Here is a 576,716-nt window from a genome sequence, read left to right as displayed (position 1 = left end):
AGAATCATGTGGAAAGTTAACTTAAAATGTTTCCATTAGGTTTGCCCTCAGTTCTTTTGTGGAAAACTGAAATGTATACTATTGCTTTTGTCAAAGCATTGTAGGCACTGAGAAAACCACTTTTTTGTCTTGCTGAGCAGAGCCATGAAACTAGTTTTATACCACTCAGAATCATGTGGAAAGTTAACTTTAGATGTTTCAATTAGGTTTGCAATCAGTACTTTCATGGAAAACTGAAAGGTATACTGTTGGGAATGTCAAAGCATTGTATGCACTGAGAAAACCACTTTGCTGTCTTGCTGAGCAGAGGCATGAAACAAGTTTTAGACAACTCAGAATTATGGAGAAAGTTAATTTAAAATGTTTCCATTAGGTTTGCAGTCAGTACTTTGTTGGAAAACTGAAATGTATACTATTGCTATTCTCAAAGCATTTTACGCACTGAAAAAACCACTTTGTTGTCTTTCTGAGCAGATGCATGAAACTAGTTTTATACAGCTCAGAATCATGTGGAAAGTTAAGTTTAGATGTTTCCATTAGGTTTGCACTCAGTACTTTGGTGGAAAACTGTAATGTATACTATTGCTATTGTCAAAGCATTGTAAGCACTGAGAAAAACCACTTTTTTGGCTTGCTGCGCAGAGGCATGAAAGAAGTTTTAAACAACTCAGAATCATGTGGAAAGTTAACTTAAAATGTTTCCATTAGGTTTGCACTCAGTACTTTGGTGGAAAACTGAAATATATACTATTGCTATTGTCAAGGCATTGTAGGCACTGAGACAACCACTTCTTTGTCTTGCTGAGCAGAGCCATGAAACAGGTTGTAAACAACTCAGAATCATGTGGAAAGTAATCTTTAGATGTTTCCATTAGGTTTGCACTCACTACTTTGATGGAAAACTGAATTATATACTGCTGGTAAGGTCAAAACACTGAGTGCGCTGATAAAACCACTTTTTTGTCTTGCAGAGTAGAGGCATGAAACAAGTTTTACACAACTCAGAGTCATGTGGAAAGTTAATTTAAGATGTTTCCATTTGGTTTCCACTCAGTATTTTGATGGAAAACTGAATTGTATACTGTTGGTAATGTCAAAGCATTGTACGCACTGAGAAAACCACTTTGTTGTCTTGTTGAGCAGAGGCATGAAACAAGTTGTAAACAACTCAGAATCATGTAGAACGTTAATTTAAAATATATCCATTAGGTTTGCAATCAATACTTTGGTGGAAAACCTAAATGTATACTGCTGGTAAAGTCAAACACTGAGTGCACTGAAAAAACCACTTTTTTGTCTTGCAGAGTAGAGGCATGAAACAAGTTTAACACAACTCAGAGTCATGTGGAAAGTTAATTTAAGATGTTTCCATTTGGTTTCCACTCAGTACTTTGATGGAAAACTGAAATGTATACTGTTGATAATGTCAAAGCAGTGTATGCTCTGAGTAAACCACTTTGCTGTCTTGCTGAGCAGAGGCATGAAACAAGTTTTAGACAACTCAGAATCATGTAGAAAGTTAATTTAAAATGCTTCCATTAGGTTATTACTCAGTACTTTGATGGAAAACTGAAATGTATACAATTGCTATTGTCAAAGCATTCATTGTATGCAATGAGACAACCACTTTTTTGTCTTGCTGAGCAGAGACATGAAACTAGTTTTATACAACTCAGAATCATGTGGAAAGTTGACTTAAAATGTTTCCATTAGGTTTGCACTCAGTTCTTTTGTGGAAAACTGAAATGTATACGATTGCTTTTGTGCAAGCATTGTAGGCACTGAGAAAAACACTTTTTTGTCTTGCTGAGCATAGCCATGAAACTAGTTTTATACAACTCAGAATCATGTGGGAAGTTAACTTTAGATGCTTCCATTAGGTTTGCACTCAGTACTTGCTGGAAAACTGAAATGTATACTATTGCTATTGTCAAAGCATTCTTTGTGAGCAATGAGACAACAACTTTTTTGTCTTGCTGAGCAGAGACATGAAACTAGTTTTATACAACACAGAATCATGTGGAAAGTTAACTTTAGATGTTTCCATTAGGTTTGCACTCAGTACTTTGGTGGAAAACTGTAATGTATACTATTGCTATTGTCAAAGCATTGTATGCACTGAGAAAATCACTTTTTTGTCTTGCTGAGCAGAGGCATGAAACAAGTTTTAAACAACTCAGAATCATGCAGAAAGTTAATTTAAAATGCTTCCATTAGGTTTGCAATCAGTACTTTGGTGGAAAACTGAAATGTATGGTATTGGTACTGTCAAAGCATTCTATGCACTGAGACATCCGCTTTTTTGTCTTGCTGAGCAGAGCCATGAAACAGGTTTTAAACAAGTCAGAATCATGTGGAAAGTTAACTTTAGATGTTTCCTTGAGGTTTGCACACAGCACTTTGATGGAAAACCGAAATATATCCTGCTGGTAATGTCAAACACTGAGTGCACTGAGAAAACCACTTTTTGTCTTGCAGAGTAGAGGCATGAAACAAGTGTAACACAACTCAGAGTCATGTGGAAAGTTAATTTAAGATGTTTCCATTTGGTTTCCACTCAGAACTTTGATGGACAACTGAAATGTATACTGTTGATAATGTCAAAGCAGTTTATGCACTGAGAAAACCACTTTGTTGTCTTGCTGAGCAGAGGCATGAAACAAATTTTAGACAACTCAGAATCATGTAGAAAGTTAATTTAAAATTTTCCATTAGGTTTGCACTCAGCACTTTGGTGGAAAACTGAAATGTATACTATTGGTACTGTCAAAGCATTCTATGCACTGAGACATCCACTTTTTTGTCTTGCTGAGCAGAGCCATGAAAAAAGTTTTAAACAACTCAGAATCATGTGGAAAGTTAACTTAAAATCTTTCCATTAGGTTTGCACTCAGTTCTTTTGTCAAAAACTGAAATGTATACGATTGCTTTTGTCAAAGCTTTGTAGGCACTGAGAAAACCACTTTTTTGTCTTGCTGAGCAGAGCCATGAAACTAGTTTTATACAACTCAGAATCATGAGGAAAGTTAACTTTAGTTGTTTACATTAGATTTGCACTAACTACTTTGCTGGAAAACTGAAATGTATACTATTACTATTGACAAAGAGTTGTCTGCAATGAGACAACAACTTTTTTGTCTTGCTGAGCAGAGCCATGAAACTAGTTTTATACAACTCAGAATCATTTGGAAAGGTAACTTTAGATGTTTCTATTCGGTTTGCAATCAGTACTTTGATGGAAAACTGAAATGTATACTGTTGGTAATGTCAAAGCATTTTATGCACTGAGAAAACCACTTTTTTGTCTTGCTGAGCAGAGGCATGAAACAAGTTTTAAACAACTCAGAATCATGTGGAAAGTTAACTTAAAATGTTTCCATTAGGTTTGCACTCAGTACTTTGGTGGAAAACTGAAATGCATACTATTGCTGCTGTCAAAGCATTGTAGGCACTGAGACAACCACTTCTTTGTCTTGCTGAGCAGAGCCATGAAACAGGTTGTAAACAACTCAGAATCATGTGGAAAGTAATCTTTAGATGTTTCCATTAGGTTTGCACTCACTACTTTGATGGAAAACTGAATTATATACTGCTGGTAATGTCAATACATTAAGTGCGCTGAGAAAACCACTTTCTTGTCTTGCAGAGTAGAGGCATGAAACAAGTTTTACACAACTCAGAATCATGTGGAAAGTTTATTTAAGATGTTTCCATTCGGTTTCCACTGAGTATTTTGATGGAAAACTGAAATGTATACTGTTGGTAATGCCAAGCATTGTAAGCACTGAGAAAACCACTTTGATGTCTTGCTGAGCAGAGGCATGAAACAAGTTTTAAACAACTCAGAATCATGCAGAAAGTTAATTTAAAATGTTTCCATTAGGTGTGCACTCAGTACTTTGGTGGAAAACTGAAATGTATACTACTGCTATTGTCAAAGCATTGTATGCACTGAGAAAACCACTTTTTTGTCTTGCTGAGCAGAGGCATGAAACTAGGTTTATACAACTTAGAATCATGTGGAAAGTTAACTTTATTTGTTTCCATTAGGTTTGCGCTAAGTACTTTGCTGGAAAACTGAAATGTATACTATTGCTATTGACAAAGAATTGTATGCAATGCGACAACCACTTTTTTGTCTTGCTGAGCAGAGGCATGAAGGAAGTTTTAAACAACTCAGAATCATGTGGAAAGTTAACTTAAAATGTTTCCATTAGGTTTGCACTCAGTTCTTTTGTGGAAAACTGAAATGTATACGATTGCTTTTGTCAAAGCATTGTAGGCACTGAGAAAACCACGTTTTTGTCTTGCTGAGCAGAGCCATGAAACTAGTTTTAGACAACTCAGAATCATGTGGAAAGTTAGCTTTAGATGTTTCCATTAGGTTTGCACTCAGTACTTTGCTGGAAAACTGTAATGTATACTATTGCTATTGTCAAAGCATTGTATGCACTGAGAAAAACACTTTTTTGTCTAGCTGAGCAGAGGCATGAAACTAGTTTTCTACAACTCAGAATCATGTGGAAAGTTAACTTTAGATGTTTCCATTAGGTTTGCAATCAGTACTTTGATGCAAAAACTAAAATATATACTGTTGGTAATATCAAAGAATTTTCTGCACTGAGAAAGCCACTTTTTTGTCTTGCTGAGCAGAGCCATGAAACAAGTTTTAAACAACTCAGAATCATGTGGAAAGTTAACTTTAGATGTTTCCACTAGGTTTGCACTCAGTACTTTGCTGGAAAACTGAAATGTATACTATTGCTATTGACAAGGCATTGTATGCAATGAGACAACTACTTATTTGTCTTGCTGAGCAAAGGCATGAAAGAAGTTTGAAACAACTCAGAATCATGTGGAAAGTTAACTTAAAATGTTTCCATCAGGTTTGCACTCAGTTCTTTTGTGGAAAACTGAAATTTATACGATTGCTTTTGTCAAAGCATTGTAGACACTGAGAAAACCACTTTCTTGTCTTGCTGAGCAGATGCATGAACCTAGTGTTATACAACTCAGAATCATGTGGAAAGTTAACTTTAGATGTTTCCATTAGGCTTGCGCTCAGTACTTTGCTGGAAAACTGAAATGTATACTATTGCTATTGACAAAGCATTGTATGCACTGAGAAAACCACTTTTTTGTCTTGCTGAGCAGAGCCATGAAACAAGTTTTATACAACTCAGAATGATGTGGAAAGTTAACGTTAGATGTTTCCGTTAGGTTTGCACTCAGTACTTTGGTGGAAAACTGAAATGTATACTATTGCTATTGACAAAGCATTGTATGCAATGCAACAACCACTTTTTTGTCTTGCTGAGCAGAGGCATGAAACAAGTTTTATACAACTCAGAATCATGTGGAAAGTTAACTTAAAATGTTTCCATTAGGTTTGCAATCAGTATTTTGGTGGAAAACTGAAATGTATACTATTGCTACTGTTATAGCATTGTAGGCACTGAGAAAACCACTTTTTTGTCTTGCTGAGCAGAGCCATGAAACTAGTTTTATACCACTCAGAATCATGTGGAAAGTTAACTTTAGATGTTTGCATTAGGTTTGCAATCAGTACTTTGATGGAAAACTGAAAGGTATACTGTTGGGAATGTCAAAGCATTGTAGGCACTGAGAAAACCACTTTGCTGTCTTGCTGAGCAGAGGCATGAAACAAGTTTTAGACAACTCAGAATCATGGAGAAAGTTAATTTAAAATGTTTCCATTAGGTTTGCACTCAGTACTTTGGTGGAAAACTGAAATGTATACTATTGCAATTGTCAAAGAATTTTATGCACTGAGAAAACCACTTTTTTGTCTTGCTGAGCAGAGCAATTAAACAGGTTTTATACAACTCAGATTCATGTGGAAAGTTAAGTTAAGGTGTTTCCATTAGGTTTGCACTCAGTACTTTGGTGGAAAACCTAAATGTATACTGTTGGTAATGGCAAAGCATTGTATGCACTGAGAAAACCACTTTTTTGTCTTGCTGAGCAGAGACATGAAATAAGTTTTATACAAGTCAGAATCATGTGGAATGTTAACTTAAGATGTTTCCGTCAGGTTTGCACTCAGTTCTTTTGTGGAAAACTGAAATGTGTACGATTGCTATTGTCAAAGCATTTTATGCACTGAGAAAACCGCTTTGCTGTCTTGATGAGCAGAGGCATGAAACAAGTTTTAGACAACTCAGAATCATCGAGAAAGTTAATTTGAAATGTTTCCATTAGGTTTGCACTCAGTACTTTGCTGGAAAACTGAAATGTATACTATTGCTATTGTCAAAGCATTCATTGAATGCAATGAGACAACCACTTTTTTGTCTTTCTGAGCAGAGGCATGAAACTATTTTTATACAACTCAGAATCATGTGGAAAGTTAAGTTTAGATGTTTCCATTAGGTTTGCACTCAGTACTTTGGTGGAAAACTGTAATGTATACTATTGTTATTGTCAAAGCATTGTATGCTCTGAGAAAACCACTTTTTTGTCTTGCTGAGCAGAGGCATGAAACAAGTTTTAAACAGCTCAGAATCATGTGGAAAGTAATCTTTAGATGTTTCCATTAGGTTTGCACTCACTACTTTGATGGAAAACTGAATTATATACTGCTGGTAATGTCAAAACATTGAGTGCGCAGATAAAACCACATTTTGCCTTGCAGAGTAGAGGCATGAAACAAGTTTTACGCAACTCAGAGTCATGTGGAAAGTTAATTTAAGATGTTTCCATTTGGTTTCCACTCAGTATTTTGATGGAAAACTGAAATGTATACTGTTGGTAATGTCAAAGCATTGTACGCACTGAGAAACCACTTTGTTGACTTGCTGAGCAGAGGCATGAAACAAGTTGTAAACAACTCAGAATCATGTAGAAAGTTAATTTAAAATATATCCAATAGCTTTGCAATCAATACTTTGGTGGAAAACCTAAATGTATACTGCTGGTATTGTCAAACACTGAGTGCCCTGAAAAAACCACTTTTTTCTCTTGCAGAGTAGAGGCATGAAACAAGTTTTAGACAACGCAGAATCATGTAGAAAGTTAATTTAAAATGTTTCCATTAGATTTGCACTCAGTACTTTGGTGGAAAACTGTAATGTATACTATTGCTATTAACAAAGCATTGTATGCAATGAGACAACCACTTTTTTGTCTTGCTGAGCAGAGCCATGAAACTAGTTTTCTACAAGTCAGAATCATGTGGAAAGTTAACTTTAGATGTTTCCATTAGGTTTGCAATCAGTACTTTGATGCAAAAACTAAAATATATACTGTTGGTAATATCAAAGCATTTTATGCACTGAGAAAACCACTTTTTTGTCTTGCTGAGCAGATGCATGAAACTAGTTTTATACAACTCAGAATCATGTGGAAAGTTAACTTTAGATGTTTCCATTAGGTTTGCACTCAGTACTTTGGTGGAAAACTGAAATGTATACTATTGCTATTGACAAAGCATTGCATGCAATGAGACAACCACTTTTTTGTCTTGCTGAGCAGAGGCATGAAACAAGTTTTATACAACTCAGAATCATGTGGAAAGTTAACTTAAAATGTTTCCATTAGGTTTGCACTCAGTACTTTGGTGGAATACTGAAATGTATAGTATTGCCACTGTCAAAGCATTTTATGCCCTGAGAAAACCACTTTTTTGTCTTGCTGAACAGAGGCATGGAACAAGTTTTAAACCACTCAGAATCATGTGGAAAGTTAACTTAAAATGTTTCCATTAGGTTTGCAATCAGTACTTTTGTGGAAAACAGAAATGTATCGTATTGCTATTGTCAAAGCATTTCATGCACTGAGAAAACCACATTTTTGTCTTGCTGAGCAGAGGCATGAAACAAGTTTTAAACCACTCAGAATCATGTGGAAAGTTAACTTAAAATGTTTCCATTAGGTTTGCACTCAGTACTTTGGTGGAAAACTGAAATGTATACCATTGCTATTGTCATAGCATTGTAGGCACTGAGAAAACCACTTTTTTGTCTTGCTGAGCAGAGCCATGAAACTAGTTTTATACAACTCAGAATCATGTGGACAGTTGAGTTGAGATGTTTCCATTAGGTTTGCAATCAGTACTTTGATGGAAAACTGAAATGTATACTGTTGGGAATATCAAAGCATTGTATGCACTGAGAAAACCACTTTGCTGTCTTGCTGAGCAGAGGTATGAAACAAGTTTTAGACAACTCAGAATCATGGAGAAAGTTAATTTAAAATGTTTCCATTAGGTTTGCACTCAGTACTTTGGTGGAAAACTGAAATGTATACTATTGCTATTGTCAAAACATTTTATGCACTGAGAAAACCACTTTTTTGTCTTGCTGAGCAGAGCCATGAACCAAGTTTTAAACAATTCAGAATCATGTGGAAAGTTAACTTAAAATGTTTCCATTAGGTTTGCCCTCAGTTCTTTTGTGGAAAACTGAAATGTATACTATTGCTTTTGTCAAAGCATTGTAGGCACTGAGAGAACCACTTTTTTGTCTTGCTGAGCAGAGCCATGAAACTAGTTTTATACCACTCAGAATCATGTGGAAAGTTAACTTTAGATGTTTCAATTAGGTTTGCAATCAGTACTTTAATGGAAAACTGAAAGGTATACTGTTGGGAATGTCAAAGCATTGTATGCACTGAGAAAACCACTTTGCTGTCTTGCTGAGCAGAGGCATGAAACAAGTTTTAGACAACTCAGAATTATGGAGAAAGTTAATTTAAAATGTTTCCATTAGGTTTGCACTCAGTCCTTTGTTGGAAAACTGAAATGTATACTATTGCTATTCTCAAAGCATTTTACGCACTGAAAAAACCACTTTGTTGTCTTGCTGAGCAGATGCATGAAACTAGTTTTATACAACTCAGAATCATGTGGAAAGTTAAGTTTAGATGTTTCCATTAGGTTTGCACTCAGTACTTTGGTGGAAAACTGTAATGTATATTATTGCTATTGTCAAAGCATTGTAAGCACTGAGAAAACCACTTTTTTGTCTTTCTGAGCAGAGGCATGAAACTATTTTTATACAACTCAGAATCATGTGGAAAGTTAACTTTAGATGTTTCCATTACGTTTGCACTCAGTACTTTCATGGAAAACTGAAATGTATACTGTTGGTAATGTCAAAGCATTGTAGGCACTGAGAAAACCACTTTGTTGTCTTGTTGAGCAGAGGCATGAAACCAGTTTTAGACAGCTCAGAATCATGTAGAAAGTTAACTTTAGATGTTTCCATGAGGTTTGCACTCAGTACTTTGCTGGAAAACTGAAATTTATACTATTGCTATTGTCAAAGCATTCATTGAATGCAATGAGACAACCACTTTTTTGTCTTTCTGAGCAGAGGCATGAAACTATTTTTATACAACTCAGAATCATGTGGAAAGTTAAGTTTAGATGTTTCCATTAGGTTTGCACTCAGTACTTTGGTGGAAAACTGTAATGTATACTATTGTTATTGTCAAAGCATTGTATGCTCTGAGAAAACCACTTTTTTGTCTTGCTGAGCAGAGGCATGAAACAAGTTTTAAACAGCTCAGAATCATGTGGAAAGTAATCTTTAGATGTTTCCATTAGGTTTGCACTCACTACTTTGATGGAAAACTGAATTATATACTGCTGGTAATGTCAAAACATTGAGTGCGCAGATAAAACCACATTTTGCCTTGCAGAGTAGAGGCATGAAACAAGTTTTACGCAACTCAGAGTCATGTGGAAAGTTAATTTAAGATGTTTCCATTTGGTTTCCACTCAGTATTTTGATGGAAAACTGAAATGTATACTGTTGGTAATGTCAAAGCATTGTACGCACTGAGAAACCACTTTGTTGACTTGCTGAGCAGAGGCATGAAACAAGTTGTAAACAACTCAGAATCATGTAGAAAGTTAATTTAAAATATATCCAATAGCTTTGCAATCAATACTTTGGTGGAAAACCTAAATGTATACTGCTGGTATTGTCAAACACTGAGTGCCCTGAAAAAACCACTTTTTTCTCTTGCAGAGTAGAGGCATGAAACAAGTTTTAGACAACGCAGAATCGTGTAGAAAGTTAATTTAAAATGTTTCCATTAGGTTTGCACTCAGTACTTTGGTGGAAAACTGTAATGTATACTATTGCTATTAACAAAGCATTGTATGCAATGAGACAACCACTTTTTTGTCTTGCTGAGCAGAGGCATGAAACAAATATTAAACAACTCAGAATCATGTGGAAAGTTAACTTAAAATGTTTCCATTAGGTTTGCACTCATTTCTTTTGTGGAAAACTGAAATGAAAACGATTGCTTTTGTCAAAGCATTGCAGGGACTGAGAAAACCACTTTTTTGTCTTGCTGAGCAGAGCCATGAAACTAGTTTTCTACAAGTCAGAATCATGTGGAAAGTTAACTTTAGATGTTTCCATTAGGTTTGCAATCAGTACTTTGATGCAAAAACTAAAATATATACTGTTGGTAATATCAAAGCATTTTATGCACTGAGAAAACCACTTTTTTGTCTTGCTGAGCAGATGCATGAAACTAGTTTTATACAACTCAGAATCATGTGGAAAGTTAACTTTAGATGTTTCCATTAGGTTTGCACTCAGTACTTTGGTGGAAAACTGAAATGTATACTATTGCTATTGACAAAGCATTGCATGCAATGAGACAACCACTTTTTTGTCTTGCTGAGCAGAGGCATGAAACAAGTTTTATACAACTCAGAATCATGTGGAAAGTTAACTTAAAATGTTTCCATTAGGTTTGCACTCAGTACTTTGGTGGAATACTGAAATGTATAGTATTGCCACTGTCAAAGCATTTTATGCCCTGAGAAAACCACTTTTTTGTCTTGCTGAACAGAGGCATGGAACAAGTTTTAAACCACTCAGAATCATGTGGAAAGTTAACTTAAAATGTTTCCATTAGGTTTGCAATCAGTACTTTTGTGGAAAACAGAAATGTATCGTATTGCTATTGTCAAAGCATTTCATGCACTGAGAAAACCACATTTTTGTCTTGCTGAGCAGAGGCATGAAACAAGTTTTAAACCACTCAGAATCATGTGGAAAGTTAACTTAAAATGTTTCCATTACGTTTGCACTCAGTACTTTGGTGGAAAACTGAAATGTATACCATTGCTATTGTCATAGCATTGTAGGCACTGAGAAAACCACTTTTTTGTCTAGCTCAGCAGAGCCATGAAACTAGTTTTATACAACTCAGAATCATGTGGACAGTTGAGTTGAGATGTTTCCATTAGGTTTGCAATCAGTACTTTGATGGAAAACTGAAATGTATACTGTTGGGAATATCAAAGCATTGTATGCACTGAGAAAACCACTTTGCTGTCTTGCTGAGCAGAGGTATGAAACAAGTTTTAGACAACTCAGAATCATGGAGAAAGTTAATTTAAAATGTTTCCATTAGGTTTGCACTCAGTACTTTGGTGGAAAACTGAAATGTATACTATTGCTATTGTCAAAACATTTTATGCACTGAGAAAACCACTTTTTTGTCTTGCTGAGCAGAGCCATGAACCAGGTTTTAAACAATTCAGAATCATGTGGAAAGTTAACTTAAAATGTTTCCATTAGGTTTGCCCTCATTTCTTTTGTGGAAAACTGAAATGTATACTATTGCTTTTGTCAAAGCATTGTAGGCACTGAGAGAACCACTTTTTTGTCTTGCTGAGCAGAGCCATGAAACTAGTTTTATACCACTCAGAATCATGTGGAAAGTTAACTTTAGATGTTTCAATTAGGTTTGCAATCAGTACTTTAATGGAAAACTGAAAGGTATACTGTTGGGAATGTCAAAGCATTGTATGCACTGAGAAAACCACTTTGCTGTCTTGCTGAGCAGAGGCATGAAACAAGTTTTAGACAACTCAGAATTATGGAGAAAGTTAATTTAAAATGTTTCCATTAGGTTTGCACTCAGTCCTTTGTTGGAAAACTGAAATGTATACTATTGCTATTCTCAAAGCATTTTACGCACTGAAAAAACCACTTTGTTGTCTTGCTGAGCAGATGCATGAAACTAGTTTTATACAACTCAGAATCATGTGGAAAGTTAAGTTTAGATGTTTCCATTAGGTTTGCACTCAGTACTTTGGTGGAAAACTGTAATGTATATTATTGCTATTGTCAAAGCATTGTAAGCACTGAGAAAACCACTTTTTTGGCTTGCTGCGCAGAGGCATGAAAGAAGTTTTAAACAACTCAGAATCATGTGGAAAGTTAACTTAAAATGTTTCCATTAGGTTTGCACTCAGTACTTTGGTGGAAAACTGAAATATATACTATTGCTATTGTCAAGGCATTGTAGACACTGAGACAACCACTTCTTTGTCTTGCTGAGCAGAGCCATGAAACAGGTTGTAAACAACTCAGAATCATGTGGAAAGTAATCTTTAGACTTTTCCATTAGGTTTGCACTCACTACTTTGATGGAAAACTGAATTATATACTGCTGGTAAGGTCAAAACACTGAGAGCGCTGATAAAACCACTTCTTGTCTTGCAGAGTAGAGGCATGAAACAAGTTTTACACAACTCAGTGTCATGTGGAAAGTTAATTTAAGATGTTTCCATTTGGTTTCCACTCAGTATTTTGATGGAAAACTGAAATGTATACTGTTGGTAATGTCAAAGCATTGTACGCACTGAGAAAACCACTTTGTTGTCTTGCTGAGCAGAGGCATGAAACAAGTTGTAAACAACTCAGAATCATGTAGAACGTTAATTTAAAATATATCCATTAGGTTTGCAATCAATACTTTGGTGGAAAACCTAAATGTATACTGCTGGTAAAGTCAAACACTGAGTGCACTTAAAAAACCACTTTTTTGTCTTGCAGAGTAGATTCATGAAACAAGTTTAACACAACTCAGAGTCATGTGGAAAGTTAATTTAAGATGTTTCCATTTGGTTTCCACTCAGTACTTTGATGGAAAACTGAAATGTATACTGTTGATAATGTCAAAGCAGTGTATGCACTGAGAAAACCACTTTGCTGTCTTGCTGAGCAGAGGCATGAAACAAGTTTTAGACAACTCAGAATCATGTAGAAAGTTAATTTAAAATGTTTCCATTAGGTTATTACTCAGTACTTTGATGGAAAACTGAAATGTATACAATTGCTATTGTCAAAGCATTCATTGTATGCAATGAGACAACCACTTTTTTGTCTTGCTGAGCAGAGACATGAAACTAGTTTTATACAACTCAGAATCATGTGGAAAGTTGACTTAAAATGTTTCCATTAGGTTTGCACTCAGTTCTTTTGTGGAAAACTGAAATGTATACGATTGCTTTTGTGAAAGCATTGTAGGCACTGAGAAAAACACTTTTTTGTCTTGCTGAGCATAGCCATGAAACTAGTTTTATACAACTCAGAATCATGTGGGAAGTTAGCTTTAGATGCTTCCATTAGGTTTGCACTCAGTACTTGCTGGAAAACTGAAATGTATACTATTGCTATTGTCAAAGCATTCTTTGTGAGCAATGAGACAACAACTTTTTTGTCTTGCTGAGCAGAGACATGAAACTAGTTTTATACAACACAGAATCATGTGGAAAGTTAACTTTAGATGTTTCCATTAGGTTTGCACTCAGTACTTTGGTGGAAAACTGTAATGTATACTATTGCTATTGTCAAAGCTTTGCATGCACTGAGAAAATCACTTTTTTGTCTTGCTGAGCAGAGGCATGAAACAAGTTTTAAACAACTCAGAATCATGCAGAAAGTTAATTTAAAATGCTTCCATTAGGTTTGCAATCAGTACTTTGGTGGAAAACTGAAATGTATGCTATTGGTACTGTCAAAGCATTCTATGCACTGAGACATCCGCTTTTTTGTCTTGCTGAGCAGAGCCATGAAACAGGTTTTAAACAAGTCAGAATCATGTGGAAAGTTAACTTTAGATGTTTCCTTGAGGTTTGCACACAGTACTTTGATGGAAAACCTAAATATATCCTGCTGGTAATGTCAAACACTGAGTGCACTGAGAAAACCACTTTTTGTCTTGCAGAGTAGAGGCATGAAACAAGTGTAACACAACTCAGAGTCATGTGGAAAGTTAATTTAAGATGTTTCCATTTGGTTTCCACTCAGAACTTTGATGGAAAACTGAAATGTATACTGTTGATAATGTCAAAGCAGTTTATGCACTGAGAAAACCACTTTGTTGTCTTGCTGAGCAGAGGCATAAAACAAATTTTAGACAACTCAGAATCATGTAGAAAGTTAATTTAAAATGTTTCCATTAGGTTTGCACTCAGCACTTTGGTGGAAAACTGAAATGTATACTATTGGTACTGTCAAAGCATTCTATGCACTGAGACATCCACTTTTTTGTCTTGCTGAGCAGAGCCATGAAAAAAGTTTTAAACAACTCAGAATCATGTGGAAAGTTAACTTAAAATCTTTCCATTAGGTTTGCACTCAGTTCTTTTGTCAAAAACTGAAATGTATACGATTGCTTTTGTCAAAGCTTTGTAGGCACTGAGAAAACCACTTTTTTGTCTTGCTGAGCAGAGCCATGAAACTAGTTTTATACAACTCAGAATCATGAGGAAAGTTAACTTTAGTTGTTTACATTAGATTTGCACTAACTACTTTGCTGGAAAACTGAAATGTATACTATTACTATTGACAAAGAGTTGTCTGCAATGAGACAACAACTTTTTTGTCTTGCTGAGCAGAGCCATGAAACTAGTTTTATACAACTCAGAATCATTTGGAAAGGTAACTTTAGATGTTTCTATTCGGTTTGCAATCAGTACTTTGATGGAAAACTGAAATGTATACTGTTGGTAATGTCAAAGCATTTTCTGCACTGAGAAAACCACTTTTTTGTCTTGCTGAGCAGAGGCATGAAACAAGTTTTAAACAACTCAGAATCATGTGGAAAGTTAACTTAAAATTTTCCATTAGGTTTGCACTCAGTACTTTGGTGGAAAACTGAAATGCATACTATTGCTGCTGTCAAAGCTTTGTAGGCACGGAGACAACCACTTCTTTGTCTTGCTGAGCAGAGCCATGAAACAGGTTGTGAACAACTCAGAATCATGTGGAAAGTAATCTTTAGATGTTTCCATTAGGTTTGCACTCACTACTTTGATGGAAAACTGAATTATATACTGCTGATAATGTCAAAACATTGAGTGCGCTGATAAAACCACTTTTTTGTCTTGCAGAGTAGAGGCATGAAACAAGTTTTACACAACTCAGAGTCATGTGGAAAGTTAAATTAAGATGTTTCCATCTGGTTTCCACTCAGTATTTTGATGGAAAACTGAAATGTATACTGTTGATAAGGTCAAAGCAGTGTATGCACTGAGAAAACCACTTTGCTGTCTTGCTGAGCAGAGGCATGAAACAAGTTTTAGACAACTCAGAATCATGTAGAAAGTTAATTTAAAATGTTTCCATTAGGTTTGCACTCAGTACTTTGATGGAAAAGTGAAATGTATACTATTGCTATTGTCAAAGCATTCATTGTATGCAATGAGACAACCACTTTTTTGTCTTGCTGAGCAGAGGCATGAAACAAGTTTTAAACAACTCAGAATCATGTGGAAAGTTAACTTAAAATGTGTCCATTAGGTTTGCACTCAGTCCTTTTGTGGAAAACTGAAATGTATACGATTGCTTTTGTCAAAGCATTGGAGGCACTGAGAAAACCACTTTTTTGTCCTGCTGAGCAGAGCCATGAAACTAGTTTTAGACAACTCAGAATCATGTGGAAAGTTAGCTTTAGATGTTTCCATTAGGTTTGCACTCACTACTTTGATGGAAAACTGAATTATATACTGCTGGTAATGTCAATACATTAAGTGCGCTGAGAAAACCACTTTTTTGTCTTGCAGAGTAGAGGCATGAAACAAGTTTTACACAACTCAGAATCATGTGGAAAGTTAATTTAAGATGTTTCCATTCGGTTTCCACTGAGTATTTTGATGGAAAACTGAAATGTATACTGTTGGTAATGCCAAGCATTGTACGCACTGAGAAAACCACTTTGATGTCTTGCTGAGCAGAGGCATGAAACAAGTTTTAAACAACTCAGAATCATGCAGAAAGTTAATTTAAAATGTTTCCATTAGGTGTGCACTCAGTAGTTTGGTGGAAAACTGAAATGTATACTACTGCTATTGTCAAAGCATTGTATGCACTGAGAAAACCACTTTTTTGTCTTGCTGAGCAGAGGCATGAAACTAGCTTTATACAACTTAGAATCATGTGGAAAGTTAACTTTATTTGTTTCCATTAGGTTTGCACTAAGTACTTTGCTGGAAAACTGAAATGTATACTATTGCTATTGACAAAGAATTGTATGCAATGCGACAACCGCTTTTTTGTCTTGCTGAGCAGAGGCATGAAGGAAGTTTTAAACAACTCAGAATCATGTGGAAAGTTGACTTAAAATCTTTCCATTAGGTTTGCACTCAGTTCTTTTGTCAAAAACTGAAATGTATACGATTGCTTTTGTCAAAGCTTTGTAGGCACTGAGAAAACCACTTTTTTGTCTTGCTGAGCAGAGCCATGAAACTAGTTTTATACAACTCAGAATCATTTGGAAAGGTAACTTTAGATGTTTCTATTCGGTTTGCAATCACTACTTTGATGGAAAACTGAAATGTATACTGTTGGTAATGTCAAAGCATTTTATGCACTGAGAAAACCACTTTTTTGTCTTGCTGAGCAGAGGCATGAAACAAGTTTTAAACAACTCAGAATCATGTGGAAAGTTAATTTAAAATGTTTCCATTAGGTTATTACTCAGTACTTTGATGGAAAACTGAAATGTATACAATTGCTATTGTCAAAGCATTCATTGTATGCAATGAGACAACCACTTTTTTGTCTTGCTGAGCAGAGACGTGAAACTAGTTTTATACAACTCAGAATCATGTGGAAAGTTGACTTAAAATGTTTCCATTAGGTTTGCACTCAGTTCTTTTGTGGAAAACTGAAATGTATACGATTGCTTTTGTGAAAGCATTGTAGGCACTGAGAAAAACACTTTTTTGTCTTGCTGAGCATAGCCATGAAACTAGTTTTATACAACTCAGAATCATGTGGGAAGTTAGCTTTAGATGCTTCCATTAGGTTTGCACTCAGTACTTGCTGGAAAACTGAAATGTATACTATTGCTATTGTCAAAGCATTCTTTGTGAGCAATGAGACAACAACTTTTTTGTCTTGCTGAGCAGAGACATGAAACTAGTTTTATACAACACAGAATCATGTGGAAAGTTAACTTTAGATGTTTCCATTAGGTTTGCACTCAGTACTTTGGTGGAAAACTGTAATGTATACTATTGCTATTGTCAAAGCTTTGCATGCACTGAGAAAATCACTTTTTTGTCTTGCTGAGCAGAGGCATGAAACAAGTTTTAAACAACTCAGAATCATGCAGAAAGTTAATTTAAAATGCTTCCATTAGGTTTGCAATCAGTACTTTGGTGGAAAACTGAAATGTATGCTATTGGTACTGTCAAAGCATTCTATGCACTGAGACATCCGCTTTTTTGTCTTGCTGAGCAGAGCCATGAAACAGGTTTTAAACAAGTCAGAATCATGTGGAAAGTTAACTTTAGATGTTTCCTTGAGGTTTGCACACAGTACTTTGATGGAAAACCTAAATATATCCTGCTGGTAATGTCAAACACTGAGTGCACTGAGAAAACCACTTTTTGTCTTGCAGAGTAGAGGCATGAAACAAGTGTAACACAACTCAGAGTCATGTGGAAAGTTAATTTAAGATGTTTCCATTTGGTTTCCACTCAGAACTTTGATGCAAAACTGAAATGTATACTGTTGATAATGTCAAAGCAGTTTATGCACTGAGAAAACCACTTTGTTGTCTTGCTGAGCAGAGGCATAAAACAAATTTTAGACAACTCAGAATCATGTAGAAAGTTAATTTAAAATGTTTCCATTAGGTTTGCACTCAGCACTTTGGTGGAAAACTGAAATGTATACTATTGGTACTGTCAAAGCATTCTATGCACTGAGACATCCACTTTTTTGTCTTGCTGAGCAGAGCCATGAAAAAAGTTTTAAACAACTCAGAATCATGTGGAAAGTTAACTTAAAATCTTTCCATTAGGTTTGCACTCAGTTCTTTTGTCAAAAACTGAAATGTATACGATTGCTTTTGTCAAAGCTTTGTAGGCACTGAGAAAACCACTTTTTTGTCTTGCTGAGCAGAGCCATGAAACTAGTTTTATACAACTCAGAATCATGAGGAAAGTTAACTTTAGTTGTTTACATTAGATTTGCACTAACTACTTTGCTGGAAAACTGAAATGTATACTATTACTATTGACAAAGAGTTGTCTGCAATGAGACAACAACTTTTTTGTCTTGCTGAGCAGAGCCATGAAACTAGTTTTATACAACTCAGAATCATTTGGAAAGGTAACTTTAGATGTTTCTATTCGGTTTGCAATCAGTACTTTGATGGAAAACTGAAATGTATACTGTTGGTAATGTCAAAGCATTTTATGCACTGAGAAAACCACTTTTTTGTCTTGCTGAGCAGAGGCATGAAACAAGTTTTAAACAACTCAGAATCATGTGGAAAGTTAACTTAAAATTTTCCATTAGGTTTGCACTCAGTACTTTGGTGGAAAACTGAAATGCATACTATTGCTGCTGTCAAAGCTTTGTAGGCACGGAGACAACCACTTCTTTGTCTTGCTGAGCAGAGCCATGAAACAGGTTGTGAACAACTCAGAATCATGTGGAAAGTAATCTTTAGATGTTTCCATTAGGTTTGCACTCACTACTTTGATGGAAAACTGAATTATATACTGCTGATAATGTCAAAACATTGAGTGCGCTGATAAAACCACTTTTTTGTCTTGCAGAGTAGAGGCATGAAACAAGTTTTACACAACTCAGAGTCATGTGGAAAGTTAAATTAAGATGTTTCCATTTGGTTTCCACTCAGTATTTTGATGGAAAACTGAAATGTATACTGTTGATAAGGTCAAAGCAGTGTATGCACTGAGAAAACCACTTTGCTGTCTTGCCGAGCAGAGGCATGAAACAAGTTTTAGACAACTCAGAATCATGTAGAAAGTTAATTTAAAATGTTTCCATTAGGTTTGCACTCAGTACTTTGATGGAAAAGTGAAATGTATACTATTGCTATTGTCAAAGCATTCATTGTATGCAATGAGACAACCACTTTTTTGTCTTGCTGAGCAGAGGCATGAAACAAGTTTTAAACAACTCAGAATCATGTGGAAAGTTAACTTAAAATGTGTCCATTAGGTTTGCACTCAGTCCTTTTGTGGAAAACTGAAATGTATACGATTGCTTTTGTCAAAGCATTGGAGGCACTGAGAAAACCACTTTTTTGTCCTGCTGAGCAGAGCCATGAAACTAGTTTTAGACAACTCAGAATCATGTGGAAAGTTAGCTTTAGATGTTTCCATTAGGTTTGCACTCACTACTTTGATGGAAAACTGAATTATATACTGCTGGTAATGTCAATACATTAAGTGCGCTGAGAAAACCACTTTTTTGTCTTGCAGAGTAGAGGCATGAAACAAGTTTTACACAACTCAGAATCATGTCGAAAGTTAATTTAAGATGTTTCCATTCGGTTTCCACTGAGTATTTTGATGGAAAACTGAAATGTATACTGTTGGTAATGCCAAGCATTGTACGCACTGAGAAAACCACTTTGATGTCTTGCTGAGCAGAGGCATGAAACAAGTTTTAAAAAACTCAGAATCATGCAGAAAGTTAATTTAAAATGTTTCCATTAGGTGTGCACTCAGTAGTTTGGTGGAAAACTGAAATGTATACTACTGCTATTGTCAAAGCATTGTATGCACTGAGAAAACCACTTTTTTGTCTTGCTGAGCAGAGGCATGAAACTAGCTTTATACAACTTAGAATCATGTGGAAAGTTAACTTTATTTGTTTCCATTAGGTTTGCACTAAGTACTTTGCTGGAAAACTGAAATGTATACTATTGCTATTGACAAAGAATTGTATGCAATGCGACAACCGCTTTTTTGTCTTGCTGAGCAGAGGCATGAAGGAAGTTTTAAACAACTCAGAATCATGTGGAAAGTTGACTTAAAATCTTTCCATTAGGTTTGCACTCAGTTCTTTTGTCAAAAACTGAAATGTATACGATTGCTTTTGTCAAAGCTTTGTACGCACTGAGAAAACCACTTTTTTGTCTTGCTGAGCAGAGCCATGAAACTAGTTTTATACAACTCAGAATCATGAGGAAAGTTAACTTTAGTTGTTTACATTAGATTTGCACTAACTACTTTGCTGGAAAACTGAAATGTATACTATTACTATTGACAAAGAGTTGTCTGCAATGAGACAACAACTTTTTTGTCTTGCTGAGCAGAGCCATGAAACTAGTTTTATACAACTCAGAATCATTTGGAAAGGTAACTTTAGATGTTTCTATTCGGTTTGCAATCACTACTTTGATGGAAAACTGAAATGTATACTGTTGGTAATGTCAAAGCATTTTATGCACTGAGAAAACCACTTTTTTGTCTTGCTGAGCAGAGTCATGAAACAAGTTTTAAACAACTCAGAATCATGTGGAAAGTTAACTTAAAATGTTTCCATTAGGTTTGCACTCAGTACTTTGGTGGAAAACTGAAATGCATACTATTGCTGCTGTCAAAGCATTGTAGGCACTGAGACAACCACTTCTTTGTCTTGCTGAGCAGAGCCATGAAACAGGTTGTAAACAACTCAGAATCATGTGGAAAGTAATCTTTAGATGTTTCCATTAGGTTTGCACTCAGTACTTTGCTGGAAAACTGTAATGTATACTATTGCTATTGTCAAAGCATTGTATGCACTGAGAAAAACACTTTTTTGTCTAGCTGAGCAGAGGCATGAAACTAGTTTTATACAACTCAGAATCATGTGGAAAGTTAACTTTAGATGTTTCCATTAGGTTTGCAGTCAGTACTTTGCTGGAAAACTGAAATGTATACAATTGCTATTGACAAAGAATTGTATGCAATGAGACAACTTCTTTTTTGTCTTGCTGAGCAAAGGCATGAAACAGGTTGTAAACAACTCAGAATCATGTGGAAAGTAATCTTTAGATGTTTCCATTAGGTTTGCACTCACCACTTTGATGGAAAACTGAATTATATACTGCTGGTAATGTCAATACATTAAGTGCGCTGAGAAAACCACTTTTTGTCTTTCTGAGCAGAGCCATGAAACTAGTTTTATACAACTGAGAATCATGTGGAAAGTTAACTTTAGATGTTTCCATTAGGTTTGCACTAAGTGCTTTGCTGGAAAACTGAAATGGATACTATTGCTATTGACAAAGAATTGTATGCAATGCGACAACCACTTTTTCGTCTTGCTGAGCAGAGGCATGAAACAAGTTTTAAACAACTCAGAATCATGTGGAAAGTTAATTTAAGATGTTTCCATTCAGTTTCCAGTCAGTATTTTGATGGAAAACTGAAATGTATACTGTTGGTAATGCCAAGCATTGTACGCACTGAGAAAACCACTTTGATGTCTTGCTGAGCAGAGGCATGAAACAAGTTTTAAACAACTCAGAATCATGCAGAAAGTTAATTTAAAATGTTTCCATTAGGTTTGCACTCAGTACTTTGGTGGAAAACTGAAATGTATACTACTGCTATTGTGAAAGCATTCTATGAACTGAGAAAACCACTTTTTTGTCTTGCTGAGCAGAGGCATGAAACTACTTTTATACAACTTAGAATCATGTGGAAAGTTAACTTTATTTGTTTCCATTAGGTTTGCACTCAGTTCTTTTGTGGAAAACTGAAATGTATACGATTGCTTTTGTCAAAGCATTGAAGGCACTGACAAAACCACTTTTTTGTCTTTCTGAGCAGAGCCATGAAACCAGTTTTATACAACTCAGAATCATGTGGAAAGTTATGTTTAGATGTTTCCATTAGGTTTGCACTCAGTACTTTGATGGAAAACTGAAATGTATACTATTGCTATTGTCAAAGCATTCATTGTAAGCAATGAGAGAACAACTTTTTTGTCTTGCTGAGTACAGACATGAAACAAGTTTTATACAACTCAGAATCATGTGGAAAGTTAACTTTAGATGTTTCCATTAGGTTTGCACTCAGTACTTTGGTGGAAAACTGTAATGTACACTATTGCTATTGTCAAAGCATTGTATGCACTGAGAAAACCACTTTTTTGTCTTGCTGAGAAGAGCCATGAAACAGGTTGTAAACAACTCAGAATCATGTGGAAAGTAATCTTTAGATTTTTCCATTTGGTTTGCACTCACTACTTTGATGGAAAACTGAATTATATACAGCTGGTAATGTCAAAACATTGAGTGCGCTGAGAAAACCACTTTTTTGTCTTGCAGAGTAGTGGCATGAAACAAGTTTTACACAACTCAGAGTCATGTGGAAAGTTAATTTAAGATGTTTCCATTTGGTTTCCACTCAGTATTTTGATGGAAAACTGAAATGTATACTGTTGGTAATGTCAAAGCAGTGCATGCACTGAGAAAAGCACTTCGTTGTCTTGCTGAGCAGAGGCATGAAACAAGTTTTAAACAACTCAGAATCATGTAGAAAGTTCATTTAAAATGTTTCCATTAGGCTTGCACTCAGCACTTTGGTGGAAAACTGAAATGTATACTATTGGTACTGTCAAAGCATTCTATGCACTGAGACATCCACTTTTTTGTCTTACTGAGCAGAGCCATGAAAAAAGTTTTAAACAACTCAGGATCATGTGGAATGTTAACTTAAAATGTTTCCATTAGGTTTGCACTCAGTTCGTTTGTCAAAAACTGAAATGTATACGATTGCTTTTGTCAAAGCTTTGTCGGCACTGAGAAAACCACTTTTTTGTCTTGCTGAGCAGAGCCATGAAACAGGTTGTAAACAACTCAGAATCATGTGGAAAGTAATCTTTAGATGTTTCCAATAGGTTTGCACTCACTACTTTGATGGAGAACTGAATTATATACTGCTGGTAATGTCAAAACATTGAGTGCGCTCATAAAACCACTTTTTTGTCTTGCAGAGTAGAGGCATGAAACAAGTTTAACACAACTCAGAGTCATGTGGAAAGTTAATTTCAGATGTTTCCATTAGGTTTGCACTCAGTACTTTGATGGAAAACTGAAATGTATACGATTGCTATTGTCAAAGCATTGTATGCAATGAGACAACCACTTTTTTGTCTTGCTGAGCAGAGGCATGAAACAAGTTTTAGACAACTCAGAATCATGTGGAAAGTTAACTTTAGATGTTTCCATTAGGTTTGCAATCAGTACTTTGCTGGAAAAGTGAAATGTATACTATTGCTATTGTCAAAGCATTCATTGTAAGCAATGAGACAACCACTTTTTTGTCTTGCTGAGCAGAGGCATGAAACAAGTTTTAAACAACTCAGAATCATGTGGAAACTTTACTTAAAATGTTTCCATTAGGTTTGCACTCAATACTTTGGTGGAAAACTGAAATGTATACTGTTGCTATTGTCAAAGCATTGTATGCACTGAGAAAACCACTTTGCTGTCTTGCTGAGCAGAGGCATGAAACAAGTTTTAGACAACTCAGAATTATGGAGAAAGTTAATTTAAAATGTTTCCATTAGGTTTGCACTCAGTACTTTGTTGGAAAACTGAAATGTACTATTGCTATTCTCAAAGCATTTTACGCACTGAAAAAACCACTTTGTTGTCTTGCTGAGCAGATGCATGAAACTAGTTTTATACAACTCAGAATCATGTGGAAAGTTAAGTTTAGATGTTTCCATTAGGTTTGCACTCAGTACTTTGGTGGAAAACTGTAATGTATATTATTGCTATTGTCAAAGCATTGTAAGCACTGAGAAAACCATTTTTTTGGCTTGCTGCGCAGAGGCATGAAACAAGTTGTAAACAACTCAGAATCATGTAGAACGTTAATTTAAAATATATCCATTAGGTTTGCAATCAATACTTTGGTGGAAAACCTAAATGTATACTGCTGGTAAAGTCAAACACTGAGTGCACTGAAAAAACCACTTTTTTGTCTTGCAGAGTAGAGGCATGAAACAAGTTTAACACAACTCAGAGTCATGTGGAAAGTTAATTTAAGATGTTTCCATTTGGTTTCCACTCAGTACTTTGATGGAAAACTGAAATGTATACTGTTGATAATGTCAAAGCAGTGTATGCACTGAGAAAACCACTTTGCTGTCTTGCTGAGCAGAGGCATGAAACAAGTTTTAGACAACTCAGAATCATGTAGAAAGTTAATTTAAAATGTTTCCATTAGGTTATTACTCAGTACTTTGATGGAAAACTGAAATGTATACAATTGCTATTGTCAAAGCATTCATTGTATGCAATGAGACAACCACTTTTTTGTCTTGCTGAGCAGAGACATGAAACTAGTGTTATACAACTCAGAATCATGTGGAAAGTTGACTTAAAATGTTTCCATTAGGTTTGCACTCAGTTCTTTTGTGGAAAACTGAAATGTATACGATTGCTTTTGTGAAAGCATTGTAGGCACTGAGAAAAACACTTTTTTGTCTTGCTGAGCATAGCCATGAAACTAGTTTTATACAACTCAGAATCATGTGGGAAGTTAACTTTAGATGCTTCCATTAGGTTTGCACTCAGTACTTGCTGGAAAACTGAAATGTATACTATTGCTATTGTCAAAGCATTCTTTGTGAGCAATGAGACAACAACTTTTTTGTCTTGCTGAGCAGAGACATGAAACTAGTTTTATACAACACAGAATCATGTGGAAAGTTAACTTTAGATGTTTCCATTAGGTTTGCATTCAGTACTTTGGTGGAAAACTGTAATGTATACTATTGCCATTGTCAAAGCATTGTATGCACTGAGAAAATCACTTTTTTGTCTTGCTGAGCAGAGGCATGAAACAAGTTTTAAACAACTCAGAATCATGCAGAAAGTTAATTTAAAATGCTTCCATTAGGTTTGCAATCAGTACTTTGGTGGAAAACTGAAATGTATGCTATTGGTACTGTCAAAGCATTCTATGCACTGAGACATCCGCTTTTTTGTCTTGCTGAGCAGAGCCATGAAACAGGTTTTAAACAAGTCAGAATCATGTGGAAAGTTAACTTTAGATGTTTCCTTGAGGTTTGCACACAGTACTTTGATGGAAAACCTAAATATATCCTGCTGGTAATGTCAATCACTGAGTGCACTGAGAAAACCACTTTTTGTCTTGCAGAGTAGAGGCATGAAACAAGTGTAACACAACTCAGAGTCATGTGGAAAGTTAATTTAAGATGTTTCCATTTGGTTTCCACTCAGAACTTTGATGGAAAACTGAAATGTATACTGTTGATAATGTCAAAGCAGTTTATGCACTGAGAAAACCACTTTGTTGTCTTGCTGAGCAGAGGCATGAAACATATTTTAGACAACTCAGAATCATGTAGAAAGTTAATTTAAAATGTCTCCATTAGGTTTGCACTCAGCACTTTGGTGGAAAACTGAAATGTATGCTATTGGTACTGTCAAAGCATTCTATGCACTGAGACATCCACTTTTTTGTCTTGCTGAGCAGAGCCATGAAAAAAGTTTTAAACAACTCAGAATCATGTGGAAAGTTAACTTAAAATCTTTCCATTAGGTTTGCACTCAGTTCTTTTGTCAAAAACTGAAATGTATACGATTGCTTTTGTCAAAGCTTTGTAGGCACTGAGAAAACCACTTTTTTGTCTTGCTGAGCAGAGCCATGAAACTAGTTTTATACAACTCAGAATCATGAGGAAAGTTAACTTTAGTTGTTTACATTAGATTTGCACTAACTACTTTGCTGGAAAACTGAAATGTATACTATTACTATTGACAAAGAGTTCTCTGCAATGAGACAACAACTTTTTTGTCTTGCTGAGCAGAGCCATGAAACTAGTTTTATACAACTCAGAATCATTTGGAAAGGTAACTTTAGATGTTTCTATTCGGTTTGCAATCAGTACTTTGATGGAAAACTGAAATGCATACTGTTGGTAATGTCAAAGCATTTTATGCACTGAGAAAACCACTTTTTTGTCTTGCTGAGCAGAGGCATGAAACAAGTTTTAAACAACTCAGAATCATGTGGAAAGTTAACTTAAAATGTTTCCATTAGGTTTGCACTCAGTACTTTGGTGGAAAACTGAAATGCATACTATTGCTGCTGTCAAAGCATTGTAGGCACGGAGACAACCACTTCTTTGTCTTGCTGAGCAGAGCCATGAAACAGGTTGTAAACAACTCAGAATCATGTGGAAAGTAATCTTTAGATGTTTCCATTAGGTTTGCACTCACTACTTTGATGGAAAACTGAAATGTATACTGTTGATAAGGTCAAAGCAGTGTATGCACTGAGAAAACCACTTTGCTGTCTTGCTGAGCAGAGGCATGAAACAAGTTTTAGACAACTCAGAATCATGTAGAAAGTTAATTTAAAATGTTTCCATTAGGTTTGCACTCAGTACTTTGATGGAAAAGTGAAATGTATACTATTGCTATTGTCAAAGCATTCATTGTATGCAATGAGACAACCACTTTTTTGTCTTGCTGAGCAGAGGCATGAAACAAGTTTTAAACAACTCAGAATCATGTGGAAAGTTAACTTAAAATGTTTCCATTAGGTTTGCACTCAGTCCTTTTGTGGAAAACTGAAATGTATACGATTGCTTTTGTCAAAGCATTGTAGGCACTGAGAAAACCACTTTTTTGTCCTGCTGAGCAGAGCCATGAAACTAGTTTTAGACAACTCAGAATCATGTGGAAAGTTAGCTTTAGATGTTTCCATTAGGTTTGCACTCACTACTTTGATGGAAAACTGAATTATATACTGCTGGTAATGTCAATACATTAAGTGCGCTGAGAAAACCACTTTTTTGTCTTGCAGAGTAGAGGCATGAAACAAGTTTTACACAACTCAGAATCATGTGAAAAGTTAATTTAAGATGTTTCCATTCGGTTTCCACTGAGTATTTTGATGGAAAACTGAAATGTATACTGTTGGTAATGGCAAGCATTGTACGCACTGAGAAAACCACTTTGATGTCTTGCTGAGCAGAGGCATGAAACAAGTTTTAAACAACTCAGAATCATGCAGAAAGCTAATTTAAAATGTTTCCATTAGGTGTGCACTCAGTACTTTGGTGGAAAACTGAAATGTATACTACTGCTATTGTCAAAGCATTGTATGCACTGAGAAAACCACTTTTTTGTCTTGCTGAGCAGAGGCATGAAACTAGCTTTATACAACTTAGAATCATGTGGAAAGTTAACTTTATTTGTTTCCATTAGGTTTGCACTAAGTACTTTGCTGGAAAACTGAAATGTATACTATTGCTATTGACAAAGAATTGCATGCAATGCGACATCCACTTTTTTGTCTTGCTGAGCAGAGGCATGAAGGAAGTTTTAAACAACTCAGAATCATGTGGAAAGTTGACTTAAAATCTTTCCATTAGGTTTGCACTCAGTTCTTTTGTCAAAAACTGAAATGTATACGATTGCTTTTGTCAAAGCTTTGTAGGCACTGAGAAAACCACTTTTTTGTCTTGCTGAGCAGAGCCATGAAACTAGTTTTATACAACTCAGAATCATGAGGAAAGTTAACTTTAGTTGTTTACATTAGATTTGCACTAACTACTTTGCTGGAAAACTGAAATGTATACTATTACTATTGACAAAGAGTTGTCTGCAATGAGACAACAACTTTTTTCTCTTGCTGAGCAGAGCCATGAAACTAGTTTTATACAACTCAGAATCATTTGGAAAGGTAACTTTAGATGTTTCTATTCGGTTTGCAATCAGTACTTTGATGGAAAACTGAAATGTATACTGTTGGTAATGTCAAAGCATTTTATGCACTGAGAAAACCACTTTTTTGTCTTGCTGAGCAGAGGCATGAAACAAGTTTTAAACTACTCAGAATCATGTGGAAAGTTAACTTAAAATGTTTCCATTAGGTTTGCACTCAGTACTTTGGTGGAAAACTGAAATGCATACTATTGCTGCTGTCAAAGCATTGTAGGCACTGAGACAACCACTTCTTTGTCTTGCTGAGCAGAGCCATGAAACAGGTTGTAAACAACTCAGAATCATGTGGAAAGTAATCTTTAGATGTTTCCATTAGGTTTGCACTCACTACTTTGATGGAAAACTGAATTATATACTGCTGATAATGTCACAACATTGAGAGCGCTGATAAAACCACTTTTTTGTCTTGCAGAGTAGAGGCATGAAACAAGTTTTACACAACTCAGAGTCATGTGTAAACTTAAATTAAGATGTTTCAATTTGGTTTCCACTCAGTATTTTGATGGAAAACTGAAATGTATACTGTTGATAAGGTCAAAGCAGTGTATGCACTGAGAAAATCACTTTGCTGTCTTGCTGAGCAGAGGCATGAAACAAGTTTTAGACAACTCAGAATCATGTAGAAAGTTAATTTAAAATGTTTCCATTAGGTTTGCACTCAGTACTTTGATGGAAATGTGAAATGTATACTATTGCTATTGTCAAAGCATTCATTGTATGCAATGAGACAACCACTTTTTTGTCTTGCTGAGCAGAGGCATGAAACAAGTTTTAAACAACTCAGAATCATGTGGAAAGTTAACTTAAAATGTTTCCATTAGGTTTGCACTCAGTCCTTTTGTGGAAAACTGAAATGTATACTGTTGGTAATGCCAAGCATTGTACGCACTGAGAAAACCACTTTGATGTCTTGCTGAGCAGAGGCATGAAACAAGTTTTAAACAACTCAGAATCATGCAGAAAGTTAATTTAAAATGTTTCCATTAGGTGTGCACTCAGTACTTTGGTGGAAAACTGAAATGTATACTACTGCTATTGTCTAAGCATTGTATGCACTGAGAAAACCACTTTTTTGTCTTGCTGAGCAGAGGCATGAAACTAGCTTTATACAACTTAGAATCATGTGGAAAGTTAACTTTATTTGTTTCCATTAGGTTTGCACTAAGTACTTTGCTGGAAAACTGAAATGTATACTATTGCTATTGACAAAGAATTGTATGCAATGCGACAACCACTTTTTTGTCTTGCTGAGCAGAGGCATGAAGGAAGTTTTAAACAACTCAGAATCATGTGGAAAGTTAACTTAAAATGTTTCCATTAGGTTTGCACTCAGTACTTTGGTGGAAAACTGAAATGCATACTATTGCTGCTGTCAAAGCATTGTAGGCACTGAGACAACCACTTCTTTGTCTTGCTGAGCAGAGCCATGAAACAGGTTGTAAACAACTCAGAATCATGTGGAAAGTAATCTTTAGATGTTTCCATTAGGTTTGCACTCACTACTTTGATGGAAAACTGAATTATATACTGCTGATAATGTCACAACATTGAGAGCGCTGATAAAACCACTTTTTTGTCTTGCAGAGTAGAGGCATGAAACAAGTTTTACACAACTCAGAGTCATGTGTAAACTTAAATTAAGATGTTTCAATTTGGTTTCCACTCAGTATTTTGATGGAAAACTGAAATGTATACTGTTGATAAGGTCAAAGCAGTGTATGCACTGAGAAAATCACTTTGCTGTCTTGCTGAGCAGAGGCATGAAACAAGTTTTAGACAACTCAGAATCATGTAGAAAGTTAATTTAAAATGTTTCCATTAGGTTTGCACTCAGTACTTTGATGGAAATGTGAAATGTATACTATTGCTATTGTCAAAGCATTCATTGTATGCAATGAGACAACCACTTTTTTGTCTTGCTGAGCAGAGGCATGAAACAAGTTTTAAACAACTCAGAATCATGTGGAAAGTTAACTTTATTTGTTTCCATTAGGTTTGCACTAAGTACTTTGCTGGAAAACTGAAATGTATACTATTGCTATTGACAAAGAATTGTATGCAATGCGACAACCACTTTTTTGTCTTGCTGAGCAGAGGCATGAAGGAAGTTTTAAACAACTCAGAATCATGTGGAAAGTTAACTTAAAATGTTTCCATTAGGTTTGCACTCAGTTCTTTTGTGGAAAACTGAAATGTATACGATTGCTTTTGTCAAAGCATTGTAGGCACTGAGAAAACCACGTTTTTGTCTTGCTGAGCAGAGCCATGAAACTAGTTTTAGACAACTCAGAATCATGTGGAAAGTTAGCTTTAGATGTTTCCATTAGGTTTGCACTCAGTACTTTGCTGGAAAACTGTAATGTATACTATTGCTATTGTCAAAGCATTGTATGCACTGAGAAAAACACTTTTTTGTCTAGCTGAGCAGAGGCATGAAACTAGTTTTATACAACTCAGAATCATGTGGAAAGTTAACTTTAGATGTTTCCATTAGGTTTGCAGTCAGTACTTTGCTGGAAAACTGAAATGTATACAATTGCTATTGACAAAGAATTGTATGCAATGAGACAACTTCTTTTTTGTCTTGCTGAGCAAAGGCATGAAACAGGTTGTAAACAACTCAGAATCATGTGGAAAGTAATCTTTAGATGTTTCCATTAGGTTTGCACTCACTACTTTGATGGAAAACTGAATTATATACTGCTGGTAATGTCAATACATTAAGTGCGCTGAGAAAACCACTTTTTGTCTTGCAGAGTTGAGGCATGAAACAAGTTTTACACAACTCAGAATCATGTGGAAAGTTAATTTAAGATGTTTCCATTCGGTTTCCACTGAGAATTTTGATGGAAAACTGAAATGTATACTGTTGGTAATGCCAAGCATTGTACGCACTGAGAAAACCACTTTGATGTCTTGCTGAGCAGAGGCATGAAAGAAGTTTTAAACAACTCAGAATCATGTGGAAAGTTAACTTAAAATGTTTCCATTAGGTTTGCACTCAGTTCTTTTGTGGAAAACTGAAATGTATACGATTGCTTTTGTCAAAGCATTGAAGGCACTGACAAAACCACTTTTTTGTCTTTCTGAGCAGAGCCATGAAACCAGTTTTATACAACTCAGAATCATGTGGAAAGTTATGTTTAGATGTTTCCATTAGGTTTGCACTCAGTACTTTGATGGAAAACTGAAATGTATACTATTGCTATTGTCAAAGCATTCATTGTAAGCAATGAGAGAACAACTTTTTTGTCTTGCTGAGCACAGACATGAAACAAGTTTTATACAACTCAGAATCATGTGGAAAGTTAACTTTAGATGTTTCCATTAGGTTTGCACTCAGTACTTTGGTGGAAAACTGTAATGTACACTATTGCTATTGTCAAAGCATTGTATGTACTGAGAAAACCACTTTTTTGTCTTGCTGAGAAGAGCTATGAAACAGGTTGTAAACAACTCAGAATCATGTGGAAAGTAATCTTTAGATGTTTCCATTTGGTTTGCACTCACTACTTTGATGGAAAACTGAATTATATACAGCTGGTAATGTCAAAACATTGAGTGCGCTGAGAAAACCACTTTTTTGTCTTGCAGAGTAGTGGCATGAAAAAAGTTTTACACAACTCAGAGTCATGTGGAAAGTTAATTTAAGATGTTTCCATTTGGTTTGCACTCAGTATTTTGATGGAAAACTGAAATGTATACTGTTGGTAATGTCAAAGCAGTGCATGCACTGAGAAAACCACTTCGTTGTCTTGCTGAGCAGAGGCATGAAACAAGTTTTAGACAACTCAGAATCATGTAGAAAGTTCATTTAAAATGTTTCCATTAGGCTTGCACTCAGCACTTTGGTGGAAAACTGAAATGTATACTATTGGTACTGTCAAAGCATTCTATGCACTGAGACATCCACTTTTTTGTCTTACTGAGCAGAGCCATGAAAAAAGTTTTAAACAACTCAGGATCATGTGGAATGTTAACTTAAAATGTTTCCATTAGGTTTGCACTCAGTTCGTTTGTCAAAAACTGAAATGTATACGATTGCTTTTGTCAAAGCTTTGTCGGCACTGAGAAAACCACTTTTTTGTCTTGCTGAGCAGAGGCATGAAACTAGTTTTATTGAACTCAGAATCATGAGGAAAGTTAACTTTAGATGTTTACATTAGGTTTGCACTCAGTACTTTGCTGGAAAACTGAAATGTATACTATTGCTATTGACAAAGAATTGTCTGGAATGAGACAACCACTTTTTTGTCTTGCTGAGCAGAGGCATGAAACAAGTTTTAAACAACTCAGAATCATTTGGAAAGTTAACTTACAATGTTTCCATTAGGTTTGCACTCAGTTCTTTTGTGGAAAACTGAAATGTATACGATTGCTTTTGTCAAAGCATTGTAGGCACTGAGAAAACCACTTTTTTGTCTTTCTGAGCAGAGCCATGAAACCAGTTTTATACAACTCAGAATCATGTGGAAAGTTAACTTAAAATGTTTCCATTAGGTTTGCAGTCAGTTCTTTTGTCAAAAACTGAAATGTATACGATTGCTTTTGTCAAAGCTTTGTCGGCACTGAGAAAACCACTTTTTTGTCTTGCTGAGCAGAGCCATGAAACTAGTTTTATACAACTCAGAATCATGTGGAAAGTTAACTTTAGATGTTTCCATTAGGTTTGCACTCAGTACTTTGGTGGAAAACTGTAATGTATACTATTGCTATTGTCAAAGCATTGTATGCACTGAGAAAACCACTTTTTTGTCTTGCTGAGCAGAGCCATGAAACAGGTTGTAAACAACTCAGAATCATGTGGAAAGTAATCTTTAGATGTTTCCATTAGGTTTGCACTCACTACTTTGATGGAAAACTGAATTATATACTGCTGGTAATGTCAAAACATTGAGTGCGCTGATAAAACCACTTTTTTGTCTTGCAGAGTAGTGGCATGAAACAAGTTTTACACAACTCAGAGTCATGTGGAAAGTTAATTTAAGATGTTTCCATTTGGTTTCCACTCAGTATTTTGATGGAAAACTGAAATGTATACTGTTGGTAATGTCAAAGCATTGCATGCATTGAGAAAACCACTTTGCTGTCTTGCTGAGCAGAGGCATGAAACAAGTTTTAGACAACTCAGAATCATGTAGAAAGTTCATTTAAAATGTTTCCATTAGGTTTGCACTCAGCACTTTGGTGGAAAACTGAAATGTATACTATTGGTACTGTCAAAGCATTCTATGCACTGAGACATCCACTTTTTTGTCTTACTGAGCAGAGCCATGAAAAAAGTTTTAAACAACTCAGGATCATGTGGAAAGTTAATTTAAAATGTTTCCATTAGGTTTGCACTCAGTTCGTTTGTCAAAAACTGAAATGTATACGATTGCTTTTGTCAAAGCATTGTATGCACTGAGAAAAACACTTTTTTGTCTTGCTGAGCAGAGGCATGAAACAAGTCTTAAACAACTCAGAATCATGTGGAAAGTTAACTTAAAATGTTTCCATTAGGTTTGCACTCAGTTCTTTTGTGGAAAACTGAAATGTATACGATTGCTTTTGTCAAAGCATTGTAGGCACTGAGAAAACCACTTTTTTGTCTTTCTGAGCAGAGCCATGAAACCAGTTTTATACAACTCAGAATCATGTGGAAAGTTATGTTTAGTTGTTTCCATTAGGTTTGCTCTCAGTACTTTGATGGAAATCTGAAATGTATACTATTGCTATTGTCAAAGCATTCATTGTAAGCAATGAGACAACAACTTTTTTGTCTTGCTGAGCACAGACATGAAACAAGTTTTATACAACTCAGAATCATGTGGAAAGTTAACTTTAGATGTTTCCATTAGGTTTGCACTCAGTACTTTGGTGGAAAACTGTAATGTATACTATTGCTATTGTCAAAGCATTGTATGCACTGAGAAAACCACTTTTTTGTCTTGCTGAGCAGAGCCATGAAACAGGTTGTAAACAACTCAGAATCATGTGGAAAGTAATCTTTAGATGTTTCCAATAGGTTTGCACTCACTACTTTGATGGAGAACTGAATTATATACTGCTGGTAATGTCAAAACATTGAGTGCGCTCATAAAACCACTTTTTTGTCTTGCAGAGTAGAGGCATGAAACAAGTTTAACACAACTCAGAGTCATGTGGAAAGTTAATTTCAGATGTTTCCATTAGGTTTTCACTCAGTACTTTGATGGAAAACTGAAATGTATACGATTGCTATTGTCAAAGCATTGTATGCAATGAGACAACCACTTTTTTGTCTTCCTGAGCAGAGGCATGAAACAAGTTTTAGACAACTCAGAATCATGTGGAAAGTTAACTTTAGATGTTTCCATTAGGTTTGCAATCAGTACTTTGCTGGAAAAGTGAAATGTATACTATTGCTCTTGTCAAAGCCTTCATTGTATGCAATGAGACAACCACTTTTTTGTCTTGCTGAGCAGAGGCATGAAACAAGTTTTAAACAACTCAGAATCATGTGGAAACTTTACTTAAAATGTTTCCATTAGGTTTGCACTCAATACTTTGGTGGAAAACTGAAATGTATACAATTGCTATTGACAAAGAATTGTATGCAATGAGACAACCACTTTTTTGTCTTGCTGAGCAAAGGCATGAAACAGATTGTAAACAACTCAGAATCATGTGGAAAGTAATCTTTGGATGTTTCCATTAGGTTTGCACTCACTACTTTGATGGAAAACTGAATTATATACTGCTGGTAATGTCAATACATTAAGTGCGCTGAGAAAAACACTTTTTTGTCTTGCAGAGTAGAGGCATGAAACAAGTTTTACACAACTCAGAATCATGTGGAAAGTTAATTTAAGATGTTTCCATTTGGTTTCCACTCAGTATTTTGATGGAAAACTGAAATGTATACTGTTGGTAATGCCAAGCAGTGTACGCACTGAGAAAACCACTTTTTTGTCTTTCTGAGCAGAGCCATGAAACCAGTTTTATACAACTCAGAATCATGTGGAAAGTTAGCTTTAGATGTTTCCATTAGGTTTGCACTCAGTACTTTGATGGAAAACTGAAATGTATGCTATTGCTATTGTCAAAGCATTCATTGTAAGCAATGAGACAACAACTTTTTTGTCTTGCTGAGCACAGACATGAAACAAGTTTTATATAACTCAGAATCATGTGGAAAGTTAACTTTAGATGTTTCCATTAGGTTTGCACTCAGTACTTTGGTGGAAAACTGTAATGTATACTATTGCTATTGTCAAAGCATTCTATGCACTCAGACATCCACTTTTTTGTCTTGCTGAGCAGAGCCATGAAAAAAGTTTTAAACAACTCAGAATCATGCAGAAAGTTAACTTAAAATGTTTCCATTAGGTTTGCACTCAGTACTTTGCTGGAAAACTGAAATGTATACGATTGCTTTTGTCAAAGCATTGTAGGCACTGAGAAAACCACTTTTTTGTCTTTCTGAGCAGAGCCATGAAACCAGTTGTATACAACTCAGAATCATGTGTAAAGTTAACTTTATTTGTTTCCATTAGGTTTGCACTCAGTACTTTGATGGAAAACTGAAATGTATACTATTGCTATTGTCAAAGCATTCATTGTAAGCAATGAGACAACAACTTTTTTGTCTTGCAGAGCACAGACATGAAACAAGTTTTATATAACTCAGAATCATGTGGAAAGTTAACTTTAGATGTTTCCATTAGGTTTGCTCTCAGTACTTTGGTGGAAAACTGTAATGTATACTATTGCTAATGTCAAAGCATTGTATGCACTGAGAAAACCACTTTTTTGTCTTTCTGAGGAGAGCCATGAAACCAGTTTTATACAACTCAGAATCCTGTGGAAAGTTATGTTTAGTTGTTTCCATTAGGTTTGCTCTCAGTACTTTGATGGAAAACTGAAATGTATACTATTGCTATTGTCAAAGCATTCATTGTAAGCAATGAGACAACAACTTTTTTGTCTTGCTGAGCACAGACATGAAACAAGTTTTATACAACTTAGAATCATGTGGAAAGTTAACTTTAGATGTTTCCATTAGGTTTGCACTCAGTACTTTGGTGGAAAACTGTAATGTATACTATTGCTATTGTCAAAGCATTGTATGCACTGAGAAAACCACTTTTTTGTCTTGCTGAGCAGAGCCATGAAACAGGTTGTAAACAACTCAGAATCATGTGGAAAGTAATCTTTAGATGTTTCCAATAGGTTTGCACTCACTACTTTGATGGAGAACTGAATTATATACTGCTGGTAATATCAAAACATTGAGTGCGCTCATAAAACCACTTTTTTGTCTTGCAGAGTAGAGGCATGAAACAAGTTTAACACAACTCAGAGTCATGTGGAAAGTTAATTTCAGATGTTTCCATTAGGTTTTCACTCAGTACTTTGATGGAAAACTGAAATGTATACGATTGCTATTGTCAAAGCATTGTATGCAATGAGACAACCACTTTTTTGTCTTGCTGAGCAGAGGCATGAAACAAGTTTTAGACAACTCAGAATCATGTGGAAAGTTAACTTTAGATGTTTCCATTAGGTTTGCAATCAGTACTTTGCTGGAAAAGTGAAATGTATACTCTTGCTATTGTCAAAGCATTCATTGTATGCAATGAGACAACCACTTTTTTGTCTTGCTGAGCAGAGGCATGAAACAAGTTTTAAACAACTCAGAATCATGTGGAAACTTTACTTAAAATGTTTCCATTAGGTTTGCACTCAATACTTTGGTGGAAAACTGAAATGTATACTATTGCTATTGTCAAAGCATTGGAGGCACTGAGAAAACCACTTTTTTCTCTTGCTGAGCAGAGGCATGAAACTAGTTTTATACAACTCAGAATCATGTGGAAAGTTAACTTTAGATGTTTCCATTAGGTTTGCACTCAGTACTTTGCTGGAAAACTGAAATGTATACAATTGCTATTGACAAAGAATTGTATGCAATGAGACAACCACTTTTTTGTCTTGCTGAGCAAAGGCATGAAACAGATTGTAAACAACTCAGAATCATGTGGAAAGTAATCTTTAGATGTTTCCATTAGGTTTGCACTCACTACTTTGATGGAAAACTGAATTATATACTGCTGGTAATGTCAACACATTAAGTGCGCTGAGAAAAACACTTTTTTGTCTTGCAGAGTAGAGGCATGAAACAAGTTTTACACAACTCAGAATCATGTGGAAAGTTAATTTAACATGTTTCCATTTGGTTTCCACTCAGTATTTTGATGGAAAACTGAAATGTATACTGTTGGTAATGCCAAGCAGTGTACGCACTGAGAAAACCACTTTTTTGTCTTTCTGAGCAGAGCCATGAAACCAGTTTTATACAACTCAGAATCATGTGGAAAGTTAACTTTAGATGTTTCCATTAGGTTTGCACTCAGTACTTTGATGGAAAACTGAAATGTATGCTATTGCTATTGTCAAAGCATTCATTGTAAGCAATGAGACAACAACTTTTTTGTCTTGCTGAGCACAGACATGAAACAAGTTTTATATAACTCAGAATCATGTGGAAAGTTAACTTTAGATGTTTCCATTAGGTTTTCACTCAGTACTTTGGTGGAAAACTGTAATGTATACTATTGCTATTGTCAAAGCATTCTATGCACTCAGACATCCACTTTTTTGTCTTGCTGAGCAGAGCCATGAAAAAAGTTTTAAACAACTCAGAATCATGCAGAAAGTTAACTTAAAATGTTTCCATTAGGTTTGCACTCAGTACTTTGCTGGAAAACTGAAATGTATACGATTGCTTTTGTCAAAGCATTGTAGGCACTGAGAAAACCACTTTTTTGTCTTTCTGAGCAGAGCCATGAAACCAGTTGTATACAACTCAGAATCATGTGTAAAGTTAACTTTATTTGTTTCCATTAGGTTTGCACTCAGTACTTTGATGGAAAACTGAAATGTATACTATTGCTATTGTCAAAGCATTCATTGTAAGCAATGAGACAACAACTTTTTTGTCTTGCAGAGCACAGACATGAAACAAGTTTTATATAACTCAGAATCATGTGGAAAGTTAACTTTAGATGTTTCCATTAGGTTTGCTCTCAGTACTTTGGTGGAAAACTGTAATGTATACTATTGCTATTGTCAAAGCATTGTATGCACTGAGAAAACCACTTTTTTGTCTTTCTGAGGAGAGCCATGAAACCAGTTTTATACAACTCAGAATCCTGTGGAAAGTTATGTTTAGTTGTTTCCATTAGGTTTGCTCTCAGTACTTTGATGGAAAACTGAAATGTATACTATTGCTTTTGTCAAAGCATTCATTGTAAGCAATGAGACAACAACTTTTTTGTCTTGCTGAGCACAGACATGAAACAAGTTTTATACAACTTAGAATCATGTGGAAAGTTAACTTTAGATGTTTCCATTAGGTTTGCACTCAGTACTTTGGTGGAAAACTGTAATGTATACTATTGCTATTGTCAAAGCATTGTATGCTCTGAGAAAACCACTTTTTTGTCTTGCTGAGCAGAGCCATGAAACAGGTTGTAAACAACTCAGAATCATGTGGAAAGTAATCTTTAGATGTTTCCAATAGGTTTGCACTCACTACTTTGATGGAGAACTGAATTATATACTGCTGGTAATGTCAAAACATTGAGTGCGCTCATAAAACCACTTTTTTGTCTTGCAGAGTAGAGGCATGAAACAAGTTTAACACAACTCAGAGTCATGTGGAAAGTTAATTTCAGATGTTTCCATTAGGTTTTCACTCAGTACTTTGATGGAAAATTGAAATGTATACGATTGCTATTGTCAAAGCATTGTATGCAATGAGACAACCACTTTTTTGTCTTGCTGAGCAGAGGCATGAAACAAGTTTTAGACAACTCAGAATCATGTGGAAAGTTAACTTTAGATGTTTCCATTAGGTTTGCAATCAGTACTTTGCTGGAAAAGTGAAATGTATACTCTTGCTATTGTCAAAGCATTCATTGTATGCAATGAGACAACCACTTTTTTGTCTTGCTGAGCAGAGGCATGAAACAAGTTTTAAACAACTCAGAATCATGTGGAAACTTTACTTAAAATGTTTCCATTAGGTTTGCACTCAATACTTTGGTGGAAAACTGAAATGTATACTATTGCTATTGTCAAAGCATTGGAGGCACTGAGAAAACCACTTTTTTCTCTTGCTGAGCAGAGGCATGAAACTAGTTTTATACAACTCAGAATCATGTGGAAAGTTAACTTTAGATGTTTCCATTAGGTTTGCACTCAGTACTTTGCTGGAAAACTGAAATGTATACAATTGCTATTGACAAAGAATTGTATGCAATGAGACAACCACTTTTTTGTCTTGCTGAGCAAAGGCATGAAACAGATTGTAAACAACTCAGAATCATGTGGAAAGTAATCTTTAGATGTTTCCATTAGGTTTGCACTCACTACTTTGATGGAAAACTGAATTATATACTGCCGGTAATGTCAATACATTAAGTGCGCTGAGAAAAACACTTTTTTGTCTTGCAGAGTAGAGGCATGAAACAAGTTTTACACAACTCAGAATCATGTGGAAAGTTAATTTAACATGTTTCCATTTGGTTTCCACTCAGTATTTTGATGGAAAACTGAAATGTATACTGTTGGTAATGCCAAGCAGTGTACGCACTGAGAAAACCACTTTTTTGTCTTTCTGAGCAGAGCCATGAAACCAGTTTTATACAACTCAGAATCATGTGGAAAGTTAACTTTAGATGTTTCCATTAGGTTTGCACTCAGTACTTTGATGGAAAACTGAAATGTATGCTATTGCTATTGTCAAAGCATTCATTGTAAGCAATGAGACAACAACTTTTTTGTCTTGCTGAGCACAGACATGAAACAAGTTTTATATAACTCAGAATCATGTGGAAAGTTAACTTTAGATGTTTCCATTAGGTTTGCACTCAGTACTTTGGTGGAAAACTGTAATGTATACTATTGCTATTGTCAAAGCATTCTATGCACTCAGACATCCACTTTTTTGTCTTGCTGAGCAGAGCCATGAAAAAAGTTTTAAACAACTCAGAATCATGCAGAAAGTTAACTTAAAATGTTTCCATTAGGTTTGCACTCAGTACTTTGCTGGAAAACTGAAATGTATACGATTGCTTTTGTCAAAGCATTGTAGGCACTGAGAAAACCACTTTTTTGTCTTTCTGAGCAGAGCCATGAAACCAGTTGTATACAACTCAGAATCATGTGGAAAGTTAACTTTATTTGTTTCCATTAGGTTTGCACTCAGTACTTTGATGGAAAACTGAAATGTATACTATTGCTATTGTCAAAGCATTCATTGTAAGCAATGAGACAACAACTTTTTTGTCTTGCAGAGCACAGACATGAAACAAGTTTTATATGACTCAGAATCATGTGGAAAGTTAACTTTAGATGTTTCCATTAGGTTTGCTCTCAGTACTTTGGTGGAAAACTGTAATGTATACTATTGCTATTGTCAAAGCATTCTATGCACTCAGACATCCAGTTTTTTGTCTTGCTGAGCAGAGCCATGAAAAAAGTTTTAAACAACTCAGAATCATGTGGAAAGTCAACTTAAAATGTTTCCATTAGGTTTGCACTCAGTTCTTTTGTCAAAAACTGAAATGTATACGATTGCTTTTGTCAAAGCTTTGTCGGCACTGAGAAAACCACTTTTTTCTCTTGCTGAGCAGAGCCATGAAACTAGATTTATACAACTCAGAATCATGTAGAAAGTTAATTTATAATGTTTCCGTTAGGTTTGCACTCAGTACTTTGGTGGAAAACTGAAATGTATACTATTGCTATTGTCAAAGCATTGTATGCACTGAGAAAACCACTTTTTTGTCTTGCTGAGCAGAGGCATGAAATTAGTTTTATACAACTCAGAATCATGTGGAAAGTTAACTTTAGTTGTTTCCATTAGGTTGGCACTCAGTACTTTGCTGGAAAACTGAAATGTATAGTATTGCTATTGACAAAGAATTGTATGCAATGCGACAACCACTTTGTTTTCTTGCTGAGCAGAGGCATGAAACAAGTTTTAAACTACTCAGAATCATGTGGAAAGTTAACTTAAAATGTTTCCATTAGGTTTGCACTCAGTACTTTGCTGGAAAACTGAAATGTATACGATTGCTTTTGTCAAAGCATTGTAGGCACTGAGAAAACCACTTTTTTGTCTTTCTGAGCAGAGCCATGAAACCAGTTTTATACAACTCAGAATCATGTGGAAAGTTAACTTTAGATGTTTCCATTAGGTTTGCACTCAGTACTTTGATGGAAAACTGAAATGTATACTATTGCTATTGTCAAAGCATTCATTGTAAGCAATGAGACAACAACTTTTTTGTCTTGCTGAGCACAGACATGAAACAAGTTTTATACAACTCAGAATCATGTGGAAAGTTAACTTTAGATGTTTCCATTAGGTTTGCACTCAGTACTTTGGTGGAAAACTGTAATGTATACTATTGCTATTGTCAAAGCATTCTATGCACTCAGACATCCACTTTTTTGTCTTGCTGAGCAGAGCCATGAAAAAAGTTTTAAACAACTCAGAATCATGTGGAAAGTCAACTTAAAATATTTCCATTAGGTTTGCACTCAGTTCTTTTGTCAAAAACTGAAATGTATACGATTGCTTTTCTCAAAGCTTTGTCGGCACTGAGAAAACCACTTTTTTGTTTTGCTGAGCAGAGCCATGAAACTAGATTTATACAACTCAGAATCATGTAGAAAGTTAATTTATAATGTTTCCGTTAGGTTTGCACTCAGTACTTTGGTGGAAAACTGAAATGTATACTATTGCTATTGTCAAAGCATTGTATGCACTGAGAAAACCACTTTTTTGTCTTGCTGAGCAGAGGCATGAAACTAGTTTTATACAACTCAGAATCATGTGGAAAGTTAACTTTAGTTGTTTCCATTAGGTTTGCACTCAGTACTTTGCTGGAAAACTGAAATGTATACTATTGCTGTTGTCAAAGCATTCATTGTAAGCAATGAGACAACAACTTTTTTGTCTTGCTGAGCACAGACATGACACAAGTTTTATACAACTCAGAATCATGTGGAAAGTTAACTTAAAATGTTTCCATTAGGTTTGCACTCAGTTCGTTTGTCAAAAACTGAAATGTATACGATTGCTTTTCTCAAAGCTTTGTCGGCTCTGAGAAAACCACTTTTTTGTCTTGCTGAGCAGAGCCATGAAACTAGATTTATACAACTCAGAATCATGAGGAAAGTTAACTTTAGATGTTTACATTAGGTTTGCACTAACTACTTTGCTGGAAAACAGAAATGTATACTATTTCTATTGACAAAGAATTGTCTGCAATGAGACAACCACTTTTTTGTCTTGCTGAGCAGAGGCATGAAACAAGTATTAAACAACTCAGAATCATGTGGAAAGTTAACTTACAATGTTTCCATTAGGTTTGCACTCAGTTCTTTTGTGGAAAACTGAAATGTATACGATTGTTTTTGTCAAAGCATTGTAGGCACTGAGAAAACCACTTTTTTGTCTTGCTGAGCAGAGCCATGAAACTAGTTTTATACAACTCAGAATCATGTGGAAAGGTAACTTTAGTTGTTTCTATTACGTTTGCAATCAGTACTTTGATGGAAAACTGAAATGTATACTATTGCTATTGTCAAAGCATTGTCTGCAGTGAGAAAACCACTTTTCTGTCTTGCTGAGCAGAGGCATGAAACAAGTTTTAAACAACTCAGAGTCATGTGGAAAGTTAATTTAAGATGTTTCCATTTGGTTTCCACTCAGTATTTTGATGGAAAACTGAAATGTATACTGTTGGTAATGTCAAAGCATTGTACGCACTGAGAAAACCACTTTGTTGTCTTGCTGAGCAGAGGCATGAAACTAGTTTTATACAACTTAGAATCATGTGGAAAGTTAACTTTATTTGTTTCCTTTAGGTTTGCACTAAGTACTTTGCTGGAAAACTGAAATGTATGCTGTTGCTATTGACAAAGAATTGTATGCAATGCGACAACCACTTTTTTGTCTTGCTGAGCAGAGTCATGAAAGAAGTTTTAAACAACTCAGAATCATGTGGAAAGTTAACTTAAAATGTTTCCATTAGGTTTGCACTCAGTTCTTTTGTGGAAAACTGAAATGTATACGATTGCTTTTGTCAAAGCATTGTAGGCACTGAGAAAACCACTTTTTTGTCTTTCTGAGCAGAGCCATGAAACCAGTTTTATACAACTCAGAATCATGTGGAAAGTTAACTTAAAATGTTTCCATTAGGTTTGCACTCAGTACTTTGGTGGAAAACTGAAATGTATACTATTGCTATTGTCTAAGCTTTGTCGGCACAGAGACAACCACTTCTTTGTCTTGCTAAGCAGAGCCATGAAACAGGTTGTAAACAACTCAGAATCATGTGGAAAGTAATCTTTAGATGTTTCCATTAGGTTTGCACTCACTACTTTGCTGGAAAACTGAAATGTAGACTGTTGGTAATGTCAAAGCATTGTGGGCACCGAGAAAACCACTTTTTTGTATTGCTGAGCAGAGGCATGAAAGCAGTTTTAAACAACTCAGAATCATGTGGAAAGTTAATTTAAAATGTCTCCATTAGATTTGCACTCAGTACTTAGGGGTAAAACTGAAATGTATACTATTGGTACTGTCAAAGCATTCCATGCACTGAGAAAACCAGTTTTTTGTCTTGCTGAGCAGAGGCATGAAACAAGTTTTATACAACTCAGAAACATGTGGAAAGTTAATTTAAAATGTTTCCATTAGGTTTGCACTCAATAATTTGATGGTAAACTTAATTGTATACTGCTGGTAATGTCAAGCATTGTAAGCACTGAGAAAACCACTTATTTGTCTTGCTGAGCGGAGGCATGAAACAAGTCTTAAGGAACTCAGAATCATGTTGACAGTTAATTTAAACTGTTTCCATTAGGTTTGCACTCAGAACTTTGGTGGAAAAATGAAATGTATGCCATTGGTAATGTCAACACATTGTGTGCACTAGGAAAACCACTTTTTTGTCTTGCTGAGCAGAGGGATGAAAGAAGTTTTATACAACTCAGAATCATGTGGAAAGTTAATTTAAAATGCTTCCCTTAGGTTTGCACTCAGTACTTTGGTGTGAAATTGAAATGTATACTATTGGTAATGTCAAAGCCTGTATGCACTGAGATAACCACTTTTTTGTCTTGCTGATTCGAGGTATGGAACAAGTCTTAAAGAACTCAGAATCATGTGGAAAGTTAATTTAAACTGTTTCCATTAGGTTTGCACTCCGTACTTTGGTGGAAAACTGAAATGTATACTATTGCTACTGTTAAAGCATTCTATGCACTAAGAAAACCACTTTGTTGTCTTGCTGAGCAGAGGCATGAAACAAGTGTTATACAGCTCAGAATCATGTCCAAAGTTAACTTTAGATATTTCCATTAGGTTTACGCTCAGTACTTTGATGGAAAACTGAAATGTATACTGCTGGTAATGTCAAAACTTTGAGATCACTGAGAAAACCACTTTTTTGTCTTGCTGAGTAGAGACATAAAACAAGTTTGAAACAACTCAGAATCATGTGGAAAGTTAACTTAAAATGTTTCCATTAGGCTTGCACTCAGTACTTTGGTGGAAAAATGAAAGGTATACTATTGCTATTGTCAAAGCATTGTATCCACTGAGAAAACCACTTTTTAGTCTTGCTGAGCAGAGGCATGAAACAATTTTTAAACAACTCAGAATCATGTGGAAAGTTAACTTTACATGTTTCCATTATGTTTACACTCAGTACTTTGATGGAAATCTGAAATGTATACTATTGCTATTGTCTAAGCATTGTAGGCACAGAGACAACCACTTCTTTGTCTTGCTAAGCAGAGCCATGAAACAGGTTGTAAACAACTCAGAATCATGTGGAAAGTAATCTTTAGATGTTTCCATTAGGTTTGCACTCACTACTTTGCTGGAAAACTGAAATGTAGACTGTTGGTAATGTCAAAGCATTGTGGGCACCGAGAAAACCACTTTTTTGTATTGCTGAGCAGAGGCATGAAAGAAGTTTTAAACAACTCAGAATCATGTGGAAAGTTAATTTAAAATGTTTCCATTAGGTTTGCACTCAATAATTTGATGGTAAACTTAATTGTATACTGCTGGTAATGTCAAGCATTGTAAGCACTGAGAAAACCACTTATTTGTCTTGCTGAGCGGAGGCATGAAACAAGTCTTAAGGAACTCAGAATCATGTTGACAGTTAATTTAAACTGTTTCCATTAGGTTTGCACTCAGAACTTTGGTGGAAAAATGAAATGTATGCCATTGGTAATGTCAACACATTGTGTGCACTAGGAAAACCACTTTTTTGTCTTGCTGAGCAGGGGGATGAAAGAAGTTTTATACAACTCAGAATCATGTGGAAAGTTAACTTTAGATGTTTGCATTAGGTTTGCACTCAGTACTTTAGTGGAAAACTGAAATGTATGCTATTGGTAATGTCAAAACTTTGAGTGCGCTGAGTAAATCACTGTTTGTCTTGCAGAGCAGAGGCATGAAACAAGTTTTACACAACTCAGGGTCATGCGGAAAGTTAATTTAAGATGTTTCCATTACGTTTCCACTCAGTACTTTGATGGAAAACTGAAATGTATACTGTTGGTAATGTCAAAGCATTGTATGCACTGAGAAAACCACTTTGTTGTCTTGCAGAGCAGAGGCATGAAACAAGTTTTATATTACTCAGAATCATGTGGAAAGTTAACTTTAGATGTTTCCAGTAGGTTTGCACTCAGAACTTTGATGGAAAACTGAAATTTATACTGCTGGTAATGTCAAAACGTAGAGTACACTGAGAAAAACACTTTTTCTCTTGTTGAGCAGAGGCATGATACAAGTCTTAAACAACTCAGAATCATGTGGAAAGTTAATTTAAAATGTTTCCATTAGGTTTGCACTCAGTACTTTCATGGAAAACTGAAATATATATTGCTTGTAATGTCAAAGCATTGTATGCACTGAGAAAATCTCTTTTTTGTCTTGCTGAGCAGAGGCATAAATCAAGTCTTAAAGAACTCACAATCACGTGGAAAGTTAATTTGAAATGTTTCCATTTGGTTTGAAGTCAGTACTTTGGTGGAAAACTGAAATGCATACGATCGGTAATGTTAAAGCATTCTATGCACCGAGAAAACCACTTCTTTCTGTTGCTGAGCAGAGGCATGAAACAAGTTTTAAACAACTCAGAATCATGTGGAAAGTTAATTTAAAATGCTTCCCTTAGGTTTGCACTCAGTACTTTGGTGTGAAATTGAAATGTATACTATTGGTAATGTCAAAGCCTGTATGCACTGAGATAACCACTTTTTTGTCTTGCTGAGCAGAGGCATGGAACAAGTCTTAAAGAACTCAGAATCGTGTGGAAAGTTAATTTAAACTGTTTCCATTAGGTTTGCACTCCGTACTTTGGTGGAAAACTGAAATGTATACTATTGCTACTGTTAAAGCATTCTATGCACTAAGAAAACCACTTTGTTGTCTTTCTGAGCAGAGGCATGAAACAAGTGTTATACAGCTCAGAATCATGTGCAAAGTTAACTTTAGATATTTCCATTAGGTTTACGCTCAGTACTTTGATGGAAAACTGAAATGTATACTGCTGGTAATGTCAAAACTTTGAGTTCACTGAGAAAACCACTTTTTTTTTCTTGCTGAGCAGAGACATAAAACAAGTTTGAAACAACTCAGAATCATGTGGAAAGTTAACTTAAAATGTTTCCATTAGGCTTGCACTCAGTACTTTGGTGGAAAAATGAAAGGTATACTATTGCTATTGTCAAAGCATTGTATCCACTGAGAAAACCACTTTTTAGTCTTGCTGAGCAGAGGCATGAAACAATTTTTAAACAACTCAGAATCATGTGGAAAGTTAACTTTACATGTTTCCATTAGGTTTGCACTCAGTACTTTGATGGAAAACTGAAATGTAAACTATTGGTAATGTCAAAGCATTGTCTGCACTGAGAAAACTACTTTATTGGCTTGCTGAGAAGAGGCATGAAACAAGTATTATACAACTCAGCATCATGTGGAAATTTAATTTAAGGTGTTTCCATTAGGTTTCCACTCAGTGCTTTGGTGTAAAATTGAAATGTAAACTATTGGTAATGTCAAAGCCTGCATGCACTGAGAAAACCACTTTTTTGTCTTGCTGAGCAGAGGCATGAAACAAGTCTTAAAGAACTCAGAATCGTCTGGAAAGTTAATTTAAACTGTTTCCATTAGGTTTGCACTCCGTACTTTGGTGGAAAACTGAAATGTATACTATTGCTACTGTTAAAGCATTCTACGCACTGAGAAAACCACTGTTTTGTCTTGCTGAGCAGAGGCATGAAACAAGTTTTAAACAACTCAGAATCATGTGGAAAGTTAACTTTAGATGTTTCCATTAGGTTTGCACTCAGTAGTTTGATGGAAAACTGAAATATATACTGCTGGTAATGTCAAGACATTGAGTAAACTGAGAAAACCACTTTTTTGTCTTGCTGAGCAGAGGCATGAAACAAGTCTTAAAGAACTCAGAATCATGTGCAAAGTTAACTTTAGATGTTTCCATTAGGTTTGCACTCAGTACTTTGATGGAAAACTGAAATGTATACTGCTGGTAATGTCAAAACTTTGAGATCACGGAGAAAACCATTTTTTTGTCTTGCTGAGCAGAGGCATGAAACAAGTTTTAAACAACTCAGAATCATGTTGAAAGTTAACTTAAAATGTTTCCATTCGGTTTGCACTCAGTACTTTGATGGAAAACTGAAATATATACTGCTGGTAATGTCAAGACATTGAGTGCACTGAGAAAATGACTTTTTTGTCTTGCTTAGCAGAGGCATGAAACAAGTTTTAAACAATTCAGAATCATGTAGAAAGTTAATTTAATATGTTTTCATTAGGTTTCCACTCAGTACTTTGGTAGAAAAATGAAATGTATACTATTGCTATTGTCAAAGCATTGTATGCTCTCAGAAAACCACTTTGTGTCTTGCTGAGCAGAGGCATGAAACAAGTTTTATACAACTCAGAATCATGTGGAAAGTTAACTTTAAATGTTTCCATTAGGTTTGCACTCAGTACTTTGATGGAAAACTGAAATGTATACTATTGTTATTGTCAAAGCATTGCATGCTCTCAGAAAACAACTTTTTTGTCTTGCTGAGCAGAGTCATGAAACAAGTTTTAAACAACTCAGAATCATGTAGAAATTTAAGTTAAGATGTTTCCATTAGGTTTCCACTCAGTACTTTGGTGGAAAACTGAAATGTATGCTATTGGTAAAGTCAAAACTTAGAGGGCACTGAGAAAACCACTTTCTTGCCTTGCAGAGTAGAGGCATGAAACAAGTTTTACACAACTCAGGGTCATGTGGAAAGGTAATTTAAGATGTTTCCGTTAGGTTTCCACTCATTACTTTGATGGAAAACTGAAATGTATAATATTGTTATTGTCAAAAAATTGTATGCACTGAGAAAACGACTTTTTTGTCTTGCTGAGCAGAGCCATGAAACAGGTTTTATACAACTCAGAGTCATGTGGAAATTAATTTAAGATGTTTCCATTAGGTTTCCACTCGGTACTTTGGTGGAAAACTGAAATGTATGCTATTGGTTATGTCAAAACTTTGAGTGCGCTGAGGAAACAGCTTTTTTGTCTTGTAGAGCAGAGGCATGAAACAAGTATTATACAACTCAGCATCATGTGGAAATTTAATTTAAGATGTTTCCATTAGGTTTCCACTCAGTACTTTGGTGTAAAATTGAAATGTAAACTATTGGTAATGTCAAAGCCTGTATGCACTGAGAAAACCACTTTTTTGTCTTGCTGAGCATAGGCATGAAACAAGTCTTAAAGAACTCAGAATCATGTGCAAAGTTAAGTTTAGATGTTTCCATTAGGTTTGCACTCAGTACTTTGATGGAAAACTGAAATGTATACTGCTGGTAATGTCAAAACTTTGAGATCACGGAGAAAACCACTTTTTTGTCTTGCTGAGCAGGGGGATGAAAGAAGTTTTATACAACTCAGAATCATGTTGAAAGTTAACTTAAAATGTTTCCATTCGGTTTGCACTCAGTACTTTGATGGAAAACTGAAATATATACTGCTGGTAATGTCAAGACATTGAGTGCACTGAGAAAATGACTTTTTTGTCTTGCTTAGCAGAGGCATGAAACAAGTTTTAAACAATTCAGAATCATGTAGAAAGTTAATTTAATATGTTTTCATTAGGTTTCCACTCAGTACTTTGGTAGAAAAATGAAATGTATACTATTGCTATTGTCAAAGCATTGTATGCTCTCAGAAAACCACTTTGTGTCTTGCTGAGCAGAGGCATGAAACAAGTTTTATACAACTCAGAATCATGTGGAAAGTTAACTTTAAATGTTTCCATTAGGTTTGCACTCAGTACTTTGATGGAAAACTGAAATGTATACTATTGTTATTGTCAAAGCATTGCATGCTCTCAGAAAACAACTTTTTTGTCTTGCTGAGCAGAGTCATGAAACAAGTTTTAAACAACTCAGAATCATGTAGAAATTTAAGTTAAGATGTTTCCATTAGGTTTCCACTCAGTACTTTGGTGGAAAACTGAAATGTATGCTATTGGTAAAGTCAAAACTTAGAGGGCACTGAGAAAACCACTTTCTTGCCTTGCAGAGTAGAGGCATGAAACAAGTTTTACACAACTCAGGGTCATGTGGAAAGGTAATTTAAGATGTTTCCATTAGGTTTCCACTCATTACTTTGATGGAAAACTGAAATGTATAATATTGTTATTGTCAAAAAATTGTATGCACTGAGAAAACCACTTTTTTGTCTTGCTGAGCAGAGCCATGAAACAGGTTTTATACAACTCAGAGTCATGTGGAAATTAATTTAAGATGTTTCCATTAGGTTTCCACTCGGTACTTTGGTGGAAAACTGAAATGTATGCTATTGGTTATGTCAAAACTTTGAGTGCGCTGAGGAAACAGCTTTTTTGTCTTGTAGAGCAGAGGCATGAAACAAGTATTATACAACTCAGCATCATGTGGAAATTTAATTTAAGATGTTTCCATTAGGTTTCCACTCAGTAGTTTGGTGTAAAATTGAAATGTAAACTATTGGTAATGTCAAAGCCTGTATGCACTGAGAAAACCACTTTTTTGTCTTGCTGAGCAGAGGCATGAAACAAGTCTTAAAGAACTCAGAATCGTCTGGAAAGGTAATTTAAACTGTTTCCATTAGGTTTGCGCTCCGTACTTTGGTGGAAAACTGAAATGTATACTACTGCTAATGTCAAAGCATTGTACGCACTGAGAAAACCACTTTTTTGACTTGCTGAGCAGAGGCATGAAACAAGATTTATACAACTCAGAATCATGTGGAAAGTTAACTTTAAATGTTTCCATTAGGTTTGCACTCAGTACTTTGATGGAAAACCAAAATATATACTGCTGGTAATGTCAAGACATTGAGTGCACTGAGAAAACCACTTTTTTTGTCTTGCAGAGCAGAGGCATGAAACAAGTTATACACAACTCAGAATCATGTGGAAAGTTAATTTAAGATGTTTCCATTTGGTTTCCACTCAGTACTTTGGTGTAAAATTTTAATGTAATCTATTGGTAATGTCAAAGCATTGTACGCACTGAGAAAACCACTTTTTTGTCTTGCTGAGCAGAGGCATGAAACAAGATTTATACAACTCAGAATCATGTGGAAAGTTAACTTTAAATGTTTCCGTTACGTTTGCACTCAGTACTTTGATGGAAAACTGAAATGTATACTATTGCTATTGTCAAAGCATTGTATGCTCTCTGAAAACCACTTTTTTGTCTTGCTGAGCAGAGCCATGAAACAAGTTTTAAACAACTCAGAATCATGTAGAAATTTAAGTTAAGATGTTTCCATTAGGTTTCCACTCAGTACTTTGGTGGAAAACTGAAATGTATGCTATTGGTAAAGTCAAAACTTAGAGGGCACTGAGAAAACCAGTTTCTTGTCTTGCAGAGTAGAGGCATGAAACAAGTTTTACACAACTCAGGGTCATGTGGAAAGTTAATTCAAGATGTTTCCATTAGGTTTCCACTCATTACTTTGATGGGAAACTGAAATGTATGATATTGTTATTGTCAAAGCATTGTATGCACTGAGAAAACCACTTTTATATCTTGCTGAGCAGAGGCATGAAACAGGTTTTAAACAACTCAGAGTCATGTGGAAATTAATTTAAGATGTTTCCATTAGGTTTGCACTCAGTACTTTGATGGAAAACTGAAATGTATACTGCTGGTAATGTCAAAACTTTGAGATCACGGAGAAAACCATTTTTTTGTCTTGCTGAGCAGAGGCATGAAACAAGTCTTAAAGAACTCAGAATCATGTGCAAAGTTAAGTTTAGATGTTTCCATTAGGTTTGCACTCAGTACTTTGATGGAAAACTGAAATGTATACTGCTGGTAATGTCAAAACTTTGAGATCACGGAGAAAACCATTTTTTTGTCTTGCTGAGCAGAGGCATGAAACAAGTTTTAAACAACTCAGAATCATGTTGAAAGTTAACTTAAAATGTTTCCATTCGGTTTGCACTCAGTACTTTGATGGAAAACTGAAATATATACTGCTGGTAATGTCAAGACATTGAGTGCACTGAGAAAACGACTTTTTTGTCTTGCTTAGCAGAGGCATGAAACAAGTTTTAAACAATTCAGAATCATGTAGAAAGTTAATTTAAAATGTTTTCATTAGGTTTCCACTCAGTACTTTGGTAGAAAAATGAAATGTATACTATTGCTATTGTCAAAGCATTGTATGCTCTCAGAAAACCACTTTTTGTCTTGCTGAGCAGAGGCATGAAACAAGTTTTATACAACTCAGAATCATGTGGAAAGTTAACTTTAAATGTTCCATTAGGTTTGCACTCAGTACTTTGATGGAAAACTGAAATGTATACTATTGTTATTGTCAAAGCATTGTATGCTCTCAGAAAACAACTTTTTTGTCTTGCTGAGCTGAGTCATGAAACAAGTTTTAAACAACTCAGAATCATGTAGAAATTTAAGTTAAGATGTTTCCATTAGGTTTCCACTCAGTACTTTGGTGGAAAACTGAAATGTATGCTATTGGTAAAGTCAAAACTTAGAGGGCACTGAGAAAACCACTTTCTTGCCTTGCAGAGTAGAGGCATGAAACAAGTTTTACACAACTCAGGGTCATGTGGAAAGGTAATTTAAGATGTTTCCATTAGGTTTCCACTCATTACTTTGATGGAAAACTGAAATGTATAATATTGTTATCGTCAAAAAATTGTATGCACTGAGAAAACCACTTTTTTGTCTTGCTGAGCAGAGCCATGAAACAGGTTTTATACAACTCAGAGTCATGTAGAAAGTTAATTTAAAATGTTTCCATTAGGTTTCCACTCAGTACTTTGGTAGAAAAATGAAATGTATGCTATTGCTATTGTCAGAGCATTGTATGCTCTCAGAAAACAACTTTTTTGTCTTGCAGAGTAGAGGCATGAAACAAGTTTTACACAACTCAGGGTCATGTGGAAAATTAATTTAAGATATGTCCATTAGGTTTCCACTCATTACTTTGATGGAAAAATGAAATGTATAATATTGCTATTGTCAAAGCATTGTATGCACTGAGAAAACCACTTTTTTGTCTTGCTGAGCAGAGGCATGAAACAGGTTTTATACAACTCAGAATCATGTGGAAAGTTAACTTTAGATGTTTCCATTATGTTTGCACTCAGTACTTTGATGGAAAATTGAAATGTATACTGCTGGTAAAGTCAAAACATTGCGTGCGCTGAGAAAACAGCTTTTTTGTCTTGCAGAGCAGAGGCATGAAAGAAGTTGTACACAACTCAGAGTCATGTGGAAAGTTCAATTAAGATGTTTCCATTTGGTTTCCACTCAGTACTTTTGTGTAAAATTTTAATGTAAACTATTGGTAATGTCAAAGCATTGTATGTTTTGAGAAAACCACTTTTTTGTCTTGCTGAGCAGAGGCACGAAACAAGTTTTATGCAACTCAGAATCATGTGGAAAGTTAATTTAAAATGTTTCCATTAGGTTTGCACTCAGTACTTCGGTGGAAAAATGAAATGTAAACTATTGGTAATGTCAAACCAATGTATGCACTGAGAATACCACTTTTTTGTCTTCTGAGCAGAGGCATGAAACAAGTTTTATACAACTCAGAATCATGTGGAAAGTTAAATTTACATGTTTCCATTATGTTTGCACTCAGTACTTTGATGGAAAACTGAAATGTATACTGTTGGTAATGTCAAAGCATTGTATGCTCTGAGAAACCCACTTTATTGTCTTGCTGAGCGGAGTCATGAAACAATTTTTAAAGAACTTAGAATCATGTGGAAAGCTAATATAAAATATTTCCATTAGGTTTAAACTCAGAACTTTCGTGGAAAACTGGAATGTATACTATTGCTACTGTTAAATCATTCTATGCACTGAGAAAACCACTTTTTTGTCTTGCTGAAGAGAGGGATGAAACAAATTTTACACAACTCAGAAGCATGTGGAAAGTTAACTTTAGATGTTTCCATTAGGTTTGCACTCAGTACTTTGATGGAAAACTGAAATGTTTACTGCCGGTAATGTCAAAACTTTGAATGCACTGAGAAAACCACTTTTTTGTCTTTCTGAGCAGAGGCATGAACTAAGTTTTAAACAACTCAGAATCATGTGGAAAGTTAATTTAAGATGTTTCCATTAGGTTTCCACTCAGTACTTCCGTGGAAAAATGAAATGTATGCTATTGGTAATGTCAAAACATTGAGTGCACTGAGAAAACAGCTGTTTTGTCTTGCAGAGCGGAGGCATGAAACAAGTTTTAAACAACTCAGAATCATGTAGAAAGTTAATTTAAAATGTTTCCATTAGGTTTTCACTCTGTACTTCGGTGGAAAAATGATATGTAAACTATTGGCAATGTCAAAGCATTGTATGCACTGAGAAAACCACTTTTTTGTCTTGCTGAGCAGAGGCATGAAACAAGTTTTATGCCACTCAGAACGATGTGGGAAGTTAACTTTACATGTTTCCATTAGGTTTGCACTCAGTACTTTGATGGAAAACTGAAATGTATACTGTTGGTAATGTCAAAGCATTGTATGCTCTGAGAAAACCACTTTTTTGTCTTGCTGAGCAGAGGCATGAAACAAGTTTTAAACAACTCAGAATCATGTGGAAAGTTAATTTAAAATGCTTCCCTTAGGTTTGCACTCAGTACTTTGGTGTGAAATTGAAATGTATACTATTGGTAATGTCAAAGCCTGTATGCACTGAGATAACCACTTTTTTGTCTTGCTGAGCAGAGGCATGGAACAAGTCTTAAAGAACTCAGAATCGTGTGGAAAGTTAATTTAAACTGTTTCCATTAGGTTTGCACTCCGTACTTTGGTGGAAAACTGAAATGTATACTATTGCTACTGTTAAAGCATTCTATGCACTAAGAAAACCACTTTGTTGTCTTTCTGAGCAGAGGCATGAAACAAGTGTTATACAGCTCAGAATCATGTGCAAAGTTAACTTTAGATATTTCCATTAGGTTTACGCTCAGTACTTTGATGGAAAACTGAAATGTATACTGCTGGTAATGTCAAAACTTTGAGTTCACTGAGAAAACCACTTTTTTTTTCTTGCTGAGCAGAGACATAAAACAAGTTTGAAACAACTCAGAATCATGTGGAAAGTTAACTTAAAATGTTTCCATTAGGCTTGCACTCAGTACTTTGGTGGAAAAATGAAAGGTATACTATTGCTATTGTCAAAGCATTGTATCCACTGAGAAAACCACTTTTTAGTCTTGCTGAGCAGAGGCATGAAACAATTTTTAAACAACTCAGAATCATGTGGAAAGTTAACTTTACATGTTTCCATTAGGTTTGCACTCAGTACTTTGATGGAAAACTGAAATGTAAACTATTGGTAATGTCAAAGCATTGTCTGCACTGAGAAAACTACTTTATTGGCTTGCTGAGAAGAGGCATGAAACAAGTATTATACAACTCAGCATCATGTGGAAATTTAATTTAAGGTGTTTCCATTAGGTTTCCACTCAGTGCTTTGGTGTAAAATTGAAATGTAAACTATTGGTAATGTCAAAGCCTGCATGCACTGAGAAAACCACTTTTTTGTCTTGCTGAGCAGAGGCATGAAACAAGTCTTAAAGAACTCAGAATCGTCTGGAAAGTTAATTTAAACTGTTTCCATTAGGTTTGCACTCCGTACTTTGGTGGAAAACTGAAATGTATACTATTGCTACTGTTAAAGCATTCTACGCACTGAGAAAACCACTGTTTTGTCTTGCTGAGCAGAGGCATGAAACAAGTTTTAAACAACTCAGAATCATGTGGAAAGTTAACTTTAGATGTTTCCATTAGGTTTGCACTCAGTAGTTTGATGGAAAACTGAAATATATACTGCTGGTAATGTCAAGACATTGAGTAAACTGAGAAAACCACTTTTTTGTCTTGCTGAGCAGAGGCATGAAACAAGTCTTAAAGAACTCAGAATCATGTGCAAAGTTAACTTTAGATGTTTCCATTAGGTTTGCACTCAGTACTTTGATGGAAAACTGAAATGTATACTGCTGGTAATGTCAAAACTTTGAGATCACGGAGAAAACCATTTTTTTGTCTTGCTGAGCAGAGGCATGAAACAAGTTTTAAACAACTCAGAATCATGTTGAAAGTTAACTTAAAATGTTTCCATTCGGTTTGCACTCAGTACTTTGATGGAAAACTGAAATATATACTGCTGGTAATGTCAAGACATTGAGTGCACTGAGAAAATGACTTTTTTGTCTTGCTTAGCAGAGGCATGAAACAAGTTTTAAACAATTCAGAATCATGTAGAAAGTTAATTTAATATGTTTTCATTAGGTTTCCACTCAGTACTTTGGTAGAAAAATGAAATGTATACTATTGCTATTGTCAAAGCATTGTATGCTCTCAGAAAACCACTTTGTGTCTTGCTGAGCAGAGGCATGAAACAAGTTTTATACAACTCAGAATCATGTGGAAAGTTAACTTTAAATGTTTCCATTAGGTTTGCACTCAGTACTTTGATGGAAAACTGAAATGTATACTATTGTTATTGTCAAAGCATTGCATGCTCTCAGAAAACAACTTTTTTGTCTTGCTGAGCAGAGTCATGAAACAAGTTTTAAACAACTCAGAATCATGTAGAAATTTAAGTTAAGATGTTTCCATTAGGTTTCCACTCAGTACTTTGGTGGAAAACTGAAATGTATGCTATTGGTAAAGTCAAAACTTAGAGGGCACTGAGAAAACCACTTTCTTGCCTTGCAGAGTAGAGGCATGAAACAAGTTTTACACAACTCAGGGTCATGTGGAAAGGTAATTTAAGATGTTTCCGTTAGGTTTCCACTCATTACTTTGATGGAAAACTGAAATGTATAATATTGTTATTGTCAAAAAATTGTATGCACTGAGAAAACGACTTTTTTGTCTTGCTGAGCAGAGCCATGAAACAGGTTTTATACAACTCAGAGTCATGTGGAAATTAATTTAAGATGTTTCCATTAGGTTTCCACTCGGTACTTTGGTGGAAAACTGAAATGTATGCTATTGGTTATGTCAAAACTTTGAGTGCGCTGAGGAAACAGCTTTTTTGTCTTGTAGAGCAGAGGCATGAAACAAGTATTATACAACTCAGCATCATGTGGAAATTTAATTTAAGATGTTTCCATTAGGTTTCCACTCAGTACTTTGGTGTAAAATTGAAATGTAAACTATTGGTAATGTCAAAGCCTGTATGCACTGAGAAAACCACTTTTTTGTCTTGCTGAGCATAGGCATGAAACAAGTCTTAAAGAACTCAGAATCATGTGCAAAGTTAAGTTTAGATGTTTCCATTAGGTTTGCACTCAGTACTTTGATGGAAAACTGAAATGTATACTGCTGGTAATGTCAAAACTTTGAGATCACGGAGAAAACCACTTTTTTGTCTTGCTGAGCAGGGGGATGAAAGAAGTTTTATACAACTCAGAATCATGTTGAAAGTTAACTTAAAATGTTTCCATTCGGTTTGCACTCAGTACTTTGATGGAAAACTGAAATATATACTGCTGGTAATGTCAAGACATTGAGTGCACTGAGAAAATGACTTTTTTGTCTTGCTTAGCAGAGGCATGAAACAAGTTTTAAACAATTCAGAATCATGTAGAAAGTTAATTTAATATGTTTTCATTAGGTTTCCACTCAGTACTTTGGTAGAAAAATGAAATGTATACTATTGCTATTGTCAAAGCATTGTATGCTCTCAGAAAACCACTTTGTGTCTTGCTGAGCAGAGGCATGAAACAAGTTTTATACAACTCAGAATCATGTGGAAAGTTAACTTTAAATGTTTCCATTAGGTTTGCACTCAGTACTTTGATGGAAAACTGAAATGTATACTATTGTTATTGTCAAAGCATTGCATGCTCTCAGAAAACAACTTTTTTGTCTTGCTGAGCAGAGTCATGAAACAAGTTTTAAACAACTCAGAATCATGTAGAAATTTAAGTTAAGATGTTTCCATTAGGTTTCCACTCAGTACTTTGGTGGAAAACTGAAATGTATGCTATTGGTAAAGTCAAAACTTAGAGGGCACTGAGAAAACCACTTTCTTGCCTTGCAGAGTAGAGGCATGAAACAAGTTTTACACAACTCAGGGTCATGTGGAAAGGTAATTTAAGATGTTTCCATTAGGTTTCCACTCATTACTTTGATGGAAAACTGAAATGTATAATATTGTTATTGTCAAAAAATTGTATGCACTGAGAAAACCACTTTTTTGTCTTGCTGAGCAGAGCCATGAAACAGGTTTTATACAACTCAGAGTCATGTGGAAATTAATTTAAGATGTTTCCATTAGGTTTCCACTCGGTACTTTGGTGGAAAACTGAAATGTATGCTATTGGTTATGTCAAAACTTTGAGTGCGCTGAGGAAACAGCTTTTTTGTCTTGTAGAGCAGAGGCATGAAACAAGTATTATACAACTCAGCATCATGTGGAAATTTAATTTAAGATGTTTCCATTAGGTTTCCACTCAGTAGTTTGGTGTAAAATTGAAATGTAAACTATTGGTAATGTCAAAGCCTGTATGCACTGAGAAAACCACTTTTTTGTCTTGCTGAGCAGAGGCATGAAACAAGTCTTAAAGAACTCAGAATCGTCTGGAAAGGTAATTTAAACTGTTTCCATTAGGTTTGCGCTCCGTACTTTGGTGGAAAACTGAAATGTATACTACTGCTAATGTCAAAGCATTGTACGCACTGAGAAAACCACTTTTTTGACTTGCTGAGCAGAGGCATGAAACAAGATTTATACAACTCAGAATCATGTGGAAAGTTAACTTTAAATGTTTCCATTAGGTTTGCACTCAGTACTTTGATGGAAAACCAAAATATATACTGCTGGTAATGTCAAGACATTGAGTGCACTGAGAAAACCACTTTTTTTGTCTTGCAGAGCAGAGGCATGAAACAAGTTATACACAACTCAGAATCATGTGGAAAGTTAATTTAAGATGTTTCCATTTGGTTTCCACTCAGTACTTTGGTGTAAAATTTTAATGTAATCTATTGGTAATGTCAAAGCATTGTATGCACTGAGAAAACCACTTTTTTGTCTTGCTGAGCAGAGGCATGAAACAAGATTTATACAACTCAGAATCATGTGGAAAGTTAACTTTAAATGTTTCCGTTACGTTTGCACTCAGTACTTTGATGGAAAACTGAAATGTATACTATTGCTATTGTCAAAGCATTGTATGCTCTCTGAAAACCACTTTTTTGTCTTGCTGAGCAGAGCCATGAAACAAGTTTTAAACAACTCAGAATCATGTAGAAATTTAAGTTAAGATGTTTCCATTAGGTTTCCACTCAGTACTTTGGTGGAAAACTGAAATGTATGCTATTGGTAAAGTCAAAACTTAGAGGGCACTGAGAAAACCAGTTTCTTGTCTTGCAGAGTAGAGGCATGAAACAAGTTTTACACAACTCAGGGTCATGTGGAAAGTTAATTCAAGATGTTTCCATTAGGTTTCCACTCATTACTTTGATGGGAAACTGAAATGTATGATATTGTTATTGTCAAAGCATTGTATGCACTGAGAAAACCACTTTTATATCTTGCTGAGCAGAGGCATGAAACAGGTTTTAAACAACTCAGAGTCATGTGGAAATTAATTTAAGATGTTTCCATTAGGTTTCCACTCGGTACTTTGGTGGAAAACTGAAATGTATGCTATTGGTTATGTCAAAACTTTGAGTGCGCTGAGAAAACAGCTTTTTTGTCTTGCAGAGCAGAGGCATGAAACAAGTATTATACAACTCAGCATCATGTGGAAATTTAATTTAAGATGTTTCCATTAGGTTTCCACTCAGTACTTTGGTGTAAAATTGAAATGTAAACTATTGGTAATGTCAAAGCCTGTATGCACTGAGAAAACCACTTTTTTGTCTTGCTGAGCATAGGCATGAAACAAGTCTTAAAGAACTCAGAATCATGTGCAAAGTTAAGTTTAGATGTTTCCATTAGGTTTGCACTCAGTACTTTGATGGAAAACTGAAATGTATACTGCTGGTAATGTCAAAACTTTGAGATCACGGAGAAAACCATTTTTTTGTCTTGCTGAGCAGAGGCATGAAACAAGTCTTAAAGAACTCAGAATCATGTGCAAAGTTAAGTTTAGATGTTTCCATTAGGTTTGCACTCAGTACTTTGATGGAAAACTGAAATGTATACTGCTGGTAATGTCAAAACTTTGAGATCACGGAGAAAACCATTTTTTTGTCTTGCTGAGCAGAGGCATGAAACAAGTTTTAAACAACTCAGAATCATGTTGAAAGTTAACTTAAAATGTTTCCATTCGGTTTGCACTCAGTACTTTGATGGAAAACTGAAATATATACTGCTGGTAATGTCAAGACATTGAGTGCACTGAGAAAACGACTTTTTTGTCTTGCTTAGCAGAGGCATGAAACAAGTTTTAAACAATTCAGAATCATGTAGAAAGTTAATTTAAAATGTTTTCATTAGGTTTCCACTCAGTACTTTGGTAGAAAAATGAAATGTATACTATTGCTATTGTCAAAGCATTGTATGCTCTCAGAAAACCACTTTTTGTCTTGCTGAGCAGAGGCATGAAACAAGTTTTATACAACTCAGAATCATGTGGAAAGTTAACTTTAAATGTTCCATTAGGTTTGCACTCAGTACTTTGATGGAAAACTGAAATGTATACTATTGTTATTGTCAAAGCATTGTATGCTCTCAGAAAACAACTTTTTTGTCTTGCTGAGCTGAGTCATGAAACAAGTTTTAAACAACTCAGAATCATGTAGAAATTTAAGTTAAGATGTTTCCATTAGGTTTCCACTCAGTACTTTGGTGGAAAACTGAAATGTATGCTATTGGTAAAGTCAAAACTTAGAGGGCACTGAGAAAACCACTTTCTTGCCTTGCAGAGTAGAGGCATGAAACAAGTTTTACACAACTCAGGGTCATGTGGAAAGGTAATTTAAGATGTTTCCATTAGGTTTCCACTCAGTACTTTGGTGGAAAACTGAAATGTATGCTATTGGTAAAGTCAAAACTTAGAGGGCACTGAGAAAACCACTTTCTTGCCTTGCAGAGTAGAGGCATGAAACAAGTTTTACACAACTCAGGGTCATGTGGAAAGGTAATTTAAGATGTTTCCATTAGGTTTCCACTCATTACTTTGATGGAAAACTGAAATGTATAATATTGTTATCGTCAAAAAATTGTATGCACTGAGAAAACCACTTTTTTGTCTTGCTGAGCAGAGCCATGAAACAGGTTTTATACAACTCAGAGTCATGTAGAAAGTTAATTTAAAATGTTTCCATTAGGTTTCCACTCAGTACTTTGGTAGAAAAATGAAATGTATGCTATTGCTATTGTCAGAGCATTGTATGCTCTCAGAAAACAACTTTTTTGTCTTGCAGAGTAGAGGCATGAAACAAGTTTTACACAACTCAGGGTCATGTGGAAAATTAATTTAAGATATGTCCATTAGGTTTCCACTCATTACTTTGATGGAAAAATGAAATGTATAATATTGCTATTGTCAAAGCATTGTATGCACTGAGAAAACCACTTTTTTGTCTTGCTGAGCAGAGGCATGAAACAGGTTTTATACAACTCAGAATCATGTGGAAAGTTAACTTTAGATGTTTCCATTATGTTTGCACTCAGTACTTTGATGGAAAATTGAAATGTATACTGCTGGTAAAGTCAAAACATTGCGTGCGCTGAGAAAACAGCTTTTTTGTCTTGCAGAGCAGAGGCATGAAAGAAGTTGTACACAACTCAGAGTCATGTGGAAAGTTCAATTAAGATGTTTCCATTTGGTTTCCACTCAGTACTTTTGTGTAAAATTTTAATGTAAACTATTGGTAATGTCAAAGCATTGTATGTTTTGAGAAAACCACTTTTTTGTCTTGCTGAGCAGAGGCACGAAACAAGTTTTATGCAACTCAGAATCATGTGGAAAGTTAATTTAAAATGTTTCCATTAGGTTTGCACTCAGTACTTCGGTGGAAAAATGAAATGTAAACTATTGGTAATGTCAAACCAATGTATGCACTGAGAATACCACTTTTTTGTCTTCTGAGCAGAGGCATGAAACAAGTTTTATACAACTCAGAATCATGTGGAAAGTTAAATTTACATGTTTCCATTATGTTTGCACTCAGTACTTTGATGGAAAACTGAAATGTATACTGTTGGTAATGTCAAAGCATTGTATGCTCTGAGAAACCCAGTTTATTGTCTTGCTGAGCAGAGTCATGAAACAATTTTTAAAGAACTTAGAATCATGTGGAAAGCTAATATAAAATATTTCCATTAGGTTTAAACTCAGAACTTTCGTGGAAAACTGGAATGTATACTATTGCTACTGTTAAATCATTCTATGCACTGAGAAAACCACTTTTTTGTCTTGCTGAAGAGAGGGATGAAACAAATTTTACACAACTCAGAAGCATGTGGAAAGTTAACTTTAGATGTTTCCATTAGGTTTGCACTCAGTACTTTGATGGAAAACTGAAATGTTTACTGCCGGTAATGTCAAAACTTTGAATGCACTGAGAAAACCACTTTTTTGTCTTTCTGAGCAGAGGCATGAACTAAGTTTTAAACAACTCAGAATCATGTGGAAAGTTAATTTAAGATGTTTCCATTAGGTTTCCACTCAGTACTTCCGTGGAAAAATGAAATGTATGCTATTGGTAATGTCAAAACATTGAGTGCACTGAGAAAACAGCTGTTTTGTCTTGCAGAGCGGAGGCATGAAACAAGTTTTAAACAACTCAGAATCATGTAGAAAGTTAATTTAAAATGTTTCCATTAGGTTTTCACTCTGTACTTCGGTGGAAAAATGATATGTAAACTATTGGCAATGTCAAAGCATTGTATGCACTGAGAAAACCACTTTTTTGTCTTGCTGAGCAGAGGCATGAAACAAGTTTTATACCACTCAGAACGATGTGGGAAGTTAACTTTACATGTTTCCATTAGGTTTGCACTCAGTACTTTGATGGAAAACTGAAATGTATACTGTTGGTAATGTCAAAGCATTGTATGCTCTGAGAAAACCACTTTTTTGTCTTGCTGAGCAGAGGCATGAAACAAGTATTATACAACTCAGCATCATGTGGAAATTTAATTTAAGATGTTTCCATTAGGTTTCCACTCAGTACTTTGGTGTAAAATTTTAATGTAATCTATTGGTAATGTCAAAGCATTGTATGCACTGAGAAAACCACCTTTTTGTCTTGCTGAGCAGAGGCATGAAACAAGATTTATACAACTCAGAATCATGTGGAAAGTTAACTTTAAATGTTTCCATTACGTTTGCACTCAGTACTTTGATGGAAAACTGAAATGTATACTATTGCTATTGACAAAATTGTATGCAATGCGACAACCACTTTTTTGTCTTGCTGAGCAGAGGCATGAAAGAAGTTTTAAACAACTCAGAATCATGTGGAAAGTTAACTTAAAATGTTTCCATTAGGTTTGCACTCAGTTCTTTTGTGGAAAACTGAAATGTATACGATTGCTTTTGTCAAAGCATTGTAGGCACTGAGAAAACCACTTTTTTGTCTTTCTGAGCAGAGCCATGAAACCAGTTTTATACAACTCAGAATCATGTGAAAAGTTAACTTTAGATGTTTCCATTAGGTTTGCACCCAGTACTTTGCTGGAAAAGTGAAATGTATACTATTGCTATTGTCAAAGCATTGTATGCACTGAGAAAACCACTTTTTTGTCTTGCTGAGCAGAGGAATGAAACAAATTTTAAACAACTCAGAATCATGTGGAAAGCTAACTTTAGATGTTTTCATTAGGTTTGCACTCAGTACTTTGGTGGAAAACTGAAATGTATACTATTGCTATTGTCTAAGCATTGTAGGCACAGAGACAACCACTTCTTTGTCTTGCTAAGCAGAGCCATGAAACAGGTTGTAAACAACTCAGAATCATGTGGAAAGTAATCTTTAGATGTTTCCATTAGGTTTGCACTCACTACTTTGCTGGAAAACGGAAATGTAGACTGTTGGTAATGTCAAAGCATTGTGGGCACCGAGAAAACCACTTTTTTGTATTGCTGAGCAGAGGCATGAAAGAAGTTTTAAACAACTCAGAATCATGTGGAAAGTTAATTTAAAATGTTTCCATTAGGTTTGCACTCAATAATTTGATGGTAAACTTAATTGTATACTGCTGGTAATGTCAAGCATTGTAAGCACTGAGAAAACCACTTATTTGTCTTGCTGAGCGGAGGCATGAAACAAGTCTTAAGGAACTCAGAATCATGTTGACAGTTAATTTAAACTGTTTCCATTAGGTTTGCACTCAGAACTTTGGTGGAAAAATGAAATGTATGCCATTGGTAATGTCAACACATTGTGTGCACTAGGAAAACCACTTTTTTGTCTTGCTGAGCAGGGGGATGAAAGAAGTTTTATACAACTCAGAATCATGTGGAAAGTTAACTTTAGATGTTTGCATTAGGTTTGCACTCAGTACTTTAGTGGAAAACTGAAATGTATGCTATTGGTAATGTCAAAACTTTGAGTGCGCTGAGTAAATCACTGTTTGTCTTGCAGAGCAGAGGCATGAAACAAGTTTTACACAACTCAGGGTCATGCGGAAAGTTAATTTAAGATGTTTCCATTACGTTTCCACTCAGTACTTTGATGGAAAACTGAAATGCATACGATCGGTAATGTTAAAGCATTCTATGCACCGAGAAAACCACTTCTTTCTGTTGCTGAGCAGAGGCATGAAACAAGTTTTAAACAACTCAGAATCATGTGGAAAGTTAATTTAAAATGCTTCCCTTAGGTTTGCACTCAGTACTTTGGTGTGAAATTGAAATGTATACTATTGGTAATGTCAAAGCCTGTATGCACTGAGATAACCACTTTTTTGTCTTGCTGAGCAGAGGCATGGAACAAGTCTTAAAGAACTCAGAATCGTGTGGAAAGTTAATTTAAACTGTTTCCATTAGGTTTGCACTCCGTACTTTGGTGGAAAACTGAAATGTATACTATTGCTACTGTTAAAGCATTCTATGCACTAAGAAAACCACTTTGTTGTCTTTCTGAGCAGAGGCATGAAACAAGTGTTATACAGCTCAGAATCATGTGCAAAGTTAACTTTAGATATTTCCATTAGGTTTACGCTCAGTACTTTGATGGAAAACTGAAATGTATACTGCTGGTAATGTCAAAACTTTGAGTTCACTGAGAAAACCACTTTTTTTTTCTTGCTGAGCAGAGACATAAAACAAGTTTGAAACAACTCAGAATCATGTGGAAAGTTAACTTAAAATGTTTCCATTAGGCTTGCACTCAGTACTTTGGTGGAAAAATGAAAGGTATACTATTGCTATTGTCAAAGCATTGTATCCACTGAGAAAACCACTTTTTAGTCTTGCTGAGCAGAGGCATGAAACAATTTTTAAACAACTCAGAATCATGTGGAAAGTTAACTTTACATGTTTCCATTAGGTTTGCACTCAGTACTTTGATGGAAAACTGAAATGTAAACTATTGGTAATGTCAAAGCATTGTCTGCACTGAGAAAACTACTTTATTGGCTTGCTGAGAAGAGGCATGAAACAAGTATTATACAACTCAGCATCATGTGGAAATTTAATTTAAGGTGTTTCCATTAGGTTTCCACTCAGTGCTTTGGTGTAAAATTGAAATGTAAACTATTGGTAATGTCAAAGCCTGCATGCACTGAGAAAACCACTTTTTTGTCTTGCTGAGCAGAGGCATGAAACAAGTCTTAAAGAACTCAGAATCGTCTGGAAAGTTAATTTAAACTGTTTCCATTAGGTTTGCACTCCGTACTTTGGTGGAAAACTGAAATGTATACTATTGCTACTGTTAAAGCATTCTACGCACTGAGAAAACCACTGTTTTGTCTTGCTGAGCAGAGGCATGAAACAAGTTTTAAACAACTCAGAATCATGTGGAAAGTTAACTTTAGATGTTTCCATTAGGTTTGCACTCAGTAGTTTGATGGAAAACTGAAATATATACTGCTGGTAATGTCAAGACATTGAGTAAACTGAGAAAACCACTTTTTTGTCTTGCTGAGCAGAGGCATGAAACAAGTCTTAAAGAACTCAGAATCATGTGCAAAGTTAACTTTAGATGTTTCCATTAGGTTTGCACTCAGTACTTTGATGGAAAACTGAAATGTATACTGCTGGTAATGTCAAAACTTTGAGATCACGGAGAAAACCATTTTTTTGTCTTGCTGAGCAGAGGCATGAAACAAGTTTTAAACAACTCAGAATCATGTTGAAAGTTAACTTAAAATGTTTCCATTCGGTTTGCACTCAGTACTTTGATGGAAAACTGAAATATATACTGCTGGTAATGTCAAGACATTGAGTGCACTGAGAAAATGACTTTTTTGTCTTGCTTAGCAGAGGCATGAAACAAGTTTTAAACAATTCAGAATCATGTAGAAAGTTAATTTAATATGTTTTCATTAGGTTTCCACTCAGTACTTTGGTAGAAAAATGAAATGTATACTATTGCTATTGTCAAAGCATTGTATGCTCTCAGAAAACCACTTTGTGTCTTGCTGAGCAGAGGCATGAAACAAGTTTTATACAACTCAGAATCATGTGGAAAGTTAACTTTAAATGTTTCCATTAGGTTTGCACTCAGTACTTTGATGGAAAACTGAAATGTATACTATTGTTATTGTCAAAGCATTGCATGCTCTCAGAAAACAACTTTTTTGTCTTGCTGAGCAGAGTCATGAAACAAGTTTTAAACAACTCAGAATCATGTAGAAATTTAAGTTAAGATGTTTCCATTAGGTTTCCACTCAGTACTTTGGTGGAAAACTGAAATGTATGCTATTGGTAAAGTCAAAACTTAGAGGGCACTGAGAAAACCACTTTCTTGCCTTGCAGAGTAGAGGCATGAAACAAGTTTTACACAACTCAGGGTCATGTGGAAAGGTAATTTAAGATGTTTCCATTAGGTTTCCACTCATTACTTTGATGGAAAACTGAAATGTATAATATTGTTATTGTCAAAAAATTGTATGCACTGAGAAAACCACTTTTTTGTCTTGCTGAGCAGAGCCATGAAACAGGTTTTATACAACTCAGAGTCATGTGGAAATTAATTTAAGATGTTTCCATTAGGTTTCCACTCGGTACTTTGGTGGAAAACTGAAATGTATGCTATTGGTTATGTCAAAACTTTGAGTGCGCTGAGGAAACAGCTTTTTTGTCTTGTAGAGCAGAGGCATGAAACAAGTATTATACAACTCAGCATCATGTGGAAATTTAATTTAAGATGTTTCCATTAGGTTTCCACTCAGTAGTTTGGTGTAAAATTGAAATGTAAACTATTGGTAATGTCAAAGCCTGTATGCACTGAGAAAACCACTTTTTTGACTTGCTGAGCAGAGGCATGAAACAAGATTTATACAACTCAGAATCATGTGGAAAGTTAACTTTAAATGTTTCCATTAGGTTTGCACTCAGTACTTTGATGGAAAACCAAAATATATACTGCTGGTAATGTCAAGACATTGAGTGCACTGAGAAAACCACTTTTTTTGTCTTGCAGAGCAGAGGCATGAAACAAGTTATACACAACTCAGAATCATGTGGAAAGTTAATTTAAGATGTTTCCATTTGGTTTCCACTCAGTACTTTGGTGTAAAATTTTAATGTAATCTATTGGTAATGTCAAAGCATTGTATGCACTGAGAAAACCACTTTTTTGTCTTGCTGAGCAGAGGCATGAAACAAGATTTATACAACTCAGAATCATGTGGAAAGTTAACTTTAAATGTTTCCGTTACGTTTGCACTCAGTACTTTGATGGAAAACTGAAATGTATACTATTGCTATTGTCAAAGCATTGTATGCTCTCTGAAAACCACTTTTTTGTCTTGCTGAGCAGAGCCATGAAACAAGTTTTAAACAACTCAGAATCATGTAGAAATTTAAGTTAAGATGTTTCCATTAGGTTTCCACTCAGTACTTTGGTGGAAAACTGAAATGTATGCTATTGGTAAAGTCAAAACTTAGAGGGCACTGAGAAAACCAGTTTCTTGTCTTGCAGAGTAGAGGCATGAAACAAGTTTTACACAACTCAGGGTCATGTGGAAAGTTAATTCAAGATGTTTCCATTAGGTTTCCACTCATTACTTTGATGGGAAACTGAAATGTATGATATTGTTATTGTCAAAGCATTGTATGCACTGAGAAAACCACTTTTATATCTTGCTGAGCAGAGGCATGAAACAGGTTTTAAACAACTCAGAGTCATGTGGAAATTAATTTAAGATGTTTCCATTAGGTTTCCACTCGGTACTTTGGTGGAAAACTGAAATGTATGCTATTGGTTATGTCAAAACTTTGAGTGCGCTGAGAAAACAGCTTTTTTGTCTTGCAGAGCAGAGGCATGAAACAAGTATTATACAACTCAGCATCATGTGGAAATTTAATTTAAGATGTTTCCATTAGGTTTCCACTCAGTACTTTGGTGTAAAATTGAAATGTAAACTATTGGTAATGTCAAAGCCTGTATGCACTGAGAAAACCACTTTTTTGTCTTGCTGAGCATAGGCATGAAACAAGTCTTAAAGAACTCAGAATCATGTGCAAAGTTAAGTTTAGATGTTTCCATTAGGTTTGCACTCAGTACTTTGATGGAAAACTGAAATGTATACTGCTGGTAATGTCAAAACTTTGAGATCACGGAGAAAACCATTTTTTTGTCTTGCTGAGCAGAGGCATGAAACAAGTCTTAAAGAACTCAGAATCATGTGCAAAGTTAAGTTTAGATGTTGCCATTAGGTTTGCACTCAGTACTTTGATGGAAAACTGAAATGTATACTGCTGGTAATGTCAAAACTTTGAGATCACGGAGAAAACCATTTTTTTGTCTTGCTGAGCAGAGGCATGAAACAAGTTTTAAACAACTCAGAATCATGTTGAAAGTTAACTTAAAATGTTTCCATTCGGTTTGCACTCAGTACTTTGATGGAAAACTGAAATATATACTGCTGGTAATGTCAAGACATTGAGTGCACTGAGAAAACGACTTTTTTGTCTTGCTTAGCAGAGGCATGAAACAAGTTTTAAACAATTCAGAATCATGTAGAAAGTTAATTTAAAATGTTTTCATTAGGTTTCCACTCAGTACTTTGGTAGAAAAATGAAATGTATACTATTGCTATTGTCAAAGCATTGTATGCTCTCAGAAAACCACTTTTTGTCTTGCTGAGCAGAGGCATGAAACAAGTTTTATACAACTCAGAATCATGTGGAAAGTTAACTTTAAATGTTCCATTAGGTTTGCACTCAGTACTTTGATGGAAAACTGAAATGTATACTATTGTTATTGTCAAAGCATTGTATGCTCTCAGAAAACAACTTTTTTGTCTTGCTGAGCTGAGTCATGAAACAAGTTTTAAACAACTCAGAATCATGTAGAAATTTAAGTTAAGATGTTTCCATTAGGTTTCCACTCAGTACTTTGGTGGAAAACTGAAATGTATGCTATTGGTAAAGTCAAAACTTAGAGGGCACTGAGAAAACCACTTTCTTGCCTTGCAGAGTAGAGGCATGAAACAAGTTTTACACAACTCAGGGTCATGTGGAAAGGTAATTTAAGATGTTTCCATTAGGTTTCCACTCATTACTTTGATGGAAAACTGAAATGTATAATATTGTTATTGTCAAAAAATTGTATGCACTGAGAAAACCACTTTTTTGTCTTGCTGAGCAGAGCCATGAAACAGGTTTTATACAACTCAGAGTCATGTAGAAAGTTAATTTAAAATGTTTCCATTAGGTTTCCACTCAGTACTTTGGTAGAAAAATGAAATGTATGCTATTGCTATTGTCAGAGCATTGTATGCTCTCAGAAAACAACTTTTTTGTCTTGCAGAGTAGAGGCATGAAACAAGTTTTACACAACTCAGGGTCATGTGGAAAATTAATTTAAGATATGTCCATTAGGTTTCCACTCATTACTTTGATGGAAAAATGAAATGTATAATATTGCTATTGTCAAAGCATTGTATGCACTGAGAAAACCACTTTTTTGTCTTGCTGAGCAGAGGCATGAAACAGGTTTTATACAACTCAGAATCATGTGGAAAGTTAACTTTAGATGTTTCCATTATGTTTGCACTCAGTACTTTGATGGAAAATTGAAATGTATACTGCTGGTAAAGTCAAAACATTGCGTGCGCTGAGAAAACAGCTTTTTTGTCTTGCAGAGCAGAGGCATGAAAGAAGTTGTACACAACTCAGAGTCATGTGGAAAGTTCAATTAAGATGTTTCCATTTGGTTTCCACTCAGTACTTTTGTGTAAAATTTTAATGTAAACTATTGGTAATGTCAAAGCATTGTATGTTTTGAGAAAACCACTTTTTTGTCTTGCTGAGCAGAGGCACGAAACAAGTTTTATGCAACTCAGAATCATGTGGAAAGTTAATTTAAAATGTTTCCATTAGGTTTGCACTCAGTACTTCGGTGGAAAAATGAAATGTAAACTATTGGTAATGTCAAACCAATGTATGCACTGAGAATACCACTTTTTTGTCTTCTGAGCAGAGGCATGAAACAAGTTTTATACAACTCAGAATCATGTGGAAAGTTAAATTTACATGTTTCCATTATGTTTGCACTCAGTACTTTGATGGAAAACTGAAATGTATACTGTTGGTAATGTCAAAGCATTGTATGCTCTGAGAAACCCACTTTATTGTCTTGCTGAGCAGAGTCATGAAACAATTTTTAAAGAACTTAGAATCATGTGGAAAGCTAATATAAAATATTTCCATTAGGTTTAAACTCAGAACTTTCATGGAAAACTGGAATGTATACTATTGCTACTGTTAAATCATTCTATGCACTGAGAAAACCACTTTTTTGTCTTGCTGAAGAGAGGGATGAAACAAATTTTACACAACTCAGAAGCATGTGGAAAGTTAACTTTAGATGTTTCCATTAGGTTTGCACTCAGTACTTTGATGGAAAACTGAAATGTTTACTGCCGGTAATGTCAAAACTTTGAATGCACTGAGAAAACCACTTTTTTGTCTTTCTGAGCAGAGGCATGAACTAAGTTTTAAACAACTCAGAATCATGTGGAAAGTTAATTTAAGATGTTTCCATTAGGTTTCCACTCAGTACTTCCGTGGAAAAATGAAATGTATGCTATTGGTAATGTCAAAACATTGAGTGCACTGAGAAAACAGCTGTTTTGTCTTGCAGAGCGGAGGCATGAAACAAGTTTTAAACAACTCAGAATCATGTAGAAAGTTAATTTAAAATGTTTCCATTAGGTTTTCACTCTGTACTTCGGTGGAAAAATGATATGTAAACTATTGGCAATGTCAAAGCATTGTATGCACTGAGAAAACCACTTTTTTGTCTTGCTGAGCAGAGGCATGAAACAAGTTTTATACCACTCAGAACGATGTGGGAAGTTAACTTTACATGTTTCCATTAGGTTTGCACTCAGTACTTTGATGGAAAACTGAAATGTATACTGTTGGTAATGTCAAAGCATTGTATGCTCTGAGAAAACCACTTTTTTGTCTTGCTGAGCAGAGGCATGAAACAAGTATTATACAACTCAGCATCATGTGGAAATTTAATTTAAGATGTTTCCATTAGGTTTCCACTCAGTACTTTGGTGTAAAATTTTAATGTAATCTATTGGTAATGTCAAAGCATTGTATGCACTGAGAAAACCACCTTTTTGTCTTGCTGAGCAGAGGCATGAAACAAGATTTATACAACTCAGAATCATGTGGAAAGTTAACTTTAAATGTTTCCATTACGTTTGCACTCAGTACTTTGATGGAAAACTGAAATGTATACTATTGCTATTGACAAAATTGTATGCAATGCGACAACCACTTTTTTGTCTTGCTGAGCAGAGGCATGAAAGAAGTTTTAAACAACTCAGAATCATGTGGAAAGTTAACTTAAAATGTTTCCATTAGGTTTGCACTCAGTTCTTTTGTGGAAAACTGAAATGTATACGATTGCTTTTGTCAAAGCATTGTAGGCACTGAGAAAACCACTTTTTTGTCTTTCTGAGCAGAGCCATGAAACCAGTTTTATACAACTCAGAATCATGTGAAAAGTTAACTTTAGATGTTTCCATTAGGTTTGCACCCAGTACTTTGCTGGAAAAGTGAAATGTATACTATTGCTATTGTCAAAGCATTGTATGCACTGAGAAAACCACTTTTTTGTCTTGCTGAGCAGAGGAATGAAACAAATTTTAAACAACTCAGAATCATGTGGAAAGTTAACTTTAGATGTTTTCATTAGGTTTGCACTCAGTACTTTGGTGGAAAACTGAAATGTATACTATTGCTATTGTCTAAGCATTGTAGGCACAGAGACAACCACTTCTTTGTCTTGCTAAGCAGAGCCATGAAACAGGTTGTAAACAACTCAGAATCATGTGGAAAGTAATCTTTAGATGTTTCCATTAGGTTTGCACTCACTACTTTGCTGGAAAACTGAAATGTAGACTGTTGGTAATGTCAAAGCATTGTGGGCACCGAGAAAACCACTTTTTTGTATTGCTGAGCAGAGGCATGAAAGAAGTTTTAAACAACTCAGAATCATGTGGAAAGTTAATTTAAAATGTTTCCATTAGGTTTGCACTCAATAATTTGATGGTAAACTTAATTGTATACTGCTGGTAATGTCAAGCATTGTAAGCACTGAGAAAACCACTTATTTGTCTTGCTGAGCGGAGGCATGAAACAAGTCTTAAGGAACTCAGAATCATGTTGACAGTTAATTTAAACTGTTTCCATTAGGTTTGCACTCAGAACTTTGGTGGAAAAATGAAATGTATGCCATTGGTAATGTCAACACATTGTGTGCACTAGGAAAACCACTTTTTTGTCTTGCTGAGCAGGGGGATGAAAGAAGTTTTATACAACTCAGAATCATGTGGAAAGTTAACTTTAGATGTTTGCATTAGGTTTGCACTCAGTACTTTAGTGGAAAACTGAAATGTATGCTATTGGTAATGTCAAAACTTTGAGTGCGCTGAGTAAATCACTGTTTGTCTTGCAGAGCAGAGGCATGAAACAAGTTTTACACAACTCAGGGTCATGCGGAAAGTTAATTTAAGATGTTTCCATTACGTTTCCACTCAGTACTTTGATGGAAAACTGAAATGTATACTGTTGGTAATGTCAAAGCATTGTATGCACTGAGAAAACCACTTTGTTGTCTTGCAGAGCAGAGGCATGAAACAAGTTTTATATTACTCAGAATCATGTGGAAAGTTAACTTTAGATGTTTCCAGTAGGTTTGCACTCAGAACTTTGATGGAAAACTGAAATTTATACTGCTGGTAATGTCAAAACGTAGAGTACACTGAGAAAAACACTTTTTCTCTTGTTGAGCAGAGGCATGATACAAGTCTTAAACAACTCAGAATCATGTGGAAAGTTAATTTAAAATGTTTCCATTAGGTTTGCACTCAGTACTTTCATGGAAAACTGAAATATATATTGCTTGTAATGTCAAAGCATTGTATGCACTGAGAAAATCTCTTTTTTGTCTTGCTGAGCAGAGGCATAAATCAAGTCTTAAAGAACTCACAATCACGTGGAAAGTTAATTTGAAATGTTTCCATTTGGTTTGAAGTCAGTACTTTGGTGGAAAACTGAAATGCATACGATCGGTAATGTTAAAGCATTCTATGCACCGAGAAAACCACTTCTTTCTGTTGCTGAGCAGAGGCATGAAACAAGTTTTAAACAACTCAGAATCATGTGGAAAGTTAATTTAAAATGCTTCCCTTAGGTTTGCACTCAGTACTTTGGTGTGAAATTGAAATGTATACTATTGGTAATGTCAAAGCCTGTATGCACTGAGATAACCACTTTTTTGTCTTGCTGAGCAGAGGCATGGAACAAGTCTTAAAGAACTCAGAATCGTGTGGAAAGTTAATTTAAACTGTTTCCATTAGGTTTGCACTCCGTACTTTGGTGGAAAACTGAAATGTATACTATTGCTACTGTTAAAGCATTCTATGCACTAAGAAAACCACTTTGTTGTCTTTCTGAGCAGAGGCATGAAACAAGTGTTATACAGCTCAGAATCATGTGCAAAGTTAACTTTAGATATTTCCATTAGGTTTACGCTCAGTACTTTGATGGAAAACTGAAATGTATACTGCTGGTAATGTCAAAACTTTGAGATCACTGAGAAAACCACTTTTTTTTTCTTGCTGAGCAGAGACATAAAACAAGTTTGAAACAACTCAGAATCATGTGGAAAGTTAACTTAAAATGTTTCCATTAGGCTTGCACTCAGTACTTCGGTGGAAAAATGAAAGGTATACTATTGCTATTGTCAAAGCATTGTATCCACTGAGAAAACCACTTTTTAGTCTTGCTGAGCAGAGGCATGAAACAATTTTTAAACAACTCAGAATCATGTGGAAAGTTAACTTTACATGTTTCCATTAGGTTTGCACTCAGTACTTTGATGGAAAACTGAAATGTAAACTATTGGTAATGTCAAAGCATTGTCTGCACTGAGAAAACTACTTTATTGGCTTGCTGAGAAGAGGCATGAAACAAGTATTATACAACTCAGCATCATGTGGAAATTTAATTTAAGGTGTTTCCATTAGGTTTCCACTCAGTGCTTTGGTGTAAAATTGAAATGTAAACTATTGGTAATGTCAAAGCCTGCATGCACTGAGAAAACCACTTTTTTGTCTTGCTGAGCAGAGGCATGAAACAAGTCTTAAAGAACTCAGAATCGTCTGGAAAGTTAATTTAAACTGTTTCCATTAGGTTGGCACTCCGTACTTTGGTGGAAAACTGAAATGTATACCATTGCTACTGTTAAAGCATTCTACGCACTGAGAAAACCACTGTTTTGTCTTGCTGAGCAGAGGCATGAAACAAGTTTTAAACAACTCAGAATCATGTGGAAAGTTAACTTTAGATGTTTCCATTAGGTTTGCACTCAGTAGTTTGATGGAAAACTGAAATATATACTGCTGGTAATGTCAAGACATTGAGTAAACTGAGAAAACCACTTTTTTGTCTTGCTGAGCAGAGGCATGAAACAAGTCTTAAAGAACTCAGAATCATGTGCAAAGTTAACTTTAGATGTTTCCATTAGGTTTGCACTCAGTACTTTGATGGAAAACTGAAATGTACACTGCTGGTAATGTCAAAACTTTGAGATCACGGAGAAAACCATTTTTTTGTCTTGCTGAGCAGAGGCATGAAACAAGTTTTAAACAACTCAGAATCATGTTGAAAGTTAACTTAAAATGTTTCCATTCGGTTTGCACTCAGTACTTTGATGGAAAACTGAAATATATACTGCTGGTAATGTCAAGATATTGAGTGCACTGAGAAAATGACTTTTTTGTCTTGCTTAGCAGAGGCATGAAACAAGTTTTAAACAATTCAGAATCATGTAGAAAGTTAATTTAATATGTTTTCATTAGGTTTCCACTCAGTACTTTGGTAGAAAAATGAAATGTATACTATTGCTATTGTCAAAGCATTGTATGCTCTCAGAAAACCACTTTGTGTCTTGCTGAGCAGAGGCATGAAACAAGTTTTATACAACTCAGAATCATGTGGAAAGTTAACTTTAAATGTTTCCATTAGGTTTGCACTCAGTACTTTGATGGAAAACTGAAATGTATACTATTGTTATTGTCAAAGCATTGCATGCTCTCAGAAAACAACTTTTTTGTCTTGCTGAGCAGAGTCATGAAACAAGTTTTAAACAACTCAGAATCATGTAGAAATTTAAGTTAAGATGTTTCCATTAGGTTTCCACTCAGTACTTTGGTGGAAAACTGAAATGTATGCTATTGGTAAAGTCAAAACTTAGAGGGCACTGAGAAAACCACTTTCTTGCCTTGCAGAGTAGAGGCATGAAACAAGTTTTACACAACTCAGGGTCATGTGGAAAGGTAATTTAAGATGTTTCCATTAGGTTTCCACTCATTACTTTGATGGAAAACTGAAATGTATAATATTGTTATTGTCAAAAAATTGTATGCACTGAGAAAACGACTTTTTTGTCTTGCTGAGCAGAGCCATGAAACAGGTTTTATACAACTCAGAGTCATGTGGAAATTAATTTAAGATGTTTCCATTAGGTTTCCACTCGGTACTTTGGTGGAAAACTGAAATGTATGCTATTGGTTATGTCAAAACTTTGAGTGCGCTGAGGAAACAGCTTTTTTGTCTTGTAGAGCAGAGGCATGAAACAAGTATTATACAACTCAGCATCATGTGGAAATTTAATTTAAGATGTTTCCATTAGGTTTCCACTCAGTACTTTGGTGTAAAATTGAAATGTAAACTATTGGTAATGTCAAAGCCTGTATGCACTGAGAAAACCACTTTTTTGTCTTGCTGAGCAGAGGCATGAAACAAGTCTTAAAGAACTCAGAATCGTCTGGAAAGGTAATTTAAACTGTTTCCATTAGGTTTGCGCTCCGTACTTTGGTGGAAAACTGAAATGTATACTATTGCTAATGTCAAAGCATTGTACGCACTGAGAAAACCACTTTTTTGACTTGCTGAGCAGAGGCATGAACCAAGATTTATACAACTCAGAATCATGTGGAAAGTTAACTTTAAATGTTTCCATTAGGTTTGCACTCAGTACTTTGATGGAAAACCAAAATATATACTGCTGGTAATGTCAAGACATTGAGTGCACTGAGAAAACCACTTTTTTGTCTTGCTGAGCAGAGGAATGAAACAAATTTTAAACAACTCAGAATCATGTGGAAAGTTAACTTTAGATGTTTTCATTAGGTTTGCACTCAGTACTTTGGTGGAAAACTGAAATGTATGCTATTGGTAAAGTCAAAACTTAGAGGGCACTGAGAAAACCAGTTTCTTGTCTTGCAGAGTAGAGGCATGAAACAAGTTTTACACAACTCAGGGTCATGTGGAAAGTTAATTCAAGATGTTTCCATTAGGTTTCCACTCATTACTTTGATGGGAAACTGAAATGTATGATATTGTTATTGTCAAAGCATTGTATGCACTGAGAAAACCACTTTTATATTTTGCTGAGCAGAGGCATGAAACAGGTTTTAAACAACTCAGAGTCATGTGGAAATTAATTTAAGATGTTTCCATTAGGTTTCCACTCGGTACTTTGGTGGAAAACTGAAATGTATGCTATTGGTTATGTCAAAACTTTGAGTGCGCTGAGAAAACAGCTTTTTTGTCTTGCAGAGCAGAGGCATGAAACAAGTATTATACAACTCAGCATCATGTGGAAATTTAATTTAAGATGTTTCCATTAGGTTTCCACTCAGTACTTTGGTGTAAAATTGAAATGTAAACTATTGGTAATGTCAAAGCCTGTATGCACTGAGAAAACCACTTTTTTGTCTTGCTGAGCATAGGCATGAAACAAGTCTTAAAGAACTCAGAATCATGTGCAAAGTTAAGTTTAGATGTTTCCATTAGGTTTGCACTCAGTACTTTGATGGAAAACTGAAATGTATACTGCTGGTAATGTCAAAACTTTGAGATCACGGAGAAAACCATTTTTTTGTCTTGCTGAGCAGAGGCATGAAACAAGTCTTAAAGAACTCAGAATCATGTGCAAAGTTAAGTTTAGATGTTTCCATTAGGTTTGCACTCAGTACTTTGATGGAAAACTGAAATGTATACTGCTGGTAATGTCAAAACTTTGAGATCACGGAGAAAACCATTTTTTTGTCTTGCTGAGCAGAGGCATGAAACAAGTTTTAAACAACTCAGAATCATGTTGAAAGTTAACTTAAAATGTTTCCATTCGGTTTGCACTCAGTACTTTGATGGAAAACTGAAATATATACTGCTGGTAATGTCAAGACATTGAGTGCACTGAGAAAACGACTTTTTTGTCTTGCTTAGCAGAGGCATGAAACAAGTTTTAAACAATTCAGAATCATGTAGAAAGTTAATTTAATATGTTTTCATTAGGTTTCCACTCAGTACTTTGGTAGAAAAATGAAATGTATACTATTGCTATTGTCAAAGCATTGTATGCTCTCAGAAAACCACTTTTTGTCTTGCTGAGCAGAGGCATGAAACAAGTTTTATACAACTCAGAATCATGTGGAAAGTTAACTTTAAATGTTCCATTAGGTTTGCACTCAGTACTTTGATGGAAAACTGAAATGTATACTATTGTTATTGTCAAAGCATTGTATGCTCTCAGAAAACAACTTTTTTGTCTTGCTGAGCTGAGTCATGAAACAAGTTTTAAACAACTCAGAATCATGTAGAAATTTAAGTTAAGATGTTTCCATTAGGTTTCCACTCAGTACTTTGGTGGAAAACTGAAATGTATGCTATTGGTAAAGTCAAAACTTAGAGGGCACTGAGAAAACCACTTTCTTGCCTTGCAGAGTAGAGGCATGAAACAAGTTTTACACAACTCAGGGTCATGTGGAAAGGTAATTTAAGATGTTTCCATTAGGTTTCCACTCATTACTTTGATGGAAAACTGAAATGTATAATATTGTTATTGTCAAAAAATTGTATGCACTGAGAAAACCACTTTTTTGTCTTGCTGAGCAGAGCCATGAAACAGGTTTTATACAACTCAGAGTCATGTAGAAAGTTAATTTAAAATGTTTCCATTAGGTTTCCACTCAGTACTTTGGTAGAAAAATGAAATGTATGCTATTGCTATTGTCAGAGCATTGTATGCTCTCAGAAAACAACTTTTTTGTCTTGCAGAGTAGAGGCATGAAACAAGTTTTACACAACTCAGGGTCATGTGGAAAATTAATTTAAGATATGTCCATTAGGTTTCCACTCATTACTTTGATGGAAAAATGAAATGTATAATATTGCTATTGTCAAAGCATTGTATGCACTGAGAAAACCACTTTTTTGTCTTGCTGAGCAGAGGCATGAAACAGGTTTTATACAACTCAGAATCATGTGGAAAGTTAACTTTAGATGTTTCCATTATGTTTGCACTCAGTACTTTGATGGAAAATTGAAATGTATACTGCTGGTAAAGTCAAAACATTGCGTGCGCTGAGAAAACAGCTTTTTTGTCTTGCAGAGCAGAGGCATGAAAGAAGTTGTACACAACTCAGAGTCATGTGGAAAGTTCAATTAAGATGTTTCCATTTGGTTTCCACTCAGTACTTTTGTGTAAAATTTTAATGTAAACTATTGGTAATGTCAAAGCATTGTATGTTTTGAGAAAACCACTTTTTTGTCTTGCTGAGCAGAGGCACGAAACAAGTTTTATGCAACTCAGAATCATGTGGAAAGTTAATTTAAAATGTTTCCATTAGGTTTGCACTCAGTACTTCGGTGGAAAAATGAAATGTAAACTATTGGTAATGTCAAACCAATGTATGCACTGAGAATACCACTTTTTTGTCTTCTGAGCAGAGGCATGAAACAAGTTTTATACAACTCAGAATCATGTGGAAAGTTAAATTTACATGTTTCCATTATGTTTGCACTCAGTACTTTGATGGAAAACTGAAATGTATACTGTTGGTAATGTCAAAGCATTGTATGCTCTGAGAAACCCACTTTATTGTCTTGCTGAGCAGAGTCATGAAACAATTTTTAAAGAACTTAGAATCATGTGGAAAGCTAATATAAAATATTTCCATTAGGTTTAAACTCAGAACTTTCGTGGAAAACTGGAATGTATACTATTGCTACTGTTAAATCATTCTATGCACTGAGAAAACCACTTTTTTGTCTTGCTGAAGAGAGGGATGAAACAAATTTTACACAACTCAGAAGCATGTGGAAAGTTAACTTTAGATGTTTCCATTAGGTTTGCACTCAGTACTTTGATGGAAAACTGAAATGTTTACTGCCGGTAATGTCAAAACTTTGAATGCACTGAGAAAACCACTTTTTTGTCTTTCTGAGCAGAGGCATGAACTAAGTTTTAAACAACTCAGAATCATGTGGAAAGTTAATTTAAGATGTTTCCATTAGGTTTCCGGTCAGTACTTCCGTGGAAAAATGAAATGCATGCTATTGGTAATGTCAAAACATTCAGTGCACTGAGAAAACAGCTGTTTTGTCTTGCAGAGCGGAGGCATGAAACAAGTTTTAAACAACTCAGAATCATGTAGAAAGTTAATTTAAAATGTTTCCATTAGGTTTTCACTCTGTACTTCGGTGGAAAAATGATATGTAAACTATTGGCAATGTCAAAGCATTGTATGCACTGAGAAAACCACTTTTTTGTCTTGCTGAGCAGAGGCATGAAACAAGTTTTATACCACTCAGTACGATGTGGGAAGTTAACTTTACATGTTTCCATTAGGTTTGCACTCAGTACTTTGATGGAAAACTGAAATGTATACTGTTGGTAATGTCAAAGCATTGTATGCTCTGAGAAAACCACTTTTTTGTCTTGCTGAGCAGAGTCATGAAACAATTTTTAAAGAACTCAGAATCATGTGGAAAGCTATTATAAAATATTTCCATTAGATTTAAACTCAGTACTTTTTGCAAAACTGGAATGTACACTATTGCCACTGTTAAATCATTCTATGCACTGAGAAAAGCACTTTTTTGTCTTGCTGAACAGACGGATGAAACAAATTTTACACAACTCAGAATCATGTGGAAAGTTAACTTTAGATGTTTCCATTAGGTTTGCACTCAGTACTTTGACGGAAAACTGAAATGTATACTACCGGCAATGTCAAAACATTGAGTGCACTGAGAAAACCACTTTTTGTCTTGCTGAGCAGAGGCATGTAACAAGTTTTAAACAACTCAGAATCATGTGGAAAGTTAATTTAAGATGTTTCCATTAGGTTTCCACTCAGTACTTCCGTGGAAAAATGAAATGTATGCTATTGGTAATGTCAAAACATTGAGTGCACTGAGAAAACAGCTGTTTTGTCTTGCAGAGTAGAGGCATGCAACAAATTTTATGCAACTCAGAGTCATGTGGAAAGTTAACTTTAGATGTTTCCATTAGGTTTGCACTCAGTACTTTGGTGTAAAATTTTAATATAAACTATTGGTAAGCAGCGGGATGAAGCAAGTTTTATACAACTCAGAAACATGTGGAAAGTTAACTTTAAATGTTTCCATTAGGTTTGCACTCAGTACTTTGATGGAAAACTGAAATGTATACTGTTGGTAATGTCAAAGCATTGTATCCACTGAGAAAACCACTTTTTTGTCTTGCTGAACAGAGCCATGAAACAATTTTTAAACAACTCAGAATCATGTGGAAAGTTAACTTTAGATGTTTCCATTAGGTTTGCACTCAGTACTTTGATGGAAAACTGAAATGTATACTGCTGGTAATGTCAAAACATTGAGTGCACTGAGAAAAGACCTTTTTTGTCTTGCTGAGCAGAGGCATGAAACAAGTCTTAAACAACTCAGAATCATGTGGAAAGTCAACTTAAGATGTTTCCATTAGGTTTCCACTCGGTACTTTGATGGAATACTGAAATGTATGCTGTTGGTAATGTCAAAACATTCTATGCACTGAGAAAACCACTTTTTTGTCTTGCTGAGCAGAGGCATGAAACAAGTCTTATATTACTCAGAATCATGTGGAAAGTTAACTTTAGATGTTTCCATTAGGTTTGCACTCAGTACTTTGATGGAAAACTGAAATGTATACTGCCGGTAATGTCAAAACATTGAGTGCACTGAGAAAACACTTTTTGTCTTGCTGAGCAGAGGCATGAAACAAGTCTTAAACAACTCATAATCATGTGGAAAGTTAACTTAAGATGTTTCCATTAGGTTTCCACTCAGTACTTTGGTGGAAAACTGAAATGTATACTATTGGTAATGTCAAAACTTTGAGTGCACTGAGAAAGACACTGTTTGTCTTGCAGAGCAGAGGCATGAAACAAATTTTACACAACTCAGGGTCATGCGGAAAGTTAATTTAAGATGTTTCGACTAGGTTTCCACTCAGTACTTTGATGGAAAACTGAAATGTATACTATTGGTAATGTCAAAGCATTCTATGCACTGAGAAAACCACTTTTTTGTCTTGCTGAGCAGAGGCATGAAACAAGTTTTATATTACTCATAATCATGTGGAAAGTTAATTTAAAATATTTCCATTAGGTTTGCACTCAGTACTTTCATGGAAAACTTAAATGTATACTGCTGGTAATGTCAAAGCATTGTAGGCACTGAGAAAACCACTTTTTTGTCTTGCTGAGCAGAGGCAAGAAACAAGTCTTAAAGAACTCAGCATCATGTGGAAATTTAATTTAAGATGTTTCCATTTGGTTTCCGCTCAGTACTTTGATGGAAATCTGAAATGTATACTGCTGGATATCTCAAAACATTGAGAACACTGAGAAAACCACTTATTTGTCTTGCAGAGTAGAGGCATGAAGCAAGCTTTACACAACTCAGAATCATATTGAAAGTTAACTTTAGATGTTTCCATTAGGTTTGCACTCAGTACTTTGATGGAAATCTGAAATGTATACTGCTGGTAATGTCAAAACATTCAGTGCACTGAGAAAACCACTTTTTTTGTCTTGCAGAGAAAAGGGATGACACAAGTTATACACAACTCAGAATCATGTGGAAAGTTAATTTAAGATGTTTCCATTTTGTTTTCGCTCAGTACTTTGGTGTAAAATTTTAATGTAAACTATTGGTAAGCAGCGGGATGAAGCAAGTTTTATACAACTCAGAAACATGTGGAAAGTTAACTTTAAATGTTTCCATTAGGTTTGCACTCAGTACTTTGATGGAAAACTGAAATGTATACTGTAGGTAATGTCAAAGCATTGTATCCACTGAGAAAACCACTTTTTTCTCTTGCTGAACAGAGCCATGAAACAATTTTTAAACAACTCAGAATCATGTGGAAAGTTAACTTTAGATGTTTCCATTAGGTTTGCACTCAGTACTTTGATGGAAAACTGAAATGTATACTGCTGGTAATGTCAAAACATTGAGTGCACTGAGAAAACAGCTTTTTTGTCTTGCTGAGCAGAGGCATGAAACAAGTCTTAAACAACTCAGAATTATGTGGAAAGTCAACTTAAGATGTTTCCATTAGGTTTCCACTCGGTACTTTGATGGAATACTGAAATGTATGCTGTTGGTAATGTCAAAACATTGAGTGCACTGAGAAAACCACTTTTTTGTCTTGCTGAGCAGAGGCATGAAACAACTCTTATATTACTCAGAATCATGTGGAAAGTCAACTTAAGATGTTTCCATTAGGTTTCCACTCAGTACTTTGATGGAAAACTGAAATGTATACTGTTGGTAATGTCAAAGCATTCTATGCACTGAGAAAACCACTTTTTTGTCTTACTGAGCAGAGGCATGAAACAAGTTTTATATTACTCAGAATCATGTGGAAAGTTAACTTTAGATGTTTCCATTTGGTTTGCACGCAGTACTTTGATGGAAAACTGAAATGTATACTGCTGTTAATGTCAAAACATTGAGTGCACTGAGAAAACACTTTTTGTCTTGCTGAGCAGAGGCATGAAACAAGTCTTAAACAACTCATAATCATGTGGAAAGTTAATTTAAGATGTTTCCATTAGGTTTCCACTCAGTACTTTGGTGGAAAACTGAAATGTATACTATTGGCAATGTCAAAACTTTGAGTGCACTGAAAAAACACTGTTTGTCTTGCAGAGCAGAGGCATGAAACAAGTTTTACACAACTCAGGGTCATGCAGAAAGTTAATTTAAGATGTTTCGACTAGGTTTCCACTCAGTACTTTGATGGAAAACTGAAATGTATACTATTGGTAATCTCAAAGCATTCTATGCACTGAGAAAACCACTTTTTTGTCTTGCTGAGCAGAGGCATGAAACAAGTTTTATATTACTCAGAATCATGTGGAAAGTCAACTTTAGATGTTTCCATTAGGTTTGCAATCAGTACTTTGATGGAAATCTGAAATGTATGCTGTTGGTAATGTCAAAGCATTCTATGCACTGAGAAAACCACTTTTTTGTCTTGCTGAGCAGAGGCATGAAACAAGTTTTATATTACTCAGAATCATGTGGAAAGTTAACTTTAGATGTTTCCATTAGGTTTGCACTCAGTACTTTGATGGAAAACTGAAATGTATACTGCTGTTAATGTCAAAACATTGAGTGCACTGAGAAAACACTTTTTGTCTTGCTGAGCAGAGGCATGATACAAGTCTTAAACAACTCAGAATCATGTGGAAAGTTAATTTAAAACGTTTCCATTAGGTTTGTACTCAGTACTTTTGTGGAAAAATGAAATGTATGCTATTGGTAATGTCACAACTTTCAGTGCACTGAGAAAACAGCTTTTTTGTCTTCCTGAGCAGAGGCATGAAACAAGTTTTAAACAGCTCAGAATCATGTAGAACGTTAATTTAAAATGTTTCCATTAGGTTTGCAGTAAGTACTTCAGTGGAAAAATGAAATGTAAACTATTGGTAATCAAAGCATTGTATGCACTGAGAAAACCACTTTTTTGTCTTGCTGAGCAGATGCATGAAACAAGTTTTAAACAATTCAGAATCATGTAGAAAGTTAATTTGGAATGTTTCCATTAGGTTTGCACTCAGTACTTTGGTAGAAAAATGAAATGTATACTATTGCTATTGTCAAAGCATTGTATGCACTCAGAAAACAACTTTTTTGTCTTGCTGAGCAAAGCCATGAGACAAGTTTTAAACAACTCAGAATTATGTGGAAAGTTACGTTAAGATGTTTCCATTAGATTTCCACTGAGTACTTTGGTGGAAAACTGAAATGTATGTTATTGGTAAAGTCAAAACTTAGAGGGCACTGAGAAAACCACTTTCTTGTCTTGCAGAGTAGAGGCATGAAACAAGTTTTACACATCTCAGGGTCATGTGGAAAGTTAATTTAAGATGTTTCCATTAGGTTTCCACTCATTACTTTGATGGAAAACTGAAATGTATAGTATTGCTATTGTCAAAGCATTGTATGCACTGAGAAAACCACTTTTTTGTCTTGCTGAGCAGAGGCATGAAACAAGTTTTATACAACTCAGCATCATGTGGAAAGATAATTTAAGATGTTTCCATTTGGTTTGCACTCAGAACTTTGGTGAAAAAATGAAATGTATGCCATTGGTAATGTCAACACATTGTGTGAACTAGGAAAACCACTTTTTTGTCTTGCTGAGCAGAGGCATGAAACAATTTTATACAACTCAAAATCATGCAGAAAGTTAATTTAAGATGTTTCCATTAGGTTTGCACTCAGTACTTTCGTGGAAAAATGAAATGTATGCTATTGGTAATGTCAAAACATTGAGTGCACTGAGAAAACAGCTGTTTTGTCTTGCAGAGCGGAGGCATGAAACAAATTTTAAGCAGCTCAGAGTCATGTGGAAAGTTAAATTTAGATGTTTCCATTAGGTTTGCACTCAGTACTTTGATGGAAAACTGAAAAGTATACTGCCAGTAATGTCAAAACTTTGAGTGCACTGAGAAAACCACTTTTTGTCTTGCAGAGCAGAGGCATGAAACAAGTTTTACACAATTCAGGTTCATGCAGAAAGTTAATTTAACATGTTTCGATTAGGTTTCCATTCAGTACTTTGATGGAAAACTGAAATGTATGCTGTTGGTAATGTCAAAGCATTCTATGCACTGAGAAAACCACTTTTTTGTCTTGCTGAGCAGAGGCATGAAACAAGTTTTATATTACTCAAAATCATGTGGAAAGTTAACTTTAGATGTTTCCATTAGGTTTGCAATCAGTACTTTGATGGAAAACTGAAATGTATACTGCTGGTAATGTCAAAACATTGAGTGCACTGAGAAAACAGCTTTTTTGTCTTGCTGAGCAGAGGCATGAAACAAGTCTTAAACAACTCAGAATCATGTGAAAAGTCAACTTAAGATGTTTCCATTAGGTTTCCTCTCAGTACTTTGATGGAATACTGAAATGTATGCTGCTGGTAATGTCAAAGCATTGTATGCACTGAGAAAACCACTTCTTTGTCTTGTTGAGCAGAGGCATGAAACAAGTTTTATGCAACTCAGAGTCATGTGGACAGTTAACTTTAGATGTTTCCATTAGGTTTGCACTCAGTACTTTGATGGAAAACTGAAACGTATAGTGCTGGATTTCTCAAAACATTGAGAACACTGAGAAAACCACTTTTTTGTCTTGCAGAGAAGAGGCATGAAACAAGTTTTACACAACTCAGAATCATGTGGAAAGTTAATTTAAGATGTTTCCATTTGGTTTCCACTCAGTACTTTGGTGTAAAATTTTAATGTAAACTATTGGTAATGTCAAAGCATTGTATGCACTGAGAAAACCACTTTTTTGTCTTGCTGAGCAGAGGCATGAAACAAGTTTTATATTACTCAGAATCATGTGGGAAGTCATCTTAAGATGTCTCCATTAGGTTTCCACTCAGTACTTTGATGGAAATCTGAAATGTATGCTGTTGGTAATGTCAAAGCATTCTATGCACTGAGAAAACCACTTTTTTGTCTTGCTGAGCAGAGGCATGAAACAAGTTTTATATTACTCAGAATCATGTGGAAAGTTAACTTTAGATGTTTCCATTAGGTTTGCAATCAGTACTTTGATGGAAAACTTGAATGTATACTGCTGTTAATGTCAAAACATTGAGTGCACTGAGAAAACACTTTTTGTCTTGCTGAGCAGAGGCATGATACAAGTCTTAAACAACTCAGAATCATGTGGAAAGTTAATTTAAAACGTTTCCATTAGGTTTGCACTCAGTACTTTTGTGGAAAAATGTAAGGTATGCTATTGGTAATGTCACAACTTTGAGTGCACTGAGAAAACAGCTTTTTTGTCTTCCTGAGCAGAGGCATGAAACAAGTTTTAAACAACTCAGAATTATGTGGAAAGTTACGTTAAGAACTTTCCATTGGATTTCCACTGAGTACTTTGGTGGAAAACTGAAATGTATGCTATTGGTAAAGTCAAAACTTAGAGGGCACTGAGAAAACCACTTTCTTGTTTTGCAGAGTAGAGGCATGAAACAAGTTTTACACATCTCAGGGTCATGTGGAAAGTTAATTTAAGATGTTTCGATTAGGTTTCCACTCATTACTTTGATGGAAAACTGAAATGTATAATATTGCTATTGTGAAAGCATTGTATGCACTGAGAAAACCACTTTTTTGTCTTGCTGAGCAGAGGCATGAAACAAGTTTTATATTACTCAGAATCATGTGGAAAGTTAACTTTAGATGTTTCCATTAGGTTTGCACTCAGTACTTTGATGGAAAACTGAAATGTATACTGCTGTTAATGTCAAAACATTGAGTGCACTGAGAAAACACTTTTTGTCTTGCTGAGCAGAGGCATGATACAAGTCTTAAACAACTCAGAATCATGTGGAAAGTTAATTTAAAACGTTTCCATTAGGTTTGCGCTCAGTACTTTTGTGGAAAAATGAAATGTATGCTGTTGGTAATGTCACAACTTTCAGTGCACTGAGAAAACAGCTTTTTTGTCTTCCTGAGCAGAGGCATGAAACAAGTTTTAAACAGCTCAGAATCATGTAGAACGTTAATTTAAAATGTTTCCATTAGGTTTGCAGTAAGTACTTCAGTGGAAAAATGAAATGTAAACTATTGGTAATCAAAGCATTGTATGCACTGAGAAAACCACTTTTTTGTCTTGCTGAGCAGATGTATGAAACAAGTTTTAAACAATTCAGAATCATGTAGAAAGTTAATTTGGAATGTTTCCATTAGGTTTGCACTCAGTACTTTGGTAGAAAAATGAAATGCATACTATTGCTATTGTCAAAGCATTGTATGCACTCAGAAAACAACTTTTTTGTCTTGCTGAGCAAAGCCATGAAACAAGTTTTAAACAACTCAGAATTATGTGGAAAGTTACGTTAAGATGTTTCCATTAGATTTCCACTGAGTACTTTGGTGGAAAACTGAAATGTATGTTATTGGTAAAGTCAAAACTTAGAGGGCACTGAGAAAACCACTTTCTTGTCTTGCAGAGTAGAGGCATGAAACAAGTTTTACACATCTCAGGGTTATGTGGAAAGTTAATTTAAGATGTTTCCATTAGGTTTCCACTCATTACTTTGATGGAAAACTGAAATGTATAATATTGCTATTGTCAAAGCATTGTATGCACTGAGAAAACCACTTTTTTGTCTTGCTGAGCAGAGGCATGAAACAACTTTTATACAACTCAGCATCATGTGGAAAGATAATTTAAGATGTTTCCATTTGGTTTGCACTCAGAACTTTGGTGAAAAAATGAAATGTATGCCATTGGTAATGTCAACACATTGTGTGAACTAGGACAACCACTTTTTTGTCTTGCTGAGCAGAGGCATGAAACAATTTTATACAACTCAAAATCATGCGGAAAGTTAATTTAAGATGTTTCCATTAGGTTTGCACTCAGTACTTTCGTGGAAAAATGAAATGTATGCTATTGGTAATGTCAAAACATTGAGTGCACTGAGAAAACAGCTGTTTTGTCTTGCAGAGCGGAGGCATGAAACAAATTTTAAGCAGCTCAGAGTCATGTGGAAAGTTAAATTTAGATGTTTCCATTAGGTTTGCACTCAGTACTTTGATGGAAAACTGAAATGTATACTGCTGTTAATGTCAAAACATTGAGTGCACTGAGAAAACACTTTTTGTCTTGCTGAGCAGAGGCATGATACAAGTCTTAAACAACTCAGAATCATGTGGAAAGTTAATTTAAAACGTTTCCATTAGGTTTGTACTCAGTACTTTTGTGGAAAAATGAAATGTATGCTATTGGTAATGTCACAACTTTCAGTGCACTGAGAAAACAGCTTTTTTGTCTTCCTGAGCAGAGGCATGAAACAAGTTTTAAACAGCTCAGAATCATGTAGAACGTTAATTTAAAATGTTTCCATTAGGTTTGCAGTAAGTACTTCAGTGGAAAAATGAAATGTAAACTATTGGTAATCAAAGCATTGTATGCACTGAGAAAACCACTTTTTTGTCTTGCTGAGCAGATGCATGAAACAAGTTTTAAACAATTCAGAATCATGTAGAAAGTTAATTTGGAATGTTTCCATTAGGTTTGCACTCAGTACTTTGGTAGAAAAATGAAATGTATACTATTGCTATTGTCAAAGCATTGTATGCACTCAGAAAACAACTTTTTTGTCTTGCTGAGCAAAGCCATGAGACAAGTTTTAAACAACTCAGAATTATGTGGAAAGTTACGTTAAGATGTTTCCATTAGATTTCCACTGAGTACTTTGGTGGAAAACTGAAATGTATGTTATTGGTAAAGTCAAAACTTAGAGGGCACTGAGAAAACCACTTTCTTGTCTTGCAGAGTAGAGGCATGAAACAAGTTTTACACATCTCAGGGTCATGTGGAAAGTTAATTTAAGATGTTTCCATTAGGTTTCCACTCATTACTTTGATGGAAAACTGAAATGTATAGTATTGCTATTGTCAAAGCATTGTATGCACTGAGAAAACCACTTTTTTGTCTTGCTGAGCAGAGGCATGAAACAAGTTTTATACAACTCAGCATCATGTGGAAAGATAATTTAAGATGTTTCCATTTGGTTTGCACTCAGAACTTTGGTGAAAAAATGAAATGTATGCCATTGGTAATGTCAACACATTGTGTGAACTAGGAAAACCACTTTTTTGTCTTGCTGAGCAGAGGCATGAAACAATTTTATACAACTCAAAATCATGCGGAAAGTTAATTTAAGATGTTTCCATTAGGTTTGCACTCAGTACTTCCGTGGAAAAATGAAATGTATGCTATTGGTAATGTCAAAACATTGAGTGCACTGAGAAAACAGCTGTTTTGTCTTGCAGAGCGGAGGCATGAAACAAATTTTAAGCAGCTCAGAGTCATGTGGAAAGTTAAATTTAGATGTTTCCATTAGGTTTGCACTCAGTACTTTGATGGAAAACTGAAAAGTATACTGCCAGTAATGTCAAAACTTTGAGTGCACTGAGAAAACCACTTTTTGTCTTGCAGAGCAGAGGCATGAAACAAGTTTTACACAATTCAGGTTCATGCAGAAAGTTAATTTAACATGTTTCGATTAGGTTTCCATTCAGTACTTTGATGGAAAACTGAAATGTATGCTGTTGGTAATGTCAAAGCATTCTATGCACTGAGAAAACCACTTTTTTGTCTTGCTGAGCAGAGGCATGAAACAAGTTTTATATTACTCAAAATCATGTGGAAAGTTAGCTTTAGATGTTTCCATTAGGTTTGCAATCAGTACTTTGATGGAAAACTGAAATGTATACTGCTGGTAATGTCAAAACATTGAGTGCACTGAGAAAACAGCTTTTTTGTCTTGCTGAGCAGAGGCATGAAACAAGTCTTAAACAACTCAGAATCATGTGAAAAGTCAACTTAAGATGTTTCCATTAGGTTTCCTCTCAGTACTTTGATGGAATACTGAAATGTATGCTGCTGGTAATGTCAAAGCATTGTATGCACTGAGAAAACCACTTCTTTGTCTTGTTGAGCAGAGGCATGAAACAAGTTTTATGCAACTCAGAGTCATGTGGACAGTTAACTTTAGATGTTTCCATTAGGTTTGCACTCAGTACTTTGATGGAAAACTGAAACGTATAGTGCTGGATTTCTCAAAACATTGAGAACACTGAGAAAACCACTTTTTTGTCTTGCAGAGAAGAGGCATGAAACAAGTTTTACACAACTCAGAATCATGTGGAAAGTTAATTTAAGATGTTTCCATTTGGTTTCCACTCAGTACTTTGGTGTAAAATTTTAATGTAAACTATTGGTAATGTCAAAGCATTGTATGCACTGAGAAAACCACTTTTTTGTCTTGCTGAGCAGAGGCATGAAACAAGTTTTATATTACTCAGAATCATGTGGGAAGTCATCTTAAGATGTCTCCATTAGGTTTCCACTCAGTACTTTGATGGAAATCTGAAATGTATGCTGTTGGTAATGTCAAAACATTGAGTGCACTGAGAAAACCACTTTTTTGTCTTGCTGAGCAGAGGCATGAAACAACTCTTATATTACTCAGAATCATGTGGAAAGTCAACTTAAGATGTTTCCATTAGGTTTCCACTCAGTACTTTGATGGAAAACTGAAATGTATACTGTTGGTAATGTCAAAGCATTCTATGCACTGAGAAAACCACTTTTTTGTCTTACTGAGCAGAGGCATGAAACAAGTTTTATATTACTCAGAATCATGTGGAAAGTTAACTTTAGATGTTTCCATTTGGTTTGCACGCAGTACTTTGATGGAAAACTGAAATGTATACTGCTGTTAATGTCAAAACATTGAGTGCACTGAGAAAACACTTTTTGTCTTGCTGAGCAGAGGCATGAAACAAGTCTTAAACAACTCATAATCATGTGGAAAGTTAATTTAAGATGTTTCCATTAGGTTTCCACTCAGTACTTTGGTGGAAAACTGAAATGTATACTATTGGCAATGTCAAAACTTTGAGTGCACTGAAAAAACACTGTTTGTCTTGCAGAGCAGAGGCATGAAACAAGTTTTACACAACTCAGGGTCATGCAGAAAGTTAATTTAAGATGTTTCGACTAGGTTTCCACTCAGTACTTTGATGGAAAACTGAAATGTATACTATTGGTAATCTCAAAGCATTCTATGCACTGAGAAAACCACTTTTTTGTCTTGCTGAGCAGAGGCATGAAACAAGTTTTATATTACTCAGAATCATGTGGAAAGTCAACTTTAGATGTTTCCATTAGGTTTGCAATCAGTACTTTGATGGAAATCTGAAATGTATGCTGTTGGTAATGTCAAAGCATTCTATGCACTGAGAAAACCACTTTTTTGTCTTGCTGAGCAGAGGCATGAAACAAGTTTTATATTACTCAGAATCATGTGGAAAGTTAACTTTAGATGTTTCCATTAGGTTTGCACTCAGTACTTTGATGGAAAACTGAAATGTATACTGCTGTTAATGTCAAAACATTGAGTGCACTGAGAAAACACTTTTTGTCTTGCTGAGCAGAGGCATGATACAAGTCTTAAACAACTCAGAATCATGTGGAAAGTTAATTTAAAACGTTTCCATTAGGTTTGTACTCAGTACTTTTGTGGAAAAATGAAATGTATGCTATTGGTAATGTCACAACTTTCAGTGCACTGAGAAAACAGCTTTTTTGTCTTCCTGAGCAGAGGCATGAAACAAGTTTTAAACAGCTCAGAATCATGTAGAACGTTAATTTAAAATGTTTCCATTAGGTTTGCAGTAAGTACTTCAGTGGAAAAATGAAATGTAAACTATTGGTAATCAAAGCATTGTATGCACTGAGAAAACCACTTTTTTGTCTTGCTGAGCAGATGCATGAAACAAGTTTTAAACAATTCAGAATCATGTAGAAAGTTAATTTGGAATGTTTCCATTAGGTTTGCACTCAGTACTTTGGTAGAAAAATGAAATGTATACTATTGCTATTGTCAAAGCATTGTATGCACTCAGAAAACAACTTTTTTGTCTTGCTGAGCAAAGCCATGAGACAAGTTTTAAACAACTCAGAATTATGTGGAAAGTTACGTTAAGATGTTTCCATTAGATTTCCACTGAGTACTTTGGTGGAAAACTGAAATGTATGTTATTGGTAAAGTCAAAACTTAGAGGGCACTGAGAAAACCACTTTCTTGTCTTGCAGAGTAGAGGCATGAAACAAGTTTTACACATCTCAGGGTCATGTGGAAAGTTAATTTAAGATGTTTCCATTAGGTTTCCACTCATTACTTTGATGGAAAACTGAAATGTATAGTATTGCTATTGTCAAAGCATTGTATGCACTGAGAAAACCACTTTTTTGTCTTGCTGAGCAGAGGCATGAAACAAGTTTTATACAACTCAGCATCATGTGGAAAGATAATTTAAGATGTTTCCATTTGGTTTGCACTCAGAACTTTGGTGAAAAAATGAAATGTATGCCATTGGTAATGTCAACACATTGTGTGAACTAGGAAAACCACTTTTTTGTCTTGCTGAGCAGAGGCATGAAACAATTTTATACAACTCAAAATCATGCGGAAAGTTAATTTAAGATGTTTCCATTAGGTTTTCACTCAGTACTTTCGTGGAAAAATGAAATGTATGCTATTGGTAATGTCAAAACATTGAGTGCACTGAGAAAACAGCTGTTTTGTCTTGCAGAGCGGAGGCATGAAACAAATTTTAAGCAGCTCAGAGTCATGTGGAAAGTTAAATTTAGATGTTTCCATTAGGTTTGCACTCAGCACTTTGATGGAAAACTGAAATGTATACTGCCAGTAATGTCAAAACTTTGAGTGCACTGAGAAAACCACTGTTTGTCTTGCAGAGCAGAGGCATGAAACAAGTTTTACACAATTCAGGTTCATGCAGAAAGTTAATTTAACATGTTTCGATTAGGTTTCCATTCAGTACTTTGATGGAAAACTGAAATGTATGCTGTTGGTAATGTCAAAGCATTCTATGCACTGAGAAAACCACTTTTTTGTCTTGCTGAGCAGAGGCATGAAACAAGTTTTATATTACTCAAAATCATGTGGAAAGTTAACTTTAGATGTTTCCATTAGGTTTGCAATCAGTACTTTGATGGAAAACTGAAATGTATACTGCTGGTAATGTCAAAACATTGAGTGCACTGAGAAAACAGCTTTTTTGTCTTGCTGAGCAGAGGCATGAAACAAGTCTTAAACAACTCAGAATCATGTGAAAAGTCAACTTAAGATGTTTCCATTAGGTTTCCTCTCAGTACTTTGATGGAATACTGAAATGCATGCTGCTGGTAATGTCAAAGCATTGTATGCACTGAGAAAACCACTTCTTTGTCTTGTTGAGCAGAGGCATGAAACAAGTTTTATGCAACTCAGAGTCATGTGGACAGTTAACTTTAGATGTTTCCATTAGGTTTGCACTCAGTACTTTGATGGAAAACTGAAACGTATAGTGCTGGATTTCTCAAAACATTGAGAACACTGAGAAAACCACTTTTTTGTCTTGCAGAGAAGAGGCATGAAACAAGTTTTACACAACTCAGAATCATGTGGAAAGTTAATTTAAGATGTTTCCATTTGGTTTCCACTCAGTACTTTGGTGTAAAATTTTAATGTAAACTATTGGTAATGGCAAAGCATTGTATGCACTGAGAAAACCACTTTTTTGTCTTGCTGAGCAGAAGCATGAAACAAGTTTTATATTACTCAGAATCATGTGGGAAGTCAACTTAAGATGTCTCCATTAGGTTTCCACTCAGTACTTTGATGGAAATCTGAAATGTATGCTGTTGGTAATGTCAAAGCATTCTATGCACTGAGAAAACCACTTTTTTGTCTTGCTGAGCAGAGGCATGAAACAAGTTTTATATTACTCAGAATCATGTGGAAAGTTAACTTTAGATGTTTCCATTAGGTTTGCAATCAGTACTTTGATGGAAAACTGAAATGTATACTGCTGTTAATGTCAAAACATTGAGTGCACTGAGAAAACACTTTTTGTCTTGCTGAGCAGAGGCATGATACAAGTCTTAAACAACTCAGAATCATGTGGAAAGTTAATTTAAAACGTTTCCATTAGGTTTGCACTCAGTACTTTTGTGGAAAAATGAAAGGTATGCTATTGGTAATGTCACAACTTTGAGTGCACTGAGAAAACAGCTTTATGTCTTCCTGAGCAGAGGCATGAAACAAGTTTTAAACAATTCAGAATCATGTCGAAAGTTAATTTGGAATGTTTCCATTAGGTTTGCACTCAGTACTTTGGTAGAAAAATGAAGTGTATACTATTGCTATTGTCAAAGCATTGTATGCACTCAGGAAACAACTTTTTTGTCTTGCTGAGCAGAACCATGAAACAAGTTTTAAACAACTCAGAATTATGTGGAAAGTTACGTTAAGAACTTTCCATTAGATTTCCACTGAGTACTTTGGTGGAAAACTGAAATGTATGCTATTGGTAAAGTCAAAACTTAGAGGGCACTGAGAAAACCACTTTCTTGTTTTGCAGAGTAGAGGCATGAAACAAGTCTTACACATCTCAGGGTCATGTGGAAAGTTAATTTAAGATGTTTCGATTAGGTTTCCACTCATTACTTTGATGGAAAACTGAAATGTATAATATTGCTATTGTGAAAGCATTGTATGCACTGAGAAAACCACTTTTTTGTCTTGCTGAGCAGAGGCATGAAACAAGTTTTATACAACTCAGCATCATGTGGAAAGGTAATTTAAGATGTTTCCATTAGGTTTGCACTCAGAACTTTGGTGAAAAAATGAAATGTATGCCATTGGTAATGTCAACACATTGTGTGAACTAGGAAAACCACTTTTTTGTCTTGCTGAGCAGAGGCATGAAACAATTTTATACAACTCAGAATCCTGCGGAAAGTTAATTTAAGATGTTTCCATTAGGTTTGCACTCAGTACTTTCGTGGAAAAATGAAATGTATGCTATTGGTAATGTCAAAACATTGAGTGCACTGAGAAAACAGCTGTTTTGTCTTGCAGAGCGGAGGCATGAAACAAATTTTAAGCAGCTCAGAGTCATGTGGAAAGTTAAATTTAGATGTTTCCATTAGGTTTGCACTCAGTACTTTGATGGAAAACTGAAATTTATACTGCCAGTAATGTCAAAACTTTGCGTGCACTGAGAAAACCACTGTTTGTCTAGCAGAGCAGAGGCATGAAACAAGTTTTACACAACTCAGGGGCATGCAGAAAGTTAATTTAACATGTTTCGATTAGGTTTCCATTCAGTACTTTGATGGAAAACTGAAATGTATGCTGTTGGTAATGTCAAAGCATTCTATGCACTGAGAAAACCACTTTTTTGTCTTGCTGAGCAGAGGCATGAAACAAGTTTTATATTACTCAGAATCATGTGGAAAGTTAACTTTAGATGTTTCCATTAGGTTTGCACTCAGTACTTTGATGGAAAACTGAAATGTATACTGCAGTTAATGTCAAAACATTGAGTGCACTGAGAAAACACTTTTTGTCTTGCTGAGCAGAGGCATGATACAAGTCTTAAACAACTCAGAATCATGTGGAAAGTTAATTTAAAACGTTTCCATTAGGTTTGCACTCAGTACTTTTGTGGAAAAATGAAATGTATGCTATTGGTAATGTCACAACTTTCAGTGCACTGAGAAAACAGCTTTTTTGTCTTCCTGAGCAGAGGCATGAAACAAGTTTTAAACAGCTCAGAATCATGTAGAACGTTAATTTAAAATGTTTCCATTAGGTTTGCAGTAAGTACTTCAGTGGAAAAATGAAATGTAAACTATTGGTAATCAAAGCATTGTATGCACTGAGAAAACCACTTTTTTGTCTTGCTGAGCAGATGCATGAAACAAGTTTTAAACAATTCAGAATCATGTAGAAAGTTAATTTGGAATGTTTCCATTAGGTTTGCACTCAGTACTTTGGTAGAAAAATGAAATGTATACTATTGCTATTGTCAAAGCATTGTATGCACTCAGAAAACAACTTTTTTGTCTTGCTGAGCAGAGCCATGAAACAAGTTTTAAACAACTCAGAATTATGTGGAAAGTTACGTTAAGATGTTTCCATTAGATTTCCACTGAGTACTTTGGTGGAAAACTGAAATGTATGTTATTGGTAAAGTCAAAACTTAGAGGGCACTGAGAAAACCACTTTCTTGTCTTGCAGAGTAGAGGCATGAAACAAGTTTTACACATCTCAGGGTCATGTGGAAAGTTAATTTAAGATGTTTCCATTAGGTTTCCACTCATTACTTTGATGGAAAACTGAAATGTATAATATTGCTATTGTCAAAGCATTGTATGCACTGAGAAAACCACTTTTTTGTCTTGCTGAGCAGAGGCATGAAACAAGTTTTATACAACTCAGCATCATGTGGAAAGATAATTTAAGATGTTTCCATTTGGTTTGCACTCAGAAATTTGGTGAAAAAATGCAATGTATGCCATTGGTTATGTCAACACATTGTGTGAACTAGGAAAACCACTTTTTTGTCTTGCTGAGCAGAGGCATGAAACAATTTTATACAACTCAAAATCATGCGGAAAGTTAATTTAAGATGTTTCCATTAGGTTTGCACTCAGTACTTTCGTGGAAAAATGAAATGTATGCTATTGGTAATGTCAAAACATTGAGTGCACTGAGAAAACAGCTGTTTTGTCTTGCAGAGCGGAGGCATGAAACAAATTTTAAGCAGCTCAGAGTCATGTGGAAAGTTAAATTTAGATGTTTCCATTAGGTTTGCACTCAGTACTTTGATGGAAAACTGAAATGTATACTGCCAGTAATGTCAAAACTTTGAGTGCACTGAGAAAACCACTGTTTGTCTTGCAGAGCAGAGGCATGAAACAAGTTTTACACAATTCAGGTTCATGCAGAAAGTTAATTTAACATGTTTCGATTAGGTTTCCATTCAGTACTTTGATGGAAAACTGAAATGTATGCTGTTGGTAATGTCAAAGCATTCTATGCACTGAGAAAACCACTTTTTTGTCTTGCTGAGCAGAGGCATGAAACAAGTTTTATATTACTCAAAATCATGTGGAAAGTTAACTTTAGATGTTTCCATTAGGTTTGCAATCAGTACTTTGATGGAAAACTGAAATGTATACTGCTGGTAATGTCAAAACATTGAGTGCACTGAGAAAACAGCTTTTTTGTCTTGCTGAGCAGAGGCATGAAACAAGTCTTAAACAACTCAGAATCATGTGAAAAGTCAACTTAAGATGTTTCCATTAGGTTTCCTCTCAGTACTTTGATGGAATACTGAAATGTATGCTGCTGGTAATGTCAAAGCATTGTATGCACTGAGAAAACCACTTCTTTGTCTTGTTGAGCAGAGGCATGAAACAAGTTTTATGCAACTCAGAGTCATGTGGACAGTTAACTTTAGATGTTTCCATTAGGTTTGCACTCAGTACTTTGATGGAAAACTGAAACGTATAGTGCTGGATTTCTCAAAACATTGAGAACACTGAGAAAACCACTTTTTTGTCTTGCAGAGAAGAGGCATGAAACAAGTTTTACACAACTCAGAATCATGTGGAAAGTTAATTTAAGATGTTTCCATTTGGTTTCCACTCAGTACTTTGGTGTAAAATTTTAATGTAAACTATTGGTAATGTCAAAGCATTGTATGCACTGAGAAAACCACTTTTTTGTCTTGCTGAGCAGAGGCATGAAACAAGTTTTATATTACTCAGAATCATGTGGGAAGTCAACTTAAGATGTCTCCATTAGGTTTCCACTCAGTACTTTGATGGAAATCTGAAATGTATGCTGTTGGTAATGTCAAAGCATTCTATGCACTGAGAAAACCACTTTTTTGTCTTGCTGAGCAGAGGCATGAAACAAGTTTTATATTACTCAGAATCATGTGGAAAGTTAACTTTAGATGTTTCCATTAGGTTTGCAATCAGTACTTTGATGGAAAACTGAAATGTATACTGCTGTTAATGTCAAAACATTGAGTGCACTGAGAAAACACTTTTTGTCTTGCTGAGCAGAGGCATGATACAAGTCTTAAACAACTCAGAATCATGTGGAAAGTTAATTTAAAACGTTTCCATTAGGTTTGCACTCAGTACTTTTGTGGAAAAATGAAAGGTATGCTATTGGTAATGTCACAACTTTGAGTGCACTGAGAAAACAGCTTTTTTGTCTTCCTGAGCAGAGGCATGAAACAAGTTTTAAACAATTCAGAATCATGTCGAAAGTTAATTTGGAATGTTTCCATTAGGTTTGCACTCAGTACTTTGGTAGAAAAATGAAATGTATACTATTGCTATTGTCAAAGCATTGTATGCACTCAGAAAACAACTTTTTTGTCTTGCTGAGCAGAACCATGAAACAAGTTTTAAACAACTCAGAATTATGTGGAAAGTTACGTTAAGAACTTTCCATTAGATTTCCACTGAGTACTTTGGTGGAAAACTGAAATGTATGCTATTGGTAAAGTCAAAACTTAGAGGGCACTGAGAAAACCACTTTCTTGTTTTGCAGAGTAGAGGCATGAAACAAGTTTTACACATCTCAGGGTCATGTGGAAAGTTAATTTAAGATGTTTCGATTAGGTTTCCACTCATTACTTTGATGGAAAACTGAAATGTATAATATTGCTATTGTGAAAGCATTGTATGCACTGAGAAAACCACTTTTTTGTCTTGCTGAGCAGAGGCATGAAACAAGTTTTATATAACTCAGCATCATGTGGAAAGGTAATTTAAGATGTTTCCATTAGGTTTGCACTCAGAACTTTGGTGAAAAAATGAAATGTATGCCATTGGTAATGTCAACACATTGTGTGAACTAGGAAAACCACTTTTTTGTCTTGCTGAGCAGAGGCATGAAACAATTTTATACAACTCAGAATCCTGCGGAAAGTTAATTTAAGATGTTTCCATTAGGTTTGCACTCAGTACTTTCGTGGAAAAATGAAATGTATGCTATTGGTAATGTCAAAACATTGAGTGCACTGAGAAAACAGCTGTTTTGTCTTGCAGAGCGGAGGCATGAAACAAATTTTAAGCAGCTCAGAGTCATGTGGAAAGTTAAATTTAGATGTTTCCATTAGGTTTGCACTCAGTACTTTGATGGAAAACTGAAATTTATACTGCCAGTAATGTCAAAACTTTGCGTGCACTGAGAAAACCACTGTTTGTCTTGCAGAGCAGAGGCATGAAACAAGTTTTACACAACTCAGGGGCATGCAGAAAGTTAATTTAACATGTTTCGATTAGGTTTCCATTCAGTACTTTGATGGAAAACTGAAATGTATGCTGTTGGTAATGTCAAAGCATTCTATGCACTGAGAAAACCACTTTTTTGTCTTGCTGAGCAGAGGCATGAAACAAGTTTTATATTACTCAGAATCATGTGGAAAGTTAACTTTAGATGTTTCCATTAGGTTTGCACTCAGTACTTTGATGGAAAACTGAAATGTATACTGCTGTTAATGTCAAAACATTGAGTGCATTGAGAAAACACTTATTGTCTTGCTGAGCAGAGGCATGAAACAAGTCTTAAACAAGTCATAATCATGTGGAAAGTTAATTTAAAATATTTCCATTAGGTTTGCACTCAGTACTTTCATGGAAAACTTAAATGTATACTACCGGTAATGTCAAAGCATTGTAGGCACTGAGAAAACTACTTTTTTGTCTTGCTGAGCAGAGGCATGAAACTAGTTTTATACAACTCAGAATCATGTGGAAAGTTAATTTAAAACGTTTCCATTAGGTTTGCACTCAGTACTTTTGTGGAAAACTGAGATGTATGCTATTCGTTATGTCAAAACTTTGAGTGCGCTGAGAAAACAGCTTTTTTGTCTTGCAGACCAGAGGCATGAAAAAAGTATTATACAACTCAGCATCATGTGGAAATTTAATTTAAGATGTTTCCATTAGGTTTCCACTCAGTACTTTGGTGTAAAATTGAAATGTAAACTATTGGTAATGTCAAAGCCTGTATGCACTGAGAAAACCACTTTTTTGTCTTGCTGAGCAGAGGGATGACACAAGTCTTAAAGAACTCAGAATCATGTGGAAAGTTAACTTAAAATGTTTCCATTAGGTTTGCACTCAGTATTTTGGTGGAAAAATGAAATTTATACTATTGCTATTGTCAAAGCATTGTATGCACTGAGAAAACCACTTTGTTGTCTTGCTGAGCAGAGGCAAGAAACAAGTTTTATACAACTCAGCATCATGTGGAAAGTTAATTTAAGATGTTTCCATTTGGTTCCCGCTCAGTACTTTGGTGTAAAATTGAAATGTAAACTATTGGTAATATCAAAGCATTCTATGCACTGAGAAAACTACTTTTTTGTCTTGCTGAGCAGAGGCATGAAACAAGTTTTATGCAAGTCAGAATCATGTGGAAAGTAAACTTTAGATGTTTCCATTAGGTTTGCACTAAGTACTTGATGGAAAACTGAAATGTATACTGCTGGATAACTCAAAACATTGAGAACCCTGAGAAAACCACTTTTTTGTCTTGCAGAGTAGAGGCATGAAGCAAGCTTTACACAACTCTGAATCATATTGAAAGTTAACTTTAGATGTTTCCATTAGGTTTGCACTCAGTACTTTGATGGAAATCTGAAATGTATACTGCTGGTAATGTCAAAACATTGAGTGCACTGAGAAAACCACTTTTTTTGTCTTGCAGAGAAGAGGGATGAAACAAGTTATACACAACTCAGAATCATGTGGAAAGTTAATTTAAGATGTTTCCATTTGGTTTTCACTCAGTACTTTGGTGTAAAATTTTAATGTAAACTATTGGTAAGCAGAGGGATGAAACAAGTTTTATACAACTCAGAAACATATGGAAAGTTAACTTTAAATGTTTCCATTAGGTTTGCACTCAGTACTTTGATGGAAAACTGAAATATATACTGCTGGTAATGTCAAGACATTGAGTGCACTGAGAAAACCACTTTTTTGTCTTGCTGAGCAGAGGCATGAAACAAGTTTTAAACAATTCAGAATCATGTAGAAAGTTAATTTAAGATGTTTCCATTAGGTTTCCACTCATTACTTTGATGGAAAACTGAAATGTATAATATTGCTATTGTGAAAGCATTGTATGCACTGAGAAAACCACTTTTTTATCTTGCTGAGCAGAGGCATGAAACAAGTTTTATACAACTCAGCATCACGTAGAAAGGTAATTTAAGATGTTTCCATTAGGGATCCGCTCAGTACTTTAGTGTAAAATTGAAGTGTAAACTATTGGTAATGTCAAAGCATTGTATGCACTGAGAAAACCACTTTTTTGTATTGCTGAGCAGAGGCATGAAACAATTTTTAAACAACTCAGAATCATGTGGAAAGTTAATTTAAAATGTTTCCATTAGGTTTGCACTCAGTACTTTGGGGGAAAACTGAAATATATACTATTGGTACTGTCAAAGCATTCTATGCACTGAGAAAACCACTTTTTTGTCTTGCTGAGCACAGCCATGAAACAATTTTTAAAGAACTCAGAATCATGTGGAAAGTTAATATAAAATATTTCCATTACGTTTAAACTCAGTACTTTCGTGGAAAACTGGAATGTATACTATTGCTACTGTGAAAGCATTCTATGCACTGAGAAAACCACTTTTTTGTCTTGCTGAACAGAGGGATCAAACAAGTTTTATATTACTCAAAATCATGTGGAAAGTTAACTTTAGATGTTTCCATTAGGTTTGCACACAGTACTTTGATGGAAAACAGAAATGTGTACTGCCAGTAATGTCAAAACTTTGAGTGCACTGAGAAAACCACTTTTTGTCTTTCTGAGCAGAGGTTTGAAACAAGTTTTAAACAACTCAGAATCATGTGGAAAGTTAATTTAAGATGTTTCCATTAGGTTTCCACTCAGTACTTTGGTGGAAAACTGAAATGTATACTATTGGTAATGTCAAAACTTTGAGTGCACTGAGAAAAACACTGTTTGTCTTGCAGAGCAGAGGCATGAAACAAGTTTTACACAACTCAGGGTCATGCGGAAAGTTAATTTAAGATGTTTCGATTAGGTTTCCACTGAGTACTTTGATGGAAAACTGAAATGTATACTGTTGGTAATGTCAAAGCATTCTATGCACTGATAAAACCACTTTTTTGTCTTGCTGAGCAGAGGCATGAAACAAGTTTTATATTACTCAAATTCATGTGGAAAGTTAACTTTCGGTGTTTCCATTAGGTTTGCACTCAGTACTTTGATGGAATACTGAAATGTATGCTGTTGGTAATGTGAACACATTGTATGCTCTGAGAAAACCACTTTTTTGTCTTGCTGAGCAGAGGCATGAAACAAGTCTTAAACAACTCAGGATCATGTGGAAATTTAATTTAAGATATTTCCATTAGGTTTCCGCTCATTACTTTGGTGTAAAATTGAAATGTAAACTATTCGTAATGTCAAAGCATTGTATGCAGTGAGAAAATTAGTTTTTTGTCTTGCAGAGCAGAGGTATGAAACTAGTTTTACACAACTCAGAATCATGTGGAAAGTTAACTTAAGATGTTTCCATTAGGTTTCCACTCAGTACTTTGGTGGAAAACTGAAATGTTTACTATTGGTAATGTCAAATCTTTGAGTGCACTGAGAAAACCACTTTTTTGTCTTGCTGAGCGGAGGCATGAACCAAGTTTTAAACAACTCAGAATCATGTGGAAAGTTAACTTTAGATGTTTCCATTAGGTTTGCACTCAGTACTTTGATGGAAATCTGAAATGTATACTGCTGGTAATGTCAAAACATTGAGTGCACTGAGAAAACCACTTTTTGTCTGGCTGAGTAGAAGCATGAATCAAGTCCTAAAGAACTCAGAATCATGTGGAAAGTTAACTTAAAATGTCTCCATTAGGTTTGCACTCAGTAGTTTGGTGGAAAACTGAAATGTATACTATTGGCAATGTGAACACATTGTGTGCACTGAGAAAACCACTTTTTTGTCTTGCTGAGAAGAGGCATAAAACAAGTTTTAAAGAACTCAGAATCATGTGGAAAGTTAATTTAAGATGTTTCCATTAGGTTTCCGCTCAGTACTTTGGTGTAAAATTGAAATATAATCTATTGGTAATGTTAAAGCATTGTATGCACAGAGAAAACAACTTTTTTGTCCGGATGAGCAAAGGCATGAATCAAGTCTTAAACAACTTAGAAGCATGTGGAAAGTTAACTTAAGATGTTTCCATTATGTTCCCACTCAGTAGTTTGGTGTAAAATTGAAATGTATACCATTGCTTATGTCAAAGCTTTGTATGCATTGAGAAAACCACTTTCTTGTCTTGCTGAGCAGAGGCATGAAACAAGTTTTATACAACTCAGAATCATGTGGAAAGTTACGTTAAGATGTTTCCATTAGATTTCCACTGAGTACTTTGGTGGAAAACTGAAATGTATGTTATTGGTAAAGTCAAAACTTAGAGGGCACTGAGAAAACCACTTTCTTGTCTTGCAGAGTAGAGGCATGAAACAAGTTTTACACATCTCAGGGTCATGTGGAAAGTTAATTTAAGATGTTTCCATTAGGTTTCCACTCATTACTTTGATGGAAAACTGAAATGTATAATATTGCTATTGTCAAAGCATTGTATGCACTGAGAAAACCACTTTTTTGTCTTGCTGAGCAGAGGCATGAAACAAGTTTTATACAACTCAGCATCATGTGGAAAGATAATTTAAGATGTTTCCATTTGGTTTGCACTCAGAACTTTGGTGAAAAAATGAAATGTATGCCATTGGTAATGTCAACACATTGTGTGAACTAGGAAAACCACTTTTTTGTCTTGCTGAGCAGAGGCATGAAACAATTTTATACAACTCAAAATCATGCGGAAACATAATTTAAGATGTTTCCATTAGGTTTGCACTCAGTACTTTCGTGGAAAAATGAAATGTATGCTATTGGTAATTTCAAAACATTGAGTGCACTGAGAAAACAGCTGTTTTGTCTTGCAGAGCGGAGGCATGAAACAAATTTTAAGCAGCTCAGAGTCATGTGGAAAGTTAAATTTAGATGTTTCCATTAGGTTTGCACTCAGTACTTTGATGGAAAACTGAAATGTATACTGCCAGTAATGTCAAAACTTTGAGTGCACTGAGAAAACCACTGTTTGTCTTGCAGAGCAGAGGCATGAAACAAGTTTTACACAATTCAGGGTCATGCAGAAAGTTAATTTAACATGTTTCGATTAGGTTTCCATTCAGTACTTTGATGGAAAACTGAAATGTATGCTGTTGGTAATGTCAAAGCATTCTATGCACTGAGAAAACCACTTTTTTGTCTTGCTGAGCAGAGGCATGAAACAAGTTTTATATTACTCAAAATCATGTGGAAAGTTAACTTTAGATGTTTCCATTAGGTTTGCAATCAGTACTTTGATGGAAAACTGAAATGTATACTGCTGGTAATGTCAAAACATTGAGTGCACTGAGAAAACAGCTTTTTTGTCTTGCTGAGCAGAGGCATGAAACAAGTCTTAAACAACTCAGAATCATGTGAAAAGTCAACTTAAGATGTTTCCATTAGGTTTCCTCTCAGTACTTTGATGGAATACTGAAATGTATGCTGCTGGTAATGTCAAAGCATTGTATGCACTGAGAAAACCACTTCTTTGTCTTGTTGTGCAGAGGCATGAAACAAGTTTTATGCAACTCAGAGTCATGTGGACAGTTAACTTTAGATGTTTCCATTAGGTTTGCACTCAGTACTTTGATGGAAAACTGAAACGTATAGTGCTGGATTTCTCAAAACATTGAGAACACTGAGAAAACCACTTTTTTGTCTTGCAGAGAAGAGGCATGAAACAAGTTTTACACAACTCAGAATCATGTGGAAAGTTAATTTAAGATGTTTCCATTTGGTTTCCACTCAGTACTTTGGTGTAAAATTTTAATGTAAACTATTGGTAATGTCAAAGCATTGTATGCACTGAGAAAACCACTTTTTTGTCTTGCTGAGCAGAGGCATGAAACAAGTTTTATATTACTCAGAATCATGTGGGAAGTCAACTTAAGATGTCTCCATTAGGTTTCCGCTCATTACTTTGGTGTAAAATTGAAATTTAAACTATTCGTAATGTCAAAGCATTGTATGCAGTGAGAAAATTAGTTTTTTGTCTTGCAGAGCAGAGGTATGAAACTAGTTTTACACAACTCAGAATCATGTGGAAAGTTAACTTAAGATGTTTCCATTAGGTTTCCACTCAGTACTTTGGTGGAAAACTGAAATGTTTACTATTGGTAATGTCAAATCTTTGAGTGCACTGAGAAAACCACTTTTTTGTCTTGCTGAGCGGAGGCATGAACCAAGTTTTAAACAACTCAGAATCATGTGGAAAGTTAACTTTAGATGTTTCCATTAGGTTTGCACTCAGTACTTTGATGGAAATCTGAAATGTATACTGCTGGTAATGTCAAAACATTGAGTGCACTGAGAAAACCACTTTTTGTCTGGCTGAGTAGAAGCATGAATCAAGTCCTAAAGAACTCAGAATCATGTGGAAAGTTAACTTAAAATGTCTCCATTAGGTTTGCACTCAGTAGTTTGGTGGAAAACTGAAATGTATACTATTGGCAATGTGAACACATTGTGTGCACTGAGAAAACCACTTTTTTGTCTTGCTGAGAAGAGGCATAAAACAAGTTTTAAAGAACTCAGAATCATGTGGAAAGTTAATTTAAGATGTTTCCATTAGGTTTCCGCTCAGTACTTTGGTGTAAAATTGAAATATAATCTATTGGTAATGTTAAAGCATTGTATGCACAGAGAAAACAACTTTTTTGTCCGGATGAGCAAAGGCATGAATCAAGTCTTAAACAACTTAGAAGCATGTGGAAAGTTAACTTAAGATGTTTCCATTATGTTCCCACTCAGTAGTTTGGTGTAAAATTGAAATGTATACCATTGCTTATGTCAAAGCTTTGTATGCACTGAGAAAACCACTTTCTTGTCTTGCTGAGCAGAGCCATGAAACAAGTTTTATACAACTCAGAATCATGTGGAAAGTTACGTTAAGATGTTTCCATTAGATTTCCACTGAGTACTTTGGTGGAAAACTGAAATGTATGTTATTGGTAAAGTCAAAACTTAGAGGGCACTGAGAAAACCACTTTCTTGTCTTGCAGAGTAGAGGCATGAAACAAGTTTTACACATCTCAGGGTCATGTGGAAAGTTAATTTAAGATGTTTCCATTAGGTTTCCACTCATTACTTTGATGGAAAACTGAAATGTATAATATTGCTATTGTCAAAGCATTGTATGCACTGAGAAAACCACTTTTTTGTCTTGCTGAGCAGAGGCATGAAACAAGTTTTATACAACTCAGCATCATGTGGAAAGATAATTTAAGATGTTTCCATTTGGTTTGCACTCAGAACTTTGGTGAAAAAATGAAATGTATGCCATTGGTAATGTCAACACATTGTGTGAACTAGGAAAACCACTTTTTTGTCTTGCTGAGCAGAGGCATGAAACAATTTTATACAACTCAAAATCATGCGGAAACATAATTTAAGATGTTTCCATTAGGTTTGCACTCAGTACTTTCGTGGAAAAATGAAATGTATGCTATTGGTAATTTCAAAACATTGAGTGCACTGAGAAAACAGCTGTTTTGTCTTGCAGAGCGGAGGCATGAAACAAATTTTAAGCAGCTCAGAGTCATGTGGAAAGTTAAATTTAGATGTTTCCATTAGGTTTGCACTCAGTACTTTGATGGAAAACTGAAATGTATACTGCCAGTAATGTCAAAACTTTGAGTGCACTGAGAAAACCACTGTTTGTCTTGCAGAGCAGAGGCATGAAACAAGTTTTACACAATTCAGGGTCATGCAGAAAGTTAATTTAACATGTTTCGATTAGGTTTCCATTCAGTACTTTGATGGAAAACTGAAATGTATGCTGTTGGTAATGTCAAAGCATTCTATGCACTGAGAAAACCACTTTTTTGTCTTGCTGAGCAGAGGCATGAAACAAGTTTTATATTACTCAAAATCATGTGGAAAGTTAACTTTAGATGTTTCCATTAGGTTTGCAATCAGTACTTTGATGGAAAACTGAAATGTATACTGCTGGTAATGTCAAAACATTGAGTGCACTGAGAAAACAGCTTTTTTGTCTTGCTGAGCAGAGGCATGAAACAAGTCTTAAACAACTCAGAATCATGTGAAAAGTCAACTTAAGATGTTTCCATTAGGTTTCCTCTCAGTACTTTGATGGAATACTGAAATGTATGCTGCTGGTAATGTCAAAGCATTGTATGCACTGAGAAAACCACTTCTTTGTCTTGTTGTGCAGAGGCATGAAACAAGTTTTATGCAACTCAGAGTCATGTGGACAGTTAACTTTAGATGTTTCCATTAGGTTTGCACTCAGTACTTTGATGGAAAACTGAAACGTATAGTGCTGGATTTCTCAAAACATTGAGAACACTGAGAAAACCACTTTTTTGTCTTGCAGAGAAGAGGCATGAAACAAGTTTTACACAACTCAGAATCATGTGGAAAGTTAATTTAAGATGTTTCCATTTGGTTTCCACTCAGTACTTTGGTGTAAAATTTTAATGTAAACTATTGGTAATGTCAAAGCATTGTATGCACTGAGAAAACCACTTTTTTGTCTTGCTGAGCAGAGGCATGAAACAAGTTTTATATTACTCAGAATCATGTGGGAAGTCAACTTAAGATGTCTCCATTAGGTTTCCACTCAGTACTTTGATGGAAATCTGAAATGTATGCTGTTGGTAATGTCAAAGCATTCTATGCACTGAGAAAACCACTTTTTTGTCTTGCTGAGCAGAGGCATGAAACAAGTTTTATATTACTCAGAATCATGTGGAAAGTTAACTTTAGATGTTTCCATTAGGTTTGCAATCAGTACTTTGATGGAAAACTGAAATGTATACTGCTGTTAATGTCAAAACATGGAGTGCACTGAGAAAACACTTTTTGTCTTGCTGAGCAGAGGCATGATACAAGTCTTAAGCAACTCAGAATCATGTGGAAAGTTAATTTAAAACGTTTCCATTAGGTTTGCACTCAGTACTTTTGTGGAAAAATGAAAGGTATGCTATTGGTAATGTCACAACTTTGAGTGCACTGAGAAAACAGCTTTTTTGTCTTCCTGAGCAGAGGCATGAAACAAGTTTTAAACAATTCGGAATCATGTAGAAAGTTAATTTGGAATGTTTCCATTAGGTTTGCACTCAGTACTTTCGTAGAAAAATGAAATGTATACTATTGCTATTGTCAAAGTATTGCATGCACTCAGAAAACAACTTTTTTGTCTTGCTGAGCAGAACCATGAAACAAGTTTTAAACAACTCAGAATTATGTGGAAAGTTACGTTAAGATGTTTCCATTAGATTTCCACTGAGTACTTTGGTGGAAAACTGAAATGTATGTTATTGATAAAGTCAAAACTTAGAGGGCACTGAGAAAACCACTTTCTTGTTTTGCAGAGTAGAGGCTTGAAACAAGTTTTACACATCTCAGGGTCATGTGGAAAGTTAATTTAAGATGTTTCGATTAGGTTTCCACTCATTACTTTGATGGAAAACTGAAATGTATAATATTGCTATTGTGAAAGCATTGTATGCACTGAGAAAACCACTTTTTTGTCTTGCTGAGCAGAGGCATGAAACAAGTTTTATACAACTCAGCATCATGTGGAAAGGTAATTTAAGATGTTTCCATTAGGTTTGCACTCTGAACTTTGGTGAAAAAATGAAATGTATGCCATTGGTAATGTCAACACATTGTGTGAACTAGGAAAACCACTTTTTTGTCTTGCTGAGCAGAGGCATGAAACAATTTTCTACAACTCAGAATCCTGCGGAAAGTTAATTTAAGATGTTTCCATTAGGTTTGCACTCAGTACTTTCGTGGAAAAATGAAATATATGCTATTGGTAATGTCAAAACATTGAGTGCACTGAGAAAACAGCTGTTTTGTCTTGCAGAGCGGAGGCATGAAACAAATTTTAAGCAGCTCAGAGTCATGTGGAAAGTTAAATTTAGATGTTTCCATTAGGTTTGCACTCAGTACTTTGATGGAAAACTGAAATGTATACTGCCAGTAATGTCAAAACTTTGAGTGCACTGAGAAAACCACTGTTTGTCTTGCAGAGCAGAGGCATGAAACAAGTTTTACACAACTCAGGGTCATGCAGAAAGTTAATTTAACATGTTTCGATTAGGTTTCCATTCAGTACTTTGATGGAAAACTGAAATGTATGCTGTTGGTAATGTCAAAGCATTCTATGCACTGAGAAAACCACTTTTTTGTCTTGCTGAGCAGAGGCATGAAACAAGTTTTATATTAGTCAGAATCATGTGGAAAGTTAACTTTAAATGTTTCCATTAGGTTTGCACTCAGTTCTTTGATGGAAAACTGAAATGTATACTGCTGTTAATGTCAAAACATTGAGTGCATTGAGAAAACACTTATTGTCTTGCTGAGCAGAGGCATGAAACAAGTCTTAAACAAGTCATAATCATGTGGAAAGTTAATTTAAAATATTTCCATTAGGTTTGCACTCAGTACTTTCATGGAAAAATTAAATGTATACTGCCGGTAATGTCAAAGCATTGTAGGCACTGAGAAAACTACTTTTTTGTCTTGCTGAGCAGAGGCATGAAACTAGTTTTATACAACTCAGAATCATGTGGAAAGTTAATTTAAAATGTTTCCATTAGGTTTGCACTCAGTACTTTTGTGGAAAACTGAAATGTAAACTATTGGTAATGTCAAAGCCTGTATGCACTGAGAAAACCACTTTTTTGTCTTGCTGAGCAGAGGGATGAAACAAGTCTTAAAGAACTCAGAATCATGTGGAAAGTTAACTTAAAATGTTTCCATTAGGTTTGCACTCAGTATTTTGGTGGAAAAATGAAATTTATACTATTGCTATTGTCAAAGCATTGTATGCACTGAGAAAACCACTTTGTTGTCTTGCTGAGCAGAGGCAAGAAACAAGTTTTATACAACTCAGCATCATGTGGAAAGTTAAATTAAGATGTTTCCATTTGGTTTCCGCTCAGTACTTTGGTGTAAAATTGAAATGTAAACTATTGGTAATATCAAAGCATTCTATGCACTGAGAAAACTACTTTTTTGTCTTGCTGAGCAGAGGCATGAAACAAGTTTTATGCAACTCAGAATCATGTGGAAAGTAAACTTTAGATGTTTCCATTAGGTTTGCACTAAGTACTTGATGGAAAACTGAAATGTATACTGCTGGATAACTCAAAACATTGAGAACACTGAGAAAACCACTTTTTTGTCTTGCAGAGTAGAGTCATGAAGCAAGCTTTACACAACTCTGAATCATATTGAAAGTTAACTTTAGATGTTTCCATTAGGTTTGCACTCAGTACTTTGATGGAAATCTGAAATGTATACTGCTGGTAATGTCAAAACATTGAGTGCACTAAGAAAACCACTTTTTTTGTCTTGCAGAGAAGAGGGATGAAACAAGTTATACACAACTCAGAATCATGTGGAAAGTTAATTTAAGATGTTTCCATTTGGTTTTCACTCAGTACTTTGGTGTAAAATTTTAATGTAAACTATTGGTAAGCAGAGGGATGAAACAAGTTTTATACAACTCAGAAACATATGGAAAGTTAACTTTAAATGTTTCCATTAGGTTTGCACTCAGTACTTTGATGGAAAACTGAAATGTATAATATTGCTATTGTGAAAGCATTGTATGCACTGAGAAAACCACTTTTTTGTCTTGCTGAGCAGAGGCATGAAACAAGTTTTATACAACTCAGCATCACGTAGAAAGGTAATTTAAGATGTTTCCATTAGGGATCCGCTCAGTACTTTAGTGTAAAATTGAAGTGTAAACTATTGGTAATGTCAAAGCATTGTATGCACTGAGAAAACCACTTTTTTGTATTGCTGAGCAGAGGCATGAAACAATTTTTAAACAACTCAGAATCATGTGGAAAGTTAATTTAAAATGTTTCCATTAGGTTTGCACTCAGTACTTTGGGGGAAAACTGAAATATATACTATTGGTACTGTCAAAGCATTCTATGCACTGAGAAAACCACTTTTTTGTCTTGCTGAGCACAGCCATGAAACAATTTTTAAAGAACTCAGAATCATGTGGAAGGTTAATATAAAATATTTCCATTAGGTTTAAACTCAGTACTTTCGTGGAAAACTGGAATGTATACTATTGCTACTGTGAAAGCATTCTATGCACTGAGAAAACCACTTTTTTGTCTTGCTGAACAGAGGGATCAAACAAGTTTTATATTACTCAAAATCATGTGGAAAGTTAACTTTAGATGTTTCCATTAGGTTTGCACTCAGTACTTTGATGGAAAACAGAAATGTGTACTGCCAGTAATGTCAAAACTTTGAGTGCACTGAGAAAACCACTTTTTGTCTTTCTGAGCAGAGGTTTGAAAGAAGTTTTAAACAACTCAGAATCATGTGGAAAGTTAATTTAAGATGTTTCCATTAGGTTTCCACTCATTACTTTGATGGAAAACTGAAATGTATAATATTGCTATTGTCAAAGCATTGTATGCACTGAGAAAACCACTTTTTTGTCTTGCTGAGCAGAGGCATGAAACAAGTTTTATACAACTCAGCATCATGTGGAAAGATAATTTAAGATGTTTCCATTTGGTTTGCACTCAGAACTTTGGTGAAAAAATGAAATGTATGCCATTGGTAATGTCAACACATTGTGTGAACTAGGAAAACCACTTTTTTGTCTTGCTGAGCAGAGGCATGAAACAATTTTATACAACTCAAAATCATGCGGAAACATAATTTAAGATGTTTCCATTAGGTTTGCACTCAGTACTTTCGTGGAAAAATGAAATGTATGCTATTGGTAATTTCAAAACATTGAGTGCACTGAGAAAACAGCTGTTTTGTCTTGCAGAGCGGAGGCATGAAACAAATTTTAAGCAGCTCAGAGTCATGTGGAAAGTTAAATTTAGATGTTTCCATTAGGTTTGCACTCAGTACTTTGATGGAAAACTGAAATGTATACTGCCAGTAATGTCAAAACTTTGAGTGCACTGAGAAAACCACTGTTTGTCTTGCAGAGCAGAGGCATGAAACAAGTTTTACACAATTCAGGGTCATGCAGAAAGTTAATATAACATGTTTCGATTAGGTTTCCATTCAGTACTTTGATGGAAAACTGAAATGTATGCTGTTGGTAATGTCAAAGCATTCTATGCACTGAGAAAACCACTTTTTTGTCTTGCAGAGAAGAGGCATGAAACAAGTTTTACACAACTCAGAATCATGTGGAAAGTTAATTTAAGATGTTTCCATTTGGTTTCCACTCAGTACTTTGGTGTAAAATTTTAATGTAAACTATTGGTAATGTCAAAGCATTGTATGCACTGAGAAAACCACTTTTTTGTCTTGCTGAGCAGAGGCATGAAACAAGTTTTATATTACTCAGAATCATGTGGGAAGTCAACTTAAGATGTCTCCATTAGGTTTCCACTCAGTACTTTGATGGAAATCTGAAATGTATGCTGTTGGTAATGTCAAAGCATTCTATGCACTGAGAAAACCACTTTTTTGTCTTGCTGAGCAGAGGCATGAAACAAGTTTTATATTACTCAGAATCATGTGGAAAGTTAACTTTAGATGTTTCCATTAGGTTTGCAATCAGTACTTTGATGGAAAACTGAAATGTATACTGCTGTTAATGTCAAAACATGGAGTGCACTGAGAAAACACTTTTTGTCTTGCTGAGCAGAGGCATGATACAAGTCTTAAGCAACTCAGAATCATGTGGAAAGTTAATTTAAAACGTTTCCATTAGGTTTGCACTCAGTACTTTTGTGGAAAAATGAAAGGTATGCTATTGGTAATGTCACAACTTTGAGTGCACTGAGAAAACAGCTTTTTTGTCTTCCTGAGCAGAGGCATGAAACAAGTTTTAAACAATTCGGAATCATGTAGAAAGTTAATTTGGAATGTTTCCATTAGGTTTGCACTCAGTACTTTTGTAGAAAAATGAAATGTATACTATTGCTATTGTCAAAGTATTGCATGCACTCAGAAAACAACTTTTTTGTCTTGCTGAGCAGAACCATGAAACAAGTTTTAAACAACTCAGAATTATGTGGAAAGTTACGTTAAGATGTTTCCATTAGATTTCCACTGAGTACTTTGGTGGAAAACTGAAATGTATGTTATTGATAAAGTCAAAACTTAGAGGGCACTGAGAAAACCACTTTCTTGTTTTGCAGAGTAGAGGCTTGAAACAAGTTTTACACATCTCAGGGTCATGTGGAAAGTTAATTTAAGATGTTTCGATTAGGTTTCCACTCATTACTTTGATGGAAAACTGAAATGTATAATATTGCTATTGTGAAAGCATTGTATGCACTGAGAAAACCACTTTTTTGTCTTGCTGAGCAGAGGCATGAAACTAGTTTTATACAACTCAGCATCATGTGGAAAGGTAATTTAAGATGTTTCCATTAGGTTTGCACTCTGAACTTTGGTGAAAAAATGAAATGTATGCCATTGGTAATGTCAACACATTGTGTGAACTAGGAAAACCACTTTTTTGTCTTGCTGAGCAGAGGCATGAAACAATTTTCTACAACTCAGAATCCTGCGGAAAGTTAATTTAAGATGTTTCCATTAGGTTTGCACTCAGTACTTTCGTGGAAAAATGAAATATATGCTATTGGTAATGTCAAAACATTGAGTGCACTGAGAAAACAGCTGTTTTGTCTTGCAGAGCGGAGGCATGAAACAAATTTTAAGCAGCTCAGAGTCATGTGGAAAGTTAAATTTAGATGTTTCCATTAGGTTTGCACTCAGTACTTTGATGGAAAACTGAAATGTATACTGCCAGTAATGTCAAAACTTTGAGTGCACTGAGAAAACCACTGTTTGTCTTGCAGAGCAGAGGCATGAAACAAGTTTTACACAATTCAGGGTCATGCAGAAAGTTAATTTAACATGTTTCGATTAGGTTTCCATTCAGTACTTTGATGGAAAACTGAAATGTATGCTGTTGGTAATGTCAAAGCATTCTATGCACTGAGAAAACCACTTTTTTGTCTTGCTGAGCAGAGGCATGAAACAAGTTTTATATTAGTCAGAATCATGTGGAAAGTTAACTTTAAATGTTTCCATTAGGTTTGCACTCAGTTCTTTGATGGAAAACTGAAATGTATACTGCTGTTAATGTCAAAACATTGAGTGCATTGAGAAAACACTTATTGTCTTGCTGAGCAGAGGCATGAAACAAGTCTTAAACAAGTCATAATCATGTGGAAAGTTAATTTAAAATATTTCCATTAGGTTTGCACTCAGTACTTTCATGGAAAAATTAAATGTATACTGCCGGTAATGTCAAAGCATTGTAGGCACTGAGAAAACTACTTTTTTGTCTTGCTGAGCAGAGGCATGAAACTAGTTTTATACAACTCAGAATCATGTGGAAAGTTAATTTAAAATGTTTCCATTAGGTTTGCACTCAGTACTTTTGTGGAAAACTGAAATGTAAACTATTGGTAATGTCAAAGCCTGTATGCACTGAGAAAACCACTTTTTTGTCTTGCTGAGCAGAGGGATGAAACAAGTCTTAAAGAACTCAGAATCATGTGGAAAGTTAACTTAAAATGTTTCCATTAGGTTTGCACTCAGTATTTTGGTGGAAAAATGAAATTTATACTATTGCTATTGTCAAAGCATTGTATGCACTGAGAAAACCACTTTGTTGTCTTGCTGAGCAGAGGCAAGAAACAAGTTTTATACAACTCAGCATCATGTGGAAAGTTAATTTAAGATGTTTCCATTTGGTTTCCGCTCAGTACTTTGGTGTAAAATTGAAATGTAAACTATTGGTAATATCAAAGCATTCTATGCACTGAGAAAACTACTTTTTTGTCTTGCTGAGCAGAGGCATGAAACAAGTTTTATGCAACTCAGAATCATGTGGAAAGTAAACTTTAGATGTTTCCATTAGGTTTGCACTAAGTACTTGATGGAAAACTGAAATGTATACTGCTGGATAACTCAAAACATTGAGAACACTGAGAAAACCACTTTTTTGTCTTGCAGAGTAGAGTCATGAAGCAAGCTTTACACAACTCTGAATCATATTGAAAGTTAACTTGAGATGTTTCCAATAGGTTTGCACTCAGTACTTTGATGGAAATCTGAAATGTATACTGCTGGTAATGTCAAAACATTGAGTGCACTGAGAAAACCACTTTTTTTGCCTTGCAGAGAAGAGGGATGAAACAAGTTATACACAACTCAGAATCATGTGGAAAGTTAATTTAAGATGTTTCCATTTGGTTTTCACTCAGTACTTTGGTGTAAAATTTTAATGTAAACTATTGGTAAGCAGAGGGATGAAACAAGTTTTATACAACTCAGAAACATATGGAAAGTTAACTTTAAATGTTTCCATTAGGTTTGCACTCAGTACTTTGATGGAAAACTGAAATGTATAATATTGCTATTGTGAAAGCATTGTATGCACTGAGAAAACCACTTTTTTGTCTTGCTGAGCAGAGGCATGAAACAAGTTTTATACAACTCAGCATCACGTAGAAAGGTAATTTAAGATGTTTCCATTAGGGATCCGCTCAGTACTTTAGTGTAAAATTGAAGTGTAAACTATTGGTAATGTCAAAGCATTGTATGCACTGAGAAAACCACTTTTTTGTATTGCTGAGCAGAGGCATGAAACAATTTTTAAACAACTCAGAATCATGTGGAAAGTTAATTTAAAATGTTTCCATTAGGTTTGCACTCAGTACTTTGGGGGAAAACTGAAATATATACTATTGGTACTGTCAAAGCATTCTATGCACTGAGAAAACCACTTTTTTGTCTTGCTGAGCACAGCCATGAAACAATTTTTAAAGAACTCAGAATCATGTGGAAGGTTAATATAAAATATTTCCATTAGGTTTAAACTCAGTACTTTCGTGGAAAACTGGAATGTATACTATTGCTACTGTGAAAGCATTCTATGCACTGAGAAAACCACTTTTTTGTCTTGCTGAACAGAGGGATCAAACAAGTTTTATATTACTCAAAATCATGTGGAAAGTTAACTTTAGATGTTTCCATTAGGTTTGCACTCAGTACTTTGATGGAAAACAGAAATGTGTACTGCCAGTAATGTCAAAACTTTGAGTGCACTGAGAAAACCACTTTTTGTCTTTCTGAGCAGAGGTTTGAAAGAAGTTTTAAACAACTCAGAATCATGTGGAAAGTTAATTTAAGATGTTTCCATTAGGTTTCCACTCAGTACTTTGATGGAATACTGAAATGTATGCTGTTGGTAATGTGAACACATCGTATGCTCTAAGAAAACCACTTTTTTGTCTTGCTGAGCAGAGGCATGAAACAAGTCTTAAAGAACTCAGGATCATGTGGAAATTTAATTTAAGATATTTCCATTAGGTTTCCGCTCATTACTTTGGTGTAAAATTGAAATGTAAACTATTCGTAATGTCAAAGCATTGTATGCAGTGAGAAAACCACTTTTTTGTCTTGCTGAGAAGAGCCATGAAACTAGTTTTACACAACTCAGAATCATGTGGAAAGTTAACTTAAGATGTTTCCATTAGGTTTCCACTCAGTACTTTGGTGGAAAACTGAAATGTTTACTATTGGTAATGTCAAATCTTTGAGTGCACTGAGAAAACCACTTTTTTGTCTTGCTGAGCGGAGGCATGAACCAAGTTTTAAACAACTCAGAATCATGTGGAAAGTTAATTTAAGATGTTTCCATTAGGTTTCCGCTCAGTACTTTGGTGTAAAATTGAAATATAATCTATTGGTAATGTTAAAGCATTGTATGCACAGAGAAAACAACTTTTTTGTCCGGATGAGCAAAGGCATGAATCAAGTCTTAAACAACTTAGAAGCATGTGGAAAGTTAACTTAAGATGTTTCCATTATGTTCCCACTCAGTAGTTTGGTGTAAAATTGAAATGTATACCATTGCTTATGTCAAAGCTTTGTATGCATTGAGAAAACCACTTTCTTGTCTTGCTGAGCAGAGGCATGAAACAAGTTTTATACAACTCAGAATCATGTGGAAAGTTAACTTTAGATGTTTCCATTATGTTTGCACTCAGTACTTTGATGGAAAACTGAAATGTATACTGCTGGTAAAGTCAAAACATTGTTTGCACTGAGAAAACCACTTTTTTGTCTTGCTGAGCAGAGGCATGAAACAAGTTTTCCACAACTCAGAATCATGTCCAAAGTTAATTTAAAATGTTTCCATTAGGTTTGCACTCCGTACTTTGGTGGAAAACTGAAACGTATACTATTGCTACTGTTAAAGCATTCTATGCACTGAGAAAACCACTTTTCTGTCTTGCTGAGCAGAGGCATGAAACAAGTCTTAAACAACTCAGAATCATGTGGAAATTTAATTTAAGATGTTTCCATTAGGTTTCCGCTCATTACTTTGGTGTAAAATTGAAATGTAAACTGTTGGTAATGTCAAAGCATTGTATGCACTGAGAAAACCACTTTTTTGTCTTGCTGAGCAGAGGCATGAAACAAGTTTTCCACAACTCAGAATCATGTCCAAAGTTAATTTAAAATGTTTCCATTAGGTTTGCACTCCGTACTTTGGTGGAAAACTGAAACGTATACTATTGCTACTGTTAAAGCATTCTATGCACTGAGAAAACCACTTTTCTGTCTTGCTGAGCAGAGGCATGAAACAAGTCTTAAACAACTCAGCATCATGTGGAAACGTAATTTAAAATGTTTCCATTAGGTTTCCACTCATTACTTTGGTGTAAAATTGAAATGTAAACTATTGGTAATGTCAAAGCATTGTATGCACTGAGAAAATAAGTTTTTTGTCTTGCTGAGAAGAGGCATGAAACAAGTTTAAAGCAACTCAGAATCATGTGTAAATTAATTTAAGATGTTTCCAGTAGGATTCCACTCAGTACTATGGTGGAAAACTGAAATGTATGCTATTGGTTATGTCAAATCTTTGAGTGCCCTGAGAAAACCACTTTTTTGTCTTGCTGAGCGGAGGCATGAAACAAGTTTTAAACAACTCAGAATCATGTGGAAAGTTAACTTTAGATGCTTCCATTAGGTTTACACTCAGTACTTTGATGGAAAACTGAAATGTATACTGCTGGTAATGTCAAAACATTGAGTGCACTGAGTAAACCACTTTTTGTCTGGCTGAGTAGAGGCATGAATCAAGTCTTAAAGAACTCAGAATCATGTGGAAAGTTAACTTAAAATGTCTCCATTCGGTTTGCACTCAGTACTTTGCTGGAAAACTGGAATGTATACTATTGGCAATGTGAAGATATTGTGTGCACTGAGAAAACCACTTTTTTGCCTTGCTGAGCAGAGGCATAAAACAAGTTTTAAGGAACTCAGAATCATGTGGAAAGTTAATTTAAGATGTTTCCATTAGGTTTCTGCTCAGTACTTTGGTGTAAAATTGAAATATAATCTATTGGTAATGTCAAAGCATTGTATGCACTGAGAAAACAACTTTTTTGTCCTGATGAGTAAAGGCATGAATCAAGTCTTAAACAACTCAGAAGCATGTGGAAAGTTAACTTAAGATGTTTCCATTATGTTGCCACTCAGTAGTTTGGTGTAAAATTGAAATGTATACTATTGCTTATGTCAAAGCATTGTATGCACTGAGAAAACAACTTTTTTGTCTTGCTGAGCAGAGGAATGAAACAAGTTTTAAATAACTCCGAATCATGTGGGAAGTTAACTTAAAATGTTTCCATTAGGTTTGCAGTGAGTACTTTGGTGGAAAACTGAAATATGTTCTATTGGTAATGTCAAAACTTTGAGAGCACTGAGAAAACAGCTTTTTTGTCTTGCAGAGCAGAGGATTGAAACAAGTTTTACGCAACTCAGAGTCATGTGGAAAGTTAATTTAATATGTTTCCATTAGGATTCCACTTATTACTTTGGTGGAAAACTGAAATGTATACTATTGCTATTGTCAAAGCATTGTATGCACTGAGAAAACAACTTTTTTGTCTTGTTGAGTAGAGACATGAAACAAGTCTTAAACAACTCAGAATCATGTGGAAATTTAATTTAAAATGTTTCCATTAACTTTGCACTCAGTACTTTGGTGGAAAACTGAAATGTATGCTACTGGTAATGTCAACACATTGTGTGCACTGAGAAAACCACTTTTTTGTCTTGATGAGCAAAGGCATAAAACAAGTTTTAAACAACTCAGAATCATGTGGAAAGTTAATTTAAGATGTTTCCATTCGGTTTCCACTCAGTACTTTTGTGTAAAATTGAAATGTATAGTATTCGTCATGTCAAAGAATTCTATGCACTGAGAGAACAACTTTTTTATCCTGATGAGCAGAGGCATGAAGCAAGTTTTAAACAACTCAGAATCATGTGGAAAGTTAATTAAAGATGTTTCAATTAGGCTTGCACTCAGCAGTCTGGTGTAAATTTGGAATGTATACTATTGGTAATGTCAAAACATTGCATGCACTGAGAAATCATCTTTGTTTATCCTGATGAGCAGAGGCATGAAACAAGTTATAAACAACTCAGAATCATGGGGAATTTTAATTAAAGATGTTTCAATTAGTTTTGCACTGAGCACTCTGGTGTAAATTTGAAATGTATACTATTGGTTATATTAAAGCATTGTATGCTCTGAGAAAGCATCTTTTTTGTCCTGATGAACAGCGGCATGAAACAAGTTTTAAACAACTCAGAATCATGTGGAAAGTTACTTTAACATCTTTCCATTAGGTTTCCACTCAGTACTTTGGTGTAAAATTGAAATGTATGCTATTGGTAATGTCAAAGCATTGTATCCACTGAGAAAACAACTTTTTTGTCCTGATGAGCAGAGGCATGAAAGAAGTTTCAAACAGCTCAGAAGCATGTGGTACGTTCACTTAAAATGTTTCCATTAAGTTTGCAGTCAGTACTTTGGTGTAAAGTTGAAATGTATTTTAGTTTTATTGTCAAAGGATTGTATACACTGAGAAAACAACTTTTTTGTCATGATGAGCAAATTCATGAAACAAGTTTCAAACTACTCAGTATCATGTGGGAAGTTAACTTAAGATGTTTCCATTAGGTTTCCAGTGAGTACTTTGGTGTAAAATTGAAATGTATACTTCTTGTAATGTCAAAGCATTCAATCCACTGAGAAAACAACTTTATTTTCTTCTTGAGCAGAGGCATGAAACAAGTTTCAAATCACTCAGAAACATATGGGAAGTTAACTTAAGATGTTTCCATTAGGTTTGCTGTCAGTACCTTTGTGTGAAGTTGAAATATACTCTAGTTTTATTGTCAAAGCTTTGACTGCACAGTGAAAACAACTTTTTCGTCTTGATTAGCAGAGTCATCAAACAAGTTTCAAACAGCTCAGAATCATGTGGGAAGTTAACTTAAGATGTTTCCATTAGCTTTCCAGTGAGTACTTTGGTGTAAAATTGAAATGTGTACTACTTGTAATGTCAAAGCATTGTATGCACTGAGAAAACAACTGTTTTGTCTTGATGACCAGAGGCATGAAACAAGTTCAAGCAACTAAGAATGATGTGGGAAGTTAACTTCAGATGTTTCCATTAGGTTTGCAGTCTGAACTTTCATGTAAAATTGAAATGTATACTACAGAAATGTCAAAACATTGTAAACACTGAGAAAACAACTTTTTGTCTTGATGAGCCGAGGCATGAAACAAGTTTCAAACAACTCAGAATCATGTGGGAAGTTAACTTAGGATGTTTCCATTAGGTTTGCAGTCAGCACTTTGGCGTAAAATTGAAAGGTATACTACTTTTAATGTCAAAGCATTGAATGCACTGAGAAAGCAACTTTTTTGTCTTCAGTGTTGCTGGTGAACGCAGCAGGCCAGCAGTATCTCTAGGAAGAGGTGCAGTCGACATTTCAGGCCAAGACCCTGAAGAGGTTTCCATCTGGTTTGCAGTCAATATGTTTGAGTAAAATTGAAATGTATACTTCTTTTAATCTTATTGCATTGTATGCACTGAGAAAACAAGTTTTTTTTATCTTAATTAGCACAGGGATAAACAGCTGCCAAACAACTCAGAATGATGTGGGAAGTTCAGTTGAGATGTTTCCATCTGGTCTACAGTCAGTACTTTATAGTAAAATTGAAATGTATACTTCCTTTAATGTCAATGCATTTTATGCACTGAGAAAACAAGTTTTTTTTATCTTGAAGAATAGAGGCATGAAACAGGTTTCAAACAACTCAGAATTATGTGGAAAGATAAGTTAAGATGTTTCCATCTGGTTTGCAGTCAGCACCTTTGAATAAAATTGAAATGCATACACCTTTGAATGTGAATGCATTGTATAAACTGAGAAAACAAGCTTTTTATCTTGAAGAAACAGGCATGAAACAGGTTTCAAACAACTCAGAATTATATGGGAAGTTAAGATATTTGCAGTGGGATTTAAGTCTGTAGTTTTGAGTAAAATTGAAATGTATACTTCGCTTAATGTCAAGGCATTGTCTGCACTGAGAAAACAACTTTTTTTATCTTGAAGAGCACAGTCATAAAGCATGTTTTAAACAACTCAGAATCATACGGGAAATTAAGCTAAGAGGTTTCCATCAGGTTTGCAGTCGGTACCTTTGAGTAAAATTGAATTGTATACTTCTTTGAATGTGAAAGCAGTGTATGCATTGAGATAACAACTTTTTTATCTTGAAGAACACAGGCATTAAACAGGTTTCAAACAGCTCAGGATCATATGAGAAGTTAAGTTACCATGTTTGCATTAGGTTTGCAGTGAGTACTTTTGAGTAAAATAGAAATATTTACTTCTTTTAATGTCAAGGCATTGTATGCACTGAGAAAACAACTTTTTTGTCTTGATGAGCAGAGGGATGAAATAAGTTTCAGATGACTCAGAATCATGTGGGAAGTTAACATAAGATGTTTCCAATATGTTTGCAGTCAGTACTTTTCTGTAAAATTGAAATGTATACTACTTTATATTGTCAAAGCATTGAATGCACTGAGAAAACAACTTTTTTGTCTCAATGAGCAGAGGCATGAAACAAATATCAAACAACCTAGAATCATGTGGGAAGTTCACTTAGGATGTTTCCATTAGTTGTGCAGTCAGTACTTTTGTGTAAAATTGAAAGGTATAGTACTTTTATTGTCAAAGCATTGTATTCACTGAGAAAACAAGTTGTTTTATCTTGAAGAGCACAGGCATGACACAGGTTTCAAACAACTCCGAATCTTATGGGAAGTGAAGTTACGATGTTTCCATCTGGTTTGCAGGCAGTACTTTTGAGTAAAATTGAAATTTATACTTCTTTTCATGTCAATGCTTTGTAAGCACTGAGAAAACAAATTTTTTTATCTTAATTAGCACAGGGATAAACAGGTGCGAATCAACTCAGAATCATATGGGAAGTTAAGTTAAAATGTTTCCATCTGGTCTGCAGTCAGTACTTTTTAGTAAAATTGAAATGTATGCTTCTTTGAAAGTGAATGTATTGTATGGAGTGAGAAATCAAGTTTTTTATCTTGAAGAGCACAGGCATGAAACAGGTTTCAAAGAACTAAGATTCATATGGGAATTTAAGTTAAGATGTTTCCATATGGTTTGCAGTCAGTACTTTTGAGTAAAATTGAAATGCATACTTCTTTTAATGTCGAGGCATTGTATGCACTGACTAAACAACTTTCTTTACCTTAATGAGCACAGGCATAAATCGGGTTTCAAACAACTCAAAATCATATGGGAGGATAAGTTATGATGGTTGCATCAGGTTTGCAGTCAGTACTTTCGAGTAAAATTGAATTGTATACTTCTTTTAATGTGAATGCATTGCATGCACTGAGAAAACAACTTTTGAATCTTGATGAGCACACACATAAAACAGGTTGCAAACAACACAGATGCATATGGGAAGCTAAGTTAAGGTGTTTCCATCTCGTTTGCAGTCAGCACTTTTGAGTAAAATTGAAATGTATACGTCCTTTAATGTCAATGTATTTTACGCACTGAGAAAACAAGTTTTTTTATCTTGAAGCGCAGAGGCATGAAACAGGTTTCAAACAACTCATAATCATGTGGGAAGTTAACTTAAGATATTTCCATAAGGTTTGCCATCAGTAATTGGTATAAAATTGAAATGTATACCACTTCTATTGTCGAAGCATTGTGTGCACTGAGAAAACAACTTTTTTGTCTTGTTGAGCAGAGGCATGAAACAAGTTTCAACCAACTCAGAATCATGTGGGAAGTTAACTTAAGATGCTTCCATTAGGTTTGCAGTCAGTACTTTGGTGTAAAATTGAAATGTAGACTGCTGTTAATGTCAAAGCATTCTTTGCACTGTAAACACAATGTTTTTTTCTTGATGAGCAGAGGCATGAAACAAGTTTCAAACAACTCCGAATCATGTGGGAAGTTCACTTAATATGTTTCTATCAGGTTTGCAGTCAGTAGTTTGGTTTAAAATTGAAATGTATACTGCTTTTAATGTCAAAGTATTGCTTGCACTGAGAAAGCAACTTCTTTGTCTTCAAAGTTGCTGGTGAACGCAGCAGGCCAGGCAGCATCTCTAGGAAGAGGTACAGTCAACTTTTCAGACCGAGACCCTGAAGAGGTTTCCATCAGGTTTGCAGTCAGTACATTTGAGTAAAATTGAAATGTATACTTCGTTTAATCTCATTGCATTCTATGCACTGAGAAAACAAGTTTTATATCTTGAAGAACACAGGCATGACACAGGGTTCAAACAACTCCGAATCTTATGGGAATTGAAGTTACGATGTTTCCATCTGTTTTGCAGTCAGTACTTTTCAGTCAAATTGGAATTTATACTTCTTTTCATGTCAATGCATTGTAAGCACTGAGAAAACAACTTTTTTATCTTAATTAACACAGGGATAAATAGGTGCCAAACATCTCAGAATCATACGGAAAGTTCAGTTAAGATGTTTCCATCTGGTCTGCAGTCAGTACTTTTTAGTAAAATTGAAATGTAGTCTTCTTTGAATGTGAATGTATTGTATGGAGTGAGAAATCAAGTTTTTTATCTTGAAGAGCACAGGCATGAAACAGGTTTCAAAGAACTAAGATTCATATGGGAATTTAAGTTAAGATGTTTCCATATGGTTTGCAGTCAGTACTTTTGAGTAAAATTGAAATGCATACTTCTTTTAATGTCGAGGCATTGTATGCACTGAGAAAACAACTTTCTTTACCTTAATGAGCACAGGCATAAATCCGGTTTCAAACAACTCAAAATCATATGGGAAGTTAAGTTACGATGGTTGCATTAGGTTTGCAGTCAGTACTTTTGAGTAAAATTGAATTGTATACTTCTTTTAATGTGAATGCATGGCATGCACTGAGAAAACAACTTTTGAATCTTGACGAGCACGCGCATAAAACAGGTTGCAAACAACACAGATGCATATGGGAAGCTAAGTTAAGAGGTTTCCATCAGGTTTGCCGGCAAACGTTTGAGTAAAATTGAAATGTATAAGTCCTTTAATGTCAATGTATTTTATGCACTGAGAAAACAAGTTTTTTTATCTTGAAGAGCAGAGGCATGAAACAGGTTTCAAACAACTCAGAATTATATGGGAAGATAAGATATTTGCATTAGGCTTTAAGTCTGTAGTTTTAAGTAAAATTGAAATGTATACTTCGCTTAATATCAATGCATTGTATGCACTGAGAATACAACTTCTTTTATCTTGAAGAGCACAGGCAAAAAGCATGTCTGAAACAACCAGAATCATAAGGGAAATTAAGCTAGGAGGTTTCCATCAGGTTTGCAGTCAGTACTTTTGAGTAAAATTGAAATGTTTTCTTCTTTGAATGTGAAAGCAGTGATAAAAACTTTTTTGTCTTGATGAGCAGAGGCATGAAGCAAGTTTCAAACAACTCAGAATCATGTGGGAAGTTAACTTAAAATGTTTCCATTAGGTTTGCAGTCAGTATTTTGGTGTAAAATTGAAATGTAGACTGCTGGTAATGTCAAAGCATTCTTTGCACTGTGAACACAATGTTTTTGTCTTGATGAGCAGAGGCATGAAACAAGTTTCAAACAAATCAGAATCATGTGGGAAGTTAACCTAAGATGTTTCCATTAGATTTGCAGTCAGTACTTTTGTGTAAAATTGAAATGTATACTACTTATAATGTCAAAGCATTGTATGCACTGAGAAAACAACTTTTGTGTCTTGATGAGTAGAGGCATGAAACAAGTTTCAACCAACTCAGAATCATGTGGGAAGTTAACTTAAGATGTTTCCATTAGGTTTGCAGTCAGCACTTTGGTGTAAAATTGAAATTTATACTACTTTTTATCGTCAAAGCATTGTATGCACTGAGAAAACAATTTTTTTTCTTGATGAGAAGAGGCATGAAACAAGTTTCAAACAACTCCGAATCATGTGAGAAGTTCACTTAAGATGTTTCTATTAGGTTTGCAGTCAGTACTTTGGTGTAAAATTGAAAGGTATACTACTGTTAATGTCAAAGCATTGTATGCACTGGGAAAACAACTTTTTTGTCTTGATGAGTAGAGGCATGAAACAAGTTTCAAACAACTCAGAATTATGTGGGAAGTTCACTTAAGATGTTTCCATTAGGTTTGCAGTCAGTACTTTAGTTTAAAATTGAAATGTATACCACTTTTGTTGTCAAAGCATTGTATGCACTGAGAAAACAAACTTTTTGTCTTGTTGAGCAAAGGCATCAAGCAAGTTTCAAACAATCAGAATCATGTGGAAAGTTAGTTTAAAATGATTTCATTAGGTTTGCAGTCAGTACTTTCATGTAAAATTGAAATGTATACTACTTTTCTTGCTAAAGCATTGTATGCACTGAGAAAACAACTGTTTTGTCTTGATGACCAGAGGCATGAAACAAGTTTCAAACAAATCAGAATCCTATGGGAGGCTAACTTAAGATGTTTCCATAATGGTTTGCAGTCAGTACTTTGGTGTAAAATAGAAATGTACACTACTTTTTTTGTCAAGGCATTGTATGCTCTGAGAAATCAACTCTTTTCTGTTGATGAGCAGAGGCATGAAACAAGTTTCCAACAACTTAGAATCATGTGGGAAGTTAACGTGAGATGTTTCCATTAGGTTTGCAGCCAGTACTTTGCTGTAAAATTGAAATTGAAATGTATACTACTTATAATGTCAAAGCATTGTATGCACTGAGAAAACAACTTTTGTGTCTTGATGAGCTGAGGCATAAAACAAGTTTCAAACAACTCAGAATCATGTGGGAAGATAACTTAAGATATTTCCATGAGGTTTGCCGTCAGTACTTGGTATAAAATTGAAATGTATACCACTTTTATTGTCAAAGCATCGTATGTACTGAGAAAACAACTTTTTTGTGTTGTTGAGCAGAGGCATGAAACAAGTTTCAACCAACTCAGAATCATGTGGGAAGTTCACTTAAAATGTTTCTATTAGGTTTGCAGTCAGTACGATTGTGTAAAATTGAAATGTAGACTGTTGTTAATGTCAAAGCATTCTTTGCACTGTGAACACAATGTCTTTGTCTTGATGAGCAGAGGCATGAAACAAGTTTCAAACAAGTCAAAATCCTGTGGGACGTTAAATTAAGATGTTTACATAATGGTTTGCAGTCAGTACTTTGGTGTAAAATAGAAATGTAAACTACTTTTATTGTCAAGTCATTGTATGCTCTGAGAAAACAACTCATTTGTGTTGATGAGCAGAGGCATGAAACAAGTTTTGAACAACTCAGAATCATGTGGGAAGTTAACTTACGATGTTTCCATAAGGTTTGCAGCAAGAACTATGGTGTAAAATAGAAATGTATACTACTTTTATTGACAAAGCATTGTATGCCCTGAGAAAGCTACTTTTTTGTCTTGATGAGCAGACGCATGAAACAAGTTTCAAACAACTCAGAATCATGTGGGAAGTTAACTTAAGATGTTTCCATTAGGTTTGCAGTCAGTACGTTTGTGTAAAATTGAAATGTATACTACTTTTAATGTCAAAGCATTGAATGCACTGAGAAAACAACTTTTTTGTCATGATGAGCAGAGGCATGAAACAAGTTTCAAACCACTCAGAATCATGTGGGAAGTTAACTTAAGATGTTTGCAATAGTTTTTCAGTCAGCACTTTTGTGTAATATTGAAATGTATACTACTTTTTATTGTCAAAGCATTGTATGCACTGAGAAAACAACCTTTTTTTCTTGATGAGCAGAGGCATGAAACAAGTTTCAAACAACTCAGAATCCTGTGGGAAGTTAACTTAAGATGTTTCCATAACGGTTTGCACTCAGTACTTTGGTATAAAATAGAAATGTATACTTCTTTTATTGTCAAGGCATTGTATGCTCTGAGAAAACAACTATTTTGTGTTGATGAGCAGAGGCATGAAACAAGTTTCAAAAAACTCCGAATCATGTGGGAAGTTCACTTAAGATGTTTCTATTAGGTTTGCAGTCAGTAGTTTGGTTTAAAATTGAAATGTATACTGCTTTTAATGTCAAAGTATTGTTTGCACTGAGAAAGCAACTTTTTTGTCTTCAAAGTTGCTGGTGAACGCAGCAGGCCAGGCAGCATCTCTAGGAAGAGGTATAGTCACTTTTCAGACCGAGACCCTGAAGAGTTTTCCATCAGGTTTGCAGTCAGTACGTTTGAGTAAAATTGAAATGTATACTTCTTTTAATCTCATTGCATTGTATGCACTGAGAAAACAAGTTTTTTTATCTTGAAGAACACAGGCATGACACAGGGTTCAAACAACTCCGAATCTTATGGGAAGTGAAGTTACGATGTTTCCATTTGTTTTGCAGTCAGTACTTTTGAGCCAAATTGGAATTTATACTTCTTTTCATGTCAATGCATTGTAAGCACTGAGAAAACAACTTTTTTATCTTAATTAGCACAGGGATAAACAGGTGCCAAACATCTCAGAATCATACAGAAAGTTCAGTTAAGATGTTTCCATCTGGTCTGCAGTCAGTACTTTTTAGTCTTCTTTGAATGTGAATATATTGTGTGGAGTGAGAAATCAAGTTTTTTATTTTGAAGAGCACAGGCATGAAACAGGTTTCAAAGAACTAAGATTCATATGGGAATTTAAGTTAAGATGTTTCCATATGGTTTGCAGTCAGTACTTTTGAGTAAAATTGAAATGCATACTTCTTTTAATGTCGAGGCATTGTATGCACTGAGAAAACAACTTTCTTTACCTTAATGAGCACAGGCATAAATCCGATTTCAAACAACTCAAAATCATATGGGAAGTTAAGTTACGATGGTTGCATCAGGTTTGCAGTCAGTACTTTCGAGTAAAATTGAATTGTATACTTCTTTTAATGTGAATGCATTGTATGCACTGAGAAAACAACTTTTGAATCTTGATGAGCACGCGCATAAAACAGGTTGCAAACAACACAGATGCATATGGGAAACTAAGTTAAGAGGTTTCCATCAGGTTTGCCGGCAGTACGTTTGATTAAAATTGAAATGTATAAGTCCTTTAATGTCAATGTATTTTATGCACTGAGAAAACAAGTTTTTTTATTTTGAAGTGCACAGGCATGAAACAGGTTTCAAACAACTCAGAATTATATGGAAAGATAAGTTAAGATGTTTCCATCTGGTTTGCAGTCAGTACTTCTGTGTAAAATTGAAATGCGTACATGTTTGAATGTGAATGCATTGTATGGACTGAGAAAACAAGTTTTTTATCTTGAAGAGCACAGGCATGAAACAGGTTTCAAACAACTCAGAATCATGTGGGAAGTTAAGTTATGATGTTTCCATAAGGTCTGCAGTAAGAACATTGGTGTAAAATTGAAATGTATACAACTTTTATTGACCAAGCATTGTATGCCCTGAGAAAACTACTTTTTTGTCGTGATGAGAAGACGCATGAAATAAGTTTCAAACAACTCCGAATCATGTGGAAAGTTCACTTAAGATGTTTCTATTAGGTTTGCAGTCAGTACTTTGGTGTAAAATTGAAAGATATACTACTTTTAATGTCAAAGCATTGTATGCACTGGGAAAACAACTTTTTTGTCTTGATGAGCAAAGGCATGAAACAAGTTTCAAACAAATCTGAATCCTGTGGGAAGTTCACTTAAGATGTTTCCATAATGGTTTGCACTCAGTACTTTGGTGTAAAATAGAAATGTATACTACTTTTATTGTTAAAGCATTGTATGCACTGAGAAAACAACTTTTTTGTCTTGATGAGCAGAGGCATGAAACAAGTTTCAAACATCTCAGAATCATGTGAGAAGTTAACTTAATATATTTCCATTAGGTTTCCAGTCAGTACATTGGTGTAAAATTGAAATGTATACTATTGGTTATGTCAAAGCATTACATGCACTGAGAAAACAACCTTTTTGTCCTGATGTGCAGAGGCATGAAAGAAGTTTCAAACAGCTCAGAAGCATGTGGGACGTTAACTTAAAATGTTTCCATTAGGTTTGCAGTGGGTACTTTGGTGTAAAGTTGAAATGTATTTTAGTTTTATTGTCAAAGGATTGTATACACTGAGAAAACAACTTTGTTGTCTTGATGAGAAAAGGCATGAAACAAGTTTCAAACAACTCAGAATCATGTGGGAGGTTAACTTAAGATGTTTCCATTAGGCTTCCAGTGAGTACTTTGGTGTAAAATAGAAATGTATACTTCTTGTAATGTCAAAGCATTCAATCCACTGAGAATACAACTTTTTTTCTTCATGAGCAGAGGCATGAAACAAGTTTCAAATTGCTCAGAAACATGTGGGAAGTTAACTTAAGATGTTTGCATAAGTTTTTCTGTCAGTACCTTTGTGTAAAGTTGAAATGTACTCTAGTTTTATTGTCAAAGCTTTGACTGCACAGAGAAAACAACTTTTTTGTCTTGATTAGCAGAGTCATCAAACAAGTTTCAAACAGCTCAGAATCATGTGGGAAGTTAACTTAGGATGTTTCCATTAGCTTTCCAGTGAATACTTTGGTGTAAAATTGAAATGTGTACTACTTGTAATGTCAAAGCATTGTATGCACTGAGAAAACAACTGTTTTGTCTTGATGACCAGAGGCATGAAACAAGTTTCAAACAACTCAGAATCATGTGGAAAGTTAACTTTGGATGTTTCCATTCGGTTGCAGTCTGAACTTTTGTGTAAAATTGAAATGTATACTCCATAAATGTCAAAGCATTGTATGCATTGAGAAAACAACTTTTTTGTCTTGATGAGCAGAGGCATGAAACAAGTTTCAAACAACTCAGAATCATGTGGGAAGTTCACTTAAGATGTTTCCTTTAAGTTTGCAGTCAGTAGTTTGGTGTAAAATTGAAATGTATACTGCTTTTAATGTCAAAGTATTGTTTGCACTGTGAAAGCAACTTTTTTGTCTTCAAAGTTGCTGGTGAGCGCAGCAGGCCAGCAGTATCTCTAGGAAGAGGTACAGTCGACGTTTCAGGCCAAGACCCTGAAGAGGTTTCCATCTGGTTTGCAGTCAGTACGTTTGAGTAATATTGAAATGTATACTTCTTTTAATCTCATTGCATTGTATGCACTGAGAAAACAAGTGTTTTTTATCTTAATTAGCACAGGGATAAACAGCTGCCAAACAACTCAGAATCATGTGGGAAGTTCAGTTAAGATGTTTCCATCTGGTCTGTAGTCAGTACTTTTGAGTCAAATTGAAATTTATACTTCTTTTCATGTCAATGCTTTGTTAGCACTGAGAAAACAACTTTTTTTATCTTAATTAGCACAGGGATAAACAGGTGCCAAACAACTCAGAATGATATGGGAAGTTCAGTTAAGTTGTTTCCATCTGATCTACAGTCAGTACTTTTTAGTAAAATTGAAATGTATACTTCCTATAATGTCAATGCATTTTACGCACTGAGAAAACAAGTTTTTTTTATCTTGAAGAACACAGGCATTAAACAGGTTTCGAACAGCTCAGGATCATATGAGAAGTTAAGTTACGATGTTTGCATTAGGTTTGCAGTGAGTACTTTTGAGTAAAATAGAAATATTTACTTCTTTTAATGTCAAGGCATTGTATGCACTGAGAAAACAACTTTTTTGTCTTGATGAGTAGAGGCATGAAACAAGTTTCAAACAATTCAGAATCATGTGGGCAGTTAACTTAAGATGTTTCCATTAGGTTTGCAGTCAGTACGTTGGTGTAAAATAGAAATGTCTACTACTTTTATTATCAAAGTACTGTATGCACTGAGAAAACAACTTTTTTCTCTTGATGAGCTGAGGCAAGAAACAAGTTTCAAACAACTCAGAATCATGTGGGAAGTTAACTTCAGATGTTTCCATTAGGTTTGCAGCCTGAACTTTTGTGTAAAATTGAAATGTATACTACTTTAATGTCAAAGCATTGCATGCTCTGAGAAAACAACTTTTTTGTCTTGATGAGCAGAGGCAGGAAACAAGTTTCAAACAACTCAGAATCATGTGGGAAGTTAACTTCAGATGTTTCCATTAGGTTTGCAGCCTGAACTTTTGTGTAAAATTGAAATGTATACTACATAAATGTCAAAGCATTGTATGCACTGAGAAAACAACTTTTTTGTCTTGATGAGTAGAGGCATGAAACAAGTTTCAAACAACTCAGAATCATGAGGAAAGCTAATTTAAGATGTTTTCATTAGGTTTGCAGTCAGAACTTTGGTGTAAATTTGAAATGTATACTATGTAAATGTCAAAGCTTTGAATGCACTGAGAAAACAACTTTTTTGTCTTGATGAGCTGAGGCATGAAACAAGTTTCAAACAACTCAGAATCATGCAGGAAGTTAACTTATGATGTTTCCATAAGGTTTGCAGCAAGAACTTTGGTGTAAAATTGAAATATATTCTACTTTTATTGACAAAACATTGTATGCCCTGAGAAAACTACTTTTTTGTCTTGATGAGCAGAGGCATGAAATAAGTTTCAAACAACTCTGACTCATGTGGAAAGTTCACTTAAGCTGTTTCCATTAGGTTTGCAGTCAGTAGTTTGGTGTAAAATTGAAATGTATACTGCTTTTAATATCAAAGTATTGTTTGCACTGAGAAAGCAACTCTTTTGTCTTCAAAGTTGCTGCTGAATGCAGCAGGCCAGGCAGCATCTCTAGGAAGAGGTACAGTTGATGTTTCAGGCTGAAACCCTAAAGAGTTTTCCATCAGGTTTGCAGCCAGTACGTTTGAGTATAATTGAAATGTATACTTCTTTTAATCTCATTGCATTGTATGCACTGAGAAAACATGTTTTTTTATCTTGAAAAGCACAGCCATGACACAGGTTTCAAACAACTTCGAATCTTATGGGAAGTGAAGTTACGATGTTTCCATCTGGTATGCAGTCAGTACTTTTGAGTAAAATTGAAATTTATACTTCTTTTCATGTCAATGCTTTGTAAGCACTGAGAAAACAATTTTTTTAATCTTAATTAGCACAGGGATAAACAGGTGCCAAACAACTCAGAATCATATGGGAAGTTAAGTTACGATGGTTGCTTTAGGTTTTCAGTCAGTACTTTCGAGTGAAATTGAATTGAATACTTCTTTTAATGTGAATGCATTGTATGCACTGAGAAAACAACTTTTCATTCTTGAAAAGCACACGCCTAAAACAGGTTGTAAACAACACAGATTCAATGGGAAGCTAAGTTAAGAGGTTTCCATCAGGTTTGCCGGCAGTACGTTTGAGTAAAATTGAAATGTATACTTCCTTTAATGTCAATACATTTTACGCACTGAGAAAATAAGTTTTTTTTATCTTGAAGAGCAGAGGCATGAAACAGGTTTCAAAAAACTCAGAATTATGTGGAAAGGTAAATTAAGATGTTTCCATCTGGTTTGCAGTCAGCACTTTTGAGTAAAATTGAAATGCATACATCTTTGAATGTGAATGCATTGTATGGACTGAGAAAACAAGTTTTTTTAATCTTGAAGAGCACAGGCATGAAACAGGTTTCAAACAAGTCAGAATTATATGGGAAGTTAAGATATTTGCATTAGGATTTAAGTCTGTAGTTTTGAGTAAAATTGAAATGTATACTTCGCTTGATGTCAAGGCATTGAATGCACTGAGAAAACAACTTTTTTTATCTTGAAGAGCACAGGCATAAAGCATGTTTTAAACAACCCAGATCATATGGGAAATTAAGCTAAGAGGTTTCCATCAGGTATGCAGTCGGTACTTTTGAGTAAAATTGAAATGTATACTTCTTTGAATATGAAAGCAGTCTATGCATTGAGATAACAACTTTTTTATCTTGAAGAACACAGGCATTAAACAGGTGTCAAACAACTCAGGATCATATGGGAATTTAAAGTTACGATGTTTGCATTAGGTTTGCAGTGAGTACTTTTGAGTAAAATTGAAATATATACTTCTTTTAATGTCAAGGCATTGTATGCACTGAGAAAACAACTTTTTTGTCTTGATGAGTGGAGGCATGAAATAAATTTCAAACAACTCAGAATCATGTGCGAAGTTAACTTAAGATGTTTCCATTAGCTTTGCAGTCAGTACTTTAGTGTAAAATTGAAATGTAGACTGCTTTTAATGTCAAAGCATTGTTTGCACTGTGAAAACAACTTTTTTGTCTTGATGAGCAGAGGCATGAAATAAGTTTCAGACGACTCAGAATCATGTGGGAAGTTAACTTAAAATGTTTCCAATATGTTTGCAGTCAGTACTTTTCTGTAAAATTGAAATGTATACTACTTTTTATTGTCAAAGCATTGAATGCATTGAGAAAACAACTTTTTTGTCTTGATGAGCGGAGGCATGAAAAAAATTTCAAACAATTTAGAATCATGTGGGAAGTTCACTTAAGATGTTTCCATTAGGTTTGCAGTCAGCAGTTTGGTGTAAAATTGAAATATATACTGCTTTTAATGTCAAAGTATTGTTTGCAGTGAGAAAACAACTTTTTTGTCTTCAAGTTTGCTGGTGAACGCAGCAGGCCAGGCAGCATCTCTAGGAAGAGGTACAGTCGACTTTTCAGGCCGAGACCCTGAAGAGGTTTCCATCAGGTTTGCAGTCAGTACGTTTGAGTAAAATTGAAATTTATACTTCCTTTCATGTCAATGCTTTGTAAACACTGAGAAAACAACTTTTTTGTCTTGATGAGCTGAGGCATGAAACAAGTCTCAAACATCTCAGAATCATGTGGGAAGTTATCTTAAGACGTTTCCATTAGTTGTGCAGTCAGTACTTTTGTGTAAAATTGAAAGGTATAGTACTTTTATTGTCAAAGCATTGTATGCACTGAGAAAACAAGTTGTTTTATCTTGAAGAGCACAGGCATGACACAGGTTTCAAAAAACTCCGAATCTTATGGGAAGTGAAGTTACGATGTTTCCATCTGGTTTGCAGTCAGTACTTTTGAGTAAAATTGAAATTTATACTTCCTTTGTAAGCACTGAGAAAACAACTTTTTTTAATCTTAATTAGCAGAGGGATAAACAGGCGCGAATCAACTCAGAATCATACGGAAAGTTCAGTTAAGATGTTTCCATCTGGTCTGCAGTCAGTACTTTTTAGTCTTCTTTGAATGTGAATGTATTGTATGGAGTGAGAAATCAAGTCTTCTTTGAATGTGAATGTATTGCATGGAGTGAGAAATCAAGTTTTTTATCTTGAAGAGCACAGGCATAAAACAGGTTTCAAAGAACTAAGATTCATATGGGAATTTAAGTTAAGATGTTTCCATATGGTTTGCAGTCAGTACTTTTGAGTAAAATTGAAATGCATACTTCTTTTAATGTCAAGGCATTGTATGCACTGAGAAAACAACTTTCTTTACCTTAATGAGCACAGGCATAAATCCGGTTTCAAACAACTCAAAATCATATGGGAAGTTAAGTTATGATGGTTGCATCAGGTTTGCAGTCAGTATTTTCGAGTAAAATTGAATTGTATACTTCTTTTAATGTGAATGCATTGTATGCACTGAGAAAACAACTTTTGAATCTTGATGAGCACGCGCATAAAACAGGTTGCAAACAACACAGATGCATATGGGAAGCTAAGTTACGAGGTTTCCATCAGGGTTGCCGGCAGTACGTTTGAGTAAAATTGAAATGTATACGTCCTTTAATGTCAATGTATTTTATGCACTGAGAAAACAAGTTTTTTTATCTTGAAGAATAGAGGCATGAAACAGGTTTCAAACAACTCAGAATTATGTGGAAAGATAAGTTAAGATGTTTCCATCAGGTTTGCAGTCAGCACTTTTGAGTAAAATTGAAATGCATACATCTTTGAATGTGAATGCATTGTATGGACTGAGAAAACAAGTTTTTTATCTTGAAGAGCACAGGCATGAAACAGGTTTCAAACAACTCAGAATTATATGGGAAGATAAGATATTTGCATTAGGCTTTAAGTCTGTAGTTTTAAGTAAAATTGAAATGTATACTTCGCTTAATGTCAATGCATTGTATACACTGAGAATACAACTTTTTTTATCTTGAAGAGCACAGGTATAAACATGTCTGAAACAACCAGAATCATAAGGGACATTAAGCTAGGAGGTTTCCATCAGGTTTGCAGTCGGTACTTTTGAGTAAAATTGAAATGTTTTCTTCTTTGAATGTGAAAGCAGTGATAACAACTTTTTTGTCTTAATGAGCAGAGGCACGAAGCAAGTTTCAAACAACTCAGAATCATGTGGGAAGTTAACTTAAGATGTTTCCATTAGGTTTGCAGTCAGTACTTTTGTGTAAAATTGAAATGTAGACTATTGCTATTGTCAAAGCATTTTATGCACTGAGAAAACTACTTTTTTTCTTGATGAGCAAAGGCATGAAACAAGTTTCAAACAACTCAGAATCATGTGGGAAGTTAACTTAAGATATTTCCATTAGGTTTGCAGTCAGTACTTTAGTTTAAAATTGAAATTTATACCACTTTTATTGTCAAAGCATTGTATGCACTGAGAAAACAAACTTTTTTTCTCCTGTTGAGCAGAGGCATGAAGCAAGTTCCAAACAATCAGAATCATGTGCGGTTAGCTTAAGATGTTTTCATTAGGTTTGCAGTCAGTACTTTCATGTAAAATTGAAATGTACACTACTTCTCTTGTTAAAGCATTGTATGCACTGAGAAAACAAATTTTTTGTCTTGATGAGCAGAGGCATGAAACAAGTTTCAAACAACTCAGAATTATGTTGGAAGTTCTCTTAAGATGTTTCCATTAGGTTTGCAGTCAGTACTTTGGTGTAAAACTGAAAGGTAAACTATTTTTAATGTCAAAGCATTGTATGCACTGGGAAAACAACTTTTTTGTCTTGATGAGAAAAGGCATGAAACAAGTTTCAAACAACTCAGAATTATGTGGGAAGTTCACTTAAGATGTTTCCATTAGGTTTGCAGTCAGTACTTTTGTGTAAAATTGAAATGTAGACTGCTGTTAATGTCAAAGCATTCTTTGCACTGTGAACACAATGTTTTTGTCTTGATGAGCAGAGGCATGAAACAAGTTTCAAACAAATCAGAATCTTGTGGGAAGTTAACTTAAGATGTTTCCATAATGGTTTGCAGTCAGTACTTTGGTGTAAAATAGAAATGTATACTACTTTTATTGTCAAGGCATTGTATGCTCTGAGAAAACAACTCTTTTGTGTTGTTGAGAGAGGCATGAAACAAGTTTCAAACAACTCAGAATCATGTGGGAAGTTAACCTAAGATGTTTCCATTGGATTTGCAGTCAGTACTTTTGTGTAAAATTGAAATGTATACTACTTATAATGTCAAAGCATTGTATGCACTGAGAAAACAACTTTTTTTTTCTTGATGAGCAGATACATGAAACAAGTTTCAAACAACTCAGAATCATGTGGGAAGTTCACTTAAGATGTTTCTATTAGGTTTGCAGTCAGTAGTTTGGTTTAAAATTGAAATGTATACTGCTTTTAATGTCAAAGTATTGTTTGCACTGAGAAAGCAACTTTTTTGTCTTCAAAGTTGCTGGTGAACGCAGCACGCCAGGCAGCATCTCTAGGAAGAGGTACAGTCAACCTTTCAGACCGAGACCCTGAAGAGGTTTCCATCACGTTTGCAGTCAGTACGTTTGAGTAAAATTGAAATGTATACTTCTTTTAATCTCATTGCATTGTATGCACTGAGAGAACAAGTTTTTTTATCTTGAAGAACACAGGCACGACACAGGGTTCAAACAACTCCGAATCTTATGGAAAGTGAAGTTATGATGTTTCCATCTGTTTTGCAGTCAGTACTTTTGAGTCAAATTGGAATTTATACTTCTTTTTATGTCAATGCTTTGTAAACACTGAGAAAACAACTTTTTTATCTTAATTAGCACAGGGATAAACAGGTGCCAAACATCTCAGAATCATACGGAAAGTTCAGTTAAGATGTTTCCATCTGGTCTGCAGTCAGTACTTTTTAGTAAAATTGAAATGTATACTTCTTTGAATGTGAATGTTTTGTATGGAGTGAGAAATCAAGTTTTTTATTTTGAAGAGCACAGGCATGAAACAGGTTTCAAAGAACTAAGATTCATATGGGAATTTTTAGTTAAGATGTTTCCATATGGTTTTCAGTCAGTACTTTTGAGTAAAATTGAAATGCATACATCTTTGAATGTGAATGCATTGTATGGACTGAAAAAACAAGTTTTTTATCTTGAAGAGCACAGGCATGAAACAGGTTTCAAACAACTCAGAAGTATATGGGAATTATATTAGGTTTGTAGTCAGTACTTTTGTGTAAAATTGAAATGTAGACTGCTTTTAATGTCAAAGCCTTCTTTGCACTGTGAACACAATGTTTTTGTCTTGATGAGCGGAGGCATGAAACAAGTTTCAAACAAATCAGAATCCTGTGGGAAGTTAACTTAAGATGTTTCCATAATGGTTTGCAGTCAGCACTTTGGTGTAAAATAGAAATGTATACTACTTTTATTGTCAAGGCATTGTATGCACTGAGAAATCAACTCTTTTGTGTTGATGAGCAGAGGCATGAAACAAGTTTCAAACAACTCAGAATCATGTGATTCCCCTCCCCTCCTTCTTCCCTCCCCTTCTCTCCACCTTCTCCCCTATTCTGTCTGTCACTAGTGACATTTTCCATGTCTAGTAACGTCATACATCCCTCTTTATTATGTCTAAAGCAATGGAATCTGAATCTTTGAGCAAAACCCAGAGGATGGGCAAGGGGCATAGTCAGAGGGACAGTGGGAGAAAAAGGAGAGTGAGAGAAAGAATGTGTGTATAAAAATAAATAACGGATGGGGTATGAGGGGGAGGTGGGACATTAGCGGAAGTTAGAGAAGTCAATGCTCGTGCCATCAGGTTGGAGTCTACCTGAAGCACCTTCAATAACCCCAAAAGACGTAGGTTTGGTAAAATACTGAAAGGCTTTTATTCGCTGTACAATACGACCTTCACGGTGAGTGTTTGCCCCGGACTGAGGGGGAGGGGCAAGGCGAACACCTTTATACAGGACTCTGTGGGAGGAGCCACAGGAGCAGTCAGCAGAGGGGCGTGTCCAGACAGTTAACCCAGTTACAACATATATATATATGGTTTACCACATTCACCCCTCCTTTTTTAAAAAAGAGTCCCGTGGGGTGAAGTGACTGACAATATTTACAACAAGTATATTTACAGGTTAAGTCTTCAGGCAGTCGAGTCTGTCGCTGTGTTCTATGTAGTACCAGTGTTGATTGCGTCGGCGATGGCGGTTGTGCTGGCTCCGGCCTGACTTGAGGTGCCAACACTTTAGGCATTGTTAATCCCTCGTGCGTGTGTGTTGTGTCCCGTATGGGAGAGTCGTGTGGTGTCTGGGTAGGGTTTGGAGTGTGCAGTGTCTCGTGGGTACATACATCGGTGGGTACGGGGTCAATAGGCACCACAGAGTGTTCAGGGTAGGGGCCTGGTGCTCCTGCGGGCGCCAGGTCGCGGTTGGAGACCGTGTCCTCCCGCCCATCAGGTAAAACCACGTAGGCATACTGAGGGTTCGCATGAAGTAGGTGAACCCTCTCGACCATCGGGGAGTATTTATTGCTCCTCGCATGTTCCCAGGAACTTCAGCCAAGTTGGCAGGGTGGTTCCAGTGGTCGACTTTCTGGGAAAAGAAAAGAGCTGCTCATGAGGGTTGGGATTGGTGGCCATGCATAACAGGGAGTGGATGGAGTTGAGTGCCTCGGGAAGGACCTCCTGTCAGCGGGAGACCAGCAGTCCCTTTGACCTGAGGGCTAAGAGTGTGGCTTTCCACACTGTGCCATTCTCCTTCTCTACCTGTCCATTCCCCTGGGGATTATAGCTCGTGGACCTACTAGTTGCAATTCCCCTAGCCAGTAGATATTGGCGCAGCTCGTCACTCATAAACGAGGACCCTCTGTCACTGTGGATATAGCATGGGTATCCGAACAGAGTGAAGATCTTGCGCAGGGCTTTTATAACTGAAGTGGTAGTGGTGTCGGGGCAGGGGATGGCGAAGGGGAACCGCGAGTACTCGTCGATAACGTTAAAAAAGTACACATTGCGGTCGGTAGAGGGAAGGGGGCCCTTAAAGTCAACACTCAGTCGCTCAAAAGGGCGGGTGGCCTTGATGAGTTGTGCCTTTTCGGGTTGATAGAAGTGTGGTTTGCACTCTGCGCAGACTTGGCAGTCTCTGGTCATCATCCTGATCTCCTCAAGGGAGTAAGGCAGGTTCCGGGCTTTCATGAAGTGGAAAAGCCGGGTGACCTCCGGGTGGCAAAGGTCTACATGTAGAGCATATAGCCGGTCGATCTGCGCGCTGGCGCACGTTCCCCGGGATAGGGCATCGGAGGGCTCGTTGAGCTTCCCAGGCCTGTACATGATGTCATAGTTGTAGGTGGAGAGTTCCATTCTCCACCTCAGAATTTTATCATTTTTGATTTTGCTCCGCTGCTGATTATTAAATATGAATGCAACTGAGCGCTGATCAGGTAGCAGGGTGAACCTTTTGCTGGCGAGATAGTGCCTCCAGTGCCTAATAGCTTCCACTATGGCCTGGGCCTCTTTCTCTACCGCAGAGTGCCGAATTTCAGGGCCTTGAAGGGTACGGGAGAAGAACGCCACTGGTCTTCCCACCTGGTTGAGGGTAGCAGCCAGCGCAAAGTCGGAGGCATCATTCTCTACTTGGAAGGAAGTGGCCTCATCCACCGCATGCATTGCTGCTTTGGCAATGTCCCCTTTTATGCAGTTGAAGGCTGCACGGGCCTAGGCAGACAGGGGGAATGTGGTGGACTTGACGAGGGGGTGGGCCTTGTCTGCATAGTTAGAGACCCATTGGGCGTAATATGAAAAGGAGCCCAGGCACCTTTTGAGGGCTCTGAGGGTGTTGGGAAGAGGGAGTTCCAACAGGGGGCTCATACGGTCAGGGTCAGTGCCAATGATTCCATTCTCCACGACACACCCAAGAATAGCAAGTCGGGTGGTCACAAACAGACACTTGTCCTTGTTATAGGTGAGGTTGAAAGCTTTGGCCGCTTGAAGAAATTTTTGGAGATTGTTGTCGTGATCCTGCCAGTCGTGACCGCAGATGGTGATGTTATCCAGATATGGGAACGTGGCCTTCAGTTGGCACTGGTCCACCATCTGGTCCATTGCCCTCTGGAAGACAGATATACCATTCGTGACACCGAAGGGGACGCGCAGGAATTGATAAAGCCTGCCGTCCGCCTCGAAGGCGGTGTAAGGGCGGTCCTCCCAGCGGGTGAGGAGCTGATGGTGAGCGGATTTTAGGTCTATGGTCGAGTACACCTTGTACTGTGCTATCTGATTGACCATATCCGCGATGCGAGGTAGAGGGTACGCGTTGAGCTGCGTGAACCTATTGATGGTCTGGCTATAGTCCACGACCATCCTATTCTTCTCCCCGTTCCGAACAACCACCACCTACGCCCTCCAAGGACTCATGCTTGCCTCAATGACCCCCTCCCTGAGCAGCTGCTGCACCTCCGACTTAATGAAAGCTCTGTCCCCCGCGCTGTACCTCCTGCTTTTAGTTGCCACAGGTTTACAGTCAGGGGTCAGGTTGGCGAACAGCGGTGGGGGAGGGATCCTGAGGGTGGAGAGGCCGCAAGTGGCGTCAGTAGTGCGGCAGTTGGCATGGTGTTGGGTGGGATGTGCGGGTCGGTGTGAGTGTGTGGTCAGTAGTGGGGTAGGTGACATATCTCTACAAAACTGGGGATTTACGACAGTAATTGGCGGGAGGGGCCCATCATACTTCATTGTCACTCTCTTCAGGTGGCTCTGGAAGCCGAGCCCCAATAGCACAGGGGCACACAGTTCAGGCAAGACCAGTAACGTAAAGTCCCGATATTCTGTGCCCTGCACCACTAGTGTCGCTACACAACCCCCCCCCCCCAGGTGTCTGTTGTATGCGACCTGGAGGCCATGGTGACCCTCTGACTTACTGGCTGTATCATGAGTCCACAATGCTGCACCGTGTTCGGGTGGATAAAACTCTCCGTGCTGCCTGTGTCAAACAGGCAGCTTGTCCTGTGCCCCTCCATCAGGATGTCCATCATTGACCTTGTGAGCTGGTGGGGAGCACTTTGGTCGAGGGTCACGGAAGCCAGGGTGGGGTCGCTGTCTTGGTCCGGCGCAGCGGGGTGCCCCGTGAGCACCCGTTGGTCGTAGGCGGTGGGAGATGGCGCCAACCAAGATGGCCGCCCTCATGTCTCGCACATGGTGGCGGCGTGCAGGGAAGATGGCGGCCCCCATGTCTCGCAAGCAGTGGTGGCGTGCAGGGAAGATGGCGGCAGGCAAGATGGCGACCCCCACGTCTCGCAAGCGGTGCTGCTCGATCCCGCTCGCGGTTTTGACTTACAGACCTTGGCGAAGTGGCCCTTCTTTCTGCAGCTGGAACAGGTAGCTTGTCAGGCCAGGCAGCATTTCCAGGGGTGCTTCTCCAGTCCGCAGAAGTAGCACTTCGCGGACTCATGACTGGCGGCAGCCGACGTCAATTCGCCAGCGGGTTGCGAGGTTTGCGGCGCCCACGAGGCCATCAGGGAATCGCGTGCCTGGAGAGCCTCAGAGTTGCGCAGAGCAGCCTCCAACGTATCAGGCAGCTCGATCGCCGAACGTAGGGTAAGATCGGCTTTTTCCAGCAGCCGCTGGCACAGGTACACTGATCTGGTCCCCGTGACATAGGTGTCTCTCACTAGGAGCTCTACATGCTGTGCCGCCATCAGCTCCTGGCAATTGTAGGCTCGCACAAGCGTCTGTAGTGTCTGGATAAACTCCGCACTCAATTCCCCAGGCCGCTGGTGCCGAGTCGCTAAGCGGTGCTGAGCATAGACGCTGTTTATCGGCCGCAGGTATTGTCTTTTGAGTGCGTTCATCGTGCCGTCGTAGCTCGGCTGGTCTCTGATGAGTGAATATACCTGTGGACTCCCTGGAGAGTAGAACTCTGCACTTCGCTACGGGGTCGGTCGCTTTAATCTCCACTAGGTACACTTCGAAGCAGGCCAGCCAGAGTTCAAAAGCGTTTCCAGCTTCGGGTGTTTGCGGATCGATGTCTAATTTGTCTGGTCTCAGTGCATGTTCCATGCTTTAAAATGTACAGTGAATAAAATTGAAGCACCTTCAATAACTCCAAAAGACTGAGGTTTGGTAAAATACTGAAAGGCTTTTATTCGCTGTACAATACGACCTCCACGGTGAGCGTCTGCCCCAGACTGAGGAGGAGGGGCAAGGCGAACACATTTATACAGGACTCTGTGGGAGGAGCCACAGGGGCAGTCAGCAGAGGGGCGTTTCCAGACAGTTAACCCAGTTACAACATATATATATGGTTTACCACACTACCCAGACGGAATATAAGGTGTTGTTCCTCCAACCTGAGTGTGGCTTCATCTTTACAGTAGAGGAGGCCGTGGATAGACTTGTCAGAATGGGAATGGGATGTGGAATTAAAATGTGTGCCACTGGGAGATCCCTGTGGGTTTCCCCTCCCCCCCCTTCCTTCTCCCTGGACCTCCTGTCCCATGATCCTCTCATATCCCTTTTGCCAATCACCTGTCCAGCTCTTGGCTCCATCCCTCCCCCTCATGTCTTCTCCTACCATTTTGGATCTCCCCTTCCCCCTCCCACTTTCAAATCTCTTACTAACTCTTCCTTCAGTTAGTCCTGACGAAGGGTCTCAGCCTGAAACGTCGACTGTACCTCTTCCTGGAGATGCTGCCTGGCCTGCTGCGTTCACCAGCAACTTTGATGTGTGTTGCTTGAATTTCCAGCATCTGCAGAATTCCTCGTGTTTGCTTTTTCCACTGGTTGGGTCATGGGTTAAGGGTGAAAGGTGAAAAGTTCAAAGGAAACATGAGGGGGGATCTTCTTCACAGAGTGGAGTGAGAGTGTGGAATGAGCTGCTAGTGCAAGTAGTGGATGCAGGTTCAATTTCAACACTTAAGAGAACTTTGAATGAGTACATGAATGAGACGGGTTTGACGGGCTATGGTCTGGGTGTGGTTGATAGGACTAGGCAAATTAGTATTTCAGCATGGACTAGATGGGCCAAAGAGCCTGTGTCTGTGTTGTAATGTCCAATGAGTTGAGGACCCTATAAATAAGTGGTGATTTTGATTATGGGTTTCAATGATCATTAAAGTCATTAATGATTGTGCTCTTTGTGTTGTGTTCATTCTCTCCTTTATGTTGGAAATAGTTTATTTCATCATCAGTGAAACCTAAACAAATGATACCAGTGTTTGTAGCTACTTTGGGAGGGGGGGATTTAGTTAAAAACTATTATTGCGATACAGATATGGTTTAGGTTGCCTATTTCTGTGTTCATATTGAGTGGTTTAAGTACATAGAGTCCCTAATGCTCATGTTAATAAAGTAGAAAAATCACCTATTCTGGATTAAGGAATTTTGTTTATCTTATACCAAGTTTCATAAACACTGACTCTCTGCTTTTAATGATATGCCTCTGCCAAAAGAACATATTTATAATCTCCGCTTTAGCGGAAGGTATATTTTTGCACAAAAGTTGATGCAAACTAGGCGCTGCGACAAAGTTGATAATCTTCCTTTGAAAATGGTATATAATATCTTTGTTCAATTGAGTATACGGAAACTGGTCAATGCAGTCAGTCTATCAACTGATTAAACATTGTCTATAGATTACACTTTAACCAACTCATTAAGTTGCAAAAGCAACTACGATAAGCTTCAGTGCAAATCGATTCCACAGCACTGTTAACCAACATTGTGCTACCTTTTCTTCCATTTCATACTTACCTTATTTGGGATTTTTTAATTTGGCTGCATTCATTTTAGGTACATTCAAAAGAATCTAATCTCAAATTCCAAAATTTGGAAATTTGTTTGTTGTCCCACCAATCTCAATAACAAGATGTGTGAAAAAACAATTGCAGATTCCTCACACAAGCATCATGATGAGAATGCAATGCAAACATGTGGAGTGTCATGTATTCCTATAATTATTTGCATAACGTGCTTGAACCTTTGCATTTTGACAACAAAAATATAAGGAAAGAATGGTTTCAAGGTCCAATACATCTGAATCTGGTAGTGGTAAAACGAATATGGAGCTTTTGGAGCAAGCACCAATTAATCTCAGCCATATGGCATGTAATGTCATTCCCAATGTGTTGGAGAAGTAGACAGAAATGTGGGCTATTCAATATTGATCGCTATGGTAATGCTATGGTAAATTATGAGTTTGCTCAGTGAACACACAAGTTGAACCGCCTTGCAATTCACGGTTCAAAAACTGGAAAATGAAAAATTAATACAGCCACTGGAAATAGAGTAATACTCATTTTTAGCAGATCTGAAAAAGATTTAAAAAACAGTAACATCAGGAAATCATTTGTTTTAAGGCTAACGCGACGTTTCCCCCGACGTTACTGCACAGTAGTTTCCAGCTTTTATTTTAAAACCTGGACCTGAAAATTGTCCTGCTGGTCAAGAGTAATTTATATTTGGGTCACCACGTGATCTAGATCTAACCAACCACGAACAAGCTTGTATAAAATCTGGTTTAAGCCGGTTTGAACGATTAAATGGTTTTTATGAATTTCCAAAGAAATGTTATTGGGCACTTCTAGGTGCATTGCGCCAGAAAACAGTGCATTTTCATGCGTTGTTGCAGCATGGGACCCGATTCGGGCAGCCAGTACACCGGTGCAGCAGCCGAGTAACATTATCTTGTTTTCGGCAATTTGGCTAGCACCCCAGGGCCCGCCCTCTGCGCCTCCCATTGGCCCGAGCCCGACGGGGGGCGTTGCCCGCCTGCAGATCTGCCGTTGGATCGGGCGCCGTCAATTGGCGTAGGCTGGTGTCAGTCAGTGCAATTCGTAGCAGTGTTGGTTGCGTGTTGCTGGTCGTTGTGAGTGGCCATTGGCGTTACTAGCGTGTGAAGGGAAGAAAAAACACCAGCGCTTTTTATATTAACCGTTCGTTCAAAAAAGAATAGCCCGCTCCTCACAACTCCGGGCCCCACTACATTTTTTTTGTAAATTGTGTCGGTCAACCAAGTCGCCATGCCTAAGAGAAAGGTAGGTTACGGAGTGCAGAGGCGTTCATGCTGAAAACAGGGTCGACTCGGTGAGCTACCGATATCGGGGCCGCCTCCTATCCTCCAGACCTAGCCCAAACGAACGGCGGCTTTCCTTGACCGCGTACGCGGTGGGCCGGGGTGAGGTCGAAGGCAACAGGACAGCGGCCGCGCTCTTCTTTGTTCTTGGGGCCCTGGGTAGGCGCAGTGCCGCCTCCGGTCGTTAGTTGGCGTACGTGAGGGAGAGGGCTCGCAGCTCCCTCCAACGCCGCGCTTTCGCCGGGGCCCCGTTTTTTTAAACCGAGTTTTCGACTTGTTCTGCCCCTTGCTCAAACGTTCTCTCTTGTCCGGCTACGCCGTGCGAAAGACAGCGAGAATATTGAATGGGCGTCTGGGCATCCGTAGTGACGTCAGCGGCTGTGGACGCGCCTGAAGGAGATGGCGCCGGCCGGTGCCAGGATGCCGGTAGTGTGTTTATCACAGTGCCCAAACGTACAGGGTTCAACTCTGCTTTAGCCTTGTTTGGAAATGTGGTACCAGACCCAGCCAGTGTGCGGCACATTGGTTGCCGTGTGTGTGATGGTTGACTCCTGGTACTTTCTTATGCATGTGAAAGTAATGATACATTTTAGAAACCTTCAAAGTAATGGACCGAACATTTGGATAATTGTTTAGTATTTGCTTTCAGAACTTTTTTTGAATGATTTTAGCTTTTGTTATCCAAATGACAAGTGTAATCAATGAAAGTTTATTCTGTGTTTGCAGAGTGATACAGATGCAAAGGATGAGGTTGGTACCTTATTTAATCTGTTGTTTTTCATAAATCCTGTAAGCTTTTGGACCCAATACAGTTTTTAAACTGCTGAGATTTCTTTGTTCATCAATTTATCTTCATGTTTTGATGTACACCTGACTGATAAATGTAATCTACTCTAAATAATTGTACTTTTAAATCTTTTTAAAGCCAAGGAGGTCACCAAGACTATCAGCGGTACGTAACTATTTTGTGTAAAATAAAATATTTTTTTGGGGGGTGGGCAATTGAGCAGTTTAGATGTTTCTGTTTTTATTGCAGAAACCTGCAGTTTCCAAACCAGAGCCAAAACAAAAGAAAGCACCTGCTAAAGTAAGTTTAATTTAACTGTTATAAATCTTCACATTATTATTATTTCCTAAATAAGCAGTAGCTAAGAATTGTCTAGGAATATTTAGAATAAAGCACAAAGTAGGCTGTGCTTGGCCTGCCGCTAGATGAGTTTCCTTTTATGGTACCAAACTGTATCAGACTCTGCTGTTCCTTTGATTTCATCAGATGCATGGGGGGGGGGGGAGCTTGCTACATGTGCAACAGCTTGCTCTCCATATTGTACTGCCTGGATTTGCATATATAGACAGCTAGGATGCAATATCCATGGTCAAATCTAACTGACAGAGACCTCAGATTCATAAAATTTCAAGTGTACGCCTTCTGTCTGTTTGAAAGCTGACAGTTAACACTACCCTATCAGGCATTCCATGTCTCTGCTATTTGGATATTTTTGTTGCAACTGAGAGATTATGGCCTGATCCGTGGGTATCAGTTACTCCAGAACTAGGGCACACCTTATTGGTGAGATTGTGGTTGGCCTGACTAGCAATGCACAAAATAACTGGAAATGCAGTGGGATATCTAGTCCTATCCAGCTGAACAATGTATTGAGGATAAGGAGAGCATTTTTCTGTGCCAGCTTGGTTCCATTAATCTTCAAAAGAAAGTAGGTGTGATAGGTGAAACTTTGGTAATTTTAGGAGACTAACTGAGGTGATAGTAAGATTTGTCGAAAGTATTAGTAGTGTATAGGTGTATAAGATGAGAGGCATTGATCGTGTGGATAGTCAGAGGCTTTTTCCCAGGGCTGAAATGGTTACCACAAGAGGACACAGGTTTAAGGTACTGGAGACTATGTACAGAGGAGATGTCAGGGTGGAGAGTGCGTGGAATGGGCTGCCGGCAACGGTGGTGGAGGCGGATACGATAGGGTATTTTAAGAGACTTTTGGATAGGTACATGGAGCTTAGAAAAATAGAGAGCTATAGGTAAGCCTATAAGGTTTCTTAGGTAGGGACATGTTTGGCACAACTTTGTGGGCCGAAGGGCCTGTATTGTGCTGTAGGTTTTCTAAGTTTCTGTATAGTTTTGTTGCTTACCTGGTGCAAAGTTGAGATGATTCTTTTGAACTGATAAAGGATGTCTAATTATTGTCCATATTGGAGCCAACAAAAGAATAATAGTCATTCAGTAATTTGGGTCACAAATAAATATAACCATATAACAATTACAGCATGGAAACAGGCCATCTCGGCCCTTCTAGTCCGTGCTGAACTCCTACTCTCACCTAGTCCCACTGACCTGCACTTGGTCCATAACCCTCCATGCCATTTCTGTCCATATATCTATCCCATTTAACTTTAAACGACAACATCGAACCTGCCTCAACCACTTCTGCTGGAAGCTCGTTCCACACAGCCACCACTCTGAGTAAAGAAGTTCCCCCTCATGTTACCCCTAAACTTTTGCCCTTTAACTCTCAACTCATGTCCTCTTGTTTGAATCTCCCCCACTCTCAATGGAAAAAGCCTATCCACGTCAACTCTATCAATACCCCTCATAATTTTAAATACCTCTATCAAGTCCCCTCTCAACCTTCTATGCTCCAAAGAATAAAGACCTAACTTGTTCAACCTTTCTCTGTAACTTAGGAGATGAAACCCAGGCAACATTTTGGTGAACTTGCTCTGTACTCTCAATTTTATTGACATCTTTCCTATAATTCAGTAACCAGAACTGTACACAGTACTCCAAATTTGGCCTTACCAATGCCTTATACAATTTCAACATTACATCCCAACTCCTATACTCAATGCTCTGATTAATAAAGGCCAGCATATCAAAAGGTTTCTTCACCATCCTATCTACATGAGATTCCACCTTCAGGGAACTACACACCATTATTACTAGATCTCTCTATTCTACAGCATTCTTCAGTGCTCTACCATTTACCATGTATGTCCTATTTTGATTAGTCCTACCAAAATGTAGCACCTCACATTTTTCAGCATTAAACTCCATCTGCCATCTTTCAGCCCACTCTTCTAACTGGCCTAAATCTCTCTGCAAGCTTTGAAAACCTACTTCATTATCCATAATGCCACCTATCTTAATATCATCTGCATACTTACTAATCCAATTTACCACCCTATCATCCAGATCATTAATATATATGACAAACAACATTGGACCCGGTACAGATCCCTGAGGCACACCGCTACACACCGTCCTCCAATCTGACACACAGTTATCCACCACTGCTCTCTGGCGTCTCCCATCCAGCCACTGCTGAATCCATTTTACTACTTTGATATTAATGCCTAACGATTGAACCTTCCCAACTAACTTTCCGTGTGGAACCTTCTCAAAGGCCTTACTGAAGTCCATATAGAAACATCCACTGCTTTACTCTCATCAACTTTCATAGTAACCTCATCAAAAAATTCAATAAGATTTGTCAAACATGACCTTCCACGCACAAATCCATGTTGACTGTTCCTAATCAGACCCTGTCTATCCAGATGATAATATATACCATCTCTAAGAATACTTTCCATCAATTTACCCACCACTGACGTCAAACTCACAGGCCAATAATTGCTAGGTTTACTCTTAGAACCCTTTTTAAACAATGGAACCACATGAGCAATACGCCAATCCTCCGGCACCATCCCTGTTTCTAATGACATTTGAAATATTTCTGTCAGGGCTCCTGCTATTTCCACACTAACTTCCCTCAAGGTCCTAGGGAATATCTTGTCTGGACCTGGAGACTTATCCATATAGTTCTGTTGACTTGAGTAAACATTAAAAGGAGCTGAGTATCCTGAAGCACACTACTAGACTGATGGCAGTTTTTGAGTTCAAATGTGGTTGTGTGCTATTTTCTAGGATTTATTTTGGTTTATAATTTGTTTGGAATTTATCAAACATTGTGAACAAGTGAGGGAAATAAACTACTTTTCCACAAGTTAGTAGGAACTTGAAGCACTTATAAATTTGACAACTGCCATTTCAAATACTGAATAGGAACTACTACACAAGGTTCTAATTCCATGCATCTGCTAGCTATGCATTCTTCAGTAATGCACTTTCCACGTAAAAGTTGCTAAGTTATGTCAGTGTTTTGCTTGAGTGCATGCAGTTCCAGCAGTAATCAGGAAACTATAAAACATTTTGTTGGCTGATAGTGTTGTCCAATTGTTAAGACCCTCACATTGTTTAAACACGATAGTAATTTAGACCCTTTCATATGACAAAAAATGTGCAATTGTCTCCATAAGTTCTCTTGCACCTTATTTCATTCTCATAACATCATTCTGTTTCCTTTATACCTTGAGAATTTGTCTAGCTTTTTGTTTGCAGTTAAACATTACGATGTGTCTGAACAAAATTGATTTAATTGTATTTTGTGAAGATTGTGTTAAGGAATGCAATTATTTTTGGGATTATATCAGTATTTTCTAAATTCAAATCAATGGTGGCCTTTATTTTGTCCGTTTTTTTGAGTATAATAAAATTAAGAGTTTAGATGTTAGATTATGAAGTCACGTAGTCTCCTTTTATTATCATTTAGTAATGCATGCATTAAGAAATGATACATTATTTCCTCCAGTGTGATATCACAAAACACAGGACAAACCAAGACTGAAAAAACTGACAAAACCACATAATTATACATATAGTTACAAACAGTGTAACAATACCATAACTTGATGAAGAAAGTCAGTGAGCACAGTAATGTTCAAAGTTTCTCAAATATCCCACATCTCACACAGACGGGAGAAGGAAGAAAAACTCTCCCTGCCATGCCGACCACAATCCGACTCTGAGTCATCGGAAAACTTTGAACTCTGATCGGCTCTCCGACACCGAGTACTGAGCGGCATCTCTGCCGAACGATTGGACCTCCTCTCGGTCGCCAAAAACAGGCAAGGCCGGGGATTTTGAGGCCTACCCTCTGAAAAGATTCCTGGCCACAGTAACAACAGCAGCGGACAGGCGTTTCAGAAATTTCTCCAGATGTACCTCTGTGCTTTCACGTCCATTCTCCATCAGATCAGAATTGTCCACGGCCCCTATTTAACAGATACAACATCATTTTTCACCGGAGAGCTGCGCATGCGCAGCGCGCTGCCATCTTCTCCTCCCGCCGAGGATGCCCAGAAATAACTTTCTTCATTAATAAAATTACATTGTGAATTGCAACACAGACCATTCACAGTGAATGAACAGGTTCTGTTAGTACAGGTGTCTGGGTCATAAAATTACACATAAATCAGAAGCGCCTAAAGCTGTTAAGAACAGTTGTTAAAAGTCGATCGAGGGGAAATTAGTCCTGTGATCTGCAGGGGGTCTCAACCTGAAACATTGACTGTTTATTCATATCAGATGCTGCTGTGTGTGTATTGCTCTGGATTTCCAGCATCTACAGAATCTGCTGTGATTATGAGAACTTTCTCACATGTACAGGGTGTCTATAAGTCAAGTTTGTAATGGGCACAGCCTGAATTAGATCGGTCAAATTTATTATCGCTAACTTTTTTGTCATGGAATGTTGTTCTGCAGCATTAGTACAGTGGAAAGACATAAAATTGAAACATTGTGCAAAAAAAACGACGAACAAAAATAACGTTGGTTCATGATCTTATGGTGGATTCCTTTGGCCATGATCAATTAAATCATCAGGGACTTGTGTCTTTTTCCCCAAAATTTAGAGTCAAATTATTTTTCTTGCTTAATTTGTGTGGAAAGCATCTTTGATACTTTTAACTTGTGTTCCTACTATGCTGGAATTTGTGGGGGAGCAATATTTATATGCAAGTAGGTTTAATCATCATACTTTTATATACAGCAGCAGTCCCCAACCACCGGGCCACAAAGCATGTGCTACCGGGCTGCAAGGAAACGATATGAGTCAGCTGCACCCTTCCTCATTCCCTGTCACGCACTGTTGGACTTGAACATAGGGTCGTATTTGCCAGGACATCCTGTATATTGGGCTAAATTGGTTTGTCCAATACGGGACCACCCTTGTCCCGTATTTCCCCCGCTAAGGTAGAGCGTTCCTATGAAACCTTTCGTGCTGAAATGGCTTAAAGCACAGAAGCAACTACCATTAATTGAAATGGGAAAAATTTTTGAGCTTGCCCAGACCCAAAAAAAAACCTATCAAATCATATCAAATAACACATAAAACTGAAAATAACACTAACATAGAGTAAAAGCAGGAATTATATGATAAGTACACAGTCTATATAAAGTAGAAATAATGTATGTACAGTGTAGTCGGGAAGATAAGCCAAAACCGATTTGTGGAAAAAAACGCAAATACGAGGAAATCTGCAGATGCTGGAATTTCAAGCAACAGACATAAAAGTTGCTGGTGAACGCAGCAGGCCAGGCAGCATCTCTAGGAAGAGGTGCAGTCGACGGATCGGGCCGAGATTCTTTGTCAGGACTAACTGAAAGAAGAGCTAGTAAGAGATTTGAAAGTGGGGGGGGGAGGGGAGATCCAGAATGATAGGAGAAGACAGGAGGGGGAGGGATGGAGCCAAGAGCTGGACAGTTGATTGGCAAAAGGGATATGAGAGAATCATGGGACAGGAGGCCCATGGGAAAATAATCGGCACGTATGCGCATGCGCACACAGGTGCACGCGCAAGGCTTCATGGTCATGGTAGTCTTTCCTGGGGTAAACACAAGTGTTGTCGGGATTTGACTGCTACTTTTGTCCCTTTATTTGGGAGTGAGAAAGTTGGCAACCCTAACTGTAAAAGACATGTTGAGGTGAGTTTAACCCTACTTGAGCACCCCCGCCCCCAGTTGGCCCATCCGCAAGAATATTGTCAATATTAAACTGGTCCATGGTGCAAAAAAAGGTTGGGGACCCCTGATATACAGGACCAGCATTTGTTCAAATCCCAACATTAGCACGTACTTGGGGACAAGATTTGTTCTAAACAGTAAAAATTAGGTTGTAGATTATCAGAAGTTTAATTTTTAGCCGTTATGTCTCCTGTCAATGCAAGTAGTTGGAAGTTATATTCAAAAATCACCTTGTTCTTTAAAGTATTTAACCAACTGCTGCAATTTGTGCCATACTTTAATAGAAGGAGAAGGCTGCTAATGACAAGAAGGATGAAAAGAAAGCACCAGCAAAAGGCAAAAAAGGAACTAAAGGCAAAGAAGAGACCAACCAAGAGGATGCAAAAGAAGAAACTCCCTCTGAAAATGGAGAAGCCAAAAATGATGAGGTGAGAAATGAAAATCTGAAATCCATTCACCAAGGTTGTATGTCTATTTTGTTATGTAATTGTGTCAATCCACGTTTGTTGTCAATGGAAAACACACTTGCAGTAACATCATGGCTCTACTAGCCTTGTATTCCGACCTTTCTTAGTGCCATAAGATACTTGGATGTATATGGCTTTATAGCTCATTTCAGTTTACAGAGATGCAAATAATTTCCAGTATGAACCTTTGTAGATACTACTCAGTTGCATCCAGGCATAGTCATACAGCACCACAACAGGCCTTTCAGCTCAACCTGTCCATGGTTGATAATGATACCCATCTAAACTGGTCCCTTTTGCCTGTGTTTGGCCCATATTTGTCAAAGCTTTTTTCTATTCATGTATCTGTCCAAGCATATTAACAATCTTTAAAAAGCACTTGTTTCAACCACTGCCTCTGGCAACTCCTTTCTTATATTGACCAACCTCTGTACGTTATCCCTACTGTGTAATACCAAACTACTGGAGGTACTTAGCATCAGGTAATATCTAAGCATCTGCGCAGTGTGTTTTATGTTGCTGACCTTTCGTCAAAAAAAATTGAGCATCTACTCCCTGCTACTGAATAACAATCCAAAATAAATAACTTATTTTCTATTCCACAAGTTTTAGCTTAACGGACATCTTAAGTATCTGTACTCTCAGGCCTTTCAAGTACAAACGTACATGGAGGTATTTCCATGAACATTACATTAGACTGGTAGTTAAACAAGATTTAAATATCTATAATGGCTTATTCCTTATGACTTGGTCTATTTTAAACATGCTTGATTGTTCATTATATTAAACAGCTCCATGCCATTATCTCCATCGTTATTTCTATGTCTGTTACATACTTTACATATCTCATTGTCAAAGAAACAAAATACTTTCCAGCATCTGTCCTTGTCTTACTACTGTGAATTTTTCTGTATCTGGTATTACTGATTTTAATTTGAAGGGTTCTGGTATTGACATTTTCTACTTTTGTTGTCATCTTTCATATTGTTCCATTTTAAGAGAAAACTCAAAGTAGCCAATAGCTGATAAGTAAACTCAGATCTTGGATGTGCACTGAATTAATTGAAATGTTTTGACTAGTACTTGAGCACTTTCCCTAGTTCAGTGATAGGATGTTTCTTAGTCACAGCTGGATAGATTCATCTTAACTGTTTTAATATGGTGGGTCAGCTGCCTCATTTTCTAGCATTGATGCCATGACAAACCTTTTATTTATTCAATATTGGATACCTGTTCTGTGAGTCCTGTTCAACTAGCAAAATACAACAGCTGTCTAGAGCTACTAGAATGCCTATGAAAGCTCAGGAAGACATTAAAACTCCTGGTTTCTGTCTCCAGCTGTCTAAAACTGAAGAAATTCCTCCTCGTCTTCTTTCCAGAACAAATATTGCGTCTTTGTTCTGGAAAGAAGCCCAATAGTTCTAGTTACCCTCCTGTTCGGAGGAAAGGATATTTCCTCTTAACATCTTGCATCATTTAACTTTCTCTCACAACTTAAAAGTTGCTCCACCTGCTTCTTTCTTTGTATCTCAACCCCTTAATTGCAAGATTCAATCTTTGCTCTAATTTCAACGTCTTTTTTTTTTTAAAGAGGTCAAAACTTCCTGGTACTTTCTAGTGGTCTCTCAGTGCCCTCCAAAGTAGTATTGAAAGTTCCTTTATTTTGCTTCCTAGCTCTTGTAATAAAAGCCAACATTCTATCAGCATTTTTAATACTGCATTGTAACTTTTGCACTTCATACATTAGAATCCAAAATCCCTTTGATTTGTAACCATTTTATCATCTCATTCTATTTAAATCCGTGTTTTATTATTGGAGTGCATAGTCTCATTTATCTATAATGTATTCTGTCAATTGTTTCTTGCCCATTCATTTAACTCTTACGTATTCCTTTGCGGGCATTCTGTCTTCACCTAGCATCAAATTTGGTGACTGTACTCAAGTTCATTGCAGTTGAGGCCCGAGCACTGATTCCTTTTTTGGTAATAATGGGCCAATCTCAGGATTATTCATCCTGATGTCAGATAGTTCCTCGCTTGTTCATGCTTGCTCTTCTCTCCCCCCCCCCCCCGCCCCCACCACCCCCATCCTATTCTATGCAATACGTTGATGCTGGGTGGGGGGAGGGCACATGAAATTGAAGGCAGCATGGATACATGCCTATGTACCCTATTATTTCCACTGAGTATCCCTTTTCTCTTGGTCCCTGCATAAGAAAAGCTTTATTTTTGTGAGCATACTAGCTATATTAAGTAACATTTTATTTCTTCAGTAAGTGTATTAACTGAAAGTAATCTGATTCTATTTTATTTATTTCACAGGCATTGAGTAGCAAACATAGCCCAGTTACTCTCTGGTACACAAGGCATGGTATGAAACTATTAACTTAGTTCCTTGCAGTGAAGAAATTGTTGGAGGAATATAGTAGGTCAGACAGTATATAAATAGTTGGATGTTTGCTTGACATTTACATCTTTGTAGATTTCTGAATTTTCAGCATGGCTATTTAAAACAATGATTTTGCAGAGAATTGTGAGCTCAACTATCAATTTCTACAATTTATTTTCATTTTCAGTTGGTTACGTTTAAATGCAATATTTGTGTTGTGCAATTTGTATCAATTATTTCTTTTACATTTCAGGCACAGTCCACTGAAAGCTGTGAAGAAAAAGAAGCCAAGTCAGAGTAACTGCATCTGCCCGTCATCTCCATCAATGGCATCCATACCTCCATACTGTATTGTTAACAGAGAGGAATATTTTTATCAACTATTTTATAAATACAAGGTTTTTTTAGCATGAATTTAATTATGGAAACACCCACATCTCAAGATTATTTGGGGGTTCGGAACCCTAAAGAATCATTGTTTTAAATTGTGATTGTTGTAGTTGGTGTGATATGTGGGACAAGTAAATGGTGGTAGTTATTGACTTCTGTCAATGTTTGTCTTGTGTCATACTCAAAAAAAAAAAAAAAAAAAAAAAAAAAAAAAGTCTGATTTTAATTCACCAGGTATTTGTGGTGTTAGGTTATTACAAGTGGGTAAGAGTAAGGAGAAAGTTGTTCATGTCAAAACATTCCAGTGGTTTTGTGGGTTAGTTTTGTAACTGGGTAAAATATTTTGGTGAAAAAAAAAAATAGAAAATGTGGGGCCTGGAAATCTAATGTGAAAAATATATTAATTTTAAATTTGTCATTTTTGTAAAGAAAAACCTTTGCAATCATGTAAAACTAGTTTCTAATTGAAAGTAACATCTTTTAAAAGGGCAGATGGCTGTATGTATCCACTTCCTGTTAGAATTTTTGCTGGATAATTTACCTTAATAAAAAAAAACACCCCAGTGTTTCTCTACATAATGCTTTGCTGCCATTTAATTATACTTTGAAGAATTGAACAGTACTGTAGCACAGTATGTCACTTTGATATTTGAATATATTTTGTCTACACTATTGTAGCACTATTATGAATTATTTTTTATGAAGGCACTTGGCTTTGCTGCTTGCTGCAAACTACCTGTATAATCAACTTTTGTCTAAAGCTGTCTATTGAGAAAATATTTTGATGTGAGAAGCAGTTCTTTTAATATTCGATAGGACATTTGAGGTACTTGTATGAAATTGTTGCACTATATAATAGATCTCATCTTCCACGGATGTCAGGTAAATATTTTCTTGAATATTTAGTTTCAATGTAATGTGGACATGACTGGCAATGCTGGTGTGTCTCTGCCCTTACTTGCTGCAGCACTGAGGTAGCAGCCAAGGCTTAACTACATTGATCAGAACATGGAGCAGATCAGGTGAGGATGACAAACTGTCTTGCCTTAATGGGTGTTAAGGAATCCGATGATCTTTAACAACAACTTTATTGTTACCATTGTAGTAAGTATTTTTGGTTCACTTGAACTTGAGTGCTTCATGCTCTGTGCTGGGTTTTGTGGACTCAAGTTATTCAACTTGAGGTCGAACTCTTGAGTTAACAATTTAATCATTGCAACCTCAAGCCTTTCTATCTTGCAACCAAATAATTTAGTTGCAAAAGCTAAATACAGTATAACTCCCTCATTCGACTGTTCAGAAATTGCAGTGTTTCAGCTTCTGGCTTGACCAGGCAAGCACTATTGGCCAAGTGTTGCGGATGGGGTTATTAAGCACGAGTGCCCTCTAGTCAGGATGTGATGGGCCAAATTGCCTGTTTCCATGCGATATGTTTAAGGCTTTCCTGTGGTCTTTTTCCACCTATGGGGCTCTGGTTTATACGATACTTTTCTATTCATTGGTTCCCTAAAGATTAAAGGCCTCCATTAGTCTTGCAAGACCATGGATCTGCACCTGGAAAGTCTTCACTCTCCTGGGCAAGGTTGTATGGAAGACCGGCAGTTGCCCATGCTGCAAGTCTCCCCTCTCCATGACAGCAATGTTGTCCAAGGGCAAGGGCCGATACAGCTTGGCACCAGTGTCGTCGCAGAGTACTGTGATTAGGTGCCTTGCTCAAGGACACAACACACTGTCGCGACTGGGGCTCAAACTCACGACCTTCAGATCGCTAGTCGAATGCCTTAACCACTTGGTCACGTGCCCACAAGATTATTGTATTAGTAACATCAATGTTGACGTTAGAAATAATGTGGTAGGTGGGAAAATTTACCAGTCCGGCACCAATGAAGTCCTTAGCATATTGGATTGAGTTATATGTTATTAAAATCAAATGCTGTAATGCTAATGGTGAGAAACAGGAAATGTGCAGATTTCATCAGAAATGATAGGGATTTTAAGATGCAGGGGAAGGTGAGGGAGGAGATTATGTGAAAAGCAAGAGACAATGCAAGATGATAGGAAATCAAAGTGCATTTTCATTGAAATATGAAAAAATATTGTAAGAAAGACTTGGGATTTTGTCAATTACATTCTAGATTTCAATTTTACTGATGCTTTCCAAAATCCTTGGTAATTTTATCGAATCTTGAGGCTGTCATCTGTGTTGTCAGAAATGGGTGATGTTCTTTAAGGTTGTTTTGAGCCTCACTGCAATAGAGTAAGAAGTCAAAGAGTGGACAGAGGGAGTGAAGCGAAAGAATTAACTTCAAAGGAAGCTCTGGTTAAGTTTGCTGTGGAAAGTGTTGCACTTGTTCTCTGCAGAGGATGCCATGTTGTGAAAGTGAATATACTGCATTAATTTAAAGTTCAAATAGTGTACTGTTGCATGTAGGTCCTTGTGGGCCATCTTGGCAGGAAGAGGACATCCTTTTGAGGAAGTAGGCAATGGAAGAACAGGAGTTGCAGTAGAAAATGTAAATACTGGTGCAAATTAGGGCTTTGTTTGAAAAGGTGAAACAAACTTTACAAGACTTGTTTTTTTATTTTTTGCTCACGCTTTAGCTATAAAGGCGTGTGTGAAGCAGGTACAGAATAAGGTCATTCAGCTCTTTGCTTTTATGTCTTGCCCAAAAAAAGTTACTTGGGTTATTTCCAAATCTCAAGCTAGTCTCATGAAATTTACTACTGTCATATGTACTGAGAAGTACTGAAAAGCTTGTCCTGTATACTGTTCGTACAGATCAAATGTCACACAATGCATTAAGGAGGACTAAGGTAAAGCTAGAAGAATGTGGAATAAAATATAACAGGTACAGAGTGTAGTGCAGGTAAACAGAAAGGTGTAAGCAGATCATAACAACGTACATTGTGAGGTAAGAGTCCATTTTTTTTCCGTTCTGGGGAACCATTTGATAGTCTTGTAACAAGAATTCTTCCAGTTGCCAATTAAATCAGGCCTTTCAGGACCTTGTTTTATAAATTCCCCAACTCCCTTGAAATATTCTCTGACTACTAATTTCTGTCCATTGTCTTAAGGTATGTCTTTTCCTAAACTTACTTGCAATCTATATACCACCAACAAATTTAGCAGGTATGTTTTTCATTCTTCACCCAAGCCAAGAAAATAATAAAGTGGTAATGGTTAGGTTGAGATGGAAAATGATGGCATTCAGTCATTCACTTGAATGCAAAACCTTTTTTTCCCTATATATTACATAAGTTCTTGCAATTCTTGAGTAATCCAAGAATTATTATGATGGGTCTTTATTTTTTTTTTGGAATCTTTATTGAGCTCTGACCCATCTTTAGAAATATAGAAATTTTTCTCCAGCACATAAACTAAAAAGCTGTAAATAAAGTATTTTGCTACATATTGTTTAACCTCTAGCACATTTCGAAATGCAATATAGACCTAACCTTGCTCGGGTTTCAGGTTGGCTATCCAATGCTCATTAAGTTTGGTTGAATCGACCATCAGATGGTTTACCTAAAATTTAAAAATAATCAGCTGTGTGGTACTTGTTATTTCGGAGCTGTGTTGTGATTCTTCGACAAAAATATTGCAGTATCTTGGTCTTATGAAGTTGATAGCCCCTCTGAGTGTTGAATTATTTTTGATTAAATTTACCGAGATCCAGCCTCCTGAGGTCATTTGCTGGTGCCATATGGAAAAGTTGCAAAGTGATGGAGAATCGCTACAACTACCCAATTCTAGATTGATACCTTAATATTGAAGCAAAGCACAAACAATCAGTGTATTGTCGTTAGTCATTCTAGTGGTCTGGATCTCTTTGCAATTACCATGTTGCTGTTGTAAGAATGAGATAAATAAGGTCCTTTCTAACAATCAATTTGTGTTATTTTTTCTCCCCCATTCAGGTGGCATGAGGGTTATTGGCTAAGGGAACTTAATTACCCATTAATGAGTTGCTTGCTGGGCTATTTCAGAGGAATGAGCTACATTACTTTGGGTTTGAAGTGAGCTATGGAGCAGAACAGGTAAGGGCAGCTGAGTTTCTTTGGCAACATACATCAATGAATGGACTTTTACCATTAATGTAGTTTTTTTGCTAGATTTCTGGACTTAAATTTACAATAAAACTCTATTCACTTTCCCATTTGGGATATCCCACTGATGTCTTCTTGTCTCCCAGCCCTGTTTCCCATGCGTTCTTTAAATTTTGTAGGACACTGTTGCCTGTGCTTCCTTTGAACTCAGCAAGGCCCCATGTTTCACACTCCCTTTAAATGTATTCTTCCTGTATTTCCCCTACATTTCCTGCATTTCATTTAAACTTGCTGACACCCTGTTTCCCATGATCCTTTTAAGCATATTGGGTTCGCTGGAAAACTCGTTATACTACTATGAAATGCTTTAAAAAGTGAATTACAACTGTGATTGATAGTAACATCCGAAAACCTGTCAGTCTGGCAAATCCAAAATCTGAGTGTTATTGGAGTTCTGGAAATTGCCCAGCTGATATAGGGCAAATTTAACTTGTCTTTGGATCACTTATTGAAGTACATGGATGGGGTTTGAATTTTTTTGTTGACGTTTTTAATTCAATTCAGAGGTAAAACTGATTAATTTCAGCAATTAAAAAATTTTCAATGGATGCATTCATTCATTTCTACTCTATAGATTGCAATAGTGCTGTATGAAAATAAGAAATAAAAGCAGGAACAGGCCTTCTAGTACTTCATGCCTGCACGCCTATTCAATAAGATGATTGCTGAAGTACTAGTTTGCAGCACTAATCCCACATACTTTGGTTCTCTTAATTTCCAACAATCTCGATCTTGAATATGTTCAGCATATTGATTAGTGAATTCCAAACATGTATTACTACCTGTGGCTAAGACCCTTTATTTTGAAATCATCCTGCCTGATTCTAGACAGCTAGTCAAGGGAAATATCACCTCTGCATCTACATTGTCAAGGCTAATTATTTATGTTCAATGTGTTGACTTTTTTCGAAGTAGTGTTGCTAGAAGTTCAAACTTGTAATTTTCATGTTGGCTAGTATGGTATTCCATCCAGTTTCATTCTTGTAATAGAATGTGAACAGGCCTGGAATAGTTTTCTCAGGACTTGTATGACTACATGTTCTATTGCTCCTGATCTTCAAAAACCTCTGGCAAATACACTTTAGTCTCATCTGACCACAACCTTTTTTCACATCTTTACAGTATCTTCTAAGTAATGCTTTGCAAAGTCTTTACAAGCAAGGATATGCTTTATTTTAAGCAGTATGTATGGTGTAAATCAATACTGTGCATCAGCCTGGTAACGTCAACACTACTGTAAAGTGATGAAGTAGCATAATGTTATTGGTTGATTTTCAGCAGCAGGGACTGGAAATCTGGTCAAAATTGATGGGGAGATATTTCTAAATATAGATCCTGGATAAAGAACATAAGAAATAGGAGCAGGAATAGGCCATCTGGCGCTTTGAGCCTGCTGCACCAATCAATAAGATCATGGCTGATCTTGCCATGGACTCGCTTCCACTTACTTACCTTTTTCCCATAGCCCTTAGTTTCCTGCTAGCCTCTGCCAGAAATCCTAAACTGGGGCGGAAGTTTTCTCAGCAGGCCAGAAGCCCACAGCACACAGCACACTGCCAGAGCAACCATAGAGTGGTTTCAAGAGAAGAAAATTGATGTCTTTGAGTGGCCCAGTCAGTGTCCTGACCTTAACCTGATCAGACATCTTTGGGAAAACCTCAAGGTCCGTCGCCTCTCCCCAACTCACCTGGCAGAGCTGGAGCAATTTTGCGAAGATGAATGGGCAAATCTTGCTCCATTAAATTTGCAAAACTAATAGTCTTATCCAAATATACATCTGGCTGTATTAGTTGCAAGTGGTGGTTCAACTGAGTAAAGGGAATGAATGCCTTTGAACTGACTTTTTAGTTGTTCATGCTTTACAATTTTCCCTGTGTGTTTTTTTTTGGGTTCTACTGTGGGGGGGAAAAAAAGCAGCATGTGAATTACAGATAAAATTTCTTTCTTACTTACATTGATCAAGGTCCCTGGTTGTAGTACTCATTTATGTAATCAAAGCGTTGGGAGCTGAATACTTTCACAAGGCACTGTATAAATTTATGCTACATTGTGTTAGTCTCTTAATCTTACTTTCCTACTAAATGATTGTACAGCATAATTCCACTAACACTGGCCTAATAGCTCACTGAACCTTAACAGATAAATGGTTCACCACAATAATCTGCTTTTTGATTTATTTTTCGGAAATCTTGATCACCAGCTCATGTTTCTTGCACTTCTTTAGGTGAGCAGGAGAAAGGGAGTAGGGATCGCCCAGGAAATTATAGACCAGTGAGCCTTACCTCAGTGGTTGGTAAGTTGATGGAGAAGATCCTGAGAGGCAGGGTTTATGAATATTTGGAGAGGATAGAGGATTAGGAGTAGTCAGCATGGCTTTGTCAAGGGCAAGTCGTGCCTTATGAGCCTGATTGTATTTTTTGAGGATGTGACTAAACACATTGGTGACGGAAGAGCAGTAGATGTAGTGTATATGGATTTCAGCAAGGCATTTGATAAGGTACCCCATGCAAGGCTTGTTGAGAAAGTAAAGAAGCATGGGATCCAAGAGGACATTGCTTTGTGGATCCAGAACTGGCTTGCCCACAGAAGGCAAAGAGTGGTTGTAGACAGGTCATATTCTGCATGGAGGTCGGTCACCAGTGGGGTGCCTCAGGGATCTGTTCTGTGACCCTTACTCTTCGTGATTTTTATAAATGACCTGGATGAGGAAGTGGAGGGATGGGTTAGTAAGTTTGCTGATGACACAAAGGTTGGAGGTGTTGTGGATAGTGTGGAGGGCTGTCAGAAGTTACTGCGAGACATTGATAGGATGCAAAACTGGGCTGAGAAGTGGCAGATGGAGTTCAACCCAGATAAGTGTGAAGTGGTTCATTTTGGTAGGTGAAATATGATGGCAGGATATAGTATTAATGGCAAGACTCTTGGCAGTGTGGAGGATCGGAGGATCTTGGGGTCCGAGTCCACTGGACACTCAAAGCAGCTGCGCAGTTTGACTCTGTGGTTAAGAAGGCGTACGGTGTATTGGCCTTCATTAATCGTGGAATTGAATTTAGGAGCGGAGAGGTAATGTTGGAGCTATATAGGACCCTGGTCAGACCCCACTTGGAGTACTGTGTTCAGTTCTGGTCGCCTCACTACAGGAAGAATGTGGAAGCCATAGAAAGGGTGCAGAGGAGATTTACAAGGATGTTGCCTGGATTGGGGAGCATGCCTTATAGGTTGAGTGAACTCGGCCTTTTCTCCTTGGAGCGACGGGGGATGAGAGGTGACCTGATAGAGGTGTACAAGATGATGAGAGGCATTGATCGTGTGGATAGTCAGAGGCTTTTTCCCAGGGCTGAAATGGTTGCCACAAGAGGACACAGGTTTAAGGTGCCAGGGAGTAGGTACAGAGGAGATGTCAGGGGTAAGTTTTTTTTACTCAGAGAGTGGTGAGTGCGTGGAATGGGCTGCTGGCAATGGTGGTGGAGGCGGATACGATAGGGTCTTTTAAGAGACTTTTAGATAAATTCATGGAGCTTAGTAAAATAGAAGGCTATAGTAAGCCTAGTAATTTCTAAGGTAAGGACATGTTCAGCACAACTTTGTGGGCCGAAGGGCCTGTATTGTGCTGTAGGTTTTCTATGTTTTAAACTCAGCAAGGTCCTTTTCTCATGATCCTTTTCGATATCTTTGGTGGGGGGGTGACATTCCCATGCTGCCTTTAAACTTGCTGGGGTCTCATTGCCATTCTCCCTTTAAACACAATTAAAATAATACCACTGTGTAACATTTTTTTAGAAGTGGAAAATTGATTGGTGGATTAATTGGAACTGCTTGCCATTGAGCCATTCCAGCACTGCTAAAAGTTCCAAGCATGACAGGTTATTGGAGTTATTCTGCTTAATTAGGATTTTACATGCATCTTCAATAAAATCTGATATGAAATATCCTTCAGTATAGGACAGATAAGCAAATCATTGGTCAATGAGATGGATCTCTCAGATCTTAAAGGAGGAAGAAAAGGTTAAAGATTAAAATCTGTACTTTAGAGCATATGCACTGGTGATATACCCAGCAAAACTGAAAATTGGGATGCCCAAGATGCAGAACTCCCAAGTATGTGAACCTTGAAATATTGAAGAATTAACTAATGTTAGGCAGATCAGTTGGATTTTTAATTCAGGATTTTGTAAGACTAGAAGCCAAGGTCAAAGGAAAAGTGCAGGGATGATGGGGGCTGTCAGTCAGACACGCTCACAATGCAGTCAGCAGGGTTTTGGACACATTGAATGTGTGGACGAATGAGAAGCTGAAATAGCCCAGACTACAGATGACAAGGCATGAATGGGAATCTTGTCTGGAAATCTTATCTCCTGAAGTGTATTCAGTTACTTTGGCGAACCTGTAGAATTTTCTACTCTGCCATCTGTGAAGTATTTATCATTTCAGTCCTAAATCTCTTATTCTAAATACAAATGCTTGATCTCCCACACAGAGGGAATATCCTCCCTGCTTCCAGTCTTTATGTTAATTTTAATAGTCTTTATGTACATTTCCATGAAATATTTTAATTTTTCTGAACTCTAGTTGACCAGGCCTGTTTTCATCAACTCTCATGCAATGGTCCTTGCCATCCTAGAAATCAGCTTGGTGAACCTTCATCACACTGTCCCTGACAAGTATATCCTTTGCTAGGTAAGGTGACCAAAACTGTACACGATACACCAGGTGTGGTCTCACTCATCTAATCGTACCTCCTTTTCCTGAATCAAAATAATGTTATCCGATGATACAGAAGTGATTCCTTCAGTTACTGGAATTTGGATTTTTAAATTATCCCCAGCAAACATGAAAGAACACCATTCTTATTTTTGTATTAAATATGTTTGGAATGCATGATCAGTAAACAATACTAATAAAGCAGTACTTGGGGATTGAAAACTGAAGGGGGTAGTTAAATCGTGTGTTCAGCCAGATAGAGTTAAGAAGCTTCAATATGTGTCTAGCATATTTATATATCACATATTTGGAACTTCTGTCTTGACTTTCCATGCTCGCATTACTGTACCATTCTTTCTTGTTGCAGGTTAAACACTTCCTCTTTTTACATCAGCTCTCATCTGTTAGGTGGGACTGATCTTTTTGATATCTAATGCTGATAGTATTGTTAGAGAAGAAATAGAATGTTGCCTTCTCAGAGATGTACGGTGAGTGACAGAAAGCAGTGTTATCAAATTAAATGGATCTTTCAAAGAACTGGCACTATTGAAAAAGGCATATCAGCCACAATCGGACTGAGATTTAATGAAAGTATTGTGGAGTGCACATGCAGCCAAAACAGAGAATCAGAATCAGGTTTATTATCACCGGCATGTGACGTGAAATTTGTTAACTTAGCAGCAGCAGTTCAATGCAATACATAATCTAGCAGAGAGAGAAAGATAACAATAAATAAAACATAATAAATAAACAAGTAAATCAATTGTGTATATTGAACAGATTTTTTAAAATGTACAAAAACAGAAATACTGTATATTAAAAATAGTGAGGTAGTGTCCAAAGCTTTAATGTCCGATGAGAATCACTTCTCATTGCAGATACCCAGGAAAGTTTTATTGGAAACACAAAATACTCTGCAGATGCTGGGGTCAAAGCAACACTCACAACACGCTGGAGGAACTCAGCAGATCAGGCAGCATCCCTGGAAGCAATCAGTCAACGTTTCGGGCCGGAACCCTTTCTCAAGACTAATGAGGGAAGGGGCAGAGGCCCTGTAAAGAAGGTGGGGGGAGGATGGGAGGGAGAAGGCTGGTGGGTTCCTATAAAGGGGTGGGGGAGGGGATAGGCAGGAAAGATGAAGAAGGAATAGGGGGAAGCACAATTAGTAGTAGAAGGAGGCAGAAGGGAAGTAGTAGGCAGCTGGGGGAGAGGGCAGGGTGAAACTGGGATAGGGGAGGGAATTACTGGAAGTTGGAGAATTCAATATTCATACCAAGGGGCTGGAGACTACCTGGACAGTATATGAGGTGTTGCTCCTCCAACCTGAGAGCCTCATCATGGCAGTAGAGGAGGCCATGTATGGACATATCTGGGAATGTGATGCAGAGTTGAAGTGGGTGGCAACCGGGAGATCCTGTCTATTATGACAGACGGAGCGGAGGTGCTCGACGAAGCAGTCCCCTAATCTGCGTGGGGTTTCACCGATGTAGAGGAGGCCGCACCGGGAGCATCGGATGCAATAGATGACCCCAACAGACTCACAAGTGAAGTGTTGCCTCACCTGGAAGGACTGTTTGGGCCCCTGAATGGTGGCAAGAGAGCAGGTGTGGTATTTACGCTTACAGTGATAAGTGCCGGTTAGGAGATCCGTGGGGAGGGATGTGTGGACCAGGGAGTTGCAGAGGGAACGATCACTGCAGAGAGGGAAAGATGTGCTTAGTGGTGGGGTCCTGTTGAAGGTGGTGGAAGATAATGTACTGGATCCAGAGGCTGGTGGGGTGGTAGGTGAGGACAAGGGGAACTCTGTCTCTGTTGTGGCGGGAGGATGGGGTGAGGACCGAAGTGCGGGAAATGGAGGAGATGCGGGTGAGGGCATCATTGATGACGGCAGAAGGGAAACCATGATCCTTAAAGAAAGGACATTTGAGATGTCCTGGCACTGAAAGTCTCATCCTGGGAGCAGATGCAGCAGAGACAGAGGAACCGGGAATAGGGAATGGCATTTTTGCATGTAGCAGGGTGGGAAGAGGTATAGTCGAGGTAGTTATGAGAGTTGGTGGGCTTGTAGAAGATGTCAGTGGATAGTCTGTCTCTAGAGATGGAGATCGAGAAAGGTGAGAGAAGTGTCCGAGATAGACCAAGTGAATTTGAGGGCTGGGTGGAAGTTTGAAGTAAAGTTGATGAAATTGACGAGCTCAGCATGGGTGCAGGAAGCAGCACCAATGTAGTCATCAATGTAGCGAAGGAAAAGTTGCCTCTTCCCTCTTCAGTCTTGACGAAGGGTTCCTACCTGAAACGTTGACTGATCATTTCCACGGATGCTGCCCTACCTGCTCAGTTTGTCCAGCGTGTTGTGAAAGTTTTATTGGAACAGCAATGGATAAGTCAGTCAAAATAGAGTTTATTCTAATGTGCACTTGAAAACATTACTTTCAGCAGCATTACAAGCGCAAAGCATTTTACTCAAGAATGAGCATAAATTATACACAATATTATGACAAATAATGCAATTAGAATAAAAGAAGCACAAAGTTCATTTTAGTGCAATATATCCAAAATGGTCAGTGTTGCTAACAACATTGTTGTCTTCAACTTCATTAATATCAGGGGTGATTGATAAGTTAGTATCCTAAGGTAGAAGGAGTCAATTTTAGAAAACCTCGGCACATTTATTTTTCCTACATTTGCACACTTAGTCCAGCAGTCATGGAGCATATGGATCCCTTCTTTGTAGATTTGGTGTCTTGGACCTCCAGAAGTGGTCCACAGCAGGGGTCATTGATAAGTTTGTGGCCTAAGGTAGAAGGAGATGAGTTATTAACTTCAAACTTTCTGCATTTTCACTCAGAGTTGAACTGCACGTGCATGTAATGAGAGCTATATAACTCATCTCCTTCTACCTTAGGCCACCAACTTATCAATCACCCCTGGTGTGGACCACCTGGAGGTCCAAGACTTGTTACGTGCACGTGCGGTTCAACTCTTTGATAATGCAGAAAGTTTGCAGTTAATAACGCATCTCCTACCTTAGGCCACGAACTTATCAATTACCCCTGCTGTGGACCACTTCTACAAAGAAGGGATCTGTATGTTCCACGACCGCTGGACTAAGTGTGTACTTGTAGGAGGGGACTATGTTGAAAAATAAATGTGCTAGGTTTTCTAAAATTGACTCCTCCTACCTTAGGCCACGAACTAATCAATCACCCCTAGTATTGATAGGAGTGCAAGAGGTTAAGGACAGAATTTATCAGTTGCATCGAGGACGGTTTCTCAAGTCAATATGTAGCAAGTCCAATTAGTGGAGAAGCCATACTTGACCTGGCATTGGGCAATAAGCCTGACCAGGTGACAGACATTTCATTGGTAGGATATATTTAGGGAACAGTGATCACAACTCCTTGTGCTTTAAAATTGCTGTAAGGATAAGTATGGAACTTGAGGGAGAGCAACACAATACAGGCCCTTTGGCCCACAATACTGCGCCGAACATGCATGTACTTCAGAAATTACCTAGGGTTACCCATAGCTCTCTATTTTTCTAAACTCTGTACCTCTCCAAGGGTCTCTTAAAAGGCCCTATCATATCTGCCTCCACCACTATCACTGGCAGCCCATTCCATGCACTCACCACTGTGTTTTTTAAAAAAAAAACAACTTATCCCTGACATCTTGGCTGTACCGACTTCCAAGCACCTTAAAACTGTGCCCTCTCATGATAGCCATTTTAGCCCTGGGAAAAGGCCTCTGAATATCCACACAATCCATGCCTCTCATCATTTTATACACATCTATCAGGTCACTTCTCATCCTCCGTCACTCCAAGGAGAAAAGGCCAAATCCACTCATCCGATTTTCATAAGCCATGCTCCCCAATCCAGGCAACATCCTTGTAAACACCAGAAAATCTGCAGATGCTGGAAATTCAAGCAACACACACAAAGTGCTGGTAGAACGCAGCATCTATAGAAAGAAGTACTGTCGACGTTTCGGGTGGAGACCCTTTGTCAGGACTAACAGAAAAAAGAGATAGTAAGAGATTTGAAAGTGGGAGGGGGAGGGATGAAGCCAAGAGCTGAGAAGTTGATTGGTAAAAGGGAGAGTATCATGGGATGGAAGGCCTTGGAAGGAAGAAAGGGGGAGGGGAACACCAGAGGAAGATGGAGAACAAGCAAGGAGTTATTGTGAGAGGAAAAGAGAGAAAAAAAATAGTAAATTAGGGATGGGGTAAGAAGGGGAGGAGGAGAATATTACATTGATTTCTCTAACTTCCGTTAATGCCCCAATCCAAACAACATGCTTGTAAATCTCTGCATCCTTTCTATAGTTTCCACATCCTTCCTGTAATAAGGTGACCAGAACTGAGCACAGTATTCCAAGTGGGGTTTGACCAGGGTCCTAAATAGCTGGAACATTACCTCTCGGCTCAAGTCCCACGGTTGATGAAGGGTTGATGAAGGGCAGCTGAACCACATGCCTTCTTAACCAAAGTCAACCTGCACAGCAGCTTTGAGTGTTGTGTGGACTTGGACCCCAAGATCCTACTGATCCTCCAAACTGCCAAGAGTCTTATCATTAATACTATATCGTGCCATCATATTTGACCTACCAAAATGAACGACTTCGCACTTATCTGGGTTGAAAGCCATCCGCCATTTCTCAACCCAGTTTTGCAACCTATCAATGTCCCACTGTATTATGCCTCTCCAAATGTTCATAAATCCTGCTTCTCAGGATCTTCTCCATCAACTTACCAACCACTGAAGTAAGACTCTCCGGTCTATAATTTCCTGGGCTATCCCTACTCCCTTTCTTGAATAAGGGAACAACATCAGCAACCCTCCAATCCTCCGGAACCTCTCCCATCCTCATTGGTGATGCAAAGATCATCGCCAGAGACTCAGCAATCTCCTCCCTTGCTTCCCACAGTAGCCTGGGGTACATCCCCTCTGGACCCGGTGACTTATCCAACATAATGCTTTCCAAAAGCTCCAGCACATTCTCTTCCTTAATATCTACATTCTCAAGCTTTTCAGTCCACTGCAAGTCATCCCTACAATCGCCAAGATCCTTTTCCGTAGTGAATACTGAAGCAAAGTATTCATTATGTACCTCTGCCATCTCCGGTTCCATACACGCTTTTCCACTGTCACAATTGATTGGCCCCATTCTCTCACATGTTATCCTCTTGCTCTTCACATACTTGTAGAATTCCTTGAGGTTTTCCTTAATCCTGTCTGCCAAGGCCTTCTCATGGCCCCTTCTGGCTCTCCTAATTTCATTCTTAAGCTCCTTCCTGCTAGCTTTATTATCTTCTAGATCTCTATCAGTACCTTTTTTTTTTGAACCTTTCGTAAGCTTTCCTGCTTGACTAGATTTTCAAGTCTTTGTACACCACGGTTCCTGTACCCTACCATCCTTTCCCTGTCTCATTGCAACGTACTTATGCAGAACGCCACGAAAGTATCCCCTGAACATTTGCCACATTTCTACTGCACATTTCCCTGAGAACATCTGTTCCCAATTTATGCTTCCAAGTTTCTGCCTGATAGCCTCATATTTCCCCTTACTCCAAAGCTGTGGTAAAGATAGATAGATATACTTTATTAATCCCGAGGGAAATTTGGTTTTGTTAGGAACCAGGAGATGGAATTGTGATCACTATCTCCAGAATACTCTCCCACTGAGAGACTTGACACCTGACCGGGTTTATTTCCCAATACCATATCAGGTACAGCCTCACCTCTTGTAGACTTATCTACATATTGTGTCAAGTAACCTTCCTGAATACACCTAACAAACTCGACCCCATCTAAACCCCTTGCTGTGGAGAGATGCCAATCAATATTTGGGAAATTAAAATCTCCCACCATGACAACCCTGTTATCATTACTTTTCCAGAATGTCTCCCTATATCTGCTCCTTGATGTCCCTGTTACTATTGTGTGGTCTATATATAAAAAAAAACCAGTTGAGTTATTGACTCCTTTCTGTTTCTAACTTCCACCCACAGAGACTCAGTAGACATCCCTCCCTGACTCCTCCTTTTCTGCGGACGTAACACTATCTCTGATCAGCAGTGCCACGCCCCCACCTCTTTTTGCCTCCCTCCCTGTCCTTTCTGAATCATCAAAAGCCTGGCACTGTAAGTAACCATTCCTGCCCTTGAACCATCCAAGTCTCTAATGGTCATAATTTCATAGCTTCAAGTACTGATTCACGCTCTAGGCTTATCTGCTTTGTTCATGATGCTTCTTGCATTAATATAAACACATTCCAAACCATCGGTCTGAGCACATACCTTCTCTATCACCTGCCTATCCTCCGTCTCTTCAGTCCCGTTCCCACTGCCCAGCAACTTTAGTTTAAACTCTTCCCCAATAGCCTTAGCAAACCTCCCTGCCAGGATATTGGTGACCCTTGGATTCAAGTGCGACCTGTCCTTTTTGTACAGGTCACGCCTGCCCCCAAAGATGTCCTTGTGATCCAGAAATCTGAATCCCTGCCCCTTGCTCCAATCCCTCACCCACGCATTTATTTTCCACCTGATTCTTTTCCTGTACTCACTGTCGCGTGGCACAAGCAGTAATCCCGAAATTACTACCTTCGAGTCCTGCTTTTCAACTTCCTTCCTAACTCTGTCGTCTGTTTTCAGGACTTCCTCCTTTTTTCTAGCTGTGTCGTTGGTACCAATAAGTACCACGACCTCTGGCTGTTCACCTTCCCACTTATGAATATATTGGGCACGATCTCGGAATCTGGCACCTGGGAGGCAAGCTACTATCCGTGCTGCTTTCCTGCGTCCACAGAATCGCCTGTCTGACCCCCTAATTATAGAGTCCCCTATCACTGCTGCCATCCTGTTGTTTCCCTCAGGTAGGCTGTCCCCTCCAACAGTACTCAAACAGAAGGACTTATTGCTAAGGGGGACAGCCACAGGAGTACTCTATCCTACTCCTGCCCTTCCTTCTCCTGACTGTTACCCACTTACCTGTCTCCCGAGGCCCCTGTGTGACTACTCCCCTCTGCAAGACAGTGCTCACCATTAGCCTGCCATTCTTTCCTCTGCAATACAGCACTCACCAATTATCGGCCTGCCATTCTCTCCTCTGTGCAATGCAGCGCTCACCAATTATCTACTGCCTCCCCTATCTCATTTTAAAAACTGAGAATGGACTTAACCAAATAAATGTAGTCCTACTACACAATAATCATGATGTCTCATGGAACCCCAGTTGAGAAACCCTGATGTAACTGGTTAGAACTGTGCATTAATTAATAGAAGTTGCCGACTCCCTCTACCTTTGCATCCCTAATGAGCTTCTTCCTGCAGTTGGTAAATCAGGTCTTTGGTTTTGCTGGTGTTAGTGAGCGGTTATTGACACACCACTCGATCAGGTTTTCAATATTCCTCTTGTACGCCAATTCATCACTAATTTAAAATGTGTTACCTAATTTAATATTGTCCAGAGAAAGAAGTGCAAGTACCTTTTAATTCCAGTCACCATTCCCATTCCAACATGTTGATCCATGGGTTCCTCTTCTACAATAATGAGGCCACTCTTAGGTTGGAGGAGCAACACCTTATCTCTGTAGCCCTTAATCCTGATGGAAAGAGCATCAATATCTCCAACCTCTAATAATTCTTACCCCTTTCCTCCTCTTCACTTTGGTCCCCACTTACCTCTTCTCACCTGCCTGTCACTCACCTCTGCCCCCCACCTTCCTTTTTTTTTCCCCATGGTTCAAACTCCTATCAGATTCCTTGATTCCTTCTCCAGCTTTTTACCTTTTCAATCTTATCACCCTCCAGTTTCTTAATTTATCAGCCCTCCCCCCCCCCCCCCACCACCACCGCCACCCATCTGGTTGCTACCTTGTACTCCTTCCCCTGATATCTTCCCTCTTCCTTTCTAGTCTCATGCGGGGTTTTAGCCCAAAATGTCAATTATTCATTTCCGTAGATGCTGCCTGATCTGCTGAGTTCCTCCAGCATTCTGTGTATGTTGCTGTGGATTTCCAGTATTTGCAGAATCTTTTGTGTTTGTTCAAAAGAAAATGCCTCTCAGTTCTGCTAAGGTGCAGTGTGAATGCACCTGAATCACCACTCACTGATCTTGGGTCCCCTTCATACTACAAGACACCAATTCTGCAAGATTGTATATATGCCAAAGTCATTTATTATCTTCTCAAATTTCTCCCGAGCTAGAGCAGCACTTAACATGGAAATGAATGACATTAATCCTCTTTTAGGTCACTAGATAGGGATCTTTACTATAGCTAGAAAGTCCATCCTGGGGAGACAGGAAATGTAATCTTTGCTAAGGGCCTACAGTTGTCTGTTTAGTAAGTTCAGGATCCTAAGCTGCTTTCCTCGATACCACACTGACCCTCTCCAAAGATACTTTGTTATGGGTAGAGATCACTACATAGCTATTTCTGGCAAAAAAAAGATTGTTTTGGTGTAATGTGATGGGATATATTGTCCTGATTTATGAAATCAGAAATTTATGTTTCTATGCGCATTGTTACTGCAGGAAGGCATATTTGACGTAATGAGACAAATATGACACTCCTCACAATTCACTTGGGTGCCCATATGGGGGAAACTTCAGTAGCAAATAAGGGTAAACCTATCTATTGCAGGAAATTATTCTCTTACATAAAAGCTTTGTAAGACTGCCAGGAACCTGAAACATCCCACACCATTGCATCTGACTAATGACCTCCAACTTCCAGTTCAAATTATCTGATGATCACTAAAATCTCTCTTGTCTAGGTGTAACAAGGTTTGGTTGAATAGATGTGATAATGCCTGCAAATATGAAACAAAATAATAGATCCAGCAAACCTGCAAGAAAATGGATGGGAGGAATCTATCTTGTTATTAAGGAAGGGCTTAGATGGAACAGAAACTTTTCCCAATAGTAGAACTGTGTAAAATAATCAGATCTTTGGACATAGGTTTACAGTAAAGGGAGAGAGTTTTATAGGGGATCTGAGGACAACTTGTTTCAGCTAGAAACTAATGCATCACCTGAAGGGGTTAAGAATATCTCAAGGGTTAGGAACAGATGAGCACTTGAATGGCCAAGTGCTGTTAACTAAGGTTAGTAAGGTGGATGCTTGCAGGATATGGTGGGGTGAAGAGCCTGTTTCAGTTCGGTGTGATTTCATGACACTAAATACCATGATCACTGTAAGCTAGATGTCTGTTTACTGCATTGTAGATAACTAGCTTGAATCCACTTGTAAGCTATTTAAAATTTTAAGAATAAATATTTTTAAACCATTACATCATTGCCACTCGTACCCCTACTTCCCACTGGTGTGCTACATATTTCAATATTCAAGGGCTTCCCTCCTGACTCAGCCTCTCCATCCTGTAGTGGAAGGACCCTATACTGTGGCCCTTCTCCACAGAGCCTTTGTATTGATTGCACTAAACCTCAGTGCATCCTGCAAACTGGAATGTGCCAGTCAGCAGCATTCCCTTACAAAGATCTTGCTGTGCTGGAAGATCAACAAATTTTGGGAAAGAGTATCTTTCACTGAGCTGATGTTCCAGCAGCACATGTTATCAGTCTTGGTGCGTGCCTCTGGGGATGGCTTGGTAGATTAGAAAGCCCTCTGCTACACAGCATTTTATTTATTTTGTGTGGAACGGGCCCTTCCAACCCACAGAACTGTACTGACCAGTGAACTGAGACAAGGACCCTTGCATCCTTCTCCACAGTTTGCTTGAGTATTCCATGCTGACCATTGCCTCATAGACATGATGAAGGTGTTTGCTTTGAGGAACTTTTCTATTAAGGGCAAGTAGTGAAATTTGTTGACCACTTTCCTTGGTTCCATACAACCTGATGCATTACATGTGAAGGTGCTCATTACTGGTAAGAAATGTTTCAGTGTGTATGTTCTCCGTACATCTAAGCTGAAGTTGCTGCAGCCATACCACCCACACCAATGTGGTGTAAGTCACTCTATAAACATAAATGGATGATTGTGTTCCAGATCATCCACTGGCAACCACAAAAACCAAACAGATTCTGTAAAACTGAAGATTACAGTTAGTGTACTCATTGCATTTTGTATAATTTGCTTTCAAAGGAAAGTGAGAGGCTAAGTCAGGGGCTGAATGCAACAGTGTTAAATGTGAACAACGTTTGTACCATTATCCTTGATTGATAAAGGCACAGTGTGTCAAAGAGTCAGAGTCATGGAGATAAAGGCCCTTCTATGCCGACTGTAGGAGCCATGTATCTATCTTCTGTTGTTTGGGTGCAAGTATCTATTTTCTATCACATGGGTTGGGGCATGGTCAAAGCAAATGAGTATAGTTACATATTCTCGTTTCGTTAGTTATTTAGTGGAGAGGAGTTGAGTCCCAGAGAATTATATTTTTTGTTGACCACTAGTAGTACACTTAAACATGCTAACTTTGCTAATTAGACCGTCAGACAAAGGAGCAGAATTAGGCCATTCAGCCCATCGAGTCTGGCCATTCAGTCATGGCTGATCGTGGATCCCACTCAACCCCATACACCTGCCTTCTCACCATATCCTTTGGTGCCTTGACCGATCAGGAAACTGTCAATTTCTGCTTTAAATATATGCACAGAATTGGCCTCCACCACAGTCTGTGGCAGAGCATTCTGCAAATTCACTACTCTACCTTATATATATATATAAAAAAAAAAAATAATCCTTACCTCTGTTCTGAAAGGTCATCCCTCAATGTTGAGGCTGTGCCCTCTAGTTCTGGATACCTCCACCAGAGGAAACATCCACCTTATCTAGTCCTTTCAACATACGGTAGGTTTCAGTGAGATCCCCCCCACATTCTTCTAATTGGAATGGGCTAATTAGATTGCTAACATTGCTTAAGTACCTTAATTGACTGCCAGCCATTACTTAGCTAATTTGAACGCTATATCACAAATTTAGTTTTGTTAGTTTTTTGTTGCTACAAGATTGTTTGTCATTGCTGGTTTTTATGATTTAGAACTTGGTATTTTGGAATACAGTGCCAGTCCATCTTTAATATCTCTTTTTCCCTTTTAGGGTTCTTTTGAAGACCCTGACCTGGAGATGCACGCTGACTTCGGTTCTTTGCGGGAATGGGACCCACTCTTGTTTTTTTTTTTGGCACACCAAGGGCTTGGCCTAAGAGCTTCGCTCGCCTTCAGAGATCTCTTGGCTCTGGAGACAGCCTAATCGAAGGTCGGTGTCTGGGCAAGAGATTGGTGTGCTGTGGGAGATGGAAGATCCAAGGCTGTGTACCCAGAGACCTGAGGTTGTATAAGGCATTGGTGAGGCCGAATCTGGAGTATTGTGTTCAGTTTTGGTCACCAAATTACAGGAAGGATATAAATAAAGTTGAAAGAGTGCGGAGAAGGTTTACAAGGATGTTGCTGGGACTTGAGAAACTCAGTTACAGAGAAAGGTTGAATAGGTTAGGACTTTATTCCCTGGAGCGTAGAGAATGAGGGGAGATTTGATAGAGGTATATAAAATTATGATGGGTACAGATAGAGTGAATGCAAGCAGGCTTTTTCCACTGAGGCAAGGGGAGAAAAAAACCAGAGGACATGGGTTAAGGGTGAGGGGGGAAAAGTTTAAAGGGAACATTAGGGGAGGCTCCTTCACACAGAGCGTGGTGGGAGTATGGAATGAGCTGCCAGACGAGGTGGTAAATGTGGGTTCTTTTTTTAACATTTAAGAATAAATTGGATAGATACATGGATGGGAGGAGTATGGAGGGATATGGTCCGTGTGCAGGTCAGTGGGACTAGGCAGAAAATGGTTCGGCACAGCCAAGAAGGCCCAAAAGGCCTGTTTCTGTGCTGTAGTTTTTCTATGGAAAAAAGTGACTCAACGGACTTCTAACATCGTAAACCAGCGCGTTGTTTATGTCTCCCCATTCGCTATGAAATGGAGACACCTCTTTCTCCCTTATTAGGGAGAGAGAGAGCCGGTGTTATGTCAAATATCAGGTGAACAAGTAGTCTTTGGGGTACTGCAAGTCTGTGTCTGCTATTGCCTTGCTCACGCTTTAGTGCCTCGGTGGTGCATGCCAGTGCTTTTATTTGCCGGTGGGGGAGGGGGAATCGCAGCTGCCACGTACGCGCGGGAGGGAGGAGTGTTAGTATTCACCATGGAAAAGGACCTTGGTGATTGTAGTGATGACTTGCAGCAGTCTGAAAAGCTTGAGCATGTAGATATTAAGAAAGACGATGTGCTGGAGCTTTTGGAAAGCATCAAGTTGGATAACTCGCTGGGACCAGATGAGTTGTACCCCAGGCTACTGTGGGAGGCGAGGGAGGAGATTGCTGAGCCTCTGGCGATGATCTTTGCATCATCAATGGGGACAAGAGAGGTTCCGGAAGATTGGAGGGTTGTGGATGTTGTTCCTTTATTCAAGAAAGAGAGTAGAGATGGCCCAGGAAATTATAGACTGGTGAGTTGGTAAGTTGACAGTGGTGGTAAGTTGATGGAGAAGATCCTGAGAGGCAGGATTTACGAACATTTGGAGAGGTATAATATGATTAGGAATAGTCAGCATGGCTTTGTCAAGGGCAGGTTGTGCTTTATGAGCCTAATTGAAATTTTGAGGATGTGACTAAACACATTGATGAAGGAAGAACAGTAGATGTAGTGTATATGGACTTCAGCAAGGCATTTGATAAGGTACCCCATGCAAGGCTTATAGAGAAAGTAAGGAGACATGGGATCCAAGGAGACATTGCTTTGTGGATCCAGAACTGCTTGCCCACAGAACGCAAAGAGTGGTTGTAGACGGGTCGTGTTCTGCATTGAGGTCGGTCACCAGTGGTGTGCCTCAGGGATCTGTTCTGGGACCCTTACTCTTCGTGATTTTTATAAATGACCTGGATGAGGAATTGGAGGGATGGGTTAGTAATTTTTCTGATGACACAAAGGTTGGAGGTGTTGTGGATAGTGTGGAAGGCTGTCAGAGGTTTCAGTGGGACATTGATAGCATGCAAAACTGGGCTGAGAAGTGGCAGATGGAGTTCAACCCAGTTAAGTGTGAAGTGGTTCATTTTGGTAGGTCAAATATGATGGCAGAATATAGTATTAATGGTAAGACTCTTGGCAGTGTGGAGGATCAGAGGGATCTTGGGGTCCGAGTCCATAAGACACTCAAAGCAGCTGCGCAGTTTGACTCTGTGGTTAAGAAGGCGTATGGTGTATTGGCCTTCATCAATCATGGAATTGAATTTAGGAGCCGAGAGGTATTGTTGCAGCTATATAGGAACCTGGTCAGACCCCAAGTAGCTCAGAACTGTGCTCAGTTCTGGTCGCCTCACTACAGGAAGGATGAGGAAGGCATAGAAAGGGTGCAGAAAAGAATTACAAGGATGTTGCCTGGATTGGGGAGCATGCCTTATGAGAATAGGTTGAGTGAACTTGGCCTTTTCTCTTTGGAGTGACGGAGGATGAGAGGTGACCTGATAGAGGTGTATAAGATGATGAGAGGCATTGATCGCGTGGATAGTCAGTGGCTTTTTCCCAGGGCTGAAATGGTTGCCACAAGGTAACACAGGTTTAAGGTGCTGGGGAGTAGGTACAGAGGAGATGTCAGGGCTAAGTTTTTTACTCAGAGAGTGGTGAGTGCATGGAATGGGCTGCTGGCAATAGTGGTGGAGGCAGATATGATAGGGTCTTTTAAGAGACTTTTGGATGGGTACATGGAGCTTAGAAAAATAGAGGGCTATAGGTAAATTTAGTAATTTCTAGGTAGGGACATGTTCAGCACAACTTTGTGGGCCGAAGTTTTTTCTATGTTTCTATGTAATTGGGAGAAATGTACATAATTCATATTCATTTGGGGTTTGCTTTAAAAGGCTAGTCTGATGTCATAATGTTATCACGTAAGAGGTTAGGCTGATCTGGCGTGATGATGTTATTACGAAAAAGGTTTTTAGCATGCTTTTTTCTGTAGGGTTTGGAGTTCAATAAAATGTGTTGTGGATTTCGTTAAACATAAAATACCTCACTTGGTTTTATTTGCAAAAACCTACATAAGTATTATTTTTGTCTCTGTCTTGAGAAAGTTACAAAACTGTTCTAGTTTCCAACTGAAGTCCCTCAGCCAGAAAGGTAACAGCCTCAATAGGCAACACTCCAAATTATCATTAATATTAACTGGGCTCAACTGACACCCTACAACTAATTTAATAGGACTGGATGTATGAGTGTCTTGCTTCTCCATAAAACTGCAGTAGACAATAGTCCAAATCGATACTTAAAAGGAACAAGTTATTTGCATTGTTCATGAGCTCAGACACCCTCATTACACTGAAACATTGAAGGCTTGTGACACATTCTGTCAGATGCGGGAATCCTGGGATTCTTCCAGTCTCCCAGATGGCCACATCTGCGCCAGGTGCACTGAAATGCAGCTTCTGAGAGACTGTGTTGGAGATCTGGAGCTGCGGCTTGATGACCTACAGCTTATAAGGGAAAGTGAGCAGGAGATAGATGGGAGCTACAAGGAGTTAGTCACCCTGAGGCTGCAGGAGTTAGGTAAATGGGTGAGTCAGGGAAGGGAAGAGCTCAGATAGCCATACCCCCTGTGGCCATACCCTTAGTAATCGTTATCACATTTTGGATGTTGTTGAGGGGGGTGACTTGACAGAAGATGACCACGGCGACTGGGTCTCTGGCACTGAGCCTGGTTCCTTGGTGCAGAAGGGAGAAGGAAAAAATGAGGAATGTGGTAGTCATAGGGGATATCATAGTGAGGGGAACAGACAGGGGGTTCTGCCAGCCTGATAGAGACACCTGCATGGAGTGTTGCCTCCCAGGTGCCAGGGTACGGGATGTCTCGGATCGGTTTCTAGAGAAATAGAGTATAGGAGCAGGGATGTGATGTTGAGGCTCTATAAGGCGCTGGTGAGACCTCACTTGGAGTACTGTGGGCAGTTTTGGTCTCCTTATTTAAGAAAGGATGTGCTGATGTTGGAGAGGGTACAGAGAAGATTCACTAGAATGATTCCTGGAATGAGAGGGTTAACATGAACTTTTGTCAGCTCTTGGACTGTATTCCTTGGAGTTTAGAAGAATGAGGGGAGACCTCATAGAAACATTTTTAATGTTAAAAGGCATGGACAGAGTGGATGTGGCAAAGTTGTTTCCCATGATGGGGCAGTCTAGTACGAGAGGGCATCACTTCAGGATTGAAGGGCGCCCTTTCAGAACAGAAATGCGAAGAAATTTTTTTAGTCAGAGGGTGGTGAATCTATGGAATTTGTTGCCACGGGCAGCAGTGGAGGCCAAGTCATTGGGTGTATTTAAGGCAGAGATTAATAGGTATCTGAGTAGCCAGGGCATCAAAGGTTATGGTGAGAAGGAGGGGCAGTGGGACTAAATAGGATAAAATGGATCAGCTCATGATAAAATGGCGGAGCAGACTTGATGGGCTGAATGGCCTACTTCTGCTCCTTTGTCTTATGGGTGCAGAGTATTCTGAAGGGAGAAGGTGAACAGCCAGAAGTCTTGGTACACGTTGGTACTAATGACTTAGGTAGAAAAAGGGAGGAGAGAGAATTCAGGGAGTTGGGTAGGAAGCTGAAAAGCAAGACCTCCAGGGTAGTCATCTCAGGATTGTTGCCTGTGCCACGTGCTAACAAGCGCAAGAATAGCATGATCAGGCATATTAATGCATGGCTGAGAGACTGGTCTAGGGGGCAGGGCTTTGGGTTCCCGGATCATTGGGGCCTCTTCTGGGGGAGGAACAACCTGTACAAAAAGGAGGGGTTACACCTGAACCCAAAGGGGTCCAATATCTTAGCAGGCAGGTTTAATAGAGCTGTTAGGGAGGATTTAAACTAATTTGGCAGGGGGATGGGAACTGGAGTGATAGGGCTGAGGAAGGGGAAAACAGAAATAAATCAAAGAAAGCGGGCAACAGAGCTGCTAGAAAGGACAGGCAAGAGATGAGACTTAATCACAGTTAGTGGGATGAGTTTCAGGGCAATAGAAGCATAGCGCAGTTAAAACAGAAAGCAACAATTATCGAACTGAGAGTGTTATATTTGAACGCACGCAGCATAAGAAATAAAATGGATGATCTTGAAACTCAGCTACAGATTGGCAAGTATGACATTGTGGCCGTCTCTGAAACTTGGCTAAAGGATGGCTGCCATTGGGAGCTGAATATCCAAGGATATACGGTGTATCGGAAAGATAGGTTAGTAGGCAGAGGGGGTAGTGTGGCCCTGTTATAAGAAATAATATTGAATCATTAGAAAGGGATGACATATGATTGGAAGCTGCAGAGTCTCTATGGGTTGAGTTAAGAAATGGCAAGGGTAAAAAGGACCCTAATGGTAGTTGTATACAGGCCTCCAAACAGCAGCCAGGATGTGGATTACTAATTACAGCAGGAGATAGAAAAAGCATGTCAGAAGGGCGAAGTCATGAGAATCGTTGGGGATTTTAACATGAAAGTGGATTGGGAAAACCAGGCCAGAACTGGACCTCAAGAGAGAGAATTTGTAGGATGTCTAAGATGGCTTTTTAGAGCAAACACAAAATAATCTGCAGGTGCTGGGATCAAAGCAACACTCACAACACGCTGGAGGAACTCAGCAGGTCGGGCAGCATCTGTGGAAACGCTGAGACATCAACCGTCTCAACTTCACCACTCCTCTCTCCTGTTCCAACCTCACTCCCTCTGAACGCACTGCCCTGTACTCTCTCCGCACTAATCCCAACCTCACCATCAAACCTGCTGACAAAGGTAGTGCCGTGGTAGTCTGGCAGACTGACCTCTACCTCACTGAGGCCAAACGGCAGCTCTTTGACACCTCCTCTTACTTACCCCTGGAACAGGACCCCACCAAAAAACATCAAACCATTGTCTCCCGCACCATCACTGCCCTTATCAACTTCGGAGACCTTCAGCTGCTAAACTCATTATTCCCACACTCCGTACCGCTCGGTTTTACCTCCTCCCCAAGATACACAAGCCTGACTGTCCCGGTAGACCCATAGTTTCTGCCTGCTCCTGTTCCACCGAACTTGTATCTGCCTACCTGGACTCCATTTTGTCACCCATAGTTCAATCCCTCGGCACCTACATCCAGGATACATCCCATGCCCTCCACCTTTTCAATAACTTCCAGTTCCCCAGTCCCAACCGCTTCATTTTTACTTTGGATGTCCAATCTTATACACCTCCATTCTCCATCAAGGCTTCAAAGCCCTCTGCTACTTCCTGGATAATAAACCTCACCAGTTCCCCACCACAACTAACCCTCCTCTGGTTGGCGGAACTGGTTCTCACACTTAATAACTTCTCTTTTGGCTCTTCCCACTTTCTTCAGACTAAGGGAGTAGCTATGGGAACTCACATGGGCCCCAGCTATGCCTGCCTCTTCGTTGGTTATGTGGAACAGTCTGTGCTCCAAACCTATTCTGGTATTGCTCCCCAACTTTTTCTTCGGTACATTGACGACTACATTGGTGCTGCTTCCTGCACCCATGCTGAGTTCGTCAATTTCATCAACTTTACTTCAAACTTCCACCCAGCCCTCAAATTCACTTGGTCTATCTTGGACACTTCTCTCCCCTTTCTCGATCTCTCGGTCTCCATCTCTGGAGACAGACTGTCCACTGACATCTTCTACGAGCCCACTAACTTTCATAACTACCTCGACTATATCTCTTCCTACCCCGCCACATGCAAAAATACCATTCCCTATTCCCAGTTCCTCCGTCTCCACCGCATCTGCTCCCAGGATGAGACTTTCTGTTCCTGGACATCTCCAATGTCTTCTTTCTTTAAGGATCATGGTTTCCTTTCTACCGTCATAATGATGCCCTCACCTGCATCTCCTCCATTTCCTGCACTTCGGCCCTCACCCCACCCTCCCGCCACTACAACAGGGACAGAGTTCCCCTTGACCTCACCTACCACCCCACCAGCCTCCGGATCCAGCACATTATCCTCCGCAACTTCCGCCACCTTCAACAGGACCCCACCACTAAGCACATCTTTCCCTCTCTGCTTTCCGCAGGGATTGGTCCCTCTGCGACTCCCTTATCCACACGTCCCTCCGCACGGATCTCTGTGAGCGTATCCCTGTAAGCTTATCCCTGTAAGCGTAAATGCTACACCTGTCCCTACACCTCCTCTCTTGCCACCATTCAGGGCCCCAAACAGTCCTTCCAAGTGAGGCAACACTTCACTTGTGAGTCTGTTGGGGTCATCTATTGCATCCGGTGCTCCCGGTGCGGCCTCCTCTACATTGGTGAAACCCGACGCAGATTGGGGGACCACTTCGTCGAGCACCTCTGCTCCGTCCGCCACAACAGACAGGATTTCCCAGTAGCCACCCACTTCAGCTCTGCTTCCCATTCCCATTCAGATATGTCCACACATGGCCTCCTCTACTGCCATGATGAGGCTAAACCCAGGTTGGAGGAGCAACACCTCATATACCGTCTAGGCAGTCTCCAGCCCCTTGGTATGAACATAGAATTCTCCAACTTCTGGTAATTCCCTCCCCTTCCCTTCCTCTATTCCTATTTCACTCTGCCCCCTCCCCCAGCTGCCTATCACCTCCCTCATGGTTCTGCCTCCTTCTACTACCCATTGTTTTCCTGCCTATCAGCTCTGTGCTTCCCCTCTCCCACCCCTTTGTCTTTCAATTACTGGTTTTTCAACTGAACCTACCAGCCTTTTCCTTCCAACCCTCCCCCACCTTCTTTATAGGGCTTCTGCCCCTTCCCTCTTCAGTCCTGATGAAGGGTTCCGGCCCGAAACGTCGACTCATTGTTTCCACAGATGCTGCCCGACCTGCTGAGTTCCTCCAGCGTGTGGTAAGTGTGGCTTTTTAGAGCAGCTTGTTTTTGAGCCTACGAAGGGATCGGCTGTGCTGGATTGGTATTGTGCAATGATCCGGAGGTAATAAGAGAACTTAAGGTTAGGGAACCCTTAGGGAACAGTGCTCACAATATGATCAAGTTCACTTTGAAATTTGAGAAGGAGAAGTTAAGTTCTAATGTGTCAGCATTTCACTGGAATAAAGGAAATTACAATGGCATGAGAAGGGAACTGGCCAAGGCTGACGAGAAAGGGACAATAACAGGAAGGACAACAGAGCAGAAATGGCTCGAGTTTCTGCGAAAAATGAGGGAAGTGCAAGACAGATATATTCCAAATAAGAAGAAATTTTTGAATGGAAGAAAGACACTACCGTGGCTGACAAGTGAAGTCAGGGCCAAAGTAAAAGCGAAAGAGAAGGCATACAATGAAGCCAAAGCTAGTGGCAAGATAGAGGATTGGGAAGCTTTTAAAAACTTGCAAAAGGAAACTAAGAAGGTCATTAGGAAGGAAAAGATGGATTATGAAAGGAAGCTGGTGACTAATATCAAAGAAGATACTAAAAGCTTTTTTAAATATATAAAGGGTAAAATAGAGTTGAGGGTAGATACAGGACCAATACAAAGTGACGCTGGAGATATTGTAATGGGAGATGCAAAGATGGCAGAGGAACTGAATACGTATTTTGCATCAGTTTTCACAATGGAAGACATCTGTAATATACCAGACATTCAAGATTGTCAGGGGAAGTGAAGTATGTGCAGTGAAAATTACGACTGAGAAGGTGCTCAGAAAGCTTAATGGTCTGAGGGTGAATAAATCTCCTGGACCTGATAGAATGCACCCTCGGGTTCTGAAGGAAGTAGCTGGAGAGACTGTGGAAGCATTAACAATGATCTTTCAAGAATCAATAGATTCTAGTATTGTACCAGTTGACTGGAAAATTGCAAATGTTACTCTGCTATTTAAGAAGGGTGGGATACAGCAGAAAGGAAACTATAGACCTGTTAGCCTGACATCAGTGATTGGAAAGTTGTTGGAATCAATAGTTAGGGATGAGATTATGGAGTACCTGGAGGCACATGAAAAGATAGGCCAAAGCCAGCATCGTGTCCTGAAAGGAAAATCCTGCATGACTAACCTACTGCAATTATTTTGAGGAAATTACAAGCAGGGTAGACAAAGGAGATGCAGTGGATGTGATGTACTTGGATTTTCAAAAGGCCTTTGACAAGGTGCCACACATGAGGCTGCTTAGCAAGATAAGAGCCCATGGGATTTCAGGGAAGATACTAGCATGGGTGGAGCATTGGTTGATTGGCAGAAAGCAGAAAATGGGAACAAAGGGGTCCTATTCTGGCTGGCTGCCATTTACCAGTGGAGTTCTACAGGGGTCGGCTTTTTACGATGTAGATCAGTGATTTGGACAATGGGATTAATGGATTTGTGGCTAAATTTGCCAATGATACAAAGATAGGTGGAGGAGCGGGTAGTGTTGAGGAAACAGAAAGCCTGCAGAGAAACTTAGATAGTTTAGGGGAATGGGCAAAGAAGTGGCATATGAAATACAATGTTGGAAAGTGTATGGTCATGCACTTTGGTGGAAGAAATAAACTGGCAGACTATTATTTAGATGGAGAGAGAATTCAAAATGCAGAGAAGCAAAGGGACTTGGGAGTCCTTGTGCAGGATACCCTAAAGGTAAATCTCCAGGTTGAGTTGGTGGTGAAGAAAGCAAATGCAATGTTGGCATTCATTTCTAAAGGTATAGAATATAAGAGCAGGGATGTGATGTTGAGGCTCTATAAGGGACTCATGAGGCCACACTTGGAGCATTGTGTGCAGTTTTTGGACTCCTTATTTTAGAAAGTATATAATGACATTGGAGAGGGTTCAGGGAAGATTCACGAGAATGATTCCAGGAGTGAAAGGGTTACCGTATCAGGAAAGTCTGGCAGCTCTTGGGCTGTATTCCCTGGAGTTCAGGAGAATGAGGGGGAATCTCATAGAAATATTCTGAATGTTAAAAGCCCTGAACAGATTAGATATGGCAAAGTTATTTCCCACGGTAGGGGAGTCTAAGACAAGAGCGCATGACTTCAGGATTGAAGGACGTCCATTTAGAACAGAGATGCAGAAAAATTACTTTAGCCGGAGGGTGGTTAATCTGTGGAATTTGTTGCCATGAGCAGCTGTGGAGGCCAAATCAATGGTGCATTTAAGGCAGAGATAGATAGGTTCTTGATTAGCCAGGGCAACAATGGGTATGGGGAGAATGCAAGGGAGTTGGGATGACTGGAAGAATTGGATCAGCCATGATTGAACGGTGGAGCAGAGTCAATGGGCTGAATGGCCTACCTCTGGTCCTATATCTTATGGTCTAATGGTTTTATTCTTTCAGAAAAATGATTGGCCTGCAATTTTGCAATCAATAGTGAAGAAATGACTTAGCTGACCAATGACTTTGTGCAAACTTCCCATAGGAAGTTTTTATCATAGGACTCTAGAGGTTCATTTTCCTGACATCAGTTTGAACTTGGTACCTTCTCAATGACTTTCAGTGACACTGCAGTCTGCAATTAGATTAACAGTAGTAGTGAGGTTGGGGATGGCATTAAACAAGAAATTAGAAATGTAAGCAATAAAGGAACAGCAGTTATAATGGGCGACTTCAATCTACATATAGATTGGGTGAACCAAATTGGTAAGGGTGCTGAGGAAGAGGATTTCTTGGAACGTATGTGGGATAGTTTTCTGAACCAACATGTCGAAGAACCAACCAGAGAGCAGGCCATTCTGGACTGGGTATTGAGCAATGAGGAAGGGTTAGTTAGCAATCTTGTTGTGCGAGGTCCTTTGGGTAAGAGTGACCATAATATGGTGGAATTCTTCATTAAGATGGAGAGTGACATAGTTAATTCAGTAACAAAGGTTCTGAACTTAAAGAAGGGTAACTTTGAAGGTATGAGACGTGAATTAGCTAAGATAGACTGGCAAATGATACTTGCAGTGGATATACAATGGCAAGCATTTAAAAGATCACGTGGATGAACTGCAATAATTGTTCATCCCAGTTTGGCAAAAGAATAAACTAGGGAAGGTAGTGCACCTGTGGCTGACAAGGGAAATTAGGGATAGTATCAATTCCAAAAAAGAAACATACAAATTAGCCAGAAAAAGCCGCAAACCTGAGGACTGGGAGAAATTCAGAATCCAGCAGAGGAGGACAAAGGGCTTAAATAGGAGAGGGAAAAAAGATTATGAGAGAAAGCTGGCAGGGAACATAAAAAATGACTGTAAAAGCTTTTATAGATATGTGAAAAGAAAAAGATTGGTTAAGATAAATGTAGGTCCCTTACAGTCAGAAACAGGTGAATTGATCATCATGGCAGACCAATTGAATAACTACTTTGGTTCTGTCTTCACTAAGGAGGCCATAAATAATCTTCCGGAAATAGTAGGGGACCGAGGGTCTACTGAGATGGAGGAACTGAGGGAAATACATGTTAATGAGGAAGTGGTGTTAGGTAAATTGAAGGGATTGAAGGCAGATAAATCCCCAGGGCCAGATGGTCTGCATCCCAGAGTGCTTAAGGAAGTAGCACAAGAAATAGTGGATGCATGAGTGATAGTTTTTCAAAACTCTTTAGATTCTGGATCAGTTCCTGAGGATTGGAGGGTGGCTAATGTAACCCTGCTTTTTAAAAAAGGGAGAGAGAAACCGGGGAATTATAGACCGGTAAGCCTGACACTGGTGGTGGGGAAAATGCTAGAGTCAGTAATCAAAGATGTGATAACAGCAGATTTGGAAAGCAATGAAATCATCGGACAAACTCAGCATGGATTTGTGAAAGGAAAATCATGTCTGACGAATCTCATAGAATTTTTTGAGGATGTAACTAGTAGTGTGGATAGGGGAGAACCAGTGGATGTGGTATATTTGGATTTTCAAAAGGCTTTTGACAAGGTCCCACACAGGAGATTAGTGTGCAAACTTAAAGCACACGGTATTGGGGGTATGGTATTGACGTGGATAGAGAATTGGTTGGCAGACAGGAAGCAAAGAGTGGGAATAAACAGACCGTTTCAGAATGGCAGGCAGTGACGAGTGGGGTACCGCAAGGCTCAGTGCTGGGATCCCAGTTGTTTACAATACATATTAACGACTTAGACGAGGGAATTAAATGCAGCATCTCCAAGTTTGCGGATGACACAAAGTTGGGCGGCAGTATTAGCTGTGAGGAGGATGCAGGGTGACTTGGATAGGTTAGGTGAGTGGGCAAATTCATGGCAGATGCATTTAATGTGGATAAATGTGAGGTTATCCACTTTGGTGGCAAGAACAGGAAAACATTATTATCTGAATGGTGGCCGATTAGGAAAAGGGGAGGTGCAACGAGACCTGGGTGTCATTGTACACCAGTCATTGAAAGTGGGCATGCAGGTACAGCAGGCGGTGAAAAAAGCGAATGGTATGCTGGCATTCATAGCAAGAGCATTCGAGTACAGGAGCAGGGAGGTACTACTGCAGTTGTACAAGGCCTTGGTGAGACCACACCTAGAGTATTGTGTGCAGTTTTGGTCCCCTGATCTGAGGAAAGACATTCATATAAAATTCTAAAGGGATTGGACAGGCTAGATGTAGGAAGATTGTTCCCGATGTTGGGGATGTCAAGAATGAGGGGTCACAGTCTGAGGATAAAGGGGAAGCCTTTTAGGACCGAGATGAGGAAAAACTTCTTCACACAGAGAGTGGTGAATCTGTGGAATTCTCTGCCACAGGAAACAGTTGAGGCCAGTTCATTGGCTATATTTAAGAGGGAGTTAGATAAGGCCCTTGTGGCTAAAGGGATCAGGGGGTATGGAGAGAAGGCAGGTACAGGGTTCTGAGTTGGATAGTCAGCCATGATCGTACTGAATGGCGGTGCAGGCTCGAAGGGCCAAATGGCCTACTCCTGCACCTACTTTCTATGTTTCTAGATTGATTTATCAATCTGAAACATTCTCACAGTCTGCAAAGCAGAAGGCATAATTCCGATTTCAATTAGTTTATAGTTAAGAAAATAGTAATTGAGGCATACAGGTTTCCCCAGCCATCCGAAGGTAGAGCGTTCCTATGAAACGATTTGTAAGCCGGAATGTTGTAAAGCGAAGAAGCAATTACCATTTGTTTATATGGGAAAATTTTGTGAGCGTTCGCAGACCCAAAAATGACATACCAAATCATGCCAAATAACACATAAAACCTAAAATAACAGTAACATATAGTAAAAGCAGGAATGATATGATACACAGCAGATATAAAGTAGAAATACTTTTCCACAATCATTGCCTGAACTGTTATCTGTAGCGAAAATCTCATGCAAGCGCCATCGGCAAAAACACAGCGCAAGCGCTCTCCGGTAACCTTTAAGCTATGAAACTGCCAAATCATACCAAATAACACGTAAAAATACACAGCCAATATAAAGTAGAAATAATGTATGTACAGTGTAGTATCGCTTATCAGAATTGGGAAAGTGTGGAGCACACTGATGATGGTGTGTTAGACTTGTCGGAGTTTGGGTGGTGCAGTGGCCCCCACCCCCCGGGCCGCCAAGCAATACATTGCCGCAAAGCATGCAGTGGTACAGCGGTAGCCGAGACGCATCCAGCACATCTTTAAGAAAAAAACCAAAATAAACATGCTAATTAATTAGGTGCCACCCGATACGTAATTGTCGGCCCTGATCAGTGCCGATTGCCGATTGCGTCGCCTGAATGTTGGGGTGGTGGGACACTGGGGTGTCATTTCATCGTCTATTTCCATTAGAGCAGGCAGCTCATCTTCTCCTATGACTGCCTGCCTCGATGTCGAAGGTCGAGGTTCGTCGTCTGCCGTGGCTGATGTGGAAGGCTTGCTTGACTGCTGAGCCTCGCGCATTTTTAGATAAGTCCTCTGTAGGCACTTAAACCATCATGCAAATATCCCCTAAACCGACATACCCTTTCAAAATTAAAGTCGTAATTTATCATTACTCATTCGGTTTTGATTGTTACCCCTTCCTCTTCCAATTGCATCAGCTCTTCATCTATCAGTTCTTGGTCATGGGATGCGAAAACCTCTTCAACATCATCTTCGTCAGCTTCTACAAGCCAAACTCACTTAGTCCCTACTTTGTTCACCACGATCGAAACGCTTAATTATGTCTAGTTTTACGCTAAGTGTAACACCCTTACCAGCTATTTCAGGCTTTTCCAATGCCATAGAACCTGTCTTGCAAGCGGCTGCTCACAGGCACGTGTTTAAGCAATGCCCGCGAGAATGCTGTTCTGATTCCGGGGGAGAGCGGCTGCTCGGGGCGTGCGCTGCCTTTTATCACGTGCTGATTTTTTTTGCGCGCTGATTTTTTTCGCTCGCTGCTTTTTTCCTAACAGTGAAAACACCTTCTGTTAGCGAAAACAGGATACTAATGTAGGTCTTTCGTAACAGTGAGGTTTCAAAAAGCGGGGGACACCTGTTAACATTGGCAACTGTTAACTAGGAAAGCATAACTTTAAAATAAATATACTTGCCTTTATTGAATTGCAAAATTCATATTTAATTTTTCAGGCTAAAACAGGCTAAAACCTGATACATCATGAAATAACTCATTTTCAGCTGAATGAACTATACTTATTTTTAAAATCAGTCTTTAGAGCAGTAGCTATACAGAATATTCAGTAGCAGTCAGTTCTAAATTTATTCCATCTGTGGACTCCAATATTAGTAATATCAGTAGACATAATATTAACACCCACTACACATAACAACTACCCCTCTCTTCCCATTTGCTATATCCAGAATATCAGATTGTTTATCAGATCTCCAATAGCAAATAACTATTAGTTTCCTCCAATTAAATAACAAGAAGGTTAAAACTACTGTCTTTAGACCTATAACAAATTTTATATTCTTATCAACAGCTCCACCTCGATCCAGGTAATTGTCTGCTACTAAACCAGACATGTTTTTACATTTGACACAAGACACATTTCATACAATATTTCTTTGTTTTCCATGAATATTTTCATTAGCAGAGTATTACCTGATTCCAATCCTACCTCATCTTTTCTGCAATAGATGGCCTAATGGGAACTTGGACCTGGCTTACATTCCTGTCCAGCTGTCAAGACTGGTGTTCTTTCCACTGTCCTATACAGTATTACACCATGTGCCATTTATCAATCACTGCTATGTTGGCTGTTAGTTTAGTAATGATGAGACTTTAAAACCTTAATTTTTATTGTCAAATGCATCAATTGCCTTGTCCCTCCATAGTTCAATAATCTCCTTCATAATCTTCTGAATCAGGGGAGAGTGAGAAAAGATGACACCAGAGGCTTTTGTAGATGCGGACAACTTCTTTCAGCTGCGGGCGAAAGAAGGCCCCGCTACTTGAGCAATCCTCTCTCTCTCTCTTTTGATGGTGAGTGAGAGGCTGTTGGTCCTTGAGTCAGGGGTATTGGAGAAGTAACGCATAAGATTGCAACATTGAAACAGCGAGCTGCTGGTCTCCCACTCATGCTGTTGCAAGAGTGATCTCTCTCTCCCTCATCAATCTGAGATACCAAAGTGTTGGGATAGACTGTGGTTGTTGATGGACTCCAGATCAAGGTCTCTTTGGGGGTTTTGCATGGTGGAGGGGGGTGGACGGTGCTTCGGCTGCTGTTTGTGTGTGGCAGTGGACAGGGCTTTGGGATTCTGATGTTTCTGTCATTCATTCTTTGGGTTTTTTTGTTTTGTGGATATCTGTGAGGAGTATGAATTTCAGATTTTTACTGTCTACATTCTCTGATATTAAATTGAACCATTTGGACCATTTGAGATAAAAGTATACCTCGAGTTTCCATCCTAAGTTCTCCCCGGAAGTAAGCTGTTCCACTTTTGGCACTTGTGTCTTTAGTTAGCAAAAAGTAAACTTTTTGCATTAGCGTGTAATTAGCTAGTGTTACAGGAAATGAGCCAGGATCTTCACTGTTTAATGTATAAGGACCATAAGACATAGGAGCGGAATTAGGCCATTTCACTTGAGTCTGCTTCGCTAGTCAACCATGGCAGATCCTGTTTTTCTCTCCTCAGCCCCGCACTCCAGCCTTCTTCCCATAAACTTTGATCTTATGTCTAATCATGAATCTGTCAAGCTCTGCCTTAAATACACCCAAACACTTGACCTCCTCAGCTGCCTGTGGTAATAAATTTCACAAATTCACCACCCTCTGGCTACAGAAATTTCTCCATATCTCTGTTTTAAATGGATGTTCCCCTATCCTGAGGCTGTGCCCACTTTTCCCAAACTCCTCCACCATGGGAAACATCCCTTCTACATCTACTCTGTCTAGGCCATTCAACATTGTTATAACCAGCAACAATGGAGATGAATTTGAGTCAAGTTTTTAATAAAATAAATAACATTTATTAACCTCTACTCAAAAACATGGAACAGTAAATGAACGATTAACTTCAAACGGATAGTAACAGCGTTATGCATCTGTTGTGATCAAACAGTCAAACTTAAAGACAATTCTTAACAGATCTTATTAAAGCACTTAAGGTGGTAATTTCATAAGTCCGAACAATTCCTGCAAATAGTCAAGAGGAGAGACTTCCCAAACCAACTTTCAAACAATCCCCAAAGTAAAGACGTTACTGCTGACACAGCTCCCAGCCGAAATGCCTTGTCTGAAGTTATGATGCAGAATACGATTTCTCAAAGTAAATGACCTTTCAACAAAGTGATCATCGCACAACCGTTACCGTTTTAGGGTTAACAAAACGTGCGTGCCACGTACAAACGATTCCAAATGTCAGTCACATCCATAATGTGCCAAATGCCGCTGGTTAACCCCAAATACTTTTAGAGTTCATTCGGAGCTGGAGATTCTTCACTCTCACTCTCTTCTTCTCTGATGGCGTAACTACCAACGGTAGTTACCAAATGGCGTAGTTACCAAAACGAACTACGCAACAACTGCGGTTTCCCCTTTTATACTAGTTGAAACATGCCATCACGTGACATCACATCACCCCCACTATCACAAGACTATTACATCATTCCAATGGCACGAGACCATTACATCATTCCAATAGAATAAGCCAATTATATCATTTCAATAGCATACTCACGGGATATGTAATAACATTGAAAAGGTTTCAATGAGATTCCCCCCGCATCCTTCTAAATTCCAATGAGTACAGACCCAGAGCCATCAAACATTCCTCGCATGATAGAAACATAGAAACATAGAAAACCTACGCACAATATAGGCCCTTCAGCCCACAAAGTTGTGCCAAACATGTCCCTACTTTAGAAATTACAAGGGTAACCCGTAGCTCTCTATTTTTCTAAGCTCCATTTACCTATCCAAAAGTCTCTTAAAAGACCCTATCGTATCCGCCTCCATCACTGTTGCTGGAGGCCCATTCCACGCACTCACCACTCTCTACATAAAAAAGTTAACCCCTGACATCTCCTCTGTACCTACTCCCCACCACCTTAAACCTGTGCCCTCTTGTGGCAGCCATTTCAGCCCTGGGAAAAAGCCTCTGACTATCCACATGATCGATGCCTCTCATTATCTTATACACCTCTATCAGGTCACCTCTCATCCTCCGTTGCTCCAAGGAGAAAAGGCCAAGTTCACTCAACTTGTTTTCATGAGGCATGCGCCCCAATACAGGCAACATCCTTGTAAATTTCCTCTGCACCCTTTCTATGGTTTTCACATCCTTCCTGTAGTGAGGCAAGCAGAACTGAGCACAGTACTCCAAGTGGGGTCTGACTAGGATCCTATATAGCTGCAACATTACCTCTCAGCTCCTAAATTCAATTCCACGATTAATGAAGGCCAATACACCGTACGCCTTCCTAACAACAGAGTCAACCTGCGCAGCTGGTTTGAGTGTCCTATGGACTCGGACCCCAAGATCCCTCTGATCCTCCATACTGCCAAGTGTCTTATCATTAATACTATATTCTGCCATTATGTTTGACCTACCAAAATGAACCACTTCACATTTATCTGGGTTGAACTCCATCTTCCACTTCTCAGCCCAGTTTTGCATCCTATCAATGTCCTGATGTAACTTCTGACAGTCTTCCATACTATCTACAACAGGGGTCCCCAACCTTTCTTGCACCGCAGACTGGTTTAATATTGACAATATTCTTGCAGATGGCTGACAGGGGGGTTAGGTGTTCAAGTAGGGTTAAATTCACCTCAACATGTCTTTTACAGTTAGGATTGCCAACTTTCTCACTCCCAAATAAGGGACAAAAGTAGCAGTCAAATCCTTACAAAGGGTCCCGGCCCGAAACGTCGACTGTACCTCTTCCTATAGATGCTGCCTGGCCTGCTGCGTTCACCAGCACTTTTTGTGTGTGTTGATGGGACACTTGTGTTTACCCCAAGAAAGATTACCATGACCATGAAGCCTTGTGCGGGCACCTGTGTGCGCATGCGTGACGTGCGCATATGTGACGTGCGCATGTGCATGCGTGCCAATTTTTTTTCCCACAAATCAGTTTTGGCTTAATCTTCCCAACTACGCTGTACATACATGATATCTACTTTATATAGGCTGTGTATTTATCATATCATTCCTGCTTTTACTATATGTTAGTGTTATTTTAGGTTTTATGTGTTATTTGGTATGATTTGGTAGTTTATGTTTTGGGTCTGGGAATGCTCAAACATTTTTCCCATATAAATTAATGGTAATTGCTTCTTCGCTTTACGGCATTTCGGCACGAAAGATTTCATAGGAACACTCTACCTTAGAGGGGAAATACGGGACAAGGGCGGTCCCATATGGGACAAACCAATTTAGCCCAAGTTACGAGATGTCCTAACAAATACGGGACAGTTGGCACCTGTATGTTCAAGTTCAACAGTGCATGACAGGGAATGAGGAAAGGTGTAGCTGACTCATATCGTTTCCTCATGGCCCTGTAGCACATGCTTTGCAGCCCGGTAGTTGGGGACCACTGATCTACAACACCCACAACCTTTGTGTCATCAGCAAACTTACTAACCCATCCCTCCACTTCCTCATCCAGGTCATTTATAAAAATCACGAAGAGTAAGGGTCCCAGAACAGATCCCTGAGGCACACCACTGGTCACCGACCTCCATGCAGAATATAACCCGTCTACACAAAATAATCTGCAGATGCTGGGGTCAAAGCAACACTCACAACATGCTGGAGGAACTCAGCAAGTCGGGCAGCATCCGTGGAAAAGATCGGTCGAAGTTTCGGGCCGGAACCCTTCATCAGGACTGTAGAAAGGGGCAGAGGCCCTATAAAGAAGGTGGGGGGAGGGTGGGAAGGAGAAGGCTGGTAGGTTCCAGGTGAAAAACCAGTAAGGGGAAAGATAAATGGGTGGGGGAGGGGAGGCAGGGAGGTGATGGGCAGGAAAGGTGAAAAAAGAATAGGGGAAAACACAATGGGTAGTAGAAGGAGGCGGAACCATGAGGGAGGTGATAGGCAGCTGGGGGAGGGGGCAGAGTGACATAGGGATAGGGGAACGGTGGAGGAGGGAATTACCGGAAGTTGGAGAATTCTATGTTCATACCAAGGGGCTGGAGACTACCTAGACGGTATATGAGGTGTTGCTTCTCCAACCTGAGTTTAGTCTCATCATGGCAGTAGAGGAGGCCATGTATGGACATATCTGAATGGGAGTGGGAAGCAGAGTTGAAGTGGGTCTCCCACATGGCACTTACCCCTGTAAGCACAAGTGCTACACCTGTCCCTGCACCTCCTCACTTGCCACCATTCAGGGCCCCAAACAGTCCTTCCAAGTGAGGCAACACTTCACTTGTGAGTCTGTTGGGGTCACTTATTGCATCCGGTGCTCCCGGTGCGGCCTTCTCTACATCGGTGAAACCCGACGCAGATTCGGGGACTGCTTCGTTAAGCACCTCTGCTCTGTCCACTTAAACAGACAGGATCTCCCAGTAGCCTACCTTCAACAGGACCCCACCACTAAGCACAGCTTTCCCTCTCCACCCCTCTCCGCTTTCCGCAGGGATCGGTCCCTCCGCGATTCCCTTATCCACACGTCCCTCCCCACGGATTTCCCATCTGGCACTTATCCCTGTAAGCGTGAGAGCTGCACCGGTCCCTACACCTCCTCTCTCGCCACCATTCAGGGCCCCAAACAGTCCTTCCAAGTGAGGCAACACTTCACTTGTGAGTCTGTTGGGGTCATCTATTGCATCCGGTGCTCCCGGTGCGGCCTCCTCTACATTGGTGAAACCCGACGCAGATTGGGGGACCGCATCGTCGAGCACCTCCACTCTGTCCGCCAAAACAGACAGGATCTCCCAGTAGCCACCCACTTCAACTGTGCTTCCCATTCCCATTCAAATATGTCCATACATGGCCTCCTCTACTGCCATGATGAGGCTAAACTCAGGTTGGAGAAGCAACACCTCATATACTGTCTAGGTAGTCTCCAGGCCCTTGGTAGGAACATAGAATTCTCCAACTTCCAGTAATTCCCTCCCCTTCCCTTCCTCTATCCCTATTTCACTCTGCCCCCTCCCCCAGCTGCCTATCACCTCCCTCATGGTTCCGCCTCCTTCTATTACCCATTGTGTTTTCCCCTATTCTTTCTTTACCTTTCCTGCCTATCACCTCCATGCCTCCCTTCCCCCACCCCTTTATCTTTCCCCTTACTGGTTTTTCACCTGGAACCTACCAGCCTTCTCCTTCCCACCCTCCCCCCACCTTCTTTATAGGGCCTCTGCCCCTTCCCTCTACAGTCCTGACGAAGCGTTGACCGATCTTTTCCACGGATGCTGCCTGACTTGCTGAGTTCCTCAAGCGTGTTGTAACCCATCTACAACCACTCTTTGCCTTATGTGGGCAAGCCAGTTCTAGCTCCAGAAAGCAATTGTCTCCTTGGATCCCATGCCTCCCTACTTTCTCTATAAGCCTTGCATGGGGTACCTTATCAAATACCTTGCTGAAATCCATATACACTACATCTACTGCTCTTCCTTCATCAATGTGTATAGTCACATCCTCAAAAAATTCAATCAAGCTCGTGAGGCACAACCTGCCCCTGACAAAGCCATGCTGACTATTCCTAATCATATTATACCTCTCCAAATGTTCATAAATCCTGTCTCTCAAGATCTTCTCTATCAACTTACCAACCACTGAAGTAAGACTCACTGGCCTGTAATTTCCTGGGCTATCTCTACTCCCTTTCTTGAATAAGGGAAAAACATCCGCAACCCTTCAATCCTCCGGAACCTCTCCCGCCCCCATTGATAATGCAAAGATCATCACCAGAGGCTCAGCAATCTCCTCTCTTGCCTCCCACAGTAGCCTGGGGTATATCTCATCCAGTCCCAGTGACTTATTCAATTTGATGCTTTCCAAAAGCTCCAGCACATCCTCTTCCTTAATATCTACATGCTCAAGCTTTTCAGTCCGCTGCAGGTCATCACTACAATCACCAAGATCCTTTTCCATAGTAAATACTGAAGTAAAGTATTCATTAAGTACCTCTGCTATTTCCTCCGGTTCCATACACACTTTCCCACTGTCATACTTGTTAGGTCCTATTCTAACACATCTTATCCTCTTGCTCTTCACATACTTGTAGAATGCCTTGGAGTTTTCTTTAATCCTGCCCGCCAAGGCCTTCTCATGGCTCCTTCTGGCTCTCCTAATTTCCTTCTTAAGCTCCTTCCTGTTAGCCTTGTAATCTTCTAGATCTCTAACATTATCTAGCTCTCTGAACCTTTTGTAAGCTTTTCTTCTTGACTAGATTTATTACAGCCTTTGTACACCAGGGTTTCTGTACCTACCATAACTTCCCTGTCTCATTGGAATGTGCCTGTGCAGAACTCCACACAAATATCCCTTGATCATTTGCCACATTTCTTCCGTACCTTTCTCTGAGAACATCTGTTCCCAATTTAGGCTTCCAAGTTCCTGTCTGATAGCCTCATATTTCCCCTTACTCCAATTAACCGCTTTTCTAACTTGTCTATTCCTATCTCTCTCTAATGCTATTGTAAATGAGATAGAATTATGATCACTATCTCCAAAATGCTCTCTCACTGAGAGATCTCACACCTGACCAGGTTCATTTCCCAATACCAAATCAAGTGCAGTCTCTCCTCTTGTAGAATATCTACATATTGTGTCAAGAAGCCTTCAGACTTAACAGACTCCATCCCATCTAAACCCCTTGCTCTAGGGAAATGCCAATCGACATCCCTGTTACTATTAGACGGCCTGTAAAAAACACCCAGTAAAGTTATTGACGACTTCCTGTTCCTAACCTCCACCCACAGAGTCTCCGTAGACAATCCCCCCATGGGCATCCACCTTTTCTGCAGCCGCGACACTATCTCTGATCAACATTGCCACACCCCCAACTCTTTTGCCTCCCTCCCTGTTCTTTCTGAAACATCTAAAACCTGGCAATTGAAGTAACCATTCCTGTCCCCGAGTCATCCAAGTCTCTGTAATGGCCACTACATTATAGTTCCAAGTACTGATCCACGCTCTAAGCTCATCCGCTTTGTTCATAATACTCCTTTCATTAAAATATAGACACATCTCAAACCGTTGGTCTGAGCTCGCCCCTTCTCTATGACCTGCCTATCCTCCCTTACATACTGTCTCCAAGCTTTCTCTATTTGTGAGCCAACTGCCTCTTCCCCAGTCTCTTCAGTTCGGTTCCCACCCCACAACATTTTGAGTTTAAACTCTCCCCAGTAGCCTTAGCAAACCTCCCCACCAGGATATTGGTCCCCCTGGGATTTAAGTGCAACCCGTCTTTTTTGTACAGGTCACACCTGCCCCAAAAGCGGTCCCAATGATCCAGAAACCTGAATCCCTGCCTCCTGCTCCAATCCCTCAGCCACGCATTTATCCGCCATCTCATTCTATTCCTATACTCACTGTCACGTGACACAGGCAGTAATCCTGAGGTTTCTACCTTTGTGAACCTGCTTTTCAACTTCCTTGCTAACTCCTTGTAGTCTGTTTTCAGGACCACCTCCGTTTTCCTACCTGTGTCGTTGGTACCAATATGTACCACGACCTCTGTTCTCCCTTCCACTGCAGGATATCGTGGACGCGATCTGAAACACCTTGGCACCTGGGAGGCAAACTACCATCCGAGTTTCTTTCCTGCATCCACAGAATCGCCTGTCTGACCCCCTAACTATAGAGTTCTCTATCACTACTGCCTTTCTCTTCCTTTCCCTACCCTTCTGAGCCACAGGGCCGGATTCTGTTCCAGAGTCGCGGCCAGTGTTGCTTCCCCCAGGTAGGTTGTCTCCCCCAACAGTACTCAAACAGGAGTACTTATTGTTCAGGGAGACAACCACAGGGGTACTCTCTAGTATCTGACTCTTCCCCTTCCCTCTACTGACTGTTACCCACTTGTCTGTCTACATTGGGCCCAGTGTGACCACCTGCTTATAATTCCTTTCCATCACCTCCTTGCTCTCCCTGACCAGATGAAGGTCATCAAGCTGCAACTCCAGTTCCCTAATTCCTGCAATTCCTGCAATCATCCTCGTGACCCTCCTCTGAACCCTCTCCAATACCAACACATCTCTTCTTGGATGAGGAGCCCAAAACTGTACATAATACTCATGGTGGGACCTCACCAGTTCCTTATAAAGCCTCAGCATCACATCTCTCCTCTTGCATTCTGGACTTCTTGAAATGAACGCTAACATTGCATTTGCCTTCCTCATCACCGACTCTACCTGGAAGTTAACCTTTAGGGTGTTCTGCACAAGGACTCCCAAGTCACTCTGCATCTCAGATTTTTGGATTTTCCTCCCATTTAGAAAATAGTCTGCATATTTATTTCTACTACCAAATTGCAAGACCATGCATTTTCCAACTTGGTATTTCATTTCTTTTGCACATTCTCCTAATCTGTCTTTCTGTAGTCTACCTCTTTCCTCAATACTACTTGCCCCTACACAAATCTTCTTATCATCTGGCATAAAAACCACCTATTCCATCATCTAAATCATTGAGATACAGCATAAAAAGAAGTGGTCCCAACAATGACCCCGTGGAACACCACTTGTCATCGACAGCCAAGCAGAAAAGAATCCTTTTATTCCCACTTGCTGCCTCCTACCAATCAGCCAATGCTCTAAGCATGCCAGTAAGCTTCCTGTAATGCCATGGGCTCATTAACTTGATAAGCAACCTCATGTGTGGCACATTGTCAAAGACCTTCAGAAAGTCCAACTATACAATATCCACTGCATCCCTTTTATCTATCCTACACACAATCGCCTCAAAGTATTCCAACAGGTTTATCAAGCAAGAAGTTTCCTTTAAGGAAACTATACTGCCTTTGTCCTATGTTGTCCTGTGTCACCAACTACTCCATAACCCCATCCCTAACAATTGACTCCAACATCTTCCCAATTAATGAGGTCAATAATTTCCTTTCTGCTGCCTTCCTCCTTTCTTAAAGACTGGAGTGACATTTGCAATTTTGCAGTCCTCTGGCACCATGCCGGAATCCAGTGATTTTTGAAAGGTCATACTATTGCCTCCAGAATCTCTAACACTACCTCTTTTAGAATCCTAAAGTGCAGCTCATCTGGCCCGGGTGACCTACTGAATGTACTCTACGGTCTTCCAGCTTTTGAGCACCTTCTCCCTTGTAAATGCGCTCTCTTCTCTTCCCTCACACCTTTCAACATCTGGCACACTGCTAGAGTCTTCCACAATGAAGACTGATGCAAAATACTCATTTAGTTCATCTGCCATCTCCTTAGCCCCCATTATTGTTTCTCTGGCCTCATTTTCTAGCGGTCCTATATCCACTCTCATCTATCTTTTATTAGTTACATACTTGAAAAAGCTTTTGCTAACTTGCTTACATATTTCATCTTTTCTTTCCTAATGATTCTTTTAGTTGCTCTCTGTAGGGGTTTAAAAGCTTCCCATTCATTTTTGTTTTGTTGTATGTACTCTCTTCTGTTTTTACATTAGCTTTGACTTCCCCTGTCAGCCACGGTTGTACTATTTTGCCATTAAAGTATCTCTTCATTTTTGGAATATATCCATCCTGCACTTTCCTCATTTTTCCCAGAAACTCAAGCCACTGCTGCTCTGCTGTCATCCCTTCCAACTCAAAGGTCTTAAGGTGCATAAGTCACTTCGGCCAGATGGACTACATCCCAGAGTCCTGAAAGAGGTTACTGAAGAGATAACTGCTAACGGATGCTTAGAACAATAGAGGGCTAGGGAAATTCTAGGCAGTATCTAGAGTAGGTTACGTGATTGGCACAACATTGTGGGTCGAAGGGCCTGTAACATGCTGTAAATTTCCGTGTTCTATACCTTGGTCATGATCTTTCAAGAATCACTTGATTCCGGCACAGTCCCAGGGGACTGGAAGAGTGCTAATGTCACTCTATTCTTTAAGAAGGCAGGAAAGCAAAAGAAAAGGAATTATAGGGGAGATGATTCAAACATCAGAGGTGCAGAGCAACTTGGGAGTCCTTGCCCAAGACTCCCAGAATGTCAATTTACAGATTGAGTCTGTGATAAAGAAGGCAAATGCAATGTTGGTAATTTTTTTAGATTTAGATTCAACTTTATTGTCATTGTGCCGAGTACAGATACAAAACTAATGAAATGCAACTAGCATCTAACTGGAAATGCAAAGAGTAGTGTTATTTACAAAATAACTGCAAATAAAAAGTAAATGCTACAGCACACAAATATAAAAGTACTGAGACAATACAATATGAGTGCAATACTGCTTAGCACTGTGATGTGAGGTTTAGCAGGGTCACAGCCTCAGGGAAGAAGCTCTTCCTGTGCCTGCTGGTGTGGGAGTGGAGGCTCCTGTAGCACCTACCGGATGAGAGGAGAGTAAAAAGTCTATGGTTAGGGTGAGACGCATCCTTGATAATGCTTTTCGCCTTGCCCAGGCAGCGTTTATGGTAGATGTTCTCAATGGTGGGCAATTGGATGCCGATAATCCGCTGGGCAGTTTTCACCACACGCTGGAGTGCTTTGCGGTCCGATATGGGAAAATTGCCATACCACACTGAGATGCAGTTGGTGAGTATGCTTTCAATGGTACAGCGGTAAAAGTCCGTCAGTATCCTGGAACAGAGGTGAGCTTTCTTGATGCTCTGCAGGAAATAAAGGCCCTGTTGCGCCTTTTTGATCAGGATGGAGGACTTCAGGGACCAGGTGAGATCCTCAGAAATGTGGACACCAAGGAATTTGAAGCTTAACACCCGCTCCACTACAGCTCCACTGATGTAGATGTGAACGTGAGTGTGACTCCTAGCATGCCTGAAGTCCACAATGATCTCGTTGGTCTTCTGGGTGTCAAGGGCCAGGTTGTTGTCAGCACACCATGCGGCCAGATGCTGGACGTCATCCCTGTAGGCCATCTCATCATGCCCTCTGATCAGGCCAACCACTGTGGTGTTATCTGCGAACTTGATTATGGAGATAGAACCATGTACAGGAATGCAGTCATAGGTGAAAAGGGAGTACAGAAAAGGGCTCAGCACACAGCCTTGAGGCACGCCGGTGTTAAGGGTGAGAGTGGAGGAGGAGAGGTTGTCTAACTTAACTGATTGGGGTCCGTTAGTCAGAAAGTCCAAGGTCCAATTGCAGAGGTGTGAGCTGACACTAAGCTGGTGAAGTTTGGCGATCAGCTTGGAAGGGATCACACTATTGAATGCCGAACTAAAGTCAATGAACAGCATTCTGACATAAGATCTGGGGCTGTCCAGGTGGGTCAGGGCAGAGTGAAGTGCTGTGGAGATGGCATCCTCTGTTGACCTGTTGGTGCGATAGGCAAATTGATGGGGTTCCAGGGTAGTGGGCAGACAGGATTTCAGATGTGATAGAACCAGTCTCTCAAAGCACTTTGCAATGATGGGAATGAGTGCAACTGGGCAGAAGTCATTCAGGCCCGTGGCAGTAGTATGCTTCGGCACTGGCATGATGGTGGCAATCTTGAAGCTTGTGGGAATAGAATGTAAAAGCAGGAGAGAGTTCCGAGAAGGTTCATGAGGATGATTCCAGGAATGAAAGGGTTAACATAAGAGGACCGTTTGACAGCTTTGGGCCTGTTCTCACTGGAATTTAGAAAAATGTAGATCTTGTTGAAACCTACTGAACGTTGAAAGGACTAGATAGGGTGGATGTGGAAAGGATGTTTCCTATGATGGGGGTATCCAGAATTAGAGGGCACAGCCTTAAAATTGAAGGGTGACCCTTTAAAACAGAGGTAAGGAGAAATTTCTTTTTAGCCAGAGAGTAGTAAACCTGTGGAGTGGTCTTCACAAACTGCAGTGGAGGCCAAGTCCGTGCATATATTTAAGGTGGAAGTTGATTGTTTCCTGATCAGTCAGAGCATCAAAGGATATGGCAAGAAGGCAGGTGTATGGGGTTGAGTGGGATCAGCCATGATGGAATGGCGGAGTAGACTCAATGGGCTGAATGGCCTAATGCTACTCCCATGTCTTATATTTTTATAGTCTTATGGTCAGCCTAGTATCAATGGTGGTGAGGTTACTGGAGGGAATTCTAAGGGAGAGTGTCTACCAGCATTTGGATAGACGGAATTTGATTAGGAGGAGTCAACATTGCTTTGCATGTAGGAACTTGGGTTTAATAAATCTTTTAGAGAGTTACGGTAATCAAATGGATGGATGAAATAGGATTGCGAATATTTTCTACTTGGACTTTTATCGAGGATTTTAACAAGGTAGGCTTGTCTGGAAGATTAGATCCCATGGAATCCAGGGAAAGTTAGTCAGGTGGATTCAAATAGGCTCAGAGAAAGGAAGCAGAGTGGTTGAAGGTTGTTTCTCAGAATGGAGGCCAGTAATTAGTCACTGGGGCCAGAGTTGGGACCTTTGTTATTTATATAGATAATTTGAATGTGAATGTACAGGGTTTGATCAGCACGCTTGCAGATTGAAATTAGGAGGTGTTGATAGTATCACAGATTACAGGGGAATATCGATCGGTTAGGAAAAGGGGCTGAGGGGTTGCAAATGGATTCTATTATAGACATGTGTGAGGTAATGCATTTTGGAAAGTCAAACCAGTGCAGGACATACTGAGAATGGTAGGGCACTTATGAGTGCAATGGAGCAGAAGGACCTAAGCACCTACCAATACTTAGTTTGTTGAATGTGGCATCACAGATAGGGTGGTGAATAATGCATTTTTCATGCTGGCCTTCATCAGTCAGGGCTCTGAGTATATGGGATATTATGTTGTAGTGTGTAAGTTATTGCTTGGGCCCCATCTGGAGTACACTGTAGTTTTGTTGACCCTGTTATGGGAAAGTTATGATTAAACTGAAAAGAGTGCAGAGAAGATTTTTGAGGAATTTGTCAGGTTTAGAGGGCGAGTTAGGGAGAGATGTTATAGATAATGAAGTCTGCATGGACTCTATGTTGTATTGCTCTATGACCCTATGACAAAACTCAAAACAGAAGATCTGCTCTGGAGTCTATGACTGGACTACCTAAATTTCTTCATAAATTCCATCAAATTTACTGGAACAGCCAGCAAACCAATACCTATATGCTCTTCCAAGCTCAATATTGTTCAGTAAACAGCAACAAGGTTTAGTTTGTTACACTTTGCCAGCAACCTTGGGCAGTCCACATTGTTTGCACCTACTTCTAACTTTGATATTGGCCTGGTCTGTTATTTGGGTCAGAGAAAGGTAACCTGCAATGCATTTAGGTAATGTTGCTATCTTGTTGAGGCTGGAGTTGTGAGCTAGTGGTGAGAGATCTATGTGAAGATTGTATCAGATGTGGGGATTATTAAGGATATGTGGATTATTGTTGGTAGGGTTTAACACTGAATAATATCATGCTGATCATATAGCTGCTGGGATCTAGCACGCAATGAAACACTTTCTGACCCCTACAACATATTGAACATGATTGATGATTAAACATTTTTGTAGTTCGTCAATAGCTTGGCTCCTGGCATTGACCACTCTGACTCCAAAGACTTCTCAGCCTTTGTCTGTAGGACATTCGCTTCCTTGTTGTTCCATACCTTGTAGATCAGAGTCAGTTCTGGATGATACATGTCAACACATAGTACCTTGGCATTTAGAGGCTCATGTGTCAGATAGTGCAAGCAGGAATTACATGTTGACATTGGTCCCCTACTGTGGCTTACAAGCAATGAACAATGTGCAGGGTCATGCAAATAAGTGGGCAGTCCATAGCTGACATGCTCCCTGCATTAGACCTAAGTGGCGCAGAAGCAATGGCACATCTTCCAGTTTTTGGAGGATCCCAACTGGGCCTTCAATGCCTGTGTCCCAAATTTAACACTGCCTAAAAAAATCCATGTAAACTGCTTAATGTTATTTAAGGATAATGACTGGAATGATGCTTATTGACAAACACCTGAACAAATGCAAAACACATTCTGTGAAATGGGTTTAAAATGCTGATTATAATCTTAGGAAAATTACATGCGTCAATTCTGTAATGCAACTATGATTTCAACTGTAGCTTGTCACTCCCTGTTATAAAATGGCTCCATATGATGTGCAGGCCAATTAAATGAGCTTCAAACAATCATTATTTGTAATTATACATTGATGTTGAAGCTTCATTTATGAGCTCTTCCCAATGAGAGGTGGTTTAATGCAAAGCATAAAAAAATAAGATGTGACAGCTTCATGCACAATAGATCAATTGAGATTGTGGAGACTCTTAACTGAGTTAAAGTTAACCACACAGGAGCGATGAATATTTAATTGTCACCCCTTGATGTGAAGCATTGACCTTTGCACTGTGATCTGTAGTACAAACAATGCTTAAATCACACTCTGTTATCACAGTCTCCTGTTTTTGTCAAATACATTCCTATCAAAGTTCCTCACAAAAGACCATGAGTTAAGCTCAAAATTCTAAAGGGTAGAAAAACAATGGGAATACATTACAGAAATTATATTGGGTTGGAGGTGAACTACTGAGAAAAATATCTCCAAGTAATATTCTTGGGAGCAGCTTGTTTAATTGATTCCAATAATTTGTACTCAGAAACCCAAAACAATCTGACCTGATTTGAGAGCCATACCAAACCAGGAGAGGCAGATATGAAACAGAACATCTTGGAAGCACTCAGCAGTTCAAGCTGCATCTGTGGAAAGAGAAAGAGATAATATTTCGGGTTGACCATATGATTGATACATGGGATTGACTGCCAAATTGAATTGAATTGAATGATCTTTATCGTCATTATTCATAGGTACAATGAAACTCTGTTTGGTTTCCTCTCAGGCAATTAAATAAAGCGGTAGATAAAAACAAGACAATAATAGAAAAACAGTGTTAAAAAGATAAGTAGCAGAAAATAAGTTGCAGCAATTATCTGCAGCTTAATGTGAAAAAGACTAAGGAGCTGGTGGTAGACCTGAGGAGAGCTAAGGTACCAGTGACCCCTGTTTCCATCCAGGGGGTCAGTGTGGACATGGTGGAGGATTACAAATACCTGGGGATATGAATTGACAATAAACTGGACTGGTCAAAGAACACTGAGGCTGTCTACAAGAAGGGTCAGAGCCGTCTCTATTTCCTGAGGAGACTGAGGTCGTTTAACATCTGCCGGACGATGTCTGTGGTGGCCAGTGCTATCATGTTTGCTGATGTGTGCGGGCTGAGGGTAGCAGACACCAACAGAATCAACAAACTCATTCGTAAGGCCAGTGATGTTGTGGGGATGGAACTGGACTCTCTCACAGTGGTGTCTGAAAAGAGGATGCTGTCTAAGTTGCATGCCATCTTGGTCAATGTCTCCCATCCACTACATAATGTACTGGGTGGGCACAGGAGTACATTCAGCCAGAGACTCATTCCACCGAGATGCAGCACAGAGCGTCATAGGAAGTCATTCCTGCCTGTGGCCATCAAACTTTACAACTCCTCCCTTGGAGGGTCAGACACCCTGAGCCAATAGGCTGGCCCTGGACTTATTTCATAATTTACTGGCATAATTTACATATTACTATTTAACCATTTATGGTTATTATTTATTATTTATGGTGCAACTGTAATGAAAACATTATTGATCCTGGGGGAAATTGAAGTATGACTATGACTATGACTAAGAAAGATCATAAAATTAAATATGCATCTTACCATTCTATAAAAATGATAGTAACTATATTCCACTAAATTAGGAAAGAATTATGCAGCAAAAGATTGTATCAGTGTGAGTTAATCAGTCTGATGGCATGGTGGAAGAAGCCTATTGGTCCTGGCTTTATGCTGTGGTACTCTTTTCCAGATGGTAGCAACTGGAACAGTTTGTAGCTGGGGTGACTCAGGTCCCCAATGATCCTTTGGGCAGCTGTAAGTGTCTTGAATAGTGGAAAGTTCACATTCATAGATGCGCTGGGCTGTCCGCACCACTCTCTACAGAGTCCTACGATTGAGGGAAGTACGGTTCCCATACCAGGTAGTAATACAGTCAGTCAGGATGCTCTCAATTGAGTCCCTGTAGAAAGTCCTTTGGATCTGGGGACTCCTGCTGAACTTATTCAACCATCTGAGGTGAAAGAGATGCTGCTGTGCTTTTTTCACCACACAGCTGGTATGTACAGATACGGGAGATCTTTGGTGACGTGTATGCCGAGGAACTTAAAGCTGTTCACCCTCTCAACCGCAGATCCATTGATGTCAATAGGGGCTAGTCTGTCTTCATTCCTCCTGTAGTCCACAACCAGCTCATTTGTTTTTGCAACATTGAGGGAGATGTTGTTTTCTTGACACCACTGTGTCAGGGTGATGACTTCTCTGTAAGCTGCCTTATTATTATTTGTGATAAGGCCGATCAATGTAGTGTCGTACGCAAATTCAATTAGCAGATTGGAGCTGTGGATGGCAACACAGTCTTGGGTATACAGAGAGTATAGGAGGGGGCTTAGGGCACTGCCCTGAGGGGCTCCTGTCAGAAAGGCAGAGGTGCAGGAGCCCATTCTTACCACCTGGTGGCGATCTGACAGGAAGTCCAGATTCCAGCTGCACAAGGCAGGGTCAAGGCTGGTAAAAGGTCTGAAGATGCAAAACATAAACTAAAGAAGAAACTCAATGTGTGTTGAGGACTGGTTGAAGTTTCAGGTTAAGACCATACATCAGGATAGTGGCCAGCATCTGCAATCACTTGTGTTTCTATTTTTAAAGTTATTTTTGTAGTATTTAAGTCTAGTTTAAGTACTTAAGTGCTTCTTATTTCCTCTGCTGCTCTACTCTATAACTTAAGCTAAATTATGACAATTGAGTACATGAACATTTCTAATGCAGAAATATGATAGTATTTTGAAGAATTTTCCATCTGATTTCCTTTTTATATTTTAACCCCCAGATAATTATTTGGTCATTTGCCTTCATTGTTGAAATACTTGTATAAAATGGAAAATACTGTTTGGAGTTTTGTACTCAGTTGGTCTTACTAAACTTCCAAAAAGAACATAAGAAATAGGAAAATGCTTCTCTTGTGAGATGTGGGATGTGGGAAGGCAGGGAGACCTCTGCCTTCCCACATCCCACATCTCACAAGAAAAGCATCCCTACCTACTGACTACTTCACCTCCAAGTGTATTCAGCTGCAACTTCTAACACTCTGTGTTAAGGAGCTGGAGCTGGAACTAGATGAACTCTCTGGATCACTTGGGAGGCTGAAGGGGTGATAGATAGGACATAGAGAGAGGTAGTTACACCCAACGTGCAGGACACAGGAGATTGGGTGATAGGAAGGGGAAAGGGGTTAAGGAGCCAGTGCAGAGTACCCCTGTGACATCCCAGCAACAAATATACCACCTTGGATACTGTTGGGGGGGGGGGGTGATTGGTGTAGACCTAGCAGGGGAAAGTCACAGCAGTCAGGTCTCTGGCACTGAGCCTGACTCTGTGACTCAGAAGTTAAGTGGTGAACTGTGCGCTGGTAGGGGATTCATTAGTTAATGGAACAGAGGTTCTGTGCATGAGAACAAGGTTTCCAGGTGGTATGGTGCCTCTCTCAAGTGCCAGGGTCCACCACGTCTTGGATCAAGTCCTCACCCTTTTTAAGTGGAAGGGTGAGCAGCCAGAGGTCAGGTACCAATGACATAGGTGGGAAGAATGACAAGGTTCTCAAAAGTGAACTCAGGGAGTTAGGTGCTAAGCTAAAGAACAGGACTTTCAGAGTTGTGACCTCAGGATTGCGACCCATACCACATGCTAGTGAGGCCAGAAATAGGAGGATAATACAGTTTAACACTTAGCTAAAGAGTTGGTGTAAAAGGGAGGGCATCAGATTTTTGGAGCATTGGGCTGTCTTCCAGGGAAAGTGGGATACGTACAGAATAGATGGCTTGAACTGGTGGGGCACTAATATCCTAGCAGGAAGGCTTGCTAGTGCTGCACATGGGGGTTTACACTAGAGTTGCAGGGGGATGGGAACCAGAGTGCCAGAGAAAGAGAAGAGAGGTTGTGGAGACAGATGTTAAGATTTCAGACAGTCAAGAATAAAAAGTTTGAGCATGGTGCAACTGATGTCTTGAGCTGCGTAGCTTTCAATGTATGAAATATTGTAGGAAAGTCAGATGCCTCAGGCCATGGATCAATGACTGGAATTATGATTTTTGTTGCCATTTGTGAGATTTGATTGCAGGAGGAGCAGGACTGACAGCTCAGTATTCTGGGATTCTGTTGTTTTAGACATGACAGAGAGGCAGGGACTGAAAGAGGAGGGGTGGTGTTACTGGTCAGAGAAAATGTCACAGCAGTGCTCAGTCATGATAGGCTGGAGAAGTCATCTAGCAAGGCTTTATGGGCATAACTGAGAAATAAGAAAGGTATGACCATGTTAATGGGGCTATATTATAGACCACCCAACAGTCCATGGAATTTAGAGGAACAAATTTGCAGAGAGATTGCAGACTGTTGCAAGAAGCATAAGGTTGTTATACTATGTGATTTTAACTTTCCACATCTTGACTGGGAATCCTATACTGTAAAAGGACTGGCCCTGGTTAAAAAAAAAAAGGAAGGTGCATAGTAGGTATAGGTAGGGAGGAACAAATGAGGTACTCATGAAGTATAAGAAATGCAAGAGAATAGTTAAGAAAGAAATCAGGAGGACTAAAAGAAGGTTTGATGTTTCCCTAGCAGACAAGGTGAAGAAGAATCCTAAGGGATTCTCCAGATGTATTAAGAACAAAAGGATTGCAAGGAACAAAATTGATCCCCCGGAAGATCAGAATGGTAATCTATGCATGCAGCCAAAAAAAGATGGGTGAGATCTTAAATGGATTTCAGTATTTCTATTTACTTGCGAGGTAGTCACAAAGTCCATAGAAGTCAGGCAAAGCAGCAGCGTGGTTATGGATCCTATACAGATTAGAGAAGAGGAGATGTTTGTAGTCTTGAGGCAAATTAGACCAAAAGACCATAAGACAAAGGAGCAGAAGTCAGCCATTCGGTCCATCGAGTCTGCCATTTTATCATGAGCTGATCCATTCTCCCATTTAGTCCCACTCCCCCGCCTTCTCACCATAACCTTTGATGCCCTGGCTACTCAGATACCTTTCAATCTCTGCCTTAAATAACACCCAATAACTTGGCCTCCACTGCTGCCCGTGGCAACAAATTCCATAGATTCACCACCCTCTGACTGAAAAGATTTCTTCGCATTTCTGTTCTGAATGGGCGCCTTTCAATCCTTAAGTCATGCCTTCTCATACTAGACTCCCCCATCATGAGAAACAACTTTGCCACATCCACTCTGTCCATGCCTTTCAACATTCGAAATGTTTCTCTGAGGTCTCCCCTCATTCGTCTAAACTCCAAGGAATACAGTCTAAGAGCGGACAAACGTTCCTCATATGTTAACCCTTTCATTCCTGGAATCATTCTCGTGAATCTTCTCTGTACCCGCTCCAACGTCAGCACATCCTTTCTTAAATAAGGAGACCAAAACTGCCCACAGTACTCCAAGTGAGATCTCACCAGCACCTTATAAAGCCTCAACATCACATCCCTGCTCCTATACTCTATTCCTCTAGAAATGAACGCCAACATTGCATTCGCCTTCTTCACCACCAACTCAACCTGGAGGTTAACTTTAAGGGTATCCTGTACGAGGACTCCCAAGTCCTATTGCATCTCAGAACTTTGAATTCTTTCCTCATTTAAATAATAGTCTGCCCATTTATTTCTTCTACCAAAGTTCATAACCATACACTTTCCAACATTGTATTTCATTTGCCACTTCTTTGCCCATTCTTCCAATCTATCCAAGTCTCTCTGCAGACTGTCCGTTTCCTCAGCACTACTGGCCCCTCCACCTATCTTTGTATCATCAGCAAACTTAGCCACAAAGCCATCTATTCCATAATCCAAATCATTGATGTACAATGTAAGAAGAAGCGGCCCCAACACGGACCCCTGTGGAACACCACTGGTAACCGGCAGCCAAACAGAATAGGATCCCTTTATTCCCACTCTCTGTTTCCTGCCAATCAGCCAACGCTCTATCCACGTATGTAACTTTCCCGTAATTCCATGGGCTCTTATCTTGTTAAGTAGCCTCATGTGTGGCACCTTGTCAAAGGCCTTCTGAAAATCCAAATATACAACATCCACTGCATCTCCCTTGTCTAGCCTACCTGTAATTTCCTCAAATAATTGTAATAGGTTTGTCAGGCAGGATTTTCCTTTAAGGAATCCATGCTGAGTTCTGCCTATCTTGTCATATGCCTCCAGGTACTCTGTAACCTCATCCTTGACAATCGACTCCAACAACTTCCCAACCACCGATGTCAAGCTAACAGGTCTATAATTTCCTTTTTGTTTCCTTGCCCCCTTTTTAAATAACAGAGTGACATTTGCAATCTTCCAGTCCTCCGGATCCATGCCAGAATCTATCGACTTTTGAAAGATCATCAGTAATGCCTCCGCAATCTCCACAGCTACTTCCTTCAGAACACAAGGGTGCATTCCATCTGGTCCGGGAGATTTATCTAACTTTAAACTATTCAGCTTCCTGAGTACTTGCTCTGTCGTAATTGTGACTGCACACACTTCTCTTCCCTGCCACCCTTGAGTGTCCGGTATACTTCTGATGTCTTCCTGTGAAGACTGATGCAAAATACTCGTTCAGTTCCTCTTTATCTCCCATTACAATTTCTCCAGCATCATTTTCTATTGGTCCTATATCTACTCTCACCTGTCTTTTACTCTTTAGATACTTGAAAAAACTTTTAGTATCCTCTTTGATATTATTTGCTAGCTTCCTTTCATAGTTACTCTGTTCCCTCTTAATGACCTGCTTAGTTTCCTTTTGTAAGCTTTTAAAAACTTCCCAATCCTTTGGCTTTGACTTTGACTTCTCTTGTCCACCACGGTTGCATCCTTTTTCCATTCAAAAATTTCCTCTTTATTGGAATATACCTGTCTTGCACCTTCCTCACTTCTTGCATAAACTCCAGCCACTGCTGCTCTGCCATCTTTCCCGCCAGTGTCCCTTTCCAGTCAAGTTTGGCCAGTTCCTCTTTCATGCCACTGTAATTTCCTTTACTCCACTGAAATACCGACACATCAGATTTCGGCTTCTCTTTTTCAAATGTCACAGTGAACTCAATCATGTTATAATCACTGTATCCTAAGGGTTCCTTCACCTCAATCTCTCTAATCGCCTCCGGTTCATTACGCAATACCCAATCCAGTACAGCCGATCCCCTAGTGGGGTCCACAACAAGCTGTTCTAAAAAGCCATCTCGCAGACTTTCTACAAATTCTCTCTCTTGAGATCCAGTGCCGACTTGATTTTCCCAATCCACTCGCATGTTAAAATCCCCCACAATTATTATAACACTGCCCTTCTGACAAGCCTTTTCTATTTCCTGTTGTAATTTGTAGTCCACATCACTGCAGCTGTTTGGAGGCCTATAAATAACTGCCATCAGAGTCCTTTTACCGCTCCGATTTCTTAGCTCAACCCGTAAAGATTCTGCACCTTCTGATCCTATATCACTTCTTTCTAATGATTTAATATAATTTCTTACCAATAAAGCCACGCCTCCCCCTCTGCCTACCTTCCGATCCTTCTGATACACCGTGTATCCTTGGACATTCAGCTCCCAGAGACAGGCATCCTTTAGCCACGACTCATTGATGGCCACAATATCATACCTGCCAATGTGTAGCTGTATGACAAGATCATCCACCTTATCCCTTGTGCTGCATGCATTTAAGTATAACACCTTAAGACCAGTATTTGGTACATTGCAACTTTATTGCACTGCAACTCATCCCAATGGCTACAAATTTGCCCCATCACCTGCCCGTCTTTCCCGACATCTTTACTGCTCACTATCTTAGATTTATTTCTGTTTTTCCCTTCCTCCGGTCTGTCATTCCGGTTCCCATCCCCCCGCCAAATTAGTTTAAACCCTCCCTAACAGCTCTATTAAACTTTCCCGCCAGAGAAGTTAGGGAATTAGGGTGGACAAATCCCCAGGGTCTAACAAGGTGTTCCCTTGAACCCTGTGGGAGGCACGTGCAGAAATTGCAGCAGCCCTGGCAGAAATACTTAGATATCTCGTGACAGGTCAGGTACTGGATGATTGGAGGGTAGCAAATGGCGTTCTGCTGTTTAAGAAAGGCTCTAAAAGTAAAGCAGGAAATTATAGGTCTGTGATCCTGATATCAGTAGTGCGTAAGTTATTGGAAGATATTCTAAGGGACCAAATATATGAGCGTTTGGATAGACAGGGACTGATTAAGGATAGTCAGCATGGCTTTGTGCAATATACGTCATGTCTAACCGATGTTATAGGTTCTTTTGAGGAAGCTACCTGGAAAGCTGATGAAGGCAAGGCAGTGGATTTTGTCTACACGGGAGGTTGGTCAAGAAGGTTCAGTTGCTCAGCATTCAAGATTAGACATTGGCTTTGTGGGAGAAGCCAGAGAGTGGTAGTAGATGGTTGCCTCTCTGACAGGAGGCCTGTGACTTGGGGAGTGCTACAGGGATCAATGCTGTTGTCATCTATATCAATGATCTGGATGATAATGTGGTTAAATTTGTAGATGACACCAAGACTCAGTGTTATGTTAGGGTATATTCAGGAGTTAGGTTATACAGCAAAATGTTAACAGCTTCAGCAGCCAATCTTTAGAGTGGAATGTAGATTGTAGATTAAATTTAAAATGCAACCCTGGACAATACTTTCCTGGAGCTGTGGATGCCAGTTAATTGAAAACCAGACAATGCTCATTATCATTCATTTTGGTGTCTGGAGAGTGGGTGCGAAGAAGGGGCTGTGAATGTTATATGTAATTCAAAGGAAGCATTGCAGATATATGTAACTATAGAACTGTGCTTTGATCTTTAGCATATAAAATATCATGTAATATGGTTTAAACAGGCCTCTTCCTCCTAAAGCAATGGTCCCCAACCACCGGTACCGGGCCGTAAGCATGTACTATTGGGCCACAAGGAAACAATATGATTTGGTGATATGAACTGATATGAGTCAGCTGCACCTTTCCTCATTCCCTGTCACGCCCGCGGCTGAACTTGAACGCATGCGAGGTCCGCAAGAATAATGTCAATATTAAACCGGTCCACGGTGCGCAAAAGGTTAGGGACCCCTGTGGGTCTCAATATGATGCCTGTTGCTCACTTTTGTTGAATAAAACACTTCTATATCCACTAACTTCAGTGTCTCACTGGTGACTTTGTTCACAGTACAGCATTTGGGGCCAGAACAACATGTGATGTGAGAGAGCATGGAAGCAAGAATGAGAAATAAAGACACGTTCAGAGCATGAAGTACCATATCATGATATATGCACTAATTAATGCACTGGAAAGGACCACTTTTCAAAAATGTGCTGGACAAAAGGTTTAGAGATACAAAAGGTGAACAATGTTGAGGATGAACAGAAGGAATTTTCATTTGTTCTTAATGAAATGGAGTCATCTGAAAAAATTACTTTTGTCCTCAACTTCTCGACTCCACGGATGCTCAATAACTCATGGATGAGCCTACACTTGAAATCCTGTCCCTGATCACTATGCAGCTGCCTGGGGAGGCCATAATAAATGAAATACTTCTCCAATAACACTTTAGCCACCGTGGTTGCCCTTTGGTCCTTGGTAGGGAAAGCCTGTGCATATCTGGTGTAGTGATCCGTGATGACTAAGACATTCACCATGTTGCTGGCATCTGGCTCGTTTGACAGTGCCATACTCAGCAGGTCCAGTGGCCCCACACTCTGCAAGTGAGACTCAGCTTATCCACCAAAGCCCATTTCAACACCAGAAACTCCAACTTGTGCATGGGATAGTTTTTCCTCAGGGGGTGGCAGACTCCGGCTGACAAATGCAACGGGTCTCAACCTGGTGCCCTGATCCTGATACAGGATACCCCCTAAGCCTTCTCTGCTGGCATCCATATGCAGTACATATGGCAATTGAGGGTCTGCAAAAGCCAGCACAGGCATCTCCTTCAGCGACTGAAAGGCTTCTTAATATTTTGCATCCCACCTTGGTCCAAAAGGTTCTGAAGGGCTAAGGTACTCTTCACCCTCTTCTCCTTTTGTCTTCCTCCCTTTCTTTCCCAAGGGAGGGTAACTATATAGAAGCTGAGTCAATGGGTGACTCACTTACGCGTAGCCCTTCACGAATCTCCATTAGTAACCACAAAACCCAAGGAACGAGTGAAAAGCACTCTCCCAGTCTAGGGCCTTGGCCAGGTGGTCACTGCTTCTATCTTAGACAGATTTTAGCTACTCCATCCTGTGAAACTACGTGTCCAACATACCTAACAGATGTCTTGCAGAACTGGGAAAGTTTTAACCCTTCAGCTTTCAGGTGGCCCAGCACCTTCAGTAACCTCACTTCATGTTATTCCAAGGTGGACCCAAACACTATGAGGTCATCCAGATACACCAATACCTCAAGCAAGTTCATATCCCCCACCATTTTCTCCATGACATGCTGAAAGTCTGTGGGGGCTCCCAATATGCCCTGGGGCATCCTTTTGAACTGGAAGAATCCCAGGGGATATATACATGCCATCTTCTTTGTTGACCTCACTCATGGGGATCTGGTAATATCCACTCCTCACGTCCAGCACACTGAACCACTTCACACCACTCAGACAGGTCAGCACGTCTTCGATCCTCGGAACTGTATACTGGTTAGGGATGGTGCACCTGTTCAGAGTCCTATAGTCCACACCCATCCGTACCTTCCCATTCTTCTTCGGGGCCAGTACTATTGGGGACGCATAGGGGTTTTTGGACTTGTTGATGACACCAGCTTCCTTCAACTTACACAAATGCTGACAAACATCTTCTACCTCTACAGGGGACAGTTGCCACAACCTCTCTCTGAACAGGTTGTCCTCGGTCACCTTGATAGTGTGACAAGTGCTCGTGGATCAACCCACATCTAATTAATCTGTGGAAAAGATACCTTCCAGCTTCAACATCTTCTCTACCAACCTTCTCTTCCAACCCACAGGAACCAGGGAGTCCCCAAATTTGAATGACTCGGTGGTCAACTTTCCTCCTTTTTCCAATAGCTTCTCCCTGGCTTGTCTCACAGGGACACTAGACATTACCGTCACCGGGAAGAGATGTGCCAGGGGCATCCCCCACTTGGAAGGTGACCTTCCTCTTCATAGTGTTCCTGACAATCACTGCCATCCTGTTTGCCTGTACAACCGAGGGGTTCTGCACTTCAGTCCTCACCAGAACCCCAGCAGGCACTCCTGACTTCTCTTTGTGGTCTTCCTGTGCATCCACCAATAAGGCCTCACCCTCAGGTATTACAGGGAATTTGGGGATTCCCATTACTCTCGCTACTTCCCCGGGTCATAACCTGATTGGCTTGGACTGGGTGAACCACACAATCCCTCGTCTAAACTCGTTATCCGGCCTAATGCAGCCATGCACTTCCTCAAAAGCATCTCGAAACACCAGACGAACAGACAATGTTCTCAGGAAGCTGTCTCCAGCTTTCTCCTTGCAGGCTCCCATGAGCCTCCTCAAAATAGGAGTGTTGGTCCCCACAAAAATTGAAACGCCACCCTTTTCAACAGGGTCCAGACACACTAGCACTCCAACATCGGCCTCCAAAAACTCTAGCTTCACTGACAAATAACCATCATACGGATAATCACCCACACTAAGACCCCAGATCTTTAGTGCATTGGATGCATCAAATGCTGGTTCTCTCTCAAGGTGACAATCTCAGGATCTCTGCTCTGCTCCGCTATAATCTCCTTCTTGGACAAAGACAAGTCTTTATGGTCAGACTCACTACAAGGATCCTGATCAAATAAGGAAGGTGGGAAAGTTCCTGACAAATTATCAAAATCTGAATCCTGATTTGAGCTGTCATGGGTAGTAGACCCACGCTGCACAGAACCATCTGCCTTGGCAGACTTTTTGGCCATAGCTCAGGTTACTGCACAGAAGGGATCCATGTTAGAATCCATCTTTGGATCATCAGTGATTGGCCTAGCTGTCAGCTGCACTGCAGGAACAACTTTTCCATCCACTAGGTCATTCCCTACCAATAAAGAAACACCATCCACCAGTCATAGTCCAATTTTAACAGGTCCTGAAACTATCCCTGATTTTAAAACAACTTTGTGCAGAAGTACAGGCCTAAGGTTGCCCTCTATACCTTGTATAAGATTTACTTCTCTAATATCAGTCTCATCACTAAACTCTAGAACACTGTCTAACATAAGTGACTGGGAAGACCCAGAATCCTGAAGAATTTTTACTGGTCTTTGAGTGGACCCTTCATTCACAGAAACAAATCCCTCTGACATGAAATGATTGAATCCCTTCTTAACTTGGTCAGAACTTGTCAAAGCTTCCTTTGAATGTCCCACACCCTGCAGGTTTATGGGTATTTCAAAGTGTTGGACACAGGCACCTGGAACTGCCTCCTTTTCCTTCTTCTTCAGACAGAAACAGTTAGCCATAACATGACCATATTTCCTACAATAGTGACAAATAGGACCAAAATGTTCTTCCTTCACTTGCTTCCCTTCATCCTTACCTTTATCATTAGCTTCTGCTTTAATTTCCAGTTTACCCTGCTACTCTTTTGGAAAGTCTTACTCAGAGTAAACTTACTCTTGTGAGGGAGAAGATGGTGGGAGGAGAAGATGACGGCGCGACGCAGCGCACGCAGCCTCTCCGGTGAAATGTTATCGTATTTGTTAAATAGGGGCTGGGCACAATTCTGATTTGATGGAGACAGACGTGAGAAGCATGGAGGAACATCTGGAGAAACTTCTGAAATGCCAGGTTCACTGCAATCGAGAATCTCCGGAGGGAAGGCCCCAAATCCTCAGCTTTGCCTGTTGCTGGCGGCTGGGGCTGGGATTGAAGCGCTCGGCAGAGATGGAGCTCAGTGCTCGGTGTCGGAGAGCTGGTCGGAGGCTTGAAGTTTTCGGATGACTCAGAGTCGGACTGTGGTCAGGTGCTTCCAGGATGCTGCATCAGCAAGTTTGCGGTGCTGGAAGCTCATGGCAGGGAGAGTTTCTTCCTTCTCCCATCTGCGTGAGATGATGGGACTTTTGAGAGACTGAACTTTTTTTTAAACCGTGCCCATGGCTTGTTCTTCATCAAGTTACAGTATTGTTTGCACTGTTGTAACTATATGTTATAATTTTGTGGTTTTTGTCAGTTTTTCAGTCTTGGTCTGTCTTGCGTTTCTGTGATATCACACCGGAGGAATATTGTATCATTTCTTAATAAATGCATTACTAAATGACAATAAAAGAGGACTGCATGTCCTCATAATCTATAAATCTATAACTCTATATAAACTCATCTGCTAATTTAGCAGACTCTGGCAATGTGGCGGGATCCTTTTCATCCAAGTATGCCTTTATGCTATCAGGGACGCACCTTTTAAATTCCTCTATTAAAATCAACTCTTTCAAGTTGTCATACTCTCCATTCATATTTTTAGAGGAGCACCAGTGCTCATACCACACAGAATTGTCATAGGCAAATCCCACGCAAGTCTGTTCACAGATTTCTTCAGACTCCTAAATCTCTGTCTATAAACTTCTGGAACCAATTCATAAGCTTCAGGTATAACCTGCTTCACAGTATCGTAATCAGCTGCCTGTTCACTAGTTAAGGCCGTATAAACTTGTTGTGCTTTACCTTTAAGTACACTTTGTAAAAGGACAAGCCAGTCCCTTTTCGGCTACTGTGAACTCTGAGCAACCTTCTCAAAATCCTGGAAGTATTTATCAACATCTGCCTCATTAAATGGAGGAACCTATTTAACTTCCTGACTAGCAACAAACGGTACACCAGATTCTACCGCTAGACCTCTTTGCTTCAATTTCTCTTTCTTTTCTAGCTCAGACACCCTCTGTCTTTTAGCCTTCTTCCCTCTGTTTGTCGGCTTCTCCGTCTGTTCGTCTGCTTCTTCCCTCTGTTTGTCAGCTTCACTAGCATCGTACGGCCTCTGTTTTTCTGCAGCTTCTAATCGACTTCGTACCAACTCAGCCTCTATTTTAAGCTTATCTAACACTATTTGTTCTAGCTGTAACCGGATCACATCTTTCCTTTTGGAAACTTCTGTAACACCTCTTCATCAAACACTTTCATAGCTATATAATGTTCAGCTGTTTTCCTCTGAATCTCAGGCTTTGTAATAGCCGTAGTTATCCCTGTAAGCTTCAGTTCCTTAGCAATTACCCACACCACACACTTTTTCACTTTCTCTAATGCCGCAGGGGTTGGTGATTCCAGAAAGCTCCCAACATCCATTGTTGCTGATGACCACACACAAACCAATGAAACAAAAGAAATCAGGTATGTCCCTTATCCCCAATCAGATCACAATTACACAATCAATAAGTTCCAAATTTGTTCAGATCTGGACGAGCCCCTAATTTTTTGTTATGCATCAGCAGCAATAGATATGAAATTGAGTCGAGTTTTTAAAAATAAACAAAATTTATTACCCTCTACTCAAAAACATAGAAAAGTAAACAAACGACCGACTGAAACAGAAGTTAACAGTGTTACAAAATTGCTGGTGAATGCAGCAGGCCAGGCAGCATCTCTAGGAAGAGGTACAGTCGACGTTTCAGGCCGAGACCCGTCTATAGTTATCAAACAATTGAACTTAGAGACAATTCTTAACAGATCTTACTCAACCACAGTCTTAAGGTGGTAGTTCAAAGAGTCCAAGTGATTTATGAAATAAGTGAGAGGAATGACTTCCTGAACCAGTGATGAAGAAAAGACGAAACTGCTAACTCAGATCCCAGCCGAGAAATGCCTTGTCTGAAGAAATCATGAAGAATAAAATTTCTCACAGTAACTGACTTTTCGGCGGAGGCAGTCACCACCTGAGACCATGCAGGGGTTAACCGAAAGTGTGTGCCACAATACCCTTATGGACCATACCAAATGTCAGTCACATTCAATGCACACAGAATGCCGTGGATTTCTTAGGTTCCTATGAAGCTGGCAAATTCTTCACTCTCACTCTCTCTCTTTCTTCGATTGTGTAACCACCGACTGTGACTCCCCAACAAATGGCGGTCTCCCATTTTATACCAATTGGAACACGCCATCACGTGATATCACATCATCTCACTATCACGACCATTACATCATACTAATATGACGAGACAATTACATCTGTTGCAAGGACATGGCTGGGGACGAACCCAATTACAACACACAGATGCTGAGGCAGAGTCGTGAGGCGTAGTCCCTTCGCGAACGGGGAGTCAATATCCAGGAGACGAAGCGAAGCGAAGCAAAGCAAAGTTCTCAGGAATAGGAAACAGGGTTTGCTCTCACGAGAGTCGACCAACGAACTGGCGGCTTCTTGCTGTGGTCGCAGGGTTTTTAATCCTGCCGTTTGATGGGAAGCAGGTGCGTGTAGTTAGTGGTACTTGGGAATGATTGGAATCTAAATGAGGTGATCGAGGCCCAAATCTTGAGGCAAATGGCAAGGTGGGGGAATTGCCAGACGGGACCATGACAGTACACCCACGCCCCCGCTCAATGGGAGCCTCCAGGCGATCCTCCCGGCCTGTCCGGATGGCCCCGATGAAAATCCTGGATGAGGGAAGGATCTAGGATGGAGGAGCGGGGGACCCAGGAACGCTCTTCTGGACCGTACCCTTCCCAGTCCACCAGATACTGGAAACCCTTGCCCCGAGGGCGCACATCTAGTAGTCGTCGGACGGTGTATGCCAGATGGTTGTCAATGATACGGGCAAGTGGGGGAGTCTCGGCAGGGGGACACAGCGGGCTGATGGAAGCTGGCTTTAACTGAGACACATGTAAGGTTGGGTGGATGCGCATAGATCCAGGCAGCTTTAGGCGGACCACTGTGGGATTGATTACCCTTTCCACCTTGAATGGTCCGAGAAAGCGAGGGGCGAGTTTTCTAAGTTCGTTCTTGAGCGGAATGTCCTTGGAGGCCAGCCACACCATCTGCCCAGGTCGGTACTCAGGCGCCGGGATGTGATGTCGGTCGGCTGTCTTCTTATTTCGATTTGTTGATTTGAGTAGGGCCGTGCGCGTCTCCTCCCAAATCTTAAGGCACCGATTAATATGGTCCTGAACCGACTGTACTGCAATCTCTTCTTCTTGCGCGGGAAACAGCGGGGGCTGGTACCCCAGGGAGCACTCGAACGGAGACCTCCCAATGGCAGAGCTCACCAGAGAGTTGTGGGCGTACTCAACCCACGGGAGGTGGTCGCTCCAGGTCGATGGGTTGCTTGCCGTTACGCAACGAAGCGTCGCCTCCAGGTCCTGGTTTGCCCGTTCCGTCTGCCCGTTCGTCTGGGGGTGGAAGCCGGATGACAGGCTGACCGATGCGCCCAAGGCTTGGCAGAAGGCCTTCCATACTTGCGAGACAAACTGGGGACCCCGATCGGTGACGATCTCCGCGGGGATTCCGTGAAGACGGAAGACGTGGCGGACGAGAAGATCTGCGGTTTCCTGAGAGGAAGGTGTTTTAGGGAGGGCCACAAAGTGCACCGCCTTAGAGAATCGGTCTACCACGGTGAGGACTGTGGTGTTTCCGCGGGAAGGGGGTAGACCGGTGACGAAGTCTAAGGCGATGTGTGACTAGGGGCGACCAGGTCAGGTAGAGGACGAAGTAACCCCGCAGGTGGTCGATGAGAGTCTTTTCCCCGGCGCAGATGAAACAAGCTGAGACACAAGAACGGGTGTCCCCCTCCATGGACGGCCACCAAAAGTACTTCCTCAGGAGAGCCAGGGTCCGATCACTCCCGGGGTGGCGGGCGAACCGGGATGTGTGCCCCCATTGGAGAACCTGGGACCTGATGGAGGCGGGCACGTACAGACGATCGCCGGGTCCATTGCCAGGGTCGGGGTCGTCCCGCTGGGCTTCCTTTACTTTAGCCTCGATCTCCCTCACGCAGGAAGGTGGGAGGATAGTCTCGGGACTGGAGGTGTCATCCTTGGAGTCATGCTGGCGGGACAGCGCGTCCGGCTTCCCGTTCTTGGATCCTGGACGGTACGTGAGGGTAAACCTGAACCGGCCAAAGAATAATGCCCAACAGGCCTGGCGAGAATTCAGGCGTTTGGCGGTCTGGATATATTCAAGGTTCTTAACGTCCGTCCACATGATGAGCGGGTGTTCCGCCCCCTCCAACCAGTGTCTCCATTCTTCTAACGCCAGCTTGACCGCCGGTAGCTCCCGGTTCCCTACGTCGTAATTTTGTTCAGCGGGAAACAGTCGGCGAGAGAAGGCGGCACAGGGATGTAGTTTCTGATCAAGGCAGACAAGGACAGGGACTGTTGGTTGTAGCTTACAGTGGCTTGGACTTGCATCCGGGATTGGGGGACAGAAGGGAATGTGGTCTGACTCACCAGAGTCTCCCTTTCTACTGGTGAGCCCTCCCCTTTTGGCCGAAGGGAACGGGTGTCACGAAAATGGCCAGACTGACCGCAGTAGAAACAATCCTCTGCTCTTAATCTCCGGAGGCGCTTGAAGGGAGAAAGACGGCTCCGTCCCAGCTGCATTGGTTCCTCTCCCGGGGTGGTGGAAACGGCCGGGCCGGATTCTATTCTAGGAGTGGGAGGAGGAGAGAGGTTAGGGCTGAGAGTAGATGGTAAAGCATGCCGTGGGGTGGCCAAAGGTTCTCTCTCTCTGTTGTTCTCGGAGTCGGTTGTCCAGCCTGATGGCTAGGGAGATCAATGTCCAGGCTGTTAATGTCATCCCTCGCCGCCAACTCGTCCTTTACCTTGTCGCAGAAGCCTTGCCGGAATACCTCCTGAAGTGCCTCATCATTCCAGTCCGAGTCGGCCGCTAGCGTCCGGAACTCAACGGAGTATTCTGTAACACTACGTGAGCCTTGATGGAGGGTGAGTAGCCGCTTAGCCGCATCTTTACCGCAGACAGGATGGTCAAAAATCTTCCTTATTTCTGAGATGAAGGTGGGGAAGGAAGAGCAAGTCTCTGGCTGACTATCCCAAATCGCGGTGGCCCACGCTAAGGCATTTCCTCGTAATAACCCCATAATGTAAGCTATTTTAGATCTGTCCGTGGCGTATGTGGATGGCTGCTGCTCGAACACCAGGGAACATTGCAGCAGGAAAGCCCGGCACTTCCCCAGATCTCCGGCATAGGGTTCTGGTTCGGGGACGCGCGGCTCCCTTAGCGGACGTGTTGTTGACGCCTTGGGCGTCGCCACCACAGACTGTCCGGGCTGATCAGACGGAGTCCCCGGAGTCGACGGGGTAAGTTGGGTGGATACTCGGTCGACCTGTTCACTGACCTTTCTTACGTCTACAGACAGGCGACGAAGGTTTTCCATGACTTCCCAGAGCAGCGGGTCGTGCAAGCCCAATAGGAAGCCCTGGCTGGCGAGGGCTTGTTGCAGAGGATTCGTGTCCGCTGGGTTCATGTTGGCCAGTTCGTTCTGTTGTAAGGACGTGGCTGGGGACGAACCCAAGTGCAGGACACATGTTGAGGCAGAGTCGTTAGGCGTAGCCCCTTCGCGAACGGGGAGTCAATATCCAAGAGACGAAGCAAAGCTTAGAACTAACAGTTCTCAGGGAAACCCAGAGGATGGGCAAGGGGTATAGTCAGAGGGACAGAGGGAGAAGAAGGAGAGAGAGAGAAAGAATGTGTGTATATAAATAAATAACGGATGGGGTACGAGGAGGAGGTGAGGCATTAGCGGAAGTTAGAGAAGTTCATGCCATCAGGTTGGAGGCTACCCAGACGGAATATAAGCTGTTGTTCCTTCAACCTGAGTGTGGCTTCATCTTTACAGTAGAGGAGGCCGTGGATAGACATATCAGAATGGGAATGGGATGTGGAATTAAAATGTGTGGCCACTGGGAGATCCTGCTTTCTCTGGTGGACAGAGCGTAGGTGTTCAGCAAAATGATCTCCCAGTCTGTGTCGGGTCTCGCCAATATATAGAAGGCCACATCGGGAGCACCGGACGCAGTATACCACCCCAGCCGACTCACAGGTGAAGTGTCGCCTCACCTGGAAGGACTGTCTGGGGCCCTGAATGGTGGTAAGGAAGGAAGTGTAAGGGCATGTGTAGCACTTGTTCTGCTTACAAGGATAAGCGCCAGGAGGAAGATCAGTGGGGAGGGATGGGGGGGGGACGAATGGACAAGGGAGTCGCGTAGGGAGCGATCCCTGCGGAAAGCAGAGGGGTGGGGGGAGGGAAAGATGTGCTTAGTGGTGGGATCCCATTGGAGGTGGTGGAAGTAACGGAGAATAATATGTTGGACCCGGAAGCTGGTGGGGTGGTAGGTGAGGACCAGGGGAACCCTATTCCTAGTGGGGTGGCGGGAGGATGGAGTGAGAGCAGATGTGTGTGAAGTGGGGAGATGCGTCTGAGAGCAGAGTTGATGGTGGAGGAAGTGTGAGGTGGTTCATTTTGGTAGCTTAAGTATGATGGCAAAATATAGTATTAATGGTAAGACTCTTGACAGTGTGGGGGATCAGAGGGAACGTGGGGTCTGTGTCCATAGGACACTCAAAGCTGCTGCGCAGATTGACTGTGTGGTTAAAAAGGCATACAGTGTATTGGCCTTCATCAGCCGTGGCATTGAATTCAAGAGCTGAGAGGTAATGTTACAGCTGTATAGGACCCTGATTAGATCCCACTTGGAGTACAGTGCTCAGTTCTGGTCACCACATTACAGGAAGGATGTGGAAACTATAGAAAGCGTGCAGAGGAGATTTACGAGGACGTTGCCTGGATTGGGGAGCATGCCTTATGTGAATAGGTTGAGTGAACTCGGCCTTTTCTCCTTGGAGTGATGGAGGATGTGAGGTGACCTGATAGAGGTGTATAAGATAATGAGAGGCATTGATCATGTTAATAGTCAGAGGCTTTTTCCCCGGGCTGAAATAGCTAACACAAGAGGGCACAGTTTTAAGGTGCTTGGAAGTAGGTACAGAGGGGATGTCAGGGTAAGTTTTTTATGCCGAGGGTGGTGAGTGCATGGAATGGGTTGCCGACAGCTGTGGTGGAGACAGATAAAGAAATGATACAATATTCCTCCGGTGTGATATCACAGAAACACAGGACAGACCAAGACTGAAAAACTAAAAAAAACCACATAATTATAACATGTAGTTACAACAGTGCAACAATACCATAACTTGTTGAAGAACAGCCCATTGCACAGTAAAACAGTTCAAAGTCCCTTGAAAGTCCCACATCTCACACAGACGGGAGAAGGAAGAAAACTCTCCCTGCCACGCCCGACCACAGTCCGACTCAGAGTCGTCCGAAAACTTCGAGCTCCGATCAGCCCTCCGACACCAAGTACCGAGCACCATCTCTGCTGAACGCTTCGCCCTCAGCCTCGGTCGCCAGCAGCAGGCAAAGCCAGGGATTTTGGGGCCTTCCCTCCAGAGATTCTCGATTGCACTGTAGCAGCGGCAGCAAACCGGGCATTTCAGAAATTTCTCCAGATGTTCCCCTGCTTCTCACACCTGTCTCCATCAAATCAGAACTCTGCACGGCATCCTACTTACAAATACGATATCATTTTACCGGAGAGCTGCGCGCGCTGCGTTGCACCGCCATCTTCTCCTCCCGCCTGAAAAGCTAAAATGACAGGTGGCAGTAAAGACCATAAGTGGTCGTGCCATAAAAAGTCTAAATACATGTCAATTTAAATGATTGGCATATATTAAATCATGTCAACAAACACACTCAAAAACATCTGTAGTTGTACCATGGAGAGCATTCTGACAGGCTGCATCACTGTCTGGTATGGAAGGGCTACTGCACAGGACCAAAAGAAGCTGCAGAAGGTTGTAAATCTGGACAGCTCCATCTTGGAGCAACACACATCAAAGTTGCTGGTGAACACAGCAGGCCAGGCAGCATCTGTAGGAAGAGGTACCATCGACATTTCAGGCCGAGACCCTTCGTCAGGACTAGCAGGACTAACTCCATCTTGGGGTGCCTGGGACAGCTTCAGGGAGTAGTGTCTCAGAAAGGCAGCATGCATTATTAAGGACCTCCAGCACCCAAGGCATGTCCTTTTCTCACTGTTGCCATCAGGTACGTGGTACAGAAGCCTGAAGGCACATACTCAGAAATTCAGGAACAGCTTCTTTCCCCCTGCCATCTGATACCTGGATGGACATTGAATCTTTGGACACTACCTTATTTTTTTTAATATTCAGTATTTGTTTTTGCACATTTTTAAAATTTATTCAATATACGTAATTGATTTACTTGTTTATTTACTATTATCTTTTTTCTCTCTGCTAGATTATGTATTGCATTGAACTGCTGCTGCTAAGTTAACAAATTTCACGCCACATGCCAATGATAATAAACCTGATTCTGATTTCAGCTTTGTAGAAAACTGCAAATAGTGTAACCTCCACATTTACCTGACATACACTAAATTTGGTTGCTGTTTTTAACATGCGGTAATGATCATGAACACCAGAAAGTTCAATTTTATTGCCATTAGAAACTTAGACCAGTATGAGCCATTTTATATTGATGGGTCCCTTGTGCAATAGTTGCTTAGAGTTAGGTTTACTGAGGTTGGGGAAGCTCATAAACAGAGATGGCATTAAACATCCTTGTGCTCAAATACTAAAAAGGAAATCCCTCTGAGATGTCGACACCCAAGAACTTGAAGCTGCTTATCCTTTCCACCGCTAACCCCTCAAAGTGCGTTGTTCTGACTTACTTCTTGAAGCCCTTGGTCATATTAACATTGGAAGTGAGGCTGTTGCTGTGACACCACTCAATCAGCCAATCTACTTCACCCCTGTATGCTTCATCATTGAAACATAGAAACATAGAAAATAGGTGCAGGAGTAGGCCATTCGGCCCTTCAAGCCTGCACCGCCATTCAGTATGATCATGGCTGATCATCCAACTCAGAACCCTGTACCTGCTTGCTCTCCATACCCCCTGATCCCTTTAGTCACAAGGGCCATATCTAACTCCCTCTTAAATATAGCCAATGAACTGGCCTCAACTGTTTCCTGTGGCAGAGAATTCCACAGATTCACCACTCTCTGTGTGAAGAAGTTTTTCCTCATCTTGGTCCTAAAAGGCTTCCCCTTTATTCTTAAACTGTGACCCCTCGCTCTGGACTTCCCCAACATTGGGAACAATCTTCCTGCATCTAGCCTGTCCAATCCCTTTAGAATTTTATATGTTTCAATAAGATTCCCCCCTCAGTCTTCTAAATTCCAGTGAGTATAAGCCTAGTCGACTCAGTCTTTCTTGATATGAAAGTTCTGCCATTCCAGGAATCAATCTGGTGAACCTTCTTTGTACTCTCTCTCTGGCAAGAATGTCTTTCCTCAGATTAGGGGACCAAAACTGCACACAATACTCCAGGTGTGGTCTCACCAAGGCCTTGTACAACTGCGGTAGAACCTCCTTGCTCCTGTACTTGAGTCCTCTTGCTATGAATGCCAACATACCATTCGCCTTTTTCACCGCCTGCCGTACCTGCATGACACCCAGGTCTCGTTGCATCTCCCCTTTTCCTAATCAGCCATCATTCAGATAATAATCTGTTTTCCTGTTCTTGCCACCAAAGTGGATAACCTCACATTTATCCACAATAAATTGCATCTGCCTTGAATTTGCCCACTCACCTAACCTATCCAAGTCACCCTGCATCCTCTTAGCATTCTCCTCACAGCTAACACTGCCGCCCAGCTTCGTGTCATCCGCAAACTTGGAGATGCTAAATTTAATTCCCCCGTCTAAATCATTAATATATATTGTAAACAACATTCACCATCCTTATGAGAGACTGGAATTATTTGTAATTGGAGAGACAAGGATTTGTTAGTCACCATGGTTTTGTCATGGGAAATCAAGGGTGAGAAAGCAAATTGGATACAAGATTGATATGGTGGCTGGGACCAGTGGTGTGTCACATGCATCAGAGCTGACTTATTTATTGTTTGTTATATATCACTGATTTGGAAGAAAGCATAGGTGGCATAATCTGTAAGCTTGCAGATGACATCAGAATTGAGGCCAGTGAAGAAGACATCTAAAGTTACAACAGTGTCTGTATCAACTGTGATATTTGGCAAACGGTGGCAATAGCGAGACCTTGAGGGACAAACACACATTTCCCTGAAAGTGGTGATCTGGTTGGACAGAGTAGTGAAGAAAGCATATTGTCTTTGTTGATCAACGGATTGTTTTCAGTTCTGGTTGCCATACTATAGGAAAGAGGCAATTATGCTGAAGGGGGAGTAGAAAAATGGATGTTGGCCTCAACTAGAGAGCTTGATTTATAAGTAAATATTTGATAGGGTGGAATGTTTTACCTAGAGCAAAGGAGGCTGAGGATTATAAAATTATGAGGGCCATAAATGGGCAACATATTCATAGTCCTTTTCCAGAGTGAGAGAGTCTAAAACTGAGAGCAGTTGGTAAGGTAAGAGGGGTTAAGATTTAAAGGGGATCTGAGGGGCAGCTTTTTCCACACAAGCAGTGTGGATACATGAACCAAGTTGCTGGAAGAATCTGGTAAAGGCAAATATCATCCCTTGCCCACTTTCACAGTTGAGCTCGATACTGTTGTAACTTTAGACATCTTCTTCATTGTCTTCAATTTTGATGTAATCTGCAAATTTACAAATCATGCCACCTGTTTTCTTCCAAATCGTTGATATATGACAAACAATAAATGAGTCAGCACTGATCCCTGTGGCACACCACTGGACATATGCTCCAATTAAAATGTTTAAAAGACATTTGGACAAGTACATGGATACGGAAGGGTTAAGGGGATATGGACCAAATGTAGGGAAATGGGATCAGTTTATATCTGAATTGTTATCAGTGTAGATGAGTTGGACCTGTTTCCTTGCTCTATAATGCTCTGCATCTCTATGAATAAAATCTGATGTCTGTTGCCACATCTTTCTATAATGGATGTATTAAAGAGGTAAAAGTTTGGAAGAAGTAGGTTTGAATTAATAGGACATCAGCACCAGTGCTGGGGAAGAAGGAAGTTGTTCTGATGATATAGGATTCACCTGAATCATGTTGGGATAAGAGTATGGTGAATTGCTTAACTAGGGTTGTAGATTGGGGGGGGGGGCGATGTTGGGTTCCAACATGGAAAACTGATAAAAAGGTTGAAGGGAAAGAAAGTGCAGGAATGGTGATTAAAGTCTCTGGAATAAAAATTAGAGACTTCAGGAAGGGTTAGGAATCTAACTGCAGGCTACATGAGAACTAATTTAAGAGGGGAAGCGAGACGGAGGGTGTTGTATATGAATGCACGCAGTATATAGAACAAGGTAAATAAATTTACAGTGGAGATTGAAATTCGTGGGTTCTATTTGTGGGCATCACAAAGATGTGGTGAAAGAGAATCAGAGCTGGGAACTAAACATCCTAGGATTCATATCCTATCGAAAAGATAGGCAGGTGGGCAGATGAGGAGGAGTGGCCTGTGGCAAGATCAGAAACTTTGTGGGTAAAGTTGAGAAACTAAAAAGGTAAAAGACCCTGATGGGAGTTACATACAGACCTCCAAATAGTAGTCACAATATGGGCTACAAATTACACCAGGAGACAGAAAAGACAATGTTACAGTGACCATGGGGGACTTCAATATATGAGTAGACTGGGAAAATCAGGCTGGTCGAGGACATAAGACAAAGAATCTGTGAAATGTCTCTGATGGCATTTTGGGGCACCTCTTGATACAGCCCTCATTGAACAGGCAATTTTGGTATAATGTTGTGTAATGTGGCAAGGTAAAGGGATTCCTAGGAGGCAGTGACTTTGATAGAATTCATCTGGGAATTTGAGAGCGAGAAGCTAAATTCTGATGAAACCATATTACAATTGAGTAAAGGTAACTACAGAAGCATGAGGGAGGAGCTGGAAAGAATTAATTGGAACGGAAATCTAAGTTATTGAGCATGGTGGTGAGAGAGAGGATCTACCAGTGTTTGGAAGGTTTTGACTGATTAGGAATAATCAGCATGATTTCAAAGTTCAAAGTACAAAGTGAAAAAAGGTGGTGACAAATCAGCATTTAGGAGGGGGATTGAAAATCTGGATGAGTGGTGCCACAACAACAACCTCTTACTCAGTGTCAGCAAGACCAAGGAGCCAATTATTGAGATCAGGAGGAGGAAACTGAAGATCCATAAGCCAAAACTCATCAGGGGATCAGAAGCGAAGAAGGTCAGCAACTTTAAATTCCTCTGTATTATCATTTCAGAGGATCTGTCATGGGCCCAGTATGTAAGTGCAATTACAAGGAACGCACAGCAGCACCTCTACTTCCTTAGAAGCTTGGTGAAGAAGGCGAATGCAATGTTGGCATTCATTTCTAGAGGAATAGAGTATAGGAGCAGCGATGTGATGTTGAGGATCTATAAGGCGCTGGTGAGACCTCATTGGAGTACTGTGGGCAGTTTTAGTCTCTTTATTTAAGAAAGGATGTGCTGACGTTGGAGAGGGTACAGAGAAGATTCACTAGAAGGATTCCAGGAATGAGAGGGTTAACATGAGGAATGCTTGTCCGCTCTTAGACTGTATTCCTTGGAGTTTAGACGAATGAGGGGAGACCTCAGAGAAACATTTCGAATGTTGAAAGGCATGGACAGAGTGGATGTGGCAAAGTTGGTTCCCATGATGGAGGAGTCATGGGAACCAACTTTGAGAGGGCATGACTTAAGAATTGAAGGGCGCCCATTCAGAACAGAGATGCGAAGAAATTTCTTTAGCCAGAGGGTGGTGAATCTATGGAATTTGTTGCCACAGGTGGCAGTGGAGGTCAAGTCATTGGGTGTATTTAAGGCAGAGATTGATAGGTATCTGAGTAGCCAGGGCATCAAAGGTTATGGTGAGAAGGTGGGGGAGTGGGACTAAATGGGAGAATGGATCAGCTCACGATAAAATGGCAGAGCAGACTCGATGGGCTAAATGGCTGATTCCTGCTCCTTTGTCTTATGGTCTTGTGGAGATTCGGCATGATATCTACAACTTTGATAAACTTTAAAGTGGACCGCTTATTGACTGGTTGCATCGTAGCCTACTATGGAAACACCAAAGCCCTTGTATGGAAAATCCTACAAAAAGTAGTGGATACAGCCCACTTCATCATAGCTGTGACACTTTATTCAACATTGTAATTGTTTTACCTCAATGCTCTGTGAATTTTATGAACAGTATGCAAGACAAGCTTTTCCTTGTATCTTGGTACGTGACAATAATAAATTAATTCCTACGTTGGAGGAGCTAAGTAAGTACTTTGGGTCAGTCTTCATAATGTAAGGCCCCAGTAACATGTCAGAAATTCAAGAGTCAGAGATAAGTGCAGTGAGCATTACTAAGGATAAGACACTAGGGCAGCTGAGAGGCTTGAATATGGATAAGTCACCTGGACCAGATAGACTACACCCTGGAATTCTGAAGGAGGTAGCTGAAGAGATTGTGTTGGCATTAGTCGTGATCTTTTAAGATTCACTGGAGTCAGTAAGAGTGAAAATTTCACAGAGGACTGGAAAATTTCAGATATGACACTGCTGCTCAAGAAGGGACAAGACAGGAAATAAGGGGATAGCTAGTCTGACATTGGTGATTGTTACGGTTTTAGAAATCATTATTAAGATTTACATTTCAGAGTACTTGGTAGTACAGTATATGATAAGACAAAGTTTGCATGGTTTCATTAAAGGAAGGTCTTGCTTGACAAATCTGCAGAAGTTCTTTGATGTAACATCTTCAAGAAGAGTCCTTGGATATTGTTTACTTAGATTTTCAGAAGGTCTTTGACACAGTGCTGTTCACGAGGCTGCTTTAACAAGATAGGAGCCTATAGCACTAGAGGCAAGGTGCTAGATGGAGAAAAAATTGACTGTCAGAACAGAGAATAGAGATTGTAGGAGTCATGTATCTGTTTTCTATCTGCATTGTATTATACGGTGCACATTTATTATGTTTATGTCATTAGTCATGTAGGTGGGGGGGGCATGGTAAAAAGGAAGAGTTGTCTTTAGGTTGGCTAGTTCAGTTTGAGTATGGGTAGAGTTGGTTAGAGTTAGAGTCAGCCATGTATGATATATTTTTGTTGACTACTTAATATCGCTATACTTTGCTTAAACGTTATGTACGTTTATTACGCTAAGACTGCTCATTTTGTTATATCGCTAATTTTAGTTGCTTGTTTTGCTAGTTTCTTAAGGGAGGAGGTCCTGAAAACAGAATACAGGAAGTTAGGAAAGAGTAGTAACCTTAGGACTGCTGCCTATGCCACACAACAGTGAGGATAGGAATAGAATGAGGTGGCTGAAGAATTGGAGCAGGGGGGCAGGAATTCAGACTTCTGGATAATTGGGACCTCTTCTGGGGCAGGTATGACCTGTACAAAAAGGACAGATTGCACTCGAATCAGAGAGGGACCAATAATCACATAAAAATCCTTGTTACGTGGAAGTTCTTGCATGAAGGTGCATACATTAAAACAAATTCTGATCCTGTATATGATCCAAGTGTATTCTTCAGTAACAATTTTCAATATGCAACTGGAAACAAATCAGAAAACCATTAATTAGGTGAAGTGCAGTGACACATTAGTAATACAACTTAGTGTAGTTTCCAAATACTGCATATAAATGTACTCCATCATAGGCCTGATTGAATGTTGCATATTTTGGGAGGCTTTTGCAGACTAAGAGGGAGATATATTCAGACATAGTGGGAAATGTAGGGAAAGACCCCTTGAAATCAAGGTCAATCTGGTTTGACAAAGCTGTTGGAACTTCAGGCTTACAACCAGTAGCTCGCATTGTATCAGGCCATTAATAATGGGATTCAGGCTTCACCCCTGCAATTAAGATCTGATTCAATGTTTAGTTTCAGCTGTGCAGCACAGTTTTGCACAGGAAATATTGAAATGTGTATTCAAATATATCTCATTGTTCTTGGGAGTGGAGAGAACCACTGTTCCTTCAATACTGAAAATAGTATTTTATATACTATTTTATTTTATATACTATATAATAATAAATTCATTTCCTCAAGAGCCAACATTGCTACTGTTGATTTCCATTTAATTTGCTAGTTTCTCACTGACAACCAGGTAGAATCAAGTTGCTATGTGAATCAAGGGAGGAGATTACTGTGGCTTTAATGGAAACTTTTGCATTTTCATTCGTCATAGGAGAGGAACCAGAAAACTGCAGCATAGCTAATGTTGTCCCCTTATTCAGAAATAGCAGTGGAGATGAGCCTGGAAACTACAAGGAGGTCTTTGTATCAGCTGAAGAAAATTATTGAAAAAAAAAATCCAAGAGACAGGATTTATGTTCACTTGCAAAGGTGGAGATAGATTCAGAGTCAACATATTTTGTACAGAGGAGATCCTGTCTCATAAATCTTAGATTTTTTGAGGAGGTGGCCAAGTTAATCAAGACAGCATTGTAGATGCAATTTGCATAGGCTTTAAAGTTCTAAGTTAGTTTATTATCAAAATGTGTATATGTCACTATATACTACTCAGATTCATTTTCTTATGGGCATTCACAGTAGAACAAAGAAATAAGAGAATTAATTGTAGCCCCCTGGTAAGCCTCAGGGTCGCTCAGCTCGCGGCCCCGCCAAACTGAGTAATTAGTTTGTGTGGATACTATGTGGTGTACCCCACCCCGCCCAAATAACAAACAATGCACCAGATACAATTAAAGGAATTACAGTTTATACATATTACCGGAACTATATAATTAATAGAGATAAAATATAAAAGGAAAATAAAAGGCGCCACACTTATCAAAGTTCAGTCTCTTCGTACACAAACAATTGGAGCTTGGGACCCTCCTTCTTCACCCTACGATCCCCTTGGACCACCTCGACCTGCCGCCTGGCACCAACAAGGGTGGTCGACCAGACGCTCCACACGAGTCCATCTCTGTCTCCTCTGTGTCCGAACACCCTGGACCTCGGACTCCTGCTCGGGGTCCGACCCCGTTAGCCGACTCACAGCACCTTGTCCATCCTCTCTCTCTCGTCTTCTGCCCAAAAACCCGCGCATCACAATAACTTACTGACACATGAAAGAATAACATCTATCCCAATTGGTTCATCACTCCCTTATCAATAACATAATCCAAACAATCTGCTAGCAGGAGGCCTTTCTCAGCAGTTAACATAACAAAGAAGCCATTTCAATTAGCCTATGCAGTAACATAAAAGAAAACCCTTACACTCTCCCCCCACCAAATAAAGTCATGTCCTCATGACTTCTAAATAACTCGCCAACCAATCCTGCAGACACACAACACACACAAACACAGACATACACAGTGACAGTGCTCCCCAAACAGTGGACTTTACGCCCATCCCACGGGCGCTACATAGGCCAACCTATCTGGGAGCTTCCTAATCCTCCGAGACCACTGTACTCCCTCACCTAAACCCTAAAGGCTCCGACACTACTGGGGATACCTCGGGTCTGCTTGCCAACTCCTCTCTCACTCATGCCTCCACTACAACTCAGAGGCCCCTGTCCCGTGTCCGGGGCCCCGCTTCTTTTCCTTCCTGGTCCTGCTGTAACCCTCGAAGACCAGGCTCCAACTTAGCAACCTTTTGTTTTTATCCTTCATAGTGCCCAAAAACACTACTGGGTTGTGATCAGTGTAAATTCTCAGTGGTTTCCGTCCCGGACGAATATAACAAAGGTCGTCCCACACAAACTTAGCATTCTTTGGCAAGAGCTTAGTAAGAGGGAGGGTAATGTTCGCAAAGTTTTTGCAAAACTTCCGATAGTACCCCACCATCCCCAAGAACCTTCTCAGGGCTCTCTTGTCTTTCGGGGTGGGGACTTCAGAGATAGCTCGCACCTTAGCCTGCATCAGTGCCAGCTGCCCGTCTTACCACAAATCCCAGATAAGTGATCTTTCCGTGGCTGAATTCACTTTTTGTGAGGTTCACTGTCAGGCTGGCTTCAAACAGCTTTTTAAACAGCTCCTCTACTACCACAATGTGCCCCTCCACATGTCACTCCAGACCACTAAATCACCAATATACGCTTCTGCGTTCTTTAGCCCTTTTGTCTCTGAATTAACCATCCTATAGGGGTGTTGCTTACTAGGCTGACCTGATGTGACAACAACACCATGTACTGGCTCTTTGCATCATCTTGAGACATCCAGACATACGTGTGCGTGCCAGTTAATTAGCTTTCTCAGTGGCTCACTCTGTTCGGGAGTTAAGGGAGAGACCTTATCAGCAAAGCTGGCCAAAACAATAGAGTTCTCCCATCTGGTCGGCACCATACTTATCTTTTCAAAATAGGTTTTCCCCTTATCAGGTGGCACCCTAGCCTCATTAATTTTCGTGATAACACTGACTAGGTCTGCTCGCCTATCGTGGCAAGCTGTTAGCATATCAATAGCCTGTAACTGTGTTAGCTCACATCTACAATAGTCAATAGCATCCTTCCTCCTGTGTGGCCAGTAAAACTCTTTCATGATTCTATCGACTGTCTTCCTTACCCCAAAATGTCCACTGAGGGGTATCTGTGGGCCAGGTTAAAAATATCATCCTCATAAATTTTCGGCACCACCCCCCATTCCTCATCTGCGGGCACGGTACGTGGTCTCCATTTCCTCATTAGTACTCCCTCCTTCACATAATAGCCCACTGGCTCCCTTTTTAATTCTGCTTCGGAGGGAGCTGTCTCCGCCAAGACCATCAGCTCTTCGTCTTGCTCCTGTGCCTGTATAAATTCCTTCCTTGCTAATGATAAGTCTACCTCAACTTCACTACGCCCCTTCTCACTTTCTAACCCCTCCTGGTACAAGGCTGGTAAAAACGTCTCAGCTAAATCTATATTCACTTTGGCAGCCTTTCTGGACATGCGCCGAGTCACTGCACAAACACGATAAGCCTGTGAGTCCATGGGCGGGGCCTCAATACTGGCAGGCTGGCTTATCAGTTTTATTGCTGAGTACACATTTCTGCCGGCGAGGTCATTACCGAGTAAGACCTCCACGTCTTCCATCGGTAGTTCAGGCCTCAGCCCGATCGTGACCAGTCCGGAGACTAAGTCGCTTTTTAGGTGTATCTGGTGCAAAGGTACTTCTTCGGTCCCTTTCCCAATGCCTTTTATCACACTGACCTCCCCAGTCTCGGTCTCTGAACTAAAGTCTAAAACACTCCTTAAGATCAGTTACTGACAAGCTCCAGTGTCTCTCCAGATCTGTACTGGAACCGGGTTTAACCCCTCCTTCACCGACACCAATCCGGCCCAGATAAACTTCTCGCGCCCTTCCTGAACTTTATCAGACCTCTTCTCCCCTAGCGGTTTGTTTGCCAGCTCAATACAGCCAGTCGGAACCGTCGTTTTTCCTTTCCCCGTCTCCTTCTTTGGGGCAAAGCACCTGGACGCAAAGTGACTGACTTTCCCACAATTATAGCATACGACCCCAGGAGACTTCCTACCAAACTGCTCCCGGTCTTCCTTATCCTTCTCACTAGTCCCCGGCTTACTTTCTGGCTTTTCTGGTGGACTCTCTCCGCCCTCTTGACTACCCTTCTGGTAGCTTTTACTTGGGGTAAACTTCGCTTTGTGCGTTAACGCGTACTTATCCGCTAACTTAGCAGTTGTGGCTAAGGTTTCTGCCTCTTTCTCATCTAGATAGGGCCTCATACCTTCAGGGACACAACCTTTAAACTGCTCAATCAGTATTAGCTGTAGCAGTCTGTCATAATCCCCATTGACCCCTTTCGAGGCGCACCAACGCTCATAATACATCTGCATCTCACCGGCAAACTCTAAATACGTACAGCCCCACTGCTTCCTCGCATTCCGGAACCTCTGCCGGTATGCCTCCGGGACCAACTCATAAATCCTGAGTATCGCCTCTTTCACCACATCATACCTCTGGTCATCTTCTGCAGACAATGTCGAGTAAGCTTGTTGAGCTTTTCCTTTAAGTACGCTCTGAAGCAAAACGGCCCACTTATCCCTCGGCCAGTCCTGACTTGCAGCGATTTTTTCAAAATGTGGAAAGTACCGATCAACATCAGCCTCCTCAAATGGGGGAACCAGCCTAACCTCCTGGGTCACCCTGAACCCTCCACCTTGGTTCGGCATGGGCCCCTGCGCTAGCCTCATCCTTAACTTCTACAGCTCAAATTCCCTTTCCCTCTGTTTCTCTCTCTCTTGTTGTTCTAATTGCCTGCCCCTCTCTTCTCGGTCCAGCTGTTTTATTCTCTCTTCTCGCTCTAACTGTTTTATTCTCTCTTCTCGCTCCAGCTGTTTTACCTGGAACTCGTGCTCGAGTCTCAATTTTTCCATTTGCAGCTGTACTGCTTCTCCACCAGGTTTGCCCATAGATACCACCTCCAGCTCCCCTTGGGGAAACACACCTTTAGATACATAATGCTCAATGATAGCTCTGTGCATCTCCGCTCTCCTCATTGTCAACTTCCCCTTAAAAAGATTCAACCATTTGGCCACAGTCGCCAACTCTGATTTCCTGGCATCCTCTAATGCCTCCAAGGTTGGCGCCTTTAGAAATTCCTCAATCTCCATTTCTGCTGTTTGCCCTTTCTTTCTTTTGGGAACTTTAACCCAATTAATTTACCCAGTCCCAAATTTGGCATTCAAAATCGCGGATAAGATCCCCACTTATGTTACGTACCCCGTAACTGGGTTGCCAAACCAGCAGAAATGCACCAGTTAGTTGGAGTCTGGTTAACTGAAACTAATAAAGTTCTATTAAAGAAATAAGCAACACAGTACTCTAATCGTAAGGATGTAAATGCAACAGGTTAGCAATGATAAAACACACATGTACACAGAACTAGGGTAATAGGAATCAACCAAGCTCTATCGCAGTCTAGGTGTAAAATGATCAGCCTCAAGTGACACAGAGATCAGTTCAGCTTAGTACAGTTCGCAGTAATCGCTGTTGTGCCGTGGGAGAGGGGGAGAGGGGGAGAGGGGGAGAGGTTCAAATCTGATTCAGCAGACCTTTGATGTTCTTCGCAGTTAGCTCTCGGGTGGACCCTTTGTTATGTCTTCTGTGGTCACCGACTGTGACCCCTCCGCTCCGGATAGGACTGTTCTTCTGCGGTGAACCCGGCACCCAGGCAAGGGCGGACACACACACCAGGTTCCCGCCGATCGTACCCTTTCACCCTGTGTGTCTATGGTCGGTTCCCGCGACCAGACCTCCGAACTCTCATCGACTTGTGGGGGCACACCGCTCTTCCAGGGTCTCATTATCTCGTGGTGTGTGTCGTGCCTTAGCGAACCTGTTCTTTTACAGGGTATCGCCTGTCCATCAAACTTCAAACAGTTCGGGTTCAAAGCAACCAGTCTGTCAATATTCTGAAATGTGTTTCTTTCTCGTTAATCTCTCCTCTCTTATTAGCATTTTGAATGTTTCTCCATTGTCTCACTTATCTCTCTCATCAGCATCAATCTTCTGATAACTTGGTTTGTCGTCACAGTTCCAACACCAGGAAGTTCAACTGGTATGTTGGGTCATTTTTCTCACATTGCACCAAACTCCGCCGGCCAAGACTCCTCCACATTTTACACTTCACTTCTGTTGCCCAGGCTTAGCCACTCGCCTTGCCTCATAGTTCCCCCAGGCGAATCCAAGCGGTCATCCACATACTCCAAAACTCCACACACCTTCACTTCCCCATGGTCTTCCTCATGCTCCGCGGGAAGGTTGCAGGGGCTCTCGATATGCCCTTTGGCATCTTTTCGAATCGGAAGAATCCTAGGGAACTAATAATGGCTGTCTTCTCCTCATCAGCCGCACTCCTCGGGATCTGGCAACATCCAGCACATTAAACCACGTCGTATATTCTGCACACACATCTTCCATGGCGCCAGGGTCCTGTTGCTGTGACCTCTCTCTCACTGAGGTGTCTTCAGTGGTCAACTCCCCTCCCTTGAGGTTGCTGAGCGTCTACTAAGAGGGTCTCACCCCAGATACTTCCCCCAGGCCGTACCACAGTTAGCTCTAGTTTAAATTCGGTACCAGCTCAAGGCTGCTACCCTCGTCCTCAGAAGCGACTCAACACGCTGGGTGCCCAGACAATGCCCCCATGAACTCCAGGGTCACTAACCAATCATCGTCTTCTGGATAATTACCGGCACTGATACCCCAAATCTCCGGAGCCCTTATGGTTGTCAAGGGTAAATGCTTCAGACACCGGTTGTAAAATGAACTGTACAGCAACGTGACCTGTTCCCGGTGTCGAGGATGGCTTTAGCATCGCTTCCATCTATCCGTAATGACACCCTGGGGTGTGGTCCCTCTACACGTTCAGGAATAGGGTCTTTTCCTTTTGGAAGGTCATTGTTACATTGCTGGGAATGTACTCACCAAGAGACCCCAAGCCGTTCCCCCACTGGGCCTCCACTAAGTTTCCCGACCCCTCTCTGATCAGCTGAACAACTGAGGGAGGGACTGATCCCCCTCTTTCAAATAACTGGCAGCTGTCACTACAGTGTAATTGAACCAGACAGTTCTAACACTGTCACCAGCCTGCTTACTCAAACTTTCAACCAATCCCTGTTGCTCTCCCTCAACCAAGCACTGCCAAACTCATCTAACAACTGAGAGATCTGCTCCGCCCACGTCTCGCACACCTCCGCCCCACTTGGGGTGGACACTATCCCAAATGCCAGGCGGAGCCTGCCAGAGCGGGAACATTTATTTGCAGACACTACCTCCGAATCAGACCGCTCTTTCCTCTCTCTCCCAACAGTATGGACAGCTCTGAGTCCCACCACCAACTCATCAGCGCTAGTCTGAACCGGAACAAAGACCTCACCCAACAGGCATGCAGCAATAACCAGCAAATAACCCACAGAGACACATATTACTGATTTAAACAGGGCAACCACAGAGCACACCACTGAATCCAATTCCGGACGAGCCCCCAAATGTAACCCCCGGTAAGCCTGAGGGTCGCTCAGCTCGCTGTCGTCTAGGGAAACAGCCCTCGGCCCCGCCAAAAGGGGTAATTAGTTTGTGTGGATGCTATGTGATGTACCCCACCCTACCCAGATAACAAACAATACACCAGATACGATTCTACATCGGTGAAACCCGACGCAGATTGGGGGACTACTTCTTTGAGCACCTCCGCTCCGTCCGCCACAACAGACAGGATCTCCCAGTAGCCACCCACTTCAACTCCCATTCAGATATGTCCACACATGGCCTCCTCTACTGCCATACTGAGGCTAAACTCAGGTTGGAGGAGCAACACCTCATAAACCATCTAGGTAGTCTCCAGCCCCTTGGTATGAACATAGAATTTTCCAACTTCCGGTAATTCCCTCCCCCTCCCATCCCCTATCCCTATGTCACTCTGCCCCCTTCCCCAGCTGCCTATCACCTCCCTCATGGTTCCACCTCCTTCTACTACACATTGTGCTTTCCCCTATTTGTTCTTCACCTTTCCTGCCTATCACCTCCCTGCTTCCCCTCCCCCATCCATTTATCTTTCCCCTTACTGGTTTTTCACCTGGTCCCTACCAGCCTTCTCCTTCCCACCCTCCCCCCACCTTCTCTATAGGGCCTCTGCCCCTTCCTTCTACTGTCCTGATGAAGGGTTCCGGCCCGAGACCCTCGGCGTCCGACCCCGTTAGCCGACTCACAGCACCTTGTCCATCCTCTCTCTCTCTCTCTCTCGCGCACGCCTTCCGCCCAAAAATCCGCGCATCACAATAACTTACAGACACACAGAAAGAATCTATCCCAATTGGTTCATTCACTCTCTTATCAATAACATAATCCAAACAAACTGCTAGCAGGAGTTCTTTCTCAGCAGTTAACATAACAAAGAAGCCATTCTAATTAGCCTACCCAGTAACATAAAAGAAGAAACCCCTTACACAATGAAAAATTACAAACACAAACAACCTATGTACATAAGACAAAACGTGCACTAACAAAAAAATAAAAAAACAAAAAAGTAATATTGAGAATATGAATTGTTGAATCCTTGAACAGGTCATGGAACAGTTCAGTGTTAAATTGAGTGAAGTTATCCATGCTGGTTCAGGAACCTGAAGGCCTAAGGGTAATAACTCTTCTACTTAGAGATAGAAATAGGGAGGAGCTGAGGGCAATACAGAAGGACCTGAAAGCCAGGATCAGGGAGGCTAAAGACAGGTATAGGAGGAAGCTTGAGTGGAAACTCCAGCAGAACAACATGAGAGAGGTCTGGAGTGGGATGAGGACCATCACTGGGTTCCGGCAAACTAGCAACAGAGGAGCTGAAGGCAGTGTGGACAGGGCCAACGAACCTAACCTGTTCTTTAACAGATTTGACATTGTGGCCCCTGCCCATCCCCCACATGATTCATCTGTTGTCAGCCCCTAACCAACACATATTCCACTCTCCCCTCCTACCCCTCCCTGCTCTCATGACTATACCTCTTCCCCACACAAAACCACCACAGTGGGCTTCACAGTGAACAGGTGAGAAGACAGTTGAAACTTCTCAACCCAAGCAAGGCTGCAGGCTCGGATGGCTTCAGTACCAGGGTGCTCAAAGCCCGTGCCCCTCAACTATGTGGAGTACATCACCATGTCTTCAACCTGAGCCTGAGTCTCCAGAGGGTTCCTGTGCTGTGGAAGATGTCCTGCCTCGTCCCTGTGCCGAAGATGCCGTGCCCCAGTGGCGTCAATGACTACAGATCGGTGGCATTGACCTCCCACATCATGAAGACCCTGGAGAGACTGGTTCTGGAGCTGCTCCAGCCTATGGTTAGGGCACACTTAGATCCCCACCAGTTCGCCTACCAGGCCCGACTAGGAGCTGAGGATGCCATCATCTACCTGCTGAACCGTGTCTACGCCCACCTGGACAAGCCAGTGAGCACTGTGAGGGTCATGTTTTTGACTTCTCCAGTGCGTTCAACACCATCCGCCCTGCTCTGTTGGGGGAGCAGCTGACAGCGATGCAGCTGGATGCTTTCCTGGTGTCATGGATCATTGATTATCTGACTAGCAGACCACAGTACGTGTGCTTGCAACACTGTGTCCGACAGAGTGATCAGCAGCACTGGGGCTCCACAGGGGACTGTCTTGTCTCCCTTTCTCTTCACCATTTACACCTTGGACTTCAACTACTGCACAGAGTCTTGTCATCTTCAGAAGTTTTCTGATGACTCTGCCATAGTTGGATGCATCAGCAAGGGAGATGAGGCTGAGTACAGGGCTACGGTAGGAAACTTTGTCACATGGTGTGAGCAGAATTATCTGCAGCTTAATGTGAAAAAGACTAAGGAGCTGGTGGTAGACCTGAGGAGAGCTAAGGTACCGGTGACCCCTGTTTCCATCCAGGGGATCAGTGTGGACATGGTGGAGGATTACAAATACCTGGGGATACAAATTGACAATAAACTGGACTGGTCAAAGAACACTAAGGCTGTCTACAAGAAGGGTCAGAGCCATCTCTATTTCCTGAGGAGACTGAGGTCCTTTAACATCTGAAGGACGACGCTGAGGATGTCCTACAAGTCTGTGGTGGCCAGTGCTATCATGTTTGCTGTTGTGTGCTGGGGCAGCAGGCTGAGGGTAGCAGACACCAACAGAATCAACAAACTCATTCGTAAGGTCAGTGATGTTGTGGGGATAGAACTGGACTCTCTCACAGTGGTGTCTGAAAAGAGGATGCTGTCCAAGTTGCATGCCATCTTGGACAATGTCTCCCATCCACTACATAATGTACTGGTTGGGGTCAGGAGTACCTTCAGCCAGAGACTCATTCCACCGAGATGCAACACTGAGCATCATAGGAAGTCATTCCTGCCTGTGGCCATCAAACTTTACAACTCCTCCCTTGGAGGGTCAGACACCCTGAGCCAATAGGCTGGTCCTGGACTTGTTTCCTGGCATTTACATATTACCATTTAATTATTTATGGTTTTATATTGCTTTATTTATACTCTATTCTTGGTTGGTGCAACTGTAACGAAAACCAATTTCCCTTGGGATCAATAAAGTATGCCTATGACTATTCAAAAAATTATAAATAAATATTCAATAAAAAAATTAAAGTTCTATTCAAAAAGTTCAAACGAACATCTAAACAAGCCTCATGCATCTTGGAAACAAGTCCTGTGGACTGAAGATAAAATAGAACTTTTTGGCCACAATGAACAAAGGTATATTTGGAGAAAAGAGGGTGCAGAGTTTCATGAAAAGATCATCTCTCCAACTGTTAAGCATGGGGGTGGATCGATCAGGCTTTGGGCTTGTGTTGCAGCCAGTGGCACAGGGAACATTTACTGGTAAAGGGAAGAATGAATTCAATTAAATACCAGAAAATTCTGGAAGCAAACATCACACCGTCTGTAAAAAAGCCGAAGATGAAAAGAGGGTGGCTTCTACAACAGGATAATGATTCTAAGCACACCTCAAAATCCACAATGGACTACCTCAAGAGGCGCAAGCTGAAGGTTTTTTTACAGAAGGCTTTTTTACAGACGGTGTGATGTTTGCTTCCAGAATTTTCTGGTATTTAATTGAATTCATTCTTCCCTCTACCAGTAAATGTTCCCTGTGCCACTGGCTGCTACACAACCCCAAAGCCTGATCGATCCAACCCCACGGTTAACAGTTGGAGAGATGATCTTTTCATGAAATTCTGCACCCTTTTTTCTCCAAATATACCTTTGTTCATTGTGGCCAAAAAGTTCTATTTTATCTTCAGTCCACAGGACTTGTTTCCAAAATGCCCTCACAGTCCCCTGACCTCATCGAGAATCTGTGGATAGACCTCAAAAGAGCAGTGCATGCAAGATGGCCCAAGAATCTCACAGAACTAGGAGCCTTGGGCAAAAATCCCCCAAACAAGGATTGAAGGACTCTTAGCTGGCTACAAAAAGCATTAACAAGCTGTGATACATGCCAAAGTGGGGTGTTACTAAGTAGTGACCATGCAGGGTGGCCAAACTTTTGCTTTGGGCCCTTTTCCTTTTTTGTTATTTTGCAAAGGTGAAAGATGGAAATAAAATTTATCTTTAATATTTTAAGGAAGAAATGTGTCATCTTTAACTTTATGCCTTTTGGAAATCAGTTCATCTTGCTTAACTATTCACAGTAACAGAAATTTTGACCAGGGGTGCCCAAACTTTTGCATGCCACTGTATAGGATTCAAGGTGTGTTGGCAATCCAAATTTTAAAGAGAAGGCATTAGTTAAGGATTGCTTTTTGGCTGGAAGTCTGTAACCAATGATGTAATGCAGAGGTCAGTGCTAGAACCTTTGTCATTTAAGTGACTTGAACAAAGATATAGTTTGCACTCTGAACAAAAATGCTATACAGTTTCAAGTCTGAAAACATTGGCAAAGACAAAAAAAAACATAAGTTAAAGGCTTAAAGCCAAGCTCTGAAGAGTCAGTTTCTCTTAGAATTCAAATACTATAAATGCCCCGACCTGTTGTACAATTAGACTATTTATCTCAGTAGGGATTCTAGGTCTGCAGATTAGGAATCAATTTAACTTAATTTTTTTAATGTTTAAAAACACTAAGGTATTTTGTAAATGCTATGCAAATATAAGCATTCTCCAAATTAAAATTAATCAGTAGGTTTCCTCAAATAGGGAGCAAACTGCAAAAGCACATTCAAATTGAAGAAGAATCACAGAAAATCTAAATAACCCAAAAAAACTACTTAAACTGCATAATACATTAGTAGCCAGTCATTAAAAGTTTCAGAGATTCCATGAGTTCCATCAATACCAAGAGATTTAAATTTGAAGCTCATCAATTGCTTGCAATAAACACAATCTAAAAAATGACAGAACTTGAAAGCACAGATTCCTATTGCTTTGCACTCTGTTAGAGTGGGACTAGTTATGGGACAATCAGAAAACTATTCAATCTCGATACTTCTTTTTTAGTAGAATGCGCAGACAGCATCTGCATAAATGCATCCTTGGAGGCCAAGCTCCAAACCTAATGTAGCAGTTAGCACAATGCTATTACAGCTCAGGGGTGTCAGCTTTTGGAATTCCATTCTGACGTCACATGTAAAGAGTTTGTACATCCTCCCCATGAATGTGTGGCTTCCTCTGAGTGCTCCAATTTCCTCCCATAGTCCAAAGATGTACTGGTTTGTAGGTTAATTGGACAGTGTAAAATGTCCTCTGATTAGGCTGGGATTAAATCAGCAGGTTGCTGGTGGTGTGGCTTGAAAGTCCAGCATGGTCTATTCTGCACTCCATCTCTAAACAAATAAAGACCAGCACAAGCTCATTGAATAAAATGTTTAAAGGAATGTGACAAACCATTATCTACAAAATAAAAGTCCTTTTTACCTTTTATTACACTTGTCCAACACTCACACCAAGCTGTTGGTTGGTCAAGTAACTGTGGATGAGTCATGGGTATCAGGACAATTGTTGGGGGAGGGGTGATTGGTCAGATAAGAAGTGCTTGACAAATCAGTGGAGGAATGTTCCAGGAACTAGAATAGGCAGCTAAAGCAAATGCCCCATTTTATAAAAGAATAAGAAAAGTTTGATCAATACAGATTACTTCACGAACCTCAAATGTTTCCTCCCAGCAAAGAGAAGAAATTTTAAGAGACTTTTCCCAGAGGTGGCCAAATCCTAAAAAGTAGCAACAAGCTGATGGTTGATTGACAGCAGTGATCTTTGCCCTCCAAGCATCTTGTCATTCATTGGCACTTCAAAAATTTAAGTACTGGAGCTTTATTTTTGCAAAACCCTACAGGGTTATGAATGAAGGGTCTCGGCCTGAAACGTCGACTGTACCTCTTTCTAGAGATGCTGCCTGGCCTGCTGCGTTCACCAGCAACCTTGATGTGTGTTAACAACAGGAATACTGCAGATGCTGGAAATTCAAACAACACACATCAAAGTTGCTGGTGAACGCACCAGTCCTGACGAAGGGTCTCGGCCTGAAACGTCGACTGTACCTCTTCCTAGAGATGCTGCCTGGCCTGCTGCGTTCACCAGCAACTTTGATGTGTGTTGCTTGAATTTCCAGCATCTGCAGAATTCCTCGTGTTAGGGTTATGAAATGCCTGCACCCAGCCACAGGCCAACAGAGGATAACCAGACTCTGCTTCAATTGGTGTATGATATTGCTCACACACCTTCTCAAAGCAAACCATCTAGAAAAACACGAATGACACCAAAGCTTCCTTGGAGGTGTAACATTCTCACTTACAAGATTCCCTAGCTCAAGACCATTGAAGTGGATGACAAGCACCAAAGCATGCCAGGAGCATTTCTGTCTTTCCCACCAAGATGAGGAAAGTGATCAGGAGTGTGCAGGAAGCCAACTGAAGCACCCACTATTTCGTGGTGCCGCATTTGTTCCTTCTGGGGCAGCCTGTGGCTTCCACATAATCTTAAATCACCTCAAAACCGCAGTAGAAACAAGTAATTCTTGATACTATTTGTCTGCATATTAGTCCAAAATCTCAATGAAATTTCTATTGGGGTAGTGGCTGAAAGCTTAAAGTTACAAAGATTGTAGGATAATGTAATTGGTGGAAATGTACACACTGTAATTCACAGCCACTGACATTAAGAGGCTGGTCTGACATGATAATGACACAATTACCAAGTTTTTCATTGTGCTTTATATTCAGTGTTTGGAGTACAATAAATGAGATGCTATGGTTTTTCTTAAACATAAAACACCTCATGCCATTATTATTTACGAAAACTTACAGGATTGCAGAGAATAAGGAAATAAAATTTCATCTGGTTGATTTGCCAGTGACAAGGTGCCATTAATTAGAAAATACAAACATTGTTATTTTAAAATTAGAAATTTGTAGTGTTCAAAAGCACTTTAAGGCCAATGAGGCATAATCAGAAACAGGTGAGAAAGCTTGCAGGAAAAATTTCACAATGAAGCATGGATCTTTTCCATTGCAGGAAATTAGAGGCATTTATTTAATTTTTAAGATTACTCCAATTCTTTAAAAGTTTTAAGCCCATATAGCTATATATAGTTAAAGTGAATCAAATCATTAAGGCTGGCTTATCTTAATTTTTGACAAGATCCTTAATGTTGAAGAATTCTATAGCACTCACCTCAAGACAGAAATGTAGCTCAGAACACACACTCTGCATTGTATCGAAAGGTAAAAATTAGAACCAGGACTTCTGCTTGTATTAGTGTTTTGTAAAATTAACATTTAAAACAGCCAAGCGTTATTAGTTATAACCAACAAAAAATGTTGGATAATTTAAAAGGACGTTGCCAATTTAACATTAAGGTGGCAGTAGCAATTTAGATAGCATAAGTGTAAAGAACTTACTAAAATACTGGCAGCTTCAAAATCAAGGTTTGTTGGATGCAAGTTAGAGCAGTGTTCCATTTTTTATCATGGATTTATGGAATATGCCCGCAAGAAAATGAACCTCAAAGAGTTGCATATGGTGACATATATACACTTAGATTATATATTTACTTTGCATTCAAAGCAGTAGATAAACGTTTTCATCAGAAGGATCAATAAACACAAGGTTTTTTTTAACGTCGCATCCGGAGTTTCTCCGATTAGCAGACGATTTCCCTCCACGCCTGCACGGACGTAGTGGGGAACCACGTAAGAGACAAGTTACAGCAGTGGTTTGCCATGGCCTTCTGCCGAGTGAGTTTCCAAAGAGATCACCAGCTCGTAACCCAGCATGGATGGAAAGTGTGCAGGGGAGCCAGCTGGATTCAAACTTGGGACCTTCCATCCTGAAGTCCGGCACTGATGCCACTATGCTACCAGCCGTGTCAAACACAGGCTGACCCGGAAAAATCCAGTTGAAGTTTTTTTTTTAAATTGCTTGTTGCAGTAATTTGGAATGTGTTGCCTGAAGTGAGATTTAATAAAATCCAACTACTGTATAGGTGTTAAAGATGAGTTGAACAAATACTTGTTTTACGAAAGCATGTTAACACGCTTTTTTATGCCTTAGCAAAATGATCACTTTACACGTGGTTCAATGATACAACCAAATTTTCAGATTTAAAGTAGTAGACATTAAAGAACATAATTAAGCTAGATGTGTCCTTATTGTTTCATTTCAAGAAACCATTCATAAACAGGCTTACGTAAAAAGAGAAAGCCCGGTAGATGTTTCATTGAGCCGACTGACCGAGCTTAGTCCACTGAGGATCTCTCAGCGATATTCGACTTCCAGCCTAGTGAAGTGGATCCCAAAATGTAAGGGAATTGGCAGCCCTGGAGACCTCATCAATGCAGTCCGGTAAACGCTGCACCAGATAGGTCACAGCCCACGTCCACACTGTAACATGGCTCACTTATCCGGCTGATAATACCTCACATCCAATACAAACTTGTTTCTTGATAACGGGACTGGCTTTCATTCAGCTGTAAATAACTAATCACCAAGTTTAGGGCGAGCAGAACGCCTCCAAAGTTCTCCCGCCCCCAGACCAGCTCTTTAAAACGGTTGAAAAAACAGCTGCGGCGCTCGCTATTGGTTGGTTCCAATGTCAGTCAATCAGCTGCTTCCTCCATCACGTTCATTTGCCGTAACTGAACGAGTAATATAAAAAGAATGTATCCCTCCGCCTGCGGGTTTCCCTTCTTTTTCTTAAAGTAACGTCAGGCATAAAACCCCCGTTATTATAAACATTGTCGCGCCGTGGTTACTGAGCCGTCTTGCACATTGGTTGAGGAAGGATGAGGGGGAGGGAGAAGGAGAGAGTGGGGATTAGATGTGTACGGCGGAGGATAACGCAGTGGACGGTGAGGCGGCCGTGCCCTGGATGGCGTGCGGCGTACACACGCAGGCAGGGCAGCGAGTTAGTCCCAGCCCGGCCTCAATATGTCTGACAAGCATCCCGATTGCAGCCGGGTGTCGCAACTGGAGTGCGGTGGGTGTCTGGGGTCGGTTGATATTAGAGATGGGAGGGTAGCGGCGAGATACAGGATCACTTTTTTCGGTTAGAGTCGGCGCCCTGTTGACTTGCTCATTTCTTTCTTCTTTCCCCCTCCCCTCATCCGGCAGAACTCTACTACCTGATCGCCCGTTTCCTCATGTCTGGGCCGTGTCAGAAGTCAGCACGGGTAAGTACAACCGAGCGAGCCGCGGCCTCTTTTTTTTGCTCCTGTATTTGAAAGCCCTGACTCACTCTGCCTCGTTCCGCGCAGGTCCTGATCCAGGAGCTCGAGGAGCACCAGGTAAGGGCGGAAGCTAACCCCCTACGTACTCGCTAGCATTTTCTTTTTGCTCCCCGGTCTCACTGCTTTCATCGTTTCCCTTGTTTCCTTCCTCAGTTGATCCCCTGGCGTCTAGACTGGGAAGGGAAGGAACATCGCAGGAGCTTCGACAATCTGGTGAGAGTTTACAAACTACTCGGTGTAAAATAAAACCGAAACATGTTTTTAAAAATTTTGGTAGTTGAATCTCCCGCAAAAAGTTGTTACATGTATAACAACTTTTAAAAAACATAAGTCATGCTATTAAAATTGCTATTTACTCCGTTCAGACTGTTGCAGATGCACAAAAATGACATGAAACATGGGGTAAGATGAAATGAAAGGAAGTGATTTTAGTTGAAAAATTGTGGGCAATATTGTGGTAAGATATGAGGTTACGTAGGGATACTCCGATTTCGTCCAATGTGCGCTGGTTATTGACTGAAATGGGACGTCTCCTTCCATTGGTTGCTTGGCAGACTGGCTCTGTTACAGGAAACTGATGTCGATCTCGTCTGCCACTTCATTAGCATCGCCTTATACTGACTGCATATAAGACAGCTGGAATATCTCAGAACACTGACTGACATTGTTTGCCATCGTTTTTCCCTGTAGGTTAGCTTTGGAATTGTTTGAGTCATTTAAAAGATGCTCTAAATCTCTAATGAAACATAGTTAATGGTACCTATGAGCCCACCCCTCATTATTTCATTAATAATCAAAAGAATAAAGAATTGCTTAGAATTAGTGCAAATAAGAATGTAGAGCTGCTTGGGAATGAAAGTGATTATTTCTATTTGGGTCTGCCCTATTTATTTCTAACATGGGAGTGGTATACACTTCCTTTTAGTAAATAAATCAATGTTTCTTATTCTTGCTTTGTATTCGCATTCATTGAATTAAAATGAATTTTATCCATACTCTAGTAAATGGATTTTTACTTACCTGCATTTCAAGAAATATTGTATTCTAGATTAATTCTTAAAATCAATTTAATGTTTTCATACAGAATTTTAAGGTGTTTAAAAGTGAGATTTTTTTCTATTTTGTCAAACTAGAAATGTTGAAGAATAAACTCTTAATTGCTATTGTTGAATTTTCATTAACATACCACTAACTTATATTTATTAATAAAACTATCCAGACATAGGTGAAAGCTTTTTATTTTACTATATTATGGACCAGGAATGAGCCCCTACCGAAGATTCTAAGGAAGTTCCAATTATGCGGTGTATTGGTCATTTACTTCATTTTTAATACCACAGCATAGGTGAAGAATCAATATAAGAGAAGGAGATAGAAAATCTGGCTGTGTGGTGCGACAACAACCTCTCACCCAATGTCAGCAAGAACAAGGTTATTGACTTTAGGAAGGAGGAAACTGGAGGTCCATGAGCCAGTCCCAATCGCGGGGTGGGGGCGGGGGTTAGTGGGGGTGGGATCAGAGTTGGAGAGTCAACAAATTTATCATGTTGGAGGATCTGTTTTGGTTTTAGCATGCAAGTGCTGTTATGAAGATAGCACGTCAGTGCCTGTATTTTCTCAGAAGTTTACGAAGATTTGGCATGTCATCCACAACTTTGACAAACTTTTATTGATGTATGGTGGATGGTATATTGACTGGTTGCGTCGTGCCCTTGAACGGAAAAGCCTACATAAAGTAGTGGATACATCCCAGTCCATCATGGATAAAGCCCTCCCCACCACTGAGCGCATCTACATGGAGCCCTGTCGCAGGAAAGTAACATCCATCATCAAGGACCCCCACCATCCAGGCCATTCTCTCTTCTTGTTGCTGCCATCAGGAAGAAGATACGGAAGGCTCAGGACCCATGCCACCAGGTTCAGCATCAGTTATTACCCTTCAACCATCAGGCTCTTGAACCAGAGAAAACTTCGTTTGTCCCATTACAGAACTGTTCCCACAGCCTGTGGACTCACTCCCAGGGATGCTTTATCGTATATTCTTGATATTTATTGTTTAATTATTTTTAAATTTTTTTTTCTTGCTGTTGTCTTTTGCGTATTGGTTGTTTGTCAGTCTTGTTGGGTGCAGTCTTTCATTGATTCTGTTGTATTTCTTATATTTACTGTGAATGGCTGCAAGAAATGAATTTCAGGGTTGTATACGGTGCCATGTACTTTGATAGTAAATTTACTTTGAACATTTTAGTGGCTGGCCTTGCATCACCTTTGAACTTACTACATGTAGTGCTTGAAACTATTCTCTCTTTCCCAGTCTGTTATTGATTTAAGTAGCTTTTCCTGAATTTGGATTTATAGATCTGAGAGAGAAATGGACTTTTATTGAGTCATAACACACGCCACAGACAGAGTGTGTCCTTGATGTGCTGTCATGGAGTTGGCTTTAAAACTTAAAGCTTGTTTAGTGGTTGTCATGTGACTTGGAGGAATTGATTTAATCATGTTGCAAAGTAGTTGAGTAGTATAAGCTCTTTAATTCTGAAGTCTACTTCTGGCAATTTAAAACTTGGTAAAGTTGTTATTATGCAGTTTTTGGGCTATAATTGGTGTAATGTTTAAGATAAATTGTAGGCTACCAGTGATTTATTTTTAAAATTTAATGTAGTAGACAGTGCATTGGATTCTTAGTTAATTTCATGACTTGTCTCAACTACAGTTATGGAAATCAATCAAAGATAAATAGCTATTAGCTTTGCAGTAAGTAAAGAAAAGTAGCATTTGCTGCTTTAGTAGATTTAACCAGAGTGATTGCATCTGTGAGTAGTATGCACTTTACCCGATAAAGGTTATTCCTCCAGAGGTTTTCATTTGTACCTTTCATAGTGCACATACAGTTTGGTGGCTTCTGAAAGTTTTGAGATGAAAAATTGAATAGAATTATATTATTTTAATTTCTGGCCATCTTTTGGCACTCCTGACCAGATGTTCATGCATCCCTCCAGGGAAAACATATCTTGATACTCAAGTCAGGTGGAAAGCCTTTCAGTTTCTGTAGGTTGAAATTGCAGCAACATCTGATCAGAGACCTCCTATGCTAATATGCTATATTCGTTCCTTGGACAGAAGGCCAATTTACTCAATTTTTATGATTTTTTTTCCCCATGTGGGCACTACGTTCTCATTTAGTACCAGTGTCAGAAAACTATAGTTATAGGTTAGGCAGTCAGGCCCTGCAATCCTTCACTCAAAATGGTCAAGGAATTTCTTTGGGTCCATTGAAAATGTCTCCCTCTGAAGACCTAATAGATACTGTAAAACGGAAAGGCAGTCCCTGGCTGAATTGGCCAAACTGGTTTGTACGATTAACAAAATTGCCTAACTTGCAAGACTGAGATGCTGATTTGTAAGATCTGCATTCTGAGCATATTGCTGTATGATAGTGAAATATGGACTATGTATAGCTGTCAGGAAAGAAGACATCAGAGTTTTGATGTCAGCAGTGTATTTTTGGCATTTCATTGGATGAAGATAGGTTTTCAACATAGTTTTATCAGAAGCAAAGTTGCCACACATCCCAACATTCAAGTTCAAGTTAAAATGTCATTCAGACATGCCTGAATGCCACCAAATTCAGCCAAACAAGACAGTATTCATCAAGCAAGAGATATATACAGGATGAGAGGTATCTGCGCACTCAAGTACATAACACATAGTGCAGTGATACATGTCAAAAGATTACTGAAGTAATATGCCAAGCTCTATTTTAAAGAATCAGAATCAGGTTGATCATCACTGACAGTACAGTGGCATGCAAAGGTTTGGGCACCCTTGGTCAAAATTTCTGTTACTGTGAATAGAATACTGTGAGTAAAAGATGAACTGATTTCCAAAAGGCATAAAGTTAAAGGTGACACATTTCTTTAATATTTTAAACAAGAAAACTTTTTTATTTCCATCTTTTACAGTTTCAAAATAACAAAAAAGGACAAGGGTCCAAAGCAAAAGTTTGGGCGCCTTGCATGGTCAGTACTTAGTAACACCCCCTTTGGCAAGTATCACATCTTACAAATGCTTTTCGTAGCCAGCTAAGAGTCTTTCAATTCTTGTTTGGGGGATTTTTGCCCATTCTTCCTGACAAAAGGCTTCTAATTCTGTGAGATTCTTGGGCCGTCTTGCATGCACTGCTCTTTTGAGGTCTATCCACAGATTCTCGATGATGTTGGGGGACTCTGAGGGCCATGGCAAAACCTTCAGCGTGCACCTTTTGAGGTAGTCCATTGTGGATTTTGAGGTGTGTTTAGGTTCATTATCCTGTTGTAGAAGCTATCCTCTTTTCACCTTCAGCTTTTTTACAGACGCTGTGATGTTTGCTTCCAGAATTTGCTGGTATTTAATAGAATTCATTCTTCCCTTTACCAGTAAATGTTCCCGGTGCCACTGGCTGTGACACAAGCCCAAAGCATGATTGGTCCACCCCCCGTGCTTAACAGTTGCAGAGGGGTTCTTTTCATGAAATTCTGCACCCTTTTTTTTCCTCTCCAAACATACCTTTGCTCATTGCGGCCAAAAAATTATATTCAAAAGGTTCAAAGGAACATCTAAACAAGCCTGATGCACTTTGGAAACAAGTCCATGGACTGATGAAGTTAAAATAGAACTTAGCTATTCACAGTAACAGAAATTTTTACCAAGGGTGCCCGAAGTGCCCACTGTATGTGGTGAAATTTGTTTTGTGGCAGTAGTACAGTGCGATATGTAAAATGTACTATAAACTACAAAAAAAATAGTGTAAAAGGTAAGTAACAAAGTAGTGTTCTTGGACTGTTCAGAAATCTGATGGTGGAGGGAAAGAAGCAGTTCTTGAAACATTGAATGTGGGTCTTCAGGCTCCTGAACTACTTCCTCATGTGAAGAGAACATAGAAACATAGACATAGAAAACCTACAGCACAATATTGTACAGGACCTTCGGCCCACAGAGTTGTGCCGAACATGTCCCTACCTTAGAAATTAGGCTTACCTATAGCCCTCTATTTTACTAAACTCCATGTTCCCGTCTCAAAGTCTCTTAAGAGACCCTATCGTATCTGCCTCCACCGCTATTGCCGGCAGCGTTCACCATTCTCTGAGTTTAAAAAAAAAACTTACCCCCGACATCTCCTCTGTACCTACTCCCCAGCCCCTTAAACCTGTGTGTCCTCTTGTGGCAACCATTTCAGCCCTGGGGAAAAAGCCTCTGACTATCCACATGATTAATGCCTCTCATCATTTTATACACCTCTATCAGGTCACCTCTCATTCTCTGTCGCTCCAAAAAGAAAAGGCCGAGTTCAATCAACCTATTCTCAGAAAGCATGCTCCCCAATCCAGGCCACTTCCTTGTAAATCTCCTCTGCACCCTTTCTATGGCTTCCACATCCTTCCTGTAGTGAGGCAACCAGAACTGAGCACAGTACTCCAACTGTGGTCTGACCAGGGTCCTATATAGCTCCAACATTACCTCTCGGCTCCTAAAATCAATTCCACGATTGATGAAGGCCAGTACACCTTCTTAACCTCTGATAAGGCTTCATCAAAGCTTGACAGCTGTATATCTATCACCTACAGATGGGAGGATGCCAGCTGACTATTATTATGCAAGCTATTGGACTTTCATAGTGAATTGGGAATTAAATATCCTTCCCTAATATAGCTAAACCTTCCTTACAAGCTCATGTCAAATTGTATTTAAGGAAAACAATAAAAATGGGCAAAAACATTGTGAATTAATTTCATAAGTACAGGTTTCCCCTGCCATCCGAAGGTAGCGCGTTCCTATGAAATGGTTCGTAAGCCAAAATGTCGTCAAGTGAAGAAGCGATTACCATTTATTTATATGGGGAAATTTTGTGAGCGTTCGCAGACCCAAAAATAACCTACCAAATCATGCCAAATAACATAAAACCTAAAATAATAGTAACATATAATAAAAGCAGGAATGATATGATAAATACACAGCCTAAATAAAGTAGAAATACTTTTCTACAATCATTACTGCACTGTTCTCCATAGCGAAAATCTCAGGCAAGCGCCGTCGGCAGAAAATCTCACGCAAGCGCTGTTGGCAAAAACACGGCGCAAGCGCTCTCTAGTAACCTTTAAGCTATGAAGCTGCCAAATCATACCAAATAACACGTAAAAATACACAGCCGATATAAAGTAGAAATAATGTATGTACAGTGTGGTATCACTTACGGGAATCAGAAAGACATCGAGCACACTGATGATGGTGTGTTAGGCTGTGTCGTCGCAGGTTGGGGTGGTGCAGTGGCCCCCCCCCTCCAGGCCGCCGACCAATACATTGCCGCGAAGCATGCAGGTGTCCAGCAGTAGCCGGGAGGCACACAGCACATCTTTAAGAAAAAAGCCAAAATAAACATGCTGATTAATTAGGTGCCGCCTGGCACGTAATTGTCGGCCCAGATCAGTGCCGATTTCTGATTGCGTCGTCCCTGATCTGGGCCGACAATTACGTGTTGGGCGGCACCTAATTAATCAGCATGTTTATTTCGGCTTTTTTCTTAAAGATGTGCTGTGTGCCTCCCGGCTACTGCTGCATTCTCTGTGAATCGGTACAGTATCTGTCCGCGGCCTGGGTGTTGGGGTGGTAGGACCCTGGGGTGTCATCTCGTCGTCTGTTTCCGTTAGGGCAGGCAGCTCATCTTCTCCTATGACTGCCTGCCTCGATGTTGAAGGTCGAGGTTCGTCGTCTGCTGTGGCTGATGTGGAAGGCTTGCTTGACTGCTGAGCCTTGCGCATTGTTCTATCATACAGTTCGTAAGGACTCAAATCATCTTGCATATATCCCCTAAACCTACGTACCCTATCAAAATTAAAGTCGTACTTTATCATTGCAGCGAAAATCTCACGCAGTTGCTTCACGTTCAGTTCGCTACTGCATTCGGTTTCGATTGTTATCTTCCAATTACATCAGCTCTTTCTCTATCAGATCTTGGTCATGGGATGCCAAAACCTCTTCAACATCATGCTCGTCAGCTTCCACAAGTCAAACTCACTTCGTCCTTGCTTCGTTCACCACGATGGAAACACTTAATTATGCCTAGTTTTATGCTAAGTGTAACACCCTTACCAGCTCTTTTAGGCTTTTCCGATACCTTAGAACTCACCTTGCAAACGGCTGCTCACAGACACGTGTTTAAGCAATGCCGGCGAGAATGCAGTTCTGGATCCGGGGGAGAGCGGCTGCTCGGGGCGTGCACTGCCTTTTATTGCGCGCTGCTTTTTTTTCATAACAGTGAAAACACTTGAAAGCAAAAACAGGGAACTAATGTAGGTCTTTTGTAACAGTGAGGTTTCTTAAAGCGAATGTTCGAAAAGCGGTGGGCACCTGTATTGTGTAGCAGGAAAGCTGCTAATTATTTTTGTTTGCAGTTAGCATGCATTTAAATTTTTACTGAAATTTATGTGTAATTATAGGTTGACATGTTTACTTATAGAATAGCACTTCATGAACAATGTTCAAACAAAATTCTGGAGGAACTCAGCAGATGAGACAACATCTGGGAGGGGAATAAAGAGTCAATATTTCAGGCTGAGACCCCTCATCAGGACTGTTCAAGATTTTCAGTATCCGCAGAATGTCTTGTGTTCATGAATAATGCAACTGTGCAACTATTAGAAACAATTTATGTTTGTATCTTGATTTTAGGTTTCAGCCAACAAACATGTGTCTTCAGATCACTTGTTGCAAATTTGTCAAAGAATTGGCCCCCTTTTGGATAAGGAAATCCCACCCAGTGTTCCTGGAGTGAAAACCTTGCTCGGAGTTGGGCGGCAGTCATTGTTGCGGACTATAAAAGGTAAATAAAAATGGATGATGCATTATATTTAAGTATTATTTTGACAGTGTTATTGGTGTTATAGTTATAGACTTGTGCTTTTAATTGATTTGGTTATTTAATATAAATATTCAAAAGACAGATTGGAAATGTATTTTAGCTTTAGAAAATCTATTGAAGGGATTCTTTAAATGAGATTCTAATTGACAAAAGCACTACCTTTGAAAGCACATTCCAGCATGTCATTATTGTAGCTTATTTGGACAAACATTTGAATCTGAGTTATTTTGATAGAGGAGCAAGCTGGTATTGCTTCATATAGCTGTTACATCAGGTTTGGAGTTCACAAGCCTCCACATTCTTCCTGTAGTGGGGCGACCAGAATTGAACGCAGCACTCCAGATGAGATTATACAGCTGTAGTATAATGCCATGACTCGAACTCCATGCTTCAACTAATAAAGGCAAGCGTTGCCATATGCCACTTTAATTACTCTATCAATTCATGCAGCCACTTTCAACTGATGGACTTGGAACCCAAGATCCCTCTGGATGGCAATGCTGTTCGGGTCCTGTCATTAACACCTGTTCTTTCTCTTTACATTTGATCCCCCAAAGTGCAACACCTCACACTTGCATGGATTAACCTCTATCTGTCATTTCTCTTCTCTTCTCAAATGATATATATCCTGCTGAATCTTTTGTCAATCTTCTGCACTATGCAGAACATCACCAAACTTTGTACCACCTGTGGACTTACTAACTCATTCATCCTTGCTTATGTCAAAGTCATATTCTAGTTCCAGTGCAGATCCCAGCGGAACAACTGGACACAGACCTGCATCTGGAATGAATCTTATCGTCTGCAACCTTTTATTATCTATCAGAAAGTGAATTCTGATTTCAAATAACCAAGTCCTTCTGGATCGCATACATCCTAATCTTTTGGATGAGTCTGCCATAAGGAGTCTTGTCAAGCGTCTTACTTAAATCCATGTAGGTGTCAACTACATCTTAATCTTCATGGATCACCTTTGTCATCTCAAGAAAATAACAAATCAAATTTTTATGCAAAGGAGATAATGGAACCCTCAGGAAGCAGTAATCATTTTTATTCACCCTGCAGTTTGAGAGGGAGAAGCTAAATTTGGGTGTACAGGTTTCCCCTGCCATCCGAAGGTAGAGCATTCCTATGAAACGGTTCGTAAGTGGAAATGTCGTAAAGCGAAGAAGCAATTACCATTTATTTATATGGGAAAATTTTGTGAATGTTCGCAGACCCAAAAACAACCTACCAAATCATGCCAAATAACACATAAAACCTAAAATAACAGTAGCATATAGTAAAAGCAGGAATGATATGATAAATACACAGCCTATATAAAGTAGAAATACTTTTCCACAATCATTACTGCACTGTTCTCCGTAGCGAAAATCTCACACAAGTGCTGTCGGCAGAAAATCTCTTGCAAGCTCTGATGGCAAAAACACGACGGAAGTTCTCTCCAGTAACCTTTAAGCTATGAAGCTGCCAAATCATACCAAATAACACATAAAAATACACAGCCGATATAAAGTAGAAATAATGTATGTACAGTGTAGTATCACTTACCGGAATTGGGACAGTGCTGAGCACACTGATGATGGTGTGTTAGGCTCAGTCATCGCAGATTGGGGTGGTGCAGTGGTCCCCACCCTCCAGGCTACCAAACGATACCGATCCGCGAAGCATGCAGGTGTGCAGCGGTAGCCGGGAGGCACACAGCACATCTTTAAGAAAAAAGCCGAAACAAACATGCTAATTAATTAGGTGCCGCCCGGCACGTAATTGTCAGCCCAGATCGGTGCCAATTTCCGATTGCGTCGTCTCTGATCTGGGCCGACAATTACGTGTCGAGCGGCATCTAATTAATTAGCATATTTATTTCGGCTTTTTTCTTAAAGATGTGCTATGTGCCTCCTGGCTACCACTGCATTCTTTGTGAATCGGTATCTTGTCTGGGGCCTGGGAGTTGGGGTGGTGGGACACTGGGGTGTCATCTCGTCATCGTCTGTTTCCATTAGAGCAGGCAGCTCATATTCTATGACTGCCTGCCTCGATATCAAAGATTGAGGTTCGTCGTCTGCTGTGGCTGATGTGGAAGGGTTGCTTGACTGCTGAGCCTCGCGCATTTTTCTACAATACAGTTCTTCGTAAGGATTCAAACCATCTCGCAAATATCCCCTAAACCTACGTACCCTTTCAAAATTAAAGTCGTACTTTATCATTGCAGCGAAAATCTCACGCAGTTGCTTCATGTTCAGTTCGCTACTGCATTCGGTTTCGATTGTTATCCTTTTTTCTTACAATTGCAACAGCTCTTCATCAATCAGATCTTGGTCATGGGATGCCAAAACCTCTTCAACATCATCTTCGTCAGCTTCCACAAGCCAAACTCACTTTGTCCTTGCTTTGTTCACCACGTTACAAACGCTTAATTATGTCTAGTTTTACGTTAAGCGTAACACCCTTTTAGGCTTTTCCGATACCATAGAACTCATCTTGCAAACAGCTGCTTACAGGCACGTGTTTAAGCAATGCCGTTCCAAATCCGGGAGAGAGAGGCTGCTCGGGGCGCGCACTGCTTTTTTTCGTAACAGTGAAGCCACCTGAAAGTGAAAACAGGGAACTAGTGTAGGTCTTTCGTAACAGTGAGGTTTCGTAAAGCGCTTTCAGAAAGTTTTCGCTTTCAGAAGGTGTTTTCACTGTTACGAAAAAAATTCAGCGCTCGAAAAAATCAGCGCGCGATAAAAGGCAGAGCGCGCCCCGAGCAGCCGCTCTCCCCCGGATTGGGAGCTGCTTTGCTTTAACACGTGCCTGTGAGCAGCCGTTTGCAAGATGAGTTCTATGGTATCGGAAAAGCCTGAAAGAGCTCATAAGGGTGTTACACTTATGGTAAAACTAGACATAATTAAGCATTTTGATCGTGGTGAACAAAGTAAGGACAAGGTGAGTTTGGCTTGTGGAAGCTGACGAACATGATGTTAAAGAGGTTTTGGCATCCCATCACCAAGAACTGACAGATGAAGAGCTGATGCAATTGGGAGAAAAAAGGATAACAATCGAAACTGAATGAGTAATGACAAAGTACGACTTTAATTTTGAAAGGGTACGTTGGTTTAGGAGATATTTGCAGGATGGTTTGAGTCCTTATTAAAGAACCGTGTGATAGAAAAATGCGCGAGGCTCAGCAGACGACGAACCTCGACCTTCGACATTGAGGTGGGCAGTCATAGGAGAAGATGAGCTGCCTGCCCTGATCGACGATGAGATGACACCTCAGTGTCTCACCACCCCAACCCCCAGGCCACGGACAGATACCGATTCGTGGAAAATGCACCGGTAGCCGGGACACGCACAGCACATCTTTAAGAAAAAGCTGAAATAAACATGCTCATTAATTAGGTGCCGCCTAGCACGTAATTGTCGGCCCAGATCAGTACAGATGCAATCGGCAATCACCTCTGATCAGCACCGACATTTACGTGCCGGGCAGCACCTAATTAATTAGCATGTTTATTTCAGCTTTTCTCTTAAAGATGTTCTGTGTGCCTCCCGGCTACCCCTGCGTGCTTAGCGGCAATGTATCGGGTCGGTGGCCCGGAGGGTGAGGGCCGCTGCACCACCCAGCTTGCGACGACTCAGTCTAACACACCATCATCAGTGTGCTCGATGTCTTCCCAATTCCGGTAAGTGATACTACACTATTTCTGCTTTATATAGGCTGTGTATTTTTACATGTTATTTGGTAGATTTGGCAGCTTCATAGTTTAAAGGTTACTGGAGAGTGCGTTTATGCCAACAGAGCTTGCGTGAGATTTTCACTACGGAGATCTGTGCAGGCAATTGCTGTAGAGAAGTATTTCTACTTTATATAGGCTGTGTATTTATCATATCATTCCTGCTTTTACTATATGTTACTGTTATTCTAGGTTTTATGTGTTATTTGGCATGATTTGGTAGGTTATTTTTGGGTCTGCGAACGCTCACATAATTTTCCCATATAAATGGTAATTGCTTCTTCGCTTCACGACATTTCGGCTTACGAACCATTTCATAGGAACGCTCTACCTTCGGATGGCGGCGGAAAGCTGTATAAAGAATTAATGAGGCAAAAGTGGATATTGGACTGCTGGAAAGTGATGCTGGAAAGGTAGCAATGGGGAACAAAGAGATGGGGGTACAAGCTGAATAAGTATTTTGCGTCAGGTTTCACTGTGGAAGACACCATGCAAGAAATTCAAGAGTATCAGTGGGCAGAAGTGAGTGTAGTCCGTATTATTAAAGAAAAAGTGCTTGGGAAGCTGAAAAGTCTGAAGATAGATTAATCACCTGGACCAGATGGATAATACCCTAGGTTTCTGAAAGAGGTAGCTGCAGTGACTGGAGACGTTAGAAGTGACCTTTCAAGAATCACCAGATTGCTATTTTCTCAAAGAATTCCGTCAGATTTGTCAGGCAAGACGTTCCCTTAAGGGAAACCATGCCAACTTTGGCCTATTTCATCTTCTGCCTCCGAGTAGTCCAAAACCACATCTTTAACAATTGACTCCAGTATCTTCCCAGCCACTGGAATCAGGCTAACTGGTCTATAATTTCTTGTCTCTTGCCTCCTTCCTTCTTAAAAAGTGAAGTGACATTTGTGATATTTCAGTCCTCCAGATGATAGAGCTGAGGCTGAGCTAGCAGGTTTGCAAGAAGCTGATGGGTGTAAAATGAATGTAAGGAATGACAGCCAATGATTGGGTACAAATTGAGTTAAATTGTACCACAGAGGCAAAATTCAAAAGGGCAAGGAATGCAAACTGAAGGTGCTGTATTTAAATACGTGAAGCATTCAGAATAAAGTGGATGAACGTGTGGCGCAATTAGAGATTGGTGGCTGTGATGTTGTGGGCATCACTGACTTGTGGCTGAAAGAAGGCCATATTTGTGAGCTTAACATCAAAGGATAAATTTTGTATTGAAAGGACAAGCAGGAAGGCATGTGTGGCGGTGTGGCTTTGTTAGTAAGAGATAGAATTACATCTTTAGAAAGAGCTGACATAGGGTCAGAGAATGTTGAATGTGGATGGTGTTAAGAAACTACAAGGGTTAAAAAGCCATTATGAGAATCATGTAGGGCTCCAAATAGTAGCCAAGATCTGGGGTTGAGATTGCAAAGAGAGCTGAAAAGGTATTCAAATAAAGGTAATGTCACAATTGTAATGGGGGACTTCATGATGCAAGAGGATTGGGAAAATCAGGTTGTTGTCGGATCGCAAGGGAGGGAATTTGTTGGATGCCTAAGAGATGGCTTTTTAGAGCAGCTTGTGCTCGAGCCTACTAGAGGAAAGGCTATCTTAGATTGGGTGTTGTGTTATATCCCAGATCTTATTAGGGAGCTTAACATAAAGGAACCCTTAGGAGACAGTGATCACAATATGATTAAATTCATACTGTAGTTTGAGAAGGAAAAGCATATCACATGTATCATTGCAATGAAGCAAAGGGAATTAGAGGCATGAGAGGGGAGCTTGCCCAGGTGGATTGGAGGAGGATACTGCTGGAGATGACGGCAGAGTAGAGCTGGTTGAAGTTTCTGGGATAGTTCACAAAGCATGGGATAGGTATGCCCCACAGAAGTAGTAATACTCAAATGGCAGGGGTAGGCAACCATGGCTGACAGGAAGGCAAATGGAAGGAAATTATAGGCCAGTTAATCTCACCTCAGTGGTTGAGAAAGTGTTGGAGTCCATTATTAAGGATGCAGGGTGGACAAAGAAGAGACAGTGGATGTCGTTTACTTGGATTTTCAGAAGGCATTTGATAAAGTGCCACACATGAGGCTGCTTAAGGTAAACGTTCATGGCATTACAGGAAAGATACTGGCATGGATTGAGGAAGGCTGACAGGGTGCCTTTTCTGGCTGGTTGCCGATGACTAGTCATTAAGGGTCATTATTAAGTTTGCTACTTTTCACGTTGTTTGTCAGTGATTCAGATAGTCGAATTGGTGGCTTTCTGGCAAAGTTTCGGGATGATACGAAGATACGTGGAGGGGTAGGTAGTGCTAAGGAAACAATATGATTGCAGCAGGACTTGGACAAATTGGAGGAATGGGTAAAAATGTGGCAGATGAAATACAGTGTTGGGAAATGTGTTTTGGTAAAAGGAACAATACTGCAGACTATTATCTCACAAGGTCCATACACATCCCAATTCATTGCACACTTTAAAATTTAAGAAGTTGTGATCACTGTTTCTTATATGTTCTCCCACTGAAAGTTCAGTTGTCTTGCCTTGTGCCCTTAACTCCTGGTGGAGTCGTTGGGGCGCTGTCATGACAAGCTTTGCACCAGTCTGTTCCATCTGTCACGGTTGTGTGCCAGAGCCTGGGTTACCGCAAGTGTTTTCCCTGTCCATTCTTTAATGTTGTCCGTCCATCTTTTCCTCTGTCTACCTCTCCTTCTTTTCCCCTCCACAGTTCCTTGTAGAACAGTCTTTGCAAGGTCAGCCGTACCATCTCAGCTTTCTTTTCTTCACAGTTGTGAGAAGGTCTTCATGGGGGCCAATATGGTGCTGGATGGTCTTGCGGACCTGCTGGTTTGTGATGTGGTCCAGGTATGAGATGCCCAAGATGTTGCGATAGCGTCTCATTTCCAAAGCCTGAATCTTTCTCTGTAGCTCTGCTGTGAGGGTCCATGTCTCACATGCTTAAAGGAAGATGGAGAAGAACCAATACATGCAAGAGTCTGATCTTGTACTTCATGGTGATGTTGCTGTCCCTCCATATTGTCCTAGTGTTGATAGTGCAGTCATTGTCTGTGCGGTTCTTGCCAGATCCTTCATCACTGATAATTACTCCCAGGTATTTGAACTGCTGCAGTGTCTTGAGTTTCTGACCATGGACTGAGATGTCTGTTGTGATGGCACCATTGGCATTTGCCATGAGCTTGGTTTTCTCAGCACTTATTTTCATTCCAAACTTTGTGGAGGCTCTGTCAAGATGGCTGACCAGGTTGGCCAGTTCGTCCTCTTTTCCTGCAAGTCCATCAATGTTGTCAGCAAATCTTAAGTTTGTGATGTTCCTCCTTCCGATGCTGATTGTACCCACATGACCTTCAAGGGCAGCACTTATGATTCATTCCAGGAAGACGTTGAAGAGAGTGGAGGAGAGGAGGCAGCCCTGACGGACTCATACAGAGGTATGGAACCACTCCCCGATGGTGCCCTGAGCGAGTACTGCACTGGTTGCCTTGGAGTAAAGCTGATGGATTGTATGGGTCACCTTCTGCCCAATGTTGAATTTCTTCATGGTGGCCCATAAGGCATCGTGCCAGATTCTGTCAAACGCCTTCTTGCAGTCTATTAGGTCCGTCCATCGTTCCATCGATGAAGACCTCGACACCATTTATGGTGTCGAGGCTAGCGCTTGATTTGGATTTAAGTGAGGGAGGGTTGCGCAGCTTCAGCCTCACTCTCCCTTTCCAATTCCCATCTGGATCCAGTGGCAAGACAACAGTCAAGACTGCTGGAGATGAGACTAGGTGCAGTGGATGATCAGGACATCTTCTGTGTCTTGTCATGCTCTACACATTCCACGACGCTTGCAGAGATCACCTTCTTGACCGTTGGACCTTCCACTGGTCTCGTCCGCTCAGTCCACCGGAGTCTGTCTTCACGTGCTAAGATAGACATCTCCCTATCTCACCGAGGGTTTGAGACCCATTGGCTGCCCGGGGTGTGGCAGCTGTTACATGCAAACAGCTACGAGGAGCCACAGGTGAGAGCTGAGTGCCAGGTGGGGACCAAAGGTGGACTAACCGCCTTGAAGAGGACGTGACATGTCCCCCACCAGAGGTGCTACCCCTCCCTGATTCCCTATACACCCCAAGATGTGGTAGAACTCTCTCTGGTGCTGAAGGTGTTTCTCACAGAGGGTGTGGAGGTTGAAACTCTGCTCAGTGGTGCTTCTGCCCTTACGGAAGCCTGCTTGTTCCTCGGCAATGATGTCTTCTGCCTGAGGTGTCAGTCCGTTCAAGATGATTCTGAGCATTACCTTGCTTACATGGGTGATCAAACTGATGGTACGGTAATTCTGGGAAAGTTGGAGATTGCCTTTCTTGGGAAGCACAGTGATCAGCGACTGAGTCCAAGGTGTCGGCCATTCACCTGTCTGCCAGATCTTCTTGCAGATGGTAGTAAGCATGCCTATCGTGGCCTCTCCTCCATGCTTCAGCAGTTCAACCGGGATGTTGTCAAGTCCTGCTGACTTCCCGCACTTCAGTGATCGTACTGTGGCTTCAACTTCTTCACGCATGATTGGATAGTCATCCTCATTGGAAGATCCCTGCACATTCAGCACGCATGGATCCCCTTTGCTCTGGTAGGTGTTCAGTTCTGAAGAGTACTCTGTCCACCTTTCCATTATTTCCTTTTTTTCTGTGAGACTTTTGCCATTTTTGTCTTGGATGGTGTTCACTTTGGCTTGTTTTTCTTTGGTAAGATCTTTCACCAGTTGGAACGCCTTCTTTGAGTTATTGTTGGAGAGGCTGTCTTCAATGTCCGCACATTGTTCGGCTATTCATCTTTGCTTTGCTTCCTTCATTTCCCTCTTGATTTCCTTGTTGATTTTCCTGTATTCTGTTCTTCCCTCTGCTGTGTTTTTAACTTTCTTTAATTTCCTTCTTGTGTCACACATACCCAGTATCTTGTTAGTGACCCATGGTTTAGACTTGCGGCAGCTTTTCCCCAGAATCTTGCTTGCTGTTTCCGTCATCACCGTGTTAAAGTTATTTGTGGTGGTCTCCAGGTCTTCATCAAGGAGGAGTATTGGTGCAAACTTTCCCCCAATTGCTGTCTGAAATTCTTCAGAGATGGCGGGGTCTTTCAATTTTTCAAGGTCGAATCTCAGCCGGCTGTTTTTTGGCTTGTTGATTCTCCTCAAGCGCACTCTGATGTTCATCATGACAAGGTCATGGTCACTGCCCTGGGAATGTTCTGGTCTTCGGTCTGTTCATGCCAGATTAGTGCCGTCTTTGCACCAGAATGTTGACCATTGGGGGCATGCCAGATCCATCTTCGGGAGGCTCTGTGCTCTGCAAGTGTGTTCGACAGCACCATGTTGTTATAACTGGCAAATTCCAGCAGGCGTAGTCCCCTCTCATTGGAGGTGTCATTGCATGAGGAGCCGATGAGATCTCCGTACTCATCCTGTGCGTCTCTGCCTACCTTGGCATTCCAGTCGCCCTGAATGATCAAAATATCTTTTTTGTCCACCTTGTGGATGACATCTTGTAGTTTCTTGTAGAATCCTTCAATGTGTTCATAGTCGTAGTCTGTTGTTGGGGCGTAGGCTTGTACCACTGTGTTGTTAAATGACTTTACCTGCAGGCGGATGGTCATGAGTGTGCTTGACACTGGTTGGCATCCTAGGACAGCGTTCTTGATGGATTTGTTGACTAGGAACCCTACGCCATTTTCATGTCTGTTCTCTTCTCTGGTATAATAGAGTACGTGTCCTTCCTCAAAATGCACTTTTCCAGCGTATAGCCATCTGGCTTCACAGAGTCCAAGGAGGTGCCTTTCCATCTCATGCGTGAGTCCCTTGAGTTTCCCTGCTTGGTTCAGCGTTCTTACATTCTATGTGGCGATTGTGATGTTCTCTCTGCCACAGATCTTCTGTGTCAAATCACCAGTAGCACATTTGTCACGTCTGCCCTGGTGTGAAACGGTTCACGCGGTCGTTGGTAACCTGGGCTGCGACCGATCCGGTATGAAGTTGCTTTTTGGTGTGCACATCATGCGGCATTTCTTGGCCATCTGAAACCTGGTGGAGCCCATCCCTCTCCAGGTTTGACCACAGCCGATTTCCTCCAACTAGGTGTCTTGCCTTGGTCGTGAACACGTGGCTGTTATAGTTCATCTGAGAACCTTTCCTCCCCGACTGGTGACTTCATCATGGAAGTTATTCTCCCAGTGGTGCTGTGTTAACACTGCCCCCTCAAGTGGTTTAGCCCGCCAGCTGAAGCAGTTTACCGGGATGTGGCGCTTGGAGCCAACACGTGAGAGATTTAGGAGATGGATGAGTACCGGTGATGCCCGTCCACCCTGTCTGGTAGGGAGCAGCATGCCAGACATCAAAGGTACTACAGTACCTTTGTCCAGAGCCCCCTATAGCCCAAGGCTATAGTTACCTAGCTAGGCTCATTTCCCAATTCCAGGTGCAGTATGACCCTTCCTCTAGTTGGACTATCTACATGCTCATTTTTGAAACTGTCCTGGATGCACCTAACAAATTCTGTCCAATTTAATGTCTTGGACTAAGGAAGTCCCAGTCTCTATTGGGGAAATTGATGTTCCCCACTCACCAGCCCTACTTTTACACTCTTTTCCTAATCTGCCTGCGCAATTGCTCCTCAATGTCTCTGTGACTCTTCTGGGGTCTGTACTATAATCCCATCAGAGTGATTGCACCTTTCTTATTTTTGAGTTGTACCCATGTAGACTCAGTGGTAGGAAAACTATTTGTGAAGGTGTTTGGATGGGGTAGAATTAACTCGTATTTGGACTCGGTGCTTGGACTGACTGCAACTTGATATGGACTGATTAATAGTGCAACTCCAAGACCGTCTTTTATCTTCTCCACTTTTTAAAAAGTAAAACATCAAAACAATCCAGTGCATCTCTCAACTAAGTTTCTGTAATGGCTACAGAATCATAGTCTCATGTATTGATGTACCAAACTTATTCACTCTTACCCTTACCACTCAGCATTAAAATAAACAAATTTCAACCTATCCATTCAATTGTGTGTATTACCTTGTTCTTTCTTAGAGATAGGTCTATATTATTTACGTCTATCTTTCTTAGGTCCTGACGTCTACCTTCCTCTCATTCTCTTCACTTTCTGACCTGGTGCTTTGGTTCCCATCCCCCGTTAAACTCGTTTAAACCCTTCCAAGTAGCATCAACGAATTATTGGTTTTCCTCCAGCTGAGATGCAGCCCATCTCTCTTGTACAAGTTGCCCCAGTTCAGAAGAGTTTTCAATGATTTGAAAAACCTGAAACCCTGTTTCTCCCCCCTCCCCCCACCACACCAGCTCCTCAGCTGCAGATTCATCTCTTGTATTATTTTATTTCTGCCTTGACAAGCACATGGCACTAGCATAACTCAAAAGTTACTACCTTTGGGGTAATACACATCAAAGTTGCTTGAATTTCCAGCATCTGCAGAATTCCTGTTGTTTACCTTTGGGGTGTTGCTTTTCTGTCTTTCCTCACACTCTATACTCATTAGGCTGACCACATCCCTCTTTTTACCTATATCCTTGGTGCCAATGTGCACCACAACCTCTGGCTGCTCTCCATCCACCTTAAAAATGCTCTGTGTCTGCTCCAACACATCCCATGGTGGTGGTAGTAAGTAAGTATGGTTAAGAATTTGATCTGGCACTTTCCAACCATTTAGAAAGCTGGGATTACAATAGTTCAATAACCCTGCAAGTTACTACTATGCTGGCTTGGAAGTGTACCACTGACCCTTCAGTGTTCAGAGTTCTGGAGTTCTTTGATAGCACTGGGAGTACTCATTACTGAATTTGGCTCTTTGCCATCTTCTCAAGTGCATAAATGCAAGCCTTGTCATTAACACTTGTGTGTTCCGAATTAAATGTTGCTTTTTGTTACATCTACAGATTGCAAACATGTATTGTGGAAAGGTTCGGCCTTTGCTGCCCTTCATCGTGGAAGACCACCAGAACTACCTGTCAATTACGGAAAATCTCCAAATATTGGTAAGTTGGAAAGGTTATTGGAAATTTTTTATAAAAATCTCTACAGTTGATACATACATCCGCATTTGTTTTTGCATTACAAAATTGGAAGGGAGTGTAAATGACAGTGAGGCTCATGAAGGCTACATTGCCTCTTTGGTTCGCAGTCAGTGTTTGGCAAGACCTATTCAAAAGCTTAAGCATAGGCTTGCAAGTGGAGAATAAAATTAGTACCACATAAGTATGAGGTAGTGATCAACTCCAGAAAGATAGAATGTAACTACCTTCCTATGAAGTTTATGGTATTTCCAGTACATCCATGAGTGTATTTTTGGAGGTGGGTGAAATTTAGTTAGTCCTACTAGAGCAGGTCAGAGGATGGGTAGTCTTCAGTGGTAAGCAGAGTCCCAGAATGGATCTCTCTGTCACCCTACTAACTGATTTCATTTGTAATTCTCGTATCCATGTCAGTATGTTACCATCAATACAATGAACAGAATCTTGTGTGGTACCTTATCAAATTCTTCTTGGACATTCACGTACACAACATTTAATTATACCCCATATTCAATCTGTTTGTTACATCAAAAATCTGGCTTGTTTTCATTAGAGTAAGAATGGATTTCTGTACGTATTTTTATTTTCTGTATGTGCTTCTACATAATGGATTCTAGTATTTTTTACTCCACTGATAAATGTTAAATTAACTTGTCTATAATTTTTTTGCTTTCTGTCTCCCATCTTTCTGGAATTGGGGTGTTACATTTGTGGATTTTCAATCGGGGTAGACCTTTGCAGTATATAGATAATTTTGCAAATGCTTGACCAATATATTCATAATCCGTGGGGTCACTTATTTTAAAGCTGTAGAATAGAAGCTATCAAGTCCAGGGTACTTGTCAGCCTTTTGCCATCAATTATAACTTTCTGTAAAGCAATTATATCTTAAGAAAGTATCCACCCTCTCCCATTTGCCCATTATCTTTATTGGGTTGCTTTATTGTCTTGTTTTATACTTGTTTAGTTTCAATTATTTCCTCCTCATTTATTTCAGCCAGTCTTTGCTCCTTTAAAAAGATTTTCTCAATAATTTTGCAGATATTCCAATACTATGTTATATTCCATTTGATATTGCCCTTGTTAAGTCCTCTGGGTTGCTTTCTCTGTGCTCATGCGGGCAGAAGGGAACCCTAATAGAAGTTTAAGCAACACACAAGATGAAGGAACTTAGCAGGCCAGGCAGCATCTATGGGGGGGTGGGAGGGGGAAGTAGTCCTGCTGAAGGTTCTCGGTGCAAAACATCAACTGTATCTTTTTCCATATATGCTGGCTGGCCTGCTGAGTTCTAGCATTTTATGTGTGTTGCCTGGATTTCCAGCATCTGTAGATTTTCTCTTGATCTTGATAGAAGTTTATAAGTTCGATGGCATAGATAGCATAGACAACTAATATCTTTTTCCAGGGTTGAAATGTCTAATACTATAGTCTGCATGTATTTAAGCTAAGAGGGGTATAATTTCAAAAGATGTGTGGGCCAATTCTTTTTTTATACTGTTGAGAGCTGCCTGGAATGCACTGCTAGGGGTGATGGTGGAGGCAAATGTGACTGAGGTGTTTAACAGGCTTTTAGATAGGTATATGAACAGATGTGTAGGCAGAAGAGACTAATAAAATTTTAATTACTAGTATAACTAGTACTAGTAAGTAAAATTTTACTTGTGTACTCAAGGCCCTGTTACCATACCTTACTTCATTTATTAAGATACAGCGCAGAACAGGCTCTTCCGGCCCAAAGCCACACCACCCAGCAACCCACCTATTTAACCCTAGCCTAATCACAGGACAACTTACGAAGACTAATTAACCTGTGCATCTTTTGACTGTGGGAGGAAACTGGAGCATCTCCATGCTCATAGAAAGAAACGCACAATCTCGTTAGAGATGTCAGAATTGAACTCGATGCACCGAGCTGTAATAGTATCATGCTAACTGCTACACGACTGTAGCACCCTATTACTGTTCTGTGTTCTGTGAGTTTCCATAGATGGATCACCCTGCTCACAGAATGTCTCAATAAGAAATTGTTGGAAATGTGAAATATTTCTGGGATTATCTGATCCTGTTTCACTTAATGTATTTCCTCAGCCAACTATTTTACTATAATTTTTGTGTTAATTTGTGCTAGTTAAATGTTACATGCACACCCAAATTCCTCTATGCAGCAGTATTCTTTAGTCTTGATTGGCACTTGGCGTCATAGAGCAGTATAGCACAGAAACAGGCCTTTCAGCCCATCTAGTCCGTGCTGACATCTTGATCTGCCTCATTCCATTGACCATAGAACTCCATGTCCCTCTTATCAAACCTGTAGTCACCACTTCCACTGGCAGCTTGTTCTACTCATATTACCCTCTGAGTTAAGAAGTTCACCCTCAGGTTCCCCTTAATCTTACCTTTTTTCACCCTTAACATGTGATCTCTAGTTCTAGTCCCACATGATCTTGTATACCTCTATTAAATCTCCACTCCTTCTCTTGTGCTCCAGGGCATAAAATCCTAATCTATTTAACCTTTCTCTATAACTGAAGTTCTTGAGTCCCAGCAGCATCAGTTCTCTGTATCCTTTCAATTTTAATCGATACCTGTCCAGTAGGTAGGTGACCAGAACTGCACACAATACTTCAAATTTGGCAACACCAACTGTTTTATACAACTTCAACATAACATCCCAACCTCTGTACTCAGTGCTCTGATTTATGAAGGTTAATGTGCAAAAAGGTCTCCTTATGACCCTATCTACCTGTGACACCACTTTCTAGGAATTATGGATATGTATTCGCAGATCCCTTTGTTCTACTATACTCAGTGCTTTACCATACATTGTGCAGGTCTTACCCTGATTTGTGCAACACCTCACACTTCTCTACATTAAATTCTATCTGCCATTTTTTTAGCCCATTTTCCCAGCTGGTCCAGATCCGTCTGCAAGTTGTGACAGCCTTTGTCTCTTTTTAACTATGCCCCCAGTCTTGGGGGGTGTCATTCACTAATTTGCTGATCCAGTTTATCACATGATCACTCAAATTATTAATATAGAAGACAAACAGCACTGAGGCACACCTTTCATTCCCAGAATTTATGAACAAAACAACTTAAAGCTTGCAGGATCTGATGATAGTGGTGAAGAACCACCGGTAGTAAGGAAAATGAAACTGGGTTACAGAATATTGAAAATCAAAGAAATTGAGAGGCTACATAGGAATAAATAGTCAATTTTCTGTTATTTGTTTTATAATGTTTATTCATGCAAGTACATGTTTCTAAGTATTTAGGAATTCTTTTGTGTCAATTCTTTCAAGCAATTTCTGGACTCTGGGGATTTGGATTAGTTTATTAACTATACACTTCTAGGTTAAAGTGTTGTAATAAATTATTTTTGAGCTTGATTACTGGCTACTGACCCAATTATAACAGATTGGTGGGGATTGATGTTGGTCTGATGAAACATTGTGAGTTTAGGCCAGGATGATTTAGTCTACTATTACTGACATGTGTACAGGCATTTCAGATAGCCAGTTATGGGGGAAAAAATCAAAGCATTTGGGTTTTATTGAAGCAGAATACTATACGGCAAAAAAAAGATTGCTGTGGCTCTGAGATTTCTAAATCTATGCTGGATACTAGTGTGGTACCAGATGATTGGAAGACAGCCAACGTGATACCCTTTTTCCAAGAAAGGCAGCAGGGGCAAGCTGGGTAACTGTAGATCTGAGTCTAACATCACTGGTAGGAGGATTAGATTATTAGATTAGATTAGATTATGAGGACACGCAGTCCCCTTTTATTGTCATTTAGTAATGCATGCATTAAGAAATGATACAGTGTTCCTCCAGAATGATATAACAGAAACACAAGACAAACTGACTGAAAAACTGACAAAACCACATAATTGTAACATATAGTTACAACAGTGCAAAGCAATACCGTAATTTGATGAAGAACAGTCCATGGGCATGGTTAAAAACAAGTCTTAAAGTCTCTCGAGAGTCCCATCATTTCACACAGACGGTAGAAGGAAGGGAAAAAGAACTCTTCCTGCCGTGAGCTTCCAGTGCCGCAAACTTGCCGATGCAACATCCTGGAAGCACCCGACCACAGCCGACTCTTGAGTCCGTCTGAAAACTCCGAGCCTCCGATCAGCCCTCCGACACCGAGCACCATCTCTGCCAAGCGCTTCGACCCCGGCCCCGGCAACAGGCAATAGGCAAAGCTGAGGATTTGGGGCCCTCCTCCCGGAGATTCTCGATCGCACAGTAGCAGCGGCAGCGAAGCAGGCATTTCAGAAGTTTCTCCAGATGTTCCTCTGTGCTTCTCGCGTCTGTCTCCATCAAATCAGGATTGTGCACAGCCCCTAGTTAACACATATGATATCATTTCGGAGCGGCCGCGCACGCTGCGTTGCGCTGCCATCTTCTCCTCCCCCTTAGTGGAAAACCTACTGGAAGAATTGACAAAGTGGATTGATGGGTAATATATGGCTTTGCCAAGGACAATCTTGTCTGACTAGTTTTATTGAATTCTTTAAGGAAGTCACACAGTATATTAATGAGGACAGAGAAATTGACGCAATTTAATGTACTTTAGAGGATTCAAAGTACATTTATTATCAAAGTATGAAAGCAGTATACAGCCCTGAGCCTGCTGAAGGGTTTCGGCCCAAAACATTCACTGTTTACTCTTTTCTATAGATGCTGCCTGGCCTGCTGATTTCCTCCATCATTTTGTGTGTGTTACAACCCTGAGATTTATCTTCTCCACAGAAAGCCATGAAACAAAGAAAACCATGGAACCTGTTCAAAGTAAAGCATCAACTCTACCCTCAATGTGCAAAAAAGCAAATTGTGTAATTGGCAATAAGAAAGAACAAATGCCAACACAGAATATAAAACAAAATCAAGAGTCCATATTCAGTTCAGCTTGATGTTCATTATCTGCAGACTCCAAGTACCCTAAAACCTAATCCTTAATAATAGATTCCAACACTTTCCTAACCATTGAGATTGGGCTAATTGCCGTATAATTTCCTTTCTTTTGCCTTCTTCCATTCTTAAAGAGTGGAGTGACATTTGTAAATTTCCAGTCCTCTGGGACCATGCCAGTGATTCTTGAAAGATCATGACCAATGCATCTGTTATCTCTCAGTAAGCTGTCTCAGGACTCTGGGATGTAGTCCATCTGGTCCAGGTGACTTATCTAACTTAAGACCTTTCAGTTTCCCTACATTTTTTTCTTTGTAATAGCAATGGCACTCACTATTGCTTCCTGACACTCACGGACATTTGGCACACTGCTAGTGTCTTCTGCAGTGAAGACTGATGCAAAGTACTCATGAAGTTCTTCTGCCATTTCTTTGTCCCCCATTACTACCTCACCAGCATCATTTTCCAGTGGTCCAATATCAACTCTCACCTAAGATCTGGGTTATGACACAACACCCTATCTTAAATAGTTCTTCCCTGAGTAGGGTAGTCAGAGGGTAGTAAACCTGTGGAATTTGTTGCTACGAGCAGCTGTGGAAGTCAAGTTATTGGGTGCATTTAAGGCAGAGATAGATAGGTTCCTGATTAGCCAGGGCATCAAAGGGTATGGGGAGAAAGCAGGGGAGTGGGGATGACTGGAAGAATTGGATCAGCCCATGATTGAATGGTGGAGCAGACCTGATGGGCCAAATGGCCTACTTCTGCTCCTATATCTTATGGTCTTACAGTCTTATAGGCTGAAGCACAAGCCGCTCTAAAAACCATCTGGTAGACATTCAACAAATTCCCTTTTGTGATCCAGCACCGACCTAATTTTCCCAATCCCCTTGCATATTGAAGTCCCCCATTACAATTGTGACATTACCATTATTACATGCCATTTCCAGCTCCCTTTGCAGTCTTAACCCTACACCTCGGCTGCTACTTGGAGGCCTATATTTGAATCCTGTAATGTTTTTTTCACCCTTGCACTTTCTTAACACCACCCGCAAAGTTCCATCATTCTCCGACCCTATGTCACATCTTTCTGAAGGTGTAATGCAATTGGTTACCAACAGAGCCACACCACCACCTCTGCCTTCCTGCCTGTCCTTTCATTATAAATTATATCCTTTGAAGCTCCCAGCTGTGGCCTTCTTTCAGCCATGACTCGGTGATGCCTAAAACATAATTCCAACCAATATACATGCCTAAAACTGTACCTGGAATGCATTGCCTAAAAGAGTGATTGAAGATGAGTTACTGTGACAGCAGTTACGAAATGTCTGTAGGAACAATTAGATCACTGTCATAGAAGACTATGATCAAGTGTTAGGTGTTCGCATTAATGCGGAAGGGTGCCTACTGATCGGCACATATTAGCTGAATGGCCTGTTTCTGTGCTGTACAGGTTTATGATTTCATGAGAGGGTCCAGTGCAATAGAGAACAGTAACTTAATTTTAATGGAACAGGTAAGGCACATAATGGACACACAATGCATTTATGTGCAGTGTGCCACATTACAGACTCTTGGTATATTGAAAAGAAAAAATGCAAGCAGAGAATGTTTTATTTTGCCTTTGCTATTAAATTGACTTTTGTATTTTTGATTACATGAAACTCATTAGAATTTTGTTATTGATTTCAGTGAATATTACTACTGCAAAACAACTGACAGGATGTGGACGGCATAGCTATGTTTTTCCTGTTGTGGCTTATCAACATGTGAAAATGTACAAGCGGATACTTGGGCATCTTTCCTCTGTATACTGTGTAGCTTTTGATCGTACAGGGAGGAGAATTTTCACGGTGAGCAATCCCATGGTGAAAAGCCTATTGGGCATATATCAATAAAAAGCATAACAAGTATTTAGAAATGGACTTTGGTGAGAATTCTGATTAATGATGAGGTGAATCAATGCAACAACCTGTTTAAGAAAAATTTAAATTGATAAATTGAATATTTTTTGGAATTGATCTATTTTATGCATTGTGTGGTTTGTGCATTATACTGTATACCAGTGTCAATCTATTGCTAAATTGCATGTCCCTTTCAGAACTAAAAATCTGAATTCCTATGCCTTTATGATAGAACAAATTTTGTAGAATTTCTGATCGAATTAAGATGTTTAAAATTTCAGTAAAGCTTGTGTTGAACTATAAATAATTTGGAACTAAAACATGGATTTATCAGTATGAAAACCTGCCACATTGAAAGGTTGAGATGAATTACACAGATGTATTAAAATGGGCTAGTGAGAGAAAGGGGCTAAAAGCTTGTTTACATTGAGAAATGAAGTGAAAAGTTCTTGAAGTGCAAAAGCTGATGTGTTTTTGGATGTTGAGATGTGTTTCTCTCCTGCCCAATTCTAATTACTTAGAAACTGAAACTCAACAAATGGATTTCTACCAATAATTTAAGTAATGTTCCAGCTGGTTTTTCAAGGGAAGACTTTCAGTACGCTGGATGATCTCAGCAGGTCGGGCAGCATCAGTTAGAAACGATGAGTCGACGTTTCGGGCCGGAACCCTTCGTCAGGACTGAAGAATGAAAGATGGCGAAGGATTTGAAGAATGCTTGTAGCTTCAGTTGAAAGACCAGTAATTTGAAAGACAAAGGGGTGGGGGAGGGGAAGCATTGACGTCATAGCCCTGCAAACGATGGGTAGAATATAGGATTCTAAATTCAAAACATAGAATTCTCCAACTTCCGGTAATTCCCTCCCCCTCCCTTCCTCTATCCCTATTTCACTCTATCCCCTCCCCCAGCTCCCTCATGGTTCCGCCTCCTTCTTCTACTACCCATTGTTTTCAGGGCTATGACGCTCCATTCGCCAAAAGAGGAATTTCCCTGTGGCCAACCATTTTAATTATTATCCCCATTCCTGTTTTGACATGTTGGATCATGGCCTCCTCTTCTGCCATGATGAGGCCACTATCAGAGTGGAGGAGCAAATCTTCATATTCTATCTAGGTAGTCTCCAATCTAATGGCATGAAGATCGATTTGTCCTGGTAAATTTTTTTTCTTTTCCTCTCTCTGTGCCCTCTTCTCCTATTCCTCACTCTACCCCTGGTGGCCCTCTCCTTCCCTTTCTCCCATGGTCCACTGTCTTGTGCTATCAGAATCCTTCTTCTCTTGCTCTTTACCTTTCCCAGTTACCTATCATCTTCTCCTCTCCCCTGGGATCTTATCCCTTCCTTTCCAGTCCTGATGAAAGGTCTTGGCCTGAAAGGTCGACTTTTATTCATTTTCATGGATGTTGCCTGACCCGCTGAGTTCCTCCACCATTTGTGTGTGTGTGTGTGTGTCTGTCTGTCTGTCTGTCTGTCTGTCTCTGGATTTCCAGCATGTGCAGAATCTGTGTTTTTGATAAGTCTGCAAAATTGAATGAAAATTTAGTTTCATGGCATCTGTGTAGTAACTAGGGATTACATTATTAAAGTTTGAGTGATGTGATTGGTTCAGTAATGGGTAATTTGCTTAAATGATGCACATCTGAATTTTGAGATTTATTCTCTTCATTCTAGGGTTCAGATGATTGTCTGGTGAAGATTTGGGCCACTGATGATGGGCGTCTTCTGTCTACTCTTCGTGGCCACTCTGCGGAGATTTCTGATATGGCTGTTAATTATGAGAACACATTGATTGCTGTAGGCAGCTGTGATAAAGTGATCCGTGTTTGGTGCCTACGGACATGTGCTCCTATCGCAGTGTTGCAAGGACATACTGGATCAATCACTTCTTTATTGGTAATGGAGTTGTATCTCTCTAAATTGTGTCTGTTTATGTTTTCTTGTTTCATGGAAATAATTCATGATTTTAAATTGTACTTAACCATTCTTCCATCTGTAAAACTAGTTTTAATTAGTTTTCAAATTATTGATGCAACCTTGAAACCATCAAAAGCATAAAATTCAGAGCACAGAAACAATCCTTTTGGCTTTCATATCCATCCGCTACCCACATCAGCATTTGATCCACAACCTTCTGTGCCTTGATAGTACAAGTTATTGTGGAAAGGTTGCTTAAGTCTTGGAGATTCTCCATCTCTACACTACTCAGGCTACGCAGTTTAGATTTCAACCATTCACTTAGAGTAAACCATATAAAATTATTCCCTATCTTTGTCTCTTCCCTCACAATTTTGCATGCTTGAACCTCCTCCACTCTAAGGGAAACTTGGATTATCCATTCTTGTATTCATCTCCAAATAGTTCATGCATGTAACAAACAGTAAGGGTCTCAGCAGGTTCCATTGTTACACCACTGGTTACAGGCTTCCAATCACTGAAAAAACAACCCTCTGTCTCTTATGACAAAGAAAGTGTTGGATCTAATTTGCCAACTGGCCATGAATCTCATGACTGTATTAGTTGGTCTGGTTTCCTGTGTAGGATCTTATCAACAATTTTAGTGAAGTTTATGTAGATTTATACATCTGTTACCTGAATTTTATCACAATTTTATTATATCCTGATAGAGGTGTACGTTTCACTTTAGACCAGTGTTAGACAAGCATCAGGGGAACCGAGCAACATAATCAGCAAGCATGAAACTGCGCACCCTGATGCTTTCCCTATCATTGTGGGAGATTTCAATTAGGCCAGCTTGAAGAGTCTCTGAAAATTGGCCACCAGCATATCACCTGTAGAACCAGAGGAGCCACCACACTTGGCCACTGTTATACCACCATCATTTGGCAGGACTTCTACTTCCAGCTTAGAGACAGAGACTAAAGTCTGCAGCACCAGTGGTGAGAACCAAGAAGGTATCGACAGGGGAGGGGGAGGAGCGCTTACAGGGCTGCTTTGAGTCAGTGGACTAGACAGTATTCAGGGATTCATCTGTGAGTCTGAATGAATATCACTGTCACTGACTTCATCAAGACATGTGGATTTGAGAATATATCCTAATACCCGAATCAGAAACCATGGATGAACTAGGAGATTCATAGTCTGCTGAGGTCTAGATCTGTGGCCCTCAAGACTGAATTGAACGCATTTCAGCTCTGGCAGGGTTCGCGGGCTGTTATTTCCTACAAAGTAAAACCTATCATCATGAATGGCTGCAATGCTTCACTCCCAGATGAGCTCAATGCCTTTTTTTTTAAGATTAGATTATGAGGACACTCAGTCCTCGCTTATTGTCATTTAGAAATGCATGCATTAAAAAATGGTACAATGTTCCTCCAGAAAGATATCACAGAAACACAGGACAAACCAAGACTAAACTGACAAAACCACATATAGTTATACCATATACCATATAGTTACAACAGTGCAAAGCAATACTGTAATTTGATAAAGAGCAGATCATGGTTAAAAAAAAGTCTCAAGTCCCGATAGCCCCATCATCTCACGCAGATGGTAGAAGGGAGAAACTGTTTCTGCTATGAAGCTCCAAGCGCTGCAAACTTGCTGATGCATTGGACGCACCCGACTGCAGCCGACTCTGAGTCTGTCTGAAAACTTTGAGCCTCCGACCAGCCCTCCACACTGAGCACCGAGCACCATTTACTGCCGAGCGCTTTGACGACCCCCCCCCCCCCCCCCGCCCCCAGCCGCCGAGCAACAAGCAAAGCCGAGGACTCGGGGCCTTCCCCTCCGGAGATTCTGGATCACACAGTAGCAGCAGCAGTGAAGCAGGCATTTCAGAAGTTTCACCAGATGTTCCTCCATGCTCTCATGTCTGTCACCATCAGAACAGGATTGTGCACGGCACTCAACAGATATCATTCACTGGAGTGGCCGCTGCAAGCTGCGTCGCGCCGCCATCTTCTCCTCCTTTTATGTATACTTTGAAAGGGAGAATAAAACCACACCCTGCAGCATCTGGTCACCCTGTGATCTCTATCTCAGAGGCCGGCATCAGAACGTCTTTCGAGAGTGTGAACTTTTGCAAGGTGTCAGGCCCTGTTGGTATACATAGAACATTGAAATCTGCAGCACATTACAGGCCCTTTGGCCCACAATGTTGTGCTGACCATGTAACCTACTCGAACTTGCCTCGAATTTCCCTACCACATAGCCCACTATTTTTTTAAGCTCCATGTACATATCTCAGAGTCTCTTAAAAGACTCTATTGTATCTGCTTCTGGCACAGTCGCTGTCAGTGTATTCCAAGCACCCACCACTCTCTGCATGAAAAACTTGCCCCTGACATCCCTTCTGCCCTATTTCCCAGTGCCTTAAACCTATGCTCCCATGTGTTGGCCATTTCAGCCCTGGGAAAAAGGGGCTGGCTATCCACAGGATCAATACCTCTCATCATCTTATAACACCTCTTATAACACCTCTAAGATGATGAGAGGTAGAGCTGCTACCTGGTAAAGCTCTGTAAACCTGTGCCAACTAACTGATAGGGGTGTTGAAGGACATCTTCAATCTTTCACTACTGCAGTTGGAAGTTCCAACTTGCTTCAAAAGGGCGACAATTATGCCAGTGCCCAAGAAGAGTAGAAACATAGAAAATAGGTGCAGGAGTAGGCCATTTGGCCCTTCGAGCCTGCACCGCCATTTATTATGATCATGGCTGATCATCCAACTCAGAACACCGCCCCAGCCTTCCCTCCATACCCCCTGACCCCCGTAGCCACAAGGGCCATATCTAATTCCCTCTTAAATATAGCCAATGAACTGGCCTCAACTGTTTCCTGTGGCAGAGAATTGCACAGATTCACCACCCTCTGCGTGAAGAAGTTTTTCCTAACCTCGGTCCTAAAAGGCTTCCCCTCTATCCTCAAACTGTGACCCCTTGCTCTGGACTTCCCCAACATCGGGAACAATCTTCCTGCATCTAGCCTGTCCAATCCCTTTAGGATCTTATATGTTTCAATCAGATCCCCCCTCAATCTTCTAAATTCCAACGAGTACAAGCCCAGTTCATCCAGTCTTTCTTCATATGAAAGTCCTGCCATCCCAGGAATCAATCTGGTGAACCTTGTCTGTACTCCCTCTATGGCAAGGATGTCTTTCCTCAGATTAGGGGACCAAAACTGCACACAATACTCCAGGTGTGGTCTCACCAAGGCCTTGTACAACTGCAGTAGTACCTCCCTGCTCCTGTACTCAAATCCTCTCGCTATAAATTGCTGCCTCAATGACCCTCACCTCTACTGTGATGAAGTGCTTTGAGATGTCGGTCATGGCTAGAATTAACTCCTGCCTAAGCAAGGACCTGGACCCACTACAATTTGCCAATAGCTGCAATAAGTCTACAGTGGATGCAATCGCATTGGTTCTCCAGTCAGCCTTGGATCACCAGGATAATAGCAATACTTATGTCAGGCTGCTGTATTTTTTTGATACAGCTCAGTGTTCAATACAATCATATCCTCAGTTCTAATCAACAAGCTCCAAAAACTGGGTCTATACCTCTCTCTGCAACTGGATCTTTGACTTCCTCACTGGTAGACCACAGTCTCTGCATATCAGAAGTAACTTCTCGCTGACAAAACCCACTGGCACCCCAAGGATGTGTGCTTAGCCCTTTGCTGTACTCTCTACAGCCACAATTGTGTGGCTAGGCACAGATTAAATGCCATTGATAGTGGACTTCAGGAGGGGGAAGTCAAGGGGAATAAACATCAGTTCTCATAGAGGGTTCAGAAATGAAGAGGGTAAGCAGTTTCAAGTTCCTGGGTGTCAACATCTCCGAGGATCTATCTTGGGCCCAACATATTAAAGCATTCACAAAAAATCATGACAGCAGCTATATTTCAGAAGTTTGAGGAGAGTTGGTGTGTCACCAAAGGCGCTCGCAAATTTCGACAGAGTTTCCATGGATAACTGTCCAACTGTTTGCATCACCTTCTGGTGTGGAGGGACCGCTGCATAGGATCAGGAAAAAGCTGCAGAAAGTTGTAACCTCAAGCAGTTTTATCTTGGACACTAGCTTCCACAGTATTGAGGACACCTTTAAAAGGTGATGCCTCAGGAAGGTGGCATCCATCACTAAGGAACTCCATCACGCAGAACATTCCCTCTTCTCATTGCCACCATCGAGGAGGAGGTACAGGAGCCGGAAGACGCACATTCAATGTCTCAGGAACTGCTTCTTCCCCTCTGCCATCAGATTGCTGAGTGGTCAATGAGCAGTTCCTCAGTATTATTTTTTTCTCTCTTTTTACACTACTTATTCAGTTAAATTTTCATTTTTTATATATACTTATTGTAATTTATAGCTTTTTTGTATATTGCAATGTACTGTTCCTGCAAAACTAATTTCACAGCATATGCCAGTGATATTATACCCAATTCTGACATTAGCCACACTGCCCTTATCAACACTTTAGAAAAGTCAATCAGATTGACCAGATAGGATCTGTCCTTAAATTATGATGACTTCTTTTGATGAATCCCAGCCTTTTTCAATGTGCGCTTTTCTTGTCCCTTGGGTTTTGTTTTTTTCCCTCAATAACCTCCTACCAAATGACATTAAACTGAATTCCCTATAATGAACCTTATTTTTTTAATTAAGTTACTACATTTGCTGTTCTTTATTCTCAATTATAGGCACAAAGATTGAACAATTTCTGACAGGGCCTCTGCATTTTCCTTGCCATCTGGGGATGCATCTCATTAGACCCTGGGAATTTAATCATCTTTAAGCTCACTAAGATGGCCAATACATGTTTCTTTTGGGTTTCCTGTTGGTCAACCATTTTAATTCCAGTACCCATTCCCATCCTGATGTGTAGGTCCACTGCACAATGAGGTGCCTCTCAGGTTGGAGGAGCTCCGTCTGGGTAGTCACCAAACTGAATACGTTTCCCCAAGTTTCAGTAATTCTTCTCCCTCCCTCTTCCCTCTTCAATTCCCAATCTGTCCCTCTGGCCCCCACTTGCCTCTTCTACTCACATGCCAATCACTTCTCCGTCTTCCTTCCCTTTCTCCTGTGGTTCACTCTCCTATCACGTTCATTCTTCTCCGGCCCTTTACCTTTTACACTTATCACCTCCCAGCTTCTTACTTCACCTCCCTCCCCCACCCACCTGACTTCACATCACCTTCTAGCTTGCACTCCTACCCCTCCCCTCAACCCCTTATTTTGGATGTTTCCCCTTTCCTTTCCAATGAAGCACCTTGGCCAGAAACAACGACTGTTTATTAATTTCTATAGATGCTTCTCCTGCTGAGCTCTTCCAGCATTTTGTGTGTGTTGTTTTTCCTTAATGACAAACTGACCAGATCTCCATTTCTCCAATTTCTTAGTGTATTCACTTAAGACCTCACTTACACCTTCAACATATGTTTTTAAAAAATCAAGAGCACAAAATAGCAGTGAAAGCGCCCTTTCTCATTTCTGCACACATGAAAGGTCTTTCCATTTTCTGTTTCCTGTACTGCCAGATATGTTCTCTTTATCCGTCCACTTTGCGGTTCATAACTTTCACGTTGGGCAAAGGCTATCATTCATTCATTTTAAATAATGTTGGTGTACTTCCAAGTAGCTGCTCCTAGCTGACTTTTGCCTGGGTTTTTATGATATTTAAAACTGGCCTTTGGCAAGTTTAGAAGCTTAACTACTGAACATTCCTTTCTATGGCTTCTCAGTAATTTAGAGTTATGTTCACTATCTCAAAATGTTCTCCCAATGACTCCAAGTGCTTTTCTAGGAAATTTTTGTAAGATTAGGACCTGTTCCACACTATCAAAATAATCTTCATGTGCCTTGCGCATTACACGCTTGGGCGATCATAGCTTTCCACATCGAACGATCCCATGCAGCGTCGGTGGTATCTCGCACAGTGATAGCCCTGTCAAAATATTGGCCTTAAAAACTCTCCTATTCCACCCGTTCTAAGCTTTTCACATTAGATTAATGCCAGTTAATATTGGGGAAGTTGAAATTCCTTATTATTCCCGCATCTTTGTGATTTGTCTGTATAACTGCTTTTCTGTCTCCGGCTAACTGTTAAGATGCCTGTAGGGTTTATCCATAATGTCTCGTATGAAGAATCTACTTGACAGTGAGACTGAAAGACATAGGAGCAGAATTAGGCCATTCAGCCCATCGAGTCTGCTTCGCCATTCCATCATGGCTGATCCTGGATCCCACTCAACCCCATACATGTGTCATCTCGCCATGTACTTTTGATGCCCTGACTATTCAGGAAATTATCAACTTCTGCCTTAAATATATCCACAGGGTTGGCCTCCACCACAGTCTGTGGCAGAGCATTCCACAGATTCACTATTCTCTGGCAAAAAAAAATCCCCCTTATCTCTGTTCTAAAAGGTCGCCTCTTAATTTTGAGGCTGTGCCCTCTAGTTCTGGATACCTCAATCATAGGAAACATCCTCTCCACATCCACCCTATCTGGTCGTTTGAGCATTCTGTAGATCTTAATGAAATCCCCAGGCATTTTTCTAATTCCAGTGAGTACAGGCCCAAGCTGCCAAATGCTCCTCTTATGTTTACCCCTTCATTCCCAGAATGATCCTCATGAATCTCCTCTGGACTCTCTCCAATGACAACACATCGTTTCTGAGATATGGAGCCCAAAACTGTTGACAGTACTCCCAGTGTGGCCTGACTAGTGTCTTGTAAAGTCTCAGTATTATCTCCTTGCTTTCATATTCTAATCCCCTTGAAATAAATGCCAACATTGCATTTGCTTTCTTTATAACAGACTTAACCTGTGAATTAACCTTCTGGGAGTCTTGCACAAGGACTAATTCCTTCTGCAGCTCTAATCTTTGAAGCTTCTCCACATTTAGATAATAGTCTGCATTTTTGTTCCTTTTACCAAAATGCATTATCATACATTTCCCAACACTGTATTCCATCTGCCACTTAATTTGTCCATTCTTCCAATTTGTCTAAGTCCTGCTGCAATCGCATTGCTTCCTCAGCACTACCTACCCCTGCACTTGCTTTCATATCATCCACAAAGTTTGCCACAAAGCCATCAATTCCATTATCCAAATCATTGACAAACAATGTGAAAAGCAGTTGTCCCAATACTGACCCCTGAGGAACGTAACTAGTCAGTGGCAGCCAATCAAAAAGGCCCCTCTTATTCTCACTTTCTGCCTCCTACCTGTCAGCCATTTCGCTATCCATGCCAGTATCTTTCCTGTAATGCGAAAAGAGTTTATCTTGTTAAGCAGCTTCATGTGTGGCACCTTATCAAGTGCCTTTTGAAAATCCAAGTAAATGAATCCACTGCCTCTCCTTTGTCCACCCTGCTTGTTACTTCCTTGAAGAACTCTTAACAGATTTGTCTGGAAAGATTTCCCTTTACAGAAACCATGCTGACTTTGATTTATTTTAACATTAGTCTGCAAGTGCCTGAAACCTCATCCTTAGTAATAGACTCCAGCACTTTCCAAAACACTGAGGTTAGGCTAACTGGCCTGTGATTAACTTTCCTTCTTAGAGTGGAGTGACATATGCAATCTTCCAGTCCACTGGGATCATTCCAGAATCAAGTGATTCTTGAAAGATCATTACCAATGCATTTGTTATCTCTTCAGCAACCTCTCAGGATTCTGGGATATAGTCTATCTGTTCCAGGCGGCTTATCCGCCTTAAGACCTTTCAGTTTGCCTAAGATTTTTTTCTTTGTAATAGCAATGGCATGCACTCCTTGCTCCCTGACACTCGTGGACCTCTGGCACACTGCTAGTGTCTTCTGCAGTGAAGACTGATGCAAAGTACTCATGAAGTTCATCTATCATGTAGCTATCTAAGAGTCTCCTAAAAGATTCTATTGTATCCGCCTCTACTGCCTTTGCTGGCAGTGTCCTCACATTTGACCTACTGAAATGAACCATTTCACCCGTATCTGGGTTGAGCTCCAACTGCCACTTCTCAGCCCAGTTCTGCATCCTTTCGATGTCATGCTGTAATCTCTGACAACCCCTTCACACTATCCACAACACCCCGAACTTCTGTGTCATCAGCAAACTTACTAACACACCCTTCTACTTCCTCATCCAAGTTATTTATAAAAATCACAAAGGGGAGGGGTCGCAGAACAGACGGAACACCACTGGTCACCGATCTCCATGCAGAATACAAACTATCCACAACCACCCTTTCTGTGGTCAAGCCAGTTCTGGATCCACAAAGCAAGGTCTCCTTGGATCCCATACCTCATTACTTTCTGAATGAGCCTCACATGGGGAACCTTATCAAATGCCTTTGTGAAATCCATATACATTTCATCCACTGATCTACCTACATCAATGTGTTGTGTTACATCCTCAGAGAATTCAGTCAGATTTGTAAGGCATAACGTGCCCTTGACAAAGCCGTGCTGATTATCCCTAATCAGATTATGTCTCTCCAAATGCTCAGAAATTCAGCCTCTCAGGATCTTCAACAATTTGCCCACCACTGAAGTAAGGCTCACTGGTCTATAATTTCCTGGCTATTTCTACTCCCTTTTTTGAATAAGGGAACGATGTTTGCAACCTTCCTATTCTCTGGTACTTCTGTCCCTAATAGTGATGCAAAGATCATTGTCTCCTCCCTTGCTTTCCGCAGTTGACTAGGGTATATCTCATCCAGTTCTGGTGACTTATCTAGAGTCAAGGGAATTTTGCAGAACTGCATTATGCACCCATTATTTCTCCAGGCATTTCTTTTAACATGCAGAATGCTAGCCGTTTGGTCTAGGAGACTTGCGGTCGTAATATTTTGCTTTGTACTTCGTACAGTGACTGCTTTAAGTTCTTTCTTTTCCATCTATGATTATTCGGATGCCTTCAGTGTTTTTTATTCATTGTCTGCTATTTTCTTATTTCCCATTATTAATAACCCCGTCTCATTCTGGAATGGACCAGCACTTGGCTAATCTTTATTAGCTGATTGAAGTAGGAATGAGGGATTTTAAAATAAAATAGTCAGGAATTTAAACTGGATGCATAACTATAAGGCAATGAAAGTCAGCAAATGCAGTGATTATGTGTGAACAGAAGAGTTTTGGATTACTTTAAGGAGAAGATGCATAAAGGAAACTTGTCAAGAGATAGCAAAGCCATAAATAATGCTTCAGCAGCAGGTATCCCTAGACAGGTTCAGAGTCCAGGTAAACTAGTCACCGGGTAAAGGGTTGACAACTTCAGTGCTGACTGGGGGAGGGTTGTGATGGTGCAAAGTGCATTCCTAATGTGACAGAAGGTAGAAAAAGGAATGAGTGTGAGCTATATCTGACTGAACTGCCAATGCCTGTCCGAAGAGACATTTGCAACTACTGAAATTCAGTCCTGTCAATTTTAGAAGTAACCTTTAAAGATCAAAGTAATCTTAAATCTAGTTTGTACATTTCTATGTATTGATTCCATTTTCTGTCTTCAGTTTTGCCCTAACACCAGGGGAAAAACACAGTACTTGACGTCTACTGGTGCTGATGGGACTATCTGCTTTTGGCAATGGAATAAAGAGAATATGAAATTTAAGTAAGTGATTTGAAAAATGTTCAGTTCTGCTTTGTGGTTGTGAACCTCGACTTTCGTTTCCAACTTTTAGGAATTTAGTAATGATTTTGGTGAAGAGATATGATTAATTCATATAATCTCTATGCAATTCTTAGCAGAGTTGACAGTAAAAACACTTGTTAAAATAACATACTGTCATAAGTGGTAGATGTTAACAGTAAAGTGATCTTCCCCAATTTGAGCGATACTGTTTTCCTGACACTCAGTATTTAATTAATTTTTCATTGCAGGACATTGCTATATTGGTATTGGCTTATTGTTGTCACATTTACCAAGATGCAGTGAGATATTTGTTTTGCATAATGTTTCTACAGATCAAATCATTATACAGTGCATTGAGCTAGAATAAGGTAAAATAATCAGAATAAAGTTTAAAATCTGCTGGAAAATTGCAGTGCAGGTAAATGATGAAGTGCAACATCATAATGAGGTAGACTGAGAGCCACGGTTCACATTAACAAAGCGTACAAGAGGTCTGTTCAAGAGTCTGATAACAGTGGGATAGAGCTGTCCTTGAGCCTGGTGACATGTACTTTCAGAGTTTTGGATCTTCCTCCTAGTGAGAGAAGGGAAAATGTCTTGTGTGGGTAGGGTCTTTGATCATGTTGGCTGCTTTACTGAGGCAGCAGGGAGTATCGACAGGGTCCTTAGAGGGGAGGCTGGTTCCTGTGATATGCTGAGCTGTGTCCACGACTCTGCAAGTTGTTTTGTAGTCATGTGCAGAACAGTTGCCATACCAAACCTTTATGCTCCCAGACAGAATGCTTTTATGGTGTATTGGTAAAAAATCATATGGTAAGAGTCAGGAGGCATGGGATCCAGGGAAGTTTGGCCAGGTGGATTCAGAATTGGCTTGCCTGCCGAAGGCAGAGGGTCGTGGTGGAGGAAGTACATTCAGATTGGAGGATTGTGACTAGTGGTGTCCCGCAAGGATCTCTTCTGGGACCTCTACTTTTTGTGATTTTTATTAACGGCCTGGATGTGGGGGTAGAAGGGTGGGTTAGCAAGTTTGCAGATGACACAAAGGTTGGTGGTGTTGTAGATAGTGTAGAGGATTGTCGAAGATTGCAGAGGGACATTGATAGGATGCAGAAGTGGGCTGAGAAGTGGCAGATGGAGTTCAACCCGGAGAAGTGTGAGGTGGTACACTTTGGAAGGACAAACTCCAAGGCAGAGTACAAAGTAAATGGCAGGATACTTGGTAGTGTGGAGGAGCAGAGGGATTTGGGGTACATGTCCACAGATCCCTGAAAGTTGCCTCACAGGTAGATAGGGTAGTTAAGAAAGCTTATGGGGTGTTAGCTTTCATAAGTCGAGGGATAGAGTTTAAGAGTGGTGATGTAATGATGCAGCTCGATAAAATTCTGGTTAGGCCACACTTGGTGTACTGTGTCCAGTTCTGTGCGCCTCACTATAGTAAGGATGTGGAAGCACTGGAAAGGGTACAGAGGGGATTTACCACGATGCTGCCTGGTTTAGAGAATGCATTATGATCAGAGATTAAGGGAGCTAGGGCTTTACTCTTTGGAGAGAAGGAGGATGAGAGGAGACATGATAGAGGTGTACAAGATAATAAGAGGAATAGATAGAGTGGATAGCCAGTGCCTCTTCCCCAGGGCACCACTGCTCAATACAAGAGGACATGGCTTTAAGGTAAGGGGTGGGACGTTCAAGGGGGATTTTAGAGGAAGGTTTTTTACTCGGAGAGTGGTTGGTGCGTGGAATGCACTGCCTGAGTCAGTGGTGGAGGCAGATGCACCAGTGAAGTTTAAGAGACTACTAGACAGGTATATGGAGGAATTTAAGGTCGGGGCTTATATGGGAGGCAGGGTTTGAGGGTCGGCACAACATTGTGGGCCGAAGGGCCTGTAACGTACTGTACAATTTAAAAAAAAATGATCAATGGGGACTTGCCAAATTTCTTTAGCCTGCCGAGGAAGTAGAGACCGAGGAAGTGAGTGGTGAACTTTCTTGGCTGTGACATCAATGTGATTGAAGCAGGACAGTATTGGTGATGCTCACACATAGGAAGTTAAAACGCTCGACACTCAACTTCGACACCTGATGTACACAAGAGCATATGCCTCATTCTGAAGTCAATGACCAGCTCTTTTGCTTTGTTGAAATTGAGGGAAAGGTTGTCATGACACCATGTCACTAAGCTTTCTATCTACTTTCTGTACTTTGAATCATTGTTATTTGAGATGTGCCCCACTACAAGCTTAGAGATGGAGTTTATGCAGAATTTGGCCATGCACTCATGATTAGATTATGAGAACACTCAGTCCTCTTTTATTGTCATTTAGAAATGCATACATGCATAAAAAAATGATATAATTTTCCTCCAGAGTGATATCACAGAAAAACAGGACAAACCAAAGACTAACACTGACAGAACCACATAATTATAACATATAGTTACAGCAGTGCAAAGCAATACCATAATTTGACAAAGAACAGACCATGGGCACGGTAAAAAAAAACGTCTCAAGTCCCGATCGACTCCCGAGTCCCCGATAGCAGGCGGCAAAAGGGAGAAACTCCCTGCCATAAACCTCCAGACACCGACAACTGCCGATGCATTGGATGCAGCCGACTATAGCCGACACTGAGTCTGTCCATCTAAAAACTTTGAGCTTCCGACCAGCCCCTTCGATACAGCCTCCCGAGCGCCATCCTCTACCGAGTGCCTTCGACCTAGCCCTGGCTGCCGAAACAAGCAAAGCCGAGAATTCGGGGCCTTCTGCTCTGGAGATTCCAGTTACCACACAGTAGCAGCGGCAGCGAAGCGGGCATTTCAGGAGTTTCTCCAGATGTTCCTCTGTACTCTCACGTCTGTCTCCATCAAATCAGAATTGTGCACGGTACCCTACTTGACAGATTACAGATATCATTCACCGGAGAGGCTGTGTGCGCTGCGTCGCGTCGCCATCTTCTCCTCCTCCGCGGTACATCATGAGTGTACAGGGAATAGATTTGGGGACTGAGGATACAAACTTGTGGAACACCAGTGTTCAGAATAATCATGGTAGCGGTATTACTGCCTACCCTTAGTGATGATCATGCATCTTTGGTCAGGAAGTCAAGGATCCAGTGCCTGGAGTTTGGTGTTGACTTTGCTTGGAATAAAAGCACTGAACTATATCTGAGCATAGTAGCCATTGTATCTTAGACACTCAGCTTTGCATTCAATTAACTATTTGTTTTGAGTTAGTTATAAAGTTAGTATACATCTGCCAATTTTATAAAATCAAGTGGAATGAGGGAGAAATGTTGGTCAGGAATATGGTAGAAAGAAGTGGCTGCTCCCCATTAAATAAATCTTTTATATTCTCCAGAAATGGCAGTTGGAGACATGATACAGTATGCATCTGGAAAAATTAGAGATTAATACTTTGGAATTATTAGGAATTTAATTTTCTATTCTTGTAACTGGGTCTTGGTTACGTTGGTTGCTGAGGTGTCTAAAATGGCTTCTTTGTATGTTATATAAAATGGCTTTTCTGTTATAATAACTGCGATGTAAGGAGTTCTCTCTCTCCCTGCTTGTTTGGGTTATATTATTGATAAGGGAGGGAATGAACGAATGGGTGTCCACGTTATTCTTTTTGTGGGTGATATTCTGTCTCATATGGCTGGGAACTGTGTGGTTTGGCGGGTTTTTCGGGAGGAGAACTGAAGAGGAAGGCCGTGCTGGACGCGCTCTGGTTGACTACCATGGTCGGTTCCAGGTGGCGGGGGTTGGAGGAGATCGCATGGTGGAAAGAAGACCCCGTTAATTGAGCTCCAACAGTTGTGCACGAAGTGATTGAACTCTGATAAGTTTGGCGCCTTTTACTTTGCTTTTATATTGTATCTCTATTAATTACATAGTTCCAGTAAGATCTATAAAGTGTAATCTGTAACTGGTACATTGTGTGCTGTCTGATATTTGATGTGTGAGTTTGAATCAGGGTGCATTACATATAAACTACGCAAATGTGAGACTCGGTTTGGCGGGTGGACAGGGTTTCCCCTAGATAAACACGAGCTGATAGCCCTGAGCGTTACATTGTTTTTTATTGAAATAAATGTTTCTATTTTACAGTAATCTTCCAATGAAATTTACTGATAGATCCAGACCAGCAAGTCAGATCTCCTGCTCCTCTTTCAGTTCTGGTAAGCTTTTCTTCACAGAGCAAAATATCTTTTTGAGTACCCCTTCCAAAGAGATCATATTTAGTCCTCCAGAATTTCTTTTGCCATCTTATTCAGTATACTTTATACAGTATACGTATATTGAATAGATTAAAAATCGTGCAAAGAAACAGAAATACTATATATTTTAAAAAAAAAGTAAGGTAGTGTCCAGGGCTTCAATGTCCATTTAGGAATCGGATTGCAGGGGGGAGGAAGTTGTTCCTGAATTGCTGAGTGTGTGCCTTCAGGCTTCTGTATCTCCTACCTGATGGTAACAGTGAGAAAAGGGCGTGTCCTGGGTGATGGAGGTCCTTAATAATGGACGCTGCCTTTCTGAGACACTGTCCCTTGAAGATGTCCTGGGTACTTTGTAGGTTAGTACCCAAGATAGAACTGACTAAATTTATAACCCTCTGCAGCTTCTTTTGGTCCTGTGCAGTAGTTCCCCCCCCCCCACACACACACACACCAGACAGTGATGCAGCCTGTCAGAATGCTCTTCATAGTACATATCTAGAAGTTTTTGAGCGAATTTGTTGACATACCAAAACTCTTCAAGCTCCTGATGAAGTATAGTGGCTGTCGTGTCTTCTTTGTAGCTGCATCGATGTGTTAGGACCAGGTTAGATCCTCAGAGGACTTGAAACATGGATGAGGACTCATTTGACCAAATTAACAGCAGCGTTAATAAGCTCCAAGAAACAAGGGTCACCATGACTTCACTGAGAATGATCAGAAGCCAAGAAATATAGTATCCACTTTTTAATTGAAGACAGTGTGGCACATTTTACATTAATGTGAACTTTAGAGTCATGCAGTTATGAAACAGGTATTTCCCATGTAAATACCAACCATCAAATACTTATCTACATTGACCAGCACTGGGTCCGTAGTTTCTGTATGCTGATGCAAGTGAATGTACTTTTGAAATGTTTTGATGGTATCTGCTTCCAGCTAGTTCAATCCCAATCTCCTTTTGCACTTCACACTATCCTACAGCCTAATCCTAGTTTTGCTCATTTCCTGTGTCCATTAATGCCACCTACGATCTAATTCACACCAGGACCCCAAAAGACTCACAGGTGAAATGTTACTTCACCTGGAAGGAGTGTTTGGGGCCCTGAATGGTGGTGAGGGAGGAGGTGTAGGGGCAGGTGTAGCGCTTGTTCTGCTTGCAGGGATGTGCCAAGAGGGAGATCAGTAGGGAGGGATGAATGGACAAGGGAGTTGCATTGGGAGTGATCCCTGCAGAAAGCAGAAAGTTGGGGGAGGGAAAGATGTGCTTGGTGGTGGGACCCTTTTGAAGATGGCAGATGTTTCGGAGAATTATGTGCTGGATGTGGAGGCTGGTGAGGTAGGTTAGGATAAGAGGAATCCTATCCCTGGTGGGGTGCGGGAGAATGGGGTGAGGGCAGATGTGCGTGAAATGGAAGAGATGCGGTTGAGGGCAGTGGAGGAAGGGAAGTTCCTTTCTTTGAAGAAGGAAGACATCTCCTTCATTCCAGAATGAAAAGCCTCATCCTGAGAGCAGGTATGCAATGGAGTCGGAAGTATTGAAAGAAGAGGATGGCATTTTTACAAGTAACAGGGTGGGAAGAGGTATTTATCGTTCAGGTAGCCTTGAGTGTCAGTGGGTTTATAATAGACATCAGTAAGATTATAAGACAATAAGACATAGAAACAGAATTAGGCCATACAGCCCATCGAATCTGCTTCGTCATTCCATCATGGCTGATCCTGGATTCTGCTCAATCCCATACAACTGCCTTCTCACCATATCCCTTGATGCCCTGATTGATCAGGAAACGATCAACTTTTGGCTTAAATATATGCACAGACTTGGCCTCCACCACCGTCTGTGGCAGAGCATTCAAGAGATTTACTATCCTCTGGCTATAAAAATTCCTCCTTACCTCTGTTCTAAAGAATCACCCCTCAATTTTAAGACTGTGCCCTCTAGTTCTGGGTATCCCCACCATAGGAAACATCCTCTCCACATCGACCAGTCCTTTCAACACTCGGTAGTTTTCAATGAGATTCCCCTGCATTCTTCTAAATTCTAGTGAGTACAAGCCCAAAGCTGCCAAATTCCTCATATGTTAACCCCTTCATTCCCAGAATCATCCTCATGAACCTCCTCTGGACTCTCTCAATGACAACACATCCTTTCTGAGATATGGGGCCCAAAACTGTTGACAATACTCTAAATGCGGTCTGACTAGTGTCTTATAAAGCCTCAGCATTATCTCCTTGTTTTTTATCCTATTCACCTTAAAATAAATGCCAACATTGTATTTGCCTTCTTCTGTAAATTAACCTTCTGGGAGTCTTGCTCAAGGACTCCTAAGTCTCTCTGCACCTCTGATGTTTGAACCTGCTCCCCATTTAGATAATAGTCTGCAATATTGTTCCTTTGACCAAAATGTATTATCATACATTTCCCAACACTGTATTCAATCTACACATCCATCCTCCCGCCACATCTGCTCTCACTCCATCCTCCCGCCACCCCACTAGGAATAGGGTTCCCCTGGTCCTCACCTACCACCCCACCAGCCTGCGGGTCCAAATTATTCTCCGTAACTTCCACCACCTCCAACGGGATCCAACCACTAAGCACATCTTTCCCTCCCCCTTTCTCTCTGCTTTCCGCAGGGATCGCTCCCTACGCGACTCCCTTGTCCATTCGTTTCCCCCCCCATCCCTCCCCACTGATCTCCCTCCTGGCACTTATCCTTGTAAGCGGAACAAGTGCTACACATGCCCTTACACTTCCTCCCTTACCACCATTCAGGGCCCCAGACAGTCCTTCCAGGTGAGGCGACACTTCACCTGTGAGTCGGCTGGGGTGTTATACTGCATCCAGTGCTCCCGATGTGGCCTTTTATATGTTGGCGAGACCCGACGCAGACTGGGAGACCGCTTTGCTGAACACTTACACTCTGTCTGCCAGAGAAAGCAGGATCTCCCAGTGGCCACACATTTTAATTCCACATCCCATTCCCATTCTGATATGTCTATCCACGGCCTCCTCTACTGTAAAGATGAAGCCACACTCAGGTTGGAGGAACAGCACCTTATATTCCATCTGGGTAGCCTCCAACCTGATGGCATGAACATGGACTTCTCTAACTTCCGCTAATGCCTCAGCTCCCCCTCGTACCCCATCCGTTATTTATTTTTATATTTTTATACACACATTCTTTCTCTCACTCTCCTTTTTCTCCCTCTGTCCCTCTGACTATATCCCTTGCCCATCCTCTCTCTGGGTTCCCCCCCCCCCCCCCGTCTTTCTCCCCAGGCCTCCTGTCCCATGATCCTGTCATATCCCCTTTACCAATCACCTGTCCAGCTCTTGGCTCCATCCCTCCCCCTCCTGTCTTCTCCTATCATTTTGGATCTCCCCCCCCCCCCACTTTCAAATCTCTTACCAACTGTTCCTTCAGTTAGTCCTGACGAAGGGTCTTGGCCTGAAACGTCAACTGTACCTCTTCCTAGAGATGCTGCCTGGCCTGCTGCGTTCACCAGCAACTTTGATGTGTGTTGCTTGAATTTCCAGCATCTGCAGGATTCCTGTTGTTTGTGACTGTATTCAATCTGCCACTTTACTTGCCCATTCTTCCAATTTGTCTAAGTCCTGCTGCAATCACATTGCTTCCTCAGCACTACCTACCCCATCACCTATCTTCATATCATCCGTAATCTTTGCCACAAAGCCATCAATTCCATTATCGCAATCATGTGAAAAGTAGAGGTCCCAATACTGACCCCTGAGGAACGTTACTGGATAAGCTCTCTCCAGAGACAGAGATATCAAGAAGGGGAGTGATGTTTCAGAAATTGACCAGATAAATTTGAGGGCAGGGATGAAGTCGACAAGTTCTGCATGGGTGCAACAAGCAGCAGCAATGCTGTCATTGATGTAGTGTAGGAAAAGTTGGGGAGTTTGTAGGTTTGGAACATAGATTGTTCCACATAGCTGACAAAAATGCAGGCATAGCTGGGACCCATGCAAGTGCCCATAGCTACCCCTTTTGTTTGAAGGAAGTGGGAGGAGCCAAAGGATAAATTATTGAGAGTGAGAGCGTTCTGCCAGATGGAGGAGAGTGATTGATGGTGAGGGGAACTGGTTGGATGTGGTGTCCAGAAAGAAACAGGGATCTTTGAAGGTGGATGGTGTGTATAGGGTCTGGACATCCTTAGTGAAAATAGGGAATGAAGTAATTGAAAAGATCCAAAGACTGTGAAGTGCCACAGATGTAGATAGGAAGGGACTGAATCTGGAGGAATAAAACTGAGTTGAGGTATGTGGATGAAAGTTCAGTGGGGCAAGAACAAGCAGAAACAATGGGTCTAACTGGATAAGCAGGTTTGTGGATATATGGGAGGCGTGGGGTGAGGGAAATATGAGGTTTGTGGCCGTGGTTGGGAAATCACCAGAGGTAATAAGGTTGGTGATGGTGTAGGAGACAATGGCCTGGTGCTCCTTAGTGGTGTCAAGTTCTAGGGGTAAGTAAGAGGAGGTATCTGAGAGTAGTCGAAGACTGACTGCCAGACTACCACAGCAACCCACTTATCTGGTGAGGATTAGTGTGGAGAGAGTGGAGAGCCGACCATTGGGAAGGAGTGAGGTTGGATTTGGAGAGAGGAGTGGTGAAGTCGAGATGGTTGATGTCTTATCGGCAGTTAGCATTGAAAAGATCCAGAGCAGGCTGAAGACCAGAGTGGGGAGTCCAGGAAGAGGAGGAGGGTTGAAGATGGGAGAAGGTGTCATCAGTGTGGGGTGCAGACTCCTTGCCAAAGAAGTAGGCACGTAAATGGAGGCAGCAGAAGGAGAGCTCTGCGTCATGGTGGGTGTGGACGCCACTAAGGTGTGGGCACAGGGGGACAAAAGTGAGGCCCTTACTGAGAGAGAATGTTCTGCCTCACAGAGAGGGGAAAGTCAGAAGGGCTGGTGAAGTCCCAGCATAGATGGGAGCTGAGATCAGAGGAAGGAATGGGTTGGTAGTGTCGGGGGGAGGGGTGTGGGTGAGGTGTTCAGGAAGATCGGGTGAGAGGAAGAGGAGTCTCTGAGGACCCAAGAACTGACAGTGGGATCCGAGAGACATGGAATTGCAAAGTGGTGGTGGGGGAAGGTGAGATGGGGTTCCAGTGGCAGTGTGTAGTCTGCTCTCACCCCATCCTCTGCAGGGATCACTCCTTAAGCAACTCCCTTGTCCATTCGTCCTTCCCCACTGATCACCTACATGACACTTATCCTTGCAAGTGGAACAAGTGCTACACCTGCCCCTATGCCTCCTCCCTCACTACCATTCAAGGCCCCAAACAATTCTTCCAGGTGAGGTGACACTCACCTGTGAGCTTGTTGGGTCATCTACTATATCTGGTGCTCCTGTATATCGGTGAGACCTGAAGTAGATTGGGAGACCACTTCACTAAGCACCTACGCTCCATCTGCCAGAAAAAGCAGGATCTCCCAGTGGCCGCCCATTTTAATTCCACTTCCCATTCTGATGTGTCAGTGCTTGACCTCCTTGACTGTTGCGATGAGGCCACACTCAGGTTGGAGGAGCAACTCTTTATATTCTGTCTGGGTATGGTTTCCTCAAGGGAAAATCTTGCCTGACAAATCTGTTGGGAGTTCTTTGAAGAAATAACAAGCAGGATAGACAAAGGGGAACCCATTGATGTGTATTTCCATTTTCAGAAGGCCTTTGACAAGGTGCCACACATGAGGCTGCTTAACAAGCTACAAGCCCCATGGTATTACAAGAAAGGTTCTAGCATCGATAAGAGCAGTGGCTGATTGATGGGAGTCAAAGAAAGGAAATAAAGGACTGCCAGTCTCTAGTGGTGTTCCACAGGGGTCCCTGTTGGAACTGATTCTTTTTGCATTTAATGTTAATGATTTGGATGATGGAATTGTTGCAATGTTTACAGACGATATGAAGGTAAGTGGAGGAGCAAGTAGTTTTTTGGAAGTAGAGAGGCTACAGAAGGACTTGTGGAGATTTAGAGAATGGGCAAAGAAGTGACAGATGGAATACAGTGTTGGGAAGTGTGTTGTCATGTCCTTTGGTTAAAGAAATGAAAGGGTAGACTATTTTCTCGATGAAGAGAAAATACAAAAAACCGAGGCACAAAGGGACTTGGGAGTCCTTGTATAGAATTCCCTAGAGGTTAATTTGCAGGTTGAGTCTGTGGTGAGGAAGGCAAATGCACTGTAGCATTTAATTCAAGAGGACTAGAATATAAAAACAAGGATGTAATGTTGAAACTTTGTAAAGCACTGGTGAAGCCTCTCTATGAACTGTTTTAGGGCTCTAATCTCGCAAAGGATATGTTGAAACTGGAGAGTGTTCATGAAAATGATTCCAGGATTGAATGGCTTGTCATATGAAGAGTGCTTGATGCTCTGGCTCTGTATTCACTGGAATTCAGAAGAATGAGGGGTGGCCTCTGAACTCTTTCATGGTGAAAGGCCTTGATGGAGTGGATGTGGAGAGGACATTTCCTATGGTGGGAGAGTCTAAGACCAGAGGACACAGCCTCAGAATAGCGGGGTGTCCTTTTAGAATGGAGATGAGGAGGAATTGAAGGACTTCTTTAGCCAGAGAGTAGTGAACCTGTGGAATTCGTTGCCACAGATAGCTGTGAAGGCCAAGTCTTTATTTATATTTAAAGCAGGTTGATAGATTCTTGATTGGTCAGTGCATCAAGGGATTCAGAGAGAAGGCAAGATATTGGGGCTGAGAGGAAAAATAGATCAGCCATGATGAAATGGCATAGACTCGATAGGTCAAATAGCCTAATTCTGCTCTTATATTTTATCGTCTTATGGAATTCAATTAAGGAAGCTGGGTGGGCAAATGTGAACAGTGGGGTGGGGGGGAGGGGAGCCTGTGGAATGAGTGTGTGGATGATGGGCAGATAGAACGGGCAACAGAGGGGAAAGACACACATTGTGATGGGGCTGAGGGTTTGGGAGTCTGATGTGGGTGCAGGAGGAACTGAGTATATCAGGGGAAGAAGAAAAGGAACCGAGGGAGCCGTTTACCTGAAACAGGAGAATTCACTGTTCATGCCATGGAATTACAGACTATATCCCTCTATATCTCTCTAGTTTGCACTTAACCTCAAACCCAGCAGTGGAAGTGTGGGAATGGGAAGGAGAATTAAAATGGCAAGCAGTCGGCAATTCCAGGAGAATGGCATGCATTTTCTATTTTTTGTTGCCTTGGGGCCTCCAACACCATGACCTTTTCAGTCTTTTCCAGTGCTTGAATAGTTATCTGAGCATTAGGTTTAGTCACTTCGATATGCTATATTTGATATGGTACATGGAGCTTAGAAAAATAGAAGGCTATGGGGAACCCTAGGTAATTTCTTAAAGTAAGTACATGTTCGGCAGAGCATTGTGGGCCAAAGGTCCTGTAATTGTGTTGTAGGTTTTCTATGTTTCTGTGACCACGTTGCCTCAAGTCTGTCTGTACCCGACCTTTCTGTTTTGGCCTTGCACATAAATTGGTTGAATCTCAGGTTTTCTTCTTTCTCAGCAAGGGGTCTGCCTCGTTTTGCATATCCTACTATTATTACTCTTCCCAAAGAGTATTACTTCACACTTCTTTAGGATGAAATTCTACTATCATTGTTCTCCTCTTTTTCCTATCCTCCTCATTATTGACAGCAACATCCATTGCTGGATTTGAATAAGAATCTACTTCATTTTTAAGTACCACTGCTCTGTTTAAATTTATTTTAAATTTTACTTTATAGGAGGAATGTTTATAGCAACTGGGAGTACAGATCATGTGATTAGGGTTTACTACTTGGGTTCTGGCTCACCAGAGAAAATTTCTGAGCTGACATCACATACGGTAAGATGCTAAACATTAATGTCACAATTTGCAGATGTTAGGTTTGTAAGTCAAGTTAGTTTTGTTTTACCAAGATTGAGGGAATCTTGCCGTTAAAATTGTTAACACGAGGAATTCTGCAGATGCTGGAAATTCAAGCAACAGATATCAAAGTTGCTGGTGAACGCAGCAGGCCAGGCAGCATCTCTAGGAAGCGGTACAGTCGACGTTTCAGGTCGAGAATGTTGTGTTAAGATTGTTTCTCCTTTACTGAAAAACTGCATAAACTTTGCATAATTTTGCAAACATATTCCTTTCAAATATTATTTTGGAAATAATGTTGCTTATTTAACCTGTGAGCTTCCTTGTGAAGCTGTAAACAAAGATGATTGCTTTTACATAAGATTCTTCCAAGGCTCGATTTACTTATTGTTTACACTTTATTTCAAGCATCTGCATTCAGTTTTATTGTAAAGCCAGAATGAATAGTTTATTTAACTTTGAAGCAGAGTACTTCTTGCCATAAGTCTTGTGTATTCTGCATAGACTGGAAATTAATTCCCAACAAAAAGCTTTAGTACCATTTGAGATGGGTACCTTCAAATGTATTGTAAACAATCTTACTGGAACAAGAATGTTTTTCTTTACTTCTAGTTGTCACATTGTTAGAGAAGTGTTCCATTAAGTTCTCGATTTCATTTTAATTTGTGGTAGGGAGGGTTGATGTTTATGGTTTTTTTGAATTCAGTGAAGTTTTCCTATCTACACGTATCAACTGCAATAATAAAATAAGCATTCAGCTGTGATTGTGGAACTTTAAATTGTGATGGGATCTTAAGTTTCATTCGTTGTGGACTATGCCTTTAAGGGGAAAGGGGGGAGAGAGAGAGAGAGAGAGAGAGAGAGACTGAATACAGCATTACGAAAAGCAGCTGACTTCTGCTGACTACAGAATTGCTCTGTTACTATGGTGAGAGAGGTGGAGTTATTTGCTGGACAATCGATTGGTTATACAAGTTCACGGCTTGTTTTGATTCAAGCAAGGACACTGACTTTCACACAGACACACAGTTCAGAGTCGAGAGAGGTTCGATCATGGAAAGACACCAGTGAGTGGGGTCGCGGGTTTAAACTTTCAGTAGCTTAAAGGGGTGAGTTGAGATAGATCCTGAGTATTGATAAACGACTCTCACAAGTTGCTGCAACTTGAAGTTTGCAGAGAGGAGGGGAGAGGAAGGTTTGAAACAGAAGAAACCTAGTGACAAAGAGTCATTGTTTGGACTCTGTCCTAGTAGCCCGTAAGGCTGAGTTTGATTCCAGGGACTACGAATGTGTGATTGTCACATAGTTTGATCCACATGGGTGGGCGTTCTGGTTAGGGGAGACCTTTGTGAATACCACGTGTGTGTTTACCCTTGTCTGGGTGTGGTAGTGCTCTGAAGAAGGCACCCCTGTGGCAAATCACTGTAGGAGTTATTTTGTATGTCGTGGAACTGGATTAGTGGCTATCACGTTGTGTGATTGGGGTAACCGTGTGGAAACTACTGGTGTGTCTACCCTTGCCTTGGTGGTAGTTTTCCCTTGAAGATGGTCCCCTTGTGATAAGCTACTGTTGGTTATAATTCATACGTGGATTCGGTTTGAGTATCCTGTGGCCACCACCTTGGGATGACCCGTAGCTGAATTCGGGTGTGGTATTGTGAGAAATGATATTCTGTGAAGATCACTGTCTGTGATACTTCGTGTGTGGATTCGGAGCTGATGACGGAAGACCAACGGCACCTGTTTACAGGTGTCCCCCGCTTTCTGAACGTTCTCCTTATGACATTTCGCTTTTATGAAAGACCTACATTAGTACCTGTTTTCGTTAACCGAAAGAGGATTTTCGCTTTTACGAAAAAAGACTCTCGCTTTCAACTTGTGTTTACCCCAAGAAAGACTACCAAGACCATGAAGCCTTGCGCGGGCAGGTGTGTGCGAATGCATGACGTGTGAATGTGTGTACTTGAGCATGCATGATGTGCATGTGCGTGTGAATGCGTGTATGTGCCGATTTTTTTTTTTTGACAGATCGATTTTGGTTCAAACTTCTCGATTCTGATAAGTTAAACTACACTGTAACTACATTATTTCTACTTTATATAGGCTATGTATTTATCATACCATTCCTGCTTTTACTATATGTTAGTGTTATTTTAAGTTTTATGTGCTATTTGGTATGATTTGGTAGGTTATTTTTTGGGTCTGGGAACTCAAAAAATTTTCCCACATAAATTAACGGTAATTGCTTCTTCGCTTTACGCCAGTGGTCCCCAACCACCGGGCCGCAAAGCATGTGCTTCTGGGCCGCGAAGAAACAATATGATTTGGCGATATGAAACGATATGAGTCAGCTGCACCTTTCCTCATTCCCTGTTACGCCCACTGTTGAACTTTAACACACACGAGGTCATCAGTGACCCAAGACGCAAATGACTGAAGAGGTGCAAAGGAGTGGGTCTGTGACCCATTTGTGAATGTTTCTGGTGAATCATCCATGTCAGCGCGGGAAAAAGATCAACTCCTCGAGCTTGCAAATGACGGTAGGCTGAAAAGCATGTTTGACATAACATCTCTGCCGGCATTCTGGATCAAAGTCAAAGCTGAATATCCTGAGATAGTCACGAAAACACTGAAAACGCTGCTTCCATTTCCAACGTATCTCTGCGAAGTGGAGTTTTGTGCAATGAATGCAACAAAAACTAAATTGCGGAATAGACTGGACATTGCTGATTGCGTCGCCTCTGATCTGGGCTGACATTTACGTGCCAGGTAGCACCTAATTAATTAGTTTGTTTATTTCGGCTTTTTTCTTAAAGACGTGCTGGGTGCGTTCTGGCCACTGCTGCATTCTTCGCGGCCCGGAGGTTTGGGACCACTGTTATAATTGACTTATCACTGCATTCATGCGAGGAAAATATGCGCTGTGTTCAATATTAAATTTGTTAGATAAACCCCTTTAGAAACGAAATTGAGCGTATTAGCCACTTATAAGTAACTTATAGTTGACTTATCACCTATATTCTGGTCGTGTTTAACACCCAGCTCCCCACCCCCCCCCCTCCCACCGCCCCTGGGTCGGCTGGCCCACAAGAATATTGTCAATATTAAACCCGTCCGCGGTGCAAAAAAAGGTTGGGGACTCCTGCTTTACGCTATTTCGGCTTAGGAACGGTTTCATAGGAACTCCTTAAATTCGGATAGCGGGGGAAATCTGTCCTTGATTTTCTCCTATTGTGGATTTCGCCTTGGATTACAAATATCTCTCTCACAACAACAACCCCATGCACTGAACTGAACTTTCTTACATGACCATTGTAAGACTGTAATTCTGACCACTTAAGCTCGAATGAGTTTGGGAACTTCATCTATACACCTATATATGCATAACACTTAACTCTTGGTTTACCTGGTTTAAGTTGCTATATTAAGTAGTTACTAATAAAATAGTGATTGTTAACAGCCAAACCTGACTTTGGGCTTGTTCTGTTGCTGCTGATACTTTTACAGGGTTGTGTGTACATAACAAAATATTGTATAGTATTGTATATGTGATTTTTGCCACTTGACAAATATTGGAATGTATGCAAGTTTGTGTAATTGGTTAAAAATACTAGGACTGCAGACTTTTAAAATGTTTGGAATAGTGGCACACTTCCTACAAATTTTGGATAAGAGCTGACTGATTGGTATTAAATTTTATGTCGAACTTTGTTCCTGAATGATGTACAGCTGAATTGGATTGTGGAAAGGAGCAGAATCTTTTAATGTTCTCTCATTCTCATTTAGGATAAAGTTGTCGCTATTCAGTTCTGCAACAGTAGCCACAGGTAAGTTAATGCCTTAGCCCTAGTGGAGTGCACTTTCTGCAACAGTTGCTTATTTTGTGGAAATTAGAAATAAAATGTTCTTCCGCATTAGAAATTTTCTAATATTGTACTAAATTGACTCTTCCTGTTCTTTTTATTTGTTGTTACCTTTTCCTTGCAGATTTCTCTACAATTATTATGCATTTCCACATTGAATCCTTACTGTAACTCTGTCAGCTTGAGCCCCTAGCCTGACCATTCCATGACCTTCTTCAACATAGAATGCAAGATGAGGCAGAAGCATGTCATTCAGTTACTAATTTCTAATCTTTAATCTCTATGCTACTTTCCTGAATTAACTCCGTATTCCTTGATTCCCTTCATGTACAGTTGAAGTCAGAAGTTTACATACACCTTAGCCAATATGTTTAAACTCAGTTTTTCACAATTCCTGACATTTAATCCTAGAAAACATTCCCTATCTTAGGTCAATTAGGATCACTACTTTATTTTAAGAATGTGAAATGTCAGAATAATAGTGGAGAGAATGATTTATTTCAGCTTTTATTTCTTTCATCACTTTCCCAGTGGTCAGAAGTTTACATACACTTCGTTAGCTTCCACAAGCTTCTCACAGTAAGTTGCTGGAATTTTGTTCCATTCCTCCAGACAGAACTGATGTAACTGAGTCAGGTTTGTAGGCCTCCTTGCTCGCACATGCATTTTCCATTCTGCCCACAAATTTTCTATGGGATTGAGGTCAGGGCTTTGTGATGGCCACTCCAGTACCTTGACTTTGTTGTCCTTAAGCAATTTTGCCACAACTCTGGAGGTATGCTTGGGGTCATTGTCCATTTGGAAGACCCATTTGCGACTGAGCTTTAACTTCCTGGCTGATGTCTTGAGCTGTTCCTTCAATACATCCACATAATTTTCCTTCCTCATGATGCCATCTATTTTGTGAAGTGCACCAGTCCCTTCTGCGGCGAAGCACCCCCACAGCTGCCACCCCCATGCTTCGCGGTTGGGATGGTGTTCTTCGGCTTGCAAACCTCACCCTTTTTCCTCCAAACATAATGATGGTCATTATGGCCAAACTGTTCAGTTTTTGTTTCATCAGACTAGAGGACATTTCTCCAAAAAATATCTTTGTCCCCATGTGTACTTGCAAACTGTACTCTGGCTTTTTTATGGCTTTTTTTTTTTTGGAGCAGTGGCTTCTTCCTTGCTGGGCAGCCGTTCAGGTTATGTCGATATAGGACTCGTTTTACTGTGGAGATAAATACTTGTCTATCTGTTTCCTCCAGCACCTTCACAAGGTCCTTTGCTGTTGTCCTGGGATTGATTTGCACTTTTTGCACCACCTCTAGGAGACAGAATGCATCTCCTTCCTGAGCGGTATGATGGTTGCATGGTCCCATGGTGTTTATACTTGCGTACTATTGTTTGTACAGATGAACGTGGTACCTTCAGGTGTTTGGAAATTGCTCCCAATGATGAACCAGACTTGTCATCATTTTCTGACCTCAATCCAATAGAAAATTTGTGGGCAGAACTGAAAAAGCATGTGCGAGCAAGGAGGCCTACAAACCTGACTCAGTAACACCAGTTCTGTCTGGAGGAATGGAACAAAATTCCAGCAACTTACTGTGAGAAGCTTGTGGAAGGCTACCCAAAATGTTTGACCCAAGTTAAACAATTTAAAGGCAATACTATCAAATACTAACGAAGTGTGTATGTAAACTTCTGACCCACTGGGAAAGTGATGAAAGAAATAAAAGCTGAAATAAATCATTCTCTCTACTATTATTCTGACATTTCACATTCTTAAGATAAAGTAGTGATCCTAACTGACCTAAGACAGGGAATGTTTTCTAGGATTAAATGTCAGGAATTGTGAAAAACTGAGTTTAAATGTGTTTGGCTGAGGTGTATGTAAACTTCTGACTTCAACTGTATGTTAGTCTCAGTTTTGAATGAATTGACTGACAGATTGATATAGTTGCAGAGATTTGCTGCCCTTTGGATACTGGCATTTCTCCTTATCTCTTATTTCTGAGGTTACCACATTTGTTTTCAGCCGTGAGAAATTAACAAGCTTCACATCTGAGGGAGTGAGTAGGCTAGAAGTTGGCAGATAGAGTGTGATATGGAAAAATGTGAGTTGATGCTCTTTAAAATGAAGAATGACAGAGCAAATTGTTTATCTATTTTTAGGGATATAGTAAGGAGTAGGCCCTCCAGCTCTTCAAGCCACACCCACCAGCAACTCCTCAACCCAGATTAACGGGAACCTAATCATGGAACAATTTACAATGACTAATTAACCCACCTGGTGTGTCTTTGGACAATGGGCTGCGACTAAAACATTCAGGAAAAATCCTTGTATTCCACATAAATAGATGTGCAGAGACTCCTTACAGAATGGCGCCAGAATTAAACTCCAAACTATGTTCTGCTAACTACTACGTTACTGTTAAAATGTAGTGGTGGTACAAAATATTGCCACAGAGAAAGACCTGGGACCCCTTGTATTTGAAACAAAAAGGGCTAACCTACAAGAATGCAATTCAAGTCAAATCAAATCAAAATGGATTGATGGCCTTAATTTCAAGGCATGCGGAGGGCAAAATAGAAGTTGAAGTGCAATTTTACAGGCAGCTGTGAGCTTGAACCTGCAATACTATGTACAGTTTAACCTCTGATGTAGATATTGCAGATAAGTTCCATTTGTTTGATTCTTGGGATGGCATACAGAAGTTGAGTTGGCTGGACCTGAGGTCATTCAACTTTGGATGAATGAGAGATGATCCTTTTGAAACATAAGATTGCGATGAGGATTAATGGGGATGTTTGTAGAGCTGATCCCTTGTTGATATCTGGAACTATAGTTCTTAGCTTCAGAATAATATATTACCCATTTAAGGGGTGAAATTTAAATTGGGGAGGGACTTTTTGATGAGGGTCATGACTCTTGAATTTTCTACCATGAAGAGCTATGGTGGCAGAGTCATGGGATATATTCAGAGCAGTGTTTGACAGATGTCGAACCGAATTAAACAGGCGATCTAATTAAATGGTAGAGATGTATACTCCTTTCTTAACTGGTACAACCTGGAGTTGTCCTCACTATGTAGTACATCTATAATTCTACCACATTGCCCTCTGGCATATTTTTTTTTGGTGTGTGCCTGCGTGCGTGTCTGTGCGTCTGCGTGTGCTTGTGTGCGTCCGTGATGTCTTTTTCATGGCTTTTATGAGGCGCGGAGCGAGAGACTGTGGCGCGCCACTCCTCGCACAGACATTTTCGCAGTATTTTTCCCTTTATTTTACGAGGTCGAGTTGCGATCTCAACACTCAACCCGGCATGGATGGAAAGTGTACTTGGGAGCAGACCTGACTGGTTGCGAACCTGGGAACCTCCGCTCCCACGTCCGGCGCCGATATCTTTGTGCTACCAGCCGGCCCGCCCTCTGGCATTTGTATTACATCCTTCTGGTTGTCTAATCCAGAAACATGTTACCACTTCACCTAGAATTCCTTTTTCCCCCCAATCTATGTGCAGATTCCCATGATTATGCCATTTTTTTTCTAACAAGCTCCTAATATTTCTTACTTTTACTCTTTCCTATTGTGTAGTCACTGTGAGAGTGATTTCTTGAACAGTGCCCATCTCCATCCATTTTCTAAATCGTAGTTTCCTGAACTTGTCATTCTCTCCATTATGTTAAGAACATGATTAAAGGTTCAAAGGTTCATTTTATTGTCAAAGTATGCATGTACAATCCAACTCTGATATTTGTCGACTCCAGATGACCATTAAATATAGAAAGACCATGGGTGATGATGAAAGAAAAGACATCAACGCCCTACTCCCCCGCATGAAAAAGAAAAGAAACACAACTTGAAGGGAGAAAATCCTCCCTCCCCAGAACAAAAACCGTCCACAATAGCTATCACTGACCCCCTACACGTAACAATCCCTGACACCCTCACTCGCAGAAAAGAAGAATGACAGTAGCACTGACCCCCTCCACCCCATGCACAAAAATTAACAGATCACCCACATCCACAAGAAAGAAAACACCGAAAAAATGAAGGAAACCGATGTAAAGTACAATCCAAAAATCTCAGAATATGTGAAGCTTCTTTTCGTCTGCATATGGGCAGAGAAGCCGCACAAGCTCAGTTCTTCTGTAAAGGGTGCCTGCCCACTTGGGCCCAAACGCTGCCGACCTGGGGCTGAATGCGTCACTCTGGCAGCTGACTGTCTCTGTTGGGAACCATGGCTGATCCCCTCTGCATTCACCTCGATGCTTCAATATTCCTTGCCACTTTGAGATGGAGTCATTCATGACCCACGCCTTGTCTCTGGTCTTTTCCACGAGTCATCTTGTGTCCTTGGCCTTTTTCGGGCCTCCGGCCTCTGATCTCTACGAAGCAGTTCTCTGGATCTTTCCATCAAATATGTCACAGGCTCCAACAGGTTCTGTAACACAAACCAGACAAAAAGAGCAAGCAGAAGGTGTGAAAAAGCAGTGAAATAATTGGATAGATTTGCTATCTGGAAGATATGCCCAAGGAATTATTGTTCACCTGTGCCATCTTGACTGGAAGAACCTAATTAATAGAATCACTCTTCTGCCTTTGCCTAGTTTCCTACCTCTCTGATATGATGTATGCCCTTCACAATTCAGGTCTCAATTTGCAACCATTCCTCTGCAGTTGTATACTTCAACTTGATCCTTTAACTTTAAATTGTACTGCTAGATTTGTACTGTATTCTTTCCTTATCACAATCTGTTTTATTCTTTCACCTATAATTGCCTTATTCATTTACCTTGTCAACATTGTATGATCTGCTGTACCTTATCAACTTTGATCCCTTGACCCACTATTTAAGTTAAGATCTCTTCCACCGCAAGCTGTGTGGTTCGCCAAATACTAGTTCCAGTATGGGCTATCCCAAAGATTAAGCTCTTTTTTTCAGTGCTAGTGCCAGTGGAACATGAATCAGAACAGTCTTCAAACACACTGATCTTTTATGGAAACATAGAGAGCTGCTGTATAGAAACAGGCCTTTATAGCCCTCCTTGTTCATTCCAACTATGATGCCAATCCACTTACCCTTGTTGGGTGCTTAACCCTCTACTATTATGTAAGTATCTCTCCAAATACAGGTTTGGCATTGTTCTTTGAGCCGTACATTAATTTCTCATACTTTTCCAGTGGTATGGGCCCAGAAGTTATTACCTTTGAAGATCTGCTTAATTTGGTGCCTAGCTGTTCATGTTGTCTGAGCCAAATCTCCTCTTCTTTTTTTTTTGTCTTGCATATCTGTTTGTACCGGCTTGTACTTTGACAGCTTAATTTTTGTCCAACCTTGAGTAAGATTCTAAACCTAGTTCTGAACATGCAGTTTAGCCTTTTGGCATACTTTGCTATTGCAAACAGTGTCAATCACCCTTCATTTTGCCATTCCTTGCTGCCTCAACTTTCTTGTTTGCTCACGTGGCTTGAAGGTAGTAAGATTAATAGTTGTTCAGCATTGAAACAGGTCCTTCAGCCCGAACAACAACTTCCTGCTGACCCGGATGCCTATTTAAACTATAATCCTATCTTCTTGTGCTTGGTTATCTCACTCTAAACCTTTCCCATCCAACTATTTTTTCAAACAATGTAATTTTTCCCACCTCTACCATTTCTTAAGGCAGTTTGTTCTATCTACTCACCATATGTGTGTGGAGAATCTTGTCCCTCAGATTTCCTTTAAGTGCTCCCCCCCCCCGCCCCCATGGTGCACTTATCCCCCTTGTTTTAAACTTCCCTGTCTTGGGGAAAGGACTGTGATTATCCACCTTAGCTATGCATCTTGTAATTTTATAAAACTCTACTAGGTCACCCTTTGGCTCCCTTTGCTACAAGGAAAACAGCCCCTGTGTATCCAATCTCTTCTTTTAAATCAAGCCCTCCAGTCCAGGCAACGTTCTTGTGAGTCACTTTTACATCCTCTAGCTTAATCACCTCCTTTGTGTGTTACATACCTCGTAACTGGGTTGCCAAACCAGCAGAAATGGACCACTTAGTTGGAGTCTGGATTACTGGAACTAAGAAAGTTTTATTAAAGAAATAAGTAACACAGTACTCTAAACGTAGGGGTATAAATGCAACAGGTTAGCAATGATAAAACACACATGTACACGGAACTAGGATAATAGGAATCAGTCAAGCTCTATCGCAGTCTAGGGGTAAAATGATCAGTCTCAAGTGACACAGAGTTCAGTTCAGTTTAGTTCAGTTCGCAGTAATCGCTGTTGTGCCGTTGGGGAGAGACAGAGAGAGGGCGAATGCTGATATTCAAATGGGTTCAACAGACCTTTGATATTCCTCGCAGTTAGCTTTCGGCGCGAGCCCTTTTTAATGTCTTCTGAGGTCACCGACTGTGACCCCACCGTTCCGGATACAATCGTTCTGCGGTGAACCCGGCACCCAGGCAAGGGTGGACACACACACCAGGTTCCCGCCGATCATACCTTCTCCCCCTGTGCGTCTATGGTTGGTCCCGCGACCAGACCTCCAACACTCCCACCAACTTGTGGGGGTACACCGCTTTTCCAGGGTCTCGGTATCTTGTGGTGTCGTGGTGTGTCTTGCCTTAGTGAACCTGTTCCTTTTATCCCCCTGCTGCGGTATCGCCTGTCCATCAAACTTCAAACAGTTCAGGTTCAAAGCAACTGGTCTCTGACAATACTTGGAACTGTGTCTCCTTGTCGTTAATCCCTCTCGTCTCTCTCTTATTAGCATTTTGAATGTTTCCCCCATTTGTCTCTCTCTTACCTCTCTTATCGGCATCAATCTTCTGATAACTTGGTCACACCCCTACCCTTCAAAGGATTTTTACCGGGGTAAAAATTATAGGCATGAATACATTATTAGATACACACAAATATACATGTTCATCAGCTATTTGGCTAATACAGAGAACTTTAAGTTGCCAACACCTTGACAGACAGTCAGCAATCACATTTTCCGTTCCTTTTATATGTGTTATTTTAATAATCCTCTAAAACCAGGCTCCATCTTAGCAAACTTCATAGTGGCCAAAAACACTAATGAGTTGTGATCAGTGTAACTTCTCAGTGGTTTTCGTCCCGAACACAGATAACACGGGTCGTCCCATACCAACTTAGCATTCTTTGGCAAGAGCTTAATAAGAGGGTGGGTAATATCTGCAAAGTTCTTGCAAAACTTCCTATAGTACCCCCCCCATCTCCAAGAACCTTCTCAGGGCTCTCTTGCCTGTCGGGGTTGGGAGGTCAGAGATAGCCCACACCTTAACTTGCATCGGTGCCAGCTGCCCCTGTCTTACCACAAATCCCAGATAAGTGACCTTCGCGTGGCCGAACTCACTTTTTGCGAGGTTCACTGTCAGGTTGGCTTCGGACAGCCGTTTAAACAACTCCTCTACTGCCACAATGTGCTCCTCCCACGTGTCACTCCAGACCACTACATCGCCAATGTACACTTCTGTGTTCTTTAGCCCTTTTGTCACTGAATTAATCATCCTATAGGGGTGTTGCTCACTAGGCTGACCTGATGTGACGACAACAACTCCATGTCCCGGCTCTTTGCATCGCCTCGGGACATCTGGACGTACGTGTGCGTGCCGTTTAATTAGCTCTCTTAACGGGTCGCTTTGTTCGGAGATTAAGTGAGAGAACTCATCAGCAAAGTTGGTCAACACAATAGAGTTCTCCCATCTGGTCAGCACCACAATTATCTTTTCAAAATGGGTCCTCCCGTTATCAGGTGGCACCCTAGCCTCATTAATTTTCATGATATCACCAGCTAGATCTGTTTTCTGATCGTGGTGAGCTTTTAACATGTTAATAGCCTCTAACTGTGTTAACTCACGTCTACAATAGTCAATAACATCCTTCCTCCTGTGCAGCCAGTAAAACTCTTTCATGATTCCGCCGACTGTTTTCCTGCCCCCAAAATGTCCACCGAGGGGTATCTTGTGGGCCAGGTTAAGAATCTCATCCCCATAAATTTTTGGCACCATCCCCCATTCCTCATCTGCGGGCACGGTACTTGGTCTGCCTTTCTTCCTTGGTACTCTCTCCTCCACACAATAGCCTACTGGCTCCCTTTTTAATTCTGCGTCAGAGAGAGCTGTCTCCGCCGAAACCATCAGCTCCTCGTCTCACTCCTGTGCCTGTACAAATTCCTTCCTGGCTAATGTTAAGTCTGCCTCAGCTCCCTCACTTCCTCCTGTTCCACTACGCTCCTTCTTTTCATTTTCTACCTCCCCCTGGTACAAGGCTGGTAGAAATGTCTCAGCTAAATTTACTTCGGCAGCCTTTCTGGACACATGCCAAGTCACTGCGCAAACGGGGTAAACCTGTGAGTCCATGGGCGGGGCCTCAATGCTTGTCAGTTTTACTGCTGAGAATACATTTCTGCCGGCGAGGTCATTACCGAGTAAGACCTCCACGTCTTTCATCGGTAGTTCGGGCCTCACCCCAATCGTGACCACTCCAGAGACCAAGTCGCTTTTTAGGTGTATCTGGTGCATCAGTCTTTTTCCCAATGCCTTTTATGACCCTGACCTCCCCAGTCTGGGTCTCTGAACTAAAGTCTAACACACTCTTTAATATCAATGACTGACACGCTCCCGTGTCTCTCCAGATCTGTACTGGAGCTGGGTTTAACCCCTCATTCACCGACACCAACCCGGCCGAGATCCTTGCGCCCTTCCTGAACTTTGTCAGACCTCTTCTCTCCTAGCGGTTTGCTTACCAGCTCAATACAGCCAGTCGGAACCGCTGTTTTTCCTTTCCCCGTCCCCTTCTTTGGGGCAAAGCACCTGGACGCAAAGTGTCCGACTTTCTCACAATTATAACATACGACCCCAGGAGACTTCCTACCAAACTGCTCCCGGTCTACCTTATCCTTCTCACTAGTCCCCGGCTTACTTTCTGACATTTCTGGCGGACTCTCCCCGCCGTCCTGACTACCCTTCTGGTAGCCTTTACTCGGGGCAAGCTTCGTTTTATGTGTCAACGCATACTCATCCGCTAACTTAGCGGTTGCGGCTAAAGTGTCTGCCTCTTTCTCATCTAGGTAGGGTCTCATACCTTCAGGGACACAACCTTTAAACTGCTCAATCAGGATTAGCTGTAGCAGTCTGTCATAATCCCCATTGACCCCTTTCGAGGCGCACCAACGCTTGCAATATGTCTGCATCTCACGGGCAAACTCTAAATACGTGCGGCCCCACTGCTTCCTTGCATTCCGGAACCTCTGCTGGTATGCCTCCGGGACCAACTCATAAATCCTGAGGATGGCCTCTTTCACCACCTCATACCTCTGGGCATCTTCTGCAGACAAAGCTGAGTAAGCTTGTTGGGCTTTTCCTTTAAGTACACTCTGAAGCAAAACAGCCCACTTATCCCTCGGCCAGTCCTGACTTACAACAACTTTTTCAAAATGGAGAAAGTACCGATCAACATCGGTCTTGTCAAATGGGGGAACCAGCCTAACCTCTTGGGTCGCCCTGAACCCTCCACCTTGGTTCGGCATGGGCCCCTGTGCTGCCATCATCTTTAACCTCTCCAGCTCAAATTCCCTTTCCCTCTGTTTCTCTTCTCGCTCCAACTGCCTCTCTTCTCGTTGTTGTTCTAACTGTTTCTCTTCGTGTTCTAACTGTCTTACCTGGAACTTGTGCTCGAGTCCCAATTTTTCCATCTGCACCTGTACTGCGTCTCCACCAGGTTTTCCCATAGATATCACCTCCAGCTCCCCTTGGAGAAACACACCTTTAGACACATAATGCTCTATGATAGCTCTGTGCATCTCCTCTCTCCTCATGGTCGACTTCCCCTTAAAAAGATTCAACCGTTTGGCCACAGCTGCCAATTCTACTTTTCTGGCAACCTCTAATGCCTCCAAGGTCGGCGCCTTTAGAAATTCCTCAATCTTCGTTTCTGCTGTTTGCCTTTCTTTCGGGAATTTTAACCCAATCAATTTACCCAGTCCCAAATTTAGCGTTCAAAATCCCGGACAAGAACACCACTTATGTTACGTACCCCGTAACTGGGTTGCCAAACCAGCAGAAATGGACCATTTAGTTGGAGTCTGGATTACTGGAACTAAGGAAGTTTTATTAAAGAAATAAGTAATACAGTACTCTAAATGTAAGGATATAAATGCAACAGGTTAGCAATGATAAAACACACATGTACACAGAGCTAGGATAATAGGAATCAGTCAAGCTCTATCGCAGTCTAGGGGTAAAATGATCAGTCTCAAGTGACACAGAGTTCAGTTCAGTTTAGTTCAGTTCGCAGTAATCGCTGTTGTGCCGTTGGGGAGAGACAGAGAGAGAGCAAATGCTGATATTTAAATCGGGTTCAACAGACCTTTGATATTCCTCGCAGTTAGCTTTCGGCGCAGCCCTTTTTAATGTCTTCTGAGGTCACTGACTGTGACCCCTCCGTTCCGGATACAATCGTTCGTCTGCGGTGAACCTGGCACCCAGGCAAGGGTGGACACACACACACCAGGTTCCTGCCGATCGTACTTTCTCCCCCTGTGCGTCTATGGTTTGTCCCGCGACCAGACCTCCAACACTCCCACCAACTTGTGGGGGCACACCGCTTTTCCAGGGTCTGGTTATCTCGTGGTGTCGTGGTGTGTCTTGCCTTAGCGAACCTGTTCCTTTTATCCCCATGCTGGGGTATCGCCTGTCCATCAAACTTCAAACAGTTCAGGTTCAAAGCAACTGGTCTCTGACAATACTCGGAACTGTGTCTCCTTTTCGTTAATCCCTCTCGTCTCTCTCTTATTAGCATTTTGAATGTTTCCCCCATTTGTCTCTCTCTTATCTCTCTTATCGGCATCAATCTTCTGATAACTCGGTCACATGTGGTACTCAGAATTGTGACCTAAATATCTTGTCGCTGACCAATCCACCTTGCAGTTTCTAGTTTCACGCACATAAGCTGATAGAATACCATGCCCATTGAACAATTGCAAAGGCTGATGTTTCTGCACTCCTGCTTTCTTAATGCCCTTATTCTGTCACATACCCTGACGATTCCCCTCTCCCTAACCACTGACTGCCTCCTAGTTCAAGATGTGCAGGTAAATTTCCCCTTAATGTGTTCCAATGAGTGTAGCTTGACTTGAAGCTACACTGCTCCAGGATACTCATCACTATTGTTGTAGAGTGGATGAACTTACCGGAGAGACAGAGTCACTGGTAGATACAAAGCAGCTTCTTTATTCGACACAACAAGGTACAGCAGGCATCTTACGGACGGGTACGCTTTCCGCAGAAAGGTCTGCTAGCTCAGCGTGGGCTCGATAAACACAAAGGCAATCGCTACTTAAAAAGTTATAGTTAATGCTTCCTATTGAAGCTACATACAAAATATCACACCATCCTTTCCTTCTGACGCCAACATGTCGGGGTTGGTATCCACAGCCTTTAGGAATGTAAGTTAAGTCTACGATACATTTATTTGGCATTTCCCATGCTAACATAAAAGACAGTTAATATTTATAATGTATAGATAATTCTGTCTTCGAAACTACAGCCTCAGGTGCCAGAAGCATCTGGTATTCACACCCTTTTAGGAAGTGCATTGTCAAACCAGAAGTCTGGTGGCCAAAGTCATTTAAGTGTAAGCAAATCATCTACCCAAAAAAACTCACTCTAACAGTCCCTCCTCTTGGCCTTCCTGGACAAAAATTAAATTTGTATCAGGAAAGGCCAACCTAGGAGGGTCTGTTCAAATAGGGCAGCAAAAATACCCTGTCTCGAAATTCCCCCCCAATTTTACGTACCTTGATATCTAACCTAGCATTACCTAATCACTACCTACCAAATGTTAAGGGCTGTTCCAAGCCTTTAGGAATGCAGCTCCTTTCATGTGCCTGCAGGCTGACTGCATCTCAATCACTTTCCTTTTGTCTTCAGCCCTTTATCCTCTGGTCGCTGAAACTCTCCTTCCAGGAGCACCCACAGGCTCTATCATCGATGTACAGGAAGGGGTTGGGGTAGCCTCTACATAAATGTCTGCAAGGACCTCTCCCCAGTGGCACCCCCTTCCGAACTGTTCAGTCGATCACTGGCTCAACTGCTGAAAAGGGCCCAGCTCCTTGGACTGGGGTGACTGCTTTCAGATGCGTGTGCAGTCTGAAATGCCATCGAAGTGGTGGAACTTGCCTTCTCTGCTTTAACTCAAAAAGTCCCTCCCTGTCTATTTCCCAATAATTTTCTATACTATGCTATAAAATTAATCATCTACCTTCAGCAACCAGCCTTCTTTACAGAGTACCATCATCATCACACAGGCTATTCATGCTTTTCCAACACGTTCTCAGTGTCTTCCGCCACACTCTCGGCATCTTCTGCCTTTGCGTTTTATCTGGGTATGTATTCATCAGCTGTGGTCAGGTCTGGCATGGCCGGCTGGTGTTCCTCTCTCAGGTTCTCTGTAATTACATGGTTACTGGGTACACTTGGTTACCCACTCTGTCTGTGGGTGCAACAAGAGGGTAAGTTGTATGCTTTAACCTGTGTCCAGTGTTTCTACTGGCTGCCTCGCCAAGTCTGTACACAGACACATGTATCATTGGTTAAGAATACCGTCTGTGGTCCTATCCACCTGGGGGCAAACCCTGGCCTTTCTGGCAGCAACCTCACCATAAATTGGTCGCCGGGCTGTGAAAGAACTATCCCCTTTCCCTCTGGCTCTTTCTGATTGGCGACTCGCTGTTGTTGTTCCGCTCGGTCCTTTAATACTTTAATTTGGTTACAAAGGTCTTTCACATATTGGGTCATATTACCCCATAAGGGAGTGGCATTGCTCGCCCCATCAATAATTCTAGGGGCTGAGACCCAAAGTGCAGTTCGGGGTTGGGTGCAATTTCATCAGGATTCCTGGTAATTCATTAACCCATGTCTTTCCTGTCTCAGCTATAGCTTTGACTAAAGCATTCTTGATTGTTCGGTTCATCCTTTCTACCATCCCTGAACTCTGGGGGTGGTAGGGTATGTGGAGCTGTTGTCGAATCCCTAGCAGTCGGCACATTTCCTTCATCACTTTCCCCGTGAAATGTGCTCTCTGATCTGAATCCACCTGAACTGGGGTTCCCCACTTTGGGAGGATTTCCCGAACTATAATCCATGCAGCGGTGCGGGCGGTGCAGTCCCTTGTTGGGAAAGCCTCTACCCTCCAAGTGAGGTGATCCATGATTACTAGACAGTATCTTTTACCCCTGGTTTTTGGCAGGGACCCTGTGAAGTCTATCTGGATGTTCTCCCAGGGTCCCCTCGGCTGAGGCTGATTTGCCAGCTGTAGCTTTCTGTTCTTACCAGGGTTATGCTGGGCACAAATGATACAACGGCGGCAGAATTTCTCAACATCCCCGCCCATCCCAGGCCACCACCAGTCCTACCAGAGGGTTGTGATCATGCTCTGCCTTCCCTGATGCATCACCCCATGATATAACTTTAGTAGTATCTGTCTAATACAGGGTGGGGCCACCGTGACTCTTTCCTCCCCATGTGTCCAGCACCCATCTGATCCGTCCTTTGCTGCTTTTCTCCTCCAGTTTTCCTTCTCTTCTGCCTCTACCTCTTCATATAATTTTACTAAGCTGGCTTCTGTCATTTCCTCCTGCACACTTGCAACTTCAATTGCCTCTTGTCCCCCTGCTGCCTTATTCGCAGCAATGTCTGCTCTCGGAGGAGCTGGGAAAACTTTGTTCTGGAGTGGCCGCAGTCTCTCTGAGTATCCCCTGGTGTTTTTGTTCCTTCGCTATATCCTGAACAGTGGTGAGTGTGTCAGTTTGTATAGGGTCCTGCTTAGAGGGTTTATACAGACCCTCCTCTATTTTAACTGGGTCTTTCTTTACCTTCTCACAATCTTGCTTGTGTATTCTGTTGGTTGTGCGCGTTCGCTGCCCCTGACTCGTCCATATTATTTCTCCCTTTCCAGAATCTATAACAGCTCCTGCTTCCCTTAGGATGTCTATTCCAAGGATTGTGCCCTCATTGTTTGGACATACCCAGAAATACACTGGAAGCTGCACTCCCCTGATTTCTAGTATTTGCTTCTGTCTTCTTTCTGCTATTACTGTTTTCCCTCCTACACCCCTGATATAACTGGCCTGTCCAGTTGTTGGTAAGGGTAAGTCTGTTATCGATACCGATGCCCCTGTGTCCACTAACATATTGCATTGCCGTCCCCCTAACAATGCCGTTATGTTAATCCGTGAGGCATCAGAGCTGGCCATGGAGCCCGCTGCCACATCCTTTTCTGCCATAAGAGGCGCTGTCACTAACTCTTTGATCTGATCGACAGTCAGACTGGTTGCTGATGGGGTGAGTGACTGGGTGTCTGCCGTGACCTTTGCCTGGGTTTTCCCCCTCCCTTTTGGACACTGTCTCCAGCCATGTCCCGATAGGCCACAGCTGTAGCATATCACTCCTTCACTGTCTTATACCTGGTATGGCAGTCCTTTGCTAAGTGCCCCAGCTGCTGACAAGCAAAACAAACTCTCCGGGACATCACAGCAGTTGCATCCACTATACCCACTTTACGATTTCTCTTGCCTTTTCTTTGGTCTATCTCACTGGCCCATGAAACTATCTCAGAGTAGTTGGACTCTACCGTTATGCCTAAATCTAAAATGTCCTGGTGGGCTGAGCTCAGACCTTCCTTCAGCATTTTTAGGAAGACTGGGTCATCCCTCCATGGATTATCCAACCCTGAATACTCCTCGTATACTTGGTATTTACGTTCTGCATAATCCATGGCTGTCTTGTCAGCTTTTTGAATCACTGCCATTATTGTTCCCCAGCTACTCTCGCCTCCCCCCAGCCGCTGCCTTACTTCCCCTTCTTCATTACTGGCATTCCTGGTATTTGTCCATGTATCATCCTGCACCCCCTGGGCCATCCTGTCCCACATATTCCTTGGGCACTTGGCTTTCACTAACACGTGTATATCTTTAGGGTGCATCTGGTGAATTTCAACCATTTCCTCGAGTATACGCCAGAATTCTGAATTCCCACAGGTGACTTTAAGTGAGGGCAACTCGGACAAAATGCTCTGTTTCTCCCCGGGGGTGAAGGGCTTGTGAATAGTCGTAATCAAGGTCAAGGGCTGGCTTGGGTCATCAGGGTTCTCAACCTGACGTTGCTTGACGTCAATAGGTGCCACTTTGGTAGACCTCTCTGGGTCTCCCCACACTAATTCCCACACTACGCAAAATGTCATAGACTGGTAGCAGTTAAACAGTATATAGTTAAAACCGCAGAGTATTTATTCCACAATCTGCCACTTTTGAGTACCCAAACTCATACCTGCTGTATTCCTTTGCATCACACTTACAAATGCATACACTAAAATGTAGCTCTCTGAACGAGTATACACTCCCCTACTCTGGCGTCTCGAACCGTACCGTTGGTTACCACCTTTCACAACTGGTGGTCCAAGTCTCACCAAGTTAACCAAGTTAACATGCAAAGATTCCTCAATTACATAAACACACATGCACACACTGCTTTAACATCTACCAGTTCAGCTCTCCACGTTCGTTTACCTCATGACCCGTGCACCACCGACCGAACAGATCCAAGTGTTAGTGTTATTTTAGAAAAATACTCACCAACTTAGACTGCTGGGACGCTGGCCACACGATAGGTCACGAAGGTATCCCATTCCTGACACCAAATGTTGTAGCGTGGATGAAATTATCGGAGAGACAGAGTCACTTCTAGATACAAAGCAGCTTCTTTATTCGACACAACAAGGTACAGCAGGCATCTTACGGACGGAGACGCTTTCCGCAGAAAGGTCTGCTAGCTCAATGCGGGCTCGATGTTTATATGCTAAACACAAAGGCAGTTGCTACTTAAAAAGTTATAAACAATGCTTCCTATTGAAGCTACATACAAAATATCACACCATCCTTCTGATGCCAACATGTTGGGGTTGGTATCCACAGCCTTTAGGAATGTGAGTTAAGTCTATGATACATTTATTTGGCATTTCCCATGCTAACATAGAAGACAATTAATATTTATAATGTGTAGATAATTCTGTCTTCGAAACTATAGCATCAGGCGCCAGAAGCATCTGGTATTCACACTCTTTTAGGAAGTGCATTGTCAAACAGAAGTCTGGTGGCCAAAGTCATTTAAGTGTAAACAAATTATCTACCCAAAAAACTCACTCTAACAACTATCTCCTGTGAATCTAACTGTACCTTTGTAATTTGCTACATCCTTCTGACATCTGCATCCAACCAATCCTGGCAAATTAATTTCTGGATGTAATTTTTACACCTTTGGTGGTTTTATGCTCTGGAATTGTCCACGAAACACTGCTTTTCCCTTCTCTTTCCTTAATTATTCTTCTTTGGTCATAATATTCCCTTCTTATTTATCTCTTTGGCCAGATCTTTGGTCATAATATTCCCTTCTGTGGCTTGGATTGTATTTGATAATGATTCTATTAGATACCATTGGGGCATTTTGCAATATTAATTTATATTTTTGTCAAAATGATGTTGTTCACAACAGCTTAGTGGTTTCAAATTTACTTAAATCATTCTCTCTCTTCATTTTCACCCAATTTTGGCTAGTTTAAGATTTCTTAGTGGTAGCCGAGATGGAACAGCTAGAATATGGCAATATCAACACCAAGAGTGGAAGAATATAGTCCTTGATATGTTTACAAAGTTACCAGGGTAAGTTTTGGCATCATCTTGCAGCGTTTTATGTCAATAAGTACTATACAAGTTTTCCCAACCTAAGCACGTGTGAATTCTCTCTCAACTGCATTTCAAAGTTTCTCTAAATGTTGCTTCAATAAATTCCCAGCGTATCCTGTCTGTGAATTACTGGGTTGAAACACCGATCTCAGTTAATCTATTTGATAAATTACTGAAGGAAAATTTGTTGTTAATTAACTTTGGACCATATCTTAACTCAGCTGTATCATTGTCATTTCAAGTCGGAAGATCATGTACAGTACAGAGAGAGTACTGCCTTCTCAGTGGTATGATCTTCTAGATGAACATAAAAACTCTCATTAAGGTATATGGAGAAAAACCTGGGAGTTTATTGCATCTCCGGCTGTTGGTTATCCTTTGAGTAGTTTTATGAAACTGAAGTTTTGTTGGGCATGAGATTTCTGTTGTATTAGTGTTCATTTACTGTGAGAGAACTTCGCCTGAATTTTTGGGAAATACAAGATATGTGTAAATTTGTTATTATTTCATCAGTGTTTTATCACACTTGATTTTTCACCCCTGTGTGGTAGAAAGAAACTGTTGAAAACAATTTCATCTAGAAGGTGTGCTCATTTATGAAGTTTTAAACATAGTCAAATTTAGGTAATATTGATTTCTCAATTCTACTAAATATCAAATTTGAAGATTTTTACATGGAAATTTCTATTCATTGATGGTAACATTGGGATCAATTCTGTAGTGTAAATTTTTAAATACAAATTCATCAGATTTTTGCCGTTTGTTGAGGAGAAATGTGCACGAAGAAAAAGTATGGGGATTTGCACCTTTTATCTTTGTTTTATTTCCAGGAGCAATTCAGTTCCCACAGAAGACAAAGTCAGTAAGTTGAAGGTAACCATGGTAGCCTGGGATCGTTGTGATAGCACAGTAATCACAGCAGTGAACAATTTTCACTTGAAAGTGTGGAACTCCTATACTGGCCAGCTGCTTCATATTCTCTCGGTAGGTAATGCTGATCTGTGATTGAACTGATTATCAATTATGTTTGTTGTAAGATTTTGCAGTAGAGTGGCTGAAGCTTTTACTAGTTATGCTGTGGTGTATTCTATCCAGTGCTGAGTTTTGCATCAGATATTTGAGTCCAAAATGGATGAAGGTAAAATGAAACTTCTAATATTCTCTTCTAATATTTGTATATCTGTGCAGTTGTAATGCTACTGTGACACTGTAATTTCCTTAGGAATCATAAAGTATCCACCTACTTTTCCCTTAAATATAAAGCTGAATAATCTAGTTTATGTTGGTGGTTAGTGTCTGTTAAAGCCATGTTTTGGTTGTAAGTATAACAGAGTATTGTAAATCAACTGATGTATGTGAGTAATAATGTTTATGAAACTGATTTTTCTACAGGGTCATGATGATGAAGTTTTTGTACTGGAGGCTCATCCATTTGACTCCAGGATTATGTTGTCTGCAGGGCATGATGGCAATATATTCATCTGGGACCTTTCAAAAGGTACCAAACTCCGGAACTTTTTTAACATGGTGAGTACATGGGTGAAACATGATCGACATTTCTTCAATCATGCTATTCCATGCAATAAAAATTCATGAAAGCCAATGAGCAAATCTTGTCAAATTCCTGTTGAAAAACCAGTCTCCTTTTTAACATCCATTTAAAGGAACCTTTATTTTAATATTTATTGCTTTCTTTTCCCACAGTCTTATTATGTTTCATTTTGTCTAATTTGCACAATACTGTTAATTTAAATACAAACTTTGTAGATCTGCGATTGTTTACTATAAGTAGATACTTAAAATGCAAAGCATTATTCAATCCATCAACGTAACCAAAAGAGGTTTTATTTATTTTCTGCAGATTGAAGGTCAGGGTCATGGTGCTGTGTTTGATTGTAAATTCTCTGCAGATGGACAGCATTTTGCATGCACAGACTCTCATGGACATGTACTGATCTTTGGATTTGGCTGCAGTAAACTATATGAAAAGGTAGGTTGTTACTGTTTGCATCTGAAAATGCCATGATTTTGAGAATATTCATAGCTTGGCAGCTCTGTGAAATTACGTTGTCTGCAATACATTTGTGGTTCAGCTTGTATGTTGTTGAAATAAATACTGACTTTTCAATAGTGAGCCTGCTGCATTGTTAGAAGTATTTCTATATTTATCGCAATTTTAACTGTAAACTGGAAAAAGAAATGTTGGCACGATTTTCTGATGAAGTACATTGCTATTATATCTTTGCCCTGAATGTCTCTCTTCATTTTATCTCTGTCCTACCCTGCCTTTTTAAATCTGAAACTTTTGCCTAATGTAAATGTTGAATTCTTTTCACTGAACGGCTTTATCCTTAGCCTCTACAGCTTTTTTGGATGGGAAGCAAGCCTAATTCTGCTCAGTTAAATGTACTGCATATTGTGGACCAGATTGAAAAACTAAATGGTGCTCAAGAAATGGAAGAATATAATTTATAATTCTCATTTCTATTCCCTTTATAGTTTAAACGTTAATGTTATTAGATTTAGTATGGTGAGGAATGTTAAATTGTATATGCAAGTCAGAATTGTTTTTTGTCGTTCAGGTGTAAACTTAATTAGCATGGTAAAATTTGGAAGCATTGACATGCATTCACTTCGAGAAACAAACAATCTATTTTAAATGAAGTGATGCTGGGAGAAAACTCTTCTGTCTTGTTTTTACACAATAGTGTCTTCAAATAGTAGAGCATGGTTCTCTTAAGGTCTTAATGGATAATACTAAGTTTGGTATCATTTAGGTGAGCAAGCTGTGAAGCTCTATTATTAAATGATTTGCATTGGACATAACCTGGGAGGTAAATACATGATCTCAATCTGTGAAATGTATAGGGAATCAGGATTTGTGTTTTTAATCACAATTCATTTGCAATCACAAATGGAAATGTAAGAAGTGAGGGCATGATCAGCTTTCACCACTTACAGATTGTAGATGAGAAGGCCAATTTTGCTGAAAAGGGTCTTGTCTCTAGGGTGCAGCAATGTGATTATTTTACACTCAGGTTGGAGGAACAACACCTTATATTCCGTCTGGGTAGCCTCCAACCTGATGGCATGAACATCGACTTCTCTAACTTCCGCTAATGCCCCACCTCCCCCTCGTACCCCATGCGTTATTTATTTTTATACACACATTCTTTCTCTCTCTCTCTCTCTCCTTTTTCTCCCTCTGTCCCTCTGACTATACCCCTTGCCCATCCTCTGGGTTCCCCCCCCACCCTTGTCTTTCTCCCAGGACCTCCTGTCCCATGATCCTCTCATATCCCTTTTGCCAATCACCTGTCCAACTCTTGGCTCCATCCCTCCCCTTTCTGTCTTCTCCTATCATTTTGTATCTCCCCCTCCCCCTCCCACTTTCAAATCTCTTGCTAACTCTTCCTTCAGTTAGTCCTGACGAAGGGTCTCAGCCTGAAACGTCGACTGTACCTCTTCCTAGAGATGCTGCCTGGCCTGCTGTGTTCACCAGCAACTTTGATGTGTGTTGTTGTTTGATTATCCCTTGAGCCTGTTCTCCTGTAACACACCGGTGCTTTCAGGAAGGGAAGACGTAGAAAGCACAAAAGGAAAGAGTAGAATAAAACTGCACACTGTTGCTTCTGTAATCTTTTTCAGTAAAAAAAAACAAAAGCTTAATTTGCAAATTGCTGTTTATGTTCCTAATTGTTAAATTCAAATGTAAATGCTTTTTTCCTTGCAATAGGTTCCAGACCAAATGTTTTTTCACACTGATTACCGTCCTCTTATCCGAGATTCCAATAATTATGTCCTGGATGAGCAGACACAGCAGGCACCTCATCTCATGCCTCCCCCATTTCTGGTTGATGTGGATGGAAACCCCCACCCGACACAATATCAGCGGCTGGTGCCTGGTCGGGAGCATTGCATGGATGAACAGCTTGTTCCACAGTTGGGGTACATGGCAAATGGTGAGCATAGATTTTTGACCATCTGATGACTTCTTAGGAAAAACATGTATCTGATAGTTTTAAGCATCCTTTGCTAAATAAAATAGTTCCCTACTTGTGCTTGATTTACTGTCTCACTCTTAGATATGATATTGTTAATATTTGTGAATGCTAGATATATTCATAAGTGAATAATCCCTCTAAATTAGCATTTAAATGAGTGGTATAGTTTCTCTTCCTAGAGTATGTTGTCGTAATGTAACACTATGCGAGGGATTTGAGGTTATTGCGGTCAGGTGAGATCCGGTGTCATTTGGGATAAGTATGGTAAAGTCATACACTCAGGAGCAAGGAGTGACTTTTACACGTCCGGATTCACATAAGTCAAAAGTCTTACGGCACCTGAGATTTTTTTATATGGTTTCAGATGGTATGTCCTCCACAGAGCCCTGATCTCAACATCACTGAGACTGTCTGGGATTATCTGGAGAGACAGAAGTAAGCAAGACAACCAAAGCCTGCAGAAGAACTGTAGCAAGCTGATTTTCTTATTAAAATTGCATGCCATTGTACCTAAGAGAATTGATGCAGTTTTAAAGGCGAAGGGTGGTTACAACAAATATTGATTTGATTTTTGTTTCACTGTTTGGTGCTCTTTTTAGTAATTGTTTTTGCTATTTAGAATTTTTTTCCATTATTTTTGAAAACATTGTTTTATGGATTTTTTTTACATGTGCCTAAGACTGTGGCACTGTACTGTACATTGAAACATACAGTGAAATGTGTTGCTTGCGTTAACAACCAACACAATCTATGGATGTACTGGGGGGCAGCCTGTGAGTGCTGCCAGACATTCCTGTACCAGCGTAGCCTGCCCACAGTGCTTAGCAGAGCAACACAGAACACAACAACAGCAAAAAAAGCCCTTTTCCTCCTTCCCACCATCCACACACAAATGGACAGTCTTTTAACTCCAATCTCCAGGCTTTAGCCATTGGGCTTTGGCTTCCAGATTTCTGATCAATCTTTGGGCTCTGATCTTCAGTATCAATCCCCAGACTAGCCAATGACGGTACCCAAACTCCAGATGATCTCCAGCCTTGACCTCTGGACATATCAACTAACTGGCCCTTATGCCTCTTGCTTGCACGTTCTTTGAGCTCAGAGTGGAGGCTGAGACTTCGTCACTCATCTACGTCACTAGCCATCGAACCGTGGGGCGGAGGCCTGACCTTTAACTCTTCCACATCCTTGTCTCTAAGCCCTAATCTGATCTCTAACTCGCCTCTCTATCTCCGAAACCATTCCAACAAACTTTAAAAAAAACAAACAAATCTGTGCGATAATCTTGATGGACTGCCATCTTGAAAAAAATACCTTCTGTCTATGTTTGGGATTTGTACCTCTTCTCCTTTGCAAATTCTGTTTTGCAGGCACTTTCTTCTTAGAAACAAAATGGATAAAAATTTGAAAGCCAATTTATTTTAACATTAACATGGTATTATTAAGAATAAGAGTTGGGCAATTGGAATGGCCTGTTTGGCCATTCAGTCGGTTTATGGCTGATCTGCACACCAACTCTACTTTTCCACTTTTGATTCATGTCCTTAACACCAATAGTTACCAATTTAATTTGTGAGAACTCCAATTATTCTAATATACAGTTTATTGAGCAAATTGTAAATTTGTATGATATTCTGTGTTTAAAATTAAATCTTCTCCTGGGTGGTTGAGCATTCTCATAAAATAGTTTCCTAGTACCTTTTCAGTATTTTAAATGTTTGGGTCAGGTTAGCCATCAGTCTTCTATGCTCGGTGAATATGTGCTAAGTTTTTCAATTTGTCCTTAGACTTAAGAGGACGCTCAGTGAATCCATGCAGGAATCCTTCCAGTAAAAATTTCCTGACATATATTGACAAAAATTGATTGTGTCTGACGAAGATGATGAGATAAAGTAAACTATTTATGTATACCGGATTTTATTGTTATATGAACTTAGATTTTCAAATCTACTTGCTACTCTGTGATGTTTTAATTTCTAGTTTTATTAAACACTTCAGTTTATCTTCCATTCAAAGGACATAACTTGTACTCTTCTCACATAAATAAAACATTGCCCACATTTCCTATGTGGCCATAATTTTGCAATCTCAATGACAGTCTGTTCATATTGTAACTTCCTGTTCCATCTGCATTGTTGAGCCTTGCAACTAAATGTCACCTTACAAACATTTTGTTTAAACAATTCAGTTATAGCAAACATGGTGAACTTCAGGCTACTCATTGCTTTAAAAAAAAACAGTTTCTTCTATTCTCACTCCTAGCACCTAACCAGTTTGTAGCCTGAGTCAGAAGGCTACCTACAAGGTGTGCTTTCATCTTTGCTAAAAATACTGACATCACTGAATATATCTAAAATCTCATTCATCCTCTTTCCAGTTCCAGAGGTGGGTTTTACGACCATAAGACATAGGAGCAGAATTAGGCCATTTGGCCCATTGAATCTGTTCCGCATTCGATCATGGCTGATCTTTTTTCCCCTCCTCAACCCTATTCCCCAGCCTTCTCTCTGTAACCTTTGATGCAGTGTCCAATCAAGAACCTAACAATCTCTGCCTTAAATACACACAACAACCTGGCCTCCTCAACTGCCTATGGTAACAAATTCAACAAATTCACCACCCTCAGGCTAAAGAAATTCCTCCGTATCTCTGTTTTAAATGGATACCCCTCTATCCTGAGGATATGCCCTCTTGTCCTAGACTCCCACCATGGGAAATATCCTTTCCACATCTTCTCTGTCTGGGCCTTTTAACATTAGAAGGGTTTCAGTGAGATTCCCCCCCCTTCCATTCCTTCTAAATTCCAATGAGTACAGACTGAGACCCATCAAACATTCCTCATGATTCCCTGAATCCTTGTGAACCACCTCTGGACCCACTGCAATGCCAGCACATCTTCTCTTAGATGCAGAGCCCAGAACTGTTCACGCTTCTCAAGGTGAGGCCTCATCAGTGCCTTATAAAGCCTCAGCGTCACATCCATGCTCTTGTATTCAAGACCTCTTGAAGTGAATGCTAACATTGCATTTGCCTTCCTCACCACCGACTCAACCTGCAAGTTAATCTTTGGAGTGTTCTGTACAAGGACTCCCAAGTCCCTTAGGATATCAGATTTTTGGGTTTTCTCTCTGTTTAGGAAATTGTCTGCACATATATTTCTACTACCAAAGTGCTTGACTGTGCATTTTCCAACATTGTATTTCATTTGTCACTTTCTTGCCCATTCTCCTAATCTGTCTCAGCAGCCTGTTTCCTCAACGCTACCCATCCCTCCACCAATCTTTGTATCATCTGCAAACTTGGCAACAAAGCCATCTATGCCATCATCTTAAGTCATTGACATACAGCATAAAAAGAGGCGGTCACAACACCGATCCATGCAAAACACCACTAGTCACTGGCAGCTAACCAGCCAAAGTTCCTTTTATTCTTACTCACTGCCTCCTACCAGTCAGCCATTGCTCTAACCATGTTAGTAATTCTCCTGTAATACCATGAGCTCTTAACATGACAAGCAGCCCCATGTGTGGCACCTTGTCAAAGGCCTTTTGAAAATCCAAATATATAACATCCACTGCATCCCCTTTATCTATTCTACTTGTAATCTCCTCAAAGAATTCCAACAGGTTCGTCAGGCAAGATTTTCCCTTAGATTATTAGATTATGGGGACACTCAGTCCTCATTTATTGTCATTTAGAAATGCATGCATTAAAAAATGATACAATGTTCCTACAGTATGATATCACAGAAACACAAGACAGACCAAGACTAAAACTGACAAAAACCACATAATTATAACATATAGTTACAACAGTGCAAAGCAATACCATAATTTGATAAGAGCAGACCATGGGCACGGTAAAAAACAGTCTCAAAGTCCCGATAGCCCCAACATCTCACGCAGATGGTAGAGGGGAGAAACTGTCCCTGCCATGAGCTTCCAGCGCCACAAACTTGCTGATGCAGCATCCTGGAAGCACCCGACCTCAGTCCGACTCTGAGTCCGTCCGAAAACTTAGAGCCTCCGACCAGCCCTCCGACACCGAGCACCATCTCTGCCGAGCGCTTTGACCCCGCCCTGTCTGCCGAGCAACAAGCGAAGCCGAGGATTTGGGGCCTTCCCCTCCGGAGATGTTGGATCGCACAGTAGCAGCGGCAGCGAAACAGGCATTTCAGAAGTTTCACCAGATGTTCCTCCTTGCTCTCACGTCTGCCTCCATCAAATCAGAATTGTGCACGGCACCCTACTTGACAAATAACAGATATTCATCAGCGGTGAGGCCGTGCGCTGCGTCGCGCCACCATCTTCTCCTCCTCCTCAATTTTCCCTTAAGGAAACCATGCTGACCTTGTCCTTTCTTGTCCTGTGTCACCAAGTACTCCATGACCTCATATTAATGTCTTCCAAGCTGCTGAGATCAGGCTAACTGTCAATAATTTCCTTTCTGCTGCCTTCCTCTTTTCTTATAGAGTGGAGTGACATTTGCAGTTTTCCAGTCCTCTGGCACCATGTCAGAGTCCAAAGATTTTTGCTAGTGCCTCCACAATCTCTACTGTACCTCTTTCAGAACCCTAGGGTGGAGTTCAGCTGGTCTGGGTGACTTAGTACCCTTACGTCTTTCAGCTTTTTGAGCACCTTCTTCCTTGTAATAGTAACTGCACCCACTTCTTTCCTTCACACACTGTAGCATCTGGTACACCACTCGTGTCTACCACAGTGAAGAGTGATGCAATATACTTATTTTGTTCATCAGTCGTTTCCTTGTCCCCCATTATTATTTCCCCAGCTTCATTTTCTAGTGGTCCTATATGCACTCTCATTTTTTTTTTACGTGCTTGAAAAAGCTTTTACTATCCACTTTGAGATTGTTTGCGAGTTTACTTTCATATTTCATCCTTTCCCTTCTAATGATTCTTTTAGTTACTCTCTGTAGGGTTCCCAATTCTCTGTCTTCCCACTAATTTTTACTTTGTCGTATGCCCTCTCTTTTGCTTTTACATTAGCTTTGACTTCCCTTGTCAGCCACGGTTGTACTATTTTGTTAATTGAGTATTTCTTCATTTTTGGAATACATCTGTCTTGCTCCTTCCTCATTTTTCACAGATCCTCATGCCATTGCTGCTCTGCTGTCATCCATGTAAGCATCTCCTTCCAATTTACTTTAGGTAACTCCTCTCTCATACCAGGATCCATGAGTTTAGTAAACTATCTTTAGTAAACTATCACCTTGCGTATTCTTTCGTAACCTAATATTTGAAGAAAAAAGATGTTTACTTGTATCTGAAATGTGAATGTAAGTGATAACGTCTGTGGTGCTCTTTCAGGTAACGGCGAAGTAGTGGAACAGATTATTAGCCAACAGACAGATGATCAGTATGATCAGGAAACCAGTGTTCTAGATGATGATATCAGAGACCTCCAGCAAGAAATTGATGTGGGGCAGCGAACTGAAGGAATATCCATACCAGATGGTCCTTACAATAGATTGAATTCACTAGATAGTGGTGGGTAACAGTATATATGAAAATTAGCAGGCTCATAATATAATTCTCATTAATTGAAAGCTGATGCTTTGTAACACTGAACTTGTTTAATGTACAAATTGGCATTCCTTTATGAAAAAGCAATATATTGCAAAGCAAACAACAGGAATTCTGCAGATGCTGGAACAGGTTGGAGGAACAACACCTTATATTCCGTCTGGGTAGCCTCCAACCTGATGGCATGGACATCGACTTCCCTAACTTCCGCTAATGCCCCACCTCCCCCTCGTACCCCATCTGTTACTTATTTTTATACACACATTCTTTCTCTCTCTCTCCTTTTTCTCCCTCTGTCCCTCTGAATATACCCCTTGCCCATCCTCTGGGTCCCCCCCCCGCCCCTTGTCTTTCTTCCCGGACCTCCTGTCCCATGATCCTCTCGTATCCCTTTTGCCTATCACCTGTCCAGCTCTTGGCTCCATCCCTCCCCCTCCTGTCTTCTCCTATCATTTTGGATCTCCATCTCCCCCTCCCCCTCCAACTTTCAAATTCCTTACTCACTCTTCCTTCAGTTAGTCCTGACGAAGGGTCTCGGCCTGAAAGGTCGACTGCACCTCTTCCTAGAGATGCTGCCTGGCCTGCTGCGTTCACCAGCAACATTTATGTATATTGCAAAGCAAACAGATCCACGAGTTTTAAGTTAAGCCAACTTCCTCCAGTTGGCTTCAAGATTCATTTGAGCCTCTCAGTTTGGACCTTCTGAGGACCCCAGGTACTCATATTTAATTGACTCTGCCTCCTGATGCTTCTCTGTTGAGCTCTGAGGGTGACACTCTCTGCCATGAGGAGGTACCTGGTATCCCTATCCCAGTCCCTTATACTTCTCCGTGACTCCCTCTTCGCCGTTTGTATGGACCTGCCCATTATTTTATCCTCAGTCAGATCCATGCTTGCAATTGCCATTTCTTCGACTTTTGTCACGTCCTGCAAGGATCAGAAGATCGTCTGCAGACCCCAGAGCCTGCCGTCTCTAACGCTAGCAAGCGTGAACTTCGGACCGCAGCCCCCGCCGCCGATCTCGGCGGCTCTACCAACCCAGAGCAAACTCAAAACCCAGACTCCGTCACCATCCATGCGGGTTCCAACGACTATGAACGCCTTCAAAGAGATTGCGCAGCCTCCAAATGTGACCTCAGCCTTGAACTCCAGGCCGGGTCTTCACATGCTGCTATTGGAACTGCCGTCTCCCCTTTCCCCACCACCACTCTGCAGTCCCATCTCCCTCAGATCCCATCGTCAGCTCCTGGGTCCTCAGAGGCTCTATGTTCCTCTCACCCCAACCCTCCCCTCTTCACTGACACTACCAACCTCCCTCCCTCCTCTGATCCCAGCTCTCATCCGTGCCAGGTCTTCACCATCCCCTCCAACCTTCCACTCTCTGAGGCAGAATGCTCTGTCCTCAGTAAGCCCCTCACTTTTATCCCCCTGCGCCCATAGCTCAGCGAGTTCCGCGTGTGCCATGATGCTGAACTCTTCCGCTGGCTCCATCTGCGAGCCTATTTCTTCAGCAAGGACTCTCCCACCCCCACTGATAACCCCTTCTCTCGTCTTCAACCCTCCTCCTCTTCATTGACACCCCGCTCTGGTCTTCTGCTTGCTCTGGATCTTTTTATTACTAACTGCTGACGGGACATCAACCATTTCGACTTCACCACACCTTGTTCCAATTCCAACCTCACTCCTTCCAAACGCTTTGCTTTCCACTCCCTCTGCTTCAATCCTCACCTTACCATAAAACCCGCTGGTTAGGGGGGTGCTGTAGTAAGTCTGGTGTACTGACCTGTACCTTGCCAAGGCACAGCGACTACTCACTGATACCTCCTCTTATTTAACCCCTCGAACATGACCCCACTAAGGAGCACCAGGCCAATGTCTCCCACACCATCACCGAACTTATGAGCTCTGGGGACTTCCCATCCACTACCACCAACCTCATAGTTCCTACACCCCGCACTTCCCGCTTCTACCTCCTACCCAAGATCCACAAACCTGCCTGTCCAGTTAGACCCATTGTTTCAGCTTGTTCCTGCCCCACCGAACTCAATTCTGCATACCTTGATACTGTTTTATCCCCCCTTGTTCAATCCCTTCCCACCTATGTTTGTGACACTTCTCATGCTCTGGAATTTTTCAATGATTTCAAGTTCCCTGGCCCCTATCGTCTTATTTTCACAATGGATGTCCAGTCCCTGTATACCTCCATCCCCCACCAGGAAGGTCTCAAAGCTCTCTATTTCTTTTTGTATTCCAGACCCAACCAGTTCCCCTCTACCACCACTCTTCTCCGTCTAGTGGAATTGGTCCTTAATAATTTTCTCATTTGGATCCTCCCAGTTCCTTCAAACTGAAGGTGTAGCCATGGGCACCTGTATGGGTCCCAGCTATGCCTGCCATTTTGTTGGCTATGACAGTCCATGTTCCAAACCTATACTGGTATCCATCCCCCACTTTTCCTTTGCTACATTGACGACTGCATTAGCGCTGCCTCCTGCACGCATGCTGAGCTCGTTGACTTCAACTTTGCCTCCAACTTCCACCCTGCCCTCAAATTTACCTGGTCCATTTCTGACACCTCCCTCCCCTTCCTTGATCTCTCTGTCTCTACCTCTGGAGACAGCTTATCTACTGATGTCTACTATAAGCCCAGTTAGCTCTTCCCACCCTGTTACTTGTAAAAATGCCATCCCCTTCTCTCAATTCCTCTGTCTGTGTCGCATGTGCTCTCAGAATAAGGCTTTTCATTCCAGGACGAAGGAGATGTCTTCCTTTTATAAAGAAAGGAGCTTCTCTTCCTCCACCATCAACTCTGCGCTCAAACGCATCTCTCCCATTTCATGCACATCTGCTCTCACCCCATCCTCCCGCCACCCCACTAGGGATAGGGTTCCTCTTGTCCTCACATACCACCATAGCCTCCATGTCTAACATATAATTCTCTGTAACTTCTGCCATCTCCAACGGGATCCCACCACCAAGCACATCTTTCCCTCCTCCCACTTCCTGCTTTCCGCAGGGATTTCTCCCTACATGACTCCCTTGTCCATTTGTTCCCCCCTCCCCCCCATCCCTTCCCACCGATCTCCTTCCTGACACTTACCCATTCAGGGCCCCAGACAGTCCTTCCAGGTGAGGCGACACTTCACCTGTGAGACGGCTGGGGTGATATACTGCGTCCGGTGCTCCCAATGCAGCCTTCTATATATTGGCGAGACCCGGCGCAGGCTGGGAGACCGTTTCGCTGAACACCCGCCAGAGGAAGTAGGATCTCCCAGTGGCCACACATTTTAATTACACACCCCATTCCCATTCTGAATGTCAATCCATGGCCTCCTCTACTGTAAGGATGAAGCCACACTCAGGTTGGAGGAACAACACCTTATATTCCATCTGGGTAGCCTCCAACCTGATGGCATTGTATATTGATTTCTCTAACTTCCGTTAATGCCCCTCTTCCCCTTCTTACCCCATCCCTATTTATTTATTTCTCTCTCTCTGTCTCTCTCCCTCTCACAATAACTCCTTGCCTGTTCTCCATTTTCCTCTGATGCTCCCCTCCTCCTTCCTTTCTTCCAAGGCCTTCCGTCCCATGATACTCCCCCTTGTATCCCTTTTGCCAATTCAACTTCCCAGCTCTTGGCTTCATCTCTCTCCCTCCTGTCTTCTATCGTTTCGGGTCTCCCCCTCCCCCTCCCACTTTCAAATCTCTTACTATCTCTTTTTTCCATTAGTCCTGACGAAGGGTCTCGACCCAAAACGTCGACTGTACTTCTTCCTATAGATACTGCCTGGCCTGCTGCGTTCCACCAGCATTTTGTGTGTGTTCCACGAGTTTTAATGTACTGCAGCATATTGAATCCTGAAAATAATCTCATAATTTAATATATTGACACCCTTTTGCATCTGCCATCTCCTTGTTCCCCATTATTATTTCTCCGGCCTCATTTCCTAGTGGTCCTATATCCACAATCACCTCATTTATTTCATGGCAGTCTGCTTTTGAAAAAAAATATTACATTTGTTTTGCATTGAAGCATTGTGACAATTATTTTGTAAACCTTGATGTACAGAAACAGAATTGGGCTATTCAGTCCATCGGGTGCGCTCTGTCATTCTATCATGGCTGATTTATCATCTCTCTCAACCCTGTTCTTCTGCTTTCTTCCTGTGACATCCTTCCTGATCAAGAATCTGCCATCCTTCAGAGTAAATATACCCAGTTACTTGTCATCCACAGCTGTCTGGGGTAATGAATTCCATTGGTTCACCATCCTCTGGTTAAAGAAATTCCTCTTCATCTCTATTCCAAAGGAACACCCTTCTATTCTGAGGCTGTGCTTTCTGTTCTTAGACTTCCCCACTAGAGGGAACATCCTCTTCACATCTTCTCAATCTAGGCCTTTCAATATTTGAGGGATATTTGGGTAATTTGACATAACCCACCCAATGCTTGGGTTAGCAGTAGTAAGTGGAAGGTGAAATTCGTGCATACATTCTGCATTAAGAGTAGGATTAGGTTCACCTATGAGGTCCCTCAAGCCTAAACGAGCTGATCATGACCTCAGTTCTACTTTGCTCTCGGTTCCTCCTAATCCTTGACACCCTTGTAGACCAAAACTCTCTCTCTGACTTTAATATATTTGATGTCCTCGTCTCCAGCTTTCTTGGGCAATATTTGCAAAGATTTCTAACTTTAAAAGAAACATAGAAACATAGCAAATAGGTGCAGGAGTAGGCCATTCGGCCCTTCAAGCCTGCATCGCCATTCAGTATGATCATGGCTGATCATCCATCTCAGAACCCTGTACCTGCCTTCTCTCCATACCCTCTGATGCCTTTAGCCACAAGGGCCATATCTAACTCCCTCTTAGATATAACCAATGAACTGGCCTCAACTGTTTCCTGTGGCAGAGAATTCCACAGATTCACCACTCTCTATGAAGAAGTGTTCCCTCATCTCGGTCCTAAAAGGCTTCCCCTTTATCCTTAAACTGTGACCCCTTGTTCTGGACTTCTCCAACATCGGGAACAATCTTCCTGCATCTAGCTTGTCCAATCCCTTTAGAATTTTATACGTTTCAATAAGATCCCCCCTCAATCTTCTCAATTCCAGCGAGTATAAGCCTAGTTGATCCAGTCTTTCATTATATGAAAGTCCTGCCATCCCATGAATCAATCTGGTGAACCTTCTTTGTAATTCCTCTGTGGCAAGAATATCTTTCCTCAGATTAGGGGACCAAAACTGCACAGCATACTCCAGGTGTGGTCTCACCAAGTCCTTGTACAACTGCAGTAGTACCTCCCTGCTCCTGTACTCGAATCCTCTTGCTATGAATGCCAGCATACCATTTGTCTTTTTCACTGCCAGCTGTACCTGCATGCCCACTTTCAATGACTGGAGTACAATGACACCCAGGTCTCGTTGCACCTCCCCTTTTCCTAATCGGCCACCATTCAGATAATAATCTGTTTTCATGTTCTTGCCACCAAAGTGGATAACCTCACACTTATCCACATTAAATTGCATCCACCATGAATTTGCCCACTCACCTAACCTATCTAAGTCACCTTGCATCCCCTTAGCATCCTCCTCACACTAACACTGCCGCCCAGCTTCGTGTCATCCGCAAACTTGGAGAAGAAACACTTGATCTTTTGTCTGAAGCAGACAGGGCTTTTCCGATACTGTGTAATGGTTCTAGGATGTTGCAATGAAATCACCTCATTCTCTTGAACTTTAATAAATTTAAACCCACTCTGCTCAACTTTTCATCAAAAGTCAACCAGTTCATCACAAGAATCAACCGAATGAACTTCTGAACTACTTTCAGTGCAGATCTGGTCTTAACAGTTATTGCAAGACTTCTCTAATTTCTCTATCTCTTTTGCACCAATGAAAATGGCATCTCGTGTGCCAGATGCTGTTTATTGACTTCAGCTCAGGTTTTAATGTGATCATCCCTTAGAAGCTGGTGGATAAACTGTCCTCTTTAGGTCTCAACACCTCTCTGTAACTGGATCTCGACTTCTTGACAGTCAGTCAGAGTTGGCAGAAACATAGCTCGCCCCATCATGCTGAGTACCGGCACTCTTCAGGGCTGTGTGCACAGTATGCTGCTGTTTATAAAGTGACTGGTTTTAAGGTTTCAGTAACCCACCTTTACATCTTCTGTCAATTGAAATGGTTCTGCCAGGCTTAGTAACAAAGCCACAGGTGAAAGCCGGGTGCTGATCTTGGTTGGAGGCTTTTCGAAACACACGACATTGGGATTATTCAATAGGTACTGTGAGCTTATCCCCACTGCCTCCCCCTGGCTATTGACAACCTTAAGGAACCACAAACATAACTAGAATTTAGAAAATATGGCAACAGGTGAAACTCAAAATAAACATTGGTAAGCAAGTGCTTTTTGAAACAACTGTCATTTACCCTTCATTTCACTTTGCAGATTAGAACACAATGAGATGATGATTGTGTGCAGATGCTTGAAATCTAAAACAAATACAAAACAAAATATTCAGTAGGCAAAGCAGAATCTGTGGCAATTGAAATAGAATTAGTGAAGTGTCTTCAACATGATATGTTAATCTACTTTTCCCTCCAAAGACATTGCTTGACCTGCTGATTGTTTTGGGATATGTGCCCCAATTTGATATATAAAATTGGTTAGAGCGTGGTTCCTTTGATAGCATGGAAGGGGACTTGAAAGGATAAGTTTTTCAGTATATACGGTGGCATGCAAAAGTTTAGGCACCTCTGGTCAAAATTTCTGTTACTGTGAATAGCTAAGCAAGTAAAAGATGACCTGATTTCCAAAAGGCATAAGGTTAAAGATGACACATTTCTTTAATGTTTTAAGCAAGATTACTTTTTTATTTCCATCTTTTATAGTTTCAAAATAACAAGAAAGGAAAAGGGCCCGAAGCAAAAGTTTGGGCACCCTGCATGGTCAGTGCTTAGTAACACCCCCTTTGGCAAGTATCACAGCTTGTAAACGCTTTCTGTAGCTAGCTAAGAGTCTTTCAACTCTTGTTTGGGGGATTTTCGTCCATTCTTCCTTGCAAAAGGCTTCTAGTGCTATGAGATTCTTGGGCCGTCTTGCATGCACTGCTCTTTTGAGGTCGATCCACAGATTTTTGATGATGTTTAGGTCGGGTGACTGTAAGGGCCATGGCAAAACCTTCAGCTTGTGCCTCTTGAGGTAGTCCATTGTGGATTTTGAGGTGTGTTTAGGATCATTCTCCTGTTGTAGAAGCCATCCTCTTTTAATCTTCAGCTGTTTTACAGACGGTGTGATGTTTGCTTTCAGAATTTGGTGGTATTTAATTGAATTCATTCTTCCCTCTACCAGTGAAATGTTCCTCGTGCCACTGGCTGCAACACAAGCCCAAAGCATGATCATTTTACCCCCGTGCTGAGCAGTGGGAGAGGTGTTCTTTTCATTAAATTCTGCACCTTTTTTTCTCCAAACATACCTTTGCTCATTGCGGCCAAAATTCAGCGTCAGAAGTTTGCAAAGGAACATCTGAACAAGTCTGAGCAAAGGTATGTTTGGAGAAAAAAGGGTGCAAAAATTCATGAAAAGAACACCTCTCCAACTGTTAAGCATGGCGTGGATCGATCATGCTTTGGGCTTGTGTTGCAGCCAGTGGCATGGGGAACATTTCACTGGTAGAGGGAAGAATGAATTCAATTAAATACCAGCAAATTCTGGAAGCAAACATCACACAGTCTGTTTAAAAAAAAACCGCTGACGATGATATGAGGGTGGTTTCTACAATAGGACAGTGATCCTAAACACACCTCAAAATCCACAATGGATTACCTCAAGAGGCGCAAGCTGAAGGTTTTGCCATGGCCCTCACAGTCACTCGACCTAAACATCATCGAAAATCTGTGGATAGACCTCACAAGAGCAGTGCATGCAAGACAGCCCAAGAATCTCACAGCACTAGAAACCTTTTGCCAGGAAGAATGGGCGAAAATCTCCCAAACAAGAGTTGGAAGACCCTTAGCTGGCTACAAAAATCATTTACAAGCTGTGATACTTGCCAAAGGGGGTATTACGAAGTACTGACCATGCAAGGTGACCAGACTTTTGCTTCGGGCCCTTTTCCTTTTTTGTTATTTTGAAACTGTAAAAGATGGAAATAAAAAAGCAATCTTGCTTAAAACATTAAAGGAATGTGTCATCGTTAACTTTATGCCTTTTGTAAATCAGGTCATCTTTTACTTAGCTATTCACAGTAACAGAATTTTGACCAGAGGTGCCCAAACTTTTGCATTTCACTGTATATCATCATCTTCAGGTGCCATGCCCAGTTTGAGCTTTGCCCACACACTCCTGTTTTGGGTCAAGTGGATCAATTCATTGATATTCATTTCCAGTTCTCTGGCTGCTGTCTCCATCATCATTTGTCTTTGCTTTCCTCTTGCTTGCTTCCCTTCAATCTTTCTCATAATTACCATGCATTCTAACTCCTCTTTCCTAATCACATGTCCAGTGAAGTTACATTGCCTTTTCATGATCTCATACATTATTTCTCTTTTTGTGCTTGCTCTGTTCATGACATCCTCGTTAGATACTTGCTTTGTCCATGATCTTCTTTGCATTCTCCTCAAAAACCACTGCTTCAATTCGTTTCCTCATGTTATTCGATATTGACCAACATTCTGATCCATATAACATAACTGGATAAACGTAACATTTCAGTACTCTGAGGTGGGTTGTCATGCCTAGTTTAGTGTTGGTCAGTATACTCTTCATTCTCGTAAAGATGTCTTGTGCAATCCCTATTCTTCTTTTGATGTCCATGTCGCACCTGCCATCTGATGTCACCCAGCTTCCCAAGTAGCAAAAGTTCTGTACTTGTTTTATGTCTTCCCCGTTATTCTCAGCCTGCAGATAGGATTCTCCCTCTTTTTGGATATCACCGTACATTCTGTCTTTTTGCAGTTGATAGACAGACCCATTTTTGCACTTCTTCAACGACGAAATCAATTAAGTTTTATAGTTCTTCCTCCATACTTGAAATTAACACTGTCATCCGCATATCTGAAATTATTGATGTTTTTACCGCCAACTTTGATTTCCAAGATGTTCCTTATTTTTTGTAATATTGTTTCACTGTACATATTAAACAAATCAGGGGAGAAAACACACCCTTGTCTAACGCCTCTCTTGATTTTCGTAAACTGACTCACTATTCCGTAAACTGACTCCATCTATTCTTACAGTGGCAGTTTGTTCCCAGTACAGATTTCTGATTAGGCAGAGGTCTTTTGAATCTAGATCCAGAGTTTTCTGTAATATTTCAAATAACATTGTGCTTCACTTTATCAAATGCTTTTGTGTAGTTGATAAAACAAACAAACAAATCTGTTTGCACGTGAATAGCTCGTTCTGATAGTATCCTTAACATCAATGTTGAGTTTCTTGTACCTTTGTCTTTCACAAAACCACATTGTTCTTTACCTATTTCAACCTGTATCTTTCTTTTAGCTCTTGTCATCAAAATTCTTAGAAGTACCTTGGTGATATGACTCACTAAACTTATGGTCCAATGTAATTCACATTCTATTGCTCCAGGTTTCTTGGGAAGAGTGATAAATACTGATTTTTTTTTTCATCTCTTCTTCAGTACGTGTGTGTGTGTAGGTATATATATTTATTTTTTTGTTTTGTGAATACTTCTAAAATTTCTTGTACATTTCTTTGGGCTTTGTTATTTAAAATGATATTCTCGGCTGTGCATGACAGTGCTATGTAGATGATCTGTAAATCTGCAACAAGTCAGTTTTGTAGACATTTTTAAGTAAATTATGGGCTATTTAGCTAGAATTGCTTTGTTTAAGAATGTAACCATGCTGCATATTTAATGCACTTCCTACAAATACTAAAGATCTCTTCTGTATTGTAGCCTTGTTGCCTTCACTGAATATTGGACTTCGACAGCATGGTCAAATTGAAGGTGTCCGACAAATGCATAATAACGCTCCCAGAAGTCAAATTGCTACAGAGAGAGACCTGATGGCATGGAGCAGGAGGGTTGTAGTTATGGAGCTTTCACCTGGAATTAGCAGGTAATAATACCGTTCCACAGATCAATGCAAACTGGTGTTACAACAGTTTGAATGATGAAAATTCATCCTTAACATGGATCACTGCCGGAAAAAAAATGGGAATAAAAATTCACTCTTATAACAATTTGTGGTGAGAAAGGAATAAACAGAAAATCTACACAGAACAAAACGAGTTTATCAAGTACAAACGTACAATGATCGCAGGCAGTTGTTCACAGTGGGAGGCTACTTCAGCGGTTTGTTTTGGAAACTAGAAACAATTTTCTCGTCAATAATACCTTTACGATTATACTTATCAAACATTGTAACATCTACTTCTCATTAAGTAAAACAATAACCCTCTGTTCTGCCTACAATTCAGTCAGCATTGGCGGGAGACTTACTGTCCAAGGATAAACTTTCCTCAGGAAGGCATCTTCATTTGTTATGTTGGATTAAGTCAATGTGGGGCTGGGATGGTGAAATTGCTATACCAGATAGCTTTTGAACACAACTCCCCGGTAACATGGGTGCATTCTACATGAGGAAGACGCATTATTGCCAGTCTGTTGTTATTTGGTCTCATCAGTTTACCATTTCATTGGCTACTACAAATTATGCACATTGCAATATTTGATTATAGGATTAAAGTTTGAAACATAGTTTGAAATATATTAATATTGAAATTGCAATATTTGTTAAATAATACCTTAGAATTGTTTTTTAGATGCAAGGCAAACTTTTTATTTAACTTCAGTGCAACATGTTTCTAGATCATTATTTTTGAAATGGATAACCTCCTCTGTGTTCATGTCTCTGTGTTTCAAGGCAGAATTATTTAGCTGTACTGTATAATTCTTTGAATTGTGTGAAGTTGTTACTCTGAGGAAAGGAAAATTAAATTCCTAAAATGAATGGACTGCTGAATAGTTTACACAGCTTAGCATGATATCACATATTGATATGAACTCCCCAAATGATTTTTAGATATCCTGGAGTTAGTTCAGTGAAGAATGTGTTCTTTTTCACAGATGCAGTGATTTTTGTTTGATGTCATTGGATCATGTCTATTACATGATCAGTTTTGAATTTGGATTTGAAAATAATAGATATTGGCAAACAAATTCTGGTGGATCAAGATTGATTATTATCCTGCATGACATATGATCCGCAGAAATTTAGGAGAGCATATTAAATACGTAAGTAAATAGCTTCTTTAAAAATGAATGTTATCCACTTAGAAGAACTGACTGATTTCAGATTTCAGGAGGAATTGCGTCTTTGCAAAGGAGATGGAGAAATTAATCTGTATACAACTGAGAAAAGACGGAAACCGTTGCAACCAGCACAGAAGGTAAATACCAAAAATATGTTTATTTGGCAGAGATTTACTAAATGTTCAGTTATATTGGTATCCTCTTGTTTAGATCACCTTATTTTTGCTGATCTCAGATGATATTGAGATTTCAACCTGTAACCCGAACTTTTTATGATAATTTAATGAACAAAAATTAGCATGATTGGACCCTTGTGAATATTGGCAGCGTTTATAAATGTATTATCTTTAAAAAAGATTTATTAAAGGACTAAATTGCAATTATTACCACAAAGTTCTGCAGTGGGGTGATCTTACGGAGGTTTACAAAATTGAGGGACATAGATAATGTTTTTCCAAGAGCATTTGGTGTGTTGCCTTCATAAACCAAGGTATTGAATAATAGAGGAATGGCACATCATGTTGCAGTTATATAAAACATCAGATGTACCATACTTATATGATTGACTACAGTTCTGAACATCACACTATAGGAAGGTTGCAATTTAGAGAGTACACCAGGAATTCAGGATTTTGCTTATTGTAGAGTTGTAATGAGAGATTGAATGGGGGGCGGGGGGTTTCCTCACTGGAAAGTTGGAGGCCAAGGGGCAGGTTGTAGAGGTTTATTAAATTTTGAATGGAATGGGTAGATTCGATGGTCAGAATCTTTTTCCCTTGGCCAGGGAATTTATAACTCAGGGACACAGTTATAAGGTGAGAGGGCAGAAATTTAAAAAAGATCTGAAGGATAAGTTTTTAAGACACAGTAATGAATATCTGAAAAAATCTGTTAGAGGAGTTAGTGGTTTATACAATTATAGTGTTGAAATTGTATTTGGAGAGATGCTTTGAAAGGTAACATATCGAGCTTATAGGCCTGATGGAAAATGGTAGCATAGATAGGCATCATGATCAGTGTGGGCAAGGTTCAAAGTGAATTTATTATCAAAGTATATATTTGTCACCATATACAACCCCGAGATTAATTTTCTTGTGGTCATTCACAATGCATACAAAGACACATAATAGAATCAATAAAAGGGGTGCCACAGTCACATAAGCTGTAGTGTGACGCTATTACATCTCAGGGTGTCAGAGTTCAATTCCTGTGTCCTCTGTGAGAAACTTGGTATGCTCTTCCCTTGTGCGTGGGGGTTTCCTGTGGGTGTTCTGTTTCCTCCCATAGTTGTACTGCTGAGCTGGATAATTGGTCATTGTAAATTTTTCTGTGATTAAGCTAGTGTTAAATAGGTGGATTGCTTGGTGGTAGGGCGCAGTAGTCTGGACAGGCCTGTTCCAAGATGTATCTCTGAATAAAAGTTCAAAAAAAAGACTGCACCAAACAAGATGGACAAACATCCAATGTGCAAACACAAAAAAAAGTAAATAAGTGATAAAGAAAATATTGAGAACTTGAGGTAAAGTGTCCTTGAAAGTGAGTCTATAGGTTATGAAGACAGTTCAGTGGTGGGGGTAAGTGCAGTTATCCCCTCTAATTCAAGAGCTTGATGATTGAGGGGTAATAACTGTTCCTGAACCTGGTGTTGTGAGTCCTGAGATTCCTGTACCTCCTTCCTGATGGCAGCAGCGTGAAGAAAGCATGGCCCGGATGGTGCGGGTCACGGCACCTTTGGCCTATAACAAGGTGGGAGGCACAATAACATAGTGGTTAACACAATACTTTACAGTACCAGCGATACCAGTACAATTCCTGCTGCTACCTGTAAAAGGTTTGTACGTTCTCCTCCTGTCTGCCTTCCACTTCCACAGTCCAAAGAGGTACCGGTTGGAAGGCTAATTGGTCATTGTAAATTGTCCCATGATTAGGCTAGGATTAAATCAGGGGGTTGATGGGTGGCTGGAAGGGCCTATTCTGCACTGTATCCCAATAAATAAATAAATGGCCTATTTCTGTGCTGTACAGCTCTGATTCTGTGAAGGGAGAGCACGGGTATTATAAGGTAAGTGGAGACAAATTTAAAGGAGGTTTTTCCACAGAGAGAGTGGTGGTTATCTGGTATGATTTGTAAAAGGAGATAAAGGCAGATACAATTAGTGTTTAAAAAAAATATTTGGGCAGGTACCATGATAGCTATGAAGGAATATGGTAAATAGGTATCACAGTCAGCATGTTCAAGGTAGGCAGATAATTTTGTGATTCTGTAAATAGTTTATAGACCAAAATGTTGTTATATTTATCGTAAATGTAATTTCTATAATCTCTGGTATTGGAATAGGCAATTCTTTGGAAGAAATTTTAAATGAATCAGGGTTTGCTGTCAAAATTATACTGGGGCTAGACAAGAATTGGTGGATTTGTGGACAGTGTTGAGGGCTATTGATGCAGTAGGATGTAGATGGGCAGAGAATTGCCAGGTGTAACTTAATCAGAGAAAACGTGAGGTATTGCTCTTTAAGAGGTCAGATGCAAGAGGAGCATACATGGTAAATGGTAGAGCATTGAAGAATGCTGTCGAACAGAGGGATCTAGGAATAATGGTGCATAGTTCCCTGAAGGTGGAATCTCATGTGGATAGGGTGGTGAAGAAAGCTTTTAGTATGCTGGCCTTTATTAATCAGAGCATTGAGTATAGGAGTTAGGATGTAATGTTGATATTGTACAAGGCATTGGTAAGGCCAAATTTGGAGTATTGTGTACAGTTCTGGTCACCGAATTACAGGAAAGATGTCGACAAAATAGAGAGAGTACAGAGAAGATTTACTAGAATATTACCTGGATTTCAGCACCTAAGTTACAGAGAAAGGTTAAACAAGTTGGGTCTTTATTCTTTGGAGTGTAGAATGTTGAGGAGGGACTTGATAGAGGTATTTAAAATTATGAGGAAGATAGATAGAGTTGACATAAATAGGCTTTTTCCATTGAGAGTGGGGAAGATTCAAACAGGACATGAGTTGAGAGTTAAAGGACAAAAGTTTAGGGGTAACATGAGGGGGAACTTCTTTACTCAGAGAATGGTAGCTGTGTGGAATGAGCTTCCAGCAGAAGTGGTTGAGGCAGGTACGATGTTGTCGTTTAAAGTTAAATTGGATAGGTATATGGACAGGAAAGGAATGGAGGGTTATGGGCTGATCGCAGGTCGGTGGGACTAGGTGGGAGTAAGAGTTCGGCATGGACTAGAAGGGCCGAGATGGCCTGTTTTCGTGCTGTAATCGTTATATGGTTATATGTACAATTAATGACAAGATCCCTAACAGCATTGATGTGCAGAGAGATTATGGGGTTCAAGTCCATAGCTTCCTGAAAATGGTTTGAGTAGGAAAGAAGACATATATGGCATGCTTGTCTTCATTAGTTACAGAATTGAGTACAAAAGTAAAGAAATCATATTGCAACTATATTAAAATTTGGTTAGGCAGCACTGTATTGTATGAAGTTCTGGCTATATTATATGAAGGGTGTTGAGCAGAAATAGTGCAGAAAAGGTTTGCCGGGGTGCTGCTTGGTTTCCAAGGAATGAGTGAAAGGGAGAGGTTGGATAAACTTGTGTTGTTTTCTCTGGAGTGTTGCAGGCTGATAGTTGTTAAAATTATGGGAGGTATATGTGTATAGGGTAGATGATCAGAATCAGGTTTAACATCAAGAGCATATCTTGTGAATTTTTGTTAACTTAGCGGCAGCCGTGCAATGCATAATAAAGAGAAAACTGAATTACGGTAAGTACAGTGCCTATAAAAAGTATTCAGCCCCCCCCCCACCGGCCCCCGGAACTTTTCATGTTTTACTGCTTTACAACATTGACTCACAGTGGATTTAATTTGACTCTTTTGACACTGATCAACAAAAAAAACTCTTTCATGTCAAAGTGAAAGCGGATCTAAATTTATTACAATTATTAAATACAGAATAATTGAGATTCATCCCCTTCAAATCAGTACTTAGTAAATGCACGTTTGGCAGCAATTATAGCCTTGAGTCTGCGTGGATAGTTCTGTATCAGCCTTGCACATCTGGACACTGCAATTTTTCCCCATTCTTCTTTACAAAATAGCTCAAGCTCTGTCAGATTGCATGAGGATTTTGAGTGAACAGCCCCTTTTCAAGTCCAGCCACAAATTCTCAGTTGGATTGAGGTCTGGACTCTGACCTGGCCACTCCAGGACATTAACTTTGCTGTTTTTAGCCATTCCTGTGTAGCTTTGGCTTTATACTTGGGGTCATTGTCTTGCTGGAAAACAAATCTTCTCCGGAGTTGCATTCATTTTTCCCTCTACCCTCACAAGTCTCTCAGGGCCTGCTGCAGTGAAGCATCCACACAGCCTGATATAGCCACCACCAGCAGTAGGGATGGTGTGTTTTTGATGACGTGAGCTGTTTGGTTGCCAAAGAGTTCAGTTTTGGTTTCATCAGAACATAGAATCTTCCAGCTGACTTCAGGGTCTCCCAATACCTTCTGGCAAACTCTAGCTGAGATTCCATTTTTTTTTTCTCATAGTGGCTTTTTCTGAGGGAGAAGGAGAAGCAGAGAGTCTGTCATTGTGCTTGACGCCGGCCCCCTAGACCTGAGTCGACGTAGTAGTAGGCTTTTTCTTTGCCACTCTCCCATAAAGCTGCGACTGGTGAAGCACCCGGGCAACAGTTGTTGTATACGCAGTAATGATTTGATGTGGCATATTAAAGGGGGTGAATACTTACATAATCAATTACTTTGTAATATAAAATATACATGCTTGGAATGGTTGCCAGGGATAGTGGTGGAAGCAGATAGAATGGTGTTTAAGAAGATTCATAGTCATACTTTATTGATCCCGGGGGAAATTGGTTTTCATTACAGTTGCACCATAAGTAATAGTAATAGAACCATAAATAGTTAAATAGTAATATGTAAATTATGCCAGTGATTATGAAATAAATCCAGGACCAGCCTATTGGCTCAGGGTGTCTGACCTCCAAGGGAGAAGTTGTAAAGTTTGATTTTCTGCAGGCAGGAATGACTTCCTATGACGCTCTGTGCTGCATCTCGGTGGAATGAGTCTCTGGCTGAATGTACTCCTGTGCCCAGCCAGTACATTATGTAGTGGATGGGAAACATTGACCAAGATGGCATGCAACTTAGACAGCATCCTCTTTTCAGACACCACCGTGAGAGAGTCCAGTTCTATCCCCACAACATCACTGGCCTTACGGATGAGTTTGTTGATTCTGTTGGTGTCTGCTACCCTCAGCCTGCTGCCCCAGCACGCAACAGCAAACATGATAGCACTGGCCACCACAGAGTCGTAGAACATCCTCAGCATGGTCCGGCAGATGTTAAAGGACCTCAGTCTCCTCAGGAAATAGAGACGGCTCTGACCCTTCTTGTAGACAGCCTCAGTGTTCTTATTGTCAATTTGTATCCCCAGGTATTTGTAATCCTCCACCATGTCCACACTGACCCCCTGGATGGAAACAGGGGTCACCGGTACCTTAGCTCTCCACAGGTCTACCACTAGCTCCTTAGTCTTTTTCCCATTAAGCTGCAGATAATTCTGCTCACACCATGTGACAAAGTTTCCTACCGCAGCCCTGTACTCAGCCTCATCTCCCTTGCTGATGCATCCAACTATGACAGAGTCATCCGAAAACTTCTGAAGATGACAAGACTCTGTGCAGTAGTTGAAGTCCGAGGTGTAAATGGTAAAGAAAAAGGGAGCCAAGACAGTCCCCTGTGGAGCCCCAGTGCTGCTGATCACTCTGTCAGGCACACAGTGTTGCAAGCACACGTACTGTGGTCTGCCAGTCAGGTAATCAAGGATCCATGATACCAGGGAAGCATCTACCTGCATCACTGTCAGCTTCTCCCCCAGCAGAGCAGGGCGGATGGTGTTGAACACACTGGAGAAGTCAAAAAACATGACCCTCACAGTGCTTGCTGGCTTGTCCAGGTGGGCGTAGACACGGTTCAGCAGGTAGACAATGGCATCCTCAACTCCTAGTCGGGGCTGGTAGGCGAACTGGAGGGGTTCTAAGTGTGGCCTGACCATAGGCTGGAGCAGCTCCAGAACAAGTCTCTCCAGGGTCTTCATGATGTGGGAGGTCAATGCCACTGGTCTGTAGTCATTGAGGCCGCTGGGGCGCGGGGTCTTCGGCACAGGGACGAGGCAGGACATCTTCCACAGTACAGGAACCCTCCGGAGCCTCAGGCTCAGGTCGAAGACATGGCGAAGTACTCCACATAGCTGAGGGGCACAGGCTTTGAGCACCCTGGTACTGACACCATCCGGTCCTGCAGCCTTGCTTGGCTTGAGACGTTTCAGCTGTCTTCTCACCTGTTCAGCTGTGAAGCCTACCATGGTGGTTTCGTGTGGGGAAGGTGTATACTCATGAGAGCAGGGGTAGGAGGGTAGAGTGGAATATGTGTTGGTTGGGGGCTGACAACAGATGGCTCGTGTGGGATGGGCAGGGGCCACAATGTCAAATCTGTTAAGGAACAAGTTAAGTTCATTGGCCCTGTCCACATTGCCTTCTGCTCCTCTGTTGGTAGTTTGCAGGAACCCAGTGTTGGTCCTTATCCCCCTCCAGACCTCTCTCATGTTGTTCTGCTGGAGTTTCCACTCAAGCTTCCTCCTATACCTGTCTTTAGCCTCCCTGATCCTGGCTTTCATGTCCCTCTATATTGCCCTCGGCCCCTCCCTATTTCCATCTCTAAACGCCCTCTTTTTAGCGTTCAGGATGTCCTTAATGTCCTTTGTCACCCATGGCTTGTTATTTGAATCACAAAGGACAGTTCTTGTCTGAACATAGCAGTCCACACAGAAGTTGATGTAATCAGTGATGCACTCTGTGAGCCCATCAATATCCTCTCCATGTGGCTCACCGAGTGCCTGCCAGTCTCACCTCAAAACAACCCTGGAGTGCCTCATAAGCCTCCTCTGACCATTTTCTCACTGTCCTAGAGGTTGCAGGTTTAGAGGCACGTAGCAGGGTTTTAGATGCACCAGGTTGTGATCTGCCCTTGATCTGATTTTAGATAGATGCATGAATGTGCAGGGAATGGAGGGATATGGATCATATGCAAGCAGAAGAGATTTAGTTTAATTTTGCAAGGTGTTCAGTGCAGACATTGTTGGCTGAAGAACCTGTTTCTATGCTGTGTCATTCTACGTTATCATTATATTTATTCTCAAATTGTAGCACAACCTCTGAATCTACTCCAGCAGCTGGAAAATTTAGCCTAAAGTTCTATTAACTAGGCTTGGAATTTATACAAAAAAATTAATAAAGCTTACTGGACAACCGCACACATGTTGTAAAAGGAAAGTGTTTGATTCACTGATTATCTTCACAAGTGTTCTGGCTTCTACATGACCCCAAAAATTCTTAATTGTCTGAAATGGCCAAAGAATCCATTCACTTGTATTAAACTCGTACATCAGAAGACAATAAGAATAAAACCTTTGTTTCCCTGGCATTGACCTAGGTGCTAGATTGAAGAAAAAACAAAAGGCACATATAGTTCAGTTGACTCTGCAGGATCCTCCTTTGAAATACTTGGAGCTGTCCTATTAATCTGATGATCATGGAATCATGCTAAGCCAGTGTCTTTTTCTTCTCAGTGCTAAACTCTAGTTACGTCCTGGCCCATTAGTAGGTGGAGCGCCATAAAAAGGGAATATTTTAGGGAGTTGTTCTGTGCAAATTGCTCCTTCTGAAGTCTAAAGGCTTGAGATTACACATGGCCATGGATAACTGCGTCTTCATTTCCCTCTGGGTTACATAAATAGCTTCCCAATCCTCAGACTCATTCCAAACATGACTAGTCAGAGATTCTGTTTGAATTATTTCAAACTCTTTATCTGGAGTTACTTTGTCAGACCCAGTGTGCATTTACATCAATAGCTTTTAAACTTGTACACCCTGACTCCTGAAACCCACACATAATTTCTGCTAATATTTGGAAATACAGCTGTTACAAACTGAAGAAAATGGTAGTTTTTGCAAAAAAAAGTTTACTTCTATTGGGCTGTATGCTGATAATTTGTTGTTGCAACAGCCAGTGAGAATGATCCGGAATTCAGATCAGTTGGTAAGATACCTCGAGCATTTAACTGCCTCATCATTTTCACTGTCCACAAAAACACTCATCTCAAAACAATGTCTGGAGTCAATTCTCAAAACACCTAACTTTTTCATGTATCTACTAAAGTCAGTATATTCTATGAAGTTAAGTTACAAAAGACTGCAGACCTAGGGCGCAGGTGCAAATGACATTCAGATGCATCTCCACCAGCACCATTCCCCTGGAATTGCCAATTGCTTGCCGTTTTAATTCTCCTTCCCATTCCCACACTTCCACTGCTGGGTTTGAGGTTAAGTGCAAACTAGAGAGATATAGAGAGATATAGTCTGTAACCCCATGGCATGAACAGTGAATTTCTCCTGTTTCAGGTAAACGGCTCCCTCGGTTCCTTTTCTTCTTCCCCTGATATACTCAGTTCCTCCTGCACCCACATCAGACTCCCAAACCCTCAGCCCCATCACAATGTGTGTCTTTCCCCTCTGCTGCCCGTTCTATCTGCCCATCATCCACACACTCATTCCACAGGCTCCCCTCCCCCCCACCTCACTGTTCACATTTGCCCACCCAGCTTCCTTAATTGAATTCCATAAGACGATAAAATATAAGAGCAGAATTAGGCTATTTGACCTATCGAGTCTATGCCATTTCATCATGGCTGATCTATTTTTCCTCTCAGCCCCAATATCTTGCCTTCTCTCTGAATCCCTTGATGCACTGACCAATCAAGAATCTATCAACCTGCTTTAAATATAAATAAAGACTTGGCCTTCACAGCTATCTGTGGCAACGAATTCCACAGGTTCACTACTCTCTGGCTAAAGAAGTCCTTCAATTCCTCCTCATCTCCATTCTAAAAGGACACCCCGCTATTCTGAGGCTGTGTCCTCTGGTCTTAGACTCTCCCACTATAGGAAATGTCCTCTCCACATCCACTCCATCAAGGCCTTTCACCATGAAAGAGTTCAAAGAGGCCACCCCTCATTCTTCTGAATTCCAGTGAATACAGAGCCAGAGCATCAAGCACTCTTCATATGACAAGCCATTCAATCCTGGAATCATTTTCATGAACACTCTCCAGTTTCAACATATCCTTTGCGAGATTAGAGCCCTAAAACAGTTCATAGAGAGGCTTCACCAGTGCTTTACAAAGTTTCAACATTACATCCTTGTTTTTATATTCTAGTCCTCTTGAAATAAATGCTACAGTGCATTTGCCTTCCTCACCACAGACTCAACCTGCAAATTAACCTCTAGGGAATTCTATACAAGGACTCCCAAGTCCCTTTGTGCCTCGGTTTTTTGATTCCTTAATTTGATTCCATAAGACAATAAAATATAGCAGCAGAATTAGGCTATGCCATTTCATCATGGCTGATCTATTTTTCCTCTCAGCCCCAATCTTCTGCCTCTCTCCCCCCCCCCCCATATTCCTTCATGCCCTGACCAATCAAGAATCTTATCAACCTGCTCTAAATATATGTAAAGACAGCCTCCACAGCTGCCTGTGCAATGAATTCCACAGATTCACCACTCTGTGGCTAATGAAATCTTCCTCATCTTCGTTCTAAAAAAAATTGCCCATCTATTTCAAGGCTGTGTCCTTAGGTCTTAGACTCTCCCACCATAGGAAACATCCTCTCCACATCCACTTTCAACATTCGATAGGCTTCAATAATGTCACCCCTAATTCTTCTGAATTCCAGTGAATACAGGCCCAGAGCCATCAAACGCCCTTCACATGACAAGCCGTTCAATCCTGGAAGCATTTTCGTGATTCTTTTTTGAACCCTCTCCAGTTTCAGAATGTCCTTTCTGAGATGAGGGGCCCAAAACTGCTCATAATGCTTCAAGTGAAGCCTCACCAGTGCTTTATGAAGTCTCAACAGTACACCCTTGCTTTTATATTCTAGTCCTCTTGAAATGAATTCTAACATTGCATTTGCCTTCCTCACACAGACTCAACCAGCAAATTAGCCTTTAGGAAATCCTGCACAAGGACTGCATAGTCCCTTTGCGCCTCAGTTTTTAGTATTTTCTCTTCACTTAGAAAATAATCATTTATTCTACCAAAGTGCATGACCATATGCTTCCCAACACTGTATTCCTCTGCCACTTCTTTGCCAATGCTCCTAATTTGTGTTCCTTTAGCTTCTGTACTTCCTCAAAACACCAGCCTCTTCACCTATCTTTCTATCATCTGCAAACTTTGGAAAAAAATCAACAATTCCATTATCCAAATTATTGATGTATTACGTAAAAAAAAAATCGGTCCCAACACGGACATGGGTGGAACACCAATAGTCAATGGTCAACCTTTCCCTTTCCCTTCCCTACCAACATCTGTAGGCTTTTGTTCCCTCCACCTTTTTTTCACAGCTTTTGTCATTACTTCCAATCTTCCCTCATCACCCTCCTTACTTGGGTCCTCCTCATGCTTGCAGCTCTTGGTCCATACTTTCCCTTCACCTTTTTATATCTCAAACTGCAGGGTGAATTCCATCATATTGTGATTACTTCCTCCTTAAGCTCCCTAATAAAATCTGGTTCATTACACAACATCCAATCCAGAATTGCCTATTTTAGAGCAGCTGCTCTTAAAATAAAAGCCATCCAGTCAAGTTTAATTATCGTTCAAGCGATACATGTATACAGTCAAATGATTCAACATTCCTCTGGAGCATAATGTATATTAAAAATAACAACACACATCGTTGCGCAAGAAAACACATGTATAGTTCAAGGCCCTGAGCGACATGCAGATTGTTGGTACAACTCCTGGGAAACAGCCTGTCATCAACTGGTTGAACACTGGAGGGCAGCTCTGACAGGAGAGACCAGCTCCCAAATGAGCACAGACACCATGTTACACAGCCTTCACTGTCTTCTCTGACCCAAGCACCGGCTGCTCCTTTGATGCCCTTTGATTATCTGTTCCAAATAATGAACAGATTACTGAGGCAGTAGACCTGCTGTACCCAATGTTCTTATGTTCATTTAAAAAAAACACATTTTAAAAGGAAAAGTGTATCTCTAGTTGGCCCCGAGAGGCTGCTGTCATCTTACTGGAAGTACGCTTGACAGAAATCTCATTGTATTCTACAAATTACTTCTCTCACAAACCTGATTTTCCCAATCTTACTGCATATTTAAATGGTGCATGATTATCATAACTTTGCACTTTTTACATTCCTCTTCAGTCTCCCGTTGGAATTTTCATCCCACATCCTGGCTGTTGTTGTGTAACACCTCACACTCTCTCTGATTAAATCCACCTCACCACATTTGCCATGGTGTATGTTCTGCTGAATCCATAGGCAGTCTTTTTCACAATCCATAATTCTGCCCATTTTTGAGTCATCTGCAAACTTGTTAATCTGGCCACTTACACTTTTGTCCAAATAATTAGCAAACAACAGAGGTCCCACCACACATCCTTGTGGAATACTTCTGGTCACAGACCTGTCAAAGTAACACATTTCCACCACAAACCCTATTTTATATGGCCAGGCCAGTTTTGAGTTTGGTCAGTGCCATATTTAAGTTTGCTGATGACAGCAGTGTTGTTGGTCGAATCACAGGTGGTGATGAATCAGCACATATGTGAGAGAATGAAAAATCTAGTTGAATGGTGCCTCAACAGCACCCTCTTACTCAGCGTTAGCAAAACCAGAGGGCTGCTTATCAACTACAGGAGGAAGAAGCCAGAGGTCCATGAGTGAGTCCTCCTTAGGGGATCAGAGACGGGATGGTCAGTAATTTTAAGTTGCTTGGCATTATCATATAGGAGTATCTGTTTTGGGCCCAGGATGTAAGTGCCATCACAAAAAAATAGAGGATAACGCCTCTATTTGGTTAGAAGCTTATGGAGTTTTAGCATGTTACCAAAATCTTTGACAAACTTCTATAGATGCACAGTGAAAAGTATCCTGACAGCAGTACCCAGGAACAGAAAAGTCCATGGAGGGACTGGATACAGGCAAAGGCTTCATCACCTTTGAGCACGTTTACATGAATGCTGCCACAAGAAAGCAGCATCAATCATCAAGGACTCCCACCATCCAGACCATGCTCTCTCTTGCTACTACCATTAAGCAGAGGATACGGGAGCCTTCATTCCCACACCACCAGGTTCACAAATAGTTATGACCTTTAAAACATCAGGCTCCTGAACCAGAGTGGATAATTTCTCTCACCACAACTCTGAACTGATTCCATAACTTATAGATGCAATTTCTAGGATTCTACTACTCGTGTTCTCAGGATTCTTTATTTTTATTTACAGGATTTGTCCTCTTTTGCACATTGTTTTTTCAGAAATTGTTGTATTTATTTTCCTGTAAAAAGCCTGCAAGAAAATGAATATCAGGGTATCATATGGTGACATATATGTACCTTGATAATACCTTGGACTTTGGCCAAGTTACCATGAATTACATGTGCCTTAAACTTCTGGGTCGGCCTACCATGAATGATCTTGTTGATTGCTTTACTGTAGTCTATCTGCTGCTCCAACCTCATAAGTTATCTTCGTCACCTCCTCAGAAACTTATTCAAGTTCATAGGACATGAACTCGTCTCCCTAAAGTGTTGCTAACTATGCCTAATAATTCTGTACTTTTCCAGATGTTAGTAGTCCCTATCCTAAGAACCTTCTCCAATAAATTTAATTCAAGAAGCATCATGAACAAAGCGGATGAGCTTAGAGCGTGAATTAGTATTTGGAGCTACGGTGTTGTGGCCTTGGATGGCTCAAGGGCAGGAATGGTTACTTAGGGTGCCAGGCTTTAGATGTTTCAGAAAGGACAGGGAGGGAGGCAAAAGAGGTGGGGTGTGGCACTGTTGATCAGGGATTAGTGTCATGGCTGCAGAAAAAGATGGAGCGATTGTCTATTGAGCAGTCCCCAACCACCGGGCTGCGAGGAAATGATATGATTTGGTGATATGTCAGCTGCACCTTTCCTCATTCCCTGTCACGCCCACTGTTGAGCTTGGAACGCACGCGAGGTCATTACCCGCGCGTCATCCATGTCAGCGCGGGAAGGAGATCAACTCCTCGAACTTGTAAATGACGGCGGGCTGAAAGGTATGTTTGACATAACATCTCTGCCGGCATCCTGGATCAAAGTCAAGGCTAAATATCCTGAGATAGCCACAGAGCACTGAAAATGTTGCTTCCATTTCCAACATATCTCTGCAATGAATGTAATGAAAACTAAATTGCGGAATAGACTGGACATAAGGAACCCCCTTCAAGTATCGCTATCTCCCATCACCCTTCGATGGCACCGTCTTGTTGCAGGGAAACAAGCCCAGTGCTCCCACGGATTCAGCGATATTGGTGTTTTGCAATGATTTTATATGTTCATACAGGGAAAATATGTGCTGTGTGTTTAATATCCAAATGTTACTTAAAATGTTATGAAGCTATTGACTTGTATGGTTACACTTATAACAATTACAGCACGGTGTCACAAAAAACTGTGGGTCAATTGTTTAAGAAAAATAACTAGATGGCTTGAGTCACAAAAATAAATTGAGGTACTTTTATTTACCTCAAAACAAGACAAATACTGGGAAAAAAACTGTGGCCTTGGTAACCTGAGGCTTATAACTGCTAGGCCTCCCCTAGACCAACCAAAAGCTAATTAACTCAATTATCCAATTAAAGATGGTATCCTCCACCATCAGCACACCTGTGCAGGTTGCTGCTGCCTCTATATGAGACAGCTCCATGCAGCAGCTCTGTTTCAGACCCAGTCACTATTACTGCTGGGGATAAGTGTTTTACCGAGTGCACCATGTGCCGTCCGTAGTTAGTGACGGACCTTCGTCACACATGGAAACAGGCCATCTCTGCCTTTCTAGTCCGTGCCAAACGCTACTCTCACCTAGTCCCACCAACCTGCACTCAGCCCGTAACCCTCCATTCCTTTCCTGTCCATATACCTATCCAATTTTTCTCTAAATGATGATATCGAACCTGCCTCTACCACTTCTACTGGAAGTTCGTTCAACACTTACTTCAAGCTCCTCCCCTGATAATTGACTTATCACTATATTCATGCGAGGAAAATATGCGCTGTGTGTTTAATATTAAATTCGTTAGATAAATCCTTTTGGAAACGAAATTGAGTGTATTAGCCACTTATCACCTATATTCCGGTCGTGATTAACAACACCCCCCCCCCCGAACAGAATCGCCAAAAACGATTTGTAGAAAAAAATTGGCACGTACACGCATGTCACGCATGTGCACACAGGTGCCTGTGCAAGGCTTCATGGTCATGGTAGTCTTTCTCGGGGTAAACACAACGTATTTGACTGCTACTCTTGTTCGTTGGCAACCCTACCCGCCCCCCCCCCCCCCCCCCCCCCCCCCGGTCCGGCCAGTCCGCAAGAATATTGTCAATAATAAACCGGTCCGCGGTGCAAAAAAGGTTGGGGACCCCTGGTCTACTGAGTCTCTGTGAGTGGAAGTTAGGAACAGGAAGGGGTCAATAATTCTACTGGGTGTTTTTTATAGACCTCCCAATAGTCACAGGAACATCGAGGAGCAGATAAGGAGACAGATTCTGGAAAGGTGTAATAATAGGGTCGCTGTGGTAGGAGATACTAATTTCCCACATATTGATTGTCATCTCCCTAGAGTAAGGGGTTTAGATGGAGTGGAGTTTGCTAAGTGTGTTCAGGAAGGTTTCTTGACACAATATGTAGATAAGCCTACAAAAGGAGAGGCTGTACTTGATCTGGTATTGGAAAATGAACCTGGTCAGGTCTCTCAGTGAGAGAGCATCTTGGAGATAGTGATCATAATTCTATCTCCTTTACCATAGCATTGGAGAAGGATAGGAACAGACAAGTTAGGAAAGTGTTTAACTGGAGTAAGGAGAAATATGAGGCTACAGGCAGGAACTTGGAAGTATAAATTGGGAACAGATGTTCTCAGGGAAATGTACGGTAGAAATATGGCAAATGTTTAGGGGATATTTGCGTGACGTTCTGCACAGGTACAATCCAGTGAGACAAGGAAAGGATGGTAGGGTACAGGAACTGTGGTGTACAAAGGTTGTTGAAAATCCAGTCAAGAAGAAAAGAAAAGCTTATGAAAGGTTCAAAAAAAATTAAGTAATGTTAGAGATCTAGAAAATTAGAAGGCTAACAAGAAGGAGCTTAAGAATGAAATTAGGAGAGCCAGAAGGGGCCATGAGAAGGCCTTGGCGAGCAAGATTAAGGAAAATCCCAAGTCATTCTACAAGTATATGAGGAGCAAGAGGATAAGACGTGAGAGAATAGGACTAATCAAGTGTGACAGTGGAAAAGTGTGTATGGAACTGGAGGAGATAGCGGAGGTACTTAATGAATACTTCGCTTCAGTATTTAATGAATACTTCGCTTCAGTATTTACTATGGAAAAGGACCTTAGTGATTGTAGGGATGACTTATAGCGGACTGAAAAGTTTGAGCATATAGACATTAAGAAAGAGGATGTGCTAGAGCTTTTGGAAAGCATCAAGATGGATAAGTCACCAGGACTGGATGAAATATACCCCAGGTTACTGTGGGAAGCGCGGGAAAAGATTGCTAAGCCTCTGGCAATGATCTTTGCATCATCAATGAGGACGGGAGAGTTTCTGGAGGATTGGAGGGTTGCAGATGTTGTTCCCTTGTTCAAGAAACGGAGTAGGGATAGCCCAGGAAATTATAGGCCAGTGAGTCTTTCTTCAGTGGTTGGTAAATTGATGGAGAAGATCCTGAGAGGCAGGACTTATGAACATTTGGAGAGGCATGATATGGTTACGTGGAAACCATAGAAAGGGTTCTTGTCTCTCCTGTCATCATCCGTCGCTCGAAGGAGGAAAGGCCAAGTTCACTCAACCTATTCTCATAAGGCATGCTCCCCAATCCAGGCAACATCCTTGTCAATTTCCTCTGCACCCTTTCTATGGTTTCCACATCCTTCCTGTAGTGATGTGACCAGAACTGAGCACAGTATTCCAATTGGGGTCTGACCAGGGTCCTATAAAGTTGTAACATTACCTCTTGGCTCTTAAACTCAACCACACAGTTGATGAAGGCCAATGTACCGTATGCCTTCTTAACCACACAGTCAACCTGCGCAGCAGCTTTGAATACCTTATGGACTCGGACCCCAATATCCCTCTGATCCTCCACTCTGCCAAGAGTCTTACCATTAATACTATATTATCCCATCATATTTGACCTACCAAAATGAATCATCTCACACTTATCTGGGTTGAACACCACCTGCCACTTCTCAGCCCAGTTTTGTATCCTATTGATGTCCTGCTATAACCCCTGACAGCCCTCCACACTATCCACAACACCCCCAACCTTTGTGTCATCAGCAAGTTTACTAGCTTATCCCTCCCACTTCGTCATCCAGGTTATTTATAAAAATCACGAAGAGTAGGGGTCCCAGAACAGATTCTTGAGGCACACCACTGGTCACCAACCTCCATGCAGAAGATGACCCATCCACAACCACTCTTTGCCTTCTGTGGGCAAGCCGGTTCTGGATCCAGAAAGCAAGGTCCCCTTGGATCCTATGCCTCCTTACTTTCTCAAAAAGCCTTGCATGTGGTACCTTATAAATGCCTTGCTGAAATCCATATACACTACATATACTGCTCTACTTTCATCAGTGTGTTTAGTCACATCCTCAGAAAATTCAATCAGGCTCATAAGGTACGACCTACTTTTGACAAAGCCATGCTGACTATTCCTAATCATATTATGCCTCTCCAAATGTTCATAAATCCTGCCTCTCAGGATCTTCTCTATCAACTTCCCAACCACTAAAGTAAGACTCACTAACCTATAATTTCCTGGGCTATCTCTACTCCCTTTCTTGAATAAGGGAACAACATCTGCAAGCCTCCAATCCTACGGAACCTCTCCCATACTCATTGATGATACAAAGGTCATTGCCAGAGGCTCAGCAATCTCCTGCCTCACTTCTCACAGTAGCCTGGGATACATCCCATCCAGTCCCGGTGATCTATCCAGGATAGAACAGTACAGTATGGCAGTAAGTTCTTTTGTCCGCGATGTCTGTGCAAACATAATTGCAGATAAATGTAAATCCTTTCTGTCTGTACATCTTTTATATTCTTCCATTCCCTGCATATTTATGAGTCTATTGGCATGTCCTAGAGTATCAACAAACCCCTTCCTGGTCTCACTGTCCCCTACATCTTTCTCCTTGCTGAATACTAGTGTGATGTTCTTGTTTCGTACTTTACCCGCTTCTTTATGACTTTGGGCATAAATTCCCTCCATGTCCTTGAGTGGCTTTATCCTCTCCCTGATTACCCTCTTGCCTGATTTCAGCTTCCTTTTGCTTTTTAAATAAATTTGCAACTTCATTTATCATCTATGGATCTCAGATCTAGCTATCTTTGTCTTTCCCATAAAATGTGTTTGTCATGAATTCTGACCAGCTGTCCAGTACCCTTTTGTCAGATATGAACTTGCCTAATAACAGGTGCTAACAATGTACTGTCCCCTACTAAATGCTGTGCTATAATTAGCCCAGTTTTGCTTCAGGTCAGAATCGAACCAGAATCTTTGGAATTGAGACAGCAGCACCAACTGCTGTACTAATCTGTTATACACACAAAATCAGTTGTGCAGATGCTGCCACATGATACATTGAGAAGTACAAATGTGGTCTACAATGTTAAACCAGAGGCTGGTGAATGTATAAATGGAATGCCAAAAGTAAAACGCTACTCACTCAGTACCACTTTTCCCCAGTATATCCTGTACCTAATAAAGTGACCATGAGTGTATTTTCAGTAGTGTTTTGCAGCTGTAGGCCATCCACTTCAAGGTGTGATGTGTTGTGCATTTGGAGATGCTCTTTTGCACACCACTGTTGTAAAATGTGGTTAGGAGAAGATGGCGGTGCGACGCAGCTTGCGTGACCAGTCCGGTGAATGATATCTGTAATCTGTCAAGTAGGGTGCCGTGCACAGTTCTGATTTGATGGAAACAGACGTGAGAGAATGGAGGAACATCTGGAGAAACTTCTGAAATGCCTCTTTTGCTGCCGCTGTTGTTGTGTGATCCTGAATCTTCGGAGGGGAAGGCCCCGAATCCTCGGCTTTGCATGTTGCTCACAGCCGGGACGGGGTTGAAGCGCTCGGCAGAAATGATGCTCGGTGTTGAAGGGCTGGCCGGAGGCTCGAAGTTTTCGGACGGACTCAGAGTTGAGTGGGTTGGGTGCTTCCAATGCATCGATAGTTGTCGGTGCCTAGAAGTTTATGGCAGAGGGTGTTTCTCCCTTCTGCTGCCTGCTATCGGGGATGATGGGCAGTCGATTGGAACTTGGTTTTTTTTACCGTTCCCATGGTCTGTTCTTTATCAAATTATGGTATTGCTTTGCACTGCTGTAACTATATGTTATAATTATGTGGTCTTGTCAGTGTTAGTCTTTGGTTTGTCCTGTTTTTTTTGTGATATCACTCTGGAGGAACATTGTATCATTTCTAAATGACAATAAACAAGGACTGAGCGTCCTCATAATCTAAATCTAAATATTTGAATTACTATCATCTTCCTGTCAGCTTGAAGCAGCTTGGCTTTTCTCCTCCTCTGACCCCTCACATTAACGAGGCATTTTCACCCACAGAACATCCGCTCACTGGATTTTTTTTATTGTTTGCGCCATTCTCTGTGGACTCTAGGGACTGCTGTGCATGAAAATCCCAGGAGACAAGTAATTTCTGAGATACTCAAACCACCCCTTCTGGCACCAATATTCATTTCACGGTCAAGGTCACTTTGATCACATTTCTTCCCCATTCAGATGTTTGGTCTGAACAACCTTTGAATCTCTTGCCCATGAATGCATGCTACTATGCATTGAGTACTGCTGATTAGATGGTGTACCTTATCAAGTGGTCAGTGGGTGTACTGCAACATGCATACAAAAGTATGAAAGCAGGCCAGTTGATGTCATCATTGAGTATGGGCTGACAGCCACATACTAAGCTCTATTTGGAGTGAGCATGGATTAGGAATGTTGTAGGCAAAAAATTATTCAAGCGTCACAAATGTCTGTAACCTCCTCAGGGAGCAAAATACTTTATATTTAGGGTCCATTGGTTTTTGATCTGTGGAACTTTACATTTCTTGTATTTGCTTGAATTAGTAAAGTTCCCAGTTGTGAGGCTTCAATGTTGATTCAGGGCTTTGAATTGCGAAAATAGTACTCAAAATGTCACAGAAACTCAGAGTCACTGACACATTTTATCACTGACACCTTGTCATTTTTTTTTGTTTTGCAGTAGCAGTGCAGTGCAAGACATAAAAATTGCTTTAAGTTTGCAAAATAAATAGTTCAAAAGATGAAGAATGAGATAGTGTTCATGAATTTGTGACTGTCAGGAATCTGATGACGAAAGAAGCTGTCTCTAAAATGTTGTATGTGGCTCTTCAGCCTTCTTTACCTTCTCCCCAATGGTAGTAACACAGAGGGCATGTCCTGGATTGATGGATACTGCTTCTTGAAGATATCCTCTGGCAGGGAGAATTGTGCTTGTGATGGAACTCTGCTCTATTTAGAATTTGTGTATAGTGCATAGAGACATATTAGTTTACAGTAGGTTGGCATAATTGTCTGCGCAGCCATCATGGGCAGAAGAGCCCGTTCCTACTGTACCTTGTTCACATCTTCAGGCTTCAAGCAGAAATTGCCTCCTTTATCCTTGAGAGGTCCTACCTTTCCTAATGTTTTTAATAGGAGTAATTGTCTTTGGATTTCGGACCCAGTGAACCTTCTCTGTATCATGGAAACCAAAGCTGATATATCCACCCTCTTGATTTAAATGAAATACTGCATTTCCAGGCAACTGCCTAGTAAATCTCCTTTGCATGCTGTCAGTGCAATTAAATCCTTACCATAGTGTGTATTTCAGTTGTGGCCTTACTAATATTTTATAAAAATTGCACCATAACCTCCCTGTTCATATGTTTTATGCACTGACTAATAAAGGCAAGTATCCCATTTAACTTCTTAACGATCTTCTACCTGTGCTACAGTTTTTGAGGATTTTTGTTCTCTGTTCTAAAGGGATATCCTTCTATTCTGCGGCTGTGCTGTCTGGTCCTAGACTCTCATTATGAGAAATATCGTCTCCATATGCATTCTATGTAGGCTTTTCAATATTTGGTAGGTTTCCGTATAAAGTGCTATAAATTACAAAAATAAATGAATAGTACAAAAGGTGAATTGTGAGATGAGGTTCATGGACTGCTTAGAAAGCATTACCCTGTCCTAGTCCCACTTCATTTGACACCACAGCCAAGAAAACCTACCAGCAACTCTAGTTCCTCAGGAGACTCAGGATGTTTGGCACATCCCCTTTGACCCACAGTAATTTGTATCTGCAGCATAACATCCTTTTTGGATGACCGTGGCTGCAAGAAATTGCAGAGAGTTATGACAATAGACAATAGGTGCAGAAGTAGACCATTCAGCCCTTTGAGCCTGCACCGCCATTCTGAGATCATGGCTGATCATCTACTATCAATACTCGGTTCCTGCCTTGTCCCCATAACCCTTGATTCCCCTATCCATAAGATACCTATCTAGCTCCTTCTTGAAAGCATCCAGAGAATTGGCCTCCACTGCCTTCTGAGGCAGCACATTCCACACCTCCACAACTCTCTGGGAGAAGAAGTTCCTCCTCAACTCTGTCTTAAATGACCTACCCCTTATTCTTAAACCATGCCCCCTGGTACTGGACTGTCCCAGCATCTGGAACATATTTCCTGCTTCTATCTTGTCCAATCCCTTAATAATCTTATATGTCTCAATCAGATCCCCCCTCAATCTCCTTAATTCCAGCGTGTACAAGCCCAGTCTCTCTAACCTCTCTGCGTAAGACAGTCCGGACATCTCAGGAATTAACCTAGTGAACCTACGCTGCACCTCCTCCACAGCCAGGATGTCCTTCCTTAACCCTGGAGACCAAAACTGCACACAATACTCCAGGTGTGGTCTCACCAGGGCCCTGTACAAATGCAAAAGTATTTCCTTGCTTTTGTACTCAATTCCTTTTGTAATAAAGGCCAACATTCCATTAGCCTTCTTCACTGCCTGCTGCACTTTCCCATTCACCTTCAGAGACTGATGAACAAGTCCTCCTAGATCTCTTACCTAACTCCCTTACCTAACTCCACACCGTTCAGATAATAACCTGCCTTCCTATTCTTGCTCCCAAAGTGAATAACCTCACACTTATTCACATTAAACTCCATCTGCCAAGTTTCTGCTCACTCACCCAGCCTATCCAAGTCACCTTGAATTCTCCTAACATCCTCATCACATGTCACACTGCCACCCAGCTTAGTATCATCAGCAAACTTGCTGATGTTATTCACAATGCCTTCCTCTAAATCATTGACATAAATCGTAAACAGCTGTGGTCCCAATACCGAGCCCTGTGGCACCCCGCTAGTCACCACCTGCCATTCCGAGAAACACCCATTCACTGCTACCCTTTGCTTTCTATCTGCCAACCAGTTTTCTATCCATGTCAATATTCTCCCCCCAATGCCATGAACTCTGATTTGACCCACCAATCTCCTATGTGGTACCTTATCAAATGCCTTCTGAAAGTCAAGGTACACCACATCCACTGGATCTCCCGCGTCTATCTTCCTGGTTACATCCTCGAAAAACTCCAATAAATTATGGACACAGCTCACTACATCATGGAAACATCTGTGGTCTCTGTCTACACTTCTTGCTACCTCGGTAAAGCTGCCAACATAATCAAAGAAGCACCAACCCCAGACATTCTTTCTTTGTCCCCTCCAATTGTAATTGTAAGAATCTTCTCTAGATCAAGGCACAACATAACATTAGATAGCCATTGAACATGATCTCAGGCTTTCACAATTGTAAGTTGTGAAAGCCTGAGATCATGCCACTAGGCTAAAGAACAAATTCTATCCTGCTATTAAAGGCTCTTGAATGGTTTCCTAATACCATAAGATGGACTCTTGATCGCACAATCTACATTGTTTTGGCCTTTTGCCTCATTGTCTCCCTGCATTTCACTTTCTCTGTGACCTTTACACTGTATTCTGCACTCTGTTATTGTTTTACCTTGTACTACCTTAATGCATTGTTGTAATGAATTGATCTATGCAAGACAAGTACATAAATAAAACAATTACCTTAATATAATTTTGGTTAATAGTGAAGCTCTGTTGCTGAGAGATTTGTTTTTGAGGAATTAATAATAGCTTATCAAGTTGTAAATATATTATTTAAAAGAAGATCTTTGTGACCTAAATGTCTATTCAATATTTTTATTGATATTATATAAATTGCGTGAATACAAATACAAAATTCATAAGGATACAAGTAAATAATACAAATTACATTACATTTAAATCACAGTAATATGATCACAGAATCCTATATTCCAAATCAATCATCTAGAAAAAAAGATTGAATTATGAAATGAAATAAAATTAAATAATTTTATTATATTAAAAAAAATCTACCCCAACTACCAAAATGAGCTGGTTCGTTAAAGAAAAAGAGAAAAGAAAAATATCTTACCATATAATATTATAATAATAATGGCTCAGATCCATACTTTAATAACAGTTCAAAGATTATGAAAATAATTTGGAAAGGGTCCCCATAACATTAGAGAATCATGTTTAGAATCAGAAATCGAACAACGAATCTTCTCTAGATCAAGGCACAACATAACATCAGATAGCCATTGAACATGAGTGGGCTTCCTTCCACTTGAGCAAGATCACCCTCCTGGCCATAAGAGACATAAAGGCCAATACCCGCAAATTGGATGGCTTCAATTTTGTGGCACTATCCTCAACAATACCAAACATGGCAGTCAAAGGATTGGGCTTAAAATTGACATTGAAAAGTACAGGAAAGGTTTGAAATACATCTCTCAAATTTTTCGAGGCTCGGTCATGTCCAAAACATATGAATTAGTGTGGCCAATCCATTGGTACATCTATCACAGTAAGGGGAAATATCTGTGTAGAAATGAGAGAGCTTGTCTTTAGACATATGAACTCTATGTACCACCTTGAAGTGTAATAAAGAATGAGCACATAATGATGAAGAATTAATCAATTTTAAAATAATCTTCCAGCTCTCTTCAGATATGAAAAGCTGTAAATCCTTTTCCCAATCTCCTTTAATTTTATCTAAAGAGACCTTTCTCAGTCCCAACAGTAGACCATAGATGTAAGATATTGAACCGTTATCAAAGGGTTTCAGATTAAAAATTGTATCTATTATATTCTTATCTGGACTTGTAGGAAATGTATGTAATTGAGATCTTAAAAAATCTCTAATCTGTAAGTATCGAAAAAAGTGAGTATTGGAAAGTTTAAAATTTCATTGAAAGTTGCACAAAAGAAGAGAGATTCCCTCCATCAAACAAATCCTGAAATTGTTTAATACCCAATTTGTCCCATTCTTTAAAAGATAAGTCAATTAAAGATGGTTTTAAAAAAACAATTAGAAAAGATGGGTTTTGAGAGGGAGAATCTCAATAAACTAAAATGTTTTCTAAACTCTAACCAAATCCTCAAAGTATGTTTGACCACCACATTGTCAGTTAGTTTATTTAAAGATAAAGAAAGCGAGGATCGGAGTAAAGAAATATTAGAAAATTTCTTAACAGAGTTGACTTTCAAGGAAATCCATATAGGGCAATTCTCATGGTTAATGTAATATATCCAGAATGTAATATTTTGTATATTAACTGCCCAATAATATAACCTAAAATTGGATAAAGCAAATCTTCCGTTCCGTTTGGTTATTTGAAGGTGAGTTTTATTTATACGAGGTTTCTTATTCTTCCATATATAGGAAGAAAGAATTGAATCCAAAGAGTCAAAAGAAGATTTAGGAATAAAAACAGGCACAGCTTGAAAAAGGTATATAAATTTAGGTAAGATATTTATTTTAATAGAATTAATTTGGCCAATCAGTGATAAAGAGAGAGGTAACCAATTAGAAAGTGTTTTTTAACATAATTCATTAAACTTAAAAAATTTTCCTTAAATAAATCTTTATAATTCTTAGTAATTGTTACTCCTAAATATGTAAATTCTTAGTAATTGTTACTCCTAAATATGTAAATTGTTTTCTTAAAATTTTAAAAGGAAGGTTAATATCAGTTGGTATTAACTTGTGTAAAGGAAACAGTTCACTCTTATGTAAGTTTAATTTATATCCTGAGAACTGAGAATTAGTCAATAAGCGGAACATAAATGGTAAGGAGGTTGTAACATTAGATATAAAAAGCAATAAGTCATCAGCATAGAACGACACTTTATGAATAGAACCTCTCCTTAAAATACCAGTAATCTCTTTAGACTCTCGAAAAGCAATTGTGAAGGGTTCTAATACCTAATCAAAAGCAGAGGGCTCAAAGGGCAACCTTGTCTAGTTCCACGTTGGAGTTTAAAGGGTTTAGAATTCTGAAAATTAGTAAGAACCCGAGCAGAGGGAAATAAATAAAGTAATTTAATCCAATGAATAAAATTAGGTCCAAAATTAAATTTTTCTAAGGATGTAAATAGATAATTGCATTCAACTCTGTCAAAAGCCTTCTCCGCATCCAAAGATATCACACATTCCGATATTTCCTTAGATGGAGAGTGCATAACATTTAACAAACGCCATATATTGAAATGGGAATATCGATTTTTAATAAATCCTGTCTGATCATCCGAGACTATAGAAGATATATTTTCGTATCTGTGAGCCAACACTTTAGATAAAATTATAGTTTCAAAATTGAGTAAAGAAATAAGTCTATATGAAGAACATTCAGTAGGATTCTTATTCTTTTTGAGCATAAGCGAAATGGAAGCTTCATAAAAAGACTGTGGTAATCTTCCTACCTTAAAGGAATCTGTAAGGGTAGAACATAAGGGTGGTATAATCAAGGAGAAAAAAGCCTTATAAAACTCTCCAAAGAATCCATCGGGTCCTGGGGATTTCCCAGAATGCAATTATTGAATAGCTTGAGCAATTTCCTCCTGGGAAATGGGTTGATCCAATTGCCTACGATCATCTATCGAAAGATTAGGAATATTCAATTGATCTAAAAAATTATTCATTGCGATATTATCATTAACAGAGTCAGAACTATACAATTTACAATAAAATTCCCTAAAAGTGTTATTAATTTCAAGGTGGTCAGTTGTCATTTCCCGATTAATTTTACGTATTTCTTTGATTTGCCGCTTGGCTATAAATGGCTTTAATTGATTAGCCAGTAGCTTATCAGTTTTATCTCCGTGAATATAAAATTGACTTCTATCTTTTAAAAGTTGGCTTTCAATTGGATACGTTAAAAGAAGATCATATTTAGTTTTAGTTTCAATATGTCTCTTGTATGTTTCAGGATCAGGTACCGATGCATATTTATGGTCCAGTTATTTTAACTGATTAGCTAGTTCATTTCTCTCTCTGTTAACTTTTTTAATGATGTTTTCAGTATAAGAAATAATTTGACCCCGGATGTATGCTTTAAAAGTATCTCATATAATAAGACTAGACGTCTCTTCCAACGTATTTTCTTCAAAAAAAAGAGTAATTTGATTCACCGTAAATTTTAAAAAGTCCTCATCGGATAACAGAGTTAAATTAAATCAATGAAGTCTACTCATAGGGATAGGACCAGGAAGATTTAAAGATAGAAGTACAAGAGAGTGGTCAGAAATAGCAATCTCTTTATATTCGATTGATCGAACCAATAGAATCATTTGACTGTCAATAAAAAAAAATCAATTCTGGAATAAGAATGATGAACATGAGAGAAAAAAGAATACTCCCTGTCCGTTGGATGAAGAAAACGCCAAGCATCAACTATACCACATTTAGTTAGAAAGGATTGGATAAACAAAGCTGATTTATTAAGTGTGGCTGGTTTGACAGATGAGCGATCTAATACTGGATCTAACCAGTAGTTAAAATCTCCTCCCATCACAAGAGAGTAAGTACACAAATCTGGCAAAAATGAAAATAGATGTTCAAAAAAACCTGGATCGTCTACATTGGGGGCATATACATTAGCTAAAACAATCAATTTACTATCTAAACTCCCTGATACAATAACAAATCGACCGTTAGGGTCCGAAAGAACTTTATGCTGAACAAAGGAAACTGTATTCTCTACAAAAATCGAAACTCCACATGATTTTGCATTAAACAATGGAATTGCATACCCTTTCACTGAGTAAAGAAACGTAAGCTATCACAGCTGCGCATGTGCATTTCTTGTAAGAAAATAATGGGTGCTTTTAATTTTTTAATATAAGCAAACACTTTGTTCCGTTTAATGGGGTGATTCAGCCCTTTCACATTCAAACTAAATAAGTTAATATTTCGAACCATTTTAAATACCAATCAACATGGAATTAAAAGATCTGGCCATAAGTTATTAAAACTAAAATGCAAACCTTATGGTATGGTAATCAAACAGGCAATCATATCATCAACCCAACACAGCTCCCAGAGAGAAATAGGCCCTATCCCCTTCCCCACCCAAAGCAAGAAAGCTGACCAATAAGCAGTCAGCGAGCTAAGAACTAAGCACCCTCACCAAAAAATCCTGTTGACAGAAACTCCGGTCCTACAAGGTCATTATGTCCCTACCAAGACGCAACAAAAAAAGAAAAATAACTCAGTATTCGAAAATATAAAAGGATCAGTTTAAACAAATTCAAAGAAAACTGGATTAAAATAAAGCCTCAAAAAGGGATATAATAAAAAGTAAGAAAAAAGACAATATATGAACAGCCAAAAGGTAAGCTTATTGAAACCGTATCTCAAATTCATATTAACAGAAGAAAAAATTGATCAAATAAAAAATATAACAGTTTTAGATTTCATCCTTCAGAAACTCTTTTGCTTCTTCAACCAACTTTATTCTTTTTCCCAATCCGTTCTTCAAAACAATACTCAGACGGGCAGGAAACGGAAGGGATGGTTAATATCCTTTATTATGGAATTCTGACATAACTTCTTTATATTTCATGCGATCAGCCGAATAGTCTTCCACAAATCTGACCTTGTAACGTTGGAAATCGATCAGTCCTTGTTGACGGGTATGGCGAATTTAAAGGTCCTTAATATGAAAATCATGAAAACTTAGAATGACCGATCTGGGTCTGGCTGCCGATGACAATGTCTTCGAAGTCGGTGAGCGATAAGCTCGATCGAGCTTCGGCTCGGAAGTGAATAAAGCAGGGAATCGCTGTTTCAGAAAGTTTGCAAAGAACTTCGTAGGGTCAGCGCCTACAGTTGATTCTTCAAGACCCAAAATTCACAAGTTATTTCTCCTGTTTCTATTTTCTAGATTGATAATCCTTTTCATCATTTTATCATTGGATAAAGATAACTCTTTGCAGAGTTAATTGTATCATCAAGTGTTACCAGCTTCGCAATATTTTCCTGAATTCAGTTCTTGTACTCAGATAAAGTTGGTTGAATTGTATTCAATTCGGCGTTAAGTCGTTGAAACTCCTCAAAAAATTCTGATTTTTGCTGCTTAAGGAAGTCATTGATTGAATCCAAAGTGACTGGGGATTTATCTTCTGTTTCTCTTTCTTTTGCAGAAGCTTTTGTTCTTTTCCCAGCCATAGTAAAGCAGTATTATAATGAGGTTTCAAAAAAAAGACTGGTAGGAGACAATTAAGTAAACAGGTAGGAGCAATCTGAAACGATGTTACTTCATCAGCTGCCAACAGGGCTCCGAGTGACCTAAATGTCACGTGAATCTTTGCCATGTCCCTTGTTCAGCTCCTTTTGTTGTCCCATTTCCTACAATGTTTTCATTTTCCTGGAATTTACACTGTCAATTCTGCATAAGCCAGTAATACTACTCAGCAGCTATAAACGTCTTGTGATAATTTTTGTAAGTGTCTGGAGAGTGAACCTTTCTCTTTCTGTTGTAGGGCGATGGTCAGGATTATTTTCCACATTCAGGGAGGCGGATTCAACGCCGAAATCAATATTTTTATCAAACACGTTCAACTGTGGAACGTCGTACTCGCAGTGTTCGTCACATGGAGGAACCTAACAATTCTTCAGAGGTTAGTGACTTTGAACTCAATCAGCTATTGTAAATCCTGTGATAAATATTTAGAGAATCCTTAAATCTTACAACACAGGGGGAGACACATAGTTCCTTGCATTTGTTACCAACTTTTTGAATGAACTAGTTAACTAGTCACATTATGCTGCTTTTCTCTCATTGCCCAACAAAACCCTTTTTCACATTTATGAGAAAATAAGAATTGGGAATAGGAGTTAGCCCTTCAAGCCTTTTCCATCATTAATCAAAATATTTTAGGTCAGTATATCTTGCTGCATTTTCCCTTTTAATAGTCAGAAACCTATAGATCTCTGTTCAAATTAACTCAATATCTGAGCTTACCTGGGCCTCTGAAGTAGAGAATTCCAAACATTTGCCTTCTTGCAGAAACTTCTTAGTTGTTGAGTTGTCTCTGGCTCATTACCGTTGATTCACTCTGTCAAACATTGCATCCTGTATACTTTCCCATCTGTGTTACCCTCTCCTACTGACACTGGAATCATTTTAGAACATAGAGCAGTGCAGCACAGTACAGACCCTTAAGTCCACAATGTTGTGCTGACCTTTTAGCTTATTCTAAGATAATCTAATGCTTCATTTCCATGTGGAAATCCTTGTGCCTATTTAAGAGTCCCTTAAATGTCCCTAATGTATCTTGCCTCTTCCCCCACCCAAGCAGTACATCCCACACACCTACCACTCTTTGTGTACAAAGAACTTACCTCTGACATCCGTCCCGTCCCCCCACTCACACTTCCCTCTGACCACCTTAAATGTATTAGCCATTTCCACCTGCAAAAATATCTGGCTATCCACTATATTTATGCCTCATCACAGGGTATACCTCTATTTATTCACCTCTGGTACTTCGCTCCAGAGAGAAAAGCCTTAGCTCACTTAACCTCTCCTTGCTCTTGAATCCAGGCAGCATCCTGAAATTTATCTTCTGCGCCTTCTAAAGCTTCCATTTTCTTTCTATAATGAGGCGACCAGAAATGAACACAATATTCCAAGTGTGGTCTAACCAGAGTTTTATAGAGTTGCTCTTGAACTCTGTCTCTCATCTAATGAATGCCACCTTCCTAACCACCTTGTTAACTTGTGTGACAATGTTGTGGGATCTTTGCCCTGCTGTTCCTGCACACTACTCAGAATCCTGCCACTAACCCTATATTCTGCCTTTGTTTGACCTTCCAAGGTGTATGACTTCATATTTTTCCGGAGTGAACTTCATTTGCCACGTCTCAGTCCAGATTTGCATCATATCAATGTTCCAGTGTGACCATCTACACTATCCACCTTCGTGTCATCTGCAAACTTGCTTATCCATCCTTCCATTTCTTCATCCAAATAATTTGTAATTCATTTATAAATCATAAAGAGCAGGGGTCCTAGATCAGATTCCTATGGAGCACCACTGTTCACTGAACTCCAGGCAGAATACACTCCATCTTCATCCCTGTCTGCCTTCTGTGGGCAAGCAATTCTGTATCCAGGCAGTCAAGTTTCCCTGGATCCTATGCCTCCTGACTTTTTGAGCCTACCATGGGGAAACTTGTCAAATGCCTTATTAAAATCCATATACATTGTATCTTCTGCTATACCCTCATTAATTTGTTTTTTCAGTTCCTCAAAGAATTCAGTCAGGCTCATGAGGCATGACCTGCCCCTCACAAAGCTATGCTGACTAACCCTAATCAGACTGCTTCTCAAAATGTTTATCTAATTTGTTTCTCAAACTACTCTTCAGCAAAGAGCACCTTTTTCGGCTCTGTGTAACAGTTCCTTCTCCAAAGCTTTGTCATTCTTCCGTAATTGCTGTCCAGAAATGGGCACAACTGTGACCATTACACTGCTTTTGTCCTCTGCTCCCATTATTTAAACAGATCGCAGATGCTTTTCATTCTTATCAAGCTTATCAACTTGTCCTGCAATGTTCAAAATTTGTATTTCAGTGTCCCCGGTTGTCACTTCCACTGCATTTTTTTTTATTGTGGTGCTTTTACTTTGTATGACTGGTTTTTATTCTTCCTTCCAAAAAGAATCACTTTGCATATTACTATATTAAATTTCATCTGTTATGCTTGACCATTTCACAATTCTGCCTTTCTGAAATTTGTAGCTATCATCTTCATTTCAATCTATATTTCAAGTTTTAAATCATCCTGAAGTGAAAACATTGTGGTCTGGAGACTAGACTAAATTATAAATCAAAAAGAAGCCAGTTAAGTCTAGTGGTGCAACTTGATATTTCCACTGCTGAGTTCCTCCAGCATTTTGTGTACGCTGCTGTTTCCACTCAATTAGGACACCCCTCGTTTTTCAAAATTGCAGTGAATACAGGCCTAAGGCCATCGAACACTTTTCATGTGACAAGCTGTTTAATCCTGAAATCATTGTCATGAACCTCCTTTGAACTGTCTCTAGTTTCAGTACATTGTTTCCAAGATAAGAACCTAAGAAATAGGAGCAGGAGTAGGCCATCCAGCCCATCGAGCCTGCTCCGCCATTCAATAAGATCATGGCTGATCTGTCCGTAAACTCAGCTCCATCTACCTGTCTTTTCCCCATAACCCTTAATTACCTTACTATATAAAAACCTATCTAACTGTTTCTTAAATATATTTAGTGAAGAAACCTCAATTGCTTCCCTGGGCAGAGAATTCCACAGATTCACCACTCTCTGGGAAAACAATTTCTCCTCATCTCCATCCTAAATCTTCTCCCCTGAATCTTGAGGCAATGTCCCCTAGTTCTAGTCTCACCTACCAATGGTACCTTCTTAGCCTAGACTCCCCCACCATAGGAAACATCTCTGTCTAGGCCTTTCAACATTCAAAAGGTTTCAGTAAGATCCCCTCCCCCAAAATCCTTGTACATTCCAGCAAGTACAAACCCAGAGCTCTCAAACGTTCCTCATATGATAACTCTTTCATTCCCAGAATCATCCTTGTGAATCTCCTCTGTAACCTCTCCAATGTCAGCACATCTTTTCCATAAGACCATAAGACAAAGGAGCAGAAGTTGGCCATTTGGCCCATCGAGTCTGCTCGGCCATTTTATCATGAGCTGATCCATTCCCCCATTTAATCCCACACCCCGCCTTCTCACCATAACCTTCGATGCCCTGGCTACTCAGATACCTATCAACCTCTGCCTTAAATACACCCAATGACTTGGCCTCCACTGCCGCCAGTGGCAACAAATTCCATAGATTCACCACCCTCTGGCTAAAAAAAATTTCTTCGCATCTCTGTTCTGAATGGGCGCCCTTCAATTCTTAAGTCATGCCCTCTCATACTAGACTCCCCCATCATGGGAAACAACTTTGCCACATCCACTGTTTCCATGCCTTTCAACATTCGAAATGTTTCCATGAGGTCTCCCCTCATTCTTCTAAACTCCAAGGACTACAGTCCCTGAGTGTACAAACGTTCCTCATATGTTAACCCTCTCATTCCTGGAATCATTCTCGTGAATCTTCTCTGTACCCTCTCCAATGTCAGCACGTCCTTTCTTAAATACGGAGACCAAAACTGCCCACAGTACTCCAAGTGAGGTCTCACCAGCGCCTTATAGATCCACAACATCACATCCCAGCTCCTATACTCTATTCCTCTAGAAATGAATGCCAACATTGCATTCGCCTTCTTCACCACCGACTCAACCCGGAGGTTAACCGTAAGGGTATCCTGTACAAGGACTCCCAAGTTCTGTTGCATCTCAGAACTTTGAATTCTCTCCTCATTTAAATAATAGTCTGCCTGTTAATTTCTTCTGCCAAAGTGCATAACCATACACTTTCCAACATTGTATTTCATTTGCCACTTCTTTGCCCATTCTTCCAATCTATCCAAGTCTCTCTGCAGACTCTCTTTTTCCTCAGCACTACCCGCCCCTCCATCTATCTTCGTATCGTCAGCAAGCTTAGCCACAAAGCCATCTGTTCCATAATCCAAATCGTTGATGTACAATGTAAAAAGAAGCGGCCCCAATGTGGATAGTCATAGTCATACTTTATTGATCCCGAGAGAAATTGGTTTTCATTACCGTTGCACCAACCGAGAATAGAGTATAAATATAGCAATATAAAACCATAAATAATTAAATAGTAATATGTAAATTATGCCAGGAAATAAGTCCAGGACCAGCCTGTTGGCTCAGGGTGTCTGACCTCTCAAGGGAGGAGTTGTAAAGTTTGATGGCCACAGGCAGGAATGACTTCCTATGACGCTCAGTGTTGCATCTCGGTGGAATGAGTCTCTGGCTGAATGTACTCCTGTGCCCAACCAGTACATTATGTAGTGGATGGGAGACATTGACCAAGATGGCATGCAACTTGGACAGCATCCTCTTTTCGGACACCACTGTCAGAGAGATCCCTGTGGAACACCACTGGTAACCAGCAGCCAAGCAGAATAAGATCCCTTTATTCCCACTCTCCGTTTCCCGCCAATCAGCCAGTGCTCTATCCATGTATGTAACTTTCCCGTAATTCCATGGGCTCTTATCTTGTTAAATAGCCTCATGTGTGGCACCTTGTCAAAGGCTTTCTGAAAATCCAAATATACAACATCCACTGCATCTCCCTTGTCTAGCCTACTTGTAATTCCCTCAAAAAATTGTAATAGATTTGTCAGGCAGGAATTTCCTTTAAGGAATCCATGCGGAGTTCTGCCTATCTTGTCATCTGCCTCCAGATACTCTGTAACCTCACCCTTGACAATCGACTCCGACAACTTCCCAACCACCGATGTCAAGCTAACAGGTCTATAATTCCCTTTTTGCTTCCTTGCCCCCTTCTTAATTAGCGGAGTGACATTTGCAATCTTCCAGTCCTCCGGAACCATGCCAGAATCTATCAACTTTTGAGAGATCATCGCTAATGCCTCCGCAATCTCCACAGCTACTTCCTTCAGAACACGAGGGTGCAGTCCATCTGGTCCGGGAGATTTATCTACCTTTAGACTATTCAGCTTCCTGAGTACTTTCTCTGTCATAATTGTGACTGCGCACACTTCTCTTCCCTGCCACCCTTGAGTGTCCGGTATACTGCTGATGTCTTCCTCAGTGAAGACTGATGCAAAATACTCGTTCAGTTCCTCCACAATCTGATCTCCCATTACAATTTCTCCAGCATCATTTTCTATCGGTCCTATATCTACTCTCACCTGTCTTTTACTCTTTATACACTTGAAAAAGCTTTTAATATCCTCTTTGATATTATTTGCTAGCTTCCTTTTATAGTTAATCTTCTCCCTCTTAATGACCTTCTTAGTTTCCTTTTGTAAGCTTTTAAAAACTCCCCAATCCTCTGTCTTCCCACGAATTTTTGCTTCCTTGTATGCCCTCTCCTTTGCTTTAACTTTGGCTTTGACTTCTCTTGTCAGCCACGGTTGCATCCTTTTTCCATTTGAAAATATCTTCTTTTTTGGAATATACCTGTCTTGCACCTTCCTCACTTCTCGCATAAACTCCAGCCACTGCTGCTCTGCCGTCCTTCCCGCCAGTGTCCCTTTCCAGTCAACTCTGGCCAGTTTCTCTCTCATGCCACTATAATTTCCTTTACTCCACTGAAATATTGACACATCAGATTTCGGCTTCTCTTTTTCAAATTTCACAGTGAACTCTAATCATGTTACGATCACTGCCTGCTCAGGGTTCCTTCACCGCAATCTTTCTAATCACCTCCGGTTCATTACACAATACCCAATCCAGTACAGCCGATCCCCTAGTGGGCTCAACAACAAGCTGTTCTAAAAAGCCATCTCATAGACATTCTACAAATTCTCTCTCTTGAGATCTAGTGCTGACCTGATTTTCCCAATCCACTCGCATGTTAAAATCCCCCACAATTATCATAACACTGTCCTTCTGACAAGCCTTTTCTATTTCCTGTTGTAATTTGTAATCCACATCACTGCAGCTGTTTGGAGGCCTATAAATAACTGCCATCAGGTTCCTTTTACCCCTCCGATTTCTTAGCTGAACCCATAAAGATTCTGTACCTTCCAATCCTATATCATCTCTTTCTGATGATTTAATATCATTTCTTACCAGTAAAGCCACGCCTCCCCCTCTGCCTACCTTCCTATCCTTCCGATACACCGCGTATCCTTGGACGTTCAGCTCCCAGAGACATGCATCCTTTAGCCACGTCTCAGTGATAGCCACAATATCATACCTGCCAATCTGTAGCTGTATGACAAGATCATCCACCTTATTCCTTATGCTGTGTGCATTTAAGTACAACACCTTAAGACCAGTATTTGGTACTTTTTGCTTTGATTTCACTGCAACTTTATTGCACTGCAACTCATCCCAATGGCTACAAATTTGCCCCATCACCTGCCTGTCTTTCCTGACATCTTTACTGCTCACTATCTTAGATTTATTTCTGTTTTCCTCTTCCTCCGCTCTGTCATTCCGGTTCCCATCCCCCTGCCAAATTAGTTTAAACCCTCCCTAACAGCTCTATTAAACCTTCCCGCCAGGATATTGGTCCCCTTCGGGTTCAGGTGTAACCTGTCCATTTTGAACAGGTCATACTTCCCCCAGAAGAGATCCCAATTATCCAAGAATCTGAAGCCCTGCCCCCTGCACTAGTCTCTCAGCCATGCATTCATCTGCCTGATCCTACTATTCTTCCCCTCGCTAGCACGTGGCACAGGTAGCAATTCTGAGATTACTACCCTGGAGGTCCTGCTTCTCAGCTTCCTTCCTAACTCCCAGAAATCTCTCTTCAGGACCTCCTCCCTTGTCATTGGTACCAACATGTACCAAGGCTGCTCGCCCTCCCCCTTCAGAATATTCTGGACCCGATCCGAGACATCCTGTACCCTGGCACCTGGGAGGCAACACACCATGCGGGTATCTCTATCAGGCTCACAGGATCTCCTGTCCGTTCCCCTGACTATGGAATCCCCTATGACTACCGCATTCCTCGTCTCCCTCCTTTCCTCCTGCACAACAGCACCAGGCTCAGTGCCAGAGACCCGGTCACCATGGGCGTCCCCTGTCAGGTCATCCCCCTCAGCAGCATCTAGAAAAAGATATTTGATGCTGAGGGGGACAGCCACAGGTGTGCTGTCCACTATCCGGGCGTTTTCCTTCCCTCTCCTGACAGTCACCCAGTTTTCTGATCCTTGTAGCCTAGGGATGACTACCTCCCTGTAGCTCCTATCTATCACCTCTTCATTTTCCCTGATAAGCAGAAGGTCATCAAGCTGCAGCTCCATAACATCCATAACATGGTCTCTGAGGAGCTGCATCTCGGTGCACCTGGCGCAGATGTGGCTATCAGGGAGGCTGGAGGTCTCCCAGGATTCCCACATCTGACACCCTGAACAAAGCACTAACCCTGCAGGCATGCTATCTAATTCTACAGGAATGAAACAGGTACTCACCCACTTACCTTGCCAAACAGACAAACTTTTCAAACCGTTATCTCGTACCGTTTGCTGTGTGAGCCCTGCTGTTCCTGTCTGTCCGGGCCGATTCGCCAAGGGGGGAGCGGTGGAAGAGTTGGTGCTTCGCTCTCGCCTCTTCCCATTTACCACCGAAGCCCATTGAAGCCAAAGCCCTACACTCTACTACCACTCACTCTGCTACCTGCTGTATAGGGTGATCTCCTTTTTAAACTCTCCGCGCTGTCCTGTTACATCACGTGCCTGCGCAGTCTCATCCTTCTTGCACTCGAAGAAGTTTTTTGAAAAAATTGGCTTCCTTCAGAATTCAGCTCCCACGTTGCTCTGTTGTCCCGATGCAAAAGGAAGCCATTGGAAGTAACCTTCCTTTTTAAACTCTCTGCACTGTCCTGTTACGTCATGTGCCTGCGCAGTCTTGTCCTTCTTGCACTCGAAGTTTTTTTAAAAAAACTGCCTTTCTTCAGAATTCAGCTCCCACACCGCTCTGTTGTCCCGGTCCAAAAGAAAGCCGTTGGAAGTAACCTTCCTTTTTAAACTCTCCGTGCTGTCCTGTTATGTCATGCGCCTGTGCAGGCTCGTCCTTCTTGCACTCAAATAAGTTTTTTTTAAAAACTGCCTTCCTTCAGAACTCAGCTCGCACGCTGCTCTGTTGTCCCGATCCAAAAAAATCTTTCTTTCTTAGGTATCTTATCTTTCTTAGATAAGGAGCCCAAAACTGTTCACAATATTCAAGGTGAGGCCTCACCAGTGCCTTATAAAGCCTCAGTATCACATCCCTGCTCTTGTATTCTGGACCTCTTGAAATGCATGCTAACATTGCATTTGCTTTCCTTACTACTGATTCAACCTGCATCAACTAACCTTTAGGGTGTTCTGCACAAGAACTCCCAAGTTCCGTTGCGTCCCAGATTTTTGGGTATTCTCCCCCTTTAGAAAATAGTCTGCACATTTATTTCAACTACAAAAGTGCATGAGCATGCATTTCTCAACATTGTATTTCATTTGCTACTTTCTTGCCCATTCTCTTCCGCAGTCTACCCGTTTCCTCAATACTACCTGCTCCTCCAACAATCTTCGTATCATTTGCCAACTTGTGAACAAAGCTATCCATTCCATCATCTAAATCATTGATATGCAACATAAAAAGAAGTGGTCCCAACAATGACCCCTGTGGAACACCACTAGTCACTGGTAGCCAACCAGAAAAGGATCCCTTAATTCCTACTCTGTCTCCTACCAATCAGCCAATGCTGTAACCGCGCTAGTAAATTTCCTGTAATACCATGAACTCTTAACTTGGTAAGCAGCCTAATGTGTGGCACCTTGTCAAAGGCCTTCTGAAAATCCAAATATACAACATCCACTGCATCTTCTTTATCTATCCTACTGTAATCTCCTCAAAAGAATTCCAACAACTTCGTCAGGTAAGATTATCCCTTAAGGAAACAGTACTAGCTTTGTCCTATCTTGTTGTGTGTCACCAAGTACTCCATGACCTCATCCTTAACAATTGACTCCTAATTTCCTTCCTGCTGCCTCCCTTCTTTCTTAAAGAGTGACGTGACTTTTGCAATTTTCCAGTCCTCTGGCAGCATGCCAAAGTCCAACGATTCTTGAAAGATCATTACTAATGCCTCTACAATCTCTACCACTACCTCGTTCAGTACCCTGGGTGCGGTTCATTTAGTCCGGGTGATTTGTGCACCTTTAGGTAATTCAGCTTTTTGAGCAACCTTCTCCCTTGGAATAGTAACTGCACTTATTTCTCTTCCCTCACACCTGTCAATATCTGGCACACTGCTAGTGTGTTCCACAGTGAGGACTGATGCAAAATACTCATTCTGTTCATCTGCCATCTCCTTGGCCTTCATTATTATTTTTCTGGCCTCATTTTCTAGTGTTCCTAAATTTACTTTCATCTCTCATTTTTGGTATATTTGGAAAAGCTTTTTCTTTCTACCTTGATATTGTTCATTTGCTTGCTTTTATATTTCATCTTTTCCCTCCTAATGATTTTTGAATTGCTTTCTGTAGGTTTTTAAAAGCTTCCCAATCCTCTATTTCCCTGCTAATTTTTGCTTTGTTGTACGCCCTCTTTTGCTTTTATATTAGCCTTGACTTCCCTTGTCAGCCACAGTTGTATTTTTTTGTGGTTTGAGTATTTCTTTGTTTTTGGAATACATCTATCCTACATCTTACTTATTTTTCTGAGATACTCAAGCCATTGCTTGAGGGCTATGGGTAAGCCTAGTAATTTCTAAGGTAGGGACACGTTCGGCACAACTTTGTGGGCCAAAGGGCTTGTATTGTGCTGTGGGTTTTCTATGTTTCTATATTGCTGCTCTCCTGTCATCCCTCGTGGCCTCTCCTTCCAATTTACTTTAGCCAACTCCTCTCTCATACCACTGTAGTTTCCTTTACTCCACTGAAATTCTGCCACGTCAGACTTTACTTTCTCCCTATTAGATTTCAAGTTGAACTCGTATTGTGATCACTGACTCCTAAGGGTTCCTTTACCTTAAGCTTCCTGATCACCTCCGATTCGTTGCATAGCACTCAATCCGGTATAGCTGATCCCCTAGTAGGCTCAACGACAAGCTGCTCTAAAAAGCCATTTCATAAGCATTCAACATATTCACTCTCTTGTGATCCACTGTCAACCTGATTTTCCTAATCTCCCACATCCATGTTAAAATCTCCCATGACTAACATAACATTGCCCTTTTGACGCCTTTTCTACTTTCCTAGTAATCTGTAGTCCACATCCTAGCCATCAGGGTCCTTTTACCCTTGTAGTTTCTTCACCCAATCCACATGGATTCAACATTTTCTGATCCTATGTCACATCTTTCTACTGATTTGATGCCATTCTTTACTAGCAGAGCCACGCCACCCCCTCTGCCTACCTTTCTACCCCTCCAATACAGTGGGTAACCTTGAACATTCAGCTCCCAACTACAACCATCCTTCATCCATGATTCAGTGTTGGTCACATCGTGCCCAACAGTCTGTAAAAGTGCAACAAGATCATCCACCTTATTTCTTATACTCTGTGCATTGATATCTAACAATTTGAGTACCGTATTTGTTACTGTTTATGATTCTGCATCCCTAATGCACTGATACTCACCATGCTAGCTGCAGTTTTGTCCTACCATCTGCCTGCTCTTCCTGACAGTCTGACTGCACGCTATCGTTTTTTTACCATCTGTCCCATCCTGAGTGCTGTCACTCTGGTTCCCATCCCCCTGCTAATTAGTTCAACAATTTAAGTATTTTAAGCAGGCTGGATATCTCTGCTTTACAAATTTTTCATTAGTCATTTGGGCTTTCCTTGGCCTCTGGAAGCTAAAGGGAGATGAAGACAGTTTGTGCAGAACAGCTTTTGGGTCAGCAGGGTCTGGATGCATTCAGGATTCCCCAGCATTCATCTAATTGTACGCATAATACAATCAAGGGCCACCCTCATGACTGAGGTTAAGTATGACAATGAAGCTGATTTCCAGTGTGAAGCTATCAAGCATAAGCGTGTGGTAATTGAATGGCACTCTGGAGTTTCAATCTATAAACAACCACTCAACTTCCACCACCTTCCCACTACTCCTTTCCCACTTCCAACACTTCCTTATCTCACAATAATTCTGATCATTTGCCCTAGCTGTACAACACAGAAATGAGTCCTTCTGCCCATATCCATGATGACCTTTAACATTCTCCACTCATTCCTTATTCCTTCATTAGGGCAATATCTTTCTCTGCCTTACCTAGTTAAGTTCCTGTCTTACTAATTGTATCAGGTTTCACCACCTCTTGTGGCACAGTGTTCCTACTATTATACAGTCTGTATCCTAAGATTCGTTATAAAACTCCTTGCTTATGTAACCCTCAGGTTCTGTCGGCTGCGTAATTCTAGGGAAGACAACCTCTGGCCTCGCCAAACGTGTGAAATTGAGGTGCAAAACCTTCTGTTTCTGTGGATGCTGCGTGATCTGTTACCCTGTTACAAATTAGTACCTCAAAATAACAGACAGTACACCATATGCATTTGAACAATTTAGCTTTATAATTGTAATTTGACTGAAGGGTTCGTAAAGAAAAACGAAAAGTAAAGGACCCATTTTAATGAAACAGTCTAATGTACACGTTGGAGCTCACGGTTTCCCTTTCGCCATCCTCCATCGATCTCACTGGGCTTCGTTGACTCATGGCACCACTCCAAGTTCACTCCTTTCTGGTATCTACGACCTCTCCGTTCTGGCGTCTTCTCTTTCCATCTCCCGTTAAACAAAGGACCCAGATCACCTTGGTGTCAGGCACACAGCACGAAAACACACTCCCCTCATTGAATCCCCACATTCCAAAGCACCCGTTAACTCTAACCATACAGAATGACCATTACATTAGCAGTGCTTCTACAGAAAGAGCATTACATTATCTGTGAAACCCTTCCCAGGATGTTACATTTTAAAGCTCTTTGCTCTTGTTTCTGATACCCCTACCATGGAAAAAAGATTCCTACTCTCTTATTCTACCCATGCCTCTCATAATCTTACGCACATTTGTCAGGTCATTCTTTAGTTTCTGTAGCTCCAGGGGAGAAAACCCAGCCTATCCAATGCCTAAATAACTAACTAAATAAATAAATAACTAAAGTCCTCCAATCCTGTCAATATCTTACTGAACCTTGTGTTCTCCAGTACATTCACATCCTTCTTATCGTATGACAACAAAGAATTAACAGTGCTCCAAGTGTGGGCTGACTAGTATTTTGTGAAGTTGAAACACAACATTACTACTCTTGCATTCCATGCCCTGGTCAGTGAAGGCAAGCTTCTGCACCACCTTATCAACCTGTGTTGTCACTTACAGAAAACTATAGATTGTGCCCTTTTAGCCAATTAACATTTAAAAACTTGTTCCAAAGTTGTTTTCATTAGCACATGATTAAACTTACAACTAGAAAGCTATTCATCTTGAGAATTCCCATTTCCCATCACTTAAGTTCTACAGAAGAGTGATGTAGCGTCTGATGAGTTGGCAGGTTGCAAATTCTTTTTTTAATATTCTTCTGGTATCAAAGCAGGAAATGGAGACAATAGATGGAAGTGATGGAACATCTGAAGAGGCTGAAGAAGAGTGGCAGAGTGAAAGCAGTTCCAGGTAGGCAACTTTAGCACAATTCTCACCCATTTGTAGCACTCCCAATCTTCAGAAATACTCAACCCTGTTTGGGAATTTGGTGAATACTAGCCCTCTAGTACTTAATTCAAGTCACTAATTCTTCCCTGGTATTCCTTCATGAATATTGGTCGCAAGGCAGTCACTTATATATTAGTTTTATTTGTCACATGTACGCTTTTTTTAAAAGAGTGTCGCACCAGACAGTCAGCCATTCTTGTCTGGCGCCTGGTGTCAGGACTAACCAGGTCACATTATGAACTCGACCCTTGTATTTTTTATGAGGCCGAGTGGCTAGCTCGACACTCAACCCGGCATGGACGGAAAGTGTGCTCGGGAGTGGCCCGACCTGGATTCGAAGTCGGAAACCTTCGCTCCGGAGTCCGGCGCTGATCTCGCTGTGCCACCAGCCAGCACGGCCTGTGTACGCTGAACATACAAGATGGCACTGTGGTGAACATTGGTGACTCTCTGCTGGCAGTGGGAAATTGTACCAGTTTTCCTTTGAAGTGTACTCCTTTTGAAATGCCATTGCTGCAATCTGCATCATGTAAATTTCCTCTCAACAAAGGACTATAAAATACATCAATGATCTTCAGATCTCACGGTGAATGGTTAAATGCGGAGCAGTTAGTGCGGTGTCGTTAAGGGTCAACGCCATGGCCATGGCCGAAAACGCAGCAGGAGAGGTGAGTTGCCTTCAAGAGAGTGAATCCAAGGAAAGCCACCAACTGGCTGGTATATTCACAGGTATCTTCAACCTCTCGCTCCAGCAGTTTGTGCTAACCACCTGCTTTAGGCAGGCTTTAATCGTACCGGTGCCCAAGAAGAGTGTGGTGACCTCTTGAAATGACTGTCGGACAGTGGCACTTAAATCCACAGTGATGAAATATCTTGAGAAACTGGTGTTGAAGCATACTGCGACAGCTCCTGTCTAAATGGCAAATAGGATCTGCTCCAATTTGTGTACTGAAGCAATAGGTCTACAGCAGATGCTATTCCATTGGCTCTTCACACAACTTTTGAACTCTGGACCCCAAAGATGCATACATCAGGATGTTGTTTACCGATTACAGCTCAGCATTTAACACCATCATCCCCTCAAAACTAATCGGTAAACTCCAAGACCTGGGCTTCAATACCCCCTTGTGCAATTGCCTCCTGGATTTTGTGACTTGTAGACCCCAATCAGTTCAGATTTGCAAAAACATTTCCTGTACAGTCTCCGCAGGAATGTGTACATAGCTCCCTGCTTACTTGTTTTATGCCTATTACTGTGTGGCTAAGAACAGCACCAATACTATTTACAAGTTTGTTGATGGCACCACTGCTGTGGGCTGTATCAAAAGGTATGATGAATCAGCATACAGGAGGGAGACTGAAAACTTGGCTGAGTAAAACTTGGCTTAATTCATTGTTAATAAGACCCAGGAACTGTTTGTAGATTTCAGGAGAGGGAAACCAGAGGTCCGTGAGCCAGTAATCCTCGGAGGATCAGAGGTGAAGAGGGTCAGTAACTTTAATTTCCTGGGTGTCACTATCTCAGAGGACCTGTCCTGGACCCATTATTTAAATATTATTGCAAAGGAAGTATGGCAGCACCCCTACTTCCCCAGGAGTCTGCAGAGGTTCGGCATGTCATCGAAACCTTGGCAAACTTCTATAGGTGTGTGCTGGAAAGTGTGCTGACTGGCTGCATTACGGCCTGGTATGGGAACACCAATGCCATTGAGTGGCAGATCCGACAAAAGGTAGTGGATTCAGCTTAGTACATCAGGAGTTAAAAACCCTCCCAACCTGGAGGGTTGCTGTAGGAAAGCAGCATCCGTCATCAAAGATCCTCACCACCCAGACCATGCTCTTTTCTTGCTGCTGCCTTCAGGTAGAAGGTACAGAAGCCTCAGGACTCGCACCACCAGGTTCAAGAACAGTTGCTACCCCTGAATCATCAGGCTCTTGAACAAAAGGGGATAGGTTTACTCATTTGAGGGCTCTGTTATATTGTTATTTCATGTTTGTTATTTATTGCTATTTATTTGTATCTGCATTTGAGTAGTTTGTTTACAGTTAAAAATTCCTGGTGTTTACAGTTTATAGTTACTGTTCTATAAATTTGCTGAGTATGCCTGCAGAAAAAGAATCTCAGGGTTATACGTTGTGACATGTATGTATTCTGATAAATTTTATTTTTAACTTTTTGAACTTTGAAATACATCATCTTGCATCAAATCAAATCAGCGAGGGTTGTGCTGGGTTGATCGCAAGTATCACCATGCTTCCAGTGCCAACAAAGCATGCCCACAACTCCCTAACACTCATCGTACATCTTTAGAATGTGGGAGGAAACTGGAGCACCTGATGGAAATCCATTTAATGTTTATTCTGGATTCCCTGATCCTAGTGTAGTCTGGCCTGATGTAAGCAGTGGGTTGAGAGTTCATTAAAGTCCCGTGGAGGTGAAAAAAGTGGTTCTAAAAATTGGATCTTGACACTAAAAGATGTGTTTCACACTCAAAGAAGTTTTTGCCTGTTGCTGTTCTTAAGCTGTTTTTGCTTTGTAGTTGGTGTGTAAGGGCACAAGTTTGTGAGGTGCTGTGGAAGAAGCCTGGTCAGATGCTACACTGCATTTTGTCATTGACATGCACTCCAGCCCTGGTGGTGAATGAAATGTTAATCATGATGCAGTTTAATCTGTGTTGGCCTGTCCCCTGAAACCCTCACTAATTTTTATAGATGCACCGTAGAAAACATTCTTCTAGGGTGCATCACAACCTGGTGTGGAAGTTGTCCTGTCCAAGACCGAAAGAAGCTGCAGAAGATCGTGAACATGGTGCAGCACATCACACAAACCAATCTTCCGTCCGTGGACTCACTTTACACCGCACGCTGTTGGAGCAGTGCTGCCAGGATAATCAAGGACATGGCCCACCCAGCCAACACACTTTTCGTCCCTTTTCCCTCTGGGAGAAGGCTCAGGAGCTTGAAGACTCATACAGCCAGATTTGGGAATAGCTTCTTTCCAACTGTGATAAGACTGCTGAACGGATCCTGTCCCGGATCTGGGCCGTATCCTCCAAATATCCGGACCTGCCTCTCGGTTTTTATGCACTACCTTACTTTCCATTTTTCTATTTTCTATTTATGATTTATACTTTAATTTTTTAATATTTAAAATTTTTACTATTTTTAATATTTAGTATTTGTAATCCAGGGAGCGCAGAATCAAATATCGCTGTGATGATTGTATGTTCTAGTACCAATTGTTTGGCGACAATAAAGTGTAAAGTAAAGTAAGTTCACTGTCCAGACAAGTGGAGATTATTAATTGTACTGCTAACTTGCTCTGTTAACTACTGTAAAAGCTTAGGGGAGTTGGGAGCTAAATCTGTCTATGGTATTAATTTTTTTCTGTGATTGTTAGATGCCACTGGTGAAGAAGGGTGATGTAGTTCAGGTCAGTCTAGTTTATTTCCAGTGCTCAAAGCATATTTCATGAATTCACTTGGAATTGTCTACATTGCCATTCTTGCTGTTGTCCCAGACTTGATGTTTGAAATAAGACTGCAGTTGAAGTTAACTGTCGTGAGTAATGGCAATATCTCTGTGGATAATGCAGGGAAGCCAAGTGGCTACACCTATATCCATTGTGGACCTTTATAAGTCTGAGCAGATGTACAGCTGTCAAAACTTTTAAAGCCTAGCCATCCACGTGAGCAGTGTTATGTCCAGAAGTTGGAGTAGGAGTCAGAGTTGGACTGGGACTCACTGTTAGTACCTGGATTTCCCACCATGGTCTACTGTGCTCTATGGTGTGCAATGATCTCAACAGCCTTTGGGGACACACCTGATTCCAATAATTTTTATTGGGCTGAGGTGTTTGATAATTGGGGTGCCAAGGACACTTTACCTTCTGTTTGTATTCCCTGATAATATGGGTGGTACTTTTAAGAAAATCACTTGTTTCTCAATGTTCCATATGAGGTTTGGGTGCCATAATGGTGTAGTGGTTAGTGCGACACTATTACAGCTCAGGGTGTTGGAGCTTTGAGTTCAACTCCAGCATCCTCTGTAAGGAGTCTGTATGTCTTTCCTGTGAAAGTGTGGGTTTCGTCCGGGAGCTCTGGTTTCTTTCCACAGTTCAAAGAAGTACCTATTAGTAGGTTAATTGGTCAATGTAAATTTTCCTGTGATTAGACTGTGGTTAAATCAGTGGATTGCTGAAGGTGTGGCTCGAAGGACCAGAAGGGCCTATTTTACCAACACACATCAAAGTTGCTGGTGAACGCAGCAGGCCTATTTTACGTTGTTTCTGTAAATAAATAAAAAGTTTGAGTCTGAAAACATATTGTAATGCTGTAAGCAGATGTTTCACTGACTAGAGCAGCCATCAGAATTGTGAAAGTTGGTCTTAAAATCTTATTTTGTTTTTCTTAACATTCAAAATCTAGTGATTCCTCAAGTGAGTATTCAGATTGGACAGCAGATGCAGGCATTAACTTGCGGCCACCTAAGCGACAGGTGAGGCAAATAGTAAGGCACAACAGTAGCAGCTCTGAAAATGAAAAGATGGATAAAAGATTGCCTGCAAAACGTAAGAAATCCAAACAGTCCAAACAAAAGGTAACTTTTCTGACAATTTCTACCTGACTGACTCTGAAGAATTTTTGTATTGATGTTATATTATGGATACAAAGTGTAATCTAGAGTACAGCAGATAACTCCTTTAAGTCAGCATACATTTACAATTTAATTAACCCACTTGGAAATTATATTAGACAAATCAAATTGTTTAAACAGTAAGTTCCATATTCAGCTTTTACTACTGAATAGTGTGTTTTCAGTTGGACTGACAGAAACATAAATGAATGTCTTTAAGATATTGTAAGTTTTACATCAATAATGATAAATTGCTTGAAGTGATATTTTCAACTAGACAGCTCAGTGGATCAATTGTAAGTAAATCGAGTTTATTGCAAGGTTAATTCTTTCGATATATCCTGCCCATTGATCAGGACCACAATGACCAAGATCTTTAAATGGAAGTGTGTATTCTGTTGTGCAGTGAACTAGTGTGAATAATTGTTTGGAAAGCTGTTAGTTATTTTAATGTATTATCTGTAAGATGCACAAATTTTAAATGCCAGAAAAGTCATATCCTTTGTCCCATTAGAATAGACCTATTATAAAACAGAGATCAAAATAGCAATTTTAGCAAGGTTGTTTTGGGCTAAATCATTGTTTAAGCAAATGATGTAATCTTACTGTGCAGAGCATTTGGTTAATGTACTAAACACAAGCAATCATACAGCACAGGTTCAGAAAATTACCTCTTAACTTTTTATAGCTTCTGAAGAATTTATGTTGAGATTATAAAAACCATTTATTTATCTTTTCTCTGTTGATAGGAGTAGAATACAGTACTGTACAGTCTTCAGCACGTGCTAAAAAATTCTGTAAAGTGAAGATGCTGTCAAAAATAGTGAAAAGTTTGTAAATATCAAAAAAATTACTATAAAGAGTAAAAAAAACACTAAACAAGTCAGTATTTGCTGTGACACCCTTTGCACTTAGAAACATAGAAACACAAAAAACATACAGCACAAGGCAGGCCCTTCGGCCCACAAAGCTATGCCGAACATGTCCCTACCTTAGAACTACCTAGGCTTTATCCATAGCCCTCTAATTTTCTAAGCTCCATGTACCCATCCAGGAGTCTCTTAAAAGACCCTATCGTTTCCGCCTCCACCACTGCCGCTGGCAGGCCATTCCATGCACTCACCACTCTCTGCGTAAGAAAAACTTACCCCTGACATTTCCTCTGTACCTACTTCCAAGCACCTTAAAACTATGCCCTCTCATGCTAGCCATTTCAGCCCTGAGGAAAAGCTTCTGACTATCCACACGATCAATGCCTCTCATTATCTTGTACGCGTCAATCAAGTCACCTCTCATCCTCCGTCGCTCCAGGGAGAAAAGGCCAAGTTCATTCAACCTCTTCTCATAAGGCATGCTCCCCAATCCAGGCAACATCCTTGTAAATGTCCTCTGCACTCTTTCTATGGTTTCCACATCCTTCCTATAGTGAGGCGACCAGAATTGAGCACAGTACTCCAAGTGGGGTCTGACCAGGGTCCTATATAGCAGGAACATTACCTCTTGGCTCTTAAACTCAATCCCACGTTTGGTGAGGGCCAATGTATGGTATGCCTTCTTAACCACAGAGTCAACCTGCGCAGCAGCTTTGAATATCCTATGGACTCGGACCCCAAGACCCCTCTGATCCTCCGCACTGCCAAGGGTCTTACCATTAATGTATATTCTGCCATCGTATTTGACCTAATATGAACCACCTCACACTTAACTGAGTTGAACTCCATGTTCCACTTCTCAGCCCCGTTTTACATCCTATCAATGTCCTGTTGAAACCTCTGACAGCCCTCCATACTATCCACAACACCCCCAACCTTTGTGTCATCAGCAAATTTACTAACCCATCCCACCACTTTCTCATCCAGGTCATTTATAAAAATCACGAAGAGTAGAGATCCCAGAACAGATCCCTGAGGCATACCACTGGTCACTGGCCTCCATGCAGAATATGACCGGTATACAACAACTATTTGCCTTCTGTGGGCAAGTCAGTTCTGGATCCACAAAGCAATGTCCCCTTGGATCCCATGCCTCTTTACTTTCTCAATAAGCCTTGCATGGGGTACCTTATCAAATTCCTTGCTAAAATGCATATACGCTACATGTATGGCTCTACCTTCATCAATATGTTTAGTCACATGCTCAAAAAAATTCTATCAGGCTTGTAAGGCACGACCTGCCTTTGACAAAGCCATGCTCACTATTCCTAATCATATTGAGCCTGTCCAAATGTTCATAAATCCTGCCTCTCAAGATCTTCTCCATCAATTTACCAACCAGTGAAGTAAGACTCACTGGTCTATAATTCCCTGGGCTATCTCTACACCCTTTCTTGAATAAGGGAACAACATCCACAACCCTCCAATTATCTGGAACCTTTCCCATCCCCATTGATGATGCAAAGAACATCGCCAGAGGCTCAGCAATCCCCTCCCTTGCCTTCCACAGTAGCCTGGGGTACATCTCATCTGGTCCCGGCTTTCCAAAAGCTCCAGCACATCGTCGTTCTTAATATCTACATTCTCAAGCATTTCAGTCCACTGCAAGTCATCCCTGCAATCGTCAAGATCCTTTCTCATAGTGAATACTGAAGCAAAGTGTTCATTAAGTACCTCTGCTATTTCCTCCGGTTCCATACACACTTTTCCATTGTCACACTTAATTGGTCCTATTCTCTCACGTCTTATCCTCTTGCTCTTCACATACTTGTAAAATGCCTTGGGGTTTTCCTTAATCCTGTCTGCAAAGGCCTCTTCTGGTTTTCCTGATTTCATTCTTAAACTCCTTCCTGCGAGCCTTATAATCTTCTAGATTCATATCATTACCTAGTTTCTTGAACCTTTTGTATGCTTTTTTTTTCTTGACTGGATTTACAACAGCCTTTGTGCATCAGGGATCTTGTACCCTACTATCCTTTCCATGTCTCATTGTGGGTCCCTTCTCAGACCCCACACAAATATCCACTGAACATTTGTCACATTTCTTTGGTACATTTCCCTGAGAAAATCTGTTTCCAATTTATGCTTCCAAGTTCCTGCCTGATAGCCTCATCATTCCCCTTACTCCAATTAAACGTTTTCCTAACTTGTCTGTTTCTTTCCCCCTCCATTGCTATGGTAAAGGGGATAGAATTGTGATCACCATCTCCAAAATGCTCGCCCACTGAGAGACCTGACGCCTGACCAGGTTCATTTCCCAATACCAGATCAAGTACAGCCTCTCCTCTTGTAGGCTTATCTACATATTGTGTTAAGAAACCTTCCTGAGCACATCTAACAAACTCCACCTCATCTAAATCCCTCACTCTAGGGAGATGCCAATCAATACTTGGGAAATTAAAATCTCCCACCACAACAACCCTGTTATTATTACTCCTTTCCAGAATCTGTCTCTCTATCTGCTCCTTGATGTACTGGTTATTATTGGGTGGTCTATAGAAAACACCCAGTAGAGTTATTGATCCCTTCCTATTCCTAACTTCCACCCACAGAGACTCCGCAGACAACCCCTCTATGACTTCCTCCTTTTCTGCAGCAGTGATGCTATCTCTGATCAACAGTGCCACACCCCCACCTCTTTTACCTCCTTCCCTATCCTTTCTGAATCATCTAAAGCCTGGCACTTGAAATAGCCATTCCTGCCCCTGCACCATCCAAGTCTCTAATGGCCACAACATCATAGCTGTAAATGCTGATCAACACTCTTAAGCTCATCCGCTTTATTCATGATACTCCTCGCATTAAAATAGATACATCTCAAACCATCGGACTGAGTGCGTCCCTTCTCTATCACCTGCCTATCCTCCCTTTCGCACTGTCTCAAACTTTTTCTATTTGTGAGCCAATCTCCCTTTCCTCCGTCGCTTCAGTTCGGTTCCCACCCCCAGCATTTCTAGTTTAAACTCTCCCCAATAGCCTTAGCAAACCTTCCCGCCAGGATATTGGTCCCCCTCGGATTCAAGTCCAACCTTTCCTTTTTGTACAGGTCACACCTGCCCCAGAAAAGGTCCCAATGATCCAGAAATCTGAATCCCTGCCCCCTGCTCCAATCCCTCAGCCACGCATTTATCCTCCACCTCATTCTATTTCTATACTCACTGTCACCTGGCACAGGCAGGAATCCCGAGATTACTACCTTTGAGATCCTGCTTCTCAACTTCTTTCCTAACTCCCTGTAGTCTTTTTTCAGGACATCCTCCCTTTTCCTACCTATGTCATTGGTACCAATATATACAACGACCTCTGGCAGTTCTCCTTCCTACTTCAAGATATCATGGACGCGACCAGAAACATTCCGGACCCTGGCACCTGGGAGGCAAACTACCATCCGCGTATCTTTCCCGCATCCACAGAATCGCCTATCTGACCCCCTAACTATAGAGTCCCCTATCACTGCTGCCATCCTCTTCCTTTCCCTACCCTTCTGAGCCACAGGGCCAGACTCTGTTGCCAGAGGCGCAACCACTGTTGCTTCCCCCAGGTAAGCCGTCCCCCCCCAACAGTACTCAAACAGGAATACTTATTGTTAATGGGGACAGCCACTGGGGTACTCTTTGGTACCTGCTTTTTGCCCTTCCCTCTCCTGACTGTAACCCACTTCTCTGTCTCCTGTAGTCACGGGGTGACCACCTGCCAATAGCTCCTCTCTATCACCTCCTCATTCTCCCTGACCAGACGAAGGTCATTGAACTGCTGCTCCAGTTCCCTAACGCGGTCTCTAAGGAGCTGCAGCTCAACGCATCTGGTCAGATGTGGTCGTCGGGAGGCCAGGAGTCTCTACGACCTCCCACATCTGACACTGAGCACAGAAAACCGGCCTTACACACACACTCTGTCTTTATTTTAAACAGGTAACCTACATGGCCTCGACCATTTATCGCTGAAGCCCCATTGAGCCAAAGCCTTCCCTCTCAGTCTCCCTTTACTCCATCGCCCGCTCCTCTGATGCCCGCCCTGTAAATATTTCTTCCTTTTAAACTCTTCCTGCTGTTCTCACTGGCCGACCTCCACGCGCTTGCGCAGTTGTGCCGTATTCAGACTGCTGAAGAAATAACAGTCACCTTTTCAACTCTGCTTGCTTTTAAACTCTTCCCGCTGTTCTCACTGGTTGACCTTCCACGCGCTTTAGTTCAAACTGCCTAAGTAACGGCATCAATTATCTGTAAGGCAATTGCATAAGACATTTGGCTAGTAGGTTGTTCCAAATATCATGGAGAACTTGCCACAGTTCTTCTGCAGACTTGGGTTGTCTTGCTTACTTCTGTCTCTCAGCCTCTGATGTTGAGATCAGGGCTCTGTGGAGGCCAGAGCAGCAGTTGCAGCCTTGTTCTTCTTTATGACCCTGGCCATGTGTTTGGGGTTATTGTCCTTGATTGATGGTATTGTGTGATAGATGAGAATCTGCTTATACCTGGCATTGAGGATTCCATTAATTATGACTAGAACACCAACTCCATTTGCAGATATGCAGTCCCAAAATGCAGAGAACCTTCGCCATGCTTCACTGTTGGCTGCAGTGTTGACTACTCATTCATGTAGTGCTCTTCAGCTATTCTATGGACCAACTGACTCTTCTTTGAGTAAAAAAAAATTAAATTTTGACCTGTCAGTCCAGAGCACTTACTGCCATTGTTCAGCATCCCATTTCTTCTGTTTTTGTGCAGAGAGTCTCTTTGTTTTGTTTCCGCTTTAGAGGACTAGCAACTCTTCCATAAGAACCGCTTCTGACAAAATTTCTCCAGACTGTAGAAGGGTGTATCTGGGTTCCAGTAGTTTCTATGAGTTCAGAGCTGACAGCAGTGCTAGACATCTTCTGATTTAGAAGGGATGTCAATTTGATGAATCTCTTGTCTGTTGCACCCAGTTTCTGTGGCTGACCACTGCGTTTCTGGCCCTCAGCCTTGCCCGCTTCTTTGTGCTTCTTCAGAAGAGCTTGGACAGCACATCTTGAAACTCCTGTCTACTGCAAAGTTCCTGTTTGGAAGAGACCTTGCTGACGCATGATGTCCACCTTGTGTCTTGCCACAATTTGAAAGTTAAACTCACATTTGCCACACCCTCACCTTTTAGTTTTGTTGACCTTCACCCAATTTGATTCTTTCTAACACCTGTTTCTGTTTCAGTTGATCAGTTTAGTTCATTCAACTCGTTATGTCATTGATCTTTAGCACCGGCTTGTTATCTTTGTTTAATTATGCACTGGGCTACATACCTAAAAAGTATTCATTTTTGTTTAAAAAATGTTTTATTACTTAAATATTACTTTCTTTAATGAAATACAAAAAAATCTCTAACTTTTAGTTGTTTGGAAAATGAATGTGTGGAAACTTAAAATTTGTGCTTTTCTACTGACACACTAATGCAGAAGACAAAAAATAAACATCTGAAACAAAATGAATATGAAAAAATCTAGAGTGCCTAAGACTTGCACAGTGCTATATTTTCCAATGTCAAGCAATATTTTACGATAGAACATAAAAATACTTAGCACAACAAAAGGAAACTTTAATTTATTTGTGTTTATGGGTCTTTCGTGCTCTCCTTTATTTAAAGCTGGGTCCATTATTTGGCTTAAAGTTTTCTTTACCACGTCTTATCTCTTCTAGCAAGGATGAAGCTGCTCGTCTAAAATGTTATCAGTATTTTATATTGAATAAGCAGATTTACATTAAGATGTGTGCTTTTAAATTAATAAGTATATTCTCCTTGTGATGGATTGATAAATAAACCTTTAGTTCCCGTTTTCATTTTATGCATAGAATGGATCATTTCATATCCAATCCTATTTCACATTCATATCTTGCATAATAGAGGCAAACTTTCACACACTTTGTCCTTTTCTAGAGACCCAGTGAACTTCTTGCATTGGCAGGTGTGCCTGAAGAAGAATGGATTCCTCCAGCTTGGATCAGAGATACAGTTCCACGCCGGTCACCATTTGTACCACAAATGGGTGATGAGGTGAATGTTTTTGTCCTTTTCAAACAGAACACTACAGCACAGTACGAGCCCTTCAAACCAATGCTGTGCCAACCTATATAAATGTATTCCATGATCGTAGAAAATCTAAAGAACAATACAGGCCCTTTGGCCCACAATGCTGTACCGAACATGTACTTAACTTAGAAATTACCTAAGGCTACCCATAGCCCTCTATTTTTCTGATCTCCATGTACCTATCCAGGAGTCTCGTAAAAGACCCTATCATATCCGCCTCCGTCACTGTCACTGGCAGCACATTCCATGCACTCACCACTCTCTGCGTTAAAAAAAAAGATGTCACCTACCCTTGACATCTCCTCAGTACCTACTTCCAAGCACCTTAAAACTGTGCCCTCTCATGTTAGCCATTTCAGCTGTGGGAAAAAGCCTATGACTATCCACACGATCAATCTAACCCTTTCCTCCTACACTGCCATTGACCCTTCCCCAACCCCCACCCTGCATTTTTTTTACATTCAGGTGATTTTCTAAGAGTCCCTGTTGTATCAGCCTCTACCACTATTCCCTGCAGTGCAATCCAGGCACTCGCCAGTCTCTATGATATCTATCCTAAACTTTCCTCCTCTATCTTAAAAACAGCTGTTCTCAGTGGGGGAGAGTGACGCTCTCTACTCTATCTAAGCCTTTCATAATCTTGTATACATTTATCAAGTTATTTTTTGTTCTCTGTTTCTCAAGCTTTAGTTCACTCAGCCTTTCCTGGTGATTCATATTACCTAGTGCAGGTAGCATCCTGGTAAATCTCCTTGAACCCTCTGTAAAGCTTTCACATCCATCCTATAATGAGGCAACAAGAGCTGACACAGTACACAAGTGTTTTCTAATCAATGTTTTATTGAGCTGTAACATTTCCTCATTACTCTTGAACACCCCCCCCCCACAATAATGAAGGCCAGCATGCCATATACCTTCCCAACCAACCTATCAATATGTGGCAGCTTTGAGGAATCTGTAGACCTAGACCCCAAGAACTCTCTCTTCCTCCAGACTGCTGATAACCTTGTACTCAGCCTTCAAGTTTGATCATCCAAAGTGTATTACCTTGTCTTTTCTGGATTGAACGCTTTCTGCCACCTCACTGTCCAGCTGTGCATCATAGGAGCAGAATTAGGCCTTCTGGCCCATTAAGTCTGCTCTGCCATTCCATCATAGCTGATTTACCTCAACCCCATTTTCCTGCCTTTTCCCCACAAAGCTTTTAATGCACTGACAGATCAAGAACCTGTGAACCTCCGCTTTAAATACACCCAGTGACTCGGCCTCTACAGCTGTCTGTGACAATGAATTGCACAGATTTGCTGCCCTCTTGCTGAAGAAATTCCTCCTTATCTCTGTTCCAAATGGATCTCCCTTTATTTTGATTCTGTGGCCTTGGGTCCTAGACTCCCCAGTTTCGGAAACATCCTCTCCCATTCTGTCTCGGCCTTTCACTATTCCATAGGTGTCATTGAGGTTTCCCCTCATTCTATTAAACTCCACTGAGTACAGGCCCAAAGCTTTTCATCAAACATTCTTCATAGGTTAACCCTTTCTTTCCCAGAATCAATCTTGTATACTTCCTCTGGACCCACTCCAATGCCAGCACATCTTTTCTCAGATAAGAGGCTCAAAACTGTTCACAGTGCTCCAATTGAAATCTGAAGAATGCCTTGTAAAGCATTACATCCATGCTTTTATATTCTTGTCCTTTCATAATGGCCTTCCTTACCACCGACTCAACCTGCAAGTTAACCTTTAGTGAATACTGCACTAGGATTCTCAGGTCCCTTTGCATCACTGATCATTACATTTTCTCTCTCTTTAGAAAATAATCTATGCCTTTATTCCTTCTACCAAAGTACATGATCGTACACTTCCCAACACTATATGCCATCTGCCTCTTCTTTGCCCATTCTTCTAATCTATCCAGGTCCTTCCACTGACTCCATGCTTCCTCAACATTACCTGCAAATTTTGCCAAAAAACATGAATTCTGTTATCCAAATCATTGACATATAACATGAAAAGATGTGGTCCTAATAGTGAGTGCTGTGAACTAGTCACCGGCAACCAACCAGAAAAGGCCCCCTTTATTCCCACTCTTTGCCTGACCTATAATTTTCTCCTTTTTCTGCCTCCCTCCCCTCTTGAAGAGTGGAGTGACATTTCCAATTTTTTATTTCCCCTGGAATCTTTCCAGGACCTAGTGATTCTTGAAAGATCACTGTTAATATCTCCACAATCTCTTCAACTACCTCTTTCAGAACCCTTTCAGTCATCTGGTCCAAGTGACTTATCTACTTTCAGACCTTTCAGCTTCCCAAGCACCGTAAGACGTAGGAGCAGACTTAAGCCATTCAGCCCACCGAGTCCATTCTGTCATTTGTTCATGGCTTATCTCAGATCCCATTCAACCCCCTACACCATATTCCTTGATCAATCAGGAATCTATCAACTTCTGCTTTTAATATGCCAGCAGACTTGGCCTCCACCATAGTCTGTGGCAGAGCATTCCACAGATTCACCACTCTTTGGCTAAAAGAAAAAATCCTCCTTAATTCTGTTCTTTAAGGTTGCCCCTCAGTTTTAAGGCTGCACCCTCTAGTTCTGGATACCACCCACCAGAGGACCACCCGTCCACATCCACCTTCACTTTATCAAGTCCTTTCAACATTCTGTAGGTTTCAATGAGATCGCCACGCATTCTTCTAAATTCCAGTGAGAACAGGTCCAAAGCTACAAACACTCCTCATAAGTTAACCCCTTCATTCCTGGAATCATCCTTGTGAACTTCCTCTGAACTCTCTCCAATGCCAATACATCCTTTCTATGATAAGAGACCCAAAATTGTAGATAATGCTCGAAGTGAGGCCAAACTAGTGTCTTATAAAACTTCAACATTATCTCCTTGCTTTTATATTGAAATATGCCAGCATTGCATTTACTACAGACTGAACCTGTGATTTATCCTAAGTCCCTCTGCAACCAGAAAAGGCCCCTTTTATTCCTCCTCGCTGCCTCCTGCCTGTCAGCTATTCCCTATCTATGCCAGTATATTTCCTTAATAACACTGTACAATTTTAACCTGTTAAGCAGCCTCATGTGAGGTGCGATCAAATGCCTTCAGAAAATCTAAGTAAATGTTATCTACTGCCTCTCCTTTTGTCCACCCTGCTAGTTACTTCCTTGAAGAACTCTTAACAGATTTGTTAGGCAAGATTTCCCTTCACGGAAACCATGCTGACTTTGACTTATTTTATCATTAGTCTCCAAGTAACCTGAAACCTCATCTTTAATAATGGACTCCAACCCTTTCCCAACGACTGAGGTTAGGCTAACTGGCCTATAATTTTTCCTCTTTTGCCTTCCTGCCTTCTTGAAAAGTGAAGTGACATTTGCAATCTTCAAGTCCTCTGAGACCATGCCAGAATCAAGTGATTCTTGGAAGATCATGACCAATATATTAGTTATCTCTTCAGCAATCTCTCAGGACTCTGGGATTTAGTCCATCTGGTCCAAGTGACTTATCCACCTCAAGACCTTTCAGTTTGCCTAGCACTTTGTCCTTTGTAATAGCAATGGCACTCACTCCTGCTCACCGACACTCACAGACCTCTTCCACAGTAAGGACTGCAGCAAAGTACTTAGTTAATCTGCCATTTCTTTGTTCCCCATTACTACCTCACCAGCATCATTTCCCAATGATCCAATGTCAACTCTCACCTCCCTTTTACTCTTCATATAACTGAAAAATTTTCAACATAACCTCTGCAATTTTGAACTCAGTACCTCGATTAATAAAAGCAAGTATTCCGTAAGCTTTCTTAACCACTCTATCGACCTGTATCGCCACTTTAATGGAGTTATGAACCAAGATCTCTCTGCTTAGGAACATTGTTGAGGGTCTTGCCTGCTTATATTTGACCTACCAAGGTGCAACATTTCACATTTATCTGATTTAAAATTCATCTGCCTTTTCTCAGGCCATAACTGCAATTGATCTATATTTCGCTGTATTCTTTGCCAGTCTTCTGCACTATCCACAACTCCTCCAAAATTGGTATCATCCAGGTCATTTATATATTGCGCATCACAAATAGCCGAGGCCCCAGCACAGGTCCCTATGGAATTATTAATTTCAGATCAGCTTGACTAAGTCCCTTCAACCTTCCTCTGTCTTCTATGCACAAACCAGTTCTGAATCGAAACAGCCAATTCACCACAGACCCCATGCATATTCATCTGGATTAGTCTCCCATGAGGGACTTTGTCAAACCCCTTATTAAAATCCATGCAACATCCACTGCTCTACCTTCCATCAATCTCTGTTGTCAACTTGTTTAAAAAAACTCAATTAAGTTGGTAATTTACGACCTGCCCTGCACAAAGCCATGCTGGCTCTCTCTAATTAGGCCATAGGTTTCCAAATGCTTATATCCCTTAGAATTTTCTCCAGCAATTTCCCTACCACTGACGTTACCAGGATTTTCCCTTGCTCCTTCTTAAATAGAGGTACATTAGCCATTCGCCGGTCCATGGGGACATTTCCTGTGCCTAGAGAGGACATGAAGATGCTGGTCAAGGCTTCATAATCTTGTCTCTTGCTTCCCTCAATAACCTGGGGTAAATCCTATCAGGCCATGGGGACATTTTCATGTTAATGCTCATCAAGAGGCCCAAAACTTCCTCCTTCTTGACCTCTAAACACCCTCACATATTTATACACAGCACTAATCTGGTCTTTCACTTCTTTTTCCTTGTTAAGTACCTGAAGCGCTCATTAAGTACCTCACTCAGATTTACAGCATCAAAGCAAATGTTCTTTATCCTTGAGTGGTCCCACCCTCTCCCTAGTTATCCGCTTGCTCTTGATGTATATATAGAATGCCCTAGGATTCCATATAACCACATATAACCATATAACAATTACAGCACGGAAACAGGCCATCTTGGCCCTTCTAGTCTGTGCCGAATGCTTACTCTTACCTAGTCCCACCGACCTGCACTCAGCCCATAACCCTCCATTCCTTTCCTGTCCATATGTCTATCCAATTTAACTTTAAATGACAACATCGAACCTGCCTCAACCACTTCTGCTGGAAGGTCATTCCACAGAGCTACCACTCTCTGAGTAAAGAAGTTCCCCCTCATGTTACCCCTAAACTTTTGCCCTTTAACTCTCAACTCATGTCCTCTTGTTTGAATCTTCCCCGCTCTCAATGGAAAAAACCTATCCGCGTCAACTTTATCAATCCCCCTCATAATTTTAAATACCTCTATCAAATCCCCCCTCAACCTCCTATGCTCCAAAGAATAAAGACCAAATTTGCTCAACCTTTCTCTGTAACTTAGGAGATGAAACCCAGGTAACATTCTGGTAAATCTCCTCTTTACTCTCTCAGTTTTATTGACATCTTTCCTATAATTCGGTGATCAGAGCTGTACACTATACTCCAAATTTGGCCTTACCAGTGCTCTGTACAATTTTAACATTACATCCCAACTCATATACTCAATGCTCTGATTTATAAAGGCCAGCATACCGAAAGCTTTCTTCACCATCCAATCCACATGACATTCCACCTTCAGGGAACTATGCACCATTATTCCTAGATCCCTCTGTTCTGCTGCATTCTTCAATGCCCTACCATTTGCCATGTATTTCCTATTTTGATTAGTCCTACCAAAATGTAGCACCTCACATTTATCAGCATTGAACTCCATCTGCCATCTTTCAGCCCACTCTTCTGACTGGCCTAAATCTCTCTGCAAGCTTTGAAAACCTACTTCATTATCCACAACGCCACCTATCTTAGTATCATCTGCATACTTACTAATCCAATTTACAATTTACTAATCCATCATCCAGATCATTAATGTATATGACAAACAACATTGGACCCAGTACAGATCCCTGAGGCACACCACTAGTCACCGGCCTCCAATCTGACAAACAGTTATCCACCACTACTCTCTGGCGTCTCCCATCCAGCCACTGCTGAATCCATTTTACTACTTCAATATTAATACCTAACAATTCAATCTTCCTAACTAACCTTCCGTGTGGAACCTTGTCAAAGGCCTTACTGAAGTCCATATAGACAACATCCACCGCTTTACCCTCGTCAACTTTTCTAGTAACCTCTTCAAAAAATTCAGTAAGGTTTGTCAAACATGACCTTCCACGTATAAATCCATGTTGACTGTTCCTAATCAGACCCTGTCTATCCAGATAATTATATATTCCATCTCTAAGAATACTTTCCATTAATTTATCCACCACTGACGTCAAGCTTACGTCAGTTGCTAGGTTTACTCTTAGAACCCTTTTTAAACATTGGAACCTCATGAGCAATAAGCCAATCCTCCGTCACCATCCCTGTTTCTAATGACATTTGAAATATTTCTGTCAGAGCCCCTGCTATTTCTACACTAACTTCCCTCAATGTTCTAGGGAATATCCTGTCAGGACCCGGAAACTTATCCACTTTTATATTCCTTAAAAACACCAGTACTTCCTCTTCTTTAATCGTCATACTTTCCATAACTACCCTTCTTGTTTCCTTTACTTTAACAATTCAATATCTTTCTCCTTTGTGAATACCGAAGAAAAGAAATTGTTCAAAATCTCCCCCGTCTCTTTTGGCTCCGCACATAGCTGTCCACTCTGATTCTCTAAGGGACCAATTTTATCCCTCACTATCCTTTTGCTATTAATATAACTGTAGAAACCCTTTGGATTTATTTTCACCTTACTTACCAAAGCAACCTCGTATCTTTTAGGTTTTCTAATTTCTTTCTTAAGATTCGTTTTACATTCTTCATATTCCTCGAGCACCTCATTTACTCCATGCTGCCTATATTTATTGTGGATATCTCTCTTTTTACCAAACCAAGTTTCCAATATCCCTTGAAAACCATGGCTCTCTCAAACTTTTAACCTTTCCTTTCAACCTAACAGGAACATAAGGATTCTGTACCCTCAAAATTTCACCTTTAAATGACCTCCATTTCTCTATTACATCCTTCCCATAAAACAATTTGTTCCAATCCACTCCTTCTAAATCCTTTTGCATCTCCTCAACATTAGCGGTTCTCCAATCAAAAATCTTAACCCTGGGTCCAGACCTATCCTTCTACATAATTATATTGAAACTCATGGCATTGTGATCACTGGACCCGATGTGCTCCCCATCACATACCTCCGTCACTTGACCTATCTCATTCCCTATCAGTAGATCCAACACTGCCCCGTCTCTAGTTGGTACCTCTATGTATTGCTGCAAAAAACTATCCTGCACACGTTTTACAAACTCCAAACCATCCAGCCCTTTTACAGTATGGGTTTCCCAGTCTATGTGTGGAAAATTAAAATCTCCCACAATCACAACCTTGTGCTTACTACAAATATCTGCTATCTCCTTCCAAATTTGCTCCTCCACTTCTCGCTCCCCATTAGGTGGTCTATAATACATCCCTATAAGGGTTACTACACCTTTCCCATTCCTCAATTCCACCCAAATAGCCTCCCTAGACGAGCCCTCTAATTTATACTGCTAGAGTACCACTGTAATATTTTCTCTGACAAGCAATGCAATACCTCCCCCTCTTGTCCCTCCGATTCTATCACACCTGAAGCAACGAAATCCAGGAATATTTAGATGCCAATCACATCCCTCCTGCAACCGTGTTTCACTAATAGCTACAACATCATACTTTCAGGTATCAATCCATGCTGTAAGCTCAACCACCTTTCTTATAATGCTCCTAGCATTAAAATAAATGCATTTAAGAAAATTTCCACCTCTTCCTCTCTGTTTATCACTAACGGTGCAAATAACGTTACTATTTTCTTTTTCTTCCTTCTCCCCTACATCTGTTCCTACACTCTGGTTCCCCTCCCCCCCCTTGTATCTAGTTTAAATCCACGGGAGCCTCTCTAGCAAACCTACCTGCAAGAATATTTGTCTCCCTCCAGTTCAGATGTAAACCATCCCGCCGGAACAGGTCCCAGCTTCCCTGGAAAACTGCCCAATTATCTATGAATCCCTCCTGCACCATGTCTTCAGCCACGTGTGGATCTGAGCTATCTTACTATTTTTAAACCTGCCTGCAAGTGGCACTGGTAGCAATCCTGAGATTGCTATCCTGAAGGTCTTGTCCTTTAACTTGGTGCCTAACTCCTTAAACTCACCTTTCAGGACCTCCTCACTCTTCCTACCCACGTCATTGGTCCCTACATGGACCACGACATCCCTCTTGAGAATACTGAGAACTCGATCCGAGATATCATGGACCTTGGCACCAGGGAGGCAACAGACCATCCGGGATTCTCGATCTCTTCCAGAGAACCTCTTATCTGTCCCCCTAACTATCCAATCCACTATCACTACTGCTCTCCTCTTTTCCCTCCTTCCCTTCTGAGCTCAGGGTCCTGTCTCGGTGCCAGAGACGCAACCACTGCAACTTGTCGCTGGTAGGTCGTCCCCATCAACAGTATCCAAAACGATGTAATTATTATTATTTCACCTTGCTAAATACTTTTCATGGTACCTCCTGGCTTTCCTAATCCCCTTTAGTTCTTTTCTGGCTTCTTTATACTCATGTGCTCCATTTGATCCTAACTTCTGAAGCTTTACATACTTTTTTTTTTCTTGACTAAATTCATTACCTGTCTGGATATCAACAGTTCTGTTATCTTTCCATCCCCATCCTTCCTTCTAACAGGAACATAGCTATGCTGTTCTCAGCCATTGATCTTTAAACACCCTCTATGTCTGATGTGGCTTTACCAGAAAAAAGGTGTTCCCAATGAACTCTTTAGTTCCTACCTAATGCCCTTATAATTTGCCCTACTCCAATTTAAAACTCCCGTAAGGAGAGAGTTTATCTTTATCTATAGCTATCTTGAGAGATAAGGAGTTGTGGTCACTTTTTCTTAACTATTCACCCGCTGAAAGGTCAGTCATCTGGCCAGGTTTATTACCCAACACCAGGTCCAGTAAGACCCCTCCTGTCATTGGACCGTCCATATAGTGATTTAAGAAGCCCACTTTGATACACTTAACAAATTCTGCTCAATTTAAACACCTTGCACAAAGAATATCCCAGTTTATATTAGGGAAGTTGAAATTCCCATGACCGACAACCCCATTATTTTACACGTTTCCTTAATTTGATTATATATCTGTTTCTCAGTGTAGTATCCTGTGTCCTGGTGGCTATCGACAGTGGGGAGAGGGGGTGAGTGGTCTGTAGTACAATCCCATCAGTGTGATTTCACCCTTCCTATTCTGAGTTCTACCCAAATGGCTTCAGTGTCTCCCATTATGTTTCCCCTGAGTGCAGCTATGATATTGTCCCTGATGAGTAGTGCAACTCCCTCTTCTCTCTCCCCCCGCCCCCACACCTTTTCTATCTTTTCTAAAACTTTGAAAACCTGGTACATTAATCACCTAAGAGGAATAGGTAGAGTGGATAGCCAGCGCCTCTTCCCCAGGGCACCACTGCTCAATACAAGAGGACATGGCTTTAAGGTAAGGAGTGGGAAGTTCAAGGGGGATATTAGAGGAAGGTTTTTTACTCAGAGAGTGGTTGGTGCATGGAATACACTGCCTGAATCAGTGGTGGAGGCAGATACACTCATGAAGTTTAAGAGACTAGTAGACAGGTTTATGGAAGAATTTAAGGTGGGGGGTTATATGGGACGCAGGGTTTGTGGGTCGGCACAACATTGTGGGTCGAAGGGCCTGTAATGTACTGTACTATTCTATGTTCTATTCCCGTCCCTCTTTCAACCAATTTTCAGTAATGGCCACAACATTGTAGTTTCATGTTAAAAACATAGAAGCATAGAAAACCTACAGCACAATACAGGCCTATCGGCCCACAAAGTTGTGCCAAACATGTCCTTACCCTAGAAATTACTCGGCTTACCTATAGCCCTCTATTTTACTAAGCTCCATGTCCCTATCCAAAAGTCTGTTAAAAGACCCTATCGTATCTGCCTCCACCACTGTTGCTGGCAACCCATTCCACGCACTCACCACTCTGAGTAAAAAACTTAACCCCTGACATCTCCTCTGACCTACTCCCTAGCACCTTAAACCTGTGTCCTCTTGTGGCAACCATTTCAGGCCTGGGAAAAAGCCTTTGACTATCCACACGATCAATGCCTCTCAACATCTTGTACACCTCTATCAGGTCACCTGTCATCCTCCGTCGCTCCAAGGAGAAAAGGCCGAGTTCACTCAACCTATTCTCATAAGGCATGCTCCCCAATCCAGGCAACATCCTTGTAAATCTCCTCTGCACCCTTTCCATGGCTTCCACATCCTCCCTGTAGTGATGCGACCAGAACTGAGCACAGTACTCCAAGTGGGGTCTGATCAGGGTCCTATATAGGTGCAACTTTACCTCTCGGCTCCTAAATTCAATTCCGCGATTAATGAAGACCAATACACCGTACGCCTTCTTAACCATAGAGTCAACCTGCGCAGCTGCTTTGAGCGTCCTATGTACTCAGACCCCAAGATCCCTCTGATCCTCCTCACTGCCAAGAGTCTTACCGTTAATACTATATTCTGCCATCATATATGGTCTACCAAGGTGAACCACTTCACACTTATCTGGGTTGAACTCCATCTGCCACTTCTCAGCCAAGTTTTGTATCCTATGAATGTCCCGCTGTAACCTCTGACAGCCCTCCATACTATCCACAACACTCCAACCTTTGTGTCATCAGCAAGCTTACTAACCCTTCCCTCCACTTCCTCATCCAGGTCATTTATAAAAATCACGAAGAGTAAGGGTCCTGGAACAGATCCCTGAGGCACTCCACTGATGACCGACCTCCGTGCAGAATATGACCCGTCCCATGATCTTAAGTTCATTCACCTTTACCCATAATACTTCTAGCATTGAAATATACACACTTCAAACTATCCAACCCATCATACCTGTTGTTTCGATTTTGCCTTTCAATACTATCTTTAACATTAACTTTCAGGTCTGATCCTTCACTTTCTGACCTGGTGCTCCAATTCCCAGCCCTCTGAAAAACGAGTTTAATCTCCCAAGCTGCTGTATTTCTCTTTACTCTACTGTAATATAGATATATCATATTTTTGCTTCTCCCTCTCAAACTGGAGGGTGAATTCTATCATATTGTGATCATTGTTTCGAAAGGGTTCTTTTATCTTAAGGCTTGTAATCAAATCAGGTTCATTACACGACACCCAATCCAGAATTGCCTTTTCCCTAGTAGGCCGAACCACAATTTGAGACATCTTGTAGGCACTCTACAAATTCCCTCTTGTGAAGTCCAACACCAATCTGATATTCCCAATTTCCCTGCTTATTGAAATCTGCCATGGCTATCATAACATTGCCCTATCTTGCGTTGTAGTTTGTTGCCTACATCCTGGCTACTGTTCGGAGGACTGATTAGGGACTTTTAATCCTTGCAGTTTCTTAACTCTACCCACTAGGATTCCATGTATCTTGATCCCATGTCACCTCTTTCTAAGGATTTGATTTCATTTTTCTTACCAACAGTGCCAGCCCACCGCATCTGCCTACCCACCCGTCCTCTCAATACATTGTGTATTCTTGGATGTTAAGCTATGATCTTTCATCCACAACTCGGTGATGCCCACTATGTCATATCTGCAAATTTCTAACTGTGCAATAAGATCATCTACCTTATTCCATATGCTGTACTCCATTCAGGGCTTCAAACGGTCCTTCCAGGTGAGGCAACACTTCACCTGCGAATCTCTCGTGTCAGGTGTTCCCAGTGTGGCCTCCTCTAAATTGATGAGACCCGTTGTAACTTAGGGAACCACTTCGTTGAGCACCTCCACTCCATCCACCAAAAGTGAAACTTCCCATTGGCCAATTTTGTTTCCCAAGTCCGTTCTGACATGTCAGTCCATGGCCTCCTCTTGTGCCACAATGAGGCCAACCTCAGGGTGGAGGAGCAACACCTTATAATTAGTCTGGCTTCCCTCCAACCTGATGACATGAACATTGATTTCCTCTTCCGGTAAAAAAAAGAAAATTTTCCTCCCCCTCCTCTCCTCTTCCATTCCCCACCTAGGCCTCTTATCTCTCCTCTCAACCCCCCTGGTTCTCATTCCCAGACATCCCACCTCTCCCGGAAGTGCCGGGAGTCTCCCGCAAGTTCGGGGAGTCTCTCGCATATTAATAGTGGCTCCCTGATGCCCGCAAATTATATACAATATCACGGAAATCAATTTTTTTGAGAGCGAGCGAGAGAAAGCAAGCGAGAGCGTGAGAGAGAAAGCAAGCGAGAGCGCGAGAGAGTGCGCGAGCTACCATGAGAGAGAGAAAGAGAGAGAGCGCGAGCGCGCCATGGCAGAGCGTTCCAAAAAAAAATATAAAACGTACGTCACCCCAGACTACACTAAAGTGTACCCCTGCCTAATAGGGGTCAAAATAATGACAGTGTTGCTCACTGCACTGTTTGCAACAGTGACTTTTCTATTGCCCATGGTGGGTTAAGACTGTAAAAGACATTTTGAGGTGAGTTTAACAGGTGTCATTCGTTCATTAGCATAGCTAACGTTATTTAAACTAGCTGGCTAGCTGCTAAGGAGCTACTCTATTGCAGACATCCCACTTCTCCCGGAAGTCTCCTGCAAATTGATGGTGCTACCTCCCTGAAATGAGCTTTTGCAGGGTGGGATGTCTGCATTCCCCACCACCCTTCTCCTATGGTCCATTCCCCTCTCCTATCAGAGTTCATCCTTTCCAGTCCTTTACCTTGCCTGGCTTTACCAATCACCTTCTAGCTATCCTCCTTCCCCTCCCATCACTTTTTTATTCTGGCATCTTCTCCCATCCTTTCCAGCCCTGAAGAAGGGTCTCGACCTGAAACGTCAACGGTTTGTTCATTTCCACAGGATACTCAGTTCCTCCAGCATTTTGGGTGTGTGTGTTGCTTTGGGTTTCCAGCATCTACAAACTTACTTGTGTTTTCCATAAACATGCAGCCTCATTAGCTGTGACAGCATTCACTATGAATATGATGAATGACATAAAATCATCTTGATTTGCTGTTCAGTTCCAATAATAGGAAGTTAAACGCTGCGTTCCTTGACAGAGCAAATAAAATGAATCTACTCTGTTGAAAAATTTATCATTAAAACCTTGAGAGAAAGATGCTTGAAACCCAAAATTTTAAAAACGGAAAATAATAGGTAGTGGAGGAGGGCAGGCAGCTTTTGTTGGAGAAACAAAGAGAATTGACCTTTTATTTAGATGATTGTGATCAACAATAAATTCAGTGAAGAACTTGGGTAGCACTTGCACACCATATAGCAGCTGAAAGAGGCCATATTGAGCTTTGGATCAGCTATGCCATAAATTAGGATCGTAGCTAATCTGATCATGAGCTGAATTCTACTTTCCTGCCTGTTTCCCTTTATCTTTGGCTCCCTTCCATCTCAAAATCAGCTTTGAATATATTAAGTGATGTGGCCTCTTTGACATACTCAAGAGGATTCAAGAGATCCATGATCTACTAGGGAATAAATTCTTGTTCACCTCTGTCATGGGAAATGGAGGATAGCTTCTTCCTCATTATAGGAAGGATGTAGAAGCTTTAGAGGGGATGCAGATTTTTTATTTAGAGAGCATATCTTATGAGGGCGACACAGTAGCTGGTGGTTAGCATAATGCTTTACAGTACTGCTGACCCAGGTTCAATTCTCGCTGCTGCCTGTAAGGAGTTTATACTTCCTCCTTGTAACTGCATAGGTTTCCATATGACACAGGAGCAGAATTAGCCATTTGGCCCATTGAATCTGCTCTGCCTTTCAATCATGGCAGGTCCTTTTATTTCCCCTCCTCAGCCCCACTCCCTAGCCTTCTTCCTGCAACGTTTGATGCTGTGTCCAGTCAAGATCCTATCAAGCTCTGCCTTAAATACACCCAACGACTGACCTCCACAGCTGCCTGTGATAATAAGTTACACAAATTCACCACCTCCAGTTTCCTCCAACAGTCCAAGGACATAACAGTTGGTAGGTTAATTGGTCATTGTAAATTGTCCTTGATTAGGCGGAGGCTAAATCGGGGGATTGCTGGATGGCATGGCTCGAGAGGTCAGAGGGGCCTATTCTGAACCGTATCCCAATAATTAAAGAAAGGATAGATTGAATGAGCCACAGCTTTTCTCTTTAGTGCAAAGAAATCAGAATTGGGTTTAATATCACCGGCATGTGTAATGAAATTTGTTAACTTTGCGGCAGCAGTACAACACAATACGTGATAAAAACTGAATTACAGTATATATATATATATATTAACTAGTTAAATAAGTAGTGCAGAAACAAATAAAAAGTAGTGAGGTAGTATTCATAGGTTCAATGTCCATTAAGAAATCAGATGGCAGAGGGAAAGAAGCTGTTCCTGAATCACTGAGTGTGTGCCTTCAGACTTCTGTGCCTCCTTCCTAACAGTAACAGTGAGAATGTCCTGGGTAACACACGCACAATGCTGGAGGAACTAAGCAGGCCAGGCAGCATCTATGGAAGAAAAGTACAGTCGACATTTCGGGCTGCGACCATTTGGTAGGAATGTCCTGGGTGCTGGGTGTCATTAATAACGGATGCTGCCTTCCTGAGGCATCACTCCTTGAAGATGTCTTGGATACTACAGAGGCTGGTACCTGTGATGCAGTTGACTAATTTTACAACTTTCTGCAATTTATTTCAATCTTTTGTGCGCCCCCCCCCCCGTAACAGATGGTGACGCCACCAGTCAGAATATTCTCCACAGTACATCTTTGAGTGTTTTCAGTGAAAACCCAAATTTCCTTAAACTCCTGATGAAATATAATGAAAGAGGGACGAGAAATGACTTGATAAATGTGATAAGAGGTATAGATTGAGTAGATAACCTGTGATATTTTCCCCAAGGTGGAAATGGCAAATACCTAGTGGGGCCTAATTTTAAGGTGATTGGAGGAAAGTACTGGGGGGTGTCAGAGGTAATATTATTATACAGAGAGTGGTAAGTATGCAGAGTGCACTACCAGACATGGTGGTAGAGGCAGATACATTTGGCGCATTTAAGAAACTCTTAGATGGATGATAGAAAAGATGGAGGACTATGTAGGAGGGAAGGGTGAGGTTGATCTTTGGAGTAGGTTAACAGGTCAGCACAATATTGTGGGCTGAAGGGCTGGTACTCAGCTGTAGTGTTCAAAATCCTACCTTTCCTCTCTTCCCTATCAAGCCTTAAGAATATTAAACATTTCAATTAAGTCACCTCTTATACTTCTAAACACTAGGGAGTACAGGCCTAAACGACTCAACCTTCCCTCATTAGACAACCAGTTCACCTTGTGAATCAAACTGGTGAACCTTTCCTGATCTACCTCCAATGTAAATATATCCTTTCTTGGGTAAGGAGTTTGAAGCTGTGCTTAACACTCCAGCTGTAGCAAGGTTTCTCTGCCTTTGTACTTCTGTCCTTTCACAATAAAGGTTAACGTTCCACTTGCTGGATCTATATGCCTGCTTTGTATGTCATGTATGAGCACAGAACATAGAACAGTACAGCACAGTACAGGCCCTTGTTGTGCCGACCCTCAAACCCTGCCTCCCATATAACCCCCCACCTTAGATTCCTCCATATACCTGTCTAATAGTCTCTTAAACTTCACTAGTGTATCTGCCTCCACCACTGACTCAGGCAGTGCATTCCACGCACCAACCACTCTCTGAGTAAAAAACTTTCCTCTAATCCCCCTTGAACTTGCCACCCCTTACCTCAAAGCCGTGTCCTCTTGTATTGAGCAGTGGTGCCCTGGGGAAGAGACGCTGGCTATCCACTCTATCTATTCCTCTTATTGTCTTGTACACCTCCATCATGTCTCCTCTCATCCTCCTCCTCTCCAAAGAGTAAAGCCATAGTTCCCTTAATCTCTGAAGTAAAGCCCTAGCTCCATTAATCTCTGATTTTTTAAAAGAAGCGTTCCACAGAATATGGAACTTGTTACACAGGAAGTAGGTGAAGCAAATGGAGAAGCTAGATAAATGTGTAAGGGAGAATGCAATAGAAAATGGTGGTATACAAGACATTTTCCTGGCAGGGCAGGATTTACCATTCAAACCACTTCCTCTATAGATTTGAGATACATGTTTATTTAAATGTATTTATTGTTAGTAGTGTTTTAAAATGACATGATTCCTTATGCTCCTTCTTGATCTCCTTTCTGCTTCATTCATTTGTCTGTGTTGCTCTTTTCTACTCAGTATCTTCTATACTATTCCATCAGGTTGGAGGCTACCCAGACGGAATATAAGGTGTTGGTCCTCCAACCTGAGTGTGGCTTCATCTTTACAGTAGAGGAGGCCGTGGATAGACATGTCAGAATGGGAATGGGATGTGGAATTAAAATGTGTGGCCACTGGGAGATCCTGCTTTCTCTGGCGGACAGAGCGTAGATGTTCAGCAAAGCGGTCTCCCAGTCTGCGTCGGGTCTCGCCAATATATAAAAGGCCACATCGGGAGCACCGGGCGCAGTATATCACCCCAGTCGACAAACAGGTGAAGTGTTCATTCGTCCATTCGTCCCCCCCCATCCCTCCCCACTGATCTCCCTCCTGGCACTTATCCGTGTAAGCGGAACAAGTGCTACACATGCCCTTACACTTCCTCCCTTACCACCATTCAGGGCCCCAAACAGTCCTTTCAGGTGAGGCAACACTTCACCTGTGAGTCGGCTGGGGTGATATACTGCGTCCGGTGCTCCGGATGTGGCCTTTTATATATTGGCGAGACCCGACGCAGACTGGGAGACCGCTTTGCTGAACATCTACGCTCTGTCCGCCAGAGAAAGCAGGATCTCCCAGTGGCCACACATCTTAATTCCACATCCCATTCCCATTCTGACATGTCTATCCACGGCCTCCTCTACTGTAAAGATGAAGCCACACTCAGGTTGGAGGAACAACACCTTATATTCCGTCTGGGTAGCCTCCAACCTGATGGCATGAACATCGACTTCTCTAACTTCCACTAATGCCCCACCCCACCTTCCCCTGGTACCCCATCTCTTACTTATTTTTATACACGCATTCTTTCTCTCACTCTCCTTTTTCTCCCTCTGTCCCTCTGAATATACCCCTTGCCCATCCTCTGGGTCCCCCCCCCCCCCATCTTTCTTCCCGGACCTCGGGTTCCATGATCCTCTCGTATCCCTTTTGCCTTTCACCTGTCCAGCTCTTGGCTCCATTCCTCCCCCTCCTGTCTTCTCCTATCATTTTGGATCTCCCCCTCCCCCTCCAACTTTCAAATCCCTTACTCACTCTTCCTTCAGTTAGTCCTGACGAAGGGTCTCGGCCTGAACCGTCAACTGCACCTCTTCCTACAGATGCTGCCTGGCCTGCTGCGTTCACCAGCAACTTTTATGTGTTTTTTATGTGTGTTGCTAGAAGATTGAATAGATGGCTCTGTTGCCAAGGTTATAGATGATACGAAGATTGGTGGAGGGGCAGGTAGTGTTGAGGAAACAGGTAGGCTGCCCAAGGACTTAGATTAGGAGAATGGGCAAAAAAGTGGCAAATGAAATACAATGTTGGACAATGCATGGTCATGTACATTGGTAGAAGAAATAAACGTGCAGAATATTTTCTAAATGGGGAGAAAATCCAAAAATCTGAGATGCAAAAGGACTTGGGAGTCCTTGTGCAGAACAAGGTTAACTTGCAGGTAGAGTTGGTGGTGGGGAAGGCAAATGCAATGTTAACATTCATTCATTAGATCTAGAATACAAGTGCAGGGATGTGATACTGAGGCTTTATAAGACACTGGTAAGGCCTTACCTTGAGTATTGTGAATAGTTTTGGGCTCCTCATCCTCATCCTCATCTTAAGAAAAGATGTGCTGGCATTAGAGAGGAGGTTCAGAAGGATGATTCTGGGAATGAAAGGGTTATCATATGAGGAAAGTTTGATGGCTCTGGGACTGTACTTGCTGGAATTTAGAAGGATGAGAGGGGATCTCATTGAATCCTTTTGAATGTTGAAAGGCCTAGAGAGAGATGTGAAAAGTATGTTTCCCATGGTGGGGGAGTCTAGGACAAGAAGGCACAGCCTCAGGATAGAGGGGGTCCAATTAAAACAGAGATATGGTGAAATTTCTCTAGCCAGAGGATGGTGAATTTGTGGAATTTATTACCACAGGTAGCTGTGGAGGTCAGGTCGTTGTGTGTATTTAGGGCAGAGATTGGTAGGTTCTTGATTGGAAATGGCATCAAAGGTTATGTGGAAAAGACCGGGGAGTGGGGCTGAGGGGAAAAAGAAGGATCAGCGGAGCAGACCTGATGGGCCAAATGGCCTAATTCTGTTCATATGGTTTATCGTCTTAAAATGAATTTTTCAATAGATCCAACCGGAAAAGATGTTTTATGTTTTTATGAGATTTAAACTGACATTTGATTTGGTTGAGTGTGGAAAGAGAATTGTTCACTGAACAGAAAATAATCTTCTAATAATTAATCCTTATAATTTCAGTTAAGGGTTTTGTATATCCTTCCAGGTTGTGTATTTTCGTCAAGGACATGAAGCATATGTGAAAGCTGTTAAGAAAGCAAAAATATACAACGTAAGCCTTCAGAAGCAACCATGGATCAAATTAAAACTCAGGGTGAGTGCAACTTATAAAGGTAACTACCAAAAACATATAGCAATTCACTTCCTTACCACCTAATTTCAAATTACTTACGCATAGAGCAGAATTAGGGTATTTGGCTCATTGAGTTTGTTCTGCCATTCAATCAGGGCTGATTTATTTTTCGCACCTTACCCCATCCTGCTGTCTTCTCCCCATAACCTTTGACTTCATTATTAAATAAAGAAACACTGCTTTAAATATACGCAATGACTTGGGCTCCACAACTGGGTTTTTGCTCTCGTTCCTTCAAGACGATACCAGAGAGTGGCAACTCTTTGTTTCCAAGGACAACTGTCAAATATTCCCATTTTGAGCTACTAAAGCTGAAATCTTCTGTCACAGTTGCAGGTATTTAGTACACAACATTGTTTCAAGACAGTTAAAATGTTTCTGAATGAGCAGTTGCAATTGAAGTTAGAGACACACTTGGGTGCGCGTCAGCTGTGGCAGGGTTTGCATGCCATACTTACCTGTTACTTGTTACATACGCCTGTTAGGGTGTATTCTCCAGATACCTTATGAAGTAACTGTAGCCTTCAGCCAGGAGCAGATGTCATCAGGTGGTTCCCAACCTTCACAGAGTGTTTTGACCCTTAACCATGACACTCTCCAGTTGGTGGGCCGGCAGTGGTGGCCAAATCACTACCCATCTGCTCCTGGCTTCCAGCTTCCCCCCTCTCCCCTACTCCAAATCCAACAAGAGGCTCCTTCTGCCTCTTTCCCCATCCTACGAGCTGCTTGTTTTTTGCTCCTTTCGTTCAGGCCCAGAGCTGACGACAAGCGCCATGCTGATTTGGCTGGGAAACCTCTGCAGCCGATCTCCACAGGGAACAACCATGCCTGCCATCCCTTATGTTTACAGTCCTGCACTAAGGGCTGGTACTTCACGGCCTTTCTCTCATGGGCCTCCTCCCACGGCACCGTCAGCTCAACCAGAATTATTTTCTGGTCTTCAGTTGACCACAATACAATGTCCGGGCGGAGGGTTGTATGCACCACCTCTGGGAACTGCAGCCTTCTTCCCACATCGACCCTCATCTCCTAGGACCTGGCTGTTAGCAGTAGATTTGCCTTTGGTTGTTTGGTTACGAAAGGCCTAGCTCGCTCTTTGATGAAGGTGATGGCCTTCCTCAAATCTGTGCCAGCCATCCTCTTCTTGCATCTCTCCCGCTCTAGTGAGTCAGCAAGATCCAGAAGCACCTTATCACGGCGCCACCTATACCGTCCTTGAGTTAGAGCTGTTCTTACACACGGACAGTATATGAGCCAGTGTGCCCTTTCAACCACAGAGCTTACAGTTCGGGTCCTCTCTCATCCCCCCCATGTGTACAGATGTAATGGCAAAGGAAGGGTGTCATACACAGATCGCAAGAGGGAGGAAATATGGAAGGGCTTCAGTCTCCATAACTCTGCCCATGAGATCTTATGCTTGGGCAGATCCCATTTTGTCCAGGCACCCTGGGACCCTTGTTCCACTGCCTTTGACATCCGCTTCTCTTCCTCAGGGATCCGTACTTCTGTCTGTCTCACCTTGCGTTTCCCCACTGCTGGAAGTGAACTGAGCCAAGGCCTTGCCGCCCGACGCAGGGGTTGCCAATGATATCTCGCAGCTTCAGAGAACACACTGCCTGCTCTACAGCTGCAGTGGCTGCCCACTTGCGCCCAGATCTGGTTGTAATGCCTGGTTGCTTAACTGGTCATTTGAATCTCCCAAGCTTAATTAGGCTCTGCATTTAGCCGCCTTGAATTCCTCCACAACAGATGACAGGGGAAGCTGCAATTGCCTGGATCGAATGTATTATTTTCAGTGAGGCGAAACATAACTTCATAAATGGGTTGTAATGCTTCAGTCTCCAACTAGCTCGAATCCTTGCAGCATCTGTGATCCTGTGATATCTGGCTAGGAGGCTGATGTCAGAATACCTTTCAAGAGGGTGAAACTGCAAGGAAACTGAAACTCTTACTATCTCTTTTTTCTGTTAGTCCTGACGAAGGGTCTTGACCCGAAACGTTGACTATACTTCTTGCTATAGATGCTGCCTGGCCTGCTGCGTTCCACCGGCATTTTGTGTGTGTTGCTTGAATTTCCAGCATCTGCAGATTTTCTCGTGAAACTGCAAGATGTTAGGTTCTAATGGTATACCTGGCAAGGCACTGAAAACCAGTGCCAACTAGCTGGCTGGAGTATTCAAGGACATCTTCAACTCTCACTTCTACATTTAGAGATTCCCACCTGCTTCAAAAGGGCATCGATTATACCAGTACAAAGCAAAGCAGAGTGAGCACTCCCACCTATGGTGAAGTGCTTTGAGAAGTTGGTCATGGCTAGAGTTAACTCTTGCCTGAGCAAGAACCTGGGCCCATTGCAGTTTGACTACTGCCACAACAGGTCTACAGCAAATGCAATGTCACTTGCTGTCCACTAGGCCTTGGACCACCTGAACAACAACAATACCAACATCAGGCTAATGTTTATTGATCACAGCTCATTATTCAACACCATCATGCCCTCAGTATTAATCAGTAAGTTTAAAAACCTGGACCTTTGTATCCCCCTCTGCGACTGGAGCCTTGACTTCCTCACCAGGTGACCTTAGGCAGTACAGATTGGAAATAATGACTCTTTGTTATCAACACAGGTGCACCTCAAGGATTCGTGCTTAGCCCACTTCTCCACTCTCTCTACACACATGCTTGTGTGACTATGCACAGCTCAAACACCAGCTATAAATTTGCCAATGGCACAACTATTGCTGAATCCTCAAATGGTGACAAGGAGGCATAGAGGACTGAGAAAGATTGGCTGGTTCATTGGTGTTGTAACAACGACCTTGCACTCAGTATCAATAAGACAATAAGAGTTAACTGTGGACTTCAGGAAGAGGATGTTAAGAGATCACATGTCAGTCCTCATTGAGGGATCAGCAGTGGAAAGAGTGAGCAGCTTCTGGCTGTCAGCGTCCCAGAGCATCTATTCTGGATCCAAATATTGCGCCATTGGTGCACTTACAGATGGCATAAGTATAGGCCATAGGCATATGTTGCTGATGAAGTCATCTGGTTGATAGATAAACCAGAGTCCACAGTAGCTTTTGTAATATGCTAGCATTAGCAGCAGACCAATCGATTCAAAGAGAGAGAAAGCTTCGCACAGGTCAGGGAGAAGAGTCAGGGGGGACCTACCTGGGGGAAGCAGAAGTGTAGGAAAAGGAAGAGGAGGGCAGCTGTAATAGCGGACTCTATAGTTAAGGGGACAGATAGGCAATTCTGTGGACGCGAAAAAGAACCAAGAATGATTGTTTGCCACCGGGTGCCAGGGTTCGTCTACTATATCCTGAAAAGGGAGGGTGAGCAGCCAGAGGTCGTGGTACATATTGGTACTAATGACATAGGTCGAAAATGAGTAGAGGTCCTGAAAGCAGAATACAGGGAGTTAGGAAGAAAGCTGAGAAGCAGGACCTCAAAGGTAGTAATCTCGGGATTGCTGCCTGTGCCATGCAACAGTGAGTATAGGAATTGAATGAGGTGGAGGATAAATGCTTGGCTGAAGGATTGGAGCAGGGGGTAGGGATTCAGATTTTTGGATCATTGGGACCTCTTTTGGGGCAGGTGTGACCTGTACAAAAAGGACGGGGTGCATTTGAATCCAAAGGGGACCAATATCCTGGCGGGGAGGTTTGCTGACGCTATTGGGGAGAGTTTAAACTAGATTTGGAGGGGAGTGGAAACCGAAGTGAAGAGGCAGAGGATGGGAAGCTTGTAGGGAGTTTGAGAGGAAGGATCGGCAGATGTTAGAGCAAAGATACACTCAGCCAGATGGTTTGAGATGTGACTATTTTAATGCAAAGAGTATCATAAACAAGGTGGATGAACTTAGAGCGTGGATCAATACGTGGAACTGTGATGTTGTGGCCATTACAGAGACTTGGATGTCTCAGGAGCAGGAATGGCTGCTGAGTGTGCCAGGCTTTAGATGTTTCAAAAAGAACAGAGAGGGAGGCAAAAGAGGTGGGGGACTGGCACTCCTAATTAAGGATAGTGTCATGGCTGCAGAAAAGGAGGAAGCTATGGAGGGATTGTCTACTGAGTCAGTGTGGGTGGAAGTCAGAAACAGGAAAGGGACGATAACTACTATGTGTTTTTTGTGGACCCCTCCAAGAGTAACAGGGATATCAAGGAGCAGATAGGGAGGCGGATTCTGGAACGGTGAAATAATAATAGGGTTGTCGTGATAGGAGATTTTAACTTTCCTAATATTGATTGGCATCTCCTTAGCACAAGGTGTTTAGATGGGGTGGTGTTTATTAGGAAGGTTTCCTGACGCAATATGTAGATAAGCCAACTAGAGGAGAGGCTGTACTTGATCTGATTAGGAAATGAGCCTGGTCATTTGTCAGATCTCTTGGTGGGAGAGCATTTTGGAGGTAGTGACCACAACTTGTATCTCCTTCACCGTAGCGCTGGAGAGGGATAGGAGCAGATAATTTGGGAAAAGATTTAATTGGTGTAGGGGGAAATATAATGCTATTAGGCAGGAACTTGGAAGCAGATGTTCTCAAGGAAATGCAGAGCAGAAATGTGGCAAATGTTCAGGGAACATGTTCAGTACTGTTAGAGCTCTAGAAAATTACACGGTTGCTAAGAAGGAGTTTAAGAATGAAATTAGGAGAGCTAGAAGGGGCCATGAGATGACTTTGGTGAGCTGGATTAAAGAAAGCCCTAAGGCACTCTACAAGTTTGTGAAGGGCAAGTGTATGGCTGTGTGAGAATACGACTAATCAGGTGCGATAGTGGAAACGTATACATGGAGTCGGAGGAGGTAGCGGAAGTAACTTGCATCTGTATAATTGTGGGGATGATTACAGCGGACTGAAACTCTTGAGTGTATAGACATTAAGAAAGAGGATGTGCTGGAGCTTCTGAAAAGCATTGTTAGTTAAGTCACCGGGACGGATGAGATATACCCCAGGCTACTGTGGGAAGTGAGGGAGGAGATTGCTGAGCCTCTTGTGATGATCTTTACATCATCAATGGGGACGGGAGAAGTACCGGAGGATTGGAGGGTTGCAAATGTTGTTCACTTATTCAAGAAAGGGAGCAGAGAGAACCCAGAAAATTGTAGACCAGGAGTCTGACTTCAGTGGTGGGCAAGTTGTTTGAGAAGGTCCTGATAGGCAGGATTTATGAGCATTTGGAGAGACAGAATCTGATTAGGGATAGTCAGCATGGTGTTGTCTAGGGGAAAGTCATGCTTTACGAGCCTGATTGAATTCTTTAAGGAAGTAACAAAACACATTGATGAAGATAGAGCAGTGAATATAGTGTATATGGATTTCAGTAAGGCATTTGATAAGGTTCCCCATGCCAGGCTCCTTCAGAAAGTAAGGAGGCATGGGATCCAAGGAGACCTTGCTTTGTGGATCCAGTATTGACTTGCCTACAGAAGGCAAAGGGTGGTTGTAGATGGTTCGTATTCTGCATGGAGGTTGGTGACCAGTGGTGTTCTTCAGGGATCTGTTCTGGGACCCCTCCGCTTTGTGATTTTTATAAATGACCGGGATGAACAAGTAGAAGGGTGGTCTAGTAAGTTTGCTGATGACACAATGGTTGGGGGTGTTGTGGATAGTCTGCAGGGTTGTCAGAGGTTACTGCGGGACATCGATAGGATGCAGAACTGGGCTGAGAAGTGGCAGATGGACTTCAATGCAGAGAAGTGTGAAGTGACACACATAAAAGTTGCTGTTGAACGCAGCAGGCCAGGCAGCATCTCTAGGAAGGGGTGCAGTCGACGTTTCAGGCCGAGACCCTTCGTCAGGACTAACTGAAGTGTGAAGTGGTTCATTTTGGTAGGTCCAATTTGAAGACAGAATATAATATTAATGGTAAGACTCTTAGCAGGGTGGAGGATCTGAGAGATCTTGGGGTCCATGTCGATAGAACACTCAAAGCTGCTGCATAGGTTGCCAGTGTTGTTAAGAAGGCATATGGTGTGTTGGCATTCATCAACTGTGGGATTGAGTTCAAGACCCGTGAGGTAATGTTTCAGCTATATAAGATCTTGGTCAGACCCCACTTTAAGTTCTGTGTTCAATTCTGATCACCTCACTACAGGGATGCTGTGGATATTATAAGACCATAAGACAAAGGAGCAGAAGTTGGCCATTCGGCCCATCGAGTCTGCTCCGCCATTTTATCATGAGCTGATCCATTCTCCCATTTAGTCCCACTCCCCTGCCTTTTCACCATAACCTTCAATGCCCTGGATACTCAGATACCTATTCATCTCTGCCTTAAATACACCCAATGACTTGGCCTCCACTGCTGCCCGTGGCAACAAATTCCATGGATTCACCACCCTCTGGCTAAAAAAATTTCTTCGCATTTCTGTTCTGAATGGGCGCACTTCAATCCTTAAGTCACGCCCTCTTGTACTAGACTCCCCCATCATGGGAAACAACTTTGCCACATCCACCCTGTCCATGCCTTTCAACATTCGAAATGTTTCTATAAGGTCTCCCCTCATTCTTTGAAACTCCAAGGAATACAGTCCAAGAGCGGACAAACGTTCCTCATATGTTAACCCTCTCATTCCTGGAATCATTCTAGTGAATCTTCTTTGTACCCTCTCCAATGTCAGCACATCCTTTCTTAAATAAGGAGACCAAGACTGCCCACAATATTCCAAGTGAGGTCTCACCAGTGCCTTATAGAGCCTCAACATTACATTCCTGCTCCTATACTCTATTCCTCTAGAAACGAATGCCAACATTGCATTCGCCTTCTTCACTACCGACTCAACCCGGAGATTAACCTTGAGGGTATCCTGTACAAGGACTCCCAAGTCCCGTTGCATCTCAGAACTTTGAATTCTTTCCCCATTTAAATAATAGTCTGTCCGTTTATTACTTCTGCCATGACTGAATAATAGTACGGTAGTGCTTTGAACCGTACACTTTCCAACATTGTACTTCATTTGCCACTTCTTTGCCCATTCTTCCAATCTATCCAAGTCTCTCTGCAGACTCTCCGTTTCTTCAGCACTACCAGCCCCTCCACATATCTCCGTATCGTCAGCAAACTTAGCCGCAAAGCCATCTACTCCATAATCCAAATCGTTGAGGTACGATGTAAAAAGAAGCAGCCCCAACACGGACCCCTGTGGAACACCACGGGTAATGGGCAGCCAACCAGAATAGGATCCCTTTATTCCCACTCTCTGTTTCCTGCCAATCAGCCAATGATCTATCCATGTATGTAACTTTCCCGTAATTCCATGGGCTCTTATCTCGTTAAGTAGTCTCGTGTGGCACCTTGTCAAAGGCCTTCTGAAAATCCAATTATACAACATCCACTGCATCTCCCTTGTCTAGCCTACTGGTAATTTCCTCAAAAAATTGTAATAGGTTTGTCAGGCAGGATTTTCCTTTAAGGAATCCATGCTGAGTTCTGCCTATCTTGTCATATACCTCCAGGTACTCTGTAACCTCATCCTTGACAATCGACTCCAACAACCTCCCAACCACCGATTTCAAGCTAACAGGTCTAAAATTCCCTCTTTGCTTCCTTGCCCCCTTCTAAAATAGCGGAGTGACATTTGCAATCTTCCAGTCCTCCGGAATCATGCCAGAATCTATCGACTTTTGAAAGATCATCAGTAATGCCTCCGCAATCTCCACAGCTACTTCCTTCAGAACACGTGGGTGCATTCCATCTAGTCCGGGTGATTTATCTACCTTTAGAGTATTCAGCTTCCTGAGTACTTTCTCTGTCGTAATTGTGAATGCGCACACTTCTCTTCCCTGCCACCCTTGAGTGTCCGGTATACTTCTGATGTCTTCCTCAGTGAAGACTGATGCAAAATACTCATTTAGTTCCTCTGCCATCTCCTTATCTCCCATTACAATTTCTCCAGCATCATTTTCTATCGGTCCTATATCTACTCTCACTATCTTTTATTCTTTATATACTTGAAAAAGCTTTTAATATCCTCTTTGATATTATTTGCTAGCTTCCTTTCATAGTTTATCTTTTCTCTCTTAATGACCTTCTTAGTTTCCTTTTGTAAGCTTTTAAAAACTTCCCAATCTTCTGTCTTCCCACTAATTTTTGCTTCCTTGTATGGCCTCTCCTTTGCTTTAACTTTGGCTTTGACTTCTCTTGTCAACCACAGTTGTATCCTTTTTGCATTCGAAAATTTCTTTTTTTCTGGAATATACCTGTCTTGCACCTTCCTCACTTCTCGCATAAACTCCAGCCACTGCTGCTCTGCTGTCTTTCCCGCCAGTGCCCCTTTCCAGTCAACTTTGGCCAATTCCTCTCTCATGCCACTGTAATTACCTTTACTCCACTGAAATACCGACACATCACATTTCGGCTTCTCTTTTTCAAATGTCACAGTGAACTCAATCATGTTATGATCACTGCCTCCTAAGGGTTCCTTCACCCCAATCTCTCTATTTCACCTCCCGTTCATTACACAATACCCAGTCCAGTACAGCCGATCCCTAGTGGGCTCAACAACAAGCTGTTCTAAAAAGCCATCTCGCAGACATCCTACAAATTCTCTCTCTTGAGATCCAGTGCCGACCTGATTTTCCCAATCCACTCGCATGTTAAAATCCCCCACAATTATCATAACACTGTCCTTCTGACAAGCCTTTTCTATTTCCTGTTGTAATTTGTAGTCCACATCACTGCAGCTGTTTGGAGGCCTATAAACTGCCATCAGGGTCCTTCTACCCTTGCAATTTCTTAGCTCAACCCATAAAGATTTTGTACCTTCCGATCCTATATCACCTCTTTCTAATGATTTAATATATTTCTTACCAATAAAGCCATGCCTCCCCTTCTGCCTACCTTCCTATCCTTCCGACACACCGTGTATCCTTGGTCATTCAGCTCCCAGAGACATGCATCCTTTAGCCACGTCTCAGTGATAGCCACAATATCATACCTGCCAATCTGTAGCTGTACGACAAGATCATCCACCTTATTCCTTATGCTGCGTGCATTTAAGTATCACATCTTAAGACCAGTATTTGGTACTTTTTGCTTTAATTTCACTGCAACTTTATTGCACTGCAACTCATCCCAATGGCTACAAATTTGCCCCATCACCTGCCTGTCTTTCCTGACATCTTTACTCTCACTATCTTAGATTTATTTCTGTTTTCCCTTTCCTCCGCTCTGATAGAGAAATTGCAGAGGAGATTTACAAGGATGTTGCCTGTATTGGAGGGCGTACTTTATGAGAATTGGTTGAATGTACCTGGCCTTTTCTCCTTGGAGCGACGGAGGGTGAGAGGTGACCTGATAGAGGTGTAAAAGATGATGAGAGGCATTGATCATGTGGATAGTCAGAGGCTTAATCCGAGGACTGAAATGGCTAACACGAGGGTCCACAATTTTAAGGTGCTTAGAAATAGGTACCAAGGGGATGTCAGTGGTAAGCTTATCACACAGAGAGCAGTTGGTGTGTGGAATGCACTGCCGGTGGTGGTGGTGGAAGCAGATACAAAAGGGTCTTTTAAGAGACTCTTAGTTAGGTACCTGGAGGTTAGAAAAATAGAGGGCTATGTGGTAGGGAAATTCTAGCCAGTCTCTAGAGTAGGTTACATGGTCGGCAGAATATTATGGGCCAAAGAGCCTGTAATTAGCTGTCAATTTCTATGTTCTATGTGATACCTACTTTAGCCAATCTGTTGCTTTTAAAACAGTTTTTTTTTCCTGATCAAAAGGATTATAGCCCATGATGTGGCAGGAAAAAAGTAGACAGGGTGCATAAAAATATGAACTGTTTTTTATAAGGACATATTGGCTATTTTATGGCTAAATAATTTCATATTATTTTATTAATCTATAGGAACAAGAGATTGTAAAGGTCATTGGGATCAAGTATGAAGTTGGACCACCTACATTATGCTGTCTGAAACTTTCTCTGTTAGATCCTATAACTGGCAAAATGTCTGGAGAATGTTTTTCTATTAAGTAAGTAACTGCAATTTCTTATAGGAAAGAATATCCATATATGCAGTTTCAAATATTAGGCAGACATCTTGATCACTTTAAAAGGTGTATGCCTTTTGCTTTTATTATGTTCTCTAAACTGTAATTTACTCTGTATCAGGTTTAATGCCTATAATTCAAAGCTCAATATGTGAAATTTCAATTTAGTAATTATAACAGGTTGAGTATCCCTTATCTGAAATTCCAAAATTTAAAAACCTCTGAAAACTGTAAATTTTTTGAGTGCTAACATGACGTCACAAGGCACTGGGAAGATTCCCAAATGATGCCCAGATCTCTCTGCACCACAATTCTGAGAAATGACCTCACATTTGTAATGAACTGAAGTTAATGAAAAATAAAAAAAAAACATAGCATAAAGCAAAAATTGAAGATCTCAATCACGTATTAAAATAGTGGTTTCATTGGTGTGAACATATTCCACTTAAGATTTAAGATTGAAGTACAACCTTGAGATTTGTTTGCTCACAGGTAGCCATAAATCAAGAAACCCGAAATAGCCCAATTTAAAGAAGAAAAGAAATAAAAATTGAAATAAAGACCAACACTCAATGTGCAAGAGAAAAAAAAAGAAATACAAGTCATGCAAGCAATTGAAGTGAACAACAGCATTCTGAACCAAAAATGAATCTTCAAATCAAACCCCGGTGCAGCCCAGAGTAGGCCCAAAGCCTTACTTATTAGTCCATCTTATTAGTGGGCATGGAGCACAGCAGCTGAGGCCGTCTTCATAGCCTTAGTGCCATGAGGATGACCATTGTGGAGGACGAGCGAAATTGGCTGTTATCCCATCTGACACGCTGTCTTTTCAGTCTATCTAGGCCAGTGCTTAAATTGACCCAACAATGGAACACAGAAAAGCACCGGTGCCCTGTCTCTCGCCTCTGATTTGGGCTGGTGTTTAAATTGTTTAAACAGCATATTGTACCTTGCACAGGGAGCCAGGCACCACTGCTACGAAAGGTCCCAGGCCTAGATCACGCTGCCCGGTGACTCACTCCAGGCCGGATTTTATTGCCCAGCTCAAATCCGCTCTCAGGCTAGTCAGATCAGCTTGACGGCGTCCATAGCAACCCAACGTCATACTCAGGCCAGTTGAACGAGCATTGAAATCGAATCTAGATCGCGCTGCTCAGTGACTCGCTCCAGGCCCGGATCTTATTGCCCAGCTCAAATCCGCTGTCAAGCTTGATGGTGTCCGGAGCAATCCAACGTCTTACCCAGGCCAGTTGTACGAGCATTGAAATCGCATCTCCTCTGCCTGGACCCTGACTTCTCCTTATGGCGCCCAGAGTGATCCCACCTCGCTCCTGGACAAGCTGTACGGACATCGGAACTCCATGTACGTCGATTCATTCACTGAACACACTTAGTCATTGCTCTCCCCTTCACCGTTTGTGGCGATAATTTAACACAGTTTACCTCAGAAAAGGGATCTTTAGTGATTTTTTTAGTCTGAGTTCTTAGCTTTTTGACTGCCAGGAAGCTAACACACATGTTCAGTAGCGCCATCTTAACCTCAGCATCCAGCAAAACTTTGCTGATCATGGAAACAAGCAAAGATCTATCATGGTGAACTGAAAATTGAAGTTAATTGTGAATATTCAGCAGGCTGATTGCAGAAATTTAAGATGACATAGTATTACATTTTTAATGATATGTGATAAAGCATCTGATCACAATGCAACAGGGAAATTCATTGAGTTTACCAAGATTGTTGCTGATGAGAATTTATAACATGCTGAACGGCTGCATATGTGTGATGAACAAGTGTAAGACAAAGTCTGTCTACCAATAATACATAAGTTCAAAGTCAGAAATCATGGCATTTCCAAGCTGCTCTACTTCATTATATATTCCAAAATCTGAGACACTTCTGGCCCTAAACGTTTTGGATAAGGGTACCCAGCCTGTAGTTTTGACCTCCACAGAATAGCATGACTCTCTTCATCTTACTCTAGTATGATGAAAATGGGCCTTATGTTGTTCAGTTTGGAATTTTAGCACTGAGATGAGAGTTCTGGTCTGTGGAGTCAAAAGATGCAACTAATCTTTAAATCCTAATTTTACATATCACTGGATGCTAAATGATCTTTTATTTGAAATAGTGAGCTGTTCATGATTTAAGCTACTTGCAGCTGGAATTTGATCAGATTCATTACAAGCTCCTAAGAATAAGTTTTAAAAAATAACCTTGTCCTGACGCTTCTATATATTAGGAGCTCTCTACTATGTTATGTGTGCTCAAATGTAGCCACAGGTGGGAAGACAAAACAAAGTTAAGAACTAACGATGCTAAGCAAGAGTAATTCCAATCTCTGAACTGCTGTCTCCTGTTTTGTACTTAACATACTATTTTTCTCCTATGTCAACAGCATTCAGCACCCTTTCAACTTCCCTCTTGAAAATGTAGTTTCGTTGCAAGCATGTTCAATACTGATCTTTTAAAAAAATACATGCAAAATGTGCTGCTATGAACTTTTAACTATCTGGTTGCATTAGCCCTCTACGTATCATTTTTTTTCAGATACCATGATATGCCAGATGTCATTGACTTTTTAGTGTTGCGGCAATTTTATGATGAAGCTAAAAAGAGAAACTGGAAAGTTGGTGAGTTGAGTTTTTCCTCGGCTGGATATGTATGTTATCATTTTGGGATAGCAATTAAAACTGAGTCTTTCTTTTGTTCAGTATTGGCCAGAAGCAATATATCTTTAACAAAATGCCACTTTTACCAATACAGCAAGTGGGTATTGAGCCCATTCTTAGGCACCAGAGTAGAGTTAAATAATCGTGAATCTTAAAGGTGCCAATTTTGTTATTGTTCAAAATAAGAATGATGACACTTTTAAATAATAGTGCTCTTTATGTCATGGGAAAGAACAGACTAAGGTTACATGCCTCAAAGCTGCAGATTTCATTTGTCAAATGGTCTGTTTTTGGTGCATGTTGAATCCCAAACTGCCAATTTCCAAATGATGACAGTAAATTGCAAATTCATAACTCATGTTAACTAATCTTTAATGTTACCTCCACAAAAAACAATGTTAAACATTTTTGTTACACTAGTCAATGAAATATTTGCTTACCTGAATGGTATTCATGTATCATTATGGATAATTGTAGGGTCTCCATTCAGCTGTGGTTAAGAATAATTCTAAATTCAAACTCCCAGAAGAAGTGAGGTGAGCATCGTAGAATTTGGTCATATTAACTGAAATGCTGAGGTTCTTTGATTGTGGCAGGATGCCAATTTCATTCAGTTCTGAGGAAAGGTGGAGGAGTGGACTGATGGAAGGAGATGACCAGGTTTGGTCTGTTGATTCAAAAACTTTAAGCAAATCTGCAGATACTAAATTTGTTTTGTACATGCATTCCAGGAAATACCCAATCTACACACTTGTAATATATCTGCTTCTACCACTACCCATGACCTCTTGGTCTCTCTTCTGTTAAGAAAGATACTAAATTTATACATCTGTAAGATCAGCTTTAATAATAAACTCTTCTATCTCAATAAAATCAATTTGCTATATTTAGTTATACTAAACAATTAAATGCTTGCCCTAGCTGAAATGATATATGTACACCCTGGAATAGTTGTGGCTTCTCCATTTAATTAAAACTTGTAACTTTTGGAAGAAACTGGTACCTTCAGGTATAATATTAAAAAAATAACAAGAGGAATCTTCTGACAGGCACAGTAGTTCCAATTCTTCAAAGTCTAGTGGAGTATAGAAACTGCACGTGGTGATGGTTAAGAGGAAGTGGTGAAGACACATTGATGGATAAATTGAAAAACTCAGAAGTTATTTTGTAAAATAAGATGTGTGTGTGTATGTATGTATATATATATATATGGTTAGAGGTTATAAGTGAAAGTGTAAAGCCGTCTAGAGATGGGTTTAATGTAAATGTGGAAGTAGAGGACATGACTTAGATTCAAATGAATACTTTGAGTTTGCCCTCACAACAGTGAACAGAGTATAGCTATGAAAGGAACTGCATGGAATTTAATCTGTTTATCATTTCTCATGGATCAGTTTTTAATGGGAAATTCATGCACTGAAATATATTAGAAGCCAGATGGTGTAGCAGCTAGTGAGCATATAGTTTGGAGAAAAATGTTGAAGGATGGTATAAGTAATGCTGAAGTTCAGTAAGTATGGATTTTTAAACAAAGGTGACAGGAAAATGATAGCATTTTTTGAAGATCTACCCTATGTCAGCACATTTGGTTGTGCACATGCAACACACTAATGTTTGACTTTGTGACATAGCATTTGGTACAGTAAGAGAATCATAGTATGATGCAGCACAGAAAACAGGTCCTTTGGCCCATCATGTACCAATATATACTAATCCCTTTGTCTAGTACCAGACCTGTGGACACTTTTGCCATGGCAGGGAGCAGACCAGTTCATTCACCACATCTGTGATGATGGTTGACTTTCAGTGGCTCTTAGTTAAGCAAAATCTCACTCTCCAAATTTTCACTTTTATTTTCAACCACCTTCATGACCTCACTCCTGTTCTCACCACATTTTCTAATTTGTAACTTTTTCTATCATAATATTCCAGGATATCTTTGATTCTTCAATTCTGGCTGCTTGCCTGATTTTGTTCTCCCCGTGGTTAACCTAAAATAATGGAAAAAGGAATTAATAAAAACTCACATGGAGGTTAGGTTGTAATTACTATTAATGCACTTCTTACGAAGGGATATTTAAAGTTTTTCTGTTCCTGATTTACTAGGGGACAGATTTCGCAGTATTATAGATGATGCCTGGTGGTTCGGATCTGTGGAGAGTCAGCATCCTTTTCAGCCTGAGTATCCTGACAGTTTATTTCAGTGTTACAATGTATGGTGAGGACATGTTTTCTTTTGGATGTTAGAAACTAATATATTGTACTTGATTTAAACATAGTTACGTTACCAATTTACCAAAACAAAAAGCTGTGTATTTCAGTTGCCCAACATTTTCTATCAGTTGGAATGCTCCAGCTCCATGCTGTGCTTGTCTCTATCCTTCAGTTTTAATTCATTGAATATTTCATTACCCTTTTAAACAGAGTTGTGTTATTTAAAAAGTACATTGTTTACAGGAAACTTGTGTTCTTATGATGGATTTAATTCATTTTGCTAATACATGGAACAGCATTTTGTATAATTGCAAAATGGTTATTCGGGATTGAAACTACAGGGTCTCTGGACAGGGTTCAAATAATGCCATTTGTTATTTAATCTTTTTTTTAAAGTAAATGCAGTAGTTTTTATTGAATTTCTCATTTTTTAGATTTTTACAAGATATTTAATTACCAGAAAATTTAAAAATTAAAACCTTAAGATTGAGTTTTCCTTTTTACAGTCTGGAATTCAAAGTGTACACAAAGCAAACAAGGTTTAATATCCTTGAGTCAGCAGTTGCAAGACTGGTTATAGGAAGTTTAATAACAAACTCAGCTATTTTCTGTTCGCTCATTTATTTCTTTTTAAATAGCTGTCCTGTGTGATTATTTTTATAACCATCTATTCTTGAAGCTGTGTTTGCATTTCGTACTATCTGAACACACATCCATAACCTCTGTGTGACAACTCCAGTTTATTTTTGCCAGATAGATTTGGTCTGCTTGGAGTGCAGTGTGTGGGAACATAGTACAGGCCCTTCGGCTCACAATGTTGTGCTGACCCTCAAACCCTGCCTCCTATATAAGCCCCCACCTTAAATTCCTCCATATACCTGTCTAGTAGTCTCTTAAACTTCACTAATGTATCTGCCTCCACCACTGACTCAGGCAGTGCATTCTATGCACCAACCACTCTCTGAGTAAAAAACCTTCCTCTAATATCCCCCTTCAACTTCCCACCCCTCACCTTAAAGCCATGTCCTCTTGTATTGAGCAGTAGTGCCCTGGGGAAGAGGCGCTGGCTATCCACTCTATCTATTCCTCTTATTATCTTGTACACCTCTATCATGTCTCCTCTCATCCTCCTCCTCTCCAAAGAGTAAAGCCCTAGCTCCCTTAATCTCTGATCATAGTGCATACTCTCTAAACCAGGAACTGCTGTCACTCATTGTAATCTAGCATGGTATCGCAAGGAGGGCTCAAAAAAGTGTTGATTGTCCAAAGAGATTCAATAAAGTAAATGTGGTGCTCTTGATACTAACACCTTTACAATTAAGATTACAGAAATTTCCTTGATAAGAATAAACCAGTCAATGGTTGCACAATCATAGCACGACGGTAATGTGCTAATACTCAGCCAATGAAAAATGAAAAGGTGTCCAAAACCATTATGTAACTGCGATAACCATCTTCTGCCAGTAAATGCAGGCAAAACACTACGAAAATGTTAGCAAGGACTACGAGTTTAGTCTTACATTAATTCAACTAATATAATAAGTATTAACAAAACAACCGATTCCAACAGGCCACCTCCCCCACCCTTCCAATTCTATAAGGTAAGCTATTAGAATCGCCACATCTGAAAATGTAGAGGTGAAAAAACTTAAAGTATCTACTTTACAGAGTAATCAAGTACTACTTCAATTGTATAATATCAAAGAGTATACATGTTCTTGGAAATATCTGTAGTATTATGTCACGATTGGATACATTAGGAATACTTATAGGAGTTTGGACTATGCTAGTAATAATTGCCTTTAAACAAACACAAAAGAATTAGATTATGATCATGAATATTAAATAAGTATTGTGACTTTTAATATTGAGTAATTATGTATTTGGAGTTGTCGGGTATATAGGTACAACGTCCCTTACCTAAAACTGCACAAGTTTTCCCCCTTATTTGCTAAGAGAAGATCTGATAGCAGATATAGAAGATTGGATAGCTTTGCTATGAACTGAGATGATTATATCTGGGCTATAGTATGGATAGGGTCAGATACGTTGCTTCTCAAAACATGGTGATTGTATTCACATTTATTAATTTAATTAGCACATCATTAGTAAGGGAAATAGGTAAACATATAATAACAACAAACCTCAAAATAAGATCCATAATGTCCAGAAGTCTTTCCACAGCATTCTGGAGTCACTTAAGCTCATTTGCAGTGGCTGGCATGTATCCACTTAATTTTACCTTCAATTTTGACTGCTGAATTGGTAATTAACAGTGCTTGGTAAGGACCTTCCTACCACGCTCCCAGTGGTTCATCTGTAAGGCATAGGAGCAGAATTAGGCCATTTGGCCTATCGAGTCTGCTCCACCATTCAATCATGGCCGATCCTTTTTTCCCCTCCTCAGCCCATCTCCACAGCCTTCTCCCCATCACCTTTGAATCAGTGTCCAATCAAGAACTGATCAAGCTCTGCCTTAAATACACTCAGCAACCTGGTCTCCACAGCTGCCTGTGGTAATAAATTCCACAAATTCACCGCCCTCTGGCTAAAGAAATTTCATTGAACCTCTGTTTTAAATGGATGCCTCTCTATCCTGAGGCAGTGCCCTCATGTGCTAGACTCCCCCACCATGGAAAATATCCTTTCCACGTCTATTCTGCCTAGGCCTTTCAACATTTGAAAGGTTTGAATGAGATCCCATCCTCATTCTTCTAAATGCCAGTGTGTACAGACCCAGAGCCATCAAATGTTCCTTGTATGCTAACCCTTTCATTCCCGGAATCATTTTTGTGCTGCCTTAAGTTGTTTCTTGTCAAGAACCCACTTGCCAGGAATCAAGGTGTTCCCTCCTTCCGATGGACCACTCCAAACAGCAGAAACTTGGGTTAGTTTCACACAATAATCAATTAAACTGTCAGCCATAACGTGTACAGGTGCAAGAAAAAGTTTGTGAACCCTTTGCAATTACCTGGTTTTCTGCATTAATTACTCAAAATGTGGTCTGTTCTTCATCTCAGTCACAATATTAGACAAGCAAAATAACGCACAAACATTTATACTTTTCATGCCTTTATTGAACATATTGTTTAATCATTCATTGTCCAGGCTAGAAAAAGTATGTGAACCCTTGTATTTAATAGCTGGTAATACCTACTTTAGCAGCAATAACCTCCATCAAATGTTTCCTGCAGCTGCTGATCAGACTTGCACAAGGACGAGAAGAAATTTTAGACCATTCCTGCGTACAAATCTGTTTCAGTTCATCAATATTTCTGGGATACCTTGCATGAGCAGCCCTCTTCAGGTCATGCCACAGCATCTCAATTGGGTTCAGGTCTTGTCTCTGACATGGCAATTCTAAAACATGAATATTTTTCTTTTTCATTCTATTGTTGATTTATTCTTTTGTTTCAAATTTTTATTGCCTCATCTAACTTCTAATAAGCTTCAGGAGATGCACTGCTACCATGACATTCTCCTGACTTGATACAATTTTGAATTCATTGTTCCCTCAATGATTACAAGCGTTCCAGACCCCGAGGCAGCAAAGCAGCCTCAAACCATGATGCTTCTTCCTCCAAACGTAGCGGTGTGCATTTAGAACATAGAACATAGAATAGGACAGCACAGTACAGGCCCTTCGGCCCACATTGTTGTGCCGATCCTCAAACCCTGCCTCCCATATAACCCCCTGCCTGAAATTCCTCCATTTACCTGTATAGTAGTCTCTTAAATTTCACTAGTGTATCTGTCTCCACCACTGACTCAGGCAATGTATTCCACGCACCAGCCACTCTCTGAGTAAAAACCTTCTTCTAATATCCCCCTTGAACTTCCCACCCCTTACCTTAAAGCCATGTCCCCTTGTATTGAGCAGTGGTGCCCTGGGGAAGAGACGCTGGCTATCCACTCTTATCTATTCCTCTTAATATCTTGTATACCTCTATTATGTCTCCTGTCATCCTCCTTCTCTCCGAAGAGTAAAGCCCTAGCTCCCTTAATCTCTGATCATAATCCATACTCACTAAACCAGGTGGCAGCCTGGTAAATCTCCTCTGTACCCTTTCCAATGCTTCCACATCCTTCCTATAGTGAGGCGACCAGAGCTGGACACAGTACTCCCAAGTGTGGCCTAACCAGAGTTTTATAGAGCTGCATCATTACCTTGTGACTCTTAAACTCCGTCACTCGACTTATGAAAGCTAACACCCCATAAGCTTTCTTAACTACCCAATCTACCTGTGAGGCAACTTTCAGGGATCTGTGGACATGTACCCCCAGATCCCTCTACTCCTCCACACTACCAAGTATCCTGCCATTTACTTTGTACACTGCTTTGGAGTTTGTCCTTCTAAAGTATACCACCTCACACTTCTCTGGGTTGAACTCCATCTGCCACTTCTCAGCCCACTTCTGCAACCTATCAATGTCTCTCTGCAATCTTTGACAATCCTCTACACTATCTACAACGCCAGCAACCTTTGTGTCGTCTGCAAACTTGCCAACCCACCCTTCTACCCCTACATCCAGGTCGTTAATAAAAATCACGAAAAGCAGAGGTCCCAGAACCGATCCTTGTGGGATACCACTTGCCACAACCCTCCAATCCGAATGTACTCCCTCCACCATGACCCTCTGCCTTCTGCAGGCAAGCCAATTCTGAATCCACCTGGCCAAACTTCCCTGGATCCCATGCCTTCTGACTTTCTGAATAAGCCTACTGTGTGGAACCTTGTCAAATGCCTTACTAAAATCCATATCGATCACATCCACTTCATCTATATGCCTGGTCACTTCCTCAAAGAAATCTATCAGGCTTGTTAGACACAATCTGCCCTTCACAAAGCCAAGCTGACTGTCCCTGATCTGACCATGAGTCTCTAACTGCCCATAGATCCTATCTCTAAGAATCTTTTCCAACAGCTTTCCCACCACAGACGTAAGGCTCACAGGTCTGTAATTACCCAGACTATCCCTACTATCTTTTTTGAACAAGGTGACAACATTCGCCTCCCTCCAATCCTCCGGTACCATTCCCGTAGACAACAAGGACATAAAGGTCCTAGCCAGAGGCTCAGCAGTCTCTTCCGTCGCCTCGTGGGGCAGCCTGAGGAATATTCCGTCCAGCCCCGGGGACTTATCGGTCCTAATGTATTTTAATAACTTCAACACCTCCTCTCCCTTAATATCAACATGCTCCAGAACATCAACCTCACTCATATTGTCCTCACTGTCATCAAGTTCCCTGTCATTGGTGAATACCGAAGAGAAGTATTCATTGAGGACCTCGCTGACTTCCACAGCGTCCAGGCACATCTTCCCACCTTTATCTCTAATCGGTCCTACCTTCACTCCTGTCATCCTTTTGTTCTTCACATAATTGAAGAATGTCTCGGGGTTTTCCTTTACCCTACTCACCAAGACCTTCTCATGCCCCCTTCTTGCTCTTCTCAGCCCCTTCTTAAGCTCCTTTCTTTCTACCCTATATTCCTCAATGGACCCATATGATCCTTGCTTCCTAAACCTCATGTATGCTGCCTTCTTCCACCTGACTAGATTTTCCACCTCACTTGTCACCCATGGTTCCTTCACCCTACCATTCTTTATCTTCCTCACCAGGACAGATTCATCCCTAAAGTCTTGCAAGAGATCCCTAAACATCGACCACATGTCCATAGTACATTTCCCTGCAAAAACATCACCCCAATTCACACCCCCAAGTTCTCGCCTTATAGCCTCATAATTTGCCCTTTCCCAATTAAAAATTTTCCTTTCCTCTCTGATTCTATCCTTTTCCATGATAATACTAAAGGCCAGGGAGCAGTGGTCACTGTCCCCCAGATGCTCACCCACTGAGAGATCTGTGACCTGACCCAGTTCATTACCTAATACTAAATCTAGTTTGGCATTCCCCCTAGTCGGTCTGTCAACATACTGTGACAGGAATCCGTCCTGGACACACTTAACAAACTCTGCCCTGTCTAAACCCTTGGAACTAATCAGGTTCCAATCAATATTAGGGAAGTTAAAGTCACCCATGATAACAACCTTTCCAAAATCTGCCTCCCAATCTGCTCCTCGGTATCTCTGCTGCTATCAGGGGGCCTATAGAATACTCCCCATAGTGTAACTGCTCCCTTCCCCTTCCTGACTTCCACCCATACTGACTCAAAAGAGGATCCTGCTACACTGCCTGTAGCTGTAATAGTATCCCTGACCAGTAATGCCACCCCTCCTCCTGTTTTCCCCCCCCTTTTAAAGCACTGAAATCCAGGAATATTGAGAATCCATTCCTGCCCTGGTTCTAGCCAAGTCTCTGTAATGGCCACTACATCATAATTCCATGTATGTATCCAAGCTCTCAGTTCATCGCCTTTGTTCCTGATGCTTCTTGCATTGAAGTACACGCCCTTCTACCTTCCTACCTTTACACCCTTTATTCTGCTTCTCTTTCCTCAAAGCCTCTCTATATGTTAGATCTGGCTTTACTCCATGCACTTCTTTCACCATTCCATCGCTCCAGGTCCCATCCCCCTTGCAAATTAGTTTAAACCCTCCCGAACCATGCTGGAAAACCTACCTGCAAAGATATTGCTCCCCCTCGAGTTCAGGTGCAAACCATCCAATCTGTACAGGTCCCACCTTCCCCAGAAGGGATCCCAATGATCCAAAAATCTAAAACCCTGCCCCCCTGCACCAACTCCTCAGCCACGCACTTAACTGCCATCTCCTCCAATTCTTACCATCAGTATCACATAGCACTGGAAGCAATCCTGAGAACACCACCCTTGAGGTCCTGTTCTTCAGCCTTCTGCCTAGTTCCTGAAACTCTCATTTCAGGACCTCATCTCTCTTCCTGCCTATGTCGTTGGTGCCAACAGGTGTCACGACTTCTGGTTGCTTTCCCTCTTGTACCAGGATTTCTGCCAAAAAGTTCAACTTTTATCCCATTTGTCTGCAAAATATTGTTTCAAGAGTGTTTTGGAGCATCCTGATGGTCTTTTGCAAACTTGAGATATGCAGCAATTTTTCTTTTTGGAGAACAGCAGTTTCCTTCGTGGTGTACTTCCATGAACACCATTCTTGTTCAGTGTTTTCCTTATAGTGGACACATGAACAGAGACTTCAGCAAGTTCTAGAGATTTCTGCTGGTCTTTTGCTGTTACCGTTGGGTTCTTTTTTACCTCCTTCAGAATTGCACATTGTGCTCTTGGTGTGATCTTTGCAGGACACCCACTCCTAGGGAGAGCAGTAACAGTGCTGAATTTACTCCATTTGTAGAGAATTTCTCCCACTGTGGACTGATGAACACTCAGGTTTTTAGAAATATTTTTGTAACCTTTTCCGGCTTCATGCATCTTTATGGTTCTTCGAAAGACCTCTGAAAGTTGATTGAGTTGATTGGTGCACATGAATAAATCATCTTTATTGAGAAGAGCAGAGTCTGTCAGTAACCTGACTGTGTGTGTCTTTTTTATAGGGCCAGGCACCTCTGCAACCCACACCTCCCATCTCATCTCATTGATTGGAACACCTGACTCCAAGTAACTTTTGTAGAAGGCGTTACCCCAGAGGTTGACATACTTTTTTGAACCCAGACTGTGATTGTTTAAATGGTGTATTCGGTATTGACGAGAAGAAGTACAATTGTTTGTTTGCTATTAGTTTAGGCAGATTGTGTTAGTCTATTATTGAGATTTAGATGAAGATCAGATCACATTTTATGAGTAATTGCAAAGGGTTCACAAACTTTTTCTTGCAACTGAATATCAGCCACTCTGAGATTGAGAGCTCACAGTGGTGCTACCACTTCAAATGGATTCAGGTTTGTCTTCTTGTTTGGGGGTGATCTAATGCTGCATAAAACCAATGGAAGAGCTGTAGGCCATGGTGCACCTTCCTCGAATACTTAGTCAGCCGTTGTTTGATAATGCCATTCGTTCTTTCAACTTGCCTGTGACTCTGGATAATGTGGGCAATGGAAATGCCATTAAATATTCATCGGTTGACATAATTCTTAACAAACATGTGTTCCTTGGTTCGAGCCATTGTGTCAAGGGAATCCCCATCTAGGAATATAGTCCTTAATCAGAGTTTTGGCTGTATGTATGGTGGTAGCTTTTCTTGCTGGGATAGTTTCTACCCGCCTTATTCAAATTTCAATATCTTGCTCCACTTATTTGGCAGTTTGCATCAGGTCACTGTAGCAAATGGCAGTTTCACTCCAATCTGCTTTTATTAGCTTCGCCATTTTGGTAACATCTGGTTTCAAATGATCCATGAAAGTCAACTTGGGAGAATCATCTGTGGATTCTTCCATATTATCTTCAGTTGATCTCTTTTTAAGCTTTTTATAGGATATTGAATTTCTTTAAACAAATGGTGCATTTGCCGGTTTTCCTTTGTTCTGGTAGTTGATGTTAAACCTGCTACCTCTTTGCATAATTTCCATTTTTGTTCTTACGTGTTTTCACTCCATTAGTTTTTACTGGGGCAAGTTGCAACATTGCTATTGGACCATTATTATGTTATCACTTAAGCCACCAGAGGTCAGTGTTATATTCATTTTGCAATTCCTTGGATTTCCCAAGATGTCGCTATTTCTGGGGACTATTTAATGTTGGCAGTATTCCAACATATTGACATCACTATTAACACAGCCCACTGGGTGTTGTCAATGCGCAGTGTGAATCTGTGTCAGACTGTCTTGTAACTCGCTAAAGCCAAGAAGATCATGTAACTTGATAGGGATACATTCAATTAACAGAGAATTTTTCTTTAGACTCTTTAATGTTCTTATCACACTCTACATTCAGCATGTAACACATTTCTTGGTTCTCCCCCAATGGATTAGTTAAATTATCTACTTGCAGAGTGCTGGTTTGATCTAATTCATCTACTTTTGTAATTTAACACTTTTAATGTAGTTCGGCACTTTCACAGTTAAATTCTTGACCTTGTCGTTGTTCCAGCTTGGAATATTTACATTTTTTTCAATGCATAAGACCATAGTTCATCCTGTCTGATTGGTTGGTGCTCATCCAGTCAGGTTTCCACTCTCCCACCTTGTTTACAATCGAATACCAGTTCTTACTTTAGAGTGAGAACTTAGTCTTTGTTAAAATTCTTTTCGCCTAACAAAGACAAAGGTCTTATTCTAAATAAGAACTGGAATTTGATTGTAAACAAGGTGGGAGAGCGAAAACTTGATTGGATGAGGAGTAATTAATCACGAGGGACTGACTACGAGGGTATATATACCACTGGACTAGACTTACCCAGGCATCATCCCTGAATAAGGTGGCAGAGTTTATTATCGAAACATTGGTTATAATCAATGCCTGTTCCCAGCTTGAAACTTGAGAAGAGTTTATTTGTCATATACACCGGGAAAGCAGGAGATCCTTTTTCACTTCCAGTAGCTGTATTTTATTAATCTTACTTTGTATTGTTTCGTTAATCGCATCAAGTTTATTCAAGTAAGTGCTTAAAGTCTCAAATACGAGAAAAATCTGCAGATGTTGGAAGTCACACACAAAACACACAAAATGCTGGATGAACAGGCTAGGCAGCATCTACGGAAAGAGGAAACAGTCGACATTTTAGGCTGAGGCCCTTCATCAGGACGCAATTCATGGGCTGAAAGGATAAACCCTAATGACGATGATTTATGGGTTAAGACGGGTTCTGAAGGAAGTAGCTGGAGAGATTGTGGAGGTGTTACCAATGATCTTTCAAGAATTGATAGATTCTGGCATTGGACTAGAAAATTGCAAATGTTACTCCGCTATTTAAGAAGCAGAAAGGAGACTATAGACCTGTTAGCCTGACATCAGTGGTTAGGAAGTTGTTGGAATTGATTGGTAGGGATGAGATTACCGAGTATCTGGAGGCACATGACAAGATGAGCCAGCATGGTTTCCTGAAAGGAAGATCCTGCCTGACAAACCTACTGCAATTCTTTGAGGAAATTACAAGCAGGGTAGACAAAGGAGATGCAGTAGGAGATACACCCTATCCTCGTTATATGCGGGGGATATGTTCCTCGAAGTTGACGCATAATGTGAAATCGCAAAATGCGTATAATTATTTAAATAGAGAAAATAGGGATGCGTTCCAGAGGACTTCCTAAATATATTTTATCTGTAATTTATTCACATGTTCATACCAATACGACACAAAAGCAGTACTACAAGACAACATTTGTATTATATTTAATCAATTTAAGGTAATATTCAATGTAATAAATCATAGAAAGTTAACATCCGAGAGTGTACAGTACTCACCAACAGTGGCAAGTGTGTTCACTCCGGGAGATAAGTGGTTGTTGTGATGTCGGGCAGCTTTACATGGATAAGGTGGATGGTTGTGGTCGTCAGGATCATATGAAGCACAGCAAGGGGTGAAGGAAGACTCTCAGAATTCTTAGAACTGCCGGCAGAAGATGTTACCGATTTGAATAAAGTGGTGAGGATTGTTTGCTTCCAAGCATTTTGTTTTAAATTTGCTTGTAGGGAAGAAGGGGTGACGGCAGGGAATGACTGAAATGCTGACTCTGTTCTAAACGCGGTCCATGTCCATCGCCATTTGTGCCAAGTGTTCCGACCTCCACCATTGGTAAACTCCCGGGATTTTCAAAATTGTCTGTTGCTTGCAGCATCTGAGAGATAGTTTGCGGTAAAAAAAAGTACGCACGCCTTGAATGTGGATTACACCTTGGTCGAGTGATTGAATCAGCGATGTTGTGTTAAAGTGGCAGGAAACGCACTGTTAGGTTAGGATGAATGCTGTCCAAATGTTTAGGTGGACTGGCGCATTGTCAAGCAACAAAAGAACTTTAAAGGCAAGGTTCTGTTCCCGGCAGTAGCGTCCCAGAGCTGATGCCGTGCTGTTTATAATTTCCAACTTTTTTTCAAGTGTTAAAGCGGTTCTCTGCCGCTCGGTTGACAGCCCAAGACATGACATCGGATGCTTAGGAGGCATAGTTAAATATTTCAAGCGCAAAATCACTGCACTGTAGGTAAAACCAACAGAAGTTTAAGATCATGCATCCACACCTTGCCAAAACTAATGCGAGAGTGGCGGGAGAGAGATTGTGAGGCGCACGCACCTGACTTGTATTGGCGGGAAGGCAGTGCTCCTCGCATAACTGAATTTTGGATGCATATAATGAGACGGTAGAAATAGGTTCATCGCATAACTGTGAATCCGCATATAACAAGGATAGGGTGTACTTGGATTTTCAGAAGACCTTTGACAAGGTGCTGTACATGAGGCTGCTTAGCAAGATAGGAATTACAGGGAAGTTACCAGCGTGGGTGGAGCATTGGCTGGTCGACAGAAAACAAAGTGGGATTAAAGGGATCCTATTCTGGCTGGCTGCCAGTTACCAGTGGAGCTGGGGTTGGAGTTGGAATAGTTACTTTTTACGATGTATGTCAATGATTTGGACTACAGTATTAAGGATTTCTGGCTAAATTTGCGGATGATACAAAGATAGCTGGAGGAGCGGGTAGTGTTGAGAAAACAGAGAGCCAACGAGAGACTTAGGTAGTTTAGGGCAGGGGTAGGCAACCTAGGTTAGGGCGAAGGTATTTTGACCGGCCCGCGAGTGATTTTCCTTATTCTGAGTGTTTCAAGCGAGGATCATTCAAATTTGTAAACCGAAACAGCGTCAATGTGTTTTAACAAGAAATCCACGCTAAAACTCGCATTTTGAAATAAAATCGAAGAAAAAAATTCCAATGGCAATGAATGCAAAATGCAGGAAGGTAGACACTGAGTGCCAAAATTTCTAAGACACTTGGACACTAGGTTAATTCTTCATCAAGCAAGCTGGGAAACCAGTTTGTCTCATTTGCCGAGAAAATGTTGCTGTGAAGAAGGTGGCAAATATCAGGCGACATTACAAGACCCGCCATAGTGGAAAGGAACTGCAATTGTGGGAGTACCGGCTTCAAAAAGGAAATTGTGCACATTTTCCCACTTTTCAAAAAAGTAAAGCACAAGATCCAGGCACTTTTGTGAATATGGTGCAAGAATTGAGAGAAGAGTTTTCATCTCGTTTTGCTGATTTTTGCTTGCATGCAAATGAGTTCAAGCTGTTTGCTACTCCATTTGATGTGGAAGTGGACACTGCATCAGAAATATTTCAAATGGAAATGATTGAGATGCAGTGTGACGACATATTGAGATTGAAATTTCATTCTGAAGATGGGTCAGTGCTTGACTTCTATAGAAAATATCCAAGTGGGAAGTATCCTAACTTAGTGGACCATACAAAAAAGATGGCATTACTGTTTAGCGGCACTTATCTGTGTGAGCAATTATTTTCAAAAATGAAGCACACCAAGAACCATTTGAGAACAAGATTGGCTGATGCCCATCTGGATAATGTCTTACTCTTGGCATCAACAAGTCTGACACCCAATATTGAGAAGCTTTCAAGCAACAAACAGCATCAAGTTTCACATTGATTTATCAACTGTTTGCATTAAAATTTTCTTTTTTATTATACTTAATTTACACCATTTTCTTTTTTATTATACTTAATTTACACCATTTCTGAATTTCATGCTCAATTGGAGCATCAAGGGTCTGTTAATCTTCAGCAGTAATTTGAGGAAATTTAATCTTATATAAAAAAGCCTTCATTTTGGAGGGACCTGCAGGAAACTGAGTTTTATAAAGAAGGGAATAAAAATCCTGAAAAATATTATTGATGTTCTCATAATTACTTACTATACCTCCATTATCTTCAGGGATCTTTAAAATTTGTCTTTTAGCTCTAGCAGCCCTTAATTGGGAAGCTAAGAGCCGATTATTTTTATCCCCAAAAATATAAAACTGACTTTTTAATTTAAGCAAATAATAAATTATATTGTGATTGTAATTCCACTCTTCTTTTAAACAAACCAACATTTGGAAAGATTGCATTGATATTATCTAAATCTTTAATTTGTTTAGCAATTTTATCTAATTCCATTCTTGTCTGTTTCTTCAACTTAGCTAAATAAGAAATAATCTGACCACGTAAACAAGCTTTTAACGTATCCCAAATTACTAACTTTGAGATGTTTCCTATATTATTAAAGAGAAAAAACTCTGAGTTTCAATAAACTCAACAAAATCTGAACTTTGTAACAAATGTTCTGGAAAACGCCAAGGTGATCTTACAGAAACAACATCTTTCGAATCAAATATTAAATTTAAGGGAGCATGATCAGAAATAACAATTGCATCATATTCACGTTTCTGAACATTAAAAGTCGAGGGTCGGCTATAAAATAGTCGATTCTCGAATATTTATTATGAACATGTGAAAAAAAGGAATATTCTCTATCACTAGGATGCATATGTTTCCATCATACAGCATCATACTTGACAATTTGTAATAGTGCAGTAAGATCATCCGCATATTTTTTATACTCCATGCATTGAGATATAATGAGTACTGTACTTGCTACCCTTTTTGATTCTGCATCCCCAATGCACTGATACTCATCCTGCTGGCTGCAATTATGTCCTATCATCTGCCTGCCCTTCTAGACAGTGAGACTGCAAACTATCTTTGTTTTGTTACCATCCTCCTATCCTGAGTCCCTTCACTCTGGTTCGCATACTTTTGACAAATTTGCTTAAACCCTACCCAGCAGCTCCAACAACCCTGCCCCCGAAAATACTGGTACCCCTTGGGTTCAGGTGCAACCTGTCACTTTTGAACAGGTCATACCTTCCCCAGAAGAGATTCCAATGATCCAAGAACCTGAAGCCCTGCCCTCTCTACCAGCTTCTCAGCCATGCATTAATCTGCCGAATCATCCTGTTTCTACCCTCACTGGTGCATGGCACAGGTAGCAATCCAGAAATTACTACCCTGGAGGTCCTGCTTCTCAGATGTGATCTGAGAATTCCTTACCCTGGCACCTAAGGGGCAACATACCACCCGTTCACTTACACAGAATCTCCTTTCTATTCCCTTGACTTCTAAGTCCCTATTACTACTGCTCCCCTCTCCTCCTCCTTTCCTTTCTGCAGCACAGGCACATGCTCAGTGCCAGTAACCTGGTCTCCGTGCTGTTCCCCTGGGAGGTATCCAAACTGTATACTTATTATTGACAGGAATAGCCACAGGGGTGCTCTGCACTAACTGCCTATTCACATTTCCATTTTTCCTGACAGTCACCCAGTTACTCGCCTCCTGCAACTTAGGGGTGACTACTTCTTTGTAACTCTAATCGATTATCTGCTCACTCTCCCATGCAAGCCGAAGCTCATCCAGCTGCTGCTCCAGATCCCTAACACAGTTTTCAAGGAGTTGCAGTCAGATGCACTTCACGCAAGTATAGTTTCCTGGGAGACTATGGGTTTCCCAGGACTCTTAACATCCAGCATGAAGAACACACAATGGCCATTTACTACACTAGGTACAGTAAGAGAAAAAAAGGGAACCTTAACAGAAACATGCTCAGACAGTCCAGAGAAGGTTCACAAGGATGATTCTGGAATGAAGGGGTTAACATATGAGGAGTATTTGACAGCTTTGGGCCTGTACTCACTGGAATTTAGAAGAATTTGTGAGGATCTCATTGAAACCTACCAGATGTTGAAAGGATAAGGTGGATGTGGAGAGAATGTGGGTGGGGGTATACAGAACTAGAGAGCACATCCTAAAAATTGAGGGGCGACCTTTTAGAACAGAGATGAGGAGGAATTTTTTTAGCCAGAGAGTGGAGAATCTGTGGAATGCTCTGCCACAGACTGTAGTGGAGGCCAAGTCTCTGGGTATATTTAAAGCAAAAGTTGATGGTTTCTTGATTGGTCAGGGCACCAAAGGGTATAGTAAGAAGGCAGGTATATGGGGTTGAGTGGGATCCGGAATCAGCCATGATGCAATGGTGGATCAGACTCAATGGGCTGAATGGCCTAATCCAGGGCTCATGTCTGGTCTCTGACGTTGCCTGCCTCGTGTCACCTGTCTCTTGCCCCATCCTTGCAGCCCTTTTTAATTAAGGACATGACATTAGCCACCCTCCACTCTTCCAGTACCACATGCATATAAAAATTCCTACCTGGCCCCAGCAGCTTCATCCCTTGCTTTCTGCATTTTCCAAGGGAACACATGGCAAAGTTCCAGAGTTACCCAACCTTTTTCTCTTTTTTCTCTTTTGTAATGTTATGCTTCAGGATATCATTGTTCTATTTTTTCCACAGACTAGGAGTATTTATTTAAGACTTTGCATATTTCCTATGGCTCTGCACATAGATGACCACACTGACTCTTGCTAGGATTTATTCTGTCCCTAATTTCCCTTTCACCCTCAATTTACTTAATAAGTCTTTTAGAATTCTCCTTTACATTTTTATGGCAAGGGTATCTCATGCCATTTTTATGTTCTCTAATCCTGCCAACCGTGCCCTTCACTCTAGGGGGAGCGTATTAGCTTAGAACTCTTTGTACCTCCCCTTTAAAGTCCTTCCCCTCATCAGACCTGCCTTTTCCACTCCATATGTACTGTATGACTTGCTGAGTTCTCCAACCTTTGTGTGTGTTTCTCATCTGCAGCTTTCTAATCTCAGTATTTAATTCTTCAACTCCTGATCATTGGCTTTTTTGATGCTGAACTGGCCGAATTTGTGTGTCTATATTATTTGTGATATCAGAAAAGGGTTTTTTACCATTTTGTTTCTTTCCCCTATTAGCTTCTGTTTTCAAAATTAACTCCTCATAGATACTCAACAAGTAAGTGAAACTGGGGGGAACAAACTGCAGATGCTGGATATGAAGAAAACAGAAAATGCTGGAAATACTCAGCAGGACAGATCTTTGACCGAAATCATTTTGCTTCTCTTCCCACAGACATTGTCTGAATTGCATAGTATTTCCACCATTTTCTGTTTTTATAAAGGATGGAACAATGCAGCACAAGAGCAGGCCCCTCAGACCTCCATGTCTGTGCCAAATATGATGCCATTCAAATTAATCTTATTGTCTCCATGTGATCTATATCTCCTGTATTCCCTGCCTGTTCACATCCCCGTCTAAATACCTGTTAAGTGTTATCTCCTTCAACCATTTCCACTGACTGCATATTCCAGGTACCTCTTGCTCTATTTAAAAGAAACTTATCCCATGTTTCCTTTAAACATTGCCCCCTCACTTTTAGGCTATGTCTTCAGGTATTTGACATTTCTACCCTGAGAAAATGGCTCTGGCTATAATTATGATTATATATACTTCTCTCAGGTGACCTCTCAGTCTTTAAGTTCAAAGTAAATTTATTATCAAAGTATATGTCATCATATACTACCTTGAGATTCATGGCCCACCCTGTTCAGCATCTTCTTCACAGTCATGCTGAAGCACGCCTTTGGAACATCAACTGATGGTGTCTACCTCCACTCCAGATCGGACGGGAGGCTGTTCAGACTGTCTCAGCTGATGGCGAAAACCAAGATTCATGAAGTACTCATCAGAGATGTTGTTTGCAGACGACGACGCTGCACTGGCAACACACTCTGAAGAGTAACTGCAACGCCTCATGGACAGCTTCTCAAGAGCCTGCCAGGACTTCAGCTTGACCATCAGCTTGAAGAAGACCAACGTGTTAGGCCAAGGCATTGAGCACCACTCTGCCATTGCCATCAACAACTACGAGCTGGAGGTATTTCACGAGTTTACATACCTTGGCTCCACCATCACAGACAGCCTCTCCCTAGACCCCGAGATCAACAGACGGATCGGACGAGCAGCCTCAACATTCGCCAGGCTGACAAAGAGAGTCTGGGAGAACAGAAAGCTGATGACGCACACCAAGATTGCAGTCTACAGGGCCTGCATCCTCAGCACACTGCTTTATGGCAGCGAGACCTGGAGACCTACTCCAGACTAGAGCGGCATCTCAACACCTTCTACCTTCGCAGCCTGAGACGCATCCTGGACATCAAGTGGGTTGACCAAGTCACCAACAATGAGGTCCTGGCCCGCACCCAGATACCCAGCCTCTTCACCCTGCTCCAACAATGCCGACTCTGCTGGCTGGACTATGTACACCGCACGTCAGACGGGAGGATCCCGAAAGACCTGCTGTACGGGGAACTGGCCTCCGGCAAGAGAGCACCCATCTTCGTTTCAAAGATGTCTGCAAGACAGACATGAAGTCACTGAACATGAACGTCGAGAGGTGGGAGGACATCACAAGTGATTGCTGTTGCTGGAGGCTGGAGCTACGCAGAGGTCTCAAAGGAGGAGAGGAGAAGCTGAGGCTTGCTGCTGAAGAAAAGCTCACTCGTCGGAAAAACAGCACCAAGACAACACCGGAGGGCAGCACCTTCAAATGCATTCGCTGCAGCCGAGACTGTCACTCCCATGTGGGCCTCTACAGCCACAGCAGACGCTGCTCTACCAACACAGACTGAAGCAAGACTTTCCAGGCGCAGAGACTCGCGAGACTAACGGATGCCACAAACAATGTCATCATATACTATCTTGAGATTCATTTTTACAGGCCTTTACAGGAAAATAAAGAAATACAATAGAATTTATGAAAAACTATATTTAATAAAGACTGACAAACATCCAGTGTGCAAAAGAAGAAAAATCCTGCAAATAATAAATTTTAAAAATAATACTGAGTTGTAGAATCCTTGAAAGTGAGCCTGTAGGTTGTGCAGCATTGAAGTGAGTAAAATAATCTACGCTGGTGTAAGAGCCTGATGGGGGAAAGGCAATAGCTGTTCTAGACCTGATGGTGTAGATCCTAAGGCTTCTATACCTCCTGTGTGATGGTAGTAGCGAGAAGAGAGCAGGGTCCAGATAATGGGTGCTTCTTTCTTGTGACGATATTCAATGATGGGGGAGTGCTTTGCCTGTGATGGACTGAACTGTATCCACCACTTGAGAATTGCTGTTTTTATACCAGGCTATGATGCAACCAATCAGGATATAACCATAGAACAGTACAGCACAGAAACAGGCCTTTTGGCCCTTCTTGGCTGTGCTGAACCATTTTTCTGCCTAGTCCCACTGACCTGCACCTGGACCATATCCCTTCATCTATGTACCTGTCCAAGTTTTTCTTAAATGTTAAAAGTTGGCCCGCATTTACCACTTCATCTGGCACCTCATTCCACACTCCCACCACTCTCTGTGTGAAGAAGCCCCCCTAATGTTCCCTTTAAACTTTTCCCCCTTTACCCTTAACCTATGTCCTCTGTTTTTTCCTCCCCTAGCCTCAGTGGAAAAAGCCTGCTTGCATTCATTCTATCTATACCCATCGCTCCAGGGAATAAAGTCCTAACCTATTCAACCTTTCTCTGTACCTCAGTTCTCAAGTCCTGGCAACATCCTTGTAAACCTTCTCTGCACTCTTTCAACCTTATTAATATCCTTCCTGTAATTTGGTGACCAAAACTGCACACAATACTCCAAATTCGACCTCACCAATGCCATATACAACCTCACCGTAACATTCCAACTCTAAAACTCAGTACTTCGATTTATAAAGACCAATGTACCAAAAGCTGTCTTTATGACCCTATCTACCTGTAACGCCACTTTTAGGGAATTTTGTATCTGTATTCCCAGATTCCTCTGTTCTACTGCGCTCCTCAGTGCCCTACCATTTACCTTGTATGTTCTACCTTGGTTTGTCCTTCCAAAGTGCAATACCTCACACTTGTCTGTATTAAACTCCATCTGCCATTTTTCAGTCCATTTTTCCAGCTGGTCCAAATCCCTCTGCAAGTTTTGAAAACCTTCCTCACTGTCCACTACACCTCCACTCAGGGAAGCAATCCTCCACTACCACTCTCTGGCTTCTTCCATTGAGCCAATGTCTAATCCAATTTACTACCTCTCCATGTATACCTAGCGACTAAATCTTCCTAACTAACCTCCCATGCGGGACCTTGTCAAAGGCCTTACCTATTCAACCTTGTCCATGTAGACAACGTCCACCGCCTCCCCTTCATCCACTTTCCTGGTAACATCCTTGAAAAACTTTAATAGATTGGTTAAACATAACCTACCATGCACAAAGCCATGTTGACTCTGTCCCTGTCTATCCAAGTACTTGTAGATCCTACCTCTTAGTATTCCTTCCAGTAATTTACCTACTACCGATGTCAAACTTACTTACTTTTACTTTTACCTGGATTACTCTTAGAGACTTTTTAAACAATGGAACAACATGAGCTATCCTGCAATCCTCCGGCATCTCACCCGTAGATACCGACGTTTTAAATATATCTGCCAGGGCCCCTGCAATTTCAATACTAGTCTCCTTCAAGGTCCGAGGGAATACCCTGTCAGGTCCTGTGGATTTATCTACTCTGATTTGCCTCAAGAGCACTTCCTCCTCTTCAATCTGTATAGGTTCCATGACCTCACTACTTGTTTGTCTTATTTCCATAGACTCCATGCCAGTTTCCTTAGTAAATGCAGAATCAAAGAAAACATTTAAAGATCTCCCCCATTTCTTTTGGTTCCATACATAGCCGACCACTCTGATCTTCAAGAGGACCAATTTTATCCCTTACTATCCTTTTGCACTTAATATACCTGTAGAAGCTCTTTGGATTATCCTTCACCTTGACTGCCAAAGCAACCTCATGTCTTTTATCCCTCCTGATTTCTTTCTTAAGTTTTTTTTGCACTTTTTATACTCCTCAAGCACCTTATTTACTCGCTGTTTCTTATACATGTCATACATCTCTCTCTACTTCTTTATCAGATTTCCAATATCCCTTGAGAACCAAGGTTCCTTATTTTTATTCACTTTGCCTTTAATCCCAAGGAATATACAAATGCTGCACTCTCAAAATTTCTCCTTTGAAGGCCTCCCACTTACCAATCACATCCTTGCCAGAGAGCAACCTGTCCCAATCCACGCTTTTTAGATCCTTTCTCATTTCTTCAAATTTGGCCTTTTTCCAGTTTAGAACCTCAACCCGAGGACCAGATCTATATTTATCCATGATCAAGTTGAAACCAATGGTGTTGTGGTCACTGGAACCAAAGTGTTCCCCTATACACACTTCCGTCACCAATCCTAACTCGTTTCCTAATGGGAGATGTAATATTGCATCCTCTCTAACTGGTACCTCTATATATTGATTTAGAAAACTTTCCTGAACACATTTTACAAACTCTAATCCGTCTAGACCTTTAACAGTATGGGAGTCCCAATCAATATGTGGAAAATGAAAATGCCCTATTATCACAACTTTATGTTTCCTGCAGTTGTCTGCTATCTCTCTGCAGGTTTGCTCCTCCAATTCTTGCTGACTTTTGGGTGGTCTATAATACAACACCATTAATGTGGTCATACCTTTCTTGTTTCTCAGCTCCACCCACCACTAAGCACATCTTTCTCTCTCCACTCCTCTCCCCTTTCCGCAGGGATCGATCCCTCCGCGACTCACTTATCCGCACGTCCATCCCCACAGATCTCCCACGCAGCACTTATCACCTGTCCCTACACCTCCTTTCTTGCCATCATTCAGGGCCCCAAACAGTCCTTCCTGGTGAGGCAACACTTTCCTTGCGAATCTGTTGGGGTCATCTATTGCATCAGGTGCTCCCGGTGCGGCCTCCTCTACATCGGTGAAACCCGACGCAGATTGGGGGACCGCTTCGACGAGCACCTCCACTCCGCCACAACAGACAGGATCTCCCGGTAGCCACCCACTTCAACTCTGCTTCCCATTCCCATTCAGATATGTCCATACATGGCCTCCTCTACTGCCATGATGAGGCTAAACTCAGGTTGGAGGAGCAACACCTCATATACTGTCTAGGTAGTCTCCAGCCTCTTGGTATGAACATAGAATTCTCCAAGTTCCAGTAATTCCCTCCCCCTCCCTTCCTCTATCCCTATTTCACATCACCTCCCTCATAGTTCTGCCTCCTTCTACTATTGCTCGCCTGCCAATCACATCCCTGCTTCCCCTCCCCCAGCCCTTTGTCTTTCAAATTACTGTTTTTCTCACCTACCAGCATTCTTCAAACCCTCCTCAAAGTTCTTCCTTCAGTCCTGACGAAGGGTTTCGGCCCGAAACGTCGACTAATCTTTTCAACTGATGCTGACTGACCTGCTGAGTTCCTCCGGCGCATTGTGAGTGTTCCTTTGACAACAGTATCTGCAGATTATTTTGTGTTCCCATATGGCCTCGGTAGACAAGCCCACTAATCTGTCCTGCCTGAGCACTGCTGTAACAATTTCCCTGACTAGCAAGGCCACCCCCCCTCCCCCACCTTTCATTCCTCTGTCTCTATCATGTCTGAAACATTGGAACCCTGGAACATTAAGCTGCCAGTCCTGCCCCTCCTGTAGCCAAGTTTCACTAATGGCTATAATGTCGTAATTCCATGTGTCAATCCAGGCCCTCAGCTCATCTGCCTCCCCCACAATACTCCTTGAATTGAAATAGACACACCTCAGAAGCTTATTACTACCACACACAACCCTTCTATTTGTGACTTTGCATGAACCTTTAACATCATTTATTTTCATCCCCGCTCCACTATCTGCTCTGGCACTCTGGTTCCCATCTCCCTGCAAATCTAGTTTAAACCCTCCCTTATACTCTTACAGAAATTTGTCAAAGTTTTAGATGATGTTAAATCTGCACAAACCCCTAAGAAAATAGAGGCACTATTGTGTGTTCTTTGTGTTGGCTCCTCTGTGGTAATGCCAAGCAGTTTACTGTTATTGACCCACTCCACCTCTGATCCTCTAATGAGGACTGGCTCATTGTTTTTCGGCTTCCTTCTATAGTCAATAACTAGCTCTTCACTTTTGCTGATGCTGAGAGAGGTTGTTGTCACGCCATTCAGCCAGATTTTCAGTCTTCCTCCTCTCTGCTGATAAGTCACCATCTTTGATTTGACCAACAGATGTGTCATCAGCAAACTTGAACATGGCATTAGAGTTGTAATTAACCACACAAATACAGGTATAAGGTGAGTACGGCAGAGCACTAATCACGCAGTCTTGTTGTGCACTGGTGCTGATGTATAACATTGATCATGACAGCACAGTATAGACCCTTTGGATCACAATGTTATGCTGATCTCCAAGATTGATCTAACCCTTCCTTCCTACATAGACCTCCATTTTTCTCTCATCTTGTATCCAGGAGTTACTTAAATGCCCTTAATATATCTTAAATCTACCACTACCCCTGGCAGGGCATTCCACACACCTACCACTGCTTAAAAAACTTACCTCTGACATCCACCTCCCCCCCCATGCTTCTTTCCAATCATCTTAAAATCATAACCCCTCATATTTGTACTGGGCAAAAGTCTCTGGCAATGCCTCTTATCATCTTGTGCACCTCTTCGCTCATCCTCATTTGCTCTAAAGACAAAAGCCCTAGCTCGCTCAACCTATCCTCATAAGACATGCTCTAGAGTCCAGACGGCATCCTGGTAAATCTCTTCTGCACCTTCTTTAAAGTTTCTACATGCTTTCTATAATAAGGCAACCAGAACTGAACACAATCCAAGTGTGATCTAACCAGGGTTTTAAAGAGCTTCAACACTATATCATAACTCCTGAATTCAGACTTCTGACTATTAAAAGCCTAGACATCATATTCCTCCTTTACAACCCTATCAACTTGCAGGGCAACTTTGAGGGATCTATGGATATGAGCATCTTGAACCAAAAGGTCCCATTACTGAACTGTTCCGACAACCTTTGGACTCGCTTTCAAGGACTCTTCATCTCATGTTCTTGACATTTATTGCTTGCTTATTCATTTTTTTTGTATTTGGACAACTTGTTAAATTTTCCAATTTGGTTGTTATCTGTCCTGTTGGATGCAGTGTTTCATTGATTATATTGTGTTTTACTGTGTTATATGTGTGTATTTACTGTGAATGTCCGCAAGAAAATGAATCTCAGGGTTGTATATGGTGACATGTATGTACTTTGACAATAAATTTACTTTGAACTTTGAACTGCAAGATCCCTCTGATGCTTTACATTGTTAGGAATCCTGCCTTTAACAATGTATTCTACCTTGAAATTTGACCTTCCAAAATGAATCACTGCACACTTTTTCAGGCTGAACTCTATATACTTCTCAGCCCAGCTCTGTATCCTGTCAGTATCTTGGTGCAACCTACAACAGCTCTCCACACAGCGCAGGAATTCTTTTTGACATACAGCGCAGAGATTGCCTTCCAGCACTGTGGGCCGCACCGCCGAGCAACACCCCCCCCCCCCCATTTAATCCTAGCCTAATCATGTGACAATTTACAATGATCAATTAACCTACCAACTGGTGCCTCTCTGGAATGTGGGAGAAAACCCATGCGGTCACAGGGAGAATGTATAAACTCCTTTTATGGACAGCGGCAGGAATTGAATCCAGGTCGCTGATACTGTGAAGCATTGTGCTAACCACTAAATACCGTACAATGATGTCCACAACTCCACTAAGCTTCCATGTTATCCATCATTCCATTTCCTCAACCAAATCATTTACAAAAATCACAAAGAGGAGAAATCTCAGAACAGATCACTGAGGAACACTGTTGATCACCAACTTCCAGGTAGAGTACGCTCCATCTACAACCTTCTATAGCAAGCCAATTTTGGATCCACACGGCCAGGTTTCCCTCAATCCCATGCCTCCTGACTTTCTGAATGACCCTACCATGGGGAGTCTTATCAAACGTGTTACTAAAATCTGTATACACCACATCCGTAGCTCTACCTTCATCAATGTGCTTTGGCATATCCTCAAAGTCAGCCAGGCTTGAGGCATGTACTGTCCTTCAAAAAGCTGTGCTGACTATCCCTAATCAGACTGCTTCTCCAAATATTTGTAAATCCTGTTTTTACTCCAGTAATTGGCCCACCACTGAAAAGACTTTATTGGTCTATAATTCCCAGGGTTACCCCCTACTCCTTACTTGAACAAAGGAATAACATTTGCCACCCTCCAATCTAACTCTGAAGGGTGGTAAGGAGATGTTTGTCTAACCCCACCTTGTACCTGATATTTTCTAATCCAAACAGCATCCTGGTGAACTTGTTCTTCACCCTCTTCAGAGCCTCTACATCTTCTGTGCAATGTAGTGATCAGAATTGCAACAAGTTGTATGCAATTGTGGGCATGCTATGTTGGCACCAGAACACTTGTGGGCTGCCTCAAGTCTGTTGGTTGTTAATGTAAACAATATATTTCACTGGATGTTTTGATGTACAAGTGACAAATAAACTTGAATCTTGAATACTCATGGATAATATTCACTTTGATTTATCCATCTTTGTCCAGTTTTTCTATAGCTTAAAACTGAGTTTGTTCCCCTCACCTCCCAGTTTTGAGAAAGGGTGTTTCACCTGAAATCTGAGCTCTCTGCACAATTTGCCTGAGTGTTTCCAGGATAATGTTTTTGCATCACTGCTATAAATTTAAGAAACAAACTTCATCAATATAGAATTTGTGTGAGGGAACAAAAGTAAATAAAACAAAATTATTTTTTTCTACTTTCAATGCTGGAGCTTCTCATTACAGAAAATAATGATAGAGAACACAACCACTACCCCTTTAACATGAGGATTACCTATAAATGTTTTGCAGCTTACAATATATTGTTGTTTTTCTTTGCCCTTTAATAATGCAATCTTTCAAAATACAATTGCAAGTAAAAGTTTGTGAATGAACCCTTTGCAATTACCTGATTTTCTGCATTAACTTCTTATTAAATGTGGTCTGATCTTGATTTACTGTAGCTTTCAAGTGGACTTGTTATGATGCATTTGTGGTAGAAACTTATCCTTTTAAGACTTTGAGAATATATTTTAATTTACTAATTGATGTGTAATTTTTTTTCCAGCTGGGATAATAATGAGTTGGAGAAATTAAGCCCATGGGATATGGAACAAATACCTGAAAATGGTAGGGCTGTTTTTAATAGACAATATTGAAAAATGCATTTTTAGTTACTAAACTTAATACCTCTGTGTTGTTTGCTTATTTGAAGCTACAAATATACTTAACCAATGTCGACAAATTAATGTGTAACTAACAAATCAGTGGGCTACGGTTGTTTCGAATGGTTTGATTTTCTTGAGCTGTGAGAAGTAAGAGGTAGTAGTTGTAGATTAGTTAAGGTGCAGCATGAGGAATATTATTGACAGGTGAGTCTTCAGAATCAATCTTTGTGCTGTGTACCTCTGGAAAAGGATCTCTCTCTATTGGGGTCCTGGGGGAAAAAACCTATTCTGGAATGAATAATCACAGTTGGGTTTGTTCACAGTTGGAAATAATCATGTAGAGCATACAGCACAGGAACGGACCCTTCAACCCCGGTGTTTTGCCAGTCTAACTAAATTAATAATCAAATACCCAACTAATCTAATCCCTTCTGCCTCTCTAAAGCACATACTGTATCTTCCCATTTCATGCATATCTGAGAGCCTTTTGAATGTCACTATTGTATTTGATTCAGGCAGAGCATTTCAGACACCCGCCATTCTGTTTTAAAAGAAAATCTTGCCCTGCACATCTCCTTTGAACTTGTCCCTTTCTCTTTAAATGTATGTCCTCTAAGTTTAGATATTTTAACCCTGAGAAAAGAAACATTGTCTGTCTACTCTATCTATGCCTTTCAATGTCTTATAAACCTCTTAGATCTCCCCTCAGCCCCACCACTCCAGAGAAAACAATGCAAGTTTGTCCAACTTTTCCTTACAACTCTTGCCCTATGTTTCAGGGAGCGTCTTGGTGAACTTCTTCCGTACTTAAAGTCTCAACTACCTTCCTATAATGCAATACTCCAGATGTAGCCTGAGTAGAGTTGCAACATAGCTTGCTGACTCTCGAACTCCATTCCTTGACTAATAAAGGCAAGTGTACCATATGCCACCTTTTCCACCCTGTCAACTTGTATATCCTCTTTCCAGCAGCTTTGAACTTGCACCCCAAGATGGCTCTGCATATTAACAGTGGACTGTCACTTTTTATTTGATCTCCCAAAGTGCAACACTTCACATTTGGCCAGCTCAAACATCTGCCATTTCTTCACTTTTATCTGTGAATGATCTATATCCCACTGTAAGTTTTGTCAGTCTTCTATGCTATCCACAACACCCCCAATCTTCTTATTGCAAATTTATTTACACGCACATTTATGTTTTCATCCAGGTTATTTATATATCTCACAAACAGCAGAGATCCCAGTTCAGATCCCTGTGGAACACTAGTAGTCACAGACCTTTAAAGTTCAAAGGAAACTTGTTATCAAAGTTACATATATGTCACCAGATACAACCTTGACCTTTGTTTTCTTGCAGCATACTCAGAAAATCCAAGAAATATAATAGAATCAATGAAAGACTGTGCCCAACAGGATGGGCAAACAACCAATGTGCAAAAGATAACAAACTGTGTAAATATAAAGGAATAATAAATAAATATGCAATGATTATTGAGAATATAAGATGAAATGTCCTTGAAAGTGAGTCCTGGTGTGGAAGCAAGTCAGTGATGGGATGAGTGAAGTAAGAGCCTGATACTTGATGGGTAATAATTGTTCTAAAGCTGGTGGTGTGGGTTCTGAAGCTCCTATGCCACTTTCCTGATGGTGGCAGTGAGAAGCCAGAATAAGTCCCATCGACCACTGCCCTCTGTACTCACTGTCCTACCCGCTGTACTCACTGTCCAAGTCAATTCTAAATACAAATGTTCAATTCACTGTGGATCCTATTTAATCTTTTGGATGAGGTACCTTGTCGAACACCTAGGGAAAATCCATGTAGCTAACATCCACAGTTCTACTATCACCTCTTCGAAAAGCTTAAAGTTGGTAAGACATGACTTGCTCCCACAAAGCCATGCTGACTGTCCCTAATTGGGCCATGGTTTTCCAAATGCTCATCAGTCCCATCTCTAAGAAGCCTCTCCAAATCTTACCTATCACAGAATTGAGACTCACAAGTCTATAGTTTCCAGGTTTATCTGTGTTCCCCTTCTTGAATAGTGGAGCAACATTGGCTAATCTAGTCCTCCAGGATCTGTCCTCTGTTTAGAGAGGACATGAAAATTTTGGTCAAAGCCCCAGCAATCGCGTCTCTTGCCTCTCTCAATAACCTGGGATTTATCCACTTCAATGTTCTTTAAGCGACGTAACACTACCATCGCCTTTATCTTGAAATGTCTTAGCAAATTAGCACACTCTGCACTGATCTTCCAAGCTCTTCTGTTAAATGCAGATGCAAAGTACACATTTAGCATCTTCCATACATCTTCTGCCTCCAAACACATTTTCCCTTTATCCTTGAATGGTTCCACCCGCTGAATAGTTCCTCTCTGTCTCTTGATGTATGTATAGAATGCCTTTTGATTCTCTATGAACCTACCTCCCAAGCGCTTCTTAGCTTTATGAATTGCCTCTTTGGGATTTTCTGGCTTTCTTTTTAATAATCCTTAAGGGTTCTGTTTGATTTTAGCTTCCTAAATCCACTTTGACTGAACTGATTTCGAGAATGCAAAATATTGGGGGAGGGGGTTGCAACGTGCAGGGGCAGGGGATCTTTGTTTTCTAGATAAAATCTCTGTGGTACGCAGATGTGGCAGTTTTGTCATACTCTTGTTCCCACGACCTGGAACATCTAACGGTTAAGTGCCAAGTGAGTTCTCCTCCATGATTCTGATTGACCGCAATTTACATACTGCCACAGTCAAGCACTCGAGATTTCATCTTCTTTTTAATCTTTTTATTAATTTTCAAGTTCATAAACATAATAACAATAGTGATACAAAGAGATTGGAATTAGTTTATTGTTAATAAACATATACAAAAAAAAAAGACTACAAATAGTACAGGTGTAATAGACTTCCAAACTCTTGATATAGTTAATCATGGAAAAAAAAGAAAAGGATATTGCAAAGAAACCCCCCCCCAAAAAAACCAGAAAAAAAACTAAAAAAAATTGGAACTAATGACTAAACCCAAAAAAAGGCAAACAAAACAAAACAAGGCTGAACCAATATATTAGATCGAATATATTCATTAATGTTGTCAACTCCACTCCTCTATTCATATATCCTAAGATAATAAAAAGGATTCGGAAAAGGTCAAACTACATCATATGAAAATGTTGAATAAGTGGCTTCCAAGTCTCTTCAAATTTAACCGAAGGATCAAAAATGACACCTGGTTTTTTCTAAATTTAAACATGAGATAGTTTGGGAAAACCATTGGAATGTAGTGGGGGCGGTGGGGTGGGTCTCTTTCCAATTCAATAAGATGGATCTTCGGGCCATTAGTGTAACAAATGCGATCATACGACAAGCTGAAGAGGATAAAGATCTATGTTCCATCATTGGCAAACCAAAAATTGCCGTAATAGGATGGGGTTGTAAATCATAACGCAAAACTTTGAAATAATATCAAAAATATCTTTCCAAAATTTTTCCAAGAGATGGCAGGACCAGAACATATGAGACAAAGAAATGATCTCAGAGTGGCATCTGTCACAAATAGGATTTATATGGGAGTAAAAACGAGCTAGTTTATCTTTAGACATGTGAGCCCTATGCACTACCTTAAATTGTATCAGCGTATGTTTAGCACATATAGAGGAAGAGCTAACTAATTGAAAGATTTTTTTCCCATTTCTCTATAGGTAGGCGAAGTTGAAGTTCCCTTTCCCATTCATTTTTAATTTTGTCAGATATACCTGGCTGTATTTCCATAATTGTATCATAAATAATTGCTATTATTCCCTTCTGATAAGGATTTAAACCTAAAATTTTGTCTATGATATCAGTAGAGTGTGAAATCGGAAACATAGGCAGCATGGTATTAAAAAAGTTTCTTTTTTGTAAATACCCAAAAAAAAAATGGGATCTGGGCAAGTTATATTTATTAGATAACTGTTCAACAGACATGAAACAGTTATTTAGAAATAAATCACGGAAACACGTTATACCCTTCATTTTCCATATCAAAAAGGCTTGATTCTTAACCGAGAGTTGGAAAAAAAAATTAGATATAATAGGGCTTGATAATATGAATTTGTTCAAACCAAAAAATCTAAGAAATTGGAACCATTTTCGTAATGTATGTTTAATTATTGGATTAACCAATTGTTTATTCAATTTAGAAAATACAAAGGGAAGTGAAGTTCCTAAAATAGAAACCAATGACAGCCCTTATACAGAGTATCCTTCAAGGTTTACCTATTGTGGACGTGGAATTATATCCCAATCTTGTGTCCAAAATATTAAATATCGAATATTAATTGCCCAGTAATAGAATCTTAAATTCACCAATGCTAAACCACCATCTTTCTCAGACTTCTGTAAATATTTTTTACTTAACCTTGGATTTTTATTCTGCCATATTTAAGAGGAAATCTTAGAATCAATAGTATCAAAAAAAGATTTAGGAATAAAAATTGGTACCGCTTGAAACAAATATAAAAATTTAAGTAAAATAATCATTTTAATAGCATTGATTTGGCCAATCAGTGATAGAGACAATGGGGATCATTTAGTAAGCGATTGTTTAACCTGACTAATTAACAGTAAAAAAATTGAGCTTGAATAGGTCCTTATGTCCCTTAGCAATTTTAACCCCCAAATAAGTAAAATAGTCAGTAATCGATCTGAATGGTGAACATGTATAAATGGGAACCTGCATATTTAATGGAAAAAGTTCGCTCTTACCAAGATTCAATTTGTAACCAGAAGAAATACTAATCTGAGCAAGCAAAGATAATACTGCCGGAATGGATTTCTCAGGGTTAGAAATATATAATAGTAAACCATCTGCATAGGGTGATAATTTATGTATCTCATTCCCACGGGTAATACCAAATATATTAGGAGAGTCACGTATAGCAATAGCTAACAGTTCCGGGCAATATCGAATAATAATGGAATAAGAGGGCAACCCTGCCTAGTACCACGGAATAACTTAAAAAAGGAAGATCTTTAATTATTGGTAAATACTGAAGCCAAAGGAGTAAGGTACATCAATTTAATCCAAAATATAAATATCGGACTGAAATTAAATTTCTCAAGTGTATTAAACAAATTTGTCCATTCGACTCTATCAAAAGCTTTCTCAGCGTCCAATGAGATGACGCATTCTGGAGTTCTTGGTAAAGAAGTATAAACAATATTCATTAATCTCCAAATATTAAAGAAGGAGTAACGATTTTTAATAAATCCAGTCTGATCAACAGAAATAATTTGAGGTAATATGTTCTCCAGTCTCGTTGCCAATATTTTAGAAAAAATCTTAGAATCCACATCCAGCAAAGATATAGGCCTATAAGATGCACATTCAGTAGGAGCCTTATCTTTTTTAATAATTAGGGAAATAGAAGCTCGATAAAAAGATTGAGGTAATCTACCTACAAATACTGCATCCCTAAAGGTTCTACATAACCAAGGAGAAAGTATAGTAGAGAAGGATTTTAAAAATCCTTCTGTATAACCATCTGGACCAGGTGCTTTACCTGAATTCATCGAAGAAATAGCATTTTTTATTTCTTCTACTGTAATAGGTACATGTAGTTTTAAACATTTATTAGGTGGTAATTTTGAAATATTTCTTTAAAAATTCGTGCATTAAAGTGGAGTCATCAGGAAATTCTGATTGGTATAAAGAGGTATAAAATTCTTGAAAGGACTTGTTTATCTCATCATGATCAACCATCAGAGTACCATCATTCGTACGAATCTTAACAATCTGGCATTTAACCGAAGCCGATTTCAGTTGAGTAGCCAGTAGTTTCCCAGTTTTATCAGCATGTATATAGAATTGACTCCTAGTTTTAATTAAATGATTTTCAATCGAAGATGATAGTAATAGACTATGTTCCATTTGAAGTCTTTAAAAAGCTCCTGATTAGGAGTAATAGAGTACTTCTTGTCGATTTCTTTGTTCTTGTCAACCAGCTTAAGTATTTCATCATTAGTTCGCTTTTTCAGTCCAGCAGAATATGAAATAATTTGTCCACGAATATATGCTTTAGAAGTGTCCCATAGTACCCCGCTGGAAATTCCCTCCTTAAAATTTGTTGTGAAGAAAAAATTAATCTGTTCCTCAATAAAATTAACAAAGTCCGAGTTCTGGAGCAGAGTGGTATTAAATCGCCATTGTCTAGTACTAGAAGATGCATTCATTGACTTAATAGATAGTTTCAATGGCGCATGATCGGAGAAAACAATGGAGTCATATTTGCAGTCAGTAACAAGTGGAATTAATCGAGAGTCAATAAGAAAGAAATCAATTCTAGAATTACGATGATATGCATGTGAAAAGAATGAAAACTCTATCGTTGGGATGTAGAAATCTCCAAATTTCTGAAATTCCAGAGTAAGCCAATTTATTTGGGAGTGCTTGATTAAACATAGAGCTATCCATCAAAGGATTTAAACAACAGTTAAAATCTCCACCCATAATCAGCATATAATCATTTAAGTTAGGAAGGGATGTAAAGAGATGTTTAAAAAATTCAGGACAATCAACATTTGGAGCATAAACATTAACCATAGCAACTTTTCTGTTAACTAACAGACCAGTAATTAACAAAAATCTACCATTCGGATCTGAAATAGTCTTATAATGCACAAACGAAATTGAAGGATCTATAGAAATAGAAACGCCTTTCACTTTGGCCTATGAATTCAAATGGTCCTGTTGTCCCTTCCAAAACCTTAAAAAACACTGATTATCCTCTTTCTGCACATGAGTTTCTTGTACGAAAATAATATGAGCATTCATCCTATGGAATACTTTAAAAATTTTCTTCCGCTTAATTGGGTGGTTTAAACCATTTGTATTCCAAGAAACCAAATTAGTAATCTTATCCATAGTACTGAAATTGAGCATAAGGTATGTAAAGGGTTAACCAGAATACAAACTCATGACCCCGGAAGAGGAAGAAAGGTTCAAAGAGGAACCAGAAGTCGCGACATTTCGGACATTTTGGTAGTTTCGAGTCAGCCCGTTTAAAGAAAAAATCAAAATTAAAAATAAGAACAAAAATACGACTCTCGTCCCACAAAAACCCAGAAAAAAGCCAGAAAGTGGCCAATGCTAAATCTACCCCAATCTTTCCAGAAGGCTACCCAAAAGAAATATGTTTTTCTTAAAAAACACCACCCGTGGTCAAAAAAATAAAAAAGCAATTACTATAAATGTAAAGAAAAGTTTACAACAAATACAAACATAAAATAGTTTCTTCTTACTCACATTTCAAAAAAAAAGAGACCAATTCATATTATTAGTTTTTCCATATATAAATGATCGGAAATGACGCAGCAAGAAAAAATAAATTCTGAGAAGGAGGAAAGCAATCCGCCATCTTAAGATGTAATACTTCTCCAATTAAGTTTCAAAGAAAAGGAAAATCAAACACTGAATCTGCTACTTAATTACTCTCAAAAGCAAAAAGATTAAAAGTGAAAAATACAAGATCACTAACGAAAAAAGGGGAAAAAAAAGAATACTTTTATTCAGAAGTACGAAAAATACCTACACTACAAAACCAAAGCAGGAACCCTCAAAATATAAAAATCTAAATCTATAAGCTAGATAGTAGCTTTTTTTAAAAAAAGAGCCAAAAAGCAAGTTAGAAAAGAAGAGAACAGTGCGTTAATTAGTCCTTAGCAGAGGAAGACAGATTGTCGGGAAAGCTTTGAGCTTCGTCCGGAGTCTTAAAGAAACGACGAGGGTTATTCGCCAGAAAAATTCTCAGACACGCTGGGGACAGCAACGCTAACTTGAAGCCCTTATGATAGAGTTCTGACATCAGTGGTTTAAAAGCTATCCTCAATACTTCCGGGCTGAATTCTTCAACGATGCGAAATCTGAAAATTTGAAATTCGATCATACCTTTCCGCTGAGCAGCTCATATTACTTGTTCCTTAATATGAACATAGTGAAACTGGACAATGATAGGCCTCAGTTGAAATTCTTTGGAAAGTTTGCGGCGATCTAGTAATGGAGGGGCATCCAAAACTTCTGGACCAAACACACCCATTAACAATTTAGAGAGGTATTTAGTAGGATCTCCCGTCTCAACATCTTCGGAAAGCCCGATTATTCACAGATTCTGTCGCCGAGAATGATCTTCAAGATCGATAATCTTTGATTTATAACGTTCCAACTGCTGAGATGTCGAAGCTAGATTTTTCTTGAGAGATTCAATTTTTCAGTCCCTGTTTCGACCAGCTTCATCTTGCTCTGAAACTCTAATGTGTTGTTGATCGACTTCACGTCTGAACGATTTAATGTCATCTTGAATCGTCTTCAAAACTTCTTCAAGCGCGGCAAATCTTCGGTTAAGTGTATCCTCTAGAAGTTTCGACATTGTTTCAAAAGTTAATGGAATTTGCTTAGATGGTTTGGGATCGCCATCTTTTTTCCTGTTCCCACCGGAATCCTTCCCGTTTTTAACTTCTCGTCCTCTGGTCACCATTTTCAGTAAGTTAAAATTGAAGTTCAGAGATATCTTTGTGGTATAAACCCTTTAGTGTAGGTATAGATAAAGTAAATAAGTAGGGTTATAGGTCAAAGAAGTAAAGGGAATGGAGCGAAGCCAAAGTGTACCTCACACCATGAGCGCCTTCTGGAGAGTCCCCTCGAGATTTTAACAGTCCATCCCAGTGCTTTTCAAATCATATATGTGGACTTCAGTCAGGCTTGATTGAAGAAATAGAACATAGAATAGTACAGCACAGTAAAGGCCCTTCGGCCCACAATGTTGTGCTGATCCTTAAACCCTGCCTCCCATATAACCCCCCACCTTAAATTTCTCCATATACCTGTCTAGTAGTCTCTTAGATTTCACTAGCGTATTTGCCTCCACCACTGACTCAGGCAGTGTATTGCACGCACCAACCACTCTCTGAGTAAAAAACCTTCCTCTAATATCCCCCTTGAACTTCCCACCCCTTACCTTAAAGCCATGTCCTCTTGTATTGAGCAGTGGTGCCCTGGGGAAAAGGCACTGGCTGTCCACTCTTTTTATTCCTCTTAATATCTTGTATACCTCTATCATGTCTCCTCTCATTCTCCTTCTCTCCAAAGACGAAAGCCCTAGCTCCCTTAATCTCTGATCATAATGCATACTCTAAACCAGGCAGCATCCTGGTAAATCTCCTCTGTACCCTTTCCAGTGCTTCAACGGCACCTCGGCCAGCTATGCCGCTGACACTAGTCCAGGTACTCTGATCAATGAGCAGCACTGTAGTGTCCGATGTTCTTGGAGAATTGTCTTGTCATCGTAAAAAACAAATTTTACAAAGGAAAACACCTTTGGTTGGCTGCCAGGAGGCTGCTGCGTTTGTATGTGCCGCCATCTTACTAGAAAAATGTTACCACCTTCATAGTGAAGACATTCCACAACAGGTTCACCTCAAGTATTTCACCTTTCAACCTTAACCTATGACCACTAGTTCTTGTCTCACCCAACCTCAGTGGGAAAAAGCCTGTTTGCATTTACCCAATTTGTAACCCTCATAATTTTGTACACTTCTACCAAATCTCCCCTCAAAACTCCAGGGAATAAAGTCTAAATCTATTCAACTTTCCCCTATAATACAGATCCTTTCTCTGTACTATAAGACCTTAAGATACAGTAGCAGAATTAGACTATTTGGCCCATTGAGTCTGCTCCACCATTTCATTCTGGCTGATCCATTTTTCCTCTCAACTCTAACCTCCTGTCTTCTCCCCATATCCCTTCATGCCCTGACTAATCACGAATCTATTTTTCAATCTTAATAATTTTTTCCCCTGTAGGTAGGTAACCAGAATTGTAAATAATATTCTAAATTAGGCTTCATCAATGTCTTATGCAAGTTCAACTTAACACCTGTACTCAATACGTTAATTTATGAAGGCCAATATACCAAAAGCTCCCTTTCCATCCAACCCTATTTACCTGTGATGCCACTTTCAAGGAATTATGGAGCTGTATTCCAAGATCTCTCTGTTCTACTATACTCCTCAGTGCTCTACAATTCACCATCCATGGTTTCTCATCCCAAAGTGCACAGCTCATACTTGTTTGCATTAAACTGCATCTGCCATTTTTCAGTCCATTTTTCAACTGATCCAGAACCCACTGTAGGTTTTGATAGCCTTCCTCACTGTCGACAATCCACAATCATCCACAATGTTCTGACCACATTATGACACTGATGTAGATTACAAACGACGATGGACCCAGCACTGATCCTCATGGCACACCACTAGTCACAGGCCTCCAGTCAGAGAGGCAACCATATACTACCACTCTCTAGATTCTCCCACAAAGTCAATGTCACATCTAGTCTATTATCTCACCTTGAATGCCAAGAGACTGAACCTTTCTGACCAGCCTCCCATATGAGGCCTTGTCAAAGCCCTTGCTAGAATCCATGTAGACAACATCCACTACCTTTACTTCATCAACTTTCCTGCGAACCTCTTTAAAAATCTCTATAAGATAGAACATAGAGCAGCAGACCACAGGAACAGCTGACCATGCATGCACTACCCACAACACCAATATAACTAATTACATCTGTCGAAGTAATCCTTATACCTCAAATTCCTGCCTGCTCATGTGCCTGTCTAAATGTCTTTTAAATTGTGTTATCGTAGATGGTTCCACCATCTTCCCTAGCAGTCCACTTGAGGAACCTACCTCACTCTAAAAACCTTGCCTCAGTCATGTCCTTTGAACTTTTCCTTTCTCATCTTAACCAATGTTCTCTCCAAAGCCTGCACATCCTTCCTCTAATGCAGTGACTAGGACAGCAGAAAATACACATGATGTGATCAAGCCAGAGTTTTATACAGCTACAACATAACTTTCAAAGTTAATGCTCAATGCCCTGACTCAGGAAACAAAACATGCACACATTTCTTTACCACCGATCAACTTGTGCGGCCACTTTCAGGAAGCCATGGACTTGCACTTCAAGATCCTTCTTTACGCCAGCCCTCCTTAAGGCCCTGCAGTTAACTGTACTTCCCTTAGATATCTGAATACCCAAGATGCATCAACCCACATTTGTCCAGATTAAACTCCACCAGCAATTCTCCATTCAAATTTCCAAGTGATCTATCATACTGTACCTTTTGACAATCCATCCACAACAATTTGTGTCAAACTTAATAAGACCACCTACATTTTTATCCACATCATTTTTATTCGATATATGAAATATGAAGGTAAGCTAGCCAATAATATAAAAGGGGATATCAGACCACTGGAAAATGATGCTAGAGAGATAGTAATGGGGACAAAGAAATGGCAGACAAACTTAGTAAGCATTTCGCGTGAGTCTTCACCGTAGAAGATAGGAGCAGTATGCCAGAAATTCAAATGTGTTAGGGACAGAAGTGAGTGTTGTTACTATTACTAAGAAGGTATTTGAGAAGCTGAAAGGTCTGAAGGTAGATAGGTCACCTGGACCAGATGGACTACACCCCAGAGATCTGAAAGGGATAGCTGAAGAGATTGTGGACACCTTACTAGTGATCTTACAAGAACCACTAGATTCTGGAATGGTTCCAGAGGACTGGTAATTTGTCACTCCACTCTTTATGAAGGGAGGGAGGCATTGCATAGGCCAGTTAGCCTGATTTCAGTGGCTGGAGTCCAGACTTATTCAGTAGGTCACAGAGGATGTACCAGACTGTGCATAATGGATTAGTTTAGTGACCTTCTCTCCACCACCAACTCAAGAGTCCGGATTGTAGCCAAGGACAGATCCAACCTTTTTGATGAGTTTATTTAGTCTTTTTGCATTACCAGCACTGATGCTTCTCCCCCAACATAAAGCTGCAAAGAGGACTGCATTTGCTACAACAGACTGGTAAAAGATCTGCAACATCCTGCTGCACACATTGAAGGATCTCAGCTTCCTTAGAAAATAGAGTCTGCTCATCCCCTTCTTGTAAACAGCCTTGATATTGATTTTTCAGTCAAGGTGAACACCCAAGTATTTGTACTCTTCCACCACTACAACTTCTTCTCCCAGAATGTATACAGAACTCTTCTCCGTGGATTGCCACCTTGTCGTGATGGAGAAGCTTGTGTGGTCCTGAGATCTCGAGAGCGATGCCATCTGGAACTGTGTTCCTGGTAGGGTCACCCATGGCGGTAAGGTCGAAGGTGAGGTCCCTGACAAAGAACAATCCAACCAAGACCTCAACGGTGGAACAGGTGGACGGAGGCTGCAACAAATCCATCAGCTCCAATCGTCGTGGTTTCCATGCCATTGGAATCAGTCAGTTGATTTGTGAAGTATCGTGTGCTTTTTGGAGTGCAGCATCAAGTACACGTTAAACAAATACGCGCACAGGCATCTTCGCTCTGTGTTCGACAGAACTCTTCTTCCTAAGATCAGACACCATCTCCCTGGTTTGGCCATTCAGGAGCAGGTGATTCGTCCCACACCACTCCACAAACTTGTCTACCAGTCCTCTGTATTCTGACTCCTGCCCATCTCTGACACATCCAACCACCAAAGAGTCATCAGAGAACTTCTGCAAGTGACAAGAGTCAGAGTTACACTGAAAGGACAATCCCATGTGGTGCTCCAGTGCCACTCACCACCATCTCAGACAGAGAACTACCCAATCGTACAAGCTGTGATCTGTCAGGTAGACGTTAATCCAGGAGATAGTAGTTTTGTGTACATCCATCCTTTGCAACTTCTTGCTCAGAAGTAGTAACTGGACTGTATTGAAGGCACTAGAAAATCAAAACATGTGATTCTCAGAATGCCACCAGCATCAGCCACGTGGGAGTGAGCTCTCTGCAACAGGTAGATGATGGTATCATCCACACCCACACGAGATTTGCAGGCAAACTGTAGAGGATCCAATGATGATCTTACCTGTAGTCCAAGGTAAGTCAGGACCAGCCTCTCCAGCACCTTCAATCACATGAGATGTGAGAATAATTGGTCTGTAGTCGTTAAGTCCAGATGAAGTCGCCTTCTTGGGTACAGGAACCAAGCAGGAGGTTTTCCATAACACCAGTATCTTTTCCTGACTCAGACTCAGATTGTAAAGGTGCAGACAGCTGGCTTGCACAGGCCTTCAGTACCCTGGGGCTGATACTGTCCAGTACAGCAGCCTTGCCTTGATGTAGTCTTTCCAGCTGTCTCTTAACCTGACCTGCAGTCACGGTCAGGTTGGGGAGGGTGGTCATTCGGAGGCAGGATACTCAAAGGTTGGAGGGCTTTGGAACACAAGCACTCACTAGAGGGGAGGGAGGGGTGGAGGGAGAAGGCTTTGGGGGCATGGAGAGTGTGTGGTCTGGGCAAGTGAGGCAGGGGACAGCAGGAGGTCTCATGCTGAAGCTGTTGAAAATCAAGTTAAATTCGTTGGCCCTATCCAGACAGTCCTCGATCTTCCTTTCCTTAACCTCAAAGTCTTTGATCTGCTTCATGCCCGACCACACATCCCTTATGATGTTCTGCTGGAGCTTGTACTCCAGCTTTGTACTCTCTCAGCTTTGCCCTCAGTTCACTCTGTAGTTGCTTCAGTACTTGTCTATCGCCAGAACTAAAGACTTTCTTCTTCCTATTCAAAAGTTCTTTCTGACCACTGATGATCCTGAAGATCCAGGACTTGCTGTTGGGAAAGCAGCATAGAGTCCTGTCTGGCAAGATGGTGTTCTCACAGAATTTGATAATGTCCTCCCTGTGTGGCTCACACAAACACATCCAGTCAGTCCTCTCAAAGCATTCTTGCAGTGCCTCATTAACATCCTGACTTCACCTTCTTACAATCCTTGTTGACACAGGCTGCCGCTGGACAACAGGCAAGAAAGCAGGTGTTAGCAGATCTGCCAAGTGAGGGATTTGCATACAGAAGGTCCAGTGTTCTACTGTCCCATATAGGGCAGCTGACATATTGATAAAACATTGGTATAGTTGCCTTGAGAGAAACTTGATTAAAATCATGTTTAAAATTATTAAAACCCCCAGTAACACTCACTCAGCTCTGTGGTCACAAGGATCATTACAGAACACACATCAGAGTACAATAGTCTCTGTTTTATTATTTCATAAATTTTAATTGCACATTATTAGATATTGGTAAATTATACTGTATATTCTGTACCTTATTATTGGTTAAGTATGGACACAGCTGAGTGTGTTTTTAAACGTTGCCACTGTAACGAAAGAATTCCTAAGCTCCAGAACCTGGGCCTTAGCATTCAGATCTGCAGCTGGATCTTCAATTTCCTCACAGACAAGACCCAGACTGTAAAAATAGGGGACAAGCTCTCCTCTGCAATCACTCGGAGCACCGGTGCCCCACAAGGCTATGTACTCAGCCATAAGACCAGAAGACAAAGGAGCAGAAGTCAGCCATTCGGCCCATTGAGTCTGCTCTGCCATTTTATCATGAGCTGATCCATTCTCCCATTTAGTCCCACTCCCCCGCCTTCTCACCATAACCTTTGATGCCCTGGCTACTCAGATACCTATTAATCTCTGCCTTAAATACACCCAATGACTTGGCCTCCACTGCTGCCCGTGGCATCAAACTCCATAGATTCACCACCCTCTGGCTGAAAAAATTTCTTCGCATTTCTGTTCTGAATGGGCGCCCTTCAATCCTTAAGTCATGCCCTCTCGTACTAGACTCCCCCATCATGGTAAACAGCTTTGCCACATCCACTCTGTCCATGCCTTTCAACATTCGAAATGTTTCTATGAGGTCTCCCCTTATTCTTCTAAACTCCAAGGAATACAGTCCAAGAGCAGACAAACGGTCCTCATATGTTAACCCTCATTCCCGGAATCATTCTAGTGAATCTCCTCTGTACTCTCTCCAACGTCAGCACATCCTTTCTTAAATACGGAGACCAAAACTGCCCACAGTACTCCAAGTGAGGTCTCACCAGCGCCTTATAGAGCCTCAACATCACATCCCTGCTCCTATACTTTATTCCTCTAGAAATGAATGCCAACATTGCATTCGCCTTCTTCACTACCAACTCAACCTGGCCCTTGTGGCTAAAGGGATCAGGGGGTATGGAGGGAAGGCTGTTACAGGGTTCTGAGTTGGATGATCAGCCATGATCATACTGAATGGTGGTGCAGGCTCGAAGGGCCAAATGGCCTACTCCTGCACCTATTTTCTATGTTTTCTATCTTAACCTTAAGGGTATCGTGTACGAGGACTCCCAAGTCCCGTTGCATCTCAGAACTTTGAACTCTTTCCCCATTTAAATAATAGTCTGCCCGTTTATTTCTTCAGCCAGAGTGCATAACCATACACTTCCCAACATTGTATTTCCTTTGCCACTTCTTTGCCCATTCTTCCAATCTATACAAGTCTCTCTGCAGACTCGCCGTTTCCTCAGCACTACCGGCCCCTCCACCTATCTTCGTATTGTCAGCAAACTTAGCCACAAAGCCATCTATTCTATAATCCGAATCATTGATGTACAATGTAAAGAGAAGCGGCCCCAACACGGACCCCTGTGGAACACCACTGGTAACCGGCAACCAACCAAAATAGGATCCCTTTATTCCCACTCTCTGTTTCCTGCCAATCAGCCAACGCTCTATCCACGTATGTAACTTTCCCGTAATTCCATGGGTTCCTATCCTGTTAAGTAGCCTCATGTGTGGCACCTTGTCAAAGGCCTTCTGAAAATCCAAATATACAACATCCACTGCATCTCCCTTGTCTAGCCTGCTGGTAATTTCCTCAAAAAATTGTAATAGGTTTGTCAGGTAGGATTTTCCTTTAAGGAAGCCATGCTGAGTTCTGCCTATCTTGTCATATGCCTCCAGGTACTCTGTAACCTCATCCTTGACAATCGACTCCAACAACTTCCCAACCACCGATGTCAAGCTAACAGGTCTATAATTTCCTTTTTGCTTCCTTGCCTCCTTCTTAAATAACGGAGTGACATTTGCAATCTTCCTGTCTTCCGGAACCATGCCAGAATCTATCAACTTTTGAAAGATCATCACTAATGCCTCCACAATCTCCACAGCTACTTCCTTCAGAACACGAGGGTGCATTCCATCTGGTCCGAGAGATGCACCCACGGTTGCATCCTTTTTCCATTCGAAAATTTCTTCTTGTTTGGAATATACCTGTCTTGCACCTTCCTCACTTCTTGCATAAACTCCAGCCACTGCTGCTCTGCCGTCTTTCCCGCCAGTGCCCCTTTCCAGTCAACTTTGGCCAGTTCCTCTCTCATGCCTCTGTAATTTCCTTTACTCCACTGAAATACGGACACGTCAGATTTCGGCTTCTCTTTTTCAATTGTCACAGTGATACTCAATCATGTTATGATCATTGTCTCCTAAGGGTTCCTTCATCTCAATCTCTCTAATCACTTCCGGTTCATTACACGGTACCCAATCCAGTACAGCCGATCCCCTAGTGGGCTCAACAACAAGCTGTTCTAAAAAGCCATCTCGCAGACATTCTACAAATTCTCTCTCTTGAGATCCAGTGCCGACCTGATTTTCCCAATCCACTCGCCTGTTAAAATCCCCCACAATTATCATAACACTGCCCTTCTGACAAGTCTTTTCTATTTCCTGTTGTAATTTGTAGTCCACATCACTGCAGCTGTTTGGAGGCCTATAAATAACTGCCATCAGAGTCCTTTTACCCCTGCAATTTCTTAGCTGAACCCATAAAGATTCTGCACCTTCTGATCCTATATCACCTCTTTCTAATGATTTAATATCATTTCTTACCAATAAAGCTGCATCTCCCCCTCTGCCTACCTTCCTATCCTTCCGATACACCGTGCATCTTTGGACGTTCAGCTCCCAGAGACATACATCCTTTAGCCACGTCTCAGTGATGGCCACAATATCATACCTGCCTATCTGTAGCTGTACGACAAGATCATCCACTTTATTCATTATGCTGCGTGCATTTAAGTATAACACCTTAAGACCAGTATTTGGTACTTTTCGCTTTGATTTCACTGCAATTTTATTGCACTGCAACTCATCCCAATGGCTACAAATTTGCCCCATCACCTGTCTGTCTTTCCTGACATCTTTACTGCTCACTATCTTAGATTTATTTCTGTTTTCCCCTTCCTCCGCTCTGTAATTCTGGTTCCCATCCCCCTGCCAAATTAGTTTATACCCTCTCTAACAGCTCTATTAAACTTTCCTGCCAGAATATTGGTCCCCTTCTGGTTCAGGTGTAACCTGTCCTTTCTGAACAGGTCATACTTCCCCCAGAAGTGATCCCAATTATCCAAGAATCTGAAGTCCTGCCCCTTGCACCAGTGTCTCAGCCATGCATTCATCTGCCTGATCCTAGTATTCTTGCCCTCGCTAGTACGTGGCACAGGTAGCAATCCCGAGATTACTACCCTTGAGATCCTGCTTCTCAGCCTCCTTCCTAACTCCTGGAAATCTCTCTTCAGGACCTACTCCTTTGTCCTATCTATGTCATTGGTACCAACATGTACCAAGACAACTGGCTGCTCACACTCCCCCTTCAGAATATCCAGGACCCGATCCGAGACATCCTGTACCCTGGCACCTGGGAGGCAACACACCATGCAGGTACCTCTATCAGGCTCACAGAATGTCCTGTCCATCTCCCTGACTATGGAATCCCCTATCACTACTGTGTTCCTCTTCTCCCTCCTTCTCTCCTGCACAACAGTGCCAGGCTTTGTGCCAGAGACCCGGTCAAGATTCAAAAAACTTTATTGTCATTCTAACCATACATCAGCTCTGCAGCACAGAATGAGACAGTGTTTCTCAAGGGCAGTGCAATCATAACATAACAAACGCAACACTAAATAATAAACATTAACAATAAATAGTAAAACACAACAGCCACATATCAGTTAAAATCAGTTATAATTGTCCAGTGCAAGTTAAAAGCGTCCAAAGCAGAGTCAGGTGGAGCAGCTATTTAGCAGTCTGACTGCCTGTGGGAGGAAGCTGTTTAGTAGCCTTGTGGTTTTAGTTTTGATGCTCCTGATGGCAGAAGAACAAACAGTTCATGGAGAGGGTGTGAGGGGTCTTTAATGATGTACCGTGTCTTCTGGAGGCATCGACTCTGAAATAGGTCTTGGACAGAAGGTAGAGAGACCCCAATAACCTTCTCTGCTCCTCTAACCACCCTCTGCAAGGCTTTTTTGTCGACAGCACTGCAGCTGGAGTACCAGGTTGTGATGCAAAAGGTCAGCACACTCTCAACCACACCTCTGTAGAATGTAGTTAAGATGTTAGTGGGGAGTGATGCTTGTTTAAGCTTTCTCAGAAAGTGCAATCTCTGCTGGGCCCGTTTCACAATCCCAGTGGTGTTCCTGGACCAGGTGAGATTGTCCGAGATCTGCACCCCAAGGAACTTGATGTTTTCCACTCTCTCCACTGTGGAGCCGGTGATGCTGAGGGGTGTGTGCTCAGGCTGAGACCGTCTGAAATCGACGATCATCTCCTTGGTTTTGGTGACATTAATCATCAAGTTGGTATCCCTGCACCAGCTCTCTAGGTGTTTGACCTCCTCCCTGTACATAGTTTCATCATTTTTGCTGATGAGCCCCACCACTGTGGTATCATCTGCAAATTTAATGATCCAGAACAAGATATTTGGTGCTGAGGGGGACAGCCACAGGTGTGCTCTCCACTATCCGGGCATTTCCCTTCCCTCTCTTGACAGTGACCCAGTTTTCTGACCCCTGTAGCCTAGGGATGACTACCTCCCTGTAGCTCCTGTCTATCACCTCTTCACTTTCCCTGATAAGCAGTAGGTTATCAAGCTGCAGCTCCAGATCCCTAACATGGTCTCTGAGGAGCTGCATCTCGGTGCACCTGGCGCAGATGTGGCCATCAGGGAGGCTGGAGGTCTCCCAGGATTCCCACATCTGGCACCCTGAACAAAGCACTAACCCTGCAGGCATGCTATCTAATTCTACAGGAATGAAACAGGAAAAATAAGTCTACTCACCCAGTTACCTCGCCAAACAGATGAACCTTTTAAACCGTTAGCTTTTACTGTTAGCTGTGAGAGCCCTGCTGTTCCTGTCTGTCCAGGCCGATTCACGGGGGGGTGGGGGGGGAGAAAAAAAGAGTTGGTTCTTCGCTCTCGCTGCTTCCCGTTTACCGTTGAAGCCAAAGCCCTACACTCTGCTACCGCTCACTCTGCTGCCCGCTCCGACAGCACCCTGCTGTACTCACTGTACACCCATGATTGTGTAGCTAGGTTTCCATCAAACTCAATATATAAGTTTGCTGATGACACAACAATTGTAGGCCGAATCTCAGGTAATGATGAGTTTGAGTACAGTGAGGAAATTAAGAACCTGGTGGCATGGTGCGAAGACAATAACCTATCCCTCAACGTCAGCAAGACAAAGGAATTGGTTGTTGACTTCAGAAGGAGAAGCGGACTGCATGACCCAATTAACATCGGTGGTGCGCAAGTGGAACAGGTCTAAAGCTTTAAGTTCCTCGGGGTCAATATCACAAATGACCTGACCTGGACCAACCAAGCAGAGTCCACTGCCAAGAAGGCCCACCAGCTCCTTTACTTCCTGAGAAAGCTAAAGAAATTTGGCCTGTCCCCTAAAATCTTCACTAATTTTTATAGATGCATCATAGAAAACATTCTTCTAGGGTGCATCACAACCTGGTATGGAAGTTGTCCTGTACAAGACCGAAAGAAGCTGCAGAAGATTGTGAACACAGCGCAGCACATCACACAAACCAATCTCCGTCCTTGGACTCATTTTACACCGCACGCTGTTGGAGCAGTGCTGCCAGGATAATCAAGGACACCACCCACCCAGCCAGACACTTTTTGTCCCTCTTCCCTGCAGGAGAAGGCTCAGGAGCTTGAAGACTCGTATGGCCAGATTTGGGAACAGCTTCTTTCCAACTGTGATAAGACTGCTGAACAGATCCTGACCCGGATCTGGGCCATACCCTCCAAATATCCGGACCTGCCTCTCGGTTTTTTTGCACTACCTTACTTTCCGTTTTCTATTTTCTATTTATGATTTATAATTTAAATTTTTAATATTTACTATTGATTTGTACTCCAGGGAGCGGGAAGCGCAGAATCAAATATCGCTGTGATGATTGTACATTCTAGTATCAACTGTTTGGTGACAATAAAGTATGAAGTATTATTATTATGGATGAGGTTTCAGGATACTCAGAGGCACATGATAAAATAGGACAAATAGTAAAGTTTCCTTGAGAGGAAATATTACTTGACAGATCTGTTGGAATTCTTTGATGAAATACCAAGCAGGATAGACAAAGGACAGTCGATGGATGTCGTTTACTTGGATTTTCAGAAGACGTTTAATAAGGTGCCGTACTTGAGGTTGCTTAACAAAATAAGAGCCCATGGTACAACTGGAAAGATACTACCATGGACAGAAGATTGGCTGACTAGCAGTAAGCAAAGAGTGGGGATAAAAGAGGCCTTTTCTGGTTGGCAGCTGGTGACTAGTGGCATTCCACGTGGGGCGGGGGGTGCAGTATTGGGTTGCTGCTTTTCACATTATACTGTAATATCAGTGATCTGGATGACTTGAGTTAATAACTTTGTGGCCAAACTTGCAGACGATATAATAATAGGTTGAAGAAACAGGGAATCTGCAAAAAAACTTAGATAGATTGAGAGAATAGACAAAGAAGTGGCAGATGGAAGTATTGGGTCAAGTACTTTGGTAAAAGGATTAAAGGTATAGACTATTTTTTCAAACGGGGAGAAAATTCGGAAATCAGATAAAACATAGAAAAATAGGTGCAGGAGTAGGCCATTCGGCCCTTCGAGCCTGCACCACCATTCAGTATGATCATGGCTGATCATCCAACTCAGAACCCTGTACCAGCCTTCCCTCCATACTCCCTGATCCCTTTAGCCACAAGGGCCAGGTTGAGTTGGTAGTGAAGAAGGCGAATGCAGTGTTGGCATTCATTTCTAGAGGAATAAAGTATAGGAGCAGGGATGTGATGTTGAGGCTCTATAAGGCGCTGGTGAGACCTCACTTGGAGTACTGTGGGCAGTTTTGGTCCCCGTATTTAAGAAAGGATGTGCTGACGTTGGAGAGAGTACAGAGAAGATTCACTAGAATGATTCCAGGAATGAGGGTTAACATATGAGGACCGTTTGTCTGCTCTTGGACTGTATTCTTTGGAGTTTAGAAGAATAGAGACCTCATAGAAACATTTCGAATGTTGAAAGGCATGGACAGAGTGGATGTGGCAAAGCTGTTTACCATGATGGGGGAGTCTAGTACGAGAGGGCATGACTTAAGGATTGAAGGGTGCCCATTCAGAACAGAAATGCGAAGAAATTCTTTCAGCCAGAGGGTGGTGAATCTATGCCACGGGCAGCAGTGGAGGCCAAGTCATTGGGTATATTTAAGGCAGAGATTGACTGGTATCTGAGTAGCCAGGGCATCAAAGGTTATGGTGAGAAGGCGGGGGAGTGGGACTAAATGGGAGAATGGATCAGCTCATGATAAAATGGCAGAGCAGACTCAATGGGCCGAATGGCTGACTTCTGCTCCTTTGTCTTCTGGTCTTATGGCTGAGTACACAGCCTTGTGGGGCACCGGTGCTCAGAGTGATTGTAGAGGAGAGCTTGTCCCCTATTTTTACAGTCTGGGTCCTGTCTGTGAGGAAATTGAAGATCCAGCTGCAGATCTGAGTGCTAAGGCCCAGGTTAACTTGCAGTCTCAGTCGGCCCTGTACCTGCAGTATTTTATGGGAGGTGACCACATTGAAACCTATCAAACATTGAAAAGCCTAGACAGAGTGTATATGGGGTATGTTTCTTACAGTGGATGAGTCTAGGACCAGAGGGCATAGCCTCAAAATAGATGGACATCCATTTAGATGGGGCAAGTGACGCTGAGTGAAGTTATCCCCACTGGTTCAACAGGCTGATGGTCGAAGGGTTCCTGAGCCTGGTGATGTGAAGCCTAAGGCTCATACGAACATAAGAAATAGCAGGAGTAGGCCATCTGACTCATTGAGCCTGCTCCGCCATTCAAGAAAATCATGGCTGATCTAACCATGGACTCATCTCCACCTACCTGCCTTTTCCCCCACAAGCCTTAATTTCCCAACTATGCAAAAATCCACCCAACCTTGTCTTATAATATATTTACACAGGTAGTCTCCACTGCTTCATTGGGCAGAGAATTCCACAGATTCACCACTCTCTGGGAAAAGCAGTTCCTCCTCATCTCCATCCTAAATCTACTCCCCCGAATCTTGAGGCTATGTTCCCTAGGTCTAGTCTTACCTACCAGTGGAAACAACTTTCTTGCCTCTATCTTATCTATCCCTTTCATAATTTTGTATGTTTCTATAAGATCTCCTCTCATTCTTCTGAATTCCAGCAAGTACAGTCCCAGGCGATTCAGTCTCTCCTCATAGTCTAACCCTCTCCTCTCTGGAAACAACCTGATGAACCCCCTCTGCACCACCTCCAAAGCCAGTATATCCATCCTCAAGTAAGGAGACCAGAACTGCACGCAGTACTCCAGGTGCGGCCTCACCAGCACCTTGTACAGTTGCAGCGTAACCTCCCTGCTCCTAAATTCAATCCCTCTAGCAATAGGCCAACCTCCCATTTGCCTTCTTGATAGCCTGCTGCACCTGCAAACCAACCTTTTGTGATACATGCACAAACACTCCCAAGTCTCTCTGCACAGCAGCATGCTGCAATTTTTTACCATTTAAATTATTTTCCATTTTTCCTTTCCAAGTCGATGACCTTGTATTTACCAACATTGTACGCCACCTGCCAGACCCTTGCCCACACACGAACCTATCTGTATCTCTCCACACCATCACATCAGATACACCCGGGATCAGACACAGAAAGAATCTTCCTCCACACCGTCATATCATATACACCCAAGGCCAGACAGAGAGAATCTCCCTCCCACTGCCACATCAGATATAGCCAGGGTCAGACACAGAGATAATCTCCATACACAATGTCACATCAGATGCATCCGGAGTCAGGCAGAGCGAATCTCCCTCCAGACAGTCACATAACATACACCCGTGGTCAGACACAGAGAGGATCTCCCTCCACACCATCACATCAGAGAAACAGGGGTCAGACACAGAGAGGATCTCCCTCCACACCATCACATCAGAGAAACAGGGGTCAGACACACAGAGAATCTCCCTCCATATTGTCACATCAGATACAGCTGAGGCAAGACACAGAAAGAATCTCCCTCCACATGTCACATCGGATACACCAGGGGTCAGACACACAGAGAATCACCCTCCACACCGTTACAACAGATACACCTGGGGTCAGACAGTGAGAATCTCATTCCACACATCGCATCAGATACACCCGGGGTCAGACACAGAGAGAATCTCCCTCCACACCGTCACATCAGATACACCCTGGGTCAGACACAGAGAGAATCTCCTTCCTCACTGTCACATCAGATACAGCCATGGTCAGACACAGAGAAAATCTCCCTCCACACCCTCACATCAGATCCACCTGGGGTCAGACGCACAGAGAATCTCCCTCCATACCGTCAGATCGAATACACCTGGGGTCAGACACGGAGAGAATCTCCTTGCACACATTCACATCGAAGGAGCCATTTGATATATTGGAGGAGCCTGGCAGTATGTCGGAGGAGCTGTGCTGCCTGCTACTCAAAAGCATTGAAGTTGGTATGCTATAACCACGGGAGATTGTCGCGGACTTCTTAATACTCTGTTGGACAGCGGTAATGTAAGTTGCTGCAGGCCTGTAACCCTTGTCTGGTGGAGGGACAGTCAACAGACCAGACCAGGCCTGGCAGCAGAGCCTACAAAACCCGGCGACGGGAGTGAGGAGCCCAACGAACAGTGGTGCTTCTACCACCAGCGGTGGGGCACAGAGGCCCGCCGCTGCAGACCACCCTGCAAGTTCCTGGGAAACACCAGAGCCAGCAGCCGCTGATGGCTACGGCGGCTGGCCATCAGGACAGCCTCCTGTATGTCTGGGACAAGCAGTCGGGACACCACTTTTTGGTCGACACTGGAGCGGAGATCAGTGTTTTACCTCCAATGACTTACGACACCTGTAACAGAGAACCGGGACCCACCCTGAGGGCCGCAAATGGCAGCACAGTACGAACCTACAGCACCGGCACAGTGTGGCTACAGTTCAGCTCCAGCCGGTTCACGTGGGACTTCACTGGCCACCGTGGCCCAACCACTCCTGGGGGCGGATTTTCTGCAAGCCCACAGCCTGCTGGTCGACCTGCAAGGGAAGTGTTTAGTTCACGCCATGACTTTTCAAATGTTCTCCCTGGGTGAAGCAAAGTTGCCAGCTCCACACCTGGACTCCATCACGCTGTCCGATGACGAATTCACCAGGGTCCTGGAGGATTTCCCATCAGTACTGACACTGCAGTTCATGGTAGCCATGCCCAGACACAGAGTACAGCACCACATCCCGACCCAGGGACCACCCCTCCACGCCCGTGCTTGAAGGCTTCCCCCGGACAAGCTCCGACTTGTGAAGGAGAAGTTCAAGAAGATGGAGGAATTGGGGATCATACGATGGTCCGACAGCCCATGGGCCTCCCCTCTGCACATGGTACCCAAGGCAACGGGGGGGCTGGAGACCATGCGGTGACTACCGCAGACTGAGCGAGGCTACAACGCCAGACCGCTACCCTGTGCCGCACATTCAAGACTTCACAGCAAACCTACACAGCGCAAGGATCTTTTCCAAGGTAGTCCTCGTCTGGGGATACCATCAAATCCCGGTACATCCGGACGACATCCCCAAAAAAGCACTCATCACCCTGTTCGGACTTTTCGAATTCCTCCGAATATCGTTCGGTCTAAAGAATGCTGCAGACGTTCCAGCGGCTAATGGACGCGGTGGGACGCGACCTGGACTTTGCATTCATCTATTTGGACGACATCCTCATTGCCAGCAGTAGTCATCAGGAGCATCTGTCCCACCTCCGCCAGCTCTACTCCCACCTGAGCGAATTCAGCCTCACAATCAACCCAGCCAAATGCCAGTTCGGACTCGACACCATCGACTTCCTGGGCCACAGGATTACTAAAGACAGGGCAACCCCGCTGCTCGCCAAGGTAGATGCGGTCCGCCACTTCCCCTGACCCAACACAATCAAAGGCCTGCAGGAATTCGTGGGTATGGTGAATTTCTACCACCGTTTCCTCCCTTCAGCAGCCCGAACCATGCGCCCCCTGTTCACTCTGATATCGGGTAAGGGCAAGGACATTACCTGGGACGAAGAGGCCGCAGCCGCTTTCGTTAAAACCAAAGAAGCCTTGGCAAACGCTGGGATGCTAGTGCACCCCAGAACGGACGTTCCTACTGCCCTCACGGTGGACGCATCCAACACAGCAGTCAGTGGAGTGCTGGAACAACTCATTGAGGGTCGCAGGCAACCCCTGGCGTTCTTCAGCAAACACCTACGACCACCCGAACCCAAATACAGTGCTCTCGACCGAGAGCTATTGGCACTATACCTGGCAATCCGGCATTTCAGATACTTCTTAGAAGGTAGGCCCTTCACCGCGTTCACAGACCGCAAACAGCTTACCTTTGCGTTCATGAAGGCGTCCGACCCCTGGTCGTCCCGCCAGCAGCGACATCTGTCCTACATCTCCGAGTACACGACGGACATCCGGCATGTCTCGGGAAAGGACAACGTCATGGCGGACGCACTTTCCAGACCGACCACACAGGCCCTGTCCCAGGGGATGGACTATGCAGCACTGGCAGAGGCACAGCAGGCAGACGATGAGATCCCTAGTTACAGGACTGCAGTCTCCGGTTTGCAGCTTCAAGACCTCCCCGTAGGCCCAGGTGAGAGGACCCTACTGTGTGATGTAGCTACCAGCCACTGGCGCCAGCGGGTTTTCGAATCCATTCACAACTTAGCGCACCCCTCCATCAGGACAACCGTTCGGCTGCTCTCCAACAGGTTTGTTTGCCATGGACTTCATAAACAGGTCAGTGAATGGGCCAAAACGTGCATGCAGTGCCAAACAGCCAAGGTGCAGCGGCACACCAAGGCTCTGCCGCAGCAGTTTGAACCCACCCGCCAGAGGTTCGACCACATTCATGTAGATATTGTGGGGCTTCTGCCAGTGTCGTGAGGAGCGCAGTACCTCCTAACTATGATAGACCGGTTCACCAGATGGCCAGAGGCAGCCCCGCTCACCGACACCACCTCCGAATCCTGCGCCCGAGCACTGCTCGTAATAAGGGTAGCCCGCGTCGGGGTACCAGCCCACATTACCTCCGACAGGGGTGCCCAGTTCACCTCCAGCCTGTGGTCAGCTATGGCCAGCCTTTTAGGATCACAGCTACACCACACAAATGCCTACCACCCACAGTCGAACGGACTAGTAGAACGTTTCCACCGTCACCTGAAGTCGGCTCTCATGGCCCGCTGGAGGGGCCTAACTGGGTGGACGAACTTCCCTGGGTCCTGCTCGGAATCCGCACGGCGCCCAAGGAGGATCTGCACACCTGATCGGCTGAGTTGGTGCACTGCACACCCCTGGTCGTCCCAGGAGAGTTCATACCAGCCCCAAGGGAGCAAGAGGAAAACCCGCAGCAGTCCTGGACAGATTACGTGAGAGGCTCGGTAACCTGGCCCCCATACCCACTTCACAGCACAGACAGAGCCCCCGATCTGCGTGCCCAAAGACCTGCAGAACTGTAAGTTTATTTTTGTACGACGGGGCGGACACCGGGCACCACTACAGCGGCCCTACGAGGGGCCGTTTAAGGTGATCAGGAACAACGGGTCCACGTTCGGTGCTGGACACTGGGGGGAGAGAGGAGGTTTTCACGGTGGACCAACTCAAACTGGCCCATGTGGACTTGGCGCAGCCGGTCCAGACTCAGGCACCGCGACGCAGGGGCAGACCTCCCAAACAGAGGCCGATCCAGATTGTGGACATTGGGGGAGGTATCGCCGGTTCTGTGGGGGATTATGTGGCGACCCACTTTCTAGCATACACGAACCAGCTCACGAAACAGCGCGCACAGGCAGAGAGGCCGGCCCCAAAAAGGGCGCCAGGCCATCTTCACTAGCAGGGGGAAAATCCTGCGCGCGGAAAGGGTCTGGGAATATGCTTTCCCCACAGCAATCCCACCCCAGGGAGGGCGGGAACGGGAAGGCTTTAAAGCAGGCCGCGAAGTTTGAATAAACCTCTTTCATCGCAACTCTAACTCACCAACTACGTGTGGTTATTTTAGCGCTGTGTGTAGCACACCGCTACAATAGCATATTTGTCTGGAATTTTGAAGAATATTTGCATCATATTATTTAATGTGCAATTGAAATTGCAAGTAACTCATGATTTTTAAATTATATTGCTCTTTTTTTTACCATGAACTTACCCTCAATTTAGTGATCTGTAATTTTTCCCTGTAATTTACATTTTGGGGTTTAATAAAAAGAATAGCAGTAATTGTGGAATGTTTCACACTTAATTAGTCTTTAATATTCATACAGGTTTAGAAACATAGAAAACATAGAAAATAGGTGCAGGAGTAGGCCATTCGGCTCTTCGAGCCTGCACCGCCATTTATTATGATCATGGCTGATCATCCAACTCAGAACACCGCCCCAGCCTTCCCTCCATACCCCCTGACCCCCATAGCCACAAGGGCCATATCTAACTCCCTCTTAAATATAGCCAATGAACTGGCCTCAACTGTTTCCTGTGGCAGAGAATTCCACAGATTCACCACTCTCTGTGTGAAGAAGTTTTTCCTAATCTCGGTCCTAAAAGGCTTCCCCTCTATCCTCAAACTGTGACCCCTCGTTCTGGACTTCCCCAACATCGGGAACAATCTTCCTGCATCTAGCCTGTCCAATCCCTTTAGGATCTTATACGTTTCAATCAGATCCCCCCTCAATCTTCTAAATTCCAACGAGTACAAGCCCAGTTCATCCAGTCTTTCTTCATATGAAAGTCCTGCCATCCCAGGAATCAATCTGGTGAACCTTCTCTGTACTCCCTCTATGGCAAGGATGTCTTTCCTCAGATTAGGGGACCAAAACTGCACACAATACTCCAGGTGTGGTCTCACCAAGGCCTTGTACAACTGCAGTAGTACCTCCCCGCTCCTGTACTCAAATCCTCTCGCTATAAATGCCAGCATACCATTGGCCTTTTTCACCGCCTGCTGTACCTGCATGCCCACTTTCAATGACTGGTGTATAATGACACCCAGGTCTCGTTGCACCTCCCCTTTTCCTAATCGGCCACCATTCAGATAATAATCTGCTTTCCTATTTTTGCCACCAAAGTGGATAACTTCACATTTATCCACATTAAATTGCATCTGCCATGAATTTGCCCACTCACCCAACCTATCCAAGTCACCCTGCATCCTCTTAGCATCCTCCTCACAGCTAACGCTGCCACCCAGCTTCGTGTCATCCGCAAACTTGGAGATGCTGCATTTAATTCCCTCATCCAAGTCATTAATATATATTGTAAACAACTGGGGTCCCAGCACTGAGCCTTGCGGTACCCCACTAGTCACCGCCTGCCATTCTGAAAAGGTCCCGTTTATTCCCACTCTTTGCTTCCTGTCTGCTAACCAACTCTCCACCCACACCAATACCTTACCCCCAATACCGTGTGCTTTAAGTTTGCACACTAATCTCCTGTGTGGGACCTTGTCAAAAGCCTTCTGAAAATCCAAATATACCACATCCACTGGTTCTCCCCTATCCACTCTACTAGTTACATCCCCAAAAAATTCTATGAGATACGTCAGACATGATTTTCCTTTCACAAATCCATGCTGACTTTGTCCAATCATTTCACCGCTTTCCAAATGTGCTGATATCACATCCTTGGTAACTGACTCCAGCAGTTTCCCCACCACCGACGTTAGGCTAACCGGTCTATAATTCCCCGGTTTCTCTCTCCCTCCTTTTTTAAAAAGTGGAGTTACATTAGCCACCCTCCAATCCTCAGGAACTAGTCCAGAATCTAACGAGTTTTGAAAAATTATCACTAATGCATCCACTATTTCTTGGGCTACTTCCTTAAGCACCCTGGGATGCAGACCATCTGGCCCTGGGGATTTATCTGCCTTCAATCCCTTCAATTTACCTAACACCACTTCCCTACTAACATGTATTTCGCTCAGTTCCTCCATCTCACTGGACCCTCTGTCCCCTACTATTTCTGGAAGATTATTTATGTCCTCCTTAGTGAAGACAGAACCAAAGTAATTATTCAATTGGTCTGCCATGTCCTTGCTCCCCATAATCAATTCACCTGTTTCTGTCTGCAGGGGACCTACATTTGTCTTTGCCAGTCTTTTCCTTTTTACATATCTATTAAAGCTTTTACAGTCCGTTTTTATGTTGCCTGCCAGTTTTCTCTCATAATCTTTTTTCCCCTTCCTAATTAAGCCCTTTGTCCTCCTCTGCTGAACTCTGAATTCCTCCCAGTCCTCAGGTGAGCCACTTTCTCTGGCTAATTTGTATGCTTCTTCTTTGGAATTGATACTATCCCTAATTTCTCTTGTCAGCCACAGGTGCACTACCTTCCTTGATTTATTCTTTTGCCAAACTGGGATGAACATTTGTTGCAGTTCATCCATGCAACCTTTAAATGCTTGCCATTGCATATCCACCGTCAATCCTTTAAGTGTCATTTGCCAGTCTATCTTAGCTAATTCACGTCTCATAACTTCAAAGTTACCCCTCTTTAGGTTCAGAACCTTTGTTTCTGAATTAACTATGTCACTCTCCATCTTAATGAAGAATTCCACCATATTATGTTTCCCCCACCATCCGAAGATAGTGAGTTCCTATGAAATGGTTCGTAAGCGGAAATGTCGTGAAGCGAAGAAGCCATTACCATTTACTTATATGGGGAAATTTTGTGAGCGTTCGCAGACCCAAAAATAACCTACCAAATCATGCCAAATAACACATAAAACCTAAAGCAACAGTAACATATAGTAAAAGCAGGAATGATACAGCAGAATCATTGGATACAATAGCCTATATAAAGTAGAAATACTTTATACTTTATATACTTTGTATGAAGTAGAAATACTTTTCTACAATCATTACTGCACTGTTCTCCGTAGCGAAAATCTCACGCAAGCGCCATCGGCAGCAAATCTCATGCAAGCGCTTTCGGCAAAAACACGGTGCAAGTGCTCTCCAGTAACCTTTAAGCTATGAAGCTGCCAAATCATACCAAATAACACGTAAAAATTCACAGCCTATATAAAGTAGAAATAATGTATGTACAGTGTAATATCACTTACCGGAATCGAGACAGCGCCGAGCACACTGATGAAGATGGTGTGTTAGACTGAGTCGTCGCAGGTTGGGGTGGTGCAATGGCCCCCACCCTCCGGGCCACCAACCGATACCTATCCGCGAAGCATGCAGGGGTAACGGGGAGGCACACAGCACATCTTTAAGAAAAAAGCCGAAATAAGCACGTAATTGTCGGCCCAGATCAGTGCCGATTTCCAATTGCATTGTCTCTGATCTGGGCCAACAATTACGTGTCGGGCGGCACCTAATTAATTAGCATGTTTATTTCAGCTATTTTCTTTAAGATGTGCTGTGTGCCTCCTGGCTACTGCTGCATTCTCCGCGAATCGGTATCTGTCCGTGGCTTGGGGTTTGGGGTTGTGGGACACTGGGGTGTCATCTCATCATCGTCTGTTTCCATTAGGGTAGGCAGGTCATCTTCTATCTCTGCCCGCCTTGATGTTGAAGGTCGAGGTTCGTCGTCTGCTGTGGCTGATGTGGAAGGCTTGCTTGACTGCTGAGCCTCGCGCATTTTTCCATCACACAGTTCTTTGTAAACACTCAAACCATCTTGCAAATATCCCCTAAACCTACGTACCCTTTCAAAATTAAAGTCGTGCTTCATCATTGCAGCGAAAATCTCACGCAGTTGCCTCACGTTCATTTCACTAATGAATTCAGTTTCGGTTGTTATCCTTTTTTCTTCCAATTGCATCAGCTCTTCATCTATCAGTTCTTGGTCATGAGATGCCAAAACCTCTTCAACATCATGTTCGTCAGCTTCCACAAGCCAAACTTACCTTGTCCTTGCTTCGTTCACCACGATCAAAACGCTTAATTCTGTTTAGTTTTATGCTAAGCGTAACACCCTTACGAGCTCTTTTAGGCTTTTCGGATACCATAGAACTCATCTTGCAAACGACTGCTCACAGGCACGTGTTTAAGCAAAATGCCGGCAAGTGTGCTGTTCCGTATCTGGGGGAGGGCGCACTGCTTTTTTTTGGTAACAGTGAAAACACCTTCTGAAAGCGAAAACAGGTAACTAATGTCGGTCTTTCATAACAGTGAGGTTTCGTAAAGTGAACGTTCGAAAAGCGGGGGGCACCTGTATCTCTCTTCCAAATATATTGGTAAAAATTTAAATATATAGCTGCAATTGGTCTGTTCAGAAGTTTATGCGTCACGAATTCATGTAGCTACAAAATAGATTAGATTAGATTAGATTCAACTTTATTGTCATTGTGCCAAGTACAGATACAAAGCCAATGAAATGCAGTTAGCATTTCACCAGAAATGCAAAGAATAGTGTTATTTACAAAATAACTGTGAATAAAAAGTAAGTGCTACAGCACACAAATATAAAAGTACTGAGACAGTACAATATGGGTGCAATACTGCTTAGCACTGTGATGTGAGGTTCAGCAGAGTCACAGTGTCAGGGAAGAAGCTCTTCCTGTGCCTGCTGGTGCAGGAGCGGAGGCTCCTGTCGCACCTGCCGGAAGGGCGGAGAGTAAAAAGTCCATGATTAGGGTGAGATGTATCCTTGATAATGCTTTTCACCCTTCCCAAGCAGCGTTTATGGTAGATGTTCTCACTGGTAGGCAATTGGGTGCTGATAATCCACTGGGCAGTTTTCACCACACGCTGGAGTGCTTTGCGGTCTGATACGGTCATTGCCGTACCACACTGAGATGTAGTTGGTGAGTATGCTCTCAGTGGTACAGCGGTAAAAGTTCGTCAGTATCCTAGACCAGTGGTGAACTTTGTTGATGCTCCGCAGGAAATAAAGGCGCTATTGCACCTTTTTGATCAGGATGGAGGAGTTCAGGGACCAGGTGAGATCCTCGGAAATGTGGACACCAAGGAATTTGAAGCTTTATACATGCTCCACTACAGCTCCGTTGATGTAGATAAGGACAAAATAGGTTCAAATTTGCAATTCATTTAATTCTTTCTGCCGTTTAGTGTTCATTTAATACAACATGAAGGAAATACTTTGGAATCTAAGTGAATTGATTATTTTTTATTAACTCCAATATGCAAAACTACTGTCTTCTTAAGCAACTTTGTATATACTTTTGCAGCTGCCTATCCTGAAGAAATTGGTGCTAGTGTCCCTGTCACTCTTGAAGAGCTTAAAGGCTTGTTATATAAACCCGAAGAAGGTGATTGGGGAGCCCGTTCTGCAGCTGAAGAATGTGAACGCATCATTCAGGGAATTGATCAACTCCTTACACTTGGTATAAGTTTAATTTCTAATTGTCGGCTTCATTGGTGTGCAGGAACATAAAACATTGTGGTTCAGTTGTGGATTACTTCAGATGTTTGGATATGATTTTCTGAAAACTTTGCATATTTGACTTGCTTTAACAGAAATAGCTCTGCCATTTTGTGCTCCAGTGGATCTCCATGCATATCCATTGTACTGTACAGTGGTTGCGTACCCAACAGACCTGAGCGCTATCAAGAAGAAATTGGAAAACCGATTTTATAGGTAAATATTTTGTTTTATTGGTGAAATTTTTTAGCTTCTTGATGGTGAAGTTTGATTAATTTCCTAACAAGATTTGGTAGAAATAGTAATGATATAATCAGCCCCCTTCAGAGAGGTGATAGCGATTTCTCATGAGGTATGTTAACTACTGACCAGAATAGAGAGGGTGACCTGTACTTTTAATTACAGGCTAAGCATGGTTATTGTGAGGACCTGTAAGGTGCTTGATCTTACTGGTCACTACTGTCAACTGTACATTATTTCTTGCTGACTGTCAGATGAACTATCAAAGTTGGGCTTTGGCAGAAAGCCATTCCAGGTGGTTCATAAATATCTGAAATAGCCGATTGCTAAGTTTGCTAGTGAGAGCCCATTCAAAATACCAATTTACCAATTATGTCTTAGAAACCTACAGCACAATACAGGCCCTTCGGCCCACAAAACTGTGCCAAACATGTCCATACCTTAGAAATTACCTAGAGTTACCTGTAGCCCTCTATTTTTCTAAGCTTCATGTACCTATCCAAGAATCTCTTAAAAGACTCAATCGTATCCACTTCCACTACTGTTGCAGCAGCCCATTCCATGCACTCATTACTCTGTGCATAAAAAAACTTACCCCTGATATCCTCTCTGTAGCTACCTCCAAGCAGCTTAAAACTGTGCCCTCTCATGCTAACCATTTCAGCCCTGGGAAAAAACCTCTTACTCTCCACATGATCAATGCCTCTCATTATTTTGTACACCTCTATCAGGTCACCTCTCATCCTCCGTCACTCCAAGGAGAAAAGGCCAAGTTCACATAAGGCATGCTCCCCAATACAGGCAACATCCTTGTAAATATCCTCTGCAGCCTTTCTATGATTTCCACGTCCTTCCTGTAGTGAGGTGACCAGAATTGAGCACAGTACTCCAAGTGGGGTCTGACTAAGGTCCTATATACAATGGTATACAAAGGTTTGGGCACCCCTGGTCAAAATTTCTGTTACTGTGAATAGCTAAGCGAGTAAAAGATGACCTGATTTCCAAAATGCATCAGGCTTGTTTAGGTGTTCCTTTGCAAACTTCTGACACTAAATTTTGTGGTGAGGATGCAGGAAAGGTTTTCTAATGATGACTCTTCCATGAAGGTCATATTTGTGCAGGTGTCGCTGCACAGTAGAACTGCACCATCACTCCAGAGTCTGCTAAATCTTCCTGAAGGTCTTTTGCAGTCAAATGGGGGTTTTAATTTGCCTTTCTAGTAATCCTACGAGCAGTTCTCTCAGAAAGTTTACTTGGTCTTCCAGACCTCCACCATTCCTGTTAACTGCCATTTCTAAATTACATTACGAACTGAGGAAACGGCTACCTGAAAATGCTTTGCTATCTTCTTATAGCCTTCTGCTTTGTGGGCATCATTTATTTTAATTTTCAGAGTGCTAGGCTGCTGCTTAGAAGAGCCCATGGCTGCTGATTGTTGAAACAAGTTTTGAGGAGTCAGGGTGTTCATAAATCTTTGAAATTTGCATCACCTGGCCTTTCCTAACAATGACTGTGAACAAGCCATAGCCCTAATAAGCTAATTAAGGTCTGAGACCTTGGTAAAAGTTATCTGAGAGCTCAAGTCTCTTGGGGTGCACAAACCTTTGCATGGTGCTCCTTTCCTTTTTTCCCCCCACTCTAAAATTGTACAAAACAAAAATAGTACACTAATCTTGCTTAAAATGTTGAAAAGTATGTTTCATCTTAAAACTCACTTAACTATTCACAGTAACAGAAATTTTGACCAGGGGTGCCCAAACTTTTGCATGTCACTGTAGCTGCAACATTACCTCTCAACTCTTAAACTCAATCCCATGACTGATGAAGGCCAATGCGCTGTATGCCTTCTTAACCACAGAAATCTTGTTCTGTCTTCAACAGACTGGGAAGACTTGTCTGATAATACACTTTTACCTCTCAGTTCTTCTGATTGCTGGATGCTGGATGCTGGCTACTCCTTGCCCAGCAGTCCAGGGAGTCAGGAGCTGATGGTAGCAGCCAGACTGCTCAAAGGGAAATATCGTTGTTGACTCATCCTCACCCTGGTGCCCCTTCACGTCACCAAGATCTGGGGTTCTGATTGGCCTTATTTCATTCCTTTGAACTGAATGGTGAAGGGACCATTTCATCCTCAAGCAAACATTCCAACGTGCAAAATCTCTTTGTCATACATCTGTCAAGGAAAGGCTGTGAGCAGGGACCCTATTCAGCAGTTACTGAGCTAGCCAGAAACATTTACTTTATTGCTAGCAACTGAGTGAGATACAAGGAAACAAGGCTTAAAGATTTATTTTGCAAAACCTTAGCAAAGCATGTCTAGGTGTGCTGGCTTGTTTTGATACTTCCTGGAATACTGGTAACGGAAGGCATTTGTCTGTCTAAGATTGGGAAGTTCTATGAGTACCCTTTGCTTGTGTGTAGCTTACTGTTACAGTTGAGACCCTTCTAGATTATGCTACAATATAGGCAATTGGTTGCTAACCCTGTTCATTAATTTCCTAATAAGAAAAGGGAGTAACTACTGCTGGAACTACCAGTGGTGCAATGGATGATTCAACCCTATGTTATGCATGAACAAATGTCCTGTTTCTTTTAGAGAAAAGAAGACAGAATGTTGTTCATGTAGAGTGGGTACAGAGAATGTTTCCACTTGTCCAGAGGACAATAGAAGAGCATGTTCAGAGGCCAGCAATAGAGGATTATCACGAAGAAATCCAACAGGGAATCAGAAGAAACTCCTTTGCCTTCAGCATGTTGAGCATGTGGCCCTCACTGCCACAAGAAGTGGTTGAAATGATTAAGTTCGAACTTAGGAGGAGCAAATGTGAAAAGGTTACCCTGATCAATACAGATGAGGAAGAGCTGTAGGAGATGCTTGTGGAGCACAAACACTAACATAGTTTATTTGAGGCAGATGATTCATTTTTATACTGTACATCAAATATAATCCTTTGATATTTTAAAAATTATTTCTTCTGCAATGGATTAGGGCAAGTGCTTTGTTCATTTGGTAGTTAAGTTGTAAATGCTTGAATTTATTGTAGTTATGCCACTAACTGGAATTTGAATTGCAGGACAATTTCTGGCCTCATGTGGGAAGTAAGGTACATTGAACATAATGCTAGAACATTCAATGAGCTTGGCAGTCCAATTGTGAAATCTGCAAAATTAATTACAGATGTCTTACTACAGTTTATTGGGTGAGTTAATTGCTACTAAATGCAGTTATTTCTTATAATGTTTCATATGTGCTTTGGTTTAGTATTTGCTTTTGGTTTTCATTTATAGGGATCAGAGCTGCACCAATATCTTAGAATTATATGAAAAAACTAAGATAGAAGTATATAGTGGTGATGAAAATGACAAGGTAAGTATTCCTACCAAATGTTTGGATCATTAATCACACTATCATCGAGAGTTACTGTCAATATACACACATCAAAGTTGCTGGTGAACGCAGCAGGCCAGGCAGCATCTCTAAGAAGAGGTACAGTCGACGTTTCAGGCCGAGACCCTACGTCAGGACTAACTGAAGGAAGAGTTAGTAAGAGATCTGAAAGTAGGAGGGAGAGGGGGAGATCCAAAATGATAGGAGAAGACAGGAGGGGGAGGGATGGAGCCAAGAGCTGGACAGGTGATTGGCAAAGGGGATATGAGAGGATCTTGGGACAGGAGGTCTGGGGAGAAAGACAAGGGGGGGCGGGGAAAACCCAGAGGATGGGCAAGGGGTATAGTCAGAGGGACAGAGGGAGAAAAAGGAGAGAGAGAGAGAAAGAATTTGTGTATGTAAATAAATAACGGATGGGGTACAAGGGGGAGGTGGGGCATTAGCGGAAGTTTGAGAAGTCAATGTTCATGCCATCAGGTTGGAGGCTACCCAGACGGAATACAAGGTGTTGTTCCTCCAACCTGAGTGTGGCTTAATCTTTACAGTAGAAGAGGCCATGGATAGACATGTCAGAATGGGAATGGGATGTGGAATTAAAATGTGTGGCCACTGGGAAATCCTGCTTTCTCTGGCGGACAGAGCGTAGGTGTTCAGCAAAGCGGTCTCCCAGTCTGCATCGGGTCTTGCCAATATATAGAAGGCCACATCGGGAGCACCGGATGCAGTATGTCACCCCAGTCGACTCACAGGTGAAGTGTCGCCTCACCTGGAAGGACTGTCTGCGGCCCTGAATGGTGGTAAGGGAGGAAGTGTAAGGGCACGTGTAGCACTTGTTCCACTTACAAGGGTAAGCGCCAGGAGGAAGATCAGTGGGGAGGGATGGGGGGGGACGAATGGACAAGGGAGTCGTGTAGGGAGCGATCCCTGTGGAAAACAGGCGGGGGAGGGAAAGATGTGCTTATTGGTGGGATCCCGTTGGAGATGGCGGAAGTTACGGAGAATAATATGTTGGACCCGGAGGCTGGTGGGGTGGTAGTTGAGGACCAGGGGAACCCTATTCCTAGTGGGGTGGCAAGAGGATGGAGTGAGAGCACATGTACGTGAAATAGGGGAGTTGCGTTTGAGGGCAGAGTTGATGGTGGAGGAAGGGAAGCCCCTTTCTTTAAAAAAGGAAGACATCTCCCTCGTCTTGGAATGAAAAGCCTCATCCTGAGAGCAGATGCGGCGAAGACGGAGGAATTGCAAGAAGTGGATGGCATTTTTGCAAGAGGCAGGGTGAGAAGAGGAATAGTCCAAATAGCTGTGAGAGTCAGTAGGCTTATAGTAGACATCAGTGGATAAGCTGTCTCCAGAGATAGAGACAGAAAGATCTAGAAAAGGGAGGGAGGTGTCGGAAATAGACCAGGTAAACTTGAGGGCAGGGTGAAAGTTGGAGGCAAAGTTAATTAAGTCAACGAGCTCAGCATGCGTGCAGGAAGCAGCACCAATGCAGTCGTCGATGTAGAGAAGGAAAAATAGGGGACAGATACCAGAATAGGCACGGAACAATATAATATAATTTGCTTCCTCTAAAAACATTAATACTTGTGTTCTCAATTGCCAGGTACAACAAAAAGCAATTGTGAAATACAGGGTGATTCCCCTCTTTACATATTTTCCTGCAAAAGATCCAAAAGATGATTATTTAACATGAACATTAGTAGAGGTAACAGAACATAGTAGAAGTAAGCCATTTGGCCCCTTATGTCTGTCCTGTTTGATCATGGCTTCTTCCCTAGGCCTTGCCTCTTTTTCTGTACACGTTTTCCATCACTTTTAATTCCCTTAACCTTTCAAAATATCTATTTCCTCTTTTATACCTGCAGTAATCTAGCCTCCACAACGCTCGAGACTTGAGAATTCTACCAATTCACCACACTGAAGTTCCTATACACCTGGGTTTGAAAGACTGCGTCTTTGTGACTCTGTCCCCTCTTCAAAGTTCTGCTGCTTAGCAGAAGCATATCAGCACCTACCATGCTGATTTCTAAGCCACTTGTTTCTATGCTTTTGATAGAAACTGTCCTTGAGCCTGGTGGTATACACTTTCAGGCTTTTGCATCAGCTACCCAATAGGAGAGTGAAGAAGAGAGAATGCCTGTGGGGTGGTGAAGTCTTGCGTTAGTGAGGCAGAGAGAAGTATAACCAGTTCAGATAGGATGCTTTCTGTGGTGCATAGATAAAAGCTGATGAGTCGACAAGGAAATGTAGAATTTCTTTAACTTCTGAGAATGTTGAAATCTACAGCACATTACAGGCCCTTCAGCCCACAATGTTGTGCCGACCATATATCCTACTCTAGAACCTGCCTAGAATTACCTTACCTCATAGCCCTCTATTATTCTAACCTGGAGTTGGATGAATTTAGGATTATACGGGTTACAGAGCATTTGATGACATGACTTTTGAGCAGGTTGTTACACCCAGAGCGCAGAATTCAGGGAGTAGATGGGTGAACGCCAAGAGAAGTAAAGGGAGAATGAAGTAAGTGCAGGGTCCCCCTGTGGCCATTGCGTTCAGCAACAAGTGAAGAGTACCCTTTGGATACTGCTGAGGGGGGTGACCTATCTGGGCAAGGCAACAGCAGCCAGGCCAATAGCACTGTGGTCGGCTCTGAGCCTCAGAAGGGTAAGGTGAAGTCAAGCAGAACAATAGTCATAGGGGACTCAATAGTTAGGGGGACAGATAGGGGATTCTGTGGCAGCAAAAGAGACACCAGGATAGTGTGTTACCTTCCAGGTGCTAGGATCCAGAATGTCTCTGAGTGATTGCAGAATATTCCTGAAGAGGAAGATGAGTAGCTGGATGTCATGGTACAAATGACATAGGCAGGAGAGGGGTGGAGGTCCTGCACAGTAAGTTTAGGGAGTTAGGAAGGAGGCTGAAGAGCAGGACCTCCAAGGTGGTAATCTCCGGCATGAGCTAGTGAGGGTCAGAACAGGAAGATAGTGCCGATGAATGAGTGGCTGAGGAGACGGTGCAGGGGGCAGGGTTTCAAGTTCTTGAATCATTGGAACCTTTTCTGGGGAAGGGGTGACCTGTAGAAGTGGGACGAGTTGCACCTGAACTGGAGGGGAACCAATATCCTGGGAGGGAGGTTTGCTAATGCTTTTGAGGAGGGTTTAAACCAGATTTGCAAGGGGGTGGGAACCAAAGTGAAGAAGCGGAGAATGGGATGGTTGGTACACAAATAGTGACAGCTTGTAGGGAGGTTATGAGGAAGGATTGACAAATGATAGAGCAAAGAAGCACTCAGCCAAATGTTTTGAGTTGTGTCTATTTTAATGCAAGGAGTATAATGAGTGTGCTGGGTGCATGGAATGCACTGCTAGTGAAGGTGGTAGAGGCAGATACAAAAGGATCTTTAAAGAGGCTCTTAGATAGGTAAATGGAGCTTCGAAAAATAGAGGGCTATGTGGTAGGGAAATTCTAGGCAGCCTCCAGAATAGGTTACATGGTCGGCATAACATTGTGGGCTGAAGGGCCTGTAATGGGCTGAAGATTTTCTATGTTTCCATGTTCCTATCTAAGAGTCTCTTAAAAGAGCCTATCGTATCTGCCTCTACCACTGTCACTGGCAGTGCATTCCACGCACTCACCACTCTCTGCATGAAAAACTTACCTCTGACGTCCCCCCATACCTACTTCAGGCACCTTAAAACTATGCCCCCTCGCTTTAGCCATTTCAGCCCTGGGAAAAAGCCTCCTGCTATCCACACGATCAATGCCTCCTATTATTTTTTAACCTCTATCAGGTCACCTCTCATCCTCCGTGCTCCATGTAGAAAAGGCCAAGTTCACTCAACCTATTTTCATAAGGCATGCTCTCCAAGTCCAGGCAACATCGTTGTGAATCTCCTCTGCACCCTTTCGATAGTTTCTACATCCTTCCTGTAGTGAGCTGACCAGAACTGAACACAGTACTCCAAATGGGGTCTGACCAAGGACTTATCTGTAACGTTATCTCACGGCTCTCGAACTCAGTTCCACAGTTGATGAAGGCCACCATACATCTTCTTAACAACACTGTCAACCTGCGCAGCAGCTTTGAGTGTCCTTTGGACCTGGACCCCAAGATCTTTCAGATCATCCACACTGCCAAGAGTCTTAACATTAATAGTATATTTTGTCTTCAAATTTGTGCTACCAAAATGAACCAGGAAGTAGAGGTGAGCTTTCTTGGTCATGATATAAACGTGATTTGATCAGACATTTGGTGATGTTCACACTTGAAGCTTTCATTCCCCTGAACCTGAACATCATTGATGTATAAAGTATGTACAGAAGAATGTGCACTGCCCACCTGTCTGAAGTCAATGAGCAGCTCTTTTATCATGTTGACATTGAAGGAAAGGTTGTGTGTAGATGCAAATTTATTTCTGTGCTATATAACTCTATTAAACTAACCCATACTTTGTGACCATTTATGCTTTGGCCTATGCAGAAGCAACATTTTGTATGCCTATAAACTATTTCCATTCATATATGCTGCACTGATACTGTGCTTGATTAACAAAGTACCTCAGTTATGAAAAGAGGTTAGAAAAAGTTGTACTTGCATTGGAGCAGAGAAAGTTGAGAGGATATTTTTTAAAAAAGATGAAATTTTAAAGAAAGAATTCCTTATGTCGAGTGAATCAATAACTAACAAGTTTTTTTAAAAGATTTTTAAGTTTTTGGTAAAAGGTTTAGAGGAGAAATGAGTTGAAATCTTTTATTACCTTTCACATCCTGCAATGACGTTGGGAAAATCTTTAAGTCGACTAAGGCTGATGTATATTTCTAAAATTTAAGCTAATTACCATAGTATTGATTTATGCTAAAGTATTAATTATTCTTTGTAACAAGTCTATAAGCTGTTAACTAAAGCTGTCCTTGGTTGCTGTTCCAGACACCATTCATCTATATCAGTATTCAGAATACTTCTCATTGCACCATGACTAAAGAACTTGCTATTGACTCAGTAGACATACAGTGCTTTTGTTGTGTTTTGCAAGCAAGTTAAGTAAGGATTACTGCAAGTTTTAAGTAGCTTCTTTGTATATGTGACTGGACATGCAAAATATCTGCACATTATATAACACGAGATTTTGCAAATCTGAAAATCCAGAATAACACGCAAAAAATACTGGGGTCTGCTTTGACGGGCACCTTTGCTCTGTTTGCAACAGACAGGATTTCCTGGTGGCCATCCATTTTAATTTTACTTCCCATTCGCATTCCGACATGTTGGCCCATAGCCTCCTCTGCTGCCGCAATGAGGTCACTCTCAAGTTGGAGGAGCAACAAACCCTTCGTATTCGGTCTGGGTAGCCCCTAACCTGGTGGCATGAACATAGATTTTTGTAACTTCCAGTAATTTCTTCCCCAGTCCCCCTTCTGTTCCTGATTCTGGCTCACCGCTCACTGCTTCCTGTCTCATCACCTTCCTCCGTTGCCCCTCCTGCCACTAGTGTGACTAATATTCTTAATTAAAGGAGGAGGGTTGGTGTTACTAATCAGGGAAAATGTCACGGCAGTGCTCAGTCAGGGTAGGCTGGAGAACTTGTCTAGTGAGGCTCTATGGATGGAAATGAGGAATAAGAAAGGTATGACCACATTAATGGGGCTGTATTACAGACCACCCAACAATCTGCGGGATTTAGAGGAACAAAGTTGTAGAGAGAACACGGACAAGAAATATAAGGCTGTGATAGTAGGTGATCTTAACTTTCCACTTATTGACTGGGACTCCCATACTGTGAAAGGACTAGGTGGGATAGAGTTTGTCAAATGTGTTCAAGTAAGTTTCCGGAATCAGTACATTGAAGTACCATTGAGAGAGAGTGCGATATTTGATCTCCTGTTAGGGAATGAGACAGGGAATATGACAGAAGTTTGTGTAGGGGAACACTTTGCATCATAATGCTGTACTAGATCTGGTATTAGGTAATGAACCGGGTCAGGTCACAGATCTCTCAGTGGGTGAGCACCTGGGGGACAGTGACCACCGCTCCCTGGCCTTTAGCATTATCATGGAAAAGGATAGAATCAGAGAGGACAGGAAAATTTTTAATTGGGGAAGGGCAAATTATGAGGCTATAAGGCTAGAACTTGTGAGTGTGAATTGGGATGACGTTTTTGCAGCGAAATGTACTATGGACATGTGGTCGATGTTTAGGGATCTCTTGCAGGATGTTAGGGATAAATTTGTCCTGGTGAAGAAGATAAAGAATGGTAGGGTGAAGGAACCCAGGGTGACAAGTGAGGCAGCACACATGAGGTTCAGGAAGCAAGGATCATATGGGTCCATTGAGGAATATAGGGTAGCAAGAAAAGAGCTTAAGAAGGGGCTGAGAAGAGGAAGAAGGGGGCATGAGAAGGCCTTGGTGAGTAGGGTAAAGGAAAACCCCAAGGCATTCTTCAATTATGTGAAGAACAAAAGGATGACAGGAGTGAAGGTAGGACCGATTAGAGATAAAGGTGGGAAGATGTGCCTGGAGGCTGTGGAAGTGAGCAAGGTCCTCAATGAATACTTCTCTTGGGTATTCACCAATGAGAGGGAACTTGATGACGGTGAGGACAATATGAGTGAGATTAATGTTCTGGAGCATGTTGATTTTAAGGGAGAGAAGGTGTTGGAGTTGTTAAAATACATTAGGACGAATAAGTCTCCGGGGCCTGATGGAATATTCCCCAGGCTGCCACACGAGGCGAGGGAAGAGATTGCTGAGCCTCTGGCTAGGATCTTTATGTCCTCGTCGTCCACGAGAATGGTACTGGAGGTTTGGAGGGAGGCGAATGTTGTCCCCTTGTTCAAGAAAGGTAGTAAGGATAGTCTGGGTAATTATAGACCAGTGAGCCTTATGTCTGTGGTGGGGAAAGCTGTTGGAAAAGATTCTTAGAGACAGGGTCTGTGGGCATTTAGAGAATCATGGTCTGATCAGGGACAGTCAGCTTGGCTTTGTGAAGGGCAGATCGTGTCTAACAAGCCTGATAGAGTTCTTTGAGGAGGTGACCAGGCATATAGATGAGGGTAGTGCAGTGGGTGTGATCTACATGGATTTTAGTAAGGCATTTGACAAGGTTCCACACGGTAGGCTTATTCAGAAAGTCAGAAGGCATGGGATCCAGGGAAGTTTGGCCAGGTGGATTTAGAATAGGCTTGCCTGCAGAAGGCAGAGGGTCATGGTGGAGGGAGTACATTCGGATTGGAGGATTGTGACTAGTGGTGTCCCACAAGGATCTGTTCTGGGACCTCTACTTTTCGTGATTTTCATTCACGACCTGGATATGGGGGTAGAAGGGTGGGTTGGCAAGTTTGCAGATGACACAAAGGTTGGTGGTGTTGTAAGTACTGTAGAGGATTGTCGAAGATTGTAAAGAGACATTGATAGGATGCAGAAGTGGGCTGAGAAGTTGCAGATGGAGTTCAACCCGGATAAGTGTGAGGTGGTACACCTTGGAAGGACAAACTTCAAGGCAGAGTACAAAGTAAATGGCATGATACTTGGTAGTGTGGAAGAGCAGGGGCATCTGGGGGTACATGTCCACAGATCCCTGAAAGTTGCCTCACAGGTAGATAAGGTAGTTAAGAAAGCTTATGGGGTGTTAGCTTTCGTAAATTGAGGGATAGAGTTTAAGAGTCGCAATGTAATGATGCAGCTCGATAAAACTCTGGTTCGGCCACACTTGGAGTACTGTGTCCAGTTCTGGTCGCCTCACTATAGGAAGGATGTGGAAGCATTGGAAAGGGTACAGAGGAAATTTACCAGGATGCTGCCTGGTTTAGAGAGTATGGATTATGATCAAAGATTAAGGGAGCTAGGGCTTTACTCTTTGGAGAGAAGGAGGATGAGAGGAGACATGATAGAGGTATACAAGATATTAAGAGGAATCGATAGAGTGGATAGGCAGCGCCTCGTCCCCAGGGCACCACTGTTCACCACAAGAGGATATGGCTTAAAGGTAAGGGGTGAGAAGTTCAAGGGGGATATTAGTTTTTTACTCAGAGAGTGGTTGGTGAGTGGAATGCACTGCCTGAGTCAGTGGTGGTGGCAGATACACTAGTGAAATTTAAGAGACTACTAGACAGGTATATGGAGGAATTTAAGGTGGGGTTTGTATGGGAGGCAGGGTTTGAGGGTCGGCACAACATTGTGGGCCAAAGGGCCTATAATGTGCTGTACTGTTCTATGTTCTATAATGCCGTTAGTTTCAAAGTATGGAAAAGGATAGATCTGGTTCACAGGTTGAGATTCTAAATTGGAAAAAGGCCAATCTTGACGTTATCAGAAAGGATCTGGGAAGTTTGGATTGGGACAGGCAGTTTTCTGCCAAAGGTGTACTTGGTAAGTGGGAGACCTTCAAAAGTGTCATTTTGAGTGAACAAAGCTTGTATGTGCTCATCAGAATAAAAGGCGAGAATAACAGATATAGGGAGTCTTGGTTTTCGAGAGATATTGAGGCCCTAGTTCAGAAAAAAAAAAGAGATGCATAATATTTATAAGTAGGTAGGAACAGATGAGGTACTGATGGAGTATAAGAGATGCAAGAGAGCACTTAAGAAAGAAATTAGCATAGAGTTACCCTATGGAGAAAAGGTGAACGAGAACACCAAGGGATTCTATAGCAAAAGGATCACAAAGGACAAAATTGGTCATCGGGAAAATCAGAATGGAAATCTTATGCATGGGGCAAAAAAGGTGGAGGAGATCTTAAATGGATATTTTGCATCTGTATTTACTCAGAAGATGGACACAGAATCTGGAAGTGAGGTCATGGATTACAAAGGAGGAAATATTTGCTGTCTTGAGGAAAATTAGGGTGGATAAATTCCCAGGTCCTGACCAGGTGTTCGCTTGGACTCTGTGGGAGGCAAGTGCAGAAATTACAGGGGCCCTAGCAGAGATATTTTAATCATCCTTAATGACAGGTGAGGTACTAGAGGATGGGAGGATAGCTAATGTTCCACTGTTCAAAAAGAGCTCTAAAAATAAACCAGGAAATTATAGGCTGTTGAGTCTGACATCAGTTGTTGGAAAGTTATTAGAAGGTATTCTAAGGGACCAGATATACTGTGTAAGTATTTGGATTGACATGGACTGATTAAGAATAGTCAGCATGGCTTCATGCATGGTAGGTCATGTCTAACCTATCTTTGAGTTTTTCAAAGAAGTTACCAGGAATGTTAATGAAAGCAAGCATGGTTATCTACATGGTCAAGTATTTGACAAGGTCCTTCATGGGAGGTTGGTCAAGAAGGTTCAGTCACTGGACATTCAAGATGAGGTAGTAAATTGGATTAGACATTGGCTTTGTAGGAGAAGCCAGAGTGTAGTCGTAGATGGTTGCCACTGACTGAGGCCTGTGACTAGTGGAGTGCAGCATAGGTAGATGTCGGGTCCATTGTTGTTTGTCATCTATATCAATGATCTGAGTGATAGTTTAGTTAACTGCGTCACCAACTTTGCAGATGACACCAAGATTGGGTGTGTAGTAGACAGTGAGAAAGACTATTTGAGCTTGCAGAGGGGTCTGGACCCTGGCCTCCCGTCCCGTGATCCTCTCATATCCCTTTTGCCAATCAACTGTCCAGCTCTTGGCTCCATCCCTCCCCCTCCTGTCTTCTCCTATCATTTTGGATCTCCCCCTCCCCCTCCCACTTTCAAATCTCTTACTTGCTCTTCTTTCAGTTAGTCCTGACAAAGGGTCTTGGCCCGAAACTTCGACTGTACCTCTTCCTATAGATGCTGCCTGGCCTGCGTTCACCAGCAACTTTTATGTGTGTTGCTGGAGAATGGCAGATGGAATCTAATGTAGACAGTGTGAGGTGTTGCATTTCAGTAGGCCCAGCCGGGGTAGGTCTTATATAGTGAACGATAAGACACTGAGGAGTGTGGTAGAACAAAGGGATCTGAGAATACCGGTCCATAATCATTGAAAATGGCAGCACGGGTAGATACAGTAGGGTTGTAAAGAAAGCTTCTGGCATATTGGTCTTCATAAATCATGTTGAAGTTGTGTAAGATGTTTGTGCGACCTAATTCAGAGTATCATGTGCAGTTTTGGTCACCAACTTAGAGGAAAAACATAAATAATGTTGAAAGAATACAGAGAAAATTTAGAAGGGTGTTGCCAAAAGTGGAGGTCCTAAGTAATTAAGGAAAGATTGAATAGGCTAGGACTTTATTCTTTGGAATGTGGAAGATTGAGGGGAGATTTGATAGAGGTATACAAAATTATGAGGGTTATAGGTGGGGTAAATGCAAGCAGGCTTTTCCCACTGAGGTTGGGTGGGACTACAGCTAGAGGTCATGGGTTTAGGGTAATAAGTGAAAAATTTAAGTGGAACATGAGGGAAAAGTTCTTCACTAAGAGGATCGTGAGAGTATGATATGAACTGTCATTGCAGGTGGTACATTGGAGCTCGATTTCAGTGTTCAAGAAAAGTTTGGATAAATTCATGGCAGTGGTATGGAGGGCTATGATCCAGGTGCACGTTGATGGGAGTAGATTAAATGGTTGGGCATGGACTAGATGGGCCGAAGGGTCTATTTCTGTAGTATACTTTTTCATGTTTCTATAACTCCTCCTTCCCTTTCTCTCATTGTCCACTCTCCTCTCCTGTGAGGTTCCTCCTCCTTCAACAGTACTTGGAGCTATGATGTTGTGGCCATTGCAGAGATTTGGATGGCTCAGGGCAGGAATGGTTACTCAGAGTGTCAGGCTTTAGATGTTTCAGAAAGGACAGGGAGGGAGGCAGAAGAGGTGAGGGTGTGGCACTGCTGATCAGAGATAGTATCACTGCTGCAGAAAAGGAGGAAGTCATGGAGGGATTGTCTACTGAGTCTCTGTGGGTGGAAGTTCGAAACAGGAAGGGGTCAATAACTCTTCTGGGTGTTTTTATAAACCACCCAATAGTTAACAGGGACATTGAGGAGCTGATGAGGAGAAAGGTTCTGGAAAGGTGCAATGATAACAGGGTTGTCGTGGTGGGAGATTTTAATTTCCCGAATATTGATTGGCATCTCCCTAGAGCAAGAGGTTTCGATGGGGTGGAGGTTGTTAGGTGTGTTCAGGAAGGTTTCCTGACACAATATGTAGATAGGCCTAAAAGAGGAGAGGCTGTACTTGATCTGGAGTTGGGAAATGAACCTGGTCAGGTGTCAGGTCTCTCAGTGGGAGGGCATTTTGGAGATGGTGATCACAATTCTATCTTCTTTACCATAGCATTGGAGAGGGTCAGGAACAGACAAGTTAGGAAAGCGTTTAATTGGAGTAAGGGGAAATATGAGCTATCAGGCAGGAACTTGGAAGCATAAGTTGGGAACATTTGTTCTCAGGGATATGTACGGCAGAAATGTGCCAAATGTTCAGGGGATATTTGCTTAGTGATTTGCATAGGTACGTTCCCATGAAACAGGGAAAGGATGGTAGGGTATAGGAACCATGGTATGTGTACAAAGGCTGTTGAAAATCTAGTCAAGAAGAAAAGAAAATCTTACAAAGGGATAGAAACATAGAAAAAGATCTGACAGCACAATACAGGCCTTACGGCCCACAATGCTGTGTCAAACGTTTAATTACTTTAGAAATTACCTAAGTTTACACATAGCCCTCTATTTCAAAAAACAAGGTAATGATAGAGATCAAGAAGATTATAAGGCTAGCAGGAAGGAGTTTAGGAATGAAATTAGGAAGGCCAAGAGGGACCATGAGAAGGCCTTGGCGAGCAGGATTAAAGAAAACCCCAAGGCGTTCTACAAATATGTGAAGACCCAGAGGATTAGGTGTGAGAGAATAGGACCAATCCAGTGTGACAGTCGAAATGTGTGTATGGAACCATAAGAGATAGCTGAGGTTCTTAATGAGGTACTTGCTTCAGTATTCACTATGGAAAAGGATCTTGGCGATTGTAGAGATGTCTGAAAAGGTTGCGCATATAGGCATTAAGAAAGAGGATGTGCTGGAGCTTTTGGAAAGCATCAAATGGCATAAGTCTCCAGGAACGGACAACATATACCCCAGGCTACTATGGGAAGCGAGGGAGGAGATTGCTGAGCCTCTGGCAATAATTTTTGCATCATCAATGAGGACGGGAGAGGTTTCAGAGGATTAGAGAGTTGCAGATGTTGTTCCCTTATTCAAGAAAGGGAGTAGAGATAGCCCAGGAAATTATAGACCAGTAAGTCTGACCTCAGTGGTTGGTAAGTTGATGGAAGATCCTAAGAGGCAGGGTTTATGAGCATTTGGAGAGGCATAATATGATTAGGAGTAGTCAGCATGGCTTTGTCATAGGCAGGTCGTGCTTTACGAACCTGATTGAATTTTTTGAGGATGTGACGAAACACATTGATGAAGGTAGAGCAGTAGATGTAGTGTACATGGATTTTAGCAAGGCATTTGATAAGGTACTCCATGCAAAGCTTATTGAGAAGGTAAGGAAACATGGGATCCAGGGGGACATTGCTTTGCCGATCCAGAACTGGCTTGCCCACAGAAGGCAAGGAGTGGTTGTAGACAGATCATGGAGGACAGTAATCAGTGGTGTGCCTCAGGAATCTGTTCTGGGACCCCTTCTCTTCATGAATTTTATAAATGACCTGGAAGAGGAAATGGAGGGATGGGTTAGTTAAATTTGCTGATGGCACAAAGTTTGGGGGTGTTGTGGATTGTATGGAGGGCTGTCAGAGGTTACATTGGGACATCGATAGGATGCAAGACTGGGCTGAGAATTGGTAGATAGAGTTCAACCCAGATAAATGTGAGGTGGTTCACTTTGGTCCGTCAAATATGATGGCAAAATATAGTATTAATGGTAAGATATTTGGCAACGTGGAGGATCAGAGGGATCATGGGGTCCGAGTCCATAGGACACTCAAAGCTGCTGCACAAGTTGACTCTGTGGTTAAGAAGTCATACAGTGCATTGACCTTCATCAACCATGGGATTGAGTTTTAAGAGCCGGGGGTTAATGTTACAGCTATGTAGGACTCTGGTCAGATTCCACTTGGAGTACTGTGCTCAGTTTTAGTCACCTCACTACAGCAAGGATGTGGAAACTATATAGAAAGGGTGCAGAGGAGACTTACAAGGATGTTGCCTAGTTTTGGGAGCATGCCTTACGAGAATAGATTGAGTGAACTTGGCCTTTTCTCCTTGGAGTGACGGAGGATGAGAAGTGACCTTATAGAGGTGTATAAGGTGATGAGAGGCATTGATAACGTGGATAGTCAGAGGCTTTTTCCCAGGGCTGAAATGGCTATTATGAGAGGGCACAGTTTTATGGTGCTTGGAGGTAGGTACAGAGGAGATGTCAGGGGTAAGTTTTTTTACGCAGAGAGTGGTGAGTGTGTGGAATGGGCTTACGGTGATGGTGGTGGAGGCAGATACAATAGGGTCTTTTTAGAGACTCCTGGATAGGTACAGGGAGTTCAGAAAAACTGAGGGCTATTGGTAACCTTGGGTAATTTCTAAACTAAGTATATGTTCGGCACAGCGTTGTGGGCCGAAGGGCCTGTATTGTGCTGTAGTTTTTCTCTGCTTCTATGTTTCTAACACTTTATAGTCATAGTCATACTTTATTGATCCCAGGGGAAATTGGTTTTCATTACAGTTGCACCATAAATAATAAATAGTAATAAAACCATAAGTAGTTAAATAGTAATATGTAAATTATGCCAGTAAATTATGAAATAAGTCCAGGACCAGCCTATTGGCTCAGGGTGTCTGACCCTCCAAGAGAGGAGTTGTAAAGTTTGATGGCCACGGGCAGGAATGACTTCCTATGACGCTCTGTGTTGCGTCTCGATGGAATGAGTCTCTGGCTGAATGTACTCCTGTGCCCACCCAGTACATTATGTAGTGGATGGGAGACATTGTCCAAGGTGGCATGCAACTTGGACAGCATCCTCTTTTCAGACACCACTGTGAGAGAGTCCAGTTCTATCCCCACAACATCACTGGCCTTCAGAATGAGTTTGTTGATTCTGTTGGTGTCTGCTACCCTCAGCCTGCTGCCCCAGCACACAACAGCAAACATGATAGCACTGGCCACCACAGACTCGTAGGACATCCTCAGCATTGTCCGGCAGATGTTCAAGGACCTCAGTATCCTCAGGAAATAGAGATGACTCTGACCCTTCTTGTAGACAGCCTCAGTGTTCTTTGACCAGTCCAGTTTATTGTCAATTAGTATCCCCAGCTATTTGTAATCCTCCACCATGTCCACACTGACCCCCTGGATGGAAACAGGGGTCACGGGTGCCTTAGCTCTCCTCAGGTCTACCACCAGCTCCTTAGTCTTTTTCTTTTTCACCTATCACCTCTCAGCTTATCACTTCATCCTTCTTCTCACTCGCCTTCACCTATCACCTGCCAACTTGTACTCTTTCCCCTCGCCTCACTTCTTAATCTAACTTGTTGCCCCTTCCTTTCCAGTCCTGATGAAAGTTGTATGCCTGAAACATGGACTGTTTATTCCTCTCCATAGATGCTGCCTGACCTGCTGAGTCTTCCCAGCATTTTGTGTGTGTTACTTTGCACATTATTTGACTGCAGCAAGTCACGTACAGCTACTTGCAGTTAAGTGACAAATATAGTTTTCAAAACATGCCTGGATAAATTTATTCGTGAAATATTAAAATGTTAACCTTGAGTTATTTAGATTGTCAATTTATTTTTAAATATAATTAGGTTTCAGAGTTGGATTCTGATGCTCCTGGGACCTCCTCAGACACAATAGTGAGTGTACAAATGCAAGTTTTAAAAAATACTTTCTTGCATTATTTTACTATTTTATTAGACTGTCTTTCTTTCATTTAAGTTCATGTATTTCTTATATAAGAATACAGAGGATTCCAGTTATTGGAACACATGGGTCTAGTATATTTTGGCGGAATTTAGTGGCTGCCTCAAGTTGCCAAAGTTTCATGCAGATAGTTAAAAAGGTATTAAAAAAACAGGCAAGCTACTGTTTAATTGAGTAACAAATTATGTAATTAAATGAAATACGGAACAAATTAGAACATTATCTACAGTACTGTAAAACTTTTATTAGTTTCTATCGACGGAGGAATTCATCCAATGTACATTGCCATATTTTTTTTTGATTGACTGTAAATGAACAAAATTAGTGTGGACAACTAGTGTAGATGATGGACTGCCTTCGTTCAGTGTTTTCGATAATTGCATCTTCCTCAAGTTGATTGTCGATACCTTCAACTTCTTCATAGTTCCTAACTTTTTGAAGTAGTGAAATCATTTCATTTTCACTCACAGTCATTTCTGGCATCTCCAAGCCTGAATTCCTGAAACTGCAGTGAGCAAAACAATTCTAAGTTGTCTTACTGTGTATTTCTTGCCAACTATCGGTATTTTTCTGAACACAGGCATACGCAACTGAGGCTATTTTAAAAACCAAGCCATGCAAGTGTACAACTGACACTAGTTAGAAATTGTTCACCAACAGTCTCCTGTCCGAATTAAGTGGCGTAGTCTCCCAAATAAAGGAAGGGAATCCCAGCTATTTTTCTCAATTAGTTTTTGTTATAAGTGTTGCCAATTAACCAATGGCCCAATTAACTGGAGTCCACTGTACTCTTAAGCTCTGGGATAATTCATTAATCTATGCTTGTGGGAATGGTTGAGTGTTTGAGACCTATAGCATTGTGGTATTAGGCTTGGAATGAAGAGTAACATATTCACTCTCTAAAACTTGCAACTTGTGTGGTGATGCTGCTGATTTTTCTCCATTTTCTATGCCTTATTCTGAAGCTATTTTATGTTATAATTGGTAAAGAGGCAGAGGTAATTTTTCTGCACCATCCTTTTCCCAGGATGATGCATATTCAAATACAACATCTTGCGTCCTATTTAACTGTATTAATTCAATGCCAACATTTTCCCCTGCTCAAAATAATTGTTTTTAATTGATTTTTTTTTACAGTGTCGGCTCCCAAGGCAGTTGAATAGAAGACCACCATTAAACATTGATGTGAATGCTTGGAAGGAACAATGTAGGGAGTTTCTGAATCTTGTATTTCAGTGTGAAGATTCTGAACCTTTTAGACAGCCAGTGGACCTCTTCGCCTATCCTGTATGTTGTACACTGATTTAAAAAAATGTTTTTTTAAGCTATTTTGGGATTACTGTTAATCATCAATCAGCAGGATAGCCACAAATTCAGGGTGTAATAACCCTTTCCTTTGCAGAGCAGTGCACTTTTTAAACCTGCTTCTTAAGATCTATGTGGACTTGTTAATGTGATTTTAATTTTTACTGTTAAGTTTAATTGAAGAAACAAAACATTACTTGGCAAAATTCTAATTAGTTAGTTAATCTCGGCCAAATGAATGAGTGATTTAGATTGAGGTAAAAAAAAAGTTCATGACAGCTGATGTTGCCCAACTTATTTGGATGGGTACATTGATATTTGTATGAAGTATTCACTGAAATTTATATCAGTGTTAAATCTATTTACCTAAAATGAGCATAGAAATCTAAGGTAATTTCCACAGCAAACTGGAATGAAATTCTATGCAATGGAGCCTTATTGCTTTAATTTTGATTATAGTTTGAGTCCAGATTCAGGTTGTATTTATGGCATTTCTGCATCTGGAGCAAAGAACATAGAAAAGTACAAAACAGGAACAGGTATAGACCATGATATTAGTCCAAATTAATCCCATCTGCCTGCACATCACCTATAACTCTCCATTTCCTGCCTGTTCATGTCTGTTTAAATCCCTCTTAAAGCTTGCTTTTGTATCTCCTTCCACCACTTCCTCCGACAGCACATTCCAAGCACCCATCATTTTTTGGGTAAAATGAAACTTTGCCTTATAAATCTCCTTTCAGCTATGCCCTTTTTACTTCAAAGTTATGCCCTCTTGTATTTGATATTTCCATTCTGGGGAAAATCTGCTGGTCTATTCTATCAGACAGAGCAGCAGAATTATGTAATTTGGTCCATTGAGTCCATTCTGCCATTCCATCATGGTTGATTTATTTTCCCTCACAACCCCATTCTTCTGCCTTCTCCCTGTAACCTTTGACACCCTTACTAATCAACAACCTACCAACCCCCACTTCAGGCCATTTAGCCCATTGAGTCTGCTCCGCCATTCCATTATGGCTGATTCCGGATTCCGCTTAACCCCATATACCTGCCTTCTTGCCATATCCTGACCAATCTGGAAATTATCAACTTCGGCCCTTAATATACCCACGGACTTGGCCTCCACCGCAGTCTGTGGCAGAGCATTCCATAGATTCACCATTCTCTGGCTAAAAAAGATTCCTCCTTTCCTCTGTTCTAAAAGGTCACCCCTCAATTTTGAGGCTATGCCCCCACCATAGGAAACATCCTCTCCACATCCACCTTATCTAGTCCTTCCAATATTTGGTAGGCTTTGATGAGATCCCTCCGCATTCTTCTAAATTCCAGTGGGTACCAGCCCAAAGCCGCCAAACACTCCTCATATGTTAACTCCTTCATTCCTGGAATCATCCTAGTGAACCCCCTTTGGAGTCTCTCCAATGACAATACATGCTTTCTTGGATATGGGACCCAAAACTGTTGACAATACTCTTAAGTGATGCCTCACTAATGTCTTATAAAGGCTTAGCATTATATCCTTGCTCTTATATTCTATTCCCCTTGAAATAAATGCCAACATTGCTTTTGCCTTCTTTACCACAGACTCAAATGTCCTCTATGTCTAGGACTTTCAACATTCAGTTGTTTTCAATGAGATCTCCCCTTCCCCCATTCTTCTATACTCCACCAAATACAGGCTAAGTGCTATCAAACTCTCTGCAAAGTTTCTTTGGGACCTTCTCCAATGCCAGCACATAATTTCTTAGATATGGGGCCCAAACCTGCTCACAATACTCCAAATATGGTCTGACCAAATCCTCAATTCCTCTCATAATTTTATATACAGTGGATTTTGGTTAATTAGGACATATTGTGTAGAAACATAGAAAACCTAGAGCACAATACAGGCCCTTTGGCCCACAGAGTTGTGTGGAACATGTCCCTACCTTAGAAATTACCAGGCTTACCTATAGCCCTCTATTTTATTAAGCTCCATGTACCTATCTAAAAGGCTCTTCAAAGACCCTATTGTATCCGCCTCCACCACCGTTGCCGGCAGCCCATTCCACGCACTCACCACTCTCTGAGTAAAAAACTTACCCCTGACATCTCCTCTATACCTACTCCCCAGCACCTTAAACCTGTGTCCTCTTGTGGCAACCATTTCAGCCCTGGGAAAAAGCTTCTGACTAGCCACATGATCAATGCCTGTGATCATCTTATACACTATTGGGGAGAGTAAATTTTGGCCCATTTAAGCAGCTGCCCAATTAGCCAGTTTCATGGAAATAATTAAAAGGCATATCAAAGACAAACTGCTGTTTAACTGAGTAACAAATTGTGGATTTACTGTAAATGATATGCAAAACAAATTAGAACACCAACACTACGAGTATCTTAAAACTTTCTATTAGTTCCTAATAGAATTGATTCAGGACATTTACAAGGACAGGTGTGTAAAAAGGGCCCTTAGGATCATTGAGGACTCAAGCCATCCCAACTACAATCTATTCCAGCTGCTACTATCCGGGAAACGGTACCGTAGCTTAAAAGCCAGGATTAACAGGCTCCAGGACAGCTTCTTCCACCAGGTCATCAGACTGATGAACTCATGCTGACTTGAGTGTACCCTATGTAGCCCCCCTGGCCAGCCTCAGGGTCGCTCGGCTTGCTGTCGTCTAGGGAAACAGCCCTCGGCTCCGGCAAACTGGGTAATTAGTTTGTGTGGATGCTGTGTGATGTACCCCACCCCGCCCAAATAACAGACAATACACCAGATATGATTAAATGATTTATAGTTTATAGATATTACTGGAACTATATAATTAATAGGGAATAAAATATAAAAGGAAAATAAAAGGCGCCACACTTATCAAAGTTCAATCTCTTCATGCACGAACAGTTGGAGCTCAGGACCCTTCTTCTTCACCCTGCAACCCCTCGGACCACCTCGACGGGCTGCCTGGGACCAACAACAGTGGTCGACCAGATGCTCCACACGAGTCTGTCTCCGTCTTCTCTCCCGCCTTCTCCCCCAAAACCCCGCGCATACAATATCTTACAGATACACCAAAAACATAACAACTATCCCAATTGGTTCATGACATCTTATTATCAGTAACGTGATTCAACAAACGGCCAGCGGAGGGACTTTCTCAACATTTAACATAACAAAGAAGCATTCCCAAGTATAACATAACAAAGAAGCCATTTTAATTAGCCTACGCAGTAACATAAGAGACAAAACCCCCTTACACTCCCCCCCCACCAAATAAAGTCATGTCCTCATGACTTCTAAATAACTCGCCAACCAGTCCTGCAGACACACAACACACAAATACACAGATACACACAGTGACAGTGCTCCCCAAACAGTGGACCTTACGCCCGTCCCACGGGTGCTACATAGGCCAACCTATCTGGGAGCTTCTTAACCCTCGGAGACCTCTGTACCCCCTCACCTAAACCCAAAAGGCTCGGACACTACTAGGGATACCTCGGGCCGGCTTGCCAACTCATCTCTCACTCAGGCCACCATTACAGCTCGGAGCTCCCTGTCCCGTGTCCGGGGCCCCGCTTCTTTTCCTTCCCGATCCTGCCGTAACTCAGACTGCCCACAGCTAGCCCTCCCCACTACACCTGACTCAGTGGGAGAAGGGCCAAAGGTCTCTTCCTCAATCACGGGGAAGGTAGCGAGAGGCAGCATGTACCACATGTCCAGCACATCATCCTTCGAATCCGTATTCTTCCTCATTCCCTTGATCGGTAGCTGTTGTTTAAGTTTCTCCAAACTGAAACATTTAGCCGGGGCTACCCCTTCAGCCTCCTGTAGGGGAGACGTCAGCTTCTTCGGGGACTCCTTCAACTCTCGCCACAGCCTCAGCAGTTCTGACTCCGGGTTCTTGGCCATCTCAATCTGGGACGCAGTTACCCCACCGGCTTCTTCCACCCTGATCTGAAAAGCAGCAGTTAAAGGATGCATTTTTTTCTTCCTGAGGACGTCTTCCAGGTCAACTTTCAGTTTTTTCACTTCACTTAATCTGTCGATAGTCATCGTCAGGTTCCTTTAAAGCGTCCGCCTCCCTTTTCCGAGATCTGTCCTCCATTTCTTCATCTCCTCGGGAGTGTAGTCAAACTCCCCTCTCTCTCGGTTTTCTGTTGGCCTTAGTCAGAACACTTCCTTGCTCTTCTCCAACTTGTAAGTCTGCCAATCTTTTCTGACTCGACGTCTTGAGTTTCTGCGGATCCCTTCGCAGGTGGGTCATTGTTTCTTCTCGCTGGTTAATTCATCAGTACATAACTGCAGTGTCGGCTCGGAATTCCGTTGCTTCTTCTCCACGTTGATGAGCGTGAATTCCAAGTCTGCAATGGTCGTCCCACAAGTGCGGCACTCAGTCTCCAGCCGACATTTCTGAGCATTCAGTTCAGCGGTGCAAATCCTCTCCCTCCCCTGTGTCTCATTCAGATTGACAACCTGGGTTTCCATCCCCAGGTCCACCACCGTCTGTTCCAACACCACGAAGTTCAACTGGTGCGTCAGGTCAATTTTCTCACATTGCATCAAACTCCCCTGGCCAAAAACTCCTCCACAATTGACACTTCGCTTCTGTCGCCCGGGCTCAGCTGCTTGCCTCGCTTCATAGTCCCCCCAGGTGAATCCAAGCTCTAGGCAGTCATCCACATATGCCAAAACTCCACACACCTTCACTGCCCCCATGGTCTTCCTCATGCCCTGCGGGAAGGATGCAGGGGCTCCGGATATGCCCTTGGGCATCTTTTCGGATCAGAAGAATCCTAGGGAACTAATAACGGCCATCTTCGGCTCGACAGCCGCACTCCTTGGGATCTGGCAACATCCACTCCTCAGATCCAGCACATTAAACCACGTGGCATAATCCACACACACACTGCCTCCATCTTCCATGGCACCAGGGTCCAGTTGCCGCGACCTCTCTCTTCACTGAGGTGTCTTCAGCGGTCAACAGCCCTCCCTTGTGGTAGTTCGGAGCATCTACTAAGAGGGTCTCACCCTCAGCTACTTTCCCCAGGCCGTACCACCGCTGGGTCTCACTTAAATTCGGTACCGGCCCAAGGCTGCTACACACGTCTTCAGAAGCAACTCGACACGCTGGGTGCCCAGACAATGCCCCCATGAACTCCGGGGTCATTAACCAATCATCGTCTTCTGGATAACTACTGCCACTAGTACCCAAAGTCTCCGGTGCCCTTGTGGTTGTCAAGGGTAAATGCTTCAGACACTGGCTGTAAAACAAACTGTACAACAACTTGACCTGCGCCCCTGGGTCGAGGATGGCTTTAGCATCGCTTCCCTCTATCCATAACGACACCCTGGGGCGTGGTCCCTCTAAGCCTAATAGGGTCTTTTTCTTTCGGAAGTTCATTGGTACCTTGCTGGGAACGTGCTTCCCCAGAGACGCCAAGCCGTTCCCCCACTGAGCCTCCACTGAGTTTCCCAACACCTCTCTAATCAGCTGAACAACTGAAGGAGGGGCTGATCCCCTAAAATGATCCCCCTGGCACTGCAAGCAACTTAGCCTCCCTCCTAGCCAGAGAGGACACACTGAAAACTTTCCCCCCTCTTTCAAATAACTGACAGCTGTCACTACAGTGTAAGTGAACTTGACAGCTCTAACACCAGCATGCCTACTTAAACTTTCAACCAATCCCTGTCGCTCTCCCTCAACCGAGCACTGCCGCTCATCTAACAACTGAGAGATCCGCTCTGCCTACGTCTCGCACGCCTCTGCCCCTGTTGGGGTGGGCACTATCCCAAGGGCCAGGCGGAGCCTACCAGAGCTAGAACATTTATTCGCACACACTACCTCCAAATCAGACCACTCTTTCCTCTCTCTCCCAACAGCATGGACAGCCCCGAGTGCCACCTCCAACTCGTCAATGCCAGCCTGAACTCTAACAAAGACCACACCCACCACGCATACAGCAATAACCAGCAAATTACCCACAGGGACACACATTACAGATTTAAACAGGGCACCCACCCAGCATACCAGTAGACCCAATCCCGGACGAGCCCCCACAATGTAGCCCCCCTGGCCAGCCTCAGGGTCGCTCGGTTCGCTGTTGTCTAGGGAAACAGCCCTCGGCCCCGCCAAGCTAGGTAATTAGTTTCTGTGGATGCTGTAACAGACAATAAACCAGATATGATTAAATGATTTACAATTTATAGATACTACTGGAACTATATAATTAATAGAGAATAAATTATAAAAGGAAAATAAAAGGCGCCACACTTATCAAAGTTCAATCTCTTCATGCACAAACAGTTGGAGCTCAGGACCCTTCTTCTTCACCCTGCCACCCCTTGGACCACTTCGACCGGCCGCCTGGGACCAACAACAGTGGTCGACCAGGCGCTCCACACGAGTCTATCTCTGTCTCCGTCTCCTCTCCTCGCCGGATGCCCTGCTCGGGGTCCAACCCCGTTAGCTGACCTCACAGCGCCTGGTCCATCCTCCCTCTCTCTCTCTCTCTCTCCCGCCTTCTCCCCCAAAACCCCGCGCATACAATATCTTACAGATACACCAAAAATATAACAACTATCCCAATTGGTTCATAACATCTTCTTATCAGCAATATGATTCAACAAACTGCTAGCGGGAGGACTTTCTCAACATTTAACATAACAAAGAAGCATTCCCAAGTATAACATAACAAAGAAGCCATTTTAATTAGCCTACATAGTAACATAAAAGACGAAACCCCCTTACATCTATATTATATTGACTGTTCTACTTATTATAAATTATTATAAATTACTATGATTGCACATTGCACATTTAGATGGAGACATATCGTAAAGATTTTTTCTCCTCATATATGTGAAAGATGTAAGAAATAAAGTCAATTCAATTCAATTCAGAAGAAATCATCGCTGCTGTGCCCTTGTAACTGAAGGAACAAAATCATCGCAGGAGCCTTATGCAGATATTGGACTAGCTTTATTGCCTTCCTCCATAAAGTCAGAATAAACAAATAAAATGATCAAAAATCACTGCTCTTTGAATCTGCATCCATCGGCCCAAATAGATAACATCACACATGCACACGCAACTGACAGTCCTGCTGAAGGGTGTTAGCCCATAACATCGACTGTTTACTCTTTTCCATAGATGCTGCCTGACCTGCTGAGTTCCTTTAGCATTATGTGGAACTCTGCAGGTTCAAATGAAGATAATAGTAATTAGAGATTTTTTTATTTGATGAAAACAAGCATCTTTCAGCTGGCATATGTGCTTATGCTTCTAATTTTCTTTGTAGGACTACAAGGATATCATAGACACTCCAATGGATTTTAACACAGTAAAAGAAACCCTTGAAGAGGAGAATTATGAAACTCCACTGGAGTTTTGCAAGGATGTTCGATTAATATTCAGCAATGCCAAAGCTTACACACCGAACAAAAAATCAAGGGTAAAAGGAGTACTTTGTTTTGGAAACTTTTGACCTACCAACAATTTGCTAGAGGAACTTTGCAATCTGAGCAGCATCTGTGTTGCGGAGGAGTAATTGTCACATTTTCAGGTCGAAATCCTGCATCAGGACTTACTGGGAGATCAATTAGCAAAAACAATTAACACAGTTTTCATATTGAGTGCAATAATGCTGTATAGTAAGTTGATTGTGAAGAGAATGTCACTTTATGCTAGCATAATATATTGAATATAAGTATATTATTAATGATATTTTGTTCAGAAAGTTTCTTCCAGATATTTCACATCTTATAAATCAAGTGAGTTTTCAGTGATTTTGAAAGTCTAGATCAAACTGAGTTTTTTTTATCCTAGTTCTTTCTTTCAAATTGAAACATCTGCCTTAATATTATGGTCTTTACTACTTCCACAAACTTGGCCTAGTGCAGTATTGATAGAGAAAATATAATATCAGTACAATTATTGCTAATGGTCTAATGAAACTTGAATGTATGAAAATAATGGGATAATTGCATTTAGCGGCAAGTTTACAAGATTGTCAGATTTTTTACTTTGGTGTGAAATACTTACCAGTGCAATTGTTGTTGCAGATATACAGCATGACACTCAGGTTATCTGCCTTATTTGAAACACAAATTCAGAAAATCATCTCTGACTACAAGCTTGCCTTGAAGTGTCAAAAGAAGAGCAGACCAAGACAGAAGTATCGGAAAAGATTCAAAAGCAGCAGCAGCAGTAGTAGTTCTCAGTCCAGCAACAAGACTAGTTCGCGGTCCAGCAATAAGGGCAGTTCTCAGTCTAGCAGCAAGAGCTCTTCCCAGTCTAGTAGCAGAAGCAGTTCTCAGTCCAGAAGCAGTTCTCGGTCCAGTAGCCACACATCCAGGTAAAACTGTACAAACATTTATCTTGAATTTTTGTTGGAAAAACTTGGGTGTATATGTTGAAAAAGAATATAGGTGGTATAAACGCTGTAAAAGTATATATGCTTTTTGGTGATTTTCACAGCACAGTGGCATTTCTATGAAAGTTTGCTTACTGAGAGAAGGAAAGCAGAGATGCAGAAATGAGTTCAATTTTGGAAACAGAATGTAAAACTCAACCATTACTGTATTGTTTATTTCAGGCAAGCATTTGAAGCAGAGCCAGCTATTAGAAACATAGAAACACAGAAAATAGGTGCAGGAGTAGGCCATTCGGCCCATCGAGCCTGCACGGCCATTCAGTATGATCATGGCTAATCATGCAACTCAGAACCCTATACCTGCCTTATCTCCATACCCCCTGATCCCTTTAGCCACAAGGGTCATATCTAACTCCCTCTTAAATATAGCCAATGAACTGGCCTCAACTGTTTCCTGTGGCAGAGAATTCCACAGATTCACCACTCTCTGCGTGAAGAGGTTTTTCCTCATCCTGGTCCTAAAAGGCTTCCCCTTTATCCTGAAACTGTGACCCCTTGTTCTGGACTTCCCTAACATCGGAAACAATCTTCCTGCATCTAGCCTGTCCAATCCCTTTAGAATTTTATACGTTTCAATCAGATCTCCCCTCAATCTTCTAAATTCCAGAGAGTATAAGCCTAGTCGATCCAGTCTTTCATCATATGAAAGTCCTGCCATCCCAGGAATCAATCTGGTGAACCTTCTTTGTACCCCCTCTACGGCAAGAATGTCTTTCCTCAGCTTAGGGGACCAAAACTGCACACAATACTCCAGGTATGGTCTCACCAAGGCCTTGTACAACTGCAGTAGTACCTCCCTGCTCCTGTACTCGAATCCTCTTGCTATGAATGCCAGCATACCATTTGCCTTTTTCACCGTCTGCTGTACCTGCATGCCCACTTTCAATGACTGCTGTAGAATGACACCCAGGTCTCGTTGCACCTCCCCTTTTCCTAATCGGCCACCATTCAGATAATAATCTGTTTTCCTGTTTTTGCCACCAAAGTGGATAACCTCACATTTATCCACATTAAATTGCATCTGCCATGAATTTGCCCACTCACCTAACCTATCCAAGTCACCCTGCATCCTTTTAGCATCCTGCTCACAGCTAACATTGCCGCCCAGCTTCATGTCACCTGCAAACTTGGAGATGCTGCATTTAATTCCCTTGTCTAAATCATTAATATATATTGTAAACAACTGGGGTCCCAGCACTGAGCCTTGCAGTACCCCATTAGTCACTGCCTGCCATTCTGAAAAGGTCCTGTTCATTCCCACTTTTTGCTTCCTGTCTGCCAACCAATTCTCTATCCACATCAATACCATACCCCCAATACCGTGTGCTTTAAGTTTGCACACTCATCTGCTGTGTGGGACCTTGTCAAAAGCCTTTTGAAAATCCAAATGTACCACATCCACTGGTTCTCCCCTATCCACTCTACTAGTTACATTCTCAAAAAATTCTATAAGATTCGTCAGACATGATTTTCCTTTCACAAATCCATGCTGACTTCGTCCGATGATTTCACTGCTTTCCAAATCTGCTGTTATCACATCTTTGATTACTGACTCTAGCATTTTCCCCACCACCGATGTCAGGCTTACCAGTCTATAATTCCCCGGTTTCTCTCTCCCTCCTTTTTCAAAAAGCGGGGTTACATTAGCCACCCTCCAATCCTCAGGAACTAATCCAGAATCTAAAGAGTTTTGAAAAATTATCACTATTTCTTGGGCTACTTCCGTAAGCACTCTGGGATGCAGACCATCTGGCCCTAGGGATTTATCTGCATTCAGTCCCTTCAATTTACCTAACACCACTTCCCTACTAACATGTATTTCCCTTAGTTTCTCCATCTCACTAGTCCCTCGGTCCCTTACTATTTCTGGAAGATTATTTATGTCCTCCTTAGTGAGGACAGAACCAAAGTAGTTATTCAATTGGTCTGCCATGTCCTTGTTCCCCCTGATCAATTCACCTGTATCTGACTGTAAGGGACCTACATTTGTCTTAACCAATCTTTTTCTTTTCATATGTCTATAAAAGCTTTTACAGTCAGTTTTTATGTTCCCTGCCAGCTTTCTCTCATAATCTTTTTTCTCTCTCCTAATTAAGCCCTTTGTCCTCCTCTACTGGACTCTGAATTTCTCCCAGTCCTCAGGTGTGCGGCCTTTTCTGGCTAATTTGTATGTTTCCTCTTTGGAATTGATACTATCCCTAATTTCCCTTGTCAGACACGGGTGCACTACCTTCCCTGGTTTATTCTTTTGCCAAACTGAGATGAACAATTGTTGTAGTTCATCCATGCAATCTTTAAATGCTTGCCATTGCATATCCACCACAAATATCATTTGCCAGTCTATCTTAGCTAATTCACGTCTCATACCTTCAAAGTTACCCCTCTTTAAGTTCAGAACCTTTGTTTCTGAATTAACTATGTCACTCTCCATCTTAATGAAGAATTCCACCATATTATGGTCACTCTTACCCAAGGGGCCTCGCACGACACGATTGCTAACTAACCCTTCCTCATTGCTCAATACCCAGTCCAGAATGGCCTGCTCTTTAGTTGGTTCCTTGACATGTTGGTTCAGAAAACCATCCCGCATACATTTCAAGAAATCCTCTTCCTCAGCACCCTTACCGCTTTGGTTCACCCAATCTATATGTAGATTGAAGTCACCCATTATAACTGCGGTTCCTTTATTGCACGCATTTCTAATTTCCTGTTTAATGCCATCCCCAACCTCACTACTACAGTTAGGTGGCCTGTACACAACTCCGACCAGCGTTTTCTGCCCCTTAGTGTTATGCAGCTCTACCCATATCGATTCCACATCCTCCCAGCTAATGTCCTTCCTTTCTATTGCCTTAATCTCCTCTCTAACCAGCAATGCCACTCCACCTCCTTTTCTTTCATGTCTATCCCTCCTGAATATTGAATATCCCTGAATGTTGAGCTCCCATCCTTGGTCACCCTGGAGCCATGTCTCTGTGATCCCAACTATATCATATTCATTAATAACTATCTGCACATTCAATTCATCCACCTTGTTATGAATGCAACAAAGCCTTCAGGCTTGCTTTTTGCAACACTTTTAGCCCTTATACAATTATGTTGAAAAGTGGCCCTTTTTGATTTTTGCCCTGGATTTGCCAGCCTGCCACTTTTACTTTTCACCTTACTACTTTTTGCTTCTACCCTCATTTTACACCCCTCTGTCTCTCTGCACTTGTTCCCATCCCCTGCCACATTAGTTTAAATCCTCCTGAACAACAGTAGCAAACGCTCCCCCTAGGACATTGGTTCCAGTCCAGCCCAGGGGCAGACCGTCCTGTTTGTGCCGGTCCCACCTCCTCCAGAACTGGTTCCAATGCCCCAGAGATTTGAATCCCTCCCGTTTGCACCATTTTCAAGCCACGTATTCATCTGACATATCCTCCTATTTCTACTCTAACTAGCACATGGCACTGGTAGTAATCCAGAGATTATTACCTTTGTGGTCCTACTTTTTAGTTTATCTCCTAACTCCCTAAATTCACCTTGTAGGACCTCATCCCGTTTTTACCTATATCGTTAGTACCTATCTGCACCACAACCACTGGCTGTTCACCTATGTGCACCTCGACCAGTGGCTGTTCATTACTGAGATATAGATTCCTCCTCTTGCCCAGTGAATGTTCTCTTGGTCTATTTCAGTGCCAGAGTCCTTTGGCCTTCATTTATGTTACAGTGATGTGGAAACCATGCTTGTTTCTCAGTTATTTAGTTAACTTTTTTGTGGATGTGTCAGAAGGAAAAAAGTTGGCTTTTAAAAGTAATTCTCTGTTAATTGGGATGAATATCCTTTAGATGTAAATGCTTATTTACATTTGCAGAAAAACAATTTTACTTGAAGCAAAAGAGGTAATGGAAATGGGTTGATTAGCATTGCTTACGTGTTTCCCAGTTTTAAGAATTCTACTATTGGAAAAGCTAATTCTGAGATGCTATGAATTTGCATGGGGGATCTTTTTTTCAAACAGACAATAATTTAAGATTGGATTGTCCAGATTTTATTTCAATAAAATTCAAATGGAAATGACATGGAACTGAACTGTGCAATGCAAAGGAAATTCAAAACCATTGAGTGTATTTTTTTCCAGGAGAACAGTTTCAGAGCTGTAACTAAAATTAGAATGTTGTCATTTACCCTATATATGGTTTATGGTTGTTTATAAATATATGTAAAAACTTGCAAGTTTTAGGTATGATCTGTGTGGGAAACTGAAAAGTATCAATAATTTCATCAGTGAAATTCTTTTCTAGGACAGTTTTCATATCAATGAAGTGAGGAAAAATCCAAGTGTGTTAAATGTAGATTTCTAGATTTATTCTGCTAGATTAATGCATAAAAGCACTCAATGTACTCAACAAGCTTTTTCATTCCACCATATTCTCATGGGGGAGGGGAGGGTGGAGAAATGTCACTCCACTCAACAATAATGGAGGAGAAGCAAAAATTACTTTTAATTTTTGTTTGAATTTACAATTTTTTGTTGTATCTTTTAGCCCAGAACGCAAAGCAGCAAGCACTCCTAAAACAATTCTGACTGCTTCACCATCTTGTTTCATAAGAACAATCTCATCAAGATCATCTCCAGGTGAGAGTGGAAGTTGTTCAGATTTACAGATGGCTATAGTCAGAGGGTGATCATTACTTTCCTAGTCCAAAAGTTCATTTTATCAGTGTTAATAGTGCAAATACTTTATTACATTGTGGGTTTGGTTGATGGTCAGTGTGGATTTAGTCGGCCAAAGACCCTGTTTCCATGCTGCATGACTGTCTATTTCTCTTCATTCACTTAAGGAATGTGGGCTTTACAGGCTGAGCCAGCACTTCATTGCTCATCACTAGACGAGCTTAAGAAGGTGATGGTGCCCTGCCTTACTGAACTGCTACTGTCCTTGAGTTCCGGGTATTCTCAAAATGCTGTAATAGAGAAAATTCCAAGATTTTGATGAACAACAGTGAGGGAATGGCAACGTATTTCTAAGTCAGGATGGTGTGCAGCTTGGAGGGCAGCTTCCAGGTGGTGGTGTTCCTGCCTTTCTGCCTTTCTGCCCTTCTGCCCTTGTCCTTTTGTCTTGTAGAGCATGTGGGTTTGGAAATTGCTGTTTAAGGAGACTTGCTGGAGGGTAATAGTACAGGGAACTACGTTAAATCTTAAAAATGGAGCAGCTGCAAAACATATGTTGCATTACTTTTCTGATTTGGGCCAAATACACACAAATGGGATGAGCTCAGGAAGGCACTTTGGTTGGCACAGACACGTTGGGCCAAAGTGTCTGTTTACATGCTGAACAACTCCTATGATTCATTGTGTTTGACTTTCAACTTCCCTCTGAATTGCTCCTAAATGACAAACTAATCAGTTGTTTCGAACTACACCTACGTGTGCAATAAAAATAAAATTAGGCAGACTACTTGGCATGGACCCTGCTTTCACATTAAGAGATGATCAAATAAGACATGGAGCTATTGAGTCTGGTTGGAGAAGTTTTGGCCTTTTCCTTGATAACGCAAGTCAATCTTTAGGCAGTTTGATTGACACAAAGTTTTCAATAAATTTTGAACATAGCATCTTTGGGCCCTGATATCACGTTTCCATTGCTGAAGATCCAGGTATTAGAACAAGCTATTCCTCTAGAAACCTTTAATACAGCTACAGTTCATCCAACAATGTGAGAAATTGCCCACCAAAAAAAAAGGTAATAGCTATCTTATCAGCAATACCATGGCAGAAAGGTCTCTTTCTGTGCTGTATCATTTATCTAGGGGAAGTGCCTTCAGTGATGTTGTTAGCATGAATTTTTTTTTCTTTTGTTACTGGTGAGTTTCTACTCAATGCAAATCAGGTGTAAAGGTGTTCATAACTGGACTGAGTGAGAGTTTTTGTCCAAACCTGAATAACAAAGTTAAATTCCAAACTAAAGTGAGATTGACACTCAATTTTGGTGTTAGGGAGACAAAACATTACGGGCTTTCCATCACAAGGCCAGAAGTGATAACAGATTCCATCCTCAATTTCTCGATGCATTATATGTGTTGTAACAAATCTGGACAGTATCCAGAATTAGGTAACTACTGGTGTAACATTTGCCACCATCAATATCTTGGAGATTATTATTGATCAGAAAGTTAATTTTGGCTAAAAGAGCAGGACTTACCATGGTAAATGACTTTCAGCAGAGCAGAGTATTCCATACTATGTGACTTCAAACATGCCAGCACCCTCAAAGTAAAAATCTCTACTTGCCTAAATCAGTCCTGAAACAATTCATTGCAGATCAGAGCACAGAATGTCAAGGGCAGTAAGCACATGGGAACACTGCCAATTTAATAATACAAGCTTCCTTGACTTAAAAACCTATTGCTTCTCCTCCATTATCATTGAACTAAAGTCCTGGAATTCTCATATCCAGTAAATTGTGAAAGATGCAGTGATGCTTTGATCAATCAGCAGAATATGATCTTTCAAAAACCATTTGATTCTGCATGGTCCCAGAGGACTGGAAGATTGCAAATGTCACTACACTCTTTAAGAAAGGAGAAAAACAAAAGAGAGGAAATTATAGGCCAGTTAGCCTATCCTCAGTGGCTGATAAAGTGTTTGGAGTCCTTTATTAAAGATGAGGTTTTGGGGTATGTGGAGACGAATAATAAAATAAGTCAAATTCAGCATAGTTTCTATAAAGGAAAATCTTCCTGACAATTATGTTAGAGTTCTTCGAGGAAGCAACAAGCAGGGTGGACAAAGGAGAGGCAGTGGATGTCATTTACTTGGATTTTCAGAAAGCATTTGATAAGGTGCCTCAGATGAGGCTACTTACATAGAAACATAGAAAACTTACAGCACAATACAGGCCCTTCGGCTCACAATGCTGCACCAAACATGTACTTACTTTAGAAATTACCTAGGGTTACCCATAGTCCTCTATTTATCTAAGCTCCATGTACCTATCCAGGAGTCTCTTAAAAGACCCTTTCGTTCCCGCCTCCACTGCCACTGCCAGCAGCCCATTCCACACACTCACCACTCTCTGCGTAAAAAAACTTAGCCCTGACATCTCCTCTGTACCTACTTACAAGCACCTTAAAACTGTGCCCTCTCGTGTTAGCCATTTTAGCCCTGGGAAAAATTCCTCCTTGACTTCCTCCTTTTCTGCAACCATGACACTTTCTATGATCGGCAGTGCCATGCCCCCACCTCTTTTGCCTCCCTCCCTGTCCTTTCTGAAATATCTAAAGCCTGGCACTCGTAAGTAACCATTCCTGTCCCTGAGCCATCCAAGTCTCTGTAATGGCCACAGCATCATAGCTCCAAGTACTGATTCATGCTCTGAGCTCATCTGTTTTCTTCATGATACTTCTTGCGTTAAATAGACACATCTCAAACCATCAGTCTGAGTGTATCCCTTCTCTATCACCTGACTGTCCTCCCTCTCGCACTGTCTCCAAGCTTTCTCTATTTGTGAGCCAACCACCTCGTCCTCCATCTCTTCAGTTCAGTTTCCACCCCCCAGCATTTCTAGTTTAAACTCTCCCCAACAGCCTTAGCAAACCTCTCTGCCAGGATATTGGTACCCCTCGGATTCAAATGCAACCCGTCCTTTTTGTAGAGATCACACCTGCCCCAAAAGTGGTTCCAATGATATAGAAATCTGAATCCCTGCCCCCTGCTCCAATCCCTCAGTCACACGTTTATCCTCCACCTCACTCTATTCCTATACTCACTGTCATGAGGCACAGGCAGTAATCCTGAGATTACTACCTTTGAGGTCCTGCTTCTCAACTTCCTTCCTAGCTCCCTGTCGTCTGTTTTCAGGAACTCCTCCCTTTTCTTACCTATGTCGTTGGTACTAATATGTACCACAACCTCTGGCTGTTCATCTTCCCACCTCAGGATATCGTGGACGCGGTCAGAAACGTCCCGGACCCTGGCATCTGGGAGACAAACTACCGTGCTTCTTTCCTGCATCAACAGAATCATCCATCTGATCCCCTAACTATAGAGTCTCCTATCACTGCTGCCTTCTTCCTTTCCCTACCCTCCTGAGCCACAGGACCAGACTCTGTGCCAGAGGCACGGCCACTGTTGCTTCTCCCAGGTAGGCCATCCCCCCCATCAGTACAAAAAAAGGAGTACTTATTGTTAAGGGGGACAGCCACAGGGGTGCCCCCTAGCATCTGACTCCTGCCCTTCCCTCTCCTGACTGTTACCCACTTATCAATCTCCCGAGGCCCCTGTGTGACCACTTGCCAATAGCTTCTCTCTAATACCTCCTCACTTTCCCTGACCAGACGAAGGTCATCAAGCTGCATCTGCAGTTCCCTAACGCAGTCCCTAAGGAGCTGCAGCTGGACGCGCCTGGTGCAGATGTGGCCTTCCGGGTGGCTGGGAGTCTCCCGAACATCCCACATCTGACACCCAGTACAGAACACCGGCCTCACAGACATACTTCCTATTTCTATTCCTCACAGGTAACTTGCCTCGCCTCAACCTGTTATCACCGAAGCCCTACCATTCTGCCTCAGATCACGCCGTCGATAACCGCTCCGCTAGGCAGTATCTCCCTTTTATGCCTGAACCTTGTCGGCTATTTAACTCATGATTGGTGCTCCGGTTATAGCCGTTGATAGGTCACATATAATGGACAAACGCTCTCAAAGCTCCCTTTTTTAATAAACACCGCCGACCTGCGAGAAGTTCCTCTTGGTAAAGCTCTGATGATTCTGCTGATAGGCCACGTACTTAACAAGAAAAAATCTGATGATGTTACAGAAAAGAAACTGGCATGGATAGAGGAATGGCTGACAGGCAGGAGGCAGAGAGTGGGAATAAAGGGGGCCTTTTCTGCTTGGCTGCCAGTGACTAGTAGTGTTCCTCAGGAGTCAGTATTGGAACCTCTACTTCTCACATTGTTTTTTCAATGATTTAGATGGTGGAAATGATGAATTTGTAGCAATGTTTGCAGATGATACAAAGATGGGTAGTGTTGAGGAAGCAATGCAGCAGGAATTAGACAAATTGGAAGAATGGGCAAATAAAGTGGCAGATGGAATACAGTGCTGGGAAATGTATGATATTGTACTTTTGTAAAAGGAACAATAGTGCAGGCTTATTATCTGAATGGAGAGAAAATTCAAACATCAGAGATGCAGAGAAACTTTGGAGACCTCATGCAAGACTCCCGGAAGTTTAATTCACAGGTTGAGTCTGTGGTAAAGAAGGTAAATGCAATGTTGGCATTTATTTTAAGGGGAATAGAATATAAAAACAAAGAGATAATACTGAGGCTTTATGAGACACTAGTCAGGCTGTATTTAGAGTATTGTCAACAGTTTTGGGCCCCACATCTCAGAAAGGATGTGTTGTCATTGAGAGAGTCCAGAGGAGGTTCATGAGGATGACTCCGGGTGTGAAGGGGTTAACATATGAGGAATTTGGCAGCTTTGAGCCTGCACTCACTGGAATGTAGAAGACTGCAGGGGGATCTCATTGAAACCTACCGAGAGTTGAAATAGGGTGGAAGTGGAGAGGATGCTTCCTATAGTAGGTGTATATAGAACTAGAGGGCACAGCTTCAGAATTTAGAACTTTTTAGGAACTTTTTTTAGCCTGAGTGGTGAATCTGTGGAATGCTCTGCCACAGACTATGGTGGAGGCCAAGTCCGTGGGTATATTCAAATCGGAAGTTGATAGATTCCTGATTGGTCGCAGCATCAGGGGATATGGTGAGAAAGCAGGTGTATAGGGTTGAGTGGGATCTGGGAACAGTCATGAAGAAATGGTGGAGTGCACTTGATGGGCTGAATGGCCTAATTCTACTCCTATTTCTAATGGTCTTATGATCCAATAAAAAAGTGATTGCATACCAAAGTGCTGCGATAGATGTTCCATTCCACCCAGATCTGAATTGCTACCTTGCAGTGAGAAAAACCAGAAGAAATTGGCTGTTTTAGCATGGGAAAAAAAACTTATCACCCCAAAACCATAGTAGTTTATTTTTAACAGTATTTCCCCCTACTCAGAGGTATTGATAGCATTATAGGGCATAGAACTAGCCCTTTGACCCAGTTCATCCGTACATCCCCACGTGCCTACATTTAACCCAAATCTTCTGTTAAACATTTCGTATCCATGTGATTGTCCAATTGATTTTTTTTCTGTTGTAATTGCATCTACCTCTACCACCACCTCTGGCAGCTAATTCTATATACCCACTACCCCCTGTGTGGAAAAACCTGCCCCTCAAATGTCTTCAGATCTCCCCATCCTCCCAACTCCAGTCATCTGAAACCTATCCTCCAGTAGAGAGTTTTAGACCATAAGATATAGGAGCAGAATGAGACCATTTGGCCCGTCGAATCGGCCCCGCCATTTCATCATGGTGGCAATGAATTGCACAGATTCACCACTCTGGCTAAAGAAATCCCTCCTCATCTCCATTCTAAAAGGACGCCCCTCTATCTAGAGGCTGTGTCCTCCGGTCATAGATTCTCTCACCATAGGGAGCATCCATGTCACAGTTGGCCCGAAATATTGGCTGTACTTGATCTCGTATTGGGAAATGAACCTGGTCAGGTGTCAGATGTCTCAGTGAGAGAGCATTTTGGAGATAGTGATCACAATTCTATCTCCTTTACCATAGCATTGGAGAAGGACAGGAACAGACAAGTTCGGGAAATGTGTAATTGGAGTAAGGGGAAATATGAGGCTATCAGGCAGGAACTTGGAAACGTAAATTGGAGCAGATGTTCTCACAGAAATGTGGAAAATATTCAGGGGATATTTGCATGGGGTTCTGCATAAGTACGTTCCAGGGAAAGGATGGTAAGGTACAGGAGCCATGGTGTTCAAAGGCTGTTGTAAATCTAGTCAAGAAGAAAAGAGGAGCTTATGAAAGGTTGAAAAAATTAGGTAATGATAGAGATCTAGAAGATTATAAGGCTAGCAGGAAGGAGCTTAAGAATGAAATTAGGAGAGCCAGAAGGGGCCATGAGAAGGCCTTGGCGGACAGGATTAAGGAAAACCCCAAATACGTGCGGAGCAAGTGGATAAGACATGAGAGAATAGGACCAATCAAGTGTGACGGTGGAAAAGTGTGTATGTAACCGGGGGAGACAGCAGAGGTACTTAATGAGTATTTTGCTTCAGTATTCACTGCGGAAAAGGATCTTGGCGATTGTAGGGATGACTTACAGCAGACTGAAAAGCTTGAGCATGTAAGGAAGAGGACGTGCTGGAGCTTTTGGAAAGCATCAAGTTGGATGAGTCTCCGGGACTGGACGAGATGTACACCAGGCTACTGTGGGAGGCGAGGGAGGACGTTGCTAAGCCTCTGGTGATGATCTTTGCATCATCAATGGGGTTCCAGCAGATTGGAGGGTTGCGGATGTTGTTCCCTTATTCAAGAAAGAGAGTAGGGATAGCCCAGGAAATTATAGACCAGTGAGTCTTTCTTCAGTGGTTGGTAAGTTGATGGAGAAGATCCTGAGAGGCAGGATTTATGAGCATTTGGAGAGGCATAATATGATTAGGAAAAGTCAGCATGGCTTTGTCAAGGGCAGTTTGTGCCTTACGAGCCAGATTGAATTTTTTTGAGGATGCGACTAAACACATTGAAGGTAGAGCAGTAGATGTAGTGTATATGGATTTTAGCAAGGCATTTGACACGGTACCCCATGCAAGGCATACTGAGAAAGTAAGGAGGCATGGGATCCAAGGGAACATTGCTTTGTGGATCCAGAATTGGCTTGCCCACAGAAGGCAAAGAGTGGTTGTAGATGGGTCATATTCTGTATGGAGGTCGGTGATCAGTGGTGTACAGCCTCAGGGATCTGTTCTGGGACCCCTACTCTTCGTGATTTTTATAAATGACCTGGATGAGGAAGTGGAGGGATGGGTTAGTAAATTTGCTGATGACATAAAGGTTGGGGGTGTTGTGGATAGTGTGGAGGGCTGTCAGAGGTTATAGTGGGACATTGATAGGATGCAAAACTGGGCTGAGAAGTGGCAGATGAAGTTCAACTCAGATAAGTGTGAGCCGGTTCATTTTGGTAGATCAAATATGATGGCAGATAGAGTATTAATGGTAAGACTCTTGGCAGTGTGGAGGATCAGAGGGATCTTTGGGTCCGAATCTATAGGACACTCAAAGCTGCTGCGCAGGTTGACCCTGTGGTTAAGAAGGTATACGGTGCATTGGCCTTCATCAATTGTGGGATTGAGTTTAAGAGCCGAGAGGTAATGTTGGAGCTATATAAGACCCTGGTCAGACCCCACTTGGAGTACTGTGCTCAGTTCTGGTCGACTCAATGCAGGAAAGATGTGGAAACTATAGAAAGGGCACAGAGGAGATTTACAGGGCTGTTGCCTGGATTGAGGAGCATGCCTTATGAGAATAGGTTGAGTGAATTCGGCCTTTTCTCCTTGGAGTAACGGAGGATGAGCAGTGACCTGATAGACGTGTACAAGATGATGAGAGGCATTGATCATGTGGATAGTCAGAGGCTTCCCAGGGCTGAAATAGCTAGCACGAGAGGGCACAGTTTTAAGGTGCTTGGAAGTAGGTACAGAGGAGATGTCAGGGGTAAGTGGGTTGCCGGCAATGGTGGTGGAGGCAGAAGCGATAGGATCTTTAAAGAGACTCCTGGATAGGTACATGGAGCTTAGCAAAATAGAGGGCTATAGGTACCCTTGGTAATTTCTAAGGTAAGGACATGTTCGGCACGGCTTTGTGGGCCTAAGGGCCTGTATTGTGCTATAGATGTTCTATGTTCTGTGTTTCTTTTCCATAGTTGCTGCCTGGCCTGCTGAGTTCCTCCAGCATTTTGTGAACGCTGCTGTTCCACCACTCAATTAGGACACCCCTCGTTTTTCAAAATTGCAGTGAATACAGGCCTAAAGCCATCAAGCACTCTTCATGTGACAAGCTGTTTAATCCTGAAATCATTTTCATGAACCTCCTTTGAACTCTCCCCAGTTTCAGTACATTGTTTCCAAGATAAGAACATAAGAAATAGGAGCAGGAGTAGGCATCCGGCCCATCGAGCTGCCCCGCCATTCAATAAGATCATGGCTGATCTGTCCATAAACTCAGCTCCATCTACCTGCCTTTTCCCCATAACCCTTAATTACCTTACTATATAAAAACCTATCTAACTGTTTCTTAAATATATTTAGCGAAGAAACCTCAATTGCTTCCCTGGGCAGAGAATTCCACAGATTCACCACTCTCTGGGAAAACAGTTTCTCCTCATCTCCGTCCTAAATCTTCTCCCCTGAATCTTGAGGCAATGTCCCCTAGTTCTAGTCTCACCTACCAATGGAAACAACTTTCCTACTTCTATCTTATCTATCCCTTTCAAAATTTTGTATTTTTCTATAAGATCCCCTCTCATTCTTCTGAATTCCAAAGAGTACAGTCCCAGGTGACTCAATCTCTCCTCATAGGTTAATCCCTTCATCCCTGGAATCAACGAGGGGCCCAAAAACTGTTCCCAGTTCTCTAAGGCCTCACCAGTGCTTTAAGAGCTCATGAAACTCATCAAAAAGGTTGGATTCGTCCTTGGCTACAACCTGGACTAGAAACATAGAAAACCTACAGCGCAATGCAGGATCTTCGGCCCATAGTGCTGTGCTAATCATGTACTTACTCTAGAAATTGCCTGGGGTTACCCATAGCCCTCTATTTTGAGGGCTTTGGACTCTTGAGTTTGTGGTGGAGAGGAGGTCACTGAACAATCTGTTATCCATTCTGGCACAATCTGGCACATCCTCTCCATGACCTACTGAATAAGCAGCAGAGCACTCTTTCAAACAGCTTCCTTCAGCTCCACTGTCAAGGATCATTACAGAAATTCTTTCCTATCGAATGCAATAAGCATATACAACAGTTCATCTCTGTGCGACAGGAGATCACATCATAGTACAATAGTCTCTGTTTTATTATTTCGTATATTATTATTGTGCATTGGTACATTATTATTGTGTATATTATTATTCTCTACTTTAGTTATTATCATTATTATTATATTTTTTTCACTGTAGAAGAGACTAGCAGTGTGCCAGATATTGATGGGTGTGAGGGGAGGGAAGTGAATGCAGTTTCTATGACAAAGGAGAAGGTACTCAAAAAGCTGAAAGACGTAAGGGTACATAAGTCACCCTGATCAGATGAACTGCACGCTAAGGTTCTGAAAGAGGTAGCAGTAATGAATGTGAAGGCATTAATAATGATCTTTCAAGAATCATTGGATTCTGGCACGGTGCCATAGGACTGGAAAACTGCTAATGTCAGTCCACTCTTTGAGAAAGGTAGGAGGCAGCATAAAGGAAATTATAAACCAGTTAGCCTGACCTCAGTGGCTGGGAAGGTGTTCGATTCAGTTGTTAAGGATGAGGTTATGGAGTAGTATTTTCAGAAGGCCTTTGACAAGGTGCCACACATGAGGCTACTTAACAAGATAAGAGCCCATGGAATTACGGGAAAGTTACATACGTGGATAGAGCGTTGGCTGATTGGCAGGAAATAGAGAGTGGGAATAAAGGGATCCTGTTTTGGTTGGCTGCCGGTTACTAGTGGTGTTCCACAGGGGTCCGTGTTGGGGCCGCTTCTTTTTACATTGTACATCAACGATTTGGAGTTTGGAATAGATGGCTTTGTGGCTAAGTTTGCTGATGATACGAAGGTAGTTGGAGGGGCCAGTAGCGCTGAGGAAACAGAGAGTCTGCAGAGAGACTTGGATAGATTGGAAGAATGGGCAAAGAAGTGGCAAATGAAATACAATGTTGGAAAGTGTATGGTTATGCACTTTGACAGAAGAAATAAATGGGCAGACTATTATTTAAATAGGGAGAGAATTCTAAGTTCTGAGATGCAATGGGACTTGGGAGTCCTCGTACAGGATACCCTTAAGGTTAACCTCCAGGTTGAGTCAGTGGTGAAGAAGGCGAATGCAATGTTGGCATTCGTTTCTAAAGGAATAGAGTATAGGAGCAGGGATGTGATGTTGAGGCTGTATAAGGCACTGGTGAGACCTCACTTGGAGTACTGTGGGCAGTTTTGGTCTCCTTATTTAAGAAAGGATGTGCTGACGTTGGAGAGGATACATTCACTAGAATGATTCCGCGAATGAGAGGGTTAACGTTTGTCTGCTCTTGGACTGTATTCCTTGGAGTTCGGAAGAATGAGGGGAGACATCATAGAAACATTTCGGATGTTGAAAGGCATGGATAGAGTGGATGTGGCAAAGTTGTTTCCCATGATGGGGGAGTCTAGTACGAGAGGGCATGACTTAAGGATTGAAGGGCGCCCATTCAGAACAGAAATGCGAAGAAATTTTTTTAGCCAGAGGATGGTGAATCTATGGAATTTGTTGCCATGGGCGGCAGTGGAGGCCAAGTCATTGGGTGTATTTAAGGCAGAGATTGATAGGTATCTGAGTAGCCAGGGCATCAAAGGTTATGGTGAGAAGGTGGGGGAGTGGGACTAAATGGGAGAATGGATCAGCTCATGATAAAATGGCAGAGCAGACTCGATGGGCCGAATGGCCGACTTCTGCTCCTTTATCTTATGGTCTTATGGTCTTACTTGGTGACACAGGGCAAGATAGGCTAAAGTCAGAAACGAGAAAATCTGCAGATGCTGGAAATCCAAGCAACACACACAAAATGCTGGAGGAACTCAGCAGGTCAAGCAGCATCCATGGAAAAGAGTACGGTTGACGTTTCGGGCTGTGACCCTTTGGTAGGACTGGAGAAAAAAAAGATGAGGAGTAGATTTAAAAATGGGGGAGGAGAGAGAGAAGCACAGGGTGATAGGTGAAACTGGGAGGGGGAGGGATGAAGTAAAGAGCTGGGAAGTTGATTGGTGAAAGAGATACAGGGCTGGAGAAGAGGGAATCCGATACAGAACAGAAGGCCATGGAAGAAAGGAAAAGGGAGAGGAGCACCAGAGGGAGGCAATGGGCAGGCAAGGTGATAAAGTGAGTGAAGGAAAAGGGGATGGGGAATGATGAAGGAGAGTTGTGGGGGGCGGCATTACTAGAAGTTTGAGAAATCGATGTTCATGCCATGAGGTTGGAGGCTACCCAGATGGAAGATATGGTGTTGCTCATCCAACCTGAGTTATGGCCTCATCGCGACAGTATAAGAGACCATGGATCAACATACTGGAATGGACAAAGTCAGCATGGTTTCATTAAGGGAAAATCTTGCCTGACAAGCCTGTTGGAATCCTTTGAGGTGATTACAAGTAGGATACATAAAGGGGATGCAGTGGATGTTGTATATTTGGACTTTCAGAGGGCCTTTGACAAGGTGCCACACATGAGGCTGCTTACCAAATTAAGAGCCCATGGTGTTACAGGAAAGTTGCTGTTTGGTAGGAGGCAGTGAGTGGGAATAAAAGGATCCTTGTCTGGTTGGCTGCCAGTGACTAGTGGTGTTCTCCAGGAGTCAGTGTTGGGACTGCTTTTTAGCTCTACAGTGGCATGCAAAAGTTTGGGCACCCCGGTCAAAATTTCTGTTACTGTAAATAGCTAAGCGAGTAAAAGATGACCTGATTTCCAAAAGGCATGAAGTTAAAGGTGACACATTTCTTGAATATCTTAAGCAAGATTATTTTTTTATTTCCATCTTTTACAGTTTCAAAGTAACAAAAAAGGAAAAGGGCCTGAAGCAAAAGTTTGGGCACCCTGCATGGTCAGTACTTAGTAACACCCCGTTTGGCAAGTATCACAGCTTGTAAACCCTTTCTGTACCCAGCTAAGAGTCTTTCAATTCTTGTTTGGGGGATTTTCGCCCATTCTTCCTTGCAAAAGGCTTCTAGTTCTGTGAGATTCTTGGACCGTCTTGCATGCACTGCTCTTTTGAGGTCTATCCACAGATTTTCGATGATGTTTAGGTCGGGTGACTGTGAGGACCATGGCAAAACCTTCAGCTTGTGCCTCTTGAGGTAGTCCATTGTGGATTTTGAGGTGTGTTTAGGATCATTCTCCTGTTGTAGAAACCATACTCTTTTCATCTTCAGCTGTTTTACAGACGGTGTGACGTTTACTTCCAGAATTTGCTGGTATTTAATTGAAGTCATTCTTCCCTCTACCAGTGAAATGTTCCCCGTGGCACTGACTGCAACACAAGCCCAAAGCATGATCGATCCATCCCTGTGCTTAACAGTTGGAGAGGTGTTCTTTTCATGAAATTCTGCACCCTTTTTTCTCCAAACATACCTTTGCTCATTGAGGCCAAGAAGTTCTATTTTAACTTCATCAGTTCACAGGACTTGTTTCCAAAATGCATCAGGCTTGTTTAGATGTTCCTTTGCAAACTTCTGATGCTGAATTTTGTGGTGAGAATGCAGGAAAGGTTTTCTTCTGATGACTCTTCCATGAAGATCATATTTGTGCAGGTGTCGCTGCACAGTAGAACAGTGCACCACCATTCCAGAGTCTGCTAAATCTTCCTGAAGTCTTTTGCAGTCAAACGGGGGTTTTGATTTGCCTTTTCTAGCAATCCTATGAGCTGTTCTCTTGGAAAGCTTACTTGATCTTCCAAATCTCCACCATTCCTGTTAAGCCATTTCTTAATTACATTACGAAGTGAGGAAACGACTACCTGAAAATGCTTTGCTATCTTATAGCCTTCTCCTGCTTTGTGGGCATCATTTATTTTAATTTTCAGAATGCTAGGCCGCTGCTTAGAGGAGCCCATGGCTGCTGATTGTTGGGGCAAGATTTGAGGAGTCAGGGTATTTATAAAACTTTGAAATTTGCATCGCCTGGCCTTTCCTAACGATGACTGTGAACAAGCCATAGCCCTGACAAGCTAATTAAGGTCTGAGACCTTGGTAAAAGTTATCTGAGAGCTCAAATCTCTTGGGATGCCCAAACTTTTGCATGGTGCTCCTTTCTTTTTTTTCACATTAAAATTGTATGAAACAAAAATAATACACTAATCTTGCATAAAATGTTGAAAAGAATGTTTCATCTTTAACTTTATGACTTTTAGAGATCAGTTCATCTTCTACTCACTTAACTATTCACAGTAACAGAAATTTTGACCAGGGGTGCCCAAAGTTTTGCGTGCTACTGTATATCAATGACTTAGATGATGCAATAGATGGCTTTGTTGCCAAGTTTGCAGAAGATACAAAGATTAGTGGAAGGGCAGGTATTGTTGAGGAAACAGGTAGGATGCAGAAGGACTTAGACAGATTAAGGGAATGGGCAAGAACATGGCAAATGAACTACAATGTTGGAAGATGCATGGTTATGCACTTTGGTAGTAGAAATAAATGTGCAGAGTATTTTCTAAACAGGGAGAAAATCCAAAAATCTCAGATGCAAAGGGACTTGGGAGTCCTTGTGCAGAACACCCTAAAGGTTAACTTGCAGGTTGAGCAGTGGTGAGGAAGCCACGTGCAATGTTAGCATTCATTTCAAGTTGTCTAGAATACAAGAGCAAAGATGTGATGCTGAGGCTTTATAAGGCACTGGTGAGGACTCACCTTGGGTTTTGTGAACAGTTTTGGGCTCCTCATCTGAGAAAAGATGTGCTGGCATTGGAGTGGTCCAGAGGTGGTTCACAAGGATGATTCCGGAAATGAAAGGGTTATCATACAAGGAACATCTGATAGCTGTGGCTCTGTATTCACTGTAATTTAGAAGGATGAGGGAGAATCTCATTGAAACCTTTTGAATGTTGAAAAGCCTGGACAGAGTTGATGTGGAAAGGATGTTTCCCACGGTGAGGGAGTCTAGGACAAGAGGGCACAGCCCCAGTGTAGAGGGGTGTCCATTTAAAACAGATGCTGAAAAGTGGTGAATTTGTAGAATTTGTTACCACAGGCAGCTGTGGAGGCTAGGTCGTTGGATGTATTTAAGGCAGAGCTTGATAGGTTCTTGTTTGGACACGGCATCAAAGGTTACGGGGAGAAGGCCGGGGAATACAGTTCAGGAGGGGAAAAAAGAATCAGCCATGATTAAATGGCAGAGTAGACATGATGGGCCAAATGGCCAAATTCTGCTCCTATGTCTTATAGTTTCATGGTCTAATTATTATTTATAATTATTGATAAGTGTGTTTTTAAATGTTGCTATTGATCCCACTCGGCATCAATAAAGTAGTAAGTCTCAAAATTAAATCCTTGCTTTTATATTTTTTATATTTTTTATAAATTTTATAAATATATTTTCATATTTTTGTACTTTTGTTCACCACAAGTTTGAAAGTTGCTGGAAGTTTCTGAAAGACAGTTTACTTTCATTTAGAGATTAGAGATAGACAGCATGGAAGCCAATCTGCATGAATTTGAGTTTCTCTGAAGAGGGGACCAAGAAAGTTCATGTGATTAGGGCAGTAGACATTGTCAAAGACCATTCTGAAGTCTGTGTAGTCTGTGCAAAGGAAGTGTAGGGTGCATAATTAGTAACTTTAAGTCTCTGGTACTCTGGGAAAATTACTATGATCATCCACCTGATTATGCTCCTCAAAATTTTATAAACCGCTGTCATGTCTCTTGCTCCAGGGAAAATAGGCCGAGCCTATCCAATCTGTTTTATAACTTCAGCACTCCAGTCCAGGCAATACCTTTGTGAATTTTTTCTTGCTTAACCACATCCTTCCTATGGCATGGTGACAAGAGGTGCACACTATATTTCAAATGTTTCTTACCTGCATCTTGTACAACTGTTCAGCATGGCATTCGAGCTCTTGTACTTAAAGCCATAGCCATTAAAGGCAAGCATGCCATATGCTACCTTCACCATCACGTCTATCTGTGTCACCGCTGTCAGGGGACTATATACTTGTAAGCTTAAGTCTTCTGCAACAGTCCCCAGGGTTCTGCCTTTCACTGCATGTCCTTTCTGACCAACTATCATGTGAGACTTACCAAAGACCTTGCTGAAGTCTGTGTAGACAATATCCACTGCCCTGCCCTTATTCATCCTCTTGGTCACCTCTTCAAAAAATACTCAGATTTGTTAAAATATGGTTTCCTATGCAAAGATACTTTAATTCTTATCCTTTCAAAATGCAAATAAATTTTGTCTCTCAGGATCCGTTCCACTAACTTTCCCACCTGTAGCTAACAAAGATAGGTGCCACAGTAGTGTAGTGGTTAGCTCAATGCTATTACAACTTGGTGTGCCAGAGTTTGGAGTTCATCTCTAAGGAGTTAGCATATTACCTCTATGATTGAGTTGATTTCCTTCAGGTATTCTGGATTCCTTCCACAGTCTGAAGACGTACTTGTTAGTAGGTGAATCACAAACAAAAGAAAATATGGAAACACTGGAAATCGAAGCAACACACAAAATGCTGGAGGAACTCAGCAGGTCAGGCAGCATCCATGGAAAAGAGTAAACAGTTGCAGTTTCATGCCGAGACCCTTAATCAGAACTGGCCGCTGAGTTCCTTCAGCATGTTGTGTGTGTTGCTCCGTTACTGAAGAATTGGTCATTATAGATTGTCCTGTGATTAGACTAGGGTTAATAGATGGGTTACTGTGACTCATTGGGCTGGAAGGGCCTGTTTGGTATTGTATCTCTAAATAGCTAAATATGCAAAAATTTCTGTGACAGCTCCAATTTTCACTCGCTTCCACGATATCTTCGGATACACCTGATCAGGCCTTGTTGATTTAACCACATTTTTGCACTTAAAGATTGTCCTCACTATTTTAGTAATGTCAACACATTTCAGATCATTGTTCTCTTTCCTGAGCTGACTAATTTCCATGTCCTTGCAAACATTAAACACCAACAAGTATTAATATAAGATGTTGCCCGTCTCTTATCTGTTATCTCTGCCTCCCCATCACCGCTCGTCCCTCCCAGCTTGCTCCACCCAACATGCCCCTCTGGTCAGTCTTTATACAGCAGCGTGTGTGCTTCTGTTCAAAAAGCAGTGATGTTTGTCACTGATAGTTGGCAACAAATAAGCAGTAAGACTGTCTTGCTTACTGCAGTGTCAAGCATTCAGGCTTGGTGATGCCAGAGACGACCGGGAGTGAAAATGAAACAATTTCACTACTTCGTTATTGAAGTATTATTCATTACAAAGAATTTGAAAGTGCCAACAATCATGTTGAATGTTGTAATACAAATGAAGATTCAGAGGATGCAAGCGTTGAAAGCATGTATGAAGTCAGTCCACTTGGTGTCGGTGCTGATTTTGTTCATTTACACTAAGTGAATTCTTCTGTCAACGGTGGTTGTTGTCTGGCGTATCTGACAGTGACAGGAAACCTGTGCTGCAGATTTTTTGTTTGAGTGGAAAAGCCATTGCACTGGGGCAATTCTGCTCTCTTGACTTCAGAAGTCCAGATTCAAAGATACGAGTCGTTGTCACAACTGGGGTCTTCCTTGGTTGCATTGTATGACTAGGACCTCATTTGTGCCTTTCGTACCCTTTTGGTATCTACGGAATGTTGCAGAAAGGCCTTCCTGGTCGTTGGATCGCACTGTAGATTTCATCTGCCCAGTCTGCCAGAGGTGGCTTCGCATACTAGGACAGGCGTGTTCTTGTTTCACGGGGGGTATGAGACCCAACAACTATCCTCATCTGTTCTAGCCTGTTGAAGTGGTGTATAGGGATGTGGTCACTGTCGCATGCAAACAGCTACTTGGAGCCACAGATAAGAGCTGAGTGTTCAGTGGAGACCAAAGGTAAGTGAGCTACCCTAGATTGGACATGACAAGCCCCTTCACCAGAGATCCTATCCCTCCCTGGACACCCCATGCACTCTGTCGATAACTATTAGGTACTAATACACAGTTTTATAGTACTTAGAGCGCATTGATAGTGTCCTAATTTGTTTTGTATTTCATTTGAATACATAATTTGTTACTCAAACATAGTTCATTTTTTTCTATCTTTTTAGCTATTTCCATAAAACTTCAGCTAATTGGAGCAACCAGTATGGACCAAATATGTTGATCCTGATGTGTCCCAATTGACTGGAATCCATTGTATTTGCAGAAGAAACTACTATTGAATAATTTATGAGGGCAAATTGTATTTGTTCCTCTCGTCAGCAATGAAGTCTGATAACAGCACATACAAATATATAGACTCACAGACCTTTTTAAATTTTCAGCTTCAGAAATGGATGAACTTTCAGGACGATTGAATATTGATGTTATGCAGCCACAGGTATCACCACAACCTGAGTGGGATTTGCAGAACAGAATTGAAAGTGATTCAGAGTCTGAAAGTACAAGCATAATGAGGAACATAGCTACACCAATAAAGCAAGGTAATGGAAAATAAATCCATATCTTGAAATTCAAGCACTTTGGTCTTGGAAGGAAATGAGAAGTTTCTAATGCTCTGCACCTCAAAATAACACATGTTGCCATTGCAGTAGTCCCTGTCCAAGCTCTCAATATGCTCCTGGCTATGCAGAAAATAATAGCTACAGCATGGGCTAACAGGAAACCATTCACAAACAAGAAAATCTGCAGATGCTGGAAATCCAAGCAATACATACAAAATGCTGGAGGAATTCGACAGACCAGGCAGCACCTATGGAAAAGAGTACAGTCGACATTTCGGGTCTGAGTTCCTCCAGCATTTTATGTGTGTAACATGAAACCGTGTTGCTATTGAAACTTTGAACCAATGTATTTTTATACAATTTGATAAGGACTTATAAAATCATCTTTATTTGTCTTTGGAGCTTATATTGTGTTGTCCCTTGCTCTGCCCAAGAGAATTCTGCTGTGAGTGAGTTGCTCTTTCTGTTTTAGAGGATAGTGATTTGAAGGATTGTATGGATTAGAACAGTGGTCCCCAACCACCGGGCCGCAAAGCATGTGCTACCAGGCCGCGAGGAAACGATATGAGTCAGCTGCACATTTCCTCATTCCCTGTCACGCACTGTTGAACTTGAACATCGGGTTGCCAACTGTCCCGTATTTGCTGGGACATCCCGTATATTGGGCTAAATTGGTTTGTCCCATACGGGACCGCCCTTGTCCCGTATTACCCCCGCTAAAGTAGAGCGTTCCTATGGAACCTTTCGTGCTGAAATGGCATACGGCAAAGTAGCAATTACCATTAATTTATATGGGAAAAATTTTTGAGCATTCCTAGACCCAAAAAATAACCTACCAAATCATACCAAATAACACATAAAACCTAAAATAACACTAACATATAGTAAAAACAGGAATGATTTTATGAATACACAGCCTGTATAAAGTAGAAATAATGTATGTACAGTGTAGTCGGGAAGATTAAGCCAAAACCGAGTTGTGGGAAAAAAATCACGCATGCACACACAGGTGCCCGCGCAAGGCTTCATAGTCATGGTAATCTTTCTCGGGGTAAACCCAAGGGTCCCGTATTTGACTGCTACTTTTGTCCCTTATTTTGAGAAAGTTGGCAACCATAACTGTAAAAGACATGCTGAGGTGAGTGTAACTCTACTTTAACACCACCCCCGCCACCCCTGGTCGGCCAGGTAGCAAGAATATTGTCAATATTAAACCGGTCCGCAGTGCAAAAAAGGTTGGGGACCCCTGGATTAGAAGAAAAGAGGATCTCCTGTCCATAGATCCCTCAAAGTTGTCACTCAAGTCGATAGGGTGGCTAAGAAGGCATATCGTGTGTTGGCATTCATTAGTTCGGGGATTAAGTTCATAGCCATGACGTAATGTTGCAGTTCTGGTCACCTCATAGAAAGATGTGGAAGATTTAGAGAGGGTGCAGAGAAGATTTATCAGGATCAGAGAGTATGCCTTATGAGGAGAGGTTGTGCGAGCTAGAACATTTCTGTTTGGAGCAAAAGAGAATGGGAGGTGACTGAGTAGAGGTGTATAAGATGATAAGAGGCATTGATAGAGTGGAGAGCCAATGCTTTTTTACCCAAAGCAGAAGGGGGTTTTAATGTTAAGGTGGTTGGAGGAAAGTATAGGCGGATGTCAGAGGTAGATTTTTTTTTTACACGGACAACAGTGGGTGTGTGGAATGCCCTGGTAGACTGGAGGTCTACAGATAGGCAGATGGATGAAAAAGAAGTATGGAGGGCTATGTGGGAGGGAAGCATTAGATTGATATTGGAGTATGTTAAAAGGTCGGCACAAAATCGTGGGGTCAAATGGCTTGTACCGTTCTAAGTTCTAAATGTTGAATCAAATGAATTGGACATTGTTGTAAGATTGCTGCCCTCATTTAAGTATGAATCGCTCTCAGGGTCACCCTCAGTGCTGTTTTCCCAATGGTATGGAAGCAGTTCTCTAAACTGCAGTTAAGTTTGTAAATTCCCTGCTTCAGAACTCTCCACTCAATCAATGTGTTCAGGTCAGATAAGAAATCTTTCTCAAGATTGGAACTCAGTCTTTACAACAGAATTTTAAACATTTATATGGAATTTAACTATTGTAGTTGGAACACTGGCACACCAGGGGCTTGGGGTTTGTTATTGATGGACATATTTGGGGGACAAAGAGTTCCACATGATCATACACAGTCAGTGCAGTCTTTGCAGAGTAGCCTGCAAAACCTTGCTCATGATCCCACACAAGTACAATTTATTTTGTCAGCTTTATTAGTCAGTTTTGTATTTACCTCCATTTTTAGATTTTACCATATGATCTTTATTTCTCTAGTTCATCATTCTTTCAGTCCCTGCAAAACTGTGGATCTTCTCTGACTCTGGCTTTGAAATGCCATACTGCATGGACACAGGTCATTCAATCCACCATGTCACACTAACCGATGGACATCCATTTGTATTAGTCCTATTTTCCATTACTTGTCCCGTGGCCTTCAATGCTTATGGATTCAAGTGCTATTCTAGTCAAATTCCATATGCATTTCTGCTTCCATCATTCACTCAGGCAATGCAGTCCAGGTACTCACTGCTCTCTGGATGAAAAAGGTGTCCCTTTACATAAGCAGAAAGGATTACTGCAACCTACCCTATCTGTATCCCTCATAGCTTTATATATCTCAATCATGACCCCTTGTAACCTCCTTGTTTTCAACTATACATGCAACACCAGGGACAATGAATTTTCTTTTGTTGATTGAACATGACAAATTTAAAATGATGCCAAAATATTATAAAAGCTAAGAAATTACTGTAAATTACCTTTGAATCACCCAATCTCAATGCAGCATTCTGTTCTGAAATCTTATCCACATTTATGATTATCCTTTCAACAAGTGTACAATTGATGGTAGCAAGCTTGAAGATTAGTAAATCCAAAATGATCTGTTGGAAAGTGACTTTTGTAGGAACAGGAACCTGGGGAGAGGGGGGTCCATTAGAAAATTGGGAAAAATAATGCATTTAATAGAAAAACCATAGAAACTACAACACACAAACAGGCCCTTTGGCCCTTCTTGGCTGTGCCGAACCATTTTCTGCCTAGTCCCACTGACCTGTACACGGACCATATCCCTCCATACACCTCCCATCCATGTATCTGTCCAATTTATTCTTAAATGTTAAAAAAGAACCCGCACTTACCACCTCGTCTGGCAGCTCATTCCATACTCCCACCACTCTCTGTGTGAAGAAGCCCCCCCTAATGTTCCCTTTAAACTTTCCCCCCCTCACCCTTTACCCATGTCCTCTGGTTTTTTTCTCTCCTTGCCTCCGTGGAAAAAGCCTGCTTGCATTCACTCTATCTATACCCATCATAATTTTATATACCTGTATCAAATCTCCCCTCATTCTTCTACGCTCCAGGGAATAAAGTCCTAACCTATTCAACCTTTCTCTGTAACTGAGTTTCTCAAGTCCCGGCAACATCCTTGTAAACCTTCTCTGCACTCTTTCAACCTTATTTATATCCTTCCTGTAATTTGGTGACCAATGCTGAACACAATACTCCAGATTCGGCCTCACCAATGCCTTATACAACCTCATCATAACATTCCAGCTCTTATACTCAATACTTGATTAATAAAGGCCAATGTACCAAAAGCTCTGTTTATGACCCTATCTACCTGTGATGCCACTTTTAGGGAATTTTGTATCTGTATTCCCAGATCCCTCAGTTCTACTGCACTCCTCGGTGCCTTACCATTAACCCTGTATGTTCTATGTTGGTTTGTCCTTCCAACGTGCAATACCTCACACTTGTCAGTATTAAACTCCATCTGCCATTTTTCAGCCCATTTTTCCAGCTGGTCCAAGTCCCTCTGCAGGCTCTGAAAACCTTCCTCACTGTCTACTACACCTCCAATCTTTGTATCATCAGCAAACTTGCTGATCCAATTTACCACATTATCATCCAGATCATTGATATAGATGACAAATAACAATGGACCCAGCACTGATCCCTGTGGCACACCACTAGTCACAGGCCTCCATTCAGAGAAGCAATTCTCTACCACCACTCTCTGGCTTCTTCCATCGAGCCAATGTCTAATCCAATTTACCACCTCTCCATGTATACCTAGTGACTGAATTTTCCTAACTAACCTCCCATGCGGGACCTTGTCAAAGGCCTTACTGAAGTCCATGTAGACAATATCCACTGCCTTCCCTTCATCCACTTTCCTGGTAACCTCCTCGAAAAACTCCAACAGATTGGTCAAAATGACCTACCACGCACAAAGCCATGTTGACTCCCCCTAATAAGCCCCTGTCTATCCAAATGCTTGTAGATTCTGTCTCTTAGCACTCCCTCCAATAACTTACCTACTACTGACGTTAAACTCACCACCCTATAATTTCCCAGATTACTTTTCGATCCTTTTTTAAAACAACGGAACAACATGAGCCACTCTCCAATCCTCTGGCACTTCACCCGTAGACAGCGACATTTTAAATATTTCTGCCAGGGCCCCCGCAATTTCAACACTAGTCTCCTTCAAGGTCCGAGGGAACACTCTGTCAGGTCTCGGGGATTTATCCACTTTAATTTTCCTCAAGACAGCAAGCACCTCCTCCTTTTCAATCTGTACAGTTTCCATGGTCTCACTACTTGATTCCCTCAATTCCATAGATTTCATGCCAACTTCCTTAGTAAATACAGACGCAAAAAACCTATTTAAGATCTCCCCCATTTCCTTTAGTTCCGCACAAAGCCGACCACTTTGATCTTCAAGAGGACCAATTTTATCCCTTACAATCCTTTTGCTCTTAATATACTTGTAAAAGCTCTTTGGATTATCCTTCACTTTGACTGCCAAGGCAACCTCATGTCTTCTTTTTGCCCTCCTGATTTCTTTCTTAAGTATTTTCTTGCACTTCTTATACTCCTCAAGCACCTTACTTACTCCCTGTTTCCTATACATTTCATATAACTCCCTCTTCTTCTTTATCAGAGTTGCAATATCCCTTGAGAACCAAGGTTCCTTATTCCTATTCAATTTGCCTTTAATCCTGACAGGAACATACAAACTCTGCACTCTCAAAATATCCCCTTTGAAGGCTTCCCACCTACCAATCACATCTTTGCCAGAGAACAACCCGTCCCAATCCACGCTTTTTAGATCCTTTCTCATTTCTTCAAATTTGGCCTTCTTCCAGTTCAGAACCTCAACCCTAGGACCAGATCTATCCTTGTCCATGATCAAATTGAAACTAATGGTGTTATGATCACTGGAACCAAAGTGCTCCCCTACACAGACTTACGTCACTTGCCCTAATTCGTTTCCTAACAGGAGATCCAATATTGCATCCCCTCTAGTTGGTCCCTCTATATACTGATTTAGAAAACTTTCCTGAACACATTTTACAAACTCTAAACCATCTAGACCCCTAACAGTATAGGAGTCCCAATCAATGTATGGAAAATTAAAATCCCCTACCACCACAACTTTATGTTTCCTGCAGTTGCCTGCTACCTCTCTGCAGATTTGCTCTTCCAAGTCTCATTGACTATTGGGTGGTCTGTAATACAATCCCACTAATGTGGCCATACCTTTCCTGTTTCTCAGCTCCACCCATAAGGGCTCAGTAGACAAGCCCTCTAATCTGTCCTGCCTGAGCACTGCTGTAATATTTTCCCTAACAAGCAATGCTACTCCCCCACCTTTCATTCCTCTGCCTCGATCACATCTGAAACATCGGAACCCTGGAATATTAAGCTGCCAGTCCTGCCCCTCCTGTAGCCAAGTTTCACTAATTGCTACAACATCATAATTCCACGTGTCAATCCACGCCCTCAACTCATCCGCCTTCCCCGCAATACTCCTAGCATTGAAATATATACACCTCAGAAGATTTTTACCACCACTCACAACCTTTCTATCAGCGGATTTGCTTAAACTTTCAATATCATTTATTTTCACCCCAGCCACACTGTCAGCTCTGGCACTCTGGTTCCCATCCCCCTGCAAATCTAGTTTAAAGCCTCCCCAATAGCACTAACAAACCTCCCTGAAAGGATATTGGTCCCCCTGTGGTTCAATTGTAACCCGTCTCTCTTGTACAGGTCCCACCTGCCCCAGAAGAGGTCCCAATGATCCTGAAATCTGAAACCCTGCCCCCTACACCAGTTCCTCAGCCACTTGTTCCTCCTCCAGAGCATCCTATTCCTACCCTCACTGGCACCTAGCACAGGTAGCAATCCTGAGTTTACCACCCTTGAGGTCCTGCTTTTCAAATTCCTACCAAGTTCTCTGTACTCACTGTCCAGGACCTCTTCAATCTTCCTTGCTATGTCATTGGTACCGATGTGCACCATGACATCTGGCTGGTCACCCTCCCACTTCAGAATGTCATGCAATCGATCAGAGACATCCTTGACCCTGGCACCTGGGAGGCAACAAACCATCCTGGATTCTCTGTCATGACCAGTTGTATTGAGCTGGTTGCCTGCAAAGTGTGTGCATAAAATGCTTTTAACTATGATAAATCTATCAGGATTCTTTGAGGAAATTACAGGCAGGACAGAGAAAGGAAGCCAGTAGAACTGAATTTGGATTTTCAAAAGGCCTTTGACAAGGTGCTGCATATGAGGCTGCTTAACAAAATAAGTGCCCTTGATATTACAGGATAGACACTAGCATGGACAGAAGATTGGCAGACTGACAGGAGGCAAGTAGGAATAAAGGGGGCGTTTTCTGTTTGGCTGCCAATAGTGTTCGTAGGGGGTCAGTTTTGGAACTGCTTTCTTACATGTTGTATGTCAATGATCTGGATGAAGGAATTAATGGCTTTGTGGCCAAGTTTACGGACAATACAAAAATAGCTGAAGGAGCAGGCAGTGTTGAGGAAGCAGGGAGTCTGCAGAAGAACTTAGACAAATTAGGAGAATGGGCAAAGAAGTGACAGATGGAATACAGTGTAGGAAAGTGTATGATCGTGTACTTTGGTAGAAGAAATAGATTATTTTGTAAATGGGGAGCAAATTCAGAAATTGCAGGTACAAGGTACAAGGTCCTAGTGCAGTATTCCTTAAACATTAGCCTGCAGGTTGATTGGTGCTAAAGAAAGCAAATGCAATGTTAGCATTCATTTTGAGAGGACTAGAATATAAAAGCAAGGATGCAATGCTGAGGTTTTATAAGGCATCGGTCAGACCAATATTTGGTGTATTGTGTGCAGTTTTGTGCCTCTTATCTAAGAAATGGCTTTGGAGATGGCCCAGAGGAAGTTCACTGGAATAAGACCATAGGAGCAGAATTAGGCCATTTGGCCCATTGAGTTTGCTCCATCATTCTATCATGGCTGAATTATTATCCCTCTCATCCCCCATTCTCATGCCTTTTCCCTGTAACCTTTGATGTCCTTACTAATCAAGAAATTATTGATCTCCTATTTAAATATATTCTATGTCTACCCACAAGGATTTTATATCATCCAATCCTGTATCGCCTCCTTCTAAAGAATTGATTTCATTTTTACCAACAGAGCCACGCCACCCCCTCTGCCTACCTGCCTGTTCTTTTGATACAATGTGTATGCTTGGATGTTAAGTTCCCAATTATGATCTTCTTTCAGCCATGACTCAGAGATGCCCACAACGTCATATCTGCCAGTCTCTTAACTGCACCTCAAGATAATTAACCTTATTCCATATACTGTGAGCATTCAAATAATAACAGCTTTAGTTATGTGTTCATTGCCCTTTTTGATTTTGCCCCCATGTTACACTTCAGCCCATCTCTGACTGCAATTTTGCTCTGTCATTTGCCTGTCCTTCCTCACAGTCTCACTACACACTGTATCTATTTGTATACCAATTGCCCCATCCTCAGCCCTGTCACTCCAGTTCCCACCACCCTGCCAATTTAGTATGAAGAGTGCTTGATAGCTTGGGGCCTGTACTCAGTGGAGTTTAGAAGAATGGGCGGGGGGTGGGGGGGGAAATCTCATTGAAACCGATTGAGCATTGAAAGGCCTAGATAGAGTGGATATGCAGAAGATGTTTCCATTTGTGGGTGGGTCTAGGATCAGAGGGCACAGCCTCAGAATAGAGGGACATCCATTTAGAACAGAGATGAGGAGGAATTTATTTAGCCTGAGGATGGTGAATCTGTGGAGGCCAAATCATTGGGTATATTTAAAGCAGAGGTTGATAGGTTCTTGGTTAGTATGGGTGTCAAAGGTTACAAGAAGAAGGCAGGAGGATGGGGTAGGGAGGCATAATAAATCAGCCATGATTGAATGGCACAGCAGACTCATTGGGCAAATAGCTAACTATGCTGTTACGGTTATACAGGCTGTAGGTACTTCATGGGTCGGGCAGTATCCGTGGCAGTAAATAGATCATCATTTTGGATGGAGATCTTTCAACAAGACCCAAAATGTTGACTGCCTATTTTCATCCATAGATGCTGCCTGACATGATGAGTTCCACCAGCTTTTTGTTACTCTAGATCAGTCTCTTATCACTGCACATGACAAAACAAAAACTTTAGTTTTCTACATGGTTTACCTTTTGTGTACTAATTCAATAAAAAGATTTAAAAAGAAAGAAAAAAAAAGTAGAATGTGCAGCAATCAAGTAACTTTTACACTAACTTTTCACGTGTTGCAATTCCTAATGTTATTGGATAACTGTGATACCACTGGTAAGGAATGTGGGTGACTGTTGACAAAAGTCTAATTTGGAGCATCAGAGGGAGGTAAGTCAAAAACCACTGGAAGTATTGAATCCAGTTTACTACCTCATCATGCATACTAAGCTACTGAACTTTCTTGACCAAACTCCCATGTGGGACCTTTTCAAAGGCCTTACTGCTGTCTATTTGGACAACATCTACTGCCTTTCCTTCATCAACTTTCCTGGTAACATCCTCGAACGCACAAAGCCATGTTGATTATCTGTAATCAGGCCTTGTCGATCTGTATATTTATACAGTGAGTCAGGTTGCTTAGAATACCTTCTAATAATTTTACCCACTGCTGACAACAGGCTCACTGGCCTACAGTTTCCCAGTTTTTCTTAATCAACAGAACATTAGCTATCCTTCAATCCTCTAGGACCTCACCTGTGGCTATGGTGTTTTAAATACCTCTGCTAGGCTCCTGCAATTTGTACACTAGTCTTCCACAAGGTGTGAGGGGATGTCTTATCAGACCCTGGGGATTTATTTTATTTTATTTATACACCCTAATTTGCCTCACAACAACAAGCATCTCCTCCTCTAAAAACCGTATGTGGTTCATGAGTTCACTGCTGTTTTACTTGAGTTCTATAGACTTTGTGTCTGTCTCCTGAGTAAATACAGATGCAAAAGTCCATTAAAATCTCCCCCATGTCTTTTGGCTGCATAGATGGAAGATCTCGCTGATCTTCAAGAGGATCAATTTTGTCCCTTGCTATCCTTTTGCTCTTAATATATCTGCAGGTGCTCTTGGGATTCACCTTCACTAGCCTGCTATAGCAACCTCATGCCTTCTTTTAGCTTTCCTGCTTACCCTCTTAAGTGTTATCTTGCATTTCTTGTGCTCCTCAGGTACCTCATTTGTTTCTTGCTGCCTGTACCTGCTTTGGCAGGGTCTCAATATCTCTAGAAAACCAAAGTTCCCTAAACCTGTTAGCCTTGCTTTTATTCTGACAGGAAAGCACAAAGTCTGTGCTCCAATTTGACTTTTGAAGGCCTCCCACTTACCAAGCTTTACTTGGACAGAAAACAGTCTGTTGCATTCCACACTTGTCATGTCCTTTCTGATACCATTGAAATCGGCCTTTCTCCAATTTAGAATCTCAACCAGAGGACCCAGTCCTATTTTTCTCCCTAATTATCTTGAAACTAACGGCATTGTGATCACTAGATCCAAAGTGTTCCCCTGACTCCTGCCCTGTCTCATGGGAAAACTAAATTTGCGCTGTCTCTAGCAACACACATAAAAGTTGCTGGTGAACGCAGCAGGCCAGGCAGCATCTCGAGGAAGAGGCACAGTCAACGTTTCAGGCCGAGACCCTTCATCAGGACTAACTGAAGGAAGAGTGAGTAAAGGATTTGAAAGTTGGAGGGGGAGGGGGAGATCCAAAATGATAGGAGAAGACAGGAGGGGGAGGGATGGAGCCAAGAGCTGGACAGGTGATAGGCAAAAGGGATACGAGAGGATCATGGGACAGGAGGTCCGGGAAGAAAGACAAGGGGGGGCGGGGGGACCCAGAGGATGGGCAAGGGGTATATTCAGAGGGACAGAGGGAGAAAAAGGAGAGTGAGAGAAAGAATGTGTGTATAAAAATAAGTAACAGATGGGGTACGAGGGGGAGGTGGGGCATTAGCGGAAGTTAGAGAAGTCGATGTTCATGCCATCAGGTTGGAGGCTACCCAGACGGAATATAAGGTGTTGTTCCTCCAACCTGAGTGTGGCTTCATCTTTACAGTAGAGGAGGCCGTGGATAGACATGTCAGAATGGAAATGGGATGTGGAATTAAAATGTGTGGCCACTGGGAGATCCTGCTTTCTCTGGCGGACAGAGCGTAGGTGTTCAGCAAAGCGGTCTCCCAGTCTACGTTGGGTCTCGCCAATATACAAAAGGCCACATCGGGAGCACCGGACGCAGTATATCACCCCAGCCGACTCACAGGTGAAGTCACATCGGGAGCTGTCTCTAGTTGGGACCTTAATATATTGATTATAAAAGCTTTCCTGAAAACATCAGGCAAACACTATCCCAACCAGTCCTTTTACAATATGGGAGCCCTAGTCAGTATGAGTAAAATTAAAATTAGCTACTATCACAACCTCATGTTCTAGTACCAATTGTTTGGTGACAATAAAGTATAAAGTATGTTTCTTACAACTGTCTGCAATCTCTACAAATTTGCTCCTCTAATTGATTCTGACAGTTGGGAGGTATAATCCCATTGAAGTGATAATCCCTTTCTTATTCCTCGGATCCACCCATACAGCCTCAGTGGATGAGCTCCTGTCTGTCATGTTCTAGCACTGCCATGACATCTTCCCTGATTTGGAATTCCACACTTCAATCTATACCACTCCATCATGTCCAAAACATTGAGCTGCTTGTCCTGCCCCTCCTGCAACTAAATCTGGCTAATGGCAACACTCCACATGCTGATCCATGCTCTAAGCTCTTCCGTCTTACCCACAATACTCCTTGTAATGCAGTCGACGTAACTCAACATTATTCCTACGATACTCAACCTTTCGACGCCTGTCTTTGTATGTAAGCTTAACAACATCTTTCCCCACAACCACTCCACGACCTGTACTGCCACTCTGGTTCTCATTCCCCTGCAACTCTAGTTTAACCCTCTCCCTGGTGCAGCACTAGCAAACCTTCCCACAAGGATATGAGTCCCGCTTCTGCCACTCAAGCAGCATTCCTTACTAAAAGAAAAATGAACACAAGGTTTTCAACTCTATGATCATTTTTTTTAATCACTTGGGTTGACTTGACTTTCCTCTTTTCCAATGTTTCTGTCCTATGTCGATGTACCACATAATTGTCTGTCAGCTATCTACTATTACAACAGCTACTGTATATTATAGGCAGTGCCGAAGTGATCCAGAACTCCTCAGGCAAGATAGCTTCATTTTAAGTAGAAACTTTTTAACAACATTAAATATTCTGTATAGGAAGGAAAAAGTGGAAGCATTAAAATTATAGATGTTCGAATTTCGTACCCTGTCCTTTCTTCACTTCCTTCCCACTTCCAAGTCCTAGGTTAAGCTAGAGACCCTTCCCTTTCCTGAGTCCAACAGTTATAGTGAAAATTCTCAGCAGGGTCTCAATCACTGGAACTGAAAATTACCTGCTGAGTTTTCAGTTCCTGGCTGCATGGCAAGGGACCAGCTTCACCAATGAGCAGATGGTCGGAAGGTCAGTGATTTAGTGTGAGCCTCTGCTGAGCTGCCCACCCTCTGATCTGAAGCTCTGGCAGGCATTGCCGCTAAGAGTTGGCACTGCGACCAATAGTTCAGATGAACTGACTCATTGTCAGCTGGAGATCAGGCATTCATCTGAAGACATCTGTACAGATTGTAAATGCTTATGTGCTAGAAAACTTGTACACTCCACGAGAGAGAGATCACTCCTGCTCGCTGTTCCAATATTACAATCTTATGTGTCACTCTTCCAAGACACCTCCCCCCCATCTAGAAGACCGACAGGCTCTCACTCTCCATCAAATGAGAGAGAGGGATCGCTCGAGTACAGTGGTCCTTCTGGCAGCTGGCTGTTAGCAACATCACTGTCTTGATGTTTCAGTCTTTGGTTGGCAAAATTGGTGAGGAGCCGGGTCATCCATGAAGCCACTCCCTGAGGACGCACGTCTTCGCATGTTCCTGGAAACAGTGAAGACTAGGCTGCACAGCCGGTCTAAAAACCCATCACTTTCGAAGAACCATAGTTTGACCTGTGAATCACGGACTCCAACAGATCTCAAACCACCTTGAAAATAAAGGAAAGTAGAGAAGAAGAATAAACTGTTTTGTGGATGAACTGAAAGAAGTTGCCTGGGTCTGCAAAAAACACTGGCACCATCTTTCCATGCTCCTCCCATTGGTTAGTAATTTATTTTTGAGCACAAGAAACTGAGGGGAGATTTAATCAATCTGTAGAAAATTGAGAAGCCTAGATAAAATAAATAAAAGTAATCTATTACCCTTACGTCCTGACGAAGGCCCGAAAAGTCGACTGTACTCCTTCCTATAGATGCTACCTGGCCTGCTGCGTTCCACCAGCATTTTGTGTGTGTTGCTTGAACTTCCAGCATCTGCAGATTTTCTTGTGTTTGCATATTACCCTTAACTATTTGATAGAAGGAATAGAGAATATGTGGTAGAGGTGTGTAACACGTTGTCTAAAAGGGTGGTATTCGCCACATTTATTAAGTGCCCAGCTGTGACATGCAGGTTGCAAACCTGTTGCTGGTAGGTGAGACACGAGGAAATCTGCAGATGCTGGAAATTCAAGCAACACACTCAAAAAATGCTAGTGAACGCAGCAGGCCAGGCAGCATCTATAGGAAGAGGTACAGTCGACATTTTGGGCCCGGACCCTTCGTCAGGACTAACTGAAAGAGATTTCAAATCTCTTACTATCTCTTATTTCTGTTAGTTCTGACGAAGGGTCCGGGCCCAAAATGTCGACTGTACCTCTTCCTGTAGATGCCGCCTGGCCTGCTGCGTTCACCAGCATTTTTTGTGTGTGTTGCTGGTAGGTGAGATTAGTTTTGCACATTGCATGGACATAAGGAGCTGAAGAGGCTGCCATTGACTTAAATTTTCTATAATTAACTCAAGATATTAGCATTTCTGCTTAACCATTCAGTTTTATTTATAAAGAACTAAAGATCTCTATTCACCTAAAGTTCTTTTCCAAAAATGTACCAAGTTTCCAGATGGTTTTGAAAGTAGTTTAAATTACTGCTTAAAAAATGAGGACGTTCTAAGAACTCTTCTTCTTTTCAGTCTCAATAAAATAATCTTCTGGGCTGTAGTTCTCAGACAATGACCTACCACAAAATTGTAAAGTGGGTTTGCAAAGTATGGAATGCATTAGGGTATTCATGTTATTGAAATTAAACTGGTTTACAGTTTCTTTTTCAGATCAATCGTCCATTGGTTCTTTAGTTAATGGTCATGAAGCATGTAGTTCCACTAAAAGAAAGTTAATGAGTGACTCAGAAGAAAGTGACTTGGAGAGTACAAACCAAGAGGGGATGAGTTATGCTACACAATTAGACAATGGTGCATCGGCCACATCTGGCCCAGGATCTGAATGTGGGCCAGAATCCATTTCAGGGGCCGATAAAGATCATGTTGAAGGAGATCACGATTACAGCAAGATTGTGAGAAGAAAGTCAACAGCAAAAGGAAATATAAAAAATAGCGTAGAAGTAAGAAGAAGAAGGAGGAGGAGGAGAAAGAAAGGCTTCAAATTTACCACACCAACAAGCAAATATAAACGGGCACGACTGTTGGACGACTGGTTTGATGAAGATGAATTGTGTGTTGATGGATTAAATAAATGTACCACAATTAGAACTAGAAACCAAGGCAGAAGGACAGTTTTATACAATGATGATTCTGATGATGGCTTCATACCAGCTGATGAGCCCTTGAATCTTGGCATATCAAGATCAGGAAGGATGCGACGAATGACAGAAAAAGCTAAGGCAAGTCATCTGATGGGATGGAGTCACTGACCGTTAACCACAGGAACATTTTAAGATGCATTTATTTATACTGCAGGGATTTGATATGCACATTATTTTTACTAATTTATGTGGGAGGGATTGTTGGGTGGGTGGTGAGGGTTATGTTCACACTATTATTTTCTCGTAATGGTGCTTATCCAGTCATCAAATTGCACTTCGGTCTTCCAAGCCGATGTTTATTGATTGCTCAATCCAACCTCAGAAACTATACATCCTTAATGCATTGGAAAATATCACTGTGCATCAGGGTCAACAGCAAATGTGCTTTGCAATTTGTTTTTTTTTAGCAAACTTGGATAGTTTCTGATTTCTATGTATCAACCAAACACATGACAGAGTTCAATTAAATTCTGGCGATAACTTCATTAATAAGCATGAACCAATTTTTGCACAATTCTTCCAGTCTCAGTGGCAGCTATTAAAGGTTTACAATATAACTATCCCTTTCACTAATTAAGATTCCAGCTTATTTGATCTGCACTGTCTGTTTTTTGATTCAGTAAGTAATTGTAAAATATATTACATGTGATAAACTGTTCTTTATTTTGTGGATTAATTTGCATTCATTTGTGTATTTTTTCTTACAGTGCTAGAAATAATGAGCAAATAATGAGTGGTGCCTTTGTAAATGTGTTTAATTTATGTATGTGATATTTAATGTTCTGCATTAATTTTGGACAAGTTGAGGAATATGAACTTCAAAACTGTTTGAAATGTTGTTCAGATCTACAAAGAGCTGAGAAGTTTTAAATTGTCTAATCCTTTTCCATTTTTGATTTGTTTTTCAAAATACTTCCATTTTAGTGGTCTTTCCTACTCAAAATTACTGCATTGCCTTCTTTCAACAAAGAAATTTAAGGTGATTATGTTTTACAGATGACATTGTTGCTGTTGAAAATGCCTGTCCTTAATCATTACTTGTTTGGTCAAAAAACAACTAACTGAATATCACCAGTCAATTAGACTATCTGCAGTATTGAGTTAACATAACTAGAAGATTGATCCACCAAAAGGTGTTTGTAGGTAGCCAATAACATTGCTCTGGGACAGTTCAATACCAAGTCAAAATTGTCAAGTTACTATACATTCTGTTTGCATGTTAGCTATAAGCATGTTGTGATAGATAATTTAGGGGGCCCCTTTAGCCCCTCTGTTACTCTTTTACAGTTTGCTTTTCACTCCCTCTAAGCCTGTGTAGGAAGATGATTTTGTTCAGCTAGTCCAAAGTTTAAATAAGACTTTGATTTCAGAGCTAGTTACATCAGAAATTAGACTTTGTATTTCCAATAGGGTCTTGAATATGATGTCTTATTCTCACTGAAGAAATCCTAACATGGAAAGAAATGAGAAGTTGCCCCTTTTTCAAAGACAAAGTTATGTACCCTTTAGACCATTATTTGATGGATAGCTCTGTCCACATTTAACTCACCACTTTCTGTTCACATGCATTCAATTACTAAGTGATTAATATATGAAAAACCAAGTTTATATATAAGGAGATCCAGTTTGCATTGCTCAGTGGGGCGGCGGGGGGAATATGATTATAAGATTTTCTGAGAAATCAGTGTTCTTAATATATTAAATCATTTTAGCGAACTGTACATTTGTTTCCCCCAAATTTGACCACTCTGTTCTATCAACACCACTATTTCTCCCCTCCCCTCTGTTTCCCAGCTGTGAGATAGGCATTATAGAGGTTCTATAAAACTACTTCTAATTTAAAGTGTTTCACTAAAGTTGCTTAAGGAATGAGATCATCTCTAATTGAAGTTTACAAGAAAATCTGGACTCCTATTTATTTTTCTACAGAAAATGTACTTAAAACTCATTGCTTCTGTTATTTTAAATAGATTATGCAAATCTTTGTAAACCATTCTGGGCATTTTGTAAACTTCTAATCATGATTGCACAATCAAACTTTGAATTCTATTGTGATACGTTGAAAAAGAGTATATTACTCACCAAATACTGAAGTGCAACTCTAGTGAAATGCCTTGTAATTTTGTTTGAAGATTTAATGGTAGGAAGGTACTGGGTATTTCATCTTCCCTCCATGGAGTCACTTTTCCATCTACGGAGAAAACAGTGTATGAACTACTTTCAGTTGTCACTGTAAATTTCAACCAAAATCTTCCAGGTATGTGGCTTAGAAAATGGATCAGATTCTATCGGATAAATTGACTTTAAATCTACAACATTTCACCAAATCCTTAATCTTGGCAGCAGTCCTTCTTTTATATATGTGAACATATATCTATTTTAAGAAGTCAGCATTTCAGGGATTTTTCTTGTCACTTAGGCAGACCAAATGTAATGTTGATATGCAAAGATATACTGTGAGTTGCATCTGACAATTTTTGTACTGTAAAAAGTGTACATATGTAAGCTTTTTGTTTATAAAATAGTTATTACACCTGCTTTATAACAGTGTGTTCTTCTTTATGAAATGCTTTTTCCTAAAGTGACTCAGTTTATATGAATATTTTCTAGTAGTTTTGAAGAAATTAGTCTCTCAGACTCCATGAATTAATTTCATATCCTTGGGTGTGGATAGTCAGAGGACATATTATATACAGGTGTCCCCCGCTTTTCGAACGTTCGCTTTACGAAACCTCACTGTTACGAAAGACCTACATTAGTACCCTGTTTTCGCTAACAGAAGGTGTTTTCACTGTTACGAAAAAAATCAGCGTGCCCCGAGCAGCCACTCTCCCCCAGATTCGGAACGGCATTCTTGCCAGCATTGCTTAAACACGTTGCATTGAGCAGCCGTTAGCAAGGTGAGTTCTAAGGTGTCGGAAAAGCCTGAAAGAGCTCATAAGGGTGTTACACTTAGCGTAAAACTGGACATAATTAAGCGTTTTGATCGTGGTGAACGAAGTAAGGACAACGTGAGTTTGGCTTGTGGAAGCTGACAAAGATGATGTTGAAGAGGTTTTGGCATCCCATGACCAAGAACTGATAGATGAAGAGCTGGTGCAATTGGAAGAGGAAAAGATAACAATCAAAACCAAATTCATTAACAAAATGAACGTGAAGCAACTGCGTGAGATTTTCGCTGCAATGATAAAGTATGACTTTAATTTTGAGAGGGTACGTAGGTTTAGGGGATATTTGCAAGATGATTTGAGTGCTTACAAAGAACTGTATGATAGAAAAATGCACGAGGCTCAGCAGTTAAGCAAACCTTCCACATCAGCCACAGCAGACGACGAACCTCGATCTTTAACATCGAGGCGGGCAGTCATAGGAGAAGATGAGCTGCCTGCTCTAATGGAAACAGACGACGATGAGATGACACCCCAGTGTCCCACCACCCCAACCCCTAGGCCGCGGACAGATACTGACTCGCGGAGAATGCAGCAGTAGCCAGAAGGCACACAGTACATCTTAAAGAAAAAAGCTGAACTAAGCATGCTAATTAATTAGGTGCAATCGGCAATCGCCTCTGATCTGGGCCGACAATTACGTGTTGGGCAGGACCTAATTAATTAGCATGTTTATTTCAGCTTTTTTCTTGAAGATATGCTGGGTGCGTCCCGGCTACCCATGGACCCCTGCGTGCTTCGCGGCAATGTATCGGTCGGCGGCCCGGAGGGTGGGGGCCACTGCACCACCCCAACCTGCGACGACTCAGCCTAATACACCATCAGTGTGCTCAGCACTGTCCCGATTCCGGTAAGTGATACTAAACTGTACATACATTTTTCTACTTTACATCGGCTGTGTATTTTTATGTGTTATTTGGTACGATTTGGCAGCTTCACAGTTTAAAGGTTACTGGAGAGAGCGTTTTTGCCAACAGCGCTTGCATGAGATTTTTGCTATGGAGAACAGTGCCGGCAATGATTGTGGGAAAATATTTCTATTTTATATAGGCTGTGTATTTATCATATCATTCCGGCTTTTACTATATGTTACTGTTATTTTAGGTTTTATGTGTTATTTGGCATAATTTGGTAGGTTATTTTTGGGTCTGCGAATGCTCACAAGATTTTCCCATGTAAGTAAATAGTAATTGCTTCTTCGCTTGAGGACATTTCAGCTTATGGATCGTTTCATTGGAACGCTGTACCTTCAGATGGCGGGGGAAACCTGTAGACTGGATGGAATTGGCATTTTGGGGAGAAATTGGGAATCTGTTTGAGGAAATGACCAGAGAACAGAATCCTTTATACTAGTGGTCACCAACCTTTTTAAGCCCAAGATCCCCTACCTCGACCTTAGTGAAGGGTAAGATCTACCTACTAAATCATTTAGAGAAAAAACAGCTCAGATTGTACTTCCAATTTGAGGCCTTTTATTTTGGCTAATTGTATTTGAATTACACAAAATACTTCTGTCAAACTTTCAAATTAATTCAAACAAGAAAATACTGTAACTAGCATATCAAACAGGCCTTAGCTGTCTTTCTTTAAGAATATTACAATACTTCACACCTTTAATTCTAAGTTTTATTATTTAATTTTATTTCCACAGGAAAAATAAATGAATAAAAATTGACTGTTACACTCAGTGCGATGACTGGGGCTGAATACTTTCTGCTAGTTCTCTGAAATTTGGCTCATAACTACAGACAGCCAGTCTGAGACAGTCTGTGAAGTGTCTGTCAGTAAGACAGTTCCTGTACTTAGATTTAATCATTTTCATCTGTGAAAATGCAATTTCACATAGATAAGTTGACCCGAAGTAGGCACTGACTTTTAGTGCTATAAAAGCAACGCACACACTGTGCATTGCTGGGGCCCCATCAGTAGTAATTGCCACCAGTTTATGAATGGGGATGTCATTTTCATGGACATATTTTTTAAACTCATTGTAAATATCCTCACCTCTCATTCTCTCCTTTAATTGCAAAAGAGTGAGGAAGTCCTCCTTTGTTGTAAAATCCTGGAAAGCCATTCTGACAAATACAACAAGCTGAGCTGTTTGCATTACATCCAGGGATTCATCGAACTGTAGTGAAAAATATTCACAGAGTGACAAGTCCTTAACACTTGTCGATCCACGTCCTTGTCACTGTTGTAGGGCTAAGTGGTATGTATTGCGGTTGTGATGTGGTTTTTGTTTTTAAAGTCATTAAAAACAATCCCTGCAGTAATGGCCATTGCTTCCTTGAATAAATCACCATCTGTAAAAGTCTTCTTGTGTTTAGCCAAAAGGTGACTTACACGAAATGATGCTTCAATAGCAGCCTTATTTTGAGCAGCATGTTTTGTGAAAAATGATTGCTGGGCCTTCACCCCGATTTCAGCTCCTCAACTTTCCTGGCACGAATTGCACTCTTTGGGGGGTAGATGTCTTTAAATTTCTGGTGGTTGGTGTTGTGGTGCCGCTCCAGATTCCCACTTTCAGTCAGTGCTTGTGTTTGGTGGCACAACATACATACAACACTTGTCTTTCACCAAGGTAAATAGAAATTCCTCTTCCCAATCTGGATGTAATTTGTACGTTTTCGCCTTCTTTTGTGGAGCCTCCACCATGCTATCAGGATATCACGAGCGAGTGCCGTATATTGATGTTTGTGACAGTCTGTACTCTTATCTAATCTAATTGGTCACTTTGATGCAGCACAAGCTACTCTGAAACCGCAGCTCATGGTGGGGGAACTACACACATGTGCACTGGGCAGAAAGAACGGAACTAAAACCCTGCAACCTGGAAACAATCTCTCTTTACAAACAGCTTTCAGTAGCGGAAGTATTGATATATTACCATTATCCTAATTAGTATTACTTATTTTTATTATGCTCACATTACAACAGTAATTTTGTATTTATTTTTGATTTTTTTGAGGATCTACTGGAAAAGTCTCAAAGATCGACCGATCGATCGCGATCGACAGATTGGCGACTATTACTTTATACCTTGTACAGTACTCCATTATGAGAAAAGAAAGGTTAATGTGGAACTCTGGGTTTTTGATCTTAACAAACGGAACTATAAATAATTGAGGGTAGGTTGGCATTGGACAGGTATGACTGCTCTCTAAGTAAGTGATACATAATGTGTAATTGAAATATATTCCTTTAGGATACACACAGGGAGAGTGCTTAAGTAATTCTAGATTAAATCAAAGAAAAGGCCTTCAAAAATTTGTAGAAAAGCATTGGACCTGAGGACTGGGAGCTTTTTGAATTCAGCAAGGAATGACCAAGACATTGATAAAGAAAGGAAAAATAGGCTGACATCAAACTAGTGGAAAAACATGCCGGAAGACGTAAGAACTTCTATATGATTTTAAAAAGAAGGTATCAGTGGGTTATTCAGAGGCAGAAATGGGAAGATTTATAATTGGGAATAAGGAAATGGGAGCGAAATTAAGTAAATTGTCTGCTTTCACAATAGAAAACACAAGAATCAAGCAGAAGTACAAGAATACTGCTGGAAATAGGAGAAGAAAATAAATTGGTATTAATTCAAGCAAAACACTAGGGAGTTTAATGAGACAGAATCTGATGATCCACATCCCAGCGTATGGATTGTAGAGAATGAACTAGCAGACTTAGAACTTACTCCTGCAGATTGAAGAAAAGTAGCAGTAAAACACTGAGCCAGACATCACTGGTGAGAATACAGAAATAAAAGATATGACATCCAGGCACCAAGAAAACAATACAATAAAACTCCAATAATATGCACTCTGATTATTTGGAAAAGCATTGTTCAGCACCAGGCTCATCGGATGATATTTGTCACACTTCCTTTCCTCATCCCAAGCCCAATTTCCACTCCTCACCCTGGTTCTCAGAAGCCAACTAATTTTGTCAGTCGAGCCCTCGTGAAACTGACCTGATTGTGTTTCCGTGATCCTCTTGCACATTGTTCCTTTCAATATGGAAGATTTAGCATTCTACTGCTTATTATTCAAAAAATGAATTATCTGGAAAACCTTCACCTGCAATATCCTAAATGTGGGATTACGAGTTTTATTATAATATTATTGAGTGGAGTTGATGTGGATTTATGTAAATAATTTTCAGTTTATCAATTGGATTTAGAACATATTGGATTCAGCACAGTACAGGCCCTTCGGCCCACAATGTTGTGCCGACCCTCAAACCCTGCCTCCCATATAGGCTCCTAACTTAAATTCCTCCATATACCTGTTCAGTAGTCTCTTAAACTTCACTAGTGTATCTGCCTCCACCACTGACTCAGGCAGTGCATTCCACGCACCAACCACTCTCTGAGTAAAAAACTCTCCTCTAATATCCCCCTTGAACTTCCCACCCCTTACCTTAAAGCCATGTCCTCTTGTATTGAGCAGTGGTACCCTGGGGAAGAGGCACTGGCTATCCACTCTATCTATTCCTCTTATTATCTTGTACACCTCTATCATGTCTCCTCTCATCCTCCTTCTCTCCAAAGAGTAAAGCCCTAGCTCCCTTAATCTCTGATCATAATGCATACTCTCTAAACCAGGCAGCATCCTGGTAACTCTCCTCTGTACCCTTTCCAATGCTTCCACATCCTTCCTATAGTGAGGCGACCAGAACTGGACACAGTACTCCAAGTGTGGCCTGACCAGAGTTTTATAGAGCTGCATCATTACATCGCGACTCTTAAACTCTGTCCCTCGACTTATGAAAGCTAACACCCCATAAGCTTTCTTAACTACCCTATCCACCTGTGAGGCAACTTTCAGGGATCTGTGGACATGTACCCCCAGATCCCTCTGCTCCTCCACGCTACCAAGTATCCTGCCATTAACTTTGTACTCTGCCTTAGAGTTTGTCCTTCCAAGGTGTACCACCTCACACTTCTCTGGGTTGAACTCCATCTGCCACTTCTCAGCCCACTTCTGCATCCTATCAATGTCTCTCTGCAATCTTTGACAATCCTCTACACAATCTACAACACCACCAACCTTTGTGTCGTCTGCAAACTTACCATCCCACCCTTCTACCCCCACATCCAGGTCGTTAATAAAAATCACGAAAAGTAGAGGTCCCAGAACAGATCCTTGTGGGACACCACCAGTCACAATCCTCCAATCTGAATGTACTGCCTCCACCACGACCCTCTGCCTTCTGCAAGCAAGCCAATTCTGAATCCACCTGGCCAAACTTCCCTGGATCCCATGCCTTCTGACTTTCTGAATGAGCCTACCGTGTGGAACCTTGTCAAATGCCTTACTGAAATCCATGTAGATCACATCCACTGCACTACCCTCATCTATATGCCTGGTCATCTCCTCAAAGAACTCTGGGTATCAGGCTTGTTAGATCTGATCTGCCCTTCACAAAGACATGCTGACTGTCCCTGATCAGATCATGATTCTCTAAGTGCCCATAGATTCTATCTCTTAAGAATCTTTTTTGTGTTATAGACAGTATAGATTAACAGTTAGTTAACAGACACAAAACAAAGTGTAGAAATTAATAAGTTCTCCCGTTACCCAGGTTGTGAACTAGTGGTGTATTGCAGGGATCAGTTCTGAGGCCACAGCTAAGTACAATTTATATCAACCGTGGGGATCAGGGTACCAAATACAAGTTTGCTAAAGACACAAAACTAAGAAGGAATATGAGTAATGATGCAAAAATGTTTCAAAGAGCTGAGTGACAGGTTAGCAATGATGAAAGTAGTAAAGTAGAAAAATCATTATTGGCTTTGTCTTGAAATGAGAGAGATGTTATTCAAAAGCACTGGATATCCTTGTGTATAAGGTTGCCAATCACATGTCACAGGCACCTACTGTGGAAGTGCAGCAGACAGTTAGGAAGTCAGATGGTATGCTGGCTTTCACTACAAGAGGATTTGAATCTAAATGATGTCTTTATACAATTAAAAAAGGTTTTAGTGAGACATTACCTGGTACATTGTGAGCAATTTTGATTATGTTATCTCAAAAGTGCGTATTTGCTCTAGAAACTCTGGCAAAGATGTGGAATGGTGGATCTGTTGTAAGATATTAGAGTCATGATGGAGTAGAACCTAGAAACAGGAACTTTGGCCAATCTAGTCCAGGCCAAAACCATTTAAACTGCCTCTGCCTACTTCCATCAGCCAGCACCAGAACCATGGCCCCTACTAACCACGTACAGTGCCTATAAAAAGTATTCACCACCTCCTCTCCCCCCCCCAGGAAGTTTTCATGTTTTATTGTTTTACAACATTGAATCACAGTGGATTTAATTTGGCTTTTTTGACAATGATCAACAGAAAAAGACTCCTTTGTGTCAAAATGAAAACAGATCTCTACAAAATAATCTAAATTAATTACAAATATAAAACAAACTTTAATATGACACACCAAATCATCACTGGTGCAGCTAGTTGGTCTTAGAAGTCATGTAATTAGTTAAATGGAGATCTGTTTTTGGAGACCTGTGTGAAGTCAAGATGATTGATTGTAGTAAAAATACACCTTTATCCGGAAGGTCCAACTGCTGGTCAGTCAGTATCCTGGCAAAAACTACACCATGAAGACAAAGGAACACTCCAAACAATTCCCTGTAAAGAGTATTGAAGATCACAATTCAGGAGATCGATTAAAAGAAAATTTCCAAGTCACTGAATATCCCTTAGAGTACATGACACAGCTGTAAGTCTCCTAGAGCAGACTGTCCACAAAAACTGAGTGACCATGCAAGAAGTCAACTAGTGAGGGAGGCCACCAAGAGACCCATGACAATTCTGGAGGAGTTTCAAGCTTCAGTGGCTGAGATGAGAGAGAATGCCACTGTTGAAAAATCTCACATGAAATCTCAGCTAGAGTTTGCCCGAAGGTTCTATAGTCTGATGAAACCAAAATTGAGCTTTTTGGCCATCAGATTAAATGCTATGTTTGGAGTAAGTCAAATACACCATCCCTACCGTAAAGTATGGTGGCGACTGCATCATGCTGTGGGGATGTTTCACTGCAGCAGGCCCTGGAAGGCTTGTGAAAGTAGAGGGTAAAATTAATATGGCAAAATACAGGGAAATCCTGGAGAAAAACCTGATGCAGTCTGCAAGAGAACTGTGAGTTGGGAGAAGATTTGTTTTTTAGCTAGACAATGACCCCAAGCATAAAGCCAAAGCTACACAGGAATGGCTTAAAAACAAGAAAGTTAATGTCTTGGAGTGACCAAGACAGGGTGCAGACCTCAATTCAATTGAGAGTACTGGACTTGAAAAGGACTGTTTACGTACAATCCCAATGCATTCTGACAGAGCTTTAGAAGTTTTGTATAGAAGAATGGGGAAAAATTGTAGTGTCCAGATGTGCAAAGCTGATAGAGATCTATCCACACAGATCAAGGCTGTAATTGCTGCCAAAGGTGCACCTACTAAATACTGACTTCAAGCGGGTGAGTAGTTATGCAATGAATTTGTATAAATTTGTAAATTTGTGACCAATTTGTAGAAATTAGTTTTCATTTTGACACGAGTTTTTTGTTGATGAGTGTCAATAAAGCCAAATTAAATGCACTGTGATTCAATGTTATAAAACAATAAAACATGAAAACCTATAAGGGGGGGGTGAATTTTTTTACAGGCATTTTACCTATCCAAATTTCTCTTAAATGTTGAAATTGAGCTCGCACGTACCACTCATGCTGGTAGCTCATTTCCCACTCTCACTACCCTCTGAGTAAAGAAGTTTCACTTTATATTCCCTTAAACCTCACCTTTTACCCTTAAACCATGACCTCTAGTTGTAGTTTCACCCAAACTCAGTGGAAAAAGCCTGCTTGCATTTACCCTATGTATACCCCTCATAATTTTGCATACCTCTATTAAATCTCCACTAAATCTTCTACATTCTAAGGAATACAGTACTAACCTATTCAATCTTTCTTATAACTCAGGTCCTCCAGACCAAGCAAAATCCTTGTAAATTTTCTTTGTAATCTTTAAAACCTTGTTTACATCTTTCCTGTAGCTTGGTGACCAAAACTGCACACAATACTCCAAATTAAGCCTCACAGTGCGAGAGGAAGGACAGGCAGGTGATAGAGAAGGGACGTGCTCAAACAGATGCTTTGAATGTGTCTATTTTAATGCAAGGAGTATTATGAACAAAGCGGATGAGCTTAGAGTGTGGATCAGTACTTGGAGCTATGATGTTGTGACCAATACAGAGACATGGATGGCTCAGGGGCAGGAATGGCTACTTCGAGTGCCAGGCTTTAGATAGAAGCATAGAAAACCTACAGCACAATACAGGTGCTTCGGCCCACAAAGTTGTGCCAAACATGTCCTTACCTTAGAAATTACCTAGAGTTACCTAGATGTTTCAGAAAGCACGGGGGGGGGGGGAGGCAAAAGAGGTGGAGGCATGGCACTGTTGATCAGAGATAATGTCATGGCTGCAGAAAAAGAGGAAGTTATGGAGGGGTTGACTGCGGAGTCTCTGTGGGTGAAAGTTAGGAACAGGAGCGGTCAATATCTGTACTGGGTGTTTTTTATGGACCACCCAATAGTAACAGGGACATCGAGGAGCAGATAGGGAGACAGATTCTGCAAAGGTGTAATAATAACAGGGTTGTTGTGGTGGGAGATTTTAATTTCCCTAATATCGATTGGTATCTCCCTAGAGTGAGGGGTTTAGATGGGGTGGAGTTTGTTATTTGTGTTCAGGAAAGTTTCTTGACACAATAAGCCTACAAGCCAACAAGAGGAGAGGCTGTACATTATCTGGTATTGGGAAATGAACCTGGTCAGGTGTCAGATCTCTCAGTTGGAGAGCATTTTGGAGATAGTGATCACAATTTTACCTCCTTTACCACAGCATTGGACAGGGATAGGAACAGACAATTTAGGAAAGCATTTAATTGGAGTAAGGGGAAATATGAAGCTATCAAGCAGGAACTTGGAAGCATAAATTTTGAACAGATGTTCTCAGGGAAATGTGGCAAATGTTCAGGGGCCATGAGAAGGCCTTGGCGGGCAGAATTAAAGAAAACCCCAAGGCATTCTACAAGTATGTGAAGAGCAAGAGGATAAGACATGAGAGAATAGGACCAATCAAGTGTGACAGTGGAAAACTGTGTGTGGAACCCGAAGAGATAGCAGGAACTTGGAAGCATAAATTGGAAACAGATGTTCTCAGGGAAACATACGGAAGAAATGTGGTAAATGTTCAGGGATATTTGCGTGGGGTTCTGCATAGGTACATTCCAATGAGACAGGAAAAGGTTGGTAGGGTTCAGGAACCGTGGTGTACAAAGGCTGTTGTTAATCTAGTCAAGAAGAAAAAAAGAGTTTACGAAAGGTTCAAAAAACTAGGTAATGACAGAGATCTAGAAGATTATAAGGCTAGCAGGAAGGAGTTTAATAATGAAATTAGGAGAGCCAGAAAAAGCCATGAGAAGGCCTTGGCGGACAGGATTAAGGAAAATACCAAGGCATTCTACAAGTATGTGAAGAGGAAGAGGATAAGGCGTGAGAGAATAAGACTAATCAAGTGTGACAGTGGACCTGGAGGAGATAGCAGAGGTACTTACTTAATGAATACTTTGCTTCAGTATTCACTACAGAAAAGGATCTTGGCAATTGTAGGGATGACTTACAGCGGACTAAAAAGCATGAGCATATAGATAGAAACTATAGAAAAACTACAGCACAGAAACAGGCCTTTTGGCCCTTCTTGGCTGTGCCGAACTATTTTCTGTCGAGTCCCACTGACCTGCATATCCATATCCCTTCCCATCCATGTATCTGTCCAATTTATTCTTAAATGTTAAAAAAGAACCCGCATTTACCACCTCGTCTGGCAGCTCATTCTATACTCCCACCACTCTCTGTGTGAAGAAGCCCCCCCAATGTTCCCTTTAAATTTGCCCCCCCTCACCCTTAACCCATGTCCTCTGTTTTTTTTTCTCCCCTTGCCTCAGTGGAAAAAGCCTGCTTGCATTCACTCTATCTATACCCATCATAATTTTACATACCTCTATCAAATCTCCCCTCATTCTTCTACGCTCCAGGGAATAAAGTCCTAACCTATTCAACCTTTCTCTGTAACTGAATTTCTCAAGTCCCGGCAACATCCTTGTAAACATTCTCTGCACTCTTTCAACCTTATTAATATCCTTCCTGTAATTTGGTGACCAAAACTGAACATAATACTCCCGATTCAGCCTCACCAATGCCTTATACAACCTCATCATAACATTCCAGCTCTTATACTCAATACTTTGATTAATAAAGGCCAATGTACCAAAAGTTCTCTTTACGACCCTATCTACCTGTGACGCCACTTTTATGGATTTTTGTATCTGTATTCCCAGATCCCTCTGTTCTACTGCACTCCTCAGTGCCTTACCATTTACCCTGTACCATTTACCTTGGTTTGTCCTTCCAACGTGCAATACCTCACACTTGTCTGTATTAAACTCCATCTGCCATTTTTCAGCCCATTTTTCCAGCTGGTCCAAGTCCCTCTGCAGGCTCTGAAAACCTTCTTCACTGTCTACTACACCTCCAATCTTTGTATCATCACCAAATTTGCTGATTCAATTTACCGCAATATCATCCAGATCATTGATATAGATGACAAATAACAATAGACCCAGCACTGATCCCTGTGGCACACCACTAGTCACAGGCCTCCACTCTGAGAAGCAATTCTCTGCTACCACTCTTTGGCTTCTTCCATTGAGCCAATGTCTAATCCAATTTACCACCTCTCCATGTATACCTAGCAACTGAATTTTCCTAACTAACCTTCCATGTGGGACCTTGTCAAAGGCCTTACTGAAGTCCATGTAGAAAACATCCACTGCCTTCCCTTCATCCACTTTCCTGGTAACCTCCTCGAAAAACTCCAATAGATTGGTAAAACATGACCTACCACGCACAAGGCCATGTTGACTCTCCCTAGGTAGTCCCTGTCTATTTAAATGCTTGTAGATTCTGTCTCTTAATACTCCCTCCAATAACTTACCTACTACTGACATTAAACTTACCGGCCTATAATTTCCTGGATTACTTTTCGATCCTTTTTTAGACAACGGAACAACATGAGCTACTCTCCAATCCTCCGGCACCTCACCCGTAGACACTGCCATTTTAAGTATATCTGCCAGGGCCCCTGCAATTTCAACACTAGTCTCCTTCAACGTCCGAGGGAATACCCTGTCAGGTCCTGGGGATTTATCCACTTTAATTTGCCTCAAGATAGCAAGCACCTCCTCCTTTTCAGTCTGTACAGTTTCCATGATCTCACTACTTGTTTCCCTTAATTCCATAGACTTCATGCCAGTTTCCTTAGTAAATACAGACGCAAAAAACCCAATTTAAGATTTCCCCCATTTCTTTTGGTTCCACACATAGCCGACCACTCTGATCTTCAAGAGGACCAATTTTATCCCTTACAATCCTTTTACTTTTATTATACCTATGAAAGCTCTTTGGATTATCCTTCACTTTGACTGCCAAGGCAACCTCATGTCTTCTTTTAGCCCTCCTGATTTCTTTCTTAAGTATTTTCTTGCACTTTTTATACTCCTCAAGCACCTTACTTACTCCCTGTTTCCTATACATGTCATACAACTCTCTCTTCTTCTTTACCAGAGTTGCAATATCCGTTGAGAACCAAGTTTCCTTATTCCTATTCACTTTGCCTTTAATCCTGACAGGAACATACAAGCTCTGCACTCTCAAAAGTTCTCCTTTGAAGGCTTCCCACTTACCGATCACATCCTTGCCAGAGAACAACCTGTCCTAATTCACGCTTTTTAGATCCTTTCTCATTTCTTTAAATTTGCCCTTCTTCCAGTTCAGAACCTCAACCCTAGGACCAGATCTATCCTTGTCCATGATCAAGTTGAAACTAATGGTGTTATGATCACTGGAACTAAAGTGCTCCCCTACACACACTTCCGTCACTTGTCCTAAATCGTTTCCTAACAGGAGATCCAATATTGCATCCCCTCTAGTTGGTACCTCTATATATTGATTTAGAAAACTTTTCTGAACACATTTTACAAACTCTAAACCATCTAGACCCCTAACAGTAGGGGAGTCCCAATCAATATATAGAAAATTAAAATCCCCTACCACCACAACTTTATGTTTCCTGCAGTTGCCTGCTACCTCTCTGCAGATTTGCTCCTCCAATTCTCGCTGACTATTGGGTGGTCTATAATACAGCCCCACTAATATGGCCGTACCTTTCCTGTTTCTCAGCTCCACCCATAAGGACTCAGTAGACAAGCCCTCTAATCTGCCTGAGCACTGCTGTAACATTTTCCCTGACAAGCAATGCTACCCCCCTCCCCCGCCCACCTTTCATTCCTCTGCCTCTGTCACATCTGAAATATCGGAACCCTGGAATATTAAGCTGCCAGTCCTGCCCCTCCTGTAGCTAAGTTTCACTAATTGCTATAACGTCGTAATTCCACGTGTCAGTCCATGCCCTCAACTCGTCCGCCTTCCCCACAATACTCCTAGCATTGAAATATATACACCTCAGAAGATTTTTACCACGACTCACAACCTTTCTATTTGCGGCTTTGCTTGAACTTTTAACATCATTTATTTTCACCCCAGCCACACTGTCAGCTCTGGCACTCTGGTTCCCATCCCCCTGCAGATCTAGTTTAAAGCCTCCCCAATAGCACTAACAAACCTCCCTGAAAGGATATTGGTCCCCTTGTAGTTCAAGTGTAACCCATCTCTCTTGATATTAAGGAAGAGGATACGCTGGAGCTTTTGGAAAGCATCAAGTTGGATAAGTCACTGGGACCAGATGAGATGTACCCCAGGCTACTGTAGGAGGCGAGGGAGGAGATTGCTGAGCCTCTGGTGATGTTCTTTGTATCATCAATGGGGACAGGAGAGGTTCCAGAGGACTGGAGGGTTGTGGATGTTGTTCCCTTATTCAAGAAAGGGCGTAGAGATGGTCTTACTTCACTGGTTGGTAAGTTGATGGAGAAGATCTTGAGAGGCAGGATTTATGAACATTTGGAGAGGCTCAATATGATTAGGACTAGTGAGCATGGCTTTGTCAAAGGCAGGTCGTGCCTTACGAGCCTGATTGAATGTTTTGATGATGTGACTAAACACGTTGATGAAGGTAGAGCAGTATATGTAGTGTAAATGGATTTCAGCAAGGCATTTGATAAGGTACTCCATGCAAGGCTTTTTGAGAAAGTAAGGAGGCATGGGATCCAAGGGGTCATTGCCTTGTGGATCCAGAACTGGCTTGCCCACAGAAGGCAAAGAGTGGTTGTAGATGGGTCATATTCTGCATGGAGGGTGATGACCAGTGGTGTGCCTCAGGGATCTGTTCTGGGATCCCTACTCTTCGTGATTTTTATAAGTGACCTGGATGAGGAAGTGGAAGGATGAGTTAGTAAATTTGCTGATGACACAAAGGTTAGGAGTGTTTTTGATAGTGTGGAGGGTTGTCAGAGGTTTCAGCGGGACATCGATAGGATGCAAAACTAGGCTGAGAAGTGACAGATGGAGTTCAACCCAGATAAGTGTGAGGTGGTTAATTTTTGTAGGTCAAATATGATGGCAGAATATAGTATTATATTCTGTGCAGGTTAACTCTGTGGTTAAGAAGTCATACAGTGCATTGGCCTTCATCAATGATGGGATTGAGTTTAAGAGCCGAGAGGTAATGTTGCAGTTATATAGGACCCTGGTCAGACCCCACTTGGAGTACTGTGCTGAATTCTGGTTGCCTCACTACAGGAAGGATGTGGAAACCATAGAAAAGGTACAGAGGAGATTTACAGGGATGTTGCTTTATGAGACTAGGTTGAGTGAACTCGGCCTTTTCTCCTTGGAGCAATGAGGGTGAGAGGTGACCTGATAGAGGTGACAAGATGATGAGAGGCATTGATCATGTGGATAGTCAGAGGCTTTTTCCCAGGGCTGAAATGGCTAGCATGAGAGGGCACAGTTTCAAGGTGCTTGGAAGTAGGTACAGAGGAGATGTCAGGGGTAAGTTTTTCACACAGAGAATGGTGAGACCGTGGAATGGGTTGCCGGCGATGGTGGTGGAGGCAGCAATGATAGGGTCTTTAAAGAGACTCCTGGATAGGTACATGGAACTTAGAAAGATAGAGGGCTATAGGTAACCCTCGGTGATTTCTAAGGTAGGGACATGTTCAACACAGCTTTGTGGGCCTAAGGGCCTGTATTGTGATGTAGGTTTTCTATGTTTCTATGTTACTAGATTCTAAGCCATGATAGCCTTCCTCACTGTCCACTACACCCCCAATCTTGGTGTCATCTGCAAATTTTCTGATCCAGTTATCCACATTATCATCCAGATCATTGATATAGATGACAAACAACAACAGACCCAGCACCAGTCCCTGCGGAACACCAATAGTTACAGGCCTCCAGTCAGAGGGGCAACCATCTGCTACCACTCAGAATCAGAAGCATGTGTTGTGAAATTTTTTAACTTAGCAATACATAATACATTAAATATTACAATGCATAATATAGAATAAATAAATTACAGTATATGTATATTGAATAGATTAAATTCATGCAAAAACATATATATTACAAAAGCCAGTACCTAAGAACAATAATGTGGGCTGCCTTAATGACTATTGTCCGATAGCACTCATATCAACAGTGATGAGATGCTTTGAGAAGTTGGTTATGACTAGACTGAACTCCTCCTTAGCAAGGACCTGGACCCATTGCAATTTGCCTATCGCCACGATAGGTCAACGGCAGACGTAATCTTAGTGGCTCTCCACACAGCTTTAGACCACCTAGACAACACAAGTACTTACATCAGGATGCTGTTCATCGATTATAGCTCAGCATTCAATACCATCATTCCCACAATCCTGATTTAGAGTTGCAGAACCTGGGCCTCTGTACTTCCCTCTGCAATTGGATCCTCGACTTCCTAACCGGAAGACCACAGTCTGTGCGGATTGGTGATAACATATCCTCCTTGCTGACGATCAACACTGGCACACCACTAGCCTACAAAGTACCCAGGACATCTTTAGGGAACCACGTCTGAGAATGGATTCAAAGACCATTTAGGAATCGGATGGCAGAGGGAAAGAAGCTATTCCTGAATTGCTGAGTGTGTGCCTTCGGCTTCTGTACCTCCTACCTGATGGTAACAGTGAGAAAAGGGCATGCCCTGGGTGCTGAAGGCCCTTAATAATGGATGCTGCCGTTCTGAGACACTGCTCCTTGAAGATGTTCTGGATAGTCTCGTAACCATGATGGAGCTGACTAAATTTACAACTCTGCAGCTTCTTTCGGTCCTGTATAGTAGTTCTCCCCCCCCCCCCCCCCCCCCCCCACCATACTAGACAGTGATGCAGACTGTCAGAATGCTCTCCACGGTACATCTACAGAAGTTTTCGAATATATTTGTTGCCATACCAAATCTCTTCAAACTCCTAATGAAGTACAGTTGCTGTCTTGCCTTCTTTATAGCTGCATCAATATGTTGGGACCAGATTAGGTCCTCATAGATCTTGAAACTGCTCTCTCTCTCCACTTCCTGTGGCAGCAAAACTCTCAATAAATATAACTCTCATTTCAGCCTGATACTGCTAAAATTCAGAACTGCTTCCAAGGTCAGTACAGTTAACCACTCTCAAGCTTCTCCCACAAAGCCAATGTCTAATCCAATTTACTTCCTCATCCTGAATGCCAGCGATTGAAACTTCTTGGCCAACTTCGCATATAGGACCTTGTCAAATGCCTTACTGGAGTCCATGCAGGCAGCATCCGCTGCCCTGCCTTTATCCATTCTCCTAGTAACTTCTTCAGAGAACTCTATAAGACTAGTTAGACACAAGCTACCATGCACAAAGTCATGCTGACCATCCTTAATCAGTCCATGTCTATACAAATACTTAAATATCTGTTTCCTTAGAATACCTTCCAATAACTTTCTCAGAACTGCTGTCAGACTCAGTGGCCTACAATTTCCTGGTTTATGTTTAGAGCCATTTTTAAACAGTGGAACAACATTGTCTATCCTCGAATTCTCTGGTACCTCTCCTGTCATTTAGGATGATTTAAGTATCTCTGTTAGGGATCTGGCAATTTCTGCACTTGCCTCCCATAGGTCCAAGGGAACACTTTGTCAGGTCCTGGGGAATTATCCACACTAATTTGCCTCAGGACGGCAAATATCTCCTCTGTAATCTGTACAGGGTCATGAAATTGATGCCGCTTTGCCTCACTTCTATAGACTCTGTATCCATCTCCTGAGTAAATGCAGGTGCAAAGAATTCATTTAAGATCTCCCCCGTCTGTTTTGTCTCCATACATTTTGGTCTTCCAGAGAACAAGTTCTGTCCCATGCAATCCTTTTGCTCTTAACATAATGCATCTGTAGAATCCCTTGGGATTCTCCTTCACCTTGTCTGCTAGAGCAACTTCATGCCTTCTTTTAGCCATCCTGATTTCTTAAGTGTTCTCTTGCATTTCATGTACACCATAAGCACCTCATTTGTTTCTGCTTGCCTCTACCTGCTATGCACAGCCTTTTTTTCTTATAGGTTCCTACACTTGTTATCTTTACCTTTTATTCTGATGGGCACATACAAGCTTTGTAATCTCAAAATTTCATTTTTGAAGGCCTCTCCAAGTACGCCTTTGCCAAAAAACAGCCTATCCCAGTCCACACTTGCCAGATCATTTTTTGATATAATTAAACTTGGCCTTTCTCCAATTTAGAATCTCAACCCATGGACCAGACCTATCTTCTTCCATTGCTGGGGTGGTAATGGGAACAAGCTCCCACTACCTGTTTAAATGCTTCCAATGGTGTATAAGATGATGATGTCACAATGGCGGGGGCATTGAGAGCAAGGGTGGACCCAAATGCAAGACACATCTTGTGTGGTTACTTAAATTTAGTTTATTGTTCGAAACCAGGAGAGCAAGGCAGGAGTAGGAATAGCGAACCTGGACAAGGACTGAGGACTATGACTAGGCTGGGACCAAGGGTCTGGGCTAGGACTCGGAATCGGCTTCCAGAACTAGAGGAGACAGGAAGAGGCTAGGGTATGGACTTCGAGCCAGAGACTGGGCGAGGACCCAGTACCTGGGTCTTGCCTTGGGCTCGGACCACAGAACCAGGCAAGGACATGACATGGGCTAGGGAGAGGAGGAACATGGGAACACAGAGCCTCGGTCTCAGGGACAGGTACATGGAACCATGGACACATACACAGAACACAGAGTCGGGACTCACACACAGAAGAGAGAGCTGGGACCCCTCCTTGGGTACAGGACATAGGGCCGGGACTCATGACCCTCCGCGGGGCAATGGCAAGACGGCCTGACTTACCCCACGGAGGCGAGGACAGGACAAGACATGACTCCCCGCGGGGCAACGGCAAGACGGCCAGACTTACCCCCACGGAGGCGAGGACCAGACAAGACAAGACCAACACGAATGAACACCAGACAGTACCTATCTAGCTCCGGTGATGGAACTAGACCGTAGTGCAGGTGGGGGCTGCAGATGAGGGCTAGAGGCGAGAGGAGCAGAGAAGGGATTCAGACAAGGGGGTAGGATAGGAATCACAGACCGCCAGGGCCAGGACTTGACTCAGAACTGGGAAGTCCCCAGGGCCGGGACTTGACTTGGTGCTTGAATGCCGCCAGGGCCAGGACTTGGTGCTTGAATGCCGCCAGGGCGAGGACTTGACTTGGTGCTAGAATGCCGCCAGGGCCAGGACTTGACTTGGAGCCTCCGGGTAGTGGCAAGCTCTCGACTCGGCCCGGGAACAATAGACAGCGGTTCTTGATTCCCTCCGGCGGGTTAACTGACGGACCCACCTCGGTGAGGAAACTTTTCAGGCTCGCTTTGGCGAGGTAACTGGACAGGGTTGCTCCGGTGAGGAAAAGGCGAATTACCGGCACTCGCTTTGGCAGAGACTGTGCTTGCTCCGGCCAGATGACATCGGCACACCGTACCTTAGATGACTTTGCAGACGCTCCCGCGCCGAACGGCTGAAAGCCGGAGACTATAAACTACCGGTTCAGCCGAGCGTTAATTGCCTCTAATCACCAAAGTTGAGGGACACGAGAAAACAGGGAATCAATGGTCCGGATTGTAACATAAACAAGGTAAATTTAAAGGGATCCCGATCCGGACCATGACAGATGAGAGGCATTGATCGTGTGGATAGTCAAAGGCTTTTTCCCAGGGCTGAAATACCTATCATGAGAGGTAACAGAGGAGATGTCAGGGGTAAGTTTTTTTACGCAGAGAGTGGTGAGTGAGTGGAATGGGCTGCCGGTGATGGTGGTGGCAGACAGGATAGGATCTTTCAAGAGACTCCTGGATAGGTACATGGAGCTTAGAAAAATAGAGGGTTATAGGTAACCCTAGATAATTTCTAAAGTAAGTACATGTTCAGCACAGCATTGTGGGTCGAATGAGGTATTGTGTTGTAGGTTTTCTTTGTTTCTATGTGTGCGCCTCAGATAGTCTCTGACAACCAAGTCCAGCTGCTGGCCTTCACTTGTAGCTTAAATACTAAGTCGGACAGAACTATTTTTACTGACAGGAGAAGGGGAAAAGGCAGGTTACTGGCACCTTAAAACCAGTCACTTCCATCCATGGGACTCATCAGCTGTTATTGGCAGCTTATGTAAGAGAAACATAGAAAAATAGATGCAGGAGTAGGCCATCTAGCCCTTCGAGCCTGCACCGCCATTCAGTATGATCATGGCTGATCATCCAACTCAGAACCCTGAACCTGCCTTCTCTCCATACCCCCTAATCCCTTTAGTCACAAGGGCCATATCTAACTCCCTCTTAAATATAGCCAATGAACTGGCCTCAACTGTTTCCTGTGGCAGAGAATTCCACAGATTCACCACTCTCTGTGTGAAGAAGTTTTTCCTAATCTCGGTCCTAAAAGGCTTCCCCTTTATTCTTAAACTGTGACCCCTTGTTCTGGACTTCCCCAACATCGGGAACAATCTTTCTGCATCTAGCCTGTCAAATCCCTTTAGAATTTTATATGTTTCAACAAGATCCCCCCTCAATCTTCTTAATTCCAGCGAGTATAAGCCTAGTTAATCCAGTCTTTCATCATATGAAAGTCCTGCCATCCCAGGAATCAATCTGGTGAACCTTCTTTGTACTCCCTCTCTGGCAATAATGTCTTTCCTCAGATTAGGGGACCAAAACTGCACACAATACTCCAGGTGTGGTCTCACCAAGGCCTTGTACAACTACAGTAGTACCTCCCTGCTCCTGTACTCGAATCCTCTTGCAATGAATGCCAGCATACCATTTGCCTTTTTCGCCACCTGCTGTACCTGCATGCCCACTTTCAATGACTGGTGTACAAAGACACCCAGATCTCATTGCACCTCCCCTTTTCCTAATCGGCCACCATTCAGATAATAATCTGTTTTCCTGTTTTTGCCACGAAAGTGGAAAACCTCACATTTATCCACATTAATTTGCTTCTGCCATGAATTTGCCCACTCACCTAACCTATCCAAGTCACCTTGCATCCTTTTAGCATCCTCCCCACAGCTAACACTGCCACCCAGCTTCGTGTCATCCGCAGACTTGGAGATGCTGCATTTAATTCCCTCGTCTAAGTCGTTAATATGTATTGTAAACAACTGGGATCCCAGCACTGAGCCTTGCGGTACCCAACTGGTCACTGCCTGCCATTCTGAAAAGGTCCCGTTTATTCCCACTCTTTGCTTCCTGTCTGCCAACCAATTCTCTATCCACATCAATACCATACCCCCAATACCGTGTGCTTTAAGTTTGCACACTAATCTCCTGTGTGGGACCTTGTCAAAAGCCTTTTGAAAATCCAAATATACCACATCCACTGGTTCTCCCCTATCCACTCTACTAGTTACATCCTCAAAAAATTCTATGAGATCCGTCAGACATGATTTTCCTTTCACAAATCCATGCTGACTTTGTCCGATGATTTCACTGCTTTCCAAATCTGCTGTTATCACATCTTTGATAACTGACTAGCATTTGCCCCTCCACCGATGTTAGGCTAACCGGTCTATAATTCCATAGTTTCTCTCTCCCTCCTTTTTTAAAAAGTGGCATTATCACTAATGCATCCACTATTTCTTGGGCTACCTCCTTAAGCACTCTGGGATGCAGACCATCTGGCCCTAGGGATTTATCTGCCTTTAATCCCTTCAATTTACCTAACACCACTTCCCTGCTAACATGTATTTCCCTTAATTCCTCCATCTCACTAGACCCTCGGTCCCCTACTATTTCCGGAAGATTATTTATGTCCTCCTTAGTGAAGACAGAACCAAAGTAGTTATTCAATTGGTCTGCCATCTCCTTGTTCCCCATGATCAATTCACCTGTTTCTGACTGTAAGGGACCTACATTTGTCTTAACCAATCTTTTTCTTTTCACATATCTATAAAAGCTTTTACAGTCAGTTTTTATGTTCCCTGCCAGTTTTCTCTCATAATCTTTCTTCCCTTTCCTAATTAAGCCCTTTGTCCTCCTCTGCTGGATGCTGAATTTCTTCCAGTCCTCAGTCCTCAGAGAAGGAAAACTCTGATCTGAAACCTCCACTGCCTTGAGGCTATACCTGTAGACCATGAGACAGAGACGAAGGAGCAGAATTAGACCATTCAGCCCATCGAGTCTGCTCTGCCATTTCATCATGGCTGATCCTGGATCCCACTCAACCCCTTCTTGCCATATCCTTTGATGCCCTGACCAATCAGGAAACCATCAACTTAAATATATGCATGGACTCATAGGGAAGGTTTTGGGAGTAGGCTACAATGTCATAATTCCAGGTGTTGATCCATGCCCTGAGTTCATCTGCCTTTCCTACGATGCTTCCTGCATTGAAATATACACAGTTCAGGACATTAATTGCACCATGCTCAACCATTTGAATCTTGACTTTGAGGTCTTTCCAACATCTCCCTCCACTAAGTGTTCTGGCACTCTGGTGTAAACCCCACCATGCTGCATTAACAAACCTTCCCACTAGAATGTTAGTCCCCCTCCAGTTCTGGTGCAAACTGACCCTTTGGAACAGGTCCCACCTACCCTTGAAGAGAGCCCAATAATCCAAAAATCTTATGCCCTCCCTCCAACACCAACTCCTTAGCACATGTTAAACTGCATAATCTTCCTTGTAACACACATCAAAGTTGCTGGTGACCGCAGCAGGCCAGGCAGCATCTCTAGGAAGAGGTACTGTCGACGTTTCAGGCCGAGACCCTTCGTCAGGACGAAGTCCTGCTGCTTTCACCAGCAACTTTGATGTGTGTTGCTTGGATTTCCAGCATCTGCAGAATTCCTGTTGTTTAATCTTCCTTGTTCTGGCCTCACTAGAATGTGGCATGGGTTGCAATCTTGAGATCGCAACTGTGGAGATCCTGCCCTTAACTTAACATCTAACTCCCTGAACTCCCTTTGCAGAACCTCATCGCTCATCCCACCTATGTCATTGGTATCTGCATGGACCAAAACTTCTGCCTTTTCACCCTCCCACTTAAGAATGCTGAGAACTCGCTTGAGGTGTCCTGGACCCTGGCACCCAGGAGGCAACATACCATCTGGGAATCTAATTCTGGCCCACAGAACCTCCTGTCAGTTCCCTAACTAACAAATCCCCTATCACCAGAGTGCACCCCATCTCCCCACTTCCCTTCTGAGTCACAGAGGCAGACTCAGTGCCAGAGATCCAACCACTGTGACTTTCCTCTGGTAGGTCATTTCCCACCACTCCCCCCGCCCCCAACAGTATCAAGTGATATTCCTGTTGTTGAGGGTGATGTACTCTGCACTGGCACTTTCACCCTTTTTCCCTTCTGGACGGTCACCCAGTTTCCTGTGTCCTGCACCTGCACTTTGGGCGTAACTACCTCTCTATATGTCCTATCTATCAGCCCCTCAGCCTCCTGAATGTTCGGGAGTTCGTCCAGTTCCAGCTCCAAAACCTTAGCGCGGTTTGTTAGAAACTGCAGTTGTAGTTGTAGGCCCATATCTTTATATATTGCATTCATCAATACATTCACTGAAATCAAATATGTATGAAAAAGAACAAATTGTGTAAACAAATAACACACACAAACTGCAGGAACTGAGTCCACAGCGATAGAGCAGGTTCAATGTTGAGGTGATTGAAGCCGGTCCAGGAGCCTGATGGTTGCAGGCCGCAGCCACGGAGCTGGTCTGCGCTGAGGTGAGTGCTGATGGTTGCAGGCCACAGCTGTAGAGTCAGTTCAGTGCCAAAGGGAATAAACCTCACTAAGTAGGGAGCTGAACTCTGATGGAAATCACATAAACGGTAGAGAAAAGCAGGTAGCAAAAGCACATGGAACATGAACTACAAAGTCCCCAAAAGTCCACAGCTACAGAGCTGTGGTTGAAACTTCTTTGAAAAAATACAGCCTCCCGTTCTTCCACGGGACTTCTGCTCCATGGTAGCTCAAAGTTCATTTTTTATCGATGTATGTATACTTTATACAACCTTGAGATTTTTCTCCTTACAGGCAGATGCAAAACAAAGAAACCCAAAAGACCCAGTGTGCAGGGGAAAAAAAACAAATCATGCAAACAACAAAAGTAAGCAAATAGCATTCAGAACTGAAGTCCACAAAAGTGAGTCCGTAGTCACGAAGCCAGTCATCACTGTGGCCTGTTAGTTGCAAGCCACAGCCTCAGTTCAGAAGAGCCAACCCTATGAAGCAGAGAGCTGAACCAGCTGGTCCCTTTCCTCCGGCCCCGACACCCTGACTTTTTCAACCTGGCCCAGCACTGAAATCGTCCAGATTCTGGGTCTAAGTGGAGGGGAAGAAATTCTGAACAGTATTGGGAGCACAGCTCTTCACAAGCTACCAACCCATCTTCTCCCATCAGCCACATCTCTTTATTAGTATCAACTTCTGGATCTGAACTGAGCCCTCCTTGATCCCAAGTCACTGTCTGAAACACAGTTCCAAAATCTGTTGCATCACAAGCTGCTGCTCTCTATCTAGACATGGGGTGGTGGCATTACCTTTGAGAAATGGCGGCAGGCATTCATCTGGGCAAAGTATATGCCTTTAATTTAAGTGATCCATGTTCCTTTGTGAAATTCCTTGTAAAATATGCATTATGTGTCTACTTTGTATGTGCTTGATTTCCTTACTGAAATCAGAGAGCCACATTATTTTCTCATTTTTAGTCTTCCAAAATAGTTTTCTTTTTCTCTATTTTATAGAACATAGAATAGTACAGCATAGTACAGGCCCATCGGCCCACAATGTTGTGCAAACCCTTAAACCCTGCCTCCCATATAACCCCCCCCCCACCTTAAATTCCTCCATATACCTGTCTTGTAATCTCTTAAATTTCACTAGCTCCCTTAATCTCTGATCATAATGCATACTCTCTAAACCAGGCAGCCTGGTAAATCTCCTCTGTATGCTCTCCAATGCTTCCACATCCTTCCTATAGTGAGGCAACCAGAATTGGACACAATACTCCAAGTGTGGCCTGACCAGAGTTTTATAGAGCTGCATCATTACATCGCGACTCTTAAACTCTATACCTTGACTTATGAAAGCTAACACCCCATAAGCTTTCTTAACTACCCTATCCACATGTGAGGCAACTTTCAGGGATCTGTGGACATGTAACCCCAGATCCCTCTGCTCCTCCACACTACCAAGTATCCTGCCATTTACTTTGTACTCTGCCTTAGAGTTTGTCCTTCCAAAGTGTACCGCCTCACACTTCTCCGGGTTGAACTCCATCTGCCACTTCTCAGCCCACTTCTGCATTCTATCAATGTCTCTCTGCAATATTGACAATCTACAACACCAGCAACCTTTGTGTCGTCTGCAAACTTGCCAACCCACCCTTCTACCCCCACATCCAGGTTGTTAATAAAAATCACGAAAAGTAGAGGTCCCAAAACAGATCCTTGTGGGACACCACTAGTCACAATCCTCCAATCTGAATGTACTCCTTCTGCCACGACCCTGCAGGCAAGCCAATTCTGAATCCACCTGGCCAAACTTCCCTGGATCCCATGCCTTCTGGCTTTCTGAATAAGCCTACCGTGTGGAACCTTGTCAAATGCCTTACTAAAATCCATGTAGATCACATCCACTGCACTCCCCTCATCTATATGCCTGGTCACCTCCTCAAAGAACTCTATCAGGCTTGTTAGACACTGACTGTCCCTGATCAGACCATGATTCTCTAAATGCCCATAGATCCTATCTCTAAGAATCTTTTCCAACAGCTTTCCCACCACAGATGTAAGGCTCACTGGTCTATAATTACCCGGACTATCCCTACTAACTTTTTTGAACAAGGGGACGACATTCGCCTCCCTCCAGTCCTCCGGTACCATTCCAGTGGCCAACGAGGACATAAAGATCCTAGCCAGAGGCTCAGCAATCTCTTCCCTCGCCTTGAGGAGAAGCCTAGGGAATATTCCGTCAGGCCCCAGGGTTTTATCTGTCCTAATGTATTTTAACAACTCCAACACCTCTTCTCCCTTAATATCAACATGCTCCAGAACACCAACCTCACTCATATTGTCCTCAGCATCATCAAGTTCCCTCTCATTGGTGAATACCGAAGAGAAGTATTAATTGAGGACCTCGCTCACTTCCACAGCCTCCAGGCACATCTTCCCACCTTTATCTCTAATCCGTCCTACCTTTACTCCTGTCATCCTTTTGTTCTTCACATAATTGAAGAATGTCTTGGGGTTTTCCTTTACCCTACTCGCCAAGGCCTTCTCATGCCTCCTTCTTGCTCTCCTTAGCCCCTTCTTAAGCT

At 41.1% G+C, this 576,716-nt stretch overlaps 2 protein-coding genes across 26 annotated transcripts; both read left to right on the top strand.

Moving 5' to 3' along the window:
* Positions 1-145,205: 145,205 nt before the first annotated feature.
* Positions 145,206-155,994, top strand: LOC140204061 (non-histone chromosomal protein HMG-14B-like). 6 transcript variants are annotated; one of them, XM_072270334.1, is made up of 7 exons: positions 145,211-145,437; positions 146,202-146,225; positions 146,401-146,427; positions 146,512-146,562; positions 152,637-152,780; positions 155,142-155,190; positions 155,462-155,994. In XM_072270334.1, exons 1-7 carry the CDS (start codon positions 145,423-145,425, stop codon positions 155,473-155,475), a joined length of 324 nt encoding a protein of 107 aa, XP_072126435.1. In that variant the 5' UTR covers positions 145,211-145,422; the 3' UTR covers positions 155,476-155,994. The 6 variants fall into 6 exon arrangements, with proteins under 6 accessions (XP_072126440.1, XP_072126439.1, XP_072126438.1 ...); XM_072270338.1 differs by lacking the exon at positions 146,512-146,562 and having other exon boundaries at positions 145,207-145,437; XM_072270337.1 differs by lacking the exon at positions 146,401-146,427 and having other exon boundaries at positions 145,208-145,437.
* A 92,568-nt stretch (positions 155,995-248,562) lies between these two features.
* Positions 248,563-551,422, top strand: brwd3 (bromodomain and WD repeat domain containing 3). 20 transcript variants are annotated; one of them, XM_072270315.1, is made up of 40 exons: positions 248,565-248,717; positions 248,852-248,910; positions 248,995-249,024; positions 249,121-249,180; positions 256,675-256,825; positions 268,522-268,620; positions 275,268-275,428; positions 277,150-277,371; positions 286,932-287,032; positions 291,159-291,229; positions 299,027-299,127; positions 302,935-302,975; positions 319,620-319,724; positions 320,579-320,732; positions 321,141-321,275; positions 321,610-321,738; positions 323,485-323,710; positions 329,079-329,258; positions 339,216-339,378; positions 340,618-340,711; positions 368,689-368,826; positions 381,339-381,415; positions 385,882-386,053; positions 392,926-393,042; positions 411,637-411,744; positions 421,634-421,758; positions 424,325-424,407; positions 426,553-426,664; positions 451,520-451,581; positions 484,040-484,195; positions 484,329-484,449; positions 487,548-487,673; positions 487,762-487,840; positions 502,577-502,624; positions 503,829-503,978; positions 511,281-511,433; positions 512,044-512,336; positions 516,948-517,039; positions 534,546-534,704; positions 548,385-551,422. In XM_072270315.1, the coding sequence occupies exons 1-40, from the start codon at positions 248,669-248,671 to the stop codon at positions 548,993-548,995; spliced, it is 5,313 nt and encodes a 1,770-aa protein (XP_072126416.1). In that variant the 5' UTR covers positions 248,565-248,668; the 3' UTR covers positions 548,996-551,422. The 20 variants fall into 20 exon arrangements, 18 of the variants coding, with proteins under 18 accessions (XP_072126417.1, XP_072126419.1, XP_072126420.1 ...); XM_072270314.1 differs by having other exon boundaries at positions 381,336-381,415; XM_072270316.1 differs by lacking the exon at positions 548,385-551,422 and having other exon boundaries at positions 248,563-248,717; positions 381,336-381,415; positions 534,330-534,632.
* The last annotated feature ends 25,294 nt before the right edge of the window (positions 551,423-576,716 follow it).

This window comes from Mobula birostris, chromosome 10, assembly GCF_030028105.1.
Source record: "Mobula birostris isolate sMobBir1 chromosome 10, sMobBir1.hap1, whole genome shotgun sequence".
Taxonomy (NCBI): Eukaryota; Metazoa; Chordata; class Chondrichthyes; order Myliobatiformes; family Myliobatidae; genus Mobula; species Mobula birostris.
Note: the sequence above shows the minus strand (reverse complement) of the source record. Positions and strands in the feature narration are given on the sequence as shown.

Excerpts from the sequence above, each read along its gene's own strand:
- LOC140204061 (XM_072270334.1), top strand. Across the intron at positions 146,428-146,511 it reads GGTCACCAAGACTATCAGCG|AAACCTGCAGTTTCCAAACC; the intron begins GTACGTAACTAT and ends TTTTTATTGCAG. Across the intron at positions 152,781-155,141 it reads GAGAAGCCAAAAATGATGAG|GCATTGAGTAGCAAACATAG; the intron begins GTGAGAAATGAA and ends TTTATTTCACAG.
- brwd3 (XM_072270314.1), top strand. The coding sequence starts at position 248,669 with ATGTCTGACAAGCATCCCGATTGCAGCCGGGTGTCGCAACTGGAGTGC. Across the intron at positions 277,372-286,931 it reads GATCAATCACTTCTTTATTG|TTTTGCCCTAACACCAGGGG; the intron begins GTAATGGAGTTG and ends TTCTGTCTTCAG. Across the intron at positions 451,582-484,039 it reads GGAACAAATACCTGAAAATG|CTGCCTATCCTGAAGAAATT; the intron begins GTAGGGCTGTTT and ends ATACTTTTGCAG.